The 576,716-nt window shown below is 36.8% G+C and overlaps 3 protein-coding genes and 1 long non-coding RNA gene across 6 annotated transcripts; 2 read left to right on the forward strand and 2 right to left on the reverse strand.

Annotated features, from left to right (window-relative positions):
- Positions 1-58,019: 58,019 nt before the first annotated feature.
- On the forward strand, positions 58,020-404,918 carry COL24A1 (collagen type XXIV alpha 1 chain). The gene is made up of 61 exons (XM_087448191.1): positions 58,020-58,070; positions 58,488-58,618; positions 68,118-68,182; positions 85,210-86,564; positions 93,668-93,721; positions 96,389-96,442; positions 111,505-111,558; positions 114,740-114,793; positions 127,284-127,328; positions 131,745-131,798; positions 132,995-133,039; positions 138,865-138,918; positions 150,493-150,537; positions 169,000-169,053; positions 171,384-171,428; positions 177,217-177,270; positions 177,347-177,391; positions 177,639-177,692; positions 177,958-178,011; positions 183,342-183,395; positions 205,600-205,653; positions 218,012-218,065; positions 219,320-219,364; positions 223,561-223,614; positions 226,995-227,039; positions 264,906-264,959; positions 267,255-267,308; positions 268,768-268,821; positions 270,225-270,278; positions 276,864-276,917; positions 277,183-277,227; positions 277,346-277,390; positions 285,563-285,616; positions 295,064-295,117; positions 299,353-299,406; positions 299,887-299,940; positions 301,242-301,295; positions 301,456-301,563; positions 312,893-312,946; positions 314,617-314,724; positions 317,949-318,002; positions 318,254-318,307; positions 319,285-319,341; positions 321,302-321,355; positions 327,411-327,464; positions 327,576-327,629; positions 333,990-334,043; positions 335,205-335,312; positions 360,551-360,658; positions 362,296-362,403; positions 362,496-362,549; positions 363,124-363,186; positions 366,288-366,341; positions 371,487-371,522; positions 379,267-379,302; positions 379,407-379,433; positions 391,631-391,696; positions 392,330-392,498; positions 397,966-398,075; positions 400,181-400,396; positions 403,454-404,918. Exons 2-61 carry the CDS (start codon positions 58,563-58,565, stop codon positions 403,598-403,600), a joined length of 5,130 nt encoding a protein of 1,709 aa, XP_087304317.1. The 5' UTR covers positions 58,020-58,070; positions 58,488-58,562; the 3' UTR covers positions 403,601-404,918.
- An 18,374-nt stretch (positions 404,919-423,292) lies between these two features.
- Positions 423,293-485,682, forward strand: ZNHIT6 (zinc finger HIT-type containing 6). 3 transcript variants are annotated; one of them, XM_004431566.3, is made up of 10 exons: positions 423,293-424,035; positions 424,946-425,011; positions 425,095-425,201; positions 425,287-425,372; positions 434,173-434,276; positions 461,076-461,144; positions 462,594-462,674; positions 464,816-464,893; positions 481,519-481,643; positions 485,495-485,682. In XM_004431566.3, exons 1-10 carry the CDS (start codon positions 423,365-423,367, stop codon positions 485,533-485,535), a joined length of 1,428 nt encoding a protein of 475 aa, XP_004431623.2. In that variant the 5' UTR covers positions 423,293-423,364; the 3' UTR covers positions 485,536-485,682. The 3 variants fall into 3 exon arrangements, with proteins under 3 accessions (XP_004431623.2, XP_087304339.1, XP_087304330.1); XM_087448213.1 differs by lacking the exon at positions 464,816-464,893; XM_087448204.1 differs by lacking the exon at positions 424,946-425,011.
- Positions 485,683-490,520: 4,838 nt separating this feature from the next.
- On the reverse strand, positions 490,521-511,804 carry LOC147918066 (uncharacterized). Its single transcript, XR_015556152.1, has 3 exons — positions 511,584-511,804; positions 510,075-510,269; positions 490,521-492,764 (listed from the first exon to the last, which is right to left on the reverse strand). It is a non-coding gene; the product is annotated as an uncharacterized LOC147918066 (long non-coding RNA).
- Positions 511,805-536,942: 25,138 nt separating this feature from the next.
- Positions 536,943-539,836, reverse strand: CCN1 (cellular communication network factor 1). The gene is made up of 5 exons (XM_004431565.3): positions 539,563-539,836; positions 539,053-539,266; positions 538,347-538,703; positions 538,006-538,217; positions 536,943-537,892 (listed from the first exon to the last, which is right to left on the reverse strand). Exons 1-5 carry the CDS (start codon positions 539,623-539,625, stop codon positions 537,590-537,592), a joined length of 1,149 nt encoding a protein of 382 aa, XP_004431622.1. The 5' UTR covers positions 539,626-539,836; the 3' UTR covers positions 536,943-537,589.
- Between the last annotated feature and the right edge of the window lie 36,880 nt (positions 539,837-576,716).

The raw sequence follows: 576,716 nt of genomic DNA on the forward strand, positions 1-576,716 counted from the left end.
ACATCCATTACTTACAGAATCTAGAAACTTCCAGAAGTGCTTTCAGGCTATACAAGGAGATTATTTATGTGAAGGGGCATCCAGTCCAATTAGCCCTAACCCCGTTAAATTAGGGGTTTTTTTTTTGTGCCTATTTCTATTTTAGGGCTATTTCTTTTGTGCCTTATTATGCATATGCTATGGTGTAATGACAGATGCCTCGTTTGTATAACTTGATGTAGTCGTTATTTTGGTTTCAGTTACACTTTCCTGACTAAACTGTACAAAAGTCACGCTCTTTCCACTTTTGTTTCTCGTGTTTCCTATTGACCCTGCTTCTCCAACCCCCTTTGTGAGAGATGAAAGTCAAAATGCATACATGTAGAATACAACATTGCTCCAATTTGTTTGAATTCTTAAGTGAAAACATTCACTCTAGAGTTCAACATAAAGTGAAGCAAAATCCCAAAGTAAGCTTTGGCAATGTATTCATCAGGAAATTCCTATGGAAGAAAGTCTAATATCTGTGCCTATGAATGGGACACAGGCCTTCTCAGAGAGGTTGAAGCAAGATTTCTGGAATACAGTAAGTGATCAATATATGGTTTTTTTATATTGAATAAATTTTTTTATTTTGGGAAGAACACAACATGAGATCTACCCTCTTAAAGTTTTAAGTGCATAATACAATATTGTTAACTATAAGCACAATGTTATGCAGCAGATCTCTAGAACTTATTCATCTTATGTAACTGAAACTTTTGTTGAACTGAACCATTGGTGTCACCTGGGAGATCTGACTGGTTACAACAAAGAAAGCAGGTTTGGGGAAAATAAAGTGCCTGAAAAAGAGATGTGGGACATTATAGCATGTGGAGGGTTGGCATCATCCCATGGGTTCACTTTGAAGAAAGGAAAAATAATAATTGAAAGAGAGAATTTCAAAGTTTTTCATTTGATAGTGAATGTGGACAAAACATATACAGAGATTTGGTTTGTAAGTATCTTTCTCATCTTTCCTTAAAAATATTGCATTCTTTCAAGAGTTAGCACATACTACTCCACTTTGAAGTAGATAAATATTACTCTTAGCTCCAACAAGATGTATTATTCCCCCAAGTCAAACAGGAATGAAGTGATCAATATGATAATAAAACTCAAGTTTTACTGCTCCGTTTTCCTGGCCTTGCTATAGGAAATTTGTATTTGGATGGGTCAATTTTCAAATTTCTCTAGGTCTCTATCTATTATGCTTTGCTTATGAAGAATTAGGCAGTGCTAATTAGGAAGGTGGTCATCACATCCAAAAATGTAAAAATTAGATAGTGGTAATGAAGCAGTATTATTATTAATTAACCAGATTCTTCCTGAGGCTCGGTCCCTCCCTTGACATGAAAAGAAAATGTCTAGAAGCTCTACAGTGTATTCTGATCCTCAAGGCATAATTTTATAAGTTACTTAGAATTAGACTTTGGGAGGATCTACCTCTGTTGCTAGTGTTTTTCCTTTTAATAGAAGTATAATTGACTTATGGTAAAGTGAGCAAAATATAAATGTAGAGCTCAAAGAATCATCACAAAACAAATAACAGCATAATTAACATTCTGTTCAAGAAACAGAATATCGGGGCCAGCCCGGTGGCACAAGCGGTTAAGTGCACGCACTCCACTGCCGCCGCCTGGGGTTTGCTGGTTGGGATCCTGGGCGTGCACCAACGCACCGCTTGTCAAGCCATGCTGTGGCGGCGTCCCATATAAAGTAGAGGAAGATGAGCACGGATGGTAGCCCAGGGCCAGTCTTCCTCAGCTAAAAAGAGGAGGATTAGCATCAGATGTTAGCTCAGGGCTGGTCTTCCTCACAAAAAAAAAAAAAAAAAAATAGAAACAGAGTATCATCAGCTTCCCAGAAACCCAACTTGTGCTCTCTCCCAATCACTCTGCCCCTTTCCTCCTCTAAGGTAACCACTATCCCACATACTAACACTATGGTTTAGTTTTTCCTGGTTTTAAACTTTGTGTAAGTGGAAACACAGAGTCTATACTATTTTGTAGCAGGGTTTTTCACTCAATATTATGGATATGAGATTTATCCATGCTGTTTCACGTAGCTGCATTTTGTTCCTTTTCATTGCTATGGCATATTCCACTGCGTGAATGTAGCAAATTTATTTATTCTTTCTACTAGTGATGGACATTTGGATTGTTTCTAATTTTTGGCTACTATGAAGAGTGCTGCTAGTGAACATTTGTAAATGTGTTTCATGGTACACACGTGCATGCATTCTGTTTAGTGTCTAGTAGTGGAATTGCAAGGTCATAGGATATGCCTACATTCAACTTTAGTAGATAATGTTAAAAAGTTTTCTAAGGGCATTATACCAATTTATACTTCCACTAGTAGTGGTGAACATTCCCATTGTTCTATACCCTTGCCAACTTTGTATTATCAATCTTTTACATTTTACTTATTGTTCTAGGTATTTAGAGATATTTCATTGTGGTTTTAAGTTGCATTTTCCTGATGAATAATGAAATTGAGTACTTTTCATTTGTTTATTGGCCATTTGGATACCCTCTTTTGTGAAGTGCCTGTTCAAGTCTCTAGCCCATTTTTCTATTCGGTGTTTCGACCTTTTCTTATTGATTTAGGGATTCTTTATATATTCTGACTATGAACCCTTTGTCAGTTATATCTGATATATGTATCTTCTTCCACTTTATGGCTTGCCTTTCACTTTCTTAGTGGTGACTTTTTTTCCTTTGTGAAGAAGATCAGCCCTGAGCTAACATCTGCCAATCCTCCTCTTTTTGCTGAGGAAGACTGGCCCTGGGCTAACATCCATGCCCATCTTCCTCCACTTTATATGGGAGGCCTGCCACAGCATGGCCTGACAAGCAGTGCGTCGGTGCGCGCCCGGAATCCCAACCGGCGAACCCCGGGCCACCACAGCGGAGCACACGCGCTTACCTGCTTGCGCCACCAGGACAGCCCCCTTAGTGGTGACTTTTGATGAACAAAAGCTCTTATGTCAGGGTAGTCAATATATCACTCTTTTGCTTTATAGTTAGTCTTTTTCTACCCTGGTTAAGATCTATCCCTACCCCAAGATCATGAAGATTTACTCCTATATTACCTTCTAGAAGCTTTATTGTTTTGCCTGTTGCACTAGATTGGCAAACCACTTGGAATTTATTTTTATGTATATTATATAAGGTCTTAAGTTGCATTATTTTTCCATATTAATATCAGTGGACCTATATGGAAAAGGTCATTGTTTAACCGCTGCTCCATACTGCTGCTTTGTCACAATCAAGTGTCCATATAAGTGTGGTTCTGTTTCTCCATTCTCTATCCTGTTCCACTGGTCAATTTGTCTGTCCTTGAGCTATTAATATTACTACATTGTCTCAATTGCTGTAGCTTTATAATGACTCTTGATAACTGGAAGAGTAAATCTTCTTCACACCTTGTTATCTTCCCAAGGTGTCATAACCATTCTTAGTCACTTTCCTCTCTTGTACATTTTAGAATTAGCTTGTTTATTTCTACCACCAAAATAGCCCTGAAATTTTATAAGAGATTGCATTGATTCTTTAGTTCCATTTGGGGAAATGTAATATCTTTAAAATAGTCTTCTGATTCATGAACATGGTAAATACCTTCACTTATTTAGATCTTCTTTAATTTTTTCCAGTAATGTGTGTGTGTATGTGTGTGTGTGTGTAGAAGTCATGCTCAGCTTTCGATAGATTTATTTCTAGGTATTTGATGTTTTGTGTTTGCTATTGTGTGTAGAAATTTTCAAATTTCCATTTTTCATTTGTTGCCAGAGTATAAAAATCAATTAATTTTTAAAGTTTTACTTTGTATCCAAAGACCTTGCTAAGCTCACTTATTATTTGTAATACTTTATCTATAGATTTTTTTAATTTTCTATATAAACAATCATATTGTCTAAGAATGAGTTTTGTTTCTTCCTTTTCAATTGTATATTTTTTATTTGTTTTTCCTGCTTTATTAAGAATAATAAAGAATACCATATGTTTAGTAGTAGTAGAGAGTATACTTCCTCCTTCTCAATCTCAGAGAAAACAATTTCAACATTTCACCATTAAGTGTGATGTTTGCCATAGGTTCTTTTGTAGATAGCCTTTTATCAAATTAAGACAGTTTCTTTCTATTTCTAGCTTGCTAAGAGTATTTATCATGAATGGATGTTAGGTATTATCAAAAGATTCTCTACACATTATAGAGATAATCATATAGGGTTTTTTTTACCTTTTATTCTATTAATGCGGTAAATTACGTCGATAGATTTTTGAGTGTTAAATCTATCTTGTAATTCTATAAATCTAATTTGGTCATGACGTATCCTTTTTATAGACTCCTGTATTCTGTTTACCTAGTATTTTGTTCAGGATTTTTATCTCTAAGTCATGAGTGAGATTGGCCTGCAATTTTTCTTTCCTATAATATAACTGTCAGGTTTTGGTGGCAAGTTTATGTTGACCTCCTAGTAGATTGTTCTCATGTTCCTTCTGGCTTGAAGAAGTAAGCTACGTTGAAGAAAGTGGTTCACATATCAAGGAATGACAGAACGCCTCTAGGAGCTGATGTTGGTGACAAGCCAGAAACTGAAACTTCAGTCCAGCAGCTGCAAAGAAATTAATTCTTCCAACAACCTATGGGAGCTTGGGAGTGGATCTTTCCCCAGTCAAACTTCCAGATGAGAACATAGGCCAGGAGATACCTTGATTGCAGCCTTGTTTTGTAAGACCTTGCACAGAGAACACAGATAAACGGTCCCTAGACACCTATTCCACAGAAACTATGAGATAAACATGTATTGTTTTAAGCTTCTAAGTTTGTGGTAATTTCTTATGTAGCAAGAGAAGACTAAGACACTTTCTGTGTCTTTTTACATGTCCCTTCATTATTTGAGTACTTCTTTACTTTGTGGCCCAACAAGATATTCTAGGCTCAGCTTATACTTTCTCTGAATAAACCTGGAATTAACCATTTTTCCAAGGAACTCTGTTCCTTTTAGTGAAGAGTGGAATTTAGAAAACAAGACCTGGGTGCTAGGTATACTCAATATTATTAGGGTATACTCTTCCTAGGCCTTCTCACTGTACAGAACTAGGGAATGTGTGTGTGCATGTGCATGTGCATACATTCACATTTATAACTATATTTATTTCTGTATCAATCTATACATATTGAAAAACATGAGTTCACACTGAAAATCCCCCTTCTAATCCATTTATTTTAGTTTTCTTTCTTTCCATATTTGTAATTCCCATCTCTGACAGGAGAAACCTGGTTCCTATCATCTTCAATATGTTTACTTATTGGATAAATTCCTTATACACGTAAACAATCTCTCATCATCTTCATCATCTTCCCCCACTTCATAGATGCCTTCATCACCATGCTCAGTCTCTGTCACTCAATGCTAAAGCAATGCCCCATCACCCTCAAAAACATGTATTTTGCTAGAAGATGGGGCATTGCCCTATCTAATGGATTGTGAACTGAATTATTTTAAAAGGAAGGGAGGTCTAGTTATTTTTTTTTTTTTTTGTAGGAAGATCAGCCCTGAGCTAACATCTGTGCCAATCCTCCTCTTTTTGCTAAGGAAGACTGGCTCTCAGCTAACATCTATTGCCAATCCTCCTCCTTTTTTTTTCCCCAAAGCCCCAGTAGATAGTTGTAGGTCATAGTTGCACATCCTTTTAGTTGCTGTATGTGGGACGCCGCCTCATCATGGCCGGAGAAGCGGTGCGTCAGTGCGCTCCCGGGATCCGAACTGGGGCCGCCAGTAGCAGAGCGCACGCACTTAACTGCTAAGCCACAGGGCTGGCCCTGGTCTAGTTATTTTTGATTGAGTGCCAGACATTGTATATGCAAAATTATAGAAATAATGTGAAGCCCAGAATGATATTCTATTCCTTCAGAGAGTATTTACGCTGTTGCAGGCAACTAGGGAACCTATCAATGCCAGTTCACCTTAATAAAAACTTGTAATTGAGATGATTTGAAACTAGGCTTCCATCACTACAAAGACCTGTTTCAAGTTGACCCTTCCTCCTAGTTTCTAGTAGAGATCCTTTCCTTTTGGAAGTCCTTGAACTCCAATTTTTGTCCTCCTAACTCTGTGAGGCTGACAAAAACTCTGCTCAGCTTATCAGGTTCTCAGCTTCTAGAACTGGAAGAAATTGCCTAGAGGAAAAAGGGCCCCAAAAGTCAGGCTGTCTGAATTTGCTTCTTCCAGATATTACCGCCATGAATCTTGAGCACCTTGTTAGCTCACTGATATATTCAAGCAATTCTTTAAAGTATATTCTGTCCAGGTCTCCTAGTTATTATCATTAGGAGGGTTGGTCCAGGTTATCTAGTCGGCCATTACAAGGAGAAAGGTCCCCTATTGGTAGCTTCTTATTTTTAAACTAACATATCGTCAATACTTACTATGTTCTTAGCACCACTTAAGCACTTTGTATGCTTTATCTCATTTAACTTTTACAACTATCTTATGAGATAGGCACTATTATTATCCCATTTTACAGTTGGGGATCCAAAGTTTAGTAAGATTCAGTAGCTTGCCCAAAGTCACTCAGCAGTAAGCAGAGGTCAACACAGGTCTGTCTGACTCCAAAGCCTAGCGTTAAAACACTGAGTTGTGCTCTTTCTCACCATTTGTCTTCGTAGCCTAGGAACTCTGTAGCCTAGAAAGCACCCTATAGGGACAGTCTCAGTTATTAGTCTATTCAGACAATTTTGAAAGGGAGGAAGAGAATGGAGACATTTTCTTTATTTGCTTAAATGACTGAGACAAGGCCAAAAATAGGCTCAAGTTTGCGCCCAAAATACCACATTTATCTCTTCCTGTTATCCAAACACGGACTGTGATGGACTTAAAAGACTTAAATAGGGGGAAAAATACCATCCTAGACTACCTTTATATACTTTGTGGCATAAATTAACTCACAATTCAGGAGCTTGAGTTCCTTTCTCCCGTGGTAGGAATCTGTCAGTTCACATAAAATTGTGCACCGTGACCAGATGTTATAGAGGCAGACAAGCAAGATGTGTCTCGCTGATGCATCCGGACAGGAAACCTTAAATATGGTTTTCTTTTCTTACAAAAAGCAATCCCAGCCACATATGTTTTTATTTCTCTTCTCAGCATTTGGTGGGTGAAAACACAGGGCATGTTATTGCAGGTAGCTTTTCTCAAGAGAGTGGCAGCACTTTTAAAAAGATTTGAGGGGCCCTAAAATTCTTTTAGGGAAGAAGATTCAGATATTTTAATCTCAGATACTTTTCTAAAATATATTTATTTATACTCCTTTACGTACAAACTAGAACAAATTGCTAAATTTTCTTAAAAATTTTGAGAAGTTGTTCCTCTTTCAGAAATAGTTCATACTTTCCTATCAGCAGAATTTTATTGATGAGGACATAAAGCTAGTCTTCTGGACTTCCAGTTTCTCTGTGGACCATTAGTTTTATTGTACCACCTTGAATTTTTAATTATAAGGTCTAGTCTTTGTTCACAGAAGTGAGAACTCTTTCTAAGATGATAACCATCCTTCCTTACGAGGTGCTTGTGAAGTTTGTAGGATAAAGGGCTGATGAATGCTCTTTGATTCTTCCTTGTAGATTGAGGCATTAAATGCTGACCCAATTACACAGCCAAATGCAGAGTAATAGGAACTGTCTCTTGGTATTCTAGGCTGTCTTTGCATTGCTCTTTTATCTATTTGGTCTCTCTCCCCCTCTCTCTCTCTCTTTTTTTTTTTTTTTTTGGCTCCAACCAGCTGTTAATAATTTTCCAAAGTAGATTCCCATTTGGTTGGTAATATGATCACAGTCAAGTTATATTCTATCTAGACTTCGGCACTGGTAAATAAATGGATATAGAGGCATTTAACCACACAATAGGAATATATTTTCTTTCTACTGGTCTAGATTCTTCTGAGAGAAGCAGCACATTAAGTCATCAGTACTCTTGTAGAAGTGCTTTTATTGAATTGAGGGTTGGTATAATCAGGTCTAGACTGAGACAGGTGGGAGCCCTAGGTAAGACAGTAATGGAGCACCACATCAAACCAATATTTTTTAAGTATGTTTTCAATAATTACTTAGTGAAGATGGTGAAAAAATTGTTTCTAATAATGGAAATAAAATACAACTGACTTTATGCTTAATATAAGGAATTTATAACATATACCTATTACATGCAATTTTTGGAATTAGACAACTTCCTAGGAAGTGTATTAAATTATTTAAAATGTGGATAAAATAAATCCCCGTAAACGCATCAAGCCTATGAATTATTCAGATTCAGAATTTCAGCTTCAAGTGCCTGAGAGATGGTCTTAGCTATAATTATACTAAAAAGCTTAGTCATATGTACCACAAAAGACTAAACTGAGTTAGAGATAAAGTATGGTTTTCCTCCTGATTTTGACCCAAGGGCACAATTTTCTTCAGCAGATTCCCATTTGGTAAGTTCAATTTATGTTTTACCAGATATGTATGAAGTCATACATAAAACTCTGACTCAACTGGCACTGGCTTTACCATTTATCGACAACAACGTTTCCATGATCTTTGTAAACTAGCAATCCTGGAAAATGCCTAGCAGACTGTCCCCTTACTTCAGCTCTGGGTATGTTATTATCAGCTATACTGAGGCCTGAATAAACTTATTTTTGTGAGGACATTTTTTTATGTTGTTAAACTGTGTCATCTTTATAGGGACATAAGAGCAATTCCATTTTAGTTTTAATTCTAAGAATCACCTCTGAGCAATTGTTCTGTTTTTACCTTTCGAATTCTATGAATTAGGCAACTGATTAAATTTCCCTTTTAGTGCTTGCTACTTCACATTTAGCCAAATTACTGACCTATTCATAGAAAACTCATAGGCCTTTATGGGTAGAAAGAAACCTTTTTTAAAATTAACCTTACCCCTGGCTTCATTTTATGTTCCTACCTTTGTTTTTCTTTCCTACTTTTACTTAAGCTATCTTGCTTTATTTTAGGTATCCTCATAAGCTGCCCTTAATCCTTTCTAGAATGAGAAGAGGTATATATAAATAAGTCACCACAGTTCCTAACCTAGTAAAGACCTTGTTCATTCGGTTTGCAGAGAGAGAACAGAGTTCTGAGGGAACAGAACATTATTTCATGAGAGTTGGAGGAAGGTTTCCAGGGGAAGGGGGGCAATAGTCTGACTTCCTGTCAGCAGGGAGAAAGGGGGCTCACTGAGCAGAGGGAGAAGGACTCTGAAATTGAAGCTGGCACGTCACAGATGACAAACTTGAGCTGTTTCATGCTTCTGCAGAGGGTTGGCCGTTGGAGACACAGAGCCATACGTTATTGCTGGAAATGCTTGTGGAATATTGTTGTATGCCTCAATTCTAGTAGTATCTACTCCTCTGTTCATTTCTACTGCTCTCCAAGACATACACCTGGAGTTAACTATATTGAATTGCCTCTAACATAGCTGACTCATTATCCTCCTTCTGTGATGTTTCCCTTTCCACTGACAGAATTGTCACTACCTGTTCTGTCTCCCTGCAAAAAACGGACTGAACCCAGTGTGGACCCCTGGTCCATATTCTCTCTTATGAGGGTGGAGATGGGACTCAGAGATGCTAGTTGTATTCTGTTCATTACTTGAGCAAAAATATGTGAGCAGAGAGTCCAATTCTGTCATAGCTCTGCTTGTCTACAGGGCAGAGAAAACTGATCTGCAGTGAGAGGCCAGAATACAGCAGGACACACAGAGGAGCAGGCACAGAATACCAGGAGTTCCAGAGCTGAGCCCTCCTGATTTCTATCCCTCAGAGGTCCAGCTATTCCTGACTTTTGTTGCCTTATCAGTAGTCTCCTCATTCTGTGGCTGAGGTGGCTTAGGTAGCTGTCTACCACTCCAAGGTGCATGATCCCTCACTGAGACGTTAGGCCTGAAAAGAATGTATCCAATGTGAATCACCAAGGATAGGCTTAGAGATTAAAATACAACACTCATCCATTCACAGGTATTTGTTGAGGGCCACTATGTTTATCCTTACTTGAGGATAAACTATTGAACCAGACATATCAAGTTGCTTACTGTCTAGTAGAGAATAAATCCATAAGGTAGATTAAATGGCAATGTGGAAAAATGTTTACTGGCAGAGAAATGTGTTCATAAAAAACTGTTAAGAGGATAAGGGAATTTACAAAACAATATATATAATACATTTATAAAACCATATATATGTGTATACCTTCAAATATATGTATACATATATGTAAATATAGATTTTCTCCCTCAATCTGTACATATATATTTGATATATATGCCACACATATCACATATGTGTACAGATAGAGACAGAGAATGAAAATAATGTGAGGACTTGAAGGATACCAAAATGTTAAAAGGGGTTATCACTCTGGTGAGGTGATCACGGGTGGTTTTTATTGCCCCACTTTTTCCTATCTGTATGTATTATTTTGAATAAACATTATAAATAACCTGGAATGTACTCTGGGAGGTTCTTCAAACATGTAGAATGATATGTATTTCACAAAATCTGCCTGCATATGTGCATCTTTTTAAACCGCAGTAAAAAATAAAATCAACAATTAACATTCCAATCTGTATCCAATAAGAGGATGGATATTGGGAAACTGGAGAAACAGTAACGTAAAAATGCTCTTCAATGTAACATTTTTCCAACTAAGTGACATCATTAACAAATATAGATGAGTTTAGTTTTGTTGTGTCAATCAACAAATATTTATTGAGTTTTTCTAAGGTGCCAGGCCCTGTTCTAGGCTCTAGAGTTATACCAGTGAATAAAACTGACAAATGTCTCTGCTCTCATGAAACTTACATTCTTTAAGCGGCAATCTTTTTAGGAAAATAGAAACTATCTCTTGAAGCATGGGAGACATCACCTTTAAGTGTCAGGTCTCCTGCTCTATCCCTGTATACATTGCTATGTGTAAGTGTCTCTCTGTCACAGGGAACATACAACTAAGTAAAGGAGCAAATTCACACACGGGATAGTGATTCAGGTGGGCGAAGCACAGAGGCAATGGAGTGCATAAAAAAAAGGCAGACCCATCCTGGGCTTTATATTATTTGTGGGTAGGTGATGGCAAGGAAGATTTGTTGCTAGTTGGAGACAATATCTGAGCAGAGATCTGGAAGATAAGTGGATGAAGAGGCTTGAAGAAGAGCATTTCAGGAAGGAGAAGCAAGGAGTAACTGCCCTGTGGGTCAATTTCCTCACCTGTAAAATCGGTTAATGGTACATAACTCATGGGGCTATTGTAAAGATTTAATGAAACGATCTATGTCAAGTGCTTGGAATAGTAAGAGTTCAATAAATGTTAACTGTTGATTATGTCATGGGGCCTTCGTATGCCATGATAGGAAACTTAACGCTCCTGTGGCATCTATACAGTTTCAAATTCAAGTCAACAGCTAAATAGAACTATCCAAATAGAAGCAACTCTGAGGCTAGCAAAGCCCTAAGAGAAGGTTATACATGCGGCCACATCATGTTTGTCCAAAGACATCTGAATTTGTGTTTTTATATAAATAGAGTCAAATGTTCTTGTCTTGTTTCTCCACTGGGAGATAATTTTGTAAGGGTCATACCTTATTTCGTTAATTGACAATTGGCTAATTCATTGTAACAGTGAATATATTTGTTGTTCATATAAAATCCTACATCATCTATTACTACGGTTTTGTTCTGCGAGATAGAGTAAACCAACAACTCTTATCTGTGACTGAGATCTAATTGGTGGAAATTACTCGTAGTCCAGTGAGTCTAGGAGTTAGTCAGTCATGTACCTTGACAAGAATACAGGTTGCAGTAATTCTCTTTGCAATGAGGTAATGTTGTGCATTTTAGATTTGATGTGGCTATAATAGCTTTTATTTATTCTAAATAGGTATTTGGCAATGGCCAGTTCAATGTATTTTACTGATGAAACATCTTCAAAACATAAGTAACTCTTCTTTTAATAAAAACTGAGAATATCTTATTACATGCCCTATTACATGGTTTATGCAAAGAGCATGTGTATGAATGATGTGGGAACATGTTCATATGTAACAGTGGAGTTGCTGTCATCTGTGGTCTAGCAAGGATCCTGTGTCTGTGAGGTTCTAGCTGGTTGGCTAGTTTCCTTCGAGAGAGAGCCACCTCTCTGCTTGCAGCGGGTACTAAAAGCTGACCTCCAATATTCACTTTCCCTTTGAGTTTTAGCTGGGCGTGTGGTTACTCAGTTAAAGGCTATATTTCCCAGCCTCCCTTGCAGCTAAGTGTGGCCATATGATTGAGCTCTGGTTGATGGGATGGGAGGGGAACGCATGTTTGCAATTGCCAAGTTATGCCCTTAAAAAAACGCCTCTTGCTCTCTACTTCCTCTGGGAATGGATGTAGTTATAAGAGCCAGCTTTGACCAGTAGATGAAGGCTACACCCTAGGGGACATGGAAGCAATAAAATAGAGGTAACCTTGGTTCCTAGACAACCCAAGTAACAGAGTGATGACCCCATACCACCCCTAAACCACCTAACTTCTTAGACTTCCACATGACAGACAAATAAACTTCTACTTTGCTTAAGCTGTTGTCATTTTGATTTTGTTAAAGCAGCCCTAATCAATACCCCAAATAATTGTGTCCAAGATACCTTTTTTATAGTGAGATGTGGACATGAAGTAGACGTCACATCTGCCACGTTGAAAGCAGAATGTTGTCAGAGCAGAGTGATCAGAAAGCCCCGGTCGGTAAGCGCAGTCACCTGAAAGAATATTCCAGAGCAAAGAGCTGTGTCTGCCTTATTGTTGCATCCCCATTATCAGGAGCAGTGCCTGGCACGTAACAAGACTTTATGGATTATTGTTGAGTAAATGAATGACAGATCCAAAGCAAACCAGGCAAGTCATGCCAAGAATAGTTGGAAACTGAGTACCTAATATAAAAGAAATAAAATGTGGAAACTTTGGGGCCGGCCGGGTGGCGCAAGCGGCTAAGTGCGCGCACTCCACTGCGGCGGTCCAGGGTTCGCCAGTTCGGATCCCGGGCACGCACCAACGCACTGCTTGGCAAGCCATGTTGTGGCGGCGTCCCATATAAAGTGGAGGAAGATGGGCACAGATGTTAGCCTAGGGCCAGTCTTCCTCAGCAAAAAAAGAGGAGGATTGGCAGATGTTAGCACAGGGCTGATCTCCTCACACACACACACACAAAATGTGGAAACTTCAAGCAATGTAAGCAAAAGTAAGGGCATGTAAATAATAGTATTAGCATGAATGAGAATTAATGCCTGGCACTGTATTAAAAGTTTTCTGTGCATTTTACATTTAATCTCCACAAAAACTCCATGAGGTAAATATTATTGCCCTCATTTTACAGTAGAGGAAATTGAGACTCAGAGAGGTTGTGGCTACCACAGAGCTTAGCTATGATTTGAATTCAGGTCACCAAGTTGTGCTGCATGGGAGTGCTCTAAAACATATTCCCAAACCCATTGTAAAACAGTAGATACAACCAGCAAAACACCTTCCTTAGCGCATTTAAGGATGAGGTGGTTTGTTCAGAGCAAGAGTGGTTATGACCTATAAAGATACGTTTAGGAGTTGAGAGGAAGAATATTACCCTTGAAAATATGGTGTTTTATAGAAAAATAATTTATATAGTTTTTTTGTAAAAAAGTCTTTTTTTTTGTAAAAATACTGAGACAACATGGTGTATAGAAAGCCCAGAATGAGATTCAGGACTTCTGTGTGACCTTGAGTAAATTCTTTAAGTTCTTTGAGACTTGGCTTTCTCTTCTTTCCCCAAAAGGACTGGACCAGCTGGCAGCTCAGGTTGTGGGCAGTTCTAACTCCCGTGGTGCTGTGATCCCTGATGGGCTTCAAGAGGGAGAAGATAATGGACCCTTAGGTGAGAGTGGGCTCGTTCAGGCTTTTACAACTCATATGCCCACTTCTCTGACTGGTGACCAGCAGTTTAGGGGCATAGACTTGTGGTGAGCAAGGCTGCACCTGGAGAAAATTGGAGAAGCAAAGTTGGTCCGTACTTTCTCGGTTTTCAGTTTTTACCTTTTCTTGGCTCACCTCTTTCCTAGTTACCTCCAGACTCATAATACCTTTCTCCCACTTGTGTACACTGCAGAATTTTCTCCTTAGAGTTTCTCAGAACATTTTTCCATGATGTCTTCCTTTCCCACAAGATGCCCGAGCTTTCAGGCATTTTCAAATCTATTCCCCAAGCAACTGAATTTCACTTGTATCATTCCCCAGCTGCTAGCTAACTAACTAGTCAGTTGAAGAAACTAATCAGGGCCATGAGGATGATGGTTGGTAATAGCCTAATCCATTCTCATATAATAGCGACCCCCGGGACTTCACCCCAAGAATCTAATGGGGCAGGGATAGAGGAGATTTGGGGTTTGCATAAGCAAGTTATATTTAAGACCACGTCTGGATGAAGAACTTAAATTTACATACTGTCAGAAAGTTTTCTTCAGTTCCAGCCAACATAGCAAATGTTAATGAAGTGCGACTACAAGGCAGGGGTTGAAGTTTTCTCGCTCTCATGTAAACTCCAGTTCAACTCTTAGGACAGTTGAAACAAATGTAGGATTCATTTCTGGAAACGCTTTCTGTACTCAACTGCCACCTCTCTTCCACCCGGGGAGTAGAATCTAGATGGAAACTCAAGGTCCCCATTACTTCTCTCTGTCTTAAACCCAGAGGAAATCCCAAGAGATCAGCTTCCTGTTTCCCATCTTCCAGACCCCACATGGCCCCTCTTAGAGCTCCAGAATCACAAGTACCTCCTAAGGGAAAGTGCCCCTTATGTCAAACAACAGAGAAAGGAAGAGAGCACAGAGATGAGAAAGTGGCACAGGTCTTTGCATCAGCGTATGTAATAAGGATATGTACTTCTTTGGAAGTAGGTATTGTAACACTTCGTAATAAATGTCACACTACATTTACACATTAATTGCCACTAAGCATAAGGCTTGGGTATTTTCACAGAGATGACTATTTTGAGCTGGAATTTGAAGGATGAATAGGAGTTTGCCAGTTTAAGTGGTAGGGAAATTCCAGACCCAAGAAAGTGCATGAGCAAAAGTCCAGAGATGTGAGCATGCAGGGAGTGTTCAGGAAACAGCACGGAGTGGGGTGGAGCTGGAACATAGGATACATAGGAAGAAATTAAATAAATAAGAATAAATGGGAGTGAGTCTTGACATTTTCTAGGATCTGGGAAGCACTAATACTGTATGGGAGGCTAATGCGAGAATATTGGAGTAGTCAGGAAACGTAGACTCTAACCCTGGTTTTATCTGAACCAAGATTATTTGGTGGCATATTCCTCATGAATGATGTAGGAACTGGACCAGGTGATCTGAGGTCCCTCTCTGCCTTTCTCTGGTTTTAGAAATGTCAGACATAAGCTAACATCATTCTGTAATGATGCCACCATGGCCCCAGGATGTAGTGAGTAGGACTGTTATTGAGTTACCATTATTGGTCTGTGCCTGAAGCACCTTTATAGTAGTGACAATTTTATTTTATTTTCTTCTCTAACTGTCCAAGTGGAATTAGCTGAGTCAGAGTCCTATGCTTCTTTACCAGAAAGTGCTGATTGTTTTACTGAAGTATATTACCTCAATCCAAAAGCTTTGAGGGAGGGGTGTGTGTGTGTGTGTGTGTGTGTGTGTGTGTGTGTGTAAACCACCATTATGTCCTGGAGTCACTCAGAGATTTGAATTGAAAGTCCTTCTAGAGCCTGCAAACGAGTGTGGCATCTGTATTGGGTAAGGAGGGTTGAAAAGAGTTGCAGCTGGTGTTGCTATTAGCAGACACAAGGCAACTAGAGGTATTAAACGTTTCTACAGACCACCCTCTTACCCCTCTGGGATTACAACCAAATGCATCTGTGAGAAGTTTACTTTATAGAGCAGTTACTGCCATGTAGAGAAAGACTGTGGCAATCAGGCTGACCTGGAAGAGAATCCCAGCTCCATCCTTATTAGCTGTGTGATTTGAGTAAGTTGCTTAACTTTCGAGAACCTCAGCTTCCTCATCCATAAGATGATTCTTCACAGGGTTACCAGTAAGATAAAACGGCGATCAAGTATGTGAAAATGCCTGGCTCATTGCGTAAGTGCTCAGTTGACTGTAGAATTATTTCTTCCTACTGAGTCATAAGTAGCCCCCAATACATCTTGCTCAGCTTTCCTTCTTTAAATAAATCATCGCAATTCCTTAAACTTTTTGACCGAGTCTTGTTTCCCAGACTCTTATTATGTCTGTGGTTCTTTACAGACTTTGCCTTTTGATTCTCCTTTGGTGACACTTGAAAAGAGCCCAACCGTTTAGGAGCTGACAGCATCAGCTACATGCCAGCTTGCCTCAATCTCACCCATCACACTCTTTCCACTTCCAGCATCCTCCCTCCTCCTGGGACATGGGCCAAGCTGAGAGATGCTGAGCCACCACCCACACCACTTCCCAAGCAGGGATGATGACTAGTCCTCACAGCAGCCAGTCCTGAGACTGGCTCTTGGGAAGGCTTCAGCTGCTACCAAGATGCAAATCCTACCCCTGCTGTTCCCTCATTTCTCTCATAAAAAGAGAGGGAGGGTCTCACTGTTGCAAATCCATCTGTAGCATTTTTAATTCAGCAATGGATAGAGTGACTCTATATAAGTCATTTGAGAGTCCAGAATTGACACCACTGCCAAACAATTCCTCATTAATGCATAACTAATGCAAAACCAATGCATGGCTGGACCTCCAATACTGGACAGTTACTTCAACTGGAACTGATCTGAAATACCAATTTTTGTGTCAAATATGACCAACAACTGCTGAATAATGAAAGAATCTGAAAAAGTTTTCTCCGTTACATAAAAACAGTCACATGTTTATTTAATTACCATTTTTTAGCAAACATTCGGTTGCCTATTGTGTATCAATTGACATCAATATGTCAAGATGCTATTCTTATGGATTTAATATATGTTATCCCATTAAATGAGAATATTTGTGATATTTGCAATATACCTAAGTCTGTGTCATTGTTTTTTTAATCTCTCACAATATTATTTACTTTCCACAAATGTCAAAACTGAGGCAACATCATTTGTGCCTTTGTCTGGAGTAGAATCAGATCCCATGAATGGAGTCCTGAGATAAGCCTATTATTTATACGTAGCACCATAGCCTTCATGGTAACTAAATTTCTGGTTAGGGTAATGATCTAGTGCCTCTATTGAAAACACTTTAGAATTCCCACCACCACCAAAATTTAATTAATTCTCATTTTTTCAATTTAACAAAGTGTTTGAGTGCTAAGAAAGTGGTTGACATCTTATTTTGCTAACTCCTGTGCCCTTCCAGAATGTTTGTAACATTAAAATGGTGGTATAGTGGTGGTAATATTAAGATAAGACTCAGAAATAGAACTTTCCACAATAGAAACCGGAAAAATTCCTGGCTTTTGTGTAGATTCTGACTCTTATAATCATATGCTACTAAAATTTGTCATAAAGACTAGCAGGGGACCTACAAACTTGGTTGCTTGGCAAATTTTGATCTTTAAGAAAGAAGTCAAGTCAAATTTTACTTGAAAATTGATTTTGGAAGGTCCTTTTTGAGACAGAGTTATTAATGTTCAGTTCCTAAATGAACCCTAAATGTTCAGTTCTCCATTGTTGTGTTACTGTTATGGTTTTCTTGAGCTTACTTTGTGATTTCCCATTGCAATTCAGTTGATAATTGGATTACATTTCAGGTAATGCATTCCATAATTATTTTAATGCACATTCTAAATGCAAGGAACTGTTAAGAAGGTAAAAAATCTAAGTCATACAATATTAGACTCAACTTGAAGTTTTCATCCACTCATTTAATTCAAAACTGACATATGTCTACTCAAAACTATAAATCTTTCAAAAGAATTCCTTGTTTTTCTTCCTTACCTCTACCTGAAAGTGGAGCAAAAAAACAAGTCTCTAAAATATTTGTTTGACTAAGGGACAAAAAAGAATGAATCCTCTGAGCTCTATGGAGGCACTATTGGGCTAGCATGAGTCACAGCACCATTTTGTGGGGTCATTGGTTCTGCTAAATTTTTCTTGGGTAAAGAGCACATTCTTGGGGATGCTCCTTTAGTGTCAATATGATGTAACATCTCAGGATAGGGAACTGTTATAAAGGAGACTTCTTTGCATATTTTCAGAAATGTTGATCACTGAACTAATCCAGATCATCTCTGGAAGGAACTTTGATTCAAGAATGTCCCCTTCAAATCACTAGATACATAGACAGTATAAATGGGTTCTCCTGCCTGCTACAGATGCTAACTTGACAAGACCTTTTCTTTATACTAGTTCTCAACACCAGAAATTAAATAAAATGTGCCAGCAAGAAGATATTTTTCACTGCCTCCTTGCTCCCACAGCTTCTTTTTGTTTAAAAAAAAAGAGTGTTAAGATAGTAGCCAAAAAAGGAATTTAGTTCTTAATTTCTTCCCATCTATGTGTTGAACTAGTTAATTTTTTCTTTTTCTACCCAAAGGAGAAATTCATTACCAATTTTTGCTGAAGCTGTCATGCCAATTAATTGACTGATAACTAAACTGGTTTTCTCCTGACATATTTTGTTTTTTCTCTTCTGTCATAATCAAACATTTCAACAAAGTATATTTCCAGCTGTGAAAAAGTACAGTTCTTATCACAAATGCCACATGACTTCATACAGGGAATATGAAAAACATGATCTTTGGTTTTCATGTCTTGTGATTTAGTTGAATGTAGGAGGATTTAAATGGAAGAGTCTGAAACTCTGAGATAGATCCATTTGTGTGCTTGACCATCAAGCATTCAAGTAGGCCAAGTGAAGAAATTTTGCAGATATATCAGTCAGGGTTCTCCAGAGAAACAGAACCTATATATATATCTATAACCTATATATGTATATATCCTATATAAATTATATATGTTTATATATAAAGATAAATATACATATATTTTTAAGAAATGGGCTCATGTAATTGTTGGGGCTGGCAAGCCTAAAATTTGTAGGGCCAGCCAGCAGGCTGGAAACTCAAGCAGGAGTTAATGTTGTAGTCTTGAGGCAGAATTTCTTTTTCTCCAGAAAACCTCAGTTCTTGCTCTTAAGGCCCTCAACTGATTGGGTGAGGCCGCCTATCTTATATAAAGTAATCTCCTTTACTTAAAGTCAACTAATTGTAGATGTTAACACCATCTACAAAAGACCTTCACAGCAACACCAAGAGTAGTGTTTGTGGGCCGGCCCTGTGGCTTAGCAGTTGGGTGCATGGGCTCCGCTGCTGGTGGCCGGGGTTCGGATCCCGGGCATGCACCGACGCACCGCTTCTCTGGCCACGCTGAGGCCGCATCCCACATACAGCAACTAGAAGGATGTGCAGCTATGACATACAACTATCTACTGGGGCTTTGGGGGAAAAATAAATAAATAAAATTAAAAAAAAAAAAAAGTAGTGTTTGATTAAATAACTGGGTACTATAGCTTAGCCAAGTTGACACATAAAACTAACTATAGGGCAGGTATGGTAAAGAACAGCATGGATCATGCTCCTTCATGCCTCTATATTCCCGTACGAGCTATAACCACCATCTGGAATGCACCCCCTCATGTTGTCCACTTATTCCTTGAATAAGTCTCTCGCTTACTAATTCAGATTTTACTCCCCTTATTAAAGTATGGGCCATGGGAATGGAAAGAAGTTGAAAGATTCAAGAGCTATTCAGGAGGGAGAGTCAACAGGACTTTGTGACTGATGGATTTTGAAAGTGAGAGGGAAAGAAAATGTGGGATAACAGCCAGGTGCCTGCCTTGGGCAAGGTGACTGGTGATGTTATTTACTGATGCAGAAAATGGAGGAGAGAAAAAATACATCTGGCAGAGGAGATGATCATTTAAGTTTGGGCACATTGAGTTTGCGTTGCCTGTGAGTCATGATGAAAATGTGTAGGGGAAAGATAGTGTTCAGGACAGAGATGTGAACTAAGCCTACAGATCTGGGATGTGTCTTATGTAAATTAGAGTTGAAACCATGAGAATGGGAGAAGTCACACAGGGAATTACATCGAGTGAGAAGACCAAGGGCAGAATCCTGGAAAAGCATTAACGTTGAAGAAACGGGCAAAGAGAAGTGCTTCTGAAGAGAAGGTACCAGTCAGTGTCAGATGGAGCAGATAAGGCAAATAATATGGAGCCCAAAATGCTGTCCATTAGAATTAGCAACAGGGTTGTTGATGATCTTAGAGAAAATATTTTCAGGGAAGTGGTGGGGTGGAAGTCACAATGCAGTAGGATGGAGACCAGATAGGACATCAAGAAGTAGAGGCATCAAATGTAGACAAATCTTCCATTGACCAAGTGCATCCTCTCAGTGTAAATAAAGAGACTGGTTCTTGAATTCTAACAGTCTGGATCCAATCAGGAGATTGAAGCCACGTGGTGATTTAAACAGGAGAAGTTTAATATAAAGAATTATTAAACTACGATAGTAAAGTAAATTTAGGATGTAAGAATACTCTTTATGGTATCATAGGGCAGAAGGACACTGGCAAACCTGGAAGGGGGCCCTTTCTCCAAGGCTGTCGTTCAAATCTCATGGGAGAAATGTGTATTTGAACCCACTGGATGCCAGAGAAGTTTGCTGATTTGCTGGCCAGAGCTGGTCTGCAGTCACAAGATGAGCAGGAATGAACCCTCTGGAGTGCAGGCAGTGCTGACAAGCCACAGCTGGTGGCCAGTGCATGGGTGTGCAATAGGAGTGGGACACCAGGCCTCCTGTAGCCCAATGGAGGCCCAGTCTCCCTACAAGGAGGAATGTGAGTTTGGGAGGAGCACAGCATCAAGAGGACTATGGGAGACACACCCGGGGAGGAGGTGAAGGCAAACTATTAGGGAGCCAGTGCCGACAGGAGGCCTGGAGCACAGGATGTCTGTATGGAGAGGCAGCAGGAAGATGATCACCAGGCCATGCTGGGGCTGCAGTGTCCCTGAGGGACAGTGCCTTCTGGGTGAGTGGTTGAGGCCAAATACCACCAGATGTCCTCACACCCACACTGCTGATCCACCACGCTCTGGTCAGAAACCTCAGGAGGGCCCCTTCCTCCTGCAGTGTCCCTACAGAGCTCTCTACTGAGAAAGCTTAACATCATGCTCACTTTAGCAGAGAAATGCTTAAAGCAATTCCATCCATGATCACAGAGCATGTATTTGAAGGGTGATTTTTGGAGCTGAGAGACAATCAATTGATAGTGGCGCAGACTACATGCAACTTGCTAGTTTGTTTACCAAAGACTTTTCTTTCCATCTCGGGTAAAGATGAATGAGATGGAATTGAGGAAATACCAAGTTGGGAGATCACAGATTTGTAGAAGCTCCACTTTGCAGAGTTGTTTGCTTTTTCAGCAGTTTTTATCCACCCCAGTACAAGAATAGAGAATGTAGATATAGTATTGATCCAGATTTGGATTTTTCTGGTGGGGGTAAAGAGGGAGAGAGTGAGCCATGTGCCAAAGTCTTCAGTGAAAGTGAAGAAGTTACCAGAAGACAGTAAATGACACTACCAAGGAAGGATAGAAGTGTAACAGCCTCAAGAAGAATAAGCTTTGACTAGAGTGGGGAGGATCAGCAGTTTAGATGCAACTGAGGGAAGCCAGGAGGCCAAGTCCTTCTCTTGGCCCAAGGGTTTGGAGAGGTTGAAGATGTAAGCAAGTGCATTAGTGGTGGAATAAAGCAACTGGAGACCATAGTAAAAGGGAAGGGGATGGTCAGCAGTGATTGCACCTGAGGTGAGGTATTCCATAGCAGTAAGAGCACGACAGGGAAGTTGTGCCTGGCCTTTCGATGGGGGAGTTGAGAAAAAAACTCAGATGACAGCCAGTGGCCTCAAATGATCTCACTTTGCCACAAGTCTTTCTGGTATTTGAAGTGGTATTTCTGTCTCAGAGATGTGATGAGGGCTGCCACAAGGCTTGCAAGAACACAGTGAGGGTTTTCAGGGCAAGGGCTTTCTCAGTATTCGGAAGCGTGGTCAGGGTCCTGGCTAGGGATCCAGGATCCTTGTGAACTTTTTATTTAGTTATTTGTTTTCAACTTAGATATCTTTCAGTATAAGAATAATGTAACTACACTGTAGAAACTTTGGAAAGTGAGAAAAAAGGAAAAAATAATAATTCCCACCCTAATGTAACAATTTAGGAGTTTCTCCTTCTAGGACTTTTTTCCCATGTACATTTACAAATATTGTTATACTCTTAGCGATACACAATTTTATATATTTTTACCTAACAAATCATAAGCATTCTTCTTATTGCTACATGGTCTTCATAGCTATAATATTAAAGTTTTGCATAATAGTTCATTTATTGGATAGATTCTCATTTATTTATTTCTCTGTTGTGGACTGATTTTCTCAGAATTGTTAATAAGTTGCTCAGTGAGCTTGATTTGTGATCATGACTGTGTATGACCATTCATTTTTGTGCCAGAAACAGTATCTTTTAAATTCTGATTTCAAAATCATAGCTATTCATGAAGAGTTTCCTAGGCTACATTTTGAATTCAGCATATCTTTGATGACATCATAGTGGAATGTTTTTTGTTCAGGAGGGCGGTACATAACTCTGATGTTTCTTTGACTCAACATCAAAGGCTTTTATGCAGTTTTGGTCTTTTATATGTCAGAAGCAAAAGAAGATAAAGGAGCTCAATTTCCTTAGAAATAACACATTTCTGTAGTGGCTATAGATCTGGAAGCTTAGTCATTTGAGCCTTTCTCACACCTCCTCCATGCCTGCTTTCCCCAATGCAACTGCAGCTGCCTCTCAGTGTTTCAGTTCTCACCTGCACAACTGAATAAAATATTAGAGTCAAGTAAACTCATAAGTGTGTCTTGGGATGGATTTTAGTTGCCATCTGTGAAAACTCAAGGTTTAAGGTTGAGGAGACTGGATATTCTCACAGTAGAACTAAAGAACAAGGTAGGGAACAGAAGTGAGAGGAAGCCTAAAGAAATCAGTGCTCAATCAGTGAATCCTTGGCTTAGCGGTGTTATGCTCCCTGAGTCTAGGGACAGGATTAGTCTCAGAATCTGCAATGGTGCCATGCCCTCAGGTTGGGGATAAGTAATCTTGCCTGTAAAGGTTAGAGAAATGCAGGGCAATAGAACCAGGTTAGTAGTCCTTCCATTATCATTATAATACCAGTACTTTGTTGGGGGTGTGCTGGAGCTGACTGGTATGAGATCCCAAGAGCTGACTGTTAAGTGTTGAGGAATTCTGCAGCTGGTTGACTCACATTGGTAGTTTGAAACCAGCTATCGTGGGAGTATTTACACTACAGAAATCAGCACCACAGAATTACACCACAGAAATGCTACACATCAGAATGCCCCTCCCTCCCCCCACCACAGATCTGGTTATTAAACATCCACCAGCACATCTCTGATTGTACCTCCACCTTTATCAATAGGCAACTTCACATTTTCTCTTTTTATTGAGGAGTCAACCTCTCTGAGCCTCAGTTTTCTCATCTATAAAATGTTAAACCCAGAATTCAGTTCTTAAAGAGATTTTAGAAATTATCTAGTTCAACCTTTTTATTTCACTGATGCTATTAGCTCTGACTACAAGGTGGTATATTTTTTCCTCGGAGATAGAATCCACGGGGGCATCTATCACTTGGTAGGATAATCAGCATGATCCACTCAGTCTGAAGCAGGGTTCTTGGCAGCTGAAGCCTGAGGTCTTATAGAGCTTGTCACATTTAGAGTTTTCATAAACCATGGCCAGGCAGCAAGAGGAAACCTAAAACATGGAGCAAAGGCCTGGACTGGGAGCCCAAGAAGGCCAGTGGGGTCAGAAGAGAGTCCTTCAGTTATTGCAGGAAGAAGCAGGCAGGTTTTTGTGGTTTGATGGGTTAGAGCGGTATCTGATAGATTGAGGTGAGAAAAGATAAGATCCAAACCCAGGCCAAAACCAGGGTTTTCATTCAAATAGATGAGATAATCATCTGACAAAGTCCAGGTGGTAGGACAGGAGATATCAGGAAAAAAAAAAATCAGTTTTCAGAAATTGATGCTTAAGTTTAGGGAAAAGAAGTCTAATCATTGATAGCATTGGAGACTCCAGGGCCTATTTCAAATTGCCTAGCACACACACTACATACACAACATCAAAGCTTGGCATTTGCCAATATAATCTTTAGAATGGAAAGTCTACTGTGCCCTTCGCCTTGGTGATATAGAACCTTTGTAACCAGGGAAATGGTCTCAATTCCTAGTCCAAAAAGATCCCTGAAAGACATCTCAGGGAAAAAGGGAGGTGATGTACTTTTTCCCCTAGATTCTTCTATTCTTTTGATGATATGTTAACCTCTACTTCCACGCTTTTTCTTCATTCCTATCAAAGTTGCAGTTAATTTTGATTGTAGAAACCTCTCTCAGAATTGGCTCGCTGCCTGAAGGTCAGACTATAACTAACTTCACTAGCCTTTCTTTACATGCTAGCAATCAGAGGAAGAATTAAATTATATTTGTATTGAGCAATTAAAAGTAATAAATCCCAAGGGGCCGGCCCGGTGGCACAAGTGGTTAAGTGCGTGCGCTCCGCTGCAGCGGCCTGGGGTTCACGGGTTCGGATCCTGGGCTCGCACCGACGCACCGCTTGGCAGGCCATGCTGTGGTGGCGTCCCATATAAAGTAGAGGAAGATGGGCACGGATGTTAGCCCAGGGCCAGTCTTCCTCAGCAAAAAAGAGGAGGATTGGCAGATGTTAGCTCAGGGCCAATCTTCCTCACACACACACACACACAAAAAGTAATAAATCCCTTTTCATATAAATACAGGTATGCAGGTGAGGGAATAGAACTCTTTTAGGCCCCATGATCAGATAAAGACTGGCATCAACATAGATAGAAGTCTGGTCTCTTCTTGTGCATATTGATGAGGAACAGGTCCTGGGTGGAGACAGTTCACATGAACTTGATTAGGAGACTGAGCCATTTAGAGGCCAAAATCAGGGCCCAATTATTGGGCACTGGAGTTTTTAATTCAGAGGAAGATTCTCAGATCACCTGTAATGCCGATCAGAGGCAGCATTACACTAAAAACACAGGGTGAAATCTTCAGATGGTGTGGATTTGGGGAAACACCAGAAACTACATTATTACAGAGGAATTGGTTTAGAACAGTCTCATTTTTCTATTAACTAAGTAATGGAAGAAAGATGTCATGTCCACAAGTATCACTAATAATAGTTAGTGAATATTATTCTCCCATGAAACAGGGGTCATTAGCCGTAGTTTAGTTGTTCTAAGTTCTCTAGTAGCGATATCAGAATTCTCCACCTTACAAGACCAACACAAGGAGGCACGCTTAAGTTTATTTGACATATAGCTTGCGTGAGATTTCTTCAGTGTTGGAAGATTGCTTCAGCTCAGTTGTTTCCCCATGTGCCTTAAATTTATGCTGATTTTTCTCAGTGTCACGTTTATTCCCTCCCTATTACCAAGTTCATAGATCATACATTTATTTGGAATTTCATTAATATCTGTTACAGGATTAAATTATCCACATCATGGCAATTAACCTGTATTTGGAAAAATTAATTATTATTAATTTTTTTCTTGAGTTTAGCTTGTATTAAAGGAAATTTGACTCACTGCAATTTAAATGGTATTTGATAAATATTTATTAGGTATTTCACTACCTAAACCATAGATCAGCAGCAATAGTTTTTTTGGAAAACCAATAGGAGATTCTTAAAATGTTTTACCTTTCTGCATTATCAGATGCTTTTTGCATGTTGTTGAGATGCAAAATGCATTATGAGAATATTGATATCATGGATTTATATAGTCAACTTTTCCCCTCAGAATATCTATTCACATATATGCATGATGGAAAATATTTTTCAGCTTGTTCAATAATAGAAACGTAATATTTTGATGAGTGAGGGTCCCAGAGTGGATGAAAGAGAAGGCAGTGGACCTGGGCCACTGGATACAAATTCTGTCCTACCATCCACTAAACAATACTAAATCTGTATGACCAACGTGCTAATTATAAAAGATGCCATCTGTGATGTTCACTCAAGGAAATAGGATTTGAGTGAACTAACAAAGTTGAGATGAGGATAGCACACAGCCTGAAATTAGGCGTAAGATATAGTTAGTCATGGATGCTAAAGGCAATGGAAAAAAATATATAAGTAGGAAAGAAGAAGGTATGTGGCTAGTGTAAAATACTGCTGGTTACAGAGTTGAAACTGTTTTGTCTTAAGAAAGCATATCTTATCTGGCCCTGTGGTTGTTGAAAAATTGAGGAATTGATTGATTGCACTTCACAACTGATGGAGTGTGTGGAATGTACCAAATGAGCGTTGATGTAAAACAGCTGTTTGTGTATTCCAATGCCAGCATCAAGGAAGCCAAATAAAATTAAGATGCTCGGCATAAAACAAAGACATCATTGTAATCATCAGGATGCTTTTTACACATTGGCCTAAGATCATTGTGTAGTTGTCTGACCTTCTTGATAAATTCTCTGCCACTGAGCTAGTTCTTGTGAGAAATTAAACATCCCTGATTTAATCTTGGAAGACTGAATGACTTTTACAAATTGTTAGCCATGCAAAGCAGGCATCGGTGGTGGAAGAAGGGGTACTTTCCATCAGTCCTGTTCAGTAGCTTTTCAGTGCCTTCTTCCTTCATCCAGTGGTGCCACAACACCCACGCCAGCTGTCCTCTGGCACCATAGTTCATTTCCTGAGGAAGTTAGATGAATTCTCAACTGTATGTTGTTGCCATTGTTCATGTCTCAAAGACGTTTCTACAATGTCTAAACAGTAAATAAGCTAGCTTACTTATAGTCAGCCTCACTGATTATTGTTCACAGCCAATTGAACATAAGTCCTTTTCAGGAAGAAAGATTCTGGAATAAATTAGGAATAATTGGGTTTAAAAAAAAATCTTGGTCAGACCAACTTTGGTCAAACCAACCTAGTCAAATTTTCCTTGCCTTCTGAAGTTTGAATTCTTCATTAATTAGAGTTAGGGTGGAAATTTAAACTCCAAACCAGATGAATTCGTTTAAGTACCACATTCTCTAGCAGACAAAGCATGTTTGAACCTTTTATCCTTAATTCAGCACCCTTAAGAGGTTCTGGTAGTTTATTCGAAGGTTACAGGAAACTTTCAAATACATTATCTATAAGACCACGTGAAAAATCTGCTATAAAATTAATATTTAATTCAAAGTGTTTCTGCCCTCAAGTTTTACAACTTTTCTGTTTAGGAGAAAAATGGGTTACTTTGTGTTTTAATCATTATTTATTTTTTTAATCATCAAGTGTTTATGGAGTTTCCAATAGGCACTTAAGAAAACGACATCTTTGTACTAGTTTAAGACTTCTGCAGGTCGCCTCTCAATCATCTACCACGATAAACAGAAATCCTGAAACTCAAGGTAATTGCTGCTGCTCTCTGGACCTGTTGGAGGAGGGGGTTGCAGTGTTTGAGACGGACAGACAGACGAAGCCAATTTCTGTAACCAGGAACCAAGAAATAGAGGGTCACTGCTTGGGGAATGGGAAAAAGTTTTACCTGGTTGAGAGCAGAGAAGTAGAGGGAAATGAAGGTTGAACTGTAGAGATTTATCTTCAAATTCAGATTCAGAGTTTGGTTTTGACTCAAGAGAAAGGTACAGATCATGGTTTTGTTCTGCAACTTGGGATCCATTATAATGATGGACAGGCCTATGGAGATTTCACCAGCAATTCCAAGGCTGTCACCAGGAAATATGGAATTGGGGAAATGTTAGTAAGATAGTTTGACTTACTTCTAGAGTGAAGAAGTACCATACAGATGCAGGAGGAATAGGCTCTGCACCCACCCACGTTTTTAATCAAAATAAATTCTTTAATACTATCTGTATGTTATATTCTCTTACCTATGCAATACCATGGTTAGAGGGCATTTCTTTTGAAAAATCTTGTATATACTCTCACTAATTTAGCAGTTCAGTTTCCTAAAATATGTATGTTCAGCTTGTTTGTACCCGTAACTGCCCCAGGCCATTTTCATTGTTTTCAACCCCATCTGTTTCAACTGGAATTTAGCTACTATTTTTAACCCAAGTGTTAATTGCCTCATTAACACCACAAAGCTTCTCCCACAGCAATTCAGCGCTCCCAAGCAGCAATTAATTTATCCTGGCCTAAGGGATTCCTCTGGCCTCTGGCCTCTCCAGTCTTCCTGAATTACATTTTTAAAGGAACGCCTGTGCTTAGCCTCAGCTGCTTTTAATTCTTTCACTGATGGCTGTTTCCCCCTGAGTGAAGGGTACTATTCAATTTAAAGGACCCAGATTCTTATTATTTAGGAAACCATTTTTAAAGGACTAAGTAAAGACAGATTACTTTACAAGGTCTCATTACCTTCAAAAAATAGTTCAAAAAATGATGGATGTGGTGAGGGGGGAAGACAAAGCTACAACATTTGTGGAGCCCTTACACACATCAGAAATTCTGCAGAGAACTTGTCATATGCTCTCATAGTTAATATTCACCTTATCTACGTGATTCGATTATCCCATTTTAGAAAAGAGGAAATAGAGGCCCAAGCTTGAAACCAGGCGCCACTTGCTTTAACTATACTCAGTTGTCTGCTTCAAAAGTAGTTAGAAAATGCATTAGTAAAGCCCACCCTATGATAATATCTCTGATGCTTGGGTCACCATGGTAACAAATGGGGTGCTTAAGTTTTTCAGGAACTGAGAGTCCACTCCTGGTCCAGTTCAGGCTGTTTAAGACCACCAACTCATCAACCGTGCCTGTGCAAATGACCTATAGGCAACCCTTTGACGTCAAGGAGCTGAAAACTCCACCCTCAGATCACGATAACACTGCCATTTTGTGAATGTGCGTCCTATGAAGAGCCATGAAGCTTGACTACCTTGAGCAAATCAGCAGTTATCTCACTTCTCCTCTCCTCCAATCATCTACTCCACACTTCAGACCACCCTGCCCCTCTATTCCATAAATATCCCTAGTCCCCATTTTTCCAGGAGGTGGATTTGAGATCGGTTCCCCGAGTCTCCTCACCTGGCTGCTTTGTGATTAAACTTTTTCTTTTTGCAAATGCGTCCTATGGGTGATTGGCATAATCGAACAAAGGACAAAATGAACCTGGTTCGGTAAGGCTCACATCTTCTAAGGGGGAAAACTAGGAATTGAATCTAGGCCTGCCCAACTCAGACTGTTGCGCTGTTAGGAGGTAAAAGAGAAGAGTGGTGATAGGACAGTGAGTGAGAGCCAGATGACGGTCTGGACAAGATGGGAAAGAGGGGAGCTGACTGATACTGTGCTCACGTCACAGAGTGAGCCTCTCTATTTCACCATTTATGTGCTTGGTGCTTCAAGTTCCAACATTATTAGAAGGCAAAGTTTTACAAGCAAAACTGCCCTATGGCAGAACCCAAAGAGAACTTATTTCCCAAGACTTTTCTGGAGAGACTCAGACTCAGAACAAACAATTCAGGATAGAAATTTAAGCTTGACCACAGAGATTCCTTAGCATGATACACTGGACTTTGTGATTTAAAGGATCTTTGGTCTCCTTCCCACTTCAGAAAAGCTTTTAAGGCTCCACAAAAGACTGCCGGGAAGGCAAGGATTTGGGTAAGGTCCGTCCTATTAATTTTGTCATTAATTCTAATGAATCACCCCCATAAAATGCAATTCTGTCACTTTGTTTTGATAATTATTAGAGATAGCAAGATTTGTGATCAAATATTTTAAACTAGAGTAAGTGGCTGCATTGCTATCATAAACACACAATAAATACACTTAACAATCTCATGTACTAATTGAAAAACTTGGAAAGAGGAAATATGGTTCTGAGAACAGAGCACACTGAAGGTTCTCTTTTTTTTTTAATAATAATAATGGTAGTAGCTAACACTTATTGAGGGCTTTCTGTATGCCAGGGACTTTTCTAAGTGCTTCAAATATATAACTCCCTTTAATTCTCATAATTCTATGTGATAAGTACTATTGTTATCCCCATTTAACATGTAAGGAGTGAAATAACTTATCCAAAGCCACACAGCAGTAAGTGGTAGAGCTGGGGTTCAACCCAAGGGGCCTCTTGACAACTAAGCAATGCAAGAACACCATTATATTTCTCTGATTCAGTTAATTAAGTCTTCAGGCTTACAGAGGTCATGTGTTCTAATATTTGGGAAGGTACATAGGCCTCCTGACAGAAAAGAAATTTTAAACAAATTGTCAGAGCCCCAAAACTCCTTGAGAAGAACACTACATGATAGTCTAGAACAGGTCTGCTAACTTTTCTGTAAAGGGCCATATAGAAAATATTTTTGACTTTGTAGGCTATACAGTCTTTATTGCAGCCACTCAGCTCTGCCATTACAGTGTAAAAGTAGCTATGGACAATATGTAAACCAATAAGCACGTATGTGTTCCAATAAAACTTTATTTACAAAAGCAAGCAGTGGGCCAAGTTGGGCCCAAGTGCTATACTTTGCCGACTCCTGATTCAGAGCATTGGTTTTCAGTGCATGATCAGGAACACCACCTGGGCACTTGTTAGAAATGCAACTTTGGGGGCTCCTATTCCAGAACTAGTGAATCAGAAACTCTGGGGGCCCCATCTCTGTGTTTCAACAAGCCTTCCAGGTGATTCTGATTCGTGCTATAGTTTGAGAACCACTGATCTAGTAAAAGGGGACTAATATTTGTTGAATATCTGCTTTGTGCCAGGTGCTTCTGATATTTTTTCTCACTGAATCCTTACAACAATCCTTTCAATTAAGTATTATTCCCTATTTTACAATTTGTGCAGCTAAGGCTCCAAGAAGTTAAATGACTTGACAAAGATTGAACAACAACTAAATAGAGGAGCTGAGATTCAAACCAATGGCTGCCTGACACCAAAATATACCTCAGCTAACATATCTCCAAAATAATCTTGGAAATCAGTCTATTCCCACCTGCTGAATTACAGTTGAAGGAATTAGGGACCAAATAGATTAGACAGATTTACCCCAGCCTGTTTCTCATTGCTCCCAATTCAGTTTTCTTTCCTTTGCACTATGCTGGAATTGCAAAGTGAGCAGAAATCCCCTTCAAGCACTGGGACAGAGAGTGATTACACCCAAACAGGCAATTTCAGGCACTGCCCAGAGTGATGGAAAGCCTCTACTCCTTCCACAGGAAATCTAACAGATTCAGTGCTGCTAAGGCAGATGCTGGAATTTTCTAGTCACTGTACCATAACTTCGGTCTATGAACATAGTGCTGGAATTTCATCCAGCCTCTCTCCAGTTCCTGGATGTAAAGACAGAGAGGTGAAATCAAATGTGTGTTCAAGATTCAGTGAAGAGGAAGGAGGAAAGGTATTTCTCGAGCTTCTACGAATACTAGAAATTATTTTATCTACTTTGTATATATTAGCTCAAATAATCCTTTCAAGAACGAATGAGGTAAGAATTATCCCATTATACAGGTGAGAAAACTAAAAGGTAAAATAAATGTAACTGAATTGACCAATGTCCTACAATTGTCTGGACTCTGTGTAACCTCAAAGCTCTTTCTTCTCCCCCATGCTGCCTGTTTTCCAAATCCTGGCTGCCTCCTATTAATGACACACAACCTCAGTTGTGTGTTTGAAATTTAGAGAGCTGGTCATGTGTCCTCTCCCCTAATAGAACTGTGATATCCCAAAAAGCACTGTATGCTTTTGGTTGAAAGGCTTTGTGTTTAAATTTTGATTTTACCTCCAAAGGAGATTTTTTTTTTTTTAATACAGATAAAATCCACTCCAGAAATGTGAACAAAAGCAATGAATAAGAATGAATTTGAAGGGTGTTTATTAACACTCTCCAGAATTTGGTGTTTTGTAACGTAATACAAGATCACTTTGTTATAACATCTTTCCCTTCCCCTAGTTTCAATGTTTTCTCATACATAACACTTAAAATCCCAGCCAGAGACCCATAAAGCAATATTTTCCCCCATGTAATGGTTTCCTGCACGTAGAGTTCAAAACCCTGTCTCCTGGAAAACATTATAAAGAACTTCCACAGTATTAGAATGTAACTCACACTCCTTAAAGATCAGTAACAATACTTAAACATATCCCCATGTTTAAAACACCTCTTCCTGGAGTTGCCTTTCCGTAGTTTATAAATACAATTCCCCTCCAAAAGATTTAAAAAGGAAAATGAAGTGTGAAGTTCCTGCCTACAACCCATATATTTTAAACAAAATCTAACTGAAGATATTTTTAAAGCATTGTTTCACAATGAACTTAAAAAATGGAGGAAAAAAGGCCCCCCTTTTCTGTCACTTATTGTATTAGTTTCCTAGGGCTTCTATAACCAAGTACCAAGAAGTTTGTAGCTTAAAACAACAGATTTATTCTTTCACAGTTCTGGAGCCTTAAAGTTTAAAATCAAGGCATCGGCAGGGCCATGCTCTCTGTGAAGGACTAGGGAAGAATCCTTCCTTGCCTCCTCCTAGCTTCTGGTGGTTGCTGCTGTCCTTGGTGTTCCTCTGCTTACAAGGGCATCACTCCAGTCTCTGCCACCATATTCATATGGACTTCTTCTCTGTGTGTGTGTGTCTCTGTATCTTAATATCCTCTCCTTTCTCATATACAGACACCAGGCGTTGGATCGAGAGCCCACCCTAATCCAATATATTTTATCATAACTTGATGATATCTGCCAAGATCCTATTTTCAAGTAAGGTCACATTCACAGGTACTGGGAGTTAGGACTTGAACATAACTTTTGGGGGGACAAAATTCAGACAGCTACAGTTATGGAGTAAATAAATATACCTAGACATCACTTCAGGCATGAGAATAGGCTACAAGTATTTCAAAATCCTTGCTTATACAAGAATTAGTTTTTTTCTAGAAGAAAAACTTGGTCTGTAGTCAGATTCTTGGTTAATAACCAAAGTATGTATATTTACTGCTTCTGGCTGGCATTTATAAAAATTATTCTTTATTTCCTTAAAAATTATTAATTAACAATAATTGTAGTAATAACTATATATTAAGATCTTATTGTGCCCAGCACATATGTAGTGCTATTGAATTTTAATCTTCACAATAATTCTTTGAAGTCAGTACAATTATTATCCACATTTTATGAATGAGAAAACTGAGGCCCAGAGACGTTAAGTAGCTTGTCCATTGTCACACAGCTAAGTGGTAACTGATGAGGCCAGGATGCAAGTTTAAAAGTTGGCCAACACCTATTTCCCTGGTAAAGACGCCTGTATCATTCCACTGAGTCAGGAAAGCACGTGAGGGCAGTTTGGACTGAAGATGATGGAATGCCTATGTTTACCTTTCATTAGTCTCCTATGCCAGAGTAACTGGAACAGGCATCTTTTTCCAGTGTTCACTCAATAGCAAAGATTTGTCAAGCACACCTTCCACGGGTTAGGCACTAAGTTAGGCATTAGGAATTTAAATAAATAAATAAGATACAGACTTTAAAGCAGGCTGCCTCTAATGGTCACCAAGCTAGCTAAAGGATGTTAAATCATTATGAATTATTTCACCTTCTGCTATAACCCTCAAAGCAAACCATAGCGCTTCCTGTTTGTCTTCATGCAACCAAGATTAGTTCAAATTAATATGCATTCACATAGTACAAAAAGCAGAAGCTGAGAGTCAGAAACAGGTCATAGTGGGGAAGTAGGGGGAGAGGAGAGGAAGGGAAAGGGAGTGGAGAGGAAGAGGTTAGAAGGGCAGTGAAGTTGGTAAACTTGCAGCACCAAAATGTTCCAATGAGGGCCGGTATTTAACACATTTAGAGGGGACGCTGAGGATACAAATCACTGTGGACCTCTGGTTCAAGGTTGCAGCCACCCTAGCTGCCAACCGTACAGGAAGAATGCTACAGACTGGGGACAAGCAGGAAGCTGTTCTGCAGAGCTGTGCAGAAGTGGACTTGGTGTAATTTCTCTTCAACAGTGGCTGCCCCTAAGTGACTGCCAAAAGAATTTTACAATCCAATCTCCAACTGCCCTTCATTCTACAACTGGTACAACTGAAACTTCTGGTGGAATAGTGATGGCTCAGAGTTATACAGCAACAGTGTTTTTTACTTTAACTCCTGACTTAGCCCACAGGAAAGCCCGAATATATTCATTGTTATTGCTCATGTTCTTCCAGTTGTGTCAGCACCTTAGTTTCATATTTGTGGTTGGTACACTGGAGGAGTTTTACTTCCACAAGAACATGTGTGTGCATAGAGTTATATCAGCCTACTGTAGCCAAGGGGCAGTACTCATGGAGGGTGGAAGAAAAAGAGAGAAATCATCGTATCACAAGATTAAATAGATGCTCATTCTCTCCTCAAAAAAAAAAAAAACCTTCAAGTGTTTGACAACTCACTTTGGAAACAAGCATTTTCTTTTCTGTAACTTTGGTTCTAATTCTAAAATAGCTAGAAGAAGAGTCACAATTAATGCTATTCATATTTACTTTTTAAAATTTAAAGAGGCTACTTAAAGGTAATGAAGTAGAAAGGAGTAGTTTGTGCATGAATAAGTGGTGATCAATTTTAAGTGTAAGTGTTAATGAATGAATAAAACTATCACTATCTCCGCCAGCCTCTCTCATACCTCATATGCCACTTGAGTAAAACCTGAGTCATCATTGTTCCTCCCAAACTTGCTCCTGTTCCTAGATTTCCTATGGCAGTTAATGGAACCATTACCACCTAGTCATCCAAGCCAGAAAGCCAAGTCATTATATACCTGAGGAGGCCTTCTGCTTCTGGATAAGACTGAATAACTGGCATAGGACTATCCTCCTGCCATAAACAACTATAAAACTAAACAGAATATATGAGGCAACTCTTTCCAGGCATTGAACCACAAGCAGCACAAAACTAATCTCTGAGAGGAGGAAAGCTCAAAAGGTGAGCTTCACTCTTGCTCTCTATCTGGGGAAAATTTCTTGACCCTGGCACAGTAAGCTGGAGTCCAAGCAGTGCTGGAGGACATTGGAGTTCAGCTGAATCAAATGGAGAGACTGAGTTAATGTCTCATTAATATCCCAGCCATTTAGCTGAAACACCAGTAAGGCCATACCTTATGAATAAGAACTACATTCTAGAATAAGACCTACCTGAGATTCACTATAGCAAAGCCTCAACCTCCAAACTCTGTCTCCCTTGTAGAGATAAATATAGCCAAGTGACAGCAACATGGAAAACTCCTTGAACTTTCCACAGAACCATGCTAACAAAATGTAACACCAGGGCTGGCCCCGTGGCTTAGTGGTTAAGTGCGCCTGCTCCGCTACCGGCGGCCCAGGTTCGGATCCCGGGCGCGCACCGATGCACCGCTTCTCCGGCCATGCTGGGGCCGTGTCCCACATACAGCAACTAGAAGGATGTGCAACTATGACATACAACTATCTACTGGGGCTTTGGGGGAAAAAAAAAAAGGAAGAGGATTGGCAATAGATGTTAGCTCAAAGCTGGTCTTCCTCAGCAAAAAGAGGAGAATTAGCATGGATGTTAGCTCAGGGCTGATCTTCCTCACACACACACAAAAAATGTAACACCAAAACTACTCAAGTTCAAATTGATCAGCTGACAATTGAACTACTTCTAGAACAAAAATCAACACTCTTCAAAAGAAGGTAACAAAGTGTTTCTGTAATAAGTCGTCTACAAAGTTTTGTATACCAAAAGAAAAATTATTAGATGTGCAAAGAAACCTCATAGTCAAGAAAAAGGCAGTTAATATTAACCAACCTCAAGAGAGCTCAGATGTTAGTTTTAGCAGATAAAAGGCTTTAAAATAGCTATTCTAAATAAGTTAAAAGAATAAAAGGAAAATATGTTCAAATAAGTAAAGGAATATATGATCTTAATGAGGGAACAGATAGGATATCTCAGCAAAGAGCTAAAAACTGTAAAAAATGAAAAACAAATGGAAATTCTAGAATGGAAAATGACAACTAAAATTAAAAATTCACCAGATAGGCTTAACAGCAAATTGTAGACGACAGAAGAGCCAGTGACCTTGAAGAAAAATCCAGGCATTTTCTAATCTGAAGAACAGAGAAAAAAATAAAGAAAAATTAACAGTGCCTCAGGGCCTGTGGAACAATATCAAATGTTTTAACATACATGTACTAGAGTCCCCAAAAGTGAAGAGTTTGAGAATAGAGAGAAAAATATATTTAAAAACATTATGACTGAAATTTTCCTTAATTTGTTTAAGAAAAATTGATTTATATCCAAACAATAAGCAGTATTACATAAAGGAAAAAACCCACCAAATTGTTGAAAACCAAAGAGAGAGAAAATCTGGTAAGTAGAGGGAAAAAAGACAGTAAATATAGGAGAATAATGATACAAATAATGGCTAACATCAGAATCAACAGGTGCCAGAAGACAATGGAATAATATTTCTAAATTGCTGGAAGAAAAAAACACTGTAAATCTGATTTTGGGAGAATTTTGGAAATAGTCTTCAAAAATTTTTATAATGAAGACCTGCATTATAAGCAATGATAAAGGATGTTCTTCAGGCTAAAGGGAAATGATACCATATGGAACTCCAATCTATAGTAAGGAATGGGGAGCAGTGGAAATGGTAAATAAATGGGTAAAAATAAAAGTCACTTACCATTTAAAAGAAAAATAACAATAATTGAGGTGGACAGCTATGTTGGAGTAAAACATATGACAATAACACAAAAGGAGGGCAGGCAAATGGAGTTATATTTTTGTAAGATTATTACATTTGCAACACGGGAAGTATGAAGAATATTTGACTATAAATAGTCTTTGATAAATTGAATATGCACATTGTTAGTGCTAGAGCAACCATTTAAAAATTAAAAACAAAAAGTTATAGCTAAGAAGCCAATAGAAGAAATAAGAGGAATACTAAAACACATTTGATTAACCTAAATAAAGGCAGGAAAGGAGAAACAGAGGAACAAAAAATTTGAAGGGATAAATGGAAATCAAAGTGCAAGATGGTACGTGTGTTACCCATAGCAGTTTTATTTATAACAGTCCCAGACTGGAAACAACCCAGATGTCCACCAACAAAGGAATGGATAAATAAATTGTATATTTATACAATGGAATATACTCTGCAATAATGAAAAACTAGCACACTTGACAACATGGATGTGTCTCAAAAACAACTAAGCAGAAGGAGCCAGACAAGAGAGAACATATATATGGTTCCATCTATATGAAGTTGTAGAAAAGGTAAAACGAATTTATAGTACTAGAAATAAAATCAGTAGCTACTAGAGGCAAGGATGGGGAAGGGGATTAACTGCAATGGACATGAGAGAACTTTCTAGGGTGATGGAAATATTCCATATCTTGTTTGAGGTGATGGTTTCACAGGTATATACATTTGTCAAAAATATCAAATGGTACACTTAAAGTGAAGCATTTTAAAAACATATCTATGAAATCTATTTTCTTCTGCTTGCTAAGAGGAAAATTCAGGCATCTTGATCCCAGTCCAGGTTCTTTCTAGAATGTCACATTGATTCCATATAACCACTTGCTGACAGTTTCCAGGTTTTTTGTTTTTTCATTTTGTTTTTTAGTAGACATTGATTATTATCTCATCATCTTTCATCAAGAAGAAAATTTCTAGGAATCACAGTGGTAGTTAGTACCAAACAGTTACTAAAGTTTCCTGTATTTCTGAAATTTTCCCAAGTAAAATTCCATGTGTTGGAACCATCTGGCTTATTCTTAGCAAGGGAATACTGGAGTGGTTTTTTTAAAGTGAAGTTTTCTTCCTGGGAAAGTAACTTTTTCCCTAAATAATGTAGACAATTGGGGAAATATATAATTTTTTAGAAATATGATTTTAAATAGTTGTTTTGATACTTTATCTTTTATTTCAATTGCTTTGGCCATTCTTAAGCAAATATTTGAAGATTCCTAGCAAATGCAACATGCCATAGCTATTTAAAAGTTGATTTTATGACATCATTTTTCTCCTAATTATCTTGAGCTGATGATTTCATATTTGATTTGGAAAAAATCCCAGTTTATCCAAGTTTAGATAATAATGTCTAGGCATTTGATTATTAATGTTTTCTTATTATTCATCTACTCAGTGGATTTTATTTTAAAATTTACATACATTCACACATGTATGGTTGGAAAATATTCAATGGTAGCATACTGTGACAATTTTGTTTGGAAAACTGTTTTTACTTAAAGGTGACATATTGAGCTATGTTTGGAAAATGTCAAAGTTTAATATGAAAAATAAAACCTATTTCGAAATATTTATTAAGAGTCTGGACTAGGAAAAGAACTTGTCCAGGGGCAGCTAAAGTATGATACTGAGAATGTAATAGGTGCATAATCTTTAAAATGCATTTGAATATAAAAGGAATCCTGGAGAGAGGATAAGCTAGGAAGCACAGAGAAAACAAGACATTTGGCAGAGGAAACGATGCTCTCCATCACATTTAAGTTCTTCCTTGTAAGTTCTGAAAAAGACTGTCATGATAACAACCATCATATTGGGGGAAGGAATGCGATTTGACATAAGGAAGAATAAATTCATGGAATAAATTCTGAGCACAAAATGCCCTGTTGTGGTTGTTGTTTCCTTCAAAGACCAAGGCCATGTTCATCTCCTCCAATGGTTTCATCCCTTGGTGAGCTCTCTATCTTCTAAACTCCCTTAGCAACATACTGTCTGCAACACTCGTATAATGTGGAATGTGCTACTTGATACTGTATTTGTGATGTTTTACAACCTTTGGAGGGCAGTGGTTGTGCCTTTTCACATTTGTATCTCTAGAGCCTAGGACAGTGTTGACATAGAGCAGGTCCTCCTCAGTGATGAAGAGATGTTATTGGTAGAGTATAACATGTCCTTCAGACATCTTTCTACCCAACATTACAGCACTTCATCGTTACCACACTGTAGGATAATGGTCCATTTACTTGGTAGAATTCTCCTCTGGACTGTAAGATTCTTGAGGGCTGAGAGTATGTTTTATTCACCTCCTTAATCCCAATATCTTGCACATCATAAGAGTCTAAGAAATATTTGTTGGACAAAAGTGTGAATGAGGGAACTGAGCAAGGAGGGGTAGCTTTTAGTCCTCTACCACTAATTTGTTCAGAAATGTTGAGCAAATGACTTAGCATCTCTGGGTCTCAGTTTTTTCATATATATAAAATGAAGAAGTAGGATTGATAATAATCAAAGGCCTCTCTCAGCTCTAAAATTCTACGATTTGATGATAATGGTGATAGCTTAAAGTAGAAAGGTACTTCAGTTCAAAAACTGAGCCAATGAGCTAGATAATATCAGCTCTTAGCAACTGGTTTTCTCCTGCCTCCAAACCTCTCATCGCTGGGAACTCTGAGGACCTCACACAAGTCAGCTTGCTGAAGATTTGGGAGATGTCATTATGTCATAAATAGCTCCTCATCAGAAAAAGATTGGAGACCCCAGACCCTGGAGAACAGGTGTGAAAAAGTGATTCACAAGTGAAGCAACCAATTAAACTTGAACCAAAGGCTCATTTACTGAGCGTCCTTGGTCCTCTTCCACTGCCTGCTCAGGAAAAACATCAGTTGGTTTGAGGAGTTCTCTAAATCGATAGGTACAGAAACTCTGCATCTCCTGCATACATTTCTTGAGCACTATGTACCCACACTGTTATCAGCTCTTTATGTATTACAACATTTAATTCTCGTAACAACCCCATGTGACAGATAAGGAAACTGAGGGAAAGATAGCCCAGGTTATACAGCTAGTAAATGACAGAGTTTAAATCCTCACTGTCTGACACTGAAAGGATATTAGAATGGTGCAGTTTTTATAGAAACCTCGATTTCTCAGGGATGGGTATGAGTGGGGTGTCAAAAAATGAATAATTCAGGCTTTAAGACAACAAGGATTTATCGCCTTCATTCCCAAACAGCTTTGCCTATGTGTAGACTACAGAGATGATTCCCAGACTGTTCATATTTGCTTGGAAAGCCAGTTACCATTCCTCAGAAACCAGCAAGGGGATTACATTAACTGGTGATCTGAACGTCATCCAGGTCTGGTGGGTCCCGGGAGCAGACCTTGTCTGAGAGAATGCAGCTGTGCTGTCAGTCAGCATGTGAAGGCAGGTGGGCCTCATTATGAGTTACAGAACCAAATAAAGGACCCAAAGCAAAGGTTGCTCTTTCCTTCCAGCCAGAAGGTGGAATATTTATCAAGTGGCTCTTTGGAGAGGTTTTACTCCGTTGCTTACCATTTCCCTGGGATTCTCTAAATCTTGTGATTTGGGACACAGAACAAGAATAATTCTGGTTTACATTCTTATTCATATTTACTTTATTCATTATGTTCCCATATTCCTACTTGATAACTGTAAATAAAACTGTAACACACACAGAGCCTTCCCTTGACACAGAGGGAGTTGTCTTCCAAAGTGCTGGCAAGTTCTCTTACTCATCTTGCTGGAACCAAAGTGTTTTGGCCAGTATGTCTGAGTCTTTCAGCAAACATTATTTATAAGAGAAGCACAATTATTATATTGGCTTATATTCCTAAAATATTTGTAGCAGTTTCTGAGTGGGATATGCCTAGCCTTTGACTTGGAGGACTAAAAAAGGCTCATGTATTTCTCCTTAATGAATTCAATCAGTCCTGGAAACATCAGGTATTAAACAAGTAAAAATCTCCAAGGGTTTTGTTAATTCACGTTGTTTTCTGATGAAACAGTAGGTTTTTCTAATCATTAAAAAGTGTACTCTATCCCGGGATCTGAACTCGAGAACACTGGGCCACCAAAGCTCATGAAATCAACCACTACACCACCATGCTGGCCCCTCAATTTTTATTTTTTTTCTATGAAAATAACAATAGGAAGATTTCCAGGAAGACTTTTTTTTTCCCCAAAAATAGGACTATAGATATTGTTTCTTTTATTAGCAATGTAGATTATAAACATCTTTCTATGTAAATGAATATTATTCAGCATCGTCAAAAAAACCAAAACAAAACAAAAGTGTGTACTTTACGCATGGAAACAAAATCCTCACCAGGGAATGAATCCCTCCTGGGACATCCAGACAAGTAGTTGTCCTGCTTCTGACAGCAGCTCAAAGGGCTGGGAATTCACTTTCAACAAAAGGATTTTTTCCCCGTTTTTTGGACAACTCTAATTTTTAGAACATTCTTCTTATATTGAGCTGAAGTTGTATCCCTGTAGATTTCACCTTCATGGATATTCTTTCTTGCTCTTCTTTGTGGGCTCCTTTTCCTCTGCCAGGCCTATAAATTTTAGTGTTTTTCAGAAATCAATACACTTTTCTTATTTCACACACTGCCTTTGGATAATCTATGGTTTCAGGGTTCACCTATTCAGTGATAAGTATATCTCAAGCCCAAACTTGCATGCTGAGCTCCAGATCAATATATTCAACCACCAACTAGTCATATCCACCTGGCTGCCTCACAGGTACCTCATGTTCAGTTTATCCAAAATTGGTTTTTACCTTTCCTGAGACTCCTGAATTTGGTAAATGATGCTACCATCCACCCAGTATCCTAAGTTAGAAGCCAGGAGGTCATCTTGGATTTCTCCCACTCATAGCTCATCAGTTATCAAGCCCTTTTGATACTTCCCTGTTAAAATCTCTGATATATCTCTTCCTCCCCAACTCTACTACCAAAGGTCTTCATTGTTTCTTGACTGATAATTATAAAAGATTATAATTATATTGTCTCCTTGCTTCAGGCTTCACCCCCTTCAATATTTTTCCTTAACTTCTCCAGAGTGAACCACATAAAATTTAAATCTCTTAACACTATCTGCTCAAAATTCTTAAATGATTTCATCTTGTGAGAGGATAATCCTAAATGCATTTGATGACATTTAAGATCCTGTAGACACACGCATTAGGATGGCTATTTATAATATATAAAGAACTCCTACACCTCAACAAGCAGCCCACTTAAAAAATGGGCAAAGACTTGAGTAGACATTTCTCCAAAGAAGATATGCAAATGGAAAATAAGCACATGAAAAGATGCTCAACATTACTAATCATTAGGGAAATGAAAATTAAACCACAATAAGGTACCACTTCACACACATTAAGATGGCTGCTATAAAAAAAAAAACAGAAAATAATAAATATTGACAAAGATATGGAGATATTGGAACTCTTGTGCACTGCTGGTGGAAACAGAAAATGGGGCTGCTGCTATGGAAAACAGTATGGTGGCTCCTCAAAAAATTAAAAATGAATTATAATGTGATCCAGCAATCCCACTTCTAGGTAATACCCAAAAGAATTGAAAGCAGGGACTCAAACAGATATATTTGTACAACCATGTTTGTAGTGAAATTATTCACAATAGCCAAAAGGTGGAAGCAACCCGAATGTCTATCAATGGATGAATGGGATGAATGGGTAAACATACATACAATTAGCCTTAAAAAAGAAGGAAATTCTGACACATGCGACAACATTGATGAAACTAGAAGATATTATGCTAAGTGAAATAAGCCAGTCACAAAAGGACAAATACTGTACGATTCGACTTATATTTGGTACTTAGAGTAGGTAAATTCATAGACACAGAAGGTAAAATGGTGGTTGCTAGGGGCTGGTTGAAGGGGGAAATGGGGAGTTAATGTTTAATAAGTACAAAATTTCAGCTTGGGAAGATGAAAAAAGTTCTGGATTGGATGGTAGTGATTGTTGTACAACAATATGAATGTATTTAAAGTCACTGTACACTTAAAAATGGTTACAATGGTCAATTTTATGTATATTTCACTACAATTTAAAAAAGAAAGCTCCTATAGAACCTGATTCTTAGCTGTCTGTTCTTGTTTTCCAACACTTGCTCCAGCAGCCCTGAACCACTTGTAGCTCCTCAAACACACTGGGTTCTCTCATGACTCAGTGCTTTCCTGTGTGCTACCTGGTAATTTCTTACTCCTCCTAGTCACTGCTCAAATCTAGGGTGGCTAACTATCACCCTGGTTTACCTGGGACTGAGGGATTTCCCAGAATTTGGGACTCCTGCTCCAACTAGGCAAGTCTCAGGCAAATTGGTACAAGTTGGTCACCCCACTCAAATCTCAACATTATATCATTTCCATATTTGGTCGGCATCTCAAATGTTCTCATTGTCCTCATTTAAGAACTTGAAAACTTCGACTTGAAAAGAACCAACATTAGAATTCTATGTGCTGGAAGATATATATGCAGATCCATATCTATTTATTAATTAACATCCCTTGAGTAATTATATATTCTGTGGCTTGTGTTACCATCTAAAACATATTTCTTTCTTTTCTCCATAAGAGTATTATAAAAATCTAGTCAAATGCCTTGCTAAGATCCAAATACACTGTATCGAAATATGTTCCTTTGATCCATCAGTTTTGCCAACCTGTCCAATACAGATCTTGTTCTTTTTGAACTCATACTGGCTTCACGTGGTCACAGCTTGTGTGTGTGTGCACACACGTGCATGCATGTGCATATCTGAATAATTATTTCAATTAACCACTCTAGAACCTTACCTTGGATCAACATTGATTCAATCATAAGGGACTATCATACGCTATCCTGCACCCACATTGCCAGAGATTTCATAGGTTTTCAAAAATATTGAAGCCAATAAAGGGAATGAAAGATTTTCTTCTCCTGACCATATGAGATTCAGAGGCCAGAATTATAAGCAGTGTCTGTGTTACTGAAACATGTCTCTCATAGCACAGACTTGGGCTCTACCTGCTAATACCTGGTGAACTGGCTGAGTCTGAAGCAAATACAAAATCTAGGATTCATAGGAATGTTTGTTTCACATGCAAACTAGTTATGTGAACACACATTCATTTATAGGGATATATGTACAGGTCTTGATTAGTGGCAAGTCATCAACATTAAAACAAGTAATTGTTACCATTTGGGGAGGTTTGGAGACAGATGCATCTCAGTTTAAAACGATAGCTTAAGTAATTGCAGCATTTGTTTTGTTTTGTTTCCAAGTGAAAACAGGGCTGTTTCTGGTTGTTCTGGGCTTGCACCATGCAGCTAGGGAAGAGAGCCCTTTCCTTCTGTGAGAGGTTAGTTTCCTGCCTGCAATGTAAGCTTCATTAAGAGTTGCAAATAAGAGCAAATTTCAAGAGCAAAAAGTAAAAGGGTTTGTATTTAATGTACAAGATAAATTCCTGGAATTGAAATATTCAGCTGCTCAATATGTTCAATTCCAGAAACTTCTGCCCTATGTCTTTATTGTGGCACAATAAATGGATTCAGTTTCCTAATCATGATACCATTACTGAAGTATGTTAAGTTTTAGAGTATAATGTCAATCAACCAACTAGCATGATAATTACCTAATAATAGTAAAAATAATAATGTTGCTATTGTTTTTATTATTATTATCACTACCATCAGGAAGACCTATAAACCTAATGTGACTCTACTACTTATTAGTTTTGTCTTATAGTCTGTTTCATGATTTTTAAAATTGGGATAAACAATGCCTTGACTGCAGACCTCAAAGGATGGTTGGGAGGCAGTAACATTTAGTGAGCATGTGCTATGTGCCATACTGTTTGGCATCTCACATGGATTATTTCATTTAATCTTCACAGCACCCCCATGAACATGAATAGTAGTATTACCCTTATTTTTCAAAAACAGGGAAATTGATGCTGAGAGGATTTAAATAATGTACCTGAGACCCCATGGCTTCTAGGATTTGATCCCCTACTGAGCTATGTCCACTCTGCCTATAGCATATGCATTGACTTTTTCAGCTATCAGCTATAGACCTACCTATAGAAATGTAGGTACATGGAAAGAGCATTGATTCTCTCATCCAGAGTGAGATGGGGATTTTATACATTCCTGTGGATTTCCTAAAAATCCTATATGATTTCACAAGCCAAAAGTAACAATGTTAGCAGAATCTTTCAGAAGTATCACATAACAAAGCAGATGTTTATATAATATTAAAACCATGACCTATCATTTACATAAATGTGCTTAATATCACAATGCATTTAAAAGAAGCATTCAACACAAAGCAGATATTCATTCATGATATTCAAGTACTACTTAAACTTTCATATAATGGAAACAATCTTTTATGCAATCCGGTCCATGAGCTTAAAAATCTTTCATTTTATATGCCTTCTTTTATAAAATGCTGATCGGGGGGGAATATTTCATTTTAGCTACTGTCATCCAACACTGTTTCTCTTGCATCTTATTCAAACCAAAGATTTTTAGGAAGAACATTCATCTCTCCTAGAATTAGCCTGGTTACTCTTAAAGACACAGTCTAATTCTTTCCATTTCTTGTATTTCCTAAATATTTTCTGTCCACATTTAGTATTTCTTTAACCAAAGCAATGCCCCATACTTTTGGGCTGGCACTAATGGAATTCTGAATACTTTCCCCTTGAATATATACTCCAAAGTATATTGTTCTGGTCCTAGGCTACAGATATTTTGTTTTGCACATTGGATGTGTAAAACACATCCATTTTGGATAACATATGGTTATGAGGGTGGGAAATTAAAAAAATTAAATACTCTCTAAGAAGAAAATGATCAGTGATTACAGTGGGCAGATACTATCCTAAATTCCTAATTTTGAGACAGTTCTAACATAAAAGTGTTTTTTGCATTTCTTTTAGTTCTATTCAATATTAGCACAAACTATTCCATTAATTTACAGAACTATTGGAACTGTTATAGAGTCTTTAAACATGACTAAAATTTCCTCTGAGGAGAGAAATGATTTGTATGTTATCCAACTAATGCCTTCTAGTCAATTTACTTCCTAAATTAAAATGTGGAAATATGAGCTGAATAGATAGATTTAAAACAAAAAGCAGCAATGAAAGAGAAAGAAATTGGTTCTTGAGTCTTGTCTTTCTTTCTCTCTCTCTCTCTACACACACACACACACACACTCAACAGGTGCACAAGAATTTTGATTTAATAATCTATGTTCAAACACTAAACAAAATAAAACAGAAGGAAAATATCTCTACGTGATTAATTCATATGGTTAGTAGAAGCTTTGGTGTTTGCTTGAACAAAATGGGAAACATGTACTACATCAGAGTAAACGTTAAAGCCTAAGAATTGTATGTCAGGAAAAATAATTTTAGAAGGTGCAATTCAAAGGCTACATTTAGAAAATTTTATCTTGGAATTTTTGCCAATCTGAAACCTTTGAGATCTTTGAATAAATAAAAGTGTGACTGTGTCAGAAATCTTATTTTAGAGCAGAAGAGGGTCAAATATAATCATTTGGCTTCGTTTTCCCTATTGGATGAGAGCCAATGGAATCAAATGTAGTTATATTGAGTCCTGCTATTAATCATGCGCTCTTATTTTCTTTCGGGTCTGCCGGGAAACAACTGTGGCAGACAGATCAGGCTGGCACAGAGAAATCAGAAATAGGAGAGCCCTTTCCATGCAAAGACCTAGATGAGGCTCAGAGAAGGAGTCATGGACAGACTGACCAGAGAAATGTGAAGTGTTTGAAGCTAAAAATCAAAAGGATTTATTTTCGGTGGGGAAAAAAAATATAACCCCACCATAATCTTTCACAAAAGCTATTAAGTAAATAGTAATTCTTTATATACTTGAAAACAAAATTGTTTCAGTCTAAACCTTATTCTAAAATATATTTTTAAATGTTAGAAGATGTGCCTGGGGCGGGGGTGGGGGTTGATGGAGGGGAGTAGGGCACACAGAGGCTTAAAGGTACTAATAATGTCATTTCTTATATGGTACTGTTGTTTTATTCTTTAAATTTTACATGCACACATGATGTACTCTCTTTCACAGATATATTTCTTGACAAAAAATTTTTGACATTAGGAGATGCCGTTTAGTGTGCTGCTATGATTCTAAGCACCTCAATTATCTGTTAACATATCTTCATACTATTATTTGAAAATTTATGTTATTATGTATGTATGTCTAGAACAACATTGCACTCTAATTAAAAGATGTAACATTAAATGTTTCTTTTTCAACGACTTTTAGACTGGAATTTTGTCTTGTTAAAAATGAGGAAAATTGCCAGAGGAGATTCAGGAAAAGTAAATTTGAGTAGAAACTTTCCTTTACTCCCGAACCTGTTACTCCCATAAAATGGCTCCATAAGAATAGTTCTGTAAAGGAATTGGGGTGGACAGACACTAAAAGGTTTAGAAAATATATATCTCTGTAGAGAATTCTCCCCCAATCCATCTCTCTCCTGTCTCCAACATGCTACCATATCTGGTACCAGGAGCACATTGTTTGCAGCAATCATTTTTTAATGGGAAGAGGGTCAGGGGTGAAATCCCTAAAGTTTTAAGGGCCAACTCCAAAGTACCAGTTTTAATTTAACTTTATACATACATTTGAAAATGAATGGGCTCTCTGGTAATGCTGCAGCTTTTGGAATTCATTCAGAAGGGGTTTAAAATGGAAAAGCTGACAGATCGTGAACTTCAGTGGTATGAATGGTGCCGCTGTAACACTTTACTACAAGGGCATGATGCCCATTGTAACAAACATCCCTGTGGCCATATTTTAATTTTTTAAAAACTTTATACGCACACACACTTCTTTGAAGGGCAGACCAAAATAAAATATCAGAGTACTTAGTGGAACAATCTACTCTACCTATGTGTTCCTTTTATTTTATCTTGTCTGGTGTTTGGACTGAGATTATCCTAGTCCCTTGGCTACGAACTTCAAACTGATTAAGGTTCTCTGCCAGAGAAAAGTGAGTTGCTTTCAAATCAATTGGTAGCATCTGTTTAGTTCACTTCACAAATGAACTATATAGAATCTGTGCTATGTGAACAGTGAGCCATTATAGAGGAGGAATAAGAAACAGGTACCTGGGATGTCAGAGATAAGTAATTAGTAGACAGTGGGCTCATCTTAGTTTTTGTACTTCCAGGTTTTATTTGAACAGGTAAGCTGGGCTACAGTAAGTGCGAAATGATAGAACTGGATAACCTTGAGATTCTGCTCAAAGGGAATGTGGTTGGGTGGGATTGGAATGGTGGACTCTTAGTATTATGCAAAATGTGTCAAGAGTGTCTGTGTTTCTGTCCAGTTTTCAGGTCTAGTCCCAATAAATATGTTACACTTCCCACCAAAAGTCAGAATAAAACACCCTTCTAGCACCACACAGCCCAAAGCATCTCAAAGAACCTGGGCATCCATGTGGACGAAGAACATATTATGTAGAGCTCACTAGCTCCTGGACCAACAAACCAAGAAAGGAAGATCATTCTGCCAACTGTTTTAGACGCATATTTGAATAAATTCAGGAGACTAAGAATAAAGGAGCAGAACAAAGGAAGAAAGATTCTAGCATAAACAGACTTGGGAAGGAAACAGTGGCAGCAAGGAAGATCAACAAAGTTTGAGGAATAAAAGACAGGAAATCCATATTGGATCAGAAATGAAAAAATTTCCTCATCATCCAAGTTAAGGATTTTCATCAGTTTTCCTAGTGAGAAGGGATCGAGAAAGTTTATCATTTGTAATCCGTTGTATATAAACATGCCTTAGTTAGCTATGTGACAAGTGTATATAGTTCTCTTCCCAAAGTGAATATTAAATCATTCTGTGAATCTTTTTGTCACCTTTTCAAAGTCTCCGGTTAAAGAATCCTTCCAGCTATTGGCCTTGGGCCACCACCTGGTTATAGCTGCCAGAGTAAGCATCCCTTATTACTTTAACAAGTCTGTGTCTCTAACTAGGGTGCATCATGTTCTAAACACAAATAGAAATCTTAACTTCCAGTACTCATATTTTAAAATGAGTAAAATTTAAGCATGAGTCTCTCAAATATTTCATCAGTTTCCAAGGAATCATGGCCAACATAAAAGAATCCTTCAAGTTGCTCTAGCCTAATGGATAGAGAAGAAAATTTGGCTAAGTCCAAATTCCTGAAAGATGCTCCATGATCTTTCCAGCCTCATCTCTATATTGTAGCCATTCCAACTGCAGGTCCCTGGTCATGGTGCCAGGGCTTTTCATACCTCCATGCTATTGCCCACAGTGCCACCTCCACCCAGAATGGCTTGAACTTTCTTGTCCACTTGGCAAATACCTACTCATTCTTAAAGACCTGAGCTTTACACGTTCCCCCTCACTCTCAATAGAATTGTGTCCTACCTCCTTTGTGTCCCAACTGCCCTATATCACCAGTTGGTTATTCTTACTTTTTTCTACCATCTATACCAGTAGGTTTTTCTTACTAGATTCTGTCTCTAGTAGGTTATAAGCTCCTTAAGAGTAGTCATTATGCCATATATCTTCAGAACCCCAGGTCTTAGAACATTGCCTGGTACATAGTACATAGTTATTCATTCATTCAATGAATATTTAAGCACGTAATTTTAATTAAGCCATAATTATTCTTGTTCATATTTATATGAACCACAGTACTTGTTCATTGCAAGTTTTCACAATCAATAAGTATTGTGTTCAGTAACTAAGTCGGGAATGGTTAGACATGTTAACATACGATCACTAGTCTATCTGCATCACAATTACTTGTAATACTTGTTAAAAATGCAGATTCTGGAGCCCCACCTCAGACATACTCAGCCAGAATCTCTAGGCATAAAACTCAGGAAGCTACAACTGTAAAAAGCTACTCGTGTGACGTATATGCACACTAAAATTTGAGAATCATTGGATTCCAAAGAGTACAGGCTTCAGAATTTGATGGATCTAGACCAGGGTTCCAGCTCTACCATTTATTAGCTGTATGACCTTGGAAAAGTAAATTAACCTCTCAGAGCCTCAGTTTTCTTATAAAATAAATACAATAATGTCTCCTCATTGGGTGGTTGAGAAGATTACAGCATAAGATATATTAAAGCACCCAGAACTGTGCCCATTATAGAGAAGTGCTTGGTAATATCAGTTCCTTCCTGGTCTTCCTGCTCCAGCTTCACTTTGCTCCTCAAGGTCTCTTCAGCAATCAGAGCGCCTGAAGAAAAGCACCACACCTGTCCCCTAGATATGCTCTGTGCAGAATCCAAGCAAGCTCAGCATCATCGTCATAATTTTGAATATGATTGCTTTAACTCTATACGCATGCTAACATATTCAAATTGCTTTTTTATCTCCGCATGGAACTAATCAGACTTTGATATGGGTTATATTAAATTTTTGCTTTGGCAGAAATGGATATCCCCTTTCTAAAGGGTACCAAGACTTACAATCATGTGATAGGATCTATAGGCATCTGTTGCCTCCCTATCAATTTTGGGGACTGGCCTGGTGCAAACTAACTTTTCCTCCTCTTCCATGGAAAAACAGATATTTTAATTATCTTTCATAATACTGCCACTATTGCTGCAAGAATCTTATTCCAGACTATGGAAAAGTTTCTTCCATTTCCACACTTCAAAAAATACTCTTACTATTAGTTTGTTTTTCCTTTTTTGAAAAAATATGGGAGCTGTATTCACTTCAAAATTGTGGGAAAAGATAAAATAGAAAGGTCCCATATTGAATTTTCTAATGTTCTTAGTAGGGTGAGAGGAATGTTAAGCAAAGCTGCTGGTAGAGAATCATGAGTCTGAGTCGGAGTTCTTATGTGCCATCAGAGGCAGATAACTGATCCACAATGAGTTCTGATCTGACTTTTGATGATGTTATTGCATCCCTGATTTCTACAAATTTAGGTTCTCTGTTCAAGCCTGAAAAATTTTGTATGAGTATCCATGTAAAATATACTAAATACCTGACATAAATTGTTGGAAAATTGTAGTGCTGATATCAGATGGGTAAAATAAACCTTATTATAGAAAAACCAAAGATATAATGAAACATGAGAGAAGCAAGACATTTTATTTGGCCCTTTAATACCTCCAAATAGCAACTATTATTCAAATACATTTTAAAGGAAAAGCGCATATCATATCCAGCCTTACATTTGAAATTCAAAAATCTTGATTTTTTTTTCTCTACTATATTTTTACCTCAGCCTCCTCACTCCTAAGTTATCTTCGAAATAAGATTCCATAGATATTCAAGCAAACATTTGCCAGTTGCTGCGCAACTATTTCACCTAATTGTGAGTTTCCTATAGTCCACTTCCATTCAGCCTATCCTTTTCATTAGTAAAACAATAACCTTTCCCCTTATATTATGTGACATTGAGAAAACATACAGTTAGTAGAAAATTGGTCCCAGAAGCAGTGAATATGAAAAACACTAAGTTCACTTCTGGATGGAGGTGTATAAATCTGTCATTTTATAATTCGAATATAAATTCTATGCTTCCTAGAAGACCATTCCAGTAGAGGGCTCCAGCTTATTTTAACGTGCTTTGGAGGAAAAATCATAGGGAGGTTTTGAAACATGCAACATTACATTTAAAATGTAGAGTTTTCCCCTAGCATGACTGTGCAAATGTGTACGAATCTACCTATCTATTTGGTTGTCCTGGAGTCCAGCTCAATTTATGGATCTGCCTTCCTCTAGCTACACAAACTCATTTTAATGCATTTATTATATCTCTTTGCTTCTTCCCTAGCATGTTCTCCATTTTAGTTATTCCAGACCATCCACATACTCCTCAGGAGCCAAACCCAACTATTTCCCTCAATCTTGAAACTTTTATTAGTTCTTTTTCTGATTTATGTGAATAATACATGCTTATTGTAAAAAATAAAAATGGAAAAATAAAAAAGAATAAAGGATAAAATTTAATTTATCATCACTAATTTAACCACCCAGAAATTATTTTTATGCTACTATTAATATTTTGGTATATTTTCCTTCAGTCTTTATTCTAAGATACATAATAAACACTATACATACCCATATATATTGTATTGTATACAGTTTCTCATCCTGTTTTATCCACTTAAAATATTTTAAAAATTTTCCATGTTAGGAAATACCCTTCAAAATATTATTTTTTTCATTGTTGCATAATATTACATTATATGAATGTACCATAATTTGTTTATTTAGAAATAAAATAATACTGCGATGGTCATCCTTGTATATATGTTTTCATGGGTGAATCTGATTATTATTTCCTTAGGATATATTTCTAGAATCAAAATCACTGATGAAAAAATATAGCATTTTTAAGGCTCTTAATCTATACTGGCAAATTTCCTCCGCTTGTACCTAATTTACCCTCCTCCAGTTGGTACTAGAGTACCAACTTCACTCTACCCTCATCAACATTGCATATTATACTTTCTTTAAAAATCTTTGTCATTCACTTTTTTTAAAAAATGGGAGCTTAGGCCGGCCCCGTGGCATAGCGGTTAAGTGCTTGCACTCCGCTGCTGGTGGCCTGGGTTCGGATCCCAGGCAGGTACCGATGCACCGCTTGTCAGGCCATGCTGTGGCGGCGTCCCAGATAAAGTGGAGGAAGATGGGCACAGATGTTAGTGCAGGGCCAGTCTTCTTCAGCAAAAAGAAGAGGACTGGTGTGGATGTTAGCTCTGAGCCCATCTTCCTCACAAAAAAAAAAAAAGGGAGCTTACTATTTTAACTTGTATTTCTTTGAATTGAGTCAGTTAAATATTTTAATATGTTGTGGGACAATTTTATTTCTTCCTATGGAAATAGCATATTCCCTTCACCCATTTTTCTACATGTCTTTTCTTACTGATTTTTAAGAAATCTCCATGTATTAAAGATCTTGACATTCTATATGAAAAAAAAATGACCTGAACTCTTTGAAAATATGAAGGTCATGTAGTGACTAACCATCGAGTTTTCCTGGGACTGAGTGGAGTTCCCAGGACATGGGACTTTCAGTGCTAAAAGCAGGAAAGTTGGGTAAATAAGGACGAGTTGGTCACCACTGGGCACTGTTGCAGATTAAAGGAGACTAAATGCAACTAAATGCAACATATGATCCTGAAGCAGGAAAAAAGAAAAAGGTTTACTGTAACATAGGGAAATAATTGGTGAAACTTGAATAGTTATGTAGATTAAAGAATAGCACTGTATCAATATTAATTTCCTGATTTTGATAATTGAACTGTGGCCTTAGAAGAGAATAACCTTGTTTTTACAAAATACACACTGAAGTATTTAGGGGTAAAGTGGCATAATGTCTGCAAATTACTCTCAAACAATTGGGGGAGAGAGAGAGAAAGAGGGAGAATATGATAAAGTCAACATGGTAAAATGTTAGCATTTGGGGAGCACGGGGGAAGGGTATTTGGAAAATCTTCACACTATGTGTTGTAACTTTTTATGTCTGTAATTATCTCAACATAAAATGTTGTATAAAAAGATATTAATTGTCTGCTATGCACTGCAAATATTTTCCCCAGTTTTTCACTTGTCTCTTCATATGTTTGTATTGTGCAACATTTGTATTTCGTTTTTATTTTACCACTTGGAAAATTTAAATCATACTTCTTTCTGTGTTTCTGAGAGACCGCATGTCCTCAACAACAGGCATGTCTGTCTGATGACTTTATCCCCGGTTCTTAGCACAGTATCTGGAACCTATTGCTGCCCAATAAATATTTCATAAATAAATTAATAAATATAATCTTCCCAACCTCTAAAGAAGACACATTTTTACATATATTTACTTCTAAATCTTCACAGAGTTAAATGTTTTTATAAATCCATTAATGTATCGGGATTTACTTTGGTTGTATACAATGAGGTGGAGATAAATTTATTTTCCCCTCAAGACTAATAGTTTTACCATTATTTGTAAAGCAGATCTATGGAGTTTTGAAATGCCACCTTCGTTATATATTGAATTGTATATCCTCATGAGGATCCGTAGCAGAAGGTTGTATGTATTCTATTTCAGTAGCCCCTTGTTTTGAAACTTTTCTTTTGAGAAAAAGGTAGGGAGGGTGGGGGGGAGAGAGAGAGAGAGAAGGAGAAGGAGAGGAGGATGAAGGAGGAGGAGGGAAGGAAGGGAGGGACGGAAGGAGAAAGGAAGGAAGGAAGGGAGGAAGGAAGAAAGGAAGGAAGGGAAGGAGGAAGGGAGGGAAGAAAAAGGAAGGAAGGGGAATTATTGAGAGCATCAACTTTATGTAGAATCAGTCTTCCTGAGTTTACATCTTGATTACCAGTTTTGTGATCTCAGATAATTTAACAACTGTTTTCTGCCTTAATTTCCTCCTCTGTATAATAAGGATAATAAATAGTATCTACTTAACGGGATTAAGAGGATAAAATGAGTGACATATAACAAAACTCATGCATAGTAAGCATTATGAAGTATTTGTTATATTATTATTTTTTGAGCTCCTATACTATTATTTAATAATGCTGTATGCTTTTCATTCTATCTCCTTTAGTCCTCCATTGTTTCCTCCCACTTTCTGTAGCCTAAGTTTATGTCCTTGGCTCTCTGTTCTTCATTTCAATATTCACTTTGAAAATAGACTCCACTGTCAAGGCCTCAAGTACCATTTTATGCAGATAATGAAGAAATCTAAAACGCTAGTTGTGGCCTCTCTTTGAACTCGAGCTTCCAACTCCAACAGATCTTTGGATAGTTCCAAAGCAATGTCCTACCAACATCTCAAACTGAATTAGTCGTCTTCCTTTGACTTTAGCCAATTGCATAATTTCTTAATCACTCAGACTTGAAATTTCTTCTATATATATCCCAATCTAATCAGTTATCAGATCTTCTTGATTCCTTTTAATAATGGTTCTCTTATTTAGCTTTTTTATTGTCCCTACCATGTTTCAAGATACTAACATATTTCAGCACCTACACCTAACTTATCCTCCAGCCTTCTTTCTTTTCAATCTTGACATCTGGTGCTGATCAATCTTCTTAAAATGGGAATTTAGAACATAATCATTTATCAGTTTTAAATTCTTTAATTGGTTTCCTATTGCTTATAGATTAAACCTTAAATGATAGAATGTAAACTCAATGAAGGGAAGAATTTTCATGCATTTTGTTCACTGATGTAACTCAGTGCCTAGAAGAATTCCTGGCACATAGTAGGTAATATGATAAATGTTTATTGAATAACTGAGTGAACCCATATCCTGGCATTCAGGAGCTTCCATAGTTTGCCCTCAACTTCTTTTCCAATGCACAAACGTGTAATGCACGCTGATGAATCTATTCCTTTCCCCTGCATATAATTCAGATATCCTCCTCTTGTCCATTTGCTGTTAATCTCCTACTCTCCATTTCCAAGCATACTATCTTTCTCTTCTCCACCTGTATAAATCCTCTTCACTTTTCAAGGCCCAGCTAAGTCCCAAGGTCTCAGGTTATCTCTCTTGATCAATTTGATCTATGCTAATCTCTATCCTAAAAAGTCTATAGCATGTAAACCTTACATTGTTTATTTTTTGCTGGGCAAATGCTTCCTCTCCCCCAAATGAATGTACTCTATTTGAGGGTGTGTGCACTCTGTGGCATCTTCTGCATAAGGGCTCTATTAACTCTAACCAACAACTATTCTCTTTTTATATTCAAAGAACCTGAGATATATTTTAATAATAACTCCATTTCAAACAGCACTTAAATATTGAGACTCAATATGGTAAATAGAAAAAAATATTTTTAATCCTTAAGTAGCTGATGGGGAAATGGAGAGAGAAATTGGGTGAGTTGGGTGAGTTACTTAAGATCTGCTTAGTTCTTTTTTCGTTTGCTTGTGAGGAAGACCAGCCCTGAGCTAAGAACCCATGCCAATCCTCCTCTTTCTTGCTGAGGAAGATTGGCCCTGGGCTAACATCGTGCCCATCTGCCTCTACCTTATATGGGAGGCCGCCACAGCATGCCTTGACAAACGGTGCGTGGGTGCGCACCCAGTGCGCACCTGGGATCCGGGCCTGCGACCCCCGCTGCCAAAGCGGAGCTCCTGTAGAGTTAACTGCTGTGCCACCCTGCTAGCCCCAAGATCTGCTTAATTCTTATCTATGCTTTCCACTGAACTAAATTACCTGTCCTTCTTTAGTTGACCAGTAGTCAAAAATAGAAAAACTGTAGTTTAGGGCTATTTAAGAATGACTGTGTTCCCTCAGCCCTGGATTTATTTCTAGGAGGATTCCAGAAAGCTGTGGCTATTTGTTACAAAATTGGGGGTCGGGGGGGTGGACTTTACAGTGGCTAGAGCTGGCATGTGGCAGCTTAACTAAGTGATCAAAGTTAACATAACTAGTAATAAGATACATCAACGTATGTTTATCCAATATGATGCCGTGAGAAACGGCACAACATCACTTCAGTAGTATTTATGTTGAAAATATATAACCTGAGTCTAATCATGAGAATACATCACACAAATCCAAATTGAGGGACCTTCTACAAGGTGACTGACCAGTGTTCTTCACAAGTATCAAAGTCATGAAAGACAAAGGACAGGAAATTCCACAGATGGAAAGAGACTAAGGAGATAGGACAATTTAATTAATCTCTTTGTTAATTAATTAATGAACTAACTAAACACAGTGTGGGATCTTGGATTAGATCCGGGACCAGACAAAGGACACTTGGGAAAACTGAAAAAATTTGAATAAGATCTATAGATTTGTTAATAGTGTTGTATCAGTGTTAATTTCCTGGTTTTGATAATTGTACTGCAGTTATATAAGATAACGTTAGAGGAAATCAGGTAAAGGCTATACAGGAATTCTCTGTACTATTTTTGCAACTTTTATGTAAAATCTAAAATTATTTCAAAATAAAAAGTTGAAAAATTGAGGGAGAGGAAGATGAATTAAATTCTATATTCTTGGAGAAAAAATTCCCCAAATTCCAAGGGCCACATCAATCATTTCCATTCATCTATATGGTCACTTCAACCTTTATAATATGTGTGTAATGTGGGATGCCTTTCAGCATGTGGAAGAGGCATTAGCTGTGGATGGCGCACAGAACAGATAACGAAAACTTGGAGAAATGATATTCACTGGTGTACAGCAGTCATTCATTAGACAGACATGCCAAGTAGTATTTTAAGTGCTGAAAATACGATGAGCAAGATAATAGATTCCTGGCCTCCTGAAATTTCCAGTCTTATCAATAAGAAAGAGAAAATCAGAACTTATTTTTTTTTTTTAATTTTTTGCAAAAACTGGAAGGTGGACTTAGTATGAAAAGGCTGTGGAGGAATGGGGACTTATGTCAAAAAAGAAATTTGTTACAAAAATTGGAGAAGGTATTCAAATTGGCAAGGCCATGGTGCGTTAGCATGGTCGTGATGCAGAACTGCAGACCCTTAATCCCTGCATGTAAACAGAAGGGCAGATGGCAGAAAAACTGGATTACAGGAGAGAAAAATCAGTAGAAGATAGCAAGGGGGACAGACTGAAAGGAAAGAGGGAAGGAGAGGAAAGGTAGAAAGGAGAACCGTTGCGGTCAGTTAATAGTATACCTTAGGCCACGTACGTAACTGGGAAAAAAGCAAGAAAGTCGGAGGAGAGTGAAGGACTCCGCCGAGCCCAGAATGATTTCAGAAGGTGTGTGTGAATAGGATAGAGAAAAAGGTTGGGGGTGGGAGACACGCAAGAGGGAAACATCAAATTGGGGACTGCTGAAGAATGGAATGGTACAGGGGCACTTCGAGGAAGGAAGGATACCTAGCCACCTACAAGCTTCGGAAACGTCGAGGGAGGACGGCGTGGGAAGCGAAAGCGTCTGGGCGGTGCCGAGCGGCTCCGTGCGCGCCCGGGGCTCGGCGGCCCCAGGGGCTTTCGGACAGGGGCGCCCCAGCCCGGCGCGGGGTGGGGGAAGGTTGCGGGGCGGAGGGGGAGGTGTGCACTATGTTTCGTGATGTCATTGCAAGTCAGTGAGCGGTGAAATTTAACACCGGCCAGATTTGCTCGGCTCCTCTTCTTCCAGGGGAAGCAGCCGGCGGCAGTCAGTGCTGAGCGCCTGCAGTTGCCACCGGCCCCCTCGCACCGACTAGATTTCCGAAGTGGGTGTATGTGCTTGTCTGACAAATGTTCCGGCGCGGGCTGTTTCCAAGGACTTCCTCCCCCTCTTCATCTCCTTCCCTCCCCCACCCCTTTCTCCTCCCAGGCCCAAAGCAGAGGACTCCACTGGAGTCACAGAGTCGCCTTTGAACCGCAAGTGAACTCGAGGGCTGCACTCGCAGCCGAGTTCCCGCTGCTGCCGGCGCCCCGCCGCCTGCCAGTGAGGTCTCCTCCTCGCCCGCCCTCCCAGGGGAGCGCTCCCCCCGGGGCTCGTCCGCTACCGAGCTAGGGAGCTGGGAAGCCAAGCTGTCTCCCCTTGGGGTGCTATTCCAATGCCCCTCCCTGTCTCCCCCTCCCTTTTTTTGTTGTTGCGGTTTTGGAGCATCGTTTTCATGTGATTTTTTGTTTTCCTTTTTCGTGGACAGTACCTGCACACTTAGCAGTTCGGAGTTGGCTTCTGTTTTCCGTTAGCGCCTCGCTGCACGGACAAATGCATACAAATGCATTTAGGAGCCCACAGGACAAGGCGTGGAAAGGTCTCCCACACAGCAAAAACGTAAGTAGCCCACCCGCTGGGGCAGGGGTTAGACCAACCCCTCACCCCACCCCCGGATCCGCTGAGCTGGTTGGAGATCTGTGCTCCTGCTCCTTGGCACTTTTTGAAGTTGGGAGCCTACGAGCAGCTGTGGCATCCCCCTCTTGTCTCCTCAATTTGTAAAATACCGTGTTTGAAAGGAAGCCTCCTGCCAGCGGGTCTCTCAGAGAGTTTATGCTAAAGACATCCTGCTGGCGCTCGTCCCGACGCCGGCGGCAGCGGCTCCCGCGGCTCCGGAGCTGGACTCGGACGCCCACCCCGGCTCCAGCTTCCGCCGCCCTCGGGCCCTCCTTCCCTACTCCTCCCTCAGGGCCCTGGCTGAGGTCCTGCTTCCCTGCGGTGCCTCTCCGGGCGTCCAGCTTGGAGATTGCCGGTCCCCTGGGCCCAGTGTGCTCAGCCTGCCCCGCGGGGCACGGTCGTGGGGCAGGGCTGCGGAATGGGGGAGAGGATGCCCCCAGCACCGCGGGCATCAGGGCGCTGCTAGACCCACGGGACTCAGAGGCAATCGACTGGTCGTTAGGAGGCCAACAAACGTGCTGCCTGTCTGGGGCCAAGGCTGCGCTCTGATCTCCGGGATGTCACCGGGGAAGGGGCTGGACTCGGGGGGGCGGGGCTGCTCCTCCCGAGGAGTGTTCGCGCCGGCCCTGATTGGCACCCCACCTTCTCTTTGGGTGCTTTACCTGCTCCCACCCCCTCATTGGGAGAAGAGCGTGGATAGGGGGTGCATGGTTTTGGCCGGCTGCCCCTGTCCCCCTGGAAGAAGTCAGTGGGTTACGCAAGTTTGCTTCTGGCCCCGGAGACGGGAGGGACGAAAGCGGCTGTGCTTTTTCTCTGCCGCGAAGCTACTCCTCGGGAGAGTAGGTGCCCCTTGGGAGAGTAGAGAGGAGGGCACGGGGCAGAACTGCCCGTGCCAGCTGAGGACAGGCGGAGGCGGGCTGCGGAGAAAAACCGCCTTGTGGCAGTGTTTGTATGAACATGTGTTTCCCAGCCGCGTGCGGCCGAGCCTGTCCGGGGCTGCCGCGCTCTCTCCTCCGACCCCTGCAAGCCACGGCAGCCGGGCTTCCCCGCTGACCGGGATGCAGCTCCCCACGCGCCCGCAACGGGATGAATCAGGGAGGGTGAAAGTTCCCAATTTCCACAACTCGGTGCTTGTGGCGTGGTACCCGGGTCCAAGGAGAGGTCAGGCTCTGCAGGCCGCCTTCCCCAGAGAGGCTCACGGGGTCGAAGCGGGTTCCCAGGCAGGTTTCCCGCCACTTTTCTCGATAGAAGTCCCTCTGCCTGGACCCGCTCGGAAAGCGAGGCTGGAGGGGAACCCGTCCTGCGGGACCAGGAGCATCTTCCCGTTGATCCCAGATGAGCGCGGAATGAGGATCGGGCCCCCGCGGGTCCAGAACCCCCATGAGAGGCTGGGTGAGGCCCTCCACCGCCTGTTGGGCCGTAGCCTCCGCGTCCATCCCTGTGCCCTTCTTGGCCTCCCTGCCAGCTCCCGCCCCGAGGGCTTTCTCTTCGCCACCGAGCCAGGCCTACATCGCTGCCTAACATTCTCTTTGGTAGTTGTGACCAACCTCACGGATTAAAGCAGATCTGCTCCTGGCCTCTGTCTTGTCTGGTTTATACTTCCCTTCCAGACGCTCCCAGAAAAGGCCTTGCATAAATTCTTGGGCAGTTTGGGGTTTGTAAATTGGGTCCAGATGATTGGGGGGTGGGAGGCAGAGAAACCAAGATGATTGGGGGGTGGGAGGCAGAGAAACCAAACAGAGTGGCTTACACAGAGGAACTTCTGAGGAAAAATTAGACTATGTGGAATGAGAAAAGAACCCTTGTGGAGAGATGTCGGGGTAGGTAGTGGATCCTGGGTGAAGGTGCTGGTCTCCCCTGCTCTCCTAGAGGGCCTCTCCACCAGGGGCCATGCAGCCTCTTTCTATATCCAGTTTGTTCCACTACAGTTGCCAGTGGGGGTGGGCTGCAGATAAGGGTAATTCAAGGTTACATCAGACTGCAGCCTCTCACAGCTCCAGCCACACACATGCAGAGTGGGGAAAAGGTAGTTACTGATTGAGCTGAGAACATTGTTTCTCAAAAAAATCCAGTTTCCACAAAGAATTCAGAGTTCTTCAGTTTGGAAAAACCTCTACAACACTATAGGGAGGGGACTTGGGAGAAGCAGTTAATTAGCTGATAATGTCAGGCCACTGAATTAAACCTTAGAGGCCCTAATGAAATCCGTGAGTTTTTCATTTTCTACCATCCTTTTGTGGTGAGGTTTTGTAAGAGCTGGGGCAGTTTTTAAAAATCACAACTATGGGGCGGGGCTGGCCTGGTGGCGCAGGCGGTTAAGTGCGCGCGCTCCGCTGCGACGGTCCGGGTTGGCCAGTTCCAATCACCCGCGCACCGATCCCGGCTTGGCAAGCCATGCTGTGGTGGCCTCCCATATAAAATGGAGGAAGATGGGCATGGATGTTAGCCCAGGGCCAGTCTTCCTCAGCAAAAAAAGAGGAGGATTGGCAGATGTTAGCACAAGGCTAATCTTCCTGACAAAAATAAATAAATAAATAAAAATAAAAAGCACAATTATGATTCGCCACCCAAAAACACGTATGGTTTTAAAACTAGATCCTTAAAGACATTTTATTTCATGGGGCTGTCTTTAGATGGCTACCTAATATGAATCGGTGGAATTAATAAAAGGAAATTAAAACCAAAAGTCAGTGTAGGATACATTGATTTATCACATTATTGGAAAGTCTCCTAGCCAGGCTATTGTGGTAATTAAAGGGTTTCTGTAATCAAAAGGGGAGGGGGTTGGAGTCTGGATATAAAGATCTGTTTCCTAGCTGGCATGAAATTCTATTTTTTAAAGTTGCTTAGTTATCTTTGCATTCAAATAAATGTTTTAAATAAACTGATGTCTCAGGGAGAGGGATTATAATTTATGGAAAGTAATTTTGAGTGTTGTTTAGACATTTTGCTTGGTAATCTGTGAAGTTTCAGGAGAAAAATAAATTTTATTATGGGAACTAGAATAGCTGTGCTAGTTACCTTGCTCTACTTTGCAACAATGACTTAGAATTTGTAACTCTGAGTGACAAGTGAAGACCATTTCATTTTCATTCTTATAAAAGGCTAACATTATTCTGTCATTCATTCACTCATCATTCATTCACTCATTTATTCAAAAAATGTTTACTGAGCTCCAACTATGTGCCCAGCATGGTTCTAGGTAGATGGGATACAATGGCTGAGCAAGACAGAAGCACACTTGCTGCCCTCCCAATGCACCCAGTTCAGTACAGGAAACAGAAAATGAAACAACCAAGTATAACAAAATGAGATAGGGGTACAGACAGGAGGACACCTAGCAGTCCTGGGTAGGTGGGAGTGTAGGGAAGGGTAATACTGGAAGGAAAGGCTGACCCAAGGAAATGAAGTCTAGACTGACACCTAAGTGGAAAAGACTTGGAACTTTCCAGACAGAGAGAACAGTAAAAGGCTCAGAGGTAAGAGAGCACAGTGCATTTGAGGGCCTGAAAGAAATGAAGTTGGTTGGAACACACATTCTAGGGGAGGAGTGACCGGAGCTGGGTCTGGAGAGATAAACAGAGACCAGATCATGAAAGGCCTTTAAACCAGGTTACTTTCCTAGCTAAATAAATGGAGGTTAGGATGACCTGACTTCTTGATCTTGGGATCAGTGTGCCGGTAGAAGATGCTGGAGAAGTTATATATTGGTTGAAACTCAAGATCATTTGATAGTTTTATTGACTGAAGGTTGACTGATTCATTCACTCATTTAAAAATCTTTATTTAGCATACTGTGTACCAGGAACTTTGCTAAGCTAGGCAGCAACCAGTTTAACAATCTCTGTAGTATTAGGAGGACAGACTAGTTTAAGATGTATTTTTCTTCCCTGTTACTGACTGGACTCTAGGCATTTTAATCACTTGAAGTCCTTAAGCATTTTTCTTCCTTGCAGTTCATGAATTGCCTATATGCTTGGAATTTAATCAAAAGTTCTGGTATGCTTCCCATTGGATTGGTTATACAAGTACCTATTGAGTTGAATTGATAGTCTAAGAAATTCATTGTATATAAGAAGTTAGTGACAACTCCCTAAATCACCCAACTTTATCCCCACTGCTGGGATGAGAACTGCTTTTCAGTTATTTTGGGAACAAAGGATGGAAATTTTACTATCTGGATCTTAGCAGCTAGTAAAGAGCAAAATCTGTAAAGCTATCGTGACTTAAACACGTTTTTGGCTTGTAAATGTAGTGTGATGGAAATTGTTTAAATTATTGATGTATATCACATGTGTTTTTCAGATTAGTTCACTCTTTCCAATTGGTTTAAATGAAAATCACCACCTCATTAAAAAAAAGTTCCCTATTCACAAGATTTCACAACGTCTTCTTGCTACTATAAATTGAATCTATGTAGGCAGGAGCATCAGTAGCCTGAAGTCTTGTATCATAATACCTGAGTGTCTCATGGGTGCCCTAAACAAAAAGATGACTGGGATTCCCCTAAAGTAACGTAGACCCTTCAGATAAAGGTAAAGTTGAATAGCTCTAAGAACTATTTAGGAAAGATGCCTGTGATGGATATTAGCTCCTTAAATATTCCAAGTATGGTCTTTAGATATCTATTTCCTGCTTGATCCCATTTAGGCCTTCACTCCTCACATGTCTGGTTATGTTTTGACTGTGGCTTATGTCAGACTGAAAATGTGGCTAGCAGACCAGACACAGAGTATTTCATATTTTGTTAGATATCCTCAAATATTAATATCATGGGTTATATTTTCTGAACCTTTATTGAATGTTTGTTACCATATTCTTGGCTTCTTTAGACCTGGTCTGACTTTGTTAAAATGTCTGAGTATATGTACTTCTGTTACTTTATATTAGTGACACATGGTCCAGACATACAAAAAAGTGAACAAAAACAGACATGCTTTGAATTTTTGAAAAATATTCATATTTAATACACTAGCTAGACTTTTTGTTAGTAAACTAAATATATGAACAAATTAGCAAATTTAGTAGACTATTTTAGGTTACTTTATTAAAAGAGTATTGGCCAGAACTGTAGGAAGACCTTTCAAGATTTGTGGTTAAATGACCTGTCCTTTATATATAGCGATTTATAGAACATCTTGCTAAGTAATTTGATCTTTGTCCTTTAATGCTAGTATACTGATGGGATCCCACCAGACACACAAATTTAAGGGTTTTATATTTAGAATGTAAAATATAAAATTTACATTATGTCATCAGATAATAGATGAGTCAGCTGAGACTCAGAAAATTGAAATGACCCACCCTAGGTCACACAGTGAGTTAGAAATAGAACCAGGATTAGTCTTTGACTCCCAGTCTATTTTTATTTTCTTATTAACCGTGTTGTTTTCTCTCCAACTTAATACAGTTTTAATTTTAACTTATTCAAGGACTCCAGCATGTCCTAGCACTGTATGCTAAGGGCAGGACAACAGGAGTGAAGTGCAAAGCACAGCTGCTGCCTTTGAGAACTCTATCATCTACTGCTAATGTGGAAATGCGATATTTTTTCTTTATTAAGTAAATGTATAGTAAATATAATATCATGGGGGGGGGGGACAAAACCAAAGAAATAAAGAAGCTCAGGCCAACTAGACATTTCCCAGAAAGCTTGGATTCATTAGACATCCATTTTATACAATGACGGAATTTGGCTCTTTATCAAAGGATTATGTCAATTCGGCTTGATGTCTTCTCTGTGTTCCTACTTCAGAGACAAGAAAAACAGTTAAAATGAAAAAAAAAAAGAAGAAGAAAAAGGAGAAGGCTTCCACTTACCCTACCATAGCAGAATTTTTAAAAAAAAATTTTCTTTCTCTTCTTTCTCTTTGGACATCCAACTAAAAGTATCCTTATTTTCCTTTACATTTTCCAAGTGTTAAAAGAATTAGGTCCATAGGGAAGAATTGAATTCCTTAGTCATTGGGAGATGTTACTGTTACTCCTTTCCTGTTTAAAAATATTTATTGTGTCAGTTTCATGTAAGAAATGGATAAAAGGTGAAGACCTGTTGCTTGCTCAGGTATTTACTTACTAATTAATCTTAAAAAGTATGACATATATGAGCTATAATAAAGTTACAATTAAAGCATCAACAGTACGGAGAAAATGGAAAGATTCAGTCCTCTTTAGGGATGATGGGAAACTTCCTGGAGAAGGTGTTGTTCAAATTAGGCTTTGATGATACTTAAGATTCTGACAGGTGGACACTGAGGGGGCATTTCAGGCACATACAAGGTCTGTCCAGGGAATAGAGAATCACATGATATAGCTGGAGCTTTGGAGTTGTCAGGTGTAGTGGGATTCATATTGCTAAAAAGGAGGACATAGGAGCGGAATGGTAGGGGTCTTGAACACCTGTTGAGGAACTTCACTTTTCCTGTTCTTCCTTAATTGGCTGTTAGTTTTGGGCATAATTAGAGAAAGAAAATCTCTATTTCAGTCATCGATCTCTACCTGTCCATTAGTCGTCAGCTTTGGTACATAGCTAAACTTACATGAGGTATGGCTCAACTGATTTGTCATAATCCCCTAAGATCACCTGGCTAAGGGATGACGTTTAACGTTTGATTCCTCACCTCAGGAATGGACTTGTTAACATGTCTGAAAAGAACTTTATTTTCCATTTTTCTCCCTAAGGTTATTGGGGAAGTCTATGAGATGGCTGAATAGCTAAGTGAATAGTGCTGGTTGTTGTACTGTTCATTAGTTAGCTTTATTCTGAAGGAAAAGTGCTTGTAGGGTTGTTTCTAAGCTCTAAGTGAGATTACCTTGGGCAGGTGAAACGTGCTTTCTTTCACGTTCCATTTTCTACTAAGACTGCATAATTCTGTCTCTTTCAGTGACTGTAATGCACTCTCCTTCAGTGACTGTAATCCTGAGCTATTTTCTAGTCTCACTGATATATATCCTGCCAATTATTTGTTGAAAATATAAATTTGAAAGGAAAAGAGCCTCTTTTTACTCAGACTCTAGATCATATTGGGATCCATCCTGGAGAACCCAGAGAAACCATTTTAATCTCGTACAGTGGTACTCAACTTTTGTTTACACATTAGAATCACCTGGGAAATGTCTAAAAATCCCAGTAACATAGACAAATTAAAATCAGAATCTCTGGGAGTAGGGGTAGGGAGGGCAGGACCCAAGTGTTAGTAGTTTTTAAAACTCCGAAGGTGATTCCACTGTGCAGCTAAGGTAAAAAACAGATCCTCTCTTATATCTCTTGAGCATCATCTATTCCAGAACAGTGGTCCTCAGAGTGTGATCCCCAGATCAGCAGCATCAGCACTGCCTGAGAAACTCGTTATACATGCAAATTATCGAGCCCCACCCCAGACCTACTGAGTCAGAAACTCTCAGGGTGGGGCCCAGCAATCTTTAATAAGCCCTACAGGTGATTCTGATGCACACTGAAGTTTGAAAACCACCAATCTGGAGCAGTAAAAAAGGATAAAAAAAAAGGGTCAAATAATCTTATTTATGTCATGTCATAAAATTAGATATATGTGATTTAAGCAAAATAATATTTATTTAAGTGTATATAAAAACAATGTAACTGTAAATGGTAAATGTTCTAAATTGTTTTTTCTCAGAGTTTGGTACACATACAATCGATTTTAGAATCACCTAGTTAAAAATGTATACATTCTGAGGATCCACTCCAGATTTATGAATCATAATCTCAGTAGCAAGGTTCAGAATCTGCATTTTTCACAAGCACCTCAGGTGGTTCTTTGGCAAACTAACATTTGAGAACCATTATTTTAAATGGATGACATCATATGTGGGAATCTTTTATAGGCTTTGTTAAAATATACAGTTCGCTATTTGCCCTTATCAGTTGAAATTTCTGTAAAGATTCAGTTGATTAGTTTGTGGAGTTAATGACAGTTGTTAAGTATTCAATCAAAACCTTGTCTTGGGGCCAGCACCGTGTCCTAGTGGTTAAGTCCCTTGAGTTCCACTTCAGTGGCCCAGGTTTGCGGGTTCAGATCCCAAGTGCGGACCTACACCACTCCTCAGTCATGCAGTGGCCGCAACCTGCATACAAAATAGAGGAAGAATGGCACAGATGTTAGCTCAGGGTGAATCTTCCTCAGCAAAAACAAACAAATAACAACAACAACAACAAAACCCTTGTCTTATAAAAGCTGAGCTCTGTACTGAGTATGACCATAGAGTGTGCATTTTTCACTTACTAAAAAATGGTTACCACCATTTTAATATAAACAATATTTCCATTATATCAAGGAGAATACTATAATTTTATATTGTTGGCTCACTTTGTAAAAGATCATCTTTCTTACATTAAGATGCTCCTTATACAAGTTGATAAAGGTAAAAACAATGGTAATAAATAGAAAATGTACCAATTACTACTAGTACACCAGGAACTTAATAAAAAGAAAAAAGGACTTTGAGAGGGATCAGTAATCACTCCTTGCAGAGCTGTGTTTTATAGAAATGTCATTTGGGGAATCCCTGGGTTTGAATAAAAAACAGAATCAGGGTCTACATTAGCAAGAATTAGATAATAAAATATTGTTTTCATCATTACTTCTTGAAATTATCTCTATGATTTTCACTGGGGAGGAAGATACAGCCAATTATGAAGATTATTCAATAAAATCTATCCAAAGTGTGTTTTTTTTTAAAAGCCACAGAATATTTTTACTTAGCTAATCAATATGAATGAACATTTTGATTTATAGTGATCGAATATTGTGCTCACAATCACTACTAATCAAAATATTCAATGTTGACATCTATAGGCCATTGCTATTTTCAGAACCAAAGAATCATGAATCTAGAGCAAGTGATTTAAATATGATATTCAGATGGTTTTTACATATAAACATTCATTTAAACAAATGACTTGTTCCATCAATTTATAGTCACTATGGTTAAGTGACTATTAAGTTGTGTTATTTCATGTAAATTTCTATTACTTTGTATAAAATTGCATGTATGGTATGCACTTTTATGGTATGGTATAAGTATGGTAATTTGACATAATATATGATAATAATAATAAGAAGAAGATCATCTGTACTAGTTCACATTTATTGAGTACTTCCTATGTTCTAGGTACTGTTTTGTGTGCTTTACATGAAGTTTTTCAATTAATCTTCAAAAAAAACCTTATGAGATAGATTTAACAGATGAAGAAACTAGGGCATAGAGTGATAAAAAGTGTGCCCAAGTCACATAGTAAGTAGCAAAGCTGGAACTTAAATTCAGAGCCCTTGCTCCTAACCAATATGGACACTAAAATACTGTGTTAATTAAAATGATAGCTTAATTCTTAATCTTGCATTAGAGTTCGTTTTGGATTTTATGTGATTTCTAGGTTGTAAGTGTCCCATTAAGTTTTTCCCAATTGTTTTTCTTTTTTCAGGAAATTGCTTCTTCATTTTATTGTGCTATGTGTGGCACGGGGTGCTGTTCATGCACAAGAACAAGGTAAGAGTTACCTTGTTACTTATTTTCTTATATAAAAATTCTGCTTCCAGACAGAAAAAGTACATGACTTTAAAGTCATCATAACCTTAAATTCAACATTAAATTATAAAAATTCTACCCAGTACAATGAGAATGTAAGGGTGAAGAAACCAATTTTGGGGGGAAATATGACCTTTAAGACATTACTCAGATCTTCCGTCTATGAAATTGCTTACATTTTTAAGCAAACTCTCTACAAAAGGGAAGTTTTGTACAGTAAAAAGGCTTTGCTTGTGACTTCATTTTCAGTGGGAGTTCTTGGGGGTGGCAAACTGTGACTGAATTACCTTTGCACTTCTTGAAACAACACAAGCATATACTAAATGTTCCATCTAGATTTACATCATTAAGAAACAAAATAAAATTTGCATACCAGTGGGATTTTATTTAACTCAAATGAAGAGGATTAGAAAATAGTTCAATGTTTTGTTTTGTTTTTGCTTGCTAGCTAGTTGCTCTGGTAGTGTGGGGAGAGAGTTTCAGGAATCTGTGTATACTCTAATTTATTCATTTATTAAACAACATTTTTAAAGTAACTCCTATTCGCCACATAATATCCTAATTGCCAGTGATTGAAATATGGATAAGATAATGTCTCAGGCCTCAAAGTGAAAAAACAGGTTCCTTTGTCAAAGGTGGGAAAAAAAAAAATGTCGAAGTCAACGAGAAAAATCCTGGAACTGTGCTGGATCTACAGGCAATATCACCATGGCCCCCATTTTTTTCCCCTTTACCTTAAATCAGCAGGTCTGCCAAATTATTCGTTCTGACAGAACCAACTTTTCAATTCAATGAGCCGCTTGTCAATTTGGTCAATCAACCAAATGATAGTAAAGAAAAGGCAAGTAAACAAAGACAAGTAAATGAAATATATGTAGGTAGAGCGAGGGCACAAAGGAAGGAGTGGTACGCTATCTGACTGACCAAACTGACAAGCGGCTCATACATAGGTATTCTGTCAAATAGCACGTAGATAAATTAACATATATCCTGGAAGGCATTTTCTAATTCTCTTTTATGGGGAAATGGTTAAATTAGGTCACACGTCACATGTAACTTCATGAAATGCTATTCTTGACCAAGTCATTTCTGTTACTTTATTTTGCTGTAAGTAGCCATGAAGAGGAGAGAAACTCTCTCTGTTAATTTACTATTATTACCATTACAATTTCTGAGAACTTATTATGTACCAGTCACCTAGAATATATATTTTCTTTATCACTACCTCGTCACAGGGTTTTTATAATTATGCCCATGATAGAATTGCTGAAACTAAGATTAAGAGGAATAAGTAACTACTCCAGGGGTTACAGGTTAATACATGGAGGAGCCAAGACCTGAAGTCGGGTATTTTGACTGCAAAGTGTATGAAGTCTTTAAAATTAAACCTCTTGGACCTCAGAGAAGATAAGAAAGAGAAGGAGAATTGCCATTATTAATTAAATATATATTTTTTGTCTTGTCCTTTGCTGGTACTTTACATATATTACTCTAATCCTCATAATGAACCTGCAGGATAGAACCTTCATCTTATAGATGAAGAAACTGAGGCTCAAAGAAAGGGCTTGCCCAGGCTCATACAGCTAAGACTAGAATCTGGGTCTGTCCATCTCTGACAACAACAAAAAACTCTTCCCAATACACGTCCCCTTGCTCCACAATTGCCATCCACTGCTGTTGTGAGTTTAATAATTTACGAAATGTATCATTATCAAAAAATTAAAAACCCAGGCAAAGAAAGATATAAGGAAAACTGAATGTTTATGAATAGATTTTTTAAAAATTCAGAACTAATGAAAAGAGTAAATGAAAGAAATAATATCTTTCTTTTAACCTTAAGATTTCATTTATAGAATACAAAACGTGCTCTTTTATTTCAGGATGAACATCATAATTTTTAGTCTTCCTATAACCATAAAATTTTACTGTGAGCTTTTAACAAAAAGAAAAATCTTTTAAAAACCTCTTTGACTTTAGAAAACTGGATACTTTTGAGCGCAAAAAAGAAATGAAAATAGTAGTATGTTATCAGAAACTTAGAAGTACTTTTTGCCTAAAATATGTTTTGTTAAATTAAATCATCTAATTAATTAATCATCTAATTAATCATTTAAATTAAATTAGATGATACAATAATGTAACATCTAATCAGGAGATTAGAAAAACACTTTCAGAGAAATTGTGATTCTATAGTGATCACAAATATCACTTACAATCCTAATACTGCCGAATATGTCTATTTGAGCTAGAGATTATCCCAAATTACACTTCTCAGAAATATATTTATTTGTGCTTATGAGCATTTTCAAAACTTAAAAAAGTATCAAAGTAATACAAATATATAGTTTAAAAGTCAAGTTTTACTACATACGACAAAAAACAGTATCCCTTGACCTTACCCACTCCTGCAGTCCTCTACCCAAACTTTGTCAGTACCTTCTTTTGGTTTTAACCTCCATATTTCTCAATAATATCCTTATATATTGTACTGCCTTCCTATTTTTGATGATGAGGATTTAACATTTTTATATTATCTTATGCCCCCTCTTCCCTTCCTTCTATCCTCTCAATATAGTTTTATCAAAGTTTTTGGTTAAATTAATGTTTATAATTTACCTTATTATGACCATGTGTGTATTTTTTTTTACCACTGAGCCATGTAAGTTTATATTTTCTTTCCTGTACAATATTATAAGATTATTGACTCCTGTTTTGTTTGCTTTGTGTTCTATGTCACTATCACCAATTCTTCTCAGATACTCCAGAAGAATTCTAAAACTTCTTTTAAAAATATTGTCCAAAAAATTACACAAATACTCTAAACGTTTGATTTTTTTTCTTGGTGATATTCCTTTTAGAAGCTAAAATTCTGCTGTTCTACCATGGATTGGTAGTTCTCTAAGCTTTCTGTATAGTTGATGTCTCTCACCTGTGTTAGATCCAGTGTCTTGGAACTCATATTTTCCTTTTTTTATTGTCTATTTCTTTATTTGAGTGGAGCATATCATCCAGTAGCATTCTGAGAACATGTATTTAGGTGGTACACTTTTTGCAACATTGCATTTCTGAGAATGGTTTATTTTACCCAAAAGCTTAAGGGTAGTTTAGGTGGGTATAGAATGTTAGGCTTTCATCTATTTTCTTCTGGTTCGCAGTTAAGAAATCTTATATTATAATAATCTTAGATTATACTAATATTATACACATATAAGATTCTTTATATGTGACCTTTTTATTTTCCTCTTTAAACCCTTAAGCTCATCTATTTATCCTTGATATTTTGAAATTTCACAATAATGTGCCTTGGTACAGGTCTTTTTTCAGTTTATTGTGTTGGGTACTTAGTAGGCCCTTTCAATGTGGAAACAGCTTTCATTTTCTGGGAATTTTCCTGTGTTACTTCTTTCTCTCTGCTATATTTACTTCCTCATTCTGCAAGTTCTGTTGGTTAGATATTGGATCTTCTTGATTGAGCTCCTTATTTTCTTGTTTTCAGCTCCTAATTCGCATCTTTGTTTTTATTCTATTTTATATTAGAGTTCCATGAGTCACTATTCCAAACATTTACATTTTTTATTTCTGCTGTATTTACATTTTTAAGAGCCTTCTCACTCAGATTGTTCCTTTTTAAAAAAAAAATAGCATCTGAATCTTCTTTCTTTGATGCAATATCTACTCATCTCTCTCAAGATCAGAATAATTTTTTTGAACTTTTCTTCTGCTCCCTTTGTTTCCTACAAATTTTTGTTTGTTTGGTCTATCTCTTATGTTGGAAAAGTTCTTTATAAGTCTGTAGTACCTGTGTTATCATTTAAAAGTAAGGCACTAAAAATATGCTGAGAAACTCTGTTTGCATGGATAGGCTTGTTAACTGGTATATTTTTCACACGGGGTGATGAGGTAGGAACTTAGCCGACCATCTTGTTGGACTACAAGTGTCCAAGGCTGCACAGTTTCTTTAGAGAAGAATTCTCCAATATTTTACTCGTAGAATATAATCCTGGATGCTGCTGTTATTGGAGTTAAGTGATATAAAGAGGTTCATGCCAGGGGCAAGGGGAGTCTGTCTCACCGTTTAGTATATAGATGTTTACTGAATCCCTGTTCTTGTTATGGTGCTTCTCTTCCATCTTCTGCTACGATTGATTCAATGTTTCTACATAAGTAAGCTTTAATCTTCTGTTATGGTCTCAAAGTGTCTTATATAGACTTTCAAACCTTCCCCTTCTCCTCTATTTGAAGCTCCAATCCTCTCTCCTGAATTCACTTACTGATGCCTTCAATTCTTGAGCCTTGTCAGGATTTTGCTATGTGAATTGACCCACCTGTCATTAGCACCTGCCTCTGCAAGTCCTTAGTGTTCAGCTTTTTCAGCTTTGCTAATTCCTTCATGTGCTTTTCATCTTTCAAACATTTGTTGATATCTTTTGTTTGCTGTTGACTCTTCTATCCATTCACTTTGCCTATGTAGTTTTAAACCACATTTCCTTATTCTCATTTTAGTGAGATTTTAAGACTGAACAGAGATAAACATCTGTTATTTGCCATGTTTTAAGTTATTCCTTTAAATTTTAACACAGCTAAGAAAACCATTTAAAATATCCTATTAATAAATATAAATTTTATATTTGTTTTATCACCAAGTTTTAGGTATAACCTAATGAACAAATGATTCTACTTAAAGAAAAAATTATTTTTGAGGATGAGTTTTCTGAGGATTTGACAGATATAGATCACTTTTCCTACCTGATACAGTCTACTTTCCTTATTACTCTGTGTTGGTGGGCTGGCTGCCAGTGAGATTGGCATAGCTGCAACATCTCTACATGATAGCTTATGCCATGCGAGATGCGGAGCTAATTGTCAACATACACAGCATTCGCAGGCCCATGATCCCTACATGTGGAAACCACATGTGTGGAAATCTCTGTGTAGAATACTCATCTCCAACAAGAATATTTCCTGTGGAAATTTATCCAAAACGTGTTTATTGTTAACGGAGAAGCAGCTCATTCTAGCTGCAGTAACTCCAAGCATTTTCTGCCAAAACCCCTTATGGACACTTAACCAAAAATTTTACACATAGGTTAAAGCTTCATTATTATTTTAGAAATAAGTTTGCTTTTATCTCTTTATCCAGAATTAATGTGTTATTTACATTGAGTACTTTAAAGTCACAATCGCCACTTTTAACACACCCAGTGTGACAGCAGTGCTAAAGCACAGGTGTTCTGGAGCCAGAAGCCTAGGTTTATGTCCAGGTTCCAACACTTAATAGTTATGTGACCTTGAGCAAGCTCCTTAAATACTCTGAGCCTCTTTGTCAGCAGCTCTAAAGTGAGGATAATGATAGTTCTGACTACATAGGGTTGTTGTGTGGATAAAATGAGATAACTCATGTCAAGTGCTTAGTGCATGCCTCTTATATGATGAGCATAGATGAAATTTTTGTAGAAAAAAAATACTCTAGATCCTTTTATTTTTCCATATACTCATAATATTGAAAAAATAAAATAAAGCAAAATAGTTGGTTTTAAATAACTTCCTTTAGTTCCTTAACTCAGTGAGCTGAAAGCCAGGCAGCCTGAATTTGAGTCTTGATTCTGGCACTAACTATTTGGCTGAGACTATATAGAGTAACAGAAAGTGAATATTGGGCAATTATCTAGTTAATTTAGTCCATTTGGGTAAATTGGCAAAGAAAAGAAAAATATATTGAGGCTTGTATAATCTTCTCATTTACAACATGGTGATTTTATTTTAAACCATCATTTTATTTTTTCATTCCTACAAGCTAGAAAGAATATAATAGCTTTGGGGACTTAACAGACCCAGAGCTATAAAAATTTTAAACAGTGAGAATTCATTAAAATTAAGTGCTATATTATATTAATTTAGTTATTTAATAATGAGTTAACATCATAATTTATTATACTCTAAGTGGTATTACTCTTTACTTTTTATCTAAGAGTTGACTTTTTAAAAAATCTTTTAAGCTACCAATTACTAAGAAATGTAAGAATCCTTACATTTTGAGGGGTAGACAAAATACTACCTTTGTTCCTCCAATTTGTGATAGAATATTGTTGAATATTGACAAGTAAAATGGTTCTTTGGCTCTCTGTACTTGTAAAACAAGTGTAACCATTGGCTCTGCCATATCTATTTCTTTAGGCATGTACTATACTCCATAATTATATAGCCACTGGATTTAGAGTCAAATACTTGGGTATGACTCATAGTTTTATCATCTACTGGGACTTAATTTCTCCTTCTTCCTTCCCTCTCTCTTATCCCCCCATCCTCTCTTCCTCTCTCCTGCCCTGCCCTTCCTTCCTCCCTCTCCCCACTTCCTCTCTCTCTCTCCTTCTACCTCTCCCTCTTCTTCCCTCTCCCTTTCTTTCTTTTCTTCTAACTAGTGATAATATTATCAATGCTGCTTACTATACATTTCAAATCAAAGGCAAGCAAGGTTGGAGTGTCTGTGCTTATTTCTCAGCATTAGCCTTGCAAGCTTTAGAAGGCTGATTTTATTAGCATACTGAGAGAGGATCTATTTGCCATTAGTGTGTAACAAAATAACAAACAAAAATTACAGTGAAAGCTTAAAGAGGAGAAATCTTTAGATTGAGTCTTGTAAGATGAATAAACTTGGCATGAAAAGATATACTTAGCAGGGCTCTGAAAGAATGGGATTTAAAAAAAAAACACAGATAAGCTTTGATATGGCAAGAAATTCAAGGAAAAGTAAACAATATTGGGAGTGGAGAATGCTGTGGAGTGAGCAGAGATATATCAATGAAGAGAAAATTGTATAAGGGCTAGTGTAAATTAGGGGGCAGTCCCTAAGACCATGCTTACTTCTGACACCAACTGCAAGTTTGCGAGTCCCCAAGACCACCTTCAGGTTCAATAATACTCTATAAGGACTCACAGAACTAAGTGAAATCTGTTATACTCACAGTTATGGTTTATTGCAGCAAAAGGACACAGATTAAAATCAGTCCAGGGAAGAGACACATAGGGCAGAGTCTAGGAAAGTCCCATATGTGGAGCTTCCAATTGTTCTCTCCCAGTGGAGTCATGGTCAGTACCAAATTTCTCAGCAATGATACGTGACAATATGCATGGAGTACTGCTAACCAGTGAAGCTCCCTGAACCCTCTTGTCCAGATTTTTAATGGGGCTCCATCATGTAGACATGCTTGACTGCCCACATAGCTGACCTCAGTCTCCAGTCCCTCTCGAAGTTGAACTGATACCACATGACCCAAAATCCTCACCATAAAGCACAACTTTAGACTCTCTGGCATGGCCCACGGCCCCCAGGTAAACAAAGATATTTTTATCAGGCAAGACATTAAAGGGCTTTGAGATTACCTCCCAGGAGCTGAGGACAAAAAAGGCAAGACAGCTTTTTGGGCAAGGTTAAATTCTTTACTACACAAGTAGCATGTGGGATTTGTGTGCCATAGCAGAAAGTTTGAAAAGGTGGAACCAGGATGGTGGTCCCAGTGATTCACTTACATTACTTTGACAGTTTTGCAGTAAGGCCACCATACCAGTCACAACTGTAGAGATCTTCTTAAATGTGCTAATCTTCTCAGCCTCATAAACTATATCACAGACACACACAATTCTATGCAAAATTCAATGTAAAAATTATTTTAGGATGAAGTCATAACCCCTTAATGAGGGAGTGAGGGGATGGAAAGTGGTAAACAGATTTTTTTAAACAGGGATCGTAAGGCTGAAAGAGCATGGGTACTTCATTCCTTGTTTAATGTTCCCTTTTATTTCTGATATGAAGTTTCTCACTGAGAGGCATCCATTTTTCCTACATTCTAAATCTTCCTGTTCTGATCTTTGTGTTTTGATCAACTTTGACATTTAGCATAAACTAAAAAGAGAAAAGCTTATTAGGAAGGCATGAGACATGAGGCTAGAAATGTAGGCAGGGGTTAGATCATTAAGGGCCTAAGGACTGCAATAAGAAGTTTGAGTTTGAATTAAAAGCTGTGAGAACTACTGATGTGTTATAGGAAGGAGTGTCATGAACTAAATGTTCATTTTGTTCTATACTTTAGAAAGGTTTCTCTAGCATCAGTCTGGGTGATGGATTGGACAAGGGTGTCTTACAAGAGGCAAAGAAATCGATTATGAGGCTGATATTATAATCTGACTAAGAGTAAAGAGAGCCTAACGAAGGCTTGTGTTGGACTTGGTGACTGAATAGCTAGGGGAGAATGGGTGGGAAGGAAGTATCAAAGATGATTACCAAGTTGGATAATTGGATTGATTAATTAATTCATTCAAGCAATATGTACTGTGGACCTAGTAAACGACTTTGTTTTAATCATTGTTCTCTATGTTAGAAGACAACAGTAAAACAAGATGAAATCCTACCCTTATAGACTTACATTTCAACTAGGAAGCCAAGAAATAGGCAAGTTTATATATATATATAATTTTTTTCCTAAATTTTCAGTGGTATGAAGAAAAAAATAAGGCACCATAAGACATTAGAGAGTTAGAGAGTTATTGGGACAAGGAGGATGACTATTTTATATTTTAGGTAATGTGATCAGGGAAGGCCTCTCTGAGGTCATATTTGAACCTAGAGCTGAATGAACTAAGGCTTTAGAGCATTCCGAGCAGAGAGAACAATAAGTGTAAATACCATGAGTTAATAATGAGTTTAGTGGTTTTAAGGAATAAGAAAAGCTGAGTTTGGCTGGAGCAAAGTAAGGTGGGATGAAATGAAAGGAGATGAGATCAGAGAAGTAAGAAGGGAGCTGATGACATAGGTTTCATACAACATGTGGAGAGTTCAGATTGTATTTTTAGTGCAATGGGAAGCCTTTGGAGGATTTTGTTCAGAACAGTGGCATGATATGATTTACCCTATAAAAATATTACTCCAGGGGCCGGCCTGGTGGCGCAGGCGGTTAAGTGCACGTGCTCTGCCGCAGTGGCCCAGGGTTCGCTGGTTCGGATCCCGGGCGCGCACCGAGGAACTGCTTGGCAAGCCATGCTGTGGCGGCATCCCATAGAAAGTGGAGGAAGATGGACACGGATGTTAGCCCAGGGCCAGTCTTCCTCAGCAAAAAAAAAAAAAAAAAGAGAAGGATTGGCAGATGTTAGCACAGGGCTGATCTCCTCAAAAAAATAAATAAATAAATAAAAATAAAAATATTTCTCTGGCTGCTGGTGTGGTAGTGGGGCTCTTCATTGAGAAAGGCATTAAAATAAGTGGAGCAAATTTTGGGGAAAATATATTGAGTTAGTAGTGCTTGCAAGACATCTAATCTCTACTGGATAAATTCAATAGGCAATTGGATATGCAAGCCCAGAAGAGAGGTTTGTGAGTCAGTAAATGTAGTTATTGAAACCATGGTTTGGACGAAGTCATTAGGCTTGGTGTTTACTGTAAAAAGAGCAAGGCATTGTCTTGGGGACACCACCATTTATTCTCCACTTAAGAAGCAAAAAGGTGAAGGAGATACAGTCAGTTCTGCTGTTAGGCAACATATGCATTCCTAAAAGGCGCCATGGTAAGAGATTAGCTCTAGAGGACTGCCTGCATTCAAATTCTGTCTTTGCATTTCCTAGTTTGGTAGACTGGGGAAAATTATTTAAATTCTCTGTGACTTAGTTTTCATAACTGTCAGATGGGGTTAACAATAGTACCGCCTCATAGGGCTGTTGTAAGAATTATGTGGCTTAATACAGTAAAGTTCTTGGAACAGTGCTTGGTACACAGAAAGAATTTAATACATGCTGCTATTATTCTTATTCTTTAAAAAAATGCAAAGCGCCTGACAAAGTGCTTGGTTGGCACAATAATCAATATTCTTTAAATGATAATTGATTTCCTTAGTGACACAAACTGGATTGATTTTGTGGTTAGGGCCACTCATGAAACAAATAACTTACTATAGACAACTAAGTTTTTTCTTGCTATTCACTGGAACCAAATATCTAAATTTAACCCCCAAATTGCAATTTGGTGATATTCAGGGCCAGGTCTAAATTAATGTTAAAGAATCTGTCCTCCAATAGAAGCCTTTTCCTTTTTTCTCCTGTTCTCCTTACCAGCTCCCATCTATGTCTCTATCTTTAAGAGTTCTCTATTCTCTCTTCTATCAACAGCTTCTCAAAGCATTTGCTAAACATATTCACACTGAGTTATGAAAGCTTAAAACTACAATAACAATTAGAAATCACCTCAGATAACAACTCTGGTGGCTATCTAGAGAATATTCCCCACTGTGAGATTTCTTGGTGGGGGGGGTGGGTACCGTACCATGATGAATTAGTGAGGCTTGCCAAAGGAGATGTGAGGTGGTGTGGGGGATACAGTGGCTGCGAGGCAGTGTGGTGGGGAAAAGATTGTTGACTTTGAAGTCAGACCGATTGGGCTCAAATCTATTTCTACCATTTATCAGCTGTGTGACCTTGACCAAGTTATTTAATCTCTCTGGGCCTCAGATTCTTCAAACTGTGAAATGGGTATGGACTTTAAGTGTAAATTTGAAACCATGAGATATTACCTTCCCACTTCTGTTTCTGGATGTCATACAAAAGAAACAAGGTGAATGAAATAATAAATAAACCTGAAAACTCCATTTTCATTAAAACTAAAGGAGTGATATAATCTGCAAATTTTTAAAATATGCTGAGAAAAACAGATGCCATATGGAGTAAAGTCAGTAGTGAGATTTCAGAAAGCACCAGCAAAACCAAACTTCCTGAAGGTGAGGAGCACACCCTGAGGTACTTAACCTTTTAGACTTTATACAAAACAAGTGCTACAGGATCAGGAGAGGACAGAAGCTGCCTAGAAGGAAGTGCAAGAAAGAAGCACAGATAATAGCTAAATGGCTCAGTGGAGACAGATCTCAGAAATGCAAAAATCTACTTCCTGGGGTGAAGGATTCATTCTGAAGCATATACCAAGAGGAGTAGATACAGAGTGCAAGGTTGTGAGCAGGACTGGCTACAGCTGTCCTCTTGGGCTAGGTTTGGTTCAGGGAAGAAGGTGTTGCTATACCAAGGAGCCATTTGAGAAGGAAATGGTAATGCTGAAATGGAGCCCTTGGGTCTATAGATTTGGAAGGTACGGACCTCCATCTTCTCCACCCAGCATCCTTCTATAAATTGCTGGGCTATGAAATAATAAGTAACTAAAAGCAGTTGGCACAGAATAAAGGGAAGCATACAGCAAGGTAAAATGTAGGGAAAAGCAGCAAAAATGAGAATGCACACACAAAAACCAATCACGTCTATGAAGGAAGATCATAAAGCAGAAATATAAGAACTCAGGAAAAGGAAGAGATGGCAAGACATTAAAAGGATATGAATTGTGAGCTTGTAGAACTCAGAAAAGAAGTTGTAGGGGAAAAAATCCTTTTTATAAATCAAGATGAAATTGGAAGGAGCACAAAGAGAGATTTGACATTGTAGGAAACACAGTAAAGATAGAAATGAGAACATCAAACAAATGGAACTGAAGATAAAGAACATATTTTAAAAGCTTACAGAGAAATTATAGCATACAGCCATGGAGATTCAACATACTCCTAATAGGAATTTTTTAAGAAGAAAACCAAAACTATAAAATAGAACAAATATTCAAGGATATAATTCATGAAAACTTTGCTAAAGTAAAAATAAAAAACAAAGAAACTTGAATCTATACAACAAATGAGTATACTTTGTGCCTGGAAACATTATCCAGAATGATCAATATAAAGCCATATCCTAATAAAATCACTGTATTTCAAAGATAAAGATCAGCTCTTTGGGGCATGCTGGTAAAAAATCAAGTCACTTAGAAGGAGAAAAAAAAAAATTAGCTGACTTCAGATTTTTCTATTCTAACATTCAACACCAAAGGATGGTGGAACCAAATCTACAAGATATTCAAAGAAAGAAAGTATCAGCAAAGAATTTTATATCCAATAAAACTTAAGGTACAAGGCTACCAAGAAACAATTCTAAAAAGTCAAACACTCAGGAATATTCCCATGAACATTTCTTGAGAAAACCAATAGAGGATAAACTTCAGCAAAAAAGGAAATGACTAAGAAAACCACTGCAAAGACTGGCTCTATTTATCAGAAGAAAATGTGGGAACAGAACAGAATATAAATGCCATATGAACTAACAGTGTAGGAATGGTACAACCACCAAAAAATGGGAGGAGAAAAGGAAAAAAAGATAGGAAGTAGATTAAGTTTGCCTAGTGGCTCATTTGTAGAAGCAGGGAATTAAATTATATTATCCAAAGCTGATAAATCAAATAAAAAATACTATAAGAATATTTAATAATAAAGAGGTAAATACTAAGAAAGATAATCCTATTGACTAATATTAGATGGTAAGGGAAAGGGCAGAAACGAAGAAAAAGGAAAAGGTAACATTGTTCATAGGAAAGAAAGAATAGATATGTTGAAATACAGAGGACTAGGGACATTGTATACATTTATAATTTTAAGGATAACCCTTTAGAATAAAAATACAAACCTTTCCAAATCTCAAAAGAACTACATATAGAAACAAAGTAAAGGAAACAAAGCATACGGTGAAAGACTTTAAAAAATTAAAATGGGAAAACGATATAAAATAATATGACAGATTAAATAAACCATCACATCAAAAATGACCATAGATTTAATTTTTATATTCAAAGAAAAAAATATTCAGATTAGATCACAAAACAAATAAAACTCCTTCCTCTCTACCTAAAACACAATGTTTCAAAGTAGGTGAAAAGAAAAGCATGGGCAAAGGTATATTGGACAAATGCAAACAAAAATAAAGTGGGGAAAGGGGGCTTAGTCTTAATACCAGACAAAGTAGAAGTTTTACCAAAGAAAAAATAAACCAGACATGCAAGTTCTTTTTATAATTCGGAAAGGTGCAATACCCAATGACTATATGAATTTTATGACTATCTGTGCATAATAGCCATAACATCAATATTCATAAAGCTAAGACCACAACGGGGGAAAAGACCAAATAGACATACTAGTGGTAAGAGACTTCCTTTACTTCTTGGTCCATGACAGATTAATTGTATAAAAATAAACAAGGATATAGAGAATATAAATAACATAAACAATGAGGTTCAGCTAACTGGTATTAAATTCTGTACTCTGAAACACCTTTGCAAGTGCTTATCAAACACTTGAAAATTGAACATTTATTAGCTAACTTTCAAAAACAGATAGTGTAGGGGCCAGCCCTGTGGCATAGCTGTTAAGTGCGGTGCTCTGCTGCTGGCAGCCTGGGTTCGGATTCCAGGTGCACACTGATGCACCGCTTGTCAGGCCATGCTGTGGCGGCGTCCCATATAAAGTGGAGGAAGATGGGCACAGATGTTAGTCCACGGCCAATCATCTTCAGCAAAAACAGGAGGACTGGGGCTGGCCCCGTGGTTTAGCAGTTAAGTGCGCGCTCTCTGCTACTGGTGGCCTGGGTTCGGATCCTGGGCGCGCACCGACTCACCACTTGTCTGGCCATGCTGAGGCAGCGTCCCACATACAGCATCTAGAAGGATGTGCAACTATGACATACAACTATCTACTGGGGTTTGGGGGAGAAAAAGGGAAAAAAAGGAGCAGGATTGGCAATAAATGTTAGCTCAGGGCCGGTCTTCCTCAGCAAAAAAAAAAAAAAGGAGGAGGAGGACTGGCATGGATGTTAGCTCAGGGCTGATCTTCCTCACAAAAAAAAAAAAAGAAAGTGCAGATTAGACACCAGTCTCTGATTACAATGCTATTAAGTTAGATTTTAAGAACAAACTCAGAAAACAAAACAAAAAAAACCTTCTAACTGGAAATTTAAAATTTTTCTCTTAAATCATGTGAGTCAATGGGAAAATACAAATAAAAATTGCATAGTTTCTAGAATAAACAACAAAATGAAAATACCACATAGAATCTATGGAATACAGATAAAGCAATACTCAGAAAATTTATGGCTTAGATGCTATAAATAAAGAGCTAAATACTCATCTTTAGAAGTTATAAAAAGAATAAAACAAACCAAAAAGAAAATAGGAAAAGATAATTAATGAAGATAAATGCAGAAATTAATTAGAAAACAGAAAAAAATGTAGAAAAGATAAATCCAAAGGGTATACTTTTGAAATGACCAGTAATGATACTGACTTAAAAACAGATAGAGGAAAATATTCAAAATTGGAAAATTATATAGAGAACCACAGAAATACGAAAACAAAAAGAATTGTAAGGGAATATTATGTGAACATCTTTGAATAATACATTTGAAAGCCTAGAAGAAAGTTATTTCATAGAAAAATATAAATTTCTAAAATTGATTCAAGATGCAGTCAAAAATTAGAGTACATCAATTAACATAAAAGAGATTGAGAAAGTGAATGAAGAGCTATCAGTGAAAAAGCCAACATGATAAGTTTGGTTTACAGCTGAGTTTTATCTAACTTGTGAGAAAAAAAGATAATTCTAAACATATTTAAACTGGTTTAGGCCATTAAAAATAATGAAACTTCAATATATAGTCTGATAAAGATAGTACAATAAAGGAAAACCCACAGACCAGTCTTAACTCATAAATATTGACAGAATGATTCTACAAAAGTTATTCTTCAAGACTCTAATAAGGTATCAAAAGAATAATACACAATCATCAAGCAGATTTTATTTTAGGAATGTGAGGATGGTTCATAACAGGAAATTTATTGAACAGTAAATGCTCAAAGACATTTGTTTTTTTTACAACCTCAGCTATCTGTCATAATTCAAATAAAAACAGAATTGAAGGAAACATATTGATATATATATAAATGTTGAAAACACATATATACGTATTCTAAAGTTTTCAAATAATACTCTTTCCAATAGTATTTCCTTTCAATAGAATCAGAAATTTGGGGCAGTAGATAGCAGGTGTTATTGTTAAATGCAAGGAGAGGTTTTCTTTGAGCAATGAGCAGCCCTTGATATCATACACAAACGTGTGACTCTTCCTTCGTGTAAGAATAGCCTATTTGCATCATAGAATAACTTGCACATACTTTATGGTTATATATACTTTAAGCATTGTGATTTTCACAGTAGCAGTGTTTCTTCCACAGTTTACTTCTCAGATTGAGATAGGCATACCATTAGAGACAGGTAGCATTGGGCAAGATTATACAAAGTCACAGACTAAGCATGGTATATGTTTCAGGAGTGTAAATTTTCATTGAATATTGGGGATGGGAATATTTAACTGATTTAGCTGGTAATTCATGTTATATGTTAAAACAAATAGTCATATTATGGAGTAAAATTAAAACTTTTATAAATTATAAAACATGAGAAGTCAAAGATTTTGTATGTGTGTTTTTATGGGGCCTCTTTAAAATATTCCCCTAAATCTCTGGAAATGCATATAATGGTGGAAAAGTTTGAGAGACACTGTCATACAATATGTTAGATACAAACATTTATGACATTTAAAACTTGTTATAAAATTACAACTACTTTATAAATAAAATGATGGTTGTTCTAGCCTTAAAATAAAACACTTGAGTGTTTTGTAAAGCTGTCTAATGAGAAAGTATTTTAATTGTATTGCTAGTTTACACGAGTGATATTCAGCAATTATTTCATTGTTGTATATAGTTGTCAGACTTGGGTCTGACATTTGCCATTATGTTTGCTATTTGTAATAAACATGAATTATCAAATATCTACTAATTTCCTGTAAAAGGAAAACTAAGATGATGTACAATGTTCCTGGCTAATCTTCAAAAACTTTAATTTTTTTCACTTATCACAGTTACGAATTAACAGTTCTTTGACATTTCTTGTTGGAAATGATTATATATGTACAAAGATACAGATAGGAGATTTATAATCCAAAGAATAACAAAGATCATATGGCTGACTAAGCTGTTCTGTATCTTTAAGAAAGGATTCATCATTCTTTACAAATGTTATTTAACTTTATAGGACTCTGGAGATGAATGTGACATCTGACCAGATTCTAGTGGGGCAGATTCACTCATTCAGAAATTATAGAACTATTTGCAAGGCAGATGTAGTAGATATCCAATAATGAATCAGACACAGAATCTGTCTTCCTAGAGTTTATAATTGGGTAAGGGAGATAAGCAGTATACTATCAGTGACATTACAATAAAACATAAACCAGAAAAATCTGTAATTATATAAAATCCATATTATATAAAATCTGTATTATATAATAAATATTGAAAAAGAGTCTACAAATTGTTTGGATAAAAATAATGGTGGAGGACTGAGAAAAAATGGAAGAGAAAGAAACTTGAAAAGGAGAGAAAAAGTATGGTTATCACCAACATTAGCATTTCACATTATCTTGTCAAAGAGATATCAAGGTGACTAGGTACTTTATGTGTGGCACACAGTTAAGGTATTACGCATAGAGAGAGCTCTTATATGACTTGTAAATTCCCAGAAGGCTAGAAGGGAAAACAGCCTGAAAAATTATAGTTTAAAGGACTATGTGAACTTAATATATAAAATGGTTTCTATATTACAGATGTCTTTTTGTAAGTATGTCTTTAACATAGAAGTCATAAAATTTTAAGTTCTAAATTAAAGAAGTAAATGACATCTGAGACTCTTTGAATATGTATATTCATTGGAGTAACAAATAAGATTTCTAATTAGTTGGTAAAAATGAGAGAACATTTACTAATTAAATTTTGGGTTTAGGGATATCGAGGTATGTGTGTGTGTGTATGTGCGCGTGTGTGTGTTTTTCATGTTAGTGAGTGTAACATTTTACTCTCCTTCTTCGTATCTCTCATTACCTGGAAATTAGTTATTGATAGAGCATGCTTATTTTAGGGATTACTGTTGATACAGACAAGGAAGATTTTCTCATACTCAAACATTTATATGAACACATGAATGCATAAGAGTAAGATTCTTTCTCTTTCTCTTTCTCTCTCTCTTTTTAATTTCCAGGCATAGATATTCTTCATCAACTAGGCCTTGGAGGCAAAGATGTAAGACACTCATCATCAGTGACTGCTGTACCATCATCATCTACACCTTTACCTCAGGGGGTCCATTTAACAGAATCAGGTGTCATGTTAACAAACGATGCTCATATTGAGTCACCTCTCATGAAAATTTTACCAATCAACTTAGAACAGCCATTTACAATATTAATTGGGTTACAGTCACATAGAGTAAACAATGCATTTCTCTTCAGCATTAGAAATAAAAATAGACTGCAACTAGGAGTACAATTATTACCTAAAAAGTTAGTGGTGTACCTTGGAGGAAAGCAGTCTGTAGTTTTCAATTACAGTGTTCATGATGAGCAATGGCACTCATTTGCCATAACTATTAGAAACCAAGTTGTCTCCATGTTTGTTGAGTGTGGAAAGAAATATTTTAGCAGAGAGACTCTTTCGGAAGTTCAGAACTTTGATTCTAACAGTGTATTTACCTTAGGAAGTATGAATAATAATTCTGTCCATTTTGAAGGAATAGTGTGTCAGTTGGATATTATTCCTTCTGCAGAAGCATCTGCAAACTATTGCAGATATGTGAAACAGCAGTGTCACTCTGAGACAAGCCTTCTTCATACAACTATCGTACCAGCTAAGATTCTAGAAAACTCTCCCTTGCCCAAACAATTTGGTCAAAAAATACTGTCAGAGGACACACTTACCGAAGGCAAAAGCATTCCAAATATCATAAATAATGATTCTGCAACAGTGTATAAACAACAGGAACACCAGATATCAAGATCTCAGTTAACGTCTCTTCATTCAGGGAATGTCTCTGCTGTGGATCTTGTGAACCATGGGATTCAGGCCAGAGAAATGATCACAGAGGAAAATATTCAGACAAATTTAAGCCTGTCAATGACCCATCATCGCCTCAGTCAGGCAAAAACAAACAGCAAGGAGAAATTTAGTTCTCTCCTATCTGTGTCTGACAATATCACACAACATAATGATAAAGTAAGTGGTCTGTCACCGTTTAAGAAGACATCATCTGTTCTTCCACATATAAAACAAGATACAATCACTAATCTCAAGAAGGCTATCACAGCAAACCTGCACGCTAATGAACTCATGGAACTGCAACAGATTTTAAATACAACCTTATACAGAGTGACAGATGAGCCGTCTGTGGATAATCAGCTTGATCTAAGAAAGGAAGGCGAATCTGATCCTTATGCTACTTATCCCATCGGAAATAGCTATGAAACTGAACTTTATGATTATGATTATTATTATGAGGATCTTAATGCAATGCTCGAAATGGAGAATCTGAGAGGGCCAAAAGGGGACACTGGACCTCCCGTAAGTTGTTGTTGTTGTTGTTTTTTAAATATGTCATAACGCACTAACCTACCATACATTGCAAAAAGAATTCTCTAGACTGAACAATACAGAACAGATCAAATCTGTCTCAGAAATGTATCCTGGCTACAGTGAGTGAATTTATGGTTGCTCTAACACATCCAACCAGAATGTAACCCTAGCTCAAATATTGTCCTCTTTTTTGTTGTTTTTATTGGCAGGCTGAAAAGGTTACTTAATTCTGGTAAAATGTAAGTAAGCTGTATGTTTGTCTTGTTCAGTTGAAATTCAACCAGGAATTCAACTGCTAAATATAGATCAGCATTCTTTATTTAAAAAACCATAGGCTTAATGCATAGTCATGTTAAGAGAAGGATATAAAAGTTATAGTAGAGTAAAGGAAAATACATTAAATACATCAACTAAATATCCTTTCAGCAAAATAGTATCAAATGTATTAAAATAGAGTATAAAATTTTAGAGATATTTTGTAGTGAATCAATGGGAAAAAGCAAACCGTTATGTTATCATTCTGAATGAAATATTTTAAATTCCATGAAGAGTAACATATTTCATTACATCTTTAATGATATAGTCAATTTACATATTAATAAAAGCTCTATCTACCTAATCCAAAAATGAGCCAGTCAGCCCATCAGTCTATTCAATGGAAAAAACCAGCCAAGTCACTTATTTAATAATGTATAAACAAAACTATGAGATAATAGACTGATTTTTTTCAGCTCTGAAATTCTTTTGTTGTGTAGGTGTAATTACAGATGAACATCTGAAAAATTTTAAAATCATTTAAAACTCATTTAATGCTATTTAAAATCACATTAGAAACATTGTTTTAGCCTTTCATATTTGATTACTTTAAATAATCAACCTATACATCTTTAGAAATTAATTTTTTTAATTGCAAGCAGATTAAAATATATCTTAAAGTATTTATTTATTTGACGAAAATAAAATTTGAGTCATTGGTTTAGTTCCAGAAACCACAGAATGGGAGAAGATGATGCCACTTGCTTAGCTTGTGTTTCCTTTGTGGTTATTACTTGAAGTGATTTGATAGGTATTGAGCAACTCTTATTAGAGTGAATGTTTAAAGGTTTTAAAATAAAACCTTAATAATACATTATTATAGAGAAATAAACTCTTTTTCAGCTATAACAATTAATTATCAACAGATTAGTAATAAAATGGAGCCACTGGGCAGGTCATATTAAACAAATAGTTATGGAAACCATTTACTTTCTTTAGAAAGAGTCAGTATGATGAAATGAGCATTAATCTCTTCTGTAAATCCAAAAATAGTCATTTCAACATGGGTAGGTGAAGCAATAATATTCAACAGATATTTACTTAGTCTCTGCTACGGGAAAAGCAGCAACACAAAGTGTGTATAACATTCACTGCTCAGAAGGAACTTCCATTTCAATAATGGGGATACAGGAAGTCATTTATAACTATATTTCATTGTAAAGTAAAATGAATGCCACTGAGAGATACACACTAAGTGTATGGGGTACAGATGTTCAAAGGTAAGAAAAATATTTTTTGAAGGTATCCCTATGAAAGATCATTTAAGGCTGGGTTGTTCGGGATAGGTTCGTGTGGACAAAGTTACTTATAACCTAGGCCTCAAATAATGGATATGATTTTGATAGGTTAAAGGAACTGGTATATTTTTTATACAGGAAAAACAGCATGAGAGCTATCATTTGTTGAGCTTCTACCTTTTTGCAGATGTTCTACCATGACCTTTACATTCATTCTCTTACTTAAAAGAAACTTGTAAGGTTGGTACTATTATCCTCATTTTTCAGGTGAAGAAATTGAAGCCCAGAGGAGTTAATTTACATGCCTATAACCACATTGCTAATAAATGATAGAGCCAGGATTTGGACCCAGGTTTTCTGCTTCTAAAGCTCAAACTCTTTCATATTAGGCAGAATAATGTTGGACAAATATAAGACCCCAGCTAGATGTTGTCAGGTTGCAGAGAGTCTTTACTGTCAAACTGATAGTTCTACCGTTATCTTGTTCTCAATGGAGAATTTTGTAGGTTTCTAAGCAGAGATATTAATAGGGAACTCAGTCTGGAAGCAGGGCCCAGAACTTACAGGCAGTTCCTGTTATCATCTCGATGTTACAAGACAGGACGTTATCTAGGATGATGACAGTGAAAATGCAAAGGAAAGGTAGAATTCAAGAGATGTTTTGAAGGAAGGTTTGGTAGCACTAGGAAATTAATTGGACCTAGGGACCAAGCAAAAAGGAAGAGAACCAGAGACGACTCTCAAGTTTTAAGCTTGTGGATTGAGAGAACAGTGATACCTTTACTAAAAACAGTAACTAAGAGAGGAAGTCAATTTTAGGAGAGAGAAATAAGTTAAAACATTTAAGGTACTGTTGGCAATTCAGTAAGCTGTTGGAAAAGCTGAAGAAGCTGAAGTGAAAAGAGAGGTCAAGGGAGGGGATATCGATTTGGGAGTCTTCTCATCAGTATTATATATATAGTTGAAGCTACAGGGATGAAGAATATTTTTAAGGAAAGAACTTTGGCATAGGGTCAAGAGCCACATCATAGGCATTGTTTACTTTTGGGGTATAGAATAAATAACGCAGAAATGTGATGGAATAGTCAGGGAAATGGAGGAGAAGAATACTGTACTATCACAAAAGCCAAAGAAGAGAGTTCTGAGAAGAAATTGATCAGCAGTGCAAAAAGCTGCAGAAAAGTCAGAGGATGAGGACTGAGAAAAAGTGGAGGAAATCTACTGGATCTTCTGATGGGAAAGTCATTGTTGAACTTTGAGAATCCAACTTCAGCATAGTGTAGAAGATTAAAGGTAGATTTTAGAAAGCTAATGACAGAATGAATGGTGATGAAATGATGAACTTTGTAGGGATTGTTCCACTGCTTCTTGAAGTGGATGTTAACGGTGTGAAGTCTAGGGCCAGCCAGATTTTTCCTACTTGTGGGTCACTGTTTTTTCCGCTGTATGTGCATGCAATTCTTTCATTATCTTTGAAGTTCATTAAATCTATTAGGTTCCGTATCAGTTTTTTCTGGTACTCTTTTGATCTGAAAATTATTTTTATTTTATTATAGAAAAGTCTCCCCTTATATCCTCAAGTATTTTTCTTTTCCATTTTTTTATATTCTTCTTCAGGCACACTAATATGCATATGTTGAATGTCCTTTAGGATGATAGATAGTATTTATTGTCTTCTCTACAATCATGTCTAAGTGATTGCTCTTTTCCATTTCATTTTGTTGCGAATTCAGTTATCCTACATCCCTATCCCTTTATCGATTTTTCAATTGTATTTAATCAGTTTTTATTGCTTCCGACATGGCTTTCATCTATGATTTTTTTTCTTTTTCATATCTTTCTTACGCTCTTCTGGTTCACGTTTCATTACCTTTGGTTGTTCGTTTTACCTCTTATAACTCTTTTTTGTGCCCTCTTTTTGTAGATAAATGTCATCTTGAAATTCTTTGACTCTGTAGTGAACTATATAACTGAACTTTTTCTCTGTTGCATGGAGTAATTCCTCTTCCGGTAAATGATTTTCATCTACTTTTAACTTATGTTTCTGTCCCCTTACTTACCCCTCCCCTCAATATCTATGTATAGGTCTCATACTGGTTTTTTCTGGTTATTAGTCATTTCTTAAATAAAAGCAACTCCTTCTGGGCCACTAGTTATTTTTAGAATAGTATAGGCAGAGGCAAAGGGAAGTAAGGTGGAGTGGTACACAGCATCAAATTTAGGTGGCTGCCTTAAATATCATCTTACCATACTTATTTTGACCTTTACCCAGAGACATAGCTCCTTTCGTTTTCACGTACAATTTGTTATGAAGCCCTTTATATCACAGGCTGAGAAGTAATATGGTGATTTATGCTCTTGTCTTTACGCCCTCTCACCACCAGAAATCTCTTGAGGTTAGGAGATTTGGTTGTAGATCACAAAAACGACAGGTTCCTCCTCTTCAGCTCTACCTTCCTTACTCTTGGCTGTTTGGAATTGGGTCTCTACTGGGTCATGAACTCTATTTCCTGTGGCCTTCCCTTTCCCTTAAACCTCTTCATTGTAATCAAAGGATTGTTGGAATGAACTTTCAGGGCTGATATACTTTTAGATATCTATAGCCTGTCCAAGGTTTGAGATCTGAGGAAGTTTTTTGTTTGTCTTTTGTTTTTGGTCATCTCTTAACATCTTTCCTTAGTCCAAAGTTTCTCAGTATTTGGAAAATAATCTTCATATTTTGTGGTTTGTGGTTGCGGTCCTTTCCTTGTTTCACTGGAGATGATGTTTTCTTCTTTTGGTGTTTTTTGTTATTTTCAGTGGGTTTTGAGGGTGGGAGGGTAGTTTAAAAAATGTTCTCATTCTGCCATCTTGTATGTAAATTTTCTACTGATCTTTTTAAAAACATATATCGGATCATGTCATTTATCTGCTTAAACTGTTCAGTGGCAGAAGTATAAAGCACTTGAATTAACTAAAAACTCTTTATCCTGACCTATGCAGTCATATGTGATCTGGCCCCTGCTCATCTCTGCAGCCTCCTCTTGTTCTACTCCCCCTTACTCTCACTATTAGTTTTCTTTTAGCTCCTCAATAAGATTATGTTTTTTGTTTGTTTTGTTTTGTTTTATTCATGCCCTCATTCATTTTATTCCTATTTTCTGGAATTTTATTTTCTCTTTATTCTAGCTCCTATTTATGTGTTAGGTCTAACTTAACACTTCCTCAGAGAAGCCTTCTCAGATAGTACAATATAAATTAGGTGCACATCTTAATCTCTCTGTTGGTTGCTTGTTCATTTCATTCATATCACTATGTAAAATGTATAATTATGTGTTTATCTGTTAATATGTGTCTTTTTATCGGGACTGTAAGCTCCTGGAGGGCTTGATGCTTACTAAAGTTTATTGAGTGAGTGAATGAATGAATGAGTGAATTAATTAAAAAAGGAATTTTACATGCAGGACTTCCAATATTAATTGACCCAACATTACTATCTCTTAGAAGTATTGGTCTATTGAATACATTTGCCTTAGTATACATATATTACCCTAGTAATAATAATAACTAACACTAATTCAGTGCTTGCTGTACCCATGTATACCTTTAAAAAATTAATTACTCTGTAGTTTACTTGTTAACTACTACATATCAGACATAGTGACAGGTATTTTATATACAATATCTTTAATGCCTACAATAACCCTGTTTATCATCGATATTTTAATGATAAGAAAACTAAGGCTAGAAAGAGTAACTGACTTGTCCAAAGTCATTCAGCTAGTAAATGATTGAGGCATGATTTGAATCTAGATTGGATGATTACAAAACCATTGCTCTTTTAATTGAATTGTACTTTCTCTTAATAACCAATAATCTGAAAGTTAAAGGGTCTTTTCTGGTACTTAACTTTATTTATAGAAAATAATTTATTCTCATCAAAAGAGTCATGCCATATAAAATTACTTTGCTTCTCTGGTTTCTAGAAAATGCCTATTAATAACCTGTTCTCAAAGATTTGGAAATGCAAAATTGTGGATCAAGTTAAAATTGATTTTTATTTGGTGCTTATTACACAACTCAAATATTTCAATCATGATATAAAATATATTTTCTTTTTTATCCAGTATCTAATATTAACTGTAGTATTAACTGCCTTTTCAATGTGAATGGAATCGTGTTTTCTTTTGTCACAAAGTAGAGTGATAGGGCAGTAAACCAAACTAGACGTTTAGCTTTAATTTTCCATTTTTAGTTCTTTTATTTTGGGACTTCAATTCAGATCAACAGCTGGTTTGATTATAACAGCAGAACCAGAACTAATTTGAAAAGAATTTTTTTTTTAAATAAATGAAAGTCAATTTTTGATGAAAGCTAGTAATATAATAATAGCTGTTAGAATATTTGAATGGCTCAGGAGGGAGAATGCCCTCTCTTTGGGGTTCAATAGAAATAGTACTTGTCTCTCAATATTAGGAAATACATGAAAGGTTTTTATCAAGTTAGGAGGTAGGAGAAGGAAAAAATAAAATTAAAGGAAAATGGGCAGTTTGAAATATATAACGAGCATTAGAAAACTGCAAAATGACTGTAATATCAACGAAGGAGAAAGTTTCAAAGAGAAAAATGCTACATAGAGAAAATAAGGCTCATTAGGTCATGCTACTTGTTAATGGTAGGGCTAGTATTTTAACCTTGATGTGTTTAATTTCAAAGCTTGTACTATTTTTACTGCAGTAATGAATGAATATTTGTAAAATGGAATAACACCATATCAGCAGAGTTCTCAGTAACAATTAATGAACGGATGAATGAATGAATATGTATTAACCATATCCCAAATGAACATTTATTCTTCCACAGTTGATTATTAAAGTAAGTAAAAAAGATGACATAAGGCATTATATGCAGAAGCAAAGAAGTGGTTTCCTATGTCTTATTTGATGTATTTAATAAGTAACATTTAAAGAACTCAGAACACTTTAAAAATTATCAGTTTTTGCTTTCACACTTTGTTTTACAGACCATTTAACTCTATTAGTGATCTCCTGGTATGCTGCATTTCGTATAAGGCAAATTTATTACTGAATATACTAGAAGGATCTCGTCAAAGCAATTTAACATATTACACAGATCCTTGGTATAAGTCTTTTAAAAGAACATAAAATGGTCAGTGCTTTAATTTTTCAAGACAAGTCTTTTGAAAAAACCTGTAGTTGGTCTCCAAACCCTAAATTGAATTCCTCAATGATAGTAAAAGTAAATTTAGGTAAAAGTTACCCACAAAACTACTAGTTATGGTCCCTGTAAAAACCAGATATAGTGCTGTAACCGTAAGTCATAGACTTCCTGCTGCCATTTCTGGCCAGATTAAAGAGGACACTTGAGTTTCAACACTCACTCCTGCTGATTAGGGTGAGGGGATTCATGTTGCTTTAAAATCATCATCACTTGGGACCTGGGGACTGAAAAAGAGCCCTGGAGTGAGAATCTTAATAAGACTTGTGAGAACAGATGTGTCTATTACCATGCCTAATATCTTGGCACTTATTTTCCAAGGGTCCACCTGGTCCAGCAGGTATCCCAGGTCCATCAGGAAAGAGAGGTCCACGGGTAAGTAGATGGGTTTCGTTTCCCACATGCTGTTAGAATTAGTAACTTTCCAGTGGGTTTTTCCTAGTATTATATAGTATCTACTTCCTTTGGAAACCTGCCTGGAGCTTCAGACTTAGCCCTACCTTTGCCAATTCAAGAGAAGGTTTGGAACATGTGCAACATGTTTCTTTGAGTGTAAACACCCAGCCAAAGCATTCACTGTGGACATGCGCAAGAGAGATTATCAAATTTGTAGATTAGTGGCTGTTCTGGTGCTACTTGTAACATTATTCTTAGTTATAAAGTGATCTCATCTGTAGTTGATAGTCCAAGGTGGGGTTCATTTGCTTTGGGAAATGAAGAGGAGTGGGCTGCCTCAAAAGAGTGCATTCCTGGATTACATAGTGGAAAATACTAGAGCTCTTGACCAGAAAAATAATTGTCCTGAGGAAAAAAACTGCCTTAAGTTTTTTTTAAGTATCAGCAGTAGTTTCTCACATTACACAGGTCCAACAAAAGATTTATTGCTGTGTTAGAATTCATTTCTTTCAAACCTAAAAAGTAAATGTGGACTTTTACTAAGAGAAATTCTTCAAAGAACTAGAAAAAAAATTGTGATTGTGCATTATAAAGACAAATGCAAATACCATATATAACCCACTTTCTTTGTATCCTGATTTTTATTTATCATACAAAAAATATAATGAAAAATCATCCTAAAATATTGTCCATATTCACATCAAACTCTTGTCCATGTGAGGCCTAAGGTGAATACTCACGGGGCTCTAGCTGTTGTTTAGCATGTCTTTTGTTTCTCTATACTTGATGACCTATTACTTTCCTCCCAGAGTCTCTTTTAAACCTTAGCTACTCTCCTCTAGCCTGCAAACCTGTCTGTCAGGAGACTCTGGATCCTACTTTTCTGAGGGTTTGAGCCCATCTTTGCGCTAATTCCATTCTCTCTACTAAGGCTGTTCTTCTCCCACAGCATGACCTCCACATTCTGAATCTCCATCTGTTCTCATCATACAGCAGTTTCTTTCCCTAAATTCCATCTTTTTTTTCCTTTATTTGTCCAGTTCTTCCTTTAAAGAAGGAACAGTATTCCTCTTCTCAAAGCTAATTATTACATTGGTCTTCCTAATTTTATCTCCAGTCAATTATTTAACTTCAACTTGTACTTGCATTTTTTCTCTCCCTGGATTTTATCTCATTTGGCAAAACCCAACAAATTATCCTTTTTTAAGAAATCCCAAACTTTCACTGATATTAATTTTTCCTAAAGTTATTGTCCTGTCTCACACTTGCACTACTGAGCTTTATATAATGGCTTTACATTGCTCTTAATCTATATCAGCAACTCATTTGTTTACCCCCATAAATTTTTTCCATCTACTTTATTAAAATTTATTTTGTGAAGGTTACAAATGACATATATCATGAAATCTTTTTCCTTAGTTTTAACCTTGACAGATAAATCTTTAATATTTGCATTTCTGACACCCCTCTCCTTTCTGAATTATTAAATAATTCTGAGTTATTAAATTTCTCTTCTATTAATTCAGAATTAAAACGACAGATAAATAAATATTAACTATATGTTATGTGTTAAGATAGAGGTATGGCTGAAGAGCACAGAGGTGGGTACCAAAACCCAGATGAGTATAGGAGGCCTGGAAACCTGGAAGGCTTTCTGGAGGTGAATCTTTGTTCCTCTACTTGCTAGTTGTGTAAGCTTAAGTTTCCTTATTTGTAAGTGGGAGTAAAAATAACCACCTTGTAGGATTGTTATAAGGATTAGTAATAAGAAATATAAAGCATTAATACAGTTACTGGCACATAAAAGGTACTTATTAAGTAGAAGCTATTATTGAATTCAGATTGGATTCTTCATCAGTCAAGTGAGATCAAATGACAAATATTCATTGAGTGGCTAATATGTGCTAAGTATTACACTGGTAAAATAAAAAAGTTTCTTTTCAAAGAGTTTATCATCCTGGAACTAAACAGCACGTCATAGGTAGTTAAAATAGCAATAAAACATTTAAATGACAGATTAGAACAGTATAGGAAATGTCTCAAGGCAATGTATAATTAATTACAAATGAATTTTACATGCAGCAATTTCTATAGAAGTTAGTAGAAAAGAGAAGTCACTTCATGCGGGTGTAGCCAAGATTTTAAAATGAGGTGGGCTCTCAGTTGACACTTGAAGAATGATTTGGGTGGGTGTAGGGGGCCAAGGTTAAATGAAGTAAGTCTTTAAGGCATACATAATAGCATAAGCAAAAACTCAAGTGCAGAAAGGGTTAACACATGTTGAGAGGAGAGTAACAGACAATTGGACTTTGCTATTTTTAGGCTTCTTACTCTGCATAGCTTTTAGGAGTAGCACTAAGCAATATGGCTGGAGATAGGGGTGGTAAATAAGGAAGGTAAACACCTCAAGGCAGTGTTTTGAAGCAAAAGGAAACCACAGTTCTGCTCTATAATTAGGGTAGCTCTCTTTTTCAAGACTGAAATATCCACGATCTCATAAAAGATAAAGAATTTTGTTAAAAAAAAAAAGTAACATTTATTTTGATGAAATTATATTATGTAATACTTAGTTGAATAATATAATAAACACTGCGTTATTTGTATCTAGATATGTTAAGCATGCTCTGACTTTTTTACTATTTGCAGGGAATACCAGGGCCACATGGAAATCCTGGGTTACCTGGATTACCAGGTCCAAAGGTGAGTGACTGCTAGTGCGTATTGCATGATTTTCCGGACATATTGAGGCGGTCCTTAACTTTTAAAGCCAACTTTGGGACATTGAGGATCTATCTTATCCCCAGAGCATGATTCTTCAACAGGATTGTCTTAGCCTGAAAGCCCACCTCTGAAAGCCCACCACACTTGGATTTATATACTTAGAGGTAAAGTCAGGTACAGGCCTGCTTTGGTATTCCGAAGTCTTTATTTTTGAAATATGATGGCAATATATGGAAATCTCTGAAATATATAGATTATGATTTGAGTAATTTACCTTAAATCAAGGCCATTTTAATGTGTAAATAAATACTGAGGAAGTAAAATATCATTTATTGCCCTACTCCACACTTCCCTAATATTTTAACTTGAAAAAAGATCTGTGAGGATAATGTTTATAGGATAATCAAATTTTTATGAAATCAACCAACCTAGAACCCTACACATATGAACATACATAGTTGTATAATAGTAGTGTGATAGATAGTAATATGAGCATAGAAAAAAGAAGAAGGAATACATACCAGGCTGGTTACCTTGAGAGGAGGTATGGGAATGGAGCGATAACTAAATTATATATATTATGAGATTAGGTAAGCATTGGGGACTTGGTTGCCAGTGACTTCATGAATCTTTTAGGTTCGTTAATAACTCCTCTGCTTATTAATGATCACACTCAGAAGTAAACATGGAACTATACAGGATAGGGGTTAAGAACACAGGTTTTGGGGTCTGATTTGGGTTCAAGTCTTAGCTCTCTTGATTTGTATGACTGAAAATAAATTACTTGCTTAGCCTCTTTAAGCTTCACTTTCCTCTTCTCTGAAATGGGGAAAATCATAGTACATCCTCATAGGGCTGGAGGGAAGGCTAAGTAAATTAACATGAGTAAAGCACTTAACATGGTGCTAACGTGTTGTAAGTGGTAGCATTATTATTAATAAGTAGTAATGATAGCATACAACTAGGATAATTTAAATCTAAATTTCCTAAAGTGTCTCATCATGGCCAACAGTTTTTTGAGTTCAATAAAAATGCCTCAGAGAGAAAAAAAGACTCTTTTAACTCAAGTCTGGATTTGTAACAGTGAGAGAAAAGACAGATGACTTCAAAAGAAATTAGAAGTTTGTTTTTTAATTTGTGATTCCCTAGCTCTTCAACCTTTATTTGGGGACTTTAAGGATATTTAGACTAGTAAAAGGCTAAAGTAGCTGTAAAGGCCCAGCTCATATTTCTCCACAGGACTGAAGTTCCAGGGGGCTTACAGTCCTGCTAACAGCTTCATCTCCACAACGAGGGGGGGTGGGGGGGAGGATTTCCACATGGCTGTATTCTCCTCTCCCTTTCCTTACCTCAGCCAGTAGTATACAATTAGGTACTCAAACAACTAAATAAACCAATAAAAAATATGGAGAATAGGGTTAAGGGAGATGAAGATAGAGATAGTGGAAAGCCTTTCATTGAATTGACTTCTTAAAATGTGTATACATATTCAGGAGAAAATATTTGAGAAAATGAAGAACTTTGTACAAATAAAAATTATCATTGTCCCAAGATTAAAAACAGTGTATTTCTCAGTGTTGACTAATGTCTTTGGTAAAATGATCTAGGAGAGATGAAAATTTGAATCTCAAAATTTCTTTTTAATGTTATATTTAGTAGTATGGATGTAATTTTGACTATTTATAACTATTCATCAATGAAATATTTTTATGAACCCTTATATGAGGAATTAAAGAAAACCCCTACTTTTAATTTGCAAGCAACTGGGTCGGCCCCGTGGCTTAGCGGTGCGAGCACTCTGCTGCTGGCGGCCCGTGTTCGGATCATGGGCGCGCACCGACGCACCGTTTCTCTGGCCATGCTGAGGCCGCGTCCCACATACAGCAACTAGAAGGATGTGCAGCTATGATGTACAACTATCTACTGGGGCTTTGGGGGAAAAAAATAAATAAATAAAATTAAAAAATAATAATAATAATTTGCAAGCAACTTGGAGACTTAATCTTATAAACCTGAATACTAGTCTTTAATTCATATTTAATTTAATAATTCAATAACTGTGTCCAAAATAGCCAAAACTGATCATGATTTATTTTATCTGTACACATTTGTAGAGGACATTAGATTTGTGTTAAAAATCACCACTGTGTCTTAAATGCATCAAATAAAGCTGGTCTCGTGTGGTTTTGTGAAAACAATTTTCCTAGATATTTAACATGCATTTCAGAGTAATCAGAATTAAAAGAACATTCAAGCTTTATATTTTATAGTCCTCATAATATTTATTCAAAACACTGTAAAAAAATACAGATCACATGCTCTTGACAATAAATTTTGACATGTAATCAGGATTTATTTTCCTTTCAGGGAATAAAGATTCCTTTTAACTTAAGGGATTTTAGAGTATAAAGATAATTCCAACTATTTTTCTTTCTCAGTTATTGTTTAGGAAGAATAACATAGGTAGGATTATTGGCCTCTAAGAAAATTGTATAAAAAGTCATCTTGTCACTTGCACAAGAAATCATCTGTCCATTTCAAAAGGGGGTTATCTGAATGCATGGAAAGAACAAACTAAGGCAATTGCAAGTTTAGAAAGGTTTAACTGAAATGGGAAATGTAACGTATTATGGAACCTTTATACAGACATACTTGGATTAATGTGCTTTATAAAAATTGTTAGAACTGAAATGTACCTTATATAAGTTAAATGATATGGAGCACATAAAGCAGCTGGTAGAATGCTTGCACATAGTTGATGCTTAAAGAATGTTATTTTCCTTTTCTTGGAGGAACTACTTATGAGGAGACTAGGCCAATTAGAAATGCAACTTTTACTGAAAATACAACATTTATTATCTGTTAAATAAAACAAAAACAGTCTTGTGGCTCTTATGAATGAAAATACCTTAAGCTAGTATAGAAATATGTTCTATTTATAAGACTATTTTAAAGTTTATAATAATAAAGCCTATTTTGCTAAAATATTCTAGATTTATGCAAGAACTAATCCATTTTATTTTCTGTTATACTTTTACAATCAAATTAGTATTTATCATAAAGAACAAAAAGTGTGAGCTGATCTTGGTAGTTCTCAACTCTGTTCAGGTGAAATGAGTTCTCACTAATGTGTTTGTCTTCCTTAATAGGCTCTTAGTAATCTTAGTGCAGGGGCCAGATCTTATTCATCCTTGCATTTGTGCCTAGGTCAGTGCCCAGCATGTGTTGCGCACTCAGTAAATATTAAACTGAACCAATAAGCTGCCTTAATGTTAGTAACAAGGCACTGGTATCATAAGGGAAAGAGAACTAACATTTATTAAGCATCTAATATCTGACAATTATTTTATGTATGACATCTCATTCAGTTTCATTTCAATTAAGAGTACTATTCAGAGTAGGCTTTACTACCTTCTGCTTTGCACAGAAGAAAACTACTCAGAGAGCTAAGTACTTAACCAAGGTAACACAATCTGTAACTGGTAGAGTTTGATTCAGAATTGGATCTGTCTCACTCTTTCTGTTACCCCAGATTGTCTCTCCCAACACAGTGAGGAATTCATTTATAAAACACCCCCTTAAGGAGAAAGAGTGGAGGTGGGGTAACCTAATGGAATTTAAAGACTTCCTGAATTCATTTACTAATAGTAACAAAATATGTCTATTCCAAGGTTCTAGCTTATCCTGTGGCTACTGATAATAACATATAAAGATAAACTCCGTGGGGCCGGCCTCGGTGGCCTGGTGGTTAAGTTTGGTGCTTTCCGCTTCGGTAGCCCAGGCCCGATTCCTGGGTGCAGACCTACACCACTCATCTGTTAGTGGCCATGCTGTGGTGGCAGCTCACATACAAAAAGAGGAAGATTGGCAGCAGATGTTAGCTCAGGGCAAATCTTCTTCAGCCAATAAAAAGAAAAATAAAAAGATAAACTCCATGAAGAGCGAAACTAATCTTTAGTCTCTGAGATCTGTGTTGTTAAATAATAGAAAAATAAAGTGCCATCCAAATTTTTAGTGGATATATAGCAATTGTTTTCAGCAGTGTAAGACTAATGTGATTTAAAATAGAGAAAGATTACTGAGCTCATTAGCTGAAATCAAGAGATTAATGGTAGAAATAATCTCTTTCTACAAAAATCACAAGCAAGTAAATTTCATTTCCTATTTGCCAGAGAGAATGGCTTTTTTCTTGTCACCAAATGCCATCTGGGTCCACATTTTATCATATTTATCTATTTAATGAACTTTATTTACAGGGTAATGAATATTTTTATTACTATTAATTAAATAATAATTAATTACACAGTAGATCTTTAAACATGAATAATGAATGCAGAGTCTATATCTTCACCCTACCATATACTTATAATTTTAGTCCAGGCAATCTATTTGTGGTCAAGATAGTTCCTTTCCCAAAAACACTTCTTAAAGGAAACTTAAAACCTTCCGACAAACATTCATAGCTTATATTACTTTAGTCAAGGCCAAGAGTTCCTTCAAATTTAATCCAGTTAAATGAAAACATCTAATTTTAATAAGCTACAATAACAATGCCCCATTAGTAATTTTTATTTATTTATTTTTTGGTGCAGAAGATTAGCCCTGAGCTAATATCTGTTGCCAATCCTCCTCTTTTTACTGAAGAAGAGTGGCCCTGGGCTAACATCTGTACCCATCTTCCTCTACTTTATATGTGGGACACCTGCCATAGCATGGCTTGATAAGTGGTGCATAGGTCCGTGCCCGGGATCTGAACTTGTGAATTTCGGGCTGCCAAAGCAGAGCACACGAACTTAATCACTACCCACCGGGCTGGCCCCCACTTTTTTTATTTCTTGTAGATTTTTTTTATGAGGAAGACTGGCTCTGAGGTAACATCTGTGTCCATCCTCCTCTATTTTGTATGTGGGATGCTGCTACAGCGTGGCTTGATGAGTGGTGCGTGTCTGCCCATTAGTAATATTAAATGAAATGTTATTACTAATATTAAATATTGAATCCTGAACAGTAATATCTACTGCTATGTTCTATTCCTGGTTTTGACTCTATGCTCCCATGTCTGCATTATGTATTTCTCTAAACTAGAAGTCCCATTTTCCTTGCATGTGAATTAGAATATATATTGAGTATAGATGCTGACCCAATCTAAGACTCTTTTACTGAGTCAGATTGCTATGAAAATTTTTCAATCCAACATTCTGAAAGTGTAAATATGATAAAATGCTGAAGACTGAGGTGCTCCTATTATTCTAGACAACAAAGGGACCTTCTTGTAAAGGACCAGACAAAATATGATCTTTTCCTTTGATTCCATGCTTGTGATTTCACAGTTAAAATATGACTTATATTAAAAATGCTTCCTTCTAGCTATCAAAGACTATTAGGGTTACGTCAAAAGGATTCAGGAGCCAATTTGAAAAGGCTTCCACTAAGTAAAGGTTGATGTAATTTGAGCGTCATTAAGGGTAATAACTGCAGTAGATCAGATATCTCTAAATCCATGAGTTAAAATGATGCTAAAAAAAAAAAAAAAACCAAACAGACAAACCCTCAGTGGTTACCTCTCTAGGATGCTAGGGAATTAACTCTGTGTGATCGTCAAATCCTCTGACACCAACTGGTTATTCAACAATTCAATTCAATTCTGACACTAACTATCCTGAGTTAGTGTCAGGCTCCATTGATTTAAGAGCTCAGTCCCACAAGACTGCCCCACACTTGAGATGCCAGCGATGAATGTGTTGCCTAGGCTACTCACACTTTTGCCTGGCAGACTATAAGTTCTGAGGTTCCCACTTGTAGGACCACCCCCTGCCCAGGTTTGATATATTGCTAGAATGGCTCACAGAACTCAGGAAAATGCTTTACTTAGGTTTACTGGTTTATTGTAAAGGCTACAATTTAGGAATAGCTAAATGGAACAGATTCATAGGGCAAGATATGGAGGGTGGGGCCTTTGAGTTTCCACACCCTCTCTAGGTGTGCCACCTTCCCAGCACATCAATGTGTTCACCAACCTGGAGCACTTGGAATTTCTTTGTTCAGGAGTTTTTATAACCCAATCTCTAGCACTCCCCTCCTCTCCCTGGAGGTGGGGGAGGGAAGGAGGCTAAGTCCCTACCCTTTAATCACTTGTTTGCCTTTCTAGTGACTAGCCCCCATCCTGAAGCTATCTAAGGGCCCCACCCTGAGTCACCTCATTAGCATAAACTCAGATGTGGTCAAAAGGGGCTTGTTAGGAATAAAAAAAGACACTCCTATGACTCAGGAAATTCCAAAGGTTTTAGGAGCTCTGTGCCAGGATCCAGGGACAAAGACTAAATATATTTTTTATTATACCACAATGTCATTATTTTGAAAACTGGTAAATAGAAGAAAAATAAAGAGAAAGAATAAAAATTTTCTTATGAAATTCCTTGCTTTTCTTTTAGAATTGAACCTCAGGACAACCAAATAATTGATGAAGAGATGTTTCTCTTTATAGAAAAAGCTAGTAATTGAAGAAAGAATGCTAGAATTAAAAACCACCATTTTTTGCAATCCTGATGAAGAAAAGGTTGAAAAACAACAACAAAAACAACTCAGTAAGTCCAAAAGCCTTGAGGCAGAAGGCTACTTGACAGTCTTTGAGGAATAACTGAATGGGATAAGTGGTAGGAGATAGATCAGAGAGATAGCAGGAGCCAGGTTATGTAGGACATTGTAGGTAAGGATTTTGGTTGCATTTTACTCTGTGTTGGATATTCACTGGTGAGTTCTAAGGAGATAAATGACATCATCCAATTTATGTTGTAGGAAGATAGTTCTGGCTGTCATGTGAAGAATAAATTGGAATAGGAAAAGGATGAAAATAGGAATACCAGTCAGGAGTCTACTTCACTGGTCTACCCAAGCCCATGACATTGGTGATGATGGCATAGGCTAGAGTGTTAACAGTGGAGGTGGTGTGAAATGGTCAAAATCTAGATATATTTTGAGGTACAGTCAACGTGTTTACTGGTGGATTACATACATGGTGTGAAAGAGAAGAATCAGAGATAATCTAAGGCTTAATCAGTTGAACGGCTAGTATTGTGGGAACTACCGTCTACTGGAATGAGGAGGAACATGATTTCAGGTTTTTGTTTGTTATGTTTTGTTTTTACCTGGAAGGAAATCAAAAGTTCATTTCCATTAGTGTTTTCAAAGAACCAACTTTTGGCTTTATTTTTTTCTATAGACTATTTAATATTTTATTGATTTTAGCTTTATTACAATATAAGCATTTAGAGCTATGAATTTCCCTCTAACGACTGATTTAACTGCATCCTATAAAAGTTATGTTGCCTTTTCATTATCATTCAGGTTGAAATATATGTTTTCTTTTTTGACACATGGGTTATACAAGTATGTTGTTTTGTTTAATATCCATCTACTGGAAGCTTTTTTAGTCATCTTATTGTTATTGGTTTCTAATTTATTTCCATTGTAGTTAGAGAGCACACAATGGAAGAGTTCAATCTTTTAAAATTTATTGAGGCATTTTATGCCCCAGCATGTGATCTATCTTGATGAATATCCCATGTGTACTTCAAAACACTGTGTATTTTGCAATTGTTTAGTGTAGTGTTCTATAAATGTCAATTAGATTAAGGTGGTTGGTGGTGGTGGTCAAATTTTCTCTATCTTTACTAGGTTTTTTTGTCTAGTTGTTCCATTAATTACTGAGAGAGGTGTTTTAAAATAGCCAACTATGATTTTGGATTTGTTTATTTCTCTGTTTAGTGTTTAGGGAGTGTTGTTAGTCAGTGTTTGCTTTATGTATTTTCATGCTTTGTGTTCTGCATGCATGTTTAAGGATTGTTGTGTCTTCCTGACGAACTGACCCTTTTATCATCATCAAATGTCTCTCTTTATCCCAGTAACACTCCTCTTCTTGAAGTCTAGTTTGTCTGATGGTGACAGAGCCACACCAGCTTTTTTATCCTTATTGTTTGTCTTGTATATATTTTTCTTTTCCTTTACCTATCTATATTTAAAGTGCATCTCTTATAATCAATGAATAGTTGGATCTTACCTGTTTATTCAATCTGATAATCTTTGATTTTTAATTGGAGCATTAAGTCCATTTACATTTGTGTAATTATTGGTATGATTGGGTCTTGGCCTTCCACATTGTCATTTCTTTTCCATTTATCCCATCTGTTATTTGTTCCTTTATTCTTCCTTCTTTTGGGTTAATCAAATATTCTTTAGTATTCCATTAATTTCTCTATTGGCATTTCAGCTATATCTCTGATTGACTGATTAATTGATTTCAGAGGTTGCTCTAGGGATTACAATATGCATCCTTAACTTACTCTAGTTTACTTAGAGTTAATATGGTAGCACTTCATGTAATATATAAGACCCTTGTAACATTAGGATTCCATTTACCCATTACCTCCATCCTTTGTGTTTTCTTGTCATTTATTTTACATCTGTATCACTATAAACCCACAGTAAATGTAACAAATTTTTTATTAAAGAATCAGCCTTTTAAAGAAATTAAGAGAAGAAACAAACAAGGGAGTCATTCATATTTCCTCATTTATTTTCATTTCCAGGCCTCTTCCTTCCTATAGATCTGAGTTTCTATCTGGTGTCACTTTCTTTTAGCTATAACAAGTTCTTTCAGTATTTCTTGGAGTGTAGTTCTGCTGGTGACAGAGTTTCTTGGTTTTTGTTTATCTGAAATTTATTTTGTCTACATATTTTGGAGGATATTTTTATAGAGTATAAAAATTTTGGTTAAGAGTGTTTTTTCCAGCACTTTAGAGATTCTTGTTGTTCTCATCTTTTGGGCTTTCATTGTTTCTGATGAGAAGTTAGCCATCATTCACATTGTTATTCCCCTCAATATAATGTGTCATTTTTCACAGGCTGCTTTTGAGATTTTTCTCTTTGTCTAGATTTTAGCAGTTTGACTATGATGTATGTAAGGGTGGTTTCACTAGATATTTCTTATTTGGGGTTCACTTAATGTCTTGGATCTGTAAATGTTGTTTTTAACAAATTGCGGACATTTTTGGCCATTATTTCTTCTGATAATCTTTCTGTCCCATTCTTTCTCTCTTCCCCTTTTGGACGCCATTTACATGTATGTTAGACTACTTAATATTGTCCCACAGGTCACTAGAGCTCTGTTCATTTTTGCTATGTTCTTTTCTCTTTTCTTCAGATTAGATAACTTCTATGGATCTGTCTTTAAGTTCACCAACCTTTACTTCTGCCTTCTCCAATATACTGTTAATCTCATCCAGTAAATTTTTCATTTCAGATATTGTTTTATCAGTTCTAGAATTCTAGTTGGTTCTTTTTATATAGTTTTCATTTGTCTGCTGATATTTATGTCTGTTCACTCACAAGATTATCATCATCTTTTCCTTTAAGTCCTTGAACACATTTATAACAGTTAAAATCCTTAACTGCTAATTCCAATATCTGGATCCTCTTGAGGTCTGTTTGTATTGACCACTTTTTTCTTTAACTCAGGTCAGATTTTCCTTTTCTTTGTATGTCTAGAAAAATTTGATTATATACTGGATATGATGGATGATATGTGGAAGAACTTTAGATTCTGTTTTTTTTCTTTGAAATCCTTTGATGACTGTTGATTTTTGTTCTGTAGGCAGTTAAATAACTGGCTCATCACCTTACACTTGTACAGGTTTGGTAACTTTTTAAAACTACAGATTTGGTTCAATTTTTCTTATAGAATTCATGAGTCCATTAGTCCAAGGATATAGTATTTGCTTCTTTTTTTTTTTTTTTTAAAGATTTTTATTTATTTATTTTTTCCCCCCAAAGCCCCAGTAGATAGTTGTATGTCATAGCTGCACATCCTTCCAGTTGCTGTATGTGGGACGCGGCCGAGGCCGGAGAAGCGGTGCATCTGTGCGCGCCCGGGATCTGAACCTGGGCCGCCAGCAGCGGAGTGCGCGCACTTAACCGCTAAGCCATGGCTGGCCCAGTATTTGCTTCTAAAGTATAGCTCTTCCTGAATTTCAATGGAAAGGTGTTTACCAAGGCATTTACCAAGCTCCTCTAAAATGATGTGGCTCAAACCCCAAACTATTTCCCCTGTGGTGGCCAGCAGCTGAAATTTGTGTCCAATTCTTTCAGCCTTCCAGTTGTTGCTTTCTGCTGGGCTCTTCAGAATCTATCTCATGAATGCACATGTCAAGATCAATCATGAATTGAAGAGAGACTATACCCAGGTTTGGGGGGAAGCTGTCTTCTTTCTTTCTTTCTAGGATTTCTCCCTCAGTTTCCAGTCATTCTGGTAGCCCTACACTCTGTCCTCTGACACCATTAGCCAAAAGGTCTATGGATTTCTGGTTGAACTCCATGTAGACTGAGGAGTGTCCTTAGGAGAAAAGCTGTATAAATGTGTACTACACCAAGTGTAGTCCTCTTCTTTCAAGAGTTGAATCCCCTCAATTGTGTCCTGTTTTTGATTATTCTCCTTGCTTTCAAATAGTTGTTTCATGTATCTTGTCCTGACTTTATAATTGTTATCTGCAGCAGAATTTGTCATATACATGCTACTCTGCCACTGTCTGAACCAGAACTCCCAAGAGTTCCTTTCTGGACATACTCAATTTGAGATGACTATTTGATATCCAAGTAGAGATATAAAAAGGATATATGGATATGGAGTTCAGGGGAGATGTCATAGCTAAAAATATACATTTCAGAGTCAACAGTGTATATATGAAATTTAAAGCTATAGAACTGATGAGATCACCTAGGGATGAATGTATACAGAGAAGTGTCCAAGGACTGAGTCTTGGGTACTCCAGAGTTTAATATACTAGGAAAAAGAGGAACTAGCAAAGGAGACTGAGAAAGAATGATCAATGAGGTAGGATACTGGTAGGGACAAAAGCTTGAGTGGAGTAGGTCCAAGAGAGAACAGAAGAGCAAGTCTCCTAGTTAACATAAACAACTTTCTAGGAGTTTTGCTTTAAAAGGGAACAGTGTAATGGGGCAGAGAAGGGAGATGTGGGCTTAAGGAAAGTTGTTTTTTAACATGGGAGAAATTACAGTGTGTTTAGTCGGTGATGGCAATTATCCTGGAGAGAAGTAAAAATTAAAATAATGCAGGGGGCCAGCCCCGTGGCATAGCGGTTAAGTGCGCGCGCTCCGCTGCTGGTGGCCCGGGTTCGGATCCTGGGCGTGCACCGACGCACCGTTTCTCCAGCCATGCTGAGGCCGCGTCCCACATACAGCAACTAGAAGGATGTGCAACTATGATGTACAACTATCTACTGGGGCTTTGGGGGGAAAAAAAATAAATAAATAATTAAAAAAATAAAAAAAATAATGCAGGGAAGGCAGTGCACCAATGATGTTCTGGTGAGAATGGGGCATCTGGTTATGAAAGCAGACTATTTTGAAACAGATTTAGATGAGGTAGTGGATTTGGTTGTGAGAGGTTGTGAAAGTTCAAAGCAAGATCATCAGCTTAGAGTGGAGAGAGAAGTTATGAAATAATCATCTATGAAAATGAGAAAGTGAATTGACTAAGACAATTATTGGACACACCAAAAAGCAAAACAAAACTAATCAATGTAAGAACTCATGAATTTACGGGCCAGCCCCGTGGCTTGGCGGTTGAGTGCGCACGCTCCGCTGCTGGCGGCCCGGGTTCGGATCCCAGGCGCGCACCGACATACCGCTTCTCAGGCCATGCTGAGGCTGTGTCCCACATACATCAACTAGAAAGATGTGCAGCTATGACATGCGGCTGTCTACTGGGGCTTTGGGGGGAAAATAAATAAATAAATAAAATCTTAAAAAAAAAAAAAGAACTCATGAATTTAAAGTGAGATTTGTCAGCATGATTGTTTTGTCTTAATCACATTCAGCTGGTAGGGGACAGAGGCAGAGTAGGTGGAAAGTTTAGATTTAAGAATTGCCAGGTAATTTTATAAGACAGAGGGAGAAAGAGGCAATGGTGTCATTTATGTATGCAAGGGAGTGATTATAATGTCAGACTCTGGTATTTAGGAGGGCTAAGGATTGGAAGCAAGGCCACGTGGGGGATGAGACAGTGAAAATGTGATGGGATCACATATTAGCAATTCCAGTGGGTCAAATAATTGTTAAAGTTGTGGGGGCTTAGACAGAGTGAGCTAAAAAGATAGGAAGTATTGGTTAGATACTGTAAAGCTTAAACTTGAGATTATGGATCTTGTGTAGTTATTAGTAATTTTAAAGTCAAGAATATTCAAGTGATGCTACCTCAAGATCACGTCATTTAGGGTTTCCTTTATGGTACTCTCCTAATTTAGCTCATCCATGCTCTGAATTTTTTAATTCTAAATTCTTTTCATTAAAATTTTGCTGCTCCATCAATAATTCATTCAAGTTGTGTTCTCTGCTTTTCAAGATGACAATAATTGTAAAATTGATTTTAATAATGATTGTCTTTAGTCTTATTATTTGTAATACTATTATTTATATATTTATAAATCTATTATATAGATATTTATAATCTATAGATAATTTGATCCTAAATTTTGCAATCTAATCTAGGTAGGTATTATTATTATTCCCATTTTACAGAGGAGGAATCTCAAATTCAGAGATTAAATGACTTCTTCAGTCTTTTCACTGTAAATTCCAATGCTCTTTCCATTATATTGGGTGGACTCTAATCTGATAAATCTATTCTCACATGTTAATGGGTCTAGTACCTTAAAGAGTTTCCCTCCTTAGAGAGAGGGCCCTCTGGAGATCCAGTAATAGTCTAAAAGATAGACTAAAAGATAGACTCTGACAATAAGGATTTTAGATTCTATAACAGATCACTGGGATAGGTGGGACTTTTGGAATCCTTTGAGTAATAAAGTACAGACAATTTCCTTTTCCTCTTATTCATACTCAAAAGGATATATAGCTCCTTTAACAAAAGTCATATAGGAGTAAGTAGAAGTCAGTATTGAAGGTCAAAGTCAATTGTGACTAATTAACTAATTTATAAACATTATATTTAATTCCAAGAAGGAATTGAAAAGCCAGTCAACTATGACTAAAAGTGTGTCAGGAGTCACAGAATTAATACAAAATGAGGGAGAAAGTAAGTAAGAGATTTTGGAGTATTCTTCAATGTAGGGATGGCCTACTTTTCTGACATTTCAGGTAAAGTTGGTTTGTTCAATAATCTCTGCTTCATGCATTTGATACTAGGAAGGATCAACCTACAACTGGCCAGGTTAAGAGCATTCCCTTCATGCTGACTTGCAATTTTGGTTCTAGAACATGAGTTGATCAAGCATACTGGTGTGGGAATAAAAGAGATTTGACGTATATCTCTTTAAGTATATTGTCCAATTGTATAAAGCTTATGAATAAGAAAAAGCTCTGTCTTTAAATCTAATTTTCATTGCTTAATTGATTACTTTTTCCCACTCTTTCAATTTTTTTTAAATGGAAGATGAAATGCTAAATTAGTTGATGATATTAAGAAAGCTGATAGATAATATAAAATTCAGATAGGACCTAAAAATAAGAATTTTTAATGTGAGATTTATAAGTAAAAACATTGGTCACAAAGGATTTTATTATATTTAAACTTCTCAAGGGCTATCATTTCCTAAGTTTTTCTAAAATTCTTTGTAAATATTGCCTCAAATCAGTTGGTTAGGTTTTATAATAAAAGATTAAAATATATTAAAACTAATAAATATGATTTTTATTTTATAGACATTGTGAGATGAGGAAGAAAATTGACCTGATTTGCCAATAGTTTTCTAACCAATCTTAAGCAAGTCATTTAACCTTCTGGACCTCATTGCTTCTTTATCTATAAAATGTGATTTACTAGATAAGCTCTAATATCTCTTATAAATTCTAAGTATATTATCTTTTTTTTGGTAAAGAGTTGAGTTCTTAAATATTGACATATCACTAAAGCTGCTTTTCAAGTCCCATAATCTTGTAATCAATGATCTAAAATTGTAGCCTTAGAGGTAGAAGTGGTGACAGCTATAGAAAGGAAGAGGTCAGCCTGGAAAATAACTTTTTCCTTAAAAATTTTCTTTTTCTCTAGATTATAGGCCTCTTTGCCAGTGAAGACTCATTTCTAATTTGTAAAATGAAAAGTTACTGGGGAACACGAAGGACTTTTCTTTTGGTCCTCCATCTTTCATCAATTAGTTTGAGTGCTATTTGAAAGCATCCCTGAATGTGTGAAAGAAGACATGACTACTTCCCTATTTCCCAGAGAGTGAAAATAGCATTTAGAGCTCTCTAGGAATGAAAAATTATTTATCATTAGTTGAGAATGGTAATGAAATCAGAATTTGAATTAAACACAGTGTCTACTGTGGCCTCTTAGTTTTATGAGATGTGAAATAGAAAAAGAGATGTTTTGCTAGTATGCATAATAAGAAAGATTAATATTGTGCAAAAAGTTTGGTTGAAACCTAATGTCATATTTCTCTTGAAATGTAAAAGATAAAGATTCCCAGAGTGTGAAAAGTATCTATTTTTATAACAGAATAAACAGAATTTTGCCAATTAGAGGTATTATTTTGGTTTATTTTTCCTTTAAAGTAATGCATGTAAATTGCAAGATGTTTTAAAATATTTAAACTTAGGATGATATCTTAAAATTTTAAAAATTAGTATAAGCAGATTTCTTTTAGGAAAAGTAACTTGTTTTCCAATGCTAAAATACAAATTATAACTCAAATATGTCACAAAAATGGAAAAATTAATAGAGCCTTTACACAGGTCCCTTAAAGAAAGATGTTTCAATGGTACTATAACTTTATTAGATTTAAAAAATCAGCTATGTCTGGGGAATTTTTAGGAATCCTCTCAGCATTTAAAAATAAGGCTAAGAAAAATATATGTTAAAAAAGTAAATAATACATGCCCATCTCAATTTAAAATAATTTTATTTAATAACATATAAAGTGTATAGCATCTAATGATGCTTACAACTGAAGAAGAGTGATAACTATATGTAATTTATGCTTCACCAAGTGTTTTATAATTATTTTATCTAGGGCCCCAAAGGAGATCCAGGATTTTCCCCAGGTCAAGCTGTTTCTGGAGAAAAGGTATTTATTTGTCTATGAAATAAAATCATGGTGATATATTTCAAGCATTTTAAAATCATTTTTATAATTTTTAAAGGTAGATTTTACATGGTATCAGAGAAGATAGAGAACTATCGGATTTTGGTGAAAGAAGAAATATTTAAAGAATTAAGTGAATTATATCATCAATTTATTTATCAATTTAAACCCTAACATTAATTTTATTGAGTATCTACTGTGGCCTGCCACTGTACTACCTGCCAATTAGACGGGTAGGCCAAAAAATCAGAGCAGGATGTGGTCCTAACATAAAAAATTTGTGGTTAATATGTATGCACAAAATAATACCTGAATTCTAATGCCATTTTACACTTTTTTTAGGATAATTCCACATACTTTATCTTGTTTAAGTCTCACAGTAACTGTGAGAGAGGCAGTCATCATCTTGTTTTCCAGTCGAGAAAACAGAATTCATAGAATTTAAATGACTCATAGATAGTAAGTGGCAAAGTTAATGATATATTTAAGTTTTCTGACTTTTAGTCCTGTATGCCTTTCATTTTATCATAATGCTGTGAAATACACACACACACACACACACACACACACACACACAGGTAAAAAGAAGCTAACATTTTAAAGTAAAGATAGCAATAAAATCTTTATTAGGAGGAGGATACTGTTTTCCAGTAAGGATGAATACAAATGGAGGCCTTAGAAATACCTCCGGGAAGCTTTATTTAGACAAGCTCTTGATGAATGTGATACAATTATAGGATGTTTTTGTTTATGTGGTATACATTCACAGACTTTTAAAATCCCTGAATAATTTTGGTGGTTCCTGGGTTGAAATCTGACCTTTTAATTGGCTTACAGAAACTCTTGTAAACTTAAAAAATAAAATCACATCATATTAATGGACTTTATGCAGATATACTAAAAAGTAAATCCTCAAAAAAATTTTAATCTAGAATCTTAAGAATTTTATTGCTGTGACGGAACTGAGTTCACTGAATCTAAATAATTTAGAAAGGGAATAGGGGTTTATTATTAAAGAAAGAATATTTTCATTGGCCCCTTAATTATTATAAGGAAAGAAAATCCTACAATCTGAAACATAAATGCTATCTATTAAAATATCTAAATATAGGACATTGGATTTCTGACTTAAAATTTAGAAATTAGAGGCCCACTCTGTTTTGGTGACTGCTTTAAATAAACTTCCCAAATTAAGCATTCACATTTATATTAAATGCTGGGTATTATCTTTCCTTGTGGCTTCCCTGTACAAAATATAGTGGTTCAGTATGTGTACAGTATCTGTATTTTTAAAATATAGGGTGGTTCACCGTGGGAGTTGAGGCTTGGAAGTATGTTAGTCTTTTTTCACTTTTTGAGTTACTCATATACTAATTGTGGTTAACACTATATAGGAGAAATGTAGTAACATATAGGATTTAATAGTGTGTTGCCATTGAGCTTTAAGTGAAATCTAACTTTTAAAACTGAGAGATATATTTCTAAAATGGTAAAATTTAAAAACATTTCTTATAAATTGTATTTACATTAAATTGGGCTCAAATATATGAGGTGGCAGGATATCAGTTATACATACACAATATGAATACGAATAAAATACAAACATTAAATTGGTGGGAGTAAAAGGGGATTGGGAAACAATTGTGTTTTATTTTTAACCATTTAGCTATTTTTACAATAAATACATGGTCAATGATGAAACAATAAAAGAAATGCAGGGACTAGTCCTTCAGCATGTAATGTCCACTAAGTAACATCTCTCATAGAGTGTACATAAGTGTTTAAGCCCTTCTGGGACCTCAATGGCCTGCAAAGATAACTTTTAAATAGTGGTCATTTTTTCTTCCCCATAAGACAAGGGAGATATTATTATTATTATTCTCATTTTTCAGATGGAGGAACTTTGAAGGGAAATCAAGTGATCCACCTATGATTAGAGCTATGTAAGAAGGAGAGACTCCCCTCTCCTAGGGCAGTTTTTCCCCCCTCTATCAAAGTAATAGATGTAAAAGAAAAAATCATCTGTATAAACTGGTCATCCCATCGCAAATGGAAGCCATCTTAATAAAATGTTGAGAAGCATTAAAATGAACATTAGAACAAATGGAAAAGCACTCCATTGTTAATAATCAGAAACATACTTTTCTCTTCTGATTGTTTAATTTGATGACATATTAAAGCAGATAATGCACTAAAAATTAAACAGAACCTTAACAGTCACTAAGGAGTTTATTTAGGATTATTATCTAAGTACTCTTTTTTCTTTCAAACAACATTTTTTTTTCATGCACGATAAATTTGTTGCCCTGGAAAGAGGGAGAGGAAGGGAGGTAAATGAAAAGTGCACCTGGAGTAAACTGGCTCAAGATTATTCCCCCATTCCTTTTTGACATGTTTTTTCCTTGTCAATTCACACAGCCTCCTCTAAGTCTCTGTCACTTCTACTCGCCACAGACACTCCTTCCCCCCACCGGTACACTTTCTCCTCTTACCCCAAGATGGGCTCGCAGGCTCTTATCCAAGTCGGAGGAAGGGAGGGACCGACGGCCCTAATAGGTGAAGTCTCGTTTCCTGGAGCCAAACACACGGTCATCCCCATATATTTTCGCTGCAGTTACTCTCGGGTGCTACAGCGGAAAGCACCAGCGCCGCCCCGGAAGCGGAAGTGACTCTGTCCCTGGTGTGCCGCGTGGATCCAGCCCTGCTCCCCACAGCTGTGCTTCAGGGTTCCTTGAGGGAGTCCTCTGAGGCTGGAGGTCTTCGCCGAAGAGGGGAGGCTTGAGACATCCACAGCGGCCGCACAAGGGCTTGTGGAATTTTTAAGTAAACTCCTTAGATTTTTAAAAGACGGTAAACTTTTGGAACGACAGGCACTTTGGGAGTAAGGGCATTCGTAGAGAAAAACATAAGAGAAAAAGGAGCAGGTGCACGGAGGTGGGGTAGTACAGTAGCGCAGGTATTCGGCACCGGAAGAGGTAAATGCTGGGAGCCTCGGAAAAGGTCTCAAAAGGCCTCAGAAACGAGAGGAAACTTGAGCCAGGTTGTGAGGATCAGAATGAACGCAGTAGAATCATGACGTCCAAAATGAAATCCTGCTGCAAGGGAATTCTAATTTTCAATTCTCTTTCATAACACTAAACCTCTATTTGTGTTTTCTTCTTAGGGTGATCAAGGCCTGTCTGGATTAATGGGGCCCCGTGGTATGCAAGGTGATAAGGTGAGATGTAGTTTTACTTTGACTTAATTGATGTCATGTGGTTCTGGGAGCTCTTCAGCTCTTAAAATCTCGTTTTGAAGTTGAGCCCAAAGCCAGTGTTTTAAATTCCTTTTCTCAGCAAAAGGAATTAGGATGCTGCCCTAATCCAGGAAAGTGGTGACCATAAAAGGCAGGGTCTTATGAAAAATAAGAGAAAACTTTCAGTTCAATTAATGATGGGGAACAAAATTCACATGCTGGGGAAAGTAAAAAATCACTGATAGAATATTGAAGCTTTTCTCTTTTTTTATTATGTGGGGGGCAATAACCTACTTCTGAAACTTTGAAGTCACTTTTTAACTTTTTTATGTCCAAAGTGACATACACTTGGTTATAGGTAATACATTTGGCTTTTTCTAAGGGGTTCTCATTTTCTTAGGAAATAATAATCTGTACCATGATATATATATATATATATGAATGTGAGGCCTGAAGCATAGGGTAGAAGTGAGGATTGGGATTAACTAGTAAAAACCAGTAGTCAGATGCATATGACTAGGCTTTTTCTGAGGTGAAAAGGAATACTAACACAGCTTCTATAATTATTTCATAAAATATGTTGTGCAGTTTCCTGGCTTAACACAAATGTAAATTCTCCTCTACATGTTCAGCTTGTGTTTTTCCCAAACGCTCAGTTCTTGATTTTCTGCAGGGGAAAAGGAAGACACAAAATTTCTTGCTAAGGTATTAAGGGCCTCAAAATATTGGAGGCTAGTATTTGACTTGATAAGGATGTCTAAATACATGTAAAAATGAGCTGTGTTGGTGTCTTAGTGTGTCATATTCCTGTCCTCTTGGGATATTTAGGTTGGAGGTGGTATTCAGACTCTGGTTGCTTGGTTCAAATCCCATCCACCATTTTCTAGGTCCCATCAACCTTGGATGAGTTGCTTAACCTCTCTAAGCTTCTGTTGCCTCATCTGTAAAATGTGAAGATAGTACTACCCACTTTATAGAGAGTTGTTGGGAACATGGAGTGAGATAATCCATGCAATACAGTGTCAGACAAATAGCAAGCCCTAATAAATGTTAACCATCGGCTATTTATCTGGTTTTGGAAAGGATCCTGACCTCGTTTGCATTCTTCATAACCCTTGCTAAAGGGCTGAATTGTAAAATGATGAAAAAGATTTTGATCTCATGGAGTATTTTTCCTCCCATGGCCACACAACACCATGATTCTTATGGTCTTCAGACTAGTCTTCATCCTAGACCGTACTTAGAATCTCTTAACTCCTTTGAGGTTGTTGGTTGCTCCCATGGAGACATGAAATTGCAGTGATCATTTTTAATAGAGTTGGTGTTGAAATAGAGTCATAAATCTGTCTGACTAATGCTACTCAGTATACCTCTGACCACTAAGTGTACCTCTGAGGAAACTGTACTGATGAATAGCGTCAAATAAAGAAGATCTCATAATATGGAACTTATCTTATTTTATTTGATATTACATATATAGTTATTGCATCCTAAAGAATGATACTGCATATGAGAGAAAAATTAATCATTACTTTCTAAGGTTAAATGATGCCTGTGGTTTATGAAATTAACAATCCAGAAAAGGAAACACTAAGTAAAGGGTGAGTGGTTATTGTGCAGAGGAGTCTATAAAGAATTATTGTTTCTATATTTATAGAGACAATTTAAAAAGGCTGATTTTAACCACTAGAGCAGATTATCATTTTACATTTGGAAAGTATACTTACTTAAAGCAGAAGATATTAGCTTCCAAAGACCTGTGTACATATCATGTGGGTCTTGGCCCATCAGTATTTTAAAATATTCAGATTAATATATTCTTTTTGGTCTACGTAAGTCTATAAAGTGAAATAACAGCATTATTTTAAACAAACTGGGACATGGATTGAGTATCTTTCACAGACTTTTTTTTCTCTTATATGATTTTTTAAACTTTTAAAATCTGGCTTTTATAGTCAACTAATAGAAATATATCCTGTAGAAACTAAGGATCTTGATGTATTATCAGTTAGCAGCTGTAGCTGAATTTTCTCTAGAGAAGGTTTAGTTGAAAATATTTAGAAACTAAATTACTTCCTGGTAAATGGTTTACTATGTTTTGACAGTAGTACAGAACAGTGTTGAAATATTTGAGATGATTTTGTAGTTTTTCTGAAAATATTTTCCTCCTTTTCAGAGTGTGTCCATTAATGGAAACTATGTACAGATTTTTACAAAACAAATATTTCTGGGAAAAGGACATAAGGACTTGATCTAAACCTAAACTAATTCTCCACATAGCAGACTTGGGACAAGTTTCCATTACACTGTCTATGTGCGTGTCTTACTTTTATATGAATATACAGTAGTAATACATTTCACATGGGCTTGATAGGCTGTTCCTATGGTTTGTATGGAAGGGGAATGGGCAAGACCCATTATTGGGTAGAATGTTCAGGTAAATTATGAGCTGTTTTTATGAAATTTACTAATATTGGTTCATTTTTTGAACCACCCAGGTCACTCTCGGTTACTTCCTGCAAACAGGATCCATGCCAGGAGAACGCCTCATATTAGCTGTAACCTAGGGACACCTATTTCCTTCATCCCTGCGGTTCTACCCCTAAAGGACTAGATGAATTCTTAGGGTCAAGACAAGAACTTAAGTTATTCATTTTGTAAGTGAGAAATCTAAGATAAGCCCAGAGAGGTTAAGAGAATTGCTCAGCGTCACTCAGAGTTATGGCAGGATTGAGAGAATAAACTTTACTGAATCCCTGTGCTTTTAACTATTCTGTGCATAGTATGAGAGATGAATAAAGTACTTGGATTTTGATTAAAATGGAGTTTACTAGTCTTTTTATCTATTAAACTATTTTATGAATTATTATAACTATTACTGCTAACTAGTATTAATAATAGCTATTTTATTATGTGCAATGTTGCAGTCTCTCTTCCTAGCACTATTTCTTTTTATTATAAAAATAACCCATTGAGACAGATACTGTGTTCAGTTTGTCATAAATAAGTTAATTGAGTTATAAAAGGGTTAAATAACTTACCCAAGCCCACGCAACTATTTATTGACAGAGTTAGGACTCAAATCCAGGCCTGTTTGACACATGTCTATGCTCTTAATAACTTCAAATACTACTTCCCCATTAATTAATTGGTTCATTAAGCCAATATTTCTTGGATGTGTATTTCAGTACTTCTGACTATCTCAAGCATGTATATAAGAGGAAGTAAAATTTTGTTTTTCATGAAAGCCAAGGGAACAAATACAGTTTTGGATGACAAATCATGATGACTTCATTATTCCTTTTCTCTGGAAGGATCTAGAAATATTAAAACTCTTCTAATATAAGCCATAGTCAAATAATCTTTCAAATGGCTGCAAGAAAGTTATGTGGAGAACACTGACAGCTCATGAAAACTGTTGAAATAAACAGAAGATTAATGTAAAAAATATTCTGAAAGCTAGAAGTAATATTGAGGCAGAAATAACAAAGCAAATAAACCAGCAGCAGTATTTTTTTTTCACTCTTCAGTAGATTTTTTAGTTTGCTTATTTCTTTTCCGCTTTTTATCTCTCTCCCCCTGACTTTTTTTTTTTTTTTAACCGGTATTAACATCTGTAACAAACAGTGTATTTCCCCAGATTCACTGGTCACATTGCCTCAACTTAGCCACCTTCATGTAACTTATTTTCCTAGGAACTAAAGTATGTTTTCACTTCTCATAAGTGTCTAAATTTGTGCCGAAAAGCAGATAAGTTGGATCCAGAGTGCATGCTGGGTTGGATGGAAGACAAGACTCATAATTCTGAGCTTGGACTCCAGATGGATTTTTAAATTGGTTTTTAATATAGCCTATCAGTTGCTATATTAATATTGGAAGTCTGCTATTTAAAATTGTAAGAACATCAACAGTGATTTCAATTGGAGCAATTTTTCTAGGATCAAGAGGATAAGCCAGATGGGAGCAGTTAAGCACATCTTAGCATGAAGGTATAACTCAGAACAATTGTGAAATATGATGCACACATTTTAAAATAGATTTTTATGAATAATCTATGGCGGTATTTTTCTGAATATCAAAAAATAATAACTACTGTGGTTTTAGTGATAATTATAAGTCAGTGTGAATTCTTATTCTATTTTGATAGAATTATTTCAATTATTTAAAAAGAAATCTTTCCATTACATAGGAGATTCACAGTAAATATCTTTATAAAGTTGGAAAGGAAGAAAGAACTGAAGGCATCATAGTGGAATGCATTGTGATTTATTATTCCCCAAAAAGTATTTAAGGCAAGGACAGTACTAAGGAGCTATAACAATACTGAATGTCAATGAGAACAATAAAAAAATCATGATAGGTGTAAAATCAGTGCCTGGAGAGAGAAATAAGGAGAGTTCTACTGTTCCATAGTTAACTCTGGAGATCACCTTCCTCGCTCATTATTCTTATAAAAATCTGCAGAGCTATGTTTTACTTTGGGTTGGTTCCCAATTCAAGTAGGGTACTGAAAGTCTAATGCAAATGCTGCTGCTTAGGGGCTGTGCTGTCACCACTGTTGCCCTCTCCTCTGCAATCCACCATTCCCACTAATGGTAGGGGAAGCTGAGAACAAGGCAACACAGTACTGAAGTCCCCCACAGGCAAGCCAATGGTTGCCAAAGTGGTGTAATTTGTGGGACGTTGAAAACTTGCCTGTGTCCAAAGATATTTCCCTCAATTTGGCTTTTTGACTGACATTCTAACATTAACGATATAAATTCATTTGGCTAAAAGTATTTCCAGTGTCCAGAAGTTTTTAAAAAAATTTCTGTGTCCTCAGAAAAAGCTGTGATCTGTCATGTAGCACCATTTTGAGATGTAGTTTATATCTTCATGAGAACTAGTTGAGAAAGACTACAACTGGGTTGATGGAACCAAAGTAAAAACTGAGTACTAATTAAAGGAGGTTAGTGGGTCAATATTGTGAGGAGTTGGGGACAAAGGTTGGCGCAAGTGTGTTGTGTGCATGAAAGAAGTATGTTCCAAGAAGAAGGGGAAGAGAGGTTTGTGCAGCATTCATCCTATAATTTAAGTCTCCTCAAGTTCTCCAGTTATCTGGGATCATTCTTCTATTTAAATTTTTTTTTTAAATAAAGTCCTTATTCTTAGGACTTTAGGAAATTTCATGCCTTACCTCAAGAAGTGCTTACATTCTCATGATTGTTGATTTTTATTTCATTTTGGATTGTTGCTTAGGGCTTCTTTTTTGATCAGCTGTGGCCATCTTATCACTATTTCTCAATTTTGCTGTAACTTTCTCTGGTTATTTTGATCATAACATGTTTATAAGGCTTTGTCTGTATTCCCCAAGGCATTGCTAACATGAGTCCTGTAGTGTTTGACAAAATTTATTAGAAACATGTGTAATTACTTATCTGTAAACTAATGCTATTACATTACAGAAAATGAAAATTTAATATTGGCTTTCAGACAACAGTGCAATAGCAGTACCTAAAGGGAAATATGTGAGTGATTTAGGAGCCTTTAAGTGCAAGGGCTATATTTTACTCACTGTGGTATCTCAGCCCAGTGTCTGGCACATACCAAGCACATATTATTAATAAATGAATGAACATTGCTGCTCTTAACTTTAATTGACTGTGTGCCCTTTCACCTGGTCCTAGTGGTCATCTTCCTCCTTGTGGTCTGCTTCTCAAATCAGTGTTTCTTCTCTCGTGTCTTATTTTCTTTGAGTCCTTTGGCTCCAAACATCCTTCATCCTATTTTAGGTAGGCTGAGTAGAATTAGTTAACTCTAATCTCTCAATGATGTTGTCTTTCACAAGATTATGTACAAGATTAGCCCACCTTTGCCTCAGCTTCCCGAGACTAGAAAGAAGCAAAAGATCCAAGGAAATTTCTTCAAACAAAAGAGAATTTCCTTCCTAAGATGAAATCTGTCTCTCACTCTAGAATGCTGCAGTTGTTCTAATCACATTCTTTTGTCCTGCTATTCATTCAGGAAACCAGTATTATGTAAATAAGAGATAATGTCTGCCTTCAAGTAGCTTGCTGTCTGAAAAAAGAAGCAGATACTAAAGTAAATCACAAAAGTATATTATGCTGTGGCAAGTGCAATGACAAAGATGTGAAAAGATTATTATAGGACATAGTTGAGGGTTACCTAACCTTCCTGGGGCGTGAGGTGGGGGAATATTTAGGGAATGGAAAGAGGCAACATCTGAGCCGCATCTTGAGGATAAACAGAAGTTATCCTGATGATACTGTAGTTGGTAGACATGTATGCTGCCTACACACAGGTGATGGCATAAATAAAGGTTTGGAGGCAAGAGGAATTCCTCGTTCCTGGGTTATGGATATGAGGCAGGTGGTATCAAGGGATAAAGCATGAGGCGTAGCCAGGGACCAAATTATAAAGGAACTTGTATGCCATGTTAAAGCATTTATCATGTAGTAAAGAGCTACAGAAGGGTTTTAAGAAGGGGAGTGTCAGAGGCAAATCATCTGCTGTGCAGAATTTCTTTGGCATTTTTGTGGGTTCTAGAGAGGAATGCTCCTGCTACCTTTCTGAAACCTAAAGTTTGTGGAATAGATAGAAAGGCAGGGTGATAATACAGAAGCTGTCTTATGCCATAGGGGAAACTTCCCCATATGTAGAAAAAATCCTTACTTCAGTGAATGTAAGTCCTTCCCATTTAGTGGGGAAAAAGACTGTTAAAAGGAGAAAGCCATTAATATATAAAGTTGACAACATTGAGATTATATCATAAGGTCATTGAGAATCTTTCTTAATATGTACATACAGGCATTTCTTGCTTTGCATGATTCCAATATACACAAATTTCAGTTATCACAGTTTAATTAAATAACATCAGTGTCCCAACAACATGGTTCAAATTTCATTTACCACAATATATTAGCTGTGATTAATTGCATAAACTACAAACTTTGCTTCTGGCTCTTCAGCCTACAAATCACTACATAAATAACAGATGTGCATCAAGATCACTGACCAGTCACATCATTTCATTCAGAGTCTGTTGGTGATTGTTCACTGCACCTCTCTGAGTCAGGCTCAGACAGCAAAGTGTGTAGTTGTGTTGCTTCCTTGTCTCTCTGTGATGAACCTATGTTACATTTTACCCAAATGGATTTTCAAAAGAGGTAATTGGCCAACAAAGAAGAAAGTACCATGAAATAAAGAAATAGTGATAACACAGGAATTGAAATTATAATGGAACATAAATGGAATTATAGAAGAAATTCTGACTCTGAGACACTGCTGCCATTTGAGAGACTCTAGATATGCAGCCAGAGGAACTTAGTGAAGGCGAACTTTTTGACATAAATGAGGAAAGGATTATGATGAATAGGACAGAGATGCCCCAGAGGAGGTGACACCAGCAAAAAACTTCACATTAGAAGAACTCTTAGAGCTATTTCATGATATTAAAAATGCAAAGGATAAAATAGTGGAAGTTGATCCAGATTTAGAAAGGAGTATGACAATTTGCCAAATCATAGGAAATCTGCTTTCTCAGTATGGTAATTTATACAAGAAGGTGGCAAGCACTATTCAAACTACTGTTCATAAATTTTTTCAAAGAAATGGCACTTTAATTCTCAATATTTCTAATGTTTTAGATTGCGCTGTACTAAATAAATATTAGTTTAACATTTTTTTTCATTTCCCTATGCAATTATAACTGACAGAGTTTTTAATGTTTTGACAAGAATTTTTAAAAGTCAGGGAATAATTTTAATTTTTCTCATTATTAAGATTGCTTTGCATGGTTTCAGCTTGTGTGGTCATTTTTATGGTCCTATACCACAATACAAAGTGAGGATGACCTATATATAAATGGTACCACTATTTTCTTTTTGGGTAAACATTTTATTTATGTATCCAGATTTTAATTACTTGGGGAAGTTCAGATATGTGCTTGAAATTTGTTTCTTTCCCATTCCTCAATATTTCTGATTTTGATTCAATTGCATCCTCCTTATTCTTTTTCTGTTTTTTTGTCCTGTGTGGTCACCTATTGGTAACATATATGTTAGAGTTCAAATTTTTGTTAAAATAAGTATTAAAATTAAAGTCTCTACATTATAATTATATTCTAAGCCCCATTTATTATTGGAATTCTTGGTAAGGCAACTTTCCATCACAACAAAAATTGAGACAATCTGTAATTCATTGTAATGGGGTTTTAATCTGTTTTAAAACAGAATTTGTAAATTTTCCTATTGGCATTCCTTAAGGAATGTGTTCACATCAGTTTTTTTCAATATATTCATCAGAGAAAAATCATATATTATTAGTTACTGGACCTTTTTTTGTTATTCTTCCTATATGAGTATAGAAAACAATGACTCAAATAATATTTTCTAAATACTACAATATAAACTAATTTTTTAAAGCCAGGTCCCTAAATTGGAGCTATGCCAAAGCTTGAATGTAGGCAGTTTTCCCAGGAACTTATTCCCTTTCCTTTTTAAAACTTACAAACTAGTGTTTAAGTAGAAAATAAATGAGGTAGATAGTCACAAATTTAGGGAATAAACAGAGGCCTTTATACAGTAGTGGTGCTAACTCCAGTATATTACAGATATAATAATATCACATTAAAAAAACAACAAAAAGATATTCTTTCTCATACTTATTACCTTTTATTTCAGCATTAAGAGAATTGAGATATCATATTAAATACTTAGAATCTGTTTTCCACCCAAGTAACTCTCAAATCCATCCAAGTTTTTCCATCAATTTATTCATTCATCCAAGTCTCTCCATCAGTTAATTAATGAGCACTTATTATATGCTAGACACTGTTCTAGGCACTGGGGATACTGCATTGAATAAAATAGACAAGGAGCTTAAATTAAGTTTAAACTCTTTAAGGGGCTTATATACCATCTCTTACTCTACCACTCAAATCTAATTTATAATCATTTTTCACCTAGACTATCATAATAGCCTCCTTCCTGACCCACGCTCTTCCATTCTACTCATCCCAGAGTCCTCATCTTTGTTTCAGATCATATGCCCATGGGAGCCTGAATCTGGTTTTTCTCTGATACGTGCATCAGTCTTACTTGAATTCTTCCTATGCCTCCAAGCCCACATTGACTCATATGTGCCTTTGTTTTTCATTCAATGAAAGCTAAATTAGAAAAAAAAAAGAAGAAAGAAAGTGGTGACTTTCTTACGGATTTGAGTAATCACAGAATGCTAGCAATAAAAGGAAACCCAGCAATAATTTAATTCAGTGCTGTCACTTTACAAATGAACACTTTGAAACTCATGATATAGCTAGTTAGTGGCAAAACTGGATCTAGAACTCAGGGTGCTTGGTTTATTCTTCATTATTATTAGCAGTAAAAAGACCAAAACAAAAACATTTTGTTTTACTTAGGCTCTTTTGATTGCAAAGAATGGAGACTTAGACTATCTCACAGAATACAGAATTATTTCAGGCCTCTCTGTAGTGTTAAGGGAAGCAGGGAGCCATGGAATCTAAAAATAGGTACGGTAATATGACTTCGGCTCATGGAGACAGGCACTGGTTCAAAGCAGCTCTGAGTATCTTAGCAGCGTTAGTTTGTGGATCTTCCACTGTACTTTTCTAGTACCACTGCTCATCTACTGTCTCTGCATCTGCCCTTTTGTGTTATCTTGCTTGTCCTCTGACAACAACTTTCTTTCTCAACATAGTTTCCACTTACTGCATATTTTTTAATTATACTTTGGCTTTCTTGTAGCGTGTCAATGCCGCTACTCCACCTCTTAACCTTTCTTTGTGAATCTTTCCAGCTTCAGCTCCCCACTGCTAAGTACTTGAATTTTTCTTGCTTTCCTTTTTTAAATAGACTTAAATTTAAAAAAAAGAGCATTTGATTGGCCCAGCTTGTCTCTATTGAGGCAAAACTCTTCATTCCAAGTGACCTTTTAGGCTACTGGCCAGACTTTGTGTTGGCCTCCCTTAGATCAAGTGCCATCTCCTGTGGCTGAGGTGGAGTAGGAATGAGCTCATGAAGAAAAGACCATGACTGTTTGTTGCTGCCCCATTATCAGAGTCTCTGGATGAGGAAGAATCCCTTCAAGGGGAATTGTACATACAGAAGGTACCGTCGTGAACATGTCTAGTTGACTATTATAAAGTGCTTCAGGGAAAGTAAACTGAAGAAGAAATTGTACCACCACTGCATTCTGTTTCACCATGGGCTAGGGAGGGAAGAAACTCTGGTTAGAAAAACAGGTGGTGGCCAAAGAAAGGGAAGCATGTAGCCAGACTCAAAGGTTCACTGAAATAAAAATAAATAAATAAATAAACAAACACATACTTTTTTTAAAAAAAGGAAAAGGAAATAGGCTCATGGCAGCCAGTTTCTTTACCTATGTGTCTCTTACCCTGGCTCCTCATTCCTTATCCTCCTGATGCTCTCCCAGGAGCGTTTAATTCCCACCCTCCTAGAGCTGCTGCCTCATTCCTGGGAGCCACCACCATGGGCTTAGTGCTGAGGACATTTCTTATCTCCTTTTATAAAAAAAAGTGGAAAAACTTAGCTTTGATGATGTTTTTATTTGTGGAGTCTTGTGTAACATTTAGACAACTGAGAACAATATGTATCATATTTTGCAATTAGGCTGATCTTTTGCTATCTTAAAGAAAAGTATAAACTCAGCGAAATTGAGTCAAAACGTTGGGTATATTAGATGCTATTGGCAAATGAATAACTAGTAATACTATTATTTATGAAATATAATTCCTTTTTTTGATTTGTCTTGGTGGTCTATAATTAATGTTTGAACATATTGATGAGAGTGAGGACAGCCTGTATTGGAGTCTGAGACAACTATAGGCTTATAAAGTAAATAGAAGTCCAGGTTACTCAGTTCTTGATGAATCTAACTATCAAACCGACATGACTCCACCTTACTACCTACATGGCTATGGTCAAATCATTTAATTTCTCAGAGCTCACTTTTCTTATCTGTAAAAATGGGGAAAATACCTACTTCATAGGATTGTCATAGAATTGACTGAGGTATTTGGAAGTGGCTGGCACAAGGTCTGGAACATAGTAAGTAGCTTGAAGTCCTTTGTTTCTTCCTTCCTGTTTTCCCTTCTTTCTCATGGCCACTTCTCTGATCTCTAATAGTCTAATCACAAAAGAACCTAGCCCCCAGAGGATAGGTCTTTTCCTCTGCCGTCTTGTTTTTTCTTTCTGTTACTTCCTTGTTACTAATATGTTTACATATAACATATAGATAACACAAAAATCTTAGTCTCCAAACTTGCTTGTTTTCTTTTTCCAGTCATCTCTCTGGTTCCCAAGAGACCTTTCTACTTAAACATTTTACTGTTGTTTTAACATCTCAAAAACTACTTAAATCATTTCCTTATTTTTCAAATAGGCACCTCTTCTAATTTCCTCCTTGTCTAGCCAAAGCCTCATTTCCTTCTGTAATTCATTAATCCAAGTTGATAAAATCCTCAGGGATTAATCCTGAATGACTCTTTTCACTCCATTATTCAATATGCTGAAACCCCCAAAACTTGTCTTCACTTTGTGGTATATTAATTTGGAGTTTTTGATATTTGTAAACTATAATTTATTTCAGGTTTTTGAGTTATAGTTTGTTTAAAATCCTATGAGGTTCTTACAAAAAGGAACTTTTTTTGTTCTTTTATATATGCCAAAATGAACAAAACAGTAGATTGATTTACTGATTGTTGATTACAGCTATACAAATAAGCTCCAAAGTGTTCCTTTATTTCTTTCTTCATGTCCTTTCTTTTAGCTTCCTTCATTTTGCTCATAGAAGAGGATCTTTCTAGAGGAAAAAAGATATTATCTATTTTATATCTTTGGGTGTTAATGATAGAGATTAAGATTTGATTTTGGTTCTATTATTTGGAAACTCATTTTTGTTACTAATTTTTTAGACAGCTTTATAAAACCCCTTTTGATCAACCTGTGAGCAGCCTCTTTCATTTGTCTTAGCTCATTCATGGAGTGTTATGACAATGATTTGGATTAAAGAAACTGCCTGGATATGGTCCAGTTTTTCTACAAGCAGATTATGTCTGAGGGCATTTTGCTTCAGCATTAATGAACTAAAACCAACTTTTAAAAAGCTTCAGCAAAATATAGCAGATCCATTGCTAGATACCAGCCTTTCATAAAAGATGCTGTTCTTTATTCAGTACTATGCTACCATTTTAGTTGATAATAACAAATCATTCAAATAACACTCAAAATTAATTAAGAATTATTAATAAGAATTAATTATTTAATAAAAATTAAATTCTTATTAAATTAAAAAGATTAAATTTAATAAGAATTAATTTTGTATTGATGAGGAAACCAAAAGTTGGGGTAAAAGACAGCTTAAAACCTATGTTTAGTTATTCGGCATATATGAATTTACTTTTCATGGTATATCTTCACCTTTACCTTTATAGGGTCTCAAAGGACATCCAGGGCTCCCAGGACTCCGAGGTGAACAAGTAAGTACTTCCTTCATAAAACTGGTATCTTCTCTGGTGAAAAAGACACACATTAGGGAACTCCACTGAGAGATTATTTTTCCCCACTTACTGTTTCAATTTTTCTGCTCAATGATTTTCACTCTGTTTAGTACAGGACAAACTTTTAATTGATTATCTGTTATAGTTTTGTTGTTTTTTTCAAATCTCAGTCTGACTTTCACTATCTGCCTAACATGTTCCAGAGCCCATTTGAGAATCTCATAAGCTATGACCTTTTCCCCAGAAAATACACATATTCATGCACATGCATGCACCTGTGGGTGTGCATACACACATACACACATATCTGATTTTTTGTACAATTTTAGGGCCTTGCCTGTTTACTAAAGCTTATCCATACCTGTTAGTTCCCTGACCCTTGCATGAGGAAATGCAAATTAAATTAGAATTGCACATATGCTATTGTCCATTATGCACATGCAAATGTATTTAAAAGTCAAATAGATTGGGAAATATTTAGTTTTTGATCATGTTATTCCTTCCCCCTCCCACCAGAAAATAATACATCATTATTTCATAGAAAAAAATAAATTCAGAGCTCTTGTTTTTCAATACAGTATGTACTAGGTCAGTATGAATAAAGCAGTGAAAAGAGTAGGAGATTAGAAACGAACTGGAGGGAAGGATACCGTTATTGGAGATTCAGCAAAGAGCCTCAGGAAGCCCTAAAGGGAGCTCCAGAAAGAAATGTGATGGATTGTCCCTGAGGGAAGGATGTAAATGAAGAAATAGAGTCAATTTTCTCTTTCATTTATGTTAAGTGGGACAGTACAGTCTGTTCAGTCTCTGAGGCACAATTTTTCAAGATTACTAATTATTAGACAGGGCAAGCTCAGTGATATATGTATCTGTAATGGGTGCAGTCTTAGTTTCCTAAAGATCAAACAAGTGCTGAAAAGCATTTGGGCATTTATGGGCAAAAATCAGAAGGGCAGGAGGGGATTGGTCCCTGGGGAGAGGAAAAAAAAATCCCTAGACTATTGCTTTGGCAGAAATGTGTGGATTCCAGGGAAGAAAATCTGATACTTCACAAGTAAGTGACAAATCGACTGTGTGTCAGGACTGAGCAGTTCTCTCACAGCTGCTCTCTAACCTAGTTCTCTTAGCATACATGTGATTGTTCTGAGCGTAATATGCTTTTAGAAGAGTCTAAAATCAATTTTAAAGGTTGGGGAACATAGTTAGGAGTCAAGTCTTGCTTTCTATTCTATTTATTTCCAGAGAAAAGACAACATTGATGATAACTGAAAAACAACTACAATCATTTTGCGTTTATCTATGAAAACACTGTGGACATTAAGAGGAGCATAACTAATTTCCTAGGAGACATTCACTTCTGGAAAATTTGTAAATATCTATAAATTGGTCAGCAAACATTTGGAAAAGTAATTATCTCATCTGTGCAACCTCTAGTAATAAGAGCTGTCATTTAGTGAGTCCTTATTAGTTGCCAAACTGTACTGCTATTAACTACAACTTCTAGTAGTAGAATTATTTATTGAATATTTCCAGATGTTAAGTAATTTAATGTTCAGCAACACTAAAAATTATTGCAGTTATCCCTACTTTTACATATGTTTCTACACATTGTTCTGTTTTATTGGCATAATAATCCTGTGACTTAGATATTATTAATCTATTTTACTAATGAGAAGACTGAGCTATAGAGAGGACCCATGGTAGCAGTGCTGGGATTCTCAATGAAGTCTGACTGATTCAGAGCATGTGCTTTTATGCTTAGAGTTAGTAGTGGGATTGGGGAAGGCTTCCTATTCCTAATTTCTCCAGGGGCTAGAGATATAACTTTGTGTCTAAATTTCTCCATTCAATCTACGTATTTAAGGGGGCCAACTTTTTTTTTTTTTTTAACAGTTTTTAAGTGCCTAGTGCGTTGAGTGGTAGTGTTTGTTTTGAGTTTCTTTTCGAGCTTCTGTGGTTGTCGCAGTGATTTTAGGATGTGGTTGGTTTAGAATATGTTTATGCCATGTAAGACTATGCTGAAGGCTTTCTTGTTTACTTTGTTTACTGCTATTCCAGTAGAGCAGAACCTAGCCATCGAATGGAGTTCTCTTGTGTGTTTCTCTGTGCAGCTAGAATGTGTTAGATCTCTACATGTTGCTTTAACACCCTCTATGAAAATCCATTCAAAATCAGATTTCACTTATGTCTTAAAACAGAGTGCTTTTTAATAGAGGTCAGTTAACCTAATTTTGCTAGGAAAAGAATGAAAGGGATGGCAGTTGGCATTAGCCAGGTAGTGACCTATGGAATAAAAACAGCCTTTTAAACTTGTTTCACTCCTTTCTATTGACATACCCAAATGTAAGGTTTTGTGACTGTCTGGATGTAAGCCTGTGTGTTTTAGAATTGGATGGGGCATAAAGGAAGCAGGTGTAAATAGACTGAAACAAATCTCATAATTAGAGGGCTTTCCCTAGAGTACTACTGGAAGTTATTTGCACTTCAAATCTACACTAGGGAGGCAGCCTTGAATGGTGGTCTCTGGAGTTAGACTTGCTGATTCAAATCCTGGCTTCCCACTTATTAGCTGAGTGACTTTCCACTGGTGACAAACACTTTCTGTCTCATTTTTCTCATCTGTAAAATAGGGAGGATGATGCCTACCTTCTAGTGTTGAGCAGATTAAATTAATAATACATATAAAATACTTGAAATAATGCCTGGCACATGATAGGTGCTCAATAAATGTTATTATAGGAATAAAATATTATATATATAATATTAATAAGGTAATATTTAGTACATAAATATGGTTTCTGAAATTCATAGGATATAGTCTCTCCACAGGTAGACAAGAATTTTATTCTGTAATTCTCAGAAGGCCACTGTTTATTCATATTCTGTTAAATTGTCCATTGTCACATATGTATGTATAGATGTCTGTATGTATATGTATAGATGTCTGTCTGTATGTGTATACATGTGTGTGTATACACACACACAGACATACACACCTCTTTTGTCAGATTGTCTGGGTTCATATCCAGTCTCTACTACTTGCTCCTGTGGCATCTTAGGCAAGTTTCATAACTTGTCTGATATCATAGTTTCTTCAAATATAGAATGGAGAAAATAGTATCTATCTCATAGATGTAAAGTAGATGTATAGTGCTTGGCGTTGTGATTGGCACATAAAAAAGTGCTCAGTAAAGAGCAAGGGAAGGAAGGGAGAGAGGAGAGAGAGAAATAAGAGAGAACAAAATTGAGAGGTGGATTCTGAGGAAAGTGGAGAGAAAGATGTATTAGGAGCCTGCATGTTTAATAGACTGGGTGGGCAAAAACTCTCAACTATGATCCTCCATTTGTCTTTTTCTTGGTCTGTTCTTTCTCTAGATTTTCCAAATTTTTAGGAGTTTTATAATGGAAGTAATACTCTTCTGTCTACTTCAGAGCAAAGGGGCAAAGGGCTGGAGTCTTTTATTATTTCTTTTACAAACAACCAGTGGGAAATGAATTCGTAATAAATAAGGAATCTATGAAATTTACCAATGCTGTCACCATTTGAGGTTAAGTAAAGGCAGCTCAACACACATTGTTCTGGCATTTCCTTGGTTCAAGAATTATTTAATAGACCTAAACTCTAAATAAACTGATGAGTGAATGAATGAATGAATAATGGATCAATGAAAGAAAGCAAAAACAAATGGAGGCATTTCTTCTCACTTTTCCATTCAGTTCTGTAGCAGGATTCCTCTTAGGCCTTTGAGTCTCCTTATATCAGCCTTCCTTGAGCAAACTTTGTTTTAAATTGAGAATACAAAGTCGTCAGTTTAAAATGAGTTTACCATCCAAAGTTACTTTGTGAATTTTTAAATAGATCTATGTCGTGATGCAAGTATTTACCACTTAACATCCATTGACTTAATCAGACTTACTGTAAGAATAAATTTACTTTACGAAGGAGGAAGAGGTTGTTTTGAAGTTCACTGCCCCTTGTAGTGTTCTGAGGCTCATGCTCAGACAGGTAAGGAGAATTGAGGGATGACTGAGATAAGAAAGAATTCAATCCAAAAAGATACTGGTTATTAAGAAATGTACCACCTCTTTCTCTAAAATAAATATCTTCCTTACTTATGTAGCATTGGATTTTTCTGTCTTAGATATATCATTATTAATAATCAATGTCTCATTTAGGACCCTAATCTAAGTTTTATTTATTTTTATTTAGCAATTTTGGCTCATTTTTATTTCAACTAGTTGATTTCAATTAGATAAGCAATGTGCAGGACCTTTGGTGTTTTTATGGGGAAAAAATTCTTTCCAAACTTGGGTATTTTAATTACACCAAATTAGTTTCCTTGGGCTTCTTTTGACTGTGTTGTATCATTTGATTTGTTTTATTTTTCATTTCAGGGAATTCCAGGATTCACTGGTAATATTGGTTCACGTGGTTACCCTGGCAGGCAGGTGAGGTAACTATATTTACACTTTTATGTTCCTCTTCATTAATGCTTTGTATGTTCTTATTTCCAGAGTTAGTGTTCAAATGATAATTTGTTTACTTTAGTTGAATAATGAATTACTCATAGCAAAATAATTTCAAAATCAGAATTGTAAAAATCCTTTAAAAATTTTACTGCTGAAAGTTTTGTTCAAAATAAGAATGTCATTTTGAAACGTGTTTCGTGTGATAAACAGTGGAACCCTCGAGATTAAAATGCCCAAGGATCTAATAAGATCTTAAAACAGCCCTGCAGCTGATTTTACAGTACTGCCATTGACTAAAATGAAGTAGTGGTAAGAGTTAAGACTCTGTATAATAAGCATCAATTTTTAATAACGTAGTTTTGAAAACTTGGGGCACAGTTGGCAGTGCTACATGTACCACTACTGAATACTTTTATCTGAACTGAATTCAAGTTTTTGTATGCTGTTTTGAAAATTCATTCTAATCATTTCATATTTATTTCCCTCTAATTTCTAACTTGCTCTAACTACTTCATGTAGACTAATAGTAGAACAAATTTTCTTTCCTAGATTTTCATGAATTGATTACTTACTCTTGAAATTAATTATTCATTTAGCATACTAGAAAACTACATTTATAATATTTTTTATTCTCAAGAATGAGAGAAATAAAATGCCAAAAAAATCTATTGTTAACAAAATTCCATTTTTTTAAGTTTTTAAAAATACATGGAAGGAATTGTATATTAGAGTCTTACCACTAAGTGATGATTTGTGTTATCTGAAAAATATAAGATATGAATACTCAAACATATGGACATTTATCTGAAGTTAAAAAATGTATTTATTTTTTAAATTTATAGGAATATATTTTAGATAAGTTAATTAGAAATATTTTAAAAGAACACAGTTTTCCAATGAGAAATAATTTAATGAAAAATTATTTTTTTGTATCTGACAATATGTGTTAATCTACTTTATTTAGATATCTAAAATATATTTGTGTGTAGATTATATACAGAGCCTCTTTTGGTTCTGAAATTCTAAAATTCCTTGAAGGTATAGTAGCCTCAGAGTTCTGAATTTTACACTTATGAAAACGATACCTCTTTATATGCCCTTTTTATTAATCTATTTATCAACAACTCTTTAAAAAAATACTATAGTATGATGATGATGTCTTTTGTTCACACTAGGGTTTAGCTGGACCAGAAGGTAATCCAGGTCCTAAGGGTGTACGAGTAAGTAAGCATTTTCATCTTTTTGTTAAGTATGCTTGCGTAAAAGTAGAAGGAAATATACAAAACACTTATCATTTTCACATTTTCGTAGGAACTTGGAATATAATGCAGGTTTAGCCTGAAAAGTTCACTTGTTTAGTAGATATTTTCACTGTTATGGCCACAGAAAGCAGTCTTACAGTGGTAGGTTTTACATCATTCTTTTCTGCTAATTTCTAGCTCCTAGTATAATGTCTAATGTGTTAGAATATGCTCTATAAACATTTATAGTATTATTTATATGTGAACACACATAGACCTAAGAAATCATGATGAAAAAAATATGAAGACGCAAAAAAAATTTATATTAGTTCAACGCTGAGATAATATTATGATACAAAAACAATCGAGTAAAGAAATATCTGCAAAGAAGGAAATAAGCTTATCAAATCCAGAACATACCATTGCACTTCCAAACCATTAAAGGAGTTGTTAGCCACTTTTAATCATTAAGGAGTAAAAAAAAAAAATTACTGTGATATGTTATGTAGTCTGCTACAAATTAAAATCAAAGCTGGTTCTAGGAAAAATTGGTAAAAGTAAACTAAAATTTTTGTCTTTAAGGTTCTCTATTTTTAATAGCCAGTTATTTTCCTCAGTCTACATCTGTGCCTTATCTTGTTTAAAATACCTTTTTGAAATAAATAAAACATAAAGTATTTAGACAGTATGTGCTATGGTGATGCTTTAAATTTTTAAACTTCTTAAACATTTTCAAATACTTTCATACATATTTTCTTCTTTTATTTTGCCATCAATCATGTGAAGTAGGAGAGCAGGTATAATTGTCTCCACTTTACCGATGAGAAAATAGTCAGCTAAGGAATTTAGGTGATTTGGCAAAGTCATAGCTGGCCAGAACTAAAACCAGTCTTCTCACCTTTAGCTCTGTATCCCATGCTGTCTTTACCCTTGCAGTAAGTGAAAATATAATGGGGAAGAGTCATGTATTTTTTATTAGAAACTGCACCGAGAGCACATGTTGACTTGGATTTGGGAAGCGAGAAGAGATTAGTGGTCAAGAACATGGGCTTTGGAGTTAGGCAGGCCTACCATTTTTTTTTCTTAACCCCTCATTTACTAGCTTGATGAGTTTAGATGTCATTCAACCCTTCAGTGCTTCATTTTTCTTATCTTATTAAATGGTGATAATGAAACTGACCTTTCAGATAGTTATGATAACTACCTGAGCTTAACATTCTTGAAGCCCAGTGCATAGCATATGGCTTGCACTTTTTATGCAGATTCTATCGTTATTATTGGAATCTGGAAGTTTCTTGTGTGTGTGAGCAGTAACTCTGAGATGGGTTATTTGGCACTGTGCAATTTGCTCTTACTGCATTTTCCATTTGCTTCGGTGATTCCTATAACTTTTCTAAGTTCTTTGTACCATTTTTGCATTATATTATCCATCCTTTTGTTGTTGCTTTTTCCCCCGTTTGTATTGAAAATTATTCTCTAGGTTGTAACCCTTTTTAAGTTGTATTCTTAGGTTTGGACAGCCAGCTTCATAAAAGGATTAAAAAATAGCAGATCTAGTCTTTTTTGTGATTGATTTAATTGATTTAATTCTTTTCCTTTGGGAGTGCTGGAGGAACCAGTAGTGCCATTTATCTAGGCTTCACATTCACAAAGGGTCTGAAATGTAGACTTTTGACATTAACTCCAAATGTGATTAAAAAGACAAAAATCACAAAAACACGCTGACAGGATTATAAGATGTTTTCCATTTAATTTGTGTCCTGTTACTGGACTGTACTATGTACTATGCACTGTAAATTAATATTTTTATAAACTATGTGATAAATGATCCTTTGACTGACACTGTTATTTGATTGCATTTTTTAGTGTTTAGATAGTTACTTTGTTAAATGTAAATGTTTAGACTCATTTTGTAACCCTCCTTTGGCATTTCTTTGTGTGATAATATGTTAGGTATTTCAAAAAGTAGAATTGTGTAGGGCCTCTCCTGACCTTTTAGTGGCCCTGCTGGTGATACAAAATAGTCTCCAAGAGGATATACAACCTTCAATCCAAAAAGCAAAAGAATATGTGTTATTATTTTTTTATGTTCTCTGTTTCATTACACACTAAACTCTAGTTTAGGAGTAGTGTTTTGAGAGTGACCAAAACGCCATGTGATTTCCTTGGTGGGTGCTGCTGACATTTTATTTCTGTTAGAATCAGCATAATAATTATCAAGAAACCTTTATGAAATGCCTATATAATTGCTCATAGCATTGTTCCCTTTAAAATCTTCACTTGTAAAATGTTATGTTTGTCCCCTGCACAGGCTATGTTGTGTAGAAGTCTGACTTTTCAACTCCTGAGTTCTCAGTTGATTATTTAGTTTAGTGATAAGCGTACACCAGTTAGGGTGTCTGTTCTTTTTATTTATAAGCAAAACTCCAGTTGTATATATTAAAACAAAAGTTAACTGTTTTTAAACTTGAAGCCATCTGTAGCTGATGATTCTGAAAATACATGCAGCTTGTCCTCTAATTCTAAATGTTTTAGTATCAGAAACACTTTTGGATGCTTCATGTTAAAAGAAGCCTTGCCCGTCCTCCAGATGCTTGGCGTTCAAGCAAACAAATTGCAGATGTTTCACTTATTAAAGTAGAAGGAAACTAATTCTCTCTCTTTTTTCTCTTTTATTGTTTTTTGCTTATTCATACAATCTGTAGAACATGGGGAATTTTAAAGGTGTTTTTCCTTGTCAAAGAAAAGTGCTCCTCTTCCTATGGCAACACCAAACTAGCTTTCGTCCTTAGGAATTAAATCCCTCCCAAGGTTCTTATTCCAGGCAACTTAGAAATGATTCCTGAGACATTTACTTTTTTAAAAAAATTGTGGTAAAATATACATAACATAAAATTTGCCATTTTAACCGTTTTTAAATGTACAGTTCAGTGGTGTCTGAGTTTGGGCTGCTATAACAAAAATACCGTAGACTGGGCCTTTTAAACAACATTTATATCTCACAGTTCTGGAGTCTGGGAAGTCCAAGATCAAGGTACTGGCAGATCTGGTGTCTAGTGAGGACCCACTTCACTGCTTGTAGACAGCCACCTTCTCACTGTGTGCTCACATGGCCAAGAGGGCAATCATCCCTTTCATGTCTCTTCTTATAAGAGCTCTAATCCCATTCATGAGGACTTTACCCTCATGACCTAATTACCTCCCAAAGGCCCCACCTTGAATTACCATCACATTGGAGATAAGGTTTCAACATATGTATTTTGAGGGGGTACATTCAGTCCTTAGCAGGAGGCATTAAGTACATTCACATTGTTGTGCAGCCATTACCACCATCCGTCTCCAGAACTTTTTCATCTTCCCAAACTGAAACTCCATACTCATTAAAGAATAACTCCCCATTCTCCCTTCTCCCCAACCCCTGAAAACCATTCTACTTTCTGTCTTTATGAATTTGACTAATCTAGGTATTTCATTTAAGTGGAATCATATAACATCTATGCTTTCATGATTGGCTTATTTCACTTAGCATGATTGTCTTCAAGGTTCATTCATGTTGTAGCAAGTGTCAGAATTTCTTTCCTTTTTAAGGATGAATAATATTCCGTTGTGTGTATATACCACATTTTGTTTATCTGTTCATCTGTTGAACATTTGGGCTGCTTCCACCTTTTGGCTATTGTGAAAATGCTACTGTGTGTCTACAAATGACATTTACTTTTTTTAAAACTTGAATTCTTTCTTACTGTAAATTATTATTGAAGCATTTACTCTGAAAAGCCACCCATTCTCTGACTCAAAATAAGTCGCCTTTATTTAGAATTTAGTCAAAATGGCCTCCTGTATCTCTTCTTAAAATTCTTTTATACCTTGGCTTTTCTCTGTATCCATATGACTATTCTTCTTCTTCTCCCATCTCTATTTCACCCTCTCTCTGGTTCACTGATGGTTTTTCTCTTTGTTTTCTCCTCAGAGCTCTAGTTTTCCTTAAGTCATCCAACCCACTTGTCCTTCAAATCTTATATCTCTCTACGAGCTCTTTCTACGAGTCCTACATCTCCAATTCCCTGCCAAGATAATTACATTTGAATGCCTCATCATCACCACAAACTCAAAATGACTAACAAAACTCATCCTCTTTTTACCAAACTCAGCTTTTCTATTTGTTTTCCATATTTCTATCAGTGGTTACAATTAACCTATCAGTCCAACTATAAACCTTACAGTCATTTTTGCCTTGATCCTTAGAGAGTTTACAAAGTCCTGTTGACCCACTGTAATCCTAGTGAATTTTATAAACCGCAAATTTGATTATATCAAAACTATGCGTAAAATTTTTTTAGTGGTTCACAGTATAAATTCCAGGCTTCCCATCATTACGTAAAAGAGTTTTCATGATGTGGCCCCTGCTACCGTTTCCAACCTCACCTCCTGCCTACCAACCATACAGAACTATTTGCAATTCTTTGAAAATGCCGTGTCATTTCATTCTTATTGATTGAGTGAGTGATTCATGGCACATTGTTAGCCCTGCCTGGAATGCCTTTCCTTTCCTTCAAGACTCAGCTAAATGTTTCCTCTTCTGTAAAGCTTTCCTAAATCTTCCTTCTAGGCAAAGTTGGTCATTCTGCCTTCCAAGTTCCCATTGCATCTTATATTTATCACATCACATATCACATAATTGTGTCACAATTATCATATGATATTAGACTTATTTATTTGTATGACCTTCTTTCTGAATAAACTGTGAACTTCTTGAAGGCAGTGATTTTCATGTTCATCTTTATAATCCTCCTGGCGCACAATGGGCACTAAAATAATGTTTTTTGAATCAATGGTCCAGACTCATATTCCTTCAAATTTGGACCATTGAAAGAGACTTTTAACAGCTTTTCCTACACTCAATGTTTCCTGTCTCAGATGTATTCTGTATCCTGTCAATAGACTAATATTTTAGAAATACAGTTTAATATCAGGGCATTGCCACACTTCCCCAAAGTCAGTAGCTTCCAGTTGTCTAAAATATAAAGTCCAAAATTCTTAGCATGAAATTTAAGGCTCTCCTTAATCTAGTCTCCAAACTATGATACACTTTATCTATTAAATTGATGAAACGTTATTATTTGCCACAGTGAGATATAACTGAAGTATGTTAGGATAAAGTACCTTGCATTGTTATTTGTATGTACCCTTGTTTCTCAGACAAATTGAAAACGTCATGAGGGCACAGTGGGTCTTTGCTCTTCTTCAAGACATCTTACACCTAAAGTGCTGTCAGTTACTGTTTACAAACACTCCCTGAGTTCTCTCCATTATGTCTCTGCTTATTGTAATTGCTCTGCTTGGGTTGTTCTTTCTCCATCCTCTGCTTATCAAAATTTTACCCACTCTCTAGGCCTATCTCAAGTGCCAGTCTCCTTTGAAACCTTCTAATTCATTCACTGAAATGAATCTCTTCATTCTCTGTACTTCTTATAGTCTTTTGATACTTCCATTCTGCCTTATATTTTAGTTAATTATATAGATATATTTTCTGTCCACTATAAAATTCAATGAAGAAAAAGATTTGGTCTTGTTGATTTTTATTAGCCACCATGTCTTAAATTACATTCCATACCTTTTTTTTTTTTTAATGAAAAGATTGATCTGTAACTTCTGGAAGAAAAGGAATAAGGTGAGGGGAAGTTATTCATACTGTTAAGCCTTGTAATTTCATTTTGTTATGAAAAACATTTAAGTATTTCTATTTGGAATTACTGGGTGAATATTCAAATGAAATAATATAAAGATTATTTGCTTACGTTAAGGGTTTCATTGGCTCTCCTGGAGAAGTAGGACAACTGGGACCTGAAGGAGAAAGAGTAAGTCCATTTTCTTCAAATATTATTTCTAAAATGATATATTTATGATAATGTACAAGAGGGGTCATAAACTCATATGTCAGGCAGGTAATCTGTCAATGCAAATAATCCATAATCAAGTGTAAATCGAAATTAGGGTGAGTTTATTATGAGCCAGATCTGAGGACTAGCCTGGGGCCTTGCACAAAGAAGTGGGGTGTACAGAGTAGTTATATACGATCTTGGAGCAAAGAGCATACATCACATATGATAGGAATGTCCCTTTTACAATAGTCACAAGATTGCTTTGCTGGCACAGCAGATCAGTGAATACAGCAGGTCAGCAGTCACAAGGTGAGTGGTCAAAAGGTGAGCCTTAGTTTAGGGAGAGATGCTTATCCTAAAGGAAATGCAGATATGAGGGAGGTTACATCCCTATCTTCACGGGCATCATTCTTGTCTTTGGGACATAGTAAGGATTTAAAGCAGATGTACAATGCATGCTCAACAGGCCATGTCAAGCCCTTTTGGAAAAACAAGGTCAGGCTGAATTAGTTTTAAACCAAATGGCTTCCTCATATACTCTAGTATATCCTATTGCTTTTCATTTATTTATCATTTTCCCCCTTTTGGTCTATAATCTTTTGATAGAAAGCACTGATGATCAAAAATATTGTCCCTCAGTGCCAGGGTGGTTGCTGCTTGCCCTGGGTCCGTCATGTCCCTTGGTGCTAGGCTTTTATCTCATTTATTTGCCCAGTTATCCATGTTGGGGGGAAATAGACAAACAGAGGAAGCATTTCATAGGTTTTTCAATTAATTTTAGGTTGTTGCACGAACATTGTACATGTGCTTTTCCATGACTCCTCATGCTCACATTGTTTACAATTATAATTGCAATCCAGACCGAAAAAGGGAACCAATACCTGAACGGGGCCAACCAAACAAATCAAGACTGGGTATAGGATTGCTTAAGATCTACTTTTTCACGTCCTTTAGCAGAGATGACACATTGGAAGATTTATAAGGTATAAAAACATAGCATTCAGTTTGAATGATTGCACATGTACCACTTTGGAATGCTGTTGGAATATCCAAGGCCATTCTATTTTGAAGGACAGCCTTTTTGATTAAAGGCATTTTAGTACTTAATAAGGCTATTCCTGCTTGACTTGTTGAGTAAATTTAGTCAGGGCTTCTATGTGTGATAATGACATCTTCTAGCCCCAAGGAAGGAACAAATGTAGCTACTAGGTGGCCATACCAGTGGATCACTGAATGAGCCCATCTGGCCTTAAAGAGAGAAGATTGGCAACAGATGTTACCTCAGTGCAAATCCTTCCCTGCATCCAAGGAAGCTCAGGGTGCAGGGTTTTAGCCATCTAGGCAGTAGCCAAGGCCAGAGATTTGTTCCACATAACCATTGAGTTCCATTAGGAGCCACCCAATAAATGCCTGACCTTCGAGACCAGTCTGTTCCAAATCAATCACTTTCTTTAAGTATGATAGTATTCTGACAACCTTAAATGGAACAATTATAAAATAGGTATATAGTTTAAGCATTACAAAGGTTTAAATGAGGAGATATAAGGTTAGGAATATAGGCCTGGTCTGGAGTCTTGGGACAGCTGTCTACAACAGATACCGTCTTCTTCTCATCCTGGTTTGGAGATATTTGCATTGGTCAGTTGAAGTCGGGTATCAGAAATAGGAACTGAAACTCACTCAGGTAGAGAAGGCTTTTGTTTTAAAATGAGGAATGTGAATCCATGAGTCTATGCCTTTTGATTCTGCAGCATATGAATTGGTTAAAAGTACCTGGTATGGGGCCGGCCCCGTGGCTTAGCGGTTAAGTGCGTGCGCTCCGATGCAGGCTGCCCGGGTTCGGATCCCAGGCGCGCACAGACGCACTGCTTCTCCGGCCATGCTGAGGCCGCGTCCCACATACAGCAACTAGAAGAATGTGCAACTATGACATACAACTATCGCCTGGGGCTTTAGGGGAAAAATAAAAAAAAAATAAAAAAAAAAAAAAAAGTACCTGGTATGGTCCTTTCCAACAGGGCTGCAAAAAGTTTTTTGTTTTTTTTTTTTTTTGTGAGGAAGACTAGCTCTGAGCTAACATCCGATGCCAATCCTCCTCTTTTTTCTGAGGAAAATTGGCCCTGGGCTAACATCCTGCCTATCTTCCTCTACTTTATATGGGACACCACCACAGCATAGCTTGACAAGTGGTGCATCGGTGTGTGCCCGGGATCTGAACCTACGAACCCCAGGCCACTGAAGCTGAGCACGTGCATTTAACCACTATGCCACCAGGCTGGCCCCAAAGAGTTTTTTATCTAATGTCTTTTCCAATAAACAAAATCTCCAGGTTGTAGCTCATAATCCTAAAGATCTTCATCTCCCGGGAGCTCACTGTGAAAAGAATCAGCTACCAACCTCTCACTTCTTTTAAGTGTCTCAATGAGACCTTGACAATAATTAGGATATCTCCTTTAAGCAAAGTTGGTTCACATATTCCTTCATCTCGTTGCATAGGCCATCCCATTATTATTTCGAAAGGGGACAGCCGGTGTTTACTAAAGGGTATAGATCTAAGACTGAGGAGCACTAGCAGAAGAGTTTTTGGCCACGAGAGATTAAATGCTTCTGAAAGCTTTGCTAATTGAGTTTTGATTGTGCTATTAGTTAAAATGTTGCATTATTGGCCAGATGTCACAAATAGCTTTAATTATTTGTCTGGTGAGATGAGTTCCCCAGTCACTGTGTAACTCAGTAGGAATTCCTCAAACAGGAATTATCCTTTCCAATAATAATTTACCTAAAGCCATTGCTGTTCTGCAAGAAAAGGCCTCAATCCAATATGAGAATATACAGATCATTACCAGATATATTTATCCCTGAGATGGTGGCATTTGAACAAAGTCCAATTGCCATACCTCAAAGGGTCCCTTAGGAAGAGGAAAGTGGCCTTGTGAGTCATGAAATTGTTTCCCTGGATTATATTTTGGGCATATAGTACAACAAGTATAGGCTTTATGAGCCACTGTGGGAGAAATTATCCTAAAATATTGTTTTCCCCTTTTGTTTCTCTTCTTCCATGGTAATTTCTTGAGCCTGTAGAGGAAATCTTTTTATTGGGTTAGCAGAGTTAATAGAAAGTAGCAGGAATTCTCGAGGCTGGACAGCATATCCAGCTTGATAATGTCTTGCTTATCATTTAAGTAAGACCCATCTGTAAACTGAATTAGATACTGGAATGCAGTTGTGGTCTTGTCCTTTTGTGATGTTGGAAGCAAGGTAGCAGGGTTAAGATAGGGAATAACATTTACCTATGCAATATAACCTAAGAAGGTTTATCATCATTTACTTGACAATGCTTGCCATGCAATTTAGCATACCAAACAAGCCTAATTAGTTTAGTATTTCCCTCTTTATAGGAAGAGAGAACAAATTTCTTTTAGAAGTCCCAGGGGCCCTCTAAAAATTCTGAGAAATTTTTTTAAGTCCAAAGAAAGGTCTCATTTAGGATATGAATTTTGGTGAGCTTGTCAAAAATATCAAAAGGTTTTAAAACACTTGGTCACACAAGATCAAGGGGTTGCTGATCTTGTCCCCATGAAACAAGGGTTGCTGTGAAACAATACTTATCCATTTAACCAAAGTGAGACTCACTCAAAAGTAAAGAAAACCTTTTATAATCTCTTTATCAAGAGCAGACTAAAAGTCCAGGAAAATTATCCTTTTAAGAAAGAGAAAATCAAGTTTTAATTTTTGTACTAGCTTACTTCTGATATTAAAACTTATTCACTTAATTAAATTTGTTTTAATCTTAGCTGATTTGACCATGCACAAAATTATTTCTTCAGGGTTATTTTTCCACAACCCTGCTATAACTTTCTTTTTACCTTCAGAATTTATCCCATGCCTTCTTTCCTTCCTAGTGCTTTAGGACAAATTTATCTTTCTTAACAAAACAAACAAAAATATTTCCCTTCTTTATACCTTGTTTACTGAACATACATCTTTCTTTGAATACAAAGATGTTTTCTTATTAATTTTTAGTAGCTTTAATCACATATATTAATTAGAATTTTTAACCCTTACAGACCTTAATTTTTAGTGAAAACTAAGAAGTAAGCACTTATAAACTGTCTTTTACATTAGAATTCTGTGGCTTGGCAAATTTATAAATACTTTTTATAATTTCTAGAAACATGCTACTTCATAGTACAATTTTAATAAAATTATACCATTTGGAGGTAAGATATCACACATATATAACATACATATAGACACACATACACAGAGACTCCACAGCTATTGTTTTAAAATTACTGCCGTGAATCAGGTGTAGTAATGCAAGGCTCCCTAGTTTCAGTCCAAATTTTGTTTTAAGCTTTTTCCACTAATATTTGTGGAGAAGACACTCAAGATGCTAGATTTTGGGCGAGGGTCCTCATATGGCCATTTTTCTTGCCTTTTTTCCTTTTTGTTTTCCTTCAGTCTTAGGAATTGATGATGGGCTAGATAACAGTTCCTAGAGAGGAGGCGATAATCCTTTTTGAGATAAAGGAACTGAGTGGAATCTGAACTGCCTCTAGAGCTGCTTTTCCAGTCTTGCAAGGATTTTTTTTTAAGGATAGTTGCTCTTAATTTCTCAGAAATTTGGGTTGTAACTTAAATGACATTATAGGTCAATCTACCTGTCCAACTACATCATCGCTAATTTTAGCTTCTTTCCCTCTGGGTGCTTAGTTTTATTTTAACTTAGGGAAGAAGGTCTGGAAAGAAAATTCCTATCAGGCTCTGAATATCAGCTTCCAGTTTGGCTAAATTTCTGATCATAAGTTGCTAAATCCTTTCAAATGCCTTGTCAGGTTTCAGCTGGGACAAACAGTAACTACCTGGCTGTATTGAATAGTTTCAGTAATCTTTAATGTAGCAGTTTCCCAGAAAATCTCTCAGAGTCTCCTTAACTCTGGGAGTAGATTACGGGGATGTTTGTAAAGTTACGGCCTGATATATTTTCCTTTAGGTACTTTTTATAACTTAGTTTTTATTAGCTTTTTGCAACAAAATTTTCAATAAGGTTATTTTTGAATTTTGAAATTTTTGCTTTTAAGTGCACTTTTTAAATGATCTTATCTAATCAGAACGTTCCTTCTAGTGGCTAATGTAATTCCCCTGAGGCTGGCGGCAGTTTGGTAGGGCTTTAGCCGTGAGTGGAATGCAACTCACATTTCTATCTGTCTATCTCCGACCACAAAATGGGGTGAAACTGCATTTTTATCTGACCGTATTTTGGTACCCCAACCTGACAATTTTTAAGCCAAGCCCTCAGAACATGAAACAAGCTTGGTGAGATTTTTCTTTTTGCTGTTGTTTTTTGTAAATATTTATAGCTTCCAGAACTTTTAGTTTGAGCGGTTATGCCGGAAGGTGGTGAGCTCGACTCTTTAAAAATTTTTCTATTACCTGGCTCTTAAAAAGGAGCCCCACAGTGGCCACTGTAATTTTAAATTATCCCTGTTTATCTTGCCAGTCGTTTACAGTTATCCCCATTTCGGTAAGCACTTGCAAGTTTCAGCATGAAGCCAGCTGAAGTTCCAGGAGGAGGCTGCCCATTCAGAAACTGGTTGGCTTTTAGAAGCTCAATTTCTTGTTTTTCTTTTAGTTTTGTTATATTATAAAGTCTGAACAATTTCTAGGGACAGTGTAGTGGGTCATAAATGTGCTGCTTGTGAGTGTTATTCCCTAAAGAAAGGTTGGAAACACTGTTACGTGCCTTGGTTTCTCCCACTGGTCATCTAAAACTACTATGGGGACTCAGAGTGTGTGGGTGACCAACCCTCATATGCCCTTTCCCAGACAAGCCTTTAGTTAATTAACGTGAATGATAGTGGAGTTGTCTATGGGACCACTATTTGTCTCAAGGATTGATCCTCTGACACTCCTCCAAGGTTCTCAGTCACCTGAGAACGCCTTTTGGCCGGGAGGAGCTGGTGTCCCTTCTCTTTGGAGCTGAACAAGTTCAGACTCTCATTTTTCTATCAAGCGGTTTGTTCAGACTTTATAAACACAATTCTTTCCAACTTAAAGCCAAATTAAAAGGTCAACCTGCCCCATTCACTCCAAAGTTCCTCCTAAGCTCCCCTGGCCTACCAAATTCCCGCTAGGTTTCTCGTTCCTAGGAATTCCCCCTCTCCCCAGGTTCCTCTTACCTACGGTATGTACTGGTACCCCTTAGGACACCTAGTGTTAAGACTTTAAGTAGCTCATATAAACTCTGGACCATCAATTTAAAATAAGGAAGTCCGGGTTTCAGGAGAACTCACCAGGGTCACCTGAAGAATGCAGTGATCCAGGAGGCTCAGTGGACCCCTATTGGTACTGAATGCCAGTCAGAGTAGATTCCAGGTGGTCTCTGGTGGGTTTCTCTGGAATCCTGCTGACTACAACAAGAAATGTCAATGCAAATAATCCATAATCAATCTATAAATCAAACTTGGGGTGAGTTTATTATGAGCCAGATCTGAGGACTAGCCCAGGGACTTCCTTCTGGAAGGAAGGAAGGGCACCAAAGAAGTGAGATGTACAGAGTGGTTATGTACTGTCTTGGAACAAAGAGCATACATCACATATGGTAGGAATGTCCCTTTTATAAAGTCACAAGATTGCTTTGCTGGCACAGCAGATCAGTGAATACAGCAGGTCAGTGGCTACAAGGTGATTGGTCAAAAGGTGAGCCTTAGTTTAGAGAGAGATGCTATCCTAAAGGAAATGCAGATATGAGGGAGGTTACATCTCTATCTTCAGGGGCATCATTCTTGTCTTTGGGACATAGTAAAGATTTAAAGTAGATGTACAATGCATGCTCGACAGGCCACATCAGGCCCTTTTGGAAAAAGAAGGTCTGGCTGATTTAGTTTTAAACCGAATGGCTTCCTCATGTACTCCAGTATATCCTATTGCTTTTCATTTGTTTATCAAATCTTACAGAGTGAAGCAAGCCAGCTTTAAGAAATATCACCTACCAGAAATATAATTAGACTTTCTCAAATTTTACTAAATTTTGTTTTAAGGAAGTAAGGTGATACAAATATATGTGGTTAGCTATTTTAAATTCAATTTTTAAAAAACACAAATTGAAAATTAAAATAGCTAATTATGAAAAATTTTATTTTGTAATTCATTAATCTTTAGGTGTAAACTCTTGACCGGTCTTGTTTTTTACAGTGAAATATTCAGTAAATAATTCACCCTCAGAAGATATATTTTTTGTTTAATTTAATAATGAAAGATAGCTATTCATAAATTTAGGTACTTGTGAATAAAGACAGACTCTTTGCAAAATGGTTTGTTATACTTAAAAAAATTAATTAAGATATGTAGAGAGTTCTTGCATTCCAACTTCATCATATCTAGTTTTCAGTGCCATATGAGGTTCAGTGATTTCTATTTGCATCCCTTGTTTTACACTGCCAATGTTAATTGCAAAAAGTAGTATTGAACAATATTAGTTTATTATCATGAGGTTTGAAAATAGTGAATCATATTCAGAATTTAGCATTCAACTCTATTTTTTATAGGAATCTGTTCAAGCCAAAGTTTTCACTTCTGGAAAATGATTTTTTAAATGAAGGTAAACTAGATTATTCTTTGCTAGATGAGTTTTTCAAATATGTAGTTTATTGAGTAAAGTAAATCACGTTTTCTTGCAATTACTTGTGAATGCCCCTGCAGAGAAGAAATATTCAGAGTTTAAATGTGCTATAATGACAATCAAAATGTCCAATCTTCTTTGGTGAGATGAGGTGAAGATTTTCCCTTGGTGAACAGGCAAGTCATTTCTTTCACTTGCAAAAAATATCTATAGTGTGATCCCACAACTAAGCCACTTAACCGCCATGTGATACTTATAGACGATGTTTCAGATCCATCCTGCAAAGAACTGAACTGCTTCTTGTTGACACAAAGGCGTATGTACAGTTTACATTGTTAATTAATCTGCTGCTCATGATACAATCCTTTCCTGACCTTTTGGCATGAACTTATTTCTAGTAAATGATGTAATAAATAAACCAAAGTTTTATGTCCTTGCAAAATGTCATCATCTTGGATTTAAGGATCCCGTTGTTGACACTGCCCATCAATAGGCACACTGCCTGTAATCATGCTCACTAATTTTGGCCAGTCTATATGAAAATATCAAGACCTGTCTCAAATTATATATAAGACCATCTTGTGATATAGTGCTTTCATGGGTTCCATGTCCTAATATTATTTGGCTACTTCAAAATTCTCATTAAAACCATGAATGATATAGCTAACTGGGTGTTATTATGTTATAAAACATTTAAGTAGAGAAAAGCAAAAGAAAATAATATAATGCTAACTACTCCTGAAAACAAATGGAAAGAAAAAATCCTTTCTGGAAGTCAATAATATACATATGCATATATATATATATATATATGAAAAAGTGCTTATCTAATTCTGTGTGCATTATCCTTAGGTTTCCTGCCGAGATTTAGTGAAGCTACCAAAGTTTTAGAAACAAATCTTATTTTTTTAAAAAAAAGTTGGCTGTATTATGTAAAAAAGTATAAAGTCAGAATGGAATGAAATGAGTCCTATTGCTCACCTATTAACTTTTCTTAATTTATTTTTATTATTAGTTTTTATTATTAGTTTCAAGTGTACAGTGTTATGATTTGACATCTGTATATACTAAAAGTGCTTACCACCACAAGTCTAGTTACCATCCATCACCATAGAATTGACTCCCTTCACCCATTTTGCCTACCCCCTAATCCCCTTGCCCTCTTATAACCACTAGTCTGTTCTCTGTATCTATGAGTTTGTTTTTGTTTTATTTTGTTTTTTTTTTTTCAGATTCCACCTATGAGTGAAATCATATGGTATTTGTCTTTCTCTATCTTACTTATTTCACTTAGCATAATGCCCTCAAGGTCCATCCATGTTGTCACAAGTGGCAAGATTTTATTTTTTTTTATGACTGAGTAGTATTCCTGTGTGTGTGTGTGTACCCCACATGTTCTTTATCCATTTATCTATTGATGGACACTTAGGTTGTTTACATATCTTGGCTGTTGTAAATAATGCTGCAGTGAACATTTGTTGTTAGTGCCATTGAGTCAATTTTGACTCCTAGTCACCATATGTATAGCAAAGCAAAACCCTGCCCCATCTTTTTGCACCATCCTCTCACCAGCACTATCTCAAGACAATGCTCTGCTGCTTTTCATAGCCAATTTTTTCAGAGGTGGGTGGCCAGGTCCTTCTTCCTAGTCTGTCTTAGTCTGGAAGCTCCACTGAAACCTGTTCACCATGAGTGACCCTGCTGATATTTGAAATACTGTTGGCATAGTTTTCAACATCACAGCAACACACAGCTGCCACAGTTTGACAACCAGCAGACAAGTGATGTGGTTCCCTGACCACATCCCATGTGACTCCCATGTCACAGCAGTGAGAGTGCTGGATCTTAACCACTAGACCACCAGGGCTGGCTGCATTGAGCATAAGGGTGCATATATCTTTTCGAATTAGTGTTTCCATATTCTTTGGATAGATACCCAGAAGTGGAATAGCAGGATCATGTGGTAGTTCTATTCTTAATTTTTTGAGGAATCTCCATACTGTTTTCCATAATGGCTGCATCAATTTACATTCCCCCCAACAGTGTACAAGACTTCCCTTTTCTCTACATCCTCTCCAGCACTTGTTATTTCTTGTCTTTTTGATAATAGCCAATCTTAAGAGGTGTGAGGTGATATCTTGTTGTGATTTGCATTTCTCTTATAATTAGTCATGTTGGCCATCTGTATATCTTTGGAAAAACGTCTATGCAGATCCTCTGCCCATTTTTTAATTGAGTTGTTTGTTTTTTTGGTTGTTGAGTTGTATGAGTTCTTTATATATATTGGGTATTAACTCCTTATTGGATATATGATTTGTGAATATCTTTTCCTCTTCAGTAGGTTGCCTTTTTGTTTTGATGATGGTTTCCGTCACTGTGCAGAAGCTTTTTAGTTTGACATGCAGTAATGTACTACATAATGACGTTTTGGTCAACAACGAACGACATATATGATGGTGGTCCCATAAGATTAGTACCATATAGCCTAGGTGTGTAGTAGGCTATAGGCTATACAGTCTAGGTTTGTGTAAGTATGCTCTCTGATATTTGCACAATGATGAAATTGCCTAATATCACATTTCTCAGAATGTATCCCCATTATTAAGCATGACTATAGTCCCATTTATTTTTGCTTTTGTTTCCCTTGCCTTTAGGGTCAGATCCACAAATACCTCAGTAAGATTGATGTCAAGGAGCTTACCACCCAAGTTCCCTTCTAGGAATTTTATGGTTTCAGGCCTTATGTTCAAGTCTTTAATCCATTTTGAGTTAAATTTTTGTGTACGGTGTGAGACAGTGGTCTAGTTTCATTCTTTTGCATGTGGCTGTTCATATAAACTCTTTTTTGATAGAGACATTAGATGAGTATTTATCAAATGTTGTTGAGTTGAAGGTGGATGGATTACTTCAACCAGTGATATCTTCTAACTTATCTGTATGCACTATAAATCCCAGGCTATATGATTCTGGCAGATTTCTTAGTCTGTAAGGCTTTTAAGTGATTATAAGTCTCAGAGTGATTATATCAATTAGGATGCTTTAGACTGCAAGTAGTAGAAAACCCCAACTCAAACTGGCTTAAAAATGAGAAAATTTTTAATAATGATGATAATGATAATAGCAAATGATTTATTGAATGGTTATATATATGCAAGACATTATGCAAATACTTTATATGAAGTAACTCCTTTAATGCTCACAAAACCCAGTTAGATAGGTACTATTATTATTCTCACTATAGATGAAGAAAATGAGGCACACAGAGAGAAAGTCTTGTCTAAGACTATATGCAGATAATAAGAGCAGAGCCAGGATTTGAACATAGATATTCTGGCTGCTTAAGTGCTGTGCCCTACTGCTTTTTACGTGACCAGATATCCATAGGTTGGGTGGAATCTAGGCACAATGTGATCTTGAGCACAGCGATATTATCATCCTTCTTTTTGCTTTGCTTTGCCTAATGTTCGCTTTACCCTAAGGCTGGTTTCCCATATGATTGCAAGATTGCCAGTGCCAGGGCTAAATGCGCCTTTGTTTGTGTCCAGCCAGAGAGACAGGGAGACAGAGAGGAGGTAATTGTCCCTTAGGTATGGAAAATAGGACCTTCCTGTTTGTCTGGTTGTGCCAACTTTGGTTGTGTTCCTACCTCTCAACAAATAACTATCACCAGACGAATGTAAGGATTCCATTTGGAAGTATAGATGGAATCAGGATTGAGTAGAATCAGGATTCTGTTATGAAGAAGAAAAGGGGCCACTTCAGTTAAATTAATATATTGATACTTTTCTGAATATCACAACAGTTTAAATATCAATTTATTTCTCTCTTTGGCATACTTCATTAATTGATGTTTGAAAAATGATCTGTAATATCTGACTCAATAATTTATTCAACAAATATTTACTTTTGTCTTTTCTGTATTCTAGGGTGTTCCTGGGATCCGTGGAAAGAAGGGTCTTAAGGGAAGACAGGTAATTTGATTCTTGTTTCTTGAGGTTCAGTTTAGAGCAATATAATCTAATTATATGCATATTTCTCACCTATTAAAATATAAAGGTAGTTGTTCTTGTCATCCGCAATCCATCTCGTTCAACAGAGTTGCATTTTTGCTACTTTGTCTATCAAATAATACCTGAGAATGTAAAGGAAAATTTAGATTAAAAAATAACTGGAAACTTAACTTCTAACCCATTTATATACCAGTGAAAGAGACCTTTATTCCCCTGACAAGTAGCTAAATTGTCACAGAAAATACACAATTTAAAATGCTAATGATAGCACCATTCACCCGCATGTTTTAGAGGTTCTTAAAATGCCTGCTTCAGATGTTAGGTCAGAAACTAGTTTGCTACAGCTTCTTATATTTTCAGATTAAAACAGGAAAGTGAATTTTGCCAGATAATATAATAATTTCAGAGATGGGAGAAAATTTTGATATCATCCAATACCCCATTATCTAACAGATGAGAAAATTGTGGTTCAGGGAAGCATCCTCAGGTTACCTGGCTGAGTTAGTACAGCTCATTAGCCACCTTCTTTTCACTTCTGCTATTTTTATCACTGCTCAATGATACTTATTATGTAAGACATTTTGTGCTACACTGTGTTCTATAGTCTCTGAGGAAGAAAATTGAGTTTTTCATAATAGCTTTTCTAAAATTTTGTGCATATAAATAAAATCTTGATGATAATGTTAACAGATTACAAATCTCATCAGAATATTTATATCCTTTTAAAGCATTTTATCCTTTAAGCTTTGCGATATTTCCTGAAGGTAAATTAGAATAAGTATTAATGTCACCATTATATACGTGAGGAGAATGCACTCAGCGATGTTAAAAGGCTTGTTCAGAATCACATAGTTAAAAGTGGTAAAATCAAGAATCGAATCCAGCTCCTGTGAATAGAAAGGATCCTGCACGACCCTTTTCCTTACTCCTTAGATATTTCTACTTATGTTGCTTAAAAGAGCATGATTTATTTTTTCATAACATTTGAACAAAATGTGATAGAATTAATTTAAAGGTTCTCTTTAAAGATTTTAATGTAGTATTAAGATAAACTTACCAAACTGTCAAGAAATAAAAAATAAGCCAATCATTTTGTTTTTTTACATTTTTGTTCAACTTTAAAGCTAATCTCATAGCAATTATAACAAGTGAAACTGTTACCATCTCCATTACCATCATCACCATTTTTTATTCTCAGGCACTCTGCTAAATATTTTGTATGCCATCTCATTTAATTACACTCTATTATACTTCAAAATGTTGGTATGTTATTTCTTTATGTTTTAGCCCTTATGCGTATACCCCAACAGAAATACCTCTCTATTTATTGACTCATCATGTGTCGAATATGTTATCTAAATATGCAGATGTGGGCTGTCTCAAAATTGACAGTAGGTGAACTTTATCTTCTTTGTTTTTATCTTCTCCATTCTGTGTCTTTATTTTTTTCTTCCTCCTCCTATCAAAGCATGCTCAGTAAAAGAACTAAGAAAGTTATTTATGGTTCTATATAAATTATGTCCAGTGCTTAAAGTGTTACCTTAATCTGCAGTGGTGGAATTTGAGGCATTGGTGAGAAAGTAGAGTATTTTCTTAAAGCCCCTGTGATATATCACTTAGGTAGCTGTCAACTTTATTTATTAATATGGCTGGTCTTATATAGATATTAACTTTATCTTGGCAATGAGTAGGTAATTTCTAGTTTTCTGTTCCATAATGGGCTATATATACTTATCCATGGAAATTTTTAGATAATTTCTGGTTTCTTAAACTTTAGAGAATTATAAAATTATCCAACAGATGCTATTGAATTCAAAAGAGGAGTTGAAGAAAACTGTGGAAAAATAGTGAATGGAATGATTACCGGGTTCTTTGCATTCTTTTTTATATTACAAAATTTATAAAGTATTTTGGCTTTGAAAATATATGCCTTTGTAATAGATTTAGATCCTTACAAAAATTATATTTGAAAAACACATGTATCCCATTTTTCCTAAATAGTGTTTGTAATAGAAAACCTGTCTGGTGCTGTAATATGTCATGTATGCTATATGTACTTTTTCTTGTTTTTACCACAAAATGATTTGGCCATGTTTATGTGGAAATCATTGTACTTAGAGTAAGATACAGTTCCAGCCACAAGTCAAATTATGCCAAGGCTGACCTCAGAGACTTTTCCAAAATATTATCCTATGTATAAATGCTCCCCTATGTCCTGTTTATTATAAGTAAAATCATCTTCAAATAGCTTTGACATTAAGTAAAGGCAAACATATTAGCATGGGATATTATGCATCATGGTACAGTTGTATTTCAATTTAGATGTTTAAAATTCCATGAGAAGAATGGTCACTTATTACTATTTTAATAACAATAAAAGGAAAATAACTTTTAATAATATTTCCACTTTGATGTGGAAAATATTAGATGTGTGGAATACAAATATTGCCATTTTCTCTTGGTAATTTATTAAATTATGTATACTGTTTGTTGTTAAATGTGAAGTAGATATTCAAATACAGAGGCAGAACTAAAGGATTCCAGGCCGTTTTAAAGATGATAACAGAAATATACCTCTGAAAGAATATGACAGAAACCTGGAAATGCTGAAATCTGAAAGTACCCGTATCTAAGAAACTTTTGACTATGCATATGTCAGACTGTTACTCCCAATTTTCTGCTGATTTCAGAGCTATTTAGAAGTGTGGTTTGATACTTCAGTAAGGTACTCCTATATAGATTCCATGTTATTTCATTTACTATCATTAGTATGAATATTATTAGATGTACTGTATTACAATTAGCACTCCCCTTTAATTAATTTAATTAGTTTTTCTGTGTTCTAAATGAGCTGGTTTCCTCAAATTTTAGGCAGATAGAAGTACTCAATCTTATGACCATAGAATATGATTCAGTTTTAAATAATCATTACAACATGTAATTTGTAGAACAATAGTAACTCTTTTTAGATAAGTCCATAAGTTTTATGTAACATTTTACACTTAGATTTTTAAAGTCTCTGAAATTAAGGCCAGAAACTGGTAAAATGAATTACTTTACTTTCTGTATTATGTATGATATGAAACACTCTGACAATCAAAATAGTGACAGTAATAGGCATAGAAAAGTTCAAAATCCAATTTCAGATCTTTCTAAATATTAATCAGGATGAGCTTCTTTGGACTACTGAGTTGATTTCTAACCTGTGAACTAAAGCTCTGTGTTTGATGTGTATAGTTTACAAAAATACTAAAATTTTTGTGTGTGTATATATATATACACAAACATAGAGGAATAGTAAAAGTCCTCTCCAAAATTGTTCAATGAGTTAGTAACATATTTGGAGAGATATTGCTATAAATCATATGCTCATACTGCTGGCCAAATGATCACTTATTTCTCTGAGTAAACACTAAGCATGGAATTAAGTTGTTGTGAACCAAATTCCTTAGTGATGTCTGTATTATTTAAATGAAATTATAAACTTGCAAGTAAGAGATATCTTCTCCTAGACAGTATAAATATTATACGAATGCTATTGAAAATGGACACATTTTAAAATAACATATTGTTTTGGTTATTCAAGAGTTAGTTATTATTTAGCCCCATACTGGTATTTTTAAATTTTATGTTTGTGTTAAAAGTTATTTCATTTTAAATCTTACTTCCCAGAAAACTGCTTTTTCCCCTCAAATAAAACATTGTATTCATTCAGTGTTTACGACTGAGTTGATATTTGTAACACAATGTGTTTTTGTTTTTTCAACCAGGAAAAGTAGGAAAAACTGGTTTTGTTAGGATAGAATCAAAGAGTATGTAAAAGTAATTATATTAACAAATTCATTTTTTCCTTGGTCTTAGCTACTTGGTATTTGAGAAATGTTTTTCTTCCCTGTATTATAAGCTATTTTTGATTTCAAGGTCTTAGTATAAGGTACTTATTAATCACTACAATTATTTTTAAAGACCTCATGTAATCAGTTACATATTAGTCAATGTTTGTTTACTCATGCTTTTGGATATTTGAAATATTGTAGTTCTTACCTCTCCTTCCCTCCTACACTCCCCTACATGTCACAATTAGATCAAAATCCTTATTGTTAGTTAATATTAGCGGACAGCCATGGGGCTCTAGGTACCTTCAATAAAACCAGCCTTTGAAGATGGGGAAGCGCAAGAGGCTGTTAATCCATTCTTTTTTGCTATCTGTGGATTGAATTTATCTCAGGTTCTTTCCCAGATAAAAACAAGGTAGTAGACAATCTTTATTGGACAGGACTCTCTTAAACACTGTAGAACTACTGTTCTATTTTACATGCTTTACTGTGTTTATTTGAGAAGCTTCTTGGAACATATCTGATATGAGCCAGATTCTTTAAAAGCATAAAACCATCCACTGATTTATAATGGAAAAGAAGAATGCTGTTTTTTAAAAAATAGAGGAGGCAGGGAGAAAGGATTCATATGTATTTATTAACTTCAGATTTTACATATATTACCTAATTCCAGGTAGCTTCCTTTTTAATGCAAAGTTTCCAAACTTCATTCTGTAGTGCTACAGTCAGAAAATTTTATAGTTGCTTTAAAAAAAGCTTTTTACAGGGCTCCCAAATTGATTTAATCAGTAGACTCTTTCTTACACTAAGTTGTTTATGAAAATTTATATGACTCCACAGACCTAAAATATTCTTGCCGGAACTGACTAGCCAGGATTGAAGATAAACATGAAATTGGAGATAGGATTTACTCTCAACAGCACCTAGGAAACTGTTGTCAGAATTTACAGGTTTCCTAAGGAGTTTTTCAGACCTGATAGGAATAGATTATAAATAATCAAATCATATTACATTTAAAGTTTTGACAAAGAGAAAAAGTGTACTCAGTTTTCCTCTTATGAAAATCAAAGTATCACAGATGTTTACTTTTCTAACTATAGAAAGAAATGTCTCCTCCTCTTTTCTCATACATCTTTCAGTCAGACGAGTCTATTTAAAGTAAACTGTATTTTGGCTTCTAACTCCAGTGTTAGAATTTCAAGATATAAAATTCTTCTGTTTGACATCTGTTATTAGTTTCTATCCTTAGCCTAAGACAGTCTTAAATACATGTTGCACAGTAGTATCTCAGGTAGATACATTTTATGGAGAATTTGGAGACAGTGTTTTCTTTGTCCCAGAAAAGGTTGCAGTTAATTTGATCATAAAGAAAGTACTACTGTTGCTAGAGCATTATGAAAAATTGCCATTAATTTTTAAGTGATTCTGTCTCTTTCAGGAAAAATGTGTTTTCTGGCTTCTTCTGTACTGAGCATAGGCTGTAGTAACTACATTTGGCTAACAATAAGCTTGACAAGATGTGTGTAAGAGCCCAGGACTTTGAGTTACACCAACCTTCAAGGTTGGGACAGGTACTGAGAAGAGAGACACCCAATGAACTATTGCTGATAATATGGGGGAAGTCCAGGCAGAGCATGATTTCATAGAGAAGTGACACCAGCAGGTGGAAATTCAGGCAGGCAATTATTTTCAGGGAAGATAATAAAGGGAAAACTAAGAGAGTCTCATAGGTTATCAAAATCAGGAATGTGAGTGCAAATATGTAAGGCTTGGCTTGGGTTCAGGGACTGTGTTGTCTCTGTGGGAAGATGGCAAGAATAAGGTGGGGCCCTTATGATTGAGGGATAAAACATGATGTTGGGTACCAAAACTGGTTCTTGGATGCAGGAATAAGGCAGAGTCCAATTCCCAGAACTGGAGTACAAGGTAGTAACCAGTTTTTAAGAATGAGGCAGAAACTTGAATCTGATAACTCTGGCCCAGATCGTAGCTAGGTTAACAGTAAGCTAAGTCTCCGAGAATTGGGCTAGAACTCCTTAAATTCCTACCTAAGTTTAAAATTAGTCCCAGCTATCAGGACATGGTTGATCCAGATTTTCCTACCTGTGAGGAAAAGAAAGGGGCAGAGACTGGATCATCACAGAGTCCTTCACATTGTAGCCTTTTCCTACAGTAATCATGTTTCTTTTTTGAAGGATTTTAAAATATCAGGATTTCTTGGTAATATGTATTCGTGTGTAGAATGCGTAGAAGTAACTACTGGGTTTTATTTTAGAGTTTCTAATCCTAGACAAGTTAGTCTCATCTTCTCTTTTTATTGCATAGTCTTGGAAAAAGTTGAATTTGTTTTTATTGGTAATGCCAGTTTCGTGTCTATGCCTTTTATGATCATTTTTATTTATCTTCACTTTAGATTGAATATGTTACTTCTAAACCATTGTTCTTTAGAAAGAGAAATATATGTTCTTAGTTAACTGTAGTCTTTAACAGAAAAATTTTGCATTGCTTATATTTTTTAAAATTCTATAAATGTAGTCATTAGTATTTTATGGTTATTTTGGTCCTCATATTTTCCTAATTATTTTATATGTGGTATTTTTCTAATTTCTTTGTAGAGCTAGGAAAATAATCCTTTTAGTAGACTCCCAAAGCAATAAGTTTTCCTCTGTTTCAAGATATTTAGATATACTACCAAGTATAGTATCTGTGTGTGGTCTAAAATATTACCACCACAGGTATATTTAGGCATACCAAGTCTAGAATACTTCTTTTGTTCTGAGTGTTTGATAACTACCTTATTTGATAAGACTATGATTGTTAGAACCAGGCAAGAGAGAAACTTGATCCAGGCTCTGCACTTTAGGGAGCCCTGCACATCACCAACAAATAAAATAAATGTATTAAAAAAAAACACATGGGGGCCCGGCCCTGTGGCCTAGTGGTTGAGTTCAATGCACTCCACTTTGGTGGCCTGGGTTCGAGGGTTCAGATCCCAGGCGCACACCTACACCACTCATCAGCTGTGCTATGGCGGCAACCCACATACAAAATGGAGGAAGATTAGTGTGGATGTTAGCTCATGGTGAATCTTCCTCAAGCAAAAAGAGGAAGATTGGCAACAGATGTTAGCTCAGGGCAAATCTTCCTCACCAAAAACAAACCAACCAACCAACCAACCAACCACATGAATGCCCTTGTCACTCATAATCCAGCACTTAGCACTGGCAGAGTATGGCCTGTAATCCCAGACATCCACTCTTGTTACTATGTATTAATTATCTATTGCTATGTAACAGATTATTCCAAGTTAGTGGTTTAAAACAACAACTATTTCTCATAGTTTCTGTGGGTCAGAAATTTGGGAGTGGCTTATTTGGGTAGGTCTAGCTTAGGATTTCCCATGAGGTTACAGTCAAGATTTTGTGCAGGACTACAGTCATCTGAAGGCTTGACTGGAGCTGAAGGATCTGCTTTTAAGATGGCTCACTTATTGGCTGGCCAAGTTGGTGGGAGGCCTTATTTCCTCTCCAGGGGAACTCTCCACATGGCAACTTGAATGTCTTCACAACATAGCTAATGGCTTCCACCAGAGTAAGTGGTCCATGACGGCAAGGTGGAAGATGTAGTACCTTTTATGACCTAGTCTCAGAAGTCATGCACTGTCACTTCTGTATTCTGTTGGTCACATAGACCCACTATAATTCAAAATGGGAGGGGAATGTACAAGAGCGTTAATACCAGGAAATGAGAATCATGGGGGTCCATCTTTGAGTCTAGCTACAATTTAATTATGTTCAGACCTCAGAGAAATTCTTCTCCACATCTTTTACCTATAACCTCATGTCTGAATGCCATGAATGTTTGTAGGTGGTAGCAGTGCCAACATTAGAGACAGAAACTGCTCAGATTGTGGTGAGGATTTGAGCAGACAGTAGAAGCACTTAGGTAAGAGGAAATGTGAATTAATTCTCTAATTCTCCTTTCAGCATGAATGCAATAGAATCTTGTATAATGAAGTACTGTTTCTTGGTAATTGAAAGCTTCTATTTGTTTTTTTCTATTTCTATTTTGTAAAGTTTCTATTTTCTCTTTGTGTTCTGATTTATGTGTTCAGAGCTAGCAGAATTAGTGCAATATTTGCAAGTTACACCCAGAGACTGAGAAACATTTTGCATTATTAAATAATTCATATTACTCATAAATTTGCATTTCATAGGTATAGACAAAATTCATGAAGCATGATAAAAATTCTTAACATTAGCAACTAGATGGATATGAAATTCTAGAATGATGAAATTTTTAAAATATAGGTATTTAATTAGATTAAATTAAACAATTTTTAAAAGTGAATATAAAAATTTTAATTTATTTAATTGATATTGATATTAATTAATTATATATGTAATAGAAAATAAAAAGCAGCAGAAAAGTTGAAAGAGGTGATCTACTTAAATTTAAAAAATCTAGGAACAACGTGAGTAGTCTTACATTGAGCATTATTACCACATAGTAAAATTTGCAAATAGGACTTTATACATTCTCTATTTAAAAATTTATTTACCAATTTTATTAGTTTTCCCTCTATTGCTGCATAACAAATACCACAAGCTTAGCAGCTTAAAACAACACCCATTTATTATCTCACAGTTTTCATGGTTCAGGAATCCAGGTACTACTTCACTGGGTCTTCTGCTCAGCTTCATAAGGCTGCAATCAAAGTGTCAGCTGCCTGCATGGTCATCTGAAGCCTTCGCTGGGGAAGAGTCCACTTCCAAGCTCATTCAGGTTGTGAGAAAAATTCATTTCTTTGAGGTTGTGGAATTGAGGGCCCTGGCTTTTTGCTGGCCCTTGGCTAGAGGCCACCCTTGGGTCCTATGGACTGTCCACAGTTCCTAGAGGTCACCCACAGTTCCCTGCCATGTGAGCATCTCCAGCACAGCTGCTTACTTCATCAAGCTCACAAGAGAAGTCTCTAGCTCCAGGCTGCTAAGGTGGAGTCTTATATAGTGTAATGTAATCACATCAGTGACATCCCATCACCTTTACTATTTTCTCTTTGTTAGAAGAAGCAAGTGACAGTCCCACTCACCCTCAAAGGGAGGATATCTCACAAAAGCATGAACAGCAGGAGGTGGGAATCATTAGGGGTCTAAAGTCTCTCCACTACACTGATCTAACAGTAGAAATAGCAAGAAAATTATTCACAACTTGAAGAGATTAAATGAAATTCCTGAAATGTCATATTCTTTGTAAAATAAAATTTTATAACTGATCAAAACAATGAAAATGTAAAAAGTAGAATCATGCACAACACAGAAGCAACAATGCAACTCTGGCATGCCCATTAGCAGACGATTATTATGTTCATGAAATTGGCAAATAAGCAAGAAAGGCAAAAACTCGAGCTTTCCTATGGATGATAATCCTGGAAAATGGCCATTCTGTGCTTTGGCAGTGTGAGGCTATTTCTAGGAAAGCACAATTTGATTTAAAGTAATGGTTATAATTTTCCACTCAGTAAATATGAGAGAAAATTTAGTATTTCATTTTGCAACAAATTCTTTCAAGTGGAGAAAGAAACTGTAGAAACATTTTTTTTATAATCTAAGTTCAAAGGCAAAGTGTTTTGTCACTATTGTTCTGTATTTCACAACCAGTCTTTAAGATTATTTTTCAACAATGAAGATTTGTGGCTGCAAACATCTAGGTTTGTTATTAGAGGAATACAGAACCTCTTGCATTAAAAAACAAAAAATCACGCATGTAGTTACTAGAATTGAAATAACTGAATAAACAGCAAGCAAGCAATGATGTATTCAACAACATAAAAGATTGGCATGATGTTTTTTAAAAGAAAATATATGTTCATTATATAGCCAAATATAATGCTGTTGTTTGTGGCATTAACTGTACTATATTTCATAAAACAAGAAAGTGTATCTAGATTTAGAAGAAATTATTTCAAAAATTGATGACCCAGGGGCCGGCCCCATGGTGTAGTGGTTAAGTTTAGTGTTTTCTGCTTTGACAGCCCAGGTTTGGTTCCTGGGCACGGACCTACACCACTTGTCAGCCATGCTCCGGCAGCGACCCTCATACAATATAGAGGAAGATTGGCACAGATGTTAGCTCAGAGCAAATCTTCCTCAGCAAAAATTGATGACACAATGGTCAACATGTAAGAAGGATAAAAAAAAGATAAACGATTTCTATCTGGAATAGAGAGTTAAAAATGAAATGAAAAGTTTAATGGATAGTAAAGTGAGAAGAAGAATAATACATAAAGATTTTAAAAGTAGATATTACTCAGTTCAAGCTAAATTGTTTCAGGGGCAAAGTCAATTGTAACAGCTAATATTTACTATACATATTGTTGAACTACCAGAAGAACAGGAAGTTGAAATTAGTTAAGTATTTCATTGTTTTTATGATGGTTGTAGAAAGTACAGGTTTTGTGATAAGTGGAGAACTGATCACAATTCTCCCCCCTTTCCCTTCTCCTAGGGGAGAAATCACTAGTTTTGTGGGAAACTGAACTGGAGAGCAGCTCCTCCCACTGGATGAGCTTGGGGACCGATCAGTCCCAAAGAGCACATCCTCTGGGCAATCCTGAGTGAGTCCCAAGGATGTTTTTAGCAGTCCTGCTCTGCTCCTTGTTCAGACTGATGTGTTTTCATTTTTTAAGAAAAAACTTGATTGAGATATAATTCACATACCATAAAATTCACCCTTTTAAAATGTACAATTCAGTGGTTATTAGTATATTCAGAGTTGTGTAGCCATCACACTAATTTTAGAACATGTTCATCACCCAGAAAGAAACCCTGTACCCATTAGCAGTCATTTCCCATTTCTCCCCACACCACCAGCCCTAGTCAACCACTAATCTTCTTTCTATCTCTATGAATTTGCCTATTCTAGACATTTCACGTTAATGGAATCATGTACTATGTCCCCCAATCTTTATTATATCACTGAGGTTTCTGGAAAACCTACCTAGGATCTATGTAAAAAATCAATCATCTCTTATATTTCAGATTTATTACAGAATTTTTCCTCTACTTTTTCCATTACCTGTGCATCATAAATATTTTCAAATACCCATATTAGCTCATACCAAATAGAATGATGTATTGCAGATTTGTGAGCTTGTTGACAACAGAATTTGACTTCCAAGGACAGTGAAAGCAAAACGCCTGCCTGAACTGCAACTGACTTTGAAGGGGATATGGCTACAATATATTTGACTACGCAGATGGTTTTTGCATTATCCTCTGATTACAGAATAAGAGAAACTGCTTCTAGTATGAGTTAACTGTGTCTTAGAAACATCATACATTTTTTTCCATTGTTAAACCATCTTTTAAACTTAGCCCATTAATATTTGTACTAGTAAACTGGTGATTTTTGACAATCTGTTAAATATATAATATTTAATACTGGCTTGCCTAAATAAAGAGATTATAAGAATGTAATAATGTACTTTGATTTTTGTTAGTCTTATAAATTTTTTTAAATATTGATAATAATAAATCTTATAAACCATTTTGTAAAAGTAGTCTTTTAAAAAGTGAGCTTTAAAATTGGTAGACCCAGTGGTAAATCTTTAGAGAAAAACTTTAGTATATAAAGTAAGAGTAACTGAGTAATTGAGTTATTTTACAATAGAATTTATAATAAGAAAGTGTGTTACTTTACTAACCCTCATAGTTTTACAATGTAGAATTTTTGATAGGCATTTGGGAAGCTTAATTTTCAGGGGCACTACAGTTTGTTTGTAGTTTTTATGTGCATTATGCCCCTCCCCAATGAAATAGTGCTTAAATGATTTTTTTTACATGTTGTATTGTATCTTGAATGGTGAGTTAAAGTACAGCATAACAGAAAGAACATTAACTCTACAATCAGACTGCCTCCATTCATATGTCAGTCCCACCCATCACTAGTGGGTGCAAGTGACTTAACCTCTCTGTGCTTTAATTTCCTCAACACAAAGTGAGAATATTAGTACTCATTGATTTGACCTGTTATGAAGATGAAATGAAGGAGTGTGTATAATAATGTGTATAAAGCCTTTAGCACATGGTAAGTGTGCTAAGCATGTGCTTAAATAATATCAGCCATTTCATTCTTTGTGGTGTAGGTATAGGAACAGCATGAAATAGCAGAAATAACTAATGGATTGGTCAGTCAAAAATCTTGGTTATATTCCCTCTCATTCAGTGATTCTTTATATAATGATGAATAAATTTCTATTTTCTCCAGCTTAGCTTTCTGTATGTATTATGTGGCATGTAAAATAATTTTTATAAAATATAGAAATATTGCATTTAACAAAATCAGTGAAGTGTTATACAAAACAAATACAAGTTTTTGTTGCACTACAATTTAGGGGTTAGGAAACAATATTTCCTGTTACTAAATTCTTTTCTTTATTATTATTATTTAATTGAGGTCATAATGGTTTATAACATTGTGAAATTTCAGATGTACATTATTGTTTATCAGTTTCTGTATAGACTGCATTGTGCTCACCACTAACGGTCTAATTTTTATCCATCACCATATATATGTGCCCCTTTACCCATTTTGCCCACCCCCAACCTCCTTCCGACTAATCTGTTCTCTTTGTCCATGTGTTTATCTTCCACATATGAGTGAAATCATGCGGTGTTTGTCTTTCTCTGTCTGGCTTATTTTTCTTAACGTAATACCCTCAAGGTCTATCCTTGTTGCAAATGGGACAATTTTGTCTTTTTTATGGCTGTGTAGTATTCCATTGTGTGTGTGTGTGTGTGTGTGTGTGTGTGTGTGTGTGTGTATATGTATATTTATATATATAAACACCACATCTTCTTTACCCGTTCATCAGTTGATGCACACTTGGGTTCATAATGCTGCAATGAACAGAGGGGTGTATAAATCTTTTTGGATTTTGATTTCAAGTTCTTTGGATAAATATCCAGTAGTAGGACAGCTGGATCATATGGTATTTCTGTTTTTAATTTTTTGAGAAATCTCCACACTGTTTTCCATAGTGGCTGCGCCAGTTTGCATTCCTGCCAGCAGTGTATGAGGGTTCCCTTTTCTCCACATCCTCTCCAACATTTGTTATTTTTTATCTTGGTAATTATAGTCATTCTGACTGGTGTAAGGTGATATCTCATTGTAGTTTTGATTTGCATTTCCCTAATAATTAGTGATGTTGAACATCTTTTCATGTGTCTGTTGGCCATCTGTATATCTTCTTTGGAAAAATGTCTGTTCATATCCTCTGCTCATTTTTTTATCAGGTTGTTAGTTTTTTTATTGTTTGAATTATGAGTTCTTTATGCATTTTGGAGATTAACCCCTTGTTGGATATATGATTTGCAAATATTTTCTCCCAGCTGGTGGGTTGTCTTATCATTTTATTCTTGGTTTCCTTTGCTGTGCAGAAGCTTTTTAGTCTGATATAGTCCCATTTGTTAATTTTTTCTTTTGTTTCCCTTGCCTTAGTAGTTGTGGTATTTGAAAAGATACTGCTAAGACCAATGTCAAAGAGTGTACTGCCTGTATTTTCTTCTAGGAGTTTTATTGTTTCAGATCTTACATTCAAGTCTTTAATCCATTTTGAGTTAATTTTTGTGTATGGTGCAAGATAACGGTCTACTATCATTCTTTTGCATGTGGCTGTCCAGTTTTCCTAACACCATTTGTAGAAGAGACTTTCTTTTCTCCATTGTGTGTTCTTGGCTCCTTTGTCGATGATTAACTGTCCATAGATTTGTAGTTTTATTTCTGGGCTTTCAATTTTGTTCCATTGATCTGTGTGTATGTTTTTCTGCCAGTACCATGCTGTTTTGATTACTATAGCTTTGTAGTCAGGTATTGTGATGCCTCCAGCTTTGTTCTTTTTTCTCAGGATTGCCTTAGCTATTCAAGGTCTTTTTTTGTTCTATATAAATTTTAGGATTCTTTGTTCTATTTCTGTGAAGAATGCCATTGGAATTCTGATTGGGATTGCATTAAATCTGTAGATTGCTGTAGGTAATATGGACATTTTAACTATGTTTATTCTTCCAATCCATGTACATGGAATATCTTTCCATTTCTTTATATCTTCTTCAATTTCTTTCAATAATGTTTTATAATTTTCAGTGTACTGGTCTTTCACCTCTCTTGTTAAATTTATTCCTAGATATTTTATTCTTTTTGTTATGATTGTAAATGGGATTGTATTCTTGACTTCTCTTTCTGCTGATTCATTATGAGCATATAGAAATGAAACAGGTTTTTGTAAGTTGATTTTATACTTTGCAACTTTGCTGTAGTTATTGATTATTTCTAATAGTTTTCTGATGGGTTCTTTAGGGTTTTCTGGGTATAGAACCATGTCATCTGCAAGCAGCGAGAGTTTCATTCTTCCTTTCTGATTTGGATTCCTTTTATTTCTTTTTCTTGCCTAATTGCTGTGGCCAAAGCCTCCAGTACTATGTTGAATAGGAGTGGTGAGAGTGGGTCACCCTTGTCTTGTTCCTGTTTTCAGAGGGATGGCTTTTAGTTTTTCACCATTAAGTATGATGTTTGCTGTGGGTTTGTCATATATGGCCTTTATTATGCTGAGGTCTTTCCTTCTATACCCATTTTATTGAGAGTTTTTATCATAAATGGATGTTGAGTCTTGTCAAATGCTTTCTCTGTCTCTATTGAGATGATCATGTGATTTTTATTTCTCATTCTGTTAATGTGGTGTATCACATAGATTGATTAGTGGATGTTGAGCCATTCCAGCATCCCTGGTATAAATCCCACTTGATCATGGTGTATGATCCTTTTAATGTGTTGACTCTGTTCAGTTTGCCAATATTTTGTTGAGAATTTTTGCATCTATGTTCATCAGCAATATTGGCCTTGTAATTTTCCTTCTTTGTGTTATCCTTGTCTAGTTTTGGTATTAGAGTGATGTTGGCCTCATAGAATGAGTTAGGAAGTGTTCTGCCTTCTTCAATTTTTTGGAATAGTTTGAGAATTTTAGGTATTAAATCTTCTTTGAATGTTTGGTAGAATTCTCCAGAGAAGCCATCTGGTCCTGGACTTTTGTTTTTTGGGAGGTTTTTGATTACTGTTTCAATCTCTTTACTTGTGATTGATCTATTCAGGTTCTCTATTTCTTCTTGATTCAGTTTTGGGAGGTTGTATGAGTCTAAAAATTTATCCATTTCTTCTAGGTTATCCAATTTGTGGGTATATAGTTTTTCATAGTATTCTCTTATAGTCCTTTGTATTTCTGTGGTATCCGTTGTAATTTCTCCTCTTTCATTTTTAATTTTATTTATTTGAGCCTTCTTTCTTTTTTTGTTGGTGAGTCCGGCTAAGGGTTTATCAATTTTGTTTATCTTCACAAAGAACCAGCTCTTAGTTTCATTGATCCTTTCCACTGTTTTTAGTCTCTATTTCATTTATTTCTGCTCTAATTTTTATTATTTTCCTCCTTTTACTGACCTTGGGCTTTGTTTGTTAGGTGTAGTTTAAGATTACTTATTTAAGATTTTTCTTGTTTGTTGAGGTGGACCTGTATTGCTCTGAATTTTCCTCTTATAACCACTTTTACTGAATCCCATAAGAGTTGATAGCCTGTATTTTCATTTTCATTTTCATTTGTCTCCAGGTATTTTTTAATTTCTCCCTTGATTTCTTCATTGATCCAGTGGTTGTTCAGTAGCATGTTGTTTAGTCTCCACATATTTGTGACTTTCCAAGCTTTTTTCTTGTAGTTGATTTCTAGTTTCACAGCACTGTGTTCGACAGAGGTGCTTGATATGATTTCATTCTTCTTAAATTTATTGAGGCTTGCCTTGTTTTCCAATATATGGTCTATCTTTGAGAAAGTTCCATGTGCACTTGAGAAGAATGTGTATTCTGCTGTTTTTGGATGGAATGCTCTCTATATATCTAGTAAGTCCTTCTGATCAGGTGTTTCATTTAAATCCACTATTTCCTTGTTGACTTTCTGTCTGGATGATCTATTGATTGATGTAAGTGTGGGGTTGAGGTCCCCTGCTATTATTGTGTTGCTGTGAATTTCTCCCTTTAGGTTTGTTAATAGTTGTTTTTATATACTTTGGTGCTCCTGTGTAGGGGCATATACATTCATAAGTGTTATGTCCTCTTGGTGGAAGGTCCCTTTTATCATTGTATACTGCCCCTCGTTGTCTTTAGATTCTTGAAGTCTGTTTTGTCTGATACAAGTATAGCAATACCTGCTTTCTTTTGTTTGCCATTTGCTTGAAGTATCATCTTCTATCCCTTCAGTCTGAGCCTGTGTTTGTCTTTAGAGCTGAGATATGTTTCCTGGAGGCAGCATATTGTTGGGTCTTGTTTTTTAATCCACCTGGCTATTCTGTGTCTTTTGATTGGAGAATTCAATCCATTTACATTTAGAGTGATTATTGATGTATGAGGGCTTAATACTGCCATTTTGTCTCTTGTTTTCTGATTGTTCTATGTTTCCATTATTTCTCTTCCTTTGTAGTTCTGGTTGCCATTTCATTTTGGTGGTTTTCTGTGGAGGTTTTCTCAATTTTCTCTTTTTTTATGAATTATTGCTCTGCTCTGATTTTTTGTTTAATCGTTACCTTGAGGTTTGTATAAAAGATCTCATAGATGAGAGAGTCCATTTTCTGATAGCCTCTTATCTCCATTAGCCTAAGCAGGTTCTGTCTCTTTCCTCTTCTCTTTCTGAGTTATTGTTGTTACAAATTATTCTATTTTGTGTTGGTGGCTAAGTTGAAGTGTTCATAGTTACTTTTGATGCTTTCCTTCCCTTTGTCTTTTAAATTATAATTATTTGCTTCCCTGTTCTGAAAGAAAGCTGCAGTTTTCTGATTTTGTCAGTCTATTTATCTCCTTGCTCAAAGCTTTGTAGACCTTCGCCTTTTTCTTTTAAGTGTGAGGACATCCTTAATCATTTCTTGTAGGGGAGGTCTAGTGGCAATGAACTCCCTCAGTTTTTCTTTATCTAGGAGAGCTTTATTTCTCCATTGTATCTGAAGGTTACTTTCACTGGATAGAGTATTCTTGGCTGAAAGATTTTGTCTTTCAGTATTTTGAATATATCATTCCATTCTCTCCTAGCCTGTAAGGTTTCTGCTGAGAAATCTGGTGAAAGCCTGATAAGGGTTCCCTTCTAGGTTATTTTTTTCTGCCTTGCTGCCCTTAATATTTTTTCTTTGTTGTTGCCAGTTTTACTATTATATGCTTTGGAGAAGGTCTTTTAGCATTGATGTAATTAGGAGTTCTGTTGGCTTCATGTATTTGTAAGTCTGTTTCCTTCCCCAGGTTTGGGAAATTCTCAGCTATTATTTCTTTGAACAAGCTCTCTGCTCCTTTCTTCCTCTCTTCTCCATCTGGAATACCTATAATCCCTATGTTGCTTTTCCTAATCGAGTCAGATATTTCTCAAAGAACTCCTTCAGTTTTTTTAAAATCTTAGTTCTCTTTTCTCCTCCACCTGAAGCATTTCTATATCTCTATCCTCTAAATCACTAATTCTTTCCTCTATAATCAGCTGTTTTTTTAAGTATTCTAGATTATTTTTTATTTCATTAACTGTGTTTTTCATATCCAGAATTTCTGCTTGTTTTTTTTTATAGTTTCTATCTCTTTTGTGAAATATTCCTTCTTCTCATTAATTTTATTCCTGAGCTCACTGAACTATCTCTTTGAGTTTTCTTGTAACTCATCGAGTTTCTTTATGATAACTATTTTGAATTCTCTGTCATTCAGATTGTAAATTTCTGTGACTTTAGGGTTGGTTTCTGGAGAATTGTCATTCTTCTTCTGCTCTGAATTGTTACTGTAGTTTCTCATGGTGTTTGATGAACTAATCTTTTACTGGGGCATTTGTGGTTGTATCAGGTTGCGGATTTCACTTGCTACTGCTGGGGGGAAGTGGGAGCTGTGTTTCTGATCCCACCCCATCTGCTGGAAGTTGTGGGGTACTATGGGCACTTGCGCCAGCTGGTAAAGCATTCATCTGGGTGCATAGATCCGCCACCACCTCTTCTTACGGTTGCACCAGCTGCTATACTTGGTGGATGGGGCTTCCTCACGGGGTCTGAGCCTGGGTCACTCCTTGGGACCACAGCAGCACTGTGGGCTCTCCCACTGGACAGGAAAGCGATCATGTGGGGGCTCAGGGCTGCCACCACCTGCTCCACAGTCACTCCGAGGCACACTTCCACTGTCAGGGCCACAGCAGTACTATGGGCACTCGTGCCAGCCGGGAGAGCTGTGCACAAGGCTGCTGGGGGCAGGGAAGTGCTCACCTATCTCCACCACCTCCTGGAGGCAGTCCATCCACCTTCAGCTGTATAGCTGTGTGGGTCTCTCAGGTGTCCTGTTGTGCTGTGTGGGTATCCTCCATTGATCAATGAATATCCATTTAGTTGTAGTTCAAAGGGGGAGAAATATAGGGAATAGCTCACTCCACCATGTTGCTGACATCACTCCTCTTCCTATTACTAAATTCTTTATCAGAAAACATAGCAAGAATGAATTGTCTATGTTCGCTTTAACAGCATTTCTTCCTCTTTCCCTGGGCCAGGGTTTTCCAGGTGGCTTTGGAGACAGAGGCCCTGCTGGTCCTGATGGCAGTCCTGTGAGTACATTGTGGGTCCAATCTTGCAGTCTAACATCACTGAGACTCCATAGCAACTGCACTTGCCATTGTCATTACCACATTTGTGAATAAGCACTGTTGGACAGACAGTTCCCATACCACTGTGCACATTCCAATCTGTGATTTTTCAACATGAGAAATAAGCCAAAAGTGTTATAAATAAACTCTATCTTGAGAGATAATCATTAAAATTAATTATATTGACCATGTTAAATGTGACTTTAAGTAAAATATTAGAAATATATGATCACAATACTGACTTGTATATTTGGGGGTGGGTGTTGAAGAAGGCTTGCATTTACATGAAGGTACTAACAAGCCTCATGTAAAAATTGTGCACTCAGTGATACTCTTTTGGACTCAAACCTGTTATTGATCTGCCTTACTTTTGAGTATTTTATAGAGAAGTCTTTTTTGGGATTGTTCAGATATCAATGTTCAGATTAGAGAGTTACCATTCTAAAACTAATTTAATTATATTATCAAAGAATGATGATGGATTGCTGTTTTTTGACACCAGGTAGAAAAATCTTCACTTTTTGCTCTGAAAGGGCATTAAGGAGCTACTCCCCAATCTACGCCATGCACACAATCTTTTTTTGTTGTTGTTGTTGTTTTTTTTTTTTTTTTTGGTGAGGAAGATTGGCCCTGAGCTAACATCTGTTGCCAATTTTCCTCTTTTGGCTGAGGAAGATTGTCCCTGAGCTAATGTCTGTGCCAATCTTCCTCTATTTTGTATGTGGGATGCCACCAGAGCATGTCTTGATGAGTGGTGCATAGGTCTGCATGTGAAATCTGAACATGCAAACCCCGGGCCACCAAAGCAGAGCGTGTGAACTTAACCACTATGCCACCAGGCCAGCCCCCACACACAATCTTTTTATAAGATTTTAAAGTGAATTAGAATGAATCATAAAATTCTTGTAGGCTAAATTAAGACTAGTTCTTATATTTAGACATTGGTAAATTACTAACATTTGTACTTAAATAAAATATTTTTAAAATAGGGTTTTATTTCTTTTTCTAAATTATAACTATATTAGCTTATTTGGTTAATTTAGCCAAGGTTTTATTTGTTATAAGGCTTGGCACATAAGAGTAGAATTGATTTCCAAATAAAGTGTTAAAAATTCAAATGATGTTTTAAGTAGAATACTTGCAATCGTTTTCGTGCCCATGATTCTGGAAAGCTTCTCATTTCAAGCATAATAAAGTAAGCATCATTTACTTTTTTTAAAAAATACCATTTATGTACTTGCCTACCTAGTGTGAAGCCATCTGATTTAATTTTTTATCAGTTAAATATAGATGAAGTTTGTTAGGGTTAGACTCATACCATATATAAAATTTTTCTTTTTGAAATCTGCTCTTTGTTTAAATATAACATAATGCTTCCTGAAGAGCATTTTGAATCTTTAAAATCTTTAAAATGTAAGAATAAACTGGATATTTTTAGTTTATTGGTTTATAATTCTCTTTATTTTATACTATGCCTTTGTTTTAAAACAGAATTTGAAAAGCAAAAAAAAGCGAAACTATTCTTGTACCTTGTACCATGTAAATAATGTAACAGTGACCTGGAGTGCATTGGGAATTATCATAAAGACTATAATGACAAGTTCAAAAGACCATCACAAAGACCCATCACAAATCAACTGGAAAAATTAATATTATTAATTTAAAATAATTTAAAATATATAAAATTATTTATATAAATAATTTAACATTGTAGGTAACTTTTTACCTTTGTATAGTGCTTTAGGAAAATTTTCAAAACCTTTTATACATGTGACAATTTTCAGTGTGACTTTTTCAACAATGAGAACAAATATTATTATTCTTGTTTTATAAATGAGAAAACTGAAGTTTAGAGAATTTAAATAATGTACTTCAAAAGAGTTGATGGTGTTTTAAACCATCTGAATATATTCTTCTAACCCTGTATGCTGACCACCTGTCTTTTCCTTCAGTGTATAGACTGGTTATGTCTATAATGCTGATTGCTAATGGGATTTACTTCCTTTATTAGATACATAAGATACATAGGAGACATAGAAAAGTCTAGGCTAGGTGGTAGTCCTAGCATGCAAGGGCATGGAGCCAGGGGCGCTTTTGAAGAACATAAACTGCCACCAGCGACTTGCGCTTCCTAGAAGGATGCAGAAGAGTAGGGAAGTTTTAGAAGTTAGCTGTAGAAGAAAGTAAAATTTGATATATTTTTCCCTAGAAATTTTTGTCTTCGTCTTTAGAAAATATCCTTAGTAGTTTGGAATCATATTTAACCAGTTTTGCACATTTCTTTTACATAGGGACTTATAGGTAGCATTGGTCCTCCAGGATTTCCTGGGCTTAGAGTGAGTATCAAATATCATCATTCTTATAAAATATTTTCTTGTGGATTTATATTTGTTAGATGTGTTTATAAAACTTAAAAAAAATGAGAAATTTTAGTGTCATTGTTGGATATCAACTTACTCAAATGTATTTTCCCACCAGATTGCAAATTAGATCAGTAGTTTGAACCAAGAAATTAATTATACTTTATGATGAGCTAAAATAACAAATTTCTACAGTTTTATGTGTACGTATGTATTTGTCTGTTTCATTAAAGGATACTTAATCAAGACCTAGTTTCTTCAAAAGTGTAAGACTTAGAACAGCCACCTCTTTCCTCTGAGATAATCTTTCAAACCATCTTGTCTGGAGGGACACAGATAGGTCTAAAAAAAGCACATTATGGTAACTGTACACTTTATGGAATAAAATTGAATAAATGGTTAGAAAAACCATTCTGAAGAAAAAGTAAGAGCTGGACTTCACCAATGCCATTAAACATTTTAATACCTAATTTATTTTTTCTACTAAAAATATAACTGACTATATTTTTTGTCCAGTTAATCAGTTTTTATACAGTGAATTCAACTCTGAGTTTCACGGGATTTTCTGATGTATGCAAAGCAATGTTTGGTAAAAGCATTTCTGTGGAGGCCAAAACAATGTAGTCCAGATATGTTGCTTTCTGATAAATTTTAGATTATTCGTTGGAGTGAACAGACTGCTACTTCTGATATATCTTCATAAATATATTTCTCTCAGCCAAGCTTATGGCTCACGACAGGGATATGAATTGCAGATATTTTATGTAAATGTAGAGGTATATGTTTTAAGATTCAGCTGAGCTAAAGGCAAGATTGACATACCTTTATTAAATGTAAGGAGCCTAGTGAAGATAGAATCTTAAAAGAATCTATTTCTATCCATAAAAAAGTAGGATATGACCATGAGCAGATGTTCCTTAAAAATCAATTTAGAGCTTGCTCTAACACATGAAATAGGTAATTAAGACTCCAGAATTTTATGCCGTAAATTATAGCCACAATATTTTTAGTTTGAACTTGAACACAGGTCGTCTGACTCCAAATCTAATGGTCTTTCCCCACCTTAACTACCCTAAGGGAGAAGGTGACAACTTGGCCAAAGGAATAAGTCAGGTGAAGTTCAGTTATTGGAACTATGATAAAAATCAGTGTAAGTTTTAAGTTGCCATTTTGGGATGACAAGAGTATAAAATTAAGAATCAGAGAACCTCAGTGAGTCTAAGATATTTAAACTTTTCTCTTACATGATAATATTAGTATAGCAGTAGTGATAAAATTAGCAATAACAGCTCACTTTTATTTAGTATTTTCTATTTTCTGTGACTAGTAGTGCTAGTCACAAGTGATATGTCATTTAATTCCCAGAACAGCCCAGGACTACTTAGTTTATAAGTGTTGAGCCCAGATTTGAAGCCAGGTGATCTATATCCAGAGTCCAAATTCAACCCTTTGTGCTATACCACCTCTGTAAAACTTATATTACCTTAAAATGTATACTATCTCTCTTATGAGATTTCTTTAGGCTTCAGGAGAAGCTCTATATGAAGGTGGAATCCAGAGGAGCAATTTTTTCTCTCAGAGCTTAGAGTAAGGTTAAACCTGTAGGTGGTAGTCAATGGCCTTATCAATGGGGAAAGGAAGCAAGGGAAGGGAGTCGGACTCCAAAGATATTTTTCATGCATTCTTTTTTGTGTGTGTGTGAGGATGATCAGCCCTGAACTAACATCCATGCTAATCCTCCTCTTTTTGCTGAAGAAGACCGGCTCTGAGCTAACATCTATTGCCAATCCTCCTCCCCCACCACCCCCCAAAGCCCCAGTAGATAGTTGTATGTCATAGTTGCACATCCTTCTAGTTGCTGTATGTGGGACGCCGCTTCAGCATGGCCGGACAAGCGGTGCTTCAGTGCACGCCCGGGATCCAAACCTGGGCCGCCAGTAGCGCAGCGCGCGCACTTAACCACTAAGCCACAGGGCCGGCCCTTTCATGCATTCTTCATTTAACTTACTAGCATCAAGTTGTTTAGCTCAAAGTTTCTGTTACTACAGTTAAGATTAAGACCAAAATTCTTAACACGGCCTGAGATGTCTAGACTGTTTTGGTTCTTGTCTGCATCTTGAGAACATATTCTGTGCACTAGCAAAGCTGTTCCTTCTCAGATCCCATGCAGCCTCCCTACTTCGTGACCTTTGTACTTGTTGTCTACCTGAAATGCTCTGCCTCTACTTCTCTGCCTAGTAGTTATATTGCACTCTTATTCATCTTTCAGTTCCCGGACTTAGCACAGTGCCGACACATAATGGTGCTCAGTAAAAATAACTGCTTTTTCTTTCCTTTTTCTTTCTCCACTCACCCCTTTGGTACAGGGGAAGAGAGTCCACAGAAACGAAAATGGGTGATGACACTAACAGTCATCTTTGTAATCCTTATCTCTTCTACATTGATATAGATGGTACTTTATGCTTTTTAAAGTAGTTTCACATGCATATCTCATTTGTTCCTCAACAAGTAATAAAGTAGATAGAGCAGGTATTACTACTTCCATTGTACATTATTTAATTTTTTAATCAAAACAACGTGTGCACCTACTTATGTGTCAAATGTTGAACTAGATGCTAGGCCTAAAAATGCAAATAAGTTAAGATTTCTGTTTTTGACAGCATTATAATCTAATGGCATAGAAGGAAAAATAAGCAATATTGTACAATCTTATTATTGCTCCAATGGACTAAAATAAAGCCACTGAGAAAGGAGCATTTTATGTTATCTCAGAGAGTCAGAGTAGGTTTCACAAAGGAGATGTCTTTCAAGCTATGTCTCGAAGACTGTGTATGAGTGGGGAGGAAAAGGGAAGAGGACTCTTCAGGCAGAAGAAATCTTGTTCAAATGCACAGAAGAAGGGAAAAATGGAATGTTTGGGAAATGGAAAGAGGAGTAGCAGGATTATAGCCTAGGAAGTGTGGGAGGATGGGAGCGGCATGGAAGGAGGTGGGGTTTTGAAAGTTAATTGGGAAAGATTATGTAGAACCTTTATATTTCATAGTAAACAGTTTATCTGCTTGCCCAGAACTGCAGCCTCTGCTTTATATCTCAGGAGTTAACGTCCAGCAAGTATAGTTTCTGACAAGAGATGGTATTGCTTTCTCCAAATTATTTTTTCCCTGCAGTTGATTGTTATTGTCATTTGCTTTCTTAGTTGCGTTAGTGGCAGTGATTATTGCCTGTGGGTGTGGGTGAGTGTGGTTGAAAAGCCCAATGTGGAACTCACAGTCTTTTCCACAGTATGCTCACTCATATGAACTCTAATTAGCCAGTGGCTGCTGTTTTTATATAAAGAATCTATCTTTGGGTATATTTCTTTGACTGACTTTGACTCAAAAGTTCTCAATTATTTATTGCTGTGTGGGAGGCTCTTCTGCCTCTAGTGATATATCCCAGACACCCTCAGCTAAGCTCCCATGCATGAAAGTATATCTTCTGTCTACTCCATCATCTTGTGGAAGAGGAGTGTGATAAGTTGGGAGTGCTGAAGGGCCTCCAGGTTATCTTTGTGGAACTTAAAACCTATCATGGATCGCTTTGAGAAGGCTATAGTTTTTAAGGAGTAGGATTTTCCACACAACTTGTGACATGCCACAGAATGCTTGATGTTTCTTGGAAATTTCTGTATGCATACCATTTTACTTTTTAATTGTCTATTTTACTAAGTCCTTTATAATGTGTATGTTTTTGTTTGTCTCCCAACACTTACTATTTTGTGATTTTTCTTTGAGTGATTAAAAAGTAAGATAGGATATTGTGCATACAAAGTACATTCGTCTGAAGATGCCAGACTATGCACAGGAATATATTTACTGAAACAAAAGTTAACAATATTATATTGTCTATAGAAAAAACAACAGGACAACAAAGAAATATTTGTTTGTTTGTAAGACATTCCTTTCCATACTTACATGTATTATTGCTGCAATTTCCAACCATAGATGTTTATTATATTTTTTGAAACTATCATAAGTTTTAATCCACTATAATTATGATTGTTTCCTATTGACAGAATTTGTCAGTGGTGTCTTAATATTGCATATCTGTTTATTAGGTTGGAAAATATTACTCTTTGACTCTCACAGTCCCATATATTTCGGGATTAAACATGTTGGAAATAATTTATCCTAGTTATATTGCATAGACTTTAGGACTTTTCAAAAAATAAAGATGTCATATTTTCCATTCTGAAATTTGTATTGTGTAAATGTAGACTATAAGAAATGCTCTGTTATGTTGGGAGGTAGAACTCTAAAAATCACTGTTTTAAATTTTATTTTTAAAGTTGATTACTTCCTCTAGTATTCATTCCATACTTTCTTTCAAAACTATTGTGTACCAGTTATTATGTTGGGTCTGGGAAATAAAAAAAATGAATAAAACATGGTTCTACTCTCACAGAATGCACAGACAAAGAAGAGAGAAAAAAAAGTGCAATGCAGTATACTCAGTAGTATAGAAGAAGGGCATTCCAGTAGTGGTAATCATATCTTCAAAGGCTTGGACCATATGATAAGGGAGAGCATGTTCAGAGAATGGAAAACAATCCATTGTGGCAAAAATGTTGGATTTGGAGGAAAGAGAAGTAAAGGAGTAGGGACAAATGAGAGGAGATGAGACTGGAAGGGTTGAGGGAAGCCTGGTAGTAAGGGCCTGGGATGCTATCCTAGGAAATTTGGATTATAACTAAAGGGGTAACATTTTCCACATTGTCACAAATATACCTTTAAATGTTCCTTAACATTTGGAAACCATTAAAGGGAGGTTTAAACCAACTTGGTCTTTGAGCATGAAGGATGTTATGGTAGCCAGGTACAGAGAGGTAGCAAGAGAAAGAAGGAAAATGGAGGTGTCAGTGACCCAGAAATTATAACTGATCCCCAAACCATCAAGAGATGTCCACAATTTTTTCAAATTTTACTTTCAAATACCCTTATTGTTGTTATTGTCTTCTAAAATGCCATGTTTAAGGAGTTTTTATACATCTCTTGCTTGTAGGAGATGATAGTGGTAGTTATGTTTTGTTGTTGAGGACTCTTGCTTTGGAGCGTTAAACTGAGAACTTTGACATTGGTGACTATGTCTTTTTTATCTTTGTTTCCTTAACAGTACTACAGTGTCTGGTACATATTATGCTTAATGAATGTTAAATGATGAATGAGTGAGAGAAGCCCAGAAGAGTAGAGTCTTTTGTTCAGTACTCAGTTTATCCCTGAAATTGTGGTAAATTTTCCCATTCTGCAAATTTCAGAAGAAATAAAATCATTGGAATGCCTGGCACATAGTAACAGCCTGGTAAATATTTGTTGAATAAATGGGTGAAATAAAAATGTAAAACAATCAAATGAAGTATTTATTAAATACTTCCTGGAAACATGGCCTTAAAATATTTCCCCTGTCTTCAAGATATTATGTAGTTGGAAAAATATTTCAAGATGAATGTCATGGATAGGAAGTGTTACAGGAGCTCAAGGAAGAGAAGGGTCCTTACAGACAAAACCAGTATTAGAAGGCTTCGGGAAGTAAGATGGACCTCACTAAAGTTTGAAGATTGATATGATTTATAAATGTAGAGAGAAAAAGAGGTTATTGAAGAATAAGACATGTGTGGGAGCTTAGTGAGATGAACTGTTCTGGGTTAATTAATGAATTAATTTTACCACGTTCTATCTCTAATCCTAGTGGATGCTTAATGATGTCTTACTTTCTTATTGCTTTTCAGGGTAGTGTTGGCCCAATGGGACCAATTGGACCTTCTGGAATTCCTGGCCCAATGGTATGGTTCTATTTGCATAGTGGATATTTCCATTTAATTTCTCTATGATATCAAAAAATATCACTTTTTTTTTTAGGGCCTTTCAGGGCATAAGGGCCTACCTGGAATCAAAGGTGATAAGGTGATTTAAATATTTATATTATCATAGAGATCATTTCTTATCACATTTATTTTTTTTCTTTTGAATCAACACTACTTGTAAAATATTTTGTTTTTATATATAGGATCTAATCTTTACTATCCATTATATAATTTTTCTCAGAAATAGGAAACAGAGAAATTATTCTTCTGTAATTAATATTTGCTTTCTTCTACTATTGACATGTTTGCATTGCTTAAATATCTTCGTGTGAAATTGTGCTCTCTAGGGTGAACAAGGCATTGCGGGAGAGCCAGGAGAACCAGGGTATCCTGGAGACAAGGTAACTTTTTTACCATTAATTTTATATAAATACAAAAAGCCAGTGAAAAAGTATAAGTTCTTTAATAAGAAAGGAGTACTCATTGTTATAACCATGGATTTTTTTAGGATAAGGTAGCAATATGGTTTTACATGTCTTGTTTGAAACAGTTGTCTCAGTTTTTTAGAATACTTTCATGAATTTTTTTAGTAGTCTGTAATAGAGTCATATCTGCCTTTTGTGATATAATAGCTTTTCTCTTCCCTCTACTATTCTCCTCTTTTAGGGTGCTGTTGGTTTTCCAGGACCACCAGGGCTGAGAGGAAAGCCAGGACCTTCAGTATGTTTGAACTTTTGCTTTGCTCTTTCTGATTAATGGAGTACACACCTTGGCATGAGTCTTGATGCTTGTTGGTATTGGTAGAGTATAAGAGGTAGGATACAAGCCTACCGGTCTGGCATTTTCTCTCTTCAATTCTAGAATAAAGCTAATTCCTCAAGTTTTCAGCTCACATTTCATAGGCTGTTGGACTTCACCCTCCCCACCCCCGTCATCCCAGGCCAACGCCAAATTTCCATGAGCCCTAAAGACCTTGTTGATCTATTATAGGCAGTATTTAAGTTAAGCAGTGGACTTTTAAGCCAGAAAATATAAAGCACCTTAAATAATATTTTAATTTTTCCAAATATCTGTTTCATTAAGGAAATACTCTGAAGAAAAGAGAGCATGGCACACTCTTTTGTGGGCCCAAATATTTTAGTTCCTTGTCATTTTTTTTTTTCTTTTTTTGGGAGGAAGATCAGCCCTAAGCTAACATCCATGCCAATCCTCCTCTTTTTGCTGAGGAAGACTGGCCCTGAGCTAACATCCATGCCAACCATCCTCCACTTTATGTAGGACGCGGCCACAGCATGGCCTGACAAGCAGTGCGTCGGTGTAGCGCCCGGGATCCAAACCCAGGCCACCAGCAGCGGAGCACACGCACTTAACCACTATGCCACAGGGCCGGACCTGTTCCTTCTCTTTTTTTAACTAGTTAGGGCATCAGTTAGCTGGAAAAAAAGGGTACCTTATATTGTAGTTAACATGAAACCCAACAAATTATAAAACTAAAATTACTGAATAATTTAAATCCTTTAAATGAAATGATTAAAACATGAGTTAAAAGTGTATCTCTGAGGGTCGGCCTAGTGGCATAGCGGTTAAGTTCACGCACTCCACTTTGGTGGCTCGGGGTTCGCATGTTCGGATCTTGGACATGGACCAAGGCACCGCTTGTCAAGCCATGCTGTGGAGGCATCCTGTATAAAGTGGAGCAAGATGGGCATGGATGTTGGCCTGGGGCCAGTCTTCCTCAGCAAAAAGAGGAGGATTGACATCGGATGTTAGCTCAGGGCTAATCTTCCTCACAAAAAAGAAAAAAATGTGTATCTCTGCATATTAAAAATCATAATAATTATTATAGATAACATTTACTGAGTGTTTACAAGGTGCCAGGCACCTTTCTAAGGACTATACCTCTAGATTAATCCTCAAAACAATCATATGAAGTTGCTACTGTTATTATTCCTATTTTACATGTTAGGGAAACTGAGACACAGAGAATTAAATGACTTGCCCAAGGTCCCATAGTTAGTTGGTGGCCACCTGGGAAAACTAGATGTCTGACGGCACACCCAATTGTGTGAGCAATGCGGGATAGGTGACCAAGAGACCGAAGAAAAGACCCACAGACAGCGCAGGAGACATAAGCGTTTATTGAGAACTTACATACAGGGAGTCCAGGAGCAGCCAGCTGGATGGAGTTGCTCACCACTACCGTGGACAGAGAGGAGGTTGCTTAAGTAGGCAGGGAAACAAAGGCTACGTGCTTGCCAAGAGGGTCTGACCTTGCATGACCAGCATTCCAAGGACCAGTAGCTCATGTGGAAGGGTTCTGTGTTCCTTCAAGACGTGGTGTTCTTTGAGATAAACAGATCCAGGTTGGCCAGGCCTTGGATAGTTACAATACTAGGTGTTTGGTGTCCTGCCCAGAAGGGAGCCAGAAGGATAGATACATGGCTATGATGGGGCAAGCAGGCTGGTACCGAGCAAGCAAGGCCCTGCACTAGGTAATCATGTATGTTAGAGCTCATGCTCTTAGTCACTGTGTGTTACTGTTTTAGGGTTTAACATTTTAAGATTGTTTTTGGATTTTAATATTGATTATAACTCTGTGAAGATGATTGTAGATAGAAAAAAATTAGTTATAAAATTTTAATTTATTAATATAACATTAAAATATACCTTAAAAAAAGAATGTTGTTTTCCTGAGCAGTTTATCATGTTCCCTCTAATTCTACCCACCCATCTCAGGATTATTTATTTTTGCATCAAAGGAAGGAGCATTTACATATACAGAGCTTTATATACCCCTTACTTTATGACTTCTAACAGTGACAGCATTTCACTTACATCTCTCAGTTATTATTTAATCCAAAGAACAATTTTTGGCATCTGTTTGTCTAGTGATATGTTGGTAGTCAGCTTTAGTTTTACTAGTTTTTCTCCCTGGACTCAGGGTAAACCCAGTCAGCCATGTACACAGACTTGTGTCCTGGAGTTGAATCTCAGAAACTCCAAAGTGCATACATAAGAGGCAGGAGAATAGGTCATGAGCTAACAAAAAGCATCTGGTTTTCAAGGATGATTCTAAACCACATAACAGGGACTTCCAATATCTGGTGCTTGGCAAAATAAGACCCTAACTTCTTATGTCTTCTTTTTTTATAATGTGAGGGTTTCCTAACTTTCGATATTAATAAAAAGAAATGGTTCAACACATTTTCTAAGGCCAATACTAAGTAATAAATTATATCAATATTATTCTCTTATGCTTTACAGTTAGTTATTTGAGAAAACTAGAGTCAAATATCATGCTTTTATAAGGTAAACCTTTTTAATGTCTCCCTTTTACTCTTTGATTCAATTTGTGTTGATAACGTGTTTACTAAGGGGCAGGAGAACCCCTGGTCTGAGAAACAAAGACTTACATTTTAGTCCCAGCCCTGACACTGACCTGCTGTGACCTTGGGCGTTTAACCCCCATGGTATCCAGTTTCTCATGTTTTAAATGAGAATCAGTCTACATCATATTTAAGGTTCCTTGCAGCTCTGTGACTCTATCATGTTTTCCACTCTTAGTAATAGTGGTTACCAGTATTTCTCTAGTCTAAGCTAAAGAAAAGGCAGAGAGCCTATTTCATCTTTAATACATTGTCTTAAAACCCTTAGTATATTTTTTCCTGGAATAAATCACCAGAAACGCTAATGTGTTTTTTTTAGGGCAGGGATGCAAGGAGCATGAGATGGTGCGAGTGAGGCTTTTACTTGCTCATTTTATATCTTTCTGTATTATTCTAATTAAAAAAAACATTTTTAATGTCAGCAGGGATTACTTTGGTAGGAGATAGTTGGCTATTTTTTGTTTTATCAAATCTTTGAAAAATATATACTTTGGACTTGGTTAGGATAGACTTATGGATTAATATTTGTGAGATGGCCTTGTCTTTAGTCTCTTACTTTATTTATCACTTGTTTGTGTCTTATTAATAGAAAAATTGTAGGGATTTGACCTGGAAACCGTCTCTAATTATGGAAGGAGGCACCTGTTTAATATAAAATAGCTTACACAGAATCAGTTATCAAATGAAGAAACAAACTCCCACACTCAATTATACAAGTTAGTGCCTACCTGAAACATTTGTTTACTATCATGAAAAGAATGCCAAAATCATAGGGATGTCTTTCGTATATCTCCGACTTTTGGTTTTCTATTATCTAAAATGTTGATGTTACTGATATTGTTTCCAAATGGATCTAAGTTGTAACAAGAAAGAATATTTTTAAGGTAAAAGAATGTTCTGATCTGGAAAGTTTTTACATATTGGAACAGGGAAGCTTTTACTCCGTAAGTATTTAAAAACTAGAAAAAACTACCAATCTGAAGTCAAGAAATATTCTTTCCTTAAAACAGAGAAAACAAAGACAATTATTATGTCCTTTCCATTTTTTACTAGACATTTCTGTCATTTATAGCGGTTTACTCAATCATTACTGAATTCTGTAAAAGTTACTTGAAAACTCAGTTTTTATAAAGGAGAATTGACATTCAAGAAAACTTGCAACTGAAGTTTTTCAAGGTGAAGAATTATTCTGAGAAATGAATAAAATTATTTCACAATTTATGTTTTTGTATATTTGGTTGTCAATCAACTTTTCTGAAAACAAAGGCCTAGGGTATGCTGTTTTTTCCTCAAAGCTTGTAAATTTAGCTTCTTGTTTGGATTTTGTCACAAGAGGGCCCCAGTGAGCACTCCATCTCTATCTCTTTAAGAGAGGTACTTGTCATTTTAAGAATTTAAGACTCCCCTAGATACTGATTATGATGGATTATGAATTCGTTTATTTAGGAGAACTTAGGTGAACTTTTGCACACTATTTCATTACCTTTCTCTAGATTTGGTTGCAGCACTTGTACTGTGTACTGTTTCATGTCCCGGTACTCCATTACTATACGAGAATGGATTTAATGCTTATGGGAAACTGTGCTTTAGTTTTTGGAAAGCAGATAAAATCATATTGTATCATAATTTTATGATACAAAAAATTATGATACATAATTTTATGATACAATAATCATAAGGCCTATTGAAGTCAAATTTGAACTCACATAGAAATTTAATATGACAGAAGTAATGAATTCAATAGTTTTTCTTGTGAAAACAGGGGTATCAGACTACTGGCCTTCCCTGTTCTATACTTTCATCTCTTGAGAGCATTGCCAGCCCTCTCTAGTTTCAGGCTTTATACCCACTTCTCTCTCCTCTGATCTTCCTCTCCAGCCCTGATTTCAAATTGTTAATCTGAATGTCAGAAAGTGGCTTCAGAGATATTGAAACCAACTCCTCAAAATTTTAATTAAAAGATCAAAACAATCTAGGAATTCTAGGTCTCGTTCAGGAGAAGAGAGATGCTGTGAAGGGAAGGATCAATGGTTATAAAATTGGATAACGTTTAATGAGGACTTTCTCTGGGCCAGGTGCTGTGCTTGGCCTTTTCGTATATTGTCTCATGTAGTCCTCAGAGTGACTCTGTGAAGACGTTAGCACTGTCTTTATTCCCATTTTATTGATAAGAAAACTGAAGCTTAGAGAGATTAAGCAACAAGATTCCTAATTACTAAATTAGCTCCCTTATAGTATCAGAGAAGAGAGGAATTTTCAGAGACAGTCCTAGGACTGGTTATTTATGAGAGCAGTTCCTCATCTAGAGTTCCCTACCTTGTTGAGCCGAAGTTTATCTCTGGGAAACACATACAAACAATTTTTTTTCTTGATTTGAGCACTTAAACTCATTAATTTGTATCTCTAACACTTAGGCGTAAATGTATATTACATCCGTACACATAAGTTTTCCACAATGATTATGGTTACAAATTAAGTCTTTCTGAAAAGTTGTTACAACTTTGTTTGACATAATAGTATATTGACTGTTGTTTGCTGAAAAGTCATTACAACTTTCTGTGGCATAATATATTGAGTGCTGTTTGCTTACCATGTGTCTGTTTCCTTTTAAATTGTATTTATTAAACTAATGTTTATATTTTGATTCCCCTCTCCCCATTTTAGGGCCAAATAGGTGACCCAGGACTCCAAGGACCATCAGGCCTTCCAGGACCAGAGGTAAAATGTTGGTGGGAAGATAATAAATTTGAAACAAAAATCCTAGAAATTAAACTTGATTGGTAAAATGTGTTTTTACATAATAGGCTTAAGAAAGATTCTCTTTAAAGTTTATATCTCATAAATAGTCTGGACTAAATTTTTTCTGTTACATTGGGAGGTATGCAACAGTGATCTGAAGGAAATAGAAAAACTTTTAGCCACATTATAGTCCTGATTAGATCACAGCTGATTTATTTGTTCTGCACAACAATTATTAAAAACACATACATGGGGCTTGAAATCAAATTTCGTGACTTAAATCCACTGGATTTTAATGCAGAATGCTTCCAATTTTTGCTCTATGCATATATCATTTGGATCTCATATTCTAGAATAAAATACAATTAAATGTGTGGTACATATATCAAATTTGCTTGTATATTCTTTGCAATTTTGACTTTGGCTTAATGCTTGATATAGAGCAGTTTTTTTTTTCTCCAAGACTACATAGTACATTAACTTCTGAGATGAAACATTTGAGTTTTTTAAAATCATTTTATAAGTCAAAGATATACCACATGGAGTAAAGCTTCTGAAGCTCACGCTAGTTCAGAAATATAAGCCAAAATATATACATATATACACATAAAAATACACATACACATCTAATTCAGGGTCATAGATATAGCAGTAAAGCTGAGAAAATGAATTTGCCTTCAGAATAAATAAATCAGAGCAATAAAGTCCCCATAGTGTCAGGGCAGTAGGAGGAGCTTCTGGGAATTGTGCTGTACTGATGCTTTCTCCCTCTTTGTGAAGTATAAGATCTACGTCTGCTCCACAGCTGTTTTTCAGGGTTGGCTGATTTCTTTAGCAAATGCCTATTCTTACTTATTGTCTAATTTAAAAACACATTGGATGTTGATGGTTCAAAAATCTATAAAAGTACATTGCACCTAGTTTTATTAATAGGGAGGTAATAGGATATAAAATACAGCAATATATTGATGCCCTTATTCTGAAAAGAAGGAAATTGTTTTGAGTAACTAAAACAATTCTTAGCATATAATTAACAGATTAATATAAATTTATTTCTTTTATGAGCCTACATTCTTTCAGTCATTTTTCATGAAAACTTTTCTGTAATGAATCATACTTACCTGTCTTCTCATACTGAAGATGCAGAACCTAATTTGTCTTTTATTATCTTTAAAGATTATTATGAACATAGATTGTTCTATTGTAACTTTAGTTACAGATGGTATGGTGCTAGAAAGGACTGCGTTGCCTCCTTGCTATCAGTATGATTTTGGATCATTTTCTTCTTTTTCATAAACCCAGATTAAAGGATACATAGGCCACTTGATCTTTCATAATGTTTCTTTTTTCCCTGTTGCCTTTGAGATTTTATGATTTGCAATCACCATTCAAAACACTGTCTCGTTGTCCTGCACTACTAATACAAAGTCCTGAGTCTTGGCCTTGTCAGACTGTGTCATCTTCCTCCTCACCTGTATGAAATTTTTTCATGGGGCTAGAGGTGTAACTTGTACTCTCTCAAGAATTGGTACAAGGTTTTTTTGGGAAATTGGTCTTAATCCAAAGATTATAACTTCTTCTTGATCATAAGAATGTAATACGTAGGCAACCATATATAGGGCAACACTTTTATCCAAATCCTCAAATCCTCAAAATTCTCAACACTAGGCTTTTAATAGAATTGCAGGTTTAAGAATTTAAAATAGTATGTTTAGGGGCCAGCCCAGTGGCACAAGCAGTTAAGTGCACGCGCCCTGCTGTGGCGGCCTGGGGTTCACCGGTTGGGATCCTGGGCACGCACTGATGCACCACTTGGTCAGGCCATGCTGTGGCGGCGTCCCATATAAAGTAGAGGAAGATGGGCATGGATGTTAGCCCAGGGCCAGTCTTCCTCAGCAAAAACAGGAGGATTGGCAGATGTTAGGTCAGGGTTGATCTTCCTCACAAAAAAAAATTAAAAAATAAGTAAAAATAATAAATAAAAAATAATAAATAAAATAAAATAGTATGTTTAGTAGTATATCAAGCCTGAAAAGTTTCTACTTGCACAGCAGATGAATTTTCTCAGATAAAGGGTCTTATATGCTGTGCTAAATTTAGACTTTATCCTGTAGACAGTGATCAAAGATTTTTAAATAAGGTAATGGAATTATCAGACTTGTGTTTTCGACACATGTCTGGTAGCAGGAGCAAAGGTAAAAGAGGAGAGAGAGAGGGGTGACAAGAAGGAGGGAGGGAGGGGTGACAAGACTAACTAAGGGCTATTTAGGAGGATACTGCAAGCCTAGGGGATTAATGATGAGGGCCTGTGACAATAGAGAGGAAACGATGGCTTCAAGAAATAATCAGGAAATATAATTCACAGCACTTGAACCATTCATTCAGTTCATTCAGTTTGTATGAAAGAGGAATAAAAGATAATTTTAGTATTTCTTGCTTGAACAGTTGGATAGAATGTGGATCACCATTCTCAAAATAGAGAATAAAAGAGAAGAAGAAGGAAGATATTCAGGGTGGGTGGAGATAATGCTTTGGTGTTGAATTTGTTAGGGCTGAAGTGCCTCTAGGACGTAGAGGAAATTAGTCTCATAAGTGTATAGAAAACTGTAGGCCCTAAATTCAAGAGAGTAGACTACAGATATATTTTTGTATAGTCATCCACATAGAGGTATTAGGTGAAGCAGTTGTAATAGATGAAATCATTTAGGGAGGGTTTATGAAACAAGGTTTGAAAATACTACACCTGGGCACTCATCCCCAGAAGGCTACATTCTCTGTCTACAGTGCAATGAAGTTTTAAATTGACAGTATAAGGGCAGTAAAATGAACTTTGGTAACTTAGAAACATACTCTTAAGTAGCTCATGGTCTAGAGAGAAGAAAAAAATCAAAATGGAAATTATAAAATGTTTAGAACTGAATGAGAAGAAATCACTATAAAAATTTGAGTTTTGCACCTAAAGCAACACTTAGAGGAAAATTCATAGACTTAAGTGCATTTCTCTAAAAAGCAAGGAAGATCAAGAATAAATGAGTTATACATAGCATAAGTGTAGGGATTTGTTTTAAAAGGAGAAAGAAGTTGAAAGAGGTCAAATAGAATAGACTCCATTTTCTCTGTAAGTAGAAGACTAAATCCCAAGACTAAGAGAAATGTGTACGGGCAGAAGAAGGCACTTGAGGAGTTCTGTGAAGAGTAAGCAGACGAGTGACTGAGGACTAACAAAATAATTTCTGAGTTGTGTTAAGAACTCAGCTGAGATTGGAAAACCTTTTGCCCAAAATATAGCCACAAGATCCTGTACGTTTTATTGGAATTGGATTGCAGATTTGAGTCTTAACCTCCTGCTGGTCAAAACAATGAAACGTGATCAGTTATATGAGTCTCTCTCCCTTGGGTAAAAGCATATTAATTTTCAAAAGAAGTACAGCAATTCATGGTATTGTGTGACTTCCATCTTTCAATATAGATTGATATCATAATACCAAAGTGCAGTTCAGTAAAAGTAATTCTATTAGAGGGTCAAAATGATGAGACCTGGGTATATACTTCTGTAACAGCTTTGGTTACTTACTGGGTGATGGAAGGTTAAGTTAATATCTGAAAAGTACCATACTTCTGGGGTTAATATCTTCTGAATGAGAATTGAGGAGTTAGCCTGAGTACCTGAGTAATTGAGCAAATTACTTAAAGTCTCTGGACCTTTCCTCATCTGTAAAATGGAAATATTAATAGTACCAACCTCATAAAGTTGTTGTGACTATTACGTGCATTAATACATGTAAAACACTTTAGTGTCTGGCTAATAGGAAGCACTCAATATATGTTAGCTGCCACCACCATCACCACCATCATTGTAGGCAGAAGGAACTGTCTAGACCCAGGGCAGAAAAAGCCCGGCTCGTTCAAGATCAGAAAGAATGTGAGTGTAACTGGAGTTAGCTGAGTGGATGAAGAGGAAAGTGGTATATAACGAAGTTGGAAAAGTAGACTGGGGGTATATCTTGCAAACCCTTATACGGGGTAATGAGAAGCTTGGATTTTGTTCTAAGTGCAACAGAAAGTCATCAGAGGTTTTAAGCAGGGAAGTGGCATGACCTGATCTAGTTTATGCTTTTAAAAGATTACTCTGACTGCTGTGTGAACGTTAGACAGTGGGGAGAAAGAGTGCTAAAAGCGGGGAGATAATTTAGAGAGATTATTTCAGTTGTTTAGGCATGACTTGATGGGATCTTGCACCAGGGTTATGGGAGTAGAAAAAGAGAATGGCAGACAAAGCTGACAGGACTTGGTGGTGGATTGGATGTGGGGAGTAGAGGAAAGAGGACTAAGTCTGCATCCAAGAATTGGGACCAAGCAACTGCTTATGTGTTGGTGCCATTTATGGAGACAGGGAAAACTGGAGGAAGAGCTTGTTTAGGTGAATACTAATTTTAGTTTTTAACAATAAAACCATGCCAGCATGTAGCATGGTTATTTTCAGCCTTGGCTGGGCATCACTATCACCTGTAGAATCTTTTAAAAAGATACAGATGCCTGGGGCCAATCCCAGAAGTGCTGAATCAGAATCACTTGGGGCTGCATCATGGGTGATTAACAGCAATGATAAAGAACCACATTTTATCTTTCTCGTCTTTATGGCAGCAGGACCTTTATCCAACAGAATGAAAGTGATTTCAAGCCAGTAAGATATATGACTGCAAAAGAAGTCAGAACATTCTCCTCTTCTCTGCCCAGAAACTATTGTCTGATTCTGTGGTTTAGCAACCCTGGAAAACTATTGCTACCATTTATTGCAGTGCAGCATGGCACAGAGATAGCATTCTATAAATGTTTTTAAAATAAAATAATAAAAGTAGGCCACTAATAAACTTTGTTATGGAATTTCTCCAGTTAACATTTAATTTGCTTAGGAGCTAGAGCAGAGTAGGAGGAGAGCTGGTTGCCCTTGGAGTGCAGGGCAAATGTGACCTAAAAGCAGAAGTTTTATAGAACCAAGAGCCTGTGAAGAAGCCTGATGTAAGAGTGAGAGAAGGGCAGGCAACTGAGAACAGGGTCTAACAGAGAAAAAATAGTTGATCTGAGTTAGCTCAGTGAACTATTTCAATATTTTTTAACCATTTTATGGTCACATTTATGGTCACAAAATATTTTACAGTTTTATTTGGTACTCCTAATTATGTTTCCACTGAGGAATTAAGTTAAATTATACAAGGCTAAGATCAGGGCCAAGCCTACTTCAGTAGCTGCCACTGTTACCACGTGGGGGTCGTAGACACAGTGGTTAGGCTGAGTTTATTCTTGGATAACTGTAAGGTGTAGAAAAACAATACTTACTTTTTTTCCTTTAAAACCATGTAAGGAAATATTAAATGAGCATTTACATTAAGCAGACGCTAATTTTTTTAACCTTATATTTAAAGATAATTTCAGACTTCCAGAAAAGTTGCAAAAATTGTTCTAAACCGTATAAAAATTGTCCTAAAACTATATAGAAAGTTATACTTAGAGAAGTGTACTACCTCCCAACCTTTCTGGTCTGTCCCCATTCCCCTATTCTTTTTCAGAGTGCTACCACTCACCCCCCTGGGTTAGTTTCATTAATTTTTGTTTTATTCTTCGTGTGTGTGTGTGTGTGTGTGTGTTGTTTGTTAATAAGCAGATTTACGTATATTTTCTTTTCTAGACTTTTTTCTTACATGAAGTTATATGCTATAATATATAGTATAAATATAGTATATCTCAAACTATAGATACTCTTTTGCACTTTGCTTTTTTAATTTAAGAATATATCCTGGAAATTATAGCCTATCAGTTCATGGAGTTCTTCTTCACCCAATTTTGTAGCTGCATGGAACCCCGTTGTGTGGATGTATCATAGTCTATTCATTCTCCTGTGTATGGGAATTTAGGTTGTTTCCAGCATTTTACAATTACAAACACTGCTGCAACGAATAAACTTTTACTTATGTGTTTTCATATGGTTGGAGGTGTAGCTTCATTGTAAATTCCCAGAATTGGGATTGCTGGGTCAAAAGCAAAATGTATATTTAGTTTTGTTAGATATTGCTCAAGTCCTCTCCAAAAGAATTGTGCCAATTTGCATTTCTCTAATTATGATATTTCTCTAATTATGAGTGAAACTGAACTTTTTTTCATATATTTAAGGGCCATTTGTATTGTTTTTCTTTTGAATTGTCTGTTCATGTCTTTTGCACATTTTTCTGTTGAATATTTGGTCTTTTTTCTCTAAATGTTTACAAATTATTTGTATATTAGGGAAATTAGTCCTGTACCTGTGATATATACTGCAAATATTTTCCCCAACTTGTTACTTGTCTTTTGACTTTATGGTATTTTTGTGACATGTAAAAGTTTTAAAATTTTATTTAGCCAAATTTGTCAATCTTTTATTGAATTTGGATTTTGAGTCGTTCTTAGTAAACCTTTCCCATGCCCAGGTTATAAAGGAACCGCCCATGTTTTCTTCTAATACTTGACTGATTTCATTTTTTACATTTAGGTCCTTGATACATGAGGAGTTATTTTTATTGTGAATGTAATGATATATATATTTAATTTTATCTTTTTCCAAATGGCTTATCCGTTGTCCCAGGAGCATTTGTTGAGCAATTTGTCTTTGCTTCAGTAATTTTAAAATGCCATCTCCATCATATGTTAAATTTCCATGGTTCTTGGGCTGGACTTTGTTTTCTATTCTAATTGAATGGTTGTGTGTTCCTGTGCAAGTATTACATTGTTTTAGTGATAAAAGCTTTATGGTATTTTCTTTAACTTTGTTGAAGAATAACTGGGAATAATTGACAAATACAATTGTATATATTTAAAATATACAATGTGATTATTTGATATACATATACATTGTGGAATGATTACCAAGATCAAGATAATTAACACATCCGTCACCTCACATAGTTGACTCTTTTTTAATTTTTTTGTGGTGAGAATGCTTAAGATGTATTCTCAGCAACATTGAAGTGTATAATACCATATTTTTAACTGTAGTCACCATGCTGTACATTAGATCCTCAGAACTTATTCTTATAACTGAAAATTTGTACCCTTTGACCTACATCACCCCATTTTCTCCCCTCTCAAGCCCCTGACAACCACCATTCTACTCTCTGTTTCTATGAAATTGGCTTTTTGTTTTTTAGATTCCACATATATGTGCTAGTATACAGTATTTGTCTTTCTCTGTCTGTCTTATTTCCCTTAGCATAGTGCCCTCCATGTTCACCCATGTTGTCATGAAAGGCAGCGTTTCCTTCTTTTTTATGGCTGAATAATATTCCATTGTATACACATAACCACATTTTCTTTATACATTCATCCATCAAAGGACATTTAGGTTGATTCCGTATCTTGTCTATTGTAAATAATGCTGCAGTGAACATAGGGGTGTATATATCTTTTCAAGTTAGTGTTTTCATTTTCTTTGGATAATTACCCAGAAGTGGAGTTGCTGGATCATATGGTAGTACTATTTTTAATTTTTTGAGGAACTTCCATACTGTTTTCCACAGTGGCTGCACCAATTTACATTCTTACCAATAGTGCACAATGTTTTTCTCAACATCCTTGCCAACACTTGCTATTGTTTGTCTTTTTGATAATAGCCATTCTAACAGATGTGAGGTGATATCTCATTGTGGTTTTGATTTGCATTTCCTGATTAGTGATTTTGAGCACCTTTTCCTATATGTGCTGTCCATCTGTCTGTCTTCTCTGGAAAAATGTCTATTCAGATCTTCTGCCCATTTTTTAAATCAGGTTGTTTGTTTTTTTTGCTAGTGAGTTGTATGAGTTCTTTATGTATTTTGGACATTAACTTCTTCTCAAATATATGGTTTGTGAATATTTTTTCCCATTCTGTAGGTTGCTTTTTCAATTTATTGATTGTTTCTTTTGCTATGTAGAAGCTCTTTATTTTATGTAGTGCTGATTGCTTATTTTAGCTGTTGTTGCCTTTGTTTTTTTGTTTGTTTGTTTATTGCAATAACATTGGTTTATAACATTGTATAAATTTCAGGTGTACATCATTATACTTCTGTTTCTGCATAGATTACATCATGTTCACCCCCCAAATACTAATTACAACCCATCACCACACACATGTGCGAATTATCCCTTTCGCCCTCCTCCCTCCCCCCTTCCCCTCTGGTAACCACCAATCCAATCTCTGTCTCTATGTGTTTATTGTTGCCTTTGTTTTTAATGTCTTATCCAAGAAATCATTGCCAAGACCAATCTCAAGGATCTTTTCTCCTATGTTTTCTTCCAGGATTTTTATGGTTTCAGGTCTTATATTTAAGTCTTTGATCAATTTTGAGTTCATTTTTGTGAGTGGAGTAAGATGGGGTCAAGTTTCCTTCTTTTGCATGTGGATATCCAATTCTCCCCAAACCATTTATTGAAGAGACTATCCTTTCTCCATTGCGTATTCTCGGTGCCCTTGTCAAAAATTAGTTGTCTGTATATGCATGGGTTTATGTCTTGGCTCTCTATTATGTTTCTCTGGTCTATAGGAAAAGCAATCCTGAGAAAGAAGAACAAAGCTAGAAGCATTACACTTACTGATTTCAAGCTATATTACAAAACTATAGTAATCCAAACAAATAAAGTTTTGGTACTTTATAACTTTATTTATTATGGTTCTTTGGTACCATAAAGTACTATTACTTTATGGTATATTTTAACATCTGGAAAGGCTATAAGTTCTCTTAGCTTTTCTTTTTCAGTAGTTTCCTGGCTATACTTGCATACTCGTTTTTCCATATAAATTTTAACATCAGTCTATCTAGCATCACTAAAATATATTATTATTTTTATTGGATTTGACTTACACTTATAAATTAATTTAGGGAGCAGTGACATCTTTGTGATGTTGAGTCATCTTTTCCAAGCACAATGGATATCTTTCATCTGTTCTTCTGCTTTTGTGTTTTTCAAGAATGTTTTGAAGTTTTTGTCATCTAGGTTTTTGTACATTTCCTGCTAAATTTGTTCCTATTTTATCCTTTTTGTTGTTATTGTAAATGGGATTTTCTCTACCATTATGTTCTCTAACAGATTTCTGTATGTATATGAAGATTATTGATTTCCAAATGTTAATTATACATCCTGCTACATTAATGGTTTCTTATCTTTGGGTTAGTTTTACCATTGATTTTCTAAAGTTTTCTAGGTGTACTCTTATGTAATTTTTCAGAGATCATTTTAGTTTTTCTTTCTCAGTTCTCATACCTCTAATTCAATTCTCATGTCTAATGGCATTGTAATACCTTTAGTGCAGTGTTGAAGAGTTGGAAGCAGTGTGCGTCCTTGCCTTGTTCCTGATCTTAGTGGAAATATTACAATGATTTCTCATGAAGTAAATACTGGAATTAAAATTAAAATATGCATATATTTCATCATGTTAAGGAATATTCATTATTTCCTATTTCTTGAGTTTTTTAATCAGGAATGGTGGTTATAATTTGTCAAATATATATATTTTGTTAAATGTTATATTTTCAACATCTATGGTGATAATTATATATATATTTTAGATCTCTTTATATGGTATATTATAGTAATGGATTTTATATTAACTATTTTATATATAATGACTCTTTCTCTATAATGTCTCTGTATTCACATTTCTATATAATTAAAATTTTCTATTACATTCTTGAAAAAATTTTACTTTATCATGGTGTATTATTTTCCTAATATAATGCTAATTCTATTAATATTTATTAGTACTTCTGCATCAATATTTATAAGTGATATTGGTCTATAATCTTTCTCTTTTTTTATACTTCTTATCAGGTTTAGGTATTAGTGTTATATTTACTTCATCAAAATAGTTAGGAAGTCATCTCCATTTTCAGTGCTCTGAAATAATTTATGGAACATTGGGACTATCTTATCTGTGAGGGTTTGGTGGAATTCCCCTGTGAAACATCTGGAATTAATGTTTTTTTATGGGGTCATTTTTATGGGGTCATTCCTTGATAACTTTCTCTGTTGCTTCTGTGGAAATTAGCCTGTTTAAGCTTTCTATCTCTAATGGGATTAGTTTTGTTAAATTGTTATTTCCCTAGGAAATTATCTGTTTTCATCTAGGTTTTCAAATTTACTTCCAAATCAATTTGCAAAATAGTCTCTTATGATTTTAAAATTTTTTGTTTCAATGGTTATTTCCCATGTACCAATTAAAAATTTTTTATATTTATACTTTTCCTCTTTTTTCTTAATTCAGTTTGATTCAGTTTGTCTAGTTTATTATATTTTTCTCAAAAAAATTCCTGAATTTTTTATTAATTTTTCTGTTTTTCTTTTTTTAGCATAATTAATTTCTCCTTTTATCTTTATTATTTCTTTGAAATGCTTTTGCTTTATGTTGTTATTTTTCTTTTTGAGTTGGGAATTTATTTTATTTACTTTCATTCTTTTGTTTTTGTTCCTAAATCACCAGTGGTTATGACTTTCCCTCTTATCACTGCTTTAAATGTATCCCATAGATTCTGGTGTGGAATATTTTTATTGCCATTATTTTTTAGATGTTTTGTAATTTCACTTTATATTTTCCTTTTCACCCAAGAGTTATTTATAAAGGAGTTTTAAAATTTCCAAGTGGGGGGCCTTCCCCATGGCATAGCCGTCAAGTGCGCGCGCTCCACTGCTGGCAGCCCGGGTTCGGGTCCCGGGAGTGCACCAATACACCGCTTGTCAGGCCATGCTGTAGTGGTGTCCCACATAAAGTGGAGGATGATGGGCATAGATGTTAGCTATGTCTTCCTCAGCAAAAAGAGGAGGATTGGCATGGATGTTAGCTCAGGACTGATCTCCCACACGCGCGTGCACACACACACATACACACACACTAAAATAAATAAATAAATAAATAAATGTAAAATTTCCAAGTGAGAGAACCTGTTGGTTTTGGTTTTGTTAATAACTACTGGTTTTATTGCATTGTTATCAGAGAGTGTTGTTCTATTTTATGGAACTCACTGACCTTTTCATTGTGACCTAATATATGATCACTTTTTATGAATGTTCTATATGCACTTGACAAAAGGTGTATTTTTATCATCAGATGTAAAGTTTAGTATACAGCAACTTGCTTTTCCTTATTGGTTATGTTCTTTAGGTTTTTCTCTATTTTCACTTCTTTTTGGTCTAATTGATCTGTCTGTGTTAATAGGATGCACTATGACCCCTGTTGATCCGGTTGCTCTTGGGGCCACACTGGTACTCCTTTCTCCCTCCTTCATTATCCATTTTAAATTTCCCTCACCCTCAGCTATCACCTCAGTAGGTCTTGGTGGCTTATGTGATGTTATATCCTAAACCTTCATAACCAAAGGGCTCACTGGGAAGGCAACATTTGAGTAAAGATCAGAAGGAGGTAAAGAAATGAGTCAGACATTCTAAAAAGAAAGAATAGAACTGTCACAGCCAAGAGGAAGCTGAAGACACATGATGACTAAATTTCGTGTGGTATCCTGGATAGACACTCCCTAGAAACCAGGCTGTGCACCAGAAGCACGTGGACTACAAAGTGGGGAAGAGTGGTACCCCAAAGAGATGGTGAGGAGATTTAAAAATATACCATCTATATTTCACGTTTGGTGCCCAATATCGACATATACCTTTCTTCCCACTTGTACAGTTTTAAAAATACCTCTTTATAACATAGAGCAGCCACTCACACAGCTGAAAATACACTCCCTTCTCCAGAGGAAGATTACCCAATGTATTGGTCAGTTATTGCCTACAGCTCCAAGACCATGTTCTTGGAGTAAGGTGCATTCTTCTCAATGAGGCCTAAGTACAGGTCTACATCTCAACTAACCAGTATATGATTTTAGGAAAAAAATAAGATAGCCATGACATTCATTTCATTTGGAAAAGAAAGAATGGGAAACAACGTAGAGTGGCCCAGGCCGTAGCTGTGCATTTAGAACAAAAGTAGGTAGTTGATACATGCCTGTTCTTCATAACAGAATATGTCAGCTTTTGTGTGTGTGTGTGTGTGAGGAAGATCAGCCCTGTGCTAACATCTGCCAATACTCCTCTTTTTTTGCTGAGGAAGACTGGCCCTCGGCTAACATCCGTGCCCATCTTCCTCCACTTTATATGGGACGCCGCCACAGCATGGCTTGCCGAGCGGTGCGTCGGTGCGCGCCCAGGATCCGAACCGGCGAACCCCAGGCCACTGCAGCAGAGCACGCACACTTAACCGCTTGCGCCACCGGGCCAGCCCTATATCAGTTTTTTTAATCACCTAACTTTCCACTCCCTATCACAAGCATACATGCACTGAGAGGGAGAGAGTCTTTGAGATAAAGAATCTCTAGAATATACATTCTATGAAACCAGGGAATTTTTTTGTTCTCTAGTGTATGTTCGGTGCCAAGAACAATGCCTGACACATAATAACTGTGTGTTGAATGAGTGAATTGACATTCTTTAGTTAAGACACTCATAAGAATTCTAAATGAGTCAAATATATAGACATTAAGTACCTAAAATGATACTTATCCAAAGGTATCAAATCATAGTCATGCTATTACCTCCAAAACAATTTGAAACCTGAGCTTCGCTGATTTTTATCTCAAGACAAGTTCTCTAAAGATCTTCAAATGGTTACAAACTGTTGTCTACCATAAAGCAGGTGATTTTCTAAAATACCAATTACTTTTTTGTTTTACAGTTTTGTTGAGATATCAACTGACACATAATAAACTGTATATATTTAAACTGTACAATTTGATAATTTTTGACATACATATATAACTCATGAAACCGTCACCAAAATCAAGATAGAGAACACATCCATCAAACCCCAAAATTTCTTTGTTCACCCTTATAATCCTTCCTTTCTATCCCTCATGCTCCTCCCTTCCTCAGTCTACTACTGATGTGCTTTTTGTCACGATAGGTTATCCAAAGTTAAGTATCAAATAATGGTCTAAATAGTTTATTTTAAAATTATAAGTTTAGTGTAATTTTGTGTGGATTTCAGTAGAATAAAAGTGAACTTTGCAATTGACTTTGTAGGTTCTTTTAAGAGTGACTTCAAATGTACTGTGATACTATTTAAACGAAGTCCTATTTAGAACAGAGTGTATGTTGTGTCATGTGGAATTTTATTATCTTTGCTGTTTATGTAATTTTCTCTGCTGAGTTTTTAGGATGCTCACACATGGAATTCAACTCCTGCTATATTACTGCTCAAATATATAGAATTACATAAGGGAAAATATATGAATAGCAATAATCATTTGCAAAGATTTTCAATAGTGTCATAATGAAAAAAATCTGTTTTTGATGGATTTTTAGATCTAAAGTAGCAAAAGAGAATGAAAGAGAGGCAGATACCTGGATGAATTCTTTATTTTGCGTTTATTTTTTCAGAGGCTCAGATTTACTGTTTGCGGTTTTCTCAGAAGACATAACAGTTCCTTAATTTGCAGTTGCACACTGCCTCGTGCTAAAGTTTAATTTCTATAGTTTACTGAGAAAGTGAATTTATTACTTTTGCCCTTTCAAATGTTTTTTTGCATTGACTTTTGGATGGATTATTCTCACTCAGAAAAGGTCATTTTAATCTTTTATTGTGACTTTCCTCCTTGGACTCACCATGTTACCAACATGGCCTGTACTTCCACAAATGCTTAAGAACAAAATCTTATGATTGTTGTTTGGATCCGTGTCTCAAACCAAGTTCTCGCCTTACTGAACCTCTCTCCCTCTGGATGCATTCTTTCTTGTTTGCATAGGTAAAATTTCAATCCTGTCTTCAGACTCTATGCTTGGTTTTGTGTGTGTGTGTGTGGGGGGGGTGTTTGTTTTTTCAGACAAAGGGTAACTTTTGAAACTGTATAACTGCAAATATAATTATTCAAACAGAATTCATTTTTAATTTGGTCATCAATTCAGACCGTCAAATGTTTATTGAATATACTGTATGCCCAGCACTAGACTAGGCTTTGTATTACTTTGCCCTCTAGGAATTCATAACTTTCATGTTGCTTTATCTTAAATGACTTATTAAGTTTATCATTTCTTAATACAACTATTTTTCTAAGGTGTATACATCTCTACCTTTGTTAAGACTTATAAACTACTCAGAAGGTAAATTTAAGCCAGATCATATTGTATTCTTGTGTATTTAAAATATAAATTATCAGAATAAATATCAGCAAAGTTTAAATTTCGCAAAATACGTACTTTATTTTCAACCTATTATTATCATTGAGCGTGCTGTTACCTCCGAAACAATCCAAAATCTGAACTTCACTGATTTTATCTGGGAACAAGTTCAATGAATAAATTCTGTTTTTTCTCTAAAGGTCTTCAAATTGTTATAAACTGTTGCTACCCAAAAGCAAATGATTATCTAAAACACTCAATACCAATTATCTTTTTTTTTTCTGTTACAGCTTTATTGAAGTATATTTGACATATATGTGTTGCATATATTTAAGTTGCTCAATTTTATAATAGTTAATGTATGTATAACCTGTGAAGCCATCACCAAGATCAAGATAACGAACATATCTATCAAACTCAACAATTTCTGTTCATCTTTTGTAATCCCTCCCTTCTGTCCGTCCTGCCCCCTCCCTTCCCAGACTACCACTGATCTGCTTTTTGTCACTATAGATTAATTTACATTTTTCTAAAGTTTTTATATAAATGAATTCGTATAGTGTATACTCTTTTTTGGTCTGGCCTCTTTTACTTAGCATAATGCATTTGAGATTCATCCAGGTTGCCACATCCAGTTGTTTCATTTTCTCATAATTAGTTTATCCATTGGATTTATTTATTTATGGATTTTTTTTATCCATTTACCATTTTTAACCCTTTTTTTAAACCAGAAGGACTATATATTTTAAGAGAAAACAGCCTATATCACTCTTATTGAAGAACTAATGCAGTACTCAGTGTATGCCGTAGAGCATCATATACTTACTCTATTAGGACACTCTAGCTTCCAAACTTCTGACTACTGCAAGAATAAGGATGGCAATATTTTACTTTTATGATTTCCCAGGAAGCTAATGGAATCTGGCAGTGCTTTGGTTCCCAACTTTTGCTTAAAAAATTCATGTGAATTAGCCTCCAGCCTTTAGTGATTAGAGAGTAATAAAACTTTGTTTTTACTAGAGAGAATGCTGAGTCACTCTTAGTGCAGTAAACAGATGTGAGGGGTCTGAAAAGAGAAGACACATTTTCTCTTATTATTTTTAAAGCTACTTCAGTTTTCTGCTTCTTGATAAAAACTGGTGATTAGACTATTTCTATTAAGAAGGCACCAGATGCAAGATACAAAATCAATATACAAAAATCAGTTGTATTTCTATACTAATAACGAACTATCAGAAAGGGAAATTAAGAAAACAGTCCCACTTATAACTGCATCAAAAAAGAATAAAATACCTAGGAATAAATTTAACCAAGGAGGTTAAAGACCTGTACATGGAAAACTATAAGAAAATGATTAAAGAAATTGAAGAAAACACAAATAAATGGAAGATATTCTGTGTTCATGGATTTGAAGAATTAATATTGTTAAAATGTCTGTACTACCCAAAGCAATCTATAGATTCAATGCAATCTCTATGGAAATTCCAAGGCATTTTTCACAGAAATAGAACCAATAATCCTAAAATTTGTATGGAACTACAAGAGACCCCGAATAGCCAAAGAAATCTGGAGAAAGAAATACAAAGCTGGAGGCATCATGCTTTCTGATTTCAAACTATATTACAAAGCTATAGTAATCAAAACAGTATAGTATTGGCTTAAAAACAGGCATATAGATCAATGGAAGAGAATAGAGAGCCCATAAATAAACCTACCCATATAGCATCAATTAATTTATGACAAAGAAGCCACAAATATACAATGGGAAAAGGACAGTCTCTTCAATAAATGGTGTTGGGAAAACCGGACAGGTACATGCAAAAAAATGAAACTGGACGCCTATCTTATACCATACACAAAAATTAATTCAAAATGGATTAAAGACTTGAATATAAGACCTGAAACCATAAGAGTCCTAGAAGAAAACATAGACCAAAAGCTCCTTGGCATTGGCCTTGGTGATGATTTTTTGGATTTGACACCAAAGCAAAGGCAACAAAAGCCAAAATAAGTTGAACTACATCAAGCTGAAATACACAGCAAAGGAAATCGTCAATAAAATGAAAAGGCAGCCTACCAAATGGGAGAAAATATTTGCAAGTCATATATCTGTTAAGGGGTAATCTCCAAAATATACAAAGAACTCATACAACTCAATAGGAAAAAAACCAACCTGATTAAAAAATGGGCAGAGGATCTGAATAGACATTTTTCCAGAGAAGACAGATGGCCAACAGGTACATGAAAAGGTGCTCAACATCACTAATCATCAGAGAAATCAAAACCACAATGAGATATCACCTCACATGTGTTAGAATGGCTATTATCAAAAAGACAAGAAATAACAAGTGTTGGCAAGGATGTGGAGAAAAGGGAATCCTTGTGCACTATTGGTGAGAGTGTAAATTGGTGCAGCCACTATGGAAAACAGTATAGAGGTTCCTCAAAAAATTGAAAATAGGACTACCATACAATCTAGCAATTCCACTTCTGGGTATTTACCCAAAGAAAATAAAACATTAACTAGAAAAGATATATGCACCCCGCATGTCATTGCAACATTATTTACAGTAGTCAAGACATGGAAACAATCTGTGTCTATTGATGAATGAATATATAAAGAAAATGTGGTATATATATATAACAGAATGTTATTCAGCCTTATACTAGAAGGAAATCCTACCATTTGAGACAACATGGTTGCGCCTCGAGGGCCTTATGCTAAGTGAAGTAAGTTAGACAGAGAAAGACAATACCATGATATCACTTATATGTGGAATCTAAAAAAAAAAACCCACAAAAAGTAAACTCATAGATATAGAGAACAGATTGGTGGTTGCCAGAGGCAGCAGGTAGGGGGTGGGCAAAATGGGTGAAGGTAGTCAAAAGGTACAAACTTTCAGTTATAAAATAAATTAGCCATGAGGATGAAATGTACGGTATAGTGACATAGTTAATAGTACTGTATTGTATATTTGAAAACCGCTAAGTGAGCAGATCTTAAAAGTTCTCATCACAAGAAAAAAAATTTGTAACTGTGGTGATGAATGTTAATTAGAATTACTGTGGTGATCATTTTGCAATATATACATGTATTGAATCAGTATGTTTTACACCTCAAACTAATATAATGTTATATGTCAATTATATCTCAATTAAAAAAACAAAAAAAAAAGGAATGAAGGAAGAAAGAAAGCACCAGAAGTCAAGACTGCTCTTCCTTTTCCTCACTAAGGTGTTATATTTTCAGTTGTGATGTGATGACTTAACTGAGATAGTGAAGCACATTGTGGGAGAAACCATTTTGACTTTTCAGCATTTTCCAAATTATTTTAAATTAAAAAAATAAGAATTAGAGCATCTTTATCAGATGTTTTAAATTTTCTTCCTGTATAGTTTCATTGGAACATAGTTTTTAAAATAAAAATTATAGACTCTGAATGATGTACTTTTTATCTTGCAATCTGTAAGCACACTGAAATTTTGCTTGGCAAGGACGGCCATGTTCTGTCATTTGATTTCCATTTTGAACAGAAAATTTAAGAGTTTTTTAAAAATTTCTTTTATAGACATATACTATCATTAAATTCAGTTGTCTAGTTAACTCTGATTTTTATGTTTAAAATTTGTTATTTATATGGCAAGATCTCTACTTGGTAGTAACCCAGGTATGAATTTTTAAAATAATAAAAATGTTCTCTGGCAGGTTCTAAAGTAGCTTATTCGAGAAGGAAATAAATATTATTTTTTCTCCTTTTAATAACTGCTGATGTTTTTGAACTTTTAAATAAAGTTTTAATTTTAAAATATTCAACTTACGTGACTATAATATAATATCAGATTGGTTGACATCTTTTGTCTCCTATTCCCCTGGTCTCTGTCACTTTATGTCTTTTTAATATTCCTTTACTATTATTTTAATGTTTAAGAAGGAGCAGGTATTCATGTATATACTCAATATTCTGTGGTTAACCGGAAGTCCCCTCAGTAACTTTTTTCTTACTGTTTTATTAAAAAATAAAATACAGACACAGAAAACTATGTAAAACAAATGTATATCACAAATAGTTATAAGACAAACACTCTTGTAACTACCACGCAGGTCAGGAATAGAACTGCCAGTTATCCCCAGAAGGTTTTATGGATCTCAACCCAACCACAAGCCTATCTCTCCTCCCAAAAATAAGCAATTCCTCTTTTTTCTTTTATGGGTTTATCATTCAAGTGTGCATCTTTTAAAACCATAGTTTATCCTTTTTTGTTTATTTTATTTGCTATATCTTTCAATTTACAACTTCTCTTTCTATTCCCTTTTTCCCCCTGACAATTTGGTTGTTGAAGATTTCCAGTCATTTGACCTGTAGAGTTTCCCATAATCCGGATTTTGCTGAGTATAGTCTCGTGTGTAGTTACGCATGTTTCTCAGTGCTCTGTATTTCCTGCAAATTGATAGTCACATACAGAGGCCTGGCCGTGTTTAGTTTTGTTTGTTCTTGGCAAGACTATAGGTGGTGTTGTGTTCTTTCATCAGGAAGCAGTCTAGTTATATAATGTTATATATAGTTATATAATGTCTAGTTATTTCTTTTTTTGTGATGTTAGTAACATTGATTATTCAACTGTCTAGATCCATTAGATCATTTAGGGAGTTGCAAAATGGGTATATTCTTGCTTTATCATTTCTTTTTTCGTTTATTGGCTAGGATACATCCCCTCATCTACTGTGTGGTTAGTAGTGGTACAGTATATATAGGAAAGGTAGAATAAATGCTTGCTTCTTCACCTTTGTTTACCAGTTTTTGAAATAATGAGTTGGCTTCCTTTCATCCTCTAAACATGGACAGTTTTTTTGTTATCATGGTGTCATTATGAATTTAAACATATTTGACGTGTTTCAGTCCATTGCAGTTCTTCTCCTTGCTGGAGTTCATATTGTCCCGTATCTGGCCAGTGGGATCCTCTTCAAGCTCCCAGAGTTCTTTTAACATGACTCTATTTTTGATTCCTTTGATAGCTTCCTTGCTTTCTGGTACAACAAGGTGTTCCAGGCTCATCTGGAGGATGGACAGGAATTATGAATTTATCCATGGGGATGCTCTGAACCCAGTGGTTGTAAACCAGTACCCTGGGGGCCAAAAATTGCCACCAGACTTGTCCTTTTTTTTTTTTTTCCAAAAGAAACAAATAAGTCACTCAATCAACAAAAACGAAAAAAATCATTTTTTTTAGCACTTACTTTGTGCCAAGTGTTGTAGTAGTTTCTGGGAATATGGTAGTTAGTAAGACATAAAACTGCCTCAAGGAGTTTACAGCCTGATGAGGAAAACAAAACAAGCCAAAACAAGCCAAAACATTACAGTAAGTGACCTTGTAGGACCCCAGGATGGTGTCAGAGTTCTTGGAAGGGATCTGACTCAAAGTATGGGGGTCAAAGATTTGCAAGTAAAATAGTCAATCCTCTATTTAAAATATAAGTCTTCCAGGTGAAGAAAGATAAGGGAAAATAATTCAAGGCAGAGAAAAGAGTATGTGCAAAAGCCCCAAAGTGAAAGAGGATGTAAACTTTCAGAGTATGAAAGTTGTTCAGTGACTGGAGTGTTGGATGGAAGGACATAGAGTAGAGAGGTAAGTAGAGACCAATTCTTGAAGGCCCCTGCAACCTGTGTGTTCAGGAACTCAGATTTTATTCTGACCCCATAACAAAGTAGCATGATCAGATTTGCATAGAATGCACTACAGAGTGAAAAATGCATTGGGTAGGCTATGGAAACATGAATAAAAGCAAGGAGACTAGTTTGGAGGTTAGGGATAGTGACTTTCCCTATGGTAGTGCATAAAGGCACAGAGAAAAGTGGGTCCAGTTGACAAGGAATTAGGAGATGGAATTGACAGGGCTTTAGTGAATAATTGGAAGGTGGTGGTGGTGGTGGTGGTGGTGGTGGTGGTGAGGGAAAAAGAAGCATTCAAATGATGTACAGCTTTTTGTCTTGCAAACTGGTGGATAGAGGTAGCATTCACTTAAACAGTGAACACAGGATGAGGGAAGAGCAGGTATAACGGGAGAAAGAAATGAGTTCTATTTTGGACAACTAGTTAGTGTTACAGCAGGAACTAGAACAGAAGCGTCTTGATTCAAGTTCACAGGGATTTTCCCCCACTAAACTTACCAAAAGAGGATGTGTTAGAAAGGATATGAAATTTTCAGGAACAGAGTCTAATTTTTTTAAGTTGTCATATATACAAATATTAGCAATGGTGAACCTGATCTCCTTTAATTAGAAAAGCCATCAGCAAGTCTGTGTTAAACATATTCTGTTCCAAAACTTCCAGAAATCTGATCCTGTAACCAGTCTTTCTGTTACTATTGCTTTTTCTCTTGCCAGAAATGTCCCCAGGTAATGTTTTTCTCCACAGAATCCAAGTTTTAAATCCCAGTCAAGGCATTTCTGTCCTAATCCAGACTGGATTAGTCGGTATCATTTTCTTTTGAGTTGTTTTTCTTTCCAGGATGAGTACTCCAGAATCAACCGTACTGTTCCATATCACTATGGGCATTTTTGTTCCCTTCATATTTACCTCTCCACTGAACTATCTTTTCTAGCTGACATTCGTATTTTAGTTGCAGCCTTCCTTACTTTTAAAGATGCTAATTCTTATACTTGTCTTACTTTTTATTCCTTTGTCCATGTCAGTCAGAAACCCTGAAACAGTTTTATCTGAGGCAAAATTAATACAAGTAAAATTACAGTTATTAGTTTATTATCATTATTGAAACTGATCATGATGAATCACATTCTTATTTATTATTTCAGCAAGAATATTGATCTAACCATTTTAGAGTAACATCCTTGGCCTCTTCCCAGTACAGATTTTATTTAACACTGTAGTCCATTTCTATTTCTTTTTTTTTTTTTTTTTTTGATGAGGAAGATTAGCCCTGAGCTAACATCTGTTGCCAGTCCTCCTCTTTTTGAGAAGATTGGCCCTGGACTAACATCCTTGCCCATCTTCCTCTACTTTATATGTGGGATGCCTGCCACAGCATAGCTTGATAATTAGGTCCGCTCTGGGGATCCAAACCTGCCCTGGGGCCGCTGAAGCAGAGCGCGTGAACTTAACCACTGCGCCACCGGGCCGGCCCCCATTTCTGTTTCTTGAGCTAAGTGTTTTAGACTGCTAAAGTATAATTTCCAAAAAGGTAAAATTATGATTCTCAGGCAAATGTAAAGTAAACATGGGTCAAAGATTTAATTCAACTCATTAATTAATGATGGAACCAGTAAGATGTTAAGATGAGTTCAAAGAGCATTTGAGGAGCTAAGTATTTATGGATAATTAAATATGAGAATGTTAGAGTAAGATAGTTGAGTTAGATATAAAACTGATTAATATCCTGTATATCAAGCCATAACCTTCGGAGTTATTTTTTTCACCAGACAGAAGTTATTTGTATCTCTACCTAACAAAAATCTGCAAGTTAACATATAGTTAGTAAAGAGTGAGTCTAACAGAGTACATTCCCTTAATCTTCGAGTGGCCCTGTGTCCCATATGACATTGAAAGGACCTGTTACATACCTTTTTGCCTTTTTTCCACGTTGTAGATGATTTTTGAATAAGACCTTCATTCATTTAGACTCTTAGACTTCCAATCTCTTAGATTAGAGAATTTTCTTCTGGTCTGAGGATTGTTCGTGAATAACTGGTAAAGTAAGCTCTGTTTTAATAAACTTTGTAAGTTTTGTATTCCAATGTTAGACGACTGCCTAACAATTAATCTTTTTTTTTTATAATTTTATTTATTTATTTATTCCCCCAAAGCCCCAGTAGACAGTTGTATGTCATAGCTGCACATCCTTCTAGTTGCTGTACAATTAATCTTTAATATTGAGTTTTTGAGGAGTATAAATTGCTTTGACTGGATGTGAAAAAAAGGCAAAGAGAAATTTGAAAGGGAAAAGAAAGGCAAAGTAATTTTCTATGGAATAAACTCTCTACATTTTTATGTTCCCTAGGGTTTTCCAGGAGATATTGGGATTCCTGGACAAAATGGCCCTGAAGGATCAAAGGTAAAAAAAAATAGAAAAAGAAAAAAGTATGGTATCTAGAATTGTCTAATCTCAAATCTCAAAGAATGGGTAAAGATTTGGGGAAGATCACATTTCTGGATATTTTTGAGATGTCTCAGGTGCAATTAATAAACGTTGTACAGCTTGTTTGAAGATAATCAGGAGGTATTTGCATGTCTGGTTGTTCCTTTGGTGCCCTTTGTTTAGTTAGAGTATGTTATCCAATCTCTTGGATTTAGGTCATTGAAAATGATTTTCCTGGTTTGGTATGGACTTAGATTAGGGTGACCATATTTGCAAAGCACATAAATCACTGAAAAAAAGATTTCTTGGAAGAAATGAACAAAAAGCAAACCTAAAAAGCTATAACATACAATAAATGTCTTCTGATCACTAAAACTCTTTAGAGCCCATAAAATATCCACTGATTAAAATAAAAGAAAGCCTGTGTGTCCTGGAACTTATACATAGCACAAAATACCTGAAAAAACCTAAGTATTTTTAACTTTCTTTACTGTTGTTGTATATATATATATATATATACTAGTGTGTGTATATATATATACACTAGAAATTATCTGTAGCAAAATTTTAAATACCAAGCTTTGCCAGGCAGCTGACATAGAATGAGCATTGTAAGCAAAAAAAGCGTTGTGAATAAAGACATGGAAGGATGAAATAGGCTGAAGTTTGGAGAATTGGCAGGTTGTGAAGTATAGCTGCTGTGGAAGATTATCAGTGTGAGTAGAGAGGAAGTGATGGGAGATGAAGCTGGAAAGGATATTAATAAGAGCTGTGTTTGTTAGTGTACTCTGGTGTCAAGTACTGTAGTAAATGTTTTACAGACAGGTCATTTAATCTTCACAACAGCATTATGCGATAGATATTATCCCCATTTTACAGATGGTTAAGTTATTCCCTCACAGTCACGTAACCACCAAGTGACGTAGCCAGGATTTTAACCCAGATATGATTTCAAAGTCTGACCTCTTAACCACTTAGCTTTGGGATTAAATTGTGGAGAACATTCAACATCATGCTGAAGAGTTTCTAGTTTATCCAGGGCATCATGAAGTAATCAAAAATATTTCAGTAGTAACGTGCCCTAGATGATTCATGTTTTCAAAAGATACTTCTTATAATCAGTATGGAGGATAGTTTAAATAGGAGAGAAGTTGAAGGCAAGGAGATGAGCTAGGAAAAGGTAGAAAAGAAATTATAAAGATCTGAAATGAGACATTCATTCAATCAGCAAATATTTATTGGCTGCCTCATGTGACAGCCATTGTGTTAGACCCTAGGGCTACAAAAATCAAAAGTCCTGATCCCTACTTTTAAGAAACCTACAATCTAGAGAAAGATATGCAGGAAAACCTTTATAATAACCATATGAATCATATATAATGTGTAATACTGTACAAATGTCAGGTTAGGGGACTCAGGAGATAGTTTGTAGAGAAGGTAGTACTTGAGCTGATATGATGAATGGGAGTTTGCAAACAGACAAGTGGGATATATGGCATTCAGGAAAAGGAAATTGTGAGATGGTAGAGGTGCAATATTTGGGACATATCTATATGGCAAGTTATTCGTTGTTTGTGTGAAATTCAAATTTAACTGGACATCCTCTGTTTTATCTGGCAACCCTACTGGCCACCTACAAGCTTTCCCTATATCCAGTGATATTTCCCCCTTCCTTTATATCTCCATAGAAGAAGTATTCCTTCTCCTCCTTGGTATTCAAGTTCCACATATGTTTTGTATCAAACCCTCTCCTGACTCCTGAATGACCTCATGCCATCAATTATCACCTTCATCCTGATCTTTCCCTTGGCTCAAAATTTCCCCTCTTTACCCTTAAAACCATTCTCACTGCCAGTGCTTTAGTTTAGGTCCTCTTTATTTTTCACCAAGATTAGTGTAATAGCCCTCCAATTCTTCCTGCCTCCAGTCTGGCGTTTCTTCACATCTACTTCCAAGCTGCTGATGGAATAGTCTTTGTAAAGTATCGATCTCATCATGTCACTCTTGTGCTTAAATTCTTCAGTGATCTCCACAGCTTCCAAGTTAAGGCTTGTACTTCTTTACTTTTTACACAAGGTTCTTTATGGCCTACCCTCTCTCTCTAACTCTATAGTCATATAGTCACATCTACCATCACACTTCCAAAAGTATTTCTCTAGCCAAACTATTTAGAATACCAGACCATGCCATACCTGTTCAAATCTCACAGCCTCCTGCATGCTGTTGTTTTTGTCTGGATATCTCTCTACCTTTCTCTGACCGTCTTCATCTAGCTAACACCTACACCTCACATACCACATTGTCCAGCAAGCTTTCCCTGTTCCCCCCAAATCCAGTTGTGATATCCCTTCTCTGTATTCCTGAAAAAAAAATCTATCAAGCATTTATCTTCATATAACTGCTGATTTGCTTATCTCTCTATTAGACTATAAGTTTTTTGAGAGAAGAGAGTGATTTTATATACATCACAATAACCATAGTAATATCCATAGCACATAAAAGAAAAGCAACAGATTTTGGCTGAATGGATGATTGATTGAATGACTGTATTTAAAAGCTGTTTTGGAAATAGAAACAATACAACTTGGTAACTGATTAAATGAAAGTGATGGGAGAAAGAGAAGTCAAAGATAACGCTGAGACTATGGCTTGGGTTACTGATGTCATTGGCTTAAATAGGGAACTCAGGAGGAGGAGCAGGTTTGGAGGATGGGGAAGAGAAGAAGTTTGATTCTGGGTATACTTTGACGTACCTGGTTGACCTCAAGGTAGAAATAATCAATATCTAATAGTAAACCAAGCCCAAAAGTACAAATAGCATCATGAAGGGACGTTGAAAGAGAGAGAGAGAGTATAGAGAACGGAGTTGAGAATTTCTCGTGTCTAGTTTAGCCCTTCACCTACTGTATACTTAGGAACTTGAACTCGGTACATGTATAAACACATTCATTTACCCTTCATTCATTTAACATTTATTGTTTCTTTTATGTGTTAGGCCAAGTACTAAATGCAGGTTTATAAAGATTTCTAAACTATGGTCCCTCCCCTGGATGCGTTTACAGTTTAGTAAGAGATACAAAAAAAAAGAAATCATCCCAAAATGTGAGAAGTGCTATATAAAAGAGTTGGCAAAGTGCTATGAGAGCCTAGATAATTGAGCAACAGATTCTGCCTTAGGAAATTGGGAATTACTTCCAGGGGAAGTGATAATTGAACTTAATGTTTTTAAATATGCATATCATACTAGGTGAAGAACCAGATAACTTTCTAAATTCTTTTCAGTTTGGAAATTTTGTTTCTCTTGAAGTTTTGTCAAAAAAAAAGTCAGAGAACTGAAGAAAACCAACTGACATATATTATTGGAGTAGTGATCTTGAAAACTTCCTTCTCATTTCTTACTTCTTTTTGGTCTTAGAATTACAATGTTTGAAAGTGGAACAAAAGACCTGAAAGCCATACATTTTAATAAATACCAGTGGTTGAATTTCTAATGGGTAATAATTACTTTGTGGCTTACTTTATCTAAATTTATTCAATAAACGTGAACTTATAGCCTCATCAGTACCAATATCATGAGACTAATTGATTTTATACACATCACTGAATTTTAAATAATATCTTAGAAGAGATGATTTTATCAAAAGAACCAGAAAACTTTTCAAGGAATAGGAATATAATTTTATGTTTTGTAGGTTGAGAAGGATCTGTTTTTATTGTCTCTTCTTGGTCCTTCCTATTTGCCTTGAAATTGTTTCTAGAAACAGAAGAGAAAAATAGAGCCAAACATACTGACCCTGTGAGCATGATGTGTTTCTTTAGTTGTGTACACTGTATCCTGGAAGCATCTTAAAAATTCTGTTATTTTCATATACAAGTCTTCTTTGGAAAGTGGGGACAATATAAATTACTAAAGCTGTGTTGAGGCTATGCAAGGTGATCATCAAGAAAATCATGTGCACTCTACTTAAAATGCTTGGTTATCCTTTTTGCAAACAAATTGGGTTCTTTCCAGAGCAATTTGGCGCAGCCCTAAAGAAGCCTTTTATTTTCTCTTCACTTTCTGCCAGTTGACTAAAAACCTCAAACTAAGATTGGAAACTTGTGTTAATTATGGTTCTATTGATTGTGGGATTGTGTGTATATGTATACATGTATATAAATACAAAACATACTTCAGCAAGCCTTCTTGAGAGCTACCCAATTTGGCAATCTGCTTTAAAGCAGATTAACATTAGCAAAACCACATCCTTTGCTGCTTACTGCAGAAAGTGAGTGCCCAGTAAGTATTCTCTGTTCTCTGTAAACAGAGGAACAATTTATTTGTTTCTATAATGGTTTGTGTTGTTGCTTTGGCCATGGAATTAGGGATGGTAAAACAGGCTGTTATTGTCTGTTGTATATCATCCCTGATAAATTTTTAGAGAAAACCTACTATTTGTGAAGTTATGTTATAGAATATATGGAAATAACTTTTATACTGAATTATTAAAATATGTCATGTGTTTATCTGTGTAGAGGTGAGCTACCTTGGTAAGATGAAAATGCATAACTCTAAATAAATCTCCAAGATCACCTCGACCCAGCCCTGGAGATTCACATTCATAGGCTAAATCCAGATTTTATACACAGATTTCATACACAGATTTCTTATATTAACCATTTTATTCTCCAGGCAGCATTTAGTCAGCTGAGAAATATTTGTTGAGTTTGTACAATGGGCAATGTACTGTGTTAAACAATTACTTGAAAACAAGATTAAAACATGGTCTTTTATCTACTAGGAATTTGTAATCCTCTGGAAATCTGAGATTTCCACATGTGAAAAGTTAAAAAGCATAACTAGGCAGCACATGATAAGTGAATAATAAGGAGCTCAGAGGAGAGAATAATTTATGTGACCAGTTTTTTTTGAAAGACTTCATAGAGAAAGGATTAGATTTGGCCAGGTAAAGCCAAGGGCTGAGAGATTCTACACAATAGATACAAAATGAACACAAGGACAGAGGGCGGGAGTAAACCTACCTGACTTAAAAAAAAAGTTAGGAGACAAAGTGTGACAGATCTTAAATATAAAGCTGAAAAGTTTGAATGCTAATAAGCCCCATGAAAGATTTTCTTTATTGTAGTAAAAACACATAACATAAAATCTACTCTCTTAAATTTTTAGTGTATGGTACATTATTGTTAACTATATGCATATTGTTGTACAGCAGATCTCTCTAGGCTGTTTTCATCTTGCATGATTGACACTCTGTACCCATTGAACTTCCAACTTCCTCCTCCCCTAACCCCCGGCAACCACCATTCCACCTTCTGCTTCTATGAGTATGACTACTTTAGATACATCATATAAGTAGAATCATGCATTATTTGTCCTTCTGTGACTGGCTTATTTCACTTAGCATAAGGTCTTCAAGGTTTGTTCATGTTGTAGTATACGTCAGAATTCCTTCTGCTTTAAGGCTGACTAATAGTCCACTGTCCAATTGTTCAAAAATCCACATTTTCTTTATCTCTTCATCCATTGATGGACATTTACGTTATTTCCACCTATAGGCTATTGTGAATAATGCTGCAGTGAACATGGAAGTGCAGATATCTCTTTGAGATCCTGTTTTCAGTTCTTTTGGATAAATACCCAGAAGTGGGATGGCTGGATCATATGGTAGTTCTATTTTTAATTTTTGGGGGAACCTTCGTATTGATTTCCCTAGTGGCTGCACCATTTTACATTTTCACCAATAGTGCACATTATACTTTTTAGTATCTTTAAAATATTTAAAGATACTAAAGGGAGGGAGGGAGGGAGGGAGGGAGAAAGGAAGGGAGGAAGGGAGGAAAGAAGGAAGGAAGGTTCCAATTTCTCTACATCCTTCCAACACCTGTTATTTTCTGTTTATTTCTTTGTTTTTAATAATAGCCATTCTAACAGGTGTAAAGTGATATCTCATTGTGGCTTTGATTTGCATTTCCTTGATGATTAGTGATGTTGAGCATTTTTACATATACCTGTTCACCATTTGTATGTTTTATTTAGGGAAATACCTGTTCAAGTCCTTTTCTCATTATTTAATTGGCTTATTTGGTTTTGGCTATTGGGTTCTAGAGTTCCCTATATATTTTAGATATTAAACCCATATCAGATTTATGGTTTGCAGAGATTTTTCTCCCATTCTGTAGATTGTCTTTTCACTCTCTTGATTGTTTTACTTACCATTAAGAAGTATTTACTAGCCAATTTTTTCTTTTTTTGCCTTTGATTTTGTGTCAAATCCAAAAAATCATTGCCAAGACCAATGTCAAGGAGCTTTCTGCCTATGTGTTCTTCTAGGAGTTTTCTGGTTTCAGGTCTAACATTTAAGTTTTTAATCCATTTTGAGTTGATTTGTGTGTATGTTGTAAGGTGAGTCCAATTTCATTCTTTTGCATGTGGATATCCAGCTTTCCTTACACCATTTGTTGAAGAGACTGTCTTTTCCCCATTGTGTAGTCTTGGCACCCTTGTCAAAGACCATTTAACCATATATAAATGGGTTTATTTCTAGGCTCTCTATTCTGTTCCATTGGTCTGTCTGTCTATCTTTATGCAAGTACCAAACTATTTTGATTATTGTAGCTTTGTAATATGTTTTGAAGTCAGGAAATGTGAGGTGTCCAGCTTTGTTTTTCTTTCTCAAGATTGTTTGGCTATTCAGAGTTCTCTGTGGTTCCATGTGAATTTTAGGATTGTTTTTCTATACCTGCAAAAAATGCCATTGAGATCTTTCTAGGGTTTGCATTGAATCTGTAGATTGCTTTGGGTAGTATGGACATTTTAACAATATTAAATCTTCCAATCCATGAACATGGGATGTCTTTCCATTGTTTGAGTCTTCTTTCATTTCTGTCAGCAATGTTTTGTAGTTTTCAGTATACAAGTCTTTCATCTCTTTAGTTAAGTTTATTCCTGAGTATTTTATTCTTTTTGATGCTATGGTAAATGAGATTGTTATCTTAATTTCCTTTTCAAATTGTTTGTTGTTAGTGTATAGAAACACAACTGATTTTGTATGTCAATTTTGTATCTTGCACCTTTGCAGAATTCATTTGAGTTCTAACAGTTTCTTTTGTGGAATCTTTAGGATTTTCTACACACAAGATCATGTCATCTGCAAACAGAGATTTTACTTTTTCCTTTCCTATTTAGGTGTCCGTTTTTCTTTTTCTTTCCTAATTGCTCTAGCTAGGAATTCTAGTACTGTGTTGAATAGAAGTGGTAAGAGTGAGCATCCTTGCCTTGGTCCTAATCTTAAGAGAAAAGCTTTTAGTTTTTCATTGTTGAGTATGATATTAACTGTGGGCTTTTCGTATATGGCCTTTATTATGTCAAGGTCCTTTCCTTCAATTTTTAGTTTGTTGAGTGTTTTTATCCTGGAAGAGTGTTAAATTTTATCAGTTGCTTTTTCTGCATCTATTTAGATGATCATGTTATTTTTATCCTTCATTCCATTAATGTGGTGTATCACATTGATTGATTTTTATATGTTAACCGATCCTTGCATCCCAGGGATAAATCCCATTTGGTTATGATATACAATGCTTTAATGTGCTGTTGAATTCATTTTGCTAACATTATTTTGAGGATTTTTGCATCTATATTCATCAGAGATATTGACCTGTAATTTTCTTTTCTTGTTGTATCTTTGTCTGCGTTTGGTATTGGGGTAATGCTGGTCTCGTAAAATGAGTTTAGAAGTGTTGCCTCATCTTCAATTTTTTGGAAGAGTTTGAGAAGGATTTACGTTAATTCTTATTTAAATGTTTGATAAAATTCTCCAGTCAAGTCATCTGGTCCTAGGCTTTTTTTGGTTGGGAGGTTTTTGATTACTGATTCAATCTCCTTGGTAGGTATAGATCTGTTCAGATTTTGTATTTCTTCATGATTCACTTTTGGTAGGTTGTATGTTTCTAGGAATTTTATCTGTTTCTTCTAGGTTATCCATTTTCTTGGGGGATAATTGTCATGTGGTGTCATGATCCTTGTAATTTCTGTCGTATTAGCTCTAATGTGCCCTCTTTCATTTCTGATTTTATTTATTTGAATCTTGTCTCTTATTTTTTGTTAGTCTTGCTAAAGGTTTGTCAATTTTGTCGCTCTTTTCAAAAAACCAAATCATAGTTTTATTGATTTTTTTCTTTTGTTTTTCTATTCTCTCTTCATTTATTTCTGCTATAATCTTTATTATTTCCCTCCTTCTCTTAACTTTGGGCTTAGTTTGTTTTTCTTTCTCTAGTTCATCGAGGTGTAAAGTTAGGTGGTTTATTTGAGACATTTCTTCTTTTTTAATATAGGTGTTTACCACTGTAAAATTCCCTCTTAGTACTGCTTTTGCTGCATCTCGTAAATATTGGTATATTGTGTTTTCATTTTTTTCTGTGTCAAGATATTTTCTAATTTCCCTTTTGATTTCTTCTTTGAGCCATTGGTTCTTCAAGAGTTCGTTATTTAATTTCCACCTATTGGTGAACTTTTTAGTTTTCCTTCTGTTACCAATTTCTAGTTTCATTCCATTAAGGTCAGAAAAGATAATTGGTATAATTTCAATCTTATTCTATTTGCTAACACTTGTTTTGAGACCTAATATATGATCTATGCTGGAAAATGTTCTGTATGCACTTGAAAAGAATGCATATTCTTCTGCTTTGGGTGGAATGTTCTGTATATGTCTGTTAGGTCCATTTGGTCTATAGTGTTGTTTACAAGTCCTCTGTTTCCTTACTGGCCTTCTGTCTGGTTGTTCTATCCATTATTGAAAGTAGGGTATTGAAATCTTTTGCATTTATTGTGTTGATGTCTATTTCTCCCTTCAATTCTATCAATATTTGCTTCAGGTATTTGAGTATTCTGATATTGGTTGCATATTTGTTTATAATTGTTATATCTTCCTGGTTAATTGACTCTTTTATCATTAGTTAATGTCTTTGTCTCTTGTGATAGTTTTTGACTTAATGTCTATTTTGTCTGATATAAGTATGGCCACCTCTATTCTCTTTTGGTTATCATTTGCATGGAATATCTTTTTCATCCTTTCACTTTCATCCTATATGTGTCCTTAAATCTAAAGTGAGTCTCTTGTAGATAGCATATAGGTGGATCTTTTTTTTTATTCATCCAGCCACTCTAAATCTTTTTATTGCAGGCTTTAATCCATTTACATTTAAAGTAATTGCTAATAAGGATGGGCTTATTATTGCCAATTTGTTAATTGTAAGTGTTTTCTGTTTTGTAGCTTTTCTGTCCTTTTCCTTTCTTGCTGTCTTCCTTTCTGTTTTGTTGATTTTTTGTATTGACATGCTTTGATTCCTTTCTCATTTTCTTTTGTATATATTTTCTTTGTGGTTACCATGGGGCTTACATAAAATATCTTATAGTTATAGCAATATATTTTAAGCTGATAACAACTTAACTTTAGTAGCATAAAATAAGTCTACTCTTACTCTATGGAAGATTTTGAGGAGTGAGATTTTGAAAGAGATGTTTTAGGAAGAAGAGTAATAGTAAATATTCATATGAATGTGGTAAATTTTTAGGGAAGATAAGTGAAATGTCAGTTCAGAAACTGTTGCAAACACTAATCAATGTGTGATGCATGAGGAGAAGGAAACTAATATTTATTGAGTCCCTGTTATATTCCAAGTACCATTTTATTTATCACAGCAACTTTATGGTGCTGATGGTAACATGATTCTGTGGATAATGAAACTCAGGTCACATTTCTAGTAAGCTTCAAAGCTGGAATTCAAATCCAGACTCAACTTTAGATTTTGTACATTTTAAATTTTAAAAAATTATGTATTTAACATATGATAAATATGAAACGTGCACAATGTAAACAACAATAATAAAACAAACCCTATTAATGTTAAGAAACAGATCATTGGAAGCCCCTGTGTGTCCCTCACTAATGATATCTATCTCTTCCCTTCTTGCATTTTCAGGTAACCGCTCTATTGTTTTTGCCATACTTGTATCATCTATGTATATACTCTTACAATATTTGTTGTTTTGCTTGTTTTGGAAATTCATATAAGTGGAATCATACTACACATATTCTTCAGTGACTTGCTTCTTCCACTCAGTCTTATCTTTTCAGCTTGTTCTAGGTTGATGCATGTAATTATAGCTTGTTCATTTTCACTGCTATATAGTAATCCACTGAAAAGATGTACTTAAATTTTTAATTAATAAAACTATTCATAGACATTTATGGCCTTTTTTGTGGTTTGTTTTCACGCATCTTCCATGTGTGTTTGTAAAGACTTCATCAATGTCTTTTGAGCCCCAGGCATTGTTTATAAGTTTTTGGTGTATGCTTATTTTTAGCTGTAAGTTCTTATTAGCCTATCATCTAAGTTCCTATTTACACTTTGCTTATACTTCTATTACAACTCTTATTTACTAATTTTTATTTTAAAGTGTCATCATCCATAATAAATTATAAACTAATTGAGAACAGGGACTGTGTCTTATTTGTATTTGTATGCTCAGGGCATAATGTTTTGTTGTTTATTGGACCTTACACATAGTAGAAAATTAATAAAATGTTAGATGAAAAACTGAATGAACGAATGAATTAAGTAGTTAAACATTAGCTGTCCTGTGGTGACCTTCAGTCATCTAAACACTTAAAACCTATCACTTAAAGAGCTAGAAGAGTATTTTGGATATTAAAAAGAGTTAGAAATCGTTGTTTCTGTCAGGATTCCTTCAGTTGTAAGTAATGGAAACACAACTTTAACAAGATTATATAAATATGACAAAAGTCTAGTAATTCAAACACAGCTGAATCCAGGACTCCAAACAATATTAGAATCCAGTCATTCCTACTCTCTCCATTTGTTAATTCATTGATCTCATTCTCAGTCTTTCTCCCCTTCATGGTTTTCTGCTGTTTAGGTTTACATCATCCTTAATGCTATTCTGTCTTCCCAATTGTTCCACTGTAGTTTGAAATTTGCTTTAGTTTGACTTGGATTCCTGACCCATTACTGAACCAGTTACTGTTTCTAGGGTATAGAATATCCTGACTTAGGTCCATGTCGCATGTCCACCCTCAAATTTAGTCACGAGTAGAGTCACCTCCCCTCAAACCACATGGACCAAGAGTGGGGAAAGAGTGTTTACCTAAGGAAAATTAGGATGCTTTTGCCTGAAAAAAGATGAAAGTGTGTTGATAGACTTGCATACAACAACATATGCCCATTTCAATCTAATCCATCTCTTCCTACTAAAAATAAGAAAGCTGCACAAAAAATGTTGTTATTGCCTAAAGTAATGCAATTTTTTGAATGGTGCTATGTAGATAATAAGCCTGTGTGATAATATATTATTGACTTTTAAACTGACCAAGAGTTTTTTATTTTTTGTGTATGTTAGAACATAGCAATGATAGAGCAAGATATAACATGAAGGAAAGATTCTCGTGCAGTTTGTCACTCTGCTGCTTTCCAAAACTAAAGATCAATGTCACTTGGGTAGTTTTGCTATTTGGCATAGTTATTTACTACAGTTAAAAATTAGATAAAACTAAAAGCAATAACACAAAAGGTAGTTCTTAAAAGAGATTTACTTAACACTTGGCTGGCGCATTGTGTAGTTAGGGGAACAGAACTGAATAGGAAAAATGTTGCCATGTTTAATAGATATTATAGGGTATTTTCTGAAATAGGAAGATTGTTGTTAGTTGCTTTGATGAATTTTTATTCAGAGAGCATGTGATTTTTAACAACATACCTTTTAACAAAAGATTTCTTTTAATCTTGAAATTCTTAATCACATTCAGATTGTTATTTTCTTCTGTAAATTTTCCTCTCTTTTTACCAGCTTGTATCAAGAAGGGAAATAAGTTGAAGAACATTTGGTATAAATAATGTGTTCCAGACTGCACTAGTCTCTTAACAGATATTGTAACACTATATATGCCTTCCCTCTGTTTTCAGATTTATGGACACTCTATTATGTATTTATTGTACTATTATCAGATTAGCAATTGGACTCATTGCTTTAAACTTAGAAGTACTTTTTCTGAAAAGGTGTCTGGTTGAAGAGTAACATTTTGAGCAGATTATTTGAACATTAACATCCTGTTTAAAGATAAGTTTATCCTGTTTCCCAGCTTTTTGGATGCCCTGTAGTTTTCTGCTCTCCTACCTGCCCACCCCATTTTGATAACTTCCTAATGGGAAATGAAAGGTACCAAATAGTATTGCCCATCTCCAGATTAATGCTGATTGAAAAAATGTTAATTGAGCTAAAGTTTTTATTGTGCATGCTATGCTTATATTGCTTTTATAGGGACTCCTTGGAAATAGAGGGCCTCCTGGGCCTCCTGGTCTCAAAGGAACTCAGGTATGGAGGAAATAAATATCCAGTCAGCAATTTTTTTAGTTCAAATTTTCACTTTTTATTTTTTGTGGGACTTTAGTTTTTGCTTAAAGAAAATGTTGCTTTAGTTTGGACAATTCTTGCCATAGAGGATTTCAAGTTACCATTTTATACTGGTAGTTATGGAGTGGGATTTGGAATCATTTTAGAGTGTTCTGAATTTGTTCAGTGATTTATGTCAGTGGTCTCCGTGGAATGTCTGAGGAACCTGAGCCTAGAATCTTAATCATATGTACTAGAATTTATATTTACTATTTGAGTCTACTTTATATTTGTGACCCAATAAATTATATTTTAATCAAATTATGAATTGAGCAAAATGTTTGTTAATCAAATAAATAAAATGGAATATATGATTCTAGAGAGGTCTGTATATGTTGTTCAGATGTGGTAGCATCAACCTTTATTTAAAGGTGAAAAACAGTGTATTTAGAAAATCTTAATAAATGGAGTAAAAATATTATTTTTTATTTTCTTAGAGAATAATGTATAAAAATTCTTTATTTTTTCTGTTCCACTATTCTCTATCCACCCATATAGTTTTTGATCCTTAGAAGAAGGTATAAGTTTTTATATTTTATGAACATTATAACTGATTTAATCCCAAGAATATTGGACCTGTAAATTAGTCAAGAAGAAACCTAGACATTAAGCCCCATTTGGGTAGGATCTGATATACCTTTGTATCTCTAAGGCATGAGACAGGACTAAGACTCAAAATCATATTTGTTGAATGAATGAAGTATCAAAGTGTGCCACGAGCAAACATGTTCTGTACCAATAATTGTTTAATATACCAGTGTGTTTTTATTTCCATCTATTAAGAACTTAATTGAATTTGTCTCTGTGTCAGAGAGATATTGAGGCCAAGAGGTAAAGGTTATCCTTAATTCATGGTCTCAGTGATTCCTAATCCTGATTCGGTGATACCCTAATCACTTTCACTCTTATTCACTTTCAATTTTCTGTATATAATTTATATCATCTACCAATTTAAAAATAATATAGTAGTGCATGTCCCCCTTACAGTAGATGTGGGGTTGTCACACAAAAAAATTAAAATGTTATGAGGTGACACAGTTCTAAAATACAAGAAAATCACAGCATTATTTTCATCACATCTCACAATGAGCTTCAGATTTCAGAATAGAGAGCATAAGGGTTTATATTTTTAAATACTTATTTCAGGCCATGATATGTTCTGATTTATTTTTTAAGGGAGAAGAAGGACCAATTGGACCCTTTGGAGAACTTGGGCCAAGAGTAGGTATCATATAAATAATTTTCAAAAAATGCTTCCCTTAAAACAACTGTTCTGTAACTTTTTTAATAGCACCAAATTTTAAGTTATAGCAAAGGACAAAAATTAAAACCAACTATAGCCATACAATCCCCTCAAATAATATAGACATATAACTGGACTTTTCTAGGGATATGTTAAATGATATTATGCCTACTAATTTACTTGTTCCTTCAGTGGTCTTATGGTCTTAGTAATTTGTGCAAATTATTTATACAGTTTCTTAAAATATAACAGGAAGCTAAATACCTTAGCCATTTTTATAAATTTCTGGGAATTTCTGTTTTCTAAGTGTGTCAGTAAAATTACAGAGAGCTAATAATTTTTCTGACAAATTTTCTGACAAAATTCTGCCAAATTTTGTCTTCAGGTAATATTCTGTGGTAATATATGAATTACCTGTTTTCAAATTCTGAAAATGAATTCTTTAAGAATTTGGGTATGCATGACCAAAAGTTTACATTATCATAAATTGATTAAGTTGTATATGTCACATTCATTTTAAGAGGCATTATTAGACTCACTTGAAGTACATTTCATTTTTTCTTGAGAACATCATAGCATACAGGTTCTTAAAACTTTTTTACATTTAAGGAGACGGTAATTCTTTCTTTTGCACCTTTACCTCACTAACATATATACTGCTACTATCCCATTGAAAGAAAAGAAGAATTTTTATTTCATTTTTTGTGAGGTGAGTTATATAACAGAAAAACTATTATTATATGATCCCAGTATAATTGATCTTATTTAAAATTTACTTTTCTAGAAAACAGGAGAACCATGTTCACCTCTTGTCTACTCAATCTTAATATTTATTATTATTGCTGCTACTATTGTTTGAAGATCAATTTAGGCCTAGTATTGCTCTAAGTATGTCACATCGTCTCTAATCCTGAAAATTACCTTTCAGGATATTCTCCATATTTTTTAGGCATGAAAATACGGCTTTAAAATTATGTGCTCAAGCATAACATGCTCAAGATAAACCTAATATGACAGAACTTAAACAGAACCAGAAGTGATGACTCCAGTACCAATGCCCTGAATTGCTTGATTTCAAAGAGATTATAAATGCACTGATACCAGATTCCAGTGAGATTCTTTCCATAATGTAGATATGATGTATAACTATTTCTTAATATACTGCAGTGCCTGAGGAGTATTACATTATTAAAGATGAAAGAAATATTCTTGCTAAAGATTTTTCCAGCAGTGTGAATAAAATGTATTATTAAACATTTTTTGTAACTATAGACAAATCCAATAATTTAGACTCAACTACGTTTCTTCTCCTATATCTGCAAATTGATTAGAGAGTAACTGATACTTAACAATAATACGATTGTTTTTTATTCTTTACTCTACTTTGTGCTTGGTAGGAAACCACTAGACAATTTCAAGTAAGACAGAGGCAAAAATTAGAAGTTTTTGGGTAGAAGTCCTAAATATAATTTTAAGTTACTGAAGTTTTTATATGTAGTCAAAACAGAATGAGAGCTAGAGGATTGTTTTGTTTTGTTTTATTTTATTATAAGAAAGGAAAATATGAGAGTATTTGTTAATGGATAGGAATAATAAAATCCAAATCTATAATGCCTAGCAGATATTATAAATTAGTGTTCTATTTAGCAATCTCTCACCACACTTTTCCTACTTCTAGGTATGAATTTGTCACACACATTGAATGAGGCATAGTGATCTCCTTAAGCAAATCTTGTATAATCAGATATCAGTTGTTTGATATTAGAAACCATGTACTAACTAATTAATTAGATTAGTCCACCCAATATCTGGGATGTTGACTTCCTCTCCTCCAGTGATCTTATCCTCTACTCTCTTCTGCTACTAACTGTTGTGGTCCTACCCTTTACCCTGTCATTACCAGTAACAGCAACCTCTCCTTATTTTCAGTTTCTAACTTCTCACTCCCCAACCATCATCCCCTTTCTTCCTAATACATTCTCTCTTGTAACCCAATCTAACAGTCCCACTAGGAATTTCAATCCATTGATCCTATCACCATTCCATTATTCCTTCTTTCCCTCATGACCTCACGTCTCTCCTCATCATGCTGAAAACATTATAATTATCCCTTTAATTACATTCTGAGTTATATTTCCATACTCATTTATGTTTACTTTTCTAAATTATTGTTTTATATTCTCTCTCCTCAACTCCATTCACTTGTCTCTCATCCTATTCTTAGCCCTTTACCTTGTGTCCTAGTTCCCTGAGAAGATTGAAGTAATCAGAAGAGAACTTCCACAAGTTTCTACCACCACATCTACCCACCGCCCTGTATCTATGCCATTTACTCTGCCTTCTCTCCTGTTATTGTGGATGAACAGGGCTTTTTTCTAGCTAAGGTCAAAACTTCTACTTGTTACTACGTATGTTATCCTCTTGCCTACTGAAGAACATTGATCCAGCTTTTTTCCCACTCTCTCCTGCATCTTAATTTTGTTCTCTCTAATGGAGCATTCCTATCAGCATATAAACATGCTATTATTTCTTCCAGCTTAAAAATGAAAACAAAACTTGTATTGACCCTAATTTTTCTTCCAGGTGTTATCTTTCTCTCCTTCTCTTTTCAGTAAAACTTCTCAAAAGTGTTGTCTTTACATGCTCTTTCCAATTTTTCTTCTCACTTTATCTGCTGGAACCATTCTTGTCCCCACGACTCAAAAACAAATGATCTCGTGGAGGTCGTCAGTGACCTCCATGTTGCTGAATTCGATGGTCATTTCTCAATCTTCATGTAACTCAACACTTTTATCCCTCAGAATTTGACAAGATCACTCTCTCCTCCTGGGAACACTTTCTTCACTTGGATGATCTTCCTCCTAATTCTCTGGCAGCAGATTTGCATATTTTCCTCATTTCTTCAAATCCTAAATTTTAGAGTGCCCCAGGGCTTGGTTTGTGGACTTCTTCTCTTTTCTATCTACGCTCACTGCCTAGATGAGCTGGTCCAGTCTTATGGCTTTAAATACCATCAAAATGCTGGTGATTTCCAAAATTATATGTTCAGATCAGAACCTTCTACCTCTCTGAACTCTGGACTTAGTTAATTTAACTACCACAAGATCTCTCCACTTTGATGTCTAACAAGACTATCAAATTGAAATGTCCCAAACTGAGCTTCCATTTTACCCCTATACCTGTTCTTCCCACAGTCTTCTCCATTTCATTGGTCCCTTACTCAGATTAAAAATCGTGAGTTCATTCTTGACTCTTCTCTTTCTCTCACGTTCCACACGTGACCTGTCAGCAATTCCTAGAAGCTGTACCTTCAAACTATATAGAGAATCTTACCACCTCTTACAGTCTCCTCTGTTACCACCCTGATCTATGCCACTGTCATCTCTCACTTGGATTATTGCAGTAGACTCCTCTTTAGACTCCCTGCTTCTGCTCTTGCATCAAAGTGATCCTGTTAAAATGTAGATCATGGCACTTCTCTTCTCAAAGCTTGTCTCAGGCTTCCTGTATCACTCAGAGTAAAAGCCAAAGCTCTTACTGTAACCTACCAGGCCCTACATGACCTGGCTTCCCATCCCCTGTTCCCTTCTTTGACCTCATCTCTTTACTGATCTTCTCCTCTCTTACTCTGCTCCAGTTGCATTGACTTTTCGTGGTTTCTCCAACACACCGGGCACATTCTTGCACATGCTCTTTTCCTCTGCTTGGAATGTTCTTCCTTCAGATATCCATATAACTTGTCCCTTTCTTTAAATCTCTACTCAAGTGCCACCCTTTCAGTGAAGTCTTCTCTAGCAATCTTTTCAAAGATTTCAACACAACTCCCACAATAGTTTATAACTCCCTTTCTTGCTTAATTTTGTGTTCTTTACATTTACCACTACCTAACATACTATATATTTTACTTATTTTTGTATGTCATCCTCACTAGAATGTAAGCTCTATGAAAGCAGCTATGTTTAGTGCAGTCCTCAATCTAGAGCCTCTAGAACTGTGCATGCACATAGTAAACAGTCAAACATCATAGAATGAATGGTTAATGAGTATGATAAAATTCATTTATCCAATCCCTTTGAAGTGTTTCATCTCATAGAATAGTCTGAATTTCATAAATCTTAGGAAACTTTCAAAAATGAGAATGATTAAACATATCTTTTTTTCTGTTCTCTTCTAGGGAAAACCAGGTCAAAAGGGGTATGCAGGTGAACCAGGACCAGAAGGCTTAAAGGTAAAGCAAATGACTTTATTACCATTATCAAGTATAATTTTCAAAAAGATAAAATTATGACTCTTATTAAAATATAAAATGACCACATGTCAAAGATTTTATTCAACTCATTAATTAATGATGGAGCCAGTATATATGTTAAAACTGGTTCAAGTAGCATTTGAGAAGCTATATATCTTTATCTATATCTATCTATAAATATCTATGACTGTATCTATATCTATATTTTAATAGATATGCAATTTAATAAATAAGTGTTAAAATTCGTGGTTAGATATAGGACAATAACTTTTGGAGCTGTCTATTCCACTGGACGAAATCTACAAGTTAATATAATTTCATTTAAAAAAATACACTTATATATATATATATACACACACACATATATAACTTCACTAAGTCTGGGTCCTTTAACCAATAGTATACCATGAGTCTAAGTAATCTACTTACATTTCCTAAGTAATCACTGGGTGGCTTTCACCCCTTTATGACGTTGAAGGCATGTGTCATCTACTTTTTTGCTTTTTTTCCAAGTTTTGTACGGTTTTTGTAACACCAACAAATATAAAGTAATGCAATGGCTTTATATGTACTAAGGTCTGAAAGAAATTAACTTCTAAGAATATAAAAAGAAAATAGAAGCACAGTATTTATAAACAGAAGGCTTAATTCTCTTTTACTGAGATTAGTCCCTGTACCGCCAAATAGCTCTGAAAAATCCACCTATGAGTTACCATCTAGTCAAACTGGTAAGAAACTGAATCTCAGTCATTATTGACATCCTTCCTCCTCCCTAGAATGACACCAGCCTGTAGGTGTCTTCTGTGTTACCCAGGAGATGAAGGAAGTTCTTTAATGTTCAGTCCTCATACTTGGGGGAACCTGGCACTCCTGGGGGGAGGCTTGGGGGTTGGTTAAGGGTCACCAGCTTTCACTGAACCCTAAGATCTCTGTTCTCTCCCCGGACCTAGGGAAATAGTCCTCTCTCTCTCTCTCACCTCTCACCGTCAGGCTCTCTGAAAACTGAAGCAGGAATACAGGTTATCTGCAAGCAACTTCTGCTTTCTGCTTGTTAACCCAGACCTCCCCTAAGACTATGAAGCACAAAGCGTTCATCTCCCTTGTTGGAATTTGAGAGGGGCTTTGGGTAAGGAGGGGAAAATACAATAAAATTAATCATCTATATATTATCCTGCCATGGATTTTCTATAAAAGCTGTCTAATGAACTGTCAGCTAGCAACTAGGATTTACAACCTCCTACAATGCTTCATTCTTTACTATTTATCTAAATGCATACAGAAATTGAAAAGAAAATTTGTGTAGTACTTGAAAGTTTATTCCAAATTGATTACTCATATGAATATTAGGTTTCAGTGCTTAAAATCAGCACTATCCCATAGAGTATATAATAAAAGCCACAGGTATGTACCACAGCAAAAAAGTGAAAAGAAAGAGATGAGATTAATATTAGCAATACATTTATTTAACCCAAGATATCAAAATATTATTTCAACATGTAATAATACTAAAATTATTAATGAGATATTTTATATTCTTTTTTTGTACAAAGTCTTTGAAATCTAGTGTGTATTTTATACTTACATCTCATTTCAATTCAGACCAGCCAATTTCAAATGCTCGGTAGCTACATGTTACTAGTGGCTACAATATTGTTCGGTACAGTTTAACATTTTACTCCACATTGCAATATAATTATTAATTTTTAGACAGCAATTGGTGGTTTAATCTCCAATTTCTATAAATAAAACATACAGTAGTCCCCCCTTATTCATGGGTTTGCTTTCTGCAGTTTCAGTTACCCGTGGTCACCTGCAGTCCAAAAATATTAAATGGGTGAGAGAGAGAGAGATCACATTCGGGTAACTTTTGTTATAGTATATTGTTATAATTGTTCTATTTTATTATTAGTTGTTGTTGTTACTCTCTTACTTTGCCTAGTTTATAAATTAAGCTTTATCATAGCTATGTCTGTATAGGAAAAAACATAGTATATATAGGTCTCAGTACTATCTGCAGTTTCAGTCATCCACTGGGGGTCTTGGAATATATCCCCCATAGATAAGGGGAGATTACTGTACATTCCTGTCAGATTAACTATATGTGGTACCCTGAACTTAATCTTCTACCTGTCATTAATCTGTGCCTTTGTTCAGCTTTTGCTCATGCCATTCCTTACCACCAAAAATGGCCCTTTCTCGTCACCAGTGTAAATATCACCTATTCTTCAGGGCCCTACTCAAATATAGTTTCACAGTCCATTATTTTAAATTATTAATATTTGGATTTTTAAAAAGTGATGTGGTGTATATACTGTATTTTATTTAACGCTGCCAGCAGGCTATGGGACAGCACACCGCAATTAGATACATTAATATTTCTGCGGTGAAATGTAAGAATATTCAGATTAATCAAAATAAATCAAGATTATAAATAGGCTCACCTAGATCAGATAAAGCATTGCTGCCAAATAAATTCAGGTAGGTCAAGTTTGCCACCAAATGAGTTGTGGAAAACTTTGAGTTTTTAGGCCTTTAGGGACTGCAGAATTGTGGTTAAGTTTATGAATACATATTATTCTCCAGTAAAGCCAGCTCTAGCCCCAGCCCACAGGGTAGACCCTGCTCCTGTGAACTCCCTTACTACCTACCTGTGGCGTGTATTCTGTTCTGCTCGGCGTTGTGAGATGTCTTATCTCCTGAAGCAAATAGAGCGTCCCTGTGGGCAAAGCCTTTATTTTTAATATTTTTAATAAACTTCACAGTGCCTACCACTCTGTCCTTTAAGATTACACCCCAATAAATATTTTATTTTTAAAATTTTATTTGTGAAAGTGTTTTAAAAGTGATTAAAAGTCATAAATAGAAGACTGTAATTTAAGAAAACAGGTTATTACTATTTGAATGAAAATAGAGGAAAGACCACATTTCATAGAAATACTATAGCAGAGTTTTGAATAACTGAGATTTCCTTTGCCTTTTTCTAGGTTATGACTAGACAATTACATTAAAAATAAAAACAGGGGTCTGGCCCAATGGCGTAAAGGTTAAGTTCGTGTGCTCTGCTTCAGCGGCCCAGGGTTCACAGGTTCAGATCCTGGGCACGAACCTACACACCACTCATCAAGCCATGCTGTGGAGGCATCCCGCATACAAAATTAGAGGAAGATGAGCACAGATGTAGCTCAGGGCTAATCTTCCTCAGCAAAAAGAGGAAGATTGGCAATGGATGTTAGCTCAGGGCCAATCTCCCTCACCAAAAATAAAGAAATAAATAAAATAAAATAAAAACAGAAGCAATGTCATGAGTAATCTTGTTTGAAAAATAATCACTTTTGCAACTTTACATTCTTTATTAACAGGGAGAAGTAGGAGATCAAGGAAACATTGGAAAGATTGGTGAAGCAGTAAGTTTATTTTATACTCTTACTTTCATTTTTTTAATCATCTGTAAGCATTTTTAGGAATCATGTGAGCCATGATATGTGCTTATAAAATTCAGAATACAAAATTCTTATCCACTACAAATTTAAACTCATTTCTAATGTAACAAATAAAACCTACTATACAAAAGAAAAAATGAGGGAAGACAGAGTTACTGATATTTTTGTCTGATATAAATTGTATTTATGATCACAGGAGCATTCTTGTTTCTAATATTTGGTCTTTAATTTTAGTTCTGATCATTTCAACCTAAATTTGACCTTAACGTTTTTTATTATTAAAAAGCTATAATTTATCAAACCATAAAATAGTTTGAAGATATTTTTCTTTAGATTTCAAAGATTAGAGTAAACCAAAAGTAATGGATTAGAAAGCATATTATAATTTCTTTCCTCAAAAAAAGTTTGACTTATTCAAATTTACATTACTGCAGAAGTAGGAGCCTTCAGGTTGAATCAGATATGTTACAAATAATTTAATTTTCTATAAAGGAGAAAGCCAGCTAAAATATTCTCTAACAAATTAATCTACATAACATATTTCAAGTGGTAAATTAACACAAGGCAAGTGAATTTATTCATGAAGTGTGCTGAGTTGTAACAAAGCAAGTGGTACCATTTAATAGGTTAAATGAGCAAATTCAATACCCTATAACCTATCTTATGACTTAAATAAAAATAAAATTTTCTAAAAAATTATTTTATTAGCTTAAGTAATTAACCAATTATATTTTCTGGTCTTGTAGTAAAACAGCAATACATTTTTTTTACTCTTATTTTTTGTCATTAATTATTAATAAAAAAAGAGAGAGGATTCATTTAATCTTAAAAGATCATTGCCATACTGATTAATCCTGAGTCACTAGAAGGTAAACTTTTTGTTCTTGTTTTTACTGAGAAGGGAAATTTCAAGGGAGTGTTTATATCAATTAGATTATTCCAGGCTTCTCATCAAATATGATTGTAACTCATATTTCTCTAAGGTCACTCAAAGAAATTAAGTTCTGCCATTTCTGAGTGGCAAACTGCTTAAGAAATATATATAAACTACAATTAATAGCCAAAGTTAAAATATCAATGATTTTAATCTTTTCTTAAAATAACATCTTATATATCAAACTTCTAAGTGTTATTTCCTGGTGATCTAGTGGTTAAGATTTGGCGTTCTCACCATCAAGCCCCAGGTTCATTTCCGGATCAGGGAACCACACCACTCATCTGGTGCTTGTCACGCTGTGGCTGCTGTGTGTTGCTGTGATGCTGAAAGCCATACTACCAGTATTTCAAATACCAGCAGGGTCACCCCCTGTGGACAGGTTTCAGCAGAGTTTCCAGACTAAGACAGACTAGGGAGAAGAACCTGGCCACCCACTTCCGAAAAAATTGGCTGCAAAAACCCTGTGAATAGCAGCAGAGCATTGTATTGTCTGATATAGCACCAGAAGGTGAGAGAATGGGGCAAAAAGACCAGGCAGAGTTCTGCTCTGCTGTCGACAAGGTCGCTAGGAGTCGGAATCGACTCGATGGCACTAAAAACAACAAAGGGTTATTTACTTAATAGTGTTGTACTAGTTCTACACAGTACAAGAACCCGTTGCCAGGGCTGTCCAAAGAGGAAGTGAACTATCTTGGAAGGTAGTGGATTTCTCTTATTGGAGGGAAATTGACATTTATTGATCATTTGCTATGTGCCAGGCATAACGCTAAGTGACATTTCATATTGTGGAAATTCATTTAATTCTCAAAAAAATTTTAAGGACACATTTTGTTATTCTAGTTCTTTAAATGAGGAAACTGAAGCACAGTAAGTAACTTGTTCTAAGTTATATAGCTAATAAATTGCTGAACTGAGATTTAAACCCAGTGCTCCAAACTCAAAATTGAAATCTCAAGAGCCAGAGCGTTATACCATGCTGGGAATTTTTTTTTCCAGCTTTACTGAGGTATAATTGACAAATAAAATTGTAAGATATTTAAAGTGTACATGATGATTTGATATACATATACATTGTGAAGGGATCCCCACCATCAAGTCATAACATAGCTGGGGAGGTTTTAACGTTAGTTGAACAGCCACTCAGCTTAGATGTTGTAGCGAGGTTATAAGCATCCAATAAGTTATCAAACAAAAGACCCTTTCCAACTTTGAGATTCTATCTTTCTCATTAAGGATGAGAGATAAAGGCTTTTAAAAAACTGTAATGGTTATATTGAGTTAATTAAAATGTATAAAATGTCTAAAGAATATTTTTGGCTCTTGGTAATTCTCAGCTTTTATTTTATTTATATTTTATTTACATCTTATTAATTTCAAAATCTTAGAAATATAGTTCATCTAATCCAAAACTCTGTTAAAACAAAACTCTCAAGAGATATGGGAAGGTATAGTTGTACTTCATGACATCAATCTTGTAATTTTGGGGTATCTAAGGTTAATTGTAATCACAGAGCTAGTTTTTACTTTTACCAATCTTTTTATACAGTCATTTAATTGCCTTTAACTGGACCTCCTCCAGTTTTATTTGTTTCTTTCTAGATTTACACAAATTGGAACCCAATTTGTGCTAGAGAACAGCAGTCCCATCTATATTTCATGTTTGTATACCTCTTACATTCATTTACTGTAGACAAATAATTAATTTCTATAAAAGTGCCCTAAATAAGTCTCTAATTTCAAAAGATGCCCCCTCATCCTCTTCATTCTAGCATTCTATTTTTTACAAATAAATCTGGAATTACCCCACCTTAATTGCCAGTCCTCTCTGTCTTTAACTTTCTATGATGAAAGTATTTGAAGAGCTGTAAAAGAGAAAAGAATGTACTTTTTCAATATCAGTCAAGAGACCAGAATTAGGATGTGTAGATAGACATTATTGAGGAATAGGCATGTAAGGCATAGAATTATAAAGGAGGAAATTTTTTTGTAGGCAAGAATATTTTAATAGAATTTCTAACACTGAAACAGACTCTTCCACAGAGTAATTCAATATCTCATTCTTAGAAGGTTTGGATGACTTTCTTCATCATTTATTCAGCAGATATTTATATTTATATTCAAGCACATTTGCAGAACATATTATCCCTGCCTTTATGAAACTTATAGTCTGTTGGAGGTTTGACAGGCATTAAATAAATAATTTCATGAAGAAATATACAATTATAAACTTTGATACATTCTATAGGGGAAAAGTTTAAGAGACTATGACAAGGGTACCAAATTTAGATCAGGAGATGAGAGAAGACTGTTTTGAGGAAATGATTTGAGTTGTGACCATAAAGAATGGTATGAGTTAGCTAGGGAAGAGTGGGGAGAAAGAACATTCCTGGAATATGCAATATGACGTCCCACCTTTGCCACTTACCTTGCTTTAGAGAAATTTCTTAATTTCTCTAAATATTTGTTTTCTCAACAGTGAAAGGATGAAAATGGTAACTACCTCATAGAGTTTCTTGTGAGGATTAGACATGGTTATGCACTTAAAGCACTTAGCACAGAGTCAGTCACATAGTAAAAACATGATAAATGTTAGCTGTAATGGTGATGGTTATTGTTATATGTGATGGTCCCAAGTGGGAAAATGTTTAGCTGTTTTGAGGGACTGAAAGAAAGCCAGTGTAGATAGACTTTGGTGAGCCAAGGGAAAAGCAGCATGAGGTGATATTAGTGAAGGAGGCAGGAGCCAAATCATTCAGGGCCATGTTTATTACTTTGGACTTGATCCTAAAGTAGATGGAAAATCATTGAAGTATTCTAAGTAAGCTAATGACATGATTTAATTTGTGTTTTAAGGTCACTCCGGTTGCAATGGATTGGGAAGTTGGAACATAGTTGTGAAGAGGAAAAGTAGAAGAGGGTAGCTGGTTAGGATGCTATGGCAGTAGTCTAAATGAGAGAGAAAGATGACTTGGGCCAGGGCGATGGCAGTGGAGATAAGAGAAGTGGATGTATTTGAAACATATTTGAGGTGATAGTTTGGACATAGGCTGCAAAAAAAGGGAAAGAGTCTAGTCAGTCCCCAGCATATAATAGGCCTTTGATAATGAAATTATTTATGATTTATCAGAACTATCCTGGAAGCATAAGGAATTGGTGTATATGATGTCTAAGGATAATTCTAATTCTAAGAATCTATGGGTCTTTTCTAGGAATTTTAATGTTTTCTAGTCTTCCTCTCACCTGCCAATTTGGCTTCTTTTCTCTGGCTCTCCTCCAGTTTAGTGATGTCTTTCTGGAGTTAAAGCAAACAGAACTAGACTAAATATTTTAGAGGCAGTGGCTCCACAGCCTTCTCCAGGAGTGGGATGATAACTTCTATTATGTTTTATTTATTGTTGATGCTACTCAAAACGATGCAGGCTTTTTCCTATAGCAGGAAACTGAGATGTCCTTGGAAGACGATCAGCAGTCACTCCCAGGATCCTTTTCTGGTCTGTTATTTTAAATATAAAATTTGAAATTTTTTGTCGTAAAGTGGCTTTTATTGCATTAAGTTTCAGTTGCCAATTTTCTGCCCACTTGACAAGATTCCTATGATTGTCCTATAGTCTGGCTGCATTGATTTATCTCTTAAAATGTAACCCACGCATTTGATTTTACCTAATTTATTCCTTAATTTATCAACTTAACAAGATTTCATAAGCAATCTACTGTGTCCTCTGTTTTTCTGCCTGCCCTCTGGTGTGCTAGTGTATCGTAAAAGACTGATGACAGAAAGGGAGAGGAAGAGGAAAGGCCATGGATAATCCTCAAAATTAGGTACTACACTTCTCTTTACAAAATGTTTGGAATCATAGAGCTTCTGATGGTTGATTCTAAACTGGATTATAACCAATTCATTCAAAACTAAATAGAGGTAGAGTCAGAGGAGGAAATAAAAGGAAGAAAATCCATTTATTAAAGACCTATTATCTCATTTAATCTTGAAATAACCCTTGTAAGATAACTCTTATTGCCATTTTATAAGTGAGGGAACTGAAATTTATTGAAGTTACATGATGTGTTCAAATTCATACAGCTAGTAAGCAGAATATCTGGGTTTCAGATCTGAATTTTCTGCTTTCAGTTCCAAGATTTTTTTCTCTGCCAAGCAATCATCAGTTTGTCCTGTCTTTAAATGGAAACTTAGAAGTGCATCCTTGGGAATCACTGATTAGAAAGATTTGGAAAAGGACAAAATAAAATTTTACTCTGTAATTTCCTAGGCCAAGCTGGCAATTAAATTTTAAAATATTGTCAAATGTTATTAGTTTCTGAGACGCAATGAAATATAATTTAATGTATTTACAATGGAATCAGGAAAGATTTTGAAGGATCTGGAAGAAAATATTTTAGAAATGTTCAACACAAAACCTCATGTGATATTTGATACAGTGGTTAGTTTTGCTGCTGTCTGGTAGCTTTACCATGAAATTATCATCAAACTTGATAAAAGTTGATTTTATTTAATGAGGTCCATTTTTCCTTTCCTTAAGAGGACCTACCTAAATCATAAAAAGTGACTCATATTTCCATGAGGAAAAGTTCCAGAAACTGATGGCACCATTTAGCCAAACAGGAAGAACAAAGGAAAACTCTATCAACCGCCCCTATGCAGGGCTTCTGTAGTCTCAGTGCCTTTATCTTAAAAAGTGTCATCTACCTCCTCCTGCTTTCAAACTGCAAAGCTGTTGTTATGTCTTCTACATAGCAGGGAGTGGTAATTTTTCTCAGAGAATGGAAAGATATACAAAATGTATATCTACAGTGCATTCCATCATGAGAAGAATGTTTACCTGAATATGATAAAAATAGCTATCATTTATTGAAAATCTTGATATGCCAGATACTTTGTATATAATATATCATTTAATTCTCACAAAGACCCTGGGAAATAAAAATAATTCCTATTTTATATAAAACGAAACTTATGTTTCAGAGAAGTTTAGAAATTTGTCCAAGGTCAGATAGTGAAATGCCAGAGCTGGGATTGGAAAGGACTTATCACTAACTTCTCCATATCACTCTGCTTCCTCTTAACAATGAGGTGAAGATTTCCAATTGTCTTTCTAATGAATCTGTACTGTCCTGTTATTACTGTGTGAAGTTAGAGGTTATGGGGCCCCAAGTACCACATTGTAGTTTGAGAAGCATCTCAAAAACATGGATGTGTTAAAATTATTATGTCTTAGGATCATGTATTTGACATTTGTCATCCTTGAAATGTGTAATAGCATCACTTATTTGGTTAAGAAGCCACAGTGAATTAATTTCCCTGTAGTATTAAGTCTATGAAGGTGCAGAAAATTAAAAAGAAGTATAAATCAGTGAACTCAAAAAGGAAGATACAGAAAATATGTTGATTTATCGGTGGATATTGTTGGGGAACAGGGAGAATCTCCCTCCACCCTTTCCCTTAATGTTCTTATGGCTGTCCAAATAATTCAAAAGACAGGTTAGCATGAGAAAATAAAGTTTAATAACATGTATACATGGGAGAAACTCAGAAAGAGAGCTGAGCAACTCATCATTCTGACTAAGCTGCTTGCTTAAGTATTTTTTTAGCTAAAGGTGCAGAAGGTGTTGGGGGGGTAGTGGTTTGGGATTTCAGAGGGGAAGATGACAATTCACGTGGAGATGGAAATGCAAATATTTGTCTGACAACTCTTTTCAGGGCCCCCTAGAGAATGTGGCCGGGGAGAGACAGAATTTTTGATAAGAGGGGCTTGGTGCCTCTCCTATTGCAGCATCTATTTTACATTATACTGCAGCCATCATGTGGTAGTGGCTCCTTCCTGAAACAGGCCTTCTATGTTAAATTCTTTAGGCAGTTTGGGGGAGGTCAAATGTCCCTCAGAGAAAATAATCAAGGTAAAGAGACATATTTCAGGGTGGCCAATTTTGATCTCCCACAATATGAACAGAGAAGATATATGACATTTCAATTCCAGGTGAATTAAAGGGAAGTAAAGTAAAAAGGACAGTTCTACTAAACCTGCCATTCCCTGAAAACTAGGTGCAGGAAACTCCATGGTAAACTAGTACTTTATAAATAAGATGCTAGTAGTTTTTAAGTGCAAACACAAGAGATTTATCTAAGAAAATGGAGTCAGCAAATTTCTAGGAACAGTTGAAATACTTTGAAATATGGAAGGATTTCTGAGTCCTTTGAGCTATAAGATATTTTCCTGACGTTTATGATGTCTCTTTGTAAAAAGCAAAGTAAATTATTAGGAAAATAACAAATACTGTATTAGATGTGTTCCTACAGAATTTTTTTCTACAGTTATGAAAGTTGAAGGGTGTGGGAAAATGAAGACTACAGAAAACTGTTCATGTCACAAAACTAAATGTGATATGAGGTAGACCAAGATTAAATCACATGTAAGTTGTTATTAAGGGGAAACCAACAGAAATGAAAAAAAATGAAAAAAAATTTACATGACTAAGATAAAAGCTAAAAGGCAAAATTTCTATCAATGGGAGAAATGAATGATACACACGATACTGTGCGACAAGTTAAAAACAGTGTTATTGAAAGCCAAGCATATTTTGGACATAAGAAGGCTTATATATTTTGCTTTATATTAAGTATTTATTTTTTTATCCTTACTAAATATGCATTCAGTGACTATTAAAAAGTAAAATATTATAGGAAAAGGAATAAGAGCCAACATTTATAGGGTAATATAGGGAACAATATATTTTTCATATGTATCATATTAAACAGTAATAAACAAGAAGACCCTTCTTAGTCTAATAAAATTTCTCAGACTGCCCAAATTAGAATAGCAATAAACTGCTTCAAAGGAATCAAATAAAAGAGAAATTAAAATGGAACTTTTTGCTTCCAAATACAAACAATAACATCAGTCTTTTTCAGATGTCAATATTTAGTGTGCTTACTGCCTGGCGTGCTAAGCTTGTTAGCCTTCTAACTAAGGAAACATAAACTTGATCACTTTACCTATTTTAAAATTGCTAGAAATAATTATTTTTTAGTTCCCTTTGGTTTTTAAGGATTTACTCCTAAGGATTATTTTTAAAAATCAAATTCAAAATAATTCTGTATTTGAGCCTGGGACATTAAGATTCAGAATACAAATAGGTTTAAAGATTGTTATGCTATGATTTGAAGTAAATTGTCTAAAAGTATGTGTATCTCACATATTTTTCTTCATCATCTACGTATATTTCTGTGTTGTGGAAGGATACTGTGATTTCTCATAGCCAACAAAAATGAAAGACACTGGTAAACTTATTTCTTTCTTGTATGTACTCTATCATTCAAAAGATGCTTATTGAACACTTATTGTGTGCTAGATATATAACTAAATAAGGCTTGATCCTTAAGTGATTTATCATCTAGAAAATGAGTAAAGAATTATACAAATAATTTTGCCAAAACGTTAGTCCTGTTATATAAAATACTCCAAGAAAAAGAAGTAAAAATTGTTTTGACACCTACCATAGGATATATATGTTGATGGAGAAACTCTGGCTTTGTTTGGCTAAAAACATATTACTGTGGTTTTAGGTAGGGATACTACAGTGTGGTAATCACAGCTTTTGAGGAGCTTTTGAGCAGCTCTAAATTTCTATGTAGAATGGCTCTAGGGCTGGCACTTTGATTTTGAAGGAGGTGCTAAGGGACTTCCCTTGAAGCTATGCTTGCATAAAACTACATTATTTTCATTTATTAGTAGTGCAGTATCTTATTTTTATTTAGATATTTACACATCAATAAAAATAGCAAAGATTTCTGATGATGTTTTTATGCTCAGAATTTATAAGATGGAGAATATTCCACTTATTCATATCAAAGAATGATGAACTGATGAATAATGGTAGGGACCAGGATAAAGATGTCATGTTGGGCCACCTGTTGTTACTACCACTCTTAGAGAAGGTGACTGCAGAATTAGAATCTGAGAGTAAGACGAGTGAAAAATCTTGGTGGTTCTGATTTTTTAAAAAATACGTAAGATCTACATAACCAGTGTACTAAATTTTGAAACTTAAGGGTTACATTCATTCTATTTTTTTTTTTTTTTCCCCCCCAAAGCCCCAGTGGATAGTTGTGTGTCGTAGCTGCACATCCTTCTAGTTGCTGTATGTGGGACTCGGCCTCAGGATGAACGGAGAAGTGGTGCCTCGATGCGCACCTGGGATCCGAACCCGGGCCACCAGCATCGCAGCGCGCGCACTTAACCACCAAGCCACAGGGCCGGCCCTACATTCATTCTAGAACAGGGGTCAGCAAACTTCTTTATAAAGGGCCAGTTATTATATATTGTAGGCTTTCAGGCCATACAGTCTCTGTCACAACTACTCAACTCTGCTGTTGTAGTGCAGAGCAGTCATAGATAATATGTAAGTGAATGAGTCTGGCTGTGTTCCCAATAAAACTTTACAAAAAGAGACAGTGGGCAGGATTTGGCCTACAGGCTATAGTTTTCTCTTTCCTTTTCTAGAAAGTTATATACTTTACTTGGGATACACCAGTTTTTATTAAATGAATCTGCCATAAGCAATTCTGCTTCATTAGTCTTTTATTATTAATGAAAAAAGCACTAAATGCAAATATGATTTCTTCAAATCAGAAAACAGATCCAAACTAGCAGACAGGTTCTGTTGCTACCATGCATTGATTTTGAGTACTAAATGTGAACATAATGAATTAATTTGCATTTATATGTAGACCACATGTGTATCCAAAGTACTCTACTGTGATTTATTGTTTTTTCTCCTTAACAAACGCTTAAGAATCTTACCAGGAAATGTTTTCCAAAAACAATGAAATCTGCTCTTTATGTGCACATGTTCACTAGAAACATTTTTCTGATCATTATATATGTTTTTTTGAAGTCCTGTTTTAAGGGTCAAAGGATTTCCACATATTAAGTTTTAGTCAGTTTTCTTTCATTACTTTGGAAAAAGTTCTAAGGGAATGTCATTAGACTTATATTTCCCATTAGGTTGAAATATTTTCCATTTTCAGTGTATTTTCTGTTTATGAAACATCTCTTTTTTTCCATCAATTCAACAAAAGCAGCCTGATGGGGAGCATCATAGCATTTTTGTTCGAAAAGATATATGGAACCTTTACCTGTCCTTATGACTATAGGAAAAACAATTAAGTGAAATGTAGATTTTACTTTAACCATAAATACAGCCAGCTTTGTGTTTTGTAGAAAATTTTTTGTAAGTATGTAACCTTTTCATTTCTTCAGTTCCAAAGAGAAAGATAGTAGCTGCTGAGATACAAGGATTATGTGCTCAGTTGTTTGGTTTTTTAAATGAATGAGTTTTGTAAAAGCTCTCTATGTGACAAAATCTATGTTTCTCTGGTGTATTGGTAATACTATTAGAAATAAAATCAATTTACAGTCACTAAAACCAGGAAAGGCCTAGATGATACAAGCCCCTCCAAAAATGCTAGTAGACGTAGTAGATTATAAAGGAGATGAGACTGTAGAGGCCTTAAGAATATAGACTGAAGGATTTTTCGTCCTGACTTTTAAGACCTCCCACAATATATCCCTCACCTATCTTTATAGTTGTTATTTCTCACACTGCCCAACTTACTAGGCCAAAGTAGCCATTCAGTGTTCCTTAAATGTGATCCACTTATTTAGGCCTTTGTTTCAAGTTGTTTCTACCATCTCTACAGACCTTCACTTTCCCACTCCCGTAGTCTGCCTAACATCAACTTTCAATACCCATCTCAAATCACCTGCCCAACCATGAAGTCTTTTCTGGTCTCCCTACCCAGTTAGATTCAATCTCTTCCTTTGTTAAGCCCTTCAGCACTTTATCTACATTATTGTGGTCCTTAGCTTATTTTGCTTTATAGCATAGTTACTTTTTTATTTACACTATCCCTACAGAAAACCGTCTCCCACAGCAATGAGCCCATGCCTTATATATTGTACATTGACAATAAGTATATGTTTTATGTGATGAACTGAGATAAATTAAGAAATGAAAGGTAATTTTTCTAATTTATTTGGTACTGGCTATATCATAAGAGGACTTTAGTGTGCTTGAGTTAGGTGAAAATATGTCATATTCTTGTGAGACAGTCAGAATAAGGAAGGACATTTCAAATGGGAACAACATGAGAACAAAACATGGAGGCATGAAAGATGTGGAGTGTTTGAAGAACTGTGTCGGGAACAATTCAGAATGGCTGGAGGGAGGTAAGGCAAAATTGGTCACAGCTCACCTGGCTTTTATTACTTACCTCTAGTGTCCTTCCCGTCTTTCCTGACTCACAAATATCTACTCTTCTTCTACAAGTCAGTTCAAGCATCACTTCCTCTAAACCTTGATTGCTTTACCCCCTGTATCTTATACATGCTTCTATCATCATTTATTGCCCTTGCCTATTTGCCTGTCTTTCTGGTACTAGACTAAGTCCTTTAAGGACCAGGGTTTATGAAGCAAAACCTAAATCATGAAGTGTAACTTCTGTTTAAGAAATCAATAATAGATGAAGGTAAATCTAAAAGCTTCCTCTGATCTGTCGTTTTCTTTAAAGGTAAAAATTATACCTCAAACTCATTGGGTTCAAATCTCTATTTATCACCTCTCCTTCAAAATCCATTCCAACCCCTCCTCTCAGCATTTTCTGTTCTGACTCTTCCACTTGTTTATCTTATCAAAGATCATTCATAATGTCCAGTAATAAAATTTTCTGTTATATCAGTTCATTTTTTTCAGCTTTATTGAGATATAATTGACAAATAAAATTGTAAGATATTTAAAGTGTAAAATGTGATTTGATATACAGTCATGTGTTACTTAATGACAGGGGTATAGTATGTTCTGAGAAATGTGTCATTAGGCGATTTCGTTGTTGTGTGAACATAATAGAGTATACTAAAGGGGAACGAAATTTGCCAGCCCCAAGTGTATGACATGAGAATTATTTTAGGCTGATTATTTTTGAGAAACAAAAGACTCAGAAAGTTTTTTTTGTTACCTCCCCCTTAACTGCCTAAAAGAATTTGGATTAAAAAAACCCATCTCGGGAAGCAAGTTATCACTTTAGCATAACATGAACTAGGTGGTAGACAGTGCGGAACGTAGAAAAGCCTGTTTGTTGGGCTCCCTTCTGTGTTCTTCCGTTTCTGTGTGGCCAAACACTTACTTTGCAAACGCTTACTCCTTTTCACCTACCTGTGAATTGCCTTCCTTCTCTTTGAAGTCCCTGAGTCTTCCCACCCCTAACATCTTTGTCTTTAGCTGAAGATGGTATTGAAGGTAGGGGCTTCAGCCATTTTGGCAAGTTACTTGGTTTTCCCGGGTTTCTCCTATGTATACATGTTATTAAACTTTGTTTTTCTCCTGTTAATCTGTCTCATGTAAATTTAATTCTTAGACCAGCCAGAAGAACCTAGAAGGGTAGAGGAAAATTTCTTCCTCTCCTACAGTACTTACACAAACCTAGATGATGTAGCCTACTACACATCTAGGCTATATATGGTACTAACCTTATGGGACCACCATCGTATATGCAGTTCATCACTGACCAAAACATTGTTATGCCATACATGACTGTACAGATACATTGTAAAAGGATTCCCCCCATCGAGTTAATTAACACATCCATCACCTCACATATTTACCTTTTTCATATGTGTGTGAGAACATTTAAATTCTACTCAAATGTTCTGCCCTCTTAGAAAATTTCATTAATACAATCATTGTTATATCAACTATAGTTGCCATGATATACATTAGGTCCTCAGACCTTTTTCATCTCATAACTGAAAGTCTGTACCCTTTTACCAGCCTCTCTCTATTTACCCCCACCCCCAGCCCTTGGCAATTACTTCTCTACTCTCTATTTCTATGAGTTCAGCTTTTTTTTTTTTTTAAGATTCCACATGTAAGTGATACTATGCAGTATTTGTCTTTGGCTTATTTAGCTGGTCCTCTCCAGGTTCATCCATGTTGTCTCAAATGACAGGATCTCCTTCTTTTTCAAGGCTGAATAATGTTCCTGTGTGTGTGTGTCACATTTTCTTTATCCATTCATATGTTGACAGACACTTAGGTTGTTTCCATACCTTGGCTATTGTGAATAATGCTGCTGTGAACACGAAAGTATAGATATCCCTTCAAGATAATGATTTATTTCCTTTGGATATATACCCAGAAGTGGAATTGCTGGATCATATGGCAGTTCTATTTTTAATTTCTTGAGAAACTTCCATATTGTTTTCGATGGTGCCTGCACTAATCTACATTCCACCAACAGTGCACAAAGGTTCCCTTGTCTCTACATCCTTGCCAGCATTTTTTATCTCTTGTCTTTTTGATAATAGCTGTCTGAACAGGTGTGTGGTGATATCTCATTGTGGTTTTGCTTTGCATTTCCCTGCTGATTAGTGATGATGAGCACGTTTTCTTGTACCAGTTGGCTATTTGTATATATTCTTTGGAAAAATGTCTCTTCAGATCCTTTGTCCATTTTTTAATTGGATTATTTCTTTTTGCTATTGACTTGTATCAGTTCTTTGTATATTTTGGATAGTAACCCCTTATTGGATATGTGGTTTGAAAATATTTTCTCCCATTCTATTTTTCATTTTGTTGGTGGCTTCCTTTGCTACTTAATGTTTGCTGTTTAGTGTAGGCCCACTGGTTTATTTTTGCTTTTGTTGCCTTTGCTTTTGGTGTGAAATCCAAATTTGCCAACACCAATGTCAAGGAGCTTATCCCTAATATTTTCTTTAGGAGTTGTATGGTTTCAGGTCTTATATTTAGTTTTTAATCCATTTTGAGTTGATTTTTGTATATGGTGAAAGGTGTCTAGTTTCATTCTTTGCATGTGGCTTTCCAGTTTTCCCAACACTAGTTATTAAAGAGATTATCCTTTCCCCATTGAGTATCTTGCCTCCTTTGTCATAAATCAATAGACCATATTATGCATGGATTTATTTCTGGGCTCCCTATTCTGTTCCATCAATCTACGTGACTCTTTTTATGCCAATACCATTGTATTATCATTATTACAGCTTTGTAATATAGTTTGAAATCTAGGAAGAAGTATGCTGTCTCCAGCTTTGTTCTTCTTTCTCAAGATTGCTTGGGCTATTTGGGCTCTATTTTGGTTCCATACAAATTTGAGGGTTATTTTTAAAATTTCTGTACAGAATGCCGTTGGAATCTTTATAGGGATTGCATTGAATCTGTAGATCGCTTTAGGTCTTATGGACATTTTAACAATATTAATTCTTCCAATCCATAAGCATGAGATATTTTTCCATTTATTTGTGTTGTCTTCAATTTCTTTTATCAGTTTCTTATAGTTTTAAGTATAGAGATCTTTTACATCCTTGTTTAAATTTATTCCTAAGTAGTTTATTCATTTTGATGCTATTATATATGAGATTGTTTTCTTAATTTCTCTTTCTGATGGTTTGGTGTTGGTGTACAGAAATGTAAGTGATTTTTTTGTATTGATTTTGTATCCTGAAACTTTACTGAAATTGTTTATTAATTTTAACAGTTTTTCGATGGAATCTTTAGGGTTTTCTATATGTAATATCATGCCATCTGGAAATAGAGACAGTTTTACTTTTCTCTTTCCAATTTGGGTGCCTTTCATTTCTTTTTTTTTTTTTTTTTTTTTTTTTTTTTCCTAATTGTTCTGGGCTAGGACTTCTAGTACTATGTTGAATAAAAGTAATGGGAGTGGGCATCTTTGTCTTGTTCCTGATCTTAAAAGAGTAGTTTTAAAACTTTAACCATTGAGTATGATGTTAGCTGTGGGCTTGTCATATATGGCCTTTATTGTGTTGAGGTATGTTCCTTCTATACACAGTTTGTTGAGAGTTTTTGTCATGAAAGGATGTTGAATTTTGTCAAATGCTTTTTCTGCATGTATTGAGATGATCATATGATTTTTATCCTTCATTTTGTTAATGTGGTGTATCACATTGATTTTCAGATGTTGATCCATCGTTACATCTCTGGAATAAATCCCACTGATCGTGGTATATGATCCTTTTAATGTACTGTTTAATTTGGCTTGCTAATATTTTGTTGAGAACTTTTTGCATCTATATTTATCTGGGATATTGGCCTGTAATTTTCTTTTTTTGTAGTGTTCTTGACTGGCTTTGGTATCAGTGTAATGTCGGCATCATAAAATGAGTTTGGAAGTGTTCCCTCTTCTATTTTTTTGAGGAGTTTGGTATTAGATCCTCTTTAAATGTTCGACAGAATTCACCATGAAGACATCTGGTTTGGGACTTTTGTTTGTTGGGAAGTTTTTCATTACTGAATTAATCTCTTTACCAGTAGTTGGTCTGTTCAGATTTTCTATTTCTTCATGATTCAGTCTTAGTAAGTCGTATGTTTCCAGGAATTTATCCATTTCTTCTAGGTTGTCTAATTTGTTGCCATATAATTGTTAGAGTGTCTCCTATGATATTTTGTATTTCTGTGGGATTGGTTGTAATGTCTTCTCTTTTATTTATACTTTTATTTATTTGAGTTCTTTTTTTTTTGGTGAGACTAGCTAAAAGTTTGTCTATATTTTTTATCTTTTCAAAAACTGGCTCTTAGTTTCAATGATCTTTTCTATTGTCTTTTTAGTCTCTATTTCTTTTTTTTTCCTCATTCTGATTTTTGTTATTTCCTTTCTTCTAACTTTGGGCTTAGTTTGTTCTTCTTTTTCTGGTTCCTTAAGGTGTAAATTAGGTTGTTTGAGATCTTTCTCCTTTCTGAACATAGACATTTATCACTGTGAACGTCTTTCTTGGAACTGCTTTTGCTGCATCCCATAAGTTTTGGTATGTTATGTTTCCATTTTCATTTGTCTCAAGATAGTTTTTTATTTTTTTAATTTTTTTCCCCCAAAGCCCCAGTAAATAGTTGTATGTCATAGTTGCACAGCCTTCTAGTTGCTGTATGTGGGACACGGCCTCAGCATGGCCTGAGAAGCGGTGCATCGGTGCGCGCCCAGGATCCGAACCTGGGCCGCCAGCAGCGGAGCGCGCGCACTTAACCGCTAAGCCACGGGCCGGCCCTCAAGATAGTTTTGATTTCTGTTTTGATTTCTTCTTTGACCCATTGGTTGTTCGGTAGCATGCTGCTTAATCTCCACATATTTGTGAATTTTCCAGTTTTCTTCATGGAATTGATTTCTAGTTTCATACCGTCATGGTCAGAAAAGATGCTTGATATGATTCCAGTCTTCTTAAATTCATTAAGACTTGTTTGTGGCTTAACATATGACCTATCCTGGAGAATGGTCCATGTGCATTTGAGAAGACGCATATTCTGCCACTGTTGGATGGAATGTTCTGTATATGTCTGTAAGGTCCGTCTGGTCTAATGTGTAGTTTAAATCAGGGTTTCTGTATTGATATTCTGTCTGGATTATCTATCTATTGTGGAAGATAGGGTGTTGAAGTCCCCTGCCACTGTTGTATTGCTGTCTATTTCTACCTTCAGATCTGTTGTTATTATATATTTAGGTACTCCTATGTTGAATGCATAAATATATACAAATGTTATATCCTCTTGATGATTTGATTCCTTTATCATTATATAATGACCTTCTTTGTCCCTTGTTACGGTCTTTGGCTTAAAGTCTATTTTGACTGATATAAGTATAGCTACCTCCCCTTTCTTTTAGTTTTCATTTGCGTAGAATATCTTTTTCCATCCCTTCATTTTTAGTCTATGCAAGTCTTTAAAGCCAAGATGAGTCTCTGATAGAGAGCATATAGTTGGTCGTTGTTGTTTTATCCATTCAGCTACTCTGTGTCTTTTGATTGGAGAATTTAGTCCATTTACATTTACAATAATTATTAATGGTATGGATTTACTACTGCCATTTTGTTAATTATTTTCTGGTTTTTTTGCAATTCCTTTGTTCCTTTCTTCCTCTCTTGTTCTCTTCCTTTGTGATTTGATGATTTTCTGTAGTGGTATGCTTTGATTCCTTTCTCCTTATCTTTTGTGTATCTACTGTAGGCTTTTGCTTTGTGGTTACCATAAGACTTATATAAAACATCTTATATTATAACAGTCTATTTTAAGCTATTAGTAACTTAACTTTGACCATATACAAAAGCTCCTTCCTCCCAGGTTTCTGTTTTTGATATCACAATTTGCATGTTTTTACATTGTTTATCAGTTAACAAATTATTGTAGTCATAGTTGTTTTTAATACTTTTGTCTTTTAACCTTCATACTAGAGTTTTAAATGATTTTCTTACCACCATAATATTAGAGTATTCTGAATTTAACTATATGTTTACCTTTAGCAGTGAGATTTATACTTTTGTGTGTCTTCCTTTTACTAATTTTCACCCTTTTGTTTCAACTTGAAAAACTCCCTTTAACATTTCTTGTAAGGCTAGTCTAGTGATGAAGAACTCCTTTAGCTTTTACCTGTCTGGAAAACTCTTCATCTCTCCTTTGCAACTTTGCAAGGTAGACTATTTTTAGTTGGCAGTTTTTTCTTTCAGCGCTTTAAATATGTTATCCCACTCCCTTCTGGCCTGCAAAGTTCCTGCTGAAAAGCAGCTAATAGTCTTTTGGGGGTTTCCTTGTATGTAACCAGTTGATTTTCTCTTTTAAGATTCTCTCCTTGTCTTTAACTTTTGACAATTTAACTTTAATGTATCTTTGTGTGGGTCTTTTTGGATTAACCTTATTTGGAACTCCATGTTCTTCCTGGATCTGAATGTCCATTTGTTTCCCTGGTTTAGGGAATTTTTCAGATATTATTTCTTTGAATAAGCTTTCTACCTCTTTCTGCTTCTGGGGTCTCTATAATGTTGTATATTGGTCCCTCTGATGGTATCCCATAAGTCCCTTAATCTATCTTTACTCTTTTGCATTCTTTTTCCTTTTTGTTCTTCTGATTGGATGAATTCCACTGCCCTGTTTTTGCATTTGCTGATCCTTTCTTCCACTTTAGCCAGTCTGCTGTTGAACACCACTAATGAATTTTTCAACTCAGTCATTGTATTCTTCAGTTCTGTAATTTCTGCTTGGTAGTTTTTTATATTTCCTATCTTTGTTGAAATTTCCACTTTTTTCATGCATTTCTCTCCTGACTTCATTGAGCATCTTTATGACCATTATTTTGAACTCTCTATCTGATAAATCACTTATCTCTGTTTCATTAAGATCTGTTTCTGGAGTTTTATCTTATTCATTTGGAACCTATTCCTTTGTTTCTTCATTTTCCTTGACTCTCTGTGTTGGTTTCTGCACATTAGATAAAACAGCCACCTCTCCTAGTCTTGACAGAGTGATCTCCTGTAGGAGATGAACCTCGCCTGGCTTGAGCACCAAATGTCTCTCAAATTTATGAATGTCCAAGCATCTTTCTTTATTGTTAGTGACTCCTAGTAGTTGAGGGTATACCAAGACCTGTCAGTGTCCCAACGGGGAGGATCACAGTCAGCACCTATATGAAGGCTGATTAGAAGCTAGAACCTCAGGCAGCAGCTGAGAAAGTATGTAGTTAAGCCCCTTCCAGGGAGAAACTGGGAGATGAGAGTTTTTTCCTGCTCTCTCTGTGCTGACCTCGGTGTATAGCCATAGGAGAGTGCTCCTGTACCCATTGAGAACTGTTTCTTGGTTTGCTGCAGTCCTGTGGGACTCGTGAATGCAACATCTGTTGGCTATTAAAGCTAGGTGATCTGGTGACCCATCCCTCAAGTGGCAGCCACAAAAGCTGGGGTGCCAGATATGTGTAGAAGCTCCTTCCTGGGAGATACTCGTGACTTGGTTTTATTATTGGAGCAGGCTGGAGGGAGAAGATGGGAGAGGTGTCCTCTGGCTTCCTCGGTCTCTGGGAAGCATCACAGCCAGCCCCTAGATGCCTGCTAGATTAGAAGCCTGGCCCTCAGGCAGCAGCTTTTAAAGTATACAGGTAAACTTCTTTCAGAAAAAGACTGGGAGATGGGCAATTTGTCTGCTCCCTGTACACTGAGACCTTGGGGGATAGCTGTGGTGAGTGCTCATGCACTCAAGTATTGCTTCTTCGTTTGCTATAGTCTTATGGGCCTTGCAGACACAAGCCCTGTTGGTTTTCAGAGCTAGGTGTTTTGGGAGCCCATTTCTCTGGTGGGAGTCTTAAAAGTTGGGGTAGTAGATGTTGAGTCTGAACTCTTCGCTCCTCAGGGAGGAGCTGGGAGTTGAGGATTCCTTCCTAATTGTATGGTGCTATACAATTAGCACTAGGGTGGAATTTGTGGTGAGAGTGTCTTAGCCATTCCTCCTGTTTTGATGTGCATATTTTAGGAGTCACTCAGCTAGTTTCTGGATCTCTTTCAGAGGGAATTGCTCCATGTATAGCTGTACATTTGGTGTGTCTATGGGAGCAGGTGTGTTCATGAGCCCCCTATGTTGCCATCTTGGTTGACTCTCTATTCCTCTCAGCATTTACCGTAATTGGCACCACCACCTTTCAGTTACCCAGTGTTGAAAGCTCAGCCTTTTGTTTGTATTCCCTCTCTTCTTTTACACTTGCCTTTAATAAATGACTAACTTTTATAAATTATACATTTGCAATATATCTTGTATCCGTTCTTTATTCTATAATCTTAATCCACTAGCTTTTTGAGTCTCTCACTATTCCACAAACATTAGTTGTATATCAATTATTTATCAAATATTCTGCTAGATGCTACAGATAAAAGGTAAAAAAAAATGGCTCTTGCTTTTGATATGTTACTGGGGAAACATGTAGAAAACAGTTACAATACAGTAATTGTATAGCTATAAGAAAAGAGCACTGTATTCTGTGTGGGGGAACCCCGAGAAGGCTTTGAAAGGGAATCAGCATTTGAGTGGGACCTGGAATAATGTCGAGGGGTTTTCCTAGAAATAGAGCAGGACATTAGGCAGCACTCCAGATGGCAGGCCAGACCTGTACAAAGGCCAGAAATCATGAGAGAACCCAGCATATACTGAATTGCTATTAGTTTAGTACTACTAGGATCACACAGTGAAAAGGAAAGCGAGGGAAGAAAGTCTGAACAGGTAGATGATGATCAAATAATGAAGAACCCTATATATAGACCATCCACAGTGGCTCATATTTTATCATGTAGGCCGTAAGGACATGCTGAATTTATATTAATATTGTAATATAATCGTATTAGCCAGTTAGAAATGCCATATACTGGCTGCAAGGTGGAGGATAAATTGGTGATAAAGGGAAACCAATAAAGAAGTAATTGTGGTAGTACTAGAGAGAGATGATAGCCAAGTACTTTAACTAGGGCAATGGCAAAGGGGAAAGTTATGAAAGATATTTAGGAAATACTGTAAAAGCTTCCTAAACTCAATGACTATTTTTTATATGTATTGTCTGCTACATAATATGTATTGAATAAATATTTGTTTAAAGATTAATGATTGAGATAGATTCTATCTTAGTCCCTTTTGAAATACCCTACCCTTCCATCTCTGTACATCCAAATCTTATCTATCCTTTAAAGGCCCAGGTCAAACACTGCCTGTAGGAAATTTTCCCTAGATCCCTCAGCTGAAAATAAACTTTCCATCCTAATAAATTTCATAAAATGTAATCTTTTGTCATGTTTAACATGTTAGTCTTTGTGTGTTAGATATTAATATGTATCCCTTGACTCTCTTTTTGACTGTAAATGTCTTGGGAGAAGAATCCATGTTTATATTTCTATTTTTATCCCTCATACTATTTAGCGCAAGAATCTTTCACTTGCTAGGTGTTCTGTAAATATTTGTTGAATGAAATAGTGAAGATCATATCTAACTATGATTATGGAAACAAAAATACCCTAGATCAATATAATAAAGTGGTAAGAGTAAGGACTCTAGAACCAGGCTGCTTTCTCAGTCTAGTAGAAGATACTGATATTAAATAAAAACCCAAGTAGAAATGAAGATAAGGTAAAAGAAAAGATAAAAAATTGTCAAAAGTGTGTCAGAAAAGAATGTTAAGCAAAAGTTTCAGAAAACCGCATAAAGATTAAATAAATGGCAATTCTTTAATGCTGTATCTCTCATTAAATAAGATATATTTTGACTCCTTGTAGTTGCTGCATAGTATGAGAATACAGAAAGACATGATTACATGCCTCTCTTTAAGGATTAAAGAGTCTTGAAAAGTAACAAATTCATAATAAAAGAAACAGGATAATAGTGAATGGTTTATTATTAGCTACCAAAAAATGTATGGTAAATAATTTATTTACTAAAGAGGATCAGAGTAGTGAGAGCTTATGGTGGTTTAAAATAGTCAAGAAGTCTTCCTGAAAAAGTTAAGACTTAATTTAACTCTTAAAAAGTGAGACCAGATTGATTATTCTAATCAGGATACATGCATCACACTTCATGAAGTAATTGACATCTTTTTTTTTATCCCCATGACTAATTTATTTTATAATGGAAGTTTGTACCTTTGACCCCTTTCACCCATTTCACCCAGCCCCTACCCCCCACCTCTGGCAATCCCCAATCTGTTCTCTGTATCTATGGGCTTGGTTTTTTATTGTTGTTTGTTTTTTGTTTTCTAAATTCCTCATATAAGTGAGATCATATGGTATTTGTCTATCTCTGTCTGACTTATTTCACTTACCATAATGTCCTCAAGGTTCATCCATGTTCTTGCAAATGGCAAAATTACATTCTTTTTTGTGGCTGAATAGTATTCCATTTTATATATATATATATATATATATATATATATATATATATATATATATATATATATATATATATCACATTTTCTTTATCCATTCATCCATCAATGGATACTGAGGTTGTTTCCATATCTTGGCTGTTGTAAATCATGCTGCCATGAACATGGGGTTGCATATATCTTTTCCAATTAGTGTTTTCATTTTCTTTGGATAAATACCCAGATGTGGAATTGTTGGATCATATGATAGTTCTATTTGTAGTTTTTTAGGGAACCTCCATACTGTTTTCCATTGTGGCTGCACCAATTTACATTATCACCAACAGTACATAAGGATTCCCTTTTCTCCACATTCTCACCAACACTTGTTATTTCTTGTCTTTTTGATGCTATCTAATCCTAACAGCTGTGAGGTGGTATCTCATTGTGGTTTTCATTTGCGTTCCCTGATGATTAGTGATGTTGAACATCTTTTCATGTGCCTGTTGGCCATCTGTATGTGTTTGTCATTGCTTAAGGAGAGAAGACAGTCTCTTGAGGACGTCCTTCCTTTCTGGTCTCCACTTGTCCTTTTTTTTCATAGCTTAAAAGCAGAGAAGTAAAGATCATCACATTTCTATGTATAAGTGAGCTGTGGCAACTTCCACAATTTCAATATGTTAACGAAGAATCCAGCATCTGGGGACTGGCCCAGCGGTGTAGTGGTTAAGTTTGCGTACTCCACTTCCACGGCCTGGGGTTCACAGGTTCAAATCCCGTGTGCAGACCTACACACCACTCATCAAGCCATCTGTGACGGCGTCCCATATACAAAATAGAGGAAGATGGTCACAGATGTTAGCTCAGGGACAATCTTCCTCAGCAAAAAGAGGAGGATTGGCAACAGATGTTAGCTCCGAGCCAATCTTTCTCACAAAAAAAAAAAAAAGAAGAAGAATCCAGCATCCAATTTATACTCTAAGCATCTGCTGTGTGCCAAGGGAGGTGCTAGGCAATGAGTGAGCATGAGATGAATATCGAGATGAACAGAACACAGCCTCTACTCTCAAAGAACTCACACAAGCTTAAAAGATAAGTTTTTAAAGAAATTAATAAACAATGAGATTAAAGAAAACAATAAAGTAAGATCTATGAAAAGTCACAAAGTCTGCCTCCTGTAGATGTTGTCAGTAAATAGTTTCTTTAGTGATATTGAAGATCCAGAATGCTAAATACACCCTCCGCATTATGAAATAAAAGTGTTCCAATTTTTAAAAAATGGAAAATACATCTCTTTCTCACCTGTTGAAAAGATTTTAAGTACCTGAGTGTTTTTCATCTTCCTTATGGTTAAATTATAGAATTTTAGAACTGAAAAGTAGGAGAGGGACTATCTAGTCCACCCTCTTTGTTTTTTAAAATTGGAAAGATGAGACCCAAACTGGTTCCATGACTTGCTTCAGAATTGAAGATCTAAACTGGAACTTAAGTCTTTAGACTAGTAATCCACCAATATCATGCTGTTATTCTTTTCATCTTTAGGTATGGAGATTTTGGTGGAAGAAGGGCTTGACGGGAGGCATCAGACAATAGATTTTCTGACTCTAATTTTGTCTTCAGATAGAGTCCACAAAAAACTCAATACCTATGAGCTCTGCATGAAAGAGATACGAAACTAATTTAATGCTTTATATGTGAAAAAAAAGGTGCTGTGACTATAAGCGCATATTCTCCTCTGTGAATGATCCTGCTAGTTATTAGAGTCTTAGGAAGAGCTTACAATTCAAATGTTTTGCAACACAAGTGTCATAGCAGGAGGATTCCTCTTATTTCTTATCCAACTTACCTTTCTTTTTTTTTAACTAATAACCTAAGAAGTTCAACCAAGATAGGTGGTAGCCCTGAGCTGTATTCACTTTATCACCTTTGATTTATTGCCAAGAGACTCATTCAAAAGAGAAGAATATGTGAACAACGTTGCCAGGCAATTTAGTGCAGGGAGGACAACACAGTTGCCTTTCTGTTCTCAAGCTTCCCATAAAATATGCGTGAGTAAAACCATGTGTTGAGTACACATTCCAGGCATATTCTTTTAATCATTGCCAGACCTTTCTGAGGCAAAACTTCATTCTGAACTTTTATTTCATGACTATATGTATGATCCAAGGGAATAAGAGTCAAATAGTTGGTAGGGAAATGTCAGAGACTGAAATCTCTATTCGGATACTGAGCTTACCATTCAGTTACATCTTTTAGGAAACCGGTATATCCACATGTCAGAAGTCTAAAGTGGGGGAACTGTGGTGCCAAAATAAACCATTGTCCAATCAGGAACCTCTAAAATAAAGAAGTGCTTGTCTGTATTCTAAATGTAAGTGACTATATAAAATATTCCACATTTATTAATGCCTGGCATGTATTATATTCTAAATAATGTTTGTTGACTAAATAAATGAATGAATGAATTTATTTTATGGCACTTCTATACTTTTTAAAGCATTAATGAATGCAGGCTTTCTATATAATTGTCTTTTCTTTAGTTAGTCATCAGTGTTGATAGATAGTTTATCTTTAATTTTCAGAAACTTTAAATTAATGAGGCTAATTAGGCACATTCTTAGTTTCAAAGACTCATTGGCTAGCACAAGTGAGTAATCATTGTTTTTATTGACTTATACTCCTACCTTATTCCAGAAAAAAAAATTAAGAGAGCTGTCTATCTCCTATGGTCAGTAACAGGTGAATCATAATCTCTGTGATACATAATTTCCTCATTTGGTTTGTTTGAATTCCTTAGGCACTAGACATTGGTATAGTAAAATTGTCTGCATATAATATAGGCAAACTTTACTTAAAAGAGAAGTAGGCTTAAAGAATTTTTTCTAAAGTCAGTCAAATATTCTGGAAAAAAAATTATAATATGCTATAATTTTTGCTGCCAAAGTGTCCTCAGTCTTTGGTGAGCTCCAAAAACTTCCGTTCCCAGCCTATCAAGAAAAGATTTATCACTCAGTGCAAAGAGAAAGGGATGAATATCTCACTCGAGATTCTATCTCAGAGTCTCCTTCAGGTCAGATTTGGGATACATCCCAAATGCTGTTTTCTTATAATTAGGACCTGGGAGCCAATCCCCAGAAACCACATATAGGCAGGGAACAATTTGCTGCTCCCTTTTAGTAAAACAGGATAAATTCAGGATAAAACATTTTTATTTATCCTGAGGATGGTAACAGTTATTACCCAGGCATTAAAAGTAGGTTTAGAGTATGTATCTTAATAGTCACACTACTGAGTATGACAGTTATATCCTGTGTTCATCAGACATAAGAGAACATTGAATACAAGTAGAAATTACCTATGTTTTTCCAGAACCTCAGGCTTTGGTTAAAGAGAGAATCTGCCTTTGTTTATTAATTCAGACATACTCTATCTTAGTGATTTCCAGTCTTTTCAAGAATGAAGATAGTTTTTACAGACCAAGAAGTAGTTCGTGCTTGTATGTATTTAGTATACTCTCAGTGTCTATATATGGACTCACACTTTGCAGTAATTCCATGGCCCTCAGTAGACTGAGGCCCACAGTTAGGGAAAAACTGCAAGCACAAGTTGGATATTCCAGAAGCAGACTGCTGAGATGGCATTTTGCTACAGGGTATTTATTGGGAAGCAATACTTGCAGAGAAAAGAAGAGGAAGCAGGGTAGAGGGAGAAGTCGAACTGATAAAGACCCCACTAAGTCTCAACCATCCCTACAGGAAGCTCTGAATCCTTTATAACTTATCATGCTGTGCTGAATGGCTGGGCTTTTATACTCTAATTCAAGCAGTCATTGTACATAGGCCACCTGGGAACCGTGTGCCTTTGGTCAAGAAGGCCCTCTGAAGCTGCGGCAAACCACGAAGCTGATGACAGCCTTGGGCAATACGTTCTTCCTTGAAGGAGGATCTGGTGGCCCATCTTGCTGTTTACCACAGTTTACTCCTTGTGTCACTTGGACCTGCTCGTTCATATTTTTTCAGGGAGATGTTCCTCTAGGATTCTGGTGTACTCTCTTCCTGAGGGAAAACTTAGAAGAGGAGTTAGTGGTACAAATTATAGCCACCAACACTGCAGCTAGTTTTAGCACCACAAATGATGTCAATCTTCTCCCTCTTCCTTATGATCAAGGTGAATTAACTGTGCCAAGATGGTGACTCTTTTCCTTGCCTGCTGATGCCTGGATATAGGAAACTTGAAGTGCTCGGGGGTAGCCATAGCTTATAGTTCAATAGGATTCCTACTGTGTTACCTTGTGAAAATGTATCCTCTTTGGGAACCAGGACCTCCATTCTTGCAGAGCTCACAGTTTGTGAGGATGTAAAGTACGGGGTCCTCCATAGAGACACTGGGAGTGATAGTAAGTAGGATTCTGTTTATACCCCTTGGTTCTAAGACCAATGAATATTTCCTGTTAGAGACCCAGTACCATATAAATGTCTTTGATTCAATGTATATACTTTTTCATCCTGTAGGATGGCGCCCTATCCTCATGAAGTATCACCTCCTAGCTGGCACTTTGCATCTTTAGCAGGCCATTCCAATGCTCTGTCAGGTTAGAAGCTTCTTGTTGTCCTGTGATATAACTATTAGATCCCATGAACATAGGCCTCCTTCTATACCTTATTTGTTATAAAATGGTCCCCTGGTCTGACACGAGGTTTTTGAGATCTCGTATGGTAGATTAGGCATTTTGTAAGCCATTGGATACTGCTGCTAATTGAGGCCTGAGTATAGGAAAGCAACCCATTCCCAGAGTATATGTCATTTCCGTTAAAATAAATCTTTGGCCCTTCCAGAGTGAATTTGCCCCCAAGTGGCTGTATGGTCTCCTTGAAGAATGGCATCATATCACGGGCTCAGTGTTGTTGCCAGTAGTTAATTTAGACTTGTTAAATGAGAACTCATGATGCCCATACATACCTTCTATCTCTCCCACTGTGCCCATTCCATTCATATGTCCATCATTCAGCACTGAGGTGACTGATGACCAAGACTTGTTGATGTCAACTTGCTGAGTCATTCTGTCTCCTTCCAGGTACTCCCATTATTGACCGTCTCTGGTAGGCGTTAACATTTGATATAAAGATCTTTGCACTTTGTGGCTAATGTACCCATCCATATGCCTCCTTCTCAAACCTTGTTCCCAGTCTTACAATCTTCTTCCTTTCAGGCGCCTAACCAACCAGCCAGGTCACTCACAAATACCCATTAGTCTGTACATATTCTAACCTCAAGCCACTTCTCCTTCTCACAAAGTGGATGATCTGGAGCACTGCCAGATACTCTGCCCATTAGAAAGATATCCCCTTGCCATCTTTAAGGCACTCCTGAGTGAAGCTATAGTGCAGCTATAGATAAGACTAATGAACTTAAAGTCATACCTTCCCAAATGGTGAAGGATGAGGCACAGTGAGCCAAAGTAGCTCACTCTAAGTCACACTGTCAAAGGAGTATATCCTTAGCTTACAGATTTCATTCGAAAAGAAGAATGAAATGACCCAAAGGTTAGGTATTTGGAAACAGTGGTGTATTCACAAATAAATGGGAAGGGTTCATTCATTCTTGTCAAGTCATAAAATTACCCCCAAATGAAAAGGTCTGAAGAAATATTATAGATGAAAAATAAATAAATAAATAGACAGTTTCCTCCTTTTGATAGTACACTTTCTTTTTAGTCAACTCCATAAGTTTACTTTTTTTCATCCTGCTTTCTAGATGTTTTTGTTCTTGGCCTTTTCCTTATCTCAGTCTACATACTTTCTTTGGTGACTTACCTACTTTCTGGGTCTTCACCATCTATTTACTGATGATTCACAAATTATCTTCCCTTAGCTCTAGACCTTAATACTCAATTGTGTAGTAAATATTCCTACCACAATGTCCCATAGGTATCTCATATTCATTGTATCTAAAAAGGAATTTCTCTTTCTTAGATATATTATATATACTTTCTTTCCACTTTTCTACATTTTCCCCTTATCTGTCTAGACTGACAACAATCTGTATCATCATCTTCTTGGACAAAAGTATGAAGGTACAAGAAATTGAGGTGGAAAAATAAATATTACATATGGAAGCACATTTTCCCGTGTAGTGCTTAAAGCTGTTATTTCTCCTGTCTGGCTGATCTGTTTCTGCTGCCCTCAGAAGTTTGTACTAAGTTGAACCATATAAAATTACCACTTTTTAAGGTACAAAATAGTCAATTGTCAGCAATTTCATGTAGTACAACCTAATACCACCTTTACTGTGGTAAGATGACTTCTAAAATGCTTTTATTTTTAAGCAGAGTAAATTCAGTAACACTAATGCAAACTTTGAAGGTACTATGTTTCTAAAATAAAATAAAACTAAACCCTAGAGAAATAGCCTTGTATATTGTATTTTCAAGTAACTTTGAAAAGCTTTGCGGTCTGAGGTTTTTTATCCTGTAAATGTAGTTGTTTCCACATTGAAAAGAAAATTTGAAACAATATAGAGAAGTTCTAAACCACAGGCGGTAAGGCACAATGATTTTTTTAAGATCATTGTCAAGTCTAAGAACTTTATATAAAAATTTTTAAAAACGTTATAGTTTCAACTAGGAAATATTCTAACTTAATATCAGTCTTTGATGAATAAGTAGGAAGTAGTTACTTTAAAAAGTAGAACTAGAGTATTTTGGAGTTTTTACTGATGTTTGGAAAAAAATATTTCTTTTCACTTCTAGCAAGTGATTTATTATACATAAGGCTTTTTGGCCTTCTGAATTTCCACTTTAGCTAACAAAAGCTTTAAATAGACTACTATATATCCTATTTTGCAAAAAGTGAAATGTTTCAATTATTGTAGAGTTGTCTAGCTCTTAACACACAGCATGTTCTGGCTAAAAACTATGTCATTTTCTTTAATGAGTGTGAGATGTGGAATTAGTGTTTTGAAACATTTTTTAATGAAAATTCTTGGTCACAAGTTATAAATTGCTGGTAATTCTTATAAATGAAGGCTATGGCTTCAATGACTGTTTTGTATTCCCCTTAAATACCCATCAGAAATGGTTTGGAATTTGTGGGCCGGAAAGTCTCTGTCGCAACTACTCCCCTCTGCCTTTATAGGGCGAAAGCAGCCATAGAGAATAGGTAAACATGGGCATGGCTCGGTTCCAGTGAAACTTTAGTTATAAAAACAGGCAGCCAGCCCTCAGCATAGTTTGCTGACTCCCACTTTATCTGATATTCTGTAGTAATTTATCTTCTGGCTATTTCTGCTTTCTACTTTATATTTTGGTTATTAGTTATTTCTAAATTGACTAGTATAGTGCCTTATATAGGATAGATAATCAATAACTAATGAAGTAAAAATAAAATTTTATGCATTCCATCTTTGGGAAAATGTATGTCATTCCAACAACACTAATTTAGAATGTTCCTGCAGAATCGTATAACTTGAAAATAGATAGAGTTATGCACAGCATAACAACATTTCAGTCAACAACGGGACACATATAGATGGTGGTCCTATAAGATTAGTACCATATAGCCTACGTGTGTAGTAGGCTATACCATCTAGGGTTGTGTAAGTGCACCCTAAGATGTTCACATGATGACGAAATCCCCTAATGACACATTTCTCAGAACATATCCCCATCATTAAGCGATGCATGACTGTATAAGAAACTAAAGAAAAATATTGAGAGGAATCAAGATCTTAATAAAATATCAAATCAAGCCAAGAATAAAATTTAGTCATTGTGAGGTTTTAAAATATGTCTGCAAATTGTTTCACGTTCTTCCTTCCAAAAGGCAGAGTCTAGTTTCACTCTCTGAGTGTGGAGTGGACTTAGTGACTCAATTCTAATGAATAGGATATGGTAGAAGTGACAGTGTGTGACTAGGCCATAAAAGACATTGCTCACTCTCTTCCTTGGATCACTCGCTCTGGAGGAAGCCAACTGCTATATAGTCAGGCCCTATGGAGGCCCACATGGCGAGGAGGAATTGAGGACTCCTGCCAACAACCAGTGAGGAACTTAAGCTTCCAGCCAACAGTCTTCTTGGAAATGGATTCTCTAGCCTCAGTCAAGCTTTCAGATGACTGCAGCCCATGCCAAATCTTGATTGCAACCTCATGGAAAACTCTGAGCCAGAATCACCCATCTAAGCAGCTCTCCAATTCCTGAACCACAGAAACCAGGAGATAATAAGTGTTTATTGTTTTAAGCCACTAATTTTGGGGATAATTTGTTCTGCAGCAATAGATAACTAACACAACAATATAAAAGATTTCAACATTTGTTTTGAAATGAAGACGAGTGAATTGAAAGGAACAGAAACAGAAGTCATCCATATTTTTATTCTGGGGGTCCACAGGTAAAAAATATGAATAAATTACGGTCATGTCTACATACACGTAATTTGCATTTGGGCACTTTAAAATTGAAAATATAATTTTTTTTCCTTGGCTCTTACTTTCATATGTGGTTTTCATGGATAACAGTTAAAACAAGTCATGACACCATAGTCTGTCCTTTTAAACAGTGCTTCTGCTGATAAGGAAGAGAAGGTTACAGGACAACTTGGCCCAACGCGTGTCTCTTAGCTGTGAGTTCTACAACTCACACAGCATTCCCAGTGCAAGGAAGCTCTCTAGAGATAGGGAGCTGGCTAGAACAGAGTCCTTGCAAGCAGATGAAACCTGCCAGTATCTTCTCTCTGATACAAACATGTAGATTCCTAACTCATCATGGATTAGGCTATAATATTAGCCAGTTAAAAATAATTCATTCTATGAAACAGATCAAAAAAGTAGGTTTTGAATATAATTTTCTTCTATTCAGAAGAGTATTCTTCTATTGTACGTAAGTCTCTTTTATTTGGCAGACAGAACAAAAATTAGATTCTGAATAGAATAATTTTTCAAACTATGTCTTCAAGCAGTTAGTGTACCTCCTCCTTTTTGCTGCCAAACTTCTTAAAAGAATAAACTACACAATTTCTTCCCACTTTCTCCTCACCTATACTCTTTAACCCTTTGGCAAACTTATATCCAAACACACAAAAGCTACTGGAATTGTTCTTAGAGGTCACCACCAACCTTCTAATTGCCAAATCCTACGACTTTGTCTCCGTATTCATCCTTCTCAGTCCTTCCCACATAACGCTGATTTCTCTTTCCTTGGAACTTTTCCCTCCTTTAACTTTCTTTGGATATTCCTGGTTCTCCTTCTGTCTGATTCTTCCTTTTATCTTCTCTTCTATCTCTTGCCTCCAAAGAATCTTCATTAATATTCTCTCCTATTTCTCTTCTGTTATTACTGTAAGTACTGCATCATTCTTATGGTTTCAACTGATTTTTCTATGGACTCACAAATTAATATTTCAGGGTAGACTCTTAAGAGCCACAGCTGTCCCATGGCTTAATTCATCATCTTTCCTTTAACGCTCACTTCTCCCCTGAGCTACTGTTTGCATCGTGACACCATTATCATAAGTCATTGCACTTAACCTAGACTATTATAGCTTCTAACTCTTTACCACATTTTCTATTTTTTCCCATTTCCACACACTGAACACAGTGTTGTTAAATTACTGTCCATTCAGTACAGATATAATCACAGTCCTCCTCTACTCAAACCAACAATGATACTTCTACGAACACAAATTCTTCTGCAAATACTACAAACGCAAATGTCTCACTTGGCGTTCAAAACCCGCAATAGTATATCACCAACATATCTATCCCAGTCCATTTCTTACACATGTCCTGTATTTCATACAGTCTGGATTTGCTTTATGCTTTCCAAATGTTTTATCATTTGCTACCTCCCACCTTCTGTTCAGATCATTTCCTCTACTTTGAATACACTTTCACCATTTATCTTGTTAACATTGAGCCATACCTCAAATACTGCCTTCTCTGTAAAGCTTTTCCTTATGTTCTCAACCAGATATAATCTCCCCTGCCTTTGTATTATATCAGATTTTACCTTTTCTTCTCTTAACTTACAGAAAATATGCACTTACCTTACTCAACTCACTACATTATGAACTCCATATTGTATTTTACCCATCTTTGTGTCCTCTACAACTCTTAACACAGGGCTTATTACATGGACGAATAAATATGTGTTTAATTGTTTTCTTCAGATCATTTTTCATTTATTGAACAAGTTGATTTGCAATCTAAACCAAAAGTTGGTTCAGTGCATTTTATGCCATCTTCCTTTATAAAATGATTTCTGTGAGACTGACTTTTATTTTTTATTTTCATTTATTTATGTATTTATTTATTTTTTTGGTGTGGAAGATTGGCCCTGAGCTAACTCTGTGGCCAGTCTTCTTCTTTTTACTTAAGGAAGATTGTCCCTGAGCTAACATCTGTTCCAATCTTCTTCTATTTTGTATGTGGGACGCCACCACAGCATAGCTTGATGAGTGGTGTCTAGGTCGACGCCCGGGATCCAAACCCATGAACCCCAGGCCACCAAAGCAGAGCACGCAAACTCAGCGACTATGCCACCGGGCCAGCCCAAGACTGACGTTTGAATAGGCTAGTTGAGCTAGATTATAAAGTTTTTCAATTTTATGTCAACATGTATTTAAATTCACTGTATTATTAAGATAGTACTAACTGCTGTAACAAATAAATGTAAAATTTTTTGTTTACATAACATGATAGAAAGTTATTTTTGCTCATGTTAATAGTCCAATGCAGGTATTCCCAAGTAACTCTCCCCTACGAAGTGATTCAGAAGCCCAGGTTCCTTCTTTCTTGTTGCTCCACCATCTCCTAGATAGAGCCTTTAGCACATGTGATAAAAGAAAGGGAAAATCACCTGTTTCTCAGGTAAATAAATGTCAGATTTCATCAATTTTAAAGTACACATTGCACCAGTCACCTTAGGCTAAGTTTTGCTGCAGTAAGAAACAACCTCAAAATGTCAGTGGCTTACAGCAACAAAGGTTTATATCTTACTTGCACTCTGTCCGCTACTGGTTGGCTGTGGCTCTATTCCATCTCCTCTGCATTCTGAGATTCAGATTTCAGGAGCAGCTCCTGTCTGGGATGTGGTTGGTCTCACAGTAGAAAGAAAAAAGAGACTGGGATTTAAAAAAAAGTGGCACATGTCACTTCCACACACACAGTTTTATGTGGTCAAGGTAAGTTACATAGAGAAGCCTGATATCAGATGGAGGATTATATTCCTCCCATTGACGCTGCAAATCACATGGCCAAGTCTGACATCAGTAACATAGGGATGCATGGTCCTTCCATGGAAAAGAGCAGTGAATATTTTCAACAATAATACAATTGACTACACATTTTTTTTTCACATTTTAGTATCTGTGAAATTGGAATGTTTCTTACAATCATGGAGAATTACAATTACTGGCAGAATCTTTTTTTCTCTTTAGAGATACAAAAATAATGGTGCATCTTAGAATCAATAACATCTTAGACTTAAGGAAATTTGGTAGGCCTCAACTCTACATGTACTGATCTAATTCGCCTGTTGATTTCCAAGTAGGTGGATAGTTTCAAATTAAAGAGTTATATAGATTTAAAGAGTAAATAGATTTAAAGCCTGACTAGTTCAGATTCTTTACCACTGATCTAAACCCTTTTTAGAGTGCTTATTTTCAGTTCTGTAGTAGGGACAGCTATAAAAGCATTAGAAAAAATTGAGTGACAGGAATTTGCAAAGAGGAAAAAACAGAGAAATGGCCAATGGAATAGAATAGAGTGTTTAGAAATAAGCCATGCATAAACGTTATAAGAATGGCACCACAGATTTTTTGGATCTGACTCCAAAAGCAAAGGCAACAAAAGCGAAAAAAACAACAGGTAAGACTACATCAAATTAAAAAGCTTCTGCACAGCAAAGGAAACCATCAACAAAATGAAAAGACAACCTACTGAATGGGAGAAAATATTTGTGAATCATATATCTGATAAAGGGTTAATATCCAAGATATATAAAGAACTCATACAACTCAACAGCAGAAAAACAACCTGATTAAAAAATGGACAGAGGATCTGAATAGACAATGGATTTTTATTCAACCATCAAGAAGAGTGAAATCTTGCCATTTGCAACAACATGGATGGACCTTGAGGGCATTATGCTAAGTGAAATAAGTCAGACAGAGAAAGACAAATACCTTATCATTTTGCTTTATATGTGGAATATGAAAAAAAATAAAAACCTCATGGATACAGAGTACAGATTGGTGGTTGCTAGAGACGGGGTGGGGAATGGGCAAAATAAGTGAAGGGAGTCAAAAGGTACAAACTTCCAATTACAAAATGAGTAAATTGTGGGGATGTAATGTACAGAATGATGACTATAGTTAATAATACCATATTGCATATTTGAAAGTTGCTAAGAGAGTAAATCTTAAAAGTTCTCATCACAAGAAAAAAAAATTCTGTAACTATGTCTGGTGATGGATGTTATCATTTTGCAGTGTATACAAGTATTGAATCATTATGTTGTACACCTGAAACTAATATAATGTTTGTCAATTATACCTCAATAAGAAAAAATTTTGAAAAAAGAATGGAACCACAAATCAATGGGAAAAATAAATATTATTTAGTATATATAGTGTTTGGAAAATACTATATGGATCACTGTGTGCAAAAAATTGTTAGATCCTTATCTTACACTTGTGGAAAAGGTGGACTCCAGATGAATTAAAGACCTATGTAGAAAAGTTAATACTAATAGAAAAGAATGCCCATTTCCTCATGACATAAAGATATGGAAAGGCTTCTTAAATAAGGTCCAGAAAATACAGATCATAAGGCAAAAAACTGTTAAATGTGACTACATCAAAAGTGAGAATTTCTGTCAATGAAGGATGTCAAAAATAATCTCATAGATGATAGATGATGAGAAGGAATTTACAATATCTAAAACCAGTAAGGAGTTTATACTTTGAATATATAAGAATTCCTGAAAATCATCATGAAAAATATAAGAAACCTCGAGAGCAAAAATTGAGCAAAGGATGTCAATAGAAATTACAGAGAAAAAGTGCAAAGTCCAACAAGTATATGAAGAGAAGTTCAGACTTGCTAGTTATCAGAGAAACGCAAATTAAAATAACAATAAGCTACCACTCTATACATAAACATAAGCCATTATCCTAAGTTGTGTATATCATTCCCTTGTGTGTTTTATGCCATTAACAATAGACTGTTATTATTTGTGTTTTAAAATTTTGCATAAAATGGCTTTATAATGATGTATGCTTTGAAAAGGATGTATGTTTTTTTCTCACTCAACATTATTTTCTTAAAAAGTTTATCCATGTTGATACATGTAGGTCTATGTGGTCCATTAATTTTAGCTGGTGTTGAGTTTTCCCATTGTATGAATAAGTTTAAGTTTATCTGTTTCCATACTGATAATTCAGATGATTCTACTTGTATACTTAAATAATACTGCAATGAACATGTTTCTGTGTATCTCCTAGTGTATATATGTGAGAGTAGAAACCCACGTAAACAATTAGAAATGAAAGTGCTAGGTTAAGTGCATTTTCAATTTTACTACATACAGTAAATTACTCTCCAAAGTGATATACAATTTATACTCCTTCCTATGTATGAATTATTTCCCCACATTCTAGCCAACACTTGTGGTGTTATCAGATTTGGCATGTTTGTGTTAGACTTTTTGAGGTCCTGAAATAGTGCAAGGGAACCATTTTAAATCTATGTTCTCCAACTTTAAGTTTCATTAAAGATTCCTTGTGGATATGGATGTAAGCCAATGAACTGCCTATTTTCCAGTGAGAACCTATCTCTTACAATTATGCCCTTTTGACAGACTGCACCTTCTAATACTTATATCAGGGGTGACAAACTCAAATGCCCTATTGGGACCAGCCAAGTAGTATAAATAAGAGAAATGGGTCAGTATAAGAGGAAAGAGTGATTGGTAGGGACTGTGGTGAACTAAAGAGTGCATCCAAGTAGCAACTGCTACTTAGATCTGTCCAATATTTGCCTTTGAGAATGCTTGCCTGCACTTGCTAGGTCATCTGAAGCTAGGAATCCTATAAAACCTTATATATAAAATCTTCTTATATAAAATATCCAGATTTTTAAATCTTAGCAGCCAATTCAGTGTTTTTTTAATTAGTAAGTGCATATTGTGGGCTAAACAGGATACTTTTGTAGGTGATATTGCTCTCATGTACATGAGCAATATTGAGATAAGCCAAAAGGGCCTACTCCACTCACTCACCTGCATTATATGTGTTAGGAAAAGGTGTTTATTCTTGGATCAAAACTAGTCTGTGTTCAGGTTCTGCTATTTTGTTTCTTGTCTCACAAAAGAGTTCTATTTCATTGTTCCTGCTCAGACTTGATTAAATGACCATTGATCATTGATTGCCTCAGGGTGAAAGTGTTCACTGTCTTAAATTTAATGTCCATAGAAATAAATTATTAGATTACTTCCAACTGGATATAACCACTAGTGTTAGCATAATTTTTAAGACTATAGACCAGTGCAATAGAAATATAATACAAGTCACAAAGGTAATTTTAAATTTTCCAGTAGCCATATTTAAAAAAAGTAGAAAGAAACAGGTGAAATTGATTTTAGTCATATTTTATTTAAACCAATATATCCAAGCATTATCATTTTAATATGTAATTAATGTAAACAATCATTAATTAAGAATTTGGATTCTTTTTGTAGTAAGTCTTCAAAATCTGGTGTGTCTTTTCCATTTACAGCACATATCAATTTGGACTAGCCACACTTCAAGTGCTCATAGCCACTTAAACTCGTCCATACTACTTAAATTCATCTACCTCAGCAAGCTGCTTAATTCATTTGCCTTGTCTGTAAAAGGAGACTCAAGATAACTCTACCAAATACGGCTGTTGTGAGGATTAACCCAGACACAGAGAAAGTGCTTAACATCTGTTAGTGTATCCATGATCACCAGATAGATAGATTGATCAGTAGGTAGGTAGGTATATAGATAGATAAGAATGTAGATATATGTAGATAAAATCATGCCCCATGCATTAACTTCAGTTAGCTTCAACACAGCAAACCATTTTTTCATGACTCAGGTGCCTTCTCTATGCTAGTATATATTATTATATGATAATCTGTTTAAGCAGGGTCTTTGCTTGGTAGCTATTGAAAAAGATGTTTCATACATCTTTAAACAGAAGTAGAAAATAACTTCTTCATAATTAAAGACTATCTGGAGAAGGATTATGCTGTTGTTGTAAAGCTTGTATACTGCTTGAAGTAGACTCCATAAAGACAAAGGTAGATGAACCCTGAGCCTTGTTCACTCAGCAACAGTGTTACTGATAGCCTTCTTTCACTTCTTCCAGCACACCAAATTCATTCTTTGCTCAAGCTATTTACTCTGCCTGGAACACTCTTCCTCCTTTCTTTGCTTGGCCAGCTGGCCTCTTCTTATTCTTCAGCTTTCAGATTAAATGTCAGGCCTCAGGTTTACCCTGACTATCTTTCCTAGAATAAGTCTTCTCTTTTATTCTCCACCTCAGCATCATAGTTGTTTCCTTTATGAGCTTGTATCATAATTTGTAATTATTCACTTTTTAACTTGGTTGTTTTTGTTCTGTTATAAAACTTTTTGCCTCATGAGGGCAGGGCCTAGGTCTGCCTTGCTTACTAATGAAGGCTCAGTAACCAGAATAGTGCCTGGCACAGAGTAGGCAGTAGGCACTCAATATTTCTTGAGTGAATGAATGAATTAATTAATAGGCATGTGCTGTTCCCTCATGTATTAAGGAGCTTTCAAAGAAGGAAGTCACAGAAATGATTTCTTAAGCTAATGTATTCACATGAAGAGGCTATGAAAATTGCAGGAGTTTTTATAACATCCACTGGGTTGTAAATGCTGTACAGACAAGGACGGTGTTTGGATTTGAAACTCAGTGCCTCCCAGCACAGGGCCTGTCACATATTAGACATTCATATATATTTGTTGATTGACTGAATAGATTAATTATTCTGTCATGAAGTCATAGGCTGGACACCTATACTAGGAGGAATTTTACTCTAAGGTAAAATTTAGGATGAGTTAGGAAGAAACATAATGATTACGTAATGATTTAAAACCAAGATACTATAACAGCAAAGCAATATATGTGTCTTTTCTGTTATATTTTTTCCTAAAAGGGACCTGTTGGTTTACCTGGAGAACTTGGGATGACCGGAAGCATTGGTGAAAAGGTAATTTTTTTCATTATTTTGTTTGGTAATAAGAATTGAGCTAGGCTAAACTCAAAGGAGAGACTCAAATAATATTTATGTTAATTAGAAATCACTCATAACTTAAAACACATTACCTGTACTGAAGCTATTAAGTATATCGAAATATAGCTAATAGCATGTATGTTTACAATTTTTAAAGGACAGAGTACTCTTTTGGTTGTAATGATGTGGTCTGAAGAGAAACGATGAAATTTATGGTCTAGTTTATAACTAGAAGATATTTAAATCTACTTTATGAGAGCAAGCCCCCTAAAGGAAGCAGTTGTGAAAGAGAAGAATAAATTATCACTTAACCTGGTCCAAATCTTAGTCACAATCTCTCTATTACCATTTGAATCCAGTATGCAGTTATTTGTGGAGATTCCTGGCAATTGTGATGGAAATTGTAATTTGCTTAAAGATTACCTAGAAATCATTACCTCAAGAGTGATTTTCCATATTGAGTTTCAAATTTAGGGAAGCTTTTTTTTTTAAATAAAAAGTAATTCTTTACTTGAAACCAGCAAGGGCATCTTTTGTTGTTGTTTTTTTTAATGGAATCTTATAATGGAGTAGTAGGTAATAAACCAAAAACTTTGGATCTCTGACTGAAATCTGACTTGCTGAATATAAATTGTAAGCATGATAGTCTGGTGCAATTACTATACAAGGCTACTCTTTGTGACTAATCAAGTAGAGCTAAGACTACAAGTAAATTACTAGATAATATTCTAGTTATTTCCATCTGAAATTTTTAAGTCGAACTCAACGTATCTAAAGTTAAATATATCTTTTTTTCCGCACGTTCAAACTGGTCTCTTTGCAACTCATTTCTGTTAGTGTGTCTATTACCTATTTCTGTTCTTCCAATCTTCCAGAATAAATAGAGTGAACCCATCTTTGTGTTTCCCTTTTCCTCCATCCTCTATGCCTAATCTTTTAGCAGATCTTGAGGTTTTTTTCCTTGCAATTCATTCTTTCTAATAGTCAATCCAAAGCCACCTTATCAGTCATACTCTTAGCAGTTTATCTTAAATTTACTCTTTATCATATTTACTCTACCCTTTTCTTTTCTATCCTCTGATCCATTCTTCATACTATAAGAGAAGACTCATTTTGATGGGTCATGATGGAACATTTTGAAAAACCTTCATTAGCTCCCTCTTGTTGACCCTATTAACTCCTCTACTTTGCTGTTAAGATACTACATCATTTTGGCTTTATCAGTTCATCCAACAAATTCTCTAATATTCTCTGATATAAACTTTCTCTCCCCCTGTCTCATATATTATATACTTGTTCCTATTCCTGTTCTTACTGTTTTCTTGGTTTAGAGTATCTTCTCCCCTTCCCTCTATTTATTCAAAGCCAAACTGTAGGACTCAGTTAAATTCCCATCTCCTCCATAAAGTGTTCCCAGATTCCTTTAATCCTTCCTGATTTCTTCCCTTCCTGGATTTAGAATAAGTACCATACAATTTAAAATGTAATCATCCTCTAATTATTTTATCTTTGTTAATGTCATGTCTCCAATTACTTGAGGGTAGAGTCTAATTTCTGGTAGAGGGTAGAGCCTTTCAAATTTCTGTTCTGTCTCTCCATCTCTCAGTACATTAAAAGAGCTTACTATATACTTACTGATTTTTATCAATAATGTAAAAAATTTAAATGAGCTCAGTTAAAAAAATTTAGATAGTTTTATAATTTTTTCATTCTGATTTAGTTACTTCTATGCTAGGTCAAATCTTTTACGCTAAGATTTTGACAGTCCTGGGAATTTTAATGTGAATCAGTTTAGTCCTTTTAATCTGCTATGGCATATTTGGTTATCATGATTACACTTAATTGTGGTGGACAGATCACAGAAATAAAATTTTGTTCAATGGTTATACAGATCAGTTAATTTTTACAATATGCTTTGATACTTCTACTATTCTTATATTTTACATGTCTCAAAATTGTAAGCATTTCTACTTACAAAACTTTAACATATGATGTATGCTCAATTTTAATTCATAATTTCTATTTTCTTCATTTTAATAAGACTTTTAGTATTTATCCCTTGCAAAATATCTTAAGAGGATTTTTATTGTATTAAAAGACTAGCAACATTAGGATAAAAATGTGAAATTTGTAAATTTAAAAATGATTGGAAATTAGGATGAGATATGCATGTAAGGTATGATTCTGACTGACAATTTTCCTGGCTAGGCTTAGCTCAATCATGACTAATTAACATGCCTTAATGTTTCTCTTTTTTCTTTGTTTTGAAAGGGAGAGCGTGGAAGTCCAGGCCCACTAGGTCCCCAGGGGGCAAAGGGTGCTACGGTAAGAGCTCAGTAATTTGAAAGATATGTTTCCAAAGAATATAATAAAGCTAAGGCATTCCAGAGGTGGAATTGCCTTGAATGGAATTTAAGTAAGTGAAAAATGCTTTTTTTATAGTAAATTTCCATTAGAATTTTCTTCTCCTTTAAACAGTTTACCTTTCAGAATGCCGACTGGAACTAAAGAGCATACGAATCAGATGGCTTGGTCAAATGAGTCTATATTTTAAGAGAAGAATTAAACCACGATAAATTAGCTAAAATGGATGAAGAAGAAAATTCTATTAGGATTCTACTTTTATTTTACAGCTTATAGTTTATATGACACATATCATCGCCCACTCTTCCATGAGGTTGTGGTCGCGATGTAATTCTTTGGTATATGAAAGCTCAGAATCCAGGATTCACCTCACTCTCTTGTATCTTTAAGATAGTAATAGCTGATAAATAAATTTTATACCTAGGTTGCATTTTTTAGTTTATTAAACAGTTTCTAAATGTGATAGGAAATAGAACGAAAAATTGTTATCAATAAAAGAATCTTGCTTTCAGAAAATGTATTGTGATGGATCTGGTGGCACGTAATACTGTCTACACATTCATTTTACCTGTTTTTCTTCAGTTTTAACTTCTATATTATCATTAAAGCACTATAAGATTATTTTTTTACCTATCTCCGGTTGCTGTCAACTAGGAAATTTAATATACCCATAAGGCTAATCAATTTGGGGAATTATTAGTTCCCAAGACATTCTCTGAATCAGTGTTAATACAATAAAGGATAGTATTTATGACAGTCTAGAGTATTTGCACACATTCACATTCTTTAATTATTGAATTCTCTGACCTCTGAAAATGATAGTTTCCTAATCTATATAACATATCTATTCATAGCATAACATAACCTACAGAAAAATAAGATGAATATTCTCTTTTTAATAGGTTATATTATTCTGGCTAGCAAATTTCATGTCTAGGCAAAGAGTTTCTAATACATACAGCTTGTATTGTAAACCTTTTGTTTTTCTTGAGGAAGATTTGCCCTGAGCTAACGTCTGTTGCCAGTCTTCCTCTTTTTTTTTTTTTTTTTTGGCTTGAGGAAGATTAGCCCTGAGCTAACATCTGTGCCAGTCTTTTTCTATTTTGTACGTGGGTCACTGCTGCAGCATGGCTGACGAATAGTGTGGGTCTGCGCCCGGGATCCGAACCTGTGAACCCAGGCCGCCGAAGCAGAGTGCGCTGAACTTAACCACTACTCCATGAGGCCAGCCCCAACATTTTTAATTTCAATTGTCTATCTGTGGAACATTTCCTGTGGCCTTTTATATCTTCGATAGGAGAGGGAGATCTTATCAAATTATCACTTTTTATTACTATTTATAATTACTAGTTTGTCTTCCGTGAAAAGAATTAGATATGATGGAGAGTTTATGTCTTTCATATTTTTACTCAAATTATAGGGATATCCAGGTCCTCCTGGAGTTCCAGGACCCATGGGTCCACTGGGATTACCTGTAAGTACAGAAAAGACTTTATATTCTCTTCTAGAATGTCTATTTAAATTTAAATCCATGACTTTGGTTGTGCTGTATTTTTTTGTTTTTATGCAAAATAAGTAATGTGTAAACTGCCTGAGGCTGCTTCTCTCCCCAGTCAATGCATAACTCTAGAATATGTCATGGTATCTTGAAATTCCTCACCTCTACTTGCCATATTATTTACTGCTCACTTCTAATAGTCAGTTCAGTTCTTCAGCCTAAAACTAAAAAAACCTTTAAACTTTCTTTTGAATAACCACATATAAGAAAACACTCAGTAATCAAGCTAATAAGGGAGCCAATTGGATAAACAATCACAAGCATAAGTTCCAACTTATTTTTCTTAGAAATTTGTGAATGTTTTCAACCAGATGAAATTCATAGAAAATATACCTTTATTAATAAAAAATTGAGTTTTGAAAATACTCCATTTTCTGTTTACAGAAAGATAATGAAATTTTGTCTCTAAAGAGGTAAAGTTTGCTTATCAAAATTTGACAGTAATTGTGATCTTAAATATGAAAAAGATCAGCCTTTGTGATTGCCTAAGCAGAACCATTTTCAGAAATGGTTTATGGTGTTTTGTGAAGCTTCTGTTTTGAAGATAAGCCTGATTTTCCAGTGTATTGATAGACATGTTGTTGACTTCTAATATTAGGAAGACTTGATCTAGGGCACAGTTGCCAATCTTTTTACTCACATAAAATAATAAATAAATTTGAGATCCTGAAAAAGTTCACTATTTTTGTCTACCTAATGTTATATAGATAAATTTTGTTTTCTAATTAAGTCTTTATTGAAGACTATCAGGTAAAAAAATAATTCATTGTAATTGACTAAAATAAATAACTTAATCTTCATTGCAGGCTATTTCTTTGTGGCATGTTAATTTGGAACATTTAGTGGCATTTTTCATGGTAACAGGAAAAAAATCTTTTTTTATGTGATGGGATTATCATAAATGTCTAGAATAACGAGAAAGAAATCTTGCAGCAATAGCCATTGCCCTCTGATGGACCGGGAAGATTAGACTGGTCAGACTGGCTAAGTGGGTGTCTCCCTCCACCGTCACTCCACGTGTGTTCTCCCTGAAGACTACTTGGTCAGTGAATATTAGAAGCTTCCCGTTCAACTTATTCAGGGTGTAAACAACTAAAAATGAAATTTCTCCAAATAGTAGAATATGTCAAAAGCGGAATATTTGGGGAGAGAAGTTATGGTATTTGTTTAATAATTGAAGCAGATTTTTTAAAGGAGACTAATCAATTTTATTTTAAGAATTCCCAAGGAGAATTACATGTCATAAGAAAGGTTATAACTACTATTTTGATAACATTCCTATGAATTCTATAACTGATTTTTAAATTTTCAACATTTAGGGTCATGCGGGGGCAAGAGGACCACCTGGGAGTCAAGGTCCTAAAGGACGAAGAGTGAGTTATCTAATGAAGGAAGCACATTAACCTCAAAAAATGGCTTCAAAAATAGCTCTATATCTTCTAGATTGTGCTTAGATATTGTTGAGTTTTTCCTCCTTTTCATTATATTAGATGAACTGCCTACTTTAATTGAAATGTGACTCATAATCATTTGTACTTATAAAACCATAGTTTTCCATTTTGTGTTTACAAATTTCACTAATTCATATAGAATTCTTTTCTCTTATTCCCAACTTCCAGTTCCATTCTTTGGAGAAATTGTAAATGTGAAGATATTTAACTTATTTTTCTACTCACCAGAGACTTACATAGCAAGGAATGGTAACATTGTGACAAAATAAGAGCAATAGTAAATGGAATGAAGAGACACAGGGTGACAAGGAGTTTATTAATTGTAAATCAGAGATGACATAATCATCATCTAGTAATTATACATAAGAAGTAAATTAAAAGCCTTCCATTCTTTTAATGTTTAATGTCTTTTAAACATTAAATCCTTTTTGTTTTTTCTTTAAAGAAATAAGAACCACTATTTATTGAATGCCTGTCACATGCCAGGCACTTTTACATATTTTATCTTAGTACTCAAAACCACCCTAGGAAGGGGAGGTATTACCTCAGATATTATAGTTGAGGGAAATGGGGCTCAGAGAGTTTAAGTATATGGCCTGTAGACACACAGAGAAATGACACAATCAGGATTCAAACCTTAGTGTGTCTGACTGCATGGAATATTAAGGAGTATTTTTCCTTGATTGATTTGAATACGGGGCTTTAAGAATTCTCTTTTCTCCCTTCACTTTACCTTGACTTTTACAGCCAGTGAAGAAAATATTTAAAAAGTCTAAAAACATGACCTCCTACTAACAAAGGTCAAAAACAAAACAAAAAACTGCCGTTTTCCAGTTGGCAAGTGGGAGAAAAGTGTTACAAATGCCAAATTTGAAATAACTTTAATTTCATGTCCTGTGTTTTAGGTAAAGATTGAGGAAAGAGAACAAATTTGTCTTTATTATTATTTCTTTTCTGAAAAATTATTTTCCTTTCTGGGTTATAGATTTACAGTCTGTAACTAATCCTGATGGCCACATCTATTTTAGCCCAAGTGAAATTTAAAATAATAAAATAAAAATGATGGTAGATGATCTGTATCCAAACTGTGTTTAGTGGTCTGTGCCCTGCCAGCATGCAGTCCTTGGTCAGGTCAAATGTGTTTATTCAACTTTGTATTAGTCATAGTGGGAAAGTTCAACCAGTTTTGTGACGGGTGGAAAAAAAGAAGAAATACCTAACTCCTGCCTTTTGTTAATCAAGTAATTGAGGTCTTATTGATTATCCATGTACCTAAGCAGATCAGCTCCTGAACCACTTGTGCCATCTCATAAGTCACATGGAAAGTTCATTTGCTCTGCAGTGTTCTAACCTCACCCATGATCCCTGGGCAAATTATTACTCTTTCCTGATTTGCTGCTTTGTCTTCAATTCTCACCTCCTCAAAGGTCTACTTTCTTCTCATCCTCCAAATACATTTTACTGATTCTTTCCCAAATGGTTTCTCATAATTATTTAAAGTTCATCTAGTACTTTCTAAACAAGGAGACCTTGTCTAAAAATAAGGTCTTTGTTTAGAACAAATCGCTTTCTTTACAGGAGAGTATTTCAGATGATCTATGAACATTGGGAATACAAAAAGAACTCGAGACCACAATATTTGAGAAAGAATATAGTATTAAGAAGTTCTATTCTAGCTGTCATCTAGTGTCTTGTCTCATCAATCCATTCTCCACTACAGATTGATCTCAGTACCTTAGATCCATCCTTCCCAATGTTTTTCCCTTATAAAAAATGAGAATATATGTCCAGATGTAGAATGGGATAGGACTATAAAAATTTTGATGTACACCTGAAATTTATATAATGTCATAAACCAATGTTACCTAAAAAAATTTTTTTGAATTGTAGCCCCTTCAAGGAAATGCATACTGTATTGGGAAAGCAGCCATTAGTTTTTGCATTGAAATTCAATGTTAGTAATAACTGGAGTACTCCAAGTGATAAAAAAAAGAGCTTCTTCTGTGGTTTCTTCTCCTGAAAAAAAGTTTATACCAAGAATAGAATAAAAAGATTTTTTCCACAAAATCAAAGATGATATTAGTTTTTGTTTAAGGGACCATTTTGTTCCAGCTATGTTAATCAAGAGCAGAAGAGACTGGTAGGCATAAATAGGCATCTGAGTAATTTAAAATTAATAGAGGGGTCAAGCAAAGACAGATGTGATTAAAAGGAAATATAAATATACTGAGTCCATGTTAGAAAGAAATTTGTTATGTAAATAAGGGCTGTTTCTTTCATTCATAAATACTTTAGCTTATTGAAATTAAATACAAGGGTTATAGAGATGGGCTTGAAATTCTCATAGCATCCTTCCTAAATAAACTACTGTGCAGTTTATGTTAATGTTTTAGTTAATCGTAGTTTTTTTTTCTTTTAATTGTAGCATTTATATGAAATAGTGATTCTGTCTCCTATCATCTAATGCATTTAGGATTATATTGATTATTCAGGAATTTGGTTAACTCTTTAAGATTATTGTCTACCATTCAAGTACTTGTTACTTTATGAAACATGCTTAATTTATGTAGCTGAGCTATCAGACTTTACTCCAGCTTTTAGAAGCCAATAGCCGCTCATTGTAGCCAACTTCAACTTTTCTAAAAGAAGATAAAGAAAAAAATTAGATTTTTTATATAGCTAGCATACATTCTCTAAGAGCTTTATAGATAATCAGATATTGTAAGGCAGGTATTAAAAAATAACTTTATACTCAATTAGGTGCCTATTGTAATACTATTTGTCTAACTTTCTTTTTTTTTTTTTTTTTTTTTTTTTTAAAGATTTTATTTATTTATTTTCCCCCCAAAGCTCCAGTGGATAGTTGTATGTCATAGCTGCACATCCTTCTAGTTGCTGTATGTGGGATGCGGCCTCAGCATGGCTGGAGAAGCGGTGTGTTGGTGCACGCCCAGGATCTGAACCCGGGCCGCCAGCATCGGAGAGCGCGCACTTAACCTCTAAGCCACAGGGCCGGCCCCTTGTCTAACTTTCTTAGAGCTTATCCTAAAGCTTATTTTGTCTAAAGAGTCAGAGAAGGCATATGCACTAACCCCAGGATAAGTTCTACGACCAATATCAAAGTGAAACTTATGCTGATAAAGCTGAGCTTTTAGTTAATTAACTGACGCTTGACTGGAGCATAAAGAGTACTAAACTTCCCTAGAGTTCTGGCGGCCTTAACCTCCTAACTAGCAACCTTAGGCTTTAGGGCCTTTAATTAATATAATTGCTATACTTAGACCATTTTTTTTAACTAAATGTGGTAATCTTTGTCATCACTATAGGAGCAGAAACTTCTCTTTCTTGTTCCCTGTGTAGTCTTGGTTTAGTAAGTGAAATAATAAAGTGTGAAAGTGTTTTTTTAAGTAAAGGTATTTTTTGATGTAAAACATTATAAAATGAATGATTATCCTTACCATATGTATTTCTTAATCTTAGAGGGAGCTCCTTTCAATTATAATACCAATCAGCACTTTACTTGTAAATGTTTAATATTTATTTTGCAAACCACTTCTAAACTTCAGGTCCTTTATTTCAGCCTGAATTCACTTGCTAACAGAATTAGCCTTTATTTCTTTTTAACATGTGAAAAAAAAATGTGAATTTAATGAAGTACAATTATTCAAAGTCTTTGGACATTTAGACATCGTGTAAATCAGGCAACTCATATCTGCAGGCTTCGGTTTCTTCATCTTAGAAAGCAGAGTTTGGACTAGTTCAGCCTCGACAGGACATGATTTATGTGCCAAGGCAGAAACTGGCAGTTCATCGTGCGACTTTCCTCCGGAGCTAGATGCAGTCTTTTCTACATATATATGTAGGCAGCCACTTAATCTGATTTTGTCCAAGAAATGAGACTTATTTGCCAACTTTGGACAAAACCTTTTTTAAAAATTCTGAATTTACGGCTCTGTGTCTGGGGGCCTTTTGAAGCTTTATCCTTACGGCTGCTGCACTTTAACGTAGACAGGCTGACTTCAACTCTAGCACTGGCCTTGGCGATATCTGCCTTGTGGTTGATTGTCTAGAGTCAAACTCATTGTCTCTCCGCTCCCCCATTCCACCCCAGACAAACTTACATTTCCAATTTGTTTTTCTATTAATGCTGTCATCATGCTAGCAGTTACTTACTAACAAAATATCCAAGAAAGACAGAAATTTTATGTTGCAAAGGAGTTAAGTTCCCAATTACCAGTGGACATATTTTCAGTCTAGATCTTACTTGTTTTCTGCAGTGTTTTAGAATGTTAACCACTCATTCCTTTTCATACCGTCTCAGCCACCTTCTGTTATTACTCAAAAAAATTTTGCAAAGTGTTTTCTTAAAAGGCAGAAAAAAAGAAGATAGACGTAGGAGGTGCCCGAGAAAGAACAGCAATACAGGCTGCAGAATTTTTAAGATGAAAGTGATTATTAGAGCAAGATCATGAGGGATCTTTGCACTTAAAACTTCAGAGTCATCCTTTAATCATTGTTCTTTTTTTCATCTTCAGTTACTTAACTGTTAAGTAACTGCATTCCAAACGTGCCCCCCACTTCAAGACCTTTGCAGTTGCTATTTCTTCTGCCAGAACGATCTTCCCCAAGTTATTTGCATAGCCTGGAATCTCACTTCCTTCTGGTGTCTACCCACATGTCACTTTAGAGGGACTTCTCAGATCACCTATCTAAAGTAGGGCTTTCTACCTTGGGTTCTCTCTAGTCCCTTAACCTCCTTTATTTTTCTTCGTTATACTTGACTACCTATTGTGATTTTATACTTTAATTTTATATATTTATTTGCTTGTTTGTGAATTCAGGGATTTGTCTCTTCTCTCTACCATATTCTCTGGGCCTAAAACAGTGTCTGGCTTAGAGTAGGCACTCAGTAAATGTTTGTGGAATGAATAACACACTTTGAAAATCACTTATCTATTAAATTAAGTCCGTATTCCTCAACTTGACATTCAAGAGCCTGCACAGTAAGACTGTAACTTAGTTTTGCAGTCTTTTACAGGAAAATAGGGCAGAAGAGGAAGTTGAGGACAGATCATGAAGTACGTTAAATACAGACTGAGAAATTGTAGGGCTCGAGCTATGGATTTAGTATGACCAACGGAGCTATAGATCCTCATGGAGTTTGAGTCTTCTCTTCAATCCCATGAATGTGCCCAAGAGGATCAGGGAATGCAGTTACCCTAAGAGCACTCAGGAAGAAAGTCCTATTGTAGTAAGTAGCTTTTTAATAACATAAAGCTAAACCAAGCTGACTTCAGATGGGCTGAAGCCTAGGGGGCTCCTTCAAATCAGCATGTTGTATTGGGAGATCCATATCACTGTTTTGTAAAGAAATCTTCAGTGTCTCCTCATTGCCTATTGATTTCAATCTAAACTCCAGTCCTTCACCTTTTAGTTCCAGTCTTTCCACAATGGAACCAGTAGCCCAGCTTAACAAACTACTTTTTTCATTCTTGAGTATCTTCTTCCTGCCTCTGTACACTTTTCTCATTCTATCCCTCTATCTAGAGTTCCTTCTAGAACATGATCTCCAACTGTCAGAATGATATCTTTAATCTCTTTACAAACATGTGAAACGCCCCGCTCCTTTGAATCCTTTTAACCCTTAACATGCCTTATCTCTATATATGTTATAGTCATTTGTGTAATCTATCTTATCATTCTATAAGTTTTGTGATGGAGAAACTTTCTTACAATTGTGTATCCCCATAACATTTAATGCAGTGCGTTTTCCACAGTAGATGTTGTAGTGGTTGTAGAACTGAATTAATTCCCTTGAAAAGGACTTTAAGATCTTCCAAGGACAGTTATAATTTAGGCAGAGAGACATGTACTGTCATGTTGTTAGAGAATGACTTTTGCAACTAGTACTTCTTCACAACTAACTACTGAATGAATATTGATAGCACCTTAGCTGAGAAGTTTTAAGTTTGCATGAATACTCCCAGCAGCGTTTTCTATCCCTTTTCTGTGCCCGTGCCATCTTTCAGTAACTATTGTCAAGTAGGTACATGGCAGGTACAGTGCAATCAGCACTCATTTTCTAATAAAGTGAAAAGAGTGCCATTTCAAAAACATAAAACTTAAGAAGATTATTTGGACAAACAAATTAGCCACTTTTAAGTTAGAGTTATTTTTAGACTAAATCCTGGATGACTACTGAGTAAATGATAAGGTGAACAAAATGCTCAAATAACAAACCTAGATTATCGCCACCTCAACACCTGAGTCAGCTGTTTTTGTGGTCATCTGATTTACTATTTGGCATTAAATCTGGAAAACATTGGCTTGATTCCCCCGTGCAACTGGATTCCTCCATATACCCAACTGTATTCTTTTCTGTGGTCATGACACAGAAACAAGGAGTTTGTCAATGAAAGAAAAGCACAATGTCTTCATTTGTAAGGATGCATAAGAGTAAAAAAGGAAGATTTCAAATTAACAACAGGTTATTTTTTCCATCTCTAGGGACCAAGAGGACCAGATGGTCTCTCAGGGGAACAAGGTATACAAGGTGCCAAGGTAATCATTGATTTTCTCATTTCATACGTAGTTAAGTTTTTTTGAGTCCATGTGTCCTACCTGCGTAAAGACCGATAAATTTCCTTACAAAAGTATGGCTCTAAATTTTCTTTTACTTTAATTATGAAACATGCATAAACTACACACACAGAAATATTTTCTTCTTAATATTGAACTATATACTTGATGTCTTATTTTATGTATATGAGTGTATGCTAGAGTGTATAAGACTATAATTCACATTCTTCTTAACTCACTTTGTTAGGGAGAAAAAGGAGATCAAGGAAAAAGAGGGCCTTATGGTCTTATTGTAAGTAGTAAAACATTTCAAATTAAAGATAAACATAAAATCTTCTGTTTTTCTTGATGTATGATTAATATTTGAGGAGGGAGCTACTTGACCCAAGCATTTTCTTTCTTATGGTTAGGGTAAGACTGGAAACCCTGGAGAGAGAGGAGTTCAAGGGAAACCAGTAAGTAATTAAAAATAATCAAGCTGTGAACAAATTTTATCCACTTTATTCTCTAGCACAACTATTGTGTAGTATTCAGTATGTTAAACTAATATCATTACTTCAATCAATGTTTTGTTTGGACAAGTGGCTTACTCATTCTATAAACTGATGATGATAACTATTACTTTTACTTCACCCTTGTTTTGTTAAACTAGCTTTTCCGTAAAACCATTTCAAAATAAAATAGTGTGATATCATATAAATATAATGGAATATTAATAAAGCTAATCTAACAAGAAACTTCTTTGAGGCTTCTTGCCTAGTTTTTAACTCGACTGGAGTGTCTTTTAGACCCTTGGAGTGTGGGACTATGTGTGTCAACATGCTTTCCCACACTACAGCTCTAAGAGTTTTTAATATTATATAATGCTAGGTATTTTCCTACTGTCAAAAATCTTTCCAGAAGTATATAGTTTTCTCCCTGAGAGGCAACAAGATCTGGGGTTATCATCACTGAGGGGGAAAAATGTTAAAAAAAAAAAAAAAGAAAGATACACACACACACACACACATATGTGCTATTACATATGTATATAATTTTGAGCTCATATGCTTAAATGTATGGGTATTTTTAATTACTTTTATTTGAAATCAAATTTTTAATGATGACATTTTGATTTGTCGTGTGTATATAATTTAAAGTTATAAAATTAAATAATAATTTAAATAGTCTGCAAGTGAAGAGTCAGAAAAGAATAAGAGAAAAATGTTTTAGCTGCTATAGTAATTGTCACTGATGTCACTGCATTTACTTGTTCCTCTTTGAAATCTGCTGCCCCCTGCCTGTTGTTTCCCATAATAGCATTATGTTTGACAGTGGTCAAATCTAAAATATCAGAGACCTAAAAGAGAAAAATGACTGTATTCAGGGAAAGAACTTGTGTGTGACGTTGTGTTGTTAATTGAAGTCATCCCCAAAGAACATTTTTCGGTATTAATATTCATCATCTAGGGCCGGCCCCGTGGCTTAGCGGTTAAGTGCATGCGCTCTGCTGCTGGCAGCCCAGGTTCGGATCCCGGGCGCGCACCACTTCTCCGGCTATGCTGGGGCCGCGTCCCACGTACAGCAACTGGAAGGATGTGCAGCTATGACATACAGCTATCTACTGGGGCTTTGGGGGGGAAAAATAAATAAATAAAATATTTAAATTAAAAAAAAATATTCATCATCTAGGTTTCTATTATGTCAAGGTAAATGCTATTTCTGTAGATTCTTTCCACTTGACTACATTGTATATAAAACTAATATGTTGCAATAAGTGGAGAAATTTGTAGCTCATCAACTTCATTCCTCTTATTTTAGAAAAGTGAGGCCGAAAGAAATAAAATTACTCATTCATTTTGTACATTGTTGACATTCCTTAGAATTTTACCTTCATTTTCAGACTATCAGATGATATTTGATTTCCTCGATGAAATAAAAGACACTAGAACTGTTTTGTATCCATAGCTTATGGCAAGCAAGTTTCATAGACTATTAGAGGAGTAAAGTTACCTTAGTGAGTGACATGGGTTGGACATTAAATCATGAGTTTATAATAGCTGTTTAGGTTTACTTAGCTCTATATCTGCATTATCTCCTTCTTCTTGATTGAACTGAAATAGACTTAGAGATCTTAGGGAAGCTAGGATCAAGCAATTCAAGAAATCCAGATGGCCCCAAAGATTTATTTGATCCTGCACAGTAATCTCAGTGTCTCTAGTTATTTATACACTGTCAACAAGCAGACTGTGTGTATGTTAGAGGTCAGAATGACCTTTGTTCTAGTGCATGCTCCTAATAGCTGTATAGTCTTGGTTGAATTGGTTAGCTCCCTGGATCATATTTTCCTCATGTGTAAAATAAAGAGACACTCCTGAATTGTCATAATTTTAAAGCCAGGTATTAAATAAAAAATGGTAACACATATAGTACTCTGCTAGTCCAGATAACCAGAAAAAGTATATTTATCTCTGGGCCAACATTGTTTCCTATACTTGCCTTCCATCCACACATAGATCTGACTCAAAGGGAGATTCAAGAGGAAAGGCCATGACCCATTGTGTTATTAAGGTAATAAAGCCTGGGTAACTGTTTTTAGTTTTCTAAGTCTTATAAAAAATGTAACAGTTCATACGTTATTGATTTTTTAATCTAAGTATTCCTTCAGTTGATGAGATAGGGTGTTATATCCCCAACAATGATTTTGTATTTCTCTGTTTCTCTCTTTGATTCTGTCAAATTTTGCTTTATTTATTTTGAAAGTCTATTTTGAGAGTATTTACATTTATGATTATTATGTCTTCCTGCTTAGTTGACCCTTTTATCATTACAAAATGTTCCTCTATATCTTTGGTAATACTTTTTATTCCTGGTAATATTGTTTGTTTTGAAATCTACTTTATTTGATATATAAGTCTCTCCAGCCTTCTTATGCCTGCGTTTGCATCGCATATCTTTTCCATTCATTTATTCAACTCATCTGTGTCTTGACATCTAATGTGAGTGTGTTATAGTTCGGTCTTGCTTTTTCATTCATTCTGACAACCTGTGCCTTTTAGTTAGTGTGCGGCCCATTTCCATTTAATGTAATTATTGATATGGTTGCGTTTAGGTCTACCATCTTATGATGGCTTTTTCTTTGTGGTGGTGGTGGTGGTGTTCAGTGCCTTCTTTTGGCATTGAATAATTTTCAGAACACCATTTTAATTTAGGTATTGAGTTTTTAGCTATACTTCTCATTATTATTTTTAAGTGGTTATTCTAGATTAGGAGTCAGCAAACTTTTTCTGTAAAATGCCACAAAATAAATGTTTTAAGCTTTGTGGACTGTATGGTCTCTGTCACAACTACTCAACTCTGTTGTAGTGTGAAAGCAGCCGTAGACAGTTTGTAAAGGAATGAATACCACTTTGTTCCAATACAACTTTATAAAAATAGGTGATGGTCCAGATTTGGCCCCCAGGCTGTAGTTTGCAAACTGCTGGTTTAGGGATTACAGTATACATTCTAACTTTTCATAGTCTACTTAGAGTTTATATAGTAATACTTAACATAAGTGTAAGAAACTTGCCACCATGCAGATCCATTTACCAACGTTCTGTCTTTTATGCTATGATTATTTTATGTATTACATCTATATATGTTATAAACCCCATATTGCAAAGTTAAAATTTTGCTTAAATACAAGTAAACTATTTTTTGTTTTAATATAAGTGAAATGTGTGTTTTAGAGATATTTAGGGGAAAAGTGATTCTGAAGCCTATAGAATTTCCTTTGGATTTCTTATAGTCAAGTTCTGCTAGTGATGAATTCTTTTAGTTTTTGTTTACGAAACTGTCTTTATTTCAGCTTCATTCTTGAAGGATATTTTCACTGGATATAGAGTTCTGGGTTGTTAGGGTTTTCTCTTATTTGTTTTCATTCAGCACTCTAAAGATAACACGTCATTTTCTTTTGGCCTCCATTATTTCTAATGAGAAGTCCACACGTATCTTTGTCATTATTCCCCTGCATATAATGTATCATTTTTCTCTGGCCGCTTTCAAGATTCTGTCTTTATCTTTGGCTTTCAAGTTTGACTAGGATGAGCCTAGATGGATTTTCTTTGTATTTATCCAGCTTGAAGTTTGCTGAGCTTCTTGTGTGTATAAATTTGTGTTTCCACTAAATTTGGAAATTTTTCAATGTTGTTTTTTCAAATATTTTTTTCTACCCCATTTTTCTGTCTCCTTTCATTCTTGGATTCCAATTAAATATATGTTAAACATTTTGATATCATCCCTTAGGTCCCGAGGCTCTATTCATTCCATTTCAATCTTGCTTTTTCCTGTTTTCTTTTTTTAATTGCATAAGCTGACTGTGTCTTCACTCACTTATTAAACCTGCTTAGTAAACTTTTGTTTATATTATATTTTTAAGTTTTATTTCAGATATTTAATTTTCAGTTCTATAATTTTTAGTTTTTTTTTTTTTACAGATTTCTCTTCTAAGATTTCCTATTTATTTATTCATCATGAGTATATTTTTATTTAAATCATTGAGTATATTTATAATAAGTACGTTAAAGTCCTTGTGTGATAAATATAACATCTGGATAATCTTGAGTTTGGTCTCCATTAATTGCCTCGTCTTATCAATATGGGAAAATTTTCTGTCCAGTAATTTTGAATTATATCTTGGACATTTTGAGTGATTCATTGTAGAGACTCCAAATTCTGTTATATTTATTTGAAAAGTATTGCTCTTTTTTTTTTTTTTTTTTTAATTTGGCAGGCAATTAACTTGGCTGAATTCAAATTCCAGATTTTCTCTCTTCTGTGGTAGGTGGCTGCTGAAATCTCTGTTCTGTTGTTTTAGCCTTGGATGGGCTGCTTGGAGTCTGCCACACCAGTACATACTTCACATGTCAGCAAGAGATTTAAACAGAGTTTATATTCAGAATTTAGGGCTCCCTCTCTCTGACTCCATCACTTTGCAGCAGCTGTGGTGACTCCAAATTCTGCCCTCTGGTTCTCTATGCCAGTAAGACAGCAGGTTTCTATCCTGCTTTTTTTCAGCCATCCTATATGGCTTACCCTCTGGCTAAAAGCCATATAAAAAGAATCAGAAACTCACCTACTGCCGTTCCTTTCTCTAAGTGTAGACCCCTCCACTCTAGTTTTTGCCTATTTTTGGTTTTTATCCAATGCCTTCAGATATTTTTTTTTAATATTTTGTCCTGAGTTTATAGTTGTCTGTATATAAGTTGGTTTGATAGGAGCTCTGTTTTGTTGTTAGTGCCGTCAAATTGATTCCAACTCCTAGGGACCCTGTATACAGCAGAGCAAAACCCTGCCCCGTCTTTTTACACCATCCTCTCATCTTCCAGCGCTGTATCAGACAATGCTCTGCTGCTATTCATAATTTTCACAGCCATTTTTTTTGGAAGTGGGTGGCCAAGTCGTTCTTCCTAGTCCGTCTTAGTCTGGAAGCTCTGCTGAAACCTGTCCTCCGTGGGGAACCCTGCTGGTATTTGAAATACTGGTGGCATAGCTTTCAGCATCACAGTGACATGCAGCCACCACACTATGACAATCAACAGATGGGAGGTGTGGTGTTCCCTGACCAGGAAATGAACCCGGGCTGTGGCAGTGAGAGCACTGAATCTCACTCAGCCACTGGACCAGTAGATCTGGCTTTGATAGGAGCTACTTGGCCAATATTGGAAGTGGAAACTCTTAACATTTCTTCTTTAAATAGAGTTTTCTCTGTAGTAACTCAGAATACTTGAGAAACATTCATTTCATAATCCTTGTAATACAAAAGTATATAGTATTAGCTCTACTCTTTCCCATTCTTCAGATAATGAAGCAGAATGTACACAATTTTCATGATCCTACAATGCAAGTGTAGCCACAGAAATGACATTTATATGCTCCCTTGGTTATTCTCATAAATAAGTCTTTAATGGGGCTGGTCCCATGGTGTAGTAGTTAAATTCAGCGCTCTCTGCTTTGGCAGCCTGGGTTTGCAGGTTCAGATCCCAGGCGCGGCGGACCTACACCTCTCGTCAGCCATGCTGTGGTGGTGACCCACATGCAAAATAGAGGAAGACTGGCACAGCTGTTAGCTCAAGATGAATCTTCCTCAAGCAAAAAAAAAAAGAAGAAGATGGCAATGGATGTTAGTTCAGGGCGAATCCACCTCAGCAAAAAAAAAAAAAAGCCTTTAAGATGCTCTACATAAGTTTACTGAAAATGGAAAAGGCATTGAATGCTTGATTCCTCATTGAAATATATATTGAAATATGTAGAACACAGTTCAGTATAGTGGAAGAGCATGGCATTAGAGTCAGACATGTCGGAGGTCAAATACTGATTCTGTCACTTAGCAGCTGTTTCGACTTTGTACAAATTATTTAACCTCCCTGAGCCTCAGTTTCCCTATCTTTAAGATGAGATACCTTTCATAGTTACAACAAATGATGTTCATTATGTTCTTGGCACAGGCTCTCTGTAAATAGTAGCCACGATAGTCATTATCTTCTTGGTCATCATTATCATAATTGCTGAGTTGAAGTCATGGAACAAGGAGTTCTACTACAAATAATATATTTTCAGTAGCATCTGAAAAGCCTTAAAGAGAATTTTTATTTTATTCCAGTTTGTACTTATCTTCTTCATCTCCATTAAAAATAGAGTCCATTTAGATAATTTCATAACTTTGCCAAACAGCTTTTATCCACCATTAACAACATTAACAGTATAAATTAAACTTGATATTATGTGTAAACACACTTTAAAAAGCAAAGTGGGCAGATATTATTTAAGGTTCTGAACTTTTAGTGTATGTTTCAGTTGTTATACCAGGCTCAGAGAGATCCCTTATATTGATCCTGTGCCTTAATTTAGGAGCCTGGAATGAATGGGTAGCACATGATTTTCATGACTGAAAAAGAACCTTAGTCATATAGGAATCCATGGTTTTACATATCTTCCTTTCTCTAACCAGAGAATCATACATAACTAAACATAGCATTGATGATTATAACTTAGAAGATTGTATGTTGCTAGGAATTTTGAATATCTTTACTTCTAATTTAATATCATGCTTTTTTCTTAGCTTTTAGTTTTAAGATAAAATAGTAATTGTGATCCATTGTATAGTTGCCAACCTTCCCAAGATAAATAATGTAGAAGAGGCAAATTGCAAATAAACGAGGGCAGTATATTATATATCATTAGTAGTCATCAGTGTCTGGTACCTGGTACATGCTCAGTAAATCTTTTAATGGGAGGGTCGAAAAGGACCTGGAATTTGATTTAGAGTTTTATGTACCATTTTAGAATATACCCCATATTTAAGATTCAATTTTATGGTAACATAGACGGCGTGGTGTAAAAATGGGGGAAAATAAAGGACATTGGAGTGGTTTAATTTGGTCATTTCTGGTCATCTAACTTCTGAGATCCCTGTGCCTTGCCAGGTTTTAAGGGCATAAGTCCTACTTATTAACACATCACAAGGATATTATTTTTGGAAATAAACATTTTTTATATTGATATTAAAGGTATAAAAGAATCTAAATTTAAAATAATTCTGGATAATTATTTGTCACTGTATAGGAGAGAGATTAAATATAAGAATACAGGTAGATATAAGAACTCCTACAACTTGAAATAAGAAAATAACTTGATGAAAAAATGAGCAAAATGATTTGAATAGACGTTTCTCCAAAGAAGATACACAAATGGCTAATAAGCATTTGAAAAGATGCTTAATATCCCTAGTCATTAGCAAAATGCAAATCCAACCCACAATGAGATACCACTTCCCATCCATTAGGATAACTATTATTTAAAACACACACACATACACACAGAAAATAACCAGTGTTATCAAGGATGTGGAGAAATTGGAACCCTTATGTAGTGCTGGTGAAATGGTGGGGCCACTGTGGAAAACAGTTTGTGGTTCTTCAAACAGTTAAACAGAATTACCATATAATCCATCAATTCACTTCTAGGTATATACTCAAAAAAATTGAAAGCAGGGACTCAAACAGATACTTTTCCCCCATGTTTACAGGAGCATTTTTCACAATAGCCAAAAGGTAGAAAACCCAAATGTCCATTGATAGATAAATGGATAAACAAAATGTGATATATACATACAATGGCATATTATTCAGCCTTACAAACGAAAGAAGTCTCTGCACGTGTTTACAACATGGGTGAACCTTGAAGACATTATGCTACGTGAAATAAGCCAGACAGAAAAGAAAAAATATTGTATGATTCCACTTATATAAGGTACCTAGAGTATTCAGATTCATAGAGATAGAAAGTAGAATGGTGGTTGCCAGGGGAATGGTGGGGGTGGGTAGGGAGTTATTTAATGGGTAGAGTTTCAGTCTGGAAAGGTAAAAAGTTCTGAAGATACATGGTGGTGATGGTAGCACAACAATGTGAATGTATTTAATGCCACAGAACTGTACACTTAAAAATTGTTAAAATGGTAAATTTTATGTCATGTATATTTTACCACGAAAGAAAAAAAAAAAAGACTAGAAGTAGACAGAAAAGTTAGGTGAGAAGATTGTGAAGGAAACTGACTAAAACATTTTCAAGCATCACTTTTTCTTCAAGTTTTGCCCTTGTTTGTTCAGGGTTTACAAGGACCCCCTGGGAGTACAGGAGACAGGGGACTTGCAGGAGAACCAGTAAGTTAATCTTTAAACTTTTCTAATTGTGTTTTTCTCCTAATGTACATATACCTTTCTGTTATTATTGCTCTCTTGTGCTGCGGCTGGTATATTTTTGAAAGCAGCATTTATCATGGACACCTAATTATATAGAACTAATATTTTTCTGTGAATGTAATAGACCAAATTCATATAGTCAAATTTGGTCTTCTTTTTCTGAAACTGTTAAAACTTCTCATATCTTTATTTTCAACAAAGATAACTCTGTTTTATTGAATCTCAGAAATTTTCTTTCTGAATGGCTTGCTGTTTGTATAATAATAATTACACTGCCACACACACACACGCAATCACATTTATGAGGCCAACTCTATAATAAAAGACCATATGGAGAAACTAAACTCTACATCCCATGGGCCAAAATGTACAAACATAACAGAAATGCTGTTACATCAATAATACAAAAACTTACATTACAATTTCATAAATGTGATTCAATTATCAAGTTTCCATGGAAAATGAATTGTGAAAAGGAAAGACCTTGCCACACATCTACTTTCTCACAATTTATTCTTTATTGCCTATGAAGTCATTCTTCTGGATAGTGGTATCAGATGTAATATGCTGCAACATGCTTCTAAGATTTATAATACAATGTAGTCTTTCAAACTCTTGGGCTGATCTTATCTATCAGTTGACACACAGGTTTACAGGTGGCCTTTGCATAATTCATTTGGCTAGTAGCAAGTGGAAAATTCTAACAAAGAGCTATTCTTACCAAACTGTGTTCATTTCCTTCTTTACATATTTAATCTATAGTATAAGCTCTCCAAACAATAAGTAAAGATTTGACTATATATATAATTCTTTCCAAACAAAGAATCTTAGATATGGTGTTGATTTTGTCAAGCTAAATCCTTCTCGGTTTTCTCCCTATTTTGCATCTCTTAGCTTGTCATCCCAATTCTAATATTTATTTGATAAAAAATAATGCAACTCTCTTTAGCATTATTTATTTAAATATCTCTTTCTTCTAAAAGTCTGTGGCTCTTCAAAGTCAGAAATTATTTCTTTCACCTTTGTAATCCTCTTTCCTGGTATAATGTGTGGCATATTATATCTACCTAATGCACGTTTGTTAAACTGAATTAAGAAAAGGTCATATACCCAAAGGTGTAATCATTCAGCCAGTAATATTAGATGAAGTGAAATGGAATGAAAACTAGTTTAATCTTAATAAAGAACACATTTAAGTAAAGATAAGTGTGTCAACAGAGCTATGGCAACAGCAGAGACAATATCTTAGGCTTTGCACAAGAAAAGATTTGATACCGTAGCCATAAAAGACTAAATAGCTTAACAGCACCTAAAATTGACATTCAGGTCGCCTAGTCTGTGGGGCTGGTAAATAAAATATAAATCAATTTATGATAGATATAATGGGCTTTGTTTCATATATTTGAGCTGCTTGGTCAAATCATAGGAAAGAAAAGAACAGAAGTAATTTGGTAAAATGAAAGATACCAGAAGAGATGTTGAAACATATTTGTATTTTGAGACTAATAAAATAGAGAGGACTACAGCTTTTCTATAGTCAATACCTTTTAGAATTGTCTCTTTTTCCCAGGGAAGCTTCAAAACTAGTTTGCTCATTGCAATGCAAGTATTGGGATTTGGATAGTTGACCATTCATTCATTCAATCAACAAATAATTAAGAACCTGCACTTGGAGTGTAGTAATAAGCATGGAGTTTTCAGTCTAATGGTAGAAGTACACATTAATTAAATAATCACAGAGATAAATGGATAATTAAAAACTGAGATAAATTCTATAAAGTATAGGAATTCAGTTCTGAGAGAATGTATAACGGAGAAACTGTCCTAATCTGGGGTTAAGGAAAGCTTCCAGAGGAAGAGCATTTGAGCTGTGATCTGAAGGATGAATAGTAGTTACCTAGGCAAAGATGGAAAAAGGTCATTCCAGAGAGAAGCCATGAGCTGGGAGGAAACCCTAAATATTTGAAGATCTAAAAGAAGGCCAGCATGGCTGTGGCACAGAGAGTCGGGTGAGAAGTAAGTGCAAGACGAGGGTGGAAAGGGAGGGAGGGGGCAAAACACAGGCAGATTTATGAGCCCTGTTCCCAAGCGTTTGTATGTTTATCCTAAGAACAAAGGGATGTCATTGAAGGGATAGGTCTAGTTGTATGATCATATTATTGTTTTGTAAAGATGACTTAAACCAAATTGGAAGGGACCAAGAATGTACAGGAACAGCTTTCTGTTGCAGTAATCCAGCTAAGAGATGGTATAACCCTTTTGATTAGCAAAGAAAAGAGGATATATATAAAAGATTTGAAAGAAGATAAAATAAATAAATAGGAGATAGATATCATGTATATGAAGTATGATTCCTAAGTTTATGGCTTGAAGAATTAATGAGATAATGATATCATTCACTGAAACTGGGAATACCAACAGAAATCTGGGTTTGAGAATGGAAGATTATAAGTTCAGTTTAGCCAATTTGAATTTGAGGTGCCTTTGAGAAATGTGAAGTTGGCAGTTGGATATGGAGCTCAGAGTACAGAAATGTGCCAAAGTTAAAAATATTGGAGTCGTTGGTCTAGCGAGAGAGTACAGAAGTGAGAAAAGGATCTAAGGCTGAGCTTTGAAGAAATTCAACATTTTATAAATATTGGTAGAAGAGGATGAAACTGCAGAAGAAACTGAAGGAGGTAAGAGGGAAATCAGATGTATGAGTTAGGAGTTCAGCCTTAATCATATCCTATCTTAAACCCTTCATGAAAATCTTAGATTCCTTTAGAAGTATGTAGGCAAAACTATGTATCTAGATCAAACTTACAGCCCTCAGTGAGTTCAATAAAGTTGTATTGAAACACAACTACAACCATTCGTTTCTGTATTCGTGGCTATTTTCATGCTATAATAGCAAAGTTGAATAGTTGTGACAGAAACTGCACGACCCACAAGCCTGAAATACTTGTTATCTGGCACTTTAAAAGAAAGTGTGCTGACTTCTGATCTAGATTTTCTTCACATTTACAAAAAAAATATCCAATCAATGCAAAACTGATACATAGTGCTCCTAGGTTTGTGCAGTGCTCAACTGTATACAGTGGCCCTCAATAAGAGGAAAATGGTACGAGGTTTTTTTCTTTCTTTTATTCAGAAAGCTTGAGCAGAAAAAACAATCTCCTGACCCAAATAAATATCATTGATGTCTCTAAACATTGAAAATTGCCTTTAAAAAGGAGGATGAGGGGAATGCTATAATCTTAAAAAATTAATTCTTGATAAACTTGCTTCAGAATATACCCTGTAATTGAAAAAATATTATTTTCAAGGTACCAGAGGTCACTTCTACATACCTCAAAAGATAATTAACAGGATTCTCAGGTTAATTAAGTGTATGATAAAACCTCACTCAGTTCCACATTAAATTACTTAAGATATACAAAATGGCAATAGTTCTGGAAACAAAAAATAAAAGAAGACCCTATATCAGTGTCTCAGTAGAATTTTGACAATACTAAAATCAGACAAAAATAGCACCCACAGAAAAAGCTAAAGATGAACTTCACTTACAATATGATTGTAAAAGTCTAAATACCACAAAATCAAGTAAAATTCAACTATATATATAAAGAATTATCCACCTCAATGAAGTGAATGCAAGAATTACAAAAAAGGAGAAATTAGTTAATATTAAGAAGTTCTTGATATAACATATCACTGATATAGTGAAAAATCCTAAAAACAAGTATTCAAAGTCAACAACCATTTTTGATTCATTAAGAATCATAGTAAAATGGTTTCTGGTCTGAAATGTAAAGAGCTTGGAAGCTGTCATTCCCCTCCTTAAAACAAGAAAAAAAGCTGAACAAACTGAAAATCAACAGTCCTTCTTAGGTCCTTCAGAGATTTGAGGCCACAGGACAAACTGCTGCCCTGAAAACTGGAGAGACAGGCAGGGGGATACAGAGAATCACAACTTCCCAGAAGCAGAAGCCCATGGCTGGATGAAAGGACCACTTTAAATTGTAATTGACAAATTGCTGGAGATACAGTGTCGATTATCTTGAGTGTTAAAAAACTCAGAGGGGACCTGTCTTGGGTGGGACCCCACAAGTTCCTGAGCTTTAACCACCAAGAGACCTGCCAGATTCTCACTATTAAAGATCAGAAGAAAATCCATTCCTACTTCTAGCAGTGGGAGGGGAAAAGTTTTGAAACACACCTGGAGTTCTCTGTTCTCCTTAACAAGGCTTGCCCTTAAGGGAGACTGTTTTATCAGAGCCTCAACTATTGGGGTTTTACCAAAGCCTAATGAACTTAGGAGAAGGGAAATTCCCAACCTGAGCCCTCTGTAGCCTTTGAGTAGAGGAAGGAAAATATTCAACTCCAGCCCTTCCTTGCCTTTGACATGAAGGAAAGGAAATACCCAGCTCTCACTCACTAAAAGAGTGAGACCTAATCATAGAACTATAGAAAACTTTCCATCCCCCATAACTTACCACCATATTAATAGGGCTCCTGTATGATAGCAGAGGATTACAGCTAAAAGAACTGCATACACAGACTTTATTTGTGTCTGTGTATTTAAGGGGTCTCCAGGAAAGGCTGAGGACAACAGACAAGACAAGAACAATGACACTAGGAGGGAATTTTAGCTTCTGACACAACAGTACAGTAAACAGTAAATACAACCTAACTCCTAGCCAGATAACATGAAACCTTACACTAAAGGCCTATTTGCCTCTGGTTCTTTTACCTGATACATCATGTTTGGCTTTCAACAAAAGAATTACAAGACATGCTAAAAGAGAAAAAACTCTTGACGAGACAAAACAAGCATCAGAAAAAGACTCAGATATGGCAGAGATTTTGAAATTCTCAGACTTCACAGCACCCATCTATAAGTAATTGAGAGGTTCAGCGAATAGATAATCAGTAAGGATAGCTGTACTGAACAGCACCATCAGTAAACTGGATCTACTTGTCAATTATAGACTACTTAATCCAATAACAGCAGAATATACATTTTTCTTAAGCTCATATGGAACATTTGCCAAGATAGACCATAAAACACACTTAACAAATTTCAAAGAAGAGATGTCATACAAAATATACTGTCAGACCACAATGGAATTAAAGTGGAAATCAATAACAGAAACACAACTAGAAAAACCCAGAATATTTAGAGATTAAACAATACACATCTAAATAACACATGGGTAAAAGAAGAAGTCTCAAGAGAAATTTAAAAAATATTTTGAACTAAATGAAAGTGGAAATACAACTTATCAAACTTTATAGGAAGCAGTGAAAGCAGTGCTTAGGGGTAAATTTATAGTGTTGAATGCCTATATTAGAAAAGAAAAAAGATCTAAAAGCAATAGACTAAGCTTCTACCTTACGAAACTAGAAAAAGAAGAGAAAATTAAATACAAAGTAAGCAGAAGAAAATAAATAATAAAAATCAGAGCAAAAATCAATTAAATTAAAAACAGGAAAACCAAAGAGAAAATCAGTGAAACAAAAAAGTTGTTCTTTGAAAAGATCGATAAAATTTTAAAAAGTCTAGCCAGGTTAACCAAGAAAAAAAGAAGACATATTACTAATATTAGAAATGAAAGAGGGGCCATCACTACCAATCCCATGGACATTAAAAGGATAATAAGGGAATACTATTCCTAACTCATTCTATGAGGCCAGCATTACCCTAATACCAAAACCAGACAAAGCTGTCACAAGAAAAGAAAACTACAGACCAATATGTCTCATGAACATAGATTCAAAATCTCCAACAAAATGTTAGCAAATTGAATCCACCAATATATAAAAATAATTATACACCACAGCCGACTAGGATTTATCCCAGGTATGCAACCAGGTATGCTGGTTCAACTTTTGAAAATCAATTATAATCCATCACTTCAACAGACTAAAAAAAAAATTATGATCATATAAAATAGATGCAGAAAAATAATTTGACAAAATCCAATACCGATTCATGATAAAAATTCTCAGCAAACTAGGAATAAAGCGGAACTTCCTCAGTTTTATGAAGAACATACATAAAAAACCTTGTAGCTAACATCATACTTAATGGTGAAAAGCTAGATACTTTCCCCCTAAGAACAAGGGAACAAAGAAGGGATGTCCCTCTTTTTTCAACTCCTATTCAGCATTGTACTGGAAGTCCTAGCTAATGCAATAAGACAAGAAAAGGAAATAAAAGCTTGAGAAAGAAGATATAAAACTGTCTTTGTTTGCAGATGACATGGTTGTCTATGTAGAAAGCCCCAAAGAATTGACCAAAAGAACTCCTGGAACTAATAAGCAATTATAACAATGTTTCAGGATATCAGGATACAAGATTAATATATAAAAGTTAGTTGCTTTCCTATATACCAGCAATAAGCACTTGGAATTTGAAATTTAAAATGCAACACTATCTACATTAGCATCAAAAAAAAAAGAAATAGGTATAAATCTAACAAAATATGTACAAACCTATATGACAAAAACTACAAAACACTGATCAAAGGAATCAAAGAAAATCTAAATAAATGGAGAGATATTCCATGTTCATGGATAGGAAGACTCAATATTGTTAGGTTATCAGTACTTCACAACTTGATGCATAGATTCAATGCAATTCCAGTCAAAATCCTAGCAAGTTACTTTGTGTGTATTGACAAATTCCAAAGTTCATATGGAAAGGCAAAAGACCCAGAATACCAAACATAATATTGAAGAAGAACAAAGTCAGAGGACTGACACTACCCAACTTAAAGACTTAATATAAAGCTACAGTAATCAAGACAGTGTAGTATTGACAAAAGAATAGACAAATAGATAATTGGAACAGAATGGTAAGCCCAGAAAGAGAACTCCACAAATATAGTCAACAGATCTTTGACAAAGAAGCAAAGGCAATTCAATTGATAGTCTTTTCAACAAATTGTGCTAGAACAATTGGATATCCACAGGTGGAAAAATAAAATGGATCTAGACAAAAATCTTAGACCTTTCACAAAAATTAACTCAAAATGGATCATAGACCTAAATATAAAATGCAACTTTGAAACTCCTAGAAGATATCATAGGAGAAAATCTCATGACCCTAGATTTTGGCAATGAGTTTTTAGATACAATACCAAAAGCATGATCCAGGAATGAAAAAATTAAGTTGGACATCATTCAAATTAAAGACTTCTGCTCTCTGAAAGACATGTTAAGAGAATAAAAAGACATGCCACAGACTGGGAGAAAATGTTTGTAAAACACGTATCTGGTAAAGGACTTATATCCAAAATATAGCAAGAACTCTTAAAAGTCAACAATAAGGAAAAAAACAATCCAACTAACAAGAGGGTAAATGATCTGAACAGACACCACACCAAAGAAGACATACAGATGGCAAAGAAGCATATTAAAATATGCTCAACATCTTATGTCATTAGAAAATTGCAAATTAAAACAATGACATACCATTACACACCTATATGAATGGCTAAAATCCAAAGCACTGACAATACCAAATGCTAGCAAAGATGTGGAGCAACAGGAGTTCTCATTCAGTGCTGGTGGGAATACAAAATGTTATGGTAACTTTGGAATACAAATTGGCAGTTTCTTACAAAACTAAACATACTCTAAGCATACGATCCAGCAGTCATGCTCCTTGGTGTTTACCTATATTAGTGGAAAATTTTTTCTACGTAAAAACCTGCACATGAATGTTTATAGCAGCTTTATTCATAGTTACCAAAAATTGGAAGCAACCAATATGTCCTTCAAAAGGTAAATGGATAAACAAACTATAGTACATCCATACAATGGAATATATTCAGCAATAAAAAGAAATGGGCTATTATGCCACAAAAAGACATATTGGAACCTCTAAATACATCCTGTTAAGTGAAGGAAGCCAGTCTGAGAAGGCTAAATACCATATAATTTCAACCCTATAACTTTCTGGAAAAGGCAAAACTATAGAGATAGTAAAAAAAATCAGTGGTTGCCAGGAGTTACGGGAAGGGGATGAGAGGTGAATAGGTGAAGCACAGGGGAGTTTTAGGGCAAGGAAGCTGTTTTGTATGATACTGTAATGGTGGACACATGAAATTATACATTTCTCTAAACTCATAGAACTATACAACACAGAGTTTACTAACATAAACTATGAACTTTAGTTAGTAATAATGTATCAATATTGGTTCATCTATTGTAACAAATGTACCACACCAATACAGGATGTTAATAATAGGGGAAACTGGAAGGGGTAGTACAGGGGAACTTGCTGTACTTTCTGTTCAATTTTAATGTAAATCTAAAACCTCTCTAAGTCTATTAATTAAAACAAAATATTCTAGTAAAGTCAAGCATCATTCTGTAATATGGTAAAGTATATCTATCTTATATCTGCATGCAACCTACTAGGAAACACGGAAACACTAGAAGCATGGGAACCACAAGATAAGATTGACAACTGTCACTGTATTATCTAACATTATTCAAAAAGCTTTAGTCAGCATAATGGGATATGACACAGAAATGGTCATGTAAGGAAAGGAAAGCATTATTATTTAGACAAAATATGAACAAACCTAAAAGACTTATAACACCCAAAGACTTAATTATATTTTTTGCAACTACCGAGAGAGAGTAATATAATGGCAAGACATAAAATAAACATTTTTTAAAAATCAGTTTCCCTATGTACAAGTAATAAACAGAAAGTTTATTCCACACCCTAAGAAGATCCTTTAGGTTCAGAATTTAATGTTTATGCAATAAACTAATCATTCAATGTTTACTTAAAATTGTATTATTCAGTATTACAGTGACCAAGATTTCCATAAAGGTCCCAACATGCATTTTATTGCACCTTAGTGATTATCCCTTGTTACATCTGTTCATGTGAAACAGAGGAATTGTTCAGCTGGACTCGCTACCACAGTAAAGTATGACATCAAGCAAAGTCCAACATAGTTTTATTTCATATATTTGTTTCTTTAAAAATGCTGTTTTGTTTGTCACATGTTTGCCAGGAATATTAAGTAGATCTATAATTGTTATACCCATTAAATAAGGTAACTTTTGAAAGCCTTTACCACAATATTTCATACTTTATTAGGTGCTTAATAAGTGTTTATTGAATGAATGAATGAATTAGGGAGTGAAAGAATGACAGCTAGTCTTTTCTTTCCTTTTCTTTTTCTTTTGAATCCAAACATAACTTAATATTATTTACAAAAAAACACAGATGAATCAACTAAATATAGAATTTTGTTTATACAGAGAGTAAAGTAATACATTGATAAATGTATTATATTACGTATTATATATTATAAATTCCATATTTAGATACATATGTTAATTGAAATATAGAATAAAATTTGATTCTCACATCTTAAATTTTATTTTAATATATAGGGACCACGAGGTTTGCAAGGCGATGCTGGACCTCCTGGAGAAATGGGTGCTGAGGTAATTTTTTTGTGGCTCTTTCTTGTTAGTTCAATACTCAATACTTTTTGTAAGATGTCCCTGAGGTAAAGTTGATATATTAGATATATATATTGAAGAATAATTCTATAATATTTTGTTTCTTATTAGAAAATAAAGCCTAAAATTCCATTAAAAGCAGAGATGAATGTTGTATGAACCTAATTTTATACATATAAAGTTCTCGTAACACCTCATTTAAATAGCAGAACTAAAAGTAAATAAAACTTTCCCTTCACTGATTTAGAGTCAGCTTGAGAGCTCTTCACTCCGAGATGTTGTATCTCCTTTATAGATGAATATTGAGAAGTATATTCAGAATATATTTTGGAATAATAAACCATACTTGTTATAGTTATAAAATCCAATTACTTCATTTCTGTTGTTTGTTAACTTTAGCTCTAAATAAGTTAGATGTAAATTCTCTCCTCCCTTGGCTTCTGTGACACTGCTCTCTCTTGGTTCTGCTCTTTACCTTCTGATTAGCCTTTCTCAGATGTGAAACTGTCGTTCCTTTTCCTCAGCTTAGTAATCATATTATCACAGCGACTTTAATTACCAATATTATTCTGATAGCTCTCAGCTTGTTAGCTCTAACTCATGCCTCTCTCTTCAGCTTCAGTTATTGATTTTCTGTTGTCTTTTACATATGCACCTGGATATCCCACAAACATCTCAAATTTAAAATATGTAAAACAAATCCGTCACTTTCCCACTGTTCTGTCTTCCTTTTATTCCCCTCTCACTGCAAGATACTCCTTATGCCCAATAACCCAAAACTGAGACTCATCCTCGACTGCTCTTCCTACTTCATCCTCTCCAATCAACCATATTTTCCCTTTGAGTAAGCCCCTCCAATGTCTTAGCTCTGTCCTTTCCTGTTCATTTCTGTTGCCAGTGCTCTAGTCCTCATCTCCTCCAACTCCCATCATTCCTTAGCTACTTGTTGCCAGTTTATCTTTGTCATATCATTTCTCTCCTTGAAATTTTTCAAGGGCTCTCATAGCCTTTAATAAAATGCCAATTTCGTAACATAATAAATAATGTTCTGCATTATGTAACTTCTGCAGACTTGTTCAATCACATCCCAATAAAACTTTTCTCCTCCCCCATGTGCTTCAGATTTGTTGACCTATTTTTAATTCCATGATGATGCCATACTTTTTTGCTATGCACTTTGTATCCACTGGGGATTCAAGGATGGCTGAAATATGGTCCCTGACTCCTCTAGGAGTTTATAATCTATTCCAGAAGATAATCATATAAAGGAAAACTATATTGTAATGTATTAGACCCAAGGATGGAGATAATCACAGAGCAACATAGGAGTACAGCAATAGGCACTTAACCCAACCTGGATAAGGGGAAAAAGAATACTTGGGGTGATGAGATGAGTTTTAAGGAATGAGTAGAAGTTACCCATATGAAAAGAGGAACTTAAGATAAGGGAATTCTAGAAAAAGGGATAGTATGCAGAAACATGCAAACATGAAGCATTATGGTTTCTTTGATGCTTAAAGTCAAAGCAAGGAGGAGTAATAGATGACGTCATAGAGAATGGTTAGATCATGAAAAGTCTTGTTTACTCTGTTCTGAAGGTTGAACTTTTAAAAATCTTATGGGCTATAGTAAGTCATTATAGGGTATAAGCAGGGCAATGATCAAGTCAGATTTGTATTTTTGAAAGATAATTCTAGCAGCTGCATGGAGGATGTATTTGAGAAGACAAGAGTAAAGACATGTATACCTACTAAAAGGCTTTTGCATTCAACCAGACAAGAGATGATGGAGGTCTGAATTAAAGTAGTAGGCATAGAAAGGGCAAAAATGGGATAGATTTAAGAAATGTTTATTACATAAATTCTGCAGAACCTGCATGTTTGTGGGATATGGAAAGTAGGGGGAAGAAAAGTCAAAAATTATTCCCAGATTTCTAGATTGTGCAACAGGATGGATGGTAATACTCTTTCCTGAGACTAGAGAAGAATTTTAGAGAGATTAAGGTCATAATCTGCTAATCTGCCCAAGTAAATGGTTAACAAGTAGCAGAGCCTGGCCTTGAATCCATATCTGACTCTAGAAAAGCTAATGCTGATAACCTATACTATGCCACATCCTCTGAGCCTAAAGAAAGCTAAGAGAAGTCATACCTCATAACTTAAAGATTTTTAGCAGAGTAGGAGACAAGAATTCTGTTATGATAAGAAATAGGCATTGAGTAGGTCAGTTGAGGAAAATCTGCTGGTTTAAAATAGTGGTTGAGAATAATGGAAGAGGGAATGGCTAAAGACAAAAGAGCAGCTATACCTCACTAAAAGTCAAGCTGAAGTAGGAGACTGTGAATTTGCATTATATTGATAATAATAGCTAATAATTATGGAGCACTTTCTATGTGCCTAGCAATATTTATGTGCTTTACCATATTAATGAATTCTCACAACACCCTGTGAAATAGATGCAATTATTATTCTCATTCTAGAGGTGAGGAAACTAAGGCATGAAATGGTTAAGTAGCTTGCTCAAGAGCAATAGCTGGCAGTAGTGGTAGAGCCTACATTTAAATTTAGACAGTCTCTCTCTCCACAACCCATTCTCTTAGCCACAGTGCCTCTCAACATGTAATGATGCCACTTTTCACAAGAGTGATTTTTTCCAACAGTATTCAACTGGGAATAGAAATGGAGAAGGTGATTTATCAAGTGCTAATTCAAGATTGGTATAAGAAAAGAGGTACCCTAGAGATCAGAAGATCAGCCATTGGATTTAGCCTAAGAAAGGAGTAAAAGAAGCTAAGAGGAGCAGACAGATTGGGAGAAATTAGGGATCAGAGGAAGTCTGTGAGATTAAAGGCAGTTTTGATGTGGAACAAATCCTGAGAGAGTTGGAATTCTCTCTCAAGAGAGAATCTTAATCTTGGAGTGGGGTGTTATTAAATTCTATCATTTCTGAGGCAGAGCAGAAACCCAGCCTCACTTCATAGTCCTTCCTCTTAAGTACTGTACTATACTGCCTCTTGTAACAGTAAAGAAGTCACAAAGGTAACCAACAGAAAATTTTAAATAATATAACTATTAAAAAATTGGTGAAATTATGGTAAAACGGAGGGAGCATAAGGAAACTAAACTTTTATCAAGGTGATACATCAAGAAGTAGAAGTATGCTTCTTGAGTTATAGAAGTAACCACTAGGAGAACTAAAAACAAAGATTGTTTTATAAAATAGTTGCCTCTGAGGAACGAGACCGAGGCTTTTCACTATACGTCCATCTGTACTGTCGTGCATGTATAGCTTTTATTTTGAAAAAAAGCAGAGTGAATATGGGTTGCGGAAGCTGAGTCAAAATGGAAAACTGAACTTCCTCTTATCTAAAATACTAGAATGACATAAAAGATATTTTAATCTCTAATAATTATAAGGAATATTATCATCCATGGATCAGAACTTCTGAAGAATCCCTGAAAGATAGAAAGCAAACCAGAAACTTGATCAAGATAGTATTGTGAGTTAATGCTTTAAACTACACTCACTCAGAGTGAGGGAGAGAGAGAAGCTAGGAGAGGGGAGGGGAGAAGGAGAGAGGATGGGGGAGTGAGGAAGGGGTGAAGGGAGAGGCGTACAAAAAACAATACAATAGCAATTGTAGGAGTTCCAGTTCTAGAAATAGCCAGAAGTTGCAAGAAGTTATATGTTTTCAAAGTAAAAGGAACCAAATGCTTCCCAACCGGACCCACCCATGAAGGAGAGTGGAAAAAATGCTATATAAATATATATATATATCTTTTATAATGTGAATAAATTCATGTCGTTTTGTGTGATATATTTTATAAAACCAATAAACAAAACTGAATTTTTTTAAGGAAGTGTGTTCCAGAGGGCTGAACAAAAATAGATCTCTTTATTTCATAAAGAGAAGAGGAAACAGGAGATAGTTTGTCCTTGACCAAGGACTAAATGGTGAAAAGAAGGATTAGAAGAAACTGGCCTTAAGAGTCTTGATTTCAGATGATGTTGTTTTGGCATTTGAACTATTAAAAGGTCCCGGAAATTATCTGGTCTTACACCATGAGGTTTATAAATGGGCAGCAAAGACCCTTTCTTGGACATAGATATTTTACCCTTGGGCTAAAAATTATTACTATCTTCTTATGAGTTTGTTATTATCTTTGTAATTGGTAAAAGAATGTGTACAAACGATGTGTCAAATCATTCTCTTCTAGGGACTTTCAGGTATTGAGGGAGAATCTGGTCTGCAGGGCGAGCCAGGTGCAAAGGTAACCTTCCTGAATAGTAAAGGGGAGGATCCCTAAACCTTCACTGTTGAATCCCCTATGTTTGCCACATTTTGGCAAACACCTACCATCTTGAAAGCAGGTGAAGGACAGCAGATAAAAATGGGCAGTGTTCTCAAATGAGTCAGAAAAAAATATTTGTCAGAAAAAATAATATCTATATATGTATACAGATATGTGTACATATATATATGTGAGGGAGGGAATACATATAGATATGCACACATATACATATATATGCATATACATATATACACACATATATATACACACACATATATATATGAGAGAGAGAATACAAATGATAAAGCTAATGGGGCAAAATATTATCAATAAATTAATCTGGAGGAAAGGAAAAGAAATGGGAAATGTTTTGGAACCCTTATCCTCATTATATGCCCTCCATAATAGACACCCAGGTTTAGTAGAAAAGAATTTAATCTGTCCCTTTTTTTTCTTTAGGGAGATGTTGGACCTGCAGGCAGTGTTGGAGTTGCTGGAGAACCAGGGTTACGGGTAAGTGCCCACTGGAAATCATTTTAAGGCACTGGCTCACCTATTTCAGAGACTCAAAACTTAGCCTAAAGACTTCAAAAATTGCATTAATAAATATTTCTGGTGCATTATAGAAAATGTTTGTCTTTATTTCATAATTTCAAAAGCTGCATGCCAAACCCTGTTCACATTGTAATCTAGTAGCAGTTAGAGTCCTAACCTCATACATCCTTTTCTCAGAACCAGGGGTACTCCGCAGACCCCTTGCCAAGTATGTGGAGTTGCTGTGATTGTCGCTAATGGTAACATTAAGAAGAAATTCACAAACACTAGTGATCAACTCTCAGGATGTTTCCTGACCTAACAAGACAGAACAATGATTGAAATCTAATTTATGTTTAAAAAAACAACTAAAAACTAGAATCATGCAAAGTTAACAAGATTCAAGGAAATAATTGTAAATAGTTGTAATTAGATAGCTTATGGAAGTTATTCTAATATAAACAGCCTTTAATTTGAGCTGTGGTAAATTTTTTCCCAAGATAACCGTGCCCAAAATAGTTTTAAGAGATATTTGTTTACTAAAAGACAAAGTAGGGAGATATATTCTGTGTCCGGTTTCTTTCTTTTTCGTTTTCCCTTTTCATGGAGGAGGGCAGGCAGTGAGTTTGGGGTAATGAAAGTATCAGTGGTGGGAGTAATGGGGCAACTGTGAAGACGCACTGATTAATTTACTTTTAAATAGTTCAGGTAGCAGGACAGCCAATACTACTTTAATAGCTTCCCAAAGTATGGCTCTGCATTTCTGTAAGTTCTGTATCTGAAAGATAGCTTCTTGATGTACCAAGGCCTTAATCGTTGCCTCTGCTCTGTAAGGGAGAAAATACAGACCTTAAAAATCTGGTACACTGATTTTAACTGAATTAAGTTGTATTAATCCGTGAAATTCAGTATAGCAAGCATAAACTTTAGTTTTATGAGATGCAGTATTTACAGTCCTCAAACTCAGAAACACAGGTCTAGCTGTATAAATTTCCAGAGCTAACAAATGAATATATATTACCTTTAATTATCTAAAAGTTATTAATATTATGGATCATCTTATATTTGAATTTACAACACTATGACTCTTTAAATCATCTTCAGAGCTATTCTAGGCAAATTAAATCATGCTTGTGCTGTCAAATACTCCTTATAAATAAAATAGAGGTAGGAATAAATGTACGCAAACCTGCTACTTTCTATAGATACCAAGGGCAAAAAAAAATTAAGATAAATTATTTAGCAAAATAGTAAATCTTACTGTTTCTGCTACAAAATAGGGTGAACCAGGAGCTCCTGGAGAAGAAGGTCTCCAAGGAAAAGATGGATTAAAGGTAAATTATACTTTTAACATTATATATAAAGTAGATGTCTTTGTGAAATCTTTAAAATATTAGACGTAATTATTTTTCTATGCCAAACAAAAATCTGCTTATTGTGTGGCATAATTATTTCACTGCTTTCCCTTTCTTAAAAGTTTTTCCTGGGTTTCAGGGGAATCCAGGAGAAAGGGGACTTCCTGGAGAGGATGGAGAAAAAGGAGAGACAGGCTTACCAGGGACTACAGGGCCTTTGGGTAGACCAGGTCTAGTGGGCCCTCTGGTGAGTACTGCTGGGTTCATTTTCAAATACTCAGTGAACTCAGTTCCCTACGTGTACACACACACGCGCGCGCACACACACACACACACACAAACACACACATGCATTCTGACCCCCTTATATGTCCTAATTGGAGGTGTGGAACTGTGGCTTGAGAGAGGGACAAACCAGGGACAGATTATCAGCCTTCCTAACACCCAAGAAGGAAAGACACTTTTTCCATGTGTCAGACAAGGCATCAAACTTTTTTTTTCTCCAGCTTTATTGAGATATAACTGACATATAACATTGTGTAAGTTTAAGGTGTATGACATGATGATTGATAATATACGTGTATATTGCTGATTACCATAATAAGGTTAATTAACACATCTATTACCTCACACGGTTACCTTTTTTTTGTGGTGAGAATTTTTAAGATTTACTCTCTTAGCAACTTTCAGCTACACAACACAGTATTATTAAGTGTAGTCACCATGCTGTACATTACATCCTCGGAAGTTATTCATCTTATAACTACAAGTCTCCTATCTTTTGACCACCTGCACTCATTTCCTCCAGCTCTCCGCCCTTGGCAACTGCGAACCTACCCTCTGTTTCTATAAGTTCAGTTTATTTAGATAACACATATAAGTGAGATCATACAGTACTTGTCTTTCTATGTCTGACATTTCACATAGCATAATGCCTTCAAGGTCCATCCATATTGTCACAAATGGCAGAATTTGCTCCTACTTATGGCTGAATAATATTCCATTGTATATATAAACCATATACATGCACCATATTTTTTCAAATATTAGTTAACCATATATGCATGAGTTTATTTCTGGGCTCTTAATTCTGTTCCATTGGTCTATGTGTCTGTTTTAATGCTAATACCATACTGTTTTAATTAGTATAGTTTTTATATTATAGTTTGAAATTAGGAAGTGTGATACCTCCAGCTTTGTTCTTCTTTCTCAAGATTGTTTTGGCTATTCAGTATCTTTTGTGGTTTCATATGAATTTTAGGATTTTTTTATTCTATTTCTGTAAAAACTGCCATTGGAATCTTGATAGGGATTACGTTGAATCTATATATAGATGGCTTGGGATAGTATGGACATTTTGACAATATTAATTCTTCCTATCTGTGAACATGAGATATCTTTCCATTTATTTGTATTTTCTTCAATTTCTTTCAACAATATCTTTTAGTTTTCAATGTACAGATATTCATCTATTTGGTTATATTTATTCCTAAGAATTTTATGGTTTGTGGTGCTATCATAAATGAGATAGTTTCTTTTATTTCTTTTTTAGATAATTCATTGTTAGCATATAGAAATGCAATTGATTTTAGTAGGTTGATTTTGTATCTTACAACTTTTCTGAAATCATTTATTAATTCTAACAGTTTTTTGGTGGAATATTTAGGGTTTTCTATGTATTAAGATCAGGTCATCTGCAAACAGAGACAATTTTACTTCTTTCTTTCTGATTTAGATTCTGTTTATTTCTTCTTCTTGTCTAATTGCTCTGGGTAGAACTTCCAGTACTATGTTGAATAAGAGTGGTGAGTGTGACCGCCCTTGTCTCGTTGCTGATCTTAGAGAAAAAGCTTTCAGCCTTTCACTCTTGACTATGATGTTAGCTGTTGGTTTGAAGTACATGGCCTTTATTATGTTGAGGTACGTTCCTTCTATATCCAATTTGCTGTGAGTTTTTTATTGGGAAAGGTTATTGAATTTTGTCAAATGCTTTCTCTGCATCTATTGAGATGATCATATGGTTTTTATGCTTAATTCTATGAATGTGATTTATCACTTTGATTGATTTGCAGATGTTGAACCATCCTTGCATCCTTGGAATAAATCCCACTTGATCATGGTGTATGATCCTTTAAATAGGCTGTTGAATTTCGTTTGCTACCATTTTGTTGAGAATTTTTGCATCCATATTCATCAGGGATATTGGCTTATAGTTTTCTTTCCTTGTAGTATCCTTATCTGGCTTTGGTATCAGGGTAATGGTGGTGTTGTAAAATAAGTTTGGGTTTATTCCCTCCTCTTCAAAATTTTGGGAGAGTTTGAGAAGGATTAGCATTAATTCTTTAAATGTTTGGTAAAATTCAGCAGTGAAACCATGTGGTCTTGGGCTTTTCTTTGTTGAGAGATTTTTTTCATTACTGATTCAATCTCCTTACTCGTTATTGGTCTATTCAGATTTTCTATTTCTTCATGATTCAGTCTTGGTAAGTTGTATGTTTCTAGGAATTTATCTATTTCTTCTAGGTTATCCAATTTGTTGGCAAATAACTGTACATAGTAGTCTCTTATTATCCTTTGTATTTCTGTGGTATATTTGTAATGTCTCTTATTTCTAATTTTATTTGTTTAAGTTCTGTCTCTCTTCTTGGTGAGTCTAGATAAAGGTTTGTCCATTTTGTTTGTCATTTCAAAAAACCAACTCTTAGTTTTGTAATCTTTTCTATTGTTTTCCTATTCTCAATTTGACTTATTTCTGCTATAATCTTTATCATTTTCTTCCTTCTTCTAAGTTTGGCCTCAGTTTGTTCTTTTTCTAGTTCCTTGAGGTGTAAAGTTAGATTGTTTATTTGAGATCTTTCTTTTTTCTTGTAGGTGTTTATAAATGTTCTGCTTAGAACTGCTTTTGCTGCATCTCATAAGTTTTATTATGTTGTATTTCCATTTTTGTTGATCTTAAGATATTTTTTTATTTCTCTTTTAATTTTTTCTTTGATCCATTGGTTGTTAAGGAATGTGTTTTTAAATTTCCATTTATTTGGGAATTTTCTAGCTTTCCTCATGTTGTTGATTTCTAGTATTATACCATTGTGGTTGGAAAAGATACTTGATATCACTTCTATCTTCTTGAATTTGTTGAGACATATATTGTGGCCTTACATATGTTCTGCCCTCAAAAATGTTCCATGTGGACTTGAAAAGAATGTGTATTCTGCTGCTATTGGATAGAATGTTCTGTATATGTCTGTCAGGTCCATTTGATCTATAGTGTTGTTCGAATCCACTGTTTCTTTATTGATTTCTGTCTGGATGATCTAGCCATTGTAGATAGTGTTCATTAAAGTCCCCAACAATATTATCATATTACAGTTTACTTCTCCTTTTATCTCTGTTAGTATTTGCTTTATTTATATAGGTGCTCCAAAGTTTTGTACATAAGTATTTACAATTATTATATGTTATTTGATTAATTTACCCCTTTATCATATATAATGACCTTCTTTGTCTCTTGCAACTGTTTTTAGCTTAAAGTCTATTTTGTCTGATATAAGTATAGCTACCTCTTCTTTCTTTTGGTTACCATTTGCTTGAAATATCTTTTTCCCTCCATTCATTCTCTTTGTGTGTTGTTAAAGCTTAAGTGAGTCTCTTATAGGCACCATATCATTGGATCTTGTTTTTTATTCATTCAGCCATTGTGTCTTTTGATTAGAGAATTTAGTCCATTTACGATTCAAGTTAATTATTAAGGACTTCATATTGCCATTTTGTTAGTTGTTCACTGACTTTTTTAGATCATTTATTCATTGCTTACTCTCTTGTTGTCTTCTTTTGTGATTTTATGACTTTTTGTAGCAATATGCCTTGAATCCTTTATCATAATCTTGGGTATCTACTACATGTTTTTCCTTTGGGGCTTACGTAAAATATCTTATAACATCCTATTTTAAGCTGATAACAACTTAACTTCAGTAGCATACAGAAACCTTATACTTTTATTTCTCCCCACCCCCCACATTTTACATTTTTGGTGTTACAGTTTACATGTTTTTATGTTATGTATCCAATAACAAATAATGGTAGTTATAGTTATTTTTCATATGTTTGTTTTTTAACTAGAGATTTATGCACCAGCATTAGAATATTAGAGAATCTAGCTTTGGATACAGTCATGAGCCATGTAACATTTCAGTAAATAACAAACCACATATACAACGGTGGTCCTGTAAGATTAGTACCATATAGCCTGGGTTTATGTGCCATCTAGGTTTGTGTAAGTATATTCAATGATGTTTGTGCAACAATGAAACCGCCTAATGACACATTTCTCAAAACATAGCCTCTTTGTTAAGCGACGCATGACTGTATATGTTTACCTTTACTGGTGAGTTTTAAACATTCACATGTTTTTATGATGTTAATTACATTCTTTTATTTCAGCTTGAAAAGTGCCCTTTAGCATGTCTTGTAAGGCAAGTTTAGTGGTGATGAATTCTTCAGCTTTTGTTTGGGGACATCTTTATTACTCCTTCATTCCTGAAGGACAGCTTTGCTGGGTATAGTATTCTTTTTTGACTTTGTTATTCTTGTTGTTCTTTCAATATTTTGAAGATATCATCCCACTCTCTCCTTGCCTGCAAATTTCTCCTGAGAAACCTACTTATAGTCTTATGGGGGCTCTCTTATATGTGACAAGTTGCTTCTCTCTTGCTGCTTTCAAAATTCTCTCTTTGTCTTTGACTTTTGACAATTTAATTATAATATGTCTCAAAGTAACCCTTCTTGGATTCAACCTGTTTGGGTCCTTTGGGCCTTATGAATCTGGATGTCCATTTCTTTCCCCAAGTTTGGGATATTTTCAGCCATTATATCTTTAAGTAGACTTTCTGCTCCTTTCTCTTTCTCTTCTTCTGGTATTCCCACAACGCATATATACATTGTTTCACTTGATGCTGTCCCATGAGTACCATAGGCTTTCTTCACTCTTTTTTATTCTTTTTTTCTTTTTGTTCCTCTGCATAATTTCAAATTACTTATCTTTGAGTTCATTGATTCTTTCTTCTACTTGGTCAAGTCTGATATTGAAGCTCTCTATTGAATTCTTCAGTTCAGTCATTATATTCTTCATCTCTAGGATTTTTGTTTGGTTTATTTTTATGGTTTCTATTTCTTGTTCAACTTCTCATTTTGCTCATGCATTGTTTTCCTAATTTCATTTAGTTGTCTGTCTGTGTGTTCTTGTAGTTCATTGAACTTTTCTAAGAGGATTATTCTGAATTCTTTGTCAGACAGTTTGTAGATTTCCATTTCTTTAATGTCAGTTATTGAAGCTTTATTCGTTTCCTTTGGTGTTATCATGTTTACCTGATTGTTTATGATCCTTGTGTCTTGCTTTGGTATCTGCGCATTTGTGTAAGCAGTCTCCTCTTCCACATTACAGATACATTTGGCAGAGAAACACTTTGGCCAGTCTGCTTAGCTCAGGGTACTGGACAGGTCAGCTGGTAGTGTTCTTAAGCAGGTGTAAATTGCTACTGGGGTCTCCAGTTGGGTGAGGTCCCTACCCCTGTTCCGAGATGGGGAGAGTTGCCACTGGCTGCTCTCTGCAGTTGGGTGGGGGCCTTGTGGCTGGGCTCTGTGTTCAAGTGGGGCCACTGAGCAGGCACCCCGGTTGGGCAGAGGTGCTGGCTGGCTCCATGGTCAAGTGGGGCCACTAGCTGTACTCTGAGGTTACCTCTGATAGGGCAAGGTCACAGGCTGTGTTCCCTGGCAGGGTGGTACCACTGGTTAAACTCTGTGATTTGGCAGGTTCTCAAGTTGTGCTCCCTAACCAGACTCATCTTTCTTCCATTAGTAGCAGGGCTGGACTCATAGAGAAGCCAAGTAACAAATGCTGAGAAATGGTTGTATCCAAATGGTCATCTCCCTGAGAATTCTTACCAAATTCATTTTTATATAAGAAAGTCATTATTAATACTTTAGCATGGATTTTTTTCAATCAACTAGCCTAGTTCCCTAGCAGAACCCTAAAAGTTGGTGAGGAGAGGAAGAAAAAACTAAGAAAAAGAAAGGTCTAACCATGCCATAGTGTAACACAGCCAGGAATCCCCGAGAGGGATGATACAGCATGACAGCTGGTGATGGGCAGAGCAGAGATGAAAAAGGGGCTCAAAACAAGGCATGGAAAAATGATAAACACAGATTTCATCTGCTTCATAATTTTTCCCAAGAACAATCCTGCCTTGTACACATCTTTGGTGCCTTTTTTAGTAACAACACATGTGTGCTTCTTTTTTATTCTTTTTGTTGTTCCCCTTGGAATTTTAAATGCCTTTCAGCTCATAAACTCAATAAAAATACCCTGGCATATTTATTCAAAAGAATTTTATGATCCAAGGAACTATTGCTTAATCAGACAGCTTGATGTTGGATTTATTTTTGCACTTTAAAAAATTCCTCCTTAGGCAATGTCACAAAGCTGATACCTTAGATTCTTAAAAAAATAAACAAGAAAGAGAGTGAGAAAAAGAAATAAAACTTTTTTTTCAAGTTAAAGAGATGCTCTTTTTACTTTCTAGAAGATTGGGAAATGAGATCTGGATTGAAAAGCAAGGCAAGGAAAGTGTCGGTAACAAATTCCCAAATCCAAGATGTAGACTTCTTTGAACAGAAGAAAAAAATATGTATATAAAATAGAAGCATAAAGCTTTAATTCTGTGCTAAAATGTTCAGTTGCCTAAATGTATAAGTCTGTATGATAAAAGAGTTTGGAAGCATCTGAAAAAAAACATCTGCCTGACTTATGGTCTGTCATTCATTTCTAAAAATAATCTATCACTATGGTATCTAAGAACTAACCAAATGTGAAGCTATGGACTCCAAAGTTGAATGCATAAAAATGAAATTGTCATGTTTTATTCCTTTAGGACAAAATTTGGTTGGATTTATTGAAGTGTGATTTTTCCCATCTGTGTAGGGTGATAAGATATTAGGTAAAGATGAATATCTTACAAAAAGATGAAACAAAATAAAGCACCGTTTTCTAAGAAGCTTTTTCAGTAGGATCTGAAAAGTGAAGTCATAAAGATGATGGGAATATCGATAGGAAAGAATGATAAGGTATATGTGACACTTGTTTTTGAGACTGTTTCCTTGGAACCCCTGAAAAGTAATCAGTTTGGAAAGTTGAGGTCAGTGGCATTAAGGAGTAAAGGATTATCTAAATCTTTTTCTTCTGAATGATTCCTATGACTCTGGTGTTATGCTTGTTTGGTCTGAACTGTTGTGTCATAATGCAAAACAGAAATAGAAAGAATCCTGCACTGACCACTGTGCAAGAATTGCTTAAACCTCTGCTCTACCACTAAAGTGCTGTACATTGTTAGGTGAGTCATTCTTTGGTTTCTCAGTTTACACATTCCACATAATAAAGGGGTTGGAGCTGTGCAGAACCTCCCAAGATGTCTGTGTCAGGGAGGATGCTGACTTGGCAGGACTCTGTTCCTTCTATTCCTACTTGAGTCAGAAAAGATCCTTGTATATGTATTAAACATACTTGCTTCTGTATAGGCTTTCTTTAGAAGAAAAGGTTCTTTAGCTTTAAAAAAGCATTAGCTTGGATGTTTCTAAATTTTTATTAGCCTTACAGACTGTGACTCTATAAAATATATTTTTTCATTCGTTAATTCAGCAAAGTTTTTGAGTACCTTCTATGAGCCAAGAACTCTGCTAAGCATTGGGGATGCCAAGGAGAGTGAGATTAGCAAGATCCTTGATCTCAGATTTTACAATATCATGGAGAACACTGACAATAGCCAAGATCATTACAGGTTGTGATAAATGCAATGATAGAAATAAACAAGGTGATGAAAAAGAATAACTGGTTAAGGTAAGGGAAGCTAACTAGTTAAGAGTAGAGAAGCAGGAAAGCTTCTCTGAATAGGGGACAATTCAGTTGAAATCTGAAGAATGAAAAGGAACCAGTCATGCAAAGAATTTTGGGAGATCCTTCAAGGTAGATGGAATAGCATGGGCCAAGATGTGGAGGTAAGAACAATATAGGTATTTTTGGAAAACTGAAAGGAAGATATTATAGCTGCAGCACAGTGAATAGTGAAAAGTTAAGATGAGGTTGAAGAAACAGGTAGGGAGCAATGATTTCCCTCATTAAGTAGTAGATAATAACAACAACAAACAAACACATAGAGACAGAGATTGGATTGGTGGTTACCAGAGGGGAAGGGGGCAGGGAGGAGGGCGAAAGGGATAATTCGGCACAAGTGTGTGGTGATGGATTGTAGTTAGTATTTGGGTGGTGAACATGATGTAATCTACGCAGAAATAGAAGTATAATGATGTACACCTGAAACTTATACAATGTTATAAACCAATGTTACTGCAATAAACAAAAATAACCTCAAAAAAAAAAAAAAAAAGAAACAGGTAGGAAGCAGATCATGAGGACTTTTTAAACCATAGTAAGAAGTTCATGTTTTGTTCAAAGTATAGTGAGAAGCTGTTGAAAGGTTTCAAGCAGAAGAGGAACATAGTCTCTGATGGGAATCACTCTATAGCTTCCAAACTTGGTTTAACAGTATTTAGTGTTATTGACTATCTCAAGGGATGAAATAAATTCCAGGAAAAAAAAATAGAACAAAATAAGTTTGAATTACAAAAGCATATGATATACCAAGACAGTTCAATGAGAGAATGATCTTTTCAACAAATGGTGCTGGAACAACCAGATACCCACATGCAAAAGAATAAAGTTGGAGCCTTCTTTAACTACACACAAAAATTAACTCAAAATGATTCATATACCTAAATGTAAGAGCTGAAACTATAAATGTCTTGGAAGAAAACATAGGAGTAAATCTTCATGACTTTATGTTATGCAAAGCCTTCTTTCAATTGAAAAAGGAGCAAAGTATTTAAACAGATATTTCTCCAAAAAAGATATACAGCTGACTAATAAGCACATGAAAAGATGCTCAACATCATTAGCTATTAGGAAAATGCAAATAAAATCACAGTGAGATACCACTTCGCGTCCATTAGAATGGTTATAATTAAAAAAAAAAAAACAAACAGAAAATAAGTATTGATGAGGATGATGGAACCGTTATACATCACTAGTGGGATGTAACATGGTGCAGCCACTGTGTAAATCAGTTTTACAGTTTCTCAAAATGTTAAATGTGGAGTTACCATATGACCTAGCAATTCTACTCCTAGGTACATACCCAAGAGAACAGAAAATAGATGTTCAAACAAAACTTGTACATGAATGTTTATAGCAGCATTATTTATGTAAGAGAAGGAAGGCAGAATATGTGGGTACGTAAGTAGGTGTATTGGTAGATTGGATGTTGGGAAGAGGAGATGGCTCTTGATTGATTTACATATAGATGTCGAACTGTATGAATAAATATTTATTCCTCCTTAGTAATCAGGAATATGCAAATGGAAATCACAAATAACATGCCATTTTGGACTCAAGTGGTAGAATAACTTTATGTCTGTTAGTACCAAGCGTTATAGAAGATTTGGAGTAATTGGAACTCTGAAACATTGCTGTGGGAATGTAAATTGGCAAAACCACTTTGGAGAACAGTTTGGCAATATCTTATATTCTTGAAGATGCACATATCCTGCCAGCCAGCAATTCAACTCCAGGGTACATACCCTAAAAAATCCTCTTGACATGGGCACATAGTCATGCGCAAGAGTGTTTATTGCAGCATTGTTTGTAACAGGAGGAAAAAAAAATGCCAAAGTTCATCAGAAGGAAAACGGTTAAATAAGTTGCCGTTTGATAATAAAATGGAATCCTACAGGAGTAAAAACAAAACGAGTGGATTAAAGACACGCTGAATAATTACAAAAAGAAAATACTGTGTTAAAAAAAGTTTCAAAAGAATACGTAAAGTATGATACTGCTTATTTAAAGTTTGAAAAGATGCAAAATAAGCATATATTGCTTGAGGATACGTACAAATGGAGTAAAAGTATAAAGAAATGCATGGGAATGATAAATAAATTGAGGACAATGGTTACTCCTCAGTGAAAAGAAGGAGTGATGTGTTTGGAAAGGTATATGTGTACATGGGACCTCAATTTTATGTATATATTGCTTCTATTTCTTAAAGTGGGTGTTGGGCACATGGGTATTCATTGTACCTTTTAATATCTTTATGTATATATATATTTAAATATCACATAATACACTTTAAAAAGACAACAGAAGTTAGTCTTTTTAAAGAGAACTAACATTTATTGAGCTCTTCAGTGTTAAGTCCAGTCCTTTCTAAGCTTACATACGTTATGTCATTTAATCTTAGTAACCCTTTGAAGAGGTATTATTATACCCCTTTTATATAACAGGAAACTGAGGCCTTTAGAAGTTAAATAATCTACCTATGGTCATATAGATGTTAGGTGACAGAGCCCGAATATGAAACTAGAGCAGTCTAACTTTTAAAAGCCCATACAGTTAACCTCTATGAAGGTGAATCAGCCTCTTTTTAAAAGTCCATAATGACCACAAAGAAGTCTCAGGTCAGTGCAACTATCATTTCAACCTCTGGATGCAGCTAGAACTACAGCGATAGAACTTAACCGCTTTGGCCTCTAAATCCAGCGACTTTCTGAGGCTAGAAGAGCATTTGCTAAGGAACACAGGGCATGAATCATCTCCTTAGGTATCTGTTTATTCATTCAACAAATATTTATCAAGAGCCTACATAGCACAGTGGTAAACCACAATTTATTTCTTGTCTACATCATTTTTGCAGTTTGCCAAGCTTTGGGACACAAATTTGAGATTTCCATTTTCATTTCCAACTAATGCAAGGAATGCTGTGATTAATTGTTAGCCGTTTTAGAACTTGCAACCCGGCTTACTGTGGATCTCATTTAAGCCTAACTGTTGTTGACCTGCAAATTCACATGACATCTAAAATATTTTAGACACTTTTTACTAAAAAAAGTGTGTACATATTGAAAACTTTTAGTCTACTTTTGTCTAAACAAAGTACACATTGAAATGAAAATATTGTTTTAAACAGTTTAATATGACTCCTCCTTTTTCTCCATGTATTTCTCTCTCTCCTTTTTTTCCAAAGATCAAAGAATATCTCTTTAATCTTCTACTCCAATGAGATTTTGAGATTCTCCCTGATCATGTATTAGATATACTTTATAATTCTATGCAGTCAACAAGATGTTGACCCCACAGTAGCTCACAGAACTGCTGAAATGGATGTGTTTGGGTTTACTTTAATTACATTCTCACCAATTAAATGAGTATACTAAAATCAAGTAATTTTCTTCCTGTAATAAAGAAGAGTTTAATTTTGTGTATCTTGGCCAGTTTGTATATGTGAACTTTACTCACTGGTAATGGCTATGCCTCTAAATCATCATGACCTCTTTTTAAATAATTATACAAACATATTGTTGAAAAGTAACCCTCATTTTTACTTGGTGTTCAATTCAGTGATTATGTGATATATGTATTTAAACATTCCATCTAGTCCTTTATTTAACAATTTATTCCTTTTTCTACATTGAATGTTCAGGGACCTGAAGGAATTGTGGGACTTCCAGGACAAAGAGGTCGTCCAGGAAAAAAGGTAATTTTTTTTACATCTTTTTATGCTGGTTTTCTTTCTTTTGTTGGCCCAGAGCTCGGTAGAACGCTGTCATGTTTTTATTTGCACTAGATATAAAGTAATCAAAAGTATAAATTTGGCTTAAAAAGGCACATTTGTATAAATAAATATTTAATTCTATTTAAGAGTACTTATCACCTTAATTATTTGAAGGCAAATTTTCCACTTGTAGTTTCTAAAAAGATTTTTGTCTTTCCTTCACCTGTTTGCCAGAAATTCTTTAGTAGACCATGGGTAGGAAAAGAGAGAAAAGGAAAATATTATACCGTTTGTGTGTTTACTAACAACTTTAGTAAAATGTTTAGGGAAAAGGAATATGATTAGAATTGTTTCTGGGTTTGGTATTAATGTGTTTTTCCAAATTGAAAAGGTTGATGATTGATTTTATCTTTCCTATATAGTAGCTAAGAAACACAAATCAATAGTATGTTTTTTATTTGCTTCCTTCATATTTTACTAAAAGAACCTGATACAGTTGTAAAACTCTAGTACATTAAAACGAAAAATTCATCTTTGTAAGGGGTCAGTAATTTGTTCAAGTATTGGTGAGACATAGAAATGATTTTTCTCATTGTACTACAATAGTTCTGAATATATTTACTATAATTACCTTCAAATCACACCATATTCTAGTTCCCAAAGTCCATTTCTACTGTTTCTGCTAATATACACATAGTCCATCTTTCTCGTAATTTGGAGGGCAGTATAAGGGATAATAAAAGATAAAGAAAAATGAATGAGGTAAATTTTAGTTGCCATTCTTCCCCACGAAAATAACCTCAATATTGAAGTCTCTTTTTATCATACTTAATATTATGTCTAAAATCAACATTAAAAGTGGGGCAGTATGGGTCCTTCTAACAACCTGCACCCATGGCAAACCTGTGAATTATTATGAATACCAAAAGTTTCCTGATGGACTGTGATCACAGTTTAGTTTTTCTTTGTGTCTACTTGGTTATCAATAATAGAACAGATTGGTTCCCATGTTTAGAAAATCAGTTATAACATTGAATGTTCTTTAAGAGCAGCTGTGTTTTGGTGCTAGAGAATGGTAGCTAGAGAATGCTGGAGTCAGCCTAGCAGAAGACAGAAGATAACTGGTTTTCAGAAGGATGTCAAATGACATAAAAACGTCATGGATTTTTAAAGGCAAACTCCAAACCAGTGAGTGATGATCCTGAATATACGGAACTGCACACTAGAGCCTTTTTGCATTAAACAGATCTTTGTGTCATTGAAGTTCTCTGTACAAACAGGCTTCTCATAGGGCCTATGTTTTCTCATGATAACAATAAACACATGTATGCATGCATACATATATACACAACAAATTTCAAAATAAAAAACTTGGTTATTTGTAATTCAACATAAGCACCAGATCTCCCCTGCTTGCTGGGCCAAAATCATTTTCTTAATACTCTTTTTCCAAAATTACTTTTAATGATATCCTTAAGATAACCTAGATGGTGATGGTTGTTATTATTGTCAGTGGTGGTCTGTGTTACTACTGGGTTAAAGCAAAGTTACTATTTCTAGAATTTTGCTTACATTCAGGTATATTATAGTTAATTAATCTAAGTATAAACTTGTTTTTTATTGCTTTTCTCTCTTACTAATGACATTCACAGGGTGACAAAGGACAAATTGGGCCCACAGGAGAAATTGGAAGCAGAGGTGCTCCCGGACAAATTGGGGAAAGTGGTCCTAAGGGTGCCAGAGGAACTCGAGGTGCTGTGGTCAGTATTTGATTTGTTTCCAGAACTGAGTTCACTGTGGATGGAAAAGAAATGTATCCATGTCCTTAAAGCTTCATCCCTTGATTAATTTTACAGAGAAAGCAATAGTTCCATTGAAAATAATCTACCTCCATGGGATGTGGAGAATTGTAAGCATTCCACAGCACTTAAATGGCTTAGTGGTTTCTGGACATGAAAAAGGAAAGGGGAAAAAAACTCAAAATGGAAATAAAATATGAAATAAGGTTTTTTAAAAATAAGATTATAGCTCCTAACCTAAGTAGGAAAGTTTATGCTCCTTGCACTTCAGGATTTAATATCTGTATAAAACTATGCTGTCATGGTTGACAAATTGCTTTGAAAATTAGATTTACTTGAAAATGGGTTTTCTTTATATGCTTGGACTCCACATGCTTATCTGGAGATTATTTTTCTCACCAGCTGTGATAAATCTCCATAACATCTAATGATATATAATCTTTTGCTAAACTTTACATGATGGGGGAAACAAGGGTAGCATGATACTTCTAAACCTATAATAGCAAAATTATATTGCTAATATATTTGGACCTGTTCAAAAAGTCACAGCATGAAAGAGATGCAAAATATTTATGAGACTATTCAGTTTAGTCTTTTGACTGTTTCATAAACTTATTTACAAAATGCATGTGTATTTCCAGCCTCCATTTAAATGTCACACGTGCTACACTTTTCACCAAGGCATTTTGGAGACCATTGCATAATACATTTGTTGTCTGAGGAAGGTTTGCCTTAGGCTCATTTCAAGTATTCCATTTCTTACTGTCATCTTACTACTCCAGATCTTTCTTATTTCCTTTTATTTAAATTACTAATGTTTCTCTGTTTTTGGCTTATACATTCAAAAACATTATAAAATTTGGTTAATTTTTAGTAAACATGAGAACTAATATATCCAAAGAGTACTGTAGGAGACTAAAAGTTTTCAAAGTAGGCTCCTACATTGGATTTCCTCTAAAAAGAATATCCACTTTTTAAATTTTGACATATGTTCCCAAACTACCTTCCCAAAGGTCTCACCAAATTTACATTCCCACCACCAATACTTCATACTAATCCTTTTGATGTTTGACAATCTGACAAATGGAAAAGTATATCTCATTTTCTTTCTGTTTACATTTCCCTGATTACAACTAAGTAATTTGTATTTTTCTTCCTCTGAAACTTGCCTATTCATATGCACTTCACATGTTTTTCTATTAGATTGTTCTCTTTTTCTTATTGATTTGCCACAACTCCTTATACATTTTAGATATTAATATATTTTTATTAAAATATTTGCAAAATATGTTACAAATACATTTCCTTTTCTGTCATTTATCTTTTAATTTTGTTTGTGATATCTTTTGCTCTACAGAAGGTTTTAATTTTTACATAGTCAAATTTGCCAATCTTTTCCTTTACAGTTTAGGTTTTATTTCTTTGTTAGAAATGCCTTCTCTACCTAGAGTACATAAAAATATTCTTCCATATCCTTCTTCTCATACTTTTATAGCTTTATTTTTGCCCTTAACTCTTCAAGGCATGAGGAGTTTATTTTTTTTCTATTATATACGTTGTAAAGGACTAATTTTCTTTTTTCCAAATTGATGTTCGGTTGTCTCAATACCATTTAATAAACCATTGATCTATTTCCCACTTTTCTGAAATGCTACCCTTACTGTAAACTAACCTCTCAAGTATTCATTGGTCTGTTTTCATTCCCTCTATTTTCTTCTCTCAATCTGCTAGTCTGTTCCTCAGTCAGTACCACACTATTTATTTTTTTTTTTTTAATTTTTATTCATTTATATTTTCCCCCAAAGCCCCAGTAGATAGTTGTATGTTATAGCTGCACATCCTCCTAGTTGCTGTGTGTGGGACGTGGCCTCAGCATGGCAGGAGAAGCGGTGTGTTGGTGCACGCCCGGGATCCGAACCCGGGCCACCAGTAGCGGAGCACAAGCACTTAACCGCTAAGCCACGGGGCCGGCCCAGTACCACACTATTTAAATTATTATACTGTTACAGTATTTTTTCAGATCTATTAGGGCAAATACTCCATAATTCATTTTTCAGAAATGTTAGCTCTTACTATGATTTCCTCTTTCATGTGAACTTTAGAACCAGCTTGTCAAATTCCTTTAATACTGAATCTTTCAATATAGAAACATCGTATGTCTTTCCGTTTACTCATATCTTCTTATATATCTCTCAATAAAGTTCTGTTATTTCCTTTATTTCTGTTCTTACACCTTTCTTGTCAGAAACTAATTCTTAGTTTCTTATGGATTTGATTATTTTAATTTAATCCTTTTTTCCATTATATATCATTGGTGCTGTGTGAGAAATATATTTTTATATTTTGACTTTATATCCACTTTAACGAATTTAGGTGATTCTCGTGGGTTCTGTAGTTAAATAATCTTACTGCCTCCTCTTATTTATTATCCTGACTTATTACGTTGATTAGAACTTCTGGTTAGTGTGATATTTGGCTAGTCACGTACCTTAATTTCTATTCTGTGCCTTAATTTCCTCATCTCCTACTTATTTTGAGACTCAAACAGGAGAGTTCACGTGCAAACTTTTCAATAATTTGCAAGGAGATTTATAGGATTGTAATTTTTGCTTTTTTCAATTGAGTCATCTTTACAGTAGTTTCGGGGCATTTACTCATCTGTAGAATATTGTTAATAAGAGTAATCATAGGGTGATTGTTACACATAAGTTGTCAACCGTTTCTATTTTAACAACTTTGACCGGGGCTGAAACCACGTTCATTGAAGTGTCTGAAACTGTCAGTGGGAACAGAGATCTCCTTAATCCGATAATGACAATATCAAAAACTATCAGGCTTCACTCTCTAATATTTAGTGATGCACATCTACCACACACTTTGACAGATACAAACTACATTTCCAAGAGTTAGCTAGAAACCTTCAGGATTCTGACAACTAAAAGTATTTCTCTTAATATGATTAAGGATGTTTATACCAGAAATAAAGGAAAATCGCTTTTTTTGTTTGAGACTTTTGTGGTTCAGAAGAAAAATAAGACAAAAATTGGGTTGTTATTTTCGTTTTCCCATTTCAGATTAGGTAGAATTTCATACCATGAAAAGTCTAAATTTTGAATAATAGAAGTACAAGTTTAATGATTTAAACAAATTGTCTGTTTTCTCTCTAATATTTACTTTGTTTTTAGGGACATTTAGGATTGATGGGACCTAATGGAGAACCAGGCATTCCAGGATATAGAGTAAGCATTTCTAATTGGAAATAAGAAAATGTATATTTGCATGAAAATATTTATATAAAGATATCATCCCAGATATGCAAATTAGATTGAAATCTCCCTTCCTTCTAATATATTTAGGCCTCATCCCCCAATAGAGTGAATCCTACTTTTCTTTCAGAATAGTGCAATATCTGATGAGCTGGGCTTAGTGGTATTAGGTAGAACATGTACAGATGATATAGAGAATGTCTACTTACTTGTCCTTTTGTTAGGGCCATCAAGGTCAACCAGGACTTTCTGGGTTGCCAGGACCTAAAGGAGAAAAGGTGTGTATGTATACTGACCTTTTAATCCTAAAGTTAAACATTGAATTTATGTATTCTTTCTGCAAGTATGCATGGAAACATTTTCAAAGAATAAAAAAAGCACTTTTCAACTTGAGAAGTATCTTGCAAATTCTAGAAGAAAAACAAAGAAATATCAAGTGATGGGGGCCGGCCCCTTGGCTTAGCGGTTAAGTACGCACGCTCCGCTACTGGCTGCCCGGGTTCAGATCCCGGGCGCACACCGACGCACTGCTTGTCTGGCCATGCTGAGTCGGCGTCCCACATACAGCAACTAGAAGGATGTGCAGCTATGACACAACTATCTACTGGGGCTTTGGGGAGAAAAAGGGAAAAAAAAAAAAAGGAGGAGGATTGGCAATAGATGTTAGCTCAGAGCCAGTCTTCCTCAGCAAAAAGAGGAGGATTGGCATGGATGTTAGCTCAGGGCTGATCTTCCTCACAAAAAAAAAAAAAAGAAAGAAACATCAAGTGGCTAAAATTCAAATAAATCATTAAAATGTCTTCCATAGGTTGTTTCAAGATTGAGGTGAAATAATACATGTGAAAGTACTTTGCAATCTGTAAAACTCTGTAGAAGGAAAATTAATTCCTTATTGAAAGAGATTGTGAAACTCTAGATTAAATGACTATAGTACATTTATAGTAAAAATTTTTTTGAGTTAAGAATAACTACAACAGTAATCTTCTTGGTTTATAATGCCATTGGAAACCCGACACTGAGATAATTCCTTAGCTACTTTTTATGTAATTAAAGCAGATTGACGCTTCTGAGGCAAATCATATTTGAATTACAACTGTGTATAAAATATCATATGCTAAGTTTTGTAGGTAAAGTTTTCTATTTAAAAAGATAAAACCAGATTGTATATTTCATAACATATTAGAAAATAATAGGCTGTGTATTTTAAAGGTTATTTTGTTAATTTGGTTTTGTTTATAAATCATTATCTTTATAGGGTTATCCAGGAGAAGGTAACACAGTCCTAGGACCACCTGGCCCTCGAGGTGAACCAGTAGGTCTTTTCCTAAAATTATTTTGATGTTTCAAGATAAAATGCAATTACTGTAATAGATTCACAACAGCAATCACGTCTTTTCAAGGAGTTTTATTTTGTTAGTTTTATAACATGGTTTTATAGGAGAACAGTGTTTGCAGTTGCATAATCTAAATCTGAATACTACTTATATCTAGGTCCAGATCCTTAGCATAATATATATGTTTAATACAGTGACTTTCCAAATCTGACTTTCAGCATTAAATGCATAATAACAACTTTTTACAGAGATTATCAAAAAAGTGTATACTCTAGACATTTTACAGCAGATAATTCTTTAGTCATCAAATTCAGATTTATTTCTAAAGTCTTCAAAAAACCTTATTTACATCCTTTTTATAGTAGTTTACACAAAGTTACCAAATGATTTAAAACTCATCTAACAGGTTATTAGAACCAATACTCTTTAAAGATCACTGATCTGTAGTCTTTCAATTAAGCATTTTAAGGGCTAACTGTAACCATGATTTTTGAAAAGTATCTATTATACTTTGATTATCTATATAACTGTCTCTATGTTCGTGTTTGACTAAAACAATCTTAAAGAATATATGTAAATTAAATGGGTAAAATAAAAATGCTTAGTTCACAGAAGTACATGTAATTTTGTTAAATTTTTTATTTTCACATGGTATCATATAGGATAAAATAATCCCTAAGGCAGAAGTATCAAAATATGTAGTTACTTCTGATATTTTGATCTGGCTCTTTGGAGATGGTTGGAAGTTATACTTTGTTTTAGAAACAGACAGGAAAGATTTTAGAATTTTGCTGGTTAAATCAGGAAGCCATCTCATATAGAGACAAACTTATCTATAAAAATATATAAGGTTCTTTATCAAATATGCTCTAGTCTCTCTAAACTTCTGAGTGGGGAAAAATAGGGAAATAATGCAAAAATTTAAAAGCAAATGGGAAAAAATGGGCAAATGGAGTACAGTAGTGCTTGTTGTCCCTAGATTCGGGTGTGCCAGGATCAAGGAATGTCACTGAAATATAATAAATATATTAAAGTCTAACATAACAATGATCATTTTATCTAGTAGACATGGGACAGGTGTGAAACCTAAACCAAGAATATTCTAAATAATTAAAGCAGAGTCAGAGATTATTGTCTTTATGTCTAATATCTTTATCCACATAGGAATAAATTAAAATTTGTCAATTAATGGTCCATCATAAATTTTATGGTTTTGCCGACTAATTTCAATTTGAATTTCTTTTCAGACAGTAGGTCCTGGTATGTGATAATTGATGTTTCAAGTGCATTTTAGACTAGATAATTCAAATAGCTTAACATATCAAAGATATTATGTTAGGAATGTTTAGAAAAAGGTAAAAGTGTGAGTTTATTAGATTAATTTCTGCCTTAAGGATTAAAATTAATAAGTGTAATTTTTATCAGGCTAACGTCTTAAAAATTAAAAATTTCACAGATTAAAGAATAAACAATAGAATTTTTGATGAAGAATGGTAAAGTAGGATTAGCTATTAGATAGTTTTTAACAGATCATTAAATACAATCTTTTCTGATTAATAGAATTAATTAAGTAGCCAAATGGTCCGGCTTAAATCTTTTTCTACCATTTGAACATTAAGTAAAAACGTAGGTTATTTTGACATCACGTATAACAGACTTTACTCATCTGAAAATTCATATTGTTTAATTGGACTTCCTATCTTCAATATTTTTCCTAGCAGAATCAGTAAGAGATTCTCTTTAAATAATTCAATGCTTATGATATTCTTGCTGTCATTGAAATTCAATCCTGTGAAATTATTTTGTGAAGCTAACCAATTATTATATATTTGATTTCATATTTAAAAAAAAAATATTGCACACTAACTATATCATCTGCATTCACAAATCCTTAGCTCCAGATGTGAAACTGATTGGTTTTGCATGTGGTCTCTCTAGGGGCCAATGGGGGAACAAGGAGAGAGAGGAGAGCCTGGAGCAGAGGGATATAAGGTAATTACTGCAAAATTCACACCTTGCTTCCAAATTTGAGTACTGTTCTCTGTCATGCTGCTCAGTTTCAAATGCAAATAGACATCACTGAGATAATTAGTAATGTCTCTTGTTTTTGATCCTAGAAGAAGCCTAGCTCTTCGTACTTTCTGTTCCTTGTTTCTAGAATCATCTTCATCTCCTCCCATTGCTGCTTTTTCCTCACGGTTCAGATCTCAGCTGAAATGTTACCTCCTGAGAGGCCTTCTCTAACTACCTTTTTATCCATCACTTTGTATCATATTACTTGACTTCTTTCATGACATTTAATGCTGTCTATATTATCTTACCACTTTTTTTTATATATTTGTTTCTTCGTTTGTCTTCCCCCACCAAAATGTAAGATGCATGAGAATAAGATTCTTGTCTGTCTTTTTCATCATTATATCCCTAATTTCTAGAACACAAAGTTCCTAGTATGTAGTAAGAATTCAATAAAAAGTTGTCAAGTGGATGGATGAATGCCATTATGTTCTCAAGCCTATGTCAATTCTTATCGTCTTCCATTCTTAGAAGGATTTTATGAGACCAATTTTATCAGCTAAAATTATATTAGACTGTGTAGAATTTATTCAGTGTCATTTTTTATTAGCACATTTGTGTTGAGGATTCCTGTCCTGTATTCCTGTTTATATCTCTTCCCATTCTGTTTACAATGTTAGTTGCTAAACAAAATGGTCATCTGCTAACTCTCTCCCTATAGTTTGTCTTATTCCTTTGCTCACATCATTCTTTGCCTGCTCACAATATTATGTAATCTTTGCTTACATAAATCTTATCTATCCTTTATAATTTAGTTCAAATTCCCTCTTCCCCTGACCTACTCTGACTAACAACAGTCTTTCCCTCTTCTGTAGTCCTATAATGTTTATTATTTATGGAAGTCATTCAATACAAATATTTGACCATCTTCTGTTGCTAATCTTTTTGCTATTATTTTTTAATATGCAGGTATCTTACTCCTCAATTTGAATATGACTTCTTTCTTTCTTGTACAATGTCTTGTTCTGAGCCTTGTACATAGTAGTTCATAACATGTACATAAACATAATTCATTTTTAGTAATGAATTGATGGGTTATTTCATCCAATATACCCCTCTCACATGTAAAGTTTCTGTGATTATGTATGAAATAGAGACTTAAATAGCCAGATTGAATGGACAAGCTCGTAGGTACATAACTATCATTAATAAACTGAATTTCTCAAGCCTAAAATCTGAAAAATTAACTTTCACTCCCTAAAACTCTCTTTGAAGTAAATGTTGAAGGTAGCTATAAATGTTTGTGAAATTATTATGATGGCCATGTTATATTTTTTCTATTTTCAGAGAAACATTTTTTAGAAGGTTATATGTGTTCTGTTTCCAATTTACATAACATTTGTATCTACAGGTGTTTCCTAATCCAAGGATCCAGTGGATTCGCTTAAAATTAACTTTTCTTTAGGCTGAGAAGCCAACCCAACTGCTTCCAGCATAATTTGAGTAGCTGCTTAAACTTCCTTAGCTTTTTCTGTGCATGACTTCTCCACACATTCTCAGGAAAATAAGGTTCTTGCAATATCTTCTTTTGGCCTCTACCAACTACAAAACATTCAGTAGCTAAATCAGCATATTTACTGGCAAACAAGCAGCTAACTATTCTATTGGAAGAAAAAAACCTGGCTGGCAGAAGAAAAACCCTGCCCCCATTATTCTAGACAGACATTCTTCAGAAATCCTTCATCAGAGAAAACCTTTTCCATAGATCCACTATGGAATATATTTCTCCTTCCTCATTCCACAAATACTCCTGATGACGTTTTCAATTGTGGATGTTTTATGAACTAGTTAGATCCACATCTTTGTTTCTGTCTTATTATATCCTGTGTCCATAGGCTGTAGGGATCATTTTATCATTTGTTGATGGTTCTATTCTCAACAACTATCTTGTGCCAGACAACCATACTAATTTTATGGCTTAGACTGCTCCAAGTCATGAAATACCCACACTTGTCCTCGGCCACATTTTCACAAGCACGAGTTTGATTTATACGGGAGAACCATGCTTTTTTTTTTTATTATTATTATTATTTTTTTTGGTAGGAGATCAGCCCTGTGCTAACATCTGCCAATCCTCCTCTTTTTTTGCTGAGGAAGACTGGCCCTGGGCTAACAACCATGCCCATCTTCCTCCACTTTATATGGGACACCGCCACAGCATGGCTTACCAAGCAATGAGTCGGTGCGTGCCCAGGATCTGAACTGGTGAACCCCGGGCTGCCACAGCAGCAGAGTGCACGCACTTAACCGCTTGCGCCACTGGGCCGGCCCAACCATGCTTTATTTAGAGTTATGTTATGCCGTTGTAACCTCAGGTGATATTTTAAAATGTTTGCTTTTCCAAATGGATATTGTACATACTATCATTTCACTCTAGTAAACTGATGGTTAGCACTATCACTAAGCTTTTTTTTAATTGTGCTAAAATACACATAACATAAAATTTACCATTTTAACCATTTTAAAGTATACATTCAGAAACATTTAGTATATTCACAATATTGTGCAATCATCACACACTATCTCATTCCAGAACATTTTCATTATCCCAAAAAGGAAGCCCCATAACCGTTCAGCAGTTACTCTATTTCTCCCAGCTTCTGGCAACCACTGTTCTGCTTTCTGTCTCTATTGATTTATCTGTTCTGGATATTTCATATAAGTGGAGTCATACAATATATGGGCTTTTGTGTCTGGCTTCTTTAACATAATATTTTCAAGGTTCCTTCATGTTATAGAATTTATCAGTACTTCATTCCTTTTTATGGCTGAATAATCACCAAGCTTGTTAAAAATACTTTTACATTCACAAATATTCTTACAATTGTGGTGAACTCCTGATTATCCTGTTGGGGAAAAAAATAGAATGGATAATGCAAATTTTGCTTCCATTTGGCTGTGAATAATTAGGATTTTTTTTAATCCTTCTCACCATCTTTTGTTCTTTTTTCTTCTTGATGAAACTGAGAATTACAAAAGTCAAATGTCTTGCTCATTATCACCAATAAATATTATTAGACATCATTATACATGACACATTTTATGTATTATGTATGGTAAAATCTCTGGTCATTCAGCATATATTTGAATATCTGCCATGGGCCGGGAGCAGAGCTAGGTGCCATGAATATAACACTGGACACCCCAGACACCCTCTGCCTCCATGGACATCACATATGGAATACATGCAGAATAAGAACATTTAATCAGTATAAAAATAGACGTAGTAAATTTATAGCTGTCCTCCAGAAAACTATACGTTACATAGATCGAGATAAATTGATATGAGGCTTGAGATAGCCAAAGGACATGGTGCAACTAAGCATATTATACTGTCAACATCCACTTTTCAAAGGTCTGAGCCAAAACATGCAGATACCCAAGATTAAGTCAGGCTAAACTTGTGTAAGACAAAGTCCCAGAGATACATTGAATAAATTATGTTCTATCTCAAACTCCTTTTTACTTTGGTTTGGCAAAGGCCATAGAATTTCTGCATACAGTAAAATAACAATAACTAAATTCCCACTTGACCTTCACTCCTTAGCATCAGACATACATTTTCAAATAGCCATTGGGCATCATCAAAGGCACCTCAAGCTCAGTATGTCCAAAACCCTAGTATTATCATCCTCCGCAAAGCTGATCTTCCTCTTATGTCCTCGATTCAGTGAATGGTACCACCAGACAGCCAGATGTCCAAGCCAGTAAATGAATCCTCCCCCTCTGTCTCTGTCTCTATCTCTCTGTTCTCTCTCCTCTCTCCTCTCTTTCTTTCCTCTCTCTCTCCTCTCATCTCTCAAATTCATTTGGCTACTTCTTTTAATCTCTTAAATATCTCTGGAATCTAGCCACTTTGCCTTCCTTTAATTTAGGCTTCGTCATTTTTCACCTGAATCATTTTAACAGCTTCCTAACTCAAATCCCTATCCCCGGTCATAGCCCTCTCAAATCCATTCTCCACTTAACATGTTCTTTCAAATGAATTTCTATTTATTTCCCCATGCTATTCCCTCTGCCAGAATGTTCTCCTTTTACTTTACTGCCTGGAACACTCATCCTTTAAGATTCAGCTTATCATGACTTCCCTTATAAAATCCTCTTCGAGCTCCCCTCAGCCATTCAACTCATCCCACTACTAATATCATCAGGCAAAATCAATCACTCTCCATAACCTTGCCTATGCAACTTTATAATAATATTTACCACAGCATATTTAACTTTTATCACTGCAGAAGAATGGTCTTTGTCAATTTTTGTTGGAATGTAAAGGACCAGAGGAATTATAGTGACACTTCTGGAAAGCAAGTTTGGTTTTGGTGAGATTTATATTCAGACGTCACAAACCCAGGAGACGCAGTTTGCTATTATATGAGCATTCTAGAATGGTCTCTGTAAAACTACAGAGAGGGGTGGTGGCAAAGCCGTAATTGGCCATCACAGTTTTGAGTTTTATAGTTTGCTCCGACATTCACTCTCACTTCACTCTGTAACTCCAGCTCCTGAGTCCTGTTTAATAAGTGACCTGCAAGTAGTCATATTTACTTACACCAAGCTCCCTCTTGATTGCCCTGATTCTGTTATTTGCTGACTCTGCTTATGTTTTGCTGGTAAGGGTCATGTGTGGTAATGGTTTTCTCTTTAGTTATGGCCATGCACGATATAGAAAGCTTTCTAAACTAGCCTTTCTCTGTTGCCACTCTTCACCCCCTTAAACAGGATTCATTTCCTTTATCAGGAAGTTGAATCTTAAAACCATAAACACTTGCCTCACAGAAAGAAACAAAGAAGACTTCAATTGACCTGTCTATGAGAATAAATATTGTTGACCTACATATGCAGTCCCTTCTTTCTAGCCTAGAAAAAGAAGATGAGCCTGATAACTGTCTTTCGTATGGCATTCTTTCCATAATACACAGAAAATAGGAAGAAAGGAATCTGAAGTGAAGAGGACAGTAGAGAATGGGATAAAAGAGATTACATGCAGAATTCTTCCTGCATAACTCTCACATGACATGCCCCTGGGTTGTTGCTAGTTTCTGTTTACACACTTGAAAAGGGAAATGTGGTAATTCAGCATTCTTTCTTAGGAGAACTAGGGTGATGACAGATTGCTGAATGTCAGAATCACTTGATAGGTCTTGGCATTATATATGCTAACAAGTCCTAGTCTTCAACCCAGTAAATCTACTATCCAAACTGCTGTGAACTTAGTTGTATTAAAAATGGAGACCATAGTAATTTGAGAACAAAAGAAATTAGTTCTCAAACTATTTATTCCTGTGGTTATTTACTGTATTGGTTTCCTTAGCCGGCTGTAACAAATTACCACAAACTGGGTGGCTTAAAACAACAGAACTTTATTCTCTCATAGTTCTAGAGACCAAAAATCCGAAATCAAGTTGTTAGCAGGGCCATCTCTCTCATAGGCACTAGGGGAGCATCCTTCCTTGCCTCTTCCAGCTTCTGGTGGCTGACAACATTCCTTGTGGCTGCATCACTCCAATCTCTGCCTCTGTCTTCACGTAGCCTTCTCCTTTGTTGTTTGAGTGTGTCTCTCCCTTGGTGTCTCTTATAAGGAAACTTGTCAGTGGATTTCGGGCCCACATGGATAATCCTGGATAATATCCTTTTAAGATCTTTAACTTAATGACGTCTACAAAGATCCTTTTTCCAAATAAAATGACATTCAAGGATTCTGGGAATTAGGACATAGACATCTTTCGGTGGGCCACCATTCAACCCACTACATTAACCTACATGAGAAAAATACCACAAAACTCTACACTCTTTCTCAGTCATCATAATATCTAGTGGCTGTTATGTTCTATACTATTTCAAGGAGAGAATCATAATCCCTATGACATTTAAGTTGAATTTTGCAACATTGTGCTACCATTTTAAGTGACACTACCCTATTCTCTAAGTCACATGTCTCTATTTACTCTAATAATATAATCTTTTCTGTTCCTAGGGTCATATGGGCATACCAGGACCAAGAGGTGCCATTGGACAGCAAGGGCCCCCAGTATGTTTTGAAAGCATTCTTTGTAATTCTGGCATTTAAAAAAAATTAATGTTAATATATCTTATTTGGTCTCTGCTTCATACGTGATTTCTGTTTTGGTTCCTATTAAAGGGTGAGCCAGGTGACCAGGGTGAACAAGGAGTAAAAGGAGAGAGAGGATCTGAAGTAAGTTGAAACCTTTGAAAACAATTTGAAATTTGTCATTGACTTGAAAAAGCAGGGGCACTAGGAGTTACTAGTCATTGTAATTTAAGTGATCATTCATCCTCCTAGAGCAAGAATCACTGTAAGCCTCTAAACAGTGTTTGTCAATAATTGTGCTAAAACATGATTATTGATTAATTCGTGTGTTTTGACTGCCATCCAAATTTCCCTTCACCAGCAGCCTACTCTGGCTTTGTGAAAATTGCATAAGCTTGTCCCAAACTAATTGTTCCTCCTTGGGGTTTCAAGCAGAAATACAAACAGACCTTAAAACCAGCGTTGCAGAGTGAAGACATATCAGTCAAACCTCTTTAGTTGTTGTAGTAAGGTAGAGTTAGAAATAGCTTGACTATGTGACATAGACTCATGATTGGTTTAAAAGATGTTTTTTCATGAAATAAAGCAATCATTTGTTTTTAAGCAAACTAAAAATCGGTTGGCTTGTTAAATTTAGCCATCTCTTTCCCTGTGCACTGATAGACGCTGCCTCAACTTATGTAACAACTGGCTTTGTAATTTGTACCATCAGTTCATTGTTGCCCTGTTCACCATGGCATTCTGATTTCACATGCTATTGATTTTAAATTAAATTTTTAAGCAAATGTACTATATTTAATAATAAATTAAGTGAGAATGGATAAAAAGTAATGAATTTGAGACCATATTTCTCCTAATTTGTTAAGCAGTCTTCACTCATACTTGTGTTTCCCACTTGTGGGAGTAAGTAATAAAATTAGGTTGAATCTGATATTACATAGGTGTTCACTCACATAGAAGTCATTTTGAATAGTCTTGACAGGGGCCGGCCCCGTGGCTTAGCGGTTAAGTGCGCGTGCTCTGCTGTTGGCGGCCCAGGTTCGGATCCCAGGCGCGCACCGACGCACCGCTTCTCCGGCCATGCTGAGGCCGCGTCCCACATACAGCAACTACAAGGATGTGCAACTATGACGTACAACTATGTACCGGGGCTTTAGGGGAAAATAAATAAATAAATAAAATTAAATGAATAGTCTTGACATCTACCTAGTAACTTCCTGTCAGATTCCTTAATAAATAAGAACTAATAAATAAATAAAAATATCCCATTGAAGGCAAGCTTTAATAAGAAAAAATGCAGAGAAAGAAGACAGTTGTCTCATTCGCTTAGAATTTTTAATACTCAAATTGGAAAAAGCAGTGGAAAAGCTGTGAACCTAAAACACTGCTACTACTTTTATGTTACTTCCTTATATTTGCATTAAGTGCCCAGGGATGCAAATCCTCTGCCAAGGTTTAATCCTAAAATTTCTAATCTTTTACAATCAGTACTTTCCTATTCTCAATGTTTTCTTTTTCCTTTTTGACATATCTTGGGAAGAAGAAATTTTTTGATGTTTATTAGTATCTGTTAAAATTATGCCAATGAAAATCAAATATTCTTACTAGACAACTGCATCTCCAGCCTACATGGTCATCTCTTCCTGGGTATTGGAGCTGAAAGGTGCTGAGGAGCTATGGTTTAAATTCTGTATAATCCAGGGAAACTAGTTCTTTTCTACTTTGGGCAATGCTGGTATGCAGTCCAAGGTTACATTAAAAAGCCTCTTAGAATTTAAAATAGTAATAATTGCTACAAACATAACCATTGACTATGTATTATTCACTAGGGACACCTTCAATGGCCAGGTGGATCCTGTCCAACTACTGTCATCTTGTTTTTGCAAAGCTTTAAATTTAATGTTTTTTAATTTTATTTTTTCCCCCAAAGCCCCAGCAGACAGTTGTATGTCATAGTTGCACATCCTTCTAGTTGCTGTATGTGGGACGCGGCCTCAGCATGGCCGGAGAAGCGGTGCGTCGGTGCGCGCCCGGGATCCGAACCCGGGCTGCCAGCAGCAGAACGTGCGCACTTAACCGCAAAGCCATGGGGCTGGCCCTAAATTTAATGTTTTTTAGATTTGGAAATGGCCCTTTAAAATCATCTGGACAACCCTCTCATTTTTCAGGCAAAGAAATTTAAGTCCCAGAGAGATCAAGTTACCTAAGTTCACAGAACTAGTTAGCAACAGAACCAACACTAGAAACTATTTCCTGACTCTCATTATACAAAAGCCTTCTATTACTTTGAAGTCTTTTATAAATTAAGTAAAATATGATTAATCTTACTTACCCAACTAATTCATTCATTGGGCTCTCAGACATGAGACTGTGGGCAACTATAAAGAAAAAGAGCAAGTCAAAACCAATTGCAGAACCAAGGCATTTTTAAAAAGGCTTTTGTCATGCAAATATAGTGAGCTATCCTATAATGGCTTTCAAAGACTAAGACTCAAGCCAAAATCTTATTTTCCTCCCAAAACAAAATTCCAGCTTTTAGTGAATTGAAATTTCTTGGTTAAAAAAAAAAAAGAAAAAGAGAGTGTAATTCTTGCCCAACTCTCTAAATCTATGTTTGCATTTTAAAGCCACCCTCTCTAACAAAGTTAGAACTAGCAAAGTATTGAGATAACTGTCTTTCAGCTTCATTTAAATAAAAAACAAACAAACAAGAGTTTGGATTATAATGGCACATTTAAAAATGTCCGTTATCAAAAGAATTAGACTACCTTCTCTAGTAGTCTATGAACTGGTAAAATCCCAGTGAACAGAAAGCTATTTTAAATGGATCTGATTTCAAATGGGCCATTCTGTTTTCCAAAGCTAGCTAGACAAGAGAGAAAGCACAATTTTACATGCACTCTAAAGACTACGTATATAATTTAATTGCTATTCCTATTATAGAAAAGTCCGTTTGTTGATTTATGAGGTACTTATATTTAAATAAAATAAAAGTTAAGTTTGAAAGTAGCATAGAATACTTCTAGCTTTATTATATTTGAATTCTGAGGTTTGGTTGAAGAGTGACTTTTTTTCCTTCTTATGATGTCAACTCAATTAGTCATCTACTAACACCTTATATAATAACATATTTTCTTTGTCTTTGGCCCAATCTGTAATTTCCTATTGAACAGACCACCTCTATGTAGGATTAATGTTAAGTGGTGTTTGGCTCTTAATTTAATTATAAGACTATCAGCAATTCTGACTTTGAGATTTTTTTTTAAACGCAAAACTACAAAAAAAAATCTTTGTTAATCTTTATGTATTTAAAATCTCCATTGAAACACTGTGGTTCTTCTAGCTGGCCTACTTCCTTTTAGTTACAGTGACAACTGTAATAAGGAAATATTTCCTGAATTGAACATCTAAAAACAGCAGACTATAGTTTTGTTATTTGTCAAACACTTTTTGTGATCAATAAATAGATTTTGCCACAATTGTACTATTATAAGTAGCAAAATATACTTTAAAAATAATTTTCATAGTCATAATTTTCCTTTAGTGTTATTCTGTTGGGAGCTGCTTCCTAATGCCCATCCAGTTCTGAATAACATTCTAGTTTTCATGATGATAGACCCATATATGTAGATTTTAGTACACAATATTTAACTCTTCTGAAATAATCCCCAACATAATGGTCATCCCAAAATGTAATCAATTTGTGATGACATGTGAATCTCTTTGTTCTTATTTTGTTATTTGAATGTTTAGAATAAAAGACTCCCATAAATGTGTAGCATATCTGAACCTTAAGCCATAAACTCAGGTATACTAAAAATATAACTTTGTTTATATTCTTTGTAATGGAACTTAACATCTGTCCTGATTGCCCATCATGCCTGGTGGTAGAAAGCAAATTGGTGGAAATCTAGTCAATTGACTGCCTTTAGCCCCATCCACTCAAATATCCTATGTTTAATTTAGAGTTTTCCCCATTCACTCTCTTGTCAAGTTTGCATTACATCTTGGGTGGCAATGGTGGGGAGGGGGAATGGGATGTAAGTTAGGTCTTCAGACATCATCTGTTCACACTAGCATCCACTGAAATGCACACCATCCTGTTTGGCCCCCAGCTGCCATCATTCCACCGTGTTGGCATCTACCTTGGCCCTCCTGGCAGAAGTTCTTTGATCCATGCTTGCATGCACAGCTGTTTTCTCATCTCAGGTGCAAAGTCTCCTTAGATAGGCCTGTAAGGGCCATATGCTTCTGTTCTTGGCCACATGGAAATAACATTCTGCTGCTCCCCACACCATGATGAGTGCTTGGGGGACTCAGACTTTCTCAAGGCCACTAGCCTAGACATCTCATGCAGAAACTTCTACTCTATTGCTGACATTCGGTGCAGTTTATATGGACTTCTCAATGAGGACTTTAATCTCCCTAGCCGTCATCTCTGTGTCCAAATTCCCAAACTTAACCTGGGGATATTATTGTTTCTACTCACCCCAGGACTTAAGGGCAGAGTGGGGTAAAGGACTCTTCTCAGAGACACCTATCAGTGTCTAACAGTCTTGCTTCTCTTCTGCTTCTCTTCTTGTAGTTCTCTAACTTGAAGATCTTTATATCCCCTTAGGAAGGAAAAATTCTCTCTTACATTATTATAATTCTTCTAAATCTGTTCTTTATGGCATAAATTTTATGATGATTTCTTCATAACCTCGGTTTTTGATACTCTAAACCTTTTAATATTTAAAAGTAAAGCTTTTGTATGTAAAAAATATATTGTTCTCAGGACTGGCCTGGTGGCGTAGCGGTTAAGTTTGCATGCTCCACTTCGGTGGCCCAGGGTTTCCCGGTTCAGATCCTGGGCATGGACCTACACACCACTCATCAAGCCATGCTGAGGCAGCATCCCACGTAGAGCAACTAGAAGGATGTACAACTATGACATACAACTATCTACTGGGGCTTTGGGGATAAAAAAGGGAAAAAAAGGAAGAAGATTGGCAACAGATGTTAGCTCAGGGCCAATCTTCCTCAAAAAAAAAAAAAGTATATATATATATAGTGCTCAAACTATTATATTCTTTTCAAACTGTTACCCCAGCTGTGTTTCATTTTGCAATTCATACACTGAGGAAAAGTCTATTTTGAAAGTCAAAAATCTAGAACAGATATATCACTTTGCATAAAAAGAAGTACCGTGAAGGAAAAAACACACTGGTTAACATATTTGAATATTATCACAAATCGTATACTATTTAATTAGTGCTATTCAAGATAACTGAAATCAGAATTTCTTTCAATATTTAAAATAGTCTTTATTTGCTTATTTTACTTCTTTATTGTGTTCTAAAAGATATATATTATAATAGGCATCATATGTTCTGGAAATTGTATCTACTTCAACTAAACCCAGGTCACCAACTATCCCATTTTCTGTTTTTTTTTTTACCCTTAGAAAGACTTTACATTAGTGACTTTTTAAAGCAAGTAAAATAGTTTTCAAAGTTAGAGGTAGAACCCTTGATCCATATATTTCCCCATTATCAAATTCTGCAAAGTTGGATTTTTATGTTTTACAGAAAATGCCCTTTGTCTCTGTGACTACTATACTATTTCTTAAAATGTTTAACCTCATTTTCAGAAGATGTAATATCTTATGAAATTATTTATCTTTGTTATTGTCATCACATTTAATCTTTGGCACAATTTATATTCAGATTTGAATAACTTATCATCCATTTTGGTGGAATTATCCTATTTGTGAGAACTTTTGATGACTTCTGGGAAATGTGTCTGGTAATGACAATATGCTTCTTTTTCTTATTTGTGAACTAGGTCACTCTTTTCCACATTTTTCTTTTTAAAATAATTGTAGGATATCATCAGAATGATGGCATGATTTACAGGGGCAAAGTTCCTAACTATCGTGGCAGACCAGTTACTGCTGAATCAATCATGATTTAAAACATCTCACACATGGAAAAACAAACAGCTCCATGGGAAATAAATATCTTTCTTTGATTCATAAGTATGTTCTTCTCTCTGCTTCCAGATAAGCAAGCGCGTTTTAGGCTGTTGGTTCATGTCCCTTACTACACCATAAGTGCCTTGCGATTAGGAACTTTGACTTTGCATTTCTAGCACATAAAAGAGTGGCTGATACATAATAATACATGTTTATTGAATTAATTAGCCACTTTCAATAGGGAGACAAAGGCCTTGCCTGAAAGTGGGGACTTTTTTCAAATAATCTATTCAGTTCCCTTTTATAACTATGATTTAAATTCTTAAGTCATAGAATTTGGAGCTAGACAGAAATTCATAAGTTATCTGGTCAGAGTCTCTCATTTTCAGATGAAGATGACTCCCAGGAAAATAAATGGCAATCCCAATGATATACAACTAGTTAGTGGCAGTACTTGCCGTAGCATCCAGGTCTCAGGGTTCTTTTCTATGCCTTCAGTTTAATTAAGTTTAATACAATCAATTGACAACTGTGCTTCACATTTTTAGGGTCTTAAGGGGAAAAAGGGAGCTGCTGGTCCTTCTGGGAAACCTGGGATTCCTGTAAGTAACAGACCTTTTTCATCTTTCTTGTTTTTCTAAATAAAATTGGCAACTTTAGCAAGCAGAAGAGTTTGGGGCCAATTATGACAAGTGTTGGATAAATCAGATTGTCTTCAAAAAAATAATTTAAGCCCATGCTGGAACACAGAGGGAACAAAATATGACCATTAGCTCAAAACCAAGCTTGCTGTTTAAATGTAAGCCTCTGCAATGGAAGGATGCTGTTTTCTGATGTTATGGAGCCCTCTCTGTGGACTCATGCTACTCTCTGATGCTGAACCACTAAAACACAGGGACTTGGAATCATGACTAAATGAGTACTGACAAAGATTAGAGATCCTCAAGCACGAATGAAAGGACATGAGCTGGATTTTAATTGAAGGACTCAACCTCTCCTTTTCCTGGCAAATAGAACAGAAAGTCTTAGGAAAAAATGTTTTAAATCTTTCATCACAGAACAAAAATTAATTTTACCTTAGCCATCAGTTTCCTCCTCTGGCCAGGCGAATATGTGTTGACTGGTTTATTAGCAAAGACTTCCTGCTGGTCTCCCCTAGCCAAAGACTAGATGCCTACTTTGGGTGGCCTGTGTTGGTTCAAAAAAAGAGAAAATGAACATAAATTATAAGCACATTCAGACCAGAGATTTCCTCAAATAAAATCCAGTTACCCAAGAGTAGAAACAAAATGTTCAGACCTTTACTCAGTCATGTAATTATCTAATTCAAAATGGCAACAAAAAGAGCCATAATTTGTTTCTTGGGAAAATAATATAATACGAGATTTTGCAGAAGCTGCATGATGGCCTGTATCATAAGCTCACAGGTGCATATTGCTGATCTTTTTTCCACAGCTGGATAAAGCATGGGTTGGCACAATGAGAAATACCAGAGAATTACACTAAAGCTCAAAAGGTTACACAGTAAATTGCTGATTAGCTTGGCATTTGTGTTTAGGGAACTTTTCAAGACACTTACCTAATCTGTTGAATACAAATAGTAAACCATTAAGGAATTCAAGAAACAGAGGAAAATGTATCCTGGGACAGGGTATTAAAAATGTAAATATTCCCTCCCCCCTCCCCCATAAATACAAAGGTATTTTTCATTTAAATATCTGTACACCATCTCTCTACAATTCAAGTAATTTTTAATTACTAAGGGACTTCCAGGCCTACCTGGGCCAAAAGGCACGCAAGGATACCATGGAGCAGATGGCATTTCAGGAAACCCCGGAAGAGCTGGGCTACCAGGAAAACAGGGACTTCCTGTAAGTAGACTGAATATCTCTTTGCTCTTTATTTCTTATGCATAAGTGTCTCCTGTCTAGACCATAGATATTTTGGCTATCTTTCTTAACTTTGGCATTGGCTCAGATTAAACCATTTCTTTAATAGTTATTTTGGAATTGTGTTCATGATTTCCAGGGAATGTCAATGAGTACATTCTCTTGAATATTTTATGTCTAATAACCCATATTATTAATAATTTATGCTATTTTTACAAATATAAAAGTTTGTAAATAAAAACATAAAGAAGCAAAATTTTAGGGGCTACACAACTTGGCTGTGTTTTGAGTTCATCAAATGTCTTAAGCCACCTTTGGAACATTTAGGGCTTGACAGTAACCCATGGTGGGTTCTGCCAAAAATCATTTTCCCCTTACTTTCACAGCCTCAGTATTTTACACAAATTGTGTGCATATTTTCTCTGTGTTCATCTAGCAGTGATGCAATGATGTAGATTTTTATTTTTATGCAAATTTCTCTTATTTATTTGATCAGAAATTTAAAAATCATATTTTTGTCTTCATGTAGCCATTTCCTCTCTTTCCTCCCTAATATCATCATAATCCAGATGACTTTTGTTATCCCAATGTTGTATTTTCACTCAAAATATTGGAATAATTAACCACATACTTTCAAGAACCCAGTAAAATTTACATTGCTGCTATTTGGATATGTCTAGCTATTGGCTTGTTTTTCTTTTCTTAAATAATAAATCAGCCTAGTTGTTTATTCAAACGTAGCATGGTACTGTACTTGAACCCAAAACCAAATTAATATTCTTCTTTCATATGATGTGTTATATCATTTGTTAAAAAAAAAAATCCGTGAAACTGACCCAGCCAATTTAGTTATTTCAGAAATAAATATCTAGCCAGGTTCTATCTGGAAAGATGAATATTTTTAAAGAGTCTTAACACGGTTTCTATTTGTTTTGGAGGCAATATGTCAGAACATCAGAGCATCAGGTTAAGGCCTAGGAAACTTTGACCGCCAGGCTAATGTATTTAATTAAAATAGATATTTTATAGACTTCGGCCGTTAACATCAGTCTGGTTGAAAGAGGACTTTCATTTGAGATCTCAGTCTTAAAGGGAGCTCGCACACTGAACCTTCATCTTCACGCTGTTCTCTAGGCTCACCATATAATAGCCTTAAAATGAGGTCATGGATTAAAAATCCAACAATAAAACACTTTGAATTGTTCGAGAATCTATATTTTCATGGATTAAGTTTTACTAGGAAATTTTATAGTGAATCTTACCCTATTGCTTTGAATAAGATATTGAGAGTTGAAGCAAGGAAAACCACATTTCAAAAATATATAATATTTCTTGCTGCTGAACACAAGTTTAATCATGATGGTGTGTATATGGGTATACTCAGTAGTTTATAAGGCTAAAAAGTGAATCGTAAATACTAATAATAGCAAATAGTTTTATTTAACTACTAGGAAGAGGAAATAATTTGTTCTCTGGCTAAAATACTACTAATCCAGATACTCATTCCAGATATGGATAATAGAAACCAGAATCCTACATATATATGTTTAATAAGAATTTCAGATATTCAGTGTATAAGATATTCATCAGACATTAGTGACATGTCAAAGTCATCAATTACTTTTTACATCAGGTCACTTAATGGTTCATTGTGACAAACAACTTCTTTCTGGCAATGTGACACTTGAAGGTCCCCCTAGAAAGGACTGAAAATTCCATGGAATGAAAACATTGATTTGGATAACAAAAATATGAACCGTTTTCTCTTGCATAAAAACAGCAATGTGACAAGTGATTGTTATCTGCTGTTAGTTTCTAGCAAGAAAATAGAGATTTTCTAACAACTCTATATGCCTCTTCAATAGTGAGGTAATACTTAAAGGACAGCAATTTAATGGCTAAGAGAAAGCCAGTACAGAAAATTATCAATGCAAATAAGAGACTGATTTCATTTGATGCCACTCCAAGACTTATTCCTAGCCTTATCTGCCACACTGTTTTTATTGGCTGTGTGACTGAAGGCTCATTCATGAAATCAAATCACTGGTTCTATATAGAATAGACAAGAACGCAGGGGACTTAAGGCCAGATGCTGAGGCCATGTGCACATTCAAGGCTATTCCAAAACTCAGTTAGGACTCTAGAGTATCAACGTGCCTGTTTGGTTACAAACAACCAAATAGGTATATGGATTGCCCATGTATATGGATTGCCCCAAGTTCTGCCCACTGGGAAGAGTTCTCTTTACTGATATCGTTCAGGCTTTAATACAGTAGCCATCCACTTGTAGCTGATGTTGACATTCAATGCAGACCTATCTATAAATCAGACCTGAGCTTTGTCCTCCTCCATTAACTGGTAAAAAGAATTCTCTAAGAAGGCTGATGGAGCAGTGGTAAAGTAATAGAACAAGTGTCGTGGAAATCTCCATTGCCTGCTTCCATATTTTGTTTGTGCTTTCTGGACCTGCTAGGGCCCAGTCCCGATATATACCATTTCCATTTAGGAGTAGAATGCTGCTGTGCACATCCAATTTTATGATTCAGTGGCTCGGATATCACCCAGATCATAATGGGCAGTTCAGGGCACATAGTCATTTGATGTCTCAGGGTCAATTATTCAGTTTAACCAGAGCAAGCCCAGAACTGCTTTCCAAATGGGAAATTACATTTGACAGAAGAGAGCATGGCTTATCTCCAAAATCTTGTGGATATAAGCATGATTTTTTATGGGGGGTTATCAAAGGGTCCATGCAGCATCTGTACCAGCCGCAGACCCTTCTAATATTATTGGATCTGCTCAGTCATAGATCCAAATAGCAAGGTAGCTTACATAGCCTCCTGACTCTGCTGCAGAGCCTTTTCTTCACTCAAAACTAACAAGCTGGCAAAGGACTTGAATAGATATTTCTCCAAAGAAGATATTCAAATGACAATAATCACATGGAAAGCTGCTCAACATCACTAATCATTAGGGAAATGCAAGTCAAAACCACAATGAGATACCACTTCGCAATCATTAGGATGGCTGTTAAAAAAAAAAAAACCAAAAGCCAAAAACCCAGAAAATAGCAAGTGTTGGTAAGGATGTAAAGAAACTGGAACACTTGTGCATTGCTAATGGGAATCTAAAATGGTGCATCCCCTGTGGAAAACAATATGGTGGTTCCTGAAAAATTAAACACAGAATTACCATATGATCCAGCAATTCCACTTCTGAGTACATACCCAAAAGAATTGAAAGCAGAGACCTGAACAGATATTCGTACACCAATTTTTATAACGTTATTCACAGTAATCAATAGGTGGAAACAACTCAAATGGCCGTCAGCAGTTCGATAGATAAACCAAATGTGGTATATAAATGCAATGAAATATTATTCAATCTTTAAAAAGGAAGGAAATTCTGACACATGCTACAACATGGATAAACCTTGAAGACATTATGTTAAGTGAAATAATCCAGACACAAAAGTACAAATATTTATATAATTCCACTTATATGAGGTAAACAGAGTGGTCAAGTTCATAAAGATAAAAAGTAGAATGGTGGTTGCCAGGGACTGGGAGGAGGAGGAAATGGAGAAGTTATTGTTTAATGGGTACAGAGTTTCACTTTGGGAAGATAAAAAGTTCTAGAGATGGATGGTGGTGATGGTTGCACAACAGTGTGAATGTACTTAGTGCCGCTGAACTATACATCTAAAAATGGTTAAAATGGTAAATTTCATATTATATATATATTTTGTTGTTGTTAGTGCTGTCGAGTCAATTCTGACTCCTAGCAACCCTGTGTACAGCAGAGCAGAACCCTGCCCAGTATTTTTGCACCAGCCTCTCACTTTCTGGCGCTGTATCAGACAATGCTCTGCTGCTGTTCATAGGATTTTCATGGCCAGTTTTTTCAAAAATGGGTGGCCAAGTCCTTCTTCCTAGTCTGTCTTAGTCTGGAAGCTCCGCTGAAACCTGTCCACCATGGATGACCCTGCTGGTATTTGAAATACTGGTGGCATAGCTTTTAGCATCACAGCAACACACAGCCACCACAGTATGATAACTGACAAATGGATGGTGTGGTTCCCTGACCAGTAAATAAACCCAGGCTGTGGCAGTGAGAGTGCTGAATCTTAACCACTAGACCATCAGGGCTGGCCATATGTATTTTGCCACAATCAAAAAAAAAACTAGTGACTTTACAGTCTACCCAGTAAATGGGTTGTAGCGGCACACCCAAATGTGGTATAAACTGACTCCAAAGTCCGGAGAGATTCACCAAGTTGTGCTCCTTTTATTGTGATGAGCAGTGCAAAGTACAACAATTTGTCTCCACTTTAGAGGAGATATCCTGATACATCCCCAATCTACTACTCCTAGGAACTTCTCCCATTTAGCAATTTCTTGAACTTTTTTTTTTTTTTTTACTTGAGAAAGATTAGCCTTGAGCTAACATCTGTGCCAGTCTTCCTCTACTTTATATGTGGGTCACTGCCACAGCATGGCTGACGAGTAGTGCAGGTCTGTGCCTAGGCTCCAAACCCGCAAACCCAGGCCGCCAAAGCAGAACACACGAACTTATCCACTACACCACGGGGCCAGCCCCTTCTTGAACTTTTTAATCCTATCCTTTGGCATATCTTTAGAGTGCTTGTTCATTTCTACTGTCCAGGTCCAGTTAGCATAATGTCCTCAGTTTAATGGACCTGCATGTTATTTGGTGAGATATCGAGAGTATAAAGGTATCCCTCTGGTCTGTTTTATGACAGAGAGGAAAACTGAGTCGACATAGCAGTGAGGTAAGGCATTGAGGGGATACAGCTGTCCCTGCCCTGCGAAGGCAAGCAGACTGGCTCTGATTATCTTTACTAATATGAATGTTGGTAGGAAGTATTATTGCCAGGTCAGTAGCTGCTGTTGCTAATGGCTATGCTGTTTAGTAAAGACATGATATCAGAAACTGCAGCTGTGATTTGCATCAACACGCAATTAAGTTTGTAAGTTTAATCTTAGAGTTATCGTCAAGACTTATCTGGTGTTTACCCAGCCAAACAGGTGAGTAAAATGGATATGGGATATGGTAGGATCACTACCCCTGCATCTTTCAGGTCTTTGTGGCAGTAGTATGTACGGTTTTCCACAGGGATGTGGTTAATATGCACAGTTTTCTGCAGGGATGTGGTATTACCTTAGGTTTACCGTTGGTGAGGGAGCTCAGGAAGAGATAGTTGCAGGGGCTTCCACTTGTCTGCTCCCTTCCTGCCGTTAATAGCCTTTACTTTATGAGTTAGGAATTTTCACTGTGCTCTGAGATTGAAGAAAAAAAAAGAGCAAAAAAAAACTGGGCTCATAGTCCCACTGGACCTGCTTGGAAAAGAAATTGGGCCAAAACTCCATTTATCACCTGACCTTCATAAGCTTCCACTCTATCCAGAGTGCCATGATAATATTTTGGATTTCCAGGGATCATCATCAGTTCAAATCCAGTCACTAACAGCCCCCAAAAAGGCTGAGAGTTTCTCTTTCCCCAGTGTTCAAGTCCCTTTGAAGAAGGCTTGGGGCAGAAGTTGCTGCGTACATCTATGACCACCATTGCAGGGTTCTTCCTCGAAGAGAACCTGCCTCCCCTTAATCAAGGGGTTCTGCTCTAGGAACTGGCTTGCATCTGGAAACTGAGTGAGAGGCCATGAATCTGAAGTATAGTGATTTGAATTAAGTTTATGCTCATCAGACCTAGAATTTTTCCACCTATATATCAATATATTGATAGTAGGCTATGGTATATTTAATTTCCATGGATCTTTGATCAACTCTCCATCACCACAGATCCCTACAGGTCAAAACATTCTGATTACACTCCATCCTGTGGCTTCTTGGAATAATAAATTCTACCTTTTCTGTGATAATAAAGCACTATCACCTAGACTCTACCACTCAGAGAGTCCAATATTACCATTTAAATCAAGGGGTCTTATTCTGATGACATTTCTTAACACTTTGATCCCTTTCAGGGGCTGTGGTTAGAGGTGGTTGATCAGATTGCTCATGATAAATCTGTCTCCAGGGCCGGCCCCGTGGCTTAGCGATTAAGTGCACACGCTCCACTACTGGCGGCCCGGGTTCGGATCCCGGGCGCGCACCGACGCACCGCTTCTCCGGCCATGCTGAGGCCGCGTCCCACATAGAGCAACTAGAAGGATGTGCAACTATGACGTACGACTATCTACTGGGGCTTTGGGGAAAAAATGGAGGAGGATTGGCAATAGATGTTAGCTCTGAGCCAGTCTTCCTCAGCAAAAAGAGGAGGATTGGCATGGATGTTAGCTCAGGGCTGATCTTCCTCACAAAAAAAAAAAAAAATCTATCTCCACATTTCTATCTTCCTGAGGCTTTGGACCCCTTCTCATACAGTATACTAGGGAAGTTACAGCATTTCAATCTCACTGACTGTAGGCCACAGTTGAGTCTAGGCTTCAAATTGCCAATCTACCAGACTATTAATAGTGCTCCCAGGTGCTTGAGCAAGGGCTACCTTCCACAAGCAAGGAAGATTAAGAAGAATGGGGGTTCAAAGTTCTTAGTCCTGCCCATGTCTGCTCAAATAATCCCCATCCCTTGTCTTGGAGTTCTACTTTCTTCACCCAGTGCCCTTATCTTAGCACAAGAGATCTGGTTAGTCAAAAATGTATTAGTATGCAAATTCTACACACTTTACAGTGGATTGTGTCCTCAGCCACATCTTCCTTGTGACTGCAGGCGATAAATGACTCCTTCAAGATGTCATAGAGATTTTCTGATTTTCCGTTGTGTTCTGAGTTGAGCGTGAAAGACCTTTAATTTGTCCCTTTCTCTGTGTGTTCCCACTAGATCATTTAGAGGCAGCCCTCTGGTCACACAGTCTTTATAGTCACTATGTTCACCACGGTGAATACATGCCAAGGCCACTTGATCTTCTAAACTTTGCCCTCCAACTGTGCTTAATCTAATGCCATGACCAGTGCTAATTTGAATAATCATGATGCCACTACATACCACAGATTACTAGTGTCCATTTACCATCAACAAGGAAGTTATCTGAGCATTCCTTGATTATGAGCAAACCAATCTCAGAATCCCATTTTGGGGGTTAGTTTCCTGGCGCCACTCTTATTACCAATTACTATATCAGAGTCTCGCTAAAACAAATGGCACACTCAAAGGGAGCAATTAAGGAGGGTTTAATAAAGGAACTGCTTACAAATATGTGAGCAAGGCTAAGGGAAACCAAGAAGAGGTGCTGAAGCACCCAAAGGATAGCAACAATGGGGAGCCATTGCATCCCCTAGACCTGAAGAGGTGAGGGGGAGGAAACAATTATCAAATTATAGAGAAAGTAGTTATTGCTGTCTGAGGGAGCCATTTAGCAGGAGGTCTTCAATAGAAGGATTCAGCCATTCCACTGCAACCCAGCAAAGAGAGAGCCAGAGGAAAAAATATTTCAGTCTCCTTTCCTTGTCCTCCAATCCCTTGCCAGTATGTCCCATTAGCGAAATTCAACCAACTAAGAGTGATAATAGGAGTGGTCTGCCCTGATGGGGAGGACTATTTTATTACTGACAATGTTTACAATTGTCAGTGTATGATGATGGGGAAAAAAAGCAGTTTTATTATTACTTTAAAAATTCACTGCCAACAATGCACAGTCCCTTACTGCCTGCACCAAGGGTGGGCTCCCTCCCATCCAGCTCCCCTTGGTCTATCCCTGACCAGCAGCTGGAGGATAAGGGAGCCTACTGGGTCATAGAGCAGGGTGGAGAAGGGCAGAGATTGGATCTCAAAAGGCAAACAGAAAACATCTAGCCAACTCTATTTAGTTCTCATTTATACGTGGTCTGTATTGGCAGTCTATTCTGGGTGTCAGCAAACACCTGGTGAACCAAATTGGCCTATTTTTGTATGGCCCATGAGCTGAGTGGTTTTTACATTTTTAATGATAGAAAAAAATAAAAAGAAGAAGAATACTTTGTGACACGTGAAAATTACATGAAATTTAAATTTCAGTATCCATAAATTAATTTTATTGCAACACAGCTATAGTCACTTGTTTACATATGGCTGCTTTTGCACTACAATGGCAGAGTTGAGTAGTTGCAATAGAGACCAGTGGCCCTCAAAGTCTAAAATATTTACTGTCTGGCCTTTTTACAGAAAAAACTGGCTGACCTCTGGTTTATTTGCATTGTCACACTGTTCTTATTTCTATGGCTTTGTAGTATGTCCCCGTATTTAGTAGGGCAAATTCCCCTTCTTTAGACTTCTACCACATATATTTGAGATTAGATTTATTGAGTTTCTCTAAAAACAAAACAAAAACTTGAATTGTCATTGGGTTTGCCTTGAATTTGTAGATTTATTTGGGGAAAATTCATATCTTATCATTTTAGTTATCTAATATAAGAGATGAAATATTTATTCTTGTCATCTTATATTGTCTTATGATAGATTTTTTTCCATAATAGTAATGGTAAAAACTCATATAATGCTTAATATGTGCCACGTACCATAAGTGTTTGGCTGTATTAACTCATTTAACCTTTAGAATCTTATAAGATAGATACAGTTAGCATCCTTATTGTATACATGAAGAAACTGAGACACTGAGAGATTGTCACTTTCATAGTCACATGGCTACAAAGGCAGTCAAACTCCATATTCTCTGTTCTTATCAATATGCAATACTGCCCCTCAATAAAGGCCTTGTATAGTTTTATTTTTTATTTTATTTTCTAATTAGTTATTACTGGTTTAAATAAATATTACTGATTTAGGTTATATTCTATACAACTGGATGTTTTTATTTCTAACAATTTGCTGTTGTGATTCTATTGGATTTTTAGGTAAATAGTATCATCTTCAAATAGTGGCAGATTTATCTCTTTCCTTACATTCATTTTTTTTCTTTCCACATAAGTTGGCAGGGACCTTCAATACTATATTAAACAGTAGCAGCAATCCCCTCTCACAATCCTTCTACTGCTCCAGATCTTAGAGAGAATGCATCTAAAATTTCTCCGTTAAGAATATTTGCCATCTTAATTCTGCATTTTCCTTGATCTGTGCTATCTTTTGGTTTTTTGTTTCTTTTTTCTTCTTTCTGACTTCCATTGGATAGTTTAATATGTCACTATCTGTATCTTCCCTCTAATGAAGCAAGGACTTGTGCATGCTCTCATGTCCTTTCCTTTCTATATACCACTCTTCGCCTCCATCATTTTTTTATATTACCTTGAATTTTGATTTGTAGTTTTTATGCATTTATTTTCTCTTTTCATTTTCTTTGTTTCTTTTTTAAGAGAGTAGTAAACTCAATTAAGATATTTGATCACTATTAGTTCTAGTATCCATTGTAGAATCTCCTGCATTTGTTTCTATTATTTGAGTACTTCCTCCAAAAAGTGTTATCAGTGTAGCTATTTGTGAGGCAAACCTTCTGAGGCCTCGTATGCCTAGAGATGTCTTAATTACCCTCTCACGTCTGTATGACACATTCAACACTGTACTGGAGGTTCTAGTCAAGAGTTCTAGACATTGTAATAAAAAGATATAAAAGCCACCTAGATTGGAGTAGAAGAAATAAAACTTTTTTCACAGACAACATGATCATCCATGTAGAAAATCCTTCAGAATCTACAAAAAAACTAATAAGCAAATTTAGCAAGGTTGCAGGATGCAAGATCAATATACAAAAATGAATTGTATTTCTGTATATTAAAAATGAACAATTAGAAATTGACATTTAAAAGTCAGTACTTGAATACTACTCAGCCATAAGAAACGACGAAATCCAGCCATTTGTGACAACATGGATGGACATTGAGGGTATAATGCAAAGTGAAATAAGTCAGAGGGAGAAGGCCAAATACCGTATGATTTCCTTCATTAAGTAGTAGATAATAACAACAATAAACAAACACATAGGGACAGAGATTGGATTGGTGGTTACCAGAGGGGAAGGGGGGAGGGAGGAGGGTGAAAGGGATAATTCGGTACATGTGTGTGGTGATGGGTTGTAATTAGTATTTGGGTGGTGAACATGATGTAGTCCATGCAGAAATAGAAGTACAATGATGTACACCTGAAATTTTTGCAATGTTATAAACCAATGTTACTGCAATAAACAAAAAATTAAAAAAAAAAAAAAAAAGTAATTATTTAAAAGTCAGTACTTAAAATAGTATCAAAATGGGATAATCTGACCCCAAAAAAGTGCAAATCTATATACTGAAAACTATTAAACATTACTGATGCAAATTAAAGACCTAAATAAATGGCCTATATACTATGTTCATTGATCAGAAGACTCAATACCATTAAGATGTCAATTATCCTGTACATTGGCAGCATATTAAAACATTAAACATATACCTGTCATATGACCCAGCCATTCCACTTCTAGCCAAGAGAAATGAAAGCATGTGTCCACACAAAAACCTGCACATGAGTATTCATGGCAGCTTTCTTTCTAATAGCCACAAATTGGAAACAACCCAAATATCCATCAAAAGGTGGATGGCTAAACAAATTGTGGTACATATGTATAATGACATATTAGTCTGCAATAAAAAGAATGAGCTGTTGGTACATGCCACAAAATAAATTAATTTCAAAATAATTATGCTGAGTGAAAAAAAAGCAGACAAAAAGGGGACACACTATGTGATTCTACTTATATGAACTTCTAGGAATTGTAAACTAATCTATAGTGACAGAAAGCAAATCAGTGTTTTTGTGGAGATGGGAGTGCATGTGGGGAGGCATGGGAAGGAGGACTTACAAAGAGACAGGGGAACACATTGAGGTGGGAGATATGTTATCTTGATTGTGATGATGCACAGGTGTATCCTTTATGCCAATTTATCAAGTTATATACTTTGCACTTTACTTTATGTCAATTATACCTCAGTAAAGTGGTTTTATACAAGAGGGGTAGGGAAAGAGAGAGATGACACTGAATGATAAGTAGGAGTTAGTAAATTAGGAATGATAATTGTGGATGGGGAAAGCAGGAAAGATTCTATGCAGAGACAACAGCGTATACGAAGCTAGGAAAAACACAGTGTGTATGAAGAACCAGAACAAGACCAATTGTGGCTAAAGTTTAGTGAGTAAGGTGTAAAGTGATACAGTTCAATGCTGTTGATGTATACAAGAGCCACGTCATGGTGGAGATTGAAGGACATGTTAAGGATATTAAGCATTATCTAAAAACAGTTGGACCCCATTGAGGTTTATGCTTAGGAGGAACGTTATGCATTTTTACATTTTTAAAGGATTCCTTCTGGCTCCAGTATGGGAAATGGATTGGAAGGGGCAAGAGTAGGTGCAGGGGACTAATAAGAAGACTATTTATTGCAGTGTTCCTGGCTGCGTATCTTCATGATCTGGACTAGACTGGTGAAGTGGAAATGGAAAGAAGTGTATGGATTTAGGTAGTATTTAGTAGGTAGCTTCAACAGGACTTGATATTTGATTATGGGAGGTGAGAGAGGGAGAGATGTCAAGGATAACTTCCAAATTTCTAACTTGTGCAAGTTTCTAACTCAATGCATTGTAGTGCCCATCACTAAAAAAGCAAATGCTGAAGGAGGCCCAAATTTTATGGGCAAAGTTATGACGTTCAAGTGGAGATGTTAAGTGGGCACTTAGATATTCTGGGCTAGAGCACAGAGAGGAGGTCCAATATAAATTTGAGAGTCACCAGCATATAAAAATGTACTAATCAGAGTCCTGTTAGGAAGTAGATGGAATACTCAACTGGAATTCTGAAGAGACTAATTAGAGAAATGTAGACAGGGTTAAGACAGCCAATAACGGATGTTGGGGGAACCCAGAGACTATCAACAGTAGGAAACAGTTACTGCCCTTATACCTGAAAGGTTAAAGAAAAGAAATAATGTCAAGTTGAGAGCTGGAACTGTTGGAAAAGGGGCACCTCACAGGTGCTGTAGTTGAAAGTAACCCAGCCACTGACAGAATGCCAAAGCTGAGAGGAAATGGGAGGAGTAAATATATTACCTCTCTCTCCTCCTACCGTTCAGTATCCTAGTTGTGCATCCCATTGGCCAACCTCAACTGAAAGTCAGAGAACCCAGGTGATGCAGTCTATGAAGAGCAGATTCCCAACACAAAGAGCAAGATAGAGAGGGGACAGTGAATGGATTTGGGGAGCAAATGAAGAAAAACAAACACAAATATTAAGTAAACAATAGAAAGAAGGTCCAGAACCAAGCTGTGAGGAATTCTATCATTTAGAAGTCAGGTAAAGGAGGAAGAAGAGACTACAAAGAAGACTGAGATAGAATGATCATAATAAATAGGAGAAAAAGAATGTAATGTCATGGAAATTTAAGAAAGAATGTTTCAAGAAGGAGAAAGTCATCAACTGTATCTAATAATCCTGAGAGAGTGTGTTGGACGTGTTTTATTAATTTTGGTTTTGATTTTGATTTTTTGGCTACTCAGCATCTTGACCCTATTTTTACGTTTACTCTCTTTTTGAATCTTGGTGGGAGGCCACCTTCTACTACAGAAGTCAAAAACTCCAGGCTCTCACCTTCCAGTCCCTCCTTGAAACAAGGATGCAGGCCCATGACCTGGGCCAGCCAATCAGTTATATTCACCTAGGCCTTCGATTGAGGAGTTAGTGATACATAGAAGCGGGGATAATGGAGATTCTTTTCTAGTAGCAGTGGCAGTAACATCAACAGCACTCAGTTTCCTGGTGTGACTGGTGTCAATGTCCAGCAGCTGGGGTGGTGCACACTGCAGTGTCCAAATTCTGGCTGCCTGACTTTCCTTTAATCCTACTCATTTTTCAAATCTGGTTTTCAAGGTTTATCTGTGATTATACGAGCTACTCAATGTCTTTTCAGTAAATTTTCTGCTTAAACTATCCAGGATTGGTTTCTGGTATTTGCAAGTAAGGACCCTGACTAATACAGAGTACTCTAATCAGATAAAATTATAACATTACATTTTAGTATATAGAGGTCATTGGTAACTTGAGCAAATAACCATTTGATTTGATTAATAAGGACAGAAGCAGGATTGGAGTGCTTGAGGAGAGGGTAGACTGTGAGGAAATCAAGATATTCAAGCAATTCAGTGGAGAAATTTGGCTCTGAAGGAGAAAGCATGGGAACAACTAGAGAAGAAACTATAAGGTATAAAAATATTTTTAAATGAGAGAAACTTGACCTCATTTAAGTGCTCGAAGGACCTGGTAGAGAGAGAGAGGCTGAAGACGTAATCAAGAGAAAGGAGAATCTGAGTTTGAATTGGTCAGACAAGAAAACATGCATATTCTACCTCCACTTGCCTTTAAGTTCTTCTACTTCTAATGAGGGACAGGGGTGGGGGTCATTTTAAAAAAACAAGTTCTGAGCCACATGTCCCTTTATATATGACTACTATAAAGAGCTCATTGAATTTTGTGATGAAAGAAATTGAAATGTATTACAATAATGTTGAATATTGCTGCAGTATACCTTTTAGGGCCATGAAGTTGAATGGTATCTGGTATTGCCATTAGTAAGCAATTAGGTATCAGATCATAATTCATCTCCCACTTTTTAGCATTTTCAAAGGATAATTATAAAAATTTTACATACATACTTAGGATATCAGGATGTCATAAATATTGAGTGTTTTGCATCACCAAAATAAAAGCAAAATAACTTTTCCTTGAGGAATCCCCTTTTTAACCCCAAGATTTGCATATGCTATTGGTATTTATGAATATGGAAATATTTTCTGCAAATGTCTCTGCTCCCTAGAATATTTGAATATATACTAGAATATTTGATATAAGTATATAAATATATTTGAATATATATAGTAGAATATTTGATATAAAATTAGAATGATAGCGGCCAGCCCCATGGTGTAGTGGTTAAGTTTGCACTCTCTGCCACTGGCGGCCTGGGGTTCTCAGATTCGGATCCCCGGCACGGAGCTACGCACCGCTCATCAAGCCACACTGTGACAGGCATCTCACATAAAGTAGAGGACGATGAGCACGGAAGTAAGCCCAGGGCCAGTCTTCCTCAGCAAAAAAGAGGAGGATTGGCAACAGGTGTTAGCTCAGGGCTAATCTTCCTCACACACACACACAAAAAATAGAATGATACTGCTTTATAAGGAACTAGTCTGTTTAATGAAATTAGGTAGCAGTGACTAAACTGGTCATTAGGGAAAGTGATTTCTAAGATAATTATTTCTGAACCCCTTACTATGGTAATAGAAAAACTACTTAAGAGAAAGTAATACAGTCTCTAAATACTAGAAAATTCCCTGGAATATTTTCAACAAAGGATAAGAACATCTTTCCATTAGTCTTTTTTGTAAAAAAATCATGGCACCATGGTGTTTCTTGGCTTACTTTTAAAGATTGCTGGATTTTTCCACTGAGAAAAATATTTATTCTGGGATTTCTAGCATTATGCAACTGCCTGATTTTCCTAAACAATGTTCTTTCTTTTTTTGATGTGGCCAAGGAGTTAAAGAATTCCTGGCATATTCACTCTGCAGTTTCAATGTTTTTTCAAGGTCATGTGACTATAACTGAAGGCTAGGATTGGGGAGGCTCACAGTTGCCTGTGTGAATTTCCTTCTGTACAAATGAGTGTTTTGAGACTAGTCAACTTAGCACATCTGTAGTAAATGAGTCTACCATGCTGTTTTCATTGAGTTGGACTTCTGTATAAGTATAGTGCCTCAATCATTTATGAAAAAGGAAAACAACTTTTCCCTGCAAAGATCATAAATCCATTTGTCATCAAAACGAAGGCTTACCAGTCTTTTTATTTTTTATTGCTGCAACTAATAAAGTGGGTTATTGGAAAAGAGGGAAAGAAACAAAACTAACAACTTGACTTAGGACAAATCAAAGCCTTTCAATCTTGACTTTGCACTTTGTCAGGTGAACACAGGCTTAAGTGTTGTCTAAAATGAGATGCTTGTCCTAAAAGAACATTGAAAGTCTTGAGTTTTCCACTTGTGGGTTTTGTCCAGTATAAGAAGGAAAAACACACTTCATCAGCCCATTCATAATCCAAGCATAGAGTAGCAAGACCACCATGGAAGCCTCTGTTAGGAACACCAGCAGCCTTGCCACGGTCAGGGGTGTGTGTTCTCTAGTCTATGAGCTTGTCACACTAAAGAAACTTCTGTTTCTAAGATACTTATTTTTCCTTATAGTATTTTGGAGAAAGAAACGTACCTACATTGGCCAGATCTACATTCAATAAATCTTGTCAACTCTTGATTATTAAGAGATTGATTATCCACTTATGGCTTATCCTGATTGTTGCTTTCTCCCTCTTCTCCACCCTGCTGCTTGTTTTCTTTAGCCCATTTACTGCTTGTTAGGAACTCTGCCAGAGCAGACAAAACTCAGTATATTTGGCTGCTTATTAGCAACAAAATGAAAGATTTGCCTAAAGATGTAACTTTTTTGTGTGTGTGTGAGGAAGATTAGCCCTGAGCTAACATCCATTGCCAATCCTCCTCCTTTTTTTCCCCAAAGCCCCAGTAGATAGTTGTATGTCATAGTTGCACATCCTTCTAGTTGCTGTTTGTGGGACGCGGCCTCAGCGTGGCGGGAGAAGCAATGCGTTGGTGCACGCCCGGGATCCGAACCCGGGCCGCCAGTAGGCAAGCGCGCGCACTTAACCACTAAGCCACGGGGCCGGTCCAGGATGTAACTTTTCTAGTTGAATCTTCAGTGACTCCCAATCCAATAAAGTTCATAGTCTTTGTGGAATGTTGTTCCTTCATGATCTGGCCTCTGTTTACATATCTAATCTTACATTCTACCTTTTTCCTCACATATACTGTGCATTTCAGTCACAATGACAGCTAACAGTTATTAAATGTTTACTATGTACTGGGCACTATTCCAGGTGCTGAAAATATATGAAGTTATTTAATCCTCACAAAAAACCATGAAGTAGCTGTAGCTGTTATCTCCAGTTTACAGAAAAGGAAGATGAGACTCAGAGAGGCAAAGTAACTTGCCCAAGGTCACACAGACAACAAATAATAAAGCCAGAATTTAAAATCAGGCAATCTAGATTCAGAACCTACATTCTAAACCACTATGCTGTACTCCTTCAATTATGCTTAATTACATCCCCCCAAGTTCTGTACATTTCCCTCACTTTCACGCCTTTGTACATGTAATTTATTCCCTCCGCTTGGAAGACTCTTCTGTCTTTCCTTCTAACTTTAGGATGAACAACTTCTTGATCTTTCAGGATTTAATCGAACTGTTACCTCCTTCAGATACTATTCCTTGGACTGTCCAGTCAGAATTAAGCATGCCTCCTCTGAACTTGTGTACACTCTGTACACTGCTTCCATGACAACATGGATCATATGATTGCTAATTACTTATTTTTTATATCTTTCTGCCCCAAGAGATTGCAAACTCGTGTAGAACTGGGATTGTGTTTTATTCATTTTTGTATCCCTAACACCTGTCAGCCACATAGAAGAAGCTCAAATATTTGTGGAATATATGTTCTTTACATAACAACTACGACTTGGGAGACCTGAGTTTAAAATTAAGATATGTTAGCTACTTAACATCTTAAGCATCATCTATAAAATGAGTACAATAATATCTGTTTCATATGGTTTTTATGAGAATCAAATGAGATGTTGTATGTGAAGTGTTTAGCAGACTACATGCACTTATTGAGCTACTATCATCTTTCCATAACAATAAATATTTATGGTTAATCTAACGTTCATTCATTCAACAAATATTTATTTAGTACTTAATATGAGCCAGGAGTTAGGGAATATAGCAGTGAACAAGATGGGCAGGGCCGGCCCCGTGGCTTAGCAGGTAAGTGTGCACGCTCCGCTACTGGCGGCCCGGGTTTGGATCCCGGGCGCGCACTGACGCACTGCTTCTCCGGCCATGCTGAGGTGGTGTCCTACATACAGCAACTAGAAGGATGTGTAGCTATGACATACAACTATCTACTGGGGCTTTGGGGGGGCAGAAAAAAAAGGAGGAGGATTGGCTGTGGATGTCAGCTTAGAGCCGGTCTTCTTCAGCAAAAAGAGAAGGATTGGCATGGATGTTAGCTCAGGGCTGATCTTCTTCACAAAAAAAAAAAAAAAAAGATGGGCAAAGAACTGCCCTCATGGAAGGTACAGCAAGAAATTTCTGACATTTGACCATTTTTGACCTAAAAAATAAAACACAGTGTAATATGAATCAACCTAATAATTGGGTAGTGTTCTATAAATAAACAAATTGGGTAGTTCCAAATTGTGTTTAATGCTGTGAAAAAAATAAATAGGGTTTTGAGATAGAGCGTAACGGGGAATAAATTATAGTTGGAGTAGACTATGGAGACCTCACTGAGAAGGTTGTACTTAAACTGAGGACTGAAGGTAAGACTGAGCCAAGTATATAAAGAATGAGGGGAAAACATACCATGTGAAGGAATCAAAATAAAAAGCCTACAATCAAGAAAGAGTTTGACATGTTCACAAGGTTATTGGAGGATCAAATAAGATAGTATAAGGTAGTGTATGGATTTGTTAATTTTGAAATAAAAGATGAACATTTATTTCTTTATAGTACCATGAGCCTAGACACGTCTTAAGAGCCAGAGTGTAGATGAAACATCCTCTTTCAGTCCCTGTTAGTCCCATGATTGTGGATTGAGCCCAGGTAAAGAAGATTTCATAAGATATACTAATTTTGTCCAACATTGTAGTGGTATTTGCACTGTCCATTTTGCAAAGCTGAGAAACCCTGAGTTGTTCTAACAGAAATGTGTAAATAGTTTCTGCAAGGTAACACAATGTCAAAATGCCTGTATTCATTACGGTTGAACAAGAGTTAGTTTTGTATTCTCTTGGGAGCGGACCCAAGTCAAGCAGGCCTGTCTTCACTACCTTAAGACTTGCCTCAACCCCACTCCAAGTTCCCTAAGCTTTGATATGTCTAGAGATTCAAAACTAAAGTTACCTCCTGACTTTAGTATGCAACTCATTCATAAATCTTATTTCTAGCATTTGGCCACATTACTTGTGATTGGCACTGTGGGAAAAAGTTATGAATGCTACATTATTTATGTATAATGTAGCCTTGCATATAATCACCTAATAATTACTATCCCACATATTTTTAAACAGCCAATTCTTTCCTAGGAGGGATATATTTAGTAAACTAAATAAAATGAGAAATTCCTACTTAAACATAAGTGTTTTTAGTTGCTTGGAGTAAATGAAGCAAAGAATTACTTTTATAACTCATTGGTTGCTGTCTTAGCAAAAAATACAGTACTTACGTTGCCTAATAATGCAAAAGAATTTCAGGACATCATACTTATTTTTCTGTACTGTAGAAAGTAAATTAATTTTAATTACTATTTTCTCACACAGTAAATAACTATGTAAACATAATGCTACAAACACAGAGGGTGCTTGGCAGTAGGGAAAGGAAAAAACTGTTTTCCTAGTAATTTTCAAGGTAGTACTTTAAAGAAAAACATAAACTGATTTGAAGTTCAGTGTCATTTTAAATTTTTCATTCTACTGTTGAGAAATCAATGAAATTAACCTAAAAAATATTTATTATTTCACTCAACATTATTTTAAAGATAGTATTCCTTTGCTAATCCTCTTTAAAATGTGGGTTCCTATTTTTACCTGTATTTAACAAATATTATTTCTTTCTTACTTATTTCTTAATACTATTGTTTCAATGCTAATGAGAACAAGACAGCTAAACTAAGGAATCTGGGGAATCACAGAGTGACATTCTCTTTGGTATGTTTCACTATTATATACAAACTAGTCATCATTGTTCCAAAGTCTGTCTCTGTGTCTGTCCTCTAAATGTGTGCAGGTAGCCCCATTCTCCTTCCCAGATCTTTCCATTCATTCCAGAAAGAATGCAGATTTATACTTAAACTACTCCTTCCTTTCCCCACAGGAAAGTCAAAGTGAAAGGCAACTCCCTCTTCTTTCCTTAACTGACATCAGATTAAATAAAACAGTACAACCACATTGCCATTACAATTTCTGATACATAGGAGACATTCAATAAAAAGTAACTCCTATTGTTGTGGTTGGTGTTGATGTTGTTGTTGTTGTCATTACTGATCCAAGTACCTGTTTCCTTAGGATCCCAAGGCTTACGCAGCCTGTTTCAGGACAGTCAAAATTGACACTCCCCTGCAGAGTTGAAAACCAACTTAAGGGTACAAACTTACAACTAGTAGATAAATAAGTTCTGGAGATCTAATGCACAACATAGTGATTATAGTCAACAATGCTGTATTTATAAACTTCAAATATGCTAAGAGACTATAAATAAATTAAAAAAAAAAAGGGGGCCGGCCCCGTGGCTTAGCGGTTAAGTGCGCGCTCCGCTGCTGGCGGCCTGGGTTCGGATCCCAGGCGCGCACCGACACACCGCTTCTCTGGCCATGCTGAGGCCGCGTCCCACATACAGCAACTAGAAGGACGTGCAACTATGACACACAACTATCTACTGGGGCTTTGGGGGAAAAATAAATAAAAAAAAAAAATATGCTAAGAGACTAAATCTTAACTGTTCTTAACACAAAAAAGACATGATAAATATGTGACATGATAAAGGTATTAGCTAACACTACTGTGGTAATCATATTGCAATATATAAATGTATCAAATCAACACATTATATACCTTCAATTTATACAATGTTATATGTCAATTATATCTCAATTAAAAAAAAACAATTTTAGCAGGGAGTCTGGCTCCTATCTGAGATTAGTGGAAGTCTCTGGCCTTGAGACATCAGGTATTCTTATCATTCTGTTAACTTTTCTAAGACTCACGTAAACTGTTGATTGGTTTCAGCATCTCTGAACAAATTAATAATAATTGTGATTTTATTTACTTTTTAAAATTTGTTGAGAATGACTTACCTTCTGCTGGTTGGTTTTAGACAAATCATTTAGAAGACAGTGGAAAGAATGCTTACGGATTAGCATCTGTTTTTCTTGACAGCAAAATTACTCATCCATCTGTCTATTCGTAATATGAAATGTTTGTTCTCTACTTGTATGAAACATTGTTTGGAACTTTGTACAGAACACTCTGCTACTATCCTCAAATTTCTAAGAAACCAACATGAACGGTAAATGACTTGGAACATATTTATTATTCTGTGTTAAATGTCTGATAGCACTGCAAGTAAAATAAAGTTGCTAGTATACAGTTATTCCTAAGAACTAGTCTCATGGTCCTTATTACGCTCAGCTAAAAATACCTATTGACTTAAGGAGTATTCAACAGTAATGTTCATTGTCCATGTATCACCCAAAAGACACATTTTTTTCTGTTGGAAAATAAAGATCTTAAAAATTGCCTAAAATAACGAGTAAAGTGAGGTGAAGTGGTACTATTTTAGAATTCTGGCATGTTGAGGTATCCTGAAATCATCTAGAGTAATCTGTCATGTGATACATGTCCTCTTCCTATGAATCCAGGTACTTCTATAATACACCCAGGGGTAGGATAGTCACAGCCTTGAAAACCAACCCATTGTATACATTTTTTGAGGGATGGATGGAGGGGAAATTCTTACACTGATATACATTTTATAGCTTTTCACCTAGTTTAACTCTGTAGCTACTTTGTTGGTCTATTTGTTTTTTTTTTTCCTTGCTTACATGCCCTTCCTTCCATCTTTTATATATGACCTTTTAGAATCTGCTTTCTCTGCAGGCCATTGGTTTCTTTGGTTCTTTCACTTGTTTTTGTTTTTATTAGGGAGGGCACTGTTCATCAGAATTTTTTTTTAAACTTGCCTTTCCTATAAAGTCATTCCTATTTAGAGACCTGGCCGTTGATATAAGATTTATTTCTTCTCTAAATGTTTTTGAAGTTTTATATCCCAGAGTCTCAGATGACTATGACTGGATTTACATTCATTTGCATTGATGAGCTCTAAAATGGCACCACCTCATGACTCCAGTGTTCTCATCGTTCATGTGGAAAGTACACTACCAGATAATCTATCCCACAGATATGGAACAAAAAGGCTCACAGACCAAATTAAATCAAATCATGTAAAACACATAGCAAGAAGCTAGGGGAAAGAAATAGAGGAGGTTAACGCACTTACGATAAGGTACAAACAACGTGGAAGAACCACCACACCTGAATCCTAAGTAGATCTCCCTCTCTCCTCTCTGTCTCTCTCTCTGCCTCCTTCCCTCCCTCTCTCTGCCTCCTCTCTCTCTCTCTGCCTCCTTCCCTCCTTCTCTCCCTCTCCCTCCCTCCCCCCCCTTCTTCTCTGTCTCTTTCTCCTCTTCCTTCCTCTCTCCCTCTGTAAGGATTTTGCCCTCATAATGTTCCTTAGAAAAATTGAGAGCCACTAATATAGAGAAATGGTGGGACATAAAATGTTCAATATAGATTGGGACAAAAAGTAATTTAAAGGTCAAGCTAAGGAATATGAACCTATATCCTATAGATATCTCCCTGTAAACACCTAGCATAGTCACCTAGTGATATAAAATGCATTTTTATTCATTATTTCAGTGAGTTTTGTTGTCAGGAAGAAAATTAGAAAAGGCAACTTTAAAAATATGCTGAATTATTTTTTGCCATAAGTAAGAGAAAAAGATATGTGATGATATAATTTGGAGGAAATAGTATTTGAAACTAAAAAAAAGGAAATATGCTCTAGTATTAAATTCAAAATTGGCTTTGCCTTTTAAAACCTATTCTCCTGAGCCACAGAGCCACAGAAATGACTCTTGCCTATCTTGAGCAAATCATCTCTCCTACCACATTTATAGCTTTAAGGGCAATATCTTTATTTTATCATCCACTTCCAACCTACCTTTTCAGTAATTCCTTTTCTGATTAGCACCAAGGGTAACTTCTCCTATTCAGAACCTCTCTAGCATTTACTCTATATCTTCTCATCTGGCAATTTTTTTTTTTTTACATTTCTGCCTTTATTATAACTGTTTATATATTACATTCTACCTTTTTTACTTAATTTTAAGCTTCTTGGAAAAAAAATCATATCTTATTTATATTTGTATTCCCCACAGGGCTTCCCATGTACCTTCCTTACCCATAGATGATATTCAACAAATATTTGTTGAATGCTTGGAAGAACTATTATTGTACAACCCAAGTTAGTATCCCAGTAATCAACTCAGAAAGTAGCAACATCTCCTAGAACAGGGATCAGCAAAGTTTTTCTATAAATATTAGTAACTATTTTAGGCTTTGCAGAGCAAGAAGAAAAATTAAGGGTATTACTTAAGAATTTATGTAACAAGAGAGAAAATAGATTTTTATGAAATTTTTCTTTATGAAATTCGAAATACAATAATTCAATACAATTTTTTGTAATAGAAGTCTGCTAATGAGAAAAATGGAATTCTTTTGAGGGGGATAACCTTTAGCTTACTACAAGTCTCTATCATCAAAATTTTCATCTGTTAATTCTGACCTATAATGACATTTTGCATATTTTACATATTTCATCTTTGAAAATTCTTTTCACACAGATAGGTACTGCCAAATACTGCAATTCATGAACATATGATTTTAATTGAGCATATTCGTTGCTTGGAAGGAATTTATAAAATTCCGTTAGATTCTTCTGTTGGTATTTGCCTTCTAGAATGTCATTACATTGTAGATTACTCATTTCCAATTGAAGGTTAAGTGGAAATTCCTCAACTGCACAGTTAAATGGATTTTGAAATATAGAAATTTCTTGCATCTAAGTCTAAAAAGTGCTGCTGAAACTGAACTCAAAAAATCTACCCACTGCAAATTTGTTTGGAAATGGAGAGCTCACTTATTGTTTTAATTTTTGACAGCACAGGAAGTGTATAACATTACTCAACATTACTTGTGATTCAAATGTTAGTTGTCATTAAAATGACTTTACCATGGTATATGTTTCACATATAAGAATTGTTTTGCTTCGTAATTTTAGGTTTAATTCATTAATAAACATTATAGAGTCTGCAGCAAAATCTAATTCCTAAAGTCATTCGTCATTCAATAATAGAGATTGAGGGCAGTTCTTCTCATTCAAAAAAATTTCAGTCTCAGTCTTAAAAACTCTCAATAAAACTTAATCCCTGCTAAGCCGTCACTGCTGTGTGATAAAGTCAGCTTATTCAGTTTCTATTTTAACAAAAAAATTCACAGAACTGATGGAGGTTAAATTTACAAGAGTCAGTGGAGTTCACTGTTGACACTACTGGTTCAATAACACATGCTAGATTTGAGTATTTTTCTCAGAGTACCTGATGGTGGATAATACAGTGAATATCCATAGTTTTAAACACCTTACATTTTCACAAGTTTTGTAAATTTGTCCAATAAGTCTTTTTCCAGTCCATCGCTATCAGTTTTATCACATTTTAGCAGATTCTACTTCAGGTTGTACTGATTTAGTGTTTTAACCTATTAAAATTATATTAATATACTATATATTAACATATATTATTATAATTATATATATTAATAACTTATTAAAATATTCTCATGTGTAGTCACTCCACAAACTATTCATACAGGTTAATTCTTCAGTCACTTCAAACTCAACATTGACTCCTCAAATAAACAACTGAGTAGTATTACTAACATCTATGGATTCATCAAGAGGCAAAGAAAACCATTTGAAAGCATTTGCTTTGTTTTTTAATTGACTATTGATGCTGCTCCAATGTCCTCAACATTTCAAGAAACTGTTTTTGCCAAAAGGCTAACAACCTTAAATAAGTTTAGTTTGCCGCATTATTTAATTAAGTCACTATCAATAAGCGACTTTCCTTACTGGGCTAATAAATGAACCACTCAAAAACTTACTTTAGTTGCAACTTCATTTTCATTTTTTTTGTGAAGAAGTTTTGTTGTGGTAAGATATTCCATTTTAAATTTCCTAATATTTCTAACTGTTACATTCCTGTGGGCTGGGAACATTGTGTCAAGTGCTTGGTCTGATAATGTTGATGTATAGTGTTTTGTTTTGTTTTTAGCACAGCTATAGTGTCATTGCATAATAAACACAAAGCTTTGACATCTAATTTGATAACAAAATGATTCACATTCCACTGTGCCTTAAAAACACAACATTCCAGGTCCACTTTTCTCTTCTTGTTTTGACACTGATATGCGCTGGTAATAAAACAAATAAAATGAAATGTCACAGTCAGTCAATATATATTCCACTCAAAACACTGTCAAGTTATAACTGCATCACTGCAATTTGCAGTGCCACAAGCAGCAGTGCAAAATGATGAGTACCATACACAGTCCCTGCCACAACTACGCAACTCTGCCATTACAGCACAAAACAGCCAGAGACAATGCATAAATAAGTGAGCCTGGCTGTGTTCCAATAAAACTTTATTTATAGATATCGAAATTCTAATTTCATATAATTTTCACATCTTGAAATATTTTTCTTCTTTTGATTTTTTCTACGTATAAAAATATAAAAACTATTCTTAGCTCACAAGCTCTACAAAAACAGGCAATGGATTGGATTTGGCTTGCAAACAGTTTGCCAACCTTGTCTTAGGATTTGGCTTTAAGGAAATACTGTTTGCTTTCTTAACTTTATTACCAATCAAACCATTTGTAGTACATTTTCTGGAATCATTTGTGATTGAGGAATAAGATATTCTTTTTTAAATTTAGATATAATTGACATATAACATTATATTAGTTTCAGGTGTAAAACATAATGATTTGGTATATATATAGAGAGAGAAATGATCTCCACAATAAGTCTAGTTAACATGCGTCAGAATATCCTTAAGGAGACATTATTAATCAGTTAGAGTTGTCATGTACACCAGAATATAATACAAAAACTTAGAATACCATAAACATACTTCACACTTAGGCTACTTAAGTCAAAAGGTACTGGTGGACTTTGTACTGCCTCAGTATTTTCGTTTTAAAAACCCAAGACCATTACATTAACTATAATTAGAGATTTCAAGTGAGCCAAAACATTATTTGAACACTTTACATGTTTGGGAAAGAAGCCCAGGATAACTCCCAAACCTGGGCAGTGCTTCAACAGCAGCCTTTCGGAACACCAACCCCTCCTACATTTATTGAGCCTCTGGATGGATTTTCTAGGAACTGCCCCAGTTTTCATTTCTTATCTATGTTATTTAGGGCATCAGAGGCAGCCCAGGAAGAACAGGACTGGCTGGGTCTCCAGGCCCTCGAGGAGCAAAGGGTTCGTCAGGTCTGCCAGGAAGCCCAGGAATTCCAGGCCCAAAGGTACTTTAATGTTTTGTTCTGATGGATGAGCACTATTGACCATTCTTACTGGTCCTGAGTTCATTGGCTAGATCACAGGATGGTAAGATTAATAGCTTTTAAAAATGTTTGGCTAACAATAAAAACATATCAGGAAAAAAGGCAATTGTGTGACCTTGACATATCCATCTCCTGTGATAGCCACAGTGCATGTAATTTTCCAAAACAACTCATTAAGTTAAGGACTGGCAATGCTTTAAAAAATACTCTTTGACTCATTTGGTTCTTCTTCCCTCTCTGTCGTCCACTTTCTCCTCCAAAACAGAGAAATCTTATTTACTTCTAGACACATGCTTTCTCAGATACACTCCTGTTCCTTAAGTCTGAACCTAAGCAACCAATTAATAAACCTGAAAAGAGTACACATCATTTCTTAGAGTCAAGGTGACAGTAATTAAGTCTTGCATTAACACCCAATGCATGGAGTATTATCACATGTCAGTAAGCTTTCCAGACAAAGCCTCTCTTAGAAATATCTCGATGCAGAATTGACCCAGACAACCCAGAAATTAGTCCAGTGTCTAAAGCTATTTCATGAAAGCCTAGGATTAAGACACTGGCACTCTCATCATTATTACCTCGTAATTTGATTTTCATAGTTCCACTTCTAAAGAATTTTCAGATATTCTGATCCATATGGGTAAACTGAAAATGATGACCCAGCTGCTTGCTGTTTACAGTTTGAGCCTTCTGTTAATGCTTATACCATGAATATCCCTTTCCACTAAAACTCAAGATAGTTGAGCAAATGCTAAAACTAGGAAAGGAAATAAGATCCCTACCTCTTATGTGTGAATCTGCAATAAAAAGATCCATATTCATCAAGTCCCAAAGCTGTATCTTTGTCTAAAGACAGTGAAAGATAATTTGCTAATCTTAAAGAATCTTTGGTCAAAATCGACCAAGCATCATTTTTCATTAACCTGTCTCTAAACTCCACTTGATTCCCAAGTTCATTTTTAGAAATGGTGTGAAAGATATTGCAACTCTCATTTCAAAGACAAAATAAAAATAAATTTTAAAAAGACTTTTAAAAATAAAATAATGGTGATTAAGTATATGTTCAAAGTGAACTTTTAGGGAATAAAGAGGGTTTATAACAAAGGAACCTTGGAAAACAGATAATGGAAGTTTCTTAATGATGGGATTGAAAAGATAATCATGGCAAAAACCAGGGTTCACACTTTAGGAGATTCTGCTGTTTCTGGTATCAGATAGCTGAATCATCTCTGTATGGTAAGGAAAACACAGCAAAATAATATCAACTCAAATAAAATACAAGTTCCATCACAAGTGAACACCTTCTCTGTTCTCCCTGTAGCCCCACTATCCTCATCCTAGTTTTGTAGGGCCCCCCTTCCCTCTCCTTTACCCACTTATGACTACAATCTCTGGAATTTTCTCTGGAGCACTTCTCGTTCATTATAATCAAATATTATTTATGTGGAAACTAGTGGTAGGGAGAATGGTCATGCAGAATTTGATTTTCTCAGTGCCTTGTACTATGCCTAAGGATGGACCTGTATTTGGTTTTCATTTAAAAGTCAATATGTTTATAGATTCTAAAGTCAAGATCACCTTTCCTTTTTTGTCCATAGGGTGAACAAGGACTACCTGGTCAGCCTGGAATTCAAGGTAAAAGAGGTCACCGAGGAGCACAGGGTGATCAAGGACCATGTGGCGAGCCAGGCCTGAAAGGGCAGCCTGTATGTGCCAACTTAGAGATTGACTACGCACTTACTCTAGAGAACAGGCCACCACTGTACAACGATGGTTACTGTGTCTATTCACATTGCAGGGAGAACATGGTGTTCAAGGTTTGACAGGTTTCCAAGGATTCCCAGGCCCCAAAGTATGTTTACATATTTTCTGCTTATCTTCTAGCTATCTAGCAAAAAAGATGTTGAAATACCAATATTTAGTCCCTAACTTGAGCTTTTATTTTTTTAATATGATAAATTTTAGTTGATACAGAGTTATATATTTGAGTTTTGAATATGTTGATTTTAAAACTTATGTCAAACTATATATTTTCCTAGCAATTTTATTGAATAATTTGCTTTTGTCCCCTCTCATTTCATTTTCCCAAACGTTTTATTATGAAAATTTTCAAACACACAGCAGAGTTGAGAGAATGAGTGAACACCCATATACCTATTACCTAGATTCTACCGTAACATTTTACTCTACTGACTTTATCATGTACCTATCCATCTATCCATCCTCAGTCCATTTTTGGTGTATTTCAGAGTAAATTGCAGACCTTGGAACAATTCCTCCAAAATACTTCAGCATGTACATCATTAACTATCACCTTCTATTTTTTAAAAGCCTACCCTTAATAAATTGGTACAAGGTTATTTCATTTGTAAAATGTTCATATGGAGCTAAAGGTTTTTACTTTTAGTTTTTTATTGTATTTCTAGGGTCCTGAGGGAGATGTTGGCATTTTTGGAATATCAGGCCCTAAAGGTCCTATTGGACAGAGAGTAAGTGTAAATTCATTCTACCTGCCCAGAAATCGTGATTCTTTGCTGATGGTAGGAATTAGGGTTAAGAACTCTAAAATTAATACACTCCAAATTAATGATTTAATAAAATGACTTTTAAGATAGAAACTCATTAGAGCACATGCAGAAGTTCTCAACCTTTTTCACTTTATATATTAGTTTGAGCAAAAGACCCCGCAGACCAGCCATACTTCCCAGTTCTTATTTAAAAACATCAGAATTAATGTGAATACTGGATAACGTGTTTATTAACTCACTCTAGGAACAAAAACATAAACCAATTTCATGTTATAAGCATTAATACAAGCAGGGACCAGAGACCACCCCCAGGAACCACCTGGGCAAGGCTTGCCTGTGACTGGAGGTCCTCAGACTACACTTGGAGAAGTATTTCCCAGTAGCTGTGTTTCCCCAGCTCAGGCATGGGTATCCCCAGAGAGTGATGAGCAACTGCTTCAAGAGTTGCAAAGATCAGGGTCTGAAGCACTGCTGTTAGCTGCTTAGTGCCTGGAATTGCAAAGTGTAGAGAATATAAATAGGGTAGATGCACCACCAACAGTTACTGGTTATGTGTTGGGGGGTTTTTTGCTTTTTTTTTTTTTTGTTCTTATTTTTATTAACCACAGCCTCCCAGTTGATGAGATGATCTATAAAACTGAAAAAAAAAAAAGCTATAAAATGTCAAACAAAGGTGTGACTGTAGCAGTAGCTACTCGGTAACTAACAGCAGCTCCTAGGGCAAGGAAAGGGTAGAGAGAGCAGAGAGAGGAAGAAGGAGAGTGGTTCAGAGGCAGGAGAAAGGAATCTTGAAGAAGAACTTTACAACTGAAAAACCACTGTCTTGTGTGAAATATTAAATGAAAAGTCAAATTTTGGAAATCCTAAACCCCTTCCCTAAGTCTTATAGAACAGTGTTTTCGTGGGAAATGTTTGTTTGAAGACCCTTCTCAACATTTCTTCAGGTGCAAATTTATTGGTTATTTTTATGATTTCTGAAGAACCATGGCAAGTTGGTGCTTTTATGTAAAGTCCAATTTTTGATTATTCACAGGTGGGTTGTATGTGGATAGACTTCTCTATAATAAATATTGCTTTTAAGTTCTTACATATATTAAGTTCCCCACTAATTAAATCCGTTCATTTTGGTTTTATTAAGTTCTCAATTAAATCCTTTCTTGATACGGTCTAAGAGGAGTTGGCTGCCTGCCTAGCACCTGTCCTCTGCAGGGTTTTAGCAAGTGCCAGGCCTCTGTGGCCAGGCGCTGAGCCTGTACTGCTTTGCAGCTCCAGAAATTTTCTCAGCTGACCAGTAGTAAAGTTCTGGTAACTAGCTCACAAATACTAACTTATAAGTGCAAATATTCCTTTATTAAGTCCTTATAGAAACAAGTGGAAAGTTTTGATAGGCTAATATTTAGCAAAAACTATTACGTACTGAGTACTGGTGTTCAGTTTATGTCCCTTATGTCACTCGATCCTCATAAAGATCGTGTGAGAGATGCTGTTATCCCCATTTTGCAGGTGGGAAAACTAAGTCTCTGAAAGGTAATTTGCTCAAGGCCATATATGGCCAGTAGGTAGAGGAGCCAGAATTTGAATCCACATCTGATTGACCAAATAATATGTTAGAAGGCCGCTTGCTAATTGCATAATTAGAATATAGAAGGGCTATAAAGTGACCTAGTGCCTAGTTCTTGCTCAATAATCAATATATATTTGATGATTAAATAAATTAAATTAATTGAAGTAGGAAATCTGGATTAATTGTCCTCCATTTCAAAGATATGTTTATGTAGTTAACTGGTACCAACCGTTAAAATCATAGCACCTCATTTTTCGGACACATTTAGATAAACACAGGCAATTTTTTGCTCTTTTGGTCTACTTTTTCTAGAGTCCATATATACCTCTCCACTCTTTTAACAAATTATTTTAGAGAGTCAGATCACAGTCAAGTTTATTAGATTAAAGCTTTCTTGACCTTTTTTTCAGTGATAAGCCAGTCTAGAGGATATATTTAATTAGGTTAAGATAGCAACTCTCTTGATTTGATTGTGGATCTTTTGAGATTCAGGCACCATATTTACAAATTATCACTTAAAGTCGATCATTGAGTTTAAAAGTGATTCCATTAGATTTACTTTTAGAGTATTAGGTAATTTCTCTCATTCTAGGCCAACTTAATATCAGAGCTAACTGTTGATGGACTGTATGGCATCATAATTATCTCAATTGATAGTATTTTCTGTACCTTAGCAGGAGTTGGAAAAAGAGAAAGCCTGTTAGATATCTACATTTATGTATTCTAGGTTAAGTGTGAGCCAGAGAGACTGAAATTTGCAGCCGGTGAGAGTGGGAGTGGAGGTTGAGGGAAAATAACTAAAACAGATATTTTGTGTTCGTTAAGAAATTATGGGCTCCATACTTATTTTGGGAGATACTCCAGCTTATTTAAGGTTATCTTTATAATCAAATAGCAGCTTACAGTTTCAAAGTCATTTTTCACTTTTAAATCTTTTTTTCACTTTTAATTCAGTTTTCACTTAATTCTCACAATGGCCCTATGAAGTAGGCATTCTTATTTTAAAGGTGAAGAAACTGAAGTTTACTTGGTCACATATGATGGTCTCTGGTTCTTTCCCATACTTTCTTTCAATTCCACGCTGTGTGTCACTCAAACATCGGCTCCTTCAACATCTGTAAAGAAATTTATTCAAACTTTTGATCATCATTTTATGTAGTCTTTTTTTATATAAAGTAATTGCATTTGATATGTAATAACATACATATAAAATAGCATCATTGAAGTTATCACCACATAAAAATTGTACTGTTGATTTATTGGCTTGTTAGAAATTATACAGATATAACCCTTCTGATAGGAAACTGTGATAATGTGCAGAATTGTGTCACACACTGCAAATCAAAATTACTATAATTTCTGCTAGTACTATGAGATTTTTTAATAAAAACTGGAATTATGCAGACATGAACTATTTTACCATTGCACAAGAAATTTTCTAGAATTTTTCTGAATTATACTGGCAATAAGACTGACTGTTTTTCTTTTACTCCAACAGGGAAACACTGGCCCCCTTGGCAAAGAAGGTATAACAGGCCCAACAGGTAGAAGTGTAAGTTTGTCACAATGCAGGTCTTTTTTTTTCTTTTTCATATTTTTTTTTCTTTAATCCTATTTCTAGAGTAATCCACAAAGGATTACCCTGGGTATTTGAGAAGCAAAGGGCAAAAATAGAAGTACATTTCCATCTGGAAGGTAATTCCTGAGAACTTAGAGATTATATGTGTAATGAAACAGGTGTATGCAGGAGGTAGGCACTTAAAACTAGAGCTGAGAACTAGAACTGAAGTGGGGAGCAGGAGTTGGCCATCATAAGCACAGGGGTGATCACTAAGGAAATAAAAAGAATCCATTTTCTGAAGGAGAGAATATAGCAAAAGAAGTGCAGAAAGGCAAGGTTTGAGTCTTTGGACGTGTGCACTATAAAGGAAAGAAATAGTTGGAGGGAATAGCAGGAAAACCAGAAAGGCACAAGGTTAAGGTAGATGATGAGTTTCAAGAAAGGAATAGTTAACGGTGATCTTTAAGAGAATAAATCACAGTAGAAGATAGAGTAGAGATTGCAGTGAGGAAGGAGGTAGATAAAAATATTTAATAATAACTTTTCTCAAATTCTTACAGTAAACTTTTGGGGTAGGTATCATTATTTCCATTTAAGACACAAGGAAACAGGTGAGATTTATAGAGGGTCAGCTACTTATTCAAGGTGATACAGCTAGTGAATTACATAGCTAATGTTTCTTGCTTCAAGACCAGTGCTCTTTCCATCCCTTTCAAGCTATGTCTGGAGAGGAAATTGAGACAGTATATGCCAGTGACTTAAGAAATTTGGCTATGAAATAAAATAGAGAAGAAATAAGACAATGGTTGGGGAGGTGATCATGGGAGAGTTTTAGAATGTTAACAATAGTGTAAACATACAAAAGGAAGAACACCGTAGAAAGGGGCAAATTGAGACTTGGAGAGGAAAGATTCATTCCCTGCAGGGAATCAATATTTTGAATCATTTGAAAGTGTTGTATACAGAGACACAGAATTTTAAAATATAAAATGGGATGCTTCAAGTATTAAGTATAACTGTTCTCTTTGATAAATTTAGAGAAGAATTCACCACCAAAGTTACTGGATTTTTAATTTAAAAAAATGAAATATGTAGCTCAACATTTCTCTAGATTTTCAGCATTTACCACTCAGAGCTATATAGTCTAAGTGGGAGATTGTAAGTGGGAGGATTCTCATATTTCAGTGAGTGGTTCTTCAGCGAGCTAAGGAACACATACTGTTCTGATTATGTGATGATTGTTCTCCTCTGTCAAAAATGTGAAATATTAATTAGTGAAGGAAAATATGATAAAGAAATGGCTCAATTAAAATATCTTACTGTGTTTTGTTTATAGATAGTTCTTAAAGGCCCTTATAATATTCAGCATGCACATCAAATTTTTTTCATATTCTATGTTTTCCATTCTGAGAAGAAACCTCTAAGAAAAGTTCACTATGAAAGAATAAGCATTTGAGAATGGCCAAAACACTGTGAAAAAAATAGTGGTGCAAGCCAGCCCTGATGGCCTAGTGTTTGTTAACGTTCAGCATGCTCCGCTTCAGCAGCCCAGGTTCATGTTCCTGAGTGCAGAACCACACCACTTGTCTATCAGTAGCCGTGCTGTGGTGGTGGCTCACATAGAAGAACCAGAGGAACTTACAGCTATACACAACTATGTACTGGGGCTTTGGGCAGGGAGGAAGGAAGAAAAAAGGAGGAAGATTGGCAACAGATGTTAGCTTAGGGCAAATCTTCCCCTGCAAAAAAAAAGAGTTTATATAGTGCAGTCTCGTAGGATTCAGCATGTAGAACTGGAAATTAAAAAAAAAAAAAAATTGTGGTGGGAGATGGGGCTTTTCTGAATAAGAAAACATTACTTCAAAGTCATTGTAAGTGAAACTATATGGTAGTACAAAGAAATAAATAAATACAGTCATATGCCACGTAAGGACATTATAGCCAACGATGGACCACATATATGACACAGTGATCCCATAAGATTAGTACCATACAGCCTAGGTATATAGTAGGGTATAACATCTAGGTTTGTGTAAGTACACTCTATGATGTTCACACAACGACAAAATCGCTTAACGACGCGTTTCTCAGAACGTATCCCCATCATTAAGTGACACATGACTGTAGATCAGTATAACAGGCTAGAGCCCAGAATTAGATCTCAGAATGTATAGGAATTTAATTATAACAAAAATGGCATATAAGGATGATTTGGACTGCAAGTAATAGGAACCCTGAATCAAACTGGGTTTAACAATAAGGAAATTTATATCACATTATGGGAAGTCCAGAGGTAGGAAGGGCTTCAGCTTTGGTTAATTTAGTGAGTCAATCATGTTATCCAAGACCAGGTTCTTTCCATATCTCTACCCTGCTATTCTGAATATTAGCTTCATAATTAGGCTTATTGCAAGATGACTGCAGTTTCTCAGGAATCACATCCAGACATAATTATCCAAAGTGAAAAGGTGATCTATAGCCCTATGATGGAAAAAATAAAACTTTTTCCAGAAGTCTCTGTTGCATTTTTTCTCATGTCTATCAGCCATACGCCCATTCCTACACCAATGACAGAGAAGGGAGATGGAACTACTTTTAGTTCCACTATTGCTGTAAGAAATTGGAACCCTTTTTCACCCAATTTTTTTCTTTTAATCCCAGATCAACTTTTAAAGACTTAAGTGTAAAAAACAATGAAACAATTAAAAATCTTAGAAAAATTATCTAGAAAATTAAAGTATAGCTTAAGGGTTGGGGAGACTTTTTATATAAGATAGGAAATCTGAAAACTAAAAAGAACAGAAAATATGTTTGAATACCTGAACGTTTTAAAATTTTGTATGGAAAAATATTCCATAAATAAAATTATTATAAATTGGGAAAAAGTAATTGCAAAGCATACAACATAAAATGGATTAATGTATAAAGAGCTCTTACAAACTGGTATAAAAAAGATAGAAAACTCAATAGAAAATTGAACAAATCTAAAAGGTCAATAATTATTTGAAAAGATGCTCTCCTAACTTTTAGTCAGAAAAATTCAAATTAAAGTAATAATATAGGGAAAACAGTACTCTTGTTTATCACCAATAGAAATGTGAATTACAGCCTTTATGGAAAGATATCTGTTAAAACATAGGTACATATATCCTTTGACCAAGCAGTTCCACTTTGAGGACTTTGTCCCACAGAAATAAAAGCACTCAATACACTAAGGAAATTTTCCTAAGGTTTTTTTCACAGCACTGTTGGTATTGGTAAAAAAGCTTGAAATTACGTGAATGCTCATCTGTGGAGGAATGGTTGAATAAATTGTGGTCTAGCCATTTCATGGACTATTATGCATCTATTAAAAAGAATTCATTATATCTAGGGGCCGGCCCCATGGCCTAGTGGTTGAGTTTGGCACACTCAGCTTCGGCGGCCCCGGTTCAGTTCCCGGATGTGGGCCTACACCACTCATCAGTGGCCACGTTGTGGTGGCAACCCACATACAAAATAGAAGAAGATTGGCAAAGATGTTAGCTCAGGGCAAATCTTCCTCAAGCAAAAAGAGGAAGATTGGCAACAGATGTTAGTGCAGGGTGAATCTTCCTCAGCAAAAAAAAAAAAGAATTTATTATGTCTAGTTTGGCTGACTTGCAGTTGTTTCATAATATATTAAGTGTGAAAAATCGTATGGATGCATAGGAGAGTATATAATGTGATATCAATATTGTAAAATATGACCAGTCACCCTATACATATGTAAATATATTTGTCAACATTTGATTAGAAAAAATTATGAAGAGATATGTACCAAGTTGTTAATACTGAGCTGGAGGTGAGGGAGGGTATAAAAAAAAAATTCTGTAAAGATATCATAAAAATCAGTTTTTAAAAGTTAATATCCTAGTTTAAAGTGACTTAAGGACAAGATAGGAAACACAAAACAAGTAATATAAATGGTGAATAAATAATGATATAGCACTTTTAGCCTGCAGGATTAACAAAGAATGGTAGTACATGGCATGTATCAGAAGAAATATACATTCTCATTTATTGCAGGTGTGCATGTAATTTCAAACAAACTTTCTGGAAGACAATTTTTATCAAAAATTTTAAAGAGTGCAGGGATATTTATCACAGTACTGTTTATCATGACAAAAATTAGACAAAATCTAAGAAATTCAATAAAAATATTATCATTTATTAAATACTAGGTAAGCATAATTATCTAGAGGAACGTGGATTGATATGGAAGAACATTCATATTATATTGTGAAGGTATAAATTTGGGTTACAGAAAAGATGAATGGTATTACCTCATTTTTTCATTAAAAAACATATATAATTTCCACAAGGATGAACACACAAATATTAAAAGGAATTTTTAAAACAGTAGGTCCATCTAAGAAGAGAAGACTACACATTCTCTTCAAGTGCACATGGAACATTCACTAAAATGGACTATATTTTGGTCTTAAAACAAATTTTACTAAATTTAGAAGAACTGAAGTCATATAAGGTATGTTCTCTGGCCATAATGAAATTAAGCTAAAAAGCAATAAACCAGAAAGATAATAGTAAAATCTCCAAACACTTGGAAATTAAACCACCCTCTTCTAAATAATCCATAGATCAAAGAGGAAGTCTCAAGGAAAGTTAGGCAATATTTTGAACTGGATGAAAATGTGTACAACGTATAAAAATTTGTGGAATGTAGCTCAGAAGAAGGAATAGAAAGAGAAGATGAAAGAGAAGGAGGAAACAACCCTAGAAACAAGGTTTTCAAAGGCTGAAGGAAACAAATATTAGAAGAATTTAACTTGTGAATTTTCTTTCTAAATTGTTTTGTATTCGATTAGCCGATCAGCTGTCTTGAGTTAATTGAATGACTAAGTAGCTTGTTATCCCTATCTCACTTGAAGGTGGAGCTAGGGGTAGCAAAACAGACAGCATGGATGAATCAATAGATTGTTTTTGTTTTTGTTTTGCTTTGCTTACCTTAGGAAAAGAAACGTAGCATCTATATAAATTTTCTAAACAAGTCTTGATAGATAGAAAAAAGAAAAACATAAATTTTCATGTTTCTGTATACAGCCTCAACTACATTTGATAAATAACTGTCAACTAACATTTTGTTTTTTCTTTTAGGGACCCAGAGGTGAAAAAGGCTTTAGAGGTGAAACTGTAAGTTGAACTAAATTTGTGGTTATAGTATCACTTGTCACTAGGCTATAAGTACTATGAAAGCAAGGACGTTGTTCGATTTTTTTCTTCAGTAGGTGTCTGATACTTGTGGAATAAAAATAAAATTATAGTTTTCAGGAAGTAGAACTAACCTATGTGGTATATTGCAGTGAAAGCTGATAACCCCTAAACATGTTTAAGAACCTGCCAGTCACATTCTTCCCAGATCACTGTGTGACGTGGAATATTAGTCTTGTCAGGTGTCAGGAGAGGAGGTATGAGCCTTCTTCACCAGCGCCAGAACAAGGACACTGCCGAGTCCCTTAGGCATGTACCCAGTATGTCCAGTCAGCACCCAGGAGGGCTGCGGAGCAGAAGCCAATCCTTAGTTGTATATTTCAGCCAACTGGAAACAATGGTGAGAGGACGGGCAAAAGGTACACAGCACTCTCAGGACTTAAGTGGCTTATACTGGCAGTTATATTTCCTACTTTTCTGGGATGTCAATTCTTCTGAGTTAAAGAAGATATTTTGTAAAGTGGCCATTTTCCCAGCAGAGATCCTGCTGAACTTATTAAAGCAGCAGCCGTATACAGAGGGCTACTCATCTTGAGCTTGCAATTGAAAGATAATTTGCTCGAGGCAGACTGTTGTTTTAGCCTCACCCAACTGCCACCCCTGGACATAAGACTTAGTACTTGGGACCTAGCACAATGTCTGGCAGCTGTTTGTCAGTCTTTACTTAAATGTCCTCCTATCAGAGAGGCATTTTCTGACTAGCCTATGTAAAATAGCAATGCCTCCACCTGCCTGAGATTCCCTGTCTTTCCTTAACCTGTTTCCTTACCACCTGAGGTATTACATATTTATTTGGTTTTTTGCTTATTATATCTCCCCTCCCTATAATGTAGGCTCCATGACACAAACATTTTATCTGTTGTTTGTTTTAACACTGTGTCCCCAACACCTAAGACAGTGGCTGTCTTATAGTTGGTGTTCAATAAATATTTAATGAATTTTTGGTGAATGAGTTAGAGAAGATATGAGGTGTTGGGACATGATAGTTGTCTTTAAATATTTGAAAGGAAGAGAGAATATGTATAATATGAGTAACTCTAGAGGATACAATTAAAATGATTTATTTATTGGATTGAATTTTCAATTGCTGTGATTATCTCCCTGAGAAATGGTAAGCTCTGTGAGGACATGAAGTATGTTTCATACCACCTAATTCCCAGCCTATCATAGTAACTAGCACATAATTAGCACAGAATAGATACTTATTGACAAAATGGGTAGAATGCTGAGGCTGATTTCAGCTCAATGTAATAATGAGCTGTCTCATATAATAATGAACTGCTTAAAACAAGATAGTTTTATAAGATAGTGAGTGCCTGTCACTAGAAGCCTAATGACTATTTCTCTGAGTTACTGGACTGGTCCGCCTACACTGAGTAGAGAATTAGAATATATACCCGTAAAATCCCTTCCAGCTCTAAGAGCCTATGATTCTACGTAAAAGAAAAATAAATAGCCCCCTTACACCATAAAAGAACAAACAGAGGCATAGAACATAAAGAAGAGTTCTTTAAAGTAGAGGTTGGTTCCTGTCAGGTCTAATCCTTTTCTGAATCCGTCCACGTTCTTCATTCTTCATCACTGGCACTCTTGTCCAGTCGCCATGATGTCTCCCCTGGACTCCTGACTGCTTTCTGTTCCTTCCCCTTTTCCTACTACAGTCCATTCTCTACATAGCAACAAGAGTGATATTGTTAAAGCATAAATCAGATCATATCACTTCCCTCTTTAAAACCTCCCATGACTCCTTCTTGCACTTAAAATAAAATCTAAATTCCTTACCTTGGTCTACACGAACTAGCCCTGTTTGCCTCTCTAAACTCATGGTGTACCACTTTCCCCTTGCCAACTATGCTAACCTTCTTTGTATTCTTTGGAACATGCCTTCCTTTTACCTAGATAATTCTTTCACCTGCTCTTCAAATGACTGGTTCTTATCTGATTATTCAAGTCTCTGCTCAAATATCATCTTAGAGAAGCCTTTCATGACCATTCTATCTTGTTATTCTGTTCATTCTCTTTCGCAGTATCCTATTTTGTTTTCTTCAGAGCAGTTAGCGCTATTTGAAATTATTTGTTTTCTGTCTTCTCTGCTAGAACATAAACTTCACGAGATTGGGGAACTGTGTCTGATACACTGGTTATCAGAACAGAAACTATCATGTAGTAGGTAATATTTGAGAAATGAACTGATAAAGAAATACTATTCCCGAAAATTAAAAAGTTAACAACTATTTCCAATTCTAGCTGGTAAAGTCGTTTTTCCTGAATAACTAATTACTAATTACTAAGAATTACTCATTAGTGTTTTGCCCTGTGGGTTACCATAGCTGTCTTTATAAATAAGGTGCAAACTCCTGGAACCCAAGTGGAGACACAGTGGCTTTTCATGTAGGCAATAAAATTAGCCACTGAAAAAGGGATTAACTGGCACATTAGAATTACTAGTTTATTCTGTTTTCATTGTTGAATAACTGGTACTAAATATTCCTTTTATCACCTCTTTTCCTTTGATTCCATTGTGGTTTAGGGAGCTTTATAAAAATAATCTTTTAGTTCCTAGAGATCATCTGCAATTAACTTAATCCGTAAAATGTGCAATTAAACCATTTTCTGCTTTCCTCCTATGGAAAAGCTTAGTAACATTTCTTACACTCTCGTTAGGACATTTTCAGTATATTCTACAGGTTTGTTTTCTTTAAGGGAATCATTTAAATAATTGCCTGGCTAAAGACTCCTAATTAGCTACTATGTTTCAGAATGTGATATCCTCAAGGGGTCAGCCTCAAATAATACCAGTACATGGGGCATTTTTAGAAGGAATTTTATTAGCCAAGACCTATTATATTGAGACAAATATGACACTCTACTCTTTTTACAAAGATCACAATCACAACAATTTATCAAATTGGCTTTATAACTCTTATATTTAAATTTTCCGTGAAACTGGCATCAGAATTTTTAAAGCTATGCTGTTCTTACTTAGTTTTATACCAAGACCAAATCACAATTCAGTGCCTTAAAAAAAAAACAACAAGAAGGTTACAACTCATTACATAATGCATGAAAAGTATCCCCTTTAGCATAACTTTGGATTTTTTGGTTAGGAAGCTTTCATATCTTCTACAATTTAACATTGTAAACTCTGGTATTGATCCCAGATGGGTCCTGTCCACCACAGGAGCGCTGTTTCTGTGTTGCCACACATGAAAGAGTTCCTTTCCTTTCCATTCTATACTTGTCTGCCTACCTGTGGACTATTTTAAAATAAGTCCCTGAGCCAGAGACTATACTGTATGCTGTAAACTGAGCCAGAGTTTTGTGACATCCTGAGAAAACTTCCTAGCAGATAGCATGTAGAATCCCCTCTCCCCCCTGATTTCAAAACTATTGTGTTAATGGCAAATTAATCTTGAAAGGTTACAGAAATCTTCTGGTTTCCATGAGACTGCAGATACTTTTAGAACATGATTGAGTGATTGAGTAATTTTTGAAGTAAGTAATGCAAAGAGGATTGCCAGAAAGAATGGCATACAATTAGTAAAAAATAAAACTGTAACTCATAGCAGAAATATCCTACTGTCAATCATCTTTGACAAAATGTCACAACTTGAAACATATAACTTCAAGCCATAGAAGTAAAAAAAAATAGAGAACAATCCCAGCATGAATTTTTAGATTAGCTACTTCATTTTTGTGGCTTATAATTTAAAGCCATAGAAGTAGGAAAAAATATAGAGAGGATAATCTCAGTATATGAATTTTTAGATTAGCTCCTCCATTTTTGTAGCATATTATTTAATGAAAGTCAGTAAAATGTTGAAGAATCCCATTGACGTTTTCTCAAATATTACTTCTAAGTTAATGTCTTCACAATTCTTGATTAGCAGAATTATCTTATTTGCCTCCAATTTGAAAGTGAGGAGGGTGGTTTAAGCATTATAAGGAAAAACTAAGTTATGTGAAAATATGTCGTAAATACTAATTAAGAATTTAAAGCATATATGTATATGATTCTTTTGAAAATTCCTAGATAGTATAATTCATTCAAATGAAAAATTATCAAACTCTTTTAATTCAGGTACTTACTTGAAACTCTTACATTCATAGAAACTTCAAATTTAAAATTCCCAACTTGTATGCATGTATACACCTTTCTCCAGATACAAAACATGAGAAAAAAAATTGATAAAAGGCTTGAAAATCACAATTCTAAAGTGAATCTTGGAGATTATCTTCACCAAACCTATTATGTTACAGGTGAGATATCTGAGATGCAAATGTGCAGCAGCTCACTCAAGGGCATACACCTAATTCGGTACAGAGCTAGACCAGAGCCCAGGTCTCCCAATTCTCACGCCACTGTGCTTTTCTGTTAATCTTAGTACCTCTCAGAAAATAAGGGTTAGGAGCAACTTGGGTGAGGAAGATGGTATATACATACCCCTCACCCACATTACTAGTAGCCCAGCCACCCACGTGACAGATTCCACGTGAATATATTCCTGATTTTTAGTTATCCCCATGCCTTATAATTCACTGATTCCATCCTAATTACATTACTATCTAATAAATCAGATTTAATATTACTAAAATCCCAATTAAACTCTCTAAACTACTGAGCCACTTTGCACCCACCACCCCCGGCGACATTTGACAATATGTGGAGACATTTTTGGTTGTCACAACTGGGGAAAAGGAGGAGTTGTTAGTAGCATCTAGTGGGTAGAGACCAGGGATACTGCTAAACATCCTACAGTGCAAGCTTCTCAATTTATAAATGAGAAAAGGAAAGTTCCCTGTCCCTAAGCTAGCCTAAATAAATATCATGAAACTAAATCAAGATTACATTTACATAGAGGAAAAAGTCTAACATACGCAGATTCAAGGACATACGCTTATCAGTATTTTTAAAGTCTAGTGAAAACCTATGTTACTTTTAGAGGATCCTATGTAAATTATGGGGTTAAATGGAGAGAGTGTCTGTTTTCAAAGATAGTGCTTTCACTATAGCCAAATAACCACCGTAACCATTCACATTAATTTGGTTCCCCTTTAGGAAATTAACATAGACAATCATAGTTTTATTATAAAATGCTTTTGTTATATACTGCTTTAGATACTTTTTTATACAGTATCTAGAAAGAGTGAATCACTTTTCCTTCATGGTAGGTTAGCTAGAGGAATACAAAAGAACTCATAAATGCTATATTGCTGAAATAACGTTTTGTTTTACTTGGCTAATTGCCTTCGTCTAAGTAGCTGTTTCACCGAGGTTATCCTGCCCTGTCTTGTTTGGTTTGAAGTATTTCATTTGATCATATTTGCGGTGATCTGACTTGTTCTGGGTAACAAGCTGAAATGAACTCAAAATTGGCAGTAGAAATAGTTTCTTCTTTCTATGATAAATTCCTCTTTCAAAGTCAAAGATAAGATAAATATTTTGTACTGAACCATTAGTGAGATTTTGCAAATTTCAGAAATATGCTAAGTGGGGTGAAATGTCAACTGTTTATTTTTACAATGTTGATCCAGAATGGATAAACTTAGCCAAATTCACTCTGAGCCTCTGTGTATTTAAAAGGCTATCTCCAACATGATGTTTCTCTAACTTATCGTGCAGCTGCTGAGGTACAAGTTTTGTACCTTCTCAGCTTTGAATTATAATCATAAACCATGCAAAAGAACTGTCCAACAGGCATGGTGTTGGAGCACTCTACCCTTTTTAAGTTACTGTGTGTTGTTTGTTCTAATTTTCACAGTATATTTAGAATCAACAGCTTCGGCAATAAAAGACACTCAATACAAGTCAAGCATAGCATCAACATTATTCAAAACTCAGCTGAAGATAAATTTTGCTTTGCCATCTTTTAACCATAATCTTAATTTGATTCAATGTAGTCTTAACATTCAATTGACCATCAAGTAAGTTAAATTTTGAGCAGATATTCTTAACAGTTATTACTGTTTTTTCAATTTGAAAAATGTCAACATAACTTTTCACATTTTACCAAGCACATTTTAACTATTCTAATTTCTAAATTAATACTAGTTAATTTTAACATTATTCATTCATTTAATAACAATTTTTGAACACCTGCTATATATTAGGCACTGTTCTTATACCAGAAAATGAAAAGGTGACTAAGATATTTTTAAGGGCCACTAGGGACTTTCCAATGTGTTATGTGCTATGGAATGCAGAAGTGGTTACTTGAGCAGGAGGGAGGTGGCATGGGGGGTAGGCAAGGTGGGTATAGAGTTTTAAAGAAAAATTAGAAGATGAATGTGGAGGTAAACAGATAGAAAAGGTAAGGAGGAGCATTCCTGGTCAAGGAAATAACGCATTAAAGAGAATTCAAATGTGAAAGAACTTGGAAGATTCAGAGATCTACAAGTAGTTGGTTATAGATGGAGTGTAGAATGTGTTGGAGAGAGTAAGTGGAAGTGAGGCCCAGACCTTGAAGAAGAAGCAGGAGTACACATTGACTAAGAACATATACTTTTGTATCCAATTGACTTGGATTTTAATCCTAGCTCTGCCCCTTATCCACTGGTTATTTAACCATTCCATTTTCTTAAATGTAAAATGGAAATATAGCACACAACTTGGCATACAGTGAGTTCTCAGTAAATGAGCACACATCTGGGCATATAGTAAATTCTTAATAACTGGTAGTTATCGCTGTTAAGAAGTTTATACTTTATCCTCTAAGCAGTAAAGGGCCATTGAATGATTTTAACTGAAAAATGACATGATCAGATTTCCATTTTATACGTAGAATGTAGTTAGCATAGTAGAGAGAATAAAGTCAGGAAGTCAAGTTAGGAGTTCAGGCAAAACATGTCTTAGTCAGCTAGGGCTGCTCTAACAAATTGCTGTAGACTGGATGGCTTAAACAACATTTATTTCTCACAGTTCTGGAGGCTAGAAAGGCCAAGATCAAGGTGCTGGAAGATTCATGTCTAGTTGAGGATCCTCTTCCTGGTTTGCACATGGCCGCCTTCTTGCTATATCCTCACAGGGTGGAGAGAAAGATCATATCTCTAATACACAGGCACTATCATTCACAAGGGCTCCACACGATCTAATTACCTCCAAACGACCCCACCTTCAAATACCATCACGTTGGAGATTAGGGCTTCAATATATGAATTTTGGGGGAACACAAACATTCAGTCCCTAGCACATGATTAGCACTAAACTAAGACGATGGCTGTGAGGATGGAGAAGTAGTGTTTTGGAGAGATTTGGAGGTGACACCAACAGTAGCAGGTAACCAAATTATAGGTAGATGTTGAAGGAAAAGGAGGCATCTAAGAACACTGAAGTTTCCATCTTTGACGATTAGGTGGATGGTAGAAATAACAGGAAAAACAAACTCAGATAGTATTAACATTTTCAAATGTTACATTTATAATAGTTTATTAAAATGAATACATTCAGTTTCTAGTAATATCAATAAAACATGAAAGTAAACATCTGGTTGTTCTTGAATGTGGCTGACAGCTAAGTGCAAGAGCATATAACTTCAAAACACTAAAACAACTTTGAATCTTATGACCTGCCTCACACGAACAGGCAATGATAGAGGTTGAATCTTAATTGCCTTGCTTATACTAAACCAAAAGCATAATGTATACATAATGTCTCTATTTCTTCTAGGGTCCCCAAGGACCAAGAGGTCAACCAGGGCCTCCAGTGAGTTTGTTTACATTTATGTCTGTTTATCATTGATGCTTATATGCTTACCTGGTTTGAGATAGCTACTAAATAAATACTTTTTAAAATTTATTATGTTATAGGGTCCTCCTGGAGCACCAGGCCCAAGAGTAAGTTTTCTTCGTTTTTTTTATTTTATCTTAGTAAATCATATTAACTTTTTAAAGCTTCTTCTATTAACTCCCTGTTAAAAGGTGTCCCTCTTGCCTACGTCTCTTCTTTTTGCTAATCTGATATAGAGCCTTCCCAACTATAATAACTTGAAGTCTAAGCCTCAGAATTCTTGCCTATAAAGTGGGGATGGTATCTCTTACTTTCTTGGGTGAATTTGAGTTTTAAATAAGAAGTAAAGCACTCAGCACAGTGCCTGACATAAGTGCCCCCAAAATACTAGCTCCTTTCATTTCTGCCTACTTCTGGGTCCCAGCTCTCCTTTTTCAAATGTTCTTTTTTTGCCAACCAGAGTTATTCACTTCATAGGCTTTACCTGAATCCTTCTCAGTTACTGGTTGCTGTAGAAGCCCTCAGCCTTCTCATGTATTTGCTTGTTACCTATTACAACCCAAAACTTGCTACCCTTATCTTTGAGGCAATGCTTCTCTTGCCTCAGCATCAGCTATTATCTCCTGGCCTCTGATGTTCCAAGCTTGGTTTCCCTTATGCTTTGTATCCACTTTCCTACTTAGTAATCTCTTTGTCTTGCTGCTTTCTACAAGAGGTCTTCCATCCCCAACCTCACCCATGTCCCACTTCTGCAACATCTTGGTCAAATATAATGGTCGTTGGTCAGATTTTCTGCCTAAAGGAGATCCATTATTGGCTACTCTGTCCCAAATAATGGCCAGTCCTATGCCTTCCAAGCCTTACTTATTTCCACAGGCTCCTCTGGTGTCTTTTGGATCTCTGACAGTTCTAGTTGGTAGATCACTGTGGTCCACTCTCAGCAGGCCGGGAACTCTTCATTCCCCTCAGCTTTTCATCAAGACGAGGAATAACTTTCAAGCAAAGTGCCGCAAGGAAGATTGTCCCCTGGGAAATGGAAGACCCATTTCTCTACGATTTTTTAAACTACTCCCCATTTCTGGCCATCTGACTGATGGGGCTTGAAAGCTTCCCTGGCATGAACATCAATGAGAATGTCTTTCTTTAATTTTTCAAATTACTCTCCACTTCTCTGTTCTTCCTGTCCTCTGGATCCCCACAATGCATGGGTTACAAGTACCCTCATCAGTTGGCTTCCCACCTTATAATGACTTTGATATATCATAGCTGCCTTCCTAAGAAAGAACAAGTTCTAAAAGATCTTAAATCATTGGCAAATCAGAGGTGTTTAATGAAAATTTTCACATTGAAGTGCCAAGCTTTGGGGCGCCCTATCCCTGTCGCACTTGGAAAATGTTTGCATGTGTCCCTATACAACCAAATGTAGTAGGACATGTGAGAGGTCTTTGCTCTGGGCAAAATGTGGATAAGAATATATACTTTGAAGAATTATTAGGGGGATTAAATGAGAAAATACATATGCTTGACACATTAAAGGTACTCAGTAAATGTTAGTTTGTTTCCTTCTTGTTTCCCTTTCTCTCCTTCCTGTCTTCCTTCTTCTTGGCCAATATGAAACCCAGTTTCCTTATACTGTCTTTTGGGGACTTGCAGAGTCCATTGTAAGAAAGTGGCGGTGTAGCATTGAGAATAAGACTTGTAGAGCAGAAATTGAAATGTCGATGAGAAAATAACTACATATACTTTCTAAAGTCAACTTATGATCGTATCTTCTGTGAAACTGTTCTTAATTCCTTCCCCTCATCACACTGCAAGAGAGAACTGACCACTTCCTCTTCTTGATTCCTACTCATTTATTTTTATACCAGTCTCCCTCTATTAGATTGTGAACTCTCTGAAGGTAGAGGCTATTTTTTTAACTTCTTTTTCATTAAAGCCCTTAATGTCTGTTGAATGAATAGTCCAAAAAGCAAGTTGCATCTCAGAAAATGTCAGTGGAAATCTTCCAAAATAGATTTCACTTGGAGAGAAACAATGCCTAGAATGGAATAGGATCATAAAATTAGAGATAGTAGTCCTCTTAGTAATTATTTAGTATTTATTTCAGACTGTGACTTGTGATTCATTAGTCAGTGGATCATCAGACCAGTTTAGTGAGTCTCATTCAGCATTCTTTGGAAATGAAATCAAATGAAATAGAATAGAAAAAAATATGGGTAGTGACTGCTTAATAGGTGCAAGCTTTCTTTTAGAGGTCATGAAAATGTTCTGAAATTAAATAGTAGTAATGATTGCAAAACATAGTGAATCTACTAAAAGCAACTGAATTGTACACTTTAAAATGGTGAATTTTATGTTATGTCAATTTATCTCAATAAAAAAATAAACAAAAAGGCAAAAAAAAAAAAACCCCACAAAAATTGGTACATTACTACTAGTAAGAATAAATACGGCTCTGTAAAACTTTCAGTTAAATATATGTTTGTTTGCATGAACCTTGTCATGATGGAAAAATCTATTTCTTGCTGTGGGTCAAGATAAGAGAAGTTTGAAAACCTCTAATCCAGTCCAACTCCCTCTCTTTAAGACCTATAGAAGTAAAGTAACTTGCCCAAGTTCCTAAAGTAGAATAGCTAAAAGGAAATGTTTCAGGAAAAGGAATATATATTGATGGTGCTTTTGAATGTGAGGATATTATCAGGGTGACAGCCAGACCTCAGTGCACATAGTTAAGATATTTAAAAACTAACAAAGAAATCTATAACAGGATGTCAAAGTTAACCAAACATGATTGGTGGGTTAAAGGGAAGAACAGGATGGGTATGTGTGTCTGTGTGTAAGGTAGGAGTGGAAACAATAATCATTAAAAATTTTTAAATAAGATAAGGAATTTTCGGTTCATTTATTCCAATTAATGGGTCAACTGTGAAACCTGGATTGGAGAATTTAGAGGTTGCAGCTGCTGGTATAGTCCTCATTCCCTAGAGCTTCCACCATGGAGAGGGGCATGCCATGAAATCAATTCCTATCCCTTCAGTGTTTTCACTATCCAGTGATTTGGATAATAATACTTTGCCTCAAAATTCTGGAGTGCCCAGACTAGATCTACATTTCATTCAAATAAATTGGGAGAGAATTGTGAAGATTACAAGGTATAATAAATCCTCATTCCTCTCATTAGTCCCAAGAATCTAATTACTTCTTATTCTCTGTTTTCTATTTTATGTGCACATTTTTATAAACCTTAAGTGCTTTTCATGTGAGAATGTGTTCCCTCTAACTAGAGTACATAGAGGAAGCTATTTCTTTTCAATTCCTTCACTGTACCTAATGAGAGTTTTACAGTCAAATATAGGCACTTAGATGTTGCTGAATGACTTCTCAGGCAAATCCTCTTAATACAGTCTCTCTGGGGCTGCTCTCCCTAAGGGCTACCCTTGGGAAAAAATTAATAAATCAACAAATTGAATGCCTACTATGTGCCAGCCATGAGCTAAGCTTTGGGAATACATTGGCGGTCATAGGAATATGGGTATTGCCAAGAAAATTCATGACTGGCCAAGTGTTATGACATTTCTTTTCTTTCTAATGCCTGTTGGAAAAAAATTGCCTTTTCATTGAGTTGAAGTTTCCACTGAAGGTTGTTAAAATTGCTGGTACCTTAGCATGAATCAAGTACCAAACTCTACACTACTAATCTACTAAAAGTCATTGTATTCTTCACTGCTGCACACTCACAGAAAATAAAACATGGTCATTTCACTTAAGAATACCTTGCAATTTATTCATCCAGTCCTTTGTTGATGGGCATTTAAGTTGTTTCCAATCTTTTGCTAGTACAAACAGCACAAATATCCTGTCCATATACATATTGTTTTGCAGAATATCTATAGGACCAATTCCCAGAAGTGGGATGGTTAGAGGTAAGGGATAATGAGCATATTTATTTATTCATTATTTTTAATTGTAATAAAATATTCGTAACATAAAATTTATTATTTTAACCATTTGTAAGTGTACAGTTCCGTGGCATTAAGTACATTCACATTGTTGTGCAACCATCACCACCACACATCCCCAGAACTTTTTTGATCTTCCAAAACTGAAACTATGTACCCATTAAACAATAATTGCCCTGTTCCTCCCTTTCCTCAGCTCCTGGCAACCACCATTCTGCTTTCTATCTCTATTAAATTGACTATTCTAAGTACCTCATATAAGTGGAGTCACACATATTCGTCCTTTTTTGACTGGCTTATTTCACTTAGCATAATGTCTTCAAGGTTCAACCATGTTGTAGCATGTGTCAGAATTTTTTTCCTCTTTGAGGCTGAATAATATTTGAATGTATGTACCACATTTTGTTTATCCAGGGGGACACTTGGGTTGCTGTTATCCTGTGGGTATTGTGGATAATGCTGCTATGAACATAGGTGTACAAGTATCTGTTTCAGTCCCTGCTTTCAGTTCATTTTGGTATATACCCGAAGTGGAATTGCTGGATCATATGGTAATTCTATGTGTAATTTTTTTGAGGAACTGCTATACTGTTTTCCATGGCAGCTGCACCATTTCATATTCTCATCAGCATTGCACGGGGTTCCAATTTCTCCACATCCTCATCAACACCTATTATATTCTGTTTTTTTGGTAATAGCCATCCTAATGGATGTGAGATGGTTATCTAACACATTTTGATGTGCATTTCCCTAATGATTAGTGATGTTGAGCATCTTTGCTTATGCTTATTGGCTTATATTTCTTCTTTTTAAAAATGTCTGTTCAAGTCTTTTGCCCATTTTTTAATTGGGCAATTAAATTTGCCCATTTTTTGTGTTGTTATCTTCTTTCAGTTGTAAGAGTTCTTTATATAGGCTGGATATTAATCCCTTATCAGATATATGATTTGCAAGTATTTTCTCCCATTCCATGGGTTGTGTTTTCACTCTGTTGTTAGTGTCCTTTGCACAGAAGTTTTTAATTTTGGTGTAGTCCAATTTGTCTATTTTTTCTTTTGTTGCCTTGCTTTCAGTGTCATCTACAAGAAATCATTTCCAAATCCGATGTCATGAAGCTTTTCCCCTATGTTTTCTTCTGAGAGTTTTATAGTTTTAGCTCTTTTGTTTAAGTCTTTGATCCATTTTGAGTTAATTTTTGGATATGACATAAGGTAAGAGTCTAACTTCATTCTTTTGCGTGTGGATATCAAATTTCCCAGCACTATTTGTTGAAAAGACTGTTCGTTCCCCATTCAATGGTCTTGACACCTTTGTCAAAAGTCATTTGACCATATATGTGAGTGTTTACTTCTATTCTATTCCATTGGTCTATATGTATGTGACAGTACCAAACTGGTTTTTTTTCGGATTTTTTTTTTTTTTTGTAAGGAAGATTTGTTCTGAGCTAACATCCATTGCCGTTCTTCCTCTTTTTTTTGCTTAAGGAAGATTAGTCCTGAGCTAACATCTCTGCCAATCCTCCTCCATTTTGTATGTGGGTCACTGCCACAGCAGGGCTTGACAAGTGGTGTAGGTCCGCGCCTGAGATCCAAACCTGCGAACCTGGGCCGCCAAAGCGGAGCACACCAGATTTAATCACTGTGCCACGGGGCCAGCCCCCAGTACCACACTGTTTTGATTGCTGTAGCTTTAGAGTAAGTTTTGAAATTTAAATGGGAGGCCTCCAACTTTCTTCTTTTTCAAGATTGTTTTGGCTATTTGGGATCTATACTGTTTTTTATATTTACCTGTATAGTTACTTTTACTAGTGCTCTCTATTTCTTCATGTGGATTCAAGTTTCTAGCTAGTATCCTTTAATTTCAGCTTGAAGGACTCCCTTTACTATTTTTCTAGGGAAGGTTTGCCTGTGATGAATTTTCTGTTTTTGTTTATCTGGAAATGTCTTCATTTTTCCTTCATTTTTGAAGGATGCTTTTATTGGTTAGGGAATTCTTGGTTGACAGTCTTTTTCTTTCAGCACTCTGATTATGTCATCCCACTACCTTCTTGCCCTAATGGTTTTTTGTGAAAAATCAGCTGTTAATCTTATTGAAGATCTCTTGGGAATGATGAGTCTCTTCTTCTCTCTTTCTGCTTTCAAAATTCTCTCTTTGCCTTTAGCTTTCAACAGTTTAATTACAATGTATCTAGGGGAGTTCATTGAGCTTCTTGGATGTGTAGATTAGTATTTTTCACCAAACTTGGGACATTTTCAGTCATTCTTTTTTTTTAATTGAGGTGTAATTGACATATAACTTTATCTTAGTTTTGGGTGTACAGCATAATGATTCAATATTTGTACATATTGTGAATGATCACAATGAGTCTAGTTAACATCCATCACCTCACATAGTTACAAAATTTTCTTTCTTGTGATGAGAACTTTTAAACTTTCCTCTCTCAACAACTTTCAAATATGCAGTATAATATTATTAACTATAGCCACCATACTGTACATTACATCCCCCTGAACTTATTTATTTTATAATTGGAAGTTTGTACCTTTTGACCCTTATATCCATTTCACCAGCCCACTGCCCCCCACTTTGGCAATCTGTTCTCTGTATATATGAGCTTGGGGGGTTTTTTATGTTGCTGTTTTTAGATTCTACATATAAGTGGGATCTTATAGTACTTTTCTTTCTCTGTCAGACTTATTTCATTTAGCATAATGCCCTCAAAGTCCATCCATGTTGTCACAAATGGCAAGTGTTTCATTCTTTTTTATGGCTAATATCCCATTATGTATATGTACCACAATTTTTTTATCCATTCATTCATGATGGCCGCTTAGGTTGTTTCCATATCTTGGCTATTATAAATAATGTTGCAGTGAACATGGGGGTGCATATATCTTTTCAAGTTAGTGTTTTTGTTTTCTTTGGATAAATACACAGAAGTGGAATTGCTGTATCGTATGGTAGCTCTATTTTTTATTTTTTGAGGAAGCTCCGTAGTATTTTCCATAGTGCCTGCACCAATTTGCATTCCCACCAACAGTGCACAGAGGTTCCCTTTTCTCTACATCCTCCCAACACTTATTATTTCTTGCCTTTTTGATAATAGCCATTCTAACAGGTATGAGGTGATATCTCATTGTGGTTTTGATTTGCATTTCCCTGACGATTAGTAATTTTGAACACCTTTTCATGTACCTATTGGTCATCTCTTCTTTGGAAAAATGTCTATTTAGATCCTCTGCCCATTTTTTAATCAGATTATTTGGTTTTTTGCTATTGAATTGTATAAGTTGTTTATATATTTTTGAATATTCACCCCTCATTACATATATGATTTGCAAATATTTTCTCCCATTTCATAGGTTGCCTTTTCGTTTTGTTGATGGTTTCATTTGCTATGCAGAAGCTTTTTACTTTGATATGGTCCTGCTTATTTATTTTGGCTTTTGTGGCCTTTGATTGGTGTCAAATCTAAAAAATCATCACCAAAACTGACATCAAGGAGCATACCACCTATGCTTTCTACTAGAAGTTTTATGGTTTCAGATCTTACAGTCAAGTCTTTAATCCTTTTTCAGTTAATTTTTCTGTATTATGTAAGATAGTGGTCCAGTTTCATTCTTTTGCTTGTGGCTGTCCAGTTTTCCCAGCACCATTTATTGAAGAGACTATCCTTTCCCCATGGTTTATTCTTGGTTCGTTTGTTGTAAATTAATTGACCATGTATGCATGGGTTTCTTTCTGGGCTCTCTCTTCTGTTCCATTGATCTATGTATTTGTTTTTATGCCAATATCATACTGTTTTGATTACTATAGCTTTGTAATATATTTGGAAACAGGGAGCATGATGCTTCCAGCTTTGTTCTTTTTTCTCAAGACTGCTTTGGCTATTTGGAATCTTTAGTGGTTCCATACAAATTTTAGGATTGTTTGTGCTATTTCTGTGAAAAATGCCATTGGAATTTTGATAAGGATTGCATTTAATTTGTAGGTTGCTTTGGGCAGTATGGACATTTTAACAATATTAATTGTTCCAATCCATGAGCATGGAATATCTTTTCCTTTATTTATATCTTGTTAAATTTCTTTCATCAATATCTTACAGCCACTATTTCTTGAAATATTTATTCTTTCCACCCCTTTTTCTCTCTCCTCCCCTTCTGAGAATCCCATTATGCATATATTAGTATTCTTGTTGGTATCCCATAGATTTCTGAGTCTCTTCATTTTTTTCATTATTTTTTATTTATACTCCTCTGACTGGATAATCTCAATAAACCTATCTTCAAGTTCACTGATTCTTTCTTCTGTCTACTGAAATCTACCATTGAGCCTCTCTAGTAAATTTTCATTTCATTTATTGTAACTTTCAACTGCAGAATTTCTATTTGGTTCTTTTCTATAATTTCTATCTCTTTATTGATGTTCTTTGTTTGGCAAGACATCTTTTTCATACTTTCCTTTAGTTTTGTAGACATGGTTTCCTGTAGTTCTTTTAACATATCTAAAATAGCTAATTAAAGTCTTTTTCTACTAAGTACAACATCTGGGCTTCCTCAGTGTTCCTCAGTGACAGCTTCTATTGACTGATTGCCTTTTTACTTATATATGGGCCATTCTTTAATGTTTCTTTGCATGTCTTGTAATTTTTTGTTGCAAACTGGACATTTTAAATAGTATAATGTGGTATCTCTGGAAATGAAATTCTTCCCCCCAACTGCAGGGTTTATTGTTGTTGCTATTTGTTGTTGTTGTTTGTTTGTTTAGTGACTTTTCTAAATTGTATAAAGTCTGTATTCTTTGACATACATGACCACTTAAGTCTCTACTCAGTTGGCTTAGTGGTCTGCTAACGATTGGAGCTTGATTTCCTTAAATGCCAGAACCAATAAATCTCCTGGTTTTTGCCAAGTGTCTTTGTGTATGTTGGAGCATCCCTTCAATACTCAGCCAGGCAATTGACAACCACACCTTAGCCTTAACATCCTGATTTTACAGAGACTGAAAGTCAGCCAGAGGGGAGAGCTTAGGGCCTTCTCGGGTATTTATTAGCATGTGCACAGCCCTATGCATGCACATGGACTTCTAGATTCCCAGGAATATGTCAGAGCTTCTCAAAGTCTCTATAGACATGTCATCCTCTAGCTTTTCCTTATAAGCATTTTTTTAGCCTATTGTTTTCCCCAGCTGTTTTCCACTGTGTCAGGCAGCCACAAAGTTAAATAATTCCCTCTAAATGTTTTTGAAAAATGCTCCTGGGGAAAAGGCTCTTTGCATTGAATGATCTCTGAGTCAGATAAAATAAAGATAACCCTACAATTGGTGTCTTCCAGCGAAGTACTAGACAGGTCAAATAATGGAAATGAGGCTTTGAAGCAACTCCAATCCCATTTTGCTCCCTCCTGGGGCTTCTAGGCTTCTTGTTTTTGCTGTGATTACAGCCTGCTGGTTTTTAAGGCTACCACAGAGCTGGAAAGAGAGACATGGGACTAGGGCAGATAAAGCTCCACAAAGCTCATTGCCATTACTCAGATTCAGCTATTTTTCTTAAATAAATGCTGCGCAGATATCTGCAAGCATTTTGATAATTTCCATAATCCTGAAAAACGTCATTCTGACATTTTGTTCAGTTTTCTCTTTGCTTTTGTAGAAGAGAGAATACTGGAAGGTCATTACTTCACCATTTTTGTGGTCTCTTAAGTCTCTAATCTTGAGTACACATCTTTTTAAAATTCTGTGTAACGAAATGGAAGAACATATAAAGCCCTTCTACTGCATACTGAAGTAAAGTGGTTGTCTCAAATAAGAGCACTTGTGTAATTGTTTGAGTTACAAACTGAGCTAGCTGCTTTTTTCATGAAACACCATTTTTACTTGACAAACTAATGGTGTTACTCAGACATGAGTATTTGGCAGATGTTTTCTTGAGCATGAATGAAATGAGCCTGTCATTTCAAGGAAAATTACTGACAGAATTTGATTTCAATGATAAGTTTCAAACTTTCAAGCAAAAATAAGAATTGGGGAAAACTTATATATACCACTATGAGTTTGACAGCTTCCTAGTACTTATGTTTTTCTGATGACATTGGTGATGATGTTAATGAATGTAGTTTTTTGATATTACATAAAGAAATGTGTCAGTATTTGGAAGATCTGCATAATTCCATGAACCAATATTTTCCCAAAGGCCAATGCATGACATTAACAAAATCATCCATAGGTAAAAGATTCTTTCACAGTTTAAGATAGACCAATAGATTTTAATATAAAAGAGTACAAAAAGTTCATAGATATAGTTTCAGATTTCACTTTTCAACTAACCCTTAAGAAACTACCATTTGTCAAGTTTTGGTATAGTATCAAAGAAGAATATCTGTAATTATCTGAAAAGGCTACTAAAATAATCATTTTTCCAATTGCATCTCTCTATGCATAGCCTTTTTCCAACTGCATATCTCTATGCAGTTGGAAAAGGCCAGATTTTCCTCACGTATTTCAACTAAAATAACATATTATAACAGATCAAATACAGAAGCAAATATGAAAATCTAGCTATCTTCTATTAATCCAGACATTAAAGATATGTACAAAAGTGTAAAAAAGTGCTACTCTTCTCACTAATTTTTTTATTTAGAAAATACAATTATTTTTCTTAAAAAATATTTTATTCATATTAACATATAATGGGTTCATTGTTATTGTAAGGCAATTAACACAAATAGTTTTTAAATTCGTGTTTTAATTTCTACTATGATAAATTTCAAAAGTTATAACTCACATAAATAAAAGTACTTCAAGGCCCTCAATGATATTTAAAAGTACAAAAAGTTCCCAAGTCTAAAGAGTTTGAGAACTGCTATACTAGATTTTCTAAGATCAAAGCCCTAATCACAAACCAAATGGAAAATATAAAGGTGGCTATTGTTTAGTACTTAATTCAGTTGCCCATGTTTAGTGCCAATATTTTTGTGTGACCCATGTCGAAAATCTGCCCATTCATGCAGGCATGATGGTCAGAATTGTTTAATCTGCACAGAACTTTTTAGGCTGACCCTTTCTGCTTCTTGAATAGGCCATGCTTCTCTATCTCATAGCCTTTTTGCAAGGTTGTTACCTCTGTCAGGAAAGCTCTCCTACCCCTTCTCTGAACAATTCTTATTTACTCTTCAAATCTCGGCTCAAATGTCACTACCTCAGGGAAGCCTTTCCTGATCTATCCCTTCCAAACCTCTTATATCCTCCAGATTTGATTAAGACTCTCTAATTTCTTGTAGGTCCATTCACTTTTCTTTCATAGCACATATCTCAACTTGTAATTTTGTAGTGTTGAGATTATTTGATTAATGCCTTTCTCTTCTTCTAAACTTCAGCTCCACAAGAGCAAGTTCCTTTTTGCTTACCATTTTATACTCAATATGTATAACAGAGTTTGGCAGTATATATATGCAGAATGAGTCAATTATTTTCCAATATGAAAACCACATGTTGATGCAAGGAAGAGTGCATTTTATTGATTGTCCCATCATTTTAAATAATTTTTCAAATTGCCAACCATGAGTTATGAAAGATCTGTTGAAAACACTTTCTATTGTATGGACCTCCAAGTAAAAAGATATCTTAGCAGTAGAATCACTCTGAACGAAATTAGATTGCTTGATTTGCTTACACAGATGCTATTTCACAGAACTTTCTCCCAACTCATGCTTCTTAGTTTCCAAGCTTTTTAAAAAATAAAATACAAAAAGGCTTTTACTAATGGTTATGCTGATCCTTTCTCTAAAAATATCTTTTATTAAATGCAGGAGGAGATTGGATTCATGCTGTATTATTTCTTTTGGGACTAATGGTACATTTTCCAACTTCAGAAATTGTTTTTAAGACCGCAGAGGTATCAGATTAAACTAATGTGGTGACTACCTCAGGACAGTAGTATTTTATTCTATTTTTCTTCCAAGAATGTAACTATTAAAAATTACTACAGTTATTTATTCTTCACTTTATAATTTATTAACCGAGAGGATCATATTTCATTCTTCTTCCATTTAAGTAACTTTTGTGTTTGTTTTCATGCAGCATAGACAAATAGTTTTTCATTTGAGGGCTCTAGACTTTGACCCTATTTTAATTAGGAGACTTTTGAGATTTGGATAAAAGCAGCATATTGTCCTTTCAGATAGCCAGGCAATATTTGCAAGATCTGTCTAACCATCAGAGTTACAAACCCCCTTCAGATAATAAGTCTAGTATACTTTAATAGCAGTGCTTTCAGAATTTACAGCCTTTCCTTGAGAGCGCTCAGTGTTGATCTTATTACTAATCTCAAATGGTTTTGTTTTATACAGAAACAAATGGATATCAATGCTGCTATTCAAGCCTTGATCAAATCACATACTGCCCTACAGATGGAGGTAATATATCTGGCTTTTTTTACATTGGCACTCTCAATATACAAATTAAACAGGAATATTTTCCAGAGTCCAAAATATGGCTTTATCTCAAAGATTGTGTTTAAAACAGATTGAAAATAATAAAGCCATTTTTAAGAACAAAGTAGGCAATTTTAATAAACAGAAATATATGCATAGAATGTTTTTTAAGGAAAACCTTTAAAACAAAAATACAATATTGTTTAAGGATTTTTTTTAAGTAAGGAATTAGATACTATAGAAAAAAGTAGTTAAATGAAGTTAGCCGTTTCTTAAAATGGGATCTATCATCACTACTCATTTTTCTTATTTAAATTCTAATTTTTCAATGTATAATTTTTTAAGAAACATTATACAGTAGGCATAGTAAATGTTAAGTTTTATGTCAGCTTGAAAATTAGACTTTTGAGTGTAAATTTAATCTCTTATTTATGATCAAGATTAATAAAACATACACATATGCCTAACTGTTCTTTACATTCTACTGCCAACTCGTTGCACACAATAGGAATACATTTTTCTTCTGCCTTGATCCGTGTTAATCATTAGGGTTACACACTGGTGATGGTGACTCCATGCTTTTTTGCTAATATGATTCTTATGATGACTTGGCAGAGCTACCAGAATACTGAAATGACTTCGATTGACTACAGTGCAGAGATATTCAAAACCCTGAACTACCTTCGTGATTTAGTGCATAGCATCAAGAATCCTCTTGGCTCACGAGATAATCCAGCACAAATCTGCAAAGATTTGCTTAACTGTGAACACAAAGTATCAGATGGTAAGTTCTTGGTTTCCTCAAACTCTGATGTCTAATTTCATTTCATCATTTCAGTGTGTTTGAGATTTGCAGTGTATTCATTCCAAATCTTAGTTATTTTGATAAAACACTGGCAGAAGGCATTTTAAAGTCATCAAGAACCAAATACTCTTAGAGGGAGACATGCTTCTGATATCAGAGTATCCTTTCCCAAGGAGTCACGTTACAAAGGTCTTCTACTACACAGCCCTACTGATCCCCAACTTTTCTCAGCCTCCCCTAACTATATCACTTGCTTACACTTTGTGCTTGGAGCATATCATATTTATGTCAACAACTAAAATAGGAGGGGTTGAGCTTGAGTTGACAGACAGGAGCATCTGTCAGGACCACCAAAATTGGCATCATGAAGAAAGATATCATGCCTCCACTGCACCTCTTAAAATTATAATTTTTACAGAAAATGGAATTTAAATGCCTCATTTCAGAATCAGTGACTATGAAGATGGAGTGGTTTGTTATTCTTGGAAGTTTTTTATCCCTACACTGATACCCCAAAATCCATTAACCAGAGGTGTGAAAATGAATTTAGAATAGAACCATCAAGGAAAAGTTTTAAAGCGAATGGAGCAGTCATTATTACCTGATGCTAAGTATGAGAAACCTTATCTGATACAATATGTCATTTAATTTTAATTTCTATTGAGTATATGGTCAGCTGTACAGTCAATATTAGTAATCATTTTTTGCTGAAAACTCTAGTCCCAAAACAATGATGCAATGATTTGGAAAAAAAAAAACCAAAACTATGTATGTCATTCTGTAGGGTGAATAGTAGTCCATGTTTTGTTTATTTTAATTTTATATATATATACACACACCACACACACACACACACACACATTGATGTCCAAAAACATCTGCTTCCATTCTAGAAGTGCAATAAAAATATTTATTTTGTTTATATTAATGAAATGTTTAACTTCTATGCCCTAGATTACCAGAAAAACCAAAATAATATTTACAGTTATAGCTGCCTATAGTATTTCTAAGTTTGATTTTTTCCCCATATTTAAGGGCATAAAAATGCAATTCTATAGACTTGAAAGGAACAGAGACATTGTAAGACATACAAATCACTGAAATCTAATTCAAGGTCTGCCTTCCTTGTAGGAGAAATAGCTAAGTGGTGTGGATTGCAAGGTATCAGAAAGGTCTTTATGCCCAAAAATACTTTCACCACTAGGAGACGGTAAGTGCTGTAGAGAAATACAAAACAGCAGGAAAGGGGGATATGATAGAAAGTTGAGTGGGGGGTGAAGTTTTAAATAGAGTAGTTTGCTAAGGCATCTCTGAGAAAGTGACATTTGAGCAATATCAGAAGGAGGTAAGGGAACAAGCTACAGGAAGCCTCGGGAAAGAGCTTTCTGGGCAGAAATTAAAATGCAAGGCCTTGGGTCCTGAGAGTGTACTTAGCGTGTTCTAGGATTAGCAAGAAGGCCATTGTGACTAGAAGAGAGTGCATAAGGGAGAGAGTGGTGGGAAGTGAAGTCAGAAAGATATCAAGAAACCAGATTATATAGGATCTTATAGACTACTCAAAAGACTCCGGCTTTTACTGTAAGTAAGAAGAGAAGGCTTTGGAAGTTTCTGAGCAAAGGAATGACATGATTTGACTTAGACTTTTAAAATATTACTCTGGATGATGTATTGTAAATATAATGAAAACAAGGGTAGAAGAAGCCACTGAGAAGGCTGTTGAAATAATCCAGGTAAGAGATGATGATGGGTTGGACTAGAGTTGGTAGCAGGGGAAGTGATAAGAAATGGTCAAATCTTTGGATATGTTTTAAGGCAGAGCCCGCAGTTTTTGTTGATAATTTGGATGTGAGTTATGACAAACACAGAGTGATAAAGGATGGCTGTAAGGTTTTTGAGTAAGAGACTAGAAGGAGGGGGTTGCTGTTAATAGAGATGGAGAAGCAAGTTTAGAGAAAAGATCAGGAGTTCAGTTTTGGTTATATTTAGTTTGAGAAGTCTGTTAGACATTCAAGTATGAATGTCAAGTAGGTAGTTGGCTATTCAAGAGAGAAGTCCTGGCTAAGGGTAAAAATTATGAAGTCATTTGCTAAATATCAATCTAAATATTGATATCATCTAAATATCTAAATATCATCTAATGCCCTGAGACTGGTTAAGACTACCTAAAGAGTAGGTAAAGAAAGGAGAGAGAAGAGGACTAAAAACTGCGCCTTAGGGCTCTCCAATGTTTAGAGATCAGGGAGATGAGGAGAACTAGCAAAGAAAACTAAGAAGCTATCCCCAAGATAGGATGAAAACTAGATGAATGTGGAGTAAAGAAAATGCTTGCCCGAGGAGGACAGGATCCACTGGGTCAGTATCAAGTAAGGTGAAGATTGAGAAAGGCTACTAGATTTAGCCATGTAAACATCTTTGATGATCTTCACAAGAGCAATTTAGAGGAATGGTAGTGGTTAAAACTTTATCAGATTTTAAGAGAAATTGGAGGAGCCAGAGAGTTTCCACTCCCAGTGATGAAGCAGGTAATTCAAATTGCCTGGCTAACTTGAAAAAAAAAAAATTTAAGTTAAAAGCATCAAACAGCTAACAAAGTAGTGAGGAATTTTCAAGCCAAGATTTTGAAGAAGACAGCAGAGAGATGAACACAACACTTAGAGCTACTTTTGCTCTGGGTATGTTCAGAAACTGAGTACAGTCATGCACCACATAACGACATTTCGGTTCAACAATGGACCGCATATGGGATGGTATTCTCATAAGATTAGTACCATATAGCCTAGGCGTGTAATAGGCTATACCATCTGGGTTTGTGTAAGTATACTCTGTGATGTTCACACAGTGACGAGATCCAGATAGTATAGCTGTCTCAGTGAAACTGAAAGGTTATCAGTCAGCAATAAGGATGAGAGATAGGTATAATAAATTTGAGGGGAGAGAAAAAGGTTTCAAATTATTAACTAGGAGAGTGACAGAGGAAATGAACTAGGGAAACATAGTATTATTGTCTGGCAGCCTTACAAACATTTGAATTTAAAGTGAGGCCGGTCAGCCTGGTTGTGTTTTTCTCCAGCCACATTTAGCTGTGCAGATACAGGCACAGATTAGGCACAAAATTGGACTAATGCAAGGTTGAGGTTTTATAACTCAAGAACAATGAAGTGAGGCGGGGCAGAGATGTTAAGGAAGTCTCTAAGGAAATAATTACAGTAAAGGACTATGGGTTTTAAGCTGGATAGGAAGGGAAGTAAACACATGATTATGAGGGACAATGAAAAGTGGTTGTATCGATGGATAGTAGAATTTTTGGAATGGAAATGAAGAATTTTTAGAGTTAGGACTCTTGAGGGGATGAGCTGTAAAGAGAAAAGAGGTGAAATTATGGAGGAATTCCAGTTGTAGATAATAACAAAGGCTTGGCTATGGCCTTGGAAGTTAATGGTTAAAGTACATCGGGGGGCGGGGGGGCATGGGAAGGGTATAAGAAACTGAGAGGCCAAGGTGTTGAAAGTATCATCCATGTGGATTTAAAATCGCCAAGAATTAGGTCATAAATAGGTTTCCTGAAAGTGATAGCCAGCCAAAGCTAAAATCTTCAAAGAAAGAAAGTCGAAGATTACAACAGGAAGAGGTAATGGAGGACATAATGTGATGACAGTAATTTTACTTTGGAGTTGTTTTAGGGGAAAAGTGGGTAAGTGGTCTGGAGGTGGCAATGAGGAGCAAGAAAGACACCATCCCACCCCAGGCACCATGCTATAGAGGCTGAGGCAGAACTTGAAAGGGCAGCAAGGGAAGCAGTGTCCTCAAGGGAGAGCCAGTTTTAAGTTAGAACATTTAAGCCTACAAAAGATCTATTAGGGTATAATGCTTTATTTATAGCTCAGCGTATCCTGAAAAAATTATGAAGCACCTACCAGTTTACCGTTGTGCAACATAATGCCTGAATTCAAAGCATTCCACCCCATATAATAATGAGAGCTTGCTTGATGAAAAACTTTTTATAAAGAATTTGTTAGCTCACATAGTAGGTAGGAAACTATTTCTTGGAAGAGAAGAAATGGTGAGTGAAGGTATGTGTTTACACCATTAGATAAGAATGGAAGCCTGCATCAGATCCTGGTGATAAATCCAACTCTAATTTCTACAAACTACAAAATGTTCAAAATTCTGAGGAAATGGGAAAAAAAGGGACGGGGGGTAGGATCTCTTTCACCCCATTTCTTCCATACGTCAATAGACCAGTCGTTCTCCAAATGTGGTCCCTGGACCATAGTTAAATTTTGTTGAAATGCAAATTCTCAAGCCCTGCCCCAGACTTAATGAATCAGCAACTGTGGGGATGGGGCCCAGCTATGTGATTTAACATGGTTCTAATGCCACTAAAGCTTGAAAACCACTGCAACAGAGGACAGTCCCTACTATTGGTGCTATCAATTCAGCAAGTATTCACTTTGAAGAATTAGTAGAACAGTAGAGGGGAGAATAGTCAAGGATGTTTTGGAAGTCTAAAATGATGGACCAGTCCTCTGGATGAGCTAGAGGAATCTTTGCTGTAGGGTAAAGGTGGAATGGCTGAGGATTTCTACCTATTGTAGAAAACAACATTTGACAAATACTGTTTGATTGTTTTGCCTTTTTAATGCAAGAAACCAGAGCTACCTCATTCAAAAATTTCTGCCCTTTGCATTTGGAATAAGGTGCTATTTCAATATTCTGAACCTGTTAACTCTGGAATTAAGATGCTAGCTCAATACTGTTTCAGCCTGAGTATTTCCTGTAGGCTAACTTTAGACCCCATTTGATTCTCCTAGGCACCTGGTGAAAGCAAAGATTGGCAGGCTTACACCAGCTGTAGGGACTTCAGTTTTTCCCACTTACAAATCTGATGAAGAAAACACAAAAATGATAACCATTTAATAGTACATTTTTCTTTCTGAAAACAAAAAATGTTTTATTATTTTTATTTTAATTATCATAAAGATATATTTTACCTCAGGGAGATTGAAGAAGTTGTTCCTATTTTTAAAAAAAAAACCTTCATTTTTAAACTCTATAATGATATAGAACAGAAATATACACATATGCCACATTAACTGCAACTTTTCTATTAACTATGTAACTTTAGACAATTCACTTTAAGCTGATGAGCTCATCTTATCTGTAGAATTAAGCAATAAATTCAGCCATTCTATCATTTTTTATTAAAATTATGAAATACCCTTAAGTTGATGTGTGTGAAAAATACAGTATTTTCACTATCAATTTTATATAATGCTTGCAGCTTTCATTCATCCACTAAATGTAAATATCTTTATAATCTTCTGAGTTTTTTACAGGTAAGACTGTGAAAATATATATTTAAAGTATTATGATAATTTGTAAGTATGTTTCAAATGTATTTTAGCATGGCGTTTAAATATCTTTACATTTTACAATAAACTAATAGGAAAATACTGGATTGATCCAAATCTGGGATGCCCTTCAGATGCCATTGAAGTTTTCTGCAATTTCAGTGCTGGTGGTCAGACATGTTTATCTCCTGTTTCTGTGACAAAGGTATGTAATGAATTTTAGAATTTATGTCGGTACTTGCCCATTATCAGTGAACAATGATGTTTAAAATTCTGTCACCTTAAATAGTTATGAATTTTATGAATGGAAGCAAAGTATCATTTTCTACCATATATAAGAAAGAAATGTTTTGTTTTTTAAAAATAATCCTAGTAAATCTTGACGTTTTGATTGTTTATTTTTATGATTGGCTTACTCTACTGTCTGTGCTTTCATAACATTTATGAAACCTAAAGCTTAACCCATAACATATATTGAAGATATCAAAACTGCATTTCTTTTTTTTTTTTTGGTTAAACCAGCTTGATATTACCCAGAACTTATTTCTCTTTGACAAAGAACTGATGCACGTGCCTGCTGTATGCTCTAGCCATCATAAAAAGGCAGCAGCTAAAATGTTCAGTCTGTTAGTCTCTCTAGCCACTTATCATTAGACTGTCTCTCCTCTGAAAATATCCCCCTTCACTAACCAGGGTGATTCCCCGGTTCATCTCAATAGGGATTCACTATTATTACCCACAAAGCAGAGGAGGGAAGGATGCTTCCATTCGGAGGGAATCCGTGTACCTCTAATGAAGAGCAACATGATAATCCTACTTCCAAAATATCCACATGACCATCCTCATTCCCCTGGATTTGGCCCAGGATTTTTATTTGGATTATCATAGAAGAGAAGGGGGGAGGGGTGTGCACAGAAGATAGGAGCAGTGAAGGAGCTGCACTGTAGTTCTTTCCTTGACTGAATCAATTCTCCCGTTTCTCCTATTCATAAAGACCTGAGAAAGACTGGGCAGGCAGTGGAAAGAACAGTAGACTTGGAATCAGGGACCAGGGTTCTAGTCTTTATTCCTCTACTAACCTGAGAAATGATCCTGTGAGCCACCAGAGAGCCCACCCTGTGCCAGGCACTGTGCTAGGTGAATGGCACTTGGCACCTCACATCCTCAGAACAACTCTGTCATGTTGGTACCATACCCAGCTTTACCAACAAGGAAACTAAGGCTCAGAAAGGTTGAATATTTTGTGAGTTTGTGATTCTCGTCTGTAAAGTGAAGGAATTTGAACTACCTAAACTCTAATGATCCTTGTGATGGTCCTTCCATGTTTTCATCCTAGGCCCTTCCTTTGCCTTCCTCTCTTTTCCTAAGGCTTTACGTTTTTTTATTGTCATTTCTTCATTTTTTTTTTCCTTCTTTGTTACCTCATAACTGATACTTTTCAAATTTTATGTTTCGAGATTAATATAAATTTCTCAGTAGGAACCATTTCTATTCACTTATGTTATGACCATACCCCCACTTGAATAAGGCTAAAATAATAGTAATAATAATAATGTCTAAAGCTATATAAAATTCTGCTTTCTCGTCCAAGCCTGGAAAATGTGCAGTCAGACCTCCTTGCTCCAATTTTGCCCTAATTGTTCACTTTATTAGTTAATACTTGTTCATGCATTCATTCATTCAATAAACATTTGTTGATAACTCACTGCATGACCAGAACTATATTAGGGACTGGCAACACGAAGAGTAAGATTCTCTCCTTGTCTTTAAAGGTTCTCATAGTTAGAATTACTCAACCAAGTTATTATTATAACTTGTAACTTATCTTTGGAAACTCAAAAAAAAATCTTCAAATGAAAGTATAGACAGAATTTTAGGGTTTTATGAGAAAATTATTAAAGCATTAATCAACAATAAATTATTAATGCAGATAACATTATGAAAAATATCTTCATTTTTTTTGTCATATCTAGTAGCCTAGTGATATGCTGAAGCCAGCTCATACTAGCTCAGGAGAGCCTATTGTTAATATCTCTTCCCAACTCCATGTTCAATGACACCATCTTGATAGCCTGAAATCAGCCATGGTCATGAAAATCAGAAAACGCTATAAATCAGGAATCCCCCCCTACCCCACCCTTGTAAGAGCCAGTGGTTAAGCATTACCAGAACACCACTGACTGGCACTTAGATGCCAAGAAAAGTAGTTTTCTCAAGGCTGCCTTTCAAGGACTTTCCTCAAGTTTCCCCAAACTATAAGTTTCTCAGTTGCCACATCTTATAATCTGCATATTGTTTCTATGACATTAGTTGGAGTTTGGAGTTGGGAAAGTCCAGATGAACTTCCTTCATTTATTGAGCTCAGAAGCCACCCACATCATCACCATTCACTGTCTAAACACTCCATTGTGGACAAGTGCTCAGACAAGCGGCTCAGGATTGCCTATTGGTTTTAAGGGATGGAATGGCCAGATTTTTGAAGAAAACACTCTACTTGAACCTAAAGTGCTTTCAGATGACTGCAAGGTAAGGGAATGACACTTTTAGAATTGTTCAATATAACTAACTTAAAATTGATAAAACTATAAAATTACAATAATGAGATTAAGACTTTGCAAACTGCAGATACAGAAAAGTAGTAAGTTTTAATGTACCTGATTTGTAATAACCATACATTTTTCAGAATCAATCATTTGCTTATATCATACCAACATTTGCCATACCCATTGCTCATCCATGGATTTTTATATGCAAAACAGGTGTTAATACATAAATTTAATTTTTATTCCCCTATGAAATAATTATGTGACACCTGGATAGATAGATGATAGATAGATAGACAGATAGATAGATAGATAGATAGATAGATAGATAGATAGATAGATAGATAGATAGATAGATAGATGGATAGATAGATAGAGAAGGCATATAGATAAATAGATTTCTTTCATATATTTTCACTACTGGGATTCTACATCTCATTACTTCATGGAAGACAGGTTATAGAGGCAAGTCAGTTTTATTTCATTTTGTCAGTCCCTATACCTGATACCAAATATGGGAGTAATTGCAGATTGACTGGCCCTACCAATCAATAATTGAATCGTAGCCCATTTTAAAATTAAATAATGAATGTTATGAAAAATACATAATTTTAAAACATTGTGTTATAGAGCAGATGTTGGCAAATTACAGTCCACAGATTAAATCCAGCCCACCACTCATTTTTGTAAGTAAATGTTATTGAAACACAGCCACACTCATTTGTTTACTTATTCTCTATGGCTTTTATCACACTGCAATGGCAGAGTTGAGTAAATGTGACAGAGACTGTATGGCCCACAAAACCCAAAACATTTGCTATCTAGCCCTTTACAGAAGCGTTTGCTGATACCTGCTACAGAGAATAGAGTTGTCCACTTTACACACATATCATTAATGACTTTAAGTAGCTTGATTTCCTGTTCTTGTGTACTAAGAAGCCCATGATTTAACATGTCTTACCATTTCCAGGGGACTCTACTTTTTCATAACATTTCATTTCCAGACAAATAGTGCTTGGGTATTTGAAAAATCATAGCCGAACGGTCAGAAGTATATGGCTCATTCTCTGTAAGTGAAGAGGTCAATATTACCAACAAATTCATTTAACTTGTACAGTTTTGTCCAGAACTTTCAGTAACTCACTACTGTCTCTGAGACACAGTCCAAACTTATCAGCTCTTCATTCAGCACTTAGAACAGTCAGACTTCAACCTACCTTTCTAGCTTGGGCTTTCATCAGCTGTCTACCCTAAACTATGGCCAAACTGGTCTATTCATAATAATAATAATAAGATCAACAATTCCTACTACTAGTTATTGGGGACTTACTATATGGCAGGTACCATGTATTACATGTATTATTTTATTTAATTATAACAGCTTTGTCAAGAAGTTATTGTCAGTCTCGTTTTATAGGTAAGAAAGTGAAGGTATAGGAAGGTTAAGTAACTTGCTCAGGGTCACGCAGCTAATTAGTGATGGAGCAAGAAATGAACCCCAGGTTTGTACAGCTCCAAAGCCCATGCCACACTATACTGCTAGAGACTTTTAATTGAAATCTCATTTAATCCTCACAACTCTATGAGATAGGTTTTTATTATTCCCACTTTTTATGTGAGGAGAATGGTGGTACCTGGATTTCTATCAAAATCTGTTCCAGGCCAAAATCTGTGCACTTAAACCCCATGCTAGGCTTATTTTCACAACCACCTTCTTCTTTTCCAACTGTTTTTTCTTTTTTTTATGCATGTCATTCTCTTTCTCTGAAATACCCTTTTATAACCAAGTGATAATTCTAGGCATACTTGAACACCCATCTTAAATTCTGAACTCTGAATTCACAAAGCTTTCCCTGACTACTCCAGTTGGAAATGAGAATTTAGTGCTCATCGTCTACATTGTTTATATTGCACTTACCATATATGGTCTTGTATTGTGGCATTTATTTATGTTTCTCCTCTCTCCCACTAGATTTATAAGCTGCTAGAATTCAAAACCCAGAACTAATTTATTCGTCTTTATATTTCCCAAACACTGTAAGAAAATAGAGGGTTACATCTTATTCAACTGTGACAAATGAACCTAGTGTTCGATAAATATTGCTTGAAAGACTTACTGAGTTAATCCAACAGTGTCTTACACCCAGAACTCTAGTTCTAGATATCACACCAACCCTATGACTTTAGTCATTTATCTTCAGTTAGCTTCAATTGCCTTAGCTTAAAATGGAATTTATAGCTTAAGTAACCTCTCAAGTTTCTTTAGATTTTAAAATTTATAACATGATAATTCTGTGAATGAATAAGTGAATAAACTCTTCTTGAATAAAAAGCTTTACAAAACTAGTCAATTGTGTTTCTCCATTTTGTCTTGTTGAATCTCAATCATAGGACTATTTTATGATATATTTCTGTTCCATAGTAGAATTTATCAGAAGCAAAAGAGCACACTGTAATAAGAGAAAAGGAAAGGCCTAGAAGGAAGAGAAGAAAGAAAGAAATTATATAACAGTAACCTCAAAATGGAAAAAAAGAGACCTAAAAGATGTTTCAACAAAATTATAATTTACTTCTGACTGAAGAGACTCTGGTTACTTCCTGCCTAAAGTACAGAGAGGCTGAGATAGCTCATTCCCTTTCATCCAAGAAAAATGCTCATCCTGAAGAATCAGTCCCAAATAAGGGAACACAGAACAGATGGGTATTACTCATATTAAGAACGGTTCAACCTTTTAATTCATGTCTGTTCCAATGATCCATAGGCAACAAAAACAGAAGCCTAGCGTTAGCCTCTGAAACTGAAAAATCAGAACACACAATGCTATTTAGAGAAAGGAATAAGGCCATGTTTTCAATTATTCATAGTAATTGTTACCATTTATTGAGCACTTACTTTGTGCCAAACATTATTCTAGGCACTTTATATTCATTACCTCTAATCCTTAAAATAAATCTTCATTGTCTATGAAGGGTCTTGTCTACTGAGAATGACTGCTAATGAAACAGTTACATATTAAAGTATTGTGTTCTTATTTTACAGATTCAAGATGGCAGCTGGCATAAGGCAAAATTCCTTTTTCACACCCAGGACCCTAATCAACTTCCAGTAATTGAAGTACAAAAACTTCCTCATCTAAAAACAGAACGGAAGTTCTACGTTGAAAGCAGTTCTGTATGCTTTCTCTAAAGTCTCTGAATTAGTTCCGAATTCACGCTGTTGGCCAGGTAATTGCTGCAGAGGGAAAAATATAGACAGAAAGATACTATCATTATGAAATGCATGGAATAAAGCATTGGCTAAATCTTAAAGAATCTCAGGAAGAAAAATACTTCCTCCTAAGAAGGAGAAAAGGCATTTTTTAAAGGACTTTAATTGATAAAGTATTTAATTCTTTTAAAAATTATATTGTTCTGAGCTTTCTCAGAGAATTCCCTAGAACTTAAAATTTATAAACACGGAATTCTTCAGGGTATCCTATATTTTTTGACTGTCTCAGAGCAAAGTACCCATTAGACAGCTGGAGATGCAGAGCACTATGGAGCAATACTGGCTAATGCTCCCAAATGTGCATGCTTCTGTCTAAAAATTACAAGCCACAGTCTAATGTGTCTTATTTTCCCAAATACTAAGCTGTGTTCAGGTCCCCAATGGGCATAGACATCTCAGCTGGTGGTACACTACCTCTTACATGTTGCCTTTTTGTGTTGCTTGGTGCTCTTTCTGAAACAAGGTGCTTGTGGCTTTCGTAAACTATTTTCTTTTTTCGTCTTTGTCATTCTTTAAGAGTGTATGTACTGGTTACATCAAGATGTGTTTTGGTTGTTGGTACTCATTTTAATTTGTTTGGTCACACACTTAATAACAAATAAAATATTATTTATGTGAAGTTCTTGTTTTATTTTAAAATTCTCTTTGTGGTTATGGAATCAAAGCCAGCGCATTATAACCTGTGCTTATTCACGAGAGAATTGGGAGGTTTCTTTTGTTTTTTTATTTTTTAAATTGTTGTAAAAAATATTAAAGGCCAGCTACATCCAGTAGTAGGTTTGAGTTAGAGTTTGGGTGTTGTGATATACATACTATTTTTAAAATTCATGATCATCTGGAATGATACTTTGTGTATATATATTTTGTAAAGTTTTTATTCAGCAAATCTTTTGAAGTTGCTGCTGTTTTAAATTATAAAAACTTTGTATTTCTGCTTCATAGAAATTACATGTTTTTGTAATATTCATTGATTTTCTTTCACTGTTCTTAAATTTAATGTGTTGAGACCTAAAAGAATTCAATTTACCAGTCTTTAGAGCAAGATTCAAGAAAAAGATCAGTCTTTGCCATTTAAAATAGACTCAGCCAGTTCAGACGTTCCTTGTTGTCAGAGAAATGTTAGTTCAGTATTAAAAGAAAAATATTATACCTTTTGGTATATAGAAAATCTTGTACATCCATTATAAACATACCTTTAGCCACAGCAAACCGTACTTACCTATCTATAATAAAAATGTGCTTTAAATCTTTTCTGGTAGTATTTGTTTTTCTTCTTTTGTTACCATATCCTTTTATTATATATGATAACACCTCTGGCATGGTCCACTGTGCTATATATATATTTACATTATTAGAAAGTATCTGTTACATGCCTATAAAAGGATTATAGGACCTATTTCCGATTTGTACAAAATGATATCATGGCACAGAAATAAACTCTCTCATTTATGGTCAACTGATTTTCAACAAGCATGCCAAGACCATTGGATGGGAAAAGGACAGTTTTTTCAACAAATGGTGATGGGAAAATTGGATATCCATATGCAAAAGAATGAAGCTGTACCCTTACCTTACATCATATACAAAAATTAACTCAAAATGGATCAAAGTCCTAAATGTAAGAGCTAAAACTATAAAACTCTTAGAAGAAAACCTAGGGGAAAGGCTTCATGACATTGTGTTTGGCAATGATTTCTTGGAGATGACACCAAAAGCACAGTCAACAAAAGAAAAAGATAAATTGGACTACATCAAAATTAAAAACTTCTGTGCATCAAAGGACACTATCAAAAGAGTGAAAAGACATTCCACAAAATGGAAGAAGATATTTGCAAATCACATATCTGATAAGGGATTAATATCCAGACTATACAAAGAACTCCTACAACTGAAAAATAAAACAAACAAAACAAAAACAAGCTACTCAATTGAAAAATGAGCAAAGGACTTAACAGACATTTCTCCAAAGAAGGTACACCAAATGGCCAGCAAATGAAAAGATGCTCAATATCACTAGTCATTAAGAAAATACAAATCAAAACCATAGTTAGATACCACTTCACACCCAGTAGGTTGGCTATTATCCAAAAAAAAAAAAAGGAAAATAACAAATGTTGGTGAGGATATGGAGAAATTAGAACCCTTGTATATTTCTGGTGGAAATATAAAATGGTGCAGCCACTGTAGAAAATAGTTTGGCAGTTCCTCAAAAGTTAAACATAGAATTACCATATGATCCAGCAATTCTATTTGCCTATATACTCAAAGGAATTGAAAGAAGGGACTCAAACAGATATTTGTACACCAGTGTTCATAACAGTATTATTGAGAATAGCCAAAAGGCGGAAACAACCCAAATGTGCATCAACAGATGAACTGATAAACAAATGTGGTATGCACATAGAGTGAAATATTTGGCCTTAAAAAAGGAATTAAATTCTAATATATGCCACAACATTGATGTACCTTGAAAACATTATGCTATGTGAATTAAGCCAGACAAAAAAGGACAAATATTGTATGATTCCATTTATATGAAGTACCAAGAATAGACAAATTCATAGACAGAAGATACAATAGAGGCTATCAGAGGCTGGGTGAGGTGGGAAAGGAGAATTATTTTTAATGAATCCAGAGTTTCTGTTTGGAAGACTAAGTTCTGGAGATGCATGGTAATGATGGTTGCACGTTGTACTTAATGCAACTCAATTGTACACTTAAAATGATTAACACGACCAATTTTAAGTTATATATTTTACCACAATTTTTTCTTTTTCTGAGGAAAATTAGCCCTGAGCTAACATCTGTTGCCAGTCTTCCTCTACTTTATATGTGGGTTATTGCCACAGTGTGGCTGATGGGTGGTGTAGGTCTGCACCTGGGATCTGAACTGCAAATCCAGGCCACCAAAGCGGAATGTGCTGAGCTCAACCACTACACTACAAGCCCAGCCCCCAAAATTTTTAAAAATGGGGCTATGGCAAAAATGTCTGATTTCCTGCTTGAGGAACATAGAAATGTTTTTTAAAAGAAGCAGAGGATGATTCTAAATGAAGGAAACCATAGTTTTTACTCTAGTTTCAATCTACATGCTATACCTTCTTTTCCCCCACAAAAAAACTTATTTCAGCAACATAAATGATTTTCCTAGATATCACTTAAGAGATATATATAAAATAGAAATACCTTACTCTATGTGTATGTTTTGAATTCCTGAAATATTAAATTTAAAGCAGACTTTAATCAACTTAATCATAGGCAGTATAGTATAGTGGTTAAGAGTGTTCTGAGAATTAGCTGTGTGACTTTGGGTATGTTATATATTCTTCATTGCCTCAGTTTCTTCACTGCAAAATAGGGATAATAAATGTAAAAATCTGTATTAGTTAGAGTTCTCCAGAGAAACAGAACTAGTAGGAGATATAGATAGATGATAGATATAAGTAGAGATATAGATTTTATATATAATAACATACAAATAATATTAAATTATAATATATTATACATAAAAATATATATTATACATAATTTAAATGTATAATATATACATAATTTAAACATAAATTATATTTATGTATAATATATTTTTATTATATGTGTATACATTATATGGAGATTTATTATGATGAATTGGCTCACACAGTTATGGAAGCTGAGAAGTCAAGTCCCACAATCTGCAGTCTGCAAGCTGGAGACCCAGGAAAGCCAGTGATGTAATTAAGTCCAGAGGCCTGAGAACCAGGGGAACCAATGATTAAAACCCAGTCTGGGGGCTGGCCCCGTGGTGTAGCGGTTAAGTGTGCCTGCTCCACTGCCGGCAGCCCAGGTTCGGATCCCGGGCGCACACCAATGCACGGCTGGTCAAGCCATACTGTGGCGGCGTCCCATATAAAGTGGGGGAAGATGGGCACAGATATTAGCCCAGGGCCAGTCTTCCTCAGCAAAAAGATTGGCATGGATGTTAGCTCAGGGCTGATCTTCCTCACAAAAAAAAAAAAAAAAACCCAGTCTGGGGGCCAGAGAAGATGAGATGTCCCAACTCAAGCAGGCGGACAGAAAGCAAAAAGGGGCGAATTCCTCCTTCTTCTGCCTTTTGTTCTATTCGGGCCCTCAATGGATTGGATGATGCTCACTGACATGGAGGAGGGCGATTTACTTTACCAAGTCCACTGGTTCAAATGCTAATCTCATCCAGAAACACCCTCACAGACACACCCAGAAATAATTTTTAATCTGGGCCCATCAAATTGACACGTAAAATTAACTATCACACTATCTCACTTGGTTTTTGAGTGGATTCAATAAATTAACATGGGAAAGTACTTAAAACTGTGCCTGGCACAATGTAATTACTCTGTATACATTAGCTGCCGCTATTGCCTTCATCATTCTCGTCGTCATCATCAACATCACTAAAGATTTAATATTCCATGATAAACTCCATGATAGTCATCACCAAAGGAAGTTGTGGTAAATCCTTTAATAAAATAATACATCTATTTTAAATACATCTGTGCCATCTCCATAATTTATTTTGTTAGTATAGATATTTTATATTTTTATTATACATATTAAATATAAAGACTTTCTAAAAATAAGGTGCAACTGTAATTATACATAATTACAAAATGTGCCTTGCTTTTCTCCCCATTTTTGTATATTAACGCAGAAATTACAATGGTCATTATAAGGTAAATATCACAAATCTTTCCAGTAATATAAAATCATAGCAGGAGGACAATTGAACTTAGAGGCAGAAAACTTAAATTCAGTTCCGACCCTCCCACTCATTGTTTTTGGGTACTTGGTTAAGTCACTAATTTTCTGTTTCCTTATCTATATTCGGCAGATTTTCTATCAGTTATGAGAGAGGTGTGTTAAAATCTCCAACTATGATTGTGGACATGCCTGTTACTCCTTTTAGCTCCTACTTTTTTACTTTATACATGTAATTGCATTTACAATTGTTGTATCCAGTGGTGTACTGGTAAATATTTAACAACTAGCTCTCCAAGGGGAAGAGGAGAAACAATCCCTAATTTGTAGCATTTGCCGGTTTTCATGGTGTAAATACTCAGACCATGCCAATTTTAAGCTACTGTTGTGTTATTAACTGACCATGAAATTGGGAAGAGATGCACATATTGGCTCTTGCAAGCTGGTCCATGTTGGCTCCTGCACTGATGATAGCATCCAGTTAGAGTAATTACTTTATCATTATGAAATGTGCTTTTTATCTCAGGTACTGTTTATTGCCTTCATGTCTATTTTGTCTTTTACTAGTATAATTATACCAGCTTTCTTTTTGTTAGTGTTTATATGGTATATCTTTGTCCATCTTTTTATTTTTAACCTTTCTGCATCCCTTTGTTTAGGCATATCTCTTGTAGTCAGCATACAGTTGTATTTTTGTTTATTTTTAATCCATTTTGACAATTTTAGACTTTTAATTAGAGTATTTAGTCTATTTACAGTTGATGTAATTACCATTAAATTTGCATTTAAATCTGGTATTTTACTATTAGTTTGTATTTGTCTCGTCTCTGATTTGTTTCTTTTTTTCCTTCTTTCTTGCCTTCCTTTGGATTGGTAAAATATTTTTATTATTCCATTTTCCCTCTTTTAGCTTGTTGGCTATACATTTTTTAAAAATTTCTGTTAGTGGCTACCCTAAAGACAATAATAAGCATCCTTGACTTTGTAGAGGCTACATAAATTAGTACTTTTCCACTTTCCAGACAACTAAAGGATGTTACAAAATTTTAATTCCACTTATCTGTCTCTGAGATTTTAGCATGATATTATTATGTATTTTAATTCTGCACATATTTAGAATCCTGCAGGATATTATTATTTCCTAATATTTTAAACCTACAATATTTATTTAGTTTGATCCACCTGTTTACACTTTCTTGTGCTTTTCTTTCCTTCCTTCATTATAATGCTTTCATCTGGGATAATTTTCCTTCTGCTGCACAACTTACTTAAGTATTTCTTTAACAAATTGTTTCAGTTTTTTGTTTGTCTAAAAACTCTTTGTTTTGTCGGTAGGAATTTTCGCTGGGTGTGGAATTCCAGATTGTCATTTATTTTCTTTTTAAAGATGTTCTGTTGTCCTATAGCTTCCATTATTTTTGTTGAAAAGTTAGCTGTCAATTTTGGTTTTGCTCATCTGAAGGGTTTTTTGTTGTTGTTGTTTTGCTTTTAAGATTTTTTTTTTGTCTTTGGTTTTTAACAGTTTTACTACAATGTGCTTAGGGTAGTTTTCTGTGTAATTATTTTCTTGGGATTCAAAGAGCTTCTTCAACCTGTGACTTGATCTCTCTGGTAAGCTTTAGAAAACTTTTGGCCAGGATTTCTTCAAATATTACTACTGCTCCTTTGACTGTTCTTTCCTTCTAGGACTACAATTACACATATTTTAGACATGTATACTGGGTCACGTATATCTCTTATGCTCTTCTCTGTGTTTCTCATCTTTTTTCTCTTTATGCTTCAGTTTATACATTGCTTCATTGATTTATCTTTTAATTCACCAACCCTATTTTTGCTATGTCTAATCTGCTGTTAAACCTACCTTTGAGTTCTAAATTTTAGAAATTGTATTTTTCAGTTCTAATGTGTTCACTTAATTTTTTATAGATTCCATTTCCTTGAGGAAATCTTCCATCTTGTCATTTATCACTTATTGAGAATATTAATCATTGTTGCCTTAAAATCCCTATCTGAGTATTCCAATATCTACATGTCTTAAAGTGGTTTTTTTATATTGTCTATTTTTTCTTTTAGTTTCCAGTCATTTAGTCTTGTCTCTTGGCATATATAACAATTTTTATTAAATGTCATGCATTATGTGTGAAAACTCTCAGAAGCTCTGAATTAAAATAGCTCGCTCTTGAGACAATTTAATATCCATTTGGCAGACAGTTGGATTCAATCAATGATTGAGATAGTTCAAGACTGGGCTAAAGCCTTGGCCTTCTGAGAGCTATTCTAATTCTAGTTTTCTATTACTCTTATGGGGTAGCACAAGAGTACCCCTTGAGATGTCTCACCTGAAGACCTATGGTGCAGAGACCTTATCCTCCTTTGTTGGTCCTGAACTCCAAGTTTCATCTCACTCTCCTCCCCACTCTCCCACACTCCATCAGTCTTGAAGACTGCCAAAACTCTAGGACACTGTTTTTCTGTGCAGCATTTTCCCCCAGGGAAAAAAGTACTGGACAAGGTCCAATTCATTTTAGTGTATTTCCTTCTTCCGTACTTATCATCTAGCCCTGGCTGCTTTGTATGGTCATTGATGCCATCAAACATCTATTTTTATATTTATCTGGATTTTATACTTGTTCTTAGCAGCAGGTTTGGTCTGATATGAGTAATTCCATCATAGCTAGAAGCAGAAGTTTCCTTATCTATAAAAAAGGAAAAAAATTCGTGACCTTTATTGTCTTTTTTAGTAGTTGCCTAGGGACTACAGTATTAAGCTCTAATTCATCACTGTCTAATTAGAGCTAATAGTGAATTATTTCAAGTAAAATCTGGGGACTTTGCAACAGTATTCTTCCACTTAATCTCTTCATCCTTTGTGTTATTGTTGTCATATATGGTACATCTGTATATATTCTAAATCCAACAATATTGGTTTATAATTTTTGCTTTAAATATTTGTATATTTTCTTAATTATGAGAATAAAATTAAATATATGTAAATTTTTTCTGTAAATCCAAGTTACCATCTGGCATCATTCCCCTTCATCTGAAGAATTTCTTTTACCATTTCTTGCAGTGAAGGTTGGCTGGTGGTTAATTCTGTTTGTCTTTATTTCACCTTTATTTTTGAAAGATATTTTCTCTAGATATAGAATTCTTGGTTCCATTTTTTTTAGTATTTTGGGTATGTCAGTCTAAAGTCTCTGAGCTGTATTGTTTGTGATGAGAAGTTAGCCATCATTCATATTGTTGTTCCCATATGTAATATGTCATCTTTCTCTTGCTTCTTTCAAGATTTCTCTTTATCCTTCTTTGGTTTTCAGCAATTTTTCTATGAAACTATAACTCTATAGTTATCCTACTTGGGCTTTGTTGAGTTCAAGAGAGATTGCTGAGAGTCTAAAAGGCATCACAGAGCAACATTTTTAACCTATAATTTCCTGTGTTACATTAATTCTCATACAGTAACAGCATGAATATCCAAGCCAAAATATATGCACGTAGAGACAGGTAACCATAAGTCAAAAGTAAAAATCCTTAAATTCACAAATTACACTGTAAAAATATTTTCTTATTGATTATTTTTTTTTTTTTTTTTTTTTAAAGATTTTATTTTTCCCAAAGCCCCAGTGGATAGTTGTGTGTCGTAGCTGCACATCCTTCTAGTTGTTGTATGTGGGACTCGGCCTCAGGATGAACGGAGAAGTGGTGCCTCGATGCGCACCCGGGATCCGAACCCGGGCCACCAGCATCGCAGCGCGCGCACTTAACCACCAAGCCACAGGGCCGGCCCTTTCTTATTGATTAAATAGTTTAACACATTAAACTAAAGCCTGAAAGGTACAACAGTAAAAAAACTTCTCTCAAGTTCACCTAAAATATGGATTCTGTAGAGGCCGAGTTACTATAAAGCTAATAAATTTGAGCCTTAGGGCCCTGAAGCGGTCTTTAAAATGTCTTCGGTTAGGCATTTATGTTTTTGAAATTTGCAGAAGTACAATAATTTTTAGTTCTTTTTCATGAAGAGGACCTAAACTGTATGAGACTCAGGCCTCACAAAACCTAGATCTATCTCTGCATTTTACCTGGAACAAAACATAAATGTAGTTCTTTCTGTAGGAAGCAAAAGGTTCTGTTTGTTTGCTTGTTTGATGACTTTGCAATAAACAAGGAAAGGGGATGCTGCTGGTGGCAGAGAAATGACCTGAGCAGCAGGAACATGGTGTTTGGCAGCAGGCCGTTTGGCAGACCTCATTTTCTGACCAAAATGTATGAGTTTGGTCCTTCCAGACAAGATTAGGAGTTTTTAAAGTTTCAAATATAAGTGTAAGCTAAGCCTTCGATGCCTAGTGCTCTGCCCTATTAAAGCGCAACTTTTTCACCATGACCTACATAGTAATTGGCTGTGATAGGTATGATGAAGTTATGTCACTTCAGCCTGCGTACACAATTATGCAATCTGTTTGCTTTGGATTCAGAATCCTGGTATACTCCAAAGCTAAATTAGAAAAACGGCACCTTTATAGAGAAAAGCAAGTGGTGGGGAATCTGAGCTATCATCTTGGCTGGACCTAGCAGTGGAATTGTAGGACTGCACACAAGTACAAAAAATAATCTCAGTAACAATCCACTAAGAATAATTTGATTTTACTAGGAATCTAGTTCAGGACAAATTTAGAGTAGAAATTCAAGAAAACTTCTCACTTCTTGAAACCCTGAAAACCCAGTTTCATGAAAAGGACATTCTTCATGAAGGGAGAAAGTTCTCCCTCAACTATCAGAAAATAAAAACTTTATTTGAACTTTATTGATATTACATTCAATTTTTCTCACTTGAATGTTTCCAATTTGTAAAAGAGGTTAAGCCATTTAATTATCAATACAAATGCAAAGATACTATATAAAACATTCACAGTTAAAATAATGTTTATTTGTCCCCAAATATTTCTTACATAACTCAATATGCCACAGAAAAATATTATGTATTTTTCTGTAAGTCTTCCTATAATGAAAAAACAAAAAACTTTGTATAAAACCTAATTAGTAGACACATATAACTTTTTGGTTTAATATTTGGAAGTGAGAAATTAAAACAATTGGAATTTACATAGTTTGATTTCATAACCAAGTATAATTCTGGCTAGTAAAACTTGCTGCTTTCAGATTTAACGTGTTAAAAAGATAATAATAAATTTGTTTTCAGAATTTTTTTCAGAAATTTTTTCTCTAAAATCGTTTTAGAAATCTATTTCACGTACTTCTCTGTAGCAAATAGTATGCCTTCTTTACTAAGTCCTGGATTCCTCTAATAGTAATGACTCAATTGTTGGATCCTTCTAAAGGCTCATCAATTATGATACAACCTCCTGAATCATGATCTATTTGTTTGATCCAAATCATGCTTTTGCCAATAATGGATCTAGCCAATTCTTTGGAAATAGTTACTTGTGTTGTAATAATCACAGTATGCCATGCTCCTCTGCTAAAGAATAATCATACCCAGAACCAACCTGTGTTTTCTTCCCTGACCACTTACTTCTGTGTCCCAACGTCAGAACCCAAGCTCAGGAAATGAATCTGGCTCCTGATCACCTGTAGGATGAGAAAGGCTAGCTTTTCAGCAAGGCCTCTAAGGCCCTGGTGACCTGTCCACCGTTTCTCCTTCCTTTCTCATCAGAGTGGATACACTCCAGCCATACCTAACATATCTGATGTTCCCTGAATGTACTACAGTTTTTCATTTCTCTGTCTGGAAAGCTCTCCTCCCTTGTCCTCATGGCCCACTCCTACTCATTCTTCAAGTTAGCCCCTCGGGAAACCTTTCCTAACTTTCCTCACAAAGGAATGCGTGCTGCTTCCTCTTTAGGTCACATTCTACATTCTACACTTGCTTCAGTGTGTTGTTATTGCTCTTCACATGTTCGTCTCCCTTCACTAAACTGTGCTCTCCCTGAAGGCAGAGCATAGATTTTAATGTTTATAATCACACAAAATAGCACAGTGCATGGTGCAAATAATTCCTTCCTGTCTTCATGTTTTATTGTGTGTTGTGAAGTAGACACTGTGCTCTGAGTTGGCAATTCAAATTGAGCAAAAAAAGGAAAGGTCCCTGTATTCAATGAGCTTACTATCTGGGAGAGAAACTGATCTTAATGAAATGATAATATTCATGAATATATAATTACAACTTGAAGTAAGTGCTCTGAAAGAAACACATACACAAAAACTCTGACCGAGGCCAGAGCAGGGGGAGGAGGAGTGGCTAAGTAAGGCTTCCCTAGGGAAATAGTGCTTACTTGCCATCTAAAAGATGAGTTATTAGAGATGAGGCTGAAGAGAAGATATGGGCCAGAAATAAGGATCTTTGCAAGGCCATAATAAAGGTTTAGTTTTATATCCTATAAGCAACAATTAAGCATTGAAGGTTTTTAAGGAAATGACTGATATTATCAGACTTGTGATTTGCAAAAATTCTCAGGCTGCAGTTTGGAGAACGAATTGAAGAGACAAATATTTATGGATTGAATTAACAAATTAATAAGTGAACTAATATGCTTAGCTAACTCTTGAGTATTTACTTTATGTTAACGCCCTCTAATTGAAATTTGAATTTTAATAACATCTTCTAGTTTAGCGCTGTCCAATAGAAATATAATATAAGCCACATCTGTAATTTTAAATTTTCTAGTAGCCACATTAAAGAAATAAGAAATAGGTGAAATTAACTTTAATAATGTATTATACAGAATCTGATATATCTAAAATACTATTGTTTCAACAGGTAATCAATATAAAATGTTATTAATGAGATATTTTACATTCTTTTTTTTGTAATGTCTTTGAAATCCAGTGTATATTTTATACTTACATCACATCTCAATTTGGATAACCACATTTCAAGTGCTCAATAGCCACTGTGGCTAGTGGCTACCATATTGGACAGTGCAGTTGTAATGCCTTCATCCAGGTTCCCAAACCTGGCTGTACATCAGAAGCATACACAGAGACTCTCGTTAAAAAAGATTTCACAGCAGCTCTCTCCATTTTGATCAAGTGCCTCTGAGGAGAGGCCCAGAAATCTGTTTCTGATCAAGTACACCAAGTGATGCTGATGCAACAGTGCATGAACAAGCAGACGGGAATTACTGCATTGCCTCCAAGTCCTGAATATAATGAAATTTTGGCATACTGGGAAAATTCGAACAATGTCACGGAAAGCCCAGTAGGAAGGATATTTGAGACACCCCTCAAATCATTTCAAACATTCATTACCATCACTATTTCTAAAAAGTTCAATCTTGTGAATTCCAGTTCCTGAAAAGATAGCAAACTAACAGAACTATTGCCTCCTGGAGTCCCCAAGTCTAATCCTGAAGATGCCATATAAGTGAGAGGGTGGTGATGGATCTTGGAACCTACCTCAGAAACTCTGAGAACCCCGTGGGAGATGAAAGGTAATTGGGTCCCATTTTGATGGAGCAAGGAAAGCCTGGAGTCAAAAAGGGACACTGATAGAGGTAAGGGGTGGAATGGAGGGGTAGTATCTCTGATTGTGCCCTTTTCTACCCATGTTATCCTGGGTAGATCATGGTCACCCCAACTCAAGGTAGGCATAAAAACAGCAGGGCCAGCCCAGCACCTGCCCAAGGAGGCAGAGTAACATCAGGGAAGCTGATAACTGTGCATACAGTTTGGCTTTGAACAGTTCTCTTCTTCTCTTTGGCCCATCCTGGGGTCTAGGTGATACCACAGAATACAGTAGCTCTTGGAGAAGGGATGGCAGATGCAGGGGTACTGGGAGATGACCTGAGGGGCATGTTCTCTTCAGGAAAGGGCAGATTGGGACTAGTGGAGCCTGGATTGTAGTGCCAGAGGCTATCTACACCAAGGCTCATCGACTCTCCTCCTTACCCGACCCCCTCAAAAAAAAAAAAAAATCACCAGATAATCACAGTCCAAGTCTCAGACTTTTGATCCTCACTTTCAAATATGAATTACAGCTAAACTTGCTGATACTCCCAGGGGAACATGAGCTCACAGGGGAAAATATTACAACATCTGAGGAATATAATTCCATAAAAGAAATTTTTTTCAGAAAACTGGACAATTTGTACTAGAGGAGCAGAATTAATGGACCAAAAAAAAGTGAGAAATTTTAAATGAGTAAAAGAAATATCTCTAAAGAGATAAGGGAGAATATTAGCAATATGAAGCAATAATAAGCTGGAAATACTGGCTATGAAAAATATAGTGATTGAAGTGAACTTAGTGGATGGGTTGACTAACAGATTAGATACCATCAAATAACAAATTAGTAAGAAATTAGTTGGGGAACTCTCCCAGAAAGTATCTGGAAGCAGTAAAGAGATGGGAAACATAAAAGTTAAAGAATATGGAGAGAACCCTGATAACAAAACCTGATGACATTACAAGAAAAAAGAGCTATAACAAATATCCCTCATAAGCATACATGAAAACTCCTAAACAAAATATTAGCTAATTGAATCCAACTATATATAATATAAAATATATAATGAAATGAATGAATTTAGTAAGGTTTCAGGATATGAATTCAATATACAAAAGTCAATTGTATTTGTATATGCTAGCAATGAAAAATCCAAAAATGAAGTTAAATAATTCCTTTCAAAATCACATCAAAAAAATAAAATACTTAGGAATAAATTTAGCAAAAGACATACAAAGACGTGTACACCATAAACTCCAAAGAATTTTAAAGTGAAATTAAAGACAATCAAAATAAATGGGTGACATTCATTTTCATGGATTGTAAGACATACTATTGTTGAGATGCAAATTCTTTCCAAATTGATCTATATGTTCCACACAATCCCTGTCAAAATCCCAGCAAGCTCTTTTGGAGAAATTGATAAACTGATCCTAAAATTTATATTGATATGCAAAGGACCCAGAATAGGCAACACAATTTTGAAATAGAAGAGCAAAATAGGATGACTTACATTACCTGGTTTTAAAACTTACTATAAAGTTATGATAATCAAGAGACTGTGGTATTGGTGTAAAGATAGACATTTAGATCAATGAAAGAGAATAGAAAGTCCAGAAATATATCCTTATATTTGTGGTCACTTGCTTTTCTAGAAAATGTCCAGGCAATTCAAGGGAGAAGGATAATCTTTTCAACAAATTGTGCTTGGACAATAAGATATCCATATGCAAAAAAGAACTCAAATCATTACTTTCCACTATAAACAAACAAAAAACCCCCTCAAAATGGATCATAGACCTAAATGTAAGAGCTAAAACTGGAAAACATAGAAGAAAATCTTTGGGACTATGAGCTAGGCAAAAATTTATTAGTGTGACACAAAAAGCACAATTCATTTAAAAAATTGATAAATTGGACTTCACTGAAATGTAAAACTTTTGCTCTTTAAAAGACATAATTAGGAAAATAAAAACAAGCCACAGACTGGGAGAAAATATTTGCAAACCATGCAAGGACTTGGTATTAATTATGTATTGCTGTGTAGCAATTGCCCCGAAACTTAGCAGTTTAAAACTAAATAAATGAATATTTATTATCTCACACAATTTTTGAGTATGAGGAATCTGGGTGCAGCTATTGGCCAGAGCTGCAGTCATGTCAAGACTTGACTAGGACTAGAGAATCTGCTTCCAAGTACAGTTACATGGCTATTAACAGGTGTCAGTTCCTTGCTGATTGATGGCCAGTGTATTAGTTTGCTAGCGCTGCTGTAACAGAATATCACAGACTGAGTGGCTAAAGCAACAGAAATTTATTTTCTAACAGTTGTGCAGCCTGGAAGTCCAAGATCAAAGTGCTGGCGGGTTTGCTTTCTTCTGAGGCCTTTCTCATTGGCTTGTAAATGGCTGCCTTCTTGCTGTGTCTTTACATGGTCTTTGTGTGCACACATCCCTGCTGTCTCTTTTTGTGTCCAATTTCTTCTTCTTATAAGTACAGCAGTCATATTGGATTAGGGCCCACTCAAATGGCCTCATTTTAACTTAATCCCCTCTTTAAAGGTCCTGTCTCCAAACACAGTTGCATTTTGAGGTATTAGGGGTTATGGCTTGAACATATGAATTTGGGGGGAACACAGTTCAGCCTATAACAGCCAGAGACTTCAGCTCCCTGCTACATGGGCCTCTCTGTAATGCTACTTACAACACGGCAACTTGCTTCCCCCAGAGTGAGTGATAGAGGAGAGAAGGTAAGAGAGCAATTGCCTGAGGCAGAAACCACAGCCTTTTTTCAAACCTAATCTTGGGAGTAACATAATATTACTTCCACTTGTGCTATTGGTAACACAGACCAATACTGGGATAATCTACATGTTGGTATGAATACCAGAGGGTGGGGGTCATTGGGGAACATTTTGAGAACTGTCTACCAAAGATTTTTATCCATAATATATGAAGAACTACTACAATTTGATAATAACAAGGCAAACAACACAATTAAAAATATTCAAAAGATTTCAATAAACATTTCACTAATGAAGATATACAAATAGCCAGTAAGCACATGAAAAGATGCTCAACATCATTAAACATAAGGAAATGCAAAGTAAATTCACAATGAGATGGTATTATATACCCACAATCAAAACAACTGACAACACAGGCGTACCTCATTTTATTGCACTTCACTTTATTGCACTTCACAGATATTGCATTTTTTACAAGTTGAAGATTTGTGGCAACCCTGGGTCAAGCAAGTACGAATCAGTGCCATTTTTCCAACAGCATTTACTCACTTCATGTCGGTGTGTCACATTTTGGTAATTCTTAAAATATTTCAACTTTTTCATTATTATTGTATTTGTTATGATGATCTGTGATCAGTGATCTTTAATCTTACTATTGTAATTGCTTAGAGTCACCACAAACCACACTCATATAAGACAGTGAACTTAATCCATCAATGTGTGTGTTCTGACTGCTCCACTGACTACCGTTCCCTGTCTCTTTCCCTCTCCTTAGGCGTCCCTATTCCCTGAGAAACAATATTGAAATTAGGTCGACTAATAATCCTACAATGGCCTCTAAGCGTTCAAGTGAAAGGAAGAGTTGCACTTCTCTCGCTTTAAATCAAAAGTTAAAAGTGGTTAAGCTTAGTGAGGAAGGCATGTTGAAAGCCAAGATAGGTTGCAAGCTAGGCCTCTTGGGCCAAACAATTAGCCAAGTTGTGAACTCAAAGGAAAAGTTCTTAAAGGAAATTAAAAGTGCTACTCCAGTGAACACATGAATGATAAGAAAGTAAAACAGCCTTATTGCTTACATGGAGAAAGTTTTAGCAGTCTGGATCAAAAATCAAACAAGCCGCAACATTCCCTTAAGCCAAAGCCTAATCCACAGCTAGGCCCTAACTCTTCTCAATTCTACGAAGGTTGAGAGAGGTGAGGAAGCTGCAAAAGAGAAGCTTGAAGCTAGCAGAGGTTGGTCCATGAGGTTTAAGGCAAGAAGCCATCTCCTTAACATAAAAGTGCAAAGTGAAGCAGCAAGTGCTGTTGTAGAATCTGCAGCAAGTTATCCAGATCTCGCTAAGTTAATCAACAAGGTAGCTACACTAAACAGATTTTCAATGTAGACAAAACAGTCTTATATTCCAAAAAGATGCCATCTAGGATTTTCACAGCTAGAGAGGAGAAGTCAATGCCTGGCTTCAAAGGACAGGCTGGCTCTCTTATTAGAGGCAAATGCAACTGGTGAATTTAAGTTGAAGCCAAAGCTCATTTACCACTCCAAAATTCCTAGGCCCTTAAGAATTATGCTAAATCTACTCTGCCTGTGCTCTATAAATGCAATAACAAGCCTGAATGACAGCACATGTGTTTACAACATGTTTTACTGAATATTTTAAGCCCACTGTGGAGAACTACTGTTCAGAAAAAAAGATTCCTTTCAAAATATTACTGTTCCTTGACAATGCACCTGGTCATCCAAGAGCTCTAATGGAGATGTACAACAAGATTAATGTTGTTTTCATGCCTACTAACACAATATCCATTCTGCAGCCCATGGATCAAAGAGGAATTTCTACTTTCAAGTATTCTTATTTGAAAAATACATTTCATAAGGCTACAGCTGCCATAGATAGTGATTCCTCTGATGGATTCGGGCAAAGTAAATTGAAAATGTACTGGAAAGGATTCATCATTCTAGATGCCATTAAAAACATTCATGATTCATGGGATGAAGTCAAAATATCAACATGCACAAGAGTTTGGAAGAAGTTGATTCCAACCCTCATGGATGACTTTGAGGGGTTCAAGATTTCAGTGGAGGAAGTAACTGCAGATGTGGTGGAAATAACAAGGGAACTAGAATTAGAAGTGGAGCCTGAATATGTGACTGAATTACTGCAATCTCACGATAAAACTCTAATGGATGAGGAGTTGCTTCTTATGGCTGAGCAAAAAAAGTGGTTTCTTGAGATGGAACCTACTCCTGGTGAAGACGCTGTAAAGATTGTTGAAATGACAAGAAAGGATTTAGAATATGACATAAACTTAGTCGATAAAGCAGCAGCAGGGTTTGACAGGATTGACTCCAATTTTGAAAAAAGTTTTATTGTGGGTAAAATGCTATCAAACAGTGTTGCATGCTACAGAGAAATCATTTGTGAAAGGAAGAGTCAGTCGATGTGGCAAACTTCACTGTTGTCTTATTTTAAGAACTTGCCACAGCCACCCCAACCTTCACCCTGATCAACCACCAACCTGATCAGTCAGCAGCCATCAACATTGAGGCAAGACCCTCCACCAGCAAAAAGATTACCACTCGCTGAAAGCTCAGATGATGGTTGGCATTTTTTAGCAATAAAGTATTTTTTAATTAAGGTATGTACATTGCTTTTTTAGACATAATGCTATTGCACACTTAATAGACTACATAGTGTAAACATAACTTTTATATGCTCTAGCAAATTGAGAAATTCATGTGACTTGCTGTATTGTGATATTCTCTTTATTGCAATGGTCTGCAACCGAGGCACTAACTTGAAGAATGAGTAGGAGTGGGCCATGAAGACAAGGCAGGAGAGCTTTCCAGACAGAGAAATGAAAAAGTGTAGTACGTTCAGGGAGCATCAAATAAGTTAGGTATGGCTGGAGTGTATCCACTCTGATGAGAAAGGAGGGAGAGCCAGTAGACAGGTCATCAGAGGCCAGGTCACCAGGGCCTTACAAGCCTTGCCAAGAAGTTTGCATTTCTTCATCCTATAGGTGATCAGGAGCTAGATTCATTTCCTGGGCTTGGGTTTTGACGTTGGGACACAGAAATTAGTGGTCAGGGAAGAAACCAGAGGTTGGTTCTGGGTATGATTATTCTTTAGCAGGGGAGCATGGCATACTGTGATTTGGATGGGTCTATTATTACAACATGAGTAACTATTTCCAAAGAATTGGCTAAATCTATTATTGGCAAAAGCATGATGTAGATAAAACAAATAGATCATGATTCAGGAGGTTGAATCATAATTGATGAGCCTTTAGAAGGATCCAACAATTGAGTCATTACTATTAGAGGAATCTGGGACCAAGTATTATTCTGACTAGTTAAACTTGCTGCTTGCTGCTTTCAGGTTGCAGATGTTAAAGTAAGTTGGGAGAGTTTAGTATAATCTTCTTACGGGTTGTGAGAAAGAAGCTTCCAGAGGATACAGACAGTATCTTTTCGAGATACTTAGAAGTGCCAGGTGCCCATGGAGTCAAAGACCCTGACTTGATCTTCAGGCTAGACTACATCCTTACACTAGAAAAGGTGGTCCTTTTTCAAAGCTCCTTCTGGTGCTGCTCAATCTGTGATGCCCCAACTAAGGTTTCACAAGTCTCTCTCTTGCTCACTCTGCTCACCCATTCAAAAGTCCCATTGCTTAAACCATGTGTGAAAGAGTGATAACAGCTAAAAGCCCTGCAAACTGTAACAGGGTTTGGGAGGGTAGCACAAAGCAGCACACAGCTAAGCCATTCCTCTGAAGTCTCCTTATGCAGCAAGAAAATATATCTCACAGACATGATGTGAAGATTAGATGCAAGAGTCTAATGCCCAGTAGGTAAATATAATTTTTAAAAGTAACTGAAAGAGATGCAAGGGTGGGTTTTGTTTTTGTTTTTTTGTATTTTTGTGTCTGTGTTTTGAGATCTTCTAGTCCTGGGGATTGAACTTTTGGCCCAGTCTTTAAATAGGGATATATATATTCTCTTAGAGAGAATCCTGTAGGAAGCTGGAAATGGGGAACTGCCTGATGCAGGCTGTTACTGACAAACAATTGCAAGAATAAAAGTTAATGTCCTCTTTCCTACCTGAAACCTATCAGGATTCCCAGTAATAATAGCCACCATATACTGAGTTTGTTTCCGTCACTGCTAGCTGATTTCCATCATTATTCCATTTAATCTTCACAATAAAACTAAGAGATTTGTAATACCATCATCTCTAGTGTACAGGTGAAGAACCTGAAGCTTTAAGAGGGGTAACAGGTGTTTCTTGCATTTTCGTACAAGATTAGATTGAACCGTTAATACAGATTAGAGCGCGTTTTCCCATTCCAAGACTATGAGCGTTTCTCTCCCCACCCCTCCGCCAGGTTCCTCCACTCTCTTTGCAGAGAAGAGCGTGGCCACTCGTCAACGTTGGGGCCCAGGAGGCCTCCCCGGGGGAAGGGTTTGGCGAAACCCCGCCCCAGAGGCGGGTTCACGGTGGGCGTGGCCTCACGCAGATTGTCTCAGAGGATCTGGGCCTGACCGCCGCAGAGCCGTAAAGAACTCTAGGAGTCGTGAAGAGGCGAGGCGCGGAGGCGTTGCTTTACGACAATTTGAGCTCTCGCTTGCCTGGCGGTCGCTGCTTGCCAGCGCTCGGTCACACGTGGGCTGCTGTTGTTTACGGGTCTGTAATTCATTCTTCTTGGCGTGGACTCGCACCATTGAAGGACAGAGTGGTAGCGAGGCCAAGGGTCGTGAGCTGATGGATTTTGCTGCTGAAAATGAAGGGACGTTGGGAGGAGGTCTCCAGAGTGTAGCTGAGGGGGCGCGGCCAAGTCGCGAGTCGGGTGGGGAGGGAGTCAGGGGCATAGCGGGGATGGAGGAGGCCGGCGGTGGAGAGGCGAGGAAAGGAGTGACAGGAGTGGAGAAGACAGGGGCTGGAGAGGAAGGAAGTGGACAAAGGGCAGGGGAAATGCGTGTTGACCTAACGGTTGTGAAGCAAGAAGTTCTGGACTGGTCGGAAATGGAGGAAGGTGTGTTGGAGGGCCAGTGGGTAAAGCAGGAGGTGGAGGATGGGCCTGAGGTAAAGGAGGAGAAACCAGGCACATTGGAGGTGAAGCAGGAGATGGATAGTAGTTTGGTGGTAAAAGAAGAGAAGGCAGATGAACCAGACGTAAAGGAAGAGAAAGTGAAGGTGAAGGAAGAGGTAATGGACTGGCTAGGAGTGAAGGAAGAGAACAAGCATAACTTGGAGATAAAACAGGAGGAGACGTTTGTTAGTCAGAACATAAAAGAGGAGGAAGTGATGGATGAAGTGTGTGTAAAAGAAGAGAAGTATTTCCCGAAGACAGAAGTGTTGGATGATATAAAAGTGAAAGAAGAGCCTCAGATAAATCCCCCAGTGGGCTCCAAGCGGAAACTGGCCATGTCAAGGTAGGGCTGGGAGAAATCCATTGGGGGAGTAAAGCTGTGGAGTCCTCTGTTGTTCAGACTGAAGGACAGTACGCTACCAGCAGGATGTGGAATAATGAAAAATAAGTGAAAGCTTGGGTCCATTGATCCTGAGTGGTGGGAGGGGAGGAGGGGGAATTGGGAAGGGAGGGTGTTGTCGGGTGACAACAAATGAGTGAAAATATGTGAGATTGGTAGCGTACAGTGGGCAGTGGCCAAGCTAGGAAGTGAAAATTCTGGGCACCAGAAAATCCCTGGGCCAGATTCTGGCTTCACTTAATATTCTCATGACTTGGTATTCCTTTGAGAGAGGATAGAGATGAATAGGTCTAATAAAAACAAAAGAGTGATCAGATTCTTGGGACTGTTACTGTCTAGAACACAATGGACCAAATAGCATTAGGTGTAGTTTGGTTGTCAGCATCCCAAGATCCAGGAAGAGCAGTTGAAGACAGATGATGGGTAATAGCATTTCTGGATTATTTTGATGCCCGTTCTAGGCTGGGTGTGGAGTTGAGGAAAAGATTCAACTGCTACTCTCTAAATTTGGTTCTTATATTCTTTTTCTGGTGTGTGTGCCTTTAAGATATCTAAACATAGCTCCTGTTAAAGTGAGATGATTTTTTAAAATTTAATACATGTTTTCTTGAATTACATGTCACTAACAACATTGTAAATATAGTTGTCATTTGGAGATGGTGTCCTAGAGGAGAATTTTCTAACAATGTTTGACAGCTGTCAGGTATTGCATCGGTTTCTTGTATATGCTTCATTCACTATGACTACGTATCTGTAAATTGATTGTGACAAGTAATTGACTCAGCATTAAAAGTTTATAAATAAGTGGAATTACTATTTGATAATTTGTTAAGTTTCATGTGGGCTTTTGTAGATGTGAAACTTGTGGTACGGAGGAAGCAAAGTACAGATGTCCACGTTGTATGCGATATTCCTGCAGGTATATATGTAAGTTCCTACTTATTACTTCTATCTGTACCCTTCTTACCTCAGTATAAAAGTACCTCTTCTTTGTCTCTTCAGTTTGCCCTGTGTAAAGAAACACAAAGCAGAACTGACATGCAATGGAGTTCGAGATAAAACTGCATATGTTTCAATACAACAGTTTACTGAAATGAATCTTCTAAGTGGTAAGCCATCTTATGCATAGTAAATTGATGCTTTCTGACCATTTGCATATGTCATTTGTTTATTTTTCTATTTTGAAATTTTTAGATTATCGATTTTTGGAAGATGTAGCAAGAACAGCAGACCATATTTCTAGAGATGCTTTCTTGAAAAGACCAATAAGCAATAAACATGTAAGTATTTCTTCTAATCCCTTCCAGTTAGAATTCCTTCTAATCAATTAGATTCATTTTTCCACTCAACAGATGTATTAAGTGGCTACCATGATCTGGGGCTATGCCAGTTACTAGGGATACAGCAGTGACTAAAACAAAGTCCTTCCCCCTCATGGAGCTTGTATTGTAGGGGGAGAGACAGGAGATGAGTAGAGGAAGGGATATAGTTTCAGACAGAGTTAAGTGCGTGTGGAAGATAAAGAAGGCACAGGAGATTAAATAAAATGAAAATGGTGTTTGGGGCCGGCCCCGTGGCTTAGCGTTTAAGTGTGTGCGCTCCGCTGCTGGCGGCCCGGGTTCGGATCCCGGGTGCGCACCGACGCACCGCTTCTCCGGCCATGCTGAGGCCGCGTCCCACATACAGCAACTAGAAGGATGTGTAGCTATGACATACAACTATCTACTGGGGCTTTGGGGGAAAAAATAAATAAATAAAATTATAAAAAAAAAAAAAAAAAGAAAAAAAAGAAAATGGTGTTTGTTGGGGGGAGGTTGTGAGGGTACTGTTTTCAATACAGTGGTCAGGAGAAGCTTCTCTGAGAGATGGCATTTAAGCAGTGATCTGAATGATGAGAAACAGGCAGTCCTGTGAACATCTGGAGGAAGACTATTCCAGGTAGAGACAAAAGCAAAAGTAAAGACTACATTAGGAACAAGGTTGGTGTGTTTGAGGAATTAAAAGAGAGGCAAGGTGACAAGCATAGTTGAGTGAAGAGGAGAATGTTGAACATGGAGTTAGAGAAACTGCTGAGGGCTCCTAATGTATTCTCGGTGAAAATGGAAGCTGTGGGAAGGGTTTGAGCATGTTTCCTTTTTGAAAGTTCACTCTTGCTGCTGTCTGGAAAATGTACTTTAACCAGCAAGAGTGGAAGATTGGAAGCAGGGAGACCAGGTATGAGGCTATTGCTGTAGTTCAGGTGAGAGATGATGGTGGCTTGGGTAATGCTGTTAGAATTATTGGGAAGTGAGTAGATTCTAGTTTTGAAGGTAGAGCTAACAGGATTTGCAGTTTTAATACACTTAATTTTCATACTTTTTTATCCCTTTTCATTCCTTAAGCACTATGCAAAATAAAAGCTTACATATGTGAAATATTTTGCAACTGCTTTTGTTCTAGAAATTCTTTAATGGTGTTATTAAATCACATCATGGAATTATCTTCAGTTTTCAGAGACTATTTTATTATTGGAGTTGCAGAATTTTAATACCATTTAAAAACATTATTTTATTGGTATTATTGGTACAGACATGACATCACACATATCTGAAAGGAAAATTATCATGCATCAGCTCTTTTTTTCTCAAATTTAATTAGGCATAATTAAAATTGTACTTAAAAGATAACATTTTAAATATTTTCTTTTTGTTGTGAAATATGGCATGCATACAAAAAAGGCATAAAATAGAAATACACCGTTTAATGAATAATTATAAAGTGAACACCCATGTAATGACCACCCAGGTATAGAATTAGAACATTACCAGCTTCTCAAAAGCTCCCTGCTGCTCCCTTGTGCCCTGCCCTGATCCATTCTTATTTCTGAATAGTTTTCTAGCTTAGGACTGTATCGCGGTTTATTTATCCATTTTGTTGTTCATGGACTCTGGGTTTTCTGTAATAACAAAAAAAAATTTTTTTCAACAATGCTGCCATAAACACTTTGATGAATTATGGTTTACATGTGTACATGTTTTTCTAGGGTTTATCCCTGGGAGTGGAATTGGTTTGCTGTGGGATATGCATATCTTTAATTTGACTAGATGTTACCAAAACATTTTCCAAAGTGATTATACCAGTTTATACCAGTTATACTTCCCAGTAGTGTGTAAGTGTACCTATTGTCCCATCCTCGCCAATACCTGATTTGGTCAGCGTTTAAAAATTTTCGTCAATTTGATGGCTGTGTAATTTTATTGTGGTTTTTAATTTACAGTTCTCTGCAGTTCCTAATGAGATTGAGCACCTTTCACATATTTTTTGGCCATTTGGATTTCCTCTTTTGTGGAATGCCTGTTCAAGTCTTTTGCTCATCTTTTCATTGGTCACCTTTCATTTTCTTACTGGGTTGTAGGAATTCTTTGTATTTCTTGCATGATAGTTGATGTGTGTGTTATAAAGACCTTCTATTCTGTGGCTTGTTTTTTCACTCTCTGTAATGTCTTTTGGTGAACAGATGTTCTTAATTTTAATAGAGTCAAATTTATCATATGTTTCTTTTATAGTTAGTATTTTTATGTGTTTATAAAGAAATCCTTCCCTACCTTGAAGTTATGAAGCTATTCTCCCATGATTACTTTCTAAAAGCTTTATAGTGTTACATCTCATGTTTATGTCTGTAAACTACCTGGAAATGGTTCTTGTGTATCATGTGAAGTGGAGGTCCCATTTAATTTTTCGTAGGGATAATCCACTTTTCCTAGCGCTGTTTATTGACAAGTTCATTCTTTCCCTATTGCTCTGCAGGACCACTTTCGTCGTATATTAAGCATCCTTATATGCTTGTGTCAGTTTCTGGCCTGTCTATGCTATTCTATTGGTCCACTTGTCTATCCACACCAACACTATACTCTGTCAATTATTGTATTTTTTTTTACTGAAACTTGCTATCTGGTGAAGTCCTCCCACTTTATTTATTTTCTAGAGTATGGTATACTCTAGAGTATTTCCTAGAGTATGGCTATCGGTCTTTGTAATTATATACAAATGTGAAGAATCAGCCTGTTGATTCTATAGTCCCCTCTTCCCCACCTTAGAAGTGTGTGTGTGTGTGTGTGTGTGTGTGTGTGTGTGTGTGAGAGAGAGAGAGAGAGAGAGAGATTAGCCCTGACCTAACATCTGTTGCCAATCCTCCTCTTTTTGCTGAGGAAGATTGGCCCTGGCTAACATCCATGCCCATCTTCCTCTACTTTAAATAGGAGCATCGCTCAATAAGCGGTACGTCAGTCTGTGCCTGGGATCCAAACCTGCAAACCCTGGGCCGCTTAAACAGAGCACGCAAACCCAACCACTACACCACTGGGCCGGCCGCCTACCTGGGAATTTAATTGGGGTTGCTTTTATTTTATAGAGTAACTTGAGTGATTGGACTTCTTTACAACATTAAATCTTTAAATCCTTGACTGTGTTGTATCTCTGCATTTTTGGGGGTCGTCTTTAATGGCTCTCTCTAATTTTCTCAGTGGAGGTCTTGCACATCTTTTGTTAGATTTTTTCTTGGGCACTTTATTTTTTTATGCTATTTTAAATAGCATTTTCTTTTTAATTTTTTATTATCTCCTTGCTAGTATTTAAGAATGAGTTTTCTTGTTTATTTTACAGCGAGTATTAAAATTTATCCCAGTACCTTATTTATAGATTCTTTGAGATTTTCTCTATAAACAGTTCATCACAATTTATTTCTGTCTTTTCATCCTTATTCTTTTAATCTCTTTTTCTTGCCTTATTGGAATAGCTAGGACTTCCAATTCAATGTCAAATACTAGTGATGATAGTAGATATTTATGTTGTAAGTCCCAAGTCCACACCTAGGTTTGATGATTTGCTGGAAGGATTCACAGGACTCAACACACACGTCTACTCTTGACTAAAATTTATTACAGTGGAAGGCTACAGAGCAAAATTAGCAAAGGATAAAGCATACAGGGCAAAGTCTGGAGGAGTCCAGCTGCAAGCTTCCCAGAGTCCTTTGCCAATGGAGTCACACAGTACACTGTTAATTCCTCTGGCAATGAGTTGTGATGACACGTATGAAGTATTGTCTACCAGGGAACCTCGTTAGAAACTCACTACCCAAGGTTTTTATTGGAGGCTAGTTGAAGAAGTGCTCTCTGCCTAACACGTGCCAAATTCCAGACTCCCAGAAGGAAAGCAGATAAAACCACATTGTTTATACAAACAGTTTAGACACAGTGAACCGCTATTATCATTTTGGGAAAAGTTTTATGTTGGTGTAGGTAACCATTTACCAGTCAGTCAAATTCCCTGACACCAGCCAAGGGCCAGCCTTGCAAGCAGAACCTTCTAAGGATAACAGTCTCGGGCCTGCTTTGTTAACTCTTCTGTACATCTTTGTTTTGTAACTCCTGATCATAGAGGAAAAATTTTCAAGATTTCATCATGATGTTTGCTCTTAAATTTTTGGTAGATATAATTTGGTATCTAGATTAAGGAAGTTCTATTTCTAGTTTGCTAACAGATTTTGTTATGAGTGGTGGTTATATTTTATCAAATGTTTTTTCTGTATTTGTTTCATTTTTGTTCTTTTAATCTATAATATTCTAATAATAAGAATATCAATAATAATCTTTAATTGATTTTCTACTTTAAGCTAAACTTGCATGGTGTATTATTATCATGTTTTTTGTACTTTGCAGAATTCAGTTGTATTTTGTGTGTGTGTACACATCGTCATTCATTTTGTATTTCTGTTCATGAATGAAATTGACCTCTAATTTTCCTTTTTGATATTCTTCTCAGGTTTCCTTATCAATATTATTCTAGTTTCCTAAAATTATTTGGGAATGTTCCCATTTTGTTCTTGGATGCATTGACTAATACTGGAATTATTTCTTCCTTGGGAGTTTAGTAAAATTTATTAATGAACCAATATGGGCTTAGAGTTTGAGCCACTGAGGTACATTCTTTACTATTTATGGAAATGTTTAGGTTTTCTGTGTCTTCTTGGGTCGTTGTTAGTAGACTACATTTTTCTAAGAATTTGTTCATTTGACATAAATTTTCAAATTTATTGGCATAAAGTTCTTTATAACATTCTCCTTTATATGTTTGTAGGAGTTGTAGTAATTTCATTTGTGATATTGGTTACTTATGTCTTTTTTTTCTAGATCAATTGCTATTATGTATTTCTTTTCTGTTTTGTTAATGTGTCCTCTTGACTTTTGTTATATCCTTATTTTTTATTTTGAGCTTAATTGTGTTGTGGTCAGAGAACATTTTCTTTCTGAGTTCCTTCCTTTAAAATACGTTAAGACTTGTGTTTATGGCCCAGCATGTAGTCAAGTGTTGTAATGTTCTCTGTTTGCTTGGAAAAAAACAGTATTCTGCAGTTGCTGAATATAAGTATTCCATATATCCCTTTTAGGTCAGTTTTTTGAATTATGTCATTCAAATTGTGTATAACGTTATTGATTTTTTTTTTTTTTTTTTTTTTTGTCCTATCAGAGGTATGGTAACGAGAGAAGTATGTTAACATTTCCTAGTAGATAAAATCAAAAGGATTTTTGTGTTTCACCTTGTGGTTCAGTTAGTTTTGCTTTATATACTTTAAGGCTAAATTATTAGATGCATACCTCAGGAAATGTTTCTTCTTGGTATTTTAACCTTCGGCATTATGAAGTGACCCTCTGTCTCTAGTTTTTTTATGTACTTTGTCTAATATTAATCAACCTATGTCGGTCCTTTGCTTGGTATTTGCGTGGTGTATTTTTTTCCTTACATTGCCTTTATGCCTTTCTGTATCTTTATGTTTTGGATATGTGTTTTCTAAGTACCATATAGTTGGGTTCTAGTTTTTCTCCAGTCTGATAATCTGTAACTTTTAACTAAATCATTGTTTATTTACATTTCGATAAAATTACCTATATATTTGACTTTAAACATGTCACCTTATCTGTGCTGTTTGTCCCATTTATTTTGTATTTTCCTCTTTTTGTCTTTTGGCCTGATTTTTCTTATCATTTGAATTTTTCTTTCTATCAGTTTAGAAGTTATAAACCCTTTTTCCGTCTTTTTGTTGGTTAGGCTAGATGTTACAACATGCATACTTAATTTACCAGTATCTAAAGTTAATTAGTACCTTAACCCTGTACCTACCTAGATAATGCAAGGACCTTAGAATAGTTTTCCTGTAAAGGGTCAGATAGTACATATTTTTTCCAGGCCACATGGTTTATGTCACAACTACTCAACTCTGCCATTGTAGCAAGAAAGCAGCCATAAATAGTCCATAAACAAATGGATGGGGCTTTTCCAACAAAATTTATCTATAAAAATAGGCAGGCAGGGATTGGCCCTACTTTGCCAGCAGTTACCTTAGAACACTTATATTCCATTTAACCCTCTACTGACTTTTCTTACTGTTTTTAGGTATTTAAATTGTCGTTGTTAAATCTCCATGCGATAATTACTGTTTTATCCAGTCAGTGTTTATTTTGGTTTGTCTTCATATTTCCCACTTTTCTTTGCTCTTTATGCCTTCCGTCATCATCTTAGACCTTCCATCTGAGAGATTACTTTCTTTCTGCCCCCAAGTACATCTTTTAGAATATCCTTCAGGGAGAGTTCGCTGGTTGCCAACTCTTAGATTACTCTGTTGGTTTTTGTTTGAATTTTTATTTATTTCATCCTCATTCTTAAATGATTTTTCTCTGTAGAATTCTGGGTTCAAAATTATTGTTCCATTATGTTATGGCTTCCATTATTATTATTGTAAAGTCATTGGTTGTTTTTAAACTGACTGAAATCTTTTTTTCTTTGGCTGCATTCTTTTTATCATTCTGCAGTTTTACTATAATGTGAAAATGCAAATATCTTTTTATTCATCTTGAGAATTGTTATGTTTCTGTTAGAATTTGTGGAGTATGTTTCATCAGTTCTGGGAAATTATCAGCCAATTTCTATTTATAATATTACTTCTGCCTTGTTCTTTGTCTCTTCTTCTAAAATGACCATAAAATGTGGCTTAGGTCTTTTCCCTACATCTTACTTATCCTTTAACCTTTCTTCTAATTTTTTTCATCTTTTTTATCTCTATAATGCATTCTGAAAACTTCTGGTTTATTTCATGGTTTTAAAAATCTGCTGAGTCACTTTTTCTAGTTTCTCTTCACTGCAAGTATTTTCAAGCTTTCTTTTATTCCTTTAAATTTTGCAGAGTTCTATAATCTGCGTATGATTCTTTTCATGTCCGAATATATGGGGAACTCTTTCAGCTACCTTTTCTTTTCTGTTTTGGTTCCTACTCACTGAGCCTTGTTTTCTTTTATTGGTTATTTTTTATTGAGTACTGCTTTTTTTTTTGAGGAAGATTAGCCCTGAGCTAACATCCGATACCTGTCCTCCTCTTTTTTTTTTTTTTTTTTTTTTTTTTGCTGAGGAAGATTGGCCCTGGGCTAACATCTGTGCCCATCCTCGTCTACTTTAAATGGGATGCCACCACAGCATGGCTTGACAAGCAGTGCATCGGTGCGCGCCTGGGATCCAAACCTGCGAAACCCGGACCCCGAAGCAGAGCACGTGCAGCTAACTGTTATGCCACTGCACCTGCCCCTTGAGTACTGCTTTTTTTCCTTAAAAAATTGTGAGAATTTTTTGAAGACTAGGACAGACATTCTTTTACTCTGCCAGTTACCTGGGAACATTGCAAATCTGCATCTATCTTAAACCAAGTTGAAGGTTTATGATTTCCTTGATCACACAAGCAAGGCAAATCATTTCAAATCTGGCCTATGGCCACAACTTCTAATGGGTTTTTTTCCTTTTTTTTTTCCTATTCCAGTCAGACCAATACAAATTTCCTAGCATGCTCTGGAGGTAGAGTTATTTCTGGTTCATCCTTATTCTGAGGGTGTATTACTTTTGACTCAGCTTCCTTTGAAGGGTTCCTAGAAGATTACTGGGTCTTGACTCTGACCCTTTTGCTGAGGAGGCTGTTGAAAGGGGAAGCCAGTATTTGCCAGAATTAGCAAAAGTGGCTTCATTGCTATGCTTACCTCTCTGAGTTTTCACTTTTCATTAAATATTGGCCTGTATTTTCCAAACTGTTTCTGTCAGCTCTTCAGTGCTTTTAAGATGCTTTTTAAGTATATTTTATGATGTATATGTATGTCCCCCATTAGCTGGCATTCTTAGATGTTTCCAGTGGGAGGATTGGTCCTTATAATCAATGCCATTACTGAAACCAAAGTCTCATAAGTTAAAAATTGCCTGTAATTTCTTAAATCATTGTCCTACTTAGCCAGCAATGGCTGACCCTTCCTTTTCCTTGGCTTATGACTTGGTTGTCTCACTCTTTGCGTTGCAAATTCTAGATCCCCATTCACTTAACTATAAACTTGTGTTTATACTTTACCATTTCTTTGAGTGATCTTTCTTATTTCTTCATGATATTATTTCCTTCACTACTCTCTAGAGCTGACTTGTTCAGCTCAACCAACCCAGGTGGTCAGTGGAGTAACACATGTCAGAGCCAGAATGTTCTCCTGTCCCATTTTGTACAGCCTACAGTAGTGGCTGTTGTAAGTTAGGCCTTATACTAGGCAGTGCCATAGTTCCTCCCCTGAGTGAGCTTTCCGCCTGGTAATAAAATCAGGCATATATGTAGCTAACTTGTTATGAAAGCATCAGTAAAAGACAAAGAACTGTATAGGTAGCCCCTACGATTGCCAAGTGACCTATATTTTTTAAATCCCCGTGAAATCCTTTTGGCTTATAGAGCATGTGGTTAAAAGCACAGGCTCTAGAATTAGACAGACCTGGGTTTGAATACAGGCCCTACCTCTCAGAAACAGCTGTATAATGTTGGCATCTCATTAATTCTCATTGCTAAAATGGAGGGGATAATAGTACCTGTCTCATAGTATTGTGAGGGTTAAATGAGATATTGCTGCTTAGCACAGTTTGTGAAACATAAGTGTTCAATAAATCTTAACTATTATATTTTGAACATTGTTTTATTCACTTTTGAAATTTAAGGTATTTTAAAATTGATTTGTCTGTCTGTCTGTTTTTGGCTGTTAGATGTACTTTATGAAAAATCGTGCCAGAAAGCAAGGTATTAACTTAAAACTTCTACCCAATGGATTCACCAAGAGGAAAGAGAATTCAACATTTTTCAATAAGAAGTAAGTTTCTAACTTCTTTCTTAGTATATCAAGTGTTCTGATTTGATCAGGAACATATTTTAAGGTTCGGTTTGCTATAGAGCATTGCTACCTACAGTGTGGTCTGTGAGCTGTTTGTTATTGGTTGATGACAAGATAACTGCACAAATTGAAAATAAGCTTTTAGAAACTTATGCTGATTTTATGTCATGTGACTCTAATAAAAATTTGGGCATGTAGTGTGTGTGTGTATGTGTGTATCTGTCTCTCTGAGACCTAAGATTCCATGGAGGTATTCAGAGGCTTTAGGGACAAAGCAGTGAGTCACAGCAGGACCTCTGCACAGTGGTAACCAGAGCAGCTTGGCTTTTATAATCCCTTCTACTTTGGGATTCCAAATAAGATTTTACTTGAAAGCCAGCAATGGGGAAGAAGGGGACTTTGAAAAATTTACTCTGTAGTGAATCTGTGAATACAGATAATACAATAGAGATTAGTTTGCTGCTTTCTGCGAGTGCTGGGTTGAAAAGGCCCCAATAGTACAGAGGAGAACAGCATTGCACAGAACTGTAAGCAGCCTGCTAAATTATTGGATAATACCTTTCAAAAGTCAAGATTCTGGATTTAAAGTCAAAAAACCTGAGTGAGTCCTTCCCTCTTCAGCCTCTTAGTAACTGTGAGGCCCTGAGAAAATCACTTCCTTTTTCTGGACCTCATCTGTATGATGTGGGGCTTGTACTGGGTAAACTCGAAGGTTCCCTTCCAATTTTACTACATAAATTGAAAAAACAGAACCATCGGAATTATCATTATTCTAACAAACCTTCCACCTTTTCAAAAGATGTTATATTGTTAGAAGGTGGTATTTTCCATTTATTTTATATATGTTTTAAGACAAATACTTGTAAAAGTGGTTTTCCTTTTTCCTGGTTGGCTTCCAGAAGTAAAGTAATGCCTTGCATTTGTCAAATATGAGATGATTCCTTTGTGCGTTTTGAAACTGACATACTTAGAAATTGACATAATTTGTTTGAAATTTAGGGTAACCGATTTTTGCCTTCTCAAATATGAAATGTATTTCTGTTTTATGAGGGAAACCATTCAGAATGATTGCCATCAGCTCTTATTTCTCAGTACTGAAAAGCATATAGCCTCAAATGTAAACTTTTGGGGTCTCTAGATACATGAATGTATGTGCAAAGTTTTTTCCAAGAATATTACATTCAGTATATTTTCTGGGTTTAGAACCCAAATTTATACTCTGTTATTTTGGAACACCTCAGATCTCTGAAATGGCAAATTGGACTCTTCTTGCATGATGCCTTTTGCTCATGAATTTGCAATGATTTGGGGTTGGTTTTCATACATTTTTAGTAACTTTTCCCATGAGGAGATTAGCGACATAGTACACAATAGGCTTTAGAGTTAATTTCGTAGCTTTTTTCACATCTGTAAAATGGAGCTAATGATAGCTGCCATGTAAAATTGTGACCTTTAGTGTATTAATTCACCTAGACACTAACTGGAGTGTAGGAAGGAATCAGTGTATAGTAGCAATTGTAAAAATAATACATCTTTATCATAAAAAAGTTTAAAGGAAAAAAAGCACCTGTAATTCTGCTATATAGAGATGACTACTGATAACATTTCATGTTCCTTCTGATCATGTTTTCTTCTTTTTTCAATTAATAAAGTAAAACATAATATTAAATACTTAGGGCTGGTCTAGTATCATAGTGGTTAGGTTTGTGCCCTCCACTTTGGTGGCCTGGAGTTCACTGGCTTGGATCCCAGGCACAGACCTACGCACTGCTTATCAAGCCATGCTGTGGCAGGCATCCCACATATAAAGTGGAGGAAGATGGACACAGATGTTAGCCCAGAGCTCATCTTCCTCAGCAAAAAGAGGAGGATTGGCAACAGCTTTTAGCTCAGGGCTAATCTTCCTCACACACACACAAAAAATTAAATATTTACATAAAAGTGTAAAAAGTTACATGACTCTCCTCAAGTTGAACATTATTAATTTTTTATGAATAAAGGCATACTTTTTTCTGTAGCTGGCTTTTTTCCATTTAACAATATATTATGGATCTCTTTCATTGTTAATGCAAACCTGCCTCATTATTTTTAAGTACTATATTCCAACTATGACTATTATATCCTAATTTATTTAATTGCCATATTCAGGAACATTTAGCTTATTTCTAGTGTTTTATTATTACAAATAATGCTGTAATTAACATTCTTGAACAAATTGTTCTGTTTGCTTATGTGAATTTTCTGTAGGATCAACTCCTACTAGAGAGCAAAATAACTGGTCAGAGACTACATGCATTTAAACTTTCTAGAGAAACTCCAAATTGTCCTCCCAAAAAAGTACCACTTTATACCTTCGTCGAAAAAGTATGAGAGCGCCTGTTTTAGTTATACCTGCATTTTAACTGGATATTATTAAACTTTTTTTGCATATCTGATTGTTAGGCTGAACTCTTGAATTTTTTATTTCTTTTAAGATGTGCATGTTTATATCTCATCTTGGTCTGTTACATACATTGTGAATATTTTTACCACTCTGTTTATCCTTTGTCTTCCAATCATTTGTGATGCATTTTTTTTTTATTGATGTTTTAATAGTTTTTAACATTGTGAAATTTTGGGTTGTACATTTTTGTTTGTCCATCACCATATATATGACTCCCTTCACCCCTTGTGCCCACCCCTCACCCCCATTGCCCCTGGTAACCACAATACAGTTTTCTCTGTCCATGTGTTGGTTTATATTCCACATATGAGTGAGATCATACAGTGTTTGTCTTGCTCCTTCTGGCTTACTTCACTTAACATAATACCCTCCAGGCCCATCCATGTTGTTGCAAATGGGATGATTTTGTCTTTTTTTATGGCTGAGTAGTATTCCCTTGTATATATATACCACATTTTTTTAATCCAATCGTCAGTCGAGGGACACTTAGGTTGCTTCCACTTCTTGGCTATGGTGAATAATGCTGCAATGAACATAGGGGTGCATAAGCCTCTTTGGATTGTTGATTTCAGGTTCGTTGGATAGATTCCCAGTAGTGGGATGGCTGGGTCATAGGGCATCTCTGTTTTTAATTCTTTGAGGAATCTCCGTACTGTTTTCCATAGAGGCTGCACCAGTTTGCATTCCCATCAGCTGTGTACGAGGGTTCCTGTTTCTCCACATCCTCTCCAACATTTGTTGTTTTTTGTCTTGGTGATTATAGCCATTCTAACGGGCGTGAGGTGATATCTTAGTGTTGTTTTGATTTGCATTTCCCTGATGATTAGTGATGTTGAACATCTTTTCATGTGCCTATTGGCCATCTGTATATCTTCTTTGGAGAAGTGTCTGTTCATTTCCTCTGCCCATTTTTTGATTGGGTTGTTTGTTTTTTTGTTGTTCAGTTGTGTGAATTCTTTGTATATTATGGAGATGAACCCCTTGTCAGATGTATGTTTTGCAAATATTCTGTCCCAGCTGGTGGGTTGCCTGTTCATCTTGATTCTGGTTTCGTTTGTCTTATAGAAGCTCTTTAATCTGATAAAGTCCCGCTTGTTTATTTTTTCTTTAGTTTCCCTAGTCTGGGTAGGCATGTCATCCGAAAAGATTCCTTTATGACCAATGTCAAATAGTGTGTTGCCTATGTTTTCTTCTATGAGTTTTATAGTTTCAGGTCTCACCTTCAGGTCTTTGATCCATTTTGAGTTAATTTTTGTGAATGGCAATAGCAGATGGTCCACTTTCATTCTTTGGCATGTGGCTGTCCAGTTTTCCCAACACCATTTATTGAAGAGACTTTCCTTTCTCCATTGTATGTTCTTAGCACCTTTGTCGAAAATTAGCTGTCCGTATATGTGTGGTTTTATTTCTGGGCTTTCAATTCTGTTCCATTGATCTGTGTGTCTGTTTTTGTACCAGTACCATGCTGTTTTGATTACTATTGCTTTGTAGTATGTTTTGAAGTCAGGAATTGTGATGCCTCCTGCTTTGTTCTTTTTTCTTAGGATTGCTTTAGCTATTCAGGGTCTTTTGTTGCCCCATATAAATTTTAGTATTCTTTTTTCTATTTCTGTGAAGAATGTCATTGGGATTCTGATTGGGATTGCATTGAATCTGTAGATTGCTTTAGGTAATGTAGACATTTTAACTATGTTTATTCTTCCAATCCATGTGCGTGGGATATCTTTCCATTTCTTTATGTCATCATCTATTTCTTTCAATAATGTCTTGTAGTTCTCATTGTATATAGGTCATTCACCTCCTTGGTAAGATTTATTCCTAGGTATTTTATTCTTTTTGATGCCATTGTAAATGGTATTATCTTTTTGAGCTCTCTTTCTGTTAGTTCACTATTAGCATACAGAAATGCAACTGATTTTTGTAGACTGATTTTGTACCCTGCAACTTTGCTGTAGTTGTTGATTATTTCTAATAGTTTTCCAATGGATTCTTTAGGGTTTTCCATATATAAAATCATGTCATCTGCAAATAGTGAGAGTTTCAGTTCTTCATTACCTATTTGGATTCCTTTTATTCCTTTTTCTTGCCTAATTGCTCTGGCCAAAACCTCCAGTACTGTGTTGAACAGGAGTGGTGAGAGTGGGCATCCTTGTCTCATTCCTGTTCTCACAGGAATGGCTTTCAGTCTTTCCCCGTTGAGTATGATATTGGCTGTGGGTTTGTCCTAAATAGCCTTTATTATGTTGAGTTACTTTCCTTCTGTTCCCATTTTGTTGAGAGTTTTTATCATAAATGGATGTTGTATTTTCTCAAATGCCTTCTCTGCGTCTATTGAGATGATCATGTGGTTTTTATTCTTTGTTTTGTTGATGTGATGTATCACATTGATTGATTTGCGGATGTTGAACCATCCCTGCGTCCCTGGTATAAATCCCACTTGATCATGGTGTATGATCTTTTTAATGTATTGCTGTATTCGGTTTGCCAATATTTTGTTGAGGACTTTTGCATCTATGTTCATCAGCGATATGGGCCTGTAATTTTCTTTCTTTGTATTGTCTTTGTCTGGCTTTGGTATCAGGGTGATGTTGGCCTCGTAGAATGATTTAGGAAGTGTTCCATCTTCCTCTATTTTTTGGAATAGTTTGAGAAGGATGGGTATTAAATCTTCTTTGAATGTTTGGTAAAATTCACTGGAGAAGCCATCTGGTCCTGGACTTTTATTTTTGGGGAGGTTTTTGATTACTATTTCAATCTCTTTACTTGTTGATTGGTCTATTGAGATTCTCCATTTCTTCTTGGTTCAATTTGGGGAGGTTGTATGAGTCTAAGAATTTATCCATTTCTTCTAGATTGTCCAATTTGTTGGCATATAATTTCTCATAGTATTCTCTTATAATCCTCTGTATTTCCGTGGTATCCGTTGTAATTTCTCCTCTTTCATTTCTTATTTTATTTACTTGAGCCTTTTCTCTTTTTTTCTTAGTAAGCCTGGCTAAGGGTTTGTCGATTTTGTTTATCTTCTCAAAGAACCAACTCTTTGTTTCATTAATCCTTTCTACTGTTTTTTTGGTCTCAATTTCATTTATTTCTGCTCTAATTTTTATTATTTCTCTCCTTCTGCTGACTTTGGGCTTTGTTTGTTCTTCTTTTTCTAGTTCTGTTAGGTGTAATTTAAGGTTGCTTATTTGGGCTTTTTCTTGTTTGTTAAGGTGGGCTTGTATCTCTATGAGTTTCCCTTTCAGGACTGCTTTTGCTGCATCCCATATGGTTTGCTATGGCATATTTTCATTTTTGTTTGTTTCCAGATAGTTTTTGATTTCTCCTTTAATTTCATCAATGATCCATTGGTTGTTCAGTAGCATGTTGTTTAATCTCCACATTTTTGTCACTTTCCCAGTTTTTTTTTCATGGTTCATTTCCAGTTTCATAGCCTTATGGTCTGAAAAGATGCTTGTTATGGTTTCAATCTTCTTAAATTTATTGAGGCTTGCTTTGTTTCCCAACATATGGTCTATCCTAGAGAATGTTCCATGTGCACTTGAGAAGAATGTGTAGTCCAGCTACTTTTGGATGGAGTGCTCTGTATATGTCTACTAGGTCCATCTCATCCAGCTTTTCATTTAAGTCTATGTTTCTTTATTGACTTTTTGTCTGGATGATCTATCCATTGATGTAAGTGGGGTATTAAGATCCCCTACTATTATTGTGGTGGTGTTAATGTCTCCTTTTAGGTTTGTTAATAGTTGCTTTATGTACATTGGTGCTCCTGTGTTGGGTGCATATATATTTATAAGTGATGTGTCTTCTTGGTGGAGTGTCCCTTTTATCGTTATATATTTCCCTTCTTTGTCTTTCTTAACCTATTTTATCTTGAAGTCTACTTTGTCTGATATGAGTATGGCAACACCTGCTTTCTTTTGTTTGCCATTAGCTTGGAGTATTGTCTTCCATCCTTTCACTCTGAGCCTGTGCTTGTCTTTAGTGCTGAGATGTGTTTCCTGGAGGCAGCATATTGTTGGGTCTTGTTTTTTAATCCATCCTGCCAATCTGTGTCTTTTGATTGGAGAGTTCAATCCATTTACATTTAGGGTAATTATTGATATATGAGGGCTTAATGTTGCTGTTTTGTCACTTATTTTCTGGCTCTTTTGCATTTCCTTTATTTCTTGTCCCATTTGTTTCGGACTGCCAATTCAGTTTGGTTGTTCTGTCTTATGACTCTTCTCATTTTCTCTTTGTTTATCATATGTGATTTTGTTTTGATTATTTGTTTAGTGGTTACCTTGAGGTTTGTGTAAAAAATCTTGTGTATGAGATAGTCCATTATCTGATGGCCTCCTCTTTCCTTATACTAAGTCAATGCAATCACTTTCCTCTTCCCCTTCTAAGTCGTTCTTGTTATACCTTATTCTATCTTGTGTTGTGGCTGTGTGTTTACAGTGATGAGGTTAAATTTATTTTTGGTGAATTCCTTCCTTTGATCTTTGATTTTAGTATTTAAGTGGTTGCTAATCTATTCCGGTAAAGATCTACTATTTTTCTGAGTTTGTCTACCTATTTTTCTCCTTGCTCCAAGCTTTGTATTCCCTTTCTCTTCTTTTTTTCAGGCCTGAGGGCCTTCTTGAGTATTTCTTGTAGTGGGGGTCTTGTGGCCATGAATTCCCTTAGCTTTTGTTTATCTGGGAGAGTTACTATTTCTCCATCATATTTGAAGGACATTTTTGCTGGATAGAGTATTCTTGGCTGAAAGTTTTTGTCTTTCAGTATTTTGAATATATCATTCCAGTCTCTCCTAGCCTGTAAAGTTTCTGTTGAGAAATCCACTGAGAGCCTGATGGGAGTTCCTTTGTACGTTATTTTTTGTTTTTGTCTAGCTGCCCTTAATGTTGTTTCTTTGTCATTGACTGGCTAGCCTTACCACTAGGTGTCGTGGAGAGGGCCTTTGCCTGTTGACATTTTTAGGTGACCTGTTGGCTTCGCTTACTGGTATTTTCCTGCTCCTTCCCCAGATTTGGGAAATTCTCAGCTATTATTTCCTTGAATAGGCTCTCTGTTCCTCTTTCCCTCTCTTCTCCCTCAGGAATACCTATAATTCTTATGTTACATTTCCTAATAGAGTCAGATATTTCTCAGAGACTTTCTTCATTTCTTTTTAGTCTTAGTTCTCTCTCCTCTTCCATCTGGAGCATATCTGTATTCCTATCCTCTAAAATGCTAATTCTTTCCTCCATATTGTCAGCTCTGTTCTTTAAAGATTCCAGGTTCTCCTTTATCTCCTCCATTGTGTTCTTCATCTCCATCAGCACTGATTGGTTGGTTTTTCTTTATGATTTCAGTCTCTTTTGTGAAGAAACTCCTAATCTCATTGAATTGTTTGTCTGTGTTGTCTCGTATTTCGTTGAGTGTTTTTATGATAGCTATTTTGAAATCTCGGTCATTTAGGTTATGGATTTCTGTGTCTTCAGGGTTGGTTTCTGGGTGCTTGTCATTTTCCTTCTGGTCTGGTGATTTCATGTATCTTTGCATTGTGGATCCTGTGTTGGCTTTGTTTTTCTTCATCCTGGAAATCTCTGGTTGCAATTTGCACCCCCCTGCCACTGTGTGGTGGTAAAGGGCTGTGTAATCTCAGCCCCCTGTGCTCTGCAGCGGTTTTTCTGCTGCCATCTGTGGGTCAGATTGCTTGGTCTGGTCTGCCGCAGATCGCTTGGTCTGGTCTGGTCGGCTGAGCTGCAGGGTCCGGTTTGCGGGGTGGGGGCGGTTCTCTCTTTTGCCCTCTGGGTCCCTGGCGTGGGGGTTTCTCCTTTGCCCCTCGTTATCTGCTCCCTGGGGTGCTCAGATGTTGATGGTAGCCCTGTGGCTCTTCTGAGTCCTCTGTGTGGGAGTTGCCCACTGGCTGAGAGAGCCCAAAGAGCTACGGTTTCCCCGTGAGGGCCGCCCCTCCCCCCTCTCTGGGAGCCACGCCCACCGGGATCGCTGATCTGATGGGGAGGGAGAGGAGTTCTCCTTACCTCTCCTCACTTCCTCCGGGGTCCCAGCACGTTCCACTCTCAGACATGCAGCAGCGTGGATCTTTCCAATCTTACTTTTCACTGTCTGGGATTCCGTTGTTGGTCTGTGACTGTTCCTTTTGTTGTATCTTATCGGGGGAAGAGTTCACGGGAAAGCTCACTCCACCATGACGCTGACGTCACCAAATGTGTGATGCGTTTTACATACTTGTAAAAAAATTCTGTATAACATAGAGATAGTAAAATGGAGTGGTTAAGAGCACAGGCTGGAGCCAGGCTGCCTGGGTTCAAATTTCTGATCAGCCTCTTCCTACTTATGTGATCCTAAGCTAAACCACCTAACTTCTTTTTCCTCAGTTTCCTCAACTATAAAGTGGGACTAGTAATAAACTAAAGTTAAACCAGTTTTCTTTTCTATTTGCAGTATATGAGAATATCTGTTTAAACATCTCACTAGCACTGAGTTGTCTCTTTCTAAAAATATTTATTGCTAATTTGGAAGGTTGAAATGATATTTTGTTTTAATTTGCTTTTATTTAATTGCTACTGAGATATGGAATATTTGCCTGTGTGTTCCAGAATGGGATCTTAAAATTCAAGTGTAATGTTAGACTTAATCCAATGATCTTTCATTCATAGAACCATTTTGGGAGTCAGTTCAGTGAAAAAAATAATTCATATTTTTGTAACTTAAATTTTTCCATTTGTTCATTGTTAAATTGCCCATTATTATTTTTAAATGGCAAAATAGTTTTGCCACTCACTGAATTTAAAATGTCTGTATTCAGATGTTGGATGAATAATAAAGCATTGAGGTGAGTTCTCAGCTTGTTGAAAGCCATATGTAAAGAATACTGCTGGTTAGTTGGTAGATAGTCAACTTGGAAATCTCTTTAGTGTATTCCAATATTTTGTTCATTTTTGTTCAGCATTTTCATCAGTGATTTAGATCATGATTTCTCATCTTGGCACTGTTGACATTTTGAGCCAAAAAATTCTTTGTTGTGGGAATTCTTTGTCTTGTGCATTTTAGGATATTTAGCAGCATCCCTGGCCTCTACCCACTAGGTGCTGGTAGCACAGACCCACATGCACCACAAAAATGTGACGACAATAAATGTCTCCAGACATTGCCAGATGTCCTCTGGGGTAGGGGTCGGGGAGAGGCCAAATCATCTCTATTTGAGAACCACTGATTTAGATAAATATAGAAGACATACTTATTGAACACAATATGTGGCAGAGTCAGGATTGCAGAAAATTTTTCTTGCTAAAAGTAACAAGATAAATATGTAAGTGTTACTGCACAAAGGGCGTGATCTGCTCGCCGTGAGACAAAAGCCAATCATCAAGAGGCAAGATGGTGGAAAAGAAAGGGCAGTTGATTACAGCTTGCTAGCAAGGGGGAAGATGGCTGACTAATGTCTCAAAGAACCATCTTAAGGGGGCACAAAATCTTACAGCAGTTATATAGGCTGGTGGGTTATAGGGGAGGGGGTTAGGAATGTCGACCTTCTGGTGTTACAGCCTCGGAGTGCTACACCAATCTTTCAGTTTTCATTGATGATGGCTATCAGCATAGACTCTGTTCGGGGGTCATCACATTCCTAAGGAACTCAAAAGAACAAAGCTATCATCTTATCGCATGGGGGGTACATATACAAGCAAAGGTTGTAAAATCTACAGAGCAGTTAGATCTCCTGGAGGGTGCATATCCAGCTGGGTTAGTTAGTCAGCAGTCCATTCAAAGTTACAGTAGGGTTTCTTTTCTACAATATGGCTTCTGGTATGTCAACCTTGTCTTGAGCTGGTATCATAAGGTCCCGTACATCACTTTTAGGGGAAGAAAATGAAAAAAGACATGTAGAAAGACCTTCTTCCGGATACCTGTGTGTTCGCAGCCATTCGTGTGAAAATGACCAAGGTTTTAGATGATTGTAGAGTTATTTACTGAAAAGAGGGAAGAAGGGGATACTAAATCTTTTCAAAGAATTATTTTCACCTCCCATGCACCCAGTATTCTGTTTTTGAGGGACTCGTTTTCAATGCTTTTTTCAATTGAAGGCTTGGACTCAGATAAATCTGAATTTGAATATTGCCTCTACCATTTGGTACACATTAGGTGACCTTGGGCAAGATCGAACTTACTGGATTGTTGAGAGGATTAAATGAAATAATACTCAAAGTAGTACCTGGCACTTAGTAAATAATATACAATGCAGTGACAGTTAAAGGTCTACATTCCCTTATCTGCAATCTTTGGGGATATGGTACATTTTACTATGTTATTTTCACCCCTAGGAGGTCTGGGGCAGCACTGCATAATCAAACAATACTATTTCTGCAGTGAAATAGTGAAACCTACAAACCTTCACATTATAATGGGTAAATAATGACTGTAAAAGGGTTCAGTCAGGCTTTGCTGCTGAAGGAGTTACAAAATGGATTTCGGTTTCAGAGATTTGGGGAGTTTGGAATTGTTGATATGAGACTTTGGTCCTGTACTAAGATTATTATTATTACTCCCTAGGTATTAAATTAGACCTTTGTTTAAGCAGCTTAAGCTACAGTATAGTTAAAAACTCAAATTGCACGCTGGCCCTGTGGCGTAGTGGTTAACTTTGCATGCTCCATTTTGGCGGCCTGGAGTTCACAGGTTTGGATCCTGGGCGCGGACCTACGTACCGCTTATCAAGCCATGCTATGGCAGGTGTCCCACATAGAAAGTGGAGGAAGATGGGCATGGATGTTAGCTCAGAGCCAGTCTTCCTCAGCAGAAAGAGGAGGATTGGCAACAGATGTTAGCTCAGAGCTAATCTTCCTCACCAAAAATACCCCACAAAACTCAAATTGAAGTTGTTTAAAGTTAAATGTTCCAGCGGTAACTTTTGAGCAATCTGAGTGAAGAATTTTTTTCTATAAAGTCTGTAATTATTTCAAAATAAAAAGTTTAAAAAAAATTTAAATACCCCTGCATGAAGTGTGACTCATGTACCATTGTGCCTGAATTACCTCTGTAGACCGATCAGCAGATTACGTAGCAGCAGATGCAATAGGTACCTTAGAAGCGTAGGTTCATTCTAACCCAGGCATCCTTTATGGCAGGAGTTTTTGACCAGTATGACTCTGAATTTCCTAAAATCATATGCAAAATATGTGATGGTTAATTTTTCTAAGAACAGAAACTGCAATTTTCATTTTATAGTCAAAGTGAGCTGTAACCCTAACCAGTCTGTGAGGTCAAATATGTAGTTAATAGTGATGAATTTTAGAGGACTGCTGACTTTGCAGGAATGTCGTAATGGATAGCTTTAATGAACAAAGAAAGTTAAGGGATGCTTATATTAAGAATAAGTGGAGCCAAAGCATGATTGACATTCTCTGTTAAAAATGGAGGAGCTTGATAGGGAAATGTGTTCAGTAGAAGCCTCCCCTACTTATTTTGGTGCAGATCCCAAACTACTTCTTTAAAACAGTGACGGTTTCAGAGGTAACTGCTTTACCTCATCTCTTTGTGAAGCGTAGAACTTTATGTTCACTTTCACCTGGTGCTAATCAAAACCTGTTGAAAGAAATATGTAAGATCTATATGAAGAAAGCTGAAACCCCACCGAATGACTTAAAAGATTTGAACAAATGGAAAAATGTACCTTGTTCTTAGGAGACTCAATATTATAGAAATAACACTTATTTCTTAAATGAATGATCTTTAAATCTGATGTGATTTCAAAATACTAATGGGATTTTTGTTTGTTATTTTTGATTTGGGATTTTATTTTTTTGAGAAGGAAAGAGTTCATGATAAAATGACTGAAGTTCATTTTGAAGAATAGACATGGGAGAAGCATCAGGAAAAACCTGAAAAAGAAGAGTAATGAGGCTGGACTCATTAAAGTTATGAAGTTCTAGTAAAGTTTTATGGTGTTGACATAGAAATCTACAGTTAGATTATAGAAAATAGACACAAGGATATTTAGTACTCTAGTATATGATCAAGATAGCATTTCAAATTAATACCAGTAATTACTTATTCAGTAAATGAGATTGTGACAGTTAGCTTGCCATTTGATGAGGAGAAAGCTGGATCTAAGTTTCTAAAAAATTGTGTGATAAAGACCATAATAAAGTCAAAAGACTAGCTGACAAAATATCTTTAATATGTATGGCAAAGAGTGCTTATGCATTAATAAGAAAAAAGACTAACAACTAATTAGGAAAGGGGGCAAAAGATAAGAATATTATGAATAGATAGTCATAGAAAGATATATATGTAACAGATATCATAGAAGTATATTCATACATATATAATATATGGCTGATAAACATATATTAATAATATCTAATATAATGAAGGTATGGGTTAGCCAGGGCATTTTCCTCTTTTACTGTTCTTGAGAGTAAATTTTAGAAGGCAATTTGGTAATACTTCTCAAGATGTTTATACATGCCTACTCAAGAAATTTAGCCTGCAAATTTATTACTACGGTTCACAGAGATATATGTACACATTTATCTATTGCAGCATTGTTTTTAATAGTGTAAAAACTGGCAACAACATCAAGTATCCATCATTATAGGACTGAGTTAAATTAATGATGGTACCTTCATACAGTGGAATTCTGTGCAACCATTAAACAAAAACAGAATTAGATGTGGAAGTATTGTTATGGAATGACATATATGATATGTTCAGAGAAAAAAAATGTTGGAGTTTAAACAGTTGTCTGAAAGATATGAAGCTCACTTTCCCTATTGATGTAAAATATACATGCAATGAAATACACAAATCTTAAGTGTACATTTGTTGAGTTTTGACAAATGTTTATACCTGTATAACCCAGTCCCTATGAGTATATGGAATATTACCATCATCCAGAAAGGTTTTTTCCAGTTAGCTCCTCTCCTCCCCAGAGACAACCTGCTCTAATTTTTTTCCCCTGAAGATGAGTTTTGCCTGTTTTAAAATTTCATGTGTATGGAATCATATTTTTGAATGATAGTTGAGCTGAATGTGAAATATCTTAAGTTGACATTTATTTTAGTACTTTAGTTCATTTATTTATTCCGCTGTCTTCTCACTTCTTTTACCATTGTTGAGAACACTGTTGTTTTATATCTGTCATTTGCTTTTAAGATCTTCACATTTGTCCTTGGAGTTCTGCAGTTCCCCTGTGATATGTGTCTTCATGTGATTTCTTTTTAGCTTCATTGGGATTTGTTGTGCTTTCTGAATATGACAATTCTGGAAAATTTTAATGCATTATCTTAACTCATATTTCTTTCTCTGGTTTTGCTACATTCTGAATAATTTATTCAAGTCACTTTCTTTCCTCAGCTCTAATTAATTTGATCTTTAGCCCACACACTGAGTATTTTTTTGTTTGTTTCAGTTATGTTTTTCATTTCTAGAAGTTCTGTTTCTTTCCCAAATCTATCTGGTATTTTAGATGGAATTATATTCCTTTCTCATGTATCAAGCCCCCTTTTGTTCAAAAATTTAGGACCTTTATTATCTGTATAAATAATTCCAGTATCTGAAGTTCTTGGAAGTCTGTTAGTGCTGTCTGCGGTTCCTGCTGACTCTTGATTATGGTGGGTTGTTTCCTTGTTTTTTTCCTAAAATGTCATTGTGAACTCAAGTTCATGTAGAAGGGGGTGTGCATTTGCTTACACTAGACACTCTGGCACCAGTCCAGGACCCTCTTTGATTTCTTAGTCTGAAGTTGCTCAGACTGTACTACTAGTAATAATGTGAACCTCAAACCCATTTGAGGAAGCTATAGTTATGCAGTCTCAATTGAAACCTTTCCCCTCATCCCCTCCGCCTTTTTCTCTCCCAAGAGCTCATGCTGAGGTCAACACGGTTCTTTGTTGTCTCCCTTTGCTATTGGGCAGCATTTTTCTGGTTCATCCTTTCACTGTTTTATGCAGTGTTCTTTTTTGAGGTCTCCAGCTTATGAGGACCCAAGATCTTATCTCATGTCACCCAGTGGCTATTGAAACACGAGCCTCGTGGTTACCATAATTGACAAAGGCCTCCAGAGCAGGTGTAACTGTGGTTTTTAAACGTTGCTGCTTCCTTTTGGCCCCTGAAGATTTTTCTTACTTGCTGATAACCTCAGTATTTCTGTTGTATTTCTCCAGGATTTCTTAATGTATGCTATTGAGAGGGTTTTCAGATTATCTTCTCTACCATGTTGCCGTAATTGTTTAAAATAAGCACTCAGTCCAGTACAAAGGTAAGATCAGTAGTGGAAAAGAGATTAATCAGGAAGGCATGATAATTGCTTGTTCACCTAGAAATTCTACTCCTAGGAATTTATCTGATAGATATATAACCATACATGTGGAAAATGAAATGTGTACAAGGACATTCAGTGCAACATTATAATAGCAAAAGAGTAGTATGATTTGAAATGTTCAATAGTGGACTGCTTAAATAAATTATTGTATGCCTTTACAATGGATAAAGAATGAAGCCGTCCTAAATGTACTAATATGCAATGATTGCCAGAAGTATTAAGTGAATAAAGATAGATGTAGAACCATGTTTATTGTATGCTACCGTTGTGTGAAAAATAAAGTTTATATACATATATGCTTATATTATAAACTGATGAGTGTTTATCTTAAGAGAGGGAAATTGGGTGGAGGGGGACAGAGATGAGAATTATGTGCCCTTTTGTACCTTTTTGAATTTTAGACCATGTGCATGTAATGCTTATTTTAAGAATAAGTAAATGAATTTTTTAAAATAATAATTTAAAAAGACATTGGTAGTTGTGGATAGGACCATATACATTTTGAGTGGTAAATATAATCTTTGAAAAGTATTCTGATACTATCATAAATCCCATGTTTTTATCTGTGGCTGCTGCTCTTTTTCAGTTGTGTTTTAGTGTTTTGCTACAGGAAGCCATGGATATCAAACTGGGAGACTGTATTGGTTGTGCTTGGCTAACATGTCTCATTTGGTCACATAAGTCCCTCATTTTATTTTCCTGGCTATTTGGGTCTGAGGATTCGGCAATGAGGTGGAGAATGCACTTGAACTTGTCAATTGGAAAAAAGAGTGGAACTGAGAGACCCCTCCCCAGTAATATCTTTAGCCTAACTCTAGGCTTGGACCCTTACCATTCCGTTACCACTGTCAGCTTAGAACTGAGTTTTTAACCTCCTTTTTGCCCCGGGTTCTTTAGCTCTCTCTCTGTGGGTCTCTCTTAGCCTTACAGTATTAAGATGGTAGAAGTGTGCCTGTTATTAAACAACAGTGAATTAATATTTGAGCTTCAGTCGTGTTTTAGAAGCTAGCCACTAGATGTCTCTCTTGTAAAGAAATAAGCTTTTACAGGTTCAAAAAATTAATTTTTGTTCTTTGGATAAAATTACAGCATTCTAATTATACTGCAATCATATACCCATCCACCTCTGTATTAATGTCAGTAGCACTTTTTTCCTTAAACAATTATGTGGTGATACACTTCTTAAAGCACAGGGGTTTTTTTGCATGGTATCTTAATACATAGTAAAGCTTTGTACTTTCTTTGTTGCAAACTGACTTTAGAAAAAAGCAAAGGAAGATGAAATGCTGGGTTTAGCAGTTATGGTCATGAGGGGACAAGTGGATTTTTCGCTGGTTGTTGGGGGATTATGTAATAGGTGCGCAATACAAACTTGTTAACTAATTGAAAATGTTTAGCTCTAGAGTTTCTCTGTCGTAATAGCTTTGATATAGTTTGATGGAAGAATTTCAGAGCAACAGCAGGGACTTAGGAAACCAGTCTGAAAGAATAGAAGCCTACTAGTTCCCTGGTCAGGCATTTCCTTACTGGGGCCATGTAGACAGTGGTAAGGAAGTTCTTGTGACATAGCGTCATGGAGGGTGTACCTTTCCACAGCAGCAGTTAGCCAGCATTCATGGAAATGGAAAGCCAAACACTCTTGATCATCTTGGGGTCCCCAAACTGGTTCAGTAAGGAAAGTCCTTCCCCAGTCACCAAGTCTGATTCTTCATGATATGCCTCTGGAATGGGTCCCTTTCTGTTTCCTTCAGTGCAACATTTCCCAGCTGTGTTCTCCCATGCAGGCCTGTCTTTTCTCACCCTGGACTATTGGGGAACTTCTGAGTGCTTTCCCTGCCTTCACTGTCTCCTCACCTCAGTCACTCTTATACGCTGCTGCCAGAAACATCTTTCTAAAACATGTTTTTAGTATGATGGTCACCTGCTCAGAATCCTTTAATGTTTCTGTGCCCACAGGAGTCGTTAGCTCAGAGATACCTTCACTGGCCATGGACAGAATTATCAGTAGGTGAAATTTGTCATCTCATCTCCTGGCCTTGGACTTTCTGAGGCTCTCAAGTGTTGTACCCCATTCCATGGCCTAAAATTAACTCTCTTTCCTTATCTCCCCTATTTAAAATTGCTACCCTTTTGGTAGTTAGAAATATAATGTTTCAAGTATTTCTCACTAAGCAAAATAATCTAAGTCTTCCTCAGTGTATTTGCTTTTTAAAAGAAGGATGATAATATAGTTAATTCTTGAATGTTTATCTTGTGTTAAACATGACACAGTTTAATTTAATCTTTATGTGTAAGGGAGTTTTCTTGACAAATTACTTACCTCTTTGTACCTGTTGCCTTATTTGTAAGATGGGGACAATGATAGTGCCAGTTTTGTGTATGTGGTTTTCAATCTAGAGTGCACATCAGAATTAACTGAGAATATTTTAAAATACAGATACCTGGGCCTGACCAACAGAATTGCTAATTCATTGGGCCTGGAGTAGAGCTTAGGCGTCTTTATTTTTAAAAAGCACCAGATGAAGTTGTGCATGTGTGGCAAAGGGTATATGAGAAATCTATGTACCTTCCTCTTGATTTTGCTGTGAATCTAAAAGTGCTCTAAAAAAAATTGTCTTTAAGTAAAAAATGAAAAAAGCATCAGATGATTCTGATGTTTACCTCAACCTGAAAACCAGTGACCTATGTGCCAGTAAGTCACTGTTCCTTGTTCACAAGTAGTTCAGTCAGTGGGAAGACAAGTCAGCAGACTCTTACAACGGAGTGTAGTTAATGCACTGATGGGGTGGGGTACACATGAAGTGCTGTGGGAACACAAAGGAGGGCTCACTGCCCCAGCCTTGGGGAAGTGTTATTCATTGAGAGCTGGAGACTGGAAAGACCTCCCAGAGAAGATAGAATTTGAGCAAATATTTGAAGGACAAGGAAGAGTTTTTAAGTCTAGGTTTTTATCCAGACAGAAGGGAAGAGTGATCTTGTAGTGAGAATATCAGATGCGAAAGGATAGGGTAGCAAATTTAAGACAATGTAAGTGGTTTGATGTGTCTAGAAACTAGGGCGGGAGTTGGTAAGTGGTAGGAGATGAGGCTGGAGAGAGCCCCATTGGGGCTGGGCCTTGCAGGACCTTATGTACCATGCCAGGGAGTCATACTTTGAGCAGAAAATTTTCCTGTTCCTATGAGGGCTCCATACTAAATATGGATATTAATATTCTGTCCCTACCTGATTTCCTAATGTATTCAACTAAATGTACCCAGGCTGGTCACCGTTCTTAATCCTAGAATGTCTTCCCTTCCGTATTTCCTCACCATCTGTGAAAGTACACATGGTAGCTCATATTCTCCATTATTTCTCCTTTGCCGGAGTTCCTCTAGTACATGTTTTCTCCACAGTTAATATGAAATAGATGCCGGCTTTTAGTGCTGGTATTCAGTTTTTTGGTATGGTTATATCTGCTCTCCTTCCTGCATTCTATTGTTTCTTAGTAGGGGCTTTATTGGCATTTTGAACAGGACAATTTTTTGTTGTGTGGGACTTTTCTATGCGTTACAGGAAGGTTAGCATTTCTGGTCCCTGCCCACTAAATGCCTCAAGTTCTCTCCAGTCTTGGAACAATTGAAACTGCCCAGCCATTTCCGAATGCTTCCCTACTCTAGGTTGGTGCCATTCCCACTTGAGAACTGCTTTATTAAGTGCTCAAGTATTTATCAATTATTTGAATTAAAATGTACTTTTTCATTTGAATCTTCACCTTCTACATCCATTTTCTTAATATACTGTCTACTAAAACCATACTACATACTTAACCTGTTTCCTATGATTATCATGTAGTGGTGAAACTAATTTATAAAAGAACAAAATATAATATATAACTACAACTTTTCAAAGTATTTTCATAATGATGTGAGACATATAAAATTATGGTTTTCATTCCCCCAATTCTAGTAATTTCAATCCGTGCTAAGTAATTCCACAGATCCTTTGTATTCACTCTTCCAAAAATACTTATGGTATCAAGCCTAATAAAATTGATGGATTATTTTTATGAGGAATAGTTACATTTATTTTTGAGACTTTAAATTTTGATCTTGAAATGCATTTTAAAAGATAAAATGGGAGCTGGCCCCGTGGCTTAGCGGTTAAGTGTGCGCGCTCTGCTACTGGCGGCCCAGGTTCGGATCCCTGGTGCGCACCGACACACCACTTGTCCAGCCATGGTGAGGCAACGTCCCACATATGGCAACTAGAAGGATGTGCAACTATGACATACAACTATCTACTGGGGCTTTGGGGAGAAAAAAGGAAAAAAAAAAGGAGGAGGATTGGCAATAGATGTTAGCTCAGGGCCAGTCTTCCTCAGCAGAGAGAGGAGGATTGGCATGGATGTTAGCTCAGGGCTGATCTTCCTCACAAAAAAAAAAAAAGGTAAAATGCCTGTGAGGAAGGATTATATAGATATTTTATACATTTGTTATTTCCTTGAAGGGTTTCAAAATTTGGTAGATTTTTTTTTCTGCTTTAAATTAAAATAAGATTTTATGAGATCGGCCTGGTAGCATAGTGGTTAAGTATGTGCACTCTGCTTCAGTGGCCCAGGGTTGGCGGGTTTGGATCCTGGGCACGGACCTACGCACTGCTCATCAAGCCATGCTGTGGCAGCGTCCCACATAACAAAATAGAGGAAGATTGGCACAGATGTTAGCTCAGGGACAATCTTCTTCAAGCAAAAAGAGGAAGATTGGCACAGATATTAGCTCAGGGACAGTCTTCCTCACTAAAAAAAATAATAGTAAATAAAATAAGATTTTATAACCAGCAGGGGAACAGAAATGCTTTTTTCCTGAAATTTTATCAAGTATTATTTGCTGCTTCCAAATTTCATAACAGTTGACAATTTACAGATAGTCTGTCTTCCTTTTCTCTTGGTTAGAAAAGAAAGATGAAACCCAGAAAGAAGAAAACTTTAATCCCTTGTGTCAGTTAGGATGCTTTATGTTGCATGAAATAAAATACCCAGTTTAAACCAGTTCGAGATATAAAAAGGGTGTATTATTAACTCTCATAACTGAATGTCCAGCGGTAGGATGGACTTCAGGGTTAGTAGATACGATGATTCAATTATATATTCCAGGACCCACTTAATTGCTGATTCTTCATGGTTTCTTCAATGGTGTCAGCTGAATCCTAATGGTCATAGGATGCCCCTGGTAACAGTTTGGGTTACAGTAAATATTCAGGAGTGCTTCTCTCCCAGCATTACGGAATGGGAAACCTGAAATTCACCATGATTGGATCACCTAGGTCATCTGCCCAATGCTGAGCCATTGTGCCCAGGAAAATATAAGATAGTGATTTTCTTAAGCCAACCAGTAGGTGCATACCCCTGGAGGTAGTGATGGAGTCCTTTAATCCAAGTATGGTTATGGATTAGGAAGGAGGATGGATGGTGATAAGGGATTGCCAATCAAATAGACAATGAAAATGTCCACTATAACGCTTAAAAATAGTTTTAAAATAAGGCAAATATTTAAAAGAAAATATAATTGAGGTACATTTGAATTAGCAGTAGAGAAAAATACTGGTTTGTTATTGAACTTTCAATTCTGGAAAGTTCATAATAGTATAGTAGATTAGAGCGTAGACTCTAGAGTTATTGTACTGCCTGCCACTTTCCAGTGAATAATGACCTTGGAGGAATGACTTTCTTCTACCTTAGTGTTTTCATCTATAAAGTGAAATAACGGCATTTATCTCACAGTTAGAAGAATTAAATGAATTAATACATGTAAAACATTTACAACAATGTCTGACATAAAAAGCACTTAATAAACTATTATTATTATTGCTACTTTCTAGTGTTCTCTGGTAAAAGGATCTACTGGTAGTTTTCATAGACTTTTCTAATTTAATTAGTGGTATAATGTTCTGAAGATCAAACATGTAGAAAGTCTAGCTTTAGCTTACCTCGTGGAGTCATCTGTATTTAAAAATCAGAAGTAAAAATTTCAGGCATATTTGAACTGACATGGTATGTCCGTGTGCTTCTCAAAGTAGTGGGAAATACTTCCTTTAATAACTACAAACAAGGACAGGAAAGTTAATGTCTTAAGTATACTATAGAAACACTCGGAGAGTTAAGTAGTAGGATAATGGATCTCTTTCTAAGCCCTTCATTTCACCCTTCTTTAAAAACCTTTGTCACTGGTGCATTAACCACGTAATAAAATCCATGCTGTTTAGCAAAACATTCAGGGCCTTTTACAATCTGTTATTAATCCATGTGTCCAGTTTCATCTGTAGCCACTAAACACTAAATTCAGTGTAAGTAGAGTTTGGTTATGAACTCATGGCGAGATATTCTCGGTTAAAGGCCATGTCAGTATTTCTGTTCTAAGCTTCATAATTCAGGATGTTGAATTGAATGCAGAATTATAACAGTGGTAATAATAACAGTAACTAACATTTTTGATTGCTCTGTTCTGAGCTCTTGACATATATTTACTCGTTTAATACTATGATATAAATACTATTGTTATCCCCATTTTACTGTGAGAAATGTGGCACAGAGATGTGTCTCTTGCTCAAGACCACGTAAAGTAATAAATTAAGAGAAGGATTCAAACAGAGTCCACTTAACCTCTGCCCTGTCATACTTCTGGGCATTACAGTATAGTGAGTATTCTTCCTGTGTACAGTGTCAATAAAGAACAGAGTGCTTTCATGTGAAAACTCTATACTCTCACAGTGATAGAGAAGGAAAAATGCAGTGCCCAGGGTTGGTGATTGACTCACTGGCCTAAAAAGAAGTCTGCTTGGGCTCATCCCCTCAGTGTCTTTGTGTCCCTAATGCCTAGCTAGCCCTCAGAAGTGTTCTTTGAGTAAATGCTGGGTAATCAGTGATGGAGTAGAATAATAATTGGTGATTTTTTTTAAGAACAAAAGTATTCAAGCTCATTTAAACTTTGTATTAGAAATCTTAGTGCTTAGAATTCAGACTCCATATGTAACTCTTAGTTGTAGCATATTTCTTGAGAAAGCTAGCTTTGAAGCTGCCAGAATGATTAGATAAGTAACCCTAGTTCTAGTTGAGTAATAATTTCTGAGATAAAAAGGAAATATCTTAACTCTTCCAATAGGGGAATATTTTTAAGTTTAAAAAGAATGTTAAAATTATTGCTGTCCTTTCTATGACTACCATCCTGCACTTCCCCATGAAAACATTTTTGACTTTGATGATTGTAAAAAATAGCAAATCTTATGTCAAAGATTTATTTAATACAGAAACGTAAAGTAAGAATTAAGTCCTTTTATAATGTCAAGAAATAACCGTAGTTAAAAGTTTGGAACATATTCTTCGTACTTCTGAATACACGTATGAATGTAAATGCCATCATTCAGCATGTACATTTTTCTGCCTAAGTGCGTATAGTTCTGCCTCATCTTTTCATTCGTTATGTAGAGTTACCATGATTTATTTAATCAAATTTTTTGATGATATACATTTAGATTTTATTATGAATTTTTATTTATAGCTTTTATGAAATTGAACTGCCAGAAGCTTGCACCAGTTTATACTCCTATTAATAATGGAGAATGTCCATTTTACCACACTTCCCAAGCATCTCTAAATTTAACATCTTTATAAATCTGGTAAATGAAAATTTTATTTCTTTGGCTATAAATGAGCTTGCACATCTTACCGTATCAAGAGAGCAGTGCCATTTAAAAGGATCTGATGATTTTGATTTGGATCTTCTTCCTTGGAATTGTGGCAGCACTCCAGAGATGAAAATTAGCAATTTTAAGCTATGAAGTCGAGAATAATTGAGTATTATATGGTTATAGAACTTCCCTCCTCCCCAAATTTGTGTCTTTATCTGCGTACTACTTTCTTGAAACTGTGGGAGAAAATGATCCCTAACGGTTTCTAGTAGGCAAGAGTTGTTAAATAAGGGCCCTGTATTAACTCCCTAAAACCAAATATAAAATAATATTTATTTTCCTTATTTAATAGGTGCACAAAGTGTTTCTCAACCTTTTTTTCATTATCACCTCCCAAGGAGCCTTTTTAGACATTTTCTCTCTAATTGCCCCCCATGATATTTTGATACCACAGATATACTGTATATCTAGTGGCCCTTTGGTGGGCCACAAACCATTGTCATATTTAAGGTGTTTTTTTACCCTCCCAAGAACCAATTTTCTCCCCCCTTGGGGTGATGCTGCCTCCATTGAGAATGCATGATCTGTGTGTGTTGTGTGTGTGTGTGTGTGTGTGTGTGTGTGTGTGTGTGTGTATTTGGGGGAGGAGGAGAAAAGGCTTTGCTATGCATGAATAGTTACTTCAGTTTCATGGGACTCAGAAGAGGTCAGTGTTTCTGTTACTTTGTCAGGTCCTCTAGAAGGGAACATTAGGTTTAATAATTGCCACCATTACTTCACCAGTCTATTATCAAACTCTAAACATAGTGCCTTGGGGTGTCTAAGTTACCTACGATACAATATTTCCATTCTTGAGAATGTTGATAAATATGGCAAGGACACAATGACATTATTATAGTTGAAGGCATTTTGTTGAATTTAGGAAACAGTAGTCCTAATGCATTAGGAGTAATAGTAAATGTTTAAACCTCTATCCCGGTGGTTCTCAAACAGTGGTGATTTGGCCACTCAGAGGACATTCGCAATATCTGGGAGCATCTTTTTTGTCACAGCTAGCGGGGTGAGTGTTGCTAGTGGCATCTAATGGGTAGAGACTTGAGATGTTGCTAAACATCCTGGCAACGCACACAACAGTGTCGTCGTCCCCCTCCCCCTCCAATAACAAAGAATTATCTGGTCCAGAATGTCAGCACTGCTGAGGTTGAGAAACCCTGCCCTATCCTAATGATTCTACTTCTTGGAATCTATCTTTAGAAAATAATCCAAAGTAGAGAAACAATTACATATATGCATAAATATACTCACTGAAGCATTATTAACTTTTTTCTTTACGAAGTATGTTCTTTTAAAAAACTAATAAACAAAAAAGATATAAAATTACTCACAGTCCTCCTCACAAGTAATGTTGGCATTTTGATGTATGTGTATTTTGTTAAGTGAGACATGTATCACTATATATAATTATGAAAAATGGGAAACAAACTTAATTGAGACTTTGGAAGAGATTTGATTGCCCATGTCAGTACTACATCAATTTAGGAACACTACAGAATTGGAAACCACTTTAGAGATAATTATCTCACCCATTTCAGGAATTCTTTATATAATACTCTTCTCTTTGTCCACTCTTTCACTCAAATCTTTTACTCTGAATTACTGTTCTCAAATGCCTCTTATACTACCATACAGTTAAAAAGTACGGCCAGTTTTTCAGTGAAGTTAACTTTTAGTTACATGTACCAGTAGAGGTAAATGATAGCCCCATCCCTGGGAACATTCTTTTATTTTTTCTTTACTGTGGTTTAATATGGAAGAACAAATGGTAAAGAATTGGAAGGAGTCGTAATGTCTATCAGTAGAGAATGGATAAATAGATTTTGACATTCTTCACACAGTGGAATACTGTACAACAGTTAAAATTAATGAACTAATCTATATGTATCATCAAATAAATTTCTAAAGCATGATGTAATGAAAATGCAAGGCATAGGGTATTTAGAGTATGATAACATTGAAATAAATGTTAATATCACACAAGATACTATATTGTTTATAGATATGTGTGTATATATATTAAAAATATAAAACCAGGGATGGCAAGAATACCCACCCAACCTCAGGATACTACTTACCTCTGATGATAGGAAGGGAATTGAATCAAGGAACAGTACAAACGATCATCACCCGGGGCTGGCCCCGTGGCGTAGCGGTTAAGCACGCGTGCTCGGCTGCTGGCGGCCCCGGTTCGGATCCCGGGCGCGCACTGGTGCGCCGCTTGTCAGGCCATGCTGTGGCGGCGTCCTACATAAAGTGGAGGAAGATCAGCACGGATGTTCGCTCAGGGCCAGTGTTCCTCAGCAAAAAGCGGAGGATTGGCATCGGATGTTAGCTCAGGGCTGATCTTCCTCCCCAAAAAAAAAACAAAAAACAAAGGATCATTAACCATATCAATAACCTTTTATTTCTTAGAAGAAAAAAAATATCTCAAATAAATATGGCAGTATGTAAGTTGGTTAAATCTGAGTTTGGGTACATTGAGTGTTCTTTATGTTATTCTCTTTTTTTTGTTTGTTTTTCAAATATTGCAAGGTCACAGTTTTTAAAAGTAAATGTACTTTTTTTTTCAAATTTGTTCATGTTTGAACTGAGGCCAAGTATAGAAAGATTTTTATAATAGTCACAGTTTAGAGATGTATTTATAATAAAACAGTAATGAATGACTTCCTTATAACCACAACTAGTTAACTACAGCAAATAAAATGATTTCCAAGGGCTTTTCTCTCTTTGTTTTTGGAATGTTAACTATTTTCTGCAGGCATTTAGGGTTTACTGAATGCTAAGAAAGGTGAATGGTTCTTGAAAATTACTCAGGCAATGATTGGGGTGATTGGGTATGATTTACAATTCCACAAGATGACAAGTTCATAATCTTTTTTCTCCTGTAACTTAACATGGAAAAACAAATGTATTTAGAAAGAAGCCATATTATGCATTAAGGTTTAGAAATCAGTTTATTTCTTATTAAGAGAGAAATGTGGTATATTTCAGCCTCTTGATGGTGATATCATGTTATGCCTGTGTCACAAATAACGAACATTGCAAGGTGTTTCATTTTGGAAGAATAGTTTATTTAAAACCAGTAACTGTTATATTTGCATTCAGATTTTTTTTTAGTAGTTTTTTCCTCTGAGATTTTAGACATCTGGCCTTTAAATTAATAAAGGGCGCTTTACAACTTTTTCTATATAAAAAAAATTAAACGTAACATGATTGTTTCTTATAGGATAAGTGGCACTATCAACATAAGCATAATCAAACATATTTTTTCTAGCTAGTACCAAAAACTATCTTGTTATTAAAGAAAAATTCCATAAGCAGATCTGTGATAACTTACCCTAATAGAAGGATTTTTACTTGATTTTATGTTCATGGTCTTCTGACAAGAATATGACTAAATCTCATAAATGTTTGGTAGGAGATGGTCTACTAGAATGTATTAAAAGAAAATTATTTTAGATTTTGGGGCTACACTGCTAAGGGATAGATTTATAGGAGATGCTGGCTGTTGCTTGGACGTGCTGCTGGCCATTAACTTGCCAGTGGGTTGTTAGAAATTTCTTCTAAGTAAGGAAAATGTGTAAAGCCATCATGTAGTGAAGATGTTTAAATTTCTGTAATGGAGTCAATATTTTGAGCATTAAATTTTTTAAAAAAGGAATGATCTCTAGTGTCACCAAATTTAGATATATTAAGTAGAACATGTGGTCATTTTTCTAAAATCAGACGTTTAGTGAATTATTACTGTTGCTCCTGTATCAAACGAAAGTTTAGACCTAGAAGCAAAGGGACGGTAGCTCAGAGTGCATTCTGCTTAGCAACCAACTTGTTGTCTATTGTTTTGCTACTGAATGCACGTACTCATGGCTCAGAAGTGTATCTGCAGCCAGCTGGTCTCAACTGGACAACTTCATTCATCTAATTTCCAGACTAGTCAGGCAAAGACATCAGCTCCTTGTTTTTAGTCAGGAGGAAATTTATTTGTAAACTTCAAGTAGTAGCACATTAATCTCAAAAGCCCCTGAACTATGAGAAATTGCCTTCTAATTCAGGAATGTAAGGTCCTTGGAATTCAGAATTTCTTCACTTAATTTTTTTTTTCTTAAAAACTCTTGCAAGTATATTGTTTAAAAAACATAGCCTCTAAAATCTTAGAAAAGAGAAAATACCTCTCAGTAGAAAAGATACGTTAAATTCTAAGAATATTTTAGAATTATTATCTGAAAACGAAAATTCAGGAATTTTGATTTGTGTTCAAACTTTTATTGTCTACCTTGAGCCTCACATGATTATTTTCTCTCAGAAAACAACAGTTTTGTTGGCACGTAAAGCTCCAGTTTCCTCAGAGTCAAGCTGTGTACGTAGAAAAAAGGTATAGTATCATCACTGTCTATTAAGAACTTACTTGTTTTTGTTATGTCTCTGTATTTAAAATAAACTGTTAATTTAAATGTGATATCAGTAAATGTATGTCAGTAGTAGAATGGAAAACTAAGTTGTGGTATATATATACACAATGAAATGCCAAACACCATTGAGAATGAATGCATTATACAGCTACACACATCAATGTGGGTGAATCTCAGAAATAATGTGGAGTGAGAACAAGGCACAGAATATGATTCTCTTTGTAAATATGAAAAAAAAAAAACCCAGAAAACGAAACAGTACTTTTTAGGAATACCTACAGAAGTGGTACAACTCCGAGGGAAAAGATTAGCACAGAAATCCTGGTGTTTACTTCAGCAGGGGGAGCAGGCGTTAGGGAGAGAGATGCAGGGAGAATCAAGAGGGCTGAAAACTTTCTATTTCTTAAGCTGGGTGGTTGTATAGGAAATGAAAAATGACCCAATTATTCTACTATGCAAAGATTACTACTATTGATGTTACAGTGTGTCCCTCAGAAGATATCTTAATTTAGACGTGTATATATGTATACTCATAATTGTTGTTAATTTACATAAACAGTTTTTTATCCTACTTTTTTCATATTATGAACATTTTCAGGTATCATTTAAAAATTTTAATGGTTGTGTACCATTTGATTCCTTGGATTAGGAAAATTTTAAAGTTGCTTTTTAAGTAATGTATTCAGCATATATCCACATTTTGCATAAACGTACTCTCTTTGTAATTGTCATATGGATTTTAGTGAACTTTATTATTTGACGTTGCATACCGGATTAAAGACAGGGAAAGGACGTAGATTTTATAGGTAGGGGTATATAGCACAGTAGTATATATGAATATGTATAAATGATTGAGGAAAGTTACTAGTTCAAAACAGTGTCTTAATTTTGTTTCTAGAGCTTTATAGTTTAAAACAATGTGCATACATACTGGAAAGTTGGAAAACCTAAAATACTTTGTTTCTAGGGAAAGTACTATCCATTTTGTAACCTGGTGTTATGATTTAGAATGAATAAACTTGAACACGCACTAAAATTAGCTTCAACTGAAACCTTCTCTCAGATTTTTGATTTCTGCCATGTTCAAATATATTTCATCCTGACATCTTTCTTTTCATCTTTGAGCACAGGTGTGTATTAATTATTTTTATAATTGATTTATAGGGAGCTTTTTAAAATATTGTTTTTTAAGATTTTGTTAACTGTGTCCAAGAAATCTTTTTGAGCTTTTTTTCCTAAGTAATTTTTGCTTAAAAGGATGTTATATTTTGCCAAGAGTGAAATAAAAGGTCTCTGTTCAGTTATTTAAACAAAAAAGCCACAAGATTTAGTAATTCTAAGTTAACACCTTTAGTAGAAAATTATAAATAATAATATGTTTTATTTTTGTTTTTGTTTTCTTTGTTGGGAAGAGTACCAGATGATAAAACTATTAATGAAATCCTAAGACCTTACATTGATCCTGAAAAGTCTGATCCTGTAATTCGTCAAAGGTATGTTTTCAAAAATCTTGTAGCTTTTGGAAATTATTAAACATGTTCAGGTATTTGTTATGTACATATTTATTATGTAAAGTCATGACTTTATTAGAATGTGATGTCTCAGTGCAGTTTACTTTCTGTGCCGTTTCCTTTGTTTACTTAAGGCTTTGGGAGTCAGAAATGATGCTTTTCGATAGTAGTAACAGCCATTCTTAACACTTACTGTTTTTTTTTTTTTTTTTGAAAGATTTTATTTATTTATTTTTTCCCCCCAAAGCCCCAGTAGATAGTTGTATGTCATAGCTGCACATCCTTCTAGTTGCTGTATGTGGGACTGGCCTCAGGATGGACGGAGAAGTGGTGCCTCAGTACGCGCCCAGGATCCGAACCCAGGCCACCAGCATCAGAGGGTGCGCACTTAACCACCAAGCCACGGGGCCGGCCCAACACTTACTGTTTATACTGTGTTCCAGACCCTCTTTGAAGCAGATAATAATAAATGTATTAATTCATTTAAACATCACAATAACCCTTTAAGGTAGATTACTGCTATTATACCCATTTTACAGATGAGGAAACTGAGCCTTAAAGTGGTTAAGTGACTTCATCTAGCTAATAAGCAGGGAACCTTAGATTCAAACCCAGGCAGTCTAGAGTTAAGAGTCTGTATTCTTAACCCGTAAACTAAACTGCCTTTCAAGTTGAACCCAAAACTCTGAAAATTAAGAGTTTCCAAGTAACTATTAAAGACAGGAAATCCTATTTCAGCCCAGTCTTCATAAAGCTAAGGAAAATACACTCTGGCTTCTGTCCAGAAATACAGTAATACAGCATGGACAAAAATAGTTAACTTAGCATAGTGGAAAGATTCAGTCATGAATATCTGGGTTAGAATAGCTAGCTCTGTCCCTTATTAGCTATGTGATCAGGAGTAGGTTACTTAACTTCCAGGCCTTAATTTTTTCCATCAGTAAAATGAGAATGATATCTACTAGATAGGGTTGTCATGAACCAGCCCTTGTGGTCTAGTGGTTAAGATTGGACACTCTCACCACCATGGTCCAGGTTCATTTCCGGGTCAGGGAACCACACCACCTATCTGTTGGTTGTCATACTTTGGTGGCTGTGTGTTGCTGTGACGTTCAAAGCTATGCCATCGGTATTTCAAGTACCAGCAGGGTCAGCTGTGGTGGACAGGTTTCAGCAGAGCTTCCAGATTAAGACAGACTAGGAAGAAGGACCTGGCCATCCATCTCTGAAAAAATTGGCCATAAAAATCCTATGAATAGCAGTGGAGCATTGTCTGGTAAAGTGCCAGCAGGTGAGAGGATGGCGCAAAAAGACTGGGCAGGGTTCCACTCTGCTATACACAGGGTTGCTAGGAGTCAGAATCGACTCCACGGCACTAACAACACCAGCAAAGCATTGTTATAAAGCTAAAAAAAAATAGCATATATAAAGTTCCTGGTACAGGGCCTAGCACATAGTAGGCAGTGCTCAAAAAAGGAAACTATTGTTAAAGTATGAATTAGTAGTGTTCCTGGGCAGGAACCCAGTTGACTTTCTTTTCCCCAGATGGTACCTGCCTGGGATATGAATAGCTTGGTTTGGTTCCAGAGTAACGTAGTGTTTTACAATTTAGACTATGTGGATTTTAAAATGTCTGATCCAGTTCTGGTTAAATCTCATTTTCTGGTTAAATCTCATTTTCTACTTTTCATAAAAGGTAGTGCCCAGACTGAACAGTGCCCAGACAGATCCATGTCACATATCAAGCAGTGTCTTTGGGACAGCTACAATAGTTGAGTTTCTTTCCTTCTTATTCCTCATAATCCGGTTGTTACCATTGGTCATATATTTGGCAATAAGACAAAATACTTGTCACTAAATTGGCTACATTTTTAAAGAGTGAATAAGATTAATTTACTGAAATAGATATTTTTTAATTTAAGATATTTAATTGCACAGAGAGAAGAAAAGTAATTTTTTAAAATTCAGATCCTTGATTAGAAAATATCTTTAACCCCTTTTCTGTGTTTGTATGGATGAATTTTAAGTATCGTTAGCTACTCATAAATGCTTAGTCTTCCATAGACACTTGATATATACAAAAAATCAGTTTTACTTCCTTCAATATGACATTTTTATTTCAGGTTGAAAGCCTACATTCGCTCTCAGACTGGGGTCCAAATTTTAATGAAGGTTGAATCTATGCAGCAAAATTTAGTAAGGTAAAATTGCTTCCCTCCCCATTTCTTTAAATATTTTCTAATTCTGTAATATAACTCAGTATCTTAATTAGCTTAAGTAGCTAGTTATTGTACTGCTATGACTTTCAAATTAAAATTTTTAAATAATCACACTTATAATATAGTATGATATACTATCATAATATAAATTCAACTGAAAAATCACCCTGGTTAGAATATTTTAAAATAACATCATGTGCGACTAAAAGATTTCCCATAAAATCCCGGTTTAATCTTGTTTCAAAAAATATTCAGTCTCATAAGCCTGTTAAAAGAACATCTCTGAGGGTGTTTATGAAAGGTGAAGTTGCTTTTTGGATAGTTGTCTCATCTCATCTTCTCTAGGCCTTGGAACTAATATGTGCTCTCCCAGCCTTCTCCTGATAACCTAGTGACATGTTCAGCCATTCTAACACTCTGCACCACTCTGAGCATTTGCCAACTCCTTGTCATAGATGGCCAGTGTAGGGATAACATATAAATGGTTCCAGAAGGAATGTGGAAGGGAGACAGTAGAAGTGCTATCCATCTTGGTTCAGGACATTTCTATTCTTAAATGCAGCAGGGAGAATAAAACCGATTGTCTCATCATTTCCTCTGTATGTACTTATCTGACCTTGAATAATTGCAATGGATAGTAAATTCAGTGGCTACTATGTTAATGATTGCATGAATTGGATTATTTATTCTGTTTTTTAAATTATTAAGTATGTATTTGATACACCAGATTGCTTTTATAGAATTAAATAAAAATATCTTTTTTGGTGAGTTTGGGCATCAACTTGACCATGGTCACCTTATTTACCTAATCTGTTAGCCAGACAATTAAACTTCTTGACCCAAGCTAAGGAAGGCAACCTATATTATTTTGGTGCAACTGCTGACAAAAGCTTTGGGGTTTTTCTTCTTTTTTTGTTTTTGTTTTAGTTCATTATGGTTTTGTTTTATTTCTTTGTTGTTTCCATTTTTATTTCCTCCATTACCTGAAAGGGAAAGTTTGTTATATTTCCATTTTAAGTCAAGGCAAAGTAGTCTGTGACCAATGAAGAAATGTGCTAGCTCACTAAGCCAGTCAAACTTGACTCTTGGGCAAATATCCTCTTCCTCCAAAATTCAAGGAAACCAAACTTGTATGTGATAAAAGGTAAATGTAGGATACTGAGTATTTTGAAGTTTATAATATAGGACAGACTGTTTAGGTCCAGATAGCATTCATTTTTAACTTGGAAATGTGTTCTATAAATCCATGAAGAGGCAAAGGGATGGAGATCTTAGCTTGTCCTAGCAGATCAGGGTTTTCTAGGAGAGTGGCAGAAATGCCTACAGCATGATATGCTCCAGAGGGGAGCAGTCGGGAAAACCATTTCGTGCAGTTGCATAGAAAGAAATCAGGATACATAGAGACCAGAACACGGGAGTATACTAGTCAAATTGGTAAAGTTTATTTTAACAAAGAGGATAAACCTGAACCTTAAAAAAGGTCAAAGAAGTACACTGAAATGAAGGTCCAATGACCTAATTCTAGACATCTACTCCTCTGTGCTTCATTTCCTTTAAGATCTTTTATTTTTTCTTATTTTATAACGTTCTTTCTTTAGGAACTCAGAGGGGACCAAAGTTGGGCCTTGGGTTAACCTTCTTAATCCCTATAGGGGAAGGAATGATAGATTAATTAAAAAGTAAAAGGTGAGTGGTGTTGACTTTAAGGAATAGCTACAATAGGCTATGTTGATACTAAACCTGAGACAGACTGAGTAACATGAAAAGTACTTTGACTTTACCTTATCTATATAGAGAACTTGTCATCCAGATTTCCCAATTTGAGTCTTTTACTTGAACCCAATGATATATGAAAATACCACCAAAGAAGTGGAAGGTTACAACCCAGGTCCAGGAATTTTGGATTTAAAAATTGCCACCCTATTTAACTTTGAGTAGTGATGATGTCACTTTTAGGCAATAATAATGTCAGAAAATCCAATTGAGGTAGCTTTGATTCTGCAGGTGGACCCAAGCTGGAGTAAGGTACATCCTTATATTTCTGATTGTTAAGTCAGCCTCGAGATATAGGTATCCTAATTTCTACAGAACGTCCCAGTTTTATAAGTATTTTCTAATCACGAAGAATAAAATTAGATACTATGGAGATTCATTTAGAAATAGATTTTTATTTTATTTTTTTAATTAAAGATTTTTAAACCAAAGTATTCTCCAGATAGTGCATTCATAGATAGTCTAAGAAGATTTGATTTATACTTAATACAGTTATATTATTAAAGGAAATTACATTCAGAGAACATCTAAGTAAGATTATTACAGGTTATAAAATGTTAGGCTTCTAATTTAAGATAAGCATGCTAAATAGGAGAATTTTATTGTTTCCTGAAAAGTGCTTAGAAGGCAGAAACTTGTGGCTGTTTGATTTTAAATGTATCCTACGATTTACAGCATTCCAGTAACTTCAGAGTTAAGTCGTTTTACCAAACACTTGATATTGCCAATTTTCACTGGTTGTGTTTTCCATTCTTGGAGGGTTTATGACAATTGTCTCCTGATACACCTGATCAACTAGAGCAATCTTGAATGTTTCCCAGGTTTTAGCTTTGCCCATACACAACTTTTATTTTTAGATTTCAGTGATTATAGAATGCATGTCTAACCCTAAGGAATTTGCTCCTGATCTATTTGGGAGTTTTCTTTCCAGAATACAGGGTTAGAATTTGTCTTCTTATAAAAGCTAATATGGCTTCTTAAGTACATTCATTTATTCATTCAGCAAACACTTAGTACCCACTATGGTCCAGGTACTGTTCTAGACATTAGGGCGATAGCATTAAGGAAAATGAGCTTTTCCTGGAGCTTACATACCCAGTGGAGGAGAATTCATGTAAGTGCTTGTGTTAGCACTTACTTTCCTGCCACATCATTTCTTACCAGCTTTCTATTCTCAGAAAGTAAATGAGTGGTTTTAAAGCGGAAAAGCTTATGTTGGTAATGTCAGGCACTATCAGAGGCAGTCATTATATTGCTGCTCACTTAAGTTATTACTGACTGAAGAATTTAGAATTCGGTCAGCTTTGATATTGTCCATTCAAGTGTAGTTTTCCACATCTATTAAATTATAGGCCTATATTTTACTTATTAATGGAATCGTTTATTTTCCATAAAGAAGGTCAGATACATTTTCTATTCTTTATGTTTACTTTTCTGCTTTGATGTGTATATAAGATCCTGGTTTTGATAAAGATGTGGTTTAAGCTTGTTGTGGGATGATTCTTTCCAAATTTACTTAAAAACTATTAATTAGGCACATTTAATCTTTTAGGCATATAAATAAAAATTGGGGTTTAGACAGTCATGCGTCACTTAACAATGGGGATACATTCTGAGAAATGTGTTGTTAGGTGATTTCGTCGTGCAAACATCGTAGAGTGTACTTATACAAACCTTGATGGTATAGCCTACCACACACCTAGGCTACGTGGTACTAATCTTGTGGGACCACTGTTGTATATACGGTCCATCGTTGACTGAAATGTTAGGTGGAGCATGACCATACAAGAATGAATAGGGTACAGTAGTGGGGGAAACAGACATGAAGCAAAGGTGACTGAGGTTCCTGGCATGGATCTGTTTTCTGAGAGATGGAGGTAAGGCCTGGAGACTGGAGAGGCTTAGGGCACATTGAGTTTCAAACAGAAGTGGCGTCGTTTTTTAGAACATTATTTTCAAAAAGGATGGACTTTCTATACTAATACTTTATTATTAGGATCCCTTCAGAATGAAATTATATCATATTTCATAAGAAATAGTAATATTATCCTTCTTCTAGAATACATAATCTGTGGAGAAGTAGACCTTATTTTACTTTAAGAAGTTCCAGACTAGACTTCATAGACCAAAAGTCTCACCATTACAAATACTAAATTTATTAAATCACTGCTTCTGAAACCTAACCCAAATTATGAGATGTTCCAAAATAACCTTTTTGCTTTTATCCAAAAACCTACATCAAAGTAGATTTTCTGTAAAGTCAAAATGTTAGAAATTTGATACAGACCTTGGAAAATTACTAAACCTCTGTTTTCCCATCTGAAAGTGGGGATCAAGACAGAAACGATATTGCATTGTTGTGAAGATTACTTTGAGATAATGCATGTCATCTACTTAGCACAGTACCTGGCACATAGCAGCAAAGCACTCTCAGTAAATATTTATTATTCATGTATTACGAGTTGCAACATTCAGGTCATCATCTTGCTGAATTGACTCAATTAGAATATAGGAGTTTTTGTTATTGTTTTAATCCTAGAGATTACTTTCTTAGTAAAAGAGGAAATCTGTTTAAAACAAAAAGTTCCATATGGCTGGCAGTTTAGTGTATTATGCGTTACTTTTTTTAAATAATAACTTCTTTCAGCCAAATGATTTGTTATACTTTTGGGCAGTACTGTAAGTTCGGTATTAGCTATACTCCCAACAGGCCACTTGCTACTAACCACAAGGGGGCAGATACCCAATCATGTTTGTTTACATTTCTTTTGACATAAATGAGATATTGGAAGAATATGAAGCTTCAAGAGCTTGTTTATTTAAGATGTTGTCAACTGTTATTTCTGTATAAACGACTCCCAAATCTAGATATATTTTCAACCTTTCTCCCAAGCTCCAAATCCTGGTTTGCAGCTATCTTCGCTTACACAGCTCGTTAAATCTTAAACTCAGCATGTCTAGATCTCATCACACCACATCCATTTCTTCCTGATTTGTGTGTTTTGTTTTAAATGAGGATTAAATGGGCTGATTATGTTCCTGGCATCTAGTAACAGTCAACAAATGTTGATACTCATTCCTTGTTATTGGTGCTGTCATTCTTCTAGTAAGCAAGACATAAGATCTTAGAGCCATCTTTCACTTCTCCTTTGCCACCTTGCCTTACATGGTTGGCCTCCGTAATGAGTCTTCTGTATGTTTACTCCTCTCCATTCTTCTAAGTAGACTATTGTTTATCATTGTCTACTGTGGAGGCTATCCCTTCCCCTCAACTAGATGTAATTTCCTTATCCTTTGAGCCTCAAAAAATGTTTTGTACTTCTCATAGGTTTTTGCAATCTTGTCTTATATTTTATCCCAATAAAATTTATCCCATATGATGATAAACTCCCTTTTGAAGACAGTGACTGCCTTAGGCATCTTCATCCTTATGTTGCCTGCAGTGCTGAGTCAGTGACTTTCCCATAGTAGGAATTCAGTCTTAATTTTTTAATAAGTAGTGTATTAATTCAGTTAAATGTATGTGTGCCTGCTATGTGCTAGGTGTTGATACCACTTTAATGCTCTAAGGCAGGGCTTGAACAACTTTTCTGTAAATGGCCAGAGAGTAAGTATTTTTGGCTTTGTGGGTTGCAATTGTCAACTCTGCCATTGCAGTGTATAAGCAACTATAGACAATACATAAATGAATGGATATGACTGTGTTCCAGTAAGACTTGATTTACAAAAACAGATGGTGGGCTGGATTTGGCCTGCTGACCATAGTTTGCCAATCCCTGCTCTAAAGGATTTTTTTTATCGGTCATATATACAAAATGTATATATACAGTATTTTTCAATATACAAAATGAGAGAGAGATTATAACAACTGCCCAGTATAATTTAAAATTCCTTCAGAAAAAGTAGCACCTGTTCAGAAGACAAGCTTTTTGATATATGAACTTGACCTAAAGTATCAGTGAGTTAAGATGGGTCAAGTCTGTATTTTTCATTTATTCACTTAATATTCGTTGAGCCCCTTCCATGTGCCAGCACAGTGCTAAGCCCTAGGGATACACAGACATCTAAAAGACTAGCCCTCAAGGAGCTCACAGTCTAGGAGGGAAAATAGATATGTGGTAAATGCTACAGTAGCTATGTACTCCAGATTTGTCATTTTTTGATGGAAGCACATACCAGTTGCCTTCACTCTGCTTCCAAAGATTGGCATATAAAGCCAAGAATTTAGAGTTTAAACCCAAGCCAAAGTAAAGCATTATCTAGGCTTTGATTTAATGAACATCACAGAAGATTATTACTCTTCTTGGGGTACTACCCCATTGTACTTGTACGGATTCTATTAGTTGTTTCCTACTGTGCTGGTTGTAGTTAATAATTTTGGAACTTTTTTTTTTTTTTGAAAAGCAACCAGCAAAAGTATGAGCTGTTTCTCTTGGAAGATTTTATTTCCATGCTGAGAGGATGTTTTTTAAATAAAAACTAAGGCTACTTTACTTTCTTTGGACCTGTAACATGAAATATTTAAAAATCATTTACAGTGAAGTTAGGAGGTAAGATACTTTTTCCTATGCCTTTCTGAAAAATGGATTTTGCCTATGTAAAGGCCTCAAGTGAGACCCTGACCTCTTTTTGGCTTTCACTAACACCCACCACCAGCAAGCAAAGACCCTCTACTCCCTAACAGCAGAGCTGACCTCCCACTTCATGTTACTTGCTCAGATTCTGACTTCCTAGACTTAGCTCTGCTTGCAAGACACCAACCCTCAGCCCTAGTTGATTCTAAGAGCCTGGTCTCTTGTCTGCCTCATTCATAGTCCTAACAGATCCCTCCTGGCTTTTCACACAGCACATACCCCTACTGGCCAAGTATTCTCCCTTACCATAAACATCTCCCCACCTGATTATTTAACCTGTATTTCTTCCTTTATCAGAACAGTGCTTCTCAGACTTCAGTGTCTATCATAATCCTCTAGGACAGTTGTTGAAAATGTAGATTTCCAGCTCACCCTCAGAGGTTCTGGTTTAGTCATTCTTACGTAGGACCCAGAAACCTGCATTTTTTACAGTCTCTGCCTCCTGAGACCACACTTAGAGAAACACTGGCCAGGGTGGTAAACTCTTTGATGACATTTTTGGATCCCATACAGTGTCTAACATGTTTTCTGTATAATAAGTATTTGGTAGATGTTTATTCAGTTGAGTTGTTGAAGTTGTATAAAAGAAATATGTCGTTTGATATTAGGATTAATTTTTTGAATCAAATTTTTACGACCTTAAAGGTATTAGTTGGTACCCTTGCCTAATTGAATTAGAAATGGAAAATTAAATGATCTTGTTTCACGCTTACAGACAATGATTCAAAAATATACTTTGAAGATATTGTAAACAGGAAATTTATAATATGTATGTTAAAAGTTAGGATTTTATCAGAGAACATTAAAGGAATTCCAGAATTTCTAAGAACAGCATTAACTACTTGCAGATGCCTTGTCATATGTGAATAGCCAGAGTTATTTTAGTTAGATCCCTTGAAAATAACGAAGGATTAGTGAATAACAGCAGTGTGCTCTCTAGATGAGATTACTTAAACTTGGTCATGTTTTCCTTTTGGAATTTGGTTCTGTTGATGAGTACTGCAGAGATAAATGGAGGAAAATCACTTAATCTAAGAATCAATAGTAAACAACCTTGCATGTAGTAGAAGATGCTGTCATCAGGGCTTGCCCATCACGTTAAGAGTTGCATTCTCAATAAAATTTTACTTTGAGTGTTTGTAATGTGTTTGTGTTTTGATCAATTTTATACTAATAAATATTCAATCCAGAAAAATTTTAACGTTAATTTATTTATTTTTTTTCTTTTTGTGTGAGGAGGACCAGCCCTGAGCTAATATCCAATGCCATCCTTCTTTTTTTTTTTTTTTTGCTGAGGAAGACTGGCCCTGGGCTAACATCCGTGCCTATCTTCTTCTACTTTATATGGGACGCTGCCACAGCATGGTTTAACAAGCGGTGCGTTGGTGCACGCCGGGGATCCGAACCGGCGAACCCCGGGCTGCTGCAGCGGAGCGTGCACACTTACTCCCTCGCACCGCAGGGCCGGCCCCCAGAAAAAATTTTAACATTTAAAGCCTTAAGGTCACAGGTAATAAAATTGCATTTTTAGCTTACATATTTATTTTGTTACAGAGAAGTATGAAGGTAATCAGTAGAAGAGTTTCAAGCATAAATGTATTATTATTTAGGATAAAATTCTGTGGAGAATTAGAATGGAAATACAAGTTCAAGGAGAAAAGGAAACCATGTAAGATTTCTATTAAGGAAGAGCTTGTTCATATATTTTTTAAATGGATGATATTGGTATTAAATTGCCATGGTATTTAGATTGTAGTGAGTTTACTTAAGAGTGATGTAACAGTTTCATTTAAAATCATCAATATTTAGACTACATCATAAATTATGTTCTTGACATCTATTTAAACTTGTGAGTAAAGATTTTAAATTATATTTTAGATGTCTGTTTAAAAATATACAAAAATATCATTGCTTTCCAAAATTATTTTAAGTTATGTATAAGCAAAAAGTGTGAAGACCCTGAATAAGTTTTCCAAAAGACACAAAAAATATTTGCTTCAAGGGTGAGTTAAAATCAAAATTAAATCTAGAGGCCAATAGATGTCTTTATGGAACATAATAAGTATTAATGACAACCTCTTATTGAGTGCCTCCTACTATTTTTTAGGTACACTGTTAAGCATTTTATATACATTATTATTATGTTACATTATATGTTTTAAATATATTATAATTGCATAGATAGCCCTGCCTTTGGCTTTGTAACCATTAAATAGTGGAACCTAGATCCAAACCTAGGCCTGCCTGCATACCAAGCCTTGGTATGTTCTTTGCAAAATAGCACGTGCCTCTCAGTGCCATCAACTGCCATAATACATGTTCTTGGATTATGTGAAACTCATCCCTGGTTCTTTGTTATACCTTTTTAGGATTGTTGATTATTTTTGTATTTTTTTTATTATTATTATTTATTTATTTTTCCCCCCAAAGCTCCAGTAGATAGTTGTATGTCATAGCTGCACATCCTTCTAGTTTCTGTACGTGGGACGCGGCCTCAGCATGGCCGGAGAAGCAGTGCGTCGGTGTGCGCCCGGGATCCGAACCCGGGCCGCCAGCAGCGGAGCGCGCGCGCTTAACCACTAAGCCACGGGGCCGGCCCCAGTTGATTATTTTTCAAAGTGAAATCAGGATCAGGATGAGTACATGCGCTAAATGGTATTAACCTTTGGCCACATTTTGGATCTAGACTCTAGAACAAAGGAAGCAAGGGATCATTTGAGGACTAGACATTTTAGAATCAACCTGAAGAATTTCCACACACACAAAGGAAATATGTAGAGCAGAGTCCTAAATATTTTTATCATTTTGGAGATATGTCCAGTGGTGGAATGGGTTTCATGTGTGGCATTCTGCTTGAAGCAGTTTCATGATAAGAATTGTAAACTGAGCTCTAGGGAAGCTGAAGCTCAGCTAGTTGGCACAGCTGGGTAGGTGTTTACAGGACAGATGCAAACATAACTATTGAAGTTTCAGTAGCTGTGAACTTGAGAATTTTAATTTGAGAGGCTGTACTGAAGAGTAGATAAGTGATATGATGGTCAAATTCTTAGCAGATTATAAGCCTACAGTTTCCATAGTGATGATCTCATTTCAAATATGTACTCTTTTGATTATTTGTTAAGGGAATTATGTGAAATATAAAATGAGAGTTTTCTTTAAAAACTTGGGTAATATATTTTAACTTTCAACCTGATGTTAATCTGCTAAATTTATCCATTCTAGTTGTGTTATATAATAAATTGTAACCAACTTTATATACTTTTCAGAGGGAACAATGACATGATTAATGGAAATTTCTAGGTGATTCAGATATTTCATTTTGGCCAAAGAGCTTCAGCCTCCTCTCCAACCAGACCTGTCACTGTAATTTTTTATAAATACCAAAACTGGATGAATTCTGGGCCGGCCCCGTGGCTTAGCGGTTAAGTGCGCACACTCAGCTACCAGCGGCCCGGGTTTGGATCCCGGGCGCGCACCGAGGCACGGCTTCTCCGACCATGCTGAGGCTGCGTCCCACATACAGCAACTAGAAGGATGTGCAACTATGACCTACAACTATCTACTGGGGCTTTGGGGGAAAAAAAAAAAGGAGGAGGATTGGCAATAGATGTTAGCTCAGAGCCGGTCTTCCTCAGCAAAAAGAGGAGGATTAGCATGGATGTTAGCTCAGGGCTGATCTTCCTCACAAAAAAAATTAAAAAAAAAAAAAACCTGTATGAATTCTGTGTGTATTCCCATATCCACTCTCCATTCAGTCCTAGACAACTGGGTTATTCCTGACTCTGTCTGCCTTGCACGTATACTTTTTTCCTAGAAAGGCTTCATCTTTTCCCCTTTAGTGAATACCTGATAGTTCACCAGTGTCTTCCCCATGCCTAGAACAGTGTCTGGTACGTGGTAGACCCTTAGTAAATATGTGTGGAGTGAGGAATAAGCAAACAAGCAAACAGTTAAGTGAAGGAACTCAAAAGATCTGCTTTCTAGTAGTCTCAGCTCTGCCTCTCTTTGAATGACCCTGAGTAAGATACTTAACTTCTCAAGGTTTCAATGCCTTCACCTGCAAGACAAAAAAGACTAGGGGAAGTTCTTGCCAACTCTAAAATAATATAGTTCTGTGGTGTAGTTAATTCATGAAATAAAGTTAACCTTGGAGCAAGTTTCTCTGAGGAACCTTATCATATTTTGCAAAGTGATACTTCCTAATAAAGATTGAAGATGTAAGAGTCTATACTAATCAGACTCTTGCATTTATTTTAACACCAGAGGAAACATGTTTTGTTAAGAGTAAAGCTAATTAAAATTCCCTAATATATTAGGAGAAAATCCATGGAGGAGGAGAGATTTTAAGAACCAATTGAGGAGTGGAGGAGCTAGGGTTAGCAAATGAAGTGCCTAGATATTGAAGGCACTCTGTAGCCTGAAAGAGCATTTGGAGGTAGATAAGGAATAGGAGAGAATGTTATTGAGAATCTACTTAGCTTTAGATTTCTATCATGACACTTGTCTCAATGAAATGTGATAGTTATTTATTTGACTGGCACCTCCAATAAACTTTTGGGTTTATTTTTATGAACTTTCATTACCTAGCAGACTACCTGTACATGATAGACACTAAATAAATATTTGAGAAATTAATTGATGAATAAATTCCAGGCACTGTGCTTACAGTGTTTTCACATGCATTAATTCTAGTGAAGTACATATAAACTCTCTACAAGATAGGAATCTTGGGCTCTGAGAAATTGACTCACCCAAAGAAACTAAGTTACAATTACAAAGCCAGGATTTGGACACAGGTCTGTTTGTCTACAAAGCTCTTGCTTTTCCTACTAACTAGTCTCATCATAGATCATGAACATAATTCCTGACAAGTATGTCATTTCCCTACTAGAGGTGCTAAAATTACCTTTGGAGTATAAAATCTTATTACTGTTACTTGTTTGGCAAGTTTTACTTCAGAAACATTTTCACCTATTACATTTCATCTTTACAAGCTAGCTGATGAATAGATATCCTTTCCATCGTTATACTGATGAGGAAAACTGAGTACTCTTGAGGAGTCACAGCTCGTGCGGACTAGTGATAAGACTGGAACCCAAGCCTCTGGATTTAAAAGTAGTTGCATTTAGCAGTGAGGATAAGAAAGGGCTAAACAAATGGCATCTAGAACTCGTAAAAGCCTTGGAGAGCCCTCATTAAAGCATGTTTTAAAATGTATAATTGGTCATTTTATTTCACCATATCCATAGCTTAGACTGGGATCATTTACCAGTGCAGTTCTGAACTGTTGAACTTTCTGATTGGAGGCCTGTGTCTGCACCACCTAAAGCATGACTGCTGCCACATGTCAAGCGTGTGTAGCCCTCGTTTACATGGATACATAGAAGTCCAAAAACAAAGTGCAGCAAACCACCAACTCAATTACTGTATTTTTTTTAATATGAAAACTAAGATTCGGTAAGAAAAAATTTACTTTGACAAGATCTGTTTCTACTGTGACTTGGATGGTATGAGCTGCAAAAATTGTCACACAGGAGTATTACTGGGAGAAATTTTAGATAATACCTTTTTCTTTTAAACAGATGAGTTAAAACTATCTGACCCTATGCTTAATTTGGTTTTATATGTTTTAGTTTGAGTTTATGTATCTTTTTTTCCTCCTATTCTAGGTCTTCATTAACAATCTGAATTCTTCCTTTTCATTTGGATTTTGAAAGCCAGTTTGTTCACTTAATCCATTCTCTTTCTACTCTATTAAAATAAATTTAGTTCTTTTAAGTTTGTGTTATTTTAAAGGATTTTGATAAGTCTGAATATAAAATATTTAGTTTATAATTGATTCAGGAACCTTAGTAAATTCAGTTATGCCATACTTTAAAAATATTTAGGGGCTGGCCCTGTGGCATAGCGGTTAAGCACGCGCGCTCCGCTGCTGGCCGCCCAGGTTCGGCTCCCGGGTGCGCACCAATGCACCGCTTGTCAGGCCATGCTGTGGCGGCATCCCACGTAAAAAGTGGAGGAAGACTGGCATGGATGTTAGCTCAGGGCGAGTCTTCCTCAGCAAAAAGAGGAGGATTGGCATGGATGTTAGCTCAGGGCTGATCTTCCTCACAAAAAAATAAAATAAAACCTGTCCTAAAAAAAAAAAAAAATATTTAGCTATCAGATGACAATAAACTAATTTATATTAAGATTAATGATTTTAAACAGCCAAAGATTCAACTTTGTACATTTGGAATCACTTAGTTGCACTTTTAACCCAGAAACCTGGATTGAGAAATAAATACAACTATTAAGAATATAGGTTAAGTGCTGCCTTTGGCAGATGGATATCAAAACTTGTAGAATTTTAGAGCTGGAGGGATCTTGGTGATCACTTCATACAGTGACCTTATTTTATAGTGGAAAAATTTTGTAGCCTAGGGACCGCTATTAGATTATTAAATTTGGAGAAGATGCAAACTTAGTGTCAGTGTGTTTTAGGGGGTGGAAAGGGAGATGATCCTAGGGAGTGTCAGTGATCAGATGGGAAATAAAGTGGTTTGTGATTTTTTTTTTTAAATCCTCTGTCTCCTTTTGAGTTGAGAGGTTTAAAAAAAAAAAGCCTAATTTGCTAATAAAGCGCAAAGAAAGAAGTTCAAGAACTTGGCCTGTTTCTTTGAAAGTTAGTAACAGAGCCAAGATTAAAAGCATACCCTTGAGTATCAAGACAACTTTTATTTATATAATGTCAATCACTGTAACACCTGTTCAGCCTGCTGAACCATGCTGCCCTTATACTGCCCCTGTGAGGCTGCCTGGAGCAGGGTCAGCTACCCAGCCTCTGAGGGTAAGCAAGTGAAATAACAAGAGGAAATGTCTGAGAGGGTCCCTGAGGGTAAAAGACAAATGTTGGTATCTTAATTCTTCCAAACCTATGTAGTTTTTCTTATGGTAACAAAGTCATTCTACTAATGAGAATACCAGAGTTCACGAAAATTTCTAAAAGATAAAGCTGTCCCTTAGGATTCACTGATTTAATGGCTTGCAAAGGAGCTAAAGCCTAAATGTTTTAGGCAATGCCAAGCTGGACTCAACAACTTGCCTCGGGATAATGGAAACAGAAACATTCAAAGTACTTTTAACCTCTCAGAAGTAAATGTGATATAAAATAATGGTTTGAAGGTTATACTGAAAGTTGTAAGACTACATTTAAAATGCAAAATGCATAAACAAGGCAAATACGTGTTTCAGTGCTTATGTAATCAGTGCCATTGTTTGTTACTAAAGAAGTTCAATGACTTTATCCTGAACTCAAGTTTCTGTAAGAATGTGTTATTATTTTAGGTAAATACAAATATAAAACTGTGTTCATGGCTTAAGGAAATGAGCTGACAGTTTCTGTGTTTTATCCTTTAGCCCTCACAGTAACTCTTGAAGTGATACTGTCATTATCTCCATTTAAGCATGGAAACTAGGGATTAGAGAAATTGAGTAACTTGTCCAGGATCATAGATCAGTGAGTGATGGAGCCAGGACTTTAGTGTTCGACTCCAAACCGAAGCAACCACTGCAAGTTACTGCTTCATTTAACTAAACACCAGCTCCTCAAAATGTTACCCCGTATGTGTTTGATAGCCCTTCTTTATAAACAGTTTACATAATTTACTTTTTAATCACAGACAAATATTAATGGTAGACTAAGAGGAACCACTAGTTAGAAAAACCAAAGAAATTCAGAATTTCAGCTAAAAGATTATCTAGTGAAGTCTGACCTCTTTAACAGACTAGAAAGCTGAGGCCTAGAAGCTTACTGACGCTGAAAGCAATATTGCCGTGATTAGAAGTTTGCAACTTTTTAGGGTAAACACTAAATAAAATTCGGTGGTTCTAATCAAAACCACACAACATACCAGATTTTCATTTCATTTGAATAAAATTTTTTAAAAATAATTCATTGTAAACTCTTATAAATCTTTGCATCCCAAGTGCTTTGTACAGTGCCTGCTTGGCAAAATAGGGACCAATTTGTTTTTTTTAAGTAAACAAGTGTAATCATTATAGTTTTAAGATTGAAATAATGTATAACTTACTACAGGGTAATTTTTAAGTATCTCTAAATGTTCCTCTTCTGGGAACATATTTTATACTGTATAAGTGATAACATTAGGCTCTGGTTACCATATGGCTTTTGAAGAATTCTTTTTTTTTTAATTGTTTCAGCTTTGGAAATCTAGAGAAGCCTAATGAATATTTAATATTATAAAAAGAAGTAAAATGCCTAAAACATGAGGTATACACTGAAAATTATTTTCCAAAAACTGAAATAAGTAGAAAACATTTCCTTATTTGGGAAATGTCTCTTAATAGAAGGCTTATGATTCAGTTAAAATGCACAGAAGATATGTTACTGCAAGTGTTTGTAGGATACTACTTGAAAAGTTCCTATTTGAGAATTCATCTTGTTTTCTCCTAAGAAAAATTGTTACATCCACTTTGTATTTTATAATATCTAATTCAATCCCTTTTTTCTGTTTCATATGATTACTGCTAACTTTTTTATAAGTACTGCTTATTTCAAAGGGAAATAATGTTTAAAAGATGTGAAGCATTTAATCCTTGAATGCTGGAACCACTTTTAAAGTATTGTAAGCACATCTGTATTACATTACACAGGGAAAAGAATGTATGTGTTCTATGGCCTATGGGCACTAGGGTGGCTGGTTTAGGAAAACTGAGTATTTTGCATTTCAAGTTTCTTTTCAATATAAAAAATTTTCTGTGATTCTAAAATGAAAAATTTAATTCTAGGGGTGGGATGTGTGGTCAGACAAACATAAGTAAAGTTTTGGTTTTATGTTTGTTCTTTCACTTGTCACCTACTTCTTAAAAAGAAATCAATTTTTATAGCAGGCTTGGCTTTGCATTTTGTTAAGCACTTCTATTTTCCCTTATTTGAAAACTATTGCATGGGACAAACTTAGAATACAGAGAAATCACTACACCAGGAGTTCTTAATAAGCGCACTGCATGTCTCAGTCAGCTTCGAGTTACAGTGCAAATAATTTGTTGCTAATTAAGAGATACTGAAGTTTGTGAATGATTTACTCTTAAAATTACAGCAGATTCAGATGCATCCCGATGATAACCTCACTCTTGATCATTTGTATTCCAGTGTGGTTTCTTGAGTGGGAGGGAAAAGGATGGAGTTACAGCTGTCAGGCTGGGAATCCCTTGGGATGTGTGTTTTGCATGTGAATATCATGTGTCATTGGTGGAGAGGGAGAAAAAAAGTTGAAGAACTTCTGCACTACGCTGGTGGACATGTTCTCAACTTCTTCCTTTTTGACATAACATGATATTCACGTGCCAACACATTCCCATATGCAACTCCTAGTGAGCTAGCTGAAATTCCACCCCTTTCTCTCCTACCCCAGAAAGCAAGCAAGGGAGGAATGTTAGAGGAATGCATCTTTAGTCAACTCCAATTTTTTTTTTTTAAGTAATGAGTTGAGAATTTCATACCTTAAGGAATATTATCATCTAATTACCTATGACACATTTGACAGCTATGTCATGATACCATGAGTGATAAACTCCAAATGTCTTAAATTTTGTGCTTTTTGCCTCATTCAGAAGTCCACACCTGTTTTTTTAGAATTTCAAAATACAGGAAGGCCAAATTTAATTGTATGGCAATATACATTTATGGAAACTATTTATAATTAGAATTAACTTTTTACAACGGTATTTTGTAGCCAGGTTATTTAACCACCATGTATTACTAGAAATTATTTATCATGGGATTGTTGTTTGTTTTTCTTGTAAGTCTCAAACTAAATATATCTGAGCAATTTGAATTTTCAGCTGGTCATTGTTTTATCCAAGAAAAGTTCATGACACATTAAACATAGGTATTATATAAAGGTTAGTCTTTATTCTTTACTTGACGTGAAAACAAATAACTTGTTCTAGAGCTTTCCTAATATCAAATTATTTGATATGCTTTTGGTTTAGCTTAGAACCTTTATAATAATAACTCTTTTACCTGGTTTTCTTAGAGGTATTAAACTTACTGTATTATAGAGAAATAACTACTGAATTAATTTCATCATTGTTTAAAAATTTTTAATGGCAAGGGACTCTGATATATTTTATTTATGAGTAATTTTGAATATTAAGGGTGTTTTTGTTTATTTTTGTTTTACTTTTTATTATAAGCTATTATGAACTGGATCCTTACAAAAGCCTTCTTGACAATTTGAGGAACAAAGTGATCATTGAGTACCCAACATTACATGTGGTATTAAAAGAATCCAGTAAAGACATGAAAATTCTTCACCAAGGTAAGTGTATATTTGTTCCTGTAACGCTTAGAATAACTGTAGTGAAACAGAAGCAATTACATGACTGTCTTTATTTCTTTATGTATGTGTTTTCCTACTGTATTTACACACTTAACTGAATTTACTCTATAGCTACAGTTAATACTTATGAAGAACCAAATGAATGGGCTGCTGCTTCTGGCCTGTTTGAGAGCATGTAAGCTTATAATATCAATTTTAAATGAATGCATCAGTTTGAATATCTGGCTATAAAAGGACATTGTTTGCCTTATTGGAGTTCTGTGTGTTTTTGTCTTTCTTTAAGCTAATAGTCTTTATAAGTAACAGTCTATCCATGATCAGGTAAATTTACTCTCTAGTTAAAACTCTACAGATTCTTAAAATGAGGGATTACAAAACATTTTTAGTATCCTACCTTATGGAAAGGGATAATGATGCAAGGACCATTATGTTTAAAATTTGGACTGCATTTAGAATAAGCTAGTGCTATTGCCTTGCCCCGTTATCTCCTTTTTTTAAACCCACTGGTTTTATTTTCTTTGATTTTGTTTCCTTGGCTATATTTCTTGGCATTTTAGTGAATCTTTAAAAGTAGATACTTTTCCCTCTGTGGTGAGGAATGGAGTTGGGAGGAAGTATTAGAACTGGAAATGGTATGTGTAAAAGTTTAGTGTATAAAATGACTTATCCGTATTTGCAACTACTGATTAAAGTAAGCTAATTGTGTTCCTGAATGCAGATTCTAGAAGATGAATAAAATTCAGAAACTACTTTTAAAAAAGGAGAGAGATTACTCACCTGAACTCAAGACCATTAGCTACCAGTTTCAGCTAAGGATCATGGGTACAGGCCGAGTTTCATTGTAACGAACTCCAGAGGACCATAGAATCCTTGGATTGTATTGAACTCTTTCTTTTTTTAAAAAAAATAATATCATTTGAAATATGTGGTTCAGGTTATACCAGTTTTATAGACTGTAATAGGCAGTAACCTTTCTTGTAAGGTATTCTCTGTACATGTGTATAATAGTTTTTTTTCCTTGGCAAAAGTTAATAGAAATTTTTTTTTCCAAGTGGCCGAAATTTTGTCAGTGCCACAATTTGAAATTAGATTTTTAACTAGCAAACAGGAGTTTCTAATAATCAATAATAGACCTCTAAATCTTTAATTCTTGATTTTATATTTTTCACAATTTGAGAATATCTGATTTTATTTTCTCAACTTAAATTAGAAATTGCAGTTTTAAATGACCAGTTTCACTTTTTTTTTTAAAGCCGTGTAAAACCTTACTTTTTCCTTAATGCAGTTCACGTAGCTCTCTCTCTAAATGTTGGTTTCAGGGAAAGTTGTTTAGTAATGTGGGTTACTAGCCAGGGCAAACATCGTCTGTGTAAATAAACAGCACACACAGCTCCTCTTTCACCTTGTTTAGGAATGCACATTGAAGTAAGCTTCCTGTAACGAAGCAAAAAGAAAAGGCCACTTTTGTGGTGTACTTGGAACCTTATTAAGTAGAATTGGCTATTTTTTTGGTGAGTATATGATGTGTGACTTATTTACAGGAAACACAGGAGACTCGTGCTTTCAGGATAGAGGATCATGGAGAACTGCTGTAGCAAAGAACCCAGGAGGACCTGGCAGGGTTTTAAGGACCAGGCAGTGTTGTCACGTCATAGATACACACACTTTAAAAATAATGCTAGCTCTTCCTGTCCAGGCATTTCTTTGTGTAAGCACTTCAAGGTGTCTGTTTCTTTGTACATTCTTACAGCATTGGATATTCTACAGGGTAGTCCCTTAATGTGGGAGGAAGGTTATATAAGAACAGGGCATTTTCTTTGGAAAGCGTTGAAATTCTTTCTCTCTCCAGAGGCAGAAAAGTTGGGTTTTGATCTTGAGTTCATAGCACAAGGTGTCTCTCTTCTCGTTTGGGGAAAATGTGTTTCTAGGCAGGGATTCAGTCATTTCCACACTTGCTGGTTGGTATAATGCTTATGATTGTAGATTGCCATAATTTATTTTTTTAGAACTCTGCCTATATTGGTGGGCAATAAGTAAGCTTTGTTTGCTTTTTAAGGAATGAGAATGGTTGGCTGTAGAAGGTTAAGCAGTTAAGGTAGCCCACCAGAGTGGAGATGGAGAGTGCTGATCACCCATCTTCTGTCAGTCCAGTGAGAAGTGCTGAGAATGCTATTAACTTGGTTCACAGGCCCTTGTTGGCCAAAGTTAGCTAGTAGATTTAAATGACTTGGTAAAAGCATGCTGCATTTCAGTCTAAGGAAAAAAGAATGGAACTCTATTAAAAGAAGAAAACTCGGCAACTTCAGTAAGCAAAGAAAGGGAAAAGTTTTCCCCAAACTGCAATGCCAAATAGTACAAGGCCCCAATAATTGAAGAATATCAGCAAAATGTATTTCTCTATTCTAAGATAACTCAGAATTAGAAAATGCCTCTGCCTTTTGAGAAGGAATCCAACCCAAAATTGATTACTTGAATTAGTGAAAATATCTGGCGTAGCAGCTTCTCATACATCAGTCTCTTGTTGGGCCTCTTTCATCCATTCTCTGTCCCTCTCTCCTTGCTTCATTCCTGCTTACCCCTCCTTTTCTTCCCTTCTTTTTCAGTGTATGTGTGAAAGAGCGGGGTTGGGGTTTGGGGATGGATCTCCGGCACAAGAACACACATGTGAACTTTATAGTGTAGTAGGTGCTGTAATAGAGTTTGCGTCAAGTACGGAGAAAGCCAGAGGAGAAAACAACTAATTTGTAATACCATGGAGACACTTAAAGTACTCTGCTAGAGTTTATAAAATTCCACAGAAATCTGGACCATACCTTGGATAGAACCTATGTCAATGCCTTACTCACAAAAAGGATTTAGTAAACACCAGTTTGATTGCTGGTACAATCTTAAATCTAGGTACCATCAGCAAACCCCAAGGAATTTGGCAATTGGAATATGAGGCAAGATCCAAGTTTATGGTTCTAGCATCAGCTCTTATTAGCTGTGGGCCCTTGAGCATTCACTCTGCCTCTCTGAGCTATTTTCCTTATCTATATAATAGAGATAAACGCCTATAAGCCTCAAGCAATAATAATGTGTAATACCTTAATTTTCATAGTGTTTTTATATATTATTTCCTTTTAGCTTCACTATACAAAGAAATAAATAGACCAGTTACTCTGGTCTATTGATGGTTAATGGTTAAAAAAAACCTAAAAGATAGAGTGATTTGCATTTATATTGATTCAGCAAACATGCCACACTGTGGGGGATAGATATAGGGAAGAAAGGTCTAGTCTCTATCCTCAATGAACTCTCAGTTTGGTGAGTGAATCAGTCTTGCTTGCTCTAGTCAAGTCAGCTCCTTTAAAGGAGCTCCATTTCTGCTCTGAGTCTTCTTTCCTGTGAAAGGAAGGAGATGGCGATTAGCTAGTCTTCTGTCAGCCCACATTCACTCAACATATACTGACCCTCAATTTTAAATTTTAAAAAAATCATGGAAAAATTTATTCCAACCACACTTGGCCAGCCTATGTGATAATAGTGATCTATTCAATGGTACGAGGATGGAATCATAACCACACTGTGAAGTGACCATTCCCAAGTCTTCCACAGAGTCAGGAAGGATGTTACCTCACAAAATATAATTGCCACTTTCAGACATCATTTCTCTATTTATTGTGGCCAGAATTGTATATCCCAGCTGCTTGGAACATGACATGGTTTGTCTCTCCCCGTGAGCAGTGCTGTTGGTATGCATCAGAGGGGAAGAGAGAAGAGGGAAAAACAGAACAGGCTAAACAGAAACAGTATAAACACTTGACCATATGTTTACTTATTTTTTTCAGCGAAAAGTGAATCTACCAAGAACATTGGCAATGAAAATTGAGCACTTCTTCTGGATGAAGAAGGCGAAAATTCCCAGACAAATGCAGAGGACTATGCATTGACTAGCTATTGGGTGATTGGGGTATTATTAGTGGGTGGTTGGAATTTTTTTGTTTCTCTGAAAAGTAATTAAACAATCTAAAACTTTTTTTTGAGAAGGATGTATTTTCTAGCGTCTTGTATTGACGTGTAAGGCCCTTATTCCTATTAACAGCCCCTTTTTTGCACCTCATTGGTATAGTGCTTATTTTAATTAGGCCCTGGCTTTTAATATGCTTGACTCTATAGGCTGAAAACTTCGTTAGTTTGATGCAAGACCAAACCCAGGGATCACCTGTGTTAGCCACAAAGTTGGCATTCTCTTTAAACATAAAGGCCATGCGATGCACCTTCTAGCCACAGGAGCACTGATCCATCAGTTGCCCATTCTTGTCTTTGGGGTTTCTATGTAACCTATCCTCTTGGGATGACTGAATGGGTCTTTTATACGTGGGTAGCATCTAGTTACGATAGCATGTGTAAAGGCTGAATAAATACTGTTTACTATTTCTCAGATTCAGTTCAGAAAATCAGCAGCTCCACATTGTTGTTGGAACCATCAGTGCTCATGAATTTGGCTCTCCTTGTTCACACAGTGAGCTGTGTCTTATTATGAATTCTGTGCCTTTCATCCCATTTGCACTCCACTCTCGTCATTACCACACAGGGGTGTTGTGATGAACAGTTTTATGCTGTGTTTTGAAATATCTAGCAATAATTAAAAAAAAAAAAAACACTTGGAACTCTTCAAAGTGTTATTGGAATGTATATGTGTATTTATGTATATACATGGCTTACTTTATACCTTATGGCAGCTCTGTATACATTATGATCTCACATATTAAAGTTTCCTAGTTTTATTGGAATTTATACAGTTATGAAATGGCAATATGACTACAAAAAAGTAAAAGATTATTACATCTGTGTTGCATCTGTGTACTTAATGGTTAAAACAATTATAAAATTGAACATTAGTGAAATTCATTTTTAGTTCACAATTAGAATGTTTTAGACCAAAAGGAAACCAGAGGCATTCATTAAAGAGAATAAAATTAATATTATAATAATAATATATAATATAAAAATAAAATTAATTAAATATCTCCACAATATTACTGGAGAGACAACTAAATGGGATTTCAAGGGATTCATATTTAATCTAAAAGTGAAATTTGTCTTCTTGAAACAGGCAAGGAATAGGATGAATTGAACCAAATATGTCATAGAATTGTTATTGAGAAAAGTAGGGCAAAGCACACAAAAAGAACATGTGATCTGAATATCAGGGTGGAGAGGAATTTCCTGACAGTGAAATCTGTTATGACGTAGTCTCATTTCCAAGAAAAGTGCTGAGTTCCATCCCTTCTAGAATTTAAATTGAAAACTGGACAAAAACCAAAGGATTTATCCTGTACTTTCCCCCTGCCCAGGAGGGAGGAAAACAAGAAATAAAAACCTGTATGATCTAATGCATCTTTCTCATCTCTATTGTCTAGGATTCTATTAAACTTTTCAATTATACGCTATTCCTTAGGAAAGAATTTACCTAACAGAGTTCCCTTTAATATAACTATCAGCTCATTTGATTAATATGTACATTTATTCCCACACGATTTATAATAAACATATGTTTTAGTGAATAACCATGTCAACTGCTTGGAGGGGGTGAATTTGGAATAATTCATTGAGAGCCCTAGGAGTTTGTAGTATTAAGACCCAATTTCTTTTTTAGAGGCCCTCTCCATTTTGGATTCTTTACAAATTCTGATGAATAAACAAACTCCCTGACCCATGTTAAATTCAACATCCTGCATTTTGTTCACGAAATCACATTTTAAAACAGGAGAAAAACTCCACCTGGCTTTCTTTGTTTTTTAAACAATGACTTCAAAGGGGAAGGTAGGCCTTTCATAAGTGCTAATTATTACATATGGGATTAATAGCCATAAATTATAGTAAACAAAGCTTGCACCTGTTCATATTATAAATATGAATTAGAGTTACTATATTTAAGATTCCAAAGTATAGTTGAGCCGATTTGTTTCCCTATAGCAAGTAGTGAGATTTCAGTTTTCATGATGTATAGTAAAATGTTAAACACATAACTATAATGCCAACAATTTCCTTTATACATTTTATTTAATTTGGTTTATGTATACATTGTGTTCTGCCTGATTTCATATGTCATTAAATTTTAAGTAAAGATACCTACTCTGCTTTTATTTAATCATATGCTCCTGCATTAAAATGCATTAAGTCTATTTTCAGGTAGATATTGTACACTTTTGATTATTAACCAATTGTCCTTCAGTTGCAATTGCCAGAAACTCAACTCAAACTAGTGTCAGCATGAAGGGCAATTTACTGGCTCAGATACAGGGAAGTCCAGTCGTGACTGGGTCCAAACACCCCAAGAAGCCATCTTTCCATCTCCCATACTTGGCTCTGATTTTTTCCCTTGGGTTGGTTTTCTGTTCCAGGCAGACATTCTCTTTGGGGTGGGAGGCAGTGAGGTAAGGATGGTAGATGACAGCCGTTGACAGTTTCAGCTTACATCATCATAACCAAAGCATGGCAGCAAGTTATGTAAAATATGGGGGAAGAACTTTGATTTTGCCCAGAGTGGATCACATTCCATCCCTGAGCTGATAAGGAGAGGAGTTCCCCCAAAGGAAGGGGAAATTATCAGAAAAAGGAAGTGTGTAGGGAACAGGAGAGGAAAGGTGGTTACTGAGAATGTAAAGTTAGCAGATGTCCACTGCACCCTATTTGAATTTGAGTAGCAAGAGGTTTCTGATTTGAAATAACATAAGGAGTAAAATTCAAAATTAACCTGCAAAGCCTCACTGGCTTTAACTAGAGATTTTAATTCCTACTTGATGCCATTGCTGCTTTGAGTTGCCATTATGTTTTTTTTTTTAATGTTTGACATTATGTTGTTACTGGTTTAATCAGATGCACATAGTACCAGTCCATTTCCATCACAAATTTGGAAACTTCCGGTTTCATCAACATTTGAGAAATATTGATTTTGAAATTAGAGTCGTACTGGAGGAAAATGCTTCAAAAAGTGAAGACTACTTAAGTAAAAATAAGCCCTTTAAACCTTTGGGGGTCTGTACTTCACTACAAAGTATTTTCTTTCAGCTTTGGTCAATGAAAGCTATCTAAAGTATGTGTACATATGTTCTTTAAAATGAACTATAAACATGTTCCATATTGGAGTGTGGTGGACTGCATTCATTTTGAACTTTCATAACCAAATGCATCCTTTAGCCTTGGATGAGCTACTACCTAACTCTGTTGTTGCCAGTTTTGTTTTATTGCTAAAGTACCAAACCCTTACCCTCCATGACTTGGCCCCAACCTAATTTTAGAGCCTTCTTTCTTTCTTTCTTTTTCGCGCTTTGCTTCAGTCACACAGAACAACATAAAGGTTACCATATATACATCCCAGGCTTTTTCCCCCTTGAAGTGCCTTTCTCTTCGTTCATTATCTCCACGTGAGCGTATTCTACCTATCCTTGGAGACCCAGCTTGAACAGTAATTGCTGTGATCCTCCCATATAGAAGTCATAGTTATGTTCACACTCTATGTGTCTCCTGATTGATGCTAATGTCATACTGGTTGGTAAATGTTTTAAATATCACACTGATGATGAGTAATAACTAACATGTATTAATAGCTTACTAACTAACAAGCGCTATTCCAAGCAATTTAAGTACATAACTCATTTAAGATTTCTCACAACAACCCAGTGAAATAGATGCAACAGTAAAGTCCTGCAGTAAGTGGGGTGCAAAAAATTCAGTAACATGAGATGAGTTGCATTATTGCAGGCTGAAAGAAGTGACAGGGTGAGCCTGCACAGCTAGCGCTCTAGGAGTTCCTAAGCGTCTGACTGTAGGGTCCCAGATCCATCCTGTAGTGTGTTTGGCACCAGGTGGTGGCAGATGTCCACTCGGTGAAATATCAATGGGGACAATTCTGAGTTAGTCCTATGTCTGACTGTACTTCTAGGATAACAGAGTGAGTCTAGGGATCTCCCAGGTAGTTGATGCCCATTTCATCAGTGTTAACTGAGATTAGCCACACCCTCTGCGCCCCCAATTCCTGAAACAGCCTGCCGTTTCCAAACCTGGCTTCACCCTCCCTTTCATTTTCCTCACCCTCACCGAGAGTTAAGAATCTGAGTCCACATGGAGTTTTGAACAGGGGCTAGGTGGAGAATGGAACTGATTCATGTTTTCAGGCAACATTATTGACAAGGTTGACTGTAAACCCATTTTACAAATAAGAAAACCAAGGCTTATAAAAGTTAAAGCTTATTCTCAGGTCAGACTGTTAAATGATAAATAATGGAGCTTCCTGGCATTATCTTTCTTCTGTCCATATAATTATTGATCAGATTCTTCTGTATTTAACTGATTTGGAAGGCCACATCTGTGGTAGATACTTGCATCACAGCATCAAGCTCAGTTTCTGGCGTAAAACAAGCCCTCACTAAAGACGGGCATCGACATGAGGTGGGAGGAGTAGGGGAGCTAAACAAGCCTTTGTTATAGATTGATATCCCTCAGTCTATAGCAAAGCCCCTGACTGATAAGGTCATATTAATAGCTGAAAACTTAGACCTTGGCATAAGCTAGGCACCATTCTAAGCACATTACAACTGTTAATCATTGAATCACAATCCTGTGAGGTACGTACTGCTGTATTTCATTGAATCTAAAATGTCAGTAATTGTAGAATGTGCCATTTTATGTAACACCAAGAAAAAAACTGCTTTTTAAAAACTCAATTTAGAATGTTTGTATTTATGTAAAGAGCTCTTTTAGGCGTTTTATTTCAGCAACGCTAAGATTCTATCATTGTAAGATAGGACACACCATTTTGTATACCACTAAGCATGAAAAACATGGCTTAATTGTATGACACAACCTGACTTGAGATGTTAAAATATGAAAAAAAATCTTAGATTGATGTAATATGGTATTGAGACATATTTTTTATGTCATTCTATGCTAATATAAAAAGAAAAACAAGTGAAATTAACTGGGTAAGGCATTTCTAAAACTTCGCGTTCAGTCTGACATTCGTGACTCAGACCTCGTGATGTCTCAGTTCTTAATGAAGTGCTCTACCACTGTCTGCGATTTTCTTCCAAGTTACTGACACTCATTCTGCAAGTTCTGAGGCTGGTGTTTTCTTGGTCAGAAGGTGTTAATAGAAGGGTTTCTGTCAACAGTCAGTACAGTGGTTCGTGGACTGAAATAATGAACGGTTTGCAGTTGTCCATTCGTGCCACCGGAAACAACCACAAAGTCCACATATGCACAAGCAGTGACAACTACAACCTGACTGTGGCCTGGCCGCCATTTTAAGGCCCTACAGACTTCAGGGATGTTAAAATGTGAGCTCTAGAGTCAATTAAGTACCATATCATCATCCTCGTTTTATCTGGGCAAGAAAAGTCCAAACAGGTCACGCAGAAAGTAAATAGGTGAACCAGGATTCAAACCAAGGCAAGTTGGGCTTCAGAGGTCATGTCCTTAACCATTAGGCTACATGGCCTCCTGAGTGGGCTCTGCCCAGGTCATCAGGCTATCCTGAAGTCATACTATGTTTCATGATGATTTGGAGTGAATATTATAGTTTACTGCTACTTAAAAATGGATAATTATTTTAATAGGCTACTTTAACTTATTTTCTGAAAAAGTAGGGCAGTTTCTTCATCATTTGTGAAACTGCTTTTCTTGGAGGCTTTTCTCTTCATTGATGGGCAGCAGGCTGTTTCTGCTAGCTTGTTTAGTTGCTGTCTTGAGTTTTTTAATCCATGTTACATATTTTGCTGGTTTGGGCATAAAAACTTCAATCACTTCAGTTAGTTTGAAGCCAGCTGTTAATGCTAATGCCAGTTTCTTTCAGTGGGTTCCAGGATGTTAGTATCAAGTCTATTTCATTGTCCATTGTGAATTGTGCACTGCTGAATTGAGGGGATGTGGCTCTCCAGGACTACCTGGTGAAGGGGGCCCATGTGGGAAGGACATAACAACGTCAGGACAGCTGTTAGTGATTGTCACGTTGACGTTATGTGGAGCTGCCGGAGGAACGTGTGCTTGGCGTACGGGTGAATCCAGCTGAGAGCTGCTGGGCATTGCCGCTGGACAGGACGGGCTTGGGGGAGCCGGGACAACCAGAGGAGAGGAAGTATAATTTCAGGACCTGTTGGAAATCTTGGGAATGGCTTCAGAAGTGGAAATGGGATGGTTGGAGAAAATCCATGAAAAGACCAGAGCAGACAAATAAAAGACCTTGTAAACTGAAATGTGAGTCTTAATTCTTAATTTCATGGAATGGAAGCAAGTTCTCATGCTCTGAACTATATAACCAAGGAGAAGTAAACTAAGCCACGTGAATTTTAAAAGGGAAATTTTCTCTCTCTCTCAGGTAGGTAATACAGGGACTATCAAATAGTGGTTTTGCTTTTTATTTCAGAAAAACTTCCTTCTCCAGGTTTCTGCTAAGCACTCTAGGTTATTTTTACAGTGAGAAGAAATTGTCACACACCACCTCTTGGTATCATGATTTCCTTTGGCTCCTTGAACAGTTGATTCTCGTTTGAGTCCATATGGTATGAATCTGTGGTGCGAAGACAGTCCCTCAAGCCCAATAACTCCTTATTTTTCCTAGAGCCCTGTGGTCCTACTCTTGACTGCTGCTCTGTGTTCCTAAAGAAAAACTGGAGTCTGAAATCTGTGTTTTGAAGTTTCAGTGGTTGGTTAACCAGATGCTGTGATGCTGTGCTTTAGGGCCCCCGCCAACATGGAAGAGACAGCAGCTTTTTCCATGTTCCTGACAGATTGGAAGGTGTTTTTTCAAATTCTGTGCTTCAGATCTCTTCCTGGAAAGGTTGGTCAGTTGTTCAGCCAACATCCTTGGCCTCCACAGCCAGTGCAGCATAGAAGCCTGTAAATAGTTTCTGCCACATTTGGACCCTCACAAACAAAACTTCTAAGCATTGGAAATGGAAAACTTGAGGTGGCAAGGAAAGCCAAGGGAGCGCGCGCATCCAGTCTTCCAGGTAACGAATTAATGGGCTTCTGTAAGAAGGAAGCCGCTGTTTGTGGCTGACCTGTGTGTGGACAGTAGAAGAGAGAGCAGGATCCAGATGTTCTTTTCTCACTTTCCTAAGTGACAAGGAGAGCAGTTGTGAGGTTTGGTTTGATTTTTTTCCTAAGCAATCAAAGTCTTTCCCCTACGGAACTTGTGTGCCCCTTAGGAGTGAGAGGGAAAGCAAGTTATTTCTCAGCTCCTTTAGCACATCAAAAAGTACTTTATTTGAAATTCTATAACTTAGCCCACCCAAAAGTACTGTATAATATTCTGTAATCTCCTATAGTTCTATTAAGTATTTCTTCAAAGAGTAGTAATGAATCTATAAAACTTAGGCCAAATGATGGGACAAGTATAACATATTTAAGGGTATGGTAGAAATCTGTTGTTTGCTACCCAACATGCATCCCCCTTCTTTCTGGTAACCATACCTTGAGTTCCTTTGGGAAACTACCAGGCACTCTCCCCACCCACCCCCACCCCACCCCCATTCTCATCTCCTTCTAGTGTGGATGAGATTAAGCCCAACCCTAGCTCCTGGGTGGGTGTCCATCAGCTTAAACAGATCAGACTATCCCACTTCTGTGATCACGTGTTTGTTTCAAACTGTGCAGGTGACCTAAGCTGGTGCAATCTGAGGAAACTACAAAACAGGAGGATATAGACCCTCCGCTGCTGTAAAGATATAAGGCTAAAAGCCGGTTAGCCTGTTTTGCTCCTGTAAGGAGACTGAGACTGGTGATAACCAGCCTGAGACTGGTGACAACTCAGAGGAAGCTGATTGGGTCTAGGTTAAGCCAAGCCATCTATCCATGTGGAGTGTTCAGTTGCATTAGCCAATACATTTCTTCCTTCTTTTTTGTCTTTTCTTATTCAAGTTTGTGTAAGTTGGATTTTCTGTCAACTACATTAGAATTTGATATCAGGAAATGAAGTATGGCAAGTTATAGGCCTTGGATTATGGGATTGACTGAATCAAGATAGTGAGGAGAACCTCTATATCCTAGCCTAGAATGTTAGTAAGGATTACAGTGGTCCATAAAGGGAAAAATAATCTTAACTGTTCCTTTAAGGACATTTTATGGAAGTTGCACACAGCACTTCTGTTGACATCCCATTTGCAGAACTTGGCCATGTGGCCACACCTTCTTACAAGGAAATGGAAGACAGTCTTTATTCGGGGTGGCAATGTGCCTAACTAAAAGTTGTGGATCTCCCTACTGAGGAGGAGGATTAAATGGGTATTGGGGGACAAGTAACAGTCTTTACCACAGTTGGCCATTGGCAGTTCTTGCTGTGTGGTACCATAATAGTTGGTTATTCCATTGCCTAACGTATACTGGGACCTTCAGCCCTGTCTCCCCAGGCTGCAGCATTAAGGGACTGGGACGAAAAGTTCAGGCTGTAGGATGTATTGGTTATAGGTTGAAGCCTTTGTAAATCTTATAAGAAAGAGAGATTTACTTTGAAAATAATGCCTCTAAAAACCAAGAAGAAATGAAATAGGGCCTTGCTATAAGAAACACTCTGCCTGTAACCTCCAATCCAAGTCAACCGAGTGCAATAGTCTGGATCCTTGACTGAATGGAAAAGCCAAATTCCTTCCTAAAGTTAAGTTAGTTTGAGCGAAAGACGGGAGAAGGGAAAAGTACAATAAAGAAATATTAGGACCTCGAATAAGTGTGATCTCCCAGGCCTCTTCTAGAATCCTCTCATTATACCCTTCCAACCTGTCAAAAGGGACATCTACACCTCTTGATAAGATGCAGCTGGTATGCAGCCTTCCACCAAAGGGCCAGTGGCTCTTCCTCCCCTTTCCAGGTCACTGCTTTGTATTGCCCCCAAACAGAGCCCAATATGGAAGCAGAAGCCATCCCAAATCTGTGTTCTAAATGAAAAACTATCGATCAACTAGATCTCTACTTTTGTTACTAACCCATGGATTGACCAGTGTATTAATCAGGGTTCTCCAGAGAAACAGAACCAATAGGATGTATATATAGAGAGAGAAATAGATTTATTGTAAGGAATTGGCTCATGCAACTATGGAGTCTGGCAAGTCCCAAGATCTGCAGGGTGAGATGGCAAGCTAGAGACCCAGGAGAGCTGATTTCAGTTCGAGTCTAAAGGAATGTCCCAGTTCAAAGTTGGTTAGGCAAGAGGAATTCTTTGTTATTCAGGGGAGGGTCAGCCTTTTTGTTCTATTCAGGCCTTCAACCAATTGGCTGATGCCCACCCATATTAGGGAGGCCAGTCTGCTTTACTCAGTCTTCTGATTTAAATGTTAATCTCGGGCCGGCCCCGTGGCTTAGCGGTTAAGTGCATGCGCTCCGCTGCTGGCGGCCCGGGTTCGGATCCCGGGCGCGCACCACTTCTCCGGCTATGCTGGGGCCGCGTCCCACATACAGCAACTGGAAGGATGTGCAGCTATGACATACAACTATCTACTGGGGCTTTGGGGGGAAAAATAAATAAATAAAATCTTAAAATAAATAAATAAATAAATAAATAAATAAATGTTACTCTCATCCAGAAAAGCCCTCACAGAAGCATCTAGAATAAAGTTTGACCAAATGTCTGGGCACCTTGTGGTCCAGTCAAGTTGATAGCTAAAATTAACCATCACAACCAGAAACACAAAGATGGGAGCCAACTAAAGTCATGAGGGATTTATATCACAGAGAAACTTCCAACTCTGATAAAACTGATTGCCCAACCCCTAAATCAGTCCTCAGAGCCCCATCTCCCACCACACGTACACTCACATTTACAGCAACAAACCCTGGCTGCTAAAGCTGTGTGGTCCCCTGAAGAGGCTTTCTCATAGAAATAATGGATGAGGGAGATCCTCTTGGAAAGTGAAACTGAGGCAGCCCTAGACCTTCCCTTCACTGCAAGATAGGAAATCTTTGCCATTTCTGTCCAAAAAGATTGTAATATGTGTGAAGACTGATGGCCACTGGATGTTTTACATTCTCCCCTTTGCAATTTGGAATTTTGATTGCAGTTCTGTATTCTCTCTCCTATTATTTAGAGTGTGGGTAAACTCATTATTTACCCACAGATCACTGAACCATGAAGAGTCACTTGATGTGATTTGCATATTGACATGAAATATTGTGCGTGGATCTAGCCTTAGTAACTGGATGAGATTTCATATTATCTTCCTTTGGGGAGGGAATGTGACCTGTATGCGTGGAAGCTGTGTGTTGATGTTAGGCAGCCAAAGGATGGACTCTCCAACATTGCTTAGTCCTTCTATCTGTACTTCACATTTCCTTTGAGAGCCACTTGACCTCATTCTCGACTGTATGGTTGGGTTGAGATTGATACTCCCCTCCCCATTCCACCCTCTCAGCCACAGTAATTGGTTCAGGAATGGGCATGTAAATCCATACCAGAGTGAGCCTCTGGATTTTTACTAGGGATGCTAGAACTCAATCTGTCTTCCTCACTGGCCTAACTCATATGGAGCTGTGAGCTTTAGAACTGCTGTAACCATTTTTGGTGCCACCAGGAGCACCAGCCTGAGAATCAACCTAGAAGCGGAGCTGAGAGATGGATCCTAGTAACATTTTGCTTCCATTTTGCAGTAATTCTGGAGTGGCTTTCCCTCATTTGCAACAACAGTAACAAAGTTTCCCAAGTGACATAGAGAATGTTAGGAAATTCAAATGAGCACCTCCTTTTAGTGGTCTTGTCATCTTTTCCAAACAGCTCTCTCCTGTGGTCACCTCCGAGAGGTGTGATTGAAATCTGCAGAACCACAGAATCTGAGGATTTTAGAACCGAAAGGATCATAGAAATCAACTAGTCCAGGGCCTCTCAAGGTGCCTCAGGAGGTAAGCAAGATGATTTTGGGGTGATTCATGAATATTTTTTATTTTAATAAATATAATTATTATAATGAATCCTAGTAAACTATAACTAGCATTTTCACATCAAACTTGGGATTTCACAGGTTTTATGTAGTGCTTTTACTGAAGGGGAAATTGAAGCTTTGAGAGATTAATGGCTTTTTTAGGGATTGCTCAGATGGGGTGAATGAAGGGTGAGAGAGATTAAATGTGGAATCTTATAACTGGAAGGGATCCTAGAGATCGTGAAGTCGCTTCCCCACCCTCACTCACCTCCAATGTCAGAATTCCCTCCAAAGCATCTCTCACAAGTGGTCATCCAGCCTCTATTCGAATACCTCCAAGGATGGAAAGCTTATCACCATTTGAGGCAGCACATTTCATTTTGGCAGTTCTGATAGTTAGAAAATTCTCCCTTATACTGAGCCAAAATCAGGCCCTTGAATTTCTTTCCATTTGGTTCCAGTTCTTCCCTCTAAAGCCACTCCCCAACTTCAAATGTTTCAAGACAGTTACTCTGCCCCACTCTATTTTTCCCTCAACACACACACATACACACACACACACCTCGTCTCTTTTCATGGAATGTGGTTTGTTTATTTTTTATAATTTTATTTATTTATTTATTTTTCCCCCCAAAGCCCCAGTAGATAGTTGTATGTCATAGCTGCACATCCTTCTAGTTGGTGTATGTGGGATGCGGCCTCAGCATGGCCGGAGAAGTGGTGCGTCGGTGCGCACCCGGGATCCGAACCCGGGCCGCCAGCAGTGGAGCTCGCGCACTTAACCGCTAAGCCACGGGGCTGGCCCTGGAATGTGGTTTTGAATCACTCCATCATTTTCTCATCATTCTTTTTTGATTTAACATTCAAATATCTTTGTTGCATTAAAGCTATATGTCTAGAACATGATAGACTAAACTAGATAGATAGAACAGGGTAGACTAAACTAGAGCTATCCCATCCTTTGTCCTGGGCCTTATGTTTCTATTAAGGCAGCCTGAGATTGCCACATCCCATGGTTGACCATTGAGTGACAGAGTCCATCTTTTTTTACCAGCATTCTGTAGTCAGCTGGTTGACTAATTGAACCTCAATTCACAACTTATAATTTATTCTTACTCCTTTTCATTCCATCGTTTCAGTCTGTTAAGACTTTTTTTTGGATCTTGATTCTATCAGCCAATGTATTAAATCTGGGAATAATAGAGCATGAGGGCTTCCCCTGAAACTTAACAAAAGTAATTTCAGGATACATAAAAATGTAGTAAATGAATAAAATAATAAACTTATGGAAACTAGTATCCAAGAGATTGATGTAGACTGAAAATATTAATAGGTTTAACATAGACCAATGAGAGATTAAGAGATATTTAAGAGATTATTCAACGTTTTTAATACAATGTCCTAACCTGGCCTACCTAATGTCCCTACTGGTCAGTATCAGAGACTGATGTATACTGATATAACATTGAGTTATACTAGTCAAAGTTCTAACTCAGCATGGGATTTCTTACCAATTTCTCCCTGCTGCAGAATTTCTCCCTATCTTTGGCCCCTGGAGCCAATCCAGTATATACTCATTGAAGAAACTGGTTTGGGAGTTAAATAGAACTGAGTTCAAATCCTGACTCCATGATTTACTAGTTGTATATCCTCTCACAAGCTGTACAGCCTCTCTGAGCCTCAATAAACCAAGAAAACAATATGGTACCTCTCTCAAGCTTATAATAAGTATACAAGATAATACATATAAAGCATCTGGCACATGGCAAACACTCAATATACTATGGCTATGATTGTTTCTAAATCTATTGCTATGCACACAAAATAATTAGAAAAATTGAAAATAAAAATTAGCTTATGAAGACTGGAGCTGTCCATCATGATCTTGCATACTTTGGTTTGGTCAGTTCTGTCCTGAAGTACTTTAATCAGGATACTCTGTTAATCTGGTGAAAAAATTCCTAACCCTCCTAGAGCTTCCCATGTTGGGAGGAGCAGAGCTATGAGAGGTTCAGAGAGCAGCTTTGATGAAGGAGCCAGCAGAAACCAGCTGGAGATGTTTCCTTCACCAATAGGCTAAACACAGCACTGTCTGAAAGGCGCAGAGGTGTCCCCTCCATTAATTAGGAGGCTACTCACTCTGAGTGTCACCTCCAGAGGCATCAAAGTCCTTCTACACTTGCCATCCAAAGGATTTTTAAGGGACTAAAGGTCTTAGGAGTGAAGAGACAAAAGGAGCAGTAGATGGGTTATTTCTCTCCCAATATATTTTTTTTCATCCCTGCGATTTGCCATCCCGCCTGAAGACAGTTTTGAATGTAAAGAAGTTGCTGGGTGCATGTGTCTGGGCAGGCACAAGCTTCTAAGGATCGTGCTTTCAAACACTGACTGGGCTTGCCAGAGTTGGGTGAGGGTGGCCTCATCTGATCTCAGGATTATTTTCAGGCAGGAGGGTTTTAAAAAATTAAATCCCAGTTTTTTAACAGGCAGGAAAACACCTGGCTTCCTACTCTGTGAAATAGATGGCTTCAGTTTGCTTCCCTTTTTTTGAAGAGTTTTTAGATCTAGTGATGTTATTTCTTCATCAACAAAAGAGCAGTCAATGCCTAGATATCCATCTATGGGCCACACTGTTAGGACTCACAAAGACTCCCAGATTTCTACCTCCTGGTGACCCCATGATTTCACCAGCTCTCCCACTTTAGCATGTAGTGCTGCTTTATTGAGACAGGAGTGCCAATAGACTCTTTTTACTTGGAGATTTTTGGGGTATTTAATTTGTCGTTCATCTCTAGATATTCAAAGGGCTCTGTGTGTGTGTGTATTTTGTCCTTGGCCACATTGGTGGTTGTGTTTTTTTTCTTTTCCATTTGCACAAGGTCACATTCAGCGCTCTTCCTCCCTGAGGGGAGTTTGCACATTCGTCACTTAATCTGCCTCCCATTTCCTTCAGTTGGGATCACACAGCCCTTCCTGAAGTATTACCATTTTTCCATTTCTTCTTTGCTTGCTCCTTTCTTTTAATAACTCTGGGAGACAGGGAGGTACCTTGTAAAGTTAATTTCCTCCGAAGCTTTCAAAGCAAAGGCATCTCTCAGCCCAGACACCACCACCCCTCTCCACCCTCAGCGACGACACACACGCCTCCTCGAAGCCTTAGTCACTCGGGGCTGTGCCCGCCGCCCGGGACTCTCCGTGCCCCAGCGCCGTCTCAGGGGCACAGTGAATTGCTCTGTCTAGTGGCTCTTCAATCTGGGAGCAGGGACCGAGTTGAGAAGAATCTCCCCATTTATTTGCTCTATACCTTCCTCCCCTTTTTCACTTCCTAACTCTGCTCCCCCTTCTCCCTCACTGATTTCTGCTTCTCTTTGGAACTTTCAGGACTCGGGGGCTGGCTGCCTGCCTGTCCCAGGGATGGCATTTCCTCTTCAAAGGCCTGTGGCCGCAGCCACCCAGCTCTACCAAGCACACAAGCCTTTGGAATCGCTGTGGCTTTGCTGCCTGCCTCCTTGGAAGGCAAAGGCAGTTTTTTAAACACCGCTTTGCTCTCTTGGGGTGAAGCTCTTCTCAATCCCATTTTATTTATGTGAACACGATCTGTGGCTTTTGAATGTTTGCTGTTGAATGTTTGTGTTAATGGACTAAGCTGAAGGCGTTTCCTCTTACCGGAGAGAGGGCCCTGCACAGCTGGGGGCCAGGCCATCAGCTTAGGCGAAAACTGTCCCAAGAGGAACAAGTCGCCAGCCAAGGAAGTCTGGAGGCTCTGAGAGAAATTCATTGAGGCCTTCATGGGCAGCAGCGGTCAGAGCTAGGATCATAGACTGGGCCACGAAACTCAAGCAATTCTTTTGATTAATAGGGCTGGTTGGACCGGAGCCACCTAGATTTCTGCAAATACATTTTTTAAATTGTGCATATATTTACCAAAACTCTGTGTGGTTTTCAACAGCTTGGGTGTCTTGATCTTTCCACCCATATTCCCAGCCTTCTGAGGCACTCCTGGCAGTATTAAGAACTCCAGAACTTCGCTGATCCCTGAATCATTTGTCTGTAGGTGACCTGTCATCTGAAAGCGTGGCAGACTTCTAGCTCAGCCTATTCATGTGCTTCCTGTGTATTTCCCTTCTCTTCTCTCTGTCTGGTACCTAACGGCACTTCAGATGAAAACAGAAACAAAGACTCAAAGGATCCACTAAATGATATGACTGGATAACCTAGCACTGGAGTAAGGAAGAGAGGCAGAGAGGCAGGAGAAGAGCAAGTGGGACCAGAGAAGATTGTGTGGAGGGAATGAGCCCCTCAAATCTGCCATAAGGACCAAGGAACAGAGTGGAAGGGACTCAGTCAGGGCTAGGCTGTTCTCAAGGGTGGACCCCACCATCCCACCAACAACAACATAGCCTGTGTAGCCCTGGGTCCAATGGCCCTGGAAAACCTCTAAGCCCTTGAACCAAAGGTGGGGGACTTACCTGGACAATTTGTGTAAGGATGTGGGCATGATGAGGAACACTTCTCCCTCCAAATAAGATGGAACTGAACAGAACTAGTTGGAAATCTTTCTATGAGCTGGGCCAAATTGTGAATCCACCAGGAAAGTTACCTAAGTTATTACCCTCCGTAAGTGAAGGAGCTAGCCGTTGTTGAAGGCTATAGGAAACCTCAGCAGAGAAGAACTGATGTGGGGCTCCACAGAATACAGAAGTCACAGTTCTTGAGGCAAAATATTCCAGGGTTCCTTCATTTAAAATGTGAATTCAACATTGGTGACCCTCTCTGTTCAATCTTCTAACTCTTTGGCTTAGTGACCACCAATAACTCCACATTCTGAATCTCTCTCCTGAGTTTCAGACCCAACACCTCACTGCTTACTTGACCTGAGAATCACACATGTACTCAGTGTGACCCACAGCTAATTCACCCTTTTCTCCACCTGCCCCTAACCAGCTCCTTCTGGGTTACCCATTGTCATCACCATTCATCCAGTTGCTCATGCCAGAAATATCCGAGTTATCTTTGTCTCTTTCCTTTCCTATAACACTCCCAGCACCTGATCCTGTTCATTCTACCTCCTAAATATCTCTTTATTCTGTTTACATCTCTTTATCTCTTTGCCACCAGACTTGTCCAGGCTACCATCTTTTCTCATCTAGCTATTACATTGGTCCTCTGACTGGTCTCTTGGCCTCTGTTCTTATTCCCTTGCAGTCCATTCTCTACATACCAATTAGAATAATGTATCTAAAATATAATCTGATCATGTTTCTTGCCTGCCTGAAACCTTTGAGTAGCTTTCTATTGCTTTTCAGATAAAATCCAAAGTCCAAATTTTAACCTTGCTTACTCCTTCCAGCCTCATCTGTTACCAGGACAGAGACTTTGTCTTTCTATTTCATTGCTGTTCTTTCAGCACCTAGAACAATGTCTAGCGCAAGTTTGCTCTCTATAAATAGTGGTTGCATGGATGAATGAATGAATAAATGAATACGCAGAATTTCTATGCATTCAAGGATAACCAAGGAGAATGGAGAGTGAGTGAAGGCCAATATTAAAACTTCTCAGGATAATTGTGCTTATTCTAAGACTTAAATATTTTGATCTCAGGGCAGGAATAGTGGAAAGTACTTGAGGAAGCATTGCACAAAATGCAAGGAATAGGATGGTCTCCATTATTCTGCCTCCTGGACTCGCATTCTGGATATAAGCAGCATGCTGTCTGTCAGATTATCTATGGTGACTGTGGGAACTGGACAGGTTTACAAGGTGAAAAGAAATGGCAACTGGGAAGTTTAGTGTAGGGGATAGTTTTGTTTGTTTGTTTTGTATTGTTTTTAGCAGGCTAGCATCCATTTTACTTCCTAACAATACCCCAATTTCCTTTTGAAGAAGGATCTCTTTCCTGTTGGAATTAGTTTGTTGGGACTGTAATTAAGAGCATGCCTTCCCTTGAGGCCCAAGTTAAGCCAATAAGATGCTTTCTCCCTAGAATTAGACTCTTGAGCACAGAAATCAAGAAACTTAAAACATTTGCTATGTGGAGGTGACCTCCCAGCCATACCATGCCTGCTAAGTGACGATCATGGAGGTTCCTAGGGCCCAGTCATCCATTAATTAGCCCAACAGTGGGCTCCCAATAGTTGTCTAATAAATTTCTTGTTCCGTAACTTGGTCAGAGTTGTTTCTGTTACTTGTAACTGTGAGTATGATAATGTTGATACAAGGGAACATTACCATGATATAGTTCTGACATCTTTTAATGCTTTGAGCCAAAGCCATTAAATGAATCTCAGAATAAACATCAGTTTTATTGCGAGTTCAGTTATGACCGACTTTCCTAACATGGAAATGTGTAACATTCAAATGTAGATCTTCTTAGGAATCAGTAGCTCAAAATATCACTGTTTTGATTGGTCATATGTATCTAAAAGAAATAAACCAAAACCACACTTTCAGCTTTGTCCTTCATTGTAGCCATAGTAAAAGGAAAGACTAAAAATGATGATGAATCTTAGTACCGCTCAGGTAAATACAAATTAGAATAAGTATCATGCTCTCGCCAATCAGTTCTGCCAAAATTTAAAAAACTGGCAATATCCATTGTTGATGAGAATGTAAACAAAAGGCACTCTTTCATAGCTGGTAGAAGCGTAAATTGGTCTATCTGGAAGGCAGTTTGGCAGTGCCTATCACAATTAACACGTGCATACCCTTTGACCCAGCAGTCCTACTCTTAGAAATAAATAGAAACAAAAGGATACAGGTATAAGAATGTTCATTGCAACATTAATTTGTATTATCTAAATATTAGAAACAACCTAAATGTTCCTTAATAGACTGAATACATTATGGTATATTTTGACTATGATTTCATGATTCATTCAGGAGCCATTATAAAGAATGTAGTTTGATATGTAATAGAAGTAGAATCCACAATATTTTAGTGAATGCAAAAAGCAAGTTACAGAATAATGTGAATAGAAAAATTCTTTTTAAAAAAAATAAAGCTAGGGCCGGCCCCGTGGCTTAGTGGTTAAGTGTGCGCGCTCTGCTGCTGGCGGCCCGGGTTCGGATCCCAGGCGCGAACCGACGCGCCACTTCTCTGGACATGCTGAGGCCGCATCCCACATACAGCAACTAGAAGGAAGTGCAGCTATGACATACAACTATCTACTGGGGCTTTGGGGGAAAAAATAAATAAAATTAAAAATATATATATGTTAAAAAAATAAATAAATAAAGCTATACACAGACTTTATAAGTGCAAGTATATGTATATATATATATATATATATATATATATATATATATATATATATGTGAATATGTCTGAATGTGCATAGAAAGGATCCAGAAGGATTCATCCTGAACAGTTACTGGTGGTTACTCTTGATGAATGGTGAGGAGCAATGTAATGGGAGAAGAGAGCGAAAGAAAGGGAAGTTTGAGTTTATATTTTATATACTTTGGTATGATTTAGATTTTCATTGCCTTTGTATTACTTTTGAAATTTTTAAAAAATTGAATTACTTTTGTAATTAAAAAAAAAAAGGAATAAAAACTACTAAAATGTAAATAAATAATCAGAAAGCAGGCAAAGTAACCTTTCTAGAGGTCAGAGGTGGGTTTTGACTCACTTGTCTGGACAAGAGTCTGATTAATTACAGTAGATGGAAGCTGGGGGACCAGCCATGCCCAGGACGTGGCCAAGTTTCTGTCAGAGAACCACTCGGGCAGGCCAAAAGAGCTCCTCCTGGAAGCCTTTCCCGGGCCAGGCCGGGTGGAAATCAACCCCTACAGGAGTTGGAATTGCACATTTGGTTGTTTGTATTGGCTCTGCCCATCTTGCCTTGAATACCTCCTCCTTCTGTTCATGAACATTGAATTTGCCATCCTGTTATGGCTGAGCAAGATTCCTGTCTATCTAATGAACTTAATGATTCTGACGTGGGTGTCTAACAGACAGTAATTAGAACCTCTTCAGTTCATTGAGATGTCATAACACCACCAGGTGACTGCTTTTCATCTTGCCTTGTTTGGGCAGAAACTTTATTTATTTACTTATATTCTACGTCATTCCAAAACACATGGTACGTCAAATATACTGTTTTTTAAAAAATCAGAAAATGGGGGATGAAAGAAAACTAAGGGCATAAAAACAAGATTAAGCCAACAGTGAGGATGTCACACGAGCTACATGCTACCTGAAGGCTTAAGTACTTAGTAAGTTAAGGATGGGCTGCAAATTTGGTTCTGAGTTTCCTAGTGACCAATGCAAAGTAGACATGATCAAGTACAGGATTAAAGTGGCAGTCTTGGTTTTCTTGAGCAATGAAAGGAGAAAAATTTCTCCGTGAGTATGAATATAAACATATACATATACATATATATATGTAGCTGGGACGACTGTAGTCTCATGGACTTTAGAGCTGAATTCTGACTAATGTCAGTCAACTTATGGTCCTTTTCTAAGGCAGCAGTAGTTTCCTTCTGTCGTGAACTACCTTGAATCACTAGGTCTCCTTGAATTGTTGTCCCTCCTCTCCAGAAGGATGCTTGTCCTTTCTCTCAAAGCCATAAGCCTGAGGAAGAATGCTACTTTGTCAAGTTATTCTTGATTATTTTGGAACTTCCTAAAGCTTTTGTTATGTGGTTCCAAGTTTAACCATAGTCACTTTGGACATGATTTTGTTTCCACAGTGATGTATGTCAGCAACCACAGAGTGAGCTTCTTGTATTTTTATATCAATATGATACCCTTTGTTTATTTGTTCCTCAGAGGTTTCACTTTCGCTTATGTAATGGGCTATGGCATTTTTCGGTCATTACCTCATGCTGGGATCTCCTTTTTCTTTGTACCTCCTGATGCGTCATGTTCTTGATTCTACTCCCTTGGATCTCTTGGATACAATACTCTGAGCTGGTGGGCGGGAGTGGGTGGGAGCCAGATTACATGACGACTTCTCCACCCTTCCGCTTGGATTTGTCACCGAATCATTTCTGTACTCAGTCTTTTGGCATCCCTCAGAAAGCACATTGGCTTAAAACTACAGCAGCTACCAAAAGCATTGGGGTTAGATGGCCTGGAAGACTCCAGGCTCCACTTCTGCATTGGGCAATGGGCCAGGCAGAGTCTCCTGAACTCCAGAGCTACATTGACCCTGTCCCCACAGCGTCTGTAGCTGGAAGTGGTCAGTCCCCTATGTGTACTCCTGTCCAAAGATGCAAAGGAGGATCTTGAAGGAAACACAAGTCTCAAAATATGAGCATTCCTTGGCTTGGGGCTTATTTTCCTGAGGTCCTCTGTATTCTTATATGCAGCTATCTACTTAGAGATTTAATAGGCATCTCAAGCTTAACATGCCCAAAACAGAACTCCTGCTTGTTCCCACCCACCCCCACCCAAGTGTTACTCTTCTACCCTTCTCCGTCTTGGAAAATGGCACCACTATTCACCCAGTTGCTCAATCCAAAAACTTAGGAATCATGTTTGATCCCTCCTTCCCTTTCCTTCGTCTTTTACGTATATTTCAAATACCTTGTTTCTACTTCCAAAATATATCTAAATCCATCCACTTTTCTCCAAACTCATGGCCATCATGCTAGTCCAAGCTACTGTCATCTCCTGCCTGGCAGACTGAAATCACTAACTGGGCTCCCTGCATCTATTCTTGCCCCACTACAATCCATTACTATACAGTAGCCAGTGTGACAGAGCACATTGCTCCTGTGCTTAAAACCTTCTAATGACTTCCTGCTGCTCTCAGAAAAAAAAAATCCACTTGCTCCTGCCCACCTCTCAGATCACATTTCATCCCACTCTCCATGTCACTCACTGTACTCCAGGCACACTGGCTTCTTTCTCTTCCTCAAAAATGCCAAGTTATTTCTCACTCAGGGCCTTTGTACTTTGCATGTCCTTTACTTGGAATGTTTTCACTTGACTTCTTACCATTGAGGTCTTACTTCTTCATTGAAATCTTATCCCCAATATCTCTATTAAATAACCCTTCTACTTCCTTCGTAGCACTTGTTACAGTCTAAAAGTAACTTGAGTATTAATTTGTTCTCTTGTTTATTATTTGTTTTCTTCAACCAGAACATAAGCTCAGTGAAGACAAAGATTTTGTCTCTTTTGTTCTCAACTGTATCTCTGGTGAATATTTTTTAAATAAATAGATGTATGACGTAATTGACAAGCAAATGCTACAGCACGTGTCAGTTCAACCCAACAAACATTTATTGGGCATCTACTATGTACTAGGCACTTGCCAGGTGCTTTAGATTCAAAGATTAAACAAGTCCTACTTCTTGCCCTTAATTATGAAAAAATTTTAGCCATTTTCTCTAAATATTGCCTTTCACACATTCTATTTTTTTCTTCCTGACCCCATTAACATCTCATTTTTCCCGTTTCTTTGCCTCTCCCTTTTTTGCTGTATCCTGAGTAATTTCTTCAGATTTATCTTCCAGTTCCCTAATTCTCTCTTTACTTGTATCTACTCTACTTTTACTCATTCACTGTGTTTCTAATTTTAATAATTGTATATTTTTTATTTCCAGAAGTAGTATTTGGTTCTTTCTCAATTCTGCCTAGTCTTTTTAGATTTTATTTATTATTTTTTTCATGTTTTTGTTTCCTCTTTTTATTTCTTTAAACATTTTAAACAATTTATATTTGGTACATGAAAACTGTTCTATAATGTCTAATTATACTGTTGTTTCTACTGGCTTTCATTCATGGTAGCTTGTTCCTAGTGTGGTTTCTCATTTTAGATGGTGATCTCATGTTCAGTGGGGCTTTTTCTGTTAGACTCCAGTGAGGCCTGGGTGGCTATCCTTCCAGAGAAGATCTGTTTCTGCCAGGTAACCTGGGATGCTACCACCCCGGGACCAATTTACACTAATTTTTCAGCTGAAGTTTCCCAGACCATGTGGATAGTATAAATTCAAACCCTAAACATGTGAGAGGGAAAGTCTGTGATCTTAACATCTGATGAGCCCAGGCCAAGACAAACAAGTTTTCTTGCTTTTCTTCATTGCAGTTATGCAGGGGTTTTTTTCTAGTCTGCCCTTTCACTGAGTAGTATCCCTTTGTGAGTCTCACTTTTATGCAGAAGTCTCAATTCTAACTCTCCGTCTTTTGGAGGCACTAAGCTTTGTCTCCTGTCCTGCATAAAGCCCCTAAAACCAAACTTCAGTCACTGAGATAGACTTCCCACAGTAGCAAAGCTTCGGTGGCAATTTGCCACTCGGAATTCTAGTCCCACTTTGTGTCTGTGTGTGTCCCCATGAGAACTTCCCTAATTTAACTGAGAGTTTGGCAATGCATTCAAAAGTGTATTTGCTATATTTTATGTAGAATATCCAGGTGTTTTGTCTGCCTTATAGCTAGAAACACAATACTCCCTGCCTTCTATGAGCATGTGATGTAGTTCTGGAGACAGAAACATCCATTCATCCAACCATCAACATTTATTGAGTGTTTTTTCTGTGCCTGACACTAATAACCAGGTACACATAAGAATGTGCTGAGAGTCATGCCCGCAGTGATGTGAGTATACAGAGGTAAAAGAGACCAATTCTGATGGGGGATCTGGGAAGGCTTTGCAGATAAAAAGGGGTTGGAGCTGGATAATAATAATAATCTCTAGCATTTATCTAGTATTTACTCTGGACCAAGCTCCATGGCAAGTACTTCACATGTATGGTCACCTTATCCTTACAACAAAGTATAAAATTGGTGCTATTCTTATCATCTCAATTTTACAACTGAGGCACAGGGAATTGGAGTAATTTGCCCAGAGTCGTATAGAAGGTAATTGGCAGTGCCTGGATTTCAAACAGTTAGAGTCGTGATCCAAGGCTTTTAGCTATTATGCTGTATTGTGCTTGAACAGACAGGGATCAGAGGAGGGCATTCCATCCACACATTAAAGAAAATAATGCCTGCCTCCTAGCTTGTGGGGAGGATTATTTGAGATACTGTAGGGAAAAGCAGTGCAGTGCCTACCGCATGATAAGCGTTTGATAAATGCCTGCTTTCTTCCCTCTTGAACCTTGCACCACCAACTTGTCCATAAATTCCTTTAGAGATGGGGCCACACTGCACATGAAGTCATGCCTCACCCTCACAGAACTAGTATTGATTAGTGATTAATCCCTTCACTGATTCGTTGATTGAATTAATATATTAGATAGTAGCTTTGGTGCTTGCGCTTGTATTGCAGTGTAGCACTCCAAGCACTTTTACATCTATTGACTCAGTTTATCAGCACACCAATTCTTAGAGAGAGATAGGGCAGACATCTGGCTTTAGTGATAAATGCGAACTTCACTGATGTGGGAATAGCTCAGTCTTGGGAAAAGGGTGAGTATGAACCATGTGCAACTGGATGAGAAAGAACCAGATGAGAAGACTTTGACTGTGGGGCTCTGGAGAGCCTCAGGAAGGACGTGGTGGCAGAAGGCCAAATTTCTATTCCTGAATGATCTCTTTAGTTCCAACCCTGTCATCAACCATCTATGAGAGCTTGGATAAGGTATTCCATCTCTCTGAGTCTTAGCTGCCTCATCATTCAGCCATCACTCAGCACCTGGACGTAGGTTTCCCTTCACATAACACCCATCACACCTCATTGTCTGTGTCCCTCATGAGGCTGTGAGCTCCATGAGAAAGAGGCTCCTTATTCACTTGTTGTAACTCCAGCATCTAGCACATGTCTGACACGTGGAAGGTGATCAAATATCTAGTAAATAAATGATGAATGAATGATTTGGATAAAAAGAAGAAAGAAGAGAGGAGAAACAAGGCCAATGTCCTAGATTCAGATCTAAGGTACTGAGAGAGGAAACAAGCAGAAAGGAGTGCGAAGGTTGAGCCAGAGAGATGGTCCTGCCTGTAATGGGGTCTTCAATGAGCTGGGCGTGGTCACGTTTGATTATGAAGCACTGTAAGAGTCTAGGGGCTTCCCCAGTGACTTTAATCACAGCCTGTCCTTTCCATTTGTTTAGCCCAACCTTATTTCAAAGGTGGCACAAACATAAACTTTAGTCCTGGTCAAAGGGCCACAAATACCAGAAAGCTGAGAAAACTGGATTAGTAGGGTGTGTATCAGTGAGATTTTACACCAGAGAGGGATTGCAGAGCGCTTTGTAAATATGGCCCTAATCAGCTTTCATCTGCAAAATAAGCCTCCATTCCTTTGGGATCTCCTTTGTCTCTCTCTTCAAAGTCCTAGGTCCAAGTCCAGCCTCTGTACTGGCTTGAACATCTACATGCATTTCTGGGCGCACTTCTGGGGGCAGCTTGCTCTTCCTCCTCACTCTGCTACTTCCCTTTCCTTCGCCCTTGCCCTGAATCTACTTCAGCAGACTGGCCACAGACCGAGAAGCCCCAGGCCGCCAGGAAACAGTCCTTTCTTTTGTCCGGAGGATAGCAATACAGGGTCAGATTTGGCCCAAGGAACAGTATGATTAGAGCAGCAAACCAACCCGAAACTTATAGAAACAAGATGTGCTTACCCACCATTACAAAGGGATGTCGTGGTTCTTTCCACTTGGTTGGATGACCTACATTAAATCTTTCAGATCCTGGGTGCAGGTAGATTCTTTGGATCCAATGGACGGGGATCTAAGTGCACATCCCAGGCGCGGGGAGCCAGCTACCAGCTGTAGCTCATCTCACGTCTGAAGCGTCTCCTCACCCAACTATGAAAATGACCTAATTGTGTACAGACAACAGCAATTGTACAGGGAAAATAATACAGTAATGCAAATATTCAAACCAAATTGGAAAAGCAAAGTAAGAAAGAGCCAGAAAACATTAGATCATTCAAATTGCAATCTGGCCAAGACAGCATCTGGGCGTGCATCCTCTGTCCAGTTTTCGTTCACATACCATCCCTAACGCTTCTTTGCATTTACAGAATAATGGCTCAGTATTTGCACAAAACCCTTTGTGTAGCTGCATTCTAAAGAACAAGGTTTCTCACAGCTTCCCTTCAGAAGGGTCAGAGAATTCCCCAGTGGAATGCTTTAATAGGCTCCCAGGTCAAAAAGGGCCCTTCTCTCTCTGAAGGGAGAGGTGGAGGAGGGATGTACCTTTGGCCAGTGTATATGTTTTAATTGTGTGACCAGAGCAGGCCATGCTCATTTTCCTTCCTCACTGGGTCATTTCCACTTTATTCTGAAAACACAAAACAATTGGTTAAAAAAAGAGTCTTCCTGACTGAACCTTGGATCCCCTCTTTGGATCTGGATAAGAAGCGAGGGGTGTTCCCACTCCTCTTCCCCTGGATATCCTAAAGCTGGTTCAAGTTCGCCTGAGAGTCTGAGGAACCATGTGGTCTCCCCGGGCACAATCTTATTTGTGTGTCTCTGTTGAGCGGCCCCCACCCCGTTCTATGGGGAAATCGCTCCTGGACAGGCTCTGGAGTCTGAAGCGCTGGGCAGAACCGGCTCTGCCGCTGCAGGATCTTGGACAGGACAGACTACCTCTTAAAGCTTTGGGTAGCTCATGCATTAAATGAGAATAATAATACTATCTGCCTCCTGGGTTTGTGAGGATGAAATGCTATAACAAGCTCGTCAGAACGCCTGGCATCTAGTAAGTATTCCAGAAATGGTAGGTGTCCTTGCTATCACCGCCTGGCTGTCCCTCACCTCCCACCGCCCACCTCAGTAGACCGTTTGATGCCTCAGCACAAGTCCAGTGAGGAAGCAGCCAAGGAACATTTCTTCAGGTTTTAGCACCTGCTCATAACAAGTTTCTCTGGTTCATGAATGTGAAACACGGAGAATGGCATTTACCCGGTGAAATGCCTCCCTCCTTCAGCTAGTGAGTGCCTAACCTTCCGCTATAGGAACGGGAGAAAAATCACTGCTCAACCCCAGGTGCCTAATTGCTTGAGAATGTCTTCATTTCGGTGGCGTCTCTAATGTCAGGACGTAGGAAGCCTTAAAAAGCTGGGGCTCCGGGGAGGAGAAGAATCAGAGGGGAGAAGCAGGGACCGCAGACAGACAAACCCGCTTTTACCTGCATCACTCAGCAGCCGCTGCCTTCAAACCCAGCCGGGGCTGCTCCGGGAGCGAGTCAGCACAGGTCGCGTAGGGGCGCGGATCGGTCCCCAGCGCCCTGGGAGCCGGGCGAAGCGGAGTAAAAGTCCTGGATTCAAATCCCTCTACTCTTCCTTCCCAGCCGAGTCAGCTTTTCATTTGTAACATGTGGCTAATAGCAGTGCCGCCCTGGGAAGGTCGTGGGGGGATAAATTGCGGAGAAGTGCGCGGTGATGGCAGGGATGCGACATCCCGCGTCCCGCGCAGGAGCAGCCTGGCCGGGAGGGGCCCGCGGCCCCCTTCCCGCCACAGCCACACGCGGTGCTGCAGGTCGGGTCGCGCCCGGCCTTCCGCGGGGACCTGACCCAGCTGGGTCGCCCGAGCCGCTCTCGGGTTCCAGGAGGCCGGGAGCGCGGCCCCGGGGCTCCGCGTGCGTCAAGGGCCAGCTGCCAGAGCTCCCGGGCCGGGACTGGCGCTCGCGCGGCGGGCAGGGGCCATTGTCCCGCAGGAGGCCCGCGCCGGGCTGGCGGCTCCTCGGTCACCGAATTGGGGCCCTGCTTAGTCACAAGTGTTGCAACCCAGTTCCTGATGTTCTAAAACTATTACCCTGCAAACGAAAGAAGAAAGATTTACACCAAAGAACCTAAGTTTATGTTTCTATTTGTTGCCGTGGGATTCAGTCCAACTGTATACAGATGTAGGGTTTTTTTAAATTTAAAAAAAAAAAAAGCCCTTCAAGCTGTATACTGCAGTGGACAAAGATGACACCATGTTTGTGTTGCAGTGTTTCTATGGAAGTGCATACAGTTTTATTTGGTAGAAATTTGCAGAGAAATCAAAGGAAGTCATATGTACACATAACAAACATGAGGTTTCAGACAACAGGCCTTCAAACAAATATTGGAATTGAGGGCTCTTGACAATAACTTAAAATCTGGATCATGGGTGCATGGGTGCGGCTCTCCCTGCCTGGGCCCTAATCCAGCAGGCAGAAGTTTTGGAGTCAGAGTTAGGGGTCTAACTAATTCTGCCACTTACTAGCCGTGTGACCTTGGGCGAGTTACTGAGCCCTGGCTGACCTTGGCTTTCCTTTTCTCTGAAACAGGGGGCAAATACCCCTACAGAGCATTGCTGTTGTTGAGAGGAAACAAGCTAACAGGTCTTGAGCACTGTACCTAATAAGTGCTCAGTAGGTGGTAGCCATCTGCCTGAGTGGTGATAGCAGTCCCAATTATGCTCCAAGGGTGTGGGCTCATTCGTCAAACTTATCTTTTGGGCCTTGAGGCTTGGAACACTTTAGGGGAAGCCAAGGGTGTTCAGTGCTGGCCAAACTTGGTTTTGTGGACAGTTTTCATCAGCCTAGAGGATCACTGAGAAGTATAGACTTCAGCTGTCAAGGGATTGAGAGGTCATCTGCTGCAAACGATGAGAGTGCGTTGAGGCAAGTTGGGGACATTTGCCAGGTGGAGCAGTGCAGCTTCTCGGCATCTAGCTCTGACCGCCCCCCCCCATGTTGCCAGAGTGGCCTAGCCCCTTATAGGCTCTAGAACATCTGAGAGGATAGAAGACCCATCTCCATAAGTATTCACACCTGCTATCCACCCTGAACACTTGTGGAGGGCTAAATAATTATTACAATTGTAACATTTTAAAATCTTCATTTAAATCTTCAAGTTATTTATGTAGATTGAAATCTGTCAGGGAAGTACTCTGCATATACTTTTTGTATGGCTTGCATTTTGAAAGATTCTCAGACCTGTTGGAATGCTGTCTGCCTGACCTTTACCCCAGCCCCCTCCCCGATACACACGCTAGAGGTTGGCAAAACACACTGAGACTTCCTCTATCTTGATCAAGTTACTAGATCTATCTGGGCCTCCGTTTTCTGATGTGGAAAATGAAGAAGCTGGATTAGGTGATTTCTGAGGTCTACCTAACTAGCTATGACTGTATGTCATTCATCTATCTTGAATAGAATACAAGGTCTCTTTCAGGATTCTAGACTGTTGATGTTTAACCTCCATTAGGAAACAATGAGGGAAAAAAGTCTGTTTCCTCCCTCAGCCTGGCGTTCTAGCTTCTCTTAGCCTCTTGACGGGCCCTCAAAAATAAGCTTCTAAAATATACCAGCTCACCCGTACTTTTCATAGGCATGTCCTTCTTTGGTGCCCCAACCCAGGGACTCCACAGTCAGGCGAACTGTTCCTCACTCTGCCAGGGCGTGTGTAGGGCTGACTGAATGGACTTCTGTCTTTTTTTTTTTTTTTTTTAAAGATTTTATTTATTTATTTTTTCCCCCCAAAGCCCCAGTAGATAGTTGTATGTCATAGCTGCACATCCTTCTAGTTGCTGTATGTGGGACTCAGCCTCAGGATGGACGGATAAGTGTTGCCTCGGTGCGCGCCCGGGATCCGAACCCGGGCCACCAGCATCGGAGTGCGCGCACTTAACCACCAAGCCACGGGGCCGGCCCTGGACTTCTGTCTTTGCGTCTGCTTTTTTCAACACCTTCATTATAACTCAAGTCACTTATAAATAACTGATAAACAGTGAAAAAGGGGAGGGGGTCCTAACCAATTTTGTTTTTAAACTACAAGCCACATAACTTTGTCATCATTCTGTGTATAATTCAATTGAAGTTTTGTTGTTGTTGTTTTTTTCTGGCAAAATTAAGTGGCAAATATTCACTCATTCAATCTACATAATAGAATGGTCAACGTGTGTGTTTAGACAGGGAATATGTCATGTAAATCACTCTCTATATGTATTATTACTAGATCCCTAAACTTGAAAAAAAATGTCTGCCACAAATAGCTAATGGTACCAGTCACCTCATTAGTACACTAGATATTGCCTCTCACATTGAGGACATTAGCAGGTTTAGATCGCTAATGACGTTAGCTGTGTGTCTAATGATAGGATTTCTAATGACTTTCAAAGCCCATAAGTTTTCCCCTTCCTTCTGCCCCCCGACTATTTTGATCTTGGGTTACACATCGGCTGAGGGGTGGGAATGAAAGACAGCTCGCTACGGCTCTGCTCCCAGCTGTGCCATTAACCAGCTGTATGACCTGGGACACACCTTCTACCCTTTCTGGACCTAGGTTTCCTCATCTGTAAAGCAAACGACTCGGCCACGGACCATCTCTAAGACACCTTCCGGCACTAACAGTCAAGGATTCTGCCATCCTCGAGCCTGAAGAGGTTAAATGCTGCCAGCTACTGTTGACTCTTGGAACTTCTGTTCACAGGAGGCTGATTCTCAGACACTACCAGCTCTAAAAGCCCTTGGCCCTTGCACTCTACACAGTTCCTCCAGGAAACAAAGACTAAAGCTTTTGCTCAGACTTGGGTTCAAAACCCCAGAGTCAATAAGAACCGCCTCCCATTTCAAGACTAATTCAAGAACTATAGCCCTCCCCAGGGTAGGGGGTCATGTTTCCTGTGTGTTTGCTCTGGCACCCAATGTTTGCTTATCTTCTGCTCAGTCATTCAGGGTGAACATTCCATTTTTTTTTCCCTCTTCAGATTCCAGCCAGTGAAGCCTGTGGGCCCCTATGAAAACTTTCCTTATGGGCATTTTTCATCTCCATTCTCTTTTTAGAGAAGTTTCCAGGAAGGAATGTGATAAAATTTCATAGAATACAGCCAAATGGGGTGGTATTTAGTTATCCAGGAGTGGCCTCTACAAGCTCCCAGGCCAGAGAAACTGCAGCCCCTGATCATATGGACTGAGGGTTGGCTCTGGCCTTGGCAAACCCCACGCTGTCCCTGACTAGCTCTGGGAGTACGTGGTTCCCTTCTGTGCCCTTTCCTCCTGTCTGCCATGGGTATAAAACACCTTTCAATAGATACCAGGTTGAAAAGTCACTAGAAAATAACATACCTTATATTGTACTCTACTACTCATCAAAGGAAATCTTTATAAAGCATTTAAATGGAATCTTATTTCTGGACTTGGATAAAGTTTATTTTTAACTTCTCTCATAAGCTCTTTACTCTTCTTTTCCTATGCTTATTCTTTCTTCCTTTTCTCTCCGTCCACATCCGAACTGATAGATGGGGGATGATTTTTGGATTATCTTGGGTCTTCTGTAACTTTCTTTGCTGCTAAAGTAACTGAATGAGATCATGCCCCGTTTGAAAGGCTACCCGGCAGCCACTATAATTATTTGTTACAGGTTGGCAGGTAAATAGAGGAGGCATCTTTTGGGGGCCATGCAACGAAGCCTTCCAAGAGAAGGCTCATGTGGGGAAGAGGAATGTGATGGGCCAAAACCAGAAGCACAGAGTCTGCCATAGGGCATCTCCTTTGCCTCTCCCTTTTCTGCTGGACCCAGTGCAGGCACATGTGGTGCTTGGGAAAGGCCTTTCTGGAAGGACGAACCACAAGAATGCAGTCCTGCGTGTTGCCTCCTGAGCCAATCAGGGCAGAGATGATTGGCCCCACACAAATGTGCAGATTGGTTCTGCTGCTTAACAGCTCATATCTGGAAATAGATACTCCCGTCCTTGCCAGACTAGGGATCGGAACGGATTTGACCGTTTGGAATTTCACATCCATGAGTGGGCACCACAGGTGGACAGTGTGTCCAGCTTTGCCCCGCTGGTACCTTGTTCCTGCCCCGTCTATTCCGATTCCTCCCACAAACTGGTATTTTGTCCTGAGTCTTAGGGCACAAGGGAGCAAACAAACAGATGGAATACATTAGCTGCATCTCTTCTTGGGCCCTTTGCTGATATTAGTTAAAGCTGCTTTGCTCTTGACTTGGAAGTAGTTTTGACTCCACTTGAAAAGTAACATTTGCAAAGGGAATGCAAACCAACGCTTTGTCATGATTGCTCGTGTTCAGGGCATTTGAGATTTGAGTTCCTGGCTGAGTGAACGAGGCCTCTAAAAGCATGTCGTATTGAGCTGTGGCTGCAAAGATGCTGATCAGAAATGAAGGCTGCTGCCCCTTTCTCCCCTCTCCTCACTCCGACATACCTTTCTACACAAATCCCAACAGGAGACTGCTGGTTTTCCTCATTGGATACATCTGGAGGTGAATTTTGGCTATCTGTGGACTCATTAAGGCATTTACAAAGCCATTTAAAGAAATTTGAGGGTTGTGAGGGCGAGATTAAGAAAATATGTGTATGACACGCAAAACTTCAAGCCAGCAGAGCTGGTCTCAGCAGCAGCAGCCAGGGCCTGAACTTGTTCAAAGATAATGTGAAGTATCTGCTGAAATTCAGTGACATGACTGCGTCTCACCAGCATAATGGTGAATACAGTGAGCCAGACACAAGAGCATGCGCAAGGTGATTCTTTCCATAAAAACTACATAAACGGGCAAACCTAATCTACTCCGTTGAGAAGTCAAGAGAGTGGTTCCCCTTGGTGTGGGGATGAGTGGTGTCTGGAAAGGAGCAGGAGAGGGACTTTTGGGAACTGATAAGGTTCTGTTTCTTGGTTAAGGTGCTGGTTATAGGGGTGTGTTCAGTTTGTGAAAATTAACTCAGCTGTATACTTATAATATATGCACTTTTCTGTATGTATATTATATTTCAATAAAAAATAATTTACTGAGAGGCAGTTGTATGTACAGTGATCTGGAACAATCTCCAAGGTATATAGTTAAATGAGAAATGCAAGAAACAGAACAGTATGTAGAATTTGCTATTATTTGTATAAAAAAATATATGTAGGCACACATAATTGTACGTGCATAGAACATCTGTGGAAGGATACTGGGAAGAGTGGTTGCCCCTGGGTGCGTGGAGACAGAGGTGGGAGGAGAACGTGCTTTTTACTCTATGTCCTTTTGTGCCTTTTGAATTTTGTATCACGTGCTTGCGTATTTTATTCAATAAAATTATTCATTAAAATATTAATTAAAGAAGACATTATGCTAAGTGAATAAGGCACAGACGGACAAAGACTGTGTGATTCCACTTCTATGAGGTACCTGGAGTAGTCAAATTCATAGAGACAGAAAATAGAATGGTGGTTGCCAGGGGCTGGAAGGAGGAGATGGGGAGTTTTTGTTTAATGGGTGCAGAGTTTCAGTTTGGGAAGACGAAGAAAGTTCTGGAGATGGATGGCGGCGGTAGTCACACAACAACGTGAATGTACTTAATGCCACTGAACTGTAGACTTAAAGAATGGTTAAAATGGTAAATTTTATGTTATGTATATTTTGCCACAATAAAAAAATTAAAAATGTATTAATTAAGGCTAAACCGTCATTTTAAGATTAAGATAAATTTATATGTGCTGGCTCTGTCATTTGCAATCTGTGGACCTGAGGAAGTTACTTAACCTCCCTGAGTCTCCATTTCTTTGTTTCCTCATCTGTAAAGTGGGTCAGTATTAGTACCTATCTTATGGGGTTGTAGTAAAATTAAATGAAAGAATATATATAAAAAGCTTAGAATAGTCCTTAGAACATAAGTACTTAAGAAGTGTTAATAATAATTATTATTATTTTTGCAGAATTCTGTGTATAATACCATTCCATTTATATTTTCTGGAAAGAATCTATAGAGGTGTGTGGTGTATGTGTGCACCTAATGTGCTCACTTGTGCATCCATCATGTATGTATCAAAGAGCTGTTCTGTGCCAGACATTGTGCTAAGGGTTGGGTAGACAGCGGTGAACATGGAGTGTCAGGGTAGAGAATGGCAATGGCCATGGGATTCCTATATAAATAGAGAGGTCCCAGAAGACCTCTCTGAGTAGGTGGCAATTCTGAGCAGACAGAAACAGAATACTGAAGGAGCCAGCCGTGCAAAGACTAGAAGAGCTTTCCTGACAAAGGAAGTAGAATGCTGTGAGATCCCAAGTTTGAAGACCTCTTTGGGTAAGGAGGAGAGTCTTGTGAGAGGAGGTTGGAATGTACATAGAAAATTCTAGAAAGATGGGGAAGAAACTGTTAAGAGTGGTTTCTGCTGGGGAGTGGGACTCAGGGAGGTGAGAGGAGGGGGTTGTGGAGTGGAGAAAAGGAATTTTACTTCTCACCTCATTCCATTCTACACTGTTTGAATTATTTGCCATGAGCATGTATTTTATTATTAGGGGAAAAAAAGCTGGTTAATAAAAAATTGAAGAATTTTAATGATTAATAGTAAGGAATCTAATAACCTTTCCTTCTTTCAAGAATCACCTCGTCTCAACTCTCCAGTTACTTTCATGAAGCAAGAGAGTAATGTAATTTATTTCTGCTCATTGGTCTGGAAATAGGACAGGCATTGCCTTCCCCTCCTATCTATTCAGCCATCTCTCTTTTTGAGCTGGTAATAATTTTTTCAACTCCCTTCAGTGAAACCCTTGAATTATCTCTTCCACTAGGACTATTTTTACTTTTTTTTTAAAAGGCCTTTCAAATTCATGTAGGATTCTTACTTTGTGGTCACTGCAGTGACAGACACACACGGAGGCAGGTGCTCGGCCTCTCCAATTGGAGTAGGAGGGGAGAGGGGATGGTGACTGAGGGGCTGAGGCAGAGGGAAGAAATAAAGCACTGTGCCAGTGAAACGAATTCCAGAGGCTCCACGGGGCTGTGTGCTTCCCTTCTCTGGATCTCCGCCGGGTGCCCAGTGCCCTGTCTAAGTTGGGTAGGAGTGAGTTTCCCTGTACGGTGAATGTTCTGGAAAGTCAGAGAGAGGTTCACCTTGTCCAGATAGAATTCTAGTAGTGGTAAGACCACTTACACTCAAACCTTTGAGTCAAGACAACTGAGGATGTGTTCTAGGACGGATCTCAAAACCAGCTCCAAGGCAGCGTGGGTGGGGGTTTTGATCTGGTAGTTTCCTGGCATTTTCAATCCTCTAAAGTGAGCTGGAGTCACAAAGTGGGAAACAGAGCATCTGATCCCTTCTTGGCCTCCTGCCTCGCTGATAATTTCACTGCCTGCGTGGCAGCAAGAGAAATAAGGTGAATAACACCATTTGGAAACTTGTACCGGGCTATTTGCATGCCCAACTATGACCTAAATGTCTCTTCTGGGGCCCCTCTGTTTATTTCCTGGACATTTGATACCTGTTTCCAACCTGGAAGAAGTACTTTAGTTGAAACTTTATCTTTGGCATCTGGCCAGATGTGACACTTGGGTTTCTTCTCCTCCAGGCCTTGGCACTGCCCCACTATGTGTCCTAAGTCCTCCTCGTCCAGACAACTCCACCCACCGCAGGCGACATTTTCCTCTCAGGTTTCACCCACACAGTCTTATTCCAGGAAGACTTCATCTCTCCCCCATCACTCTGCGTTTAGAAAACTCACTCTTTGCAAACAATGAGCAATAACATTAATAATAAGCTAGTATTTTTTGAGTGCTTATTATGTGTCAGGCAGTATTCTAAGTACTTAACGTGGATTAACTCATTGAATCTTCATCATGACTCTCTGAAGTAGGTGTGGTTATTGTCCCTGTTTACGGATGAGGAAACTGAGGCACGGAGAGGATGTCTTCCACAGCTTTCCTGTCGGCCGGGGGAGTTTGCTCTCTGAGCAAGCCAGCCATTCTCTGAGCATGAGATGGCCCCTGCCAAAGGGGCCTGGCTCCTGGTGAATAATCTCTTCTTGATCTCCTTAACTCCTCCTCTACTTTTCCATCCTGAGCAAAAAATGTGTCCCCGGATTCTTCCTGCCAGCTCCATCTGTGAAGCATGTGGGCCGTTGTTTGAATAAGAATGACTAAAGGGGAAAGCGGTTTTATGAACTTTAGACTGTGAACTCAAGGAAGAGAGTGAGTCAGGCCTCCACATTCCTGAAATACTTTCAGGAGGCTCAGTGACCTCAGACAATAAGAACCTGAGGCAGAGCTCTCCAGACGTCCTTGGGAGGCCCCCCACAAGGAAGAACGTGAGTGCAGACGCTCTGCACCTGGTTCCTGTGTACGCTGTGTGGGCTTGAAGGAAATTACTAGGCACAGCAGCCCGGGACTGCCAAGGGTGCCTCCTCACTTTTGCCCAGGCTGTTCCCTCTGCTAGAATGTCTTTCCCTAAGTCCTTGTCAGCTTGTCCTCCAAGGCTCAGCTGACCTATTGCCTCCTCTGGCTGCCCCAGGCAGAAGCAGAGGCTCCGTGGTCTGGCTCCACAGGGCTGTGTGCTTGTCTCTCTTACCCCCAAACTCCTGTCCCCTAGAGAAAATTGCTTTCAATGTGTCTGCCCAATACACCTGTTAGGCCTACTGAGGTTGGCAGCAGCTCCAAGGTTGAGGAAAATGTCCTGTCCTGGGAGGTGGGTGATGTGGATTCTAGCCACATTTCCGGCCCTGGCTATGCCATGTAACCTCCCAAACCTCATGTGCCTTGTAAATTAAAATGATTTGTTCTGATCTGCCTCTCCCATGGGTGGTGACCTCCTGAAGTACAGGGACCTCTAATCCTGGGCACTGTTCTCCGTGAGAAATAGGCACATATCTATTAAGTTTAAATAATCACGGACAGATCTTGCTCCTTGGCTTGTACCTCCATCCATCCCTTTCCTTACCAAGTTTAACTCCATAGCTGGTATGGTGGACAACCATCCACAAAGAGAAAGTGTCAGCCACTAAGTCAAGAAAAGGTGATTTATCATGTGTGCGTTGCAGAGACAGAGCAAACCAGAGGCTGCACGAGGCTGAGTTCTGGCGCCACACAGGTGAATCGTGGAGAATGACTCTCAAGACGAGCCTCATGTTACCACAGGAATCCTTCCAAGATCCTTGAGCAGAGGAGTGAAAGATTGTACTTGGGGCCCATTCTGTGGATGGAAAAGCTGAGAGAGCAGATTCACAGGCATGAGAATTCTCCGATAGGCGCACCACTTTCCAAAAGGAACAATAAGTGAAGGATGGAATGAGGGTGTGAAACTAACTAGGCTGTGAGTTATCGGCCTAAAGGCCAAGATTTGGACGCCCCAGTCCCCTGTCCTCTTGGGAAACGTGCTTTCAACTGTTGGCCCAGTACACTCATACAAGTTGTTGAGATTGGCAACAGCACAAAAGCCAAGGAAAAAGCCCTGCCCTCGAGGTGGGAGATGTGGGTTCTAGTTCCATCTCTGACACTAACGAAGTCAGTGGCCTTGGCCATGTCACATAACCTCCCTTGACCTGTGGCATGAAGAAGCTGGGCTGGTGACGAGGTTAGCTGAGGTTTTATGGCTCCTGCCACTTCTCTCGCTCTCCTGTGTCATCTCCACAAACGTTTCTCCAGTGACCAACCTGTCACTTGCCCCAGCCTCTACTTGTACATGTAACAGGGCGGTCACCCAGTAGTTCCACCCTCCACGAGAGGGAGGAGGGAGTGTGGGTAAATGCAGGTACGTATGGCACACATTTAAAGAGGCAAATGGGATTTTTATTACCTAATGAGTTTAAAATCTGTTTGCAGGCTGGACAGGGGACTCCCTCTTCCCCCATCCCATTCCTCCCTCCATTCTTGCCCACTGGCCCACCCCACTCCCCCTGCCCAGTGGTGGCCTTTCCCTCATTCTACCTGACCAGTGGAAGCTGCCTGGGGAAGCTCAATTCTGCCCTCCTAACCAGAGCTGCCCTGGTTCACCTTGTGCACCTGCCAGATGCCTTCTGCAGCCTCCCAGGTGGTTAATGATCCCTCCCTGGGCAGAAGAGCCCTTTAATAATTTACCAGAGTAGATAAAGAGAAAAGCATAGTTCTCTACTTGGAGGCCAATTAGCCTGGCAATTCAGACAGAATGGATGGAGTTAAGATTGACTTCAAGTTCAGATCCAGCTTTTTTCTATAGGAACCCTGCCTTATAGCTATGTATATAAAGTCTTATCAGAACCTTCCTTCAGATATTTAAACATCCCTGCCCTACTGTATGATCAGCACTTTAGGGCTCCTTCACTACTCGGGAGAATTAGCTATATAAAAAAAGGAAACCAAAATACCCTAGGACAAAATGACGTTTAAACATTTAAAGAACTCTAGAGAAAGAAACTCTTTTTTGCAGGGAATTTTGTATTTCTTTGAGTCAAAAGTGCAGACCCTGAGAGACAGCATGGTGCAGGGATAGAAAAACACAGGCTTTGGAATTACAGACATAGGTTGAAATCTTGCCTTCAACTAATTGTGAGACTTTGAGGAACTTATTGAGGTTCCATGAACCTCAATTTCCTTATGTCTAAAATGAGAGTAATCATTCTATCCTTGGGACTTTTTTAAGAATCATAAATATGTAGAGAACAGCCTGGCACTCAATAGACAATAAATGATGCATCCTTATCACCATCAGGCTTGCCCACATCCAGAAAAATTTGGATTTTGTAAAGAAATGAGAAAAAAAGACTCCCTCTCAAGAATCTAACAATGAAATTTACTAAGGATAAGCGTGGTAGACTGGAATGTTGGTGGCCCCCAATGAACCACTCCTTCTGACATCCATGACTTTGTGCAGTGCCCTCCCATATTGACTCTGGGTGTGGCCATGTGACTTGTTTTGACCAATGAGGCATTAGTAAGTGTGAAGCGCTCAGTGGCTTAACAAGTGCTTGCACATTGGCGTTGTCCTCTTGGAACACTCCCTCCTAGAAACCAGCTCTTTGGCTGTAAAGAAACTCAGGCTAGACCACTGAATGATGAGAAGCCACAAGAAGAGAAACCCTGGAGGATGAGAGGTCATTTTGGACATTTCAGCCCCAGCCAAGCTCCTAGCTTGAACCAGGTCAACAAACCTGGTCCAGATGAACCTGGTCAACAAACAAAATTGTGACAAATAATAAATCAGTGTTGTTTTAAGGCCCCAAATTTTCGAAAGGTTTGTAACACAAATGCCAAGTCCTAAATTTACATTAAGGGAAGTCAACAGTACAAGTAGAAATGGCAGATTATTGTTATAGAGGGTCATGTGAAATGGACCATGAGATTTCAGTTGACCGTAAGCATTGAAATACTGCTAGTAAACTAAATTCAAGCTGAGCCTGCTTTCATTAAACAAATGAATTGGTTGATTGACCATACAGTTATTAAGTGCCTGCTGGTTACCAGGCTCTGTGCTGGGGTCTGGAGATACCAAAAAAGTTAAGACCCAATTCTCCTCTACCATGTTGTCTCTTGGATTCTGAAATTTATGTCTGTACTTGTGTTGGGGGCTGGGAAGACAAGAGAGTAAGTGCTCGTGGTTCAGTAGGGCAGGTGAATATGTAAATAGAAGTACACTTAGGTTCCTTAAGGAGTTGATAGACTCCCTGGACTTGCCCCTCAGGGAAGATCTCCCTGTTAACCCACCAATATCTTGTTTTGACAAACTCAAGAGTACCTGGAAGCAAGCAACCAGGGAAATGAAGGCCTGAAGAAGACCAGATCATGTTGTACCCACTGTAAATGTTTATCCTAGGGGGAAAAAAAGAAGAGGAAGACAAGAAAAGAAAGGCTAGGAGTACAGAGGGAGTGGCTAGGGATGAGCAGATAATATAGAGGACTTAAATATGACATGTGGAAGAGGAGTAAATTCATTTGAGGAGTGCCAGGAGGAGAACCATTAACAGTTACGAAAAGTTGTCGGGAAGTGGATTTCAAGTTAATATTCAGAAGAACGGCTAAGACTTCTGGAGCAAGAACTGCAGAAAGGGACAGAGTGGGCGCCATCTCTGTCAACGAGAAAGGCCTGGATCGCCTCTTGCCAATAAGATGGGGAAGGGGTTCTGGTAGCAGGTGGAGCCAGGAACCTCTAGGCCTCTCCCAAGTGTAAGGTCTCATGATTCATCCTGGAGTTCTGTCATCCTTATCCTGACTGGCTAGTATTAAGAAGTAAAACAGATGACACTTGCCTGCCAATAGTCAGTGGGAGAATCGTCCACCAATGATGGCAGGAGACGGAGCCTAGAGATTAGGGTTAGGAGAATTCAAGCCTCAAAGACCCTTAGCCACTGCCTCCCATGTCTCTCACCTTTGAAGTGGTCATGAGAACTTGTGTTTTTATAGGGATTATTTATCTGCCCCTGGGTGCAGACTCAGAGGAGCAGGTCAGGCAAATAGGAGCCTGCAGATTTCGCAAGCATCTTAGGAAGGACGGACAAGGGGAGAGAACTAAGCAAGTGTAAGGAAGTCATCTGGCATTTCTGAATGAGTATTATGGCCCCATTCCAGAACCATCATCAGGGAACCTAACTGGCTCTCTCCTGCTTCTCTCACCCTCTAGCCTGCAAACCTTCAGGGGAGAAGATCTTTTCAGTGGTATGGGCCTCATTGCCTGTCTGTGGGTCCTGCAGCACCAACAGCACCAGGACCAGAGAGAGCAGGTTCATAGGTCTGTGGGAAACAGGAGATCCGGGAGGTCAAGTTTAGGATTCCCTGGAAACCTTGCAATTATGGGCTCAGCTCAGGGACATCTTCTACCTCACTGTCATGGGCTCTGGGTGGGAATAAAGGGAGGGACTGCAGAGTGCCCTCTGACCAACAGTTCCCATATTCCCAGGCTCCCCCTGCTCCTGTGCCTCTGTGCCTTTGCACATGCTGTTCTCACTATCCGGGTTGCCCTTTCTCCTCCTTTTCTACCAAGACCCAACTTCCAGATTCTACCCCATGTAAAACCTTCCCCAACTCTCCCAGGCTGAGGCAGCCTCAGACCCGCATTGTATCATTCAGCACAGTTAACTGTAACTAGACTGCGAGACCAGAGGCTGAGACTTGCTTATCTCTTTATTCCTCAAAAGAGGTGGCACAGAACCTAGAGTGTCTCTGATGCTTAGTGCACACAGGTTGAATATATGAAGCGAATTCCCTCTCCCTCCACACACATGTGGCATGCTCACTTATGCTCTGTTCTTACAGGGTACATACCTGCATTATCGCTGTGGCCCATCTGTCTAAAGTTGGAATGCAACTCTGGTCAGAAATAACTTCATTCTAAAGTAAATAGAACAAAGGAAAATGTGGTTTCCATTTGCTCCTTCCACAACAGGGAAGCCCTGGCACCTGGGGGAGGGGGTTGGTCTGACTGGGGCCGGAGCAGACCAGGAAGCCTCAAGAGAGAAAGGCCACTCATGGCAAAAACGCTTCAAGCCACCGACCCAGCACAAAGACACCACTGTGGGGAAACTCAATATAAGGGTGTGACATGCTCTATGGGAACGCGATACACAAAAATCCAAAGTCATAAAATAGATAAATCTAGGGCGGTTATTGACTCTACAAGAGAACTCGCCAGCAGGTTCCTCTAAATAGCCAGCTCTCACAGTCCACTTAAACTATGACTTTATTTTCAGGAGTTTGATATTACACACCAGTTTTCAGGAGGAACATAAATAGGTCCCCAAGGAGCCTGGCGTCTTAGTGTGTCTGCCAGCAGCTCGTTGACCAGGCCTTAAGGTGAGCGGGCCTGGAGCTGCCATAAGTGCTGGAGGGGCTGTGGTTTAGGAGCTCCCTCCACGTCTGCTCACAGTGTCTGGCTGTTTCCAGCGTTAGGTACAATAGGAAGACCCAGGCCCAATCTGGACCGTCTTGCCTCTACTTGAGTGGGCTGGTGGATTGCTCAGCACATTTTCCTGTAAGCAGAACATGGAGTTTGTATCAGCTACTCATTCATTCATGCATTCATTCAAGAGTGTTTACTCTGCACTGTCTATGTGTATGACACTGTGCTAGACACAGCTAAGCAGAGAAGACTGTGAGATGTGTTCCTGTCCCCGAGGACCTCACAGTCTGGTTAGAGAGATAAGCCCTTGGATATCACTGATTCTAGAAAGTATGTTTTTTTACCCTTGAACAGCTCTGAAATCAAAATGCATCCTACTGCAGATGCTATGACATAGTTGGCCATAGTTGGCTGGTTTGTAAAATGATGGTGTCTCTTTGCAGTCGTCAGTGTCTTAGATGAAATAGAGTATATGAAAGTGCTAAGTAATGGTTTAATGCCATAGCATTCCAAGGGGGATTTGATGTTTGAAGATAAAATTGGGCCCCCGTGTGAATATACCTCATGGATTTACCTTTGCAGAGAATGTATATCATAAATTTGAAGTAATGTCCGTTTTCCACAGTTATCCAGGGAGGCTGGGCTGGAATGGCCTTGCCCTTCCTCCATTCTGGGAGCCGGAAATGTGTTGTGGCCTAGCCCTAATTCCCTTCCACGCAGGTCATGAGAAACCCAGAGGGGCAAAACAGTAGGAACAGGTCTGGGAGGCAGCCCTTCAGGAATGAGGAATTGGTGTTGACTCTCTGACTGCTCGATGGCAAGTCCTTAGTCAACTGTACCTTCCAGGACCCAGCACTGTGCCTGGCCTATCACAAACAGGAAGGTAAACAACAACTCTGTGTGCGTGTGTGTGTGTGTGTGTGTGTGTGTGTGAGTGCAATAGATAGATATAAATATATGTTCAGAGATATGTCTAATGAATAAATTTCTGTTACTGAGGCCAAACATTTATTACAAAAAAAGTTTCATGTGACTGCTAATCTTGACTTCTTGGCCAAACTTCAGAACAATTTCTTACAGTCTGTCTAACATTACAGGGGGTTTCTTCCCTTTCTTTTTTTTGGCTTCACCATTCCTCACACAAAAAAGCAGTGGCTCTGTTGATGGTGCTGACCCACTGCCACGTTCTATTTATTTCAATGGCTGCGTGCCCACAGAGTGCCGGGAGATCTGGCCTCTAACCTTTAGGAGCATAAAGACAATGTGCAGCTTCTAGACAGTTGACAATGAGAGTGACTGTGGGGGTTAAGTAAGTTCTTAGGAGCATATGGGGAGACCTGGAATGGTGTAGACCAAGTACATTGACATAATAAAATAATCCAAATTCTACAATTCAGTTATCATTGATATAGCAAATAAAGACTATGAATTTCTTATTAGTACTTGCTCATACAGAATGTAAAACCTCTTGGCTGTTTAGTTATGCTTTTTCTTGACATTCACTTGATGAGTGCGGTTATGATAGTTCTTTCGTATCTGGAGGAATAGATGAAGTTTAAGGAGCCAACACGGAGCTGCCCTTGTGGCCTTTTGTTTACTTGTCACATTACTGCAAGCTTTAAAATCCTGGACAAGAAAGCTGTGTGCAGCTAGTGGTAAGTATGAGCATTACTCTAGGAGGAACCGGAAACCATTAAGCGGCTGGCCTCCTGCGAGAATCTGACTTGTGGCACAAACACAAGAGCGTCAGGTGGCGGTAACCAAGTCATCCAGGCCGCTTCTCTCTGGGCTTTTTGCCTTTGCCGCTGGGTCCAAGTAGTCACTGGGGCTGCCTCAGATGACCCACGAGTGGGTCAGGCCTAGACTGGATCCCGAGATCAACCCGTCATATTGAGGCTGTCATGTGGGAGAAGCAGACTGCTTTGTCTCCTGGTGATATGATGCAGTGGCTGCCCTCCACCATTTCCAACTTGTATTTGGTGGTTCCAATGCTAATTCACCCTCTGTAGGCTGGAAGCTCTTGTTACTGTGGCAGTGGGGGATTTCCAAAGATAACTCCCGTGAAAGGGCAGGACATGTCTCCTATAGGTCCCTGCTGAGGGCTGCTTTTCCTCTTATCAGCCATAAAAACCAAGAAGCAAAATGGCTGGTACTACTCAGGTCTTGTCTGAGGCTATAAATTTGCTGACTTTGATAGTATTTCTAGGCTTTGAATACTTTGGTGTTTTTTAATTTTGGAGGTAATTCCAAATAGCAAACTCCTATTCATCCTTCAAAACTCAGTTCTGATATTTCTGTAAAGCTTTCTTTGACTACCCTCTATGCCCTCATATTCTTGGGTTCTCTGACACTGTTGCAATGCACCAGAATTATTGTATACTTTGCTATCTCTGCTAGATGTGACAACCATGAGGCCAGGGACCATTATTTCCTTGTTTGTCACCCATGTCTGGCTGGTCAAGTGATATATACTCAGTAAATGTTAGGTAAATGAATGAAAGTTATATTCTTGCCAAATATTTGTTGGTTGGTTCATTCATTCCCATCTAAAAGTACTTTATTCTCCTTTGGAAGTGGTTATCACTATGTTATTTATAAAGCCCATACACATCAGAAAGGGCTAAATGTAAAATCATCAGTTAGGATGATTTTAGCTGTAACATTTGGCTTAACAAAAATAGCTTAAACAATGGACGGTTTATTATCACACCAAACAAGAGGTCTAGATGTCAGATGGGCCCAGGGTTTGGTGATTCAGCAGCTCAGTGATCTCTTCAGGGACCCAGGGGCTTTCCACCTATCTGCTCTGCCATCTTCAATGTGTCAGTGATGGCTCCCTCCTGGGCTCAAGAGGGATGACGTCCAGCAAAGAAGAAAGGCATTTCCTCTCCCAGTTTCTTTTTATTATCAAGGAAACCCTTTCTCAGAAGCTTCCCCCTCCCCCTGGAAGATATCTCCTTGAGTATTGCTGACCAGGATTAAGTTACAACCTATCACTGATAAGGAGAAGAGACCATCATGCTGGCTGAAGCCAGTCCTGATGCAATCCCTGAGGTTATGGTGGAGACAGGGGATTTCCTTCCTTGAATACATAGGAGGGAGAACACCTGAACAAAATTGGGGCTCTGCAAGCAGGGAGTCAAGGAAATGGGGGGATGACTGTTGGGTGGATATCCCATAGTGTGTGCCACACCAAGTATTTCTATAAATTACAGCACATCAATAATGCAATGAAAGTCTATGAAACCATTACAACGACTGTGGGAGAACTACCTGGATCAACATGGATTGAGTTTCAAGGTATAGTGAATGTAGAGATCTATGTAGTCTAACCCTTTTTGTGTTCATAGTAATAATGTTAATAAATGCCAGGTTAGGCACACTCCAAAGTCTATAAGAATAATATGTACTCCACACTTAAGAGTGGCTGTGAGTGTCTGTGTGTGTGAGCGAGCGTGTGAAGGAGAGGGCTTACTAGGGACTTTCATTTTTGACATTCTATATTTCCTATAACATTGAATTTGTATAAGTATGCCTTCCTTTTATTAAGGAAAAAAAACCCAAACATTAAAGAGAACACGTTAAATGGCTAACTATCATTTTGAATGCAAGAAGTCAATGAAAGACATGGGATCCTTTCCAAGAATAAACTAATTTGGAATGTAGGAGGGACTTCTCTGAAAGTTTTGCTCATGAGCCCAGAATTTAAACACCCTCCATGAATGAGCAACTTTTTTTTTTTTTAAGCTAGCAAATCTCCTTAACGGAACATCCAAATTTTTACCACGTTGAATCATTCTCTGTGTGCTGGAGAAGGGCGTTATCTTGCTATGGGATGCTGCCGATGCTGACTTGCCTGTAGGAAATCCATCGGCGGAAGTCTTCCCAGGAGCCACATTGACACCAAGAACCAGCCAAACCTCCCTGTAACTCAAGTGCTTTCCTGTGCCCCAAATGCCTCTGTCAGGGTTAAGCTTGGAGAATAAATCCGCTGAGGTCTACCTCCCACTTTGCTACTGGCTAACTAACTCTAACTACTTAGGCAAGTTCTCCATCTCTCTGGAGTTCATTGAATCCTCTAAAAAATGGGGATTATTCACGTGACAGAACTTGAAGGAAGGATTTTGAGTCATTAAAAAAAAATTCTAGAGCAAACCCCTTGGCTATCTGTAGAAATTCCCCTGGGAAGGCTCTTTCTTTGGTTACTATAAAAATAGACGGTTAAATTCAGCGGCCGTTCAGGATGCAGTGTATATCTTTGATCAACTGATCCAGTGTCGGTTGGAAAATGTGATGTGGTATTATTATAAATGGAATAGGTACACTTCTCCACAAAAATACATAGACTGGAATCACTTGAAGGCCCTATGAGAAAAGACTGAGATTTCCCAAAGGGGAAGGAATCTGGCCTCGAGACTGCACCATAGAAACCCTGCCTGAGTTTCCAGTCTGCCTGGCCTGACCTGTGGATTTAACTCTTACCTGAATTTCCAGCCTGCTGGCTTGCCTAAGGATTTTGGACTTATCTGCCCCCATGATTGCATGAGCTAATTCCTTAAAATAAAATAAATCTCTCTTTCTTTCTCTTGATATGTGTGTGTGTGTGTGTGTGTGTGTGAGAACATATATATATATATATATATATATATATATCCTATTGGTTCTGTTTCTCTGGAGAACCCTAATACAGGTATCACTTCCTGATACTTCCAAAGCCAAAGCAAAAATACAAACTGTTTCAAATACTAATGGCCTGTAAGACTCTCAGCCTAGGTGGTATAGATGTCTTTGATTTCTCTTTATGCCTGAGGTGAGGAAGATATCACTGGTTATTTCAGAAATTTTCAACTTAAGCACCCAGGCTTTTGAATAGTTTCCAACCTACTTATCTTTCAAAACACAACTGAAGTGACAACTCCTCCAGGAAGCCTCTTTGATCCCAGCCCCAGGCAGTTGGGAGCTTTCTCCTCAACCCTTGTCTGTATCCTGTTATACTTATTACAGCTTATTTTTGGCTTTGTGGTACTGACTACTAATTCTCGCTTCTATAGTAACGGGAGCTCTGATTTTTAGCTGGGTACATGGCAACCCAGGACAAAAACTACATTTCCGAGGCTCCCTTGCAGCTAGGTGAGGCCTTGTGCCATGAGGTGAACTAGGGCATGGAGGCCACACATGGTGAACAACAAGATAGCAGGAGCTTTGGTCTCTGAAACCTTGGGGCACATCAGCCCTGCCCTGTCTACCCAGATTTTCACCTGAGAGAGAAATAAATGTCTATGTTACTTAGGCTGTTGTTATTTGGATTTTCTGTTACTCACAGCTGAACCTAACCTTACCTCACTTGTCTTCCATGTATGTCTCCCCTACCACAACGTAAAGGAACCACACTTCTTCATCAACTACTGCATAGCAGTGTGCCTGGAATACAGCAGTGCCAGACAAGTGTCTATCGACTGGATGTATGAATGAAAGGATGAATGAATGACACAGGTTAGGGGGAAGCCCAAGGTGAAGTAGAAGGAAGACATTGTGCCAGTGAGGGGGTGCCTTCTAATTTAAGTGTCAACTTAAGACAACCTTATTCTGTATTAATAAGCACCTACTTTATGCCAGCACAGTGTCAAGTAATGCTTTATAGTGGTGAGAAAGACAGACAAAAATTTCTGCTCTCATAGAGGTTATTCTAGAAGGAGGAGACATAATAAATAAATAAGAAAATATCAGGTGGTGCTAAGTGCCATGATGAAAATAAAACTGCTTGATGTGATGAACTACCTTAGACTGGGTGGTGAGGGAAGGTCACTAAGGCAGCATTTATGCCAAGACCTGCATGACAAGAAGAAGCTTAGATCAAGGAGAGGGGCATGTGAGGCAGAGGAACAGCTAGTGCAAAGGCCCTGAGGAGGAACTTACTTGGCTTATTTCAAAGAGGAAAAGGCAAGTGGGATTATAGTGAGTGAGGGTGAGTGGTAAGAAGTAGGCAGGGTCCAGGACCTGTGTGCCAAGTAAGGAGTTGAATGTTATTCCAAGAGTAATGGGAAGCCGTGGAGACTTTAAACCAGGGATTGACATGTTCTGATTTACATTTTTAAAGAATCACTCTGGTTCCTGTAAGGAAAATGGATTGTTGTAGGGCAAGAATGGAAAATAATAATATTTCAGTTATCTATTGCTGTGTAACAGATAACACCCAAAACTTAGGACCTTAAAATAACCATATTAGTTTGCTCACTATTTTATGGATCAGGAATTCCGGGAAGGGCTCAACTCATAGTTCAGTCAGCTTGTGAGGCAGCTGGGCTGAAGGATCCGCTGCCAAGGTGGTTCCTTCATGCCTGTGATGCCCAACTACTCCCCGGCCTTTCTCTTTCTCCATCATATCCTCTCAAGTCTATCCATGTGGCATGGGCTTCTCACAGCCTGCTGGCCCCAGGATAGTTGCACCTTTTACATAGAAGCTCGTTTCTAAGAGAAAGGAAATAGGAGCTCCTCGTCTGTGCTACACTGGGAACTGGCACCACATTGCCTCGTTTCTGGATATTTTTCATTAAAGCAGTCAAAGAGCACACTCAGATCCAAGAGGGTGGAAAAAGTAGGATTCTAGATACTTTCCCCCTAAGCATCTTTGTCGTAGACATCTTTGCTGCAAGCATGTTTGCTGTATAACTCATTGGCTGTGAGGCAATTTTACAGTAAAAGATTAACAAAAAATAAAAGAGGGACATTAAAAAGGACATAATGAAACATGTCATACATATCTGGACTACATTTAAATGTTGCATCACATGCCCAGTCCTTATATGTCACCAAATCATCTAAGCCAGATTCCGTGCCCAATACCAAAATTCTGTCTACATCACGTTCTCCATTATCAAGAAGCAAAAAATTTTCACCATTTTCAAGAAACTTCTACCCATCAGGAATCACATAATCCTTTCTTTTTTTGATTCTTCTTTTGCCTCCAACATCTAATATTGTGTGGTAAATTTGGTAAAGACAGCATTAGAGAACAAGCTGTTGTATCTAAGTTAGCTAAAGAATCGATAATTCATGCTCTTGAAGACCGTTGTGAATGACTAGCTGCCTCTTTTATAGATGCCATAGCTTGATAAACTTTTGGTTTTGATGGGTGGGAGGGATGACTGTGCTCACATGATTTGCAAACTGATATGTTATCAATCTCTAGTATAGTATGCGATCGGGCTTTACACTCCCTCATTTCACACTTCCATTAAGTTTATCACTGTATTTTCTAGTTGAAACCAAATGGTCAAACCACACTGTGAGCCAGTTATTTTATCTTTTACAGCAAAATTGCTTACGGCCAGTTAGTTATGTGGCAAAATGCTTATTACGAAAATACTTGCAACAAAGATGTTTACGGCAAAGATACTTACAGTGAAAATATCGGACATGCAAAAAATAGACCCCATCTATTGATGGGGGAGCCACAGGTCACATTGCAGAAGGGCATATGAGGTAGAAGACATTATTGCAGCCGTCTTTGGAGAATATGATATGCCGCAAGTGAGGAGGCCATTTCAGTAATTCGGGCAAGAGATGATGGTGGCTTAGATTTGGATGTTTGCAATGGACGTGAGAAAGGGGTGGATTCAGAATATGCGAGCAGAATAGATGAGAACTGTAAAGCACTAACAAATGCATCTGAGTACTTGTTTAATTGAATTGCACTTTATAAGATTACGTCGATGAGTGTTGCCCACCACCAATAAAGTAAGTCACAAATAAGTCTGTTTTATTCGTAGGACACATACATCATTGTCATGCTTCACAAGGTGCTTTGTTTGGAAGAATGAGTTATTTATGGCAGAGATTTAATGAGGCCTAGATATTGGGGCTATAGAGGGAGGTGAATGTACGGCCCTATACAGACTGTGAGATCCATGGATTGCCACATCCTATAACCAGAGGTGCTTTAGAGAGTCAAGAGGGCCTGGCAACATTACAGTTTCAAAGCTTCCTAGAGATGAGTGCATTTGCCCACAGAAAGACCTGAGTAGTTTTCACTTCATACATTCAGCTGCTTGAGGAGACAAAGTTTCTAAGGTATGGGAGTCAATGCACCAGAGAGATTATATGAAAAACAATGTTTTTGGTGACAAAAATGCTGAATCTATTGTTCTATTTTAAACAGGAGAGTGATCCAGAAACTTGCCCAGAGTCACCCAATAAATTAATGGCAGAGCTGGTGCTAAAAGATATGTCTCTCGATTTCAGTCTGGGATTCTTTCCACTGCATCACCTGCCACTCTGCCCAGAACACAGGTTTGTTCTGTCCTCTGGTCCTACTGGGTCCTTGCTATTGCCCAACTGACTTTCAAATAGTGCCAGAAGGCAGGAGGAGAAGAGGTTGTGAACAAATCAAATCTGGTCTCTCGACTGGAAAAATAACTTTGCTAATTTTGACTCAGTCACATCTCTTTGTGGAATAGACAGCACATGCCTTTATGTGAAAATCATCATGCTGAGACCACTTGCTGTGCTGCTAGATGTCCTATAGAATATAGAATAGTTCTGAAAATTCACTAAATTTCTAAGATTCTGAGGTCACCCTATAACTCTCAGTTCTTACATCTCTATCGAAAAAAAAAAAACCGAGCTCAAGACCACCAGGGTCTTTTGGATTGGAAAGTGAGAATAACACAAGATCTTTACTGTGTGTGGAAGGGTACGTATGTGTTATGACGAATGTTTGTATATGTCATTACTATTTCATATATGCAGATACATGGGGTTTTTTTGTGAGGAAGACCAGCCCTGAGCTAACATCCTATGCCAATCCTCCTTATTTTATTTTATTTTTTTTTGAGGAAGACTGGCCCTGGACTAACATCCGTGCCCATCTTCCTCTACTTTATATGGGACGCCACCATAGCATGGCCTAATAAGTGGTGCGTTGGTGCACGCCCGGGATCTGAACCAGCGAACCCTGGGCCGCCGCAGCAGAGACCGCGCATTTAACCACTTGCGCCACCCGGCTGGCCCCCAGATGCATGGTTTTTATTTTGTTTTCTCAATATTTGAAGTAGGCAGAGCTCCACGCCCTACCTGTAAAAGTTATGTGTTCTAAATCGCATAATTTCATTCTCAATTATTTGGAATTTCTTCACTTTTTTTCTATAGCCAAATACAATGGACAAAATTTGCGTCTATTCATCTGTTTTATTGATTGAGCACTCATTTAAATAGAATCAGCCCTTGCGCATCATTCTTATTGTATTTACTACAGCAAGATTAATGACCCCAAAATCCAGTGTTTTCCCATGCTAGGTTTTGTTTCATTCCTGAGCTTATTTGGACAAACATTACCTCCCTACAACTTAAGGATCTATAAAATATTGCTCTTTGATCTCTATGTAAGAAGCAATTTGCTGCGCTCTACTGTCGGAGGAAAAGACATCAGGGTTGGTGCCTGGGAATGTGTATATCTTTCCTGCGAATTTAGGTGTCTGTTCTACAAGATTGCACCACAAAAACCCCACACCTTTATTACGTTTCACATGTTATATTGCACTGACAAGTTTAACTGCATCCAAGACTGAGCCAGGTGGTGTTTCAATTCCCAAATACCTTAAAATTTGAATGCCTCAGGCAAGAAAAACTGACTACTCAGTAGGCACAAGTTATAATATTTTAGGCAAAACATTGTCAAAATCACAAGTGAAGGCCCTGCCCATAGATTTTACTATCCCACTTATATTAACCTTTATGCATTTCTGTGAGTCTTTAAAACAGACACTTAGGCATGCTTTTCTATAGGTCTTCATTAAAGCGTCAATATGAAACTATTTTGAAAAATCACCCTCATAGGACCCTAGGAGCTGTCCCCCTCCTCCCCTTTTAGAGCACTTTCTCTTATTGCCTAAAAATTCAAGTACTCTCTTAACCAAGTGCAGACTGAAATATTTCACTATGGATTTGAACAGGAGCCAAGAAGGTTGATGAAAGGAAAACTTCTCTCTATAAAAGGTTTATTGTCAGCGCTTTCTAAAGATGTAGATGCTTCTAAAACAGGCTTCCAACATTTTCACAAACATTGGCGCAGCCTCCTCAACCTCTCCTAGACCTAGGATTCAGGTCCTTTTCTTTAAGGAATGCTCTGCATCTAGCCTTTGACCTTCTGGATAGCCAATGCTATCTAACTGCCCCCCTTCCATCAATATAATGTATATTATAAAAGGGAATGGGGGATGGGGTAGCTTGGTCCTCACGCTATTGGAAAAGTACTTGAAATTCCTTGCATTCCTTTGCATTTAACAGCATGTTTACCTAATCACCGGCTTATTAGGATTAACACAAGTCATTGCTTCAAGCTCATTCAGTGAAAACAAACCGACTCCTAGAAACTCTAAGACTTTTTCTCTGATCCCAACCAAGGGTGCATTTTTAAGTCATTCTCCTAAATTTTAGGAACAATATTAGAAAAATATAAAATTATTAACCAAGTGACATTTTATAACACATTATCCAACCATACTTAATCTTGCCCATGGATTTAGATATGGGCAGCCTGGGTTATGGACTGTTTTCATTCAAGTTTCTCTGGTCCACTGAAGTGACATGCACAATAACCTAGTGATTAAAATGATAAATGACTCTACTGGACCCTCCTCGCAGCGACTGGGTGATGGGGACCCTTAAGCTTTTTATTCTTATGAAAATAAAGCATTATTATTTAAATCACAAACTTAGCTTCAGATTCCTTCTTGTGCTTCCTACGATGCTTGGTGTTAGATACATGTTTTTTAAACAGATTACTTTGAATGCAAAAGTTTTTCTCTACTGAAGATAAAAAAGCAATCATTGTTTTATTTTTGTAGGTTAATTCCCTGCTCTATCCCAAGCGCTTAGAACAGTTCCTGGCACAAAGTAGGCACTCAAGAAATCCTGTTTGAATGATTGAATGCATGAGCTAGATTGTTCCCAGTGACTTTGGACAGTTTCTAAAAATAATGAATGCCGCACACTCAGATATTAGGTAAATATTTCTTTATTAAATGATTAATTCCATAAATAAATTCTTTTCACTGAATATAAAATTAAAATCATTTACAAATTATTCCAGTATTACATTTCCCCTCCCTCCCCAAAAAGCTACATTTTGATAAATAAAAACATTCAGTCTTACAACACCTGATTTCTGTTTGCAGTTTAGAGTGCAGATAGCTGCCTCTCATGGACACTCACGGAGTGTCACCTTCAGGAAGGATGGAAACCCCCCCCATTTACTTCTGTCAAAGGATGAAAGCTATAACCGTCCATCTAATCTTATTATCTTTTACAATTGCAGAACCTAAAGGAAAGAAGCCTAGAGAAAAATACGCTTACCAAATAATTTACAAACAGAAAACAGAACGTCATCAACACCACACGCTCCAAAATGAAGCAGTAACATGTGCTCCAATATTATGAAGCAAAGTATTCTCCAATCGCGGCTGCATTCGTGTCCATCCGCACCAGCACACCTGGCAGTTTCGCAAGACCTCAATATTACTCAAGAATGAGCAATGCATCCCTTCTACGATGAGTCCCTTCACCCCTGCCGCCCCCACCCCTGTCTCCGTGATTCTGGCGCTCTTCTCCCCATCTGTCCACCCTTGTGTTGGAAACCGAGGTGGCATTTAGTCCCTAAATTTGTGAATGTCATTGAACAGCCGATAGAAGGGAAACGCTGCCTCGTTGGCATGCGGGCAGTTGTAGTTGCATTTGCAAGACTGGATCATCATGACGTTCTTGGAAAACGTCTCCCCATCTTCGCAGCGGAACCGCATCTTCACAGTCCTGGTCTGCAGAGGTGTGCAGCATCGGCCGTCCACGCAGGAACCGCAGTACTTGGGCCGGTATTTCTTCACACTCGAACACCCAGCGTAAGTAAACTTGACTGGTTCGGGGGATTTCTTGGTCTTGCTGCATTTCTTGCCCTTCTGTAAGAAAGAAGAGAGAAGGAAAGTTAGGGACAAGGTTTCTCCTTCTTGGAAGAGCTGTTCCCATCTCACCCAGCTGCCGGGAACAGTCTACCTGCCCCAGAGGAACTTACTTTCAGGCTGCTGTACACCGGCTGTCCACAAGGCCGCACTTCACAAATCCGGGTTTCCTTCACCAGACGGCATTCAGGGTTGTCATTGGTAACTCGCGTGGAGATACCAGTTCCACAGGTCTTTGAGCACTGGGACCATGAAGTTGTTTGAACAATACATTTCTGGCCGTGTAAAGAGGGGTTGTATAGGATGCGAGGCTCCATTCCAAATACTAGAGAGACAAACAAGAGGGAGGATTTCTCAGAGGCACACTGACACAGATTCCAGTACTCACTTCTGTAAAGCTTCAAACCAGGAATGTATTTCAGTACAATGTCTTATGGGCTCAGTCTCAACTTACCAGGGAGCCGCTTCAGGGAGCCGCCTTTTCCAACTGCAATTAATTCATTGTTTCTCGTTAACTCCACCTCGGAGGCATCGAATGCCAGCCCCTTGCCCAGGAGGTCCTCCCTGTCGTCCATGGGGTCCTTGGCACCATCCTCATCACAGACCCACTCCTCACAGCACTGCCCGGTAACTTTGACCAGCCGAGGGTTGGGACAGCCCAAGTTGGGGAGAGAGAGTTCTTGGGGACATAGAGGAATGCAGCCCACGGCGCCGTCAATACATGTGCACTGATGTTTACAGTTGGGCTGGAAACTTTCCCCATTCTGGTAGATTCTGGAGTTATATTCACAGGGTCTGCCCTCTGACTGAGCTGCAAAGAGCACCAAAAGAGAAAGAGAGAAGAGGATCAAGTTAAGATTCCGAACCACGGCCTGAAACTCATACATATTTTCTGCTGTTAAACTCAATTTATGGTAAAGTTCCTTGCAATTCCCAGGAGACTCCAGACCAGAACAATAAGTTAGTCAGGAATCACTTTTCCGTATGCGCTTTTCGTTGGGCCCAGACACACTGAATTGCATTCCAGACTGCTGAAATCATGTGCCTTTCTGCCAAGCTACCAACAACAAAGCATCACCATACATGGTCTCAAAATTACTAAACTTCTGGACTACAGGGACTATTATTTTTTTAAAGGGGCCAAACCACAAGCATCTTACCTCTGCAGATCCCCTTCAGAGCAGTGGAGCTGGCGCCGAAATTGCATTCCAGCCCCTTGGTGTGGTCGCAGGGCTGCGTTTTGCTGCAGTCCTCGTTGAGCTGCTTGGCGCAGACCTTACAGCAGCCGCAGCCGTCCCGGACCAGCCCGACTCCCGGGGCGCACTTGGACGCCTCCAGGGGGCAGTGGCAGGCGGCGGGGCAGGTGGAGAGCGCCTGCAGGGGGAGAAGCCACGCGTGAGACTCGGCGCGGTGCGCAGGAGAGGCGCCCGGGGAGGGGACTGGGGGCCTCCGACCCTGTCGGCAGGGGCTCTCTGATCCGGTCCAGCCCGGCCACTCCGGCAGCTGTGAGCGCCAGGAGGCCCCCGACACGTCTTCAGGGGGGCTTCAAGACAGAGCTACCCCGAAACGCCCCCGAACTTTTCAGTTGAGGGATTTTTTCTGCCATGGTCAATCTGGGGAAGGGGGAAGGGATTGGGATGGGATGGGGAAGCGGTAGCCAAAGAACTCACCAGCCTGGCCAAGTGGAGAAGGGTGACGGCGACGGCGAGCGTGCTGGCCGTGCGGGAGCTCATTGTGGCGCGCAGGAGGAGTCCGGGCGAGCGCGGAAGCGAAGACGCCAACACACCAGTGTGCAGCGGTCAGGCCGGCGCGGCTGGCTCGGGGCGGCGGGGGCGGCGGGCCGGCTGGCAGGGAAGCGAGGGCCGGGACGGCGAGCGGGCTCGGGCGTCCTTCTCTCGAGAGCCTTCGCAGGAGGCGCGGAGGGCGCGGGTGCTGCTCGGGGGCGCTCTCGCTCGCGGTCTGCCCAAGCGCTCAGAGCCCGCCTTTTATACGGGCCAGCTGCTGCGCCGCGTGTTGCAGTGACGTCGGCTCTGTCTGCGCGTTCCAGAATTCTCAAACATCTCAGGAATGCTGGTTGGCGCGGGCTGCTGCCAAGCGCCTCCCCTGGCTCCGTTGCACCTTTTTTTTTTTTTTTTTTTCCCCTGGTCCTGGACCCGTCAAGAAAACAATCTTCCGTTTTTTCCACTTTAAATAACGACTTCTATTGGGGAGGGCTCTTTTTGGCGTGATGGTGGTGGAAGGGACGAGGGGGGCGAGTTCAGAACTTTGCCTGGATTGGGAGGGTGGGAGGACCTGTAAGGGAGGAACAAAAGTCGTTTTGTTTGGTGATGCCGAGTTGACCGGGCAGCCTTGGAAGCCCTCACCCGGGAAGGCAGCGAGCTGTTTGCTTGTTTACAGCGAAGGTGAGAGTCAAGTTATCTATTGAGAGAGGCGAACGGGGAGGTGGACTGTGTCTGAGAGCCAGGAATCTATTTGTGGACTTTATAGAGGCATGCTCGGATCAAGTCCCAAACGTTTGGCATGGTGTTTATTAGCCAAGTTAAATGTATTGCAGATTAATACCCTCAGTGGCATTTATGAATGAGAAGGGGAAAAAAAAATCAACTTCTCCATGTCTGGCAGATTCCCAATCAGAAGTCTTCCCCCTTCGGCCCCCCCTCCCCCTTTTTGGTGTGTCGTACTTGTTTGTTTTTGGAGGTTCCCACTTTAGTTCCAGCCCACTGCCTGGGTTGGAAGTCCGAGAGGAAACGAACGCAGGGAGTTCTCCGGGAGCTGACTTGCACTTCCTCACGGATGCGGGAGACGGGGTAAGCCCGTCCAGCCTCCCTCCGCGGGCGGGAGGCGATGATAACTAAGCAGCCAGCCAGAAGCGGAGGGGACCACCGTGGAAAGATCTGTACTGAGGTCATCAGGATGCATATACCGCAAGGCCAAGCCAGATTCCAGCGCCATTGTGCCCCAAGGATCTCTGGAAGAAGCAGACTTCTTCAAGCTGGAAGTTTCGCGGGGTTTTTAACTCCTTCCGGTGGGACCGTTTAGAAGCCTCCCATTTCAAGGGAATTGCAATGCTTTTCTCTCCGAGTACAGAGAAATAAGATTTAGGATGTAATATTCTGTAATAAAAATGTTAGCAGATTTTAATATCCTCTTCTACCTGCAACACACTCAGAAGACCCCCTACAAAGCAATTTACTTCATCAGTATCGCTTTGTTAGTGCACTGATAAATTTTCCCTTAAAGTTTCAAAATCTATCTTCTTGTGTAATTTTAATAAAAACATACACAAGTAATTATGGGAGTCTCCCTTTTATATGTGCTCCAGAACTCCATGTCCTTTTTAATGTTTAGAGCTGTTCAGTCTTCATAATTTAACAGTCTTGCTTAAGAAGGCCTCTAGTGCCGACCTTTCTGCGAATGACTGATAAGCACAAGGAGAAGCTATTGCAATGAAAACATCCTCCAATGAGGAGCACTGTGGCAGGAAAGAGTTAAGTTTCATTCATTCAAAAGTTCCCTTTCATAAGTCTGAGAGGCTTTTGCTAGGGGGAGTAGGATCTCAAAGGCTTTGTTGGAGGGATTTGGGATGGGGACTTACTTTTCAAGACAATAGATTGTCAGGTATTATGCAAAAAAAAAATGAGGAAAGTCTGGGCCCTACATCTTACCCAAGCCGGCCCATCAATTATTATTTAGAAAACCTTTTTTTCCTGTATTAGAGTTTCATTATCGTTTCCTTCTTAATGAAGTGACTGGGATGGGGGGTGGTGAGTAGGTGCAGTACACGGTGGGAGGAGGTGATGGAGAGAGAATGGAGAGGAGTGTTCCTGGCTTCTGTTGTGGCGTCTTTTCTATTTGACTTCATGGTAAGTATTTCCAGATGGTGCATCAGACACCAGACGTAACAATATTTCCATATTTGGGTATAGCAGTAGCCTGCGTTTTTAACATTTTTCTGCCTCTGTTATCCAACCACAAAGCATTCTTGACAGCTTCAAATGTTGTTAAATATAGACTTAACTTCTGTTCCCAGAGCAGGAAATTCTTTGGAATTCCTTGTTTTTCACGCAATCTGTCTATCATGATTTAAAATAATATTACAATGGATGATCCAGCTGGCCCGTGTATATACCTTGTTCTTTTATTGAAGTGGGGGGGGGGTGCGCAAAGAGATTCAGCCTGCTGCACAGCGTTCAAACACACGCCATTCCAGAGATTCCTTTAAAAATGAGATTAAAGTTTTCTAACAAGGGTGTGTGGGTTTGTTTCTGGACTTCAACCGGGAATCTTGAAGGATGAGTTTGCCCCAGAGGAGAAACTTAAGAGAACCTTACCGCCAGCTGCCCATTTAAAGCAAGCGGTGTGTTGTGGGAGGGGGCTGGGAGCTGGAGTAAACAGAGCCAGGAGGTGGGGGAGCCGGAGAGACTGGAGTAACCTATGTGCACAGCCTCTCCGTATACTATGTCCTGGTGCGCCTGCTAGTAAATGACGGCACCAGGCGAGGGGAACAGCAGCTCCTCCTGTCCTGCTCAAGAACGGTCCAGAAACCCCAGACGTCCCGTCGCCTTCTCGCCTCCTCCACTGGGAGCCGCAGATCAGTTCACGTTGACAGATGGGAGGGGAAATGTGCAAATGTTTATGGGTAAGTGTCTTCGGGTGCTAATTCTGCATGGCTCCTTTGCTCTCCCCCCCCCTCATACGGGTGCCCCAGGAGGGAATAACGGCCGCCTTGTTTCCCTGAGCTGCAAGGCACGGAGAAGGGGCTGCTTGTCTTCTGCAGCTCCTGGCTTTGGGCTGAGCAATGGGGACGTCTCTCACCCGCTGCTGCCAGGGAATTTTAGGTCACCAAAAGAAGGGTTCACTGTCTGGCAGCAACTGAGAATAATAATGACCCTAAATCTGGCGACTCCGGTTTCCTAGCGCTAGACCAGTGGTTCTCAAAGATTGAGCACGTCTCAGAATCACCTGGAGGTCTGGTTAAAAGACGTATTACTGGGCCCCACCCCAGAATTTCCTATTAGTTACATTTCTAACAGGTCCCGGGGTGATACTGATGCTGCTAGTTGGGGAATCACACCCTGAGAACCACTGTGTTGGACTACAGGAGTGCCTGTAATAGCTGGGTGTGTGCGTGCGTGTGTCCTCATAGTCAGGTACTCGCCTGCACACCCAGTCTCACAACTCCACTTTTTATTGCCACCTTAATGAACAGAAAAATTTACGGTGACCGCGAAAGGTCAGCTTTAAGGTGGCGCCCTCGCGCCATGCTATTTCTCTCCGCCCGCCTCCCACCCCCTACCCCCAGCTCGTGTAGTGATCGCAGAGAGAGCCAGAGGAAGCCGGGAGGGTGGCGGGAACCCGGTGGCAGACGCGCGGCGAGGGCCTCGGCTGCCCCCGGGACCCCTGCGGAGACAGCGAGCAGAGTCGGCGCGGCGGGGGGCCAGGGCCAGAGCACCGGGGCGCGCCCGGCCGCCTGCTACCCGCCGCCCCCTGCCGGCTGCCCGGCCCGCGCGCCCCAAGTCGCCGCCGTTGCCAGGACTCGAGGTTTCCGGCGGCGCGCGGCGCGGGACGTTTCCAGCCCCAGCCCATATTTGGTGAAAGTCTTTCAAGACTCCGTCATCCAGCTCCGGGGGGCGGCGACCGCGCGGCCACCGCGTTGCTGCAAGTGCCTGCGCCCGGGCCTCGGGCCGCCGGGCCCCCAGCGTTGGGGGCGTGCGGGCACCCGGGCGCGGGGAGACCGCCGCGGCCCAGACGCAGCCCGCAGCCCCGCGAGGGCCGAGGCCCGCCCTGCTCTGCGTGGGAGGTTGGCGCGGAGAGCGCCACGACCCGATTGTGTCACTTTTCCCGTTCACCCCACTGTTGACTCGTCCTCCCAGCGGGGCAGCGAGTTGCCGCGCTGTGCCAGACTTAGAGGGTACGGCCAGGCGCGGGGGTGTGGGCTTGCGTGTCAGAGGGTGGCGTTTGCTCAGACATCGAGCCCACCCGAGAGCGGGGACATGGAATTGACAATGGGGAGAAGTCCCAAAGGACCTGGGTCCCATTATCCCTAGAAGGGAGAGAAGCTGGAGCTCGCTCTCTGTTTCTCTTGGTCTCCCACAACCCCTTCCTCTCTTCCTCGTCAGTGAGTTCCATGGCGGGGGGGCGCGCTGGGTGAGGGGTGCCGTGGATAGGAAGCCCTAGCTCTGCAGTCAGCTAGCCTGTAGCCTTCGGTTGGCTGCTCATCCTCTCCAGACCTTGTATCCTTCATCAGGAAATTGGGAAAGGACCAGCACATAGTAAAACTGGAGCAGCCCCTTTCAGGGCTAGATCTCATGCCATCCTCTCCTAATGGTGACAGAAGCAAACACTTCTATAGGGCTCACTCACTCTCTGTCAGGTACTGTTTTGAATGCCTGCTCTATATTGACATTTAATTCTCCAATGCCCCATTGAGGCAGATCCTCTTATAAACACCATTTTCTATCCAAATGAAGAAAGGGAGGCACAGAAGGTAAGTGACTAGCAAAGGGCACTCTCCTAGCAGATAGCAGAACTGGATCCAGGCGTCTTGGTTCCAAAAGGCCTTGCACTTAACCACTGTGCTACACTGTCTGCTCCCCATCTCTTACTTCAGTCGCTCAGGCCTGTTCTCGCTCCTGGAACTTTACCTTTATTTAACTGTATCACAACTTGCCCAAATATTCCAGGATAAATGCATCAGAGAGAAAAATAGTTGATAAGTTAACTGAAGCTGTGCTAACCTCTAAGAATTGCCTAATATACTGGCTCTTGGGGAAGAGGGGAAGAGGTGTTGCATTGTAACAGAAAAAGCCTTAATGCAAATAAGTTTATATAGTGGAATTTCAGGCACCTTGGAGGTTGGTTTGGAAGCTATCTGGTACCTTTGGGGTTCTTCTGACACTTCACAAGCCACATTGATCCGGTAGTCCCTACTTCTGGAGTAAGTCTTGGTCAGGTGGGAACTGCATTTGTCACTGAGATGAAGTTTTCAGTGTCACTTACTTGATGGTTCATCAGTCTGAGTGTTCCTTGTGGACTGAATATGCTTTTAACCTGTTTTTTCCAACTATATGCTATGAGTATAATTACCTATGGATCCGAGGACAAATTGTTTATCCTCTCTGAATCCCAGATTCATTCAGAGCTCATGATGTGTCATGGCACTGTGGTAGGCACCAGTGATATAAAAGAGAGGACTTGAGCATTGATCTTCCCCTGGAGGACTCTACAATCTGTTGCTGAAGTGGGTACAACGTGTTGTGTGAATACTTCTCTCTCTCTGCTAGAGAGTGAGGAGGGAACTAATCTGAATTCGAAAGGATGAGCAAGAGGCTGATACAGGGAAAGACATTTGAGACAGGGGGAATGGAGCCTCAGCCATGCATGATGATGGTCCACCTAGTGTGGCTGGACCATAGGATTCCCTTGGGGAACTGGCAAGGGAGGTCTGCTGAGACCTTCTGCGAATGGCCTTGCCTGTCATAGCATTGGGACTCTGCCTACAGGCAGTGGCGAGCTATGTGAGGTTTTGCCCTGTGAGGGCTCACAGGGATCAGCCACGTAACAAAATGTCATTTCAAGGATTAGTGCCAGCTGACACTTGGCCTCAGTGTTGGAGAACTATGGGGATTGTGGGGATCAACTATGGGGACGCTGAGTGGTTGATAGGTAAAAATGTAGATCCAATGTTTGCCTTTCTTATTATTTTTGTTTTTTTGTGAGGAAGATTCACCCTGAGCTAATGTCTGTTGCCAATCTTCCTCTTTTTGCTTGAGGAAGATTATCACTGCGCTAACACCTGTGACAATCTTCCTCTATTTTGCATGTGGGACACTGCCACAGCATGGCTTGATGAGTGATGTGTAGGTCCGTGCCCAGGATCCAGGCCCACGAACCCTGGGCTGCCGAAGTGGAATGGTGAACCTCACCACCACACCACCCAGCTAGCCCCCTGTTTTCTGACTTTTAAAGAGATACCAGAGATCTGGATTTTTATGTGAAGTCGTTTAGTTTTTAAAATGTTGGCAATTAATTAAAACAATGTTAAAATGCCGTCTGAGTTAATCCTAGGAAAACCAAAGAAGACAATGTCTAGGGGCTTCCAGTTGTGACCTCCAGACTGAATGTCTCTAAGAACCTGCCCTGCTTCAACATTCTGTTACCCCCAGCCACTCATAAAGTATCAGGGACTAGCACCGTGGGCTCCATTCAATTGTCAGGTTGACTGGATTTTCATTCTCAGGGCTGCCACTTGACTCAGTTGTAGGACTTTATCAACAAAATTGGAATAAGTGACTTTTTCTTATTTTCTACTTGACTTACTCCTCAAACACTACTCAGTCTCCCTGTTACTTCTCCCTCTGAATTTATGTTGTAAGCAGCTAGCATCGCCTTGGCAGCATGATAGGAAACACTTTTTTTTTAGGGCATCCGTGTTTAGTGGGAACTATATCTGTTTATTTCCTCCACCTGGCATCTCTCCTCAGGAAGCTAGGCATTTCTAAGCTGCTTACCTTCCAGAACTTCTTGTTTTGTGATAACACAAAAACACTTCATTGGAACAGACTAGAAGGCACCTCTCCCACTCCACCCTGCAATCCATCTTCTAGACATGATTGAGCAATATGAAATATATTAATTATAAGTCACTATCAGATGGGTTGGCTCCAAATTCGTGTTTTATTTCCAGAGATACCTGTCTCTCAATTGCCCACTTAAAACCACACATAGCTCATTTAGAATTTTGATTTGGGCTCAGTACATCAGCACACAGATAGATCCTACAGAAAGATTGAAGTCATTTTTTCGTGCCAGCTTTTTGCAGGTCCGAGGATTAGGTGTAAAGGAGGATTCTGGCAGTTGGGGTGATTATGTGAAATAAGACATAAGACATGTTCAATGCTCAGCAGGATGCTTGGCTCATAGTAAGTACTTAATAAATTACAGTTACTCCAACTGCAAAGCACCACCATTACCTTCACTTGTACTAAATTAGCATAGAATGAGCTAGCCTTATTCTCTAGAGAATATTCTGTATTCTTTAGACAAATGAACTCTAGTTATAAAATCGTTTGAGAAATGGTATATAGATGATGTGAGTTAAAAGATCCATCCAGGCCAGTATTCTGGCTTGCACTGGGGACCCATCGGCCGTTTAAGAAAGCACTCCAAAGGCCTTGCCTGCTGTGGAACTGGAACTTTGCCCACAGGAAGCGGTGAGCCAGGTGAGGTTTTACCTTGCTTTCCTCATCTATAAGATAATAGAGTTGCCCCAGCTCAGGGGTCATGCACTCAAGTGCCCCAGAGGTCAGCCAGGTACCAAACACCATGCCTGAGGATTAATGTCAGCTAGCACTTGGCCTCCGTGTTGGTGAGCCGTGGGGATAGTTATATCTATGGGGCCTGAGTTTTTCCTATTAGAGACTAGGCGGTTAGTATATATAGATGAATTAGTGATCTTATCTGATGTTTCTAAACAACCTTGTAGGGTGAGTATTTTATTTTCTTTCACAAGGTGAGAACACCGAGCTAGAGTCAGTAACTGGTGCAAGGGCACAGAGCTGTTAAGGTGGAGCAGAGTGTCTGTCTCCAAAGGCCATTCTTTTGAGGGAGAACATGGTATTTGCCCTTTATGAAATAGGCCTTAAAGTTTAGGAACTTGCCGCCAACTTCTTGACTTCCCCTTAAATATATTTCTAAATGTATCTGTAGACCCAAGTTTCTTCATAGAGTCTGGTAATAAAAAAGTTAAACAATAGAAAAAGGTTCCCTCCTCAGGAACCCTTGCCTGAGCTTGTTCCTGTTTCCTCTGAAGAAAAAGAGATATGTCAGAGCAGAGGAGGAACTCAGGGACTGAGAGACACTTCTACTGTAGCTTAGTCATCACCATCAATTTTGTTCCCTGAGGCCGATGAAGCTACCACCTCCCACAACCTATGGTCACTCTCACAGCTGAGCTGCTAAGCACAGAGCCCTCCAGGCACCCACCAAGCACACCCTGCGTGCGCCTTATGCAAGGTGTCCCTGAGTCTTGGACGCAGGGGCGGGAGTGAGGTGCCCAAGGGTATGGCAATAAATAAAAAGCATAGCGCAATTTGAGGCTAGTCCCAGGCATTTCTTTGAAATCTTTTACCCTCTATCCTTCGATTAGGTTTTAGCTTTCACAAGAAACAAAAACAGCTGTTTTTAAAACTTTTAAGAGCTATTCTCTTAGCAACTTTCAAATATACAATACATTGTTATTAACTATAGTCATCATGCTGTACATTACATCCTCAGGACTTATTTATTTTATAACGGGAAGTGTGTACCTTTTGATCACCTAAACAGTCAGTTCTCAAAAGACGATGGCAATAGGTGTTCAAGGCTTGAAATTTTTAAGCCTCTGGGAAATGCCGCTGGGGGAATTATGAAGTGTACAATACATACTAAAGCATTGCAGATCCAGAAGATGGATGGTTCAGTTCAATCCTATAAATATGGCATGTATGACAGGCTTCATGCTAGGTGGCGATGCAAGGAGAAATAATATCTAGACTTTGCCATCGCGGCTCTCATAGCCTGGGGGAGATGCAGATGCTTAAATAGATAATACAATACAGTGATTGATGCTCTGGGTGCAGTGCAGCCAAATTGCTTTGAGAATACAGATCAGGCACGTCTAACTTTGAGCCCCACTCTTTAAAGATTTTGTCTTGTTTGATTTGCATATTTTGATGGATGGGAGGGGTCAGGCACGAATATTCCCTATCATACATATTCTTTTTGAAGCTGGCGATTGCAGGGAACGTGTGCATCTTCGTGAGACATTAGAAAACAGCTAAAAGTGAGGACCTTAGGATGAGCCTTTAAAAATGCATCAATTACAGACAGGACTAACCCTTTGGGTGCTGTTGGAAATTCTTATCACTATAGATCCTTCCTTCTGAAGAGGGAAGAGGAAGAGGGAAGGGAACTGACACAAGCCAATGCCTTAAAGGTTCTCTCACTTAATGTTCAAGAGAATCCTCTAAGATGAAAGTCTTAACATCCTTCTAAGCTTAGGAAATAGGGGTTCAGAGAGGTTAAGCAACTTGTCCAAGATCAGATGGAATGTGGCCAAACAAGGATTCTAACCGTGGCCTGCCTGACTCAAAGCTGGAGCCCTCTCTACATTTCTGCCATATCATCCTGACTCCCCGAGATTCTACTCCTTTTAGGAGTGTTTGCTCTTTTTGTATTTTCTTTTATTGTTACCACCTTTCTTCTAGAGATCCAGGCCTTTAATCTTTTCTTAGCACTTTCAGATCCATTGATGCTGAAATCTTTGAGCCACTGGTGAGTCTAACTTCTAAAAGGAGGTACAAATTAAAGTGAATGGGATCATTACCATCATGTCGACAGCGTCATCATCATTATAATCAGAGAACAGGCATGGTGATGTTAAGCCTGCACTGACATTTGCTTCCTTGCTAGGCACTGTGTAGAATGATTTAGATATAGGTGATTTCTGCTTTCTAGGGACAGATTACAGGTTCCAGAGATGCGGAGTTTAATTAGAAATAATGAAGGAAGTATGATTTTGGGATTTTGTGTTAGACAGACAGATGGGAAATGCCATGGCAGCCTAAGGCTGTGCTAGAGTGCTATGGTGTAACCTGTGAGACTCCTTAGAGAAGGCAGTTAGATGCCTATATGAAGGGAGTATTGGACAAGTGCACCGGGGTGTGAGTGTGTGTGTGTGTGTTTGCGCACGCACACGCACTCACGTGTTGGGGGAGGTGAGGATGGGAAGGATGGAATAAGAAGAACGTAGTGAATTATGACATTCTTTTCTTGTTACCACAAGTAATCCAGACTCCATTCACCTTTCTTTTCTCTGGGCTTTCTGTACTATCTAGGTCATTGCTCTGCTATTTTGAATAGAAGAGTCCTTGAGTCTTAGTCCAGGAAATGTAACCAGAAAAGGCCTACTTTTATAGCCGAGTCATCCTGTAAGCACTATTTTCAAGGGCTTGCAACCCTGAAAGCTGGGGCCAGGGAAGGAGGTAGGGGATGAAGGAGGGGGTGGGAGCAAACTCAGGGAAGTCTTCTGAAGTGACATAAAGTGAGAATTGAAACAATTTCCACTTGAAGTCACCTCTCCACTTATTAGTCATTAACCATCTGGAACCAAATGCAGTTAATTTAGCACCATGTTGGAAAGTTTATAACGTGAACTACATCCTAGGGCCAGGCATCCAGGTTTTGATCCTTTGTAGACGCCTCTTTTGGAACACAATTTGGTGTCAGTACATAGGAACTAAGAAGTATGCCAAGTTGTGAGTCATCGCTCTCTGCTTTCTTCCAGAACACCGTGGGAAAAGGATGGGCAGACTGGTTCAGATAAAACCTGGTCCCACCCAAACTCTCACTAACTGCTGGAAACAAATCTGTTTAAAAAATGTTTTAAAAATCTAATTGAATTCAGAAAAGAGATAATAAGCCTCTGTTCTTTGATTTCAACTTGGATTTGAAGCCTCATTTTGTTTTCTGTTAAGTGTCCAGGCTATCACATTGGGTGTTAGCTATAACCCTTTAGATTTCTAGAGGGTTTGCACTTGCCTTTTAAAGGACATTTATTAAATGATTGCACCGTGCTAGAGTTTGGGGATACAAAGATGACAAAGATGTGGTCCCTGACTTTGAGAACAGCACAATCTAGAGTGGTAAGAGCATGTGTAAATAGTGTGTATATGTAAATACTGTATAATAAGTCCCTTCATAAAGGTGCAGGGTGCTTCAGGGTCCCTGTCTGAACATGGCTGTATACTAGGGCTGAGGTCTTCTCATTGCACTGAATGGTGTTGCTCTTGCAACTTTCAGTGCTTTCTCTGTGAAGCTTGGAAGAATGAGCTATATTTTTCTCTGCTTGGAGAGAAATTTAATAGTATCAGCATAAGCCTTGCAGGTCCTCTAAGAACTTCTCATTAATAAGGGGTTGGTTATTTTTGTTTTGAATACCTTTCTACTTTCTTTTGGTAAGCAATCCAGGCTTCCTGATATTTATAGTCTTTTGGGTAAACGTATATCTTCTGGTGTCCTAACGATAGCTGGTAGATATGTGAATTATATTCTTGGTCTTACCTGAAATGGTGCATGGTGAATCTCCAGGTTTCTGTTGTATAGTTTTTAAGGTAAGCCCAGTTATTTGAAGCTCTTTTCCTAGGCAATGGACCACAATGGAAGTGGACAAGAAGGGAGAGCATATTGAGTAAGAAGACTGTACTCCAGGATTCCATTACATTTGGTGGCATTTTTAGAGTATTGTTTGATTCCACCATTGTTTGTGTTGTGCCACCTGGTGTTATTTACTTTCTTCTGTTTACTTTGGGTTTACTTTTCTCTTATTTATCAAGTTTCTTAGTGTGGAAACTGAGGTCACTGATTTAAGATCTTTTTTCTTTCTATTATAAGCATTTAGTGCTATAGATTTCCCTCTGATCTTGATTCAAGTGCATCTCACAAATTTTTGTATGTTGTGTTTTTATTTTCATTCAGTTCAAAGGACTTTCTAATTTCCTTTTTGATTTCTTATTGACACTTGGGTTATTTAAAAGTGTGTTATTTAGAATCCAAATATTTGGATATTTTCCAGGCATCGTTCTGTTGTTTGTTTCTAGTTTAATTTCTTTGTGGTCAGAAAATAAACTATGTATGACTTGAGTTCTTTTAAGTTTATTGAGACTTGTTTTATGGCCTAGAATATGGTCTGTCTTGAAAAGAATATCTATGCTGTTGTGGGTGGAGTGTTCTATAAATGTCAATTAGGTTAGTTGTGTGATAGTGTTCAAGTGTTCTGTATCCTCACTGATTTTTTGTCTACCTAATCTTTAGATAATTGAAAGAGGAGTGTTGAAATCTCCAGTTACAACTATGGATTTGTCTATTTCTCCTTCTGTTCTGTCAGTTTTTTGCTTGATGTATTTTAAACACCTGTTATTACGTGCATAAACATTTAGGATTGCTACATCCTCTTGATAAATTGACCCCTCTATAATTATGAAATGACCTTCTGTGATAGTTAATTTTATATGTTGACTTGACTGAGCCATAGAATGCCCAGCTATTAGATCAAACAGTATTCTGGGTGTGTCTGTGAGGGTGTTGGATGAGATTAACGTTTGAATTGGTAGATTGAGTAAAGCAGATTGCCCTCCCCAACGTGGGTGGGCCTTATCCAATCAGTTGAAGGCTTGACTAGAACAAAAAGGCTGAGTAAGAGGTAATTCCTCCTGCCTGAATTCTCTTCAAGCTCGGACATCAGTTTTTTCCTCCTTTGGACTTGAACTGAGACATCTGCTCTTCCCAGGTCTCAAGGCAGCTGGCCTTTGCACTGGAACTACATCATCGGCTCTCCTGGGTGTCTAGCTTGCCACCTACAGATCTTGGGACTTGTCAGGTTCCATATTCATATGAGCCAATTGCTTATAATATACATATACACACACATTCTATTGGTTCTGTTTCTCTAGAGAACTCTGGCTAATATGCCCTCTTTATCCCTAGTAATATTCTTTGCTCTGAAATCTACTCCCTACTCCAGGTTTCTTTTGATTAGTGTTAGCGTGCTATATTTTTTCATCTCTACTTTTAATCTATTCATGTCTTTATATTTAAAGTGGGTTTCTTGCTTTGCTTGTTTATCCAATGTGATAGTCTCTACTTTTTAATTGAAGTGTTTAGACCATTCACATTAAATGTCATTATTGATATAGTTACAATTAATATATGATCTTGCTATCTGTTTTCTGTTTGTCCAATCTATTCTTTATTCCTCTTTTCTACTTTTTCAGACTGAATTTTTTTGTAATTCTGTTTTACTCTCTTTATTGGCTTGTAAGCTATAACTCTTTGTTGTTTTATTTCAGTGGTTGCTTTAGGGTTTATAGTATACACTTTAAATTTATCAGTCTACCTTCAAGTGATTTTATACTGTTTCACATATAATATAAGAACTTTACAACAATATACATTCATTTTCCCCTTTTCTGTTTTTGAGCAATTTTTGCCATATATTTTACTTTTACATATGCTATAAGCCCCGTGATACATTGATAATGTTTTGACTTTAAACAGTCAATTATCTTTTCAAAGATATATAAAATACAAAAAAAAAGTGTTTTACATTTACCCACATATTTATCATTTCTGGTGCTCGCCATTCCTTTGTTTAGATCCAGATTTGCATTTGGTATTACTTTTGCTTCTGTCTGAAGCATTTCTTTTAATGTTTCTTGTGTAGATGTGCTGGTGATTAATTCTTTCAGCTTTTGTACATTCATTTTCATTTTTTTAATGTTTTAGTTTGAAATAAGACAGACTCACAGGAAGTTGCAGAAGTAGTACATAGAGTCAGTCCCATGAGCCTTTCACCTAGCTTCCTCCAATGGTGGCATCTTATAACTGTAGCACAATATCAAAACCAGGAAATTGACATGAGTGCAATACTGTTAACTAGACTGCAGACTTTATTCATATTTTACCAGTTGTTTCATGTACTATTTGTATATTTCACCTTCATATTTGGAAGTTATTTTCACTGGATATTGGACTTCTATGTTAGCAATTTTTTTTTCATTACTTTAAAGATATTGTTCCACTGTTCTGGCTTGTGTTGTTTCTAATGAGAAGTCTGCTGACTTTCTTATTTTCGGTCTTCCCTATGAAATGTATCTTTTCTGAGGCTGCTTTTAAGAATTTTCTCTATACCACCAGTTTTAAGCAATTCAGTTGTGATGTGCATTTGTGTAGTTTTCTTCATGTTTCTTGTGTTTGGGGTTCTCGGATCTGTGCGTTTATAATTTTCATCAAATTTGGAAAAATTTTCAGCCATTATTTCTTCAAATATTTTTTTGATCTCATGACACCCCCTCTCCACACTTTGAAGACTCCAATTATATGTGTATTAGGTCACTTGAAATTTTTACCAACTCACTGGAACTCTGTTCATTTTACTTTTAGTCTTTTTTTTCTCTGTGTGTTTTATTCTGGATAATTTCTAATGCTATATTTTAAGTTCATTAATCTTTTCTTTTATGATAGGTATATAATCTGCTGCTAATCACATTTATTGTATTTTTCATCTCAGACATTGTACTTTCAATTCTAGAAACTTGATTTGGGTCTTTTAAAATATCTTTCTGGTTGCTATGTAGCATGGTTAATCTTTCTATGACCTTGTTGAATATATAGAATATACTTATAATAACTCTTTTAATGTCCTTGTCTACTAATTCTATCATATGTGTCACTTTTGGGTCTATTTCTGTTGATTTATTTTTCTCCTCAGTATAGATCATATTTTCCTTTTCATTTGTATGCCTGGTAATTTTTGATTGGATGTCAGACATTGTGAATTTTGGGTGCTAGATATATTTATGCTCCTAAAAATATTCTTAGATTTTGTTCTAGAACATAGTTAAGTTACTTGGGAATAGTTAATCCTTTCAAGTCTTGTTTTTCAGCTTTGTTAGGAACCAGAGCAGCATTTAGTCTAGGAATAATTTGTCCCCACCACTGAGGCAAAACCTTTCTGAGTATTCCACCTGATGTCCCATGATTTATGAAGTTATGCACTCTGGCTGGTGGAACACAAACTATTCCCAGTTCTATGTGTGTTCCAAGAATTGTTCCCTGCACTTCTTTTAGGCAGTTCTTTCCCCAGCCTTGGGTAGTTCCTCACCTGAATGCACTGATCAGTATCCAGTTGAAGACTTGAGGGCTGTCCTTTTCAGATCTCTGAGGCTTTCTCTCTGAGCAGCTCTTCCGTGTCCGGTACTCTGGGCATCTCTGAGCAGTCCAGTACTCTGCCCTGTTATCTCTAGATGCTTTGGCTTCCCCCTAACACCTCACTCTGTCTGATCAACTTAGGGAGATGGCTGGACTCTGCCTGAATATTCTTTTCAAGCAGTAAGCTGGGGTAATTGGAGATCCCATCTCTTTTATTTCCCCACTCTTAAGCAATCACTATCCTGTGATGTCCTATGTCTTCAAAATATTGTTTCATATATTTTGTCCAGTTTAATTATTTGTTTCAAGTAGGAAAGTAAATCTGGTTACTGTTTCTCCATTTTAGCTAAAATGGAAATCCTGCAATTGGAATTTTGCTGAAGAAACTTTACTAGTTCCCTAGGCTTGCTGTAACAAATATATCACAAACTGGGTGGCTTAAAACAACAGAAATTTATTCTCTCACAGTTCTAGAGCCCAGAAGTCCAAAATCAAGGGGTCAGCAGGACCATGCTACTTCCAAAGACTCTAGGAAAGAAACCTTCCTTGCCTCTTGTAGCTTCTGATGGTGGGCTGCAATCCTTGGTGTTCCTTGGCTTGTAGATGCATCTCTTTAATCTCTGATTCTGTATTCACATGGCTGTCTCCCCTGTGTACCTGTGTGTCTGTGTCTAAATTATCTCTTATCATAAAGGCACCAGTCATTGGATTAGGGTCCACCCCAATCCAGTATAATTTCATCTTAACTTGATTACATCTGTGTTTTAGTTCAGGCTGCTATAACAGAATACCATAGACAGTGTGGCTTTAAAAATAAACATTTATTTCTAACAGTTCTGGAGGCTGGGAAGTCCAAGATCAAGGTGCTAACAGACCCAGTGTCTGGTGAGAGCACTTTTCCTGGTTTGCAGATGACTGTCTTCACAGCAAAGAGAATAGAAAGGTGATCTTCTCTCTCATATCTCTTCTTATAAGGGCACTAATCCCATTCATAAGGGCTCCACCCTCATCACTTAATTACCTCCCAAAGGCCCCACTTCCAAATATCATCACATTGACAATTTAGACTTCCACATATGAATTTGGGGATGGAGGGTGTGGAGGGAACAAACATTCAGTCCATAGCAATCTGCAAACACCCTAAAGTCACATTCACAGGTACCAGGGGTTAGTATTTTAACATAGCTTTTGGGGGACACATTCAACCCATAACAGAAACTTTTATTCTCTTTCTTGATTAAAGAATATTTTAAATAGAACAAAAGTGATCTTTATGGTAAACAGTTAAAACGCTCTGCATTATTAGTTTATCTTTAGATATCCTCAAGTATTTATGACAATTAAATAGTTTCTAAGTCAACTCCATATTTATCTCTTCTTAAATATGATTTGTTAATACAATGAAATTATTGCTTTAAAATTTATCATATTTGCTGTTTTTTTAAAAAAATAAATCCACTGTATATTTTTTGGCCTTCTGTTTCACCCTGGACCAGAGAGATTATTAGGGATTAGAAGGAGTTCAAACTGGGAAATTGTAGTAATCAGCTGTTGTGATGTTATCTTAAAAGTAGCTTCTTGCCTGAGGGTTAAAATATGTAGTCAATTAAATCTTCATTATTTGGAGGGGTTAGAAGGAATTCTGTCAAATAGGCTGACCCTTGGTTCCATTTACAGCTTCTTTTTAAAGGAAAGCCATAAATGAATCACTCACCTACTCATCCAATCTCCAATAAAGTTTAGTTCCATGAGCTAACATCATTAATGAGAGAAACATGGTCAAATTAGAACAGGAGTCATACAAGTCTACATTGTAAATTGGCTTTCATTAGGGTGATAATAAGTGTTTAATCATGCCCGTGGAAAAATAGCCTTTCTTCAGTGGAAGGAAATTCTGAAATCTCCATCATTATACTTAATATGTTGTACTATTTTAATTGTTTATATGACTTTCTCCCACATAAGAACCTTGAGAGAACAAATATCCTGGTACTTAACATAGTGTAATGTGCTAGGTTCTCAATAAATATCTGTGCAGAGATGACACTAGGAGATGAGGAAGGCAGGACAAAACGAATGAATGAGGTCCAGAAAAGTGTAGCATCATGCTACAGCCACACAGCTAGTGATAGGGTAGAGCTAAAACTGGCTCTCCTGGTTCTCAAATAGTTCTCTTTACAACATCTCCTATATTTATTATCTCTTTGAATCTCAGTTCTCTATCCACATTTTACTATTTTCGTGAATAATAGTAAATAGCACTCAGTATGTTCTGGTTATTTTTCTAAGTGCTTTCAATGTATTAAGTCACTTGATCCTTATAACAACTCTATAAGGTAGGCGCTGTTATCCCTATATTGCAGGAAATTAAAATACAGAGATATTAAGTAATATGCTCAAGGCCACATGTCTAGCAAGTGGTAAAGCTGAGAGATTAGAACCCAGGTGGTCAGGTACTAGAATCTATACATAAGCCACTGTGATACATTCCCTGAAATAGAGTCACATTATCTTTTTGTTGAAGTTGTGTGAAGAAAAGTAAACTAATATTTAATAATATAGAATAGCATAGTATTTTATTGCACAAAGAACATATATTTTTAAAAATCTCAGTTGATTTTATGTTCAAGATGCTCATTAATTTATTTTCCACTGAAAGATACAGAATCAGCAGAAAAACTAACTTAAGGTTTATAAACTAATATTACTGAGAGGAAAATTAAATATTCCTTGGCTAACACTCTTTGATAGTAGCCTGATAGGGTTTTTTTATAAACAATAACCAATAAGTCAGAATAGGTGCTTCATTTCCCCAAGGAAGTTAAACCTTATTCTTTTTATTCTTTTCTGTATAGTTCTGATGTGAAAGTCATTCTAGTGCTATTCATTTTTTTTATTGATTGCTCTAGGGTTTGCAATATGCATTTTTAAACATCACAGTATTTCTTCAAATAATATTATACTGCTTTGTGCATAATGTAAGAACCTTACAACAGTATGTTTCCATTTTCCTTCTCTGATCCTTTGTATTATTGTATCATACAGTTTACTTCTACATATGTTTTAAATTCCACAATGCCTAGTAATTATTTTTGCTTCAGTCAATTATGTTTTAAAGAAATTTTTAAATGAGAAGAAATGTATTTTATATTTACTTACATATTTATCATTTCTGACACTCATTATTCCTTTGTGTAGATCCAAATTTCCATCTGATATGATTTTCCTTTTGGTGGAGAAACTTCCTTGAACATTTCTTGTAGTTCAGGTCTGCTGACGATAAGTTCTCTCTGCTTTTGTTTGTCTAAAACAGTTTCTATTTTGCCTTAATTTTTGAAATATATTTGCTGGATTTGGAATTACACATTAACAGGATTCCCCTTCTCCCCCGCTTCAGCACTTTAAAGAAGTTGTTCTATTGTCTTTTGGATTGCATGTTTCTAAAAAGAAGTCAGCTGCCACTCTTATCTTTGTTGCTTTATAGTCTTTATCTGGCTGCTTTTAATATTTTCTCTTTATCCTTGGTTTTCAGCAATTTGATAATCATGTGTCTTGGTGTCATTTATTTTTTGTTTTTATCCTGCTTGGGATTCACTGAGATCCTTGGATCTGTGGGTTTATAGTTTTCATCAAAGTTGGGAAATTTCTCACCATAATTTCTTCATGTATTTTTCTGTTCCCCTACTCTTCTCCTGGGACTTCAATTTCATGTGTTAGACTGCCATTATTTGACAAGTCACAAAGGCTCTGTGTATTTTTTTCTCTCTGTGCTTCATTTTGGATATATTCTAAATTGCTATACCCTCAAATTCACTGATCTTTTTTCCTGCAGTGTCTTATTTGCTGCTAACCTCATCCAATGAAATTTTTACTTCAGATATTATATTCTTCATCCCTAGAAGTTTTATTTGATCCTTTTAAAAATATCTTCCACTTCTCATTATATTTATATTTTACTTTAAATACTTGTACATAGCTATGAAAGCTGTTTTAATGTTGTTATCTTCTAGCATATTTATCTCTGTCATTTCTAGGTCTGTTTATGTGGATTAATTTTTCTTCTGATTCTGGATCACATTTTCCTGCTTCTTAGCATGTAGTAATTTTTATTGGAAGCTGTTACAAATATTACAATTATTATATTATTATGTATATTATATTATATATTGTTATATATAACATATTATAAACTTATATAAATTATACATAATATCATATATAGACTAATATATAATATGTATTATATTATATATTATCTATTATATTATTATATAATTATAAATATTGTTGAATTTATGGATTTGTTGTGTTTCTTTAAATAGTGTGGGGATTTGTTTTGGCAAGTAGCTAAGTTACATGCAGATCAGGTTGACCCATTTAAGACCTTACACTTTTCTAGGGCAGACCTAGATTAGCCTTCACTCGAGAGATAGTTCAGCCTCACTACTAAGATGTGACTCTACCGATGTCTCTACTGAATGACCTAGAATATCACTGAGGTGTCTCTACTAGTCAAAGTCAAAAGTCAAAAATGCAATTTAAAGGAAGATGGCCAGGGATGGCTCCACTGAGAAGGTGACAGTTTATACATAGATGCTTTTCTTTTGCCTTTCATTACAATGGGTATGAAGTCTTTCAATAATATTGGATTCAATAATATGAATTCTTTCAATAATATTGATATATAATGTCAAACTGCTTTCCAGATGGTCATAATATTTTATACTTCCACTAACCATTTAGGAGAATGCCTGCTTCACAATATCCTTGTCAGCATTGAGTATTATGTTTAATAAATTATAGTATAATCTCTTGGAAGGAATACCAGGCATCCATTAAAAATCATGTTTTTTTGAAAACTAATGACTTGGAAGAAAGCTCTCAAAACAATGTTAATTGAACAAAAGCAGGACAAAAGTTCCATATACATCAAGATCTTACTTTCACATAAAGATCGTATATATATGTATATTCTTTGTAAATAACATTTATCTGTGGATAATGGGATTATGGGTGATTTTTATATTCTCACTGTTTTCTTTTTTTTTGTGAGGAAGATCGGCCCTGAGCTAACATCTGCCAATCCTCCTCTTTTTGCTGAGGAAGACTGGCCCCGGGCTAACATCTATGCCCATCTTCCTCTACTTTATATGGCACGCCGCTACAGCATGGCTTGACAAGCGGTGCGTCGGTGTGCACCCGGGATATGAACCTGCGAACCCCGGGCTGCCGCAGCGGAGCATGAGCACTTAACCGCTTGCGCCACTGGGCAGGCCCCCCTCATTGTTTTCTTTCTAGTATAACTTTTATAGTAAAACCTGCTTTATAGTATGAGGTACCTGATAACTGAGTATATAGAGAAGAGCGTACTTTACTCAGAACACAGAAATACCTGAAGGCAAGAAAATCTACAGTCATAGAGACCATACACCCACCACACACTATGACTGGAGTCACATTTTTCAGTCTCTGTTCATCAGGGATCCTTGGAAAATGGAGCTGTCTGAGCTGTCAAAAAGAATGTCCTGACAGCACCTCCCACCTAATTGGGAACTTGCAAAATTTGCATAACTGGTCAACCTATATCCGTGGAAGGGAAGCAACTATCTGCCTTGGATTCATTTTATTTGTTTGGACTAATTTGGACCAAATGCATTTTCTTTGGCTCTCATTTTATACTTTAACCCTGAGTGTATTGGTTTGCTACGACTGCCATAACAAAATATCACAGATCAGTTGCCTTAAACAATAGAAATTTATTCTCTCACAGTTCTGGAGGCTAGAAGTCCAAGGTCAATGTGTTGGGAGGGTTGGTTTCTTCTGAGGCCTCTCTCCTTGGCTGGCAGATAGCCTTCTTCCTGTGTCTTCATATGGTCTTCCCTCTGTATATGTTTGTGTCCAAATTTCTTCTTCTTATAAGGACACCAGACATATTAGATTAGGGCCCACCCTAATGACATCATTTTAACTTAATTCCCTCTTTAAGGACCCTATCTCTAAATGCAATCACATTATGAGGTACTGAGGGTTAGGACTTCAACATATGAATTTTAAGGAGACACAATTCAGCCCATAATACTAAGTTTAGCTCTTCTCTTCAAACTCCTCGTGGGTGTAGCAGAGGCAGAAAACTCATTTCTTTACAAGCATAAGCTCTAGATCCAAAAGTGCCTGATGCTGAATTCTACTCTCCCACTTGAGAGCTGTGTGACCCAGAACAAGATATCTAGCCTCTCTCTGCTTCAGTGTCCTCATCTCTCAAATTCGGACAATATAAGCACGTATCACATAGGTTCATTGTGATCATTCAATGATTTAATTTATGCAGATCTTGTAAAACAGTGCTTTCACAAAGCCGTACACTAAGCATTCAGTAAAGGTTAACTGTTATTGTTATATTAAATTATCTCATTGACGCAGCTATTTATTTAACATTGTACTTGACACAGGAGATGTAGTGATGAACACAAAAGACAGTCTCTGTCTTCACTAAGGAGGGATTTTCCCCTGGATCTATGTATTGTTGTTATTTCTGGTGAGGAAACTTTTGTTCTCCTTTAAAAAATTCTATGTAGAAATACTTTTCTAGGGGATACTGAACAGTCAAAGCACACTAGATCTCTCCTCCCTTCCCTCACTGTAAGCACTGACTCTTATATATGGTTTATAGATTTAGGGAGAAGTAAAGTCTGAAAAAGAAACCTGAAGTAATAAATCCTATATCTTCTTTATGGTTATGCCTCCTCTCTCTCTACCCCTTAAGCAATACACACACACACACACACACACACACACACACACATACATGCTTATATCCCTTTGGCTGTGCTAGACACATTTTCTAAGTCCACATGCCCAGATTGTGCCCCTAGATAATGCTATCTAGTGAGGTTGTATCTACTACATTAAGCAGTCTTTCTAGAATGCTTTGATGACTAAAAATATGGATGATGTATCTGTCCTTTGTACACCAGCTCTCACCCCCATGTGGGAACATGTGCTTTGGGTACTTTTTCAAGCGAGGACTTGTACTGATCTACCTCATACATTAATTCTAGCTGTAGTAATACTTTGGGAAAGGAATATGATCCCAAAATAACCACCAGAAGAAGCATGTCATGAAAGGTCATGGCAGTGGGGCAGAGGATGTTGGACAGAAAAGTTCTAAAAATAGGAAGCAAGAGATCAAAGAGCCAGCAGCGGTGAGGAACCTTTTTTGGCTTTGATTCACAGAAGGAGGAGGCAACGCTCCCCAGCCTGCTCATGCCTTCTGCTCGACCTGCCACTCACATGCCACTAGCAGAACTGCAGGAGGTAGGAGGATGGTGAGCACATTTTTCTGTCCTGGGTACTGACTCACTTTAAATCATTTTGATAAAAAATATATTTATATAATGCTTAAAAGCATGTCAAAATAAGTAACATTATGGAAAATTTTGCCTCACTGCCATATTCCTCATATTGCAAGAAAAGTCTAAACATTTCTGATCAAGAATACTTAATTTCAGCTTTTTTCAGGACCAGATTTTTATTTGATTTTTTCATTATCTCACTACATTGTACCTGATGATTAAGTGTTTGCAAAGCCAAGCACCAAATTTTGTGTGCATGCACTAGAAATTGGGTCAGCAGGTTCAGCCACATCAGATTCCGTCAACCACTCTGTGTGTTCCGTGGGAACGAGGCATGGGCGTATCTGGTGGCAACTGAAGAAACTGATTGTTTTAGATATGCTGTCCAATCCCACACCCCCGCCCCTGCCCCATGTAAATATAGTTTTGACAATAATGAGGTGGGTAGACTAAGACATATTACAAACATGGGTCTCTTGAATGAATTTTGGCAGGTTGTGTTTGAGTCTGTGTGTGTGTGTAGTTTTGTTTTCTAATTCCATAAACTGGAGAATCAGAAAATCTGGGATGAATCCCATAATCTCTCTAAAGTTTAATTTCCTCAACAGTAAAATAATCTTATTGACACTTGGCTTAGAGACAATAAATGTATGGAAATGCTTGCAAACTATACAGTGCTATACACGTGTTCCTTTTAAATCACATGATTGTCAGAGAACCAGTCTGTGTGTTCGACTGGAATCCACCCTTTCTTATTCAAAGAGGCTTCTCTTCATTCATTCCAAAACTATTTACTTCACTCCAGTGTGCAAGGCACTGTTCCAGGCACCAAGAAGCATTCAAAGATGAATCATACCCAGATCCTGCCCTCAAGGAACTTAGGGCACAAGGAGGCAGATAGACCATTGAAAAGTGCACTCCTTGGTTTTGTAAATTTACCTTCAAATGCCTGCATAATTGAGCATAATATCACATTTAAAAAGTGATTTACCAGTCCCTCTTAAATATTTAAATAATACTATACATTTTAATTAACATGCATTAGTCTAATAGACTAATTAACATGTATGCCACTAGTCAAGAATATTGAGAAATGCATGTGAAAACAAAGGTGTCTTGATTCAAGACAGGCAATTTGGGGTACTGCGGTGGTTAATGATGACTGACAGTGTGCTAATCCCAACCCTTGTTGAGTGATCAGTCTTCATTAGGTTCCCCAAACCCAAACTCACCCAAAAACAATTGATTCTGTCTGTCCCTAAAGCTGATTTCTCCATTTGTTTTGATTCAAGGCTTTCTTAGCCTGACTCCATGACCGAAATGCCTTTTCGTTTAACATTTTAGTTGTAGTATAGTTAACAAATCTCTAACTTCGTTCTAAAAACAGAGACAAAATTGAAATTTCTCTAGGAGACTGGGAATATTAATATTTATGTGAAGGAAATATACAGTTATAATCCTGAAAATTATATAATTTGTTGTCAATTTAATGAAAATAAGATATTTGGCTAATAACATTTCCAGCCATTTGAAAATCACAACAAAATCTTACTCTTGTAAAAGTCTAGCTTAAAGCACATTCTCAGTCAGAATTATGGCTTCAAAAATATTCCTTGAATAAGAATATTGAAGGTCTTCTGAAAACATGGGACATGATTCCGATCTATTCTCCCAGTAGAATAAAGCTGCTTTAGAGATCAGAAATCTCCCAATTTCCTTTTCAGGATAACTGTGAGGGCCTGTACATTGGTCTTGAGTCAGCCTCTCCTTCAGGCATTACTAGGTTTAAATCAGTATAAGAGATCTTAAATATGGTCCTTAGGAAAAAGAAGCTATTGTGAGCTCAGAAAAGAGGAATGCTTCATTTAGTGCTCAGAATAATGGTTGAAAACTATTAGGGGTATCTGTGGGTGCTAACGCTTAGCTAATGAGTTCCACAGAGTGGTGGGAAGAGAAATGTAAATGCTGTGTGAGTGACAAGTATAACCTTCAACTGAAGATGCTCACGGTAGGCACAGAGGCCTGGGTTACCATATGAGGGCAAGACAAACAACTCCCAGCCAGACTCCTCAGCAAGCCCCTCCACAGAGAGTCCGTCAGGCTGGCCCCAACTCTCCAACCTTCGAGCACCCTGACTAAAATCCTCAGAAAAAGGAGAGATCTGCATTACATACCGAATTACAGGCTCATTATGGCTTCCTGTGTTGCCTCAGTTGCTCATTGCCTCTCAGGAAACAGTACCACCAAACTGCCACCAGTCCCTGGATTCAGTGAATTCATACAACAGCTATTTATCCAGCCTCTAGTCTCTACCGTCTGCCAGGCACAAAGCATATTTTCATGCCTCTGACCTCTGATTTGTGCTTCCACAAAGGGCAATGAGCTTCTGCAGGCCTATGATGGGACACCTTCTGCTGGTCAGATCAGCAACATACCCTTTGCAGGTAGCCTGTGGGTCCCCAGTGGCTTCTGGCCTCATATTCACAGTTAGGACCCAAGTCGCTCAGTGGTTCTCACCAAGCACACTAAATGTTTTCAGGAGATCCCAGAAGTTTTCATCTTGAATCGGCCAGTGATTATAACTCTTTTAGAGACTGATTAGCTTTAGGAATAAAACGCAGGGTCAGGATTCATTCCCTAGCTTTTCTGGTATTTACTGCTGTTTACTAAACTACTCCAAAACTCAGTCACTTAACACAGTACCCATTAAATTATGTCTCATGGGTTCTGTGAGTCAGGAATTTGGGCAGGACTCAGCTGAGAGATTCTTCTGCTCCTCCTGAGATGGCTTAGGTCACTCAGTGGTACAGCTGGCAGATAGGCTGGTTGAGAGGGTCTAAGGTGATTTTACTTACACATCTTGTCATCTTGGTGGGGATGGCTGGAAGTGTGAGCTCAGCTGGGACTATCTACACATGGTCTCAGCATCACTGCAGTCTCAGCGTGGCTGGACAGCTTACATGGAGGCTGAGCAAGCATGCCAAGAGAACCAGGAGGATGCTGCAAAGTCTGTTCTGACCTAGGCTCAGAAGTCATACAGCATTACCTCTGCAGCATTCTGTTGGTTACAAGTGAGTCATAAGGCCATCCCCAATTCAAGCGAGGGAAACAGGCTCCATTTCTTGATTGGAGGCCCCATTGTAGAAGAGCTTGGGAAATATTGTTGCAGCCATCTTTGGAAAATACCGTCTTTCACTTTGGCTTCTAACTGTATCTCACTTATTTATTGCCCAACTGCCTCTGAATACCTAATTCTTGTCTAGGGGTCAGTTACTGTGTTCACTTTAAAGCCAAGCTTCTTCCCTCTCTACTTTCCCATCTCCCTAGTCAAGATGCCCACTCCAACAAAATTTCCTACAGATCGCATAAAAGACAAGGCAGAGTAAATAGGGGCCTAGTTGGAACCAGCAGGATGATGCAGGTCAAAGAGGAAGGAATAACCGTGACGAGAAGAATTAAGGGAGACTTCACTGAGGAGGTGGCCATTATGCTGGACTTTAATGGACAAGTAGAATTTTGACAGATTGAGAATAGGGGAGAAAGGCATATCATTCCTCCATGAGCAAAAGCGCAGAAGTGTGAAAAGGTATATGGTATAAGGAAAAGCTAATGCTGCTAAAGAATTTGAGCTTCAGACTCTACAGCCCCTGAGAAGCCAGATTTTAAAGTTGTGTTTTAGGAAGAAAACTCTGGCAACAGTGTGGAAGATGCTTTGGAGACTTGGGGGAAAAAAGATAGCCAGTGTATGTAGGGGGTAATGTTGTATCCTTTTGAAAGGAAAGGAAAGGGCTTTCTTTCCTGATCTATAAGAGAAACAGTAGCAGTGACTCTTTCTCCAGAGAGGATGCCTTAAACTAGGACAGTTCATCACTAGGCTTGGACCTTCCTTCAGCAAAGACTTATCCAGACGTATTTGGATTGGATACTTGGTAGGACTAGTCATCCCCTTGAGATTTCACCATCCTCCCCTATTTTGGTGAATCTATGCCTCAGCAGTTCTGGAAACCTGCCTTCAATCTCCTAAGTCCACCCCAAAACTTTGCCCTACCTAAGATGGTCTAGACTTTCTGCTATTTCTTCCCTCATTCCCTCAAACTCTCTTTGCTTGCAACCACACAGAACTTCTCATCATTTCCTGGCATGCCATGCCCTATCACACGGCTACGTCTTTGCTTTGATCTTCTCTCTGCCTACAGAGTTCTTTCTATCACTCTTTTATCCACCAGGCAAATTCCTAGTCATCAGTTAATACTCAACTGAAATGTCACCTCTGGGAAGCATGATGGAGTAGGCTTCTACCTTCTGGTCTCCCGTGACGTTCTGTCTTCTATTATAACATCTGTCCCATTATAGTGTCATGTGTATTCCATGTTTATTTTGTGGATTAGACTGAGCCCCTTGGGGGAACAGACCACATCTTATCATCTTTGTATCAGTACTGTCTCTCATATAAGTAGGCGATTAGTAAATGTTGCGTGAAGGAAGGAAGGAAAGTAGTAACTCATGTTGGTCTGTTTCTAATCTAGAAATCCCAACGCTCTGACTGAGCAAGGAGTTGGTACCATTCTGTGCAGAGCAGTGGTGTTTGGTCTGCTCAGAAGAAGCTGGGTTTCTATTGACATAAGGTTACTGAAGTAATCTGGGAAATCAGTGGAAACTAACAGATCCTAGAGTAGTAGACCTCTAGTCACAAACCTTGTTTATTTCTGACGGTTTCCCAGAGGTATCGTGAACAGCCCAGTGGCCGTGTCTCTCACACCCCAGTACCTATTTAACTGCAATTTCTTGCCTGGTTTCAGAGTTGCAGAGCAGCCCTGTGTAGTCGCCTGGATTCATCAGTAACATTCTCCTGCTGAAAGGCTGACATTCATGGGTAGTTTAGGTCATTGTCAACTTCTGTGGTCTCCTTTTAAAACCTAAGGTCACACATTCATAAAATCCTTCCTGACATAGTGTAGATAATAGCAGGGAACTCAGCTTACACATATACTAAGCCCTAAAGAATGCTCCGTGGGCAGAGCTCAGCTTACTTGGGAGAAGTTTGTTTGCACAGGGTTTCAGAAGCTGGGTATATGGGATGTTTTCCCTTTTAACAAGAACTCTGCCACGAACTGCTTTATGTAACCAAGGCAGTGCTAGTGAGTTACTGGTGGTGTTGTTTTCACTACGGCTAAAGCAGATAGACTAATGCTGCATGTGCCTTCTTAAGCCTCGGATTAATGTAAGCGTGCTCATGGAGAACCTTGAAATTGTACCTTCTTATTACATCCTTGGGCTGTTTGCTGGGCTTATTAAACAACAGTCTGTAAAGGTGTAATATTTTGCATCCTTCTGAGTAAAACATTCTGATTTAATTTTATCCATTATTTAGCATTCACCCTGCCTCTCTCACTTAATTTCAGTTTCAGATCTTTTCACCTCTAAGGTGACACATATGTGAAAATGGTAATTTTAAAAGCTTATAGCTTATGGGTAATTCATCCTAACACCAAATAATTCTCCCCTATGTTGTCGTTTAAAGAGGGAGCTCCCTGTTCCATCCAAGGATCACTAAAGACTTGAAGCAGAGTGGCTGGTGAGGTGGGGTGAAAGGAGAGTGGACTTGGGGCTGGCCGAGGCTGGCTTAGTCCTACTGCTGCCACTTATCCATGTGACCAGAACCTCTCTGGGTTGTAGCTTTTCTTGGGAGCCATCCCTTATCACAGATTTGATATCGATGAAATGATGTAGCCCTTAGAAGATGCTCAGTAAAGATTAGTTTCCGTCCTTTCTTCCTGGACAGGTCAGGAGGACTGGGGAGGAAAAAGGAAGCAGCAACGTCAAACTAAAGAGTTAGGAAGCAGTGTCTGTTGGGCATATCTAAAATTAGAATATGTAAATATGTAAATAGATCCAATTGACAGTAATTTGACTAGCAATTTCCTGGGAACACATCCATTATACCAGGCGGTGCCAATTTTGTGATTCTGTAGCTACATTTATAATCATTATTTTAAAGGGCCCCTTGAGTCTATAGTTTCTCTAGCATCATAGAAATTTCTATTATAGGTATTAAAGGTCTAGAATTACAGGTCTGTGGGTTCCAGTGTATGGAGCCCCAGCCCAAGTGTCAGTGATGTAAATCTTATCTATATTTACAAAATATTACTGAATCACTCCTCCAAGGAGACAAGAATAAGTTCATTCTACTGAAATTTAATCCATATGATTAAATGAGAAATAAGAGATTTAGCTCTCAAATAGATTAATACTGAATATTTTCAGAATATCTTCTTCTATTAAAGCTTGATCAACGTCACTCTTTATTCTCCTAACTCATTTCTTCATCTTTGCTTCTTGAAGCTTTTGAAACTTTTGTAAGTAAATAATTTAAAGCACAAACAAGACACCATAGATATTTGGCTAAATATCTAAGAGTCAAATTTACAGAAAGCAAGAGAAAAGGTAACAGCCCTTGATGATGGAAGCAGAGGCCAAACATCCTCCATGTTCTACTTCCTCATGTAAATCTAATACAAGAAGTCTAGAAGAGTGGTACCGTCCCCAGACCAGCAGGGTTAGCACCACCTGGAAACTTGTTAGTTGTGTGAATTCTCGGGCCTCATTCCAGATCTACTGGATGAAAAACTCCGGGGGCGGCTCAGCAATCCTTGTGATTCCGATGACGGTAGTCTGAGAACTGTTAGTCTAGAGTAGATTTTGAAGAATAGAAACATAACTTTCAGAGTGTCATTGATATAAAAATTTTATTCCCTGCTTGAAGAGAAACAAAAAATTAACAGTCTGTATAGACCTTAGATAAATATACCTTTAGACCAAAGAGCTTTCTGAAAGCCAAGACCACTATAGAATGACAGTTTTTGGAAGACTCTCAAAAGGTCACTTTTCATAGCCTCCCACGTTAACATAGAAAACTTTTAACTGCCAAAGTTGGGTTATAACCTACAAATGTTCTGTGGAACTAGTTTCATAAAATACTTATGTACAGAAGGGGTTTGATGCCCAAATATTTTTAGGGTACTCTGAGTTATACAAAATGAAAAAGATTTCCTTGTTGAGAAGTCTTACAAGAAAAGAACATGTTCAATTTTGTGTAATCCAGTGCTCTGCAGCTCTTCTCAGAGCTGATAATATGTGAAAGTATAACTATGAATTTCCAAAAGAGGATATTCTTTTGTGTATGGTCGTTCTTTTGGTCTATGGTGTTTCTTAAACTTGTTTGACCATGGAAACCTTTTTCTGCAGAGCCTCCCTTGGCACCAGAATTCTGCAGAATCTATTTTAGGAAATGCTGATCTGAATTATAGAATGATACAATTTCTGGCTTGGAGCTGTCTCTAGAAATCAGCTAGTTGAATCTCTTAGTTCTGAGCACCTGGCCAAAGTCACAGAACTAATGATCCTGGAGCCACTTTTAACCTCCAGTTTGTGCTGTTACTAACCCTCGCAGATATGAAAATCTTTTTTAAACATCAAATTTCCTTGGATAAACATTCACCTCCTATACACATATACATGGATGAAAATAGGTAAAATGTTTTACACCCGTCACTTAGGAAGTGGCCTCATAATGGGTAATACCACAAGCTTTGGAGTCCAATTCCAGCTTCATTATTTACTACCGGTATAACCAGAGAGTGAGTTACTTAAACTCTGCAAATCTCAGTTTCTTATGTGTGAAATGAGGTTAACAACTGTACCTACCTTCTGGGTGCTAATAAGAGGTAAACAAAATAATCTCTATGACATAGTTAGCACTCTGCATGCCACACTGTGAATGCTCAATAAAATTTAAAAAATACGTAATCGAGAAAAGTTACAACAAAATCCATGATGCTTTTATTTTTATTTATTTATTTTTGTGAGGAAGATCAGCCCTGAGCTAACATCCGATACCAATCCCCCTCTTTTTTGCTGAGAAAGATTGGCCCTGGACTAACATCCATGCCCATCTTCCTCTACTTTATATGGGACGCCGCCACAGCATTGCTTTGACAAGTGGTGCATCAGTGCGCTCCTGGGATCCGAACCTGCAAACCCTGGGCTGCTGAAGTGGAGCGTGTGCTCTTAACTGCTGTGCCACCAGGCCAGCCCCCACAATGCTTTTAAAGAATTTGTATTTTATTAAATCAAAATAGACTGCATATGCATTTGGGGGGGGGTGGAATATTGTATACAGGTGTAAGACATTATTTATTCATTCTACAATGTGTGATGTGCAAATCATTTTGCAGATCTTTTGCAGTAACTCTGTAACATTTGGGGTTTACTAACTCCGGGTTAGGAACCAATGGCCTGGGTCAATCTATTTTTGTCTAAAAATAGACTGTCTATTTTTAAGAACATTTACATGGGGAGAGAGCCCTCAACCTTCTTTGTTCCATTATTCGTATGTTTAAATTCTTTTGCAGTTAATTTTTTATGGGTCTCTTTGGGCATGTTCAAAACCCATTTCCTCTAATCTAATCTTCTGCAGAGCTGAACAGCTGGTCAGCATCAACAGTAACATTTTATTCAGAGTAAAACCTCTTCCTAAAGAAACCACTCTACCAATCAATTAACAATATTATGTGCCCAGCATTTGAGTAAACACCTTTGAAAGATAGAAGACATTTGAAACCTCTTCTGTCACTTCAAGGAACTTATAATGTAGTTGAAGGAACAAATTTATCATTTTAGAGTATCCAAGTGCTATACTGATGGTACCGGTTGAAAATGCAGTTGATGTTCAGAAAAGGTCAAAATCAGTGTGGGAGAATGTTTGCAAAGCTCGTGGAGGCAGGAGCATGTTTAGTGGAAAAATACTGAATTAGGAATCAGGATTTAGGCTCTAATCCAGGCTTTGAAACGAATTTACTGTGTGACCTTGGACTAGGTCTTAACTTCTCTAGATCTTGGTTTTCTTGTGTGTAAAAGGAACAAGTGGATTAGGCTCAGCCTGCTTTCACTTATGGTGGGAGACCTTAATCCCTACTGTGCCTCTTCACATTAATTGTTCACACACCTGTCTGAAGTAGGTACTATTTGTAGCCCCAATTTTCAGATGAGGACACTGAGACTCAGCAAGTTTATATAAGCCACTACCACATAGCTAGTAAGTGGTTGTTCCAGTGCTCCCACCTGGGGCTTCCCTACTCTGGCCTCTTTTCTCTTAATCACAAGGCCAAATTTCTCTTTTGAGAGGATGGGAAAGGGTTCAAACTGGACCTTCTGAGAGGGGTGAGGGTGGAGATTGAGTTACACTGTAGGTCTAACTCAATCCCCAGAGTACATGGTAATTTATAGTGTAACTCGCTCCCTGAATCCCAGAAAGCCTATAATATGAGGTTATTTCTGTCCCCAAACCCCAGCATTATTATGGAGATCAGTCGAACATGAAGTTAGTCTCTTACTCATTAACCTTTTCTTTTTTAGGCATTTCTTTTCTTTTTTCTTTTTTTAATTCTTCTGTCATTTTTAAATTGTTTTTTTCTAAGTTCTCCTTAATTTCTCTAATAAAACACTGCCTATTATCATGTATGCAGAAAGACCGTTTTCTCCCCACCTTTTGCAAATCATTAGCCTGTAAATAATTACCAGTATAATATCACGTTTAGATTTTTCATAAAAGGATGGCTACACTGACTTTCATTTGCTTTTGCTCCACTAAGAGCTCGGAACTCTTCTATCTGTGACTTTTTCTGTCTCTAATCAGTGTTGTTTGCCTTCTGTCCTTGGGTGTTCCGCTTGAATCTGGCTGTTTAGAGATGGAAGAACCAATAATACCAATCAGGAACTTTCTCCGGGTGCTTACTTGGTTCCAGGTACCGTTCAAGGTTTGATGAACCTTTAATTAAACATAATACTATTATGTTTAATCTTCATAACCACCCCAGAAGTTAGGAACTACTATTGTTCCAATTTTACAAATAAGGAAATTGATATAAAGAAAGAAATTGAGATGAAAGTAATTTGTCCCAAATTGCCTAGTCATTTAGCAGAATCAAGAGTCAAACTCAGAGAGTTTGGCACCAAAACCTAAGCCCTTAACATGGCTGTTCTCTTTTCGCTTCCCCCAAAGGAAAGAAGTGGGACATATGTGGGAGGATCAGTCACCTCTCCTTCTTCTTCTTTAGGCTGAGCTGATTTAGATGGACTTTATTTGAGCAATGTAGGAAGATTAATTATTTAGGCCAGGAGAAAATTAGCAGCAAGGAAGGAAATTAAGAAAGGGAACATTTTGGATAAGATTTACATCTGATGTATGCCTCTTTCCCGAATGGAGAGTTGTTTCCTGACCAATTTTCGTAGTGAAAGAGGTCATTCACAGCTGGGAAAAGCAGGCCCCACCGCTGGCAGGATCAGACTGCCCCTGCAATCACGGTCGGTGGTGAAAGTGGGAGAAATTAATAGGTTACTGTCATTTCCAACATAGTTTAATAATTGACAGAATAGAAATTGATCGTTTAAAAAAGCAACAAGGGCTTCAGGAAATTATTCCCTGTCTCTCATTACCTCTGCTGTGGCCTATTGTCGTGATAAAATCATGTGTCTGATATTTTCTTTTCCCCTGCTAAAAGCAAGGCTTTAAATTACTAAAGGAGAAAACTGGTCAGACCTCTGCTTTGCTGCTTCTCTCCTCTCTGCCTTGAGAGTTGGTTGACTTTTTGAGCTTCTTGGAAAGGTTCATTTGCTGTTGGGAGTCACGTCCCAGCCCCGCTTCATGCCAGTGAATGTGGAGGGCAGAGTTTCGGCTGCTGAGTGAAGCAGAGGGATGTTTGAGTGGCAGGGGAAGGGGGTTGTTGACTTTACTTAAAATATTTTTTGAAAATATTTCATATAATGTTAGGTTTTGTAGCTCCCCCAGCTCTTCTCTAACCCCCTACTTTTAAATAAACGTGTAGAATTATAGTGTGTACATAGGAAGTTAGAAAATGAACCCCACTGTTCCTATCTCTCCACAGGCGTCTGTGCGGGTGTGACAGGGTGAATGGGCCCTTTGGGAATTCTAAAGGGAATCCTCTAGAGCCAAATTCCTCAACCAGGGCAAGCTTCCATCAGCTGTGTAAATAGTGGGGTAATGTGTGGAGGCCACAGGCGGTTTTCTGATAGTCAGCTACTGTGCCCAGGTAGTTAAAGGATTCATGTTCCATCCTGAGGTTTGCAGGATGTGAGTTGAATCTTGTAGTCCCTGGTGAGTGGGTGGGTAGAAATTTCCTCTCCACCTCATTTGGTGTGAGGGAAGGCAGTCTGATTAAGATAGGTAGAGCTTGCTGATAAAACCACACCTAAAAGAGGGCTTCTGGGTGTCTGAACGAAGGAAAAAACTGACTGCAAATTGTGGACAGAATTGGGCACTCACTGGCAGCTGTTTATCCAGCTCAAGAAATTCCTGGGACTCAGCATAGGACATTGTGCTCTGAGGTTGTTTCTTTAGCTGTTCTTTAGAACAGTGAACTTCAATGCAATTCACACATCTGGTTTCTTTTCCCCACAATGTCTGAAAGAAGGCAGCAACCCTGAAGGCTTTCTGTCTATCAAGCAGTGCCATCTGTGTGTGCTTATGCCTCTGTTGGGTGTTGGTTTGCAGCTGCATTAACCTCAGCTCTTTGCCATGCAGATATCTGGATGCTTGCCCCAGCTCCTGGATCTAAAGTTGTTTTGGTTTTCTCATGCTTATTCTGCAGCCTTCATCACTCTGACATCCAATTTGTTTGTTTAGCTTAAACGAATGGGCATGGAGACAAAACAACTAGGTACAAACAGTCTTCTGTGTACCTCTGTGCATAATGCATTCCTGAAAATATGAACAAATCTGCAAGACTCAAATAAGAGACTTACCTATTGTAAACAGCATCCTAGTACCAAAGAACTAAAAAGGCCATAAAATCCCTAAATATATCTCGTTTTTAGAGGTAGTCTTTAATTGCATATTTCTAGCATTTTGTTTGTGCTCTTTAATTTAATTCTTTCCCTTCAGCACTGGACACATGGGGTATCGGCTAAAGTCCAACCATCATCCAATTGAGGCGAAGATTTCTCTGCTTTTGGCTTGGCCACTGTTTTCCATCTTCAACTTAATTATATTAAGTTTGTGAGGCTTACTCTTCTTATCAATAGTATCAGTATTTATTTTTCCATTTTCAGCCCACTTTTATAGATGTATATCGATAAAACCCATCAAGATTTTCAAATAATTACTTAAACAAATACTCTTGCACAAAGATGGCACCATGCTGCCCAAAGAGAACAACTGTACCTGCCATTATCCAGTTTCACCATGACCAATGTGAGTGCTACGTTTCTCCTTTCTTTAGTGTTCTCTCAGCGTGCCTAAACTAGTTCAGGAATTACAAATACCAGGATTGCATGCTATTGTGGGTATGTTTTCTTGAAGTGATCAACTTTTTGTCATTGGTCAATGGTCCAGAACCACAGGAATTTATGGAAGACAAGTTTAGAGGCAGTTGCTTGCTTTCTGTGTGCATTATGAACAAGTCTGCCTCATACTGCTAAGTCTGGTGTGGGAGAAGCCTGTCACCCAGGTAGATCTCAGCATATCCTTCGTATATTGTAGTTTATTCGTATATTGTTGCTCGTATATTATTGTTTTCTTCAAAACAATAGTATGAACTGTGGTTGTTTTATTGTTTTTAAGGTTCAATGTGTTAGACATGTGTATAGATAGTTGTGCCTAAGAATTTAATTAAGAGTAATTCTGGTGAGAGGGAGGAAATGGAAACCAATGGGAGGTCTGGATCATTCTTTGTCTTTTGTTACCACATTTACTGGCTCCTTGTGAGGATAATCTGGTCGTGTATTATATTGGACTTCATCTTCATCTTACTATCGTATAAAAATAGATCTGAGAAACAGTGCAGTAGAATCACTAACAGCATAGACATTGAAGGAAGACGGAGAGTTTGGATCCCAACTCCACCACTTTCTAGCTCTATGATCTTGGGTGAGTTATTTAATCTTGCTGAGCCTCAGTAACCTCATTCATAAAATGGGGATAATTATGCCCATCTTTCAAGATCATTATAAAGATTAAACACACATTTCATAAATTTTTGTGAAATGACCCAGTGTTAGCCAACCAACATAGGTTTGTTTCAAACATTTCCTTGGTGCGGTCTGAAAACCTGTGTTTCCCCGTTTCATCTTGAACAATTATTAGCCAAATAATGCTAACCATGGTGGAAAGGGAATGGAAGACGGCTGAGGGCATATGTATACAAGTGTACTTTGGGGTTAGAAAAGTTGGGCCTAAGTATTGGTGCCATCACTTTCTCCCTGTTTCTGGGTGGCTTTTTATAAATCAATACGTTGGTTGAGGGTATGGATAAATAAAGGGCTGTTTCCTTCAAAAGACTAGAAAACCATTGCTCTAGCCCTTGGATCCTCGTATATTATCACCATTTATCTGGATTTATGATGTTGGAAGATTTTTAGAAATTGAGATCTGAGGTGACATAAACTGCCTGTTTTCTTGTGACAGGAATTCCAAGCCAGATAGCTGAAAATAGGAGAACTTGGAGAGGAGGTTTGAGAGGATAGAAAATTCTGATTTCCTCAGAATCTAAGCAGTAATGGGCTGAGGAAACACATTTTAAAATCACATAGATTCTTGCATGTGTAAGCTTTTAGAGTTATTCACTCTTGGTATCTTTTCAAAGATCAGGACATAGCAATTTGTCAGACTCTTCCATGAATGGTCTCATATTTAAAAACACCAGTTTCTCATATGAGCTCCCTTATGGAATTAGGGACAATGTTCAGGCCCTGGAGTAAGGAGATCTGGATTCAAACCCAACCTCTGCCGTTTATTAGCTATATGACTGACCTTGAGAGAAAGGATTCTTTAACAATTCTGAGCCTCAGTTGATTTATTTGTAAAATGTATACATTAATACCTACACCAAGGAGTTGTCCTGAGAACTAAATGAGAAAATGTGTTTAAAATTTTTTGTAAACTCTACCATCAAATTAAAGAATTTTAGCAGTAGATCATCACAAGATTCTGCCATATCCTATAAAACATAACCGAACAAATCTATACAGCATCATTTACTAATGTCGAAGACTATAATAATGAGGAATACAAAAAAATGCCTGTGGAATACTTTTATTTTTTAATGTAACACTTTCCTATGAAATACTAGGGCAGGGGCCAAGGCCAAGAAATATTTAGGTTTCCCGCAACAACTTTCCCTCCAGGCAATGGCAAGAACAAAATGACAAAAAATTTCCACTTTAGCACACAGGGCGTTTCTTCTGTTTGTTGCTTGGAAGGATTTTACATTTTTAAAAGGAAGATTGGTTTAGCCTAAGTTCTAAAAAGCCTCCTTCAAAAAGAGTTTTAAATCTTGGAGAAATAAAAAGGCTATGACTTAAAAAAAGTGAGCTGTGTAGGCTTGTCAAATTGTAACTTGATTGTGGCAGGAGAATGAACTTTTCTTGACGTACAACACCTTAATTCTTGGCTGAGTGTGGCAAAATGCTTGGGGACCATCAATTTTCATTTGGTCATAATGAATGATAGACGAAAAGCACTAAATGTGTTCTGATAGTCCTCCAATTGACAAATTTTTAAGAGGCTATTGTATGCAAGAAGTTGCTGGGCTTTATAAAGTGGGGACAGGAGGAAGGCATCGGGGGTAGTTGTGCAAAGACGGAAGAGTTACAGTCCGGATCTCAAAGAAACTTACACTCTAGTGGAGAGAGAGAATATACATAACACTATC

The sequence above is a fragment of the Ceratotherium simum genome, chromosome 2 (genome assembly GCF_057802395.1).
Source record: "Ceratotherium simum simum isolate JZ-2026a chromosome 2, ASM5780239v1, whole genome shotgun sequence".
NCBI classification, from domain to species: Eukaryota; Metazoa; Chordata; class Mammalia; order Perissodactyla; family Rhinocerotidae; genus Ceratotherium; species Ceratotherium simum.

Excerpts from the sequence above, each read along its gene's own strand:
- ZNHIT6 (XM_004431566.3), top strand. The coding sequence starts at position 423,365 with ATGGATTTTGCTGCTGAAAATGAAGGGACGTTGGGAGGAGGTCTCCAG. Across the intron at positions 424,036-424,945 it reads CGGAAACTGGCCATGTCAAG|ATGTGAAACTTGTGGTACGG; the intron begins GTAGGGCTGGGA and ends GGGCTTTTGTAG. Across the intron at positions 462,675-464,815 it reads GATCCTGTAATTCGTCAAAG|GTTGAAAGCCTACATTCGCT; the intron begins GTATGTTTTCAA and ends TTTTTATTTCAG.
- COL24A1 (XM_087448191.1), top strand. The coding sequence starts at position 58,563 with ATGCATTTAGGAGCCCACAGGACAAGGCGTGGAAAGGTCTCCCACACA. Across the intron at positions 114,794-127,283 it reads GTGGTATGCAAGGTGATAAG|GGTCTCAAAGGACATCCAGG; the intron begins GTGAGATGTAGT and ends TTACCTTTATAG. Across the intron at positions 379,434-391,630 it reads CTGGAGCACCAGGCCCAAGA|AAACAAATGGATATCAATGC; the intron begins GTAAGTTTTCTT and ends TGTTTTATACAG.
- CCN1 (XM_004431565.3), bottom strand. The coding sequence starts at position 539,625 with ATGAGCTCCCGCACGGCCAGCACGCTCGCCGTCGCCGTCACCCTTCTC. Across the intron at positions 538,218-538,346 it reads CTCCCTGAAGCGGCTCCCTG|TATTTGGAATGGAGCCTCGC; the intron begins GTAAGTTGAGAC and ends TTGTCTCTCTAG. Across the intron at positions 537,893-538,005 it reads CGGTGTACAGCAGCCTGAAA|AAGGGCAAGAAATGCAGCAA; the intron begins GTAAGTTCCTCT and ends TCTTTCTTACAG.